Here is a 542,711-nt window from a genome sequence, read left to right as displayed (position 1 = left end):
GCCCATCTTGATGATCACTTTAGATAAGCTATTACCAGCAGGAGAGTGGGGTGGGAGGAGGTATTGTTTCATGGTGTCTCTGTATATAATAATGTCTTCTGCAATTTCCACAGTATGCATCCGATGAAGTGAGCTGTAGCTCACGAAAGCTCATGCTCAAATAAATTGGTTAGTCTCTAAGGTGCCACAAGTACTCCTTTTCTTTTTGCGAATACAGACTAACACGGCTGTTACTCTGAAACCTGTCATTGAGTTCAAAGATATGCATGTGTGTATTTGCAGAAACTGGGTCAGAGTTCCCTCTATCACAATTTAGATAACATCAGGGCAAGCTACAAGGCAATGATTTGCTACCAATACTTCAAAAACAGGGGCTCCCAAAAAACATCTCCTTAGCTTGTGAAAAAACTAGGCGCGTGGGTGGTTGCTGGAATGACATTTATTTGCTTCCTTCCTTATGGAAAGGTCTCAGAATTTAATAGGGATTAAACCAATACAGGGAAGACATTAAATAGGTTTCTATAGAAATTGCTATAAAAACTTATAGCCAAGAATAAAAAACTAGAATGTTTTCTGTAGACGGTTTTAACCATTGTAGCCCATAGAGCTAGCTTTTCTCATTTATTTTATTTAGCGATAATGCAAGTAACCTACAAGACTGTATCCTGTAAGACATTCGCTTAAGCAGTTAGAATGAGGCTTGAGGCCTATGAACTTTGGCCACCACACCTAAGCTTTGGGGAACTGTGAATAGAGTGTTTAAGGGGGAAGTTTATACATAACAACACCAGGCAACCACAGGAATATGAACTAACACAAGCTTTTGGATATTTTAGGATAGGAACATCTGCAGATGTCTCACCACAAAAGTGCCATGGCAACAAAGTGACATAAGTTGAGATCATTAATATACGAACCTATAGGAGAAGGGCACACCAACATTAGTAGGTGAAGAAATACAAAGAAGGAAGAGGGGAGAAACCGCTACTGAATATGCATTAGGCAGAGAGGTGTCAGAGTTTGGGTAACCAAAAGTCTCATCTCTGCTGGTGCCAGGAATTAATGACAATGTTGAACAGGACTTGTCCTCTTCTCCACTGAGCTCAAAATAGCGGTCATCATTGCGTCATCTAGCTCAAGTGCTCCCCATAGAGTTCAGATATAGTATGAATTTCTAACGTAGACAAGCCCTAGAGAAAGATTGTTTGCAAACCACCTTCAGAAGCAAACCCAGTAACACGGCCAGCAGATTCACTGGTCCCTCTTTTTCTACTATAACCCACCTCCTGGTCTACCTATCTGCGTAATACCCATATTATTGCTTTGTAAAGCAAAGCACGCTCTCTATCCAGAAAATAAGATTTCTGTCTATCTGAGTGTGCATCTAAAAGCCTTTTTCCTACTGAACTGATCTTGATGTACCATCCCCCTGTCAAAAGCTCATGATTTATATTAGGGGCTTTGGATTTTTAAGGTGTTCAGCAAGGGGATTTGTGTTGACTCCTTCATTTCAGGCCCAATCCAACATTTTCCATGCACTCAGAACTCCCATTCATTTCAACAAGAGTCTTGGTTCCACAAAAAATACAGGATCAGGCCCCTGATTTTCTTCTTAAGATGGAAGCGAAGAGAATTTGATTTTCTCATATTATTACAAGCTGAGAAAAACTCTTAAAACCAGCAGAGGCGGCTAAAAGGTACAACAATAAAAATATCCTGAGACTCTGTATAGTCTGGACACTGAAATGCAGAAATATGACTTGACATGCAAAACAACCACAAGTGGCAAATGAATTTTGGATTATACCCCATCATATGACTGGACCATGGTTAGCTATCCTTTAAATATAGGTTGAGTCAATTTTTCCATTATAAACACCTACAATGCATTCCCTGGTTTAGAAAATAACCATAAAAGTTTGCTTTAAGCTTTGGTTGTACTGTTTTTTGGACATCTAATGCCATAAGCAAAATAATGTCTAACTAGCGAGCGCTATGCTGAAATTTCACACACACTGAGTGCAATAATAAGTTGCTTTCTGAAGACTTTCATTTTTAAAGTGAAAGTTGTGTCCAAAAAAGCAAGAAACAAAACCAATATAAAAACGTGAGAGTTTCTGGTGCTTTTTAGATCCGTCTATATCAACAAACAAAACACACGAAAAAGCATTGGTTGTTAAAGTTTAAAGCTCATAGGTAATAATATGGCCAGGTGCTATTTGGTGCACACGTTTTCATGTATGTTTTTATTTGTTTTAATGAGAAATGCACGTTTCTGACAAAGCGCCCCTAACCCCCCTTTTACACATACATGCTTCTCACTGTGAACATTTCATATTGATTTTTATCACATGGACTTTGTGAGCACGTGCAGCAGTTGAGTTAATATGACAGCTCATTACAGCCCCATTTATAGGGTCTAAATTTTACTTCGTAAAAAGAGTGCCTATATATAGATCTTACCAACTATTACAGTTGGTCAGGTAAACACCATGCCTTTTAATTAGTATGTATAAGAAGTTCTTATTTAGGGCTAGCAAAGCTCTCAAACATTTTGATCAAAAAGAATCCTTCAAGAAGTCCCAGAAACATTTTTTAAGGTTTATTCTCACCTCTCTGCTCAATAATTGCTTAGATCTGATTAGTATTAATAGGAATTAGGGGCACAAACCCCCATACCCAAGGATATAATATGCTCCATATAGCTAATTTTCTCTTTATTATCCTGTTATCACACTTTCTATTTCTCTCACTGATTCTGGTTCTCTTCCATCTGTCCAATTTTGTTCCCTTTCCCTCACTCTCTCCTCCACCCCTTCCCCCACCCCACTTTTCATCCCTCCTTTTCTTCTCATTTCTCTATTCCCCTGCTCCCTTTCCCAAGTTTGCATCTAGGTTGCTTGGATTTCGTTCAGCACATTTACAAGATTAAAATCAACCAAACTGTACAGGAATCATTAATTTTGTCAGCAATACAATGTAAGTAACATGATGAAATGTCAGTATACAATGCTACTTCCGCACAAACCATCTCCATGGAGTAAAAAGTGCCCAAAGACAGTATGCACCAGGACACCTATCTGCCTAAAATTTACATTTGGACCTGGTACATACAGTAACTCATTAGACCTCCCAGGATTTTTCCAATTACGTAGACTACAGTCCACCTAAAACAGACTATGGGGGAGTCTTTGTGGCAGATAAATGGAATCTCACAGTTTGTGGCAAATATAGAGTTAAAACTCTTTCCCGTACTCACTTGTATAGGCTGCAGGGAGATGCAACTATCTGAGGCTGTGCCTGCAAGCAAGCCAGTACCAAGACCTAATTGGTCAGCAGGAGCAACATGAGACACAAGGTTAATGAGCAATAAGCTTCTAGTTCCCTGTGGGAGAATCAACAGGAGCAAGGAAGAAATTCAGCAAATCTGAAGGCTTGAGAAGAGGGATTGTGTTCAGCTGTTAACATTCCCACTTTGAGCTGTCAGAGGCCTTTTCTTTCAATAACTGGTTATTGAAATAAACTGCTGCTGCTGCAATTCAGCTAAAACTCATCTGCACAAGATGCTATTTTATAGCTGCCACTGCTCTAGCTGATTCATTTCAGACTAAAGCTACCTGTCTCTTACTCATGCTGGTTTTGCTAGCCTGTTGGGTCACACTTGTGTCATTGCACTGAATCAGCCCATTGGGTCAGCAAAAGCACTATCACATGGGGGGGGGGGCAACACTGGAAGCAGAGAAAGTACTAGTGAGCCAGCTTCACAGTAATTTTGCCTGGTAGGGGAACTCCTCGAACCTTAATGGTCTGAGAATTTCTCCCCAAATACCCACTGGAGGCAGATTTTTTCTGAAGAGTTTCTCTCGGTTGTAAATCTCAACAGGATGTTCTGTTTAAACAGGCACAATCTGGTCCTATGACTAGATCAGTAGCACTTTCTCCAGGCAGTGCTAGCAGCCTCCACTTGAAATGGAATAGTCTCACATGAGCATCCTTATTAGAATCTGGCACCTATACGCCATAGTGATGGGTGCCTTTTAAATATATTTATCCAGGTTCTCATACGGGTGCCCGTCACCACAGTATTTAAGAGACATCTTCAGGCTACAATGAGAAGAATTAATTCCTTCCAATGTGACCTTCTAAATCACGGGAGGGCAAACTACAGCCCATGGGCTGGATACAGCCCATCAGGGTTCTCAATCCGGCCTGCGGGATTGCCAGCCCCGTGGCGCAGCAGGGCTAAGGCAGGATCCCTGCCTACCCTGGCCCCACGCTGCTCCAGGAAGTGGCCAGCACCACATCCCTGCGCTAACCTTGCCTGCAGGCACCACCCCCCGCAGCTCCCATTGGCCGGGAATGGGGAACTGCGGCCAATGGGAGCTTCAGGGGTGGTACCCGCAGGTGAGGGCAGCGTGCAGTGGAGCTGCCTGTCCTACCCCACCCCCAGGAGCCACTGCCGGACATGCTGGCCACTTCTGGGAGTGGCACGGGGCCAGGGCATGCAGGGAGCCTGCCTTAGCCCCTCTGCATGCCACTGCCACCCCGGAGCTGCTTGAGGTAAGCGGCGCTGGGCTGGAGCCCACACCCCAACCCCCTGCCCTGAGCCCCCTAATCCCCTGCCTTGAGCCGCACCTCTCCTGCATCCCAACCCCCTGCCCTGAGCCCCCTAATCCCCTGCCTTGAGCCGCACCTCTCCTGCATCCCAACCCCCTGCCCTGAGCCCCCTCCTGCACACCGCACCCCATTCCACAACCCGCACTCCCTCCCGCACCCTAACCCCCTGTCCCAGCCCTACATTCATGGCCCTGCATACAATTTCCCCACCCAGATGTAGCCCTTGGGCCAAAATGTTTGCCCACCCCTGTTCTAAATAGAAAGTACCTAAATTCCCAAGAAAATCCTTTTTTCTTCCCAAGAAAATCATTTTTCCTGCCACAAAAGCTCATATAAGGACCCAGAAGCTGATTCTTCAGGGTTCCCACAACTCCTTTGGCTTTAGCCCGGAAGCCTTTTCACTGAATCAGAACCAATTCCCAGATAAATAATATACAAGTTTTGTTTTTAAAGGGACACTGTCAAGTTAGAGAACATATTTTTAGAAGTAAATAGCTCCTGAAGCAGCACTGTTTTCAAGGTATGAGCACTTCAGTGACTTTGGAAATGGTAAATCCCTTTAACATGAATGGGGAATGTTCAGCTTCAAAACTTGTGTTGGTGCTAAAAAGGAAAAATCACAGAAGAGATGACCAAGACCTAGTAAGCCATCTAGACTGCTCCTTACTAATGCAAGAATGTTCCCTATGCTGTATTTTTTAGTGCTTCTTATTCAGTTTCTGGCTGCAAGCCAGACACAGTAATAGTGCTGTGATTTACATATGCAGGCCTACAAATTACCTAAGAAATTTTATTTAAAAAAAAACCCCACAGCAACATTAGTGGAAAGATCTACTAATTTTGTCATCCCAGAGGATTACAAATCGGTTTCGGTAAGAATTCCTTTTTCATGTTGTTTTCCAGCAGTATACATAACATAGTGCATAAACTAAAAGAGCATTGAAAGGAGATGAAGGCTCAGCCCAAGCCAGCCATGTGTGGGGACAAGCCAAATAATGTTTTCTTCAGTAAAAATGTGCAATTACTTCCAGGTTCACCAGTCAAGTTGTGAACTGGGAAGAATTCAGAGGATTAAAAATTTCAATGTTATGGCCTTGTGCGTGTGATAAATCAGGGTTTATGAAAATCTCAGAAGTTAGTAGTTTGGCACAGTGCATGTGTCAGGCATCAGGCAGCACATTAGGTGGTAAAGATCCTTTCCTCCAGAAGGAACCACGTGAAGCTGCCCCAAAACATCAGTGTGTTTTACTGTAATATGGGGCTGAGATGAAAGCATATTAGTTCCAAAAATGAGCCACAGGAGCTCTATTTAGAAGAGTCTGCATTGATCTCAAAGGGTCTGTGTCTGTGCAATTAGGGTCAAAGTCCACTGCTACAGAGGACAGGTGCAAAGCCCCTCATGCTACTTTGTCCCTTGTTGGTGGGTTTGTACAATCCCTGTGTGCTGCAGGTAAATGGCTTCCAAATCTGCCCTGTGTGGGATCAGAACAGAAGATCAACTTGGGGGCTCGCTTGTGTTTATACAGATCTAGTAAGCCCTCACACAATGGGTTCAGAAGGTCTGAAGACACTGGGATGCCTGCACAGTAATCCTGCACTCTGGGCCTTCATTGAGGAGGGGAATCTCCCCAAACTCCCTGCACTCAGTGTACACAGAGCCTGCATAAGCTCAATGCAAATGAAACAAATTTTCCAGAGTGTTTTCAATCTCTATAAGAAAACATGCATTCTTCTTCTCTCCTCCTGTTTCCTATAATATTTCTATTTAGCCCCAGCCCAGAATGACAGATACAATATTAATGCATTTTGGATTACACAGAAGTATACCTATACCCATGCAGAAAGATACTAAATTTTGTAATCAGTTAGCAAATTATTCTGCAGAATGGACAGCTATTGATATTTGCAGTTTAAATCTGGTGATTGTAGTTTAACGTAGCAACAGTTGAATTCCACAATAACTTTGTATTTATGGTGCAACATCAAGCATGGATTTACTAAAATTACTTTTTCCATCCTCAGCCTGATATTCTGAAGCCTCAAGAACAGTTTTGGATTTTGATTCTCTCCTAAAAAGTGTGGGACAATGACTAGATCATCAGGAAAAGGAGGGCTTATGATTGTGTAATTCCCCATTAGGAAGAACTTTTGAAGGTGCCACAAGTATTCCTTTTCTTTTTGCCTTGAAACAGGGTTTTGCATACAAGATATATCATTTTCATTAATAGCAAAATTAGTCACAATCAAAATTATAATTTACCACCTTCATTTATAGCAACTCTTCCACCTCTAAATATTTATTAGAGGACCAGTTCCTAGAGATGGTCCCAGAACAAAAGGGTCTGAACTCCCCAGGATCAAAACACTCCTCTCATCAGATGCTCAGCTCATGTAAATCAGTGTAGCTCCATTTAAGTCCTGATTGTGTCTATTCACCATAATGGGATTGTCAATCTAGCAGAGAAAGATAGCACATTCCAATGGCTGGAAGTTGAAGCTAGACAAATTCAGAGTAGAAATAAGGCGTAAATTTTTAATGGTGAGAGTAATTGGAACAGTTTACCAACAGTCATTGTAGATTCTCCATCACTCACAATTTTAAAATCGAGACTGGATATTTGTTTAAAAGAAGTCTTATATCATTTTTTGGGGGGAGGTTCTCTGACCTGTGTTATACAGGAGGTCAGACTGGATTATCACAATGGTGCTTTCTGATTTAGAATATATGAAAAAATTCATGCAAATTAATAGAACTTTATTCACCAAATAGTGAATATCTGATTAGCCAACCTGTGAAACGGAGGAATAAAGATAAAGTTAGAAAAAGATTTCTGGAAGCAGACAGGGAAAAGTCAAGGCTATGGAAACAGAAAACAAGGGCAGAGAGAATCACGAATGGATCCTGCTCTGGGACAGCCAAATGAGTGTTTAGCCCTGTGATCTTTCTTTCCCAGGTCACAAGATATAAAACTAACATCAGCCAGGAGAGACAGCCAGGAGAGCACCCTAAAAGGGTGGGGGGCCATAGGTCCCCAAACCTTGGCCCCATGCCCATGCCAATGCCACACTGCCCCTGAGACCCTGCCCCTTCTCCCCAAGCCCCCACCCCCACACCACACCTTCCCCCAGGGCTGGCCCACAACATTTTGGCACCTGAAGCGGGGAGCTCAAATGATGCCCCCATGCCCCCTCGCTTGGGCCAAAACTTTGAAAGGTCTCAATTCTGCCTTCTTCCTGTTCTACTCCTCTCATGGTAGTGTTCTGCTACCTACCCCAATAAAGGAGAACTAACAACTTAAAATGCCTTGTTCAAAACTTTTAAGTAACACTTACACTTGCTGTTCAGGCATTTGAAAGTTAACTTTTCTTCTTTGTGTAGTAAACACTGACATTTTTATCTGTCTGAATAATCAGAGTGGTGCTTTCCATGCTTTCTTGGTTGAAGAGATTTGAACTGCTTCCTGCTGAAGGTCCACAGTCTGGGCCAGCTCATGCTCTGTTGAGATAGTTGCAAGGCTGAGCAGCCTCTCCTTTGTCATCGTGGAGTGTAGATGTGTTTTTATTAACTTCGGTTTGGAGAAGCTGCATTCTCCCCTGGCAACTGTTACAGGAAGTGTTAGAAGTATGCTGCAGAGCAACAAAAGCATTTGGAAAGAGGGTGGTCATCTTATTTGTGCACATATATTCCAGAACAGCCTTTGGAGTTGATCCTGTTGAAATGCATCTTGAAAGGGCTTTCAGTTCATCACCTAAATCACTTGCATCGATATCGCGCATGTCATCATGTGTCACTGTCTCTAGTGCCCTGCATTGCTGGTATAGGTTTTCTTCAGGTATAGTAAGGTGTTTTGGAATATCATACAACATCCCAAATATACGGCTGTGTTTCTTGAGCTGCATGAAACGTTCAGCTGACTGGATTGCACAATCTAGCACCTGGTTAAAGAGTTCAGCTTTGAATTGTTGTTTTGGGTCTCTTATGGGATTATCCCGTGCCTTGTAATCAAAATATCGTCTTCTTCGGTGACTCTTGTATTCTTGAATGGGTGTGAAGTTCCTCTGCCAACTTCTGTGCATTCTTCAGAACGTTTTGAAATCCCTCATCTGACTGGTAAGACTGTAGGTATGACTTTGCTTTGTCTAGTTGTTCCATTGCTCCAGATATATCAAGGTCAACACCCTGGAGTCTCTTGCTTACAACAAACATTTATTTCAAACAGTATGTCATGCCAGAAGACTAAGCCACACAGAAATTTGAAGTTATGTATGTTTCTGGTGATTCCATTTCCCTCTGCCACTGTTCTCCCACGAACAGTTCCTGTCATAGCGTTATCCTCCATAATGGCAACTATGGCATCATCTGTCTTCCCAGTTTGGTGTTTGATAGGCTTTATCACCTCCACTCAACTTTCCCATTGTGTGGCACTCAGTGGTCTCAGTATCAGAGAAGATGTTCCCAGATGTTGCTTCAAAATTTGCCATCGATGAGTTGATGCAGAGAAAAATACATAGATGCTTTGAATTACATTAAAAATTCAGCAGTCTCACTAGAAGCTGATGCTGCCTCACTGACCACCAAGTTCAATGAATGAGAACTGCATGGGACAAAAAAAGCTCGAGGGTTTAACTCTCGGATCCGTGTCTGCACTCCTGTTCTTTCCTCTCATGTTGGCACCATTATTATAGCCCTGACCTCTCATGTCAGCTATTGCAATTCCCCTATCTTCCAGCTTTTTAAGAAACATTTGTCATACCAGCTCCTGTAGTATCATCAATGTCAATAAATTCTAGAAAATGCTCTGACAGTCACCACTGCAGGGACATTTTCACTCGGTTCTGTTAAAAAAAATGCACCATTAAAGTAATTTGTTCTGTATGACTGATGTCAGGTGTGCAGTCCAGAGTAACATCTTGCTGACTTCAGATCTGCCACAATCTTTTGTTTGACTTTTGTTGCCAGTAACTGTATGATCTCATTTTGAATGGTTTTTCCAAGGCAGTGGTGTGTGTACATTTCTTGGGTGGTGACTCTTCTTAGACGCTCCTGGAGTACAGCATCAAACTCAGCCATCAGCTCCACAATTTTAAGGAAGTTTCCATTGTTCGGCACATACAGCTGGTCTGAAGTGCCATGCAGTGCTAGGTTTTGGGAAGCAAGCATTCTCACAATGGCAATGAGCCTTTTCCGAACATTTTGCCAGTAAAGAGACTCTGATGCAATCTATGGTGGCCTTTAACCTTAGTCTCATCTCAAGCTCTTTCCACCTATGAAATGCTCACTGGTGATTTGCTGCCTTCTCATGGCATGCCAGATTTCTAGACAGATTTTTCCAGTCCTTTGTTCCTGAAGAACCCAATATGGCTGGAACATTAGACTGGAAGAGTTTGCAATAAAAACAGTATGCAGCATTCTGGGTTTCTGAGTGCATAAGCCATGGCCTCTCCACTTTGTCACCATTGGGGATTTCATGCCAGTAATGTGTTGGATGGAAACATCTGTTTTCATTGTGTGATGGGGCAAGGCCAGATGGCTATAGAAAAGTAGTGGGAGATAGATATATTAGCTCCAGGCTAAACAAATCTTTGGTACCAAGTTAAGTGAAATGGAAGCTGCTCCAGGTCAATTAAGACACCTGGGGCCAATTAAGAACTTTCCAGAAGGCAGGGAGAATGCTAGGTTGATTGCGACACCTGAAGCCAATCAGGGGCTGGCTAAAACTAGTTAGAAGCCTCCCAGTCAGTCAGGTGGGGGTGCATGTCAGGAGCTGTGGAAGGAAGTTGTGCTGTTGGAGAGGCTGAGTAGCACACACCGTATCAGGCACAAGGAAGGAGGCCCTGAGGTAAGGGTGAAGTGGAGCTTGAGGAAGCGAGGGCTGCTGTGGGGGGAAGTAGCCCAGGGAATTGTACGTCATGTTTCTAAAAGGTCAGCTCCCATAGCTGATACTATTAGGGTCCCTGGGCTGGAGCCTGGAGTACAGGGTGGGCCTGGGCTCCTCCCTCCCACCTTTGCCCCCTGATTAATCACTGAGACTGGGAGACAGAGACTGTGCAAGGAAGGATAACTTCTCCTCACCTCCCTTGCTGGCTTATGATGAAAATGGCTCAGTAGACTGACTCTAGAGAAAGAAGGGTTACGTGGAGGGTCACAGTGAGCCTCTGAGGCTAGCAAAATCTGCCAGGAAACGTGGGACCCATGGAGGCAAGGACAGAGCTTTGTCACAATTGTCTTTGGGGAACATTAGGTTTTTCACTTTCTGTGGCCCATGCAGTACAAAGAAGTCCCTCAGGCTACTGCTCAAGTGGGTTCACAGGCCTGGATCATCTAGACTTAAGGAACTCAGCAGCAGCTGTTTCTTGTCCCTCCACCACACTCCTCTCTGATCTACACTTTTCTTCAGGAATGTGCATGCTTACATCCATTTGAGATGGAGATATGGATGTTGCAATAGCTGCCAGGTCACCTGCACTCTAACTGGAAGATCAAGCATCTCCTCACCACTCACATCCTCACTGGGGCCAGAACGCTCACCATGAACATTTGTGTCTATGTATCTCAGGAGAGCTCCTTCCTGCTTAGATAGAAAAGCTTCCTTTCCTTTCTTTTTCTGAATGCTGCCCCAGAGGCATGTTTTCTTCTTTCACTCATGACTGCTGTTCTGTGCCAGCTATAGTGACTCTCACACTCAATTGAAGGGGACATATAAGCAGGCTGGTAGCAGGGCCTGAGTGAGGGAAGATACCAGCACCTTAAGGGCCTAATTGGCTCCTACTACTTCAGTTGACTGCCTGTTCTCCTCAAGTGGGTTCAGGGAAGCAGCAGGAAACAGGAAGCTCCCTGAGAAGCTGGTGTTAATCAGTCCAGGCTCCTGGGGGTGCTAGAGAGATACATAAGAGGCTCCCCCTCCTCTCTCTCCCTGCAGCTCCTGCTGCTTTCTGTTATTCCCTCTCACTTTTCCTCCTGCCAGTTATGTCTCTTGTGCTCTCCTTCCTCCAGCACAGCACTCCACCATCTCTGTGCATCTAGAGCAGAGAGAATACATATGCACCAGACAATTTTCTACACGCTGGGTCCTAGTGGCGCCTGCCCACAGTCTGGCACCTGAGGCGGCTGCCTCAGTTTGCCTCATGGTAAGACCAGCCCTGCCTTCCCTGACCCCCGCCCTGCCTCTTTCCCTCAGGCCTTACCCCCCTCTCCACCTGCTTGCCCTGTTGCTCACCCTTATGGCCAGTAAAAAGTGGGAGGGCCATGGTAACACACTAGTTATGCATCTGACATATTTTCTCCTGAAAGGGAGCCACAAAATGTTAGTGGGAAACTATCAAGATAAAAATCATATATTTAAAAAAAATCCTTATCTGTGCAACTGATAACATCACAGGTGTGGAGTGCCTCCTACAAAATGCTGTGTGCCTTCCACTTCCAGTGAGGCATAGAAGCAGGATCTTTGATTATTAAACTTGTATGACTTTAAAATCAAATTGACTGTCTCCATTTATGCTGTTTATTTACTCCTTGTTCTGCAATCGGCTTAGGCAGTGAAATGAAGGGAAGCATCCAGCAGAAGCTTCCCTCTGTTTTGAGTAAGCAGGTGGTGAATAACTCAAGCAAAGTAGAGACCCAGTGGGGGTAAGAGGGGAGATGCTGATGGAATGTAAATCCCTGAAGGGAGGATGTGGGGTGGGAGGGATGAGCAGACCCAAAAGAGAAAGCTGAATAAGACTTATATGCCTGAAGAGAAAAGAAGCCAAAATCATCCATTTCCACTGAAGAAGAAAGTCACACACCACCTGAGATGAGGAGCAAGTGGTGTCACAGCTGGAGAGAAGACTGAGCAGGAGTCAGAGACCAGATCACCAGCTGCTGCTCCCAGACACTTGGTGGTGAGCTGCCAAAAAGCAGGGACAACAAGCTGTCTATTTCCTCTAATCAGAGAGCCTTGCCAATGAGAATGAAAGGAGGAAGAGAATCCTAACAAGATCCCTAATGTCTTCCTTGGAGAGCCCCACAGAAAAACTGTCCATCTGGTGTAGAGTGCAAGTAACCAGTGAAACAGGGGAGGCACAGTTGGGCCCCAGAGTAGGGAGATGGGGGAAGGGTGGGTCATTGCAACACACTGAAATCCTGCTGCAGCACAGAGGTCCTAGTAAGGAAGAGAGGTACTGTTGCATGATAAGGCCTGGAGTGACTGACCTCCAAGAGGGAACAAAAATGGGGGACTTTCAGGAGGAGAACCGGATCTGCTTCTTGAAGGGGACTAAATATGCAGTATCAGGGGATGGTTACCAACAACTTGTGCATTTTTCTCTGGGATTGTGGGGCTTGCCAGGCTCCCAACCACCAGCGGGCAGGATGTGGGCAACCTAGTGCTTATTGGATTAGTTTTAATATAAAACAATGCTCGGGGACATGTGATACCCCCATGTTGACACCTCCCTGCTAGAGTGAAAACAATACTACCAATGGGAGAACTGCCCGAGGCTTTGAGTTCAGAGAAGTATTTGACTCAATGCAGGCCCCCTCTTTCCCCACAGAGTCCCCTCCCCACACAGGTCCCCACTTGTAACAACTGAGTTCCTGAGGGTGGAAGAGGCCCAACAGGCCTCTTCCCAACCCTCCTGGCAGCTCTGTCATAGAATCATAGAATATCAGGGTTGGAAGGGACCTCAGGAGGTCATCTAGTCCAACCCCCTGCTCAAAGCAGGATCAATCCCCAATCAAATCATCCCAGCCAGGGCTTTGTCAAGCCTGACCTTAAAAACTTCCAAGGAAGGAGATTCTACCACCTCCCTAGGTAATGAATTCCAGTGTTTCACCACCCTCCTAGTGAAAAAGTTTTTCCTAATATCCAACCTAAACCTCCCCCACTGCAACTTGAGACCATTACTCCTTGTCCTGTCCTCTTCTACCACTGAGGATAGTCTAGAACCATCCTCTCTGGAACCACCTCTCAGGTAGTTGAAAGCAGCTATCAAATCCCCCCTCATTCTTCTCTTCTGCAGACTAAACAATCCCAGTTCCCTCAGCCTCTCCTCATAAGTCATGTGTTCCAGTCCCCAATCATTTTTGTTGCCCTCCACTGGACGTCTTCCAATTTTTCCACATCCTTCTTGTAGTGTGGGGCCCAAAACTGGACACAGTACTCCAGATGAGGCCTCACCAATGTCGAATAGAGGGGAACGATCACGTCCCTCGATCTGCTTGCTATGCCCCTACTTATACATCCCAAAATGCCATTGGCCTTCTTGGCAACAAGGCCACACTGCTGACTCATATCCAGCTTCTCGTCCACTGTCACCCCTAGGTCCTTTTCCGCAGAACTGCTGCCTAGCCATTCGGTCCCTAGTCTGTAGCTGTGCATTGGGTTCTTCCGTCCTCAGTGCAGGACCCTGCACTTATCCTTATTGAACCTCATCAGGTTTCTTTTGGCCCAATCCTCCAATTAGTCTAGGTCCCTCTGTATCCTATCCCTGCCCTCCAGCGTATCTACCACTCCTCCCAGTTTAGTATCATCCGCAAATTTGCTGAGAGTGCAATCCACACCATCCTCCAGATCATTTATGAAGATATTGAACAAAACCGGCCCCAGGACCGACCCCTGGGGCACTCCACTTGACACTGGCTGCCAACTAGACATGGAGCCATTGATCACTACCCCTTGAGCCCGACAATCTAGCCAACTTTCTACCCACCTTATAGTGCATTCATCCAGCCCATACTTCTTTAACTTGCTGACAAGAATACTGTGGGAGACCATGTCAAAAGCTTTGCTAAAGTCAAGAAACAATACATCCACTGCTTTCCCTTCATCCACAGAATCAGTAATCTCATCATAGAAGGCTATTAGATTAGTCAGGCATGACCTACCCTTGGTGAATCCATGCTGACTGTTCCTGATCACTTTCCTCTCGTGTAAGTGCTTCAGGATTGATTCCTTGAGGACCTGCTCCATGATTTTTCCGGGGACTGAGGTGAGGCTGACTGGCCTGTAGTTCCCAGGATCCTCCTTCTTCCCTTTTTTAAAGATTGGCACTACATTAGCCTTTTTCCAGTCATCCGGGACTTCCCCCGTTCGCCACGAGTTTTCAAAGATAATGGCCAATGGCTCTGCAATCACATCCGCCAATTCCTTTAGCACTCTCGGATGCAACTCGTCCAGCCCCATGGACTTGTGCACATCCAGCTTTTCTAAATAGACCCTAACCACCTCTTTCTCCACAGAGGGCTGGCCATCTACTCCCCATGTTACGATGCCCAGTGCAGCAGTCTGGGAGCTGTCCTTGTTAGTGAAGACAGAGGCAAAAAAAGCATTGAGCACATTAGCTTTTTCCACATCCTCTGTCACTAGGTTGCCTCCCTCATTCAGTAAGGGGCCCACACTTTCCTTGGCTTTCTTCTTGTTGCCAACATACTTGAAGAAACCCTTCTTGTTACTCTTGACATCTCTTGCTAGCTGCAGCTCCAGGTGCTATTTGGCCCTCCTGATTTCATTCCTACATGCCCAAGCAATATTTTTATACTCTTCCCTGGTCATATGTCCAACCTTCCACTTCTTGTAAGCTTCTTTTTTATGTTTAAGATCCGCTAGGATTTCACCGTTAAGCCAAGCTGGTCGCCTGCCATATTTACTATTCTTTCGACTCATTGGGATGGTTTGTCCCTGTAACCTCAACAGGGATTCCTTGAAATACAGCCAACTCTCCTGGACTCCTTTCCCCTTCATGTTAGTCCCCCAGGGGATCCTACCCATCCGCTCCCTGAGGGAGTCGAAGTCTGCTTTCCTGAAGTCCAGGGTCCGTATCCTGCTGCTTACCTTTCTTCCCTGCGTCAGGATCCTGAACTCAACCAACTCATGGTCACTGCCTCCCAGATTCCCGTCCACTTTTGCTTCCCCCACTAATTCTTCCCTGTTTGTGAGCAGCAGGTCAAGAAAAGCTCCCCCCCAGTTGGCTCGTCTAGCACTTGCACCAGGAAATTGTCCCCTACGCTTTCCAAAAATTTCCTGGATTGTCTATGCACCATGTCTATGCACCATGCACCACTATGTATTGCTCTCCCAGCAAATATCAGGAAAATTAAAGTCACCCATGAGAACCAGGGCGTGCGATCTAGTAGCTTCTGCGAGTTGCCGGAAGAAAGCCTCATCCACCTCATCCCCCTGGTCCGGTGGTCTATAGCAGACTCCCACCACTACATCACTCTTGTTGCACACACTTCTAAACTTAATCCAGAGACACTCAGGTTTTTCTGCAGTTTCGTACCGGAGCTCTGAGCAGTCATACTGCTCCCTTACATACAGTGCCACTCCACCACCTTTTCTGCCCTGCCTGTCCTTCCTGAACAGTTTATAACCATCCATGACAGTACTCCAGTCATGTGAGTTATTCCACCAAGTCTCTGTTAGTCCAATCACGTCATAATTCCTTGACATCACCAGGACCTCCAGTTCTCCCTGCTTGTTTCCAAGGCTTTGTGCATTCGTATATAAGCACTTGAGATAACCTGCTGATCGCCCCTCATTCTCAGTATGAGGCAGGAACCCGCCCCTCACAGACGTTCCTGCCTGTGTTTCCTCCCGGTATCCTGCTTTCCCACTTACCTCAGGGCTTTCAGGGATCTTCCCCCACTCCCTATAGCCCAGGCAGGGGTCCCCTGATTCTGCCCCTCTTTTTCATCCTCTGAGTCCCTCTCTTCCCTCAATGATTCCATATCCCACCCCCAGCCGTTCCCCTTTTCACCCCACTCACAGTGGCCACTGCTCCACCCGCTGTTGCCTGCCCCCAAACCCACAACCTCAGTCCATAGATACTGGCCAGCAGCCACCTGGATCGACCACCCCAGTGGTAGGAGCTTGCCACTGACGTACAAAATATTTTTGTCCAGCAATTTGAAGATGTGACACGCTAACCATTGTTACTACCTGGATTCGTATTCAGTATCCAATGGATTTTAATTGAAAGTATTTTGTGTCTGGAAACTCTAAGTAATAATCATAATTCTCTATTTTGAATAATGCAAACTGTAAAATTAAATAAATTTAATTAATTGAAGATTTAAGAAGGGATTTGTAAAAATCCCTATAACTATGTATTTCTAGTGCACCTGCCACTATGGGGTAACTTTTGCTACAGGTAGGTCATGAATTACCAACTTTGGGCTTGAGCCTGAAGTCCTGACATAATGGGAGTTTTGCCTATGTCAGGACTGCAGGATCAGCCTGCATATTTAACTAATTTTTATCTCACAGCTAAGATAAAATATATAGTATTTTGCACAGTTTGACTGTTTTTCTGGAATATACTAATAAGCTACTCTTTGGTATTTGGACAAACACTTACACTATTTTGAACATCCCTACAGCCTGATTCTGCTCTCATTTAATCAAGCAAGATCCTCATTGACTCCAATGGGAATAAGGTCAGACACCTAATTTTAAACTTTGTGGGGGAACCGGTGGAATACAGGGGCAACTTTCCATCATCTTATCATTAATTTTTTTGTCTCTTCAGAGCTCAGAAAGTAAAATCCTAATTCCCCATCAGAAAGCTTAGTCTTACCAGAAAACAGACAAACCATTAAAGTAGGACAGCTTCAATACAAAAATATTTAAAGTAATCTGTTCAGCAGTGGTAAGATGTATAGTACAAACACCGACATCCAAACAAATGCACATGATATTCATCCAAATATTCTCCACAGAATCAAAGGAGAGAAAAATACAGCTCCCATGGCAATACTGTGAGTAGGACACACTCAGTCCTCTTAGTAGTAAGCTATTTTTTAAACTACTTTGGTTCATTCTTATCACAGAGTTTAATTATTTACTCCTTGGGTAGGAAAATAGCAGATAAATGATCTCCAGTCAATGGGTGCTGTTTTTCCTCCTTAATTTTTACTACAGGAGAATGGAGAAAATATTTCAAGTTACAGCTATTTCATTAAAAATAGTAAAATGGTGGCAGGCAGAATTGCTCCAAACAGAGATACTTATCTATACAATGGCATCTCTATCACTGAGCAGTGTGGCACTGTATAGCTTTTTTTCCTGCAGTAAACTGGACAGCCACCGAGGGATCATCTAATGGATCACATCAGTATGGGCCTGATCCTGTGAATGCCCTCCACTCTGAGTGAAATCAGTGGAGGCTGCAAGGTATTCACCAGCTCTCAGGGTCAGACCCAGTGTATCAGACTACCAAAAGACAACTACAGCCAGATTCACTGTTGTCCCGAGGCCACTTACAATAGGTTTTCACTGTACAATTAACTCATGCTCCTACTCATCCCTAAGCTGACTCCCATCCACACACAAAAAACTGACCTGAGTTTGGTTGTGCTTTCATCCTGAGCTAGCTGGCTAATCTGGACCATAGGCTAAAGCCTGTGTGCTGCTTTCACTTGGGCTGGTAATGCACCCATATTGTTGTGTGGGCACAGACTAAACCACTTGAGTGCTGATAGTCCTCTACTGCCTTCCTACAATTCCTCCCATGTACCCATATGGACAGACAGGTTTTCCCACAATTCACTGGGAAAGAATCATAGAGCAGTTCAGCTTACTGAAGTGCTAAAAATCACAGGGTATGCCCTCAGAAATCCTAGCACCTCACATGGGTGAGTGCAGACCCAGTGGGAAGCACTTCAAGTATGGCTTTGCAGTGTGGCCACTTACACCCAGTGGGGCAGAGCTCTGACCTTGTCCCCATGGATCCCGTGCTTCCAGGCAGTCTGTGCTAGCCTCAGAGGCTCACTGCAACCCTCCACGTATACCTTCTCTCTCTAGGGCCAGGGTTACAGTCTCCTGAGCCCTTTTCATCATAAGCCAGCAAGGAGGTTGGTGAGAGAATTCCCACAGTCTCTGTTGTCCCTGTGGGCTCATTCCAGAAGACTTCTGTCCTGACAGGGACCTGTCTTCCTCTCCCAGGAGGTGTTTCTGTAGTGGCGGGTTGGGTGGAACCCAGGCCCACCCTCTACTCCGGGTTCCGGCCCAGGGACCCTAATGGCAGCAGCTGTTGGCAGCCGACCTTTCACTGCCAGAGTTGCTTCATTTCCGTGGGCCACTTCCCCACAGCTCTCCCACTTCTCTCTTCACCCTTACTTTAGGGCTCCCTTATCAGTGGCTTGAGGGTGTCTTCATTACCCAGCCCTTCAGCTGCACTTCCGCTCCTCTGGCTCTCTTCAGCCTGACTGGAGTGAGCCCTTTTATAGTATCAGAGGGGCCTTAGAGTCAGGTGTTCACATTAGCCTAACGGCTTCACCTGAGTCTTTGCAGGCTAATTGGACTCATGTGTGGACCCTAGCCTGGAGCAGCCCCTTCTCTGGTCAGTCAGGGAATAGAAAACTGCTAATCCAGTGATTATATTTGTCTCCTACTACTCTGCTGTACCCAACTGCCCTGGGTCTATCACATATCCCTCCCCCCTGCTTAACACCAAGGGGTTGGGCAGCTTGGGACACCAGACAGTGTACACGTGATAAACCATCAGCATTGCCATGGCTATTCCCTGCTCTGTGCTGTACGCGGAACTGGAAAGGTTGGAGGGATAAGAACCACTTGGTTACCCTTGTGTTCTTTTCCTTGTTCCATTGCATCCATTAAAGAGGGGCATGGTCGGTCACAAGGACAAATCTGCGCTCCAGCAGGTAGTAACGCAACATTTCCATGGCCCATTTTACGGCAAGGCACTCTACCACTGCGTATTTTTGTTCCCTTGGAAGGAGTTTCCTACTGAGGTAGAGAATTGGGTGTTCCTCTTCCCCAACCATCTGCGACAGGACGGCCCCTAACCCCACCTCAGATGCATCTGTCTGTAGGATGAATTCCTTGGTGAAATCTGGGGCTATAAATATGGGGTTACTGCAGAGGGCAGTCCGTAGGTCTGCGAATGCCCTCTGCTGTGTTGGACCATCTAACTGGATCAGGACCACAGGCCTCCACTAAGTCTGTTAGGGGACTTGCCCTTGTGGCAAAATGGGGGATGAAACACCGGTAATACCCCACGACCCGTAGGAATGCTCAGACCTGCTTCTTACAACTCGGCCGTGGCCAATTTTGGATGGCCTCTAACTTATTCAGTTGGGGTTTTACAAGACCTTTTCCTACCATGTAGCCAAGATATTTGGCCTCTGTGAACTCCACGGCACACTTAACAGGGTTTGTCATAAGGCCAGCTCGCCTGAAAGTATCAAGGACTGCCCCTACTTTCTTCAAGTGGGTTTCCCAGTCTGGGGTATAAATCACCACGTCATCCAAGTAGGCCGCAGCATAACTAGCATGGGGGCGTAATAACTTGTCCATGAGGCTCTGAAAGGTAGCTGTGGCCCCATGTAGTCCAAAAGGGAGGACTGTATATTGGAAGAGACCCTCTGGTGTAGAAAATGCCATCTTTTCCTTTGCATCTTCGGCTAGGGGATCTGCCATTACCCCTTTGTGAAGTCTAGGGTTGTCAAGTACCAGGCATTCCCCAGACGGTCCACTAGTTCGTCTACGCAGGGTATAGGATAGGCATCAAACTGGGATATCTCATTTAGTCGATGGAAGTCGTTGCAGAACCTCATGGTGCCATCAGGTTTGGGCACCAACATGATTGGGCTGGACCACTGACTGTGGGATTCTTTGAAGATCCCCATCTCCAGCATTTTCCTGACTTCCACTTTTATTTCCTCCCTTTTGGCTTTTGGCATGTGGTAGGGCCTCATAGTTACTCTGACCCCAGGGTTTGTGACGATGTGGTGATATGTCCCAGTTGTGCGACCCGGCTATGTCGAGAATACGTCTTGATATCGTGCGATCTCAGTTACCTCTTTCTTCTGGGCTGTTAGATCGGGAGACACTCACCTGTTCAGGGTTTTTTTCCCCTGGGTGCAGGTCTTCTCGAACCACTGTGCATGCCTCTTGGGCATGCCAGGGTTTCAGAAGGTTGATGTAGTATATCTGCTCTAGTTTTCAATGTCCCAGTTGTCGCACCTGGTAATTTACTTCCCCTACGGGTTCAGCTATTTCATAGGCCCTTGCCACTGGGCCAACAGCTTACTTTTGGCTGTGGGTACCAGTACCATTACTCGGTCACCGGGTTGAAACTGATGAACCTTGGCTTGATGGTTGTAGTAGGTTCTCTGGGCCTCTAGGTGCTCCCTCACTATGGGAGTGATCCAGGCTATCCGGTCCCTCATCCGTAGCACATGCTCTATTACGTTCTTCCCCTCACTGGGTTCCTCCTCCCAAATTTCCTTGGCTATGTCCAGAATGCCTCGGGGGGTTGTGTCCATATAGCAGCTCAAAGGGGGAGAATCCGGAGGAAGCTTGGAGAACCTCACAGATGGTGAACATGAGGTATGGTAGTAGGTTGTCCCAATCTTTCCCATCCTTGCTTACCATCTTTCTTATCATGGCCTTGAGGGTCCGGTTAAATCTTTCCAGACCATCAGTTTGTGGATGGTAAACCGAGGTCTGCAGGGTCTGGACATGGAGCAAGGAACACAGGTCCTTCATCAACCTGGACATGAATGGTGTTCCCTGGTCTGTGAGGATTCCTTTTGGCAGCCCTACCCGGGCGAAGATTGCCACTAATTCTTTGGCAATGCTCTTGGAGGCTGTGTTTTGTAAGGGGACAGCTTCTGGGTACCTGGTTGCATAGTCTAGGATGACAAGCACATTCTGGTGGCCTCAGGTCATTTTCTCTAGTGGCCCCACAAGATCCATGGCAATCCACTTGAACAGAACTTCAATTATCGGCAGGGATAACAAAGGAGCTCTTAGATGTGGATGAGGGCTGTGCAGTTGACATTTGGGGCAGGAGGCACAGTACCACCAGATGTCTTCATGTACCCCTGGCCAGAAGAACCTGCATAAGATTCACACCTGGGTTTTCTCCACTCCCAGGTGCCCTCCAAAAAGGTGACTGTGAATGAGGCTTAATATTGCTTTCTCATGTTTCTGGGGTACTAGGAACTGGTGTACCTCTTGCTCCTGCATTTGCACAACCCAGTATAGGAGATTCCTCTTGATCACAAAATAAGGCCCTGGCCCCCGGGCCTTTCCCTCTGTAGGTACCCCATCTATCTCTGCCACCTCCTTCCTGGCATTCTCGTAGCTTGGGTCTTCCACCTGGTCCCGTCCAAAAGTCTCTCTCCTGGGGCTTATCAGCCCGAACTCTGAGGGATCTGTCTCTGCCCTCTCGGCTGGCTCCATGAGGTTGGAGTTGGAACCGATCTCTGACCCCTCCTCTGCCTCGGGGCCCTCTCCTTCGGTTGCCGTGTACGTCCGCCCTTCTTTCTCTCTTGGTCTTCCTGCCTTTCCCCAGGACACGGAATAGTTCCTGGGACATTTCTGTGAAAAATGGGAGGTGACATTCTTCTGTGGAAGCCTCCCAAAGTTCAGGGAGCTCCCCTCCCTTCAATCCCTCCAGTGGGAGCAAGTTTCCAAACCTGGGGAAAGCTCTACCTAGGACCACGGGATATGGGAGGTTTGGGACTACCCCTGCTTTCACCCTGGTGACATTTCCTGAATTTCAATTTTCACTGGTATGATGGGGTAGTAACTAACAGTCCCATGGATACAGGTTACCCCCGTACACTTAGCCTGCATTAACTGGCTGCGCTTCACTAATTTACCCAAAATTAGGGTCATAGCATTCCCTGAGTCTAGGAGTGCCATGGTTTTTACCCCATTCAACTTTACCTGCCTTGTGTATTTATGTGGGGTGACTGCAACCCCTACAAGATTGAGTAGGCTGTATGGGTCTGCCCCATCCCCCAGGTTACACTGCATGGGCTGTAAGACATTACAGCACCCTCCCTGCACCCGTAACACTTAAAATTGCTTCTAGTCACTCCCCTATCACGTGGGTTAGGGGGTTTAGTCCCAGGGTCCCCTCCCACTCAGGCATTTCCCTTCCTTCTGGGTTCCCGGCTAGTTTTTGGCCCCCCTCTTCTTCCACCTAGGGCTCACTGGAGGTTTGGCTGCCTGATCCTCCAGGGTCAGGATCGAGTGTTTGCTTTGTGAGGGGCCTTCCTTGGGTAGCTGGGTCAATTCCCTGGCTGTCATCCGTCTTTCCACCAATGTGATCATTTAGTCGTAGGTGGATGGATCGTTCTGGCATACCCATTTGCGGAGATCTGGCGGCAGTCCCTGCATGTAATGGTCCATGATCAAAGTCTCCAAAATCTCCTCCGGGCTGCATGCCTCGGGCCGTAACCACTTCCGAGTTAGGTGTATGAGGTCGAATAGTTGGGACCTCAGAGGTTTGTTCTCCCTGTATTTCCACTCCTGGAACCTCTGGGCCCATACCGCTGCTGTCACCCCTGATCGTGCTAGGATCTCTGCCCTCAGCCGGGAATAGTCAGCAGCATCCTCGGTGGGCAGATCAGAGTAGGCCTTCTCCGCACAAAAAAGGAGCAAGAATGCTGGCCCACTGCTCCTGGGGACACACCTCATGCTGAGCAGTCCTTTCAAATGAGAGGAGATATGCTTCTAGGTCATCCTCTGCTGTCATCTTTGGCAGACAACCAGTGGCCCTCAGGGTTCGCGTCCCATTGGACCCCTGGGCCTGGGTGGTGAGGATCTTCAGCTGGTCCACTACCTCTCTCAGAAGGGCTCAATCTTGGGTCACCTGGCTCATTAATAATTGCTTGGTTTCTTGCTGTAACCTCATGGACTCCTGTTGCTCCATCGCCTGAGCCCGGGTTGCCTCCTGCTGGGCCGCCGTGGCTTGCACCAGCGCTCTCACCACCTCCTCCATTGTGGTACAAACAAAAACCCCAAACCAAAAACCCCAGTGCACTTTTTTTAAAAACTTCTTTGTTCTGCCACACTGTGAACAATCATGGTCCCACTCCTGACACCAGTTGTGGCAGAGCTCCGACCTTGTCCCCGTGGGTCCCGCGCTTCCAGGCAGTCTGTGCTAGCCTCAGAGGCTCACTGCAACCCTCCACGTATACCTTCTCTCTCTACGGCCAGGGTTACAGTCTCCTGAGCCCTTTTCATCATAAGCCAGCAAGGAGGTTGGTGAGAGAATTCCCACAGTCTCTGTTGTCCCTGTGGGCTCATTCCAGAAGACTCCTGTCCTGACAGGGACCTGTCTTCCTCTCCCAGGAGGTGTTTCTGTAGTGGTGGGGGTTGGGGGGAACCAGGGCCCGCCCTCTACTCTGGGTTCCGGCCCAGGGACCCTAATGGCAGCAGCTGTTGGCAGCCGACCTTTCACTGCCAGGGTTGCTACATTTCCCTGGGGCACTTCCCCACAGCTCTCCCACTTCTCTCTTCTTCACCCTTACCTTAGGGCTCCCTTATCAGTGGCTTGAGGGTGTCTTCATTACCCAGCCCTTCAGCTGCACTTCCTCTCCTCTGTCTCTCTTCAGCCTGACTGGAGTGAGCCCTTTTATAGTATCAGAGGGGCCTTAATTAGAGTCAGGTGTTCACATTAGCTTAATGGCCTCACCTGAGTCTTTGCAGGCTAATTGGACTCATGTGTCGACCCTAGCCTGGAGCAGCCCCTTCTCTGGTCAGTCAGGGAATAGAAAACTGCTAATCCAGTGGCCAGTATATCTGTCTTCTACTACTCTGCTGTACCCAACTGCCCTGGGTTTATCACGCCAGGTACCAATCCCCCGTGTTAAATCTGCAGTGAAAACATGCCCACTGTGATGGCACAAAGGAGCTCTAGGGAAGACACAATCTCTTCCCTCCAAAATCCATTCAGAGCACAGGGCAATCCAGGCTGAGAAAGAAGGGGGTGTATCAAAGGTGGGAAAAAGCATGGCTGAGGTATTCTTACACCCCAGCAATGCTGCACCTGCAATTGTTGATAGGAGCCATTGAAAAATGGGTGCAAAGTAGGGCAGGCTAGTGAGGGCTGCCCTAGACTGCATTGGAGGCCAAATCAGGTCCCCACTGCCCCTGCCTGAATAGGGTATTCACAAGCTGCATCCCCTCTGTCCCTAGTGTCAGCACAAATATATTTTCCTGGTCATCTTTTTTTTCCACTCAAAACAATATTTTTAATTCACTGCCAATTCCCCCCCCCTCCCCCCGAGTCAAATATCAAGCATTCAGCTTCAGTTTTATTTAGTGCTGTTTGCAGACACAGTCGCTCAAATGTTGATCACCTTCTGGAGCCCTCAGAAACTTCCTGAAATCAAACACCAAACATGTCTTTTTTATAATTAACAGAAAACCACAAGCCAGTCTTTTCATGCTCTTTTATCAGAGCAGATCTTCACCTTTCTTTCCGCATTCTTTCAGATGAGTCAAAATAAACCTAGCTCACAGTCATTACCATTAACCTTGATGACCTATATTTTTTCTGGTTTCAGAGTAGCAGCCGTGTTAGTCTGTATCCACAATAGAAAAGGAGTACTTGTGGCACCTTAGAGACTAAGAAATTTATTTGAGAATCACGAAAGCTTATGCTCAAATAAATTTGTTAGTCTCTAAGGTGCCACAAGTACTCCTTTTATTTTTATATTTTTTCTGTCTCCTTAGCCATAATTTTGGAGCCTCTAATGATAACACACTCTCTCTTCTAACATGCATCATACTCAATCAGCTTGGTTAATTTCTTAAACTTTGTGCCATTGATCATTGTTCAATTTTTTTTAAATGCACGTATTTAAAAAACTGTGTGTTGATGTTTAGTTTATAGATGACAGTCCTGAAAACACTGTTCCCTCTAAGCTGTGCGCATGTGCACGCACGCACACATCCTAAACCCCACGCACACAGCAAAACATCGCGCGCACAAAAAATTGCACAGAAGCACAACAATTTGCACAGAAAAAATTTTTGCACACATGGCCTGTCAAAAATTTGCATAGAAGAAATTTTTTGCTCACACGGCCTGTCAAAAATTAAAGGGAACATTGTCTGCAAGGTGTCTGTACGCCTTTGCACAAGAGAGAAATAGAACAAATATTATGGAACTATAACCTGGTCAAATATTAGCCTTCACATCGTCACAACATGGCCCTTCCTTACAGGGACACGTATTAATATATAATGAGTGCAAGAGCTGCAATACATTTCAGTTCCTTGTGATTTCATTCTTCAGAACAACTGTATTCAGGGAAGGTCTACTGGGAAGTAAGGAGGCTAAAGAAGGTCGACATTTCAGAGCAAGTTTCTAGCGTATAGTAGTCCACCAGCCATCCAAGGTGAAAAAGAGAATGGAGGCTGAATATGCCAGAATCAGGTTTACTTTGTGTCAGGCCCATTCTTGCTGTGAGGGCTTCCTCTGATCTGGATTGCACCAGATTATTGTCAGACTGGGTGAGCTCTAAAAATTATAGAGCTTTAAACATGACCTGAAACTCCTCAAATTAGCAAACTATAGGAAACAGTAAACATAATGGGCTAAAATCACACCTAGTGTAAACAGGGTCAGCTTCATTGACTTCACTGGAATTTTACCATGTAATAGATTGCACAGGTTCCTTGGTGCCCATGGGATCACCAGCCCCCAGGGACAAGGCACTTGTCTCAGTCATGTCTAGCCAGACAGTGGCATAAAAATTTTGTGGTTCAACCCCAGCAAGCAGTCTGGACCTGGTTTTCTGATTCCTATCTGGGAGTGCCTCCCTGAGATGAGGTAACTTGGGGAAACCCTAAGCTTCCTTCCTGCGCCTGAGCACTTGTCTCCATGAGAAAGTTGTGCTGGTATAATTTAAGGTGTGAATTGGTGCTAAAGGCAATGCAAACCTTTGGTATAAGAGTGGCTTATTTTGATTTAGGCCTTGGCTACACTTCCAGATGTACAGCGCTGTGAGTTAAACCCGCCTTCGTACAGCTTAGTAGGGAAAGTGCTGCAGTCTGTCCACATTGGCAGCTGCCAGCGCACTGTTGTGGCCACATTTGTGGCATTGGGAGCGGTGCATTATGGGGAGGTATCCCACAGAGCACCTCTTCCCATTCTGGCATCATGGGTTGTGGGAAGGGGACGTGGGGTGCGGGGCATTCTGGGTCCTGTCCCAACCCCCTGTGATGCATCGCTTCGCATCCCAGCAATCCCTGTGTTTCAGTCCACATTTGACACCATCTTTCAACGGTTTCTGTGCAGCGCGATCTGTGTTCCGTTTCGGTCTGCAGGAAATGGAGCCCAAACTGCTGAGGAGTCTGCTGACGAGTCTCGCCAGCACGTCACGTTTGGCAGTTGAGCTATTCCTTAAGATCCAAAGTGACAGTGAGCAGTCCGATGATCTCGAGTCGCGTCACGCGTATGACACGAGATTGCTTTTGGCATTCACGGACATGCTCAGCACCGTGGAACACCGCTTTTAGGCTCGGGAAACAAGCACTGAGCGGTGGAATCATGTTGTCATGCAAGTCTGGGATGACGAGCAGTGACTGCAGAACTTTCGGATGAGAAAAGCCACTTTCATGGGACTGTGTGAGGAGCTCGCCCCCACCCTGCAGTGCAAGGACATGAGATTGAGAGTTGCCCTGATGGTGGAGAAGCGGGTGGCTATTGCATTCTGGAAGCTGGCAACTCCAGACAGCTACCAATTGGTCACGAACCAGTTTGGAGTGGGAAAGTCGACCGCTGGAATCATGTTGATGCAAGTTTGCAGGGCCATTAATCGCATCCTGCTCAGAAGAACCATGACTCTGGGTAACGTGCAGGACATTGTGGATGGCTTTGCAGATGACACTAAACTGGGGGGAGAGGTAGATACGCTGGAGGGTAGGGATAGGATACAGAGGGCCCTAGACAAATTAGAGGATTGGGCCAAAAGAAATCTGATGAGGTTCAACAAGGACAAGTGCAGAGTCCTGCACTTAGGACGGAAGAATCCCATGCACCACTACAGACGAGGGACTGAATGGCTCGGCAGCTGTTCTGCAGAAGAGGACCTAAGGGTTACAGTGGACGAGAAGCGGGATATGAGTCAACAGTGTGCCCTTGTTGCCAAGAAGGCCAATGGCATTTTGGGCTGTATAAGAAGGGGCATTGCCAGCAGATGGAGGGACGTGATCGTTCCCCTCTATTCGACATTGGTGAGTACTGTGAGTACTGTGTCCAGTTTTAGGCCCCACGCTACAAGAAGGATGTGGACAAATTGGAAAACGTCCAGCGGAGGGCAACAAAAATGATTAGGGGACTGGAACACATGAGTTATGAGGAGAGGCTGAGGGAACTGGGATTGTTTAGTCTGCGGAAGAGAAGAATGAGGGGGGATTTGATAGCTGCTTTCAACTACCTGAAAGGGGGTTCCAAAGAGGATGGATCTAGACTGTTCTCAGTGGTAGCTGATGACAGAACAAGGAGTAATGGTCTCAAGTTGCAGTGGGGGAGGTTTAGGTTGGATATTAGGAAAAACTTTTTCACTAGGAGGGTGGTGAAACACTGGAATGCGTTACCTAGGGAGGTGGTAGAATCTCCTTCCTTAGATATTTTTAAGGCCAGGCTTGACAAAGCCCTGGCTGGGATGATTTAGTTGGGGATTGATCCTTCTTTGAGCAGGGGGTTGGACTAGATGACCTCCTGAGGTCCCTTCCAACCCTGATATTCTATGATTCTATGAAATGGGTTTCCCTAACTGTGGAGGGGCAATAGATGGGACGCATATTCCTATTCTGGCACCACCCCACCTAGCCTCCGAGTACGTTAATCAGAAGGGGTATTTCTCTATGGTTCTCCAGGCGCTTGTGGATCACCAGGGGCATTTCATTGACATTAACGCAGGCTGGCCCGGAAAGGTGGATGACGCACGCATCTTTCGGAACACTGCCCTGTTCAGGAAGCTGCAGGCCAGGACTTTTTTACTAGAGTGGGAGATCACAGTAGGAGAAGTCGAAATGCCTATTGTGATCTTTGGAGACCCCACTTACCCATTAATGCCGTGGCTCATGAAACCCTACACAGGGAGCCTTGAGAGCAGCAAGGAACGTTGAACTACAGGCTGAGCCGGTGCCGAATGACTGTGGAGTGTGCTTTTGGCCGTTTAAAGGGCCGCTGGCAATCTCTGTATCGGAAGCTGGACTTGGCCAAACACAGCATCCCTGTGGTTATATCCGCGTGCTGTACCCTCCATAATATTTGTGAAGGGAAGGGTGAAATCTTCACTCAGGCATGGACCTCCGAGGTTCAACACCTGGAGGCTAAATTTGCACAGTCAGAGAGCAGGGCTATTAAAGGGGCCCAGCGCGGGGCTGCAAAGATTAGGGATGCCTTGAGGGAGCAATTTGAGGCTGAAAACCACCAGTAATGTCTGGTGCCCTGCACGGGAGTGAAGTGCAGTGGTTCCAATGTTAGTAGGAATCTGTGTTTGCTAAGCTGACTTGCAGTGCCTGTTTCTTTCCTGGGCTAAGGTATCTTTTACTTTATGCAATAATAAAGAATGTTTTCAAAGCCAAAAAATCCATTTATTGAAAAGAAAATTCATTTATTGAAAAGAAACACAACTGCTTGGGAAACAGAAAGGGCAAGTGGGTGAGGTAGGGAACGGTTCAATCAGAGATTTGCATATGTCCTGTTCTCATACTCAACCTTCCTGTCTGAAGTGCTGTGCAATGAGTGCTGCACTTCAGGATGACTATAATTCAGGATGGGGGTTGAGTGCAGTGGGTAAGGGTCATAGTTTTCAGGGCTGGGTGGTGAAGCTACAAGTGTTCGAGACAGCTGGTGGCGATAAGAACCCGGATGTTGGGGAAAGTGGGTTGGAGGTGACATGGGGGCAAAGGGAAAGAGTTTTGGGACAATGGCTGCAGGGGGGGCAGGTGCAGGAGTGCTCCACCTGCATGGCTACGAGCGCCTGGATAGAGTCCACTTGGTGGTCCATGATGCTTATCAGCCGATCGTGCTTTGCTGCCGGAGCTCCATGCTTTGCCGCCGGTGCACTGTGTTTTCCTGGCAGATCCTGCTTTTGCTCTCCCTCCACTCCTGTGCTTTTTGATTCTCTTTAAGAGATTGCTGCATCACTTCTTGCAGCATGTCTTCTTTGCTTTTTCGTGGCCTCATCCTGAGACTTTGCAGTCTCTCAGCTGGTGATAACACGGACTGCTGAGATCTCAAGGTTACATCTGTAAAGGCAAAATGCAACACTTAACAGAGGCAGCATTGTTTATACCAGACAGATTAATGATTCCCCCACACTTAAGGAGAGCACACACAGTCTACACAATAGCATAATTTTCCTGTCCCAAAGAGAGCGCACATAACCCACGGGAGCCCCAAAATGGTCAGTAAGCACAGGGTCAAGGGGGACTGATTGTTTCACGGCTGTACCATCCTCTGGGTTTCTGTGCCTTGGGGAGACCCAACAGCTTCAGGGGGCACCTACACTGAACACTGTCCCAACATTTTCCACAGGAGTCCATCCTGGAAGATATCTCGCTGCTGAGGGTGACCTGGGAAGCAAGGGAGGGTCTTCTACTGCAATGCGGCTTCCGCCCTGGTCCATATGCAGCTTGCCTTTGTGCAGCAATGGTCCCCCCGCCCCTCACGGCACAGTGGTGTGGACATGTTAGCCTAACTGGGACAAGGACCACAGTGGCTCTCCCCATAAACCTGCGCAAGCACATTGCCCACGTTCTGGATGAGACTTTCGAAGAGATTACTGAGGCCGATTACCACGATGTGATAGACCACATCAATGCGCTGTTCCGCATCTAGGCATGCATGCAGCCCTAACCCTCCTTGCCCAAAGAGCCCACACCAAAAAAATTCCTTCCTGAAGAAAAAGCCACTTACCGGGAACCTGCTCTTCTGTTTGTCCTCCACCAAGTACCGGCTGCTGCGACTGGCTACCTTCCTCCTGGCTAGAGAAGAGCTCCTGGATGCATGCCTCCAGGAATTCCGGGGTGACTCCCCACGCCCCAGCACCCTCACTCCCGCTTTCCTCCTCCTCCTCCCCCTCTAAAGTGTCCATGGTGGTGCTCAGAGCGGAGGTGCCCCCAAAGTATCGCGTCCAGCTTTTTGTAGAATTGGCAGGTCGTGTGGGGAGCACCCGAGCTGCCGTTTGCCTCGCGGGCTTTGCGGTAGGCACTCCACAGCTCCTTCACTTTAATTCTGCACTGCAGTGCGTTCCGGTCATGGCCCTTTTCCTTCATGCCCCTTGCTATCTGCCCGAAGGTATCGTAATTCCTACGGCTGGAGCGCAGCTGGGACTGGACAGCTTCCTCCCCCCAATCACTGATGAGGTCCAACAACTCTCCATTGCTCCATACTGGGGCTCGCCTGGTGCGTGGAGGCATGGTCACTTGCAAAGGGCAAACAGGAAGGAGATTTTCAAAATTCCCAGGAATTTAAAGGGAGGGTCTGATGGTTGGTCACCTGAGGCTAGGGCAGTAGAGTTCGAACTGATGACCAGAGTGGCTAGAACAGGCATTGTGGGATACTTCCGAATACTTCTGGAGGCCAATCAGAGCGCATTGGGCGGCCACACTGGCGCCGCAGTGCACCAGCGGCGGTGCAACAAACTTTATTCCTCTGTGGGAGGTGGAACCAGCAGCGCTGTAGCCACAGAGACACAGCGCTGTACGTGCCTTGCCAGTGTGGACAGGAAGTGAGGTACAGCGCTCTGGCCAGCTTTATGGCGCTGTAACTCGCAATTGTAGCCAAGGCCTTAGCTTAAATCTACCTAAGCTAAAGTCTAAAGGCCAAGCTAAAGGAACAAGTTTAACTAACCAAAATAAGACACACTTATACCAAAATAAGCCAATTTTATGCAGATATGTGTTCACACTGCCTTCTGCACCAATTTGAATTCACACCTTAAGTAATACTGGTGGAACTTTCTCATGTAGGGAAGTTACTCAGGTACAGTTGAGTCTAATTAGGATCAGAACCTTCAAAGGAGGTGTGTAAACAGCTGGAGACTCCCTGTGTAGAAGTCAAGGCAGAGACCAATGGAGACACAAAGTGTTGCCTTGTTTACATCGTCTTCGGTTTAGAGGCCTGTTCAGCTGCAGTGAGGAATTGTGGTCAGATCTTTTGCTAGACTGTTTTTAGTTTGGTTGCATCAGAAAAATCTATAAATAATCTGAAAGCCCAGGGATAGTTTTATTTACTTAACTTGGGACACCTGAGTTTCCATCCAGCTGCTTGGATCCTAGCCCTGCCACACAACGCATGAATTTGTCCCAATATATGCGTCTAATATAGGGCTTGTTCCTATAAACCCTTTGTGCTTGGAGCTCCCATTACTGTTAAAGGGAGTTCTATAAGTAGAAAGCTTGCAGTTTTGTAAATTCCTAGAGGATTACATAGTCCCTACTCTATGTTATACAGAACTGAACATACTTTTGGTCAGTAAGTAATAAAGTGATGTTTGACAGCATCTTGTACAGAAGTTAGTAGACGGTGTTTTAGAAATACCTCCTCTCTCCCTTTGAGCCAGGCTGCTCTTTCAACAGTAATTTGTCACCCTCCAGCCACTTTGAAATCTCACTATCCAGAGGTAGGATTGAGCCAATGCATGATGGTAGAGCATACCAGCACCCTTCTCATGGTGCTATTTTGTTCTATGGAGCCTCAGATCTTTTAATTAAACCAAAATAAGTCTCTAGCTATTATTAGTTGTGAAGAAACCTCAAAAAAAGGTGACCATGTGTAGCCAATGCAGAGACAATTCTGCAGAGAGCCTAGAACAATAGCACTGGGATTTTCAGAAGTATGGAGCACCTAGTTTAATTCAGTGGGAGCTGTAGGTTCTCAGCAGCTCTAAATGTTACCCTTACCTCCATGTGGGCCGAATCTTGCAGCCCTTGTGCAACCACTCTCACTGACTCCAGTGGTGTAAGGCCTGAACAAGGAATACACAGGACTAGGCCCACTGGGAATTTTGCCTAAGACAAGACTGCAAGAGCAGGTTCTATGTCACAGATTTCCCAGCAGTAACATGGGCTAATAAGACTTACCTACTTCAGCAGCATGGGGTGGTCAGTTAATGGTTGTATACTGCTTCGAAGAGGTAATGTGCTATATAAGCACTAAATGTTATCCTGAGTCCAGGAACCTGAATTAGACAAAATACATGTTGCAAAAACACACAAAATGGTTTAAAAAATTTTCTATTTTTCAAATGTGAAGCAATGCAGGAGCTGACCCATAAGGACACTGAGCCATGTCAGGAGGACCTTAGTAGAGCCATTGAATATAGGGTTCAGGCTGAGACAAGCACCACTGACCTAGTAGTGCCTGTCCTGGTGAGGCGAAGTATTGGAGACACTAATGCCCCCATGCCAGCAATCAGATGGACATGGGCGAACCCCTGTGCCTATGCTGGACCCCACTGAATTAATTGAGCTCCTGGCAGGCACAAGAATGTTCCTGTGTGGACCCAGTTGCAGGATCAGGGTCTTGGGGCCTGATTTTCAGAATTGCTCCTCATTCAGAATTCCAGTTGAAGCTCATAGGTGCTATGGATGTTCAACTACTGTTAAAACCAGGCCGTTGGCACCTCCTAGGATTGGGCCCTTTAACTGTGCTTGATAAGGGAGCGAGTGTGTAACCCTAACCCATTATTCACAGCCCCTCCTCTCTCTGCTGCCCTAAAATATTTGCCTTTTTTTCTAATTAAGGTTGGTGTATAAAATCTTAGGGCATATAAAAATAAAATTGTGCTAGATGCACAGTACTAAAAACTGAATCCTGAGTACCCTCATAGTGAGTCAGCCTTGCTGCTTCCAAGGCCTCAATCAAGACATAACAGCAACAGCCGTTCATTTAATTTGTCTCCCTGAATAGAACTGACTCCAAAACATCCAGAAGCCTCTCGGATCACCGGAAAGTGCGGGAGGCGTCGTCCCAAAAACCTACAAAGGGCAACCCACCAAATGCCTCGGTGTGCTTGGGCCTATAGCTTTTAGAGAGATTCACAGTCTTCAGATCTGTAACATTTTATTCTTGGGTAATACTGAAATAATGTTTACAGGGACACTGTTAGCTAGTGAGAGCAACATTTAGAAATTGCCTTTTTATAAAAGAAGGTGGAGATTAAATAGAGGGAACTTTTTTATGTTAATGGTAACTTTGTTCTTTGTGTTGAAAGCCCAACACTTACAGCTCTGGGGCTAGTGCATTCAGATCAGAAAGTGAAAATGACCAAGGAAAGAGCTTCACTGCCTAAACTAAGTGAAGTGCTGAGTAAACGGCATATAATGGTGAAGAGTAAATGGTTTTGTTAAACTTCTTTGAACTGTCAGGGTGAAATTATCAGAGGGCCAGCACACACTCTATGCACCACTTAAGCACTGAGGGCTAATGTGGGGCTTAACTTGTGCACTGCCTTTGTGCTGGCATTCTGCACAGGGGTGAATTTCACCCTAATAGGGCAAGACATTAATAGATATACTGACAGCTTCCCAGTAAGAGTCTCTGCATTTCTCAGCTGTTAGCAGCAGCTACTTCTGCCATTTCAGCGCTCTAGCTTAATAATTATACAGCACCCGTTACAATAGTGTCTGAGCATATCGCAATCTTTAATGTGTTTAGCTTTATAACACCCCCATGGGGCAGGAATTTGGTGTCTTCATTTTACAGGGAGACCTGAAGCACAGCAAATTTAACTGACTTGCTCAAGGAAGCCAGTGGCAGAGCATGGAACTGGACCCACGTCTACAAAATTCCAGACAAGCCCCTTAGCCAGTGGGTCAGTCCTTCCTCCTAAAGCTAACCCTGTACATAAGGCATGCTCAGAGCTCAGTGTCTCAGGAGCCAAATTAGCAATCAACATTGCCCAAAAGAGCTCCAGAAGTGTGAATTCAGTGTTTCATTTACTATAGTACTATTCATATTTAAACAGTATGACGGGGAAATATTTAGTGTGTATATATATTAAAAATATTTATATCAACTATAATTGGTTAATAACATAGTAAAAGCATCCTGATTGGGTAATAACTTAGACTGGTTAATAATTAAATCATGTGCTGCAAAGAGCCACATTAAAAGGCACATTAAAGAGCCATTTGCAGCTTGTGAGCCTCAGTCTGAGTATCGCTGACCTAAGGTTTCTCTGCCGTACGCATCACCATGCTCTGTAAGCTCTGAGGCCTAAGAAGGCTTTGTTCTCTGTCCCAAACCTTCATACCAAATTATTAAAACTTTTGGTCCAACACAGATAACATCCAGAATCTGTCCCACAGTGACAGAGAGCAGCTGTCAGCAGCAGTAACCTGCAGAGATTGGGAAGAAAGACAAGTCTGATGATAGCATCAAGTCTTTGGCTTGCGCAGGTTTAAAGATCAAAAAGGTTTCATTGTTTGAAATGTGATGGCTGCTCCTTCCACATCATATGTAAGACCTTGAATCGTTCAGCCTCTGTTTTTATTTATTAATCTTGAGCTTGTAAGGGAACCCTCAACATTATATGGGAGAAGCAATGATCCAGCTCCTGGATCACACCCTGGAAAAGGCTAAATAGCAAACGTAAGAACAACAGAATATAAAGAGACTGCTGCTGCCTGCTATTTGCACCCAATTACAGCCCATGTGAACTCGGTTGGTTGCTTTTCAGGAAAGCAGCTACGGAATAGGCAGGGATGGCTCAAACTAGCAGAACAGGCTGCAGAATATTTAGTGGCTGTTTATTGTGCTAGTGATTGCAGGCCTGGGAAGGGAAGGCATTTTAGAGTTTGATTACATCGGGAAAAGCCCTAGAGGCAGCCCTGATAGTCATGCTCCTTACAATCACATGGTTAACAAGATTATTACCGCTTTCTTTCCTCCCACTGTGGACACCTGATTCTGAAATTGCTGTCAAGCTCTGCTTTGGAGTGCTACAGAACATTATATACACAGGCATTCTTTAAACCCTGCTACAGCCCAGAAAATCCATCCTTCTTACATAGGTGCTGGAACTATGGGTGCTGAGGGTGCGGCAGCACCCCCTGGCTTGAAATGGTTTCCATCATATACAGGGTTTACGGTTTGGTTCAATGGCTCTCAGCACCCCCACTACACAAATTGTTCCATCATCACTGCCCTCCCGAGTCCCACTTTCATCTCCCTCATCCCATCCATTCTCAAAGTTTCTACTTTGCAGCCAAAGCCCTGTTGCTGCCTCTCAAACAACTGAGGAGGTTCTTGGTTGTACGACGTGAGACGCATAATCCCATCCCTGTATGTTCATTACAACAATACTTTGCCTTTACATAGCACTTCCTATCAAAGTCTGACAACTCTATCTATATATGACACCACTAGCTACTCCAAACACATACACAGTCCTGAAAAGAAAACTGGGGACCTGACTGAAATCAGTGGTTCTATGCCAGCTTAACCTAGCCCAGGACCGTCAACTAAAAAAACCCAGAGATCTCTATTTATTTTCATTAATTCAGATTCTTCATTATCTGCCACTAGTAGGGGGGATTATACTTGTGAACCCATCCACCAGCAGGCAGTGATACTGATAGTGTTATGAGCTGGGTGAAACCTTGTTATGGGATAGAAGTTACCCCTCTCACTTAACACAGAGGTAAGCATAAACCCCACCTAATACAAAAGGCGTGTGTGAACTGCACTGATTATTGTTTTGGGTAGGCAGTGGGATATGTGTGTGTGTGTGTAGGCAGGACGCAAAGAAAGCTGGAAGAGACTGAGGGCTTGTCTTCACATACAGCACTGCAGTGGCATAGCTGCACGGCTGTAATGCTTTAATGAAGATGCTACTTCGCTGACAGGAGAGCTTCTCCCATCAGCATAGTTAATCCACCTCCCAGAGATGTGGTAGCTATGTCAACTGGAGAAACTCTCCCATGGACATGGCGCTGTCTACACCACAGGTTAGATTGGTATAACTACATTGCTCAGAGTGTGGATTATTCACACCTCTGAGCAATGTAGTTATACCGATATAAGTTTGTAGTGTAGACTTGACCTGAGAGGAGACAGTCTGAAGGAGCATCTGAAAGCACAGTGGCTGACTGGAGGGAAGAGATTTTTGGGTCAGGGTGCAGGCTGAAGAGAGTGTTCTTGTTTGCGGTGAGCAAAAGCAGCTATTTCCTGCTATTTGATTCCTTCTATGTTTAGATACCTGGGACCATGTATATTCTTTGTAACAAAACTGCTTCAAAGAAATACTTGATGATCACCGATTTCTACTCCCAACTGGAATACCCACCGGGCCCCAAACTTTGACTAGCCACTCCTGTCGAAAAGGGGCAATAAGAGACACTCACCAATGCACAAGACTCTCCAAATGCTATATAAACTTTGAGTCTCTCAACATCCCAATAAAGTAAGTAGGTATTATTAGCCCCATTGTACAGATGGAGAAACTGAGGCACAGAGGTTATGCAGTTAAGTCCCTTGCTTTAAGCATTAGACTACATTGCCCTACCCAGCTTGGCTTGGATGTCCAATGAGAACCACCACAAATGATTTAGGATATTGTTAGGATATGACAGCATCAAAACTGGGTTAATTTTACAAGCTTATTCCGAGGGATACTATCAACAAAACATACCTTGGGGGTGTTCAAACTATGCCAGTGAACTGTGCCAAGTTACGTGTTCTCCAGGGGAGATAACACCTACATACAAACGGGCAAGTTGCTATTTGCTCTTGACTTTTTCTCCACTGGAAACAACCGTGTATAGCAAGTGTAAGCAAAATGACTCCATATGGCATGTCTTACTCTGTGGAAGCAGAAATGATGAGAACTCCCATTTCTCCATATGTATTCGCCCAAAGCAGTAGAGTGGTGATAAAAATTGGAAGTAAAGATCATCCCAAGTCAAGCCTAGAACCAGACACATAAGAACTTTCCAAATCTGAACCCAGATTTAGGTCTGAATTCACTCAAATCAAGTAACTGCCTTTACTCTTCATAACTTTAATCTATTTATTGACTGCATGTCCTACAATGCCTATTTCCCCCCAAATCAGTTGGCTGGATTGGGATGCAGGAGATCTTGGTTCTATTCCTGACTTTGCCATTGGCCTGCTGTGTGACCACTTTCATCTCTCTGTTCTTCAGTTTTCCCTCCCATTCTTTGCTTTGTCTACTTAAACTGTAAGGTCTTTGGGGCAGGGAATGTTTCTTATTATGCTTGTATAGTGTCCAGCACAATGTACAGGCATAACTGTACTACAAATAAATAATAATGTAACCCTTCTGCCAGGTGTCAAAGTCTAGGGATTCCTTTTTCTAAAATACATTTAAAAAGGCTTGAGCCCCCACCCAGAGCCATGGTTCTATTTCTAGCTCTGAGAGATTAAAAGAACTCCCCAGTCACCTTAGTAGGTGGTTCTTCCCCATTTCCAAGCACTCCAGGGTCTTTGGGGAACATGGACCACAAATATCTTTTTATCTGGGAAAAGCAATCAGAAGAAACATGAAAACTCTATCTATATTTACATACAAGAAAATGAGCAACCCAGATCAGTACAGCAGGTGTATGCTTAACCTACAGTTCCAAATAATAGTTGGTCAGCTTAATAAACTCCAGAACTTTCATCCCAACACAAATCTCACCCATAGCTCCGATTAGACTCAGTGGTAGTCAAGGGGCATCTTTTCTCTGAAGGTCTGCTCCAATCTAGAGAGAACCGTTCCATCAGGTTCTGCATTGACATCAAGCTACCTGGTCCATATTTGTGATTCAGCTCTGTTCCATTGGCCTGGGGTGCTATGTGGTCAGGTCTGCACTTCCATCATCTGCCAGGTCACCACGAAGTCAGTTCTTCTATGCTTCCCACTACAGGTGCTGTTGTGGGTCTGTAGGTTGATGTAAAATTTGCTCTGGTGTACCTGAGCTGCTATGGCCAGAAGTAGGATGCACAGACTCTCTAGGTAGGAAACCCAAAGCCAAACACCACTCTTAGACAGAGACCCTGTCTCTTGGGCCAGAACTCCTGCTCTCTAAGACAGAGCCTTTTCCCTCCTCACTTAATTATGGTACCAACCCAAAGGCCACTCCCATAATCTCAGGGCAACCCACTTGCTCTAGGACATATCCTGCATGATTCCTATGCCCTTTCATGGGTACCATTATAAATAAATAAATAATCATAGATACACAATCAAAACAAATTCCAAATAAAGCAACACACTCAGAAGGTAGAATTATGGGTAAGCAATATTATACTTCATGTAAATGAACCTGGTCAGAGCTAGCTTTTTGTTCTTCGCCCTTGTAGAGGGAACAGAGAGTTCTGTCCCTCTATGTCTTCTCGCCCTGGGACTTACAATAATAATAACAAATGCTACAGAAAATCTAGATCACATTAAATTAAACTTGATTTCTTGTAATACTCCTCAGTCTCAAACTTGTCTATGTAGCCCTTCTGCAGGGCTTCAGGTAACTTGTCTTTCTATGTCCCATTATAAGACAGGAAAGTAGCCTCAACTGAGAAGCCTAGATAAGAGGGGAAACAGAAGAAAGCCAATAAAAACACATTCATAATAACTGAAATAAACAAAGTAGGTTGCCCCTATATTCTTTTTAAATATGCCAAGGTATAAGAAGAGACCATAAGAAAAAGAATTCACAAACCCCAGATAGGCAAAGATTATCCAAAGTATCAGTAGGAGATAGCGCAATAATTTATTCTCCTCACTAATAGCAACCTGACACTGTTAATATCAAAGTTCTACCAAAAATTTAAACAGTAAATATTAGCTCATGGACTACATTTCCCCCTTGCTGCTTCCTGTCAGGGCAATGTCATGGATGGGTGCTGAATCAAGCACAGCTTCTGTTCAGGTTCAGCAGCACTGCTCTCAGATTCAGGCAGGGGAACATCACGAAAAGGCTCACGTGATTCCACCTTCAGTTCGACTCTGTACAGGTTCTTAAACCACCCTCATCACCACAATATCTGAGTGCCTTTCAGTGGTGCGATAAATGATGTGACTAACATCTGTCATCTCTCCCCCATCATCCCCCCCCGCCCCATGGTGGGAGAATTGTGTCTGCAGTGTAGTATTTCATTTTGGTCTGGTTTTGTTGTGGTAGATTTTTTTTTTAAATGAATGTACACGCTGCTCTCTTTATATTGGAGAAGACAGTTTGAGTGCCCCTTGTCCTTGGAGTGGCAGGTTGGCAGGTAGGCAGGTTTGTGATGGTTCTAGTTAAACACCACCCTCCACTAGATTTTGTTTTGCTGGTCCCTAGGGTGCTCAGTTTAGCAATATTTCATTCTAAACCAGACAAGTGAATTCCTTGGATCCTTAACTCATGTGGAAAATTACAATGTATTAATGATATCTTGATTAGCTTATTATATTTGTGCTACTTTGACTGCTAAAGTAAAACATGACTGCATTTTAACTTTAGATAATCACGTCACATGAATGACTCCTTGCTGAGCATATTTGTTTGAAATAGCAATATAAAATAATCATACAAGTTAGATATGGACTAGTCCTAGGAAGCCATCAAATCCAAACCCTTTACAGCAATTTCCATCTTTCAACCAATTTTAAAACTAAATTGTCTGCACATCAAACCATGCAGCGCTATGGAGCTCTGCTAAGTGAAGGGATGATAACAGCTATTGGGAGATATATGCAGTTTTGTTGTAGGTGTGTCGGTCCTAGGATATTAGAGAGAGACAGAGTGGGTGAGGTAATATCTTTTATTGGAACAAATTCTGCTGATGAGAGAGACAAACTTTGGAGCTTACACAGAGCTCATTCTGACATGAGCAGAATGACATAAGCTCATTCTGAGCTCTGTGTAAGCTTGAAAGCTTGTTTCTCTCTCCAACAGAAGTTGCTCTAATAAAAGATATTACCTTACTCACCTAGTCTCTCTAGATATTAGGAGACATATTTCCCTAGGATGTCAAAGCTGTTCATCACCTTGGTTATCTATTGTCTTGTTTTGGAGATCCATCTAGTGAGAGCATTAAGAATTACATCAGCCCAAAGAATGGAAGAAGTGAATATTCAGCATTAATTAGACGAATAACAGGATGTATGATTTAGACACTAAATGGTGAAGTGCATGGAGTAATGGGGGAGTACCACAAATGCCTACCAATCTCTTTGATGACCAGTTTGGTATTAGATTTCAACTCTTAGGCAATGTTGTACCATAATGTGGTGTAAGCAAGTATAAGGGGCCTATCCTCAATCAAATGTTGGCCCAGCTCCCTGACCTGTCAGGCCCCGCCCACCAGTCACCCTAAAACCCACTCCTCTGGAGTATTAATTATGGGGTCACGAGGGACACATGACTGGAAGACAGGGGGTGGCATGTCACCCCTCTATGAATTCCTCCCATAACCCTCTATCAATCGGGGAGGGTTTTGCCCCCGTAGGACCACCCTGAGAGGAGATTTGACCAACTGGGAGGAGTTCTGGGGCGGGGTGAGCCGTCCGGAAGTGGATCATGTGACCCCTCTAAGAGCTCCCCCTACCGCTCTCTATTGATCAGGATGCGTATCAGCTGCAGACCCGAGAGCGGATTTGACCAAATAGGGTTCTGGGGTGGGATGACCTGCCCAGAAGAGGGTCGTGTGACCCCTCTAAGAGCTCCCCCTACTGCCCTCTACCAATCAGAGTGCAGCAACACCCCTAGTAATTCCAGCTCCGCACAGAAGAGGCCATCTCGTTCCAAGAATGCGTGTTTTAGAAATCGTGGAAATACTGAGAGGAAACATGGACTCCTTCACCATCCCCGGGAGAACTTCGGAATTTGTTTTAGCTCTGAGGGCCTTCAACTGCTTGCAGAGAAAGCGCTACATCAGCAATAGTGCCGAGGAGGAGGAAAAAAAGGAGGGTGTGGCCAAGGGCAGCCCTTTGGCCCAGCCTTTGATGGATACGCTGGAACCTGACCCTGAAACCCAACCTCTTGTGAGGAAGACCGATGAGCGTGACTGCCTCTTGTTGTCCACCCCACTGGAGGAGGAAGGTGACCGCAGCTCGTGGGAGTCACCGGCAGACAAGATGAACGGAAAAGATGTTGCTCAGGTAAAAGAATGATTAAGAAGTAACAGTCGAGGATGGGGTGTAATGGGGTAGGAACCGAGCCGGGGTTGCGTAAATCTAAAAAAACAGGGTGGGGGCTTGTACTTGTTTCTTTCCTGAAAATCTCTCAACAGCTCAACAATGCCTTTCTAGAGCAGTGGTTTTCAAACTTTTTTTCTGGGGAACCAGTGGAAGCAAATTGTTGACGCCCGCGACCAAATGGAGCTGGGGATGAGGGGCTTGGGGTGTGGGAGGGGCTCAGGGCTGGGGAAGAGGATTGGGGTGCGGGAGTGAGGGATGTGGGTTGGGGCCGGGAATGAGGGGTTCAGGGTGTGGGAGGGGGCTCTGGCCTGGGGCAGGGGGTTGGAGTGTGGGAGGGGGTCAGGGCTCTGGTCTAGTCGTGCAGGCTCTGGGGTGGGACCAGGGATGAGGGGTTTGGGGTGCAGGAACGGGTTCTGGGTTTGGGGGTAGCTCAGGGCTGGGGCAGTGGGTAGGGGTGCAGGAGGGGGTCAGAGCTCTGGGCTGGGGCTGAGGGTTTTGGGGTAGAGGAGGGGCCCTGGGTTGGGGGGGGCTCAGGGCTGGGGCAAGGGGTTGGGATGCGGGAGGGGGTCAGGGCTCTGGGATGGGTGTGCAGGCTCTGGGGTGGGGCTGGGGATGAGAGGTTTGGGGTGCAGGAAGGGGTTCCATGTTTGGGGGGGGCTCATGGCTGGGGCAGAGGATTGGGGCACAGGGTTGGGGCACAGCTTATCTCCAGCGGCTCCCGGTCAGCGGCACAGCCGGGATGCACCGCGGACCACGCTGCGCGCTAGAAGTGGCCAGCAGCAGGTCTGGCTCCTAGGCAGATGCGTGCAAGCGGCTCCGTGTGACTCTTGCCCGCAGGCACCACCCCCAACCCTGAGTTCCCAATGGCTGGCAACTGGCCAATGGGAGTGCGGAGCCAGTACTTGAGACAGGGGCAGAGCCCCATGGCCCCACCTGCCTAGAAGCTGGACCCGCTGCTGGCCGCTTCCGGGGCACAGTGCGGTGTCAGAAAAGGTAGGCACTAGCCTGCTTTAGTTGGGCAGCACCGTCGATGGGACTTTTAATGTCCCAGGTGGCAGTGCTGACCAGAGCAAGATGACCCAGCGCCTTACATGCTGTGACTCAGTAGTGGGTCATGACCCACGGTTTGAAAAACACTGTTCTAGAGGACCCAGAGGCCCTAGACAGTATTGCATCAGACAGCAAAGATGAATCGGTCCCATCTGTTTTTGCTCCACACCTGTACAGATCATTGACAAGGACGCCGAGGATGATGGCTATATGGATTTAATGAGGACCCTTGGCATAGGACGAACAGAGCCAGTGCCACGTCGTGAGCGTCATAAAGTCATGCGGTCTATGGGACAGGTTGCTGTTTATGGTGTCCTTAATTACTGCCTTAGGGAGAAGCTTTTCGAAGATTGTGAGGGCCGTGTCATAGACGCACCAGGCCAATGGCACCATGACTGTTTGACTTGGACTTTGGAGGATATAAGCTGCAAACTCCGGGACCTGTGGGTTGACCTGTGTTTGAAAAACTTATTAAATGCTGTTAATGCCATAGGTTATGCTTTGCAATGTCTGTGCCTAACCCAAGAAAATTTAGCACAAGGGGTGACCCTGGTAAATGGTGTGCACAGCGCTCGAGACCCTACCAGTGTTTTAAAGAAAATAACCAAACCGGAGGATACCGGTTTAGACTTTTATATTGACCGTCTGGTCAGCACAAAAAGGTACAGAACTGTGTTGAAGAAAAAGACTATTTGTAAGAAATCTAAAAGGATTATGTTAGAGAATGGTGAGGGGACAATCATGCGATATAAAGCTTGTAGCTTTAAATAAAAATATCTGTTGAAAAAGGCTTTGTGACTATCTGTATTTCTGTTAGAAGGTCTGTGTGGCCCTTAAATAAGATAAAAGTTTTGATGGAGCAGCTTCGTTTGTTTTCAAGGGGCTGTATGTCTTTTAAATAAATAAATAAAAAGTTTGTGAGAACCCAACTCTTGTGTCTTTGTCTAAAGAGAACTATTTACAGCAAAAACCTGAAATGTGTGTAGTAGAATCCTGTGGAAAAACAAAAACAAAAAATACGTGTTTAAAATAAAGCAAAAAGCCACTCTATTGTTTATAAAACAGGGATGTTTGAGACATGTGTTTGACTACAATTGAGCTGACTCACCCTGTTGAAATGATGGTTTACCACATCCCCCTCTGACTCTATTGCCTTCAAAGAGTCTGTTGGTCCAGGTCTAGATGTGATTATCCACCCTTGTTTCCATCAGGGTTAAAAGTGCATGTGATCAGTAATTAAGTTTGATGGGTGTACACCAGGGGTGGGCAAACTACGGCCCGCGGGCCGGATCCAGTCCACCAGCCATTTTAATCCAGTCCTTGCCTTGAGCTCCCACTGGGGAGCAGGGTCTGGGGCTAGCCCTGCTCTGGTGCTCCAGCTGGGAAGCGGGGTCGAGGGCCGCTCCACACGGCTCTTGGAAGCAGTGGCATGAGCCCCCTCCAGCTCCTTCGCATAGGGGGGCAGCCAGGGGCCTCCACTCTGGACACTACCCCAGCTCTGATCTCCCTCCCGCCCTCTGAACCCCTCAATCCCAGCCCGGAGCACCCTCCTGCACCCCAAACTCCTCATCCATAGCCCAACCCCAGAGCCTGCAACCCCAGCCAGAGCCTGCACCCCTTCCTACACCCCAACCCCCTGCCCTGATCCCTCTCCTGCCCTCCAAACCCCTCTGGCCCCACCCGGGAGCCCGCACCCCCAACCAGAGCCCTCCTCCCCTCCCCCACCCCAACCCCAATTTTGTGAGCATTCATGGCCTGCCATACAATTTCTATTCCCAGGTGTGGCCCTCGCCAAAAAGTTTGCCCACCTCTGGTCTAACCCAAAACTGAAATGTTTCAAGGGTTCACAAACCTCCACCACACTTTTATAAAATAAGCATTTCCTGTAAGAACAGTCAAACATTTAAAAGCTATGGGTATTGGTAGGTTGTTTACTATGGATGCTTGAGCTATATCCATTTTATTTCAAAACAAACCAAAATTTTAAGCATGAAAGAAACATGTTTAAAATAAAAATAAAACAAAAATCAACCCTCAGACATTCATTGATATCTGCAAGGTGCCCCCAGTCAGGAGAGGGTACAGTAACATTAAGGATTGTTGTGTATGGTGATTTAATGTTTAATACTGTAAGAAGGCCCTACAGGGCTGGTTTTTTTCATTGAAACAGGCTCGGTTCCTACCCCATAACACCCGGTCCTCGACTGTCGCTTCTTAATCATTCATTTACCTGAGCAACATCTTTTCCGTTCACCTTGTCTGATGGTGACTCCCACGAGCTGCGGTCACCTTCCTCCTCCAGGCTGGTGGATGACAAAAGGCCATCATGCTCATCGGTCTTCCTCACAAGCAGTTGGGTTTCGGGGTCAGGTTCCAGCGTATCCATCAATGGCTCTGCCAACGGGCTCCCCTCGGCTGCTCACCCCTCCTCCTCGGAACTGTTGCTGATGTAGCGCTTTCTCTGCAGGTGGTTGAAGGCCCTCAGAGCTAAAACAAATTCCAAAGTTCTCCCGGGGGTGGTGAAGGAATCCATGTTTCCTCTCAGCGTTTCCACAATTTCTAAAACACGTGTTCTTTGAACGACATGGCCTCTTCCACGCAGCGCTGGGACTTACGAGGGGTGGTGCTGCGCTCTGATTGGTAGAGGGCAGTAGCAGGAGCTATTAGAGGGGTCACATGACCCTCTTCTGGGCAGGTCATCGTGCCCCAGAACCTGCCCTATTTGGTCAAATCCACTCTTGGGAAGGTCCTCTGCAGCTGATACCCATCCTGACTGGTAGAGGGCGGGTGGGGGGGAGTTCTTAGAGGGGTCACATGACCCACTTCCGGGTGGAGCACCCCACCTGGAACTCCCTCCAATAATTAAATCTCTTCTCAGGATGCTTCTATGGGGGGGAACCCACCCCGATTGGTAGAGGGTAATAGAAGGAGTTCTTAGAGGGGTCATATGCCACATTTTCTTTAGTCACGTACTATGATATGTGTTTTCTCCTTCACAGATTTCCAGAAGGGATGATGGTTTAAGATTATGAAACCAGCCAAACTAGTCTGGTAAATGGTTTGTAATACATTTCTGCCTGGTCCAAGGAACCAGTGAGTATTGAGTCATACTATCTCAAGAACTAGCAAAGGACAGTAGTGTATCCTGAAGTTCCAGTGTCAAAGAGCACTTTGTTCTAGCGTTGGTGGTTTGTGGGATCTTGCATCTTAAAAAACAACAACAACAACAACACACTCCTTTGATTCCCATCTTGGCTCCCCACTAGAAACTTTCAGTTACAACCTGTTTTAAGTAGCTGCTGTCTCCAGAACAGTCCTGGTGTTCCTACAGTACCATTTGCCACCATCCTGAACTGTCACTTAAAGTTGGGGAATATCTCCACTGGTGAGGAGGGAAGTCCATAGTGGTCAGTGCTTGTATAGCATCCTAGCCTGTGACTCAGTCATTGATCGCATCCTAGTTTGTGTCTTTTCTTCCTCCCTCTCTCTTTCCAAGATCTCGAAAGGACTTTGACTCTCTTGCTTAATATTCTTGAAACCAGCACATTGTTTCCACTTTTTTCTTTCAACAACTTAATTTTCCAGATGCTAATAACTGATATTGGTATCTAATAAGAATTATGATTTTAAACATTAGCCCCATAAATGTTTGCACAGAGCTGTGAACAAATAAAATTTTTACATGAATACTCGCGGCTTAAGTCTTATTTACACTAAGGCCCTTTTACACCGCTAGGGCTTAGTGTAAATTAGACTCAGGACCTAAGTGTTATTGTTACTAAGCACCCTCATCTCTCTGGCTCTTCTGTACATTTTAATGAATATTTATACCTTCAGATCCATTATCTGTATTTTTGGTGTCATTTTCTTGGTGTATCCACATACGATCAGTTCATTATGTCTGTTCCCATATTGCATTCCTATTGTCTTGATTGAAGTAAACAATTGAGCTTTACCGCCTTATGACCACCAGGGGGCATATCACACCTTGCATGGCATATTATGTAGTGTTCTAATGTCAATTGTAATGTCAGCATAGCACTGGTTTTAGCTTTATCTTTTATTTTCATTGTTTTCCTTGGGATTTTTAATTTCATTCAGAATTTGACCTTTTAAAATAATTTAATGCCAACTTCCTATAGCCATTGATTTAATTGTCTGATAATTCTGCTCTGAAACAATCAACACAAAGGTCATGTTATTCGTATTAGTTGCTGTTTTTAATATCCCCAGAAATTCGGATCCCAAGTTTTAAAAATCCTAATAAACAGTAAATAAGTGAAAAAGAAGGAATAGTACCCAAACAGGTCACAGCTCCAGATAATATTCTGTTCAATTTAGAACATTTATTTTCTAATTAATTTTTATTGTTAAATTTAATCGAATAACCATTAAAAACTTACTTTTTGATACCATTGTGAATAGCCTTTCCTCACATAAATCTCACTGATAAATCACAGGTTAGGAATATAGTTAAAGCTCTATAGGCTTTGATTGTTTTTTATTGTATTATAGTAGTGCCCAGATGCCCCAGCTGAGCTTGCGGCACCAATGTGCTAAGAGTTATACAAACACATAGTCCTTGCCCAGAGGTACTTATAATCTAAATAGATAAGACAGACAAAGGGTGGGAGAAATGAAATATTATTATTCCCATTTTACAGATGAGGAACTGAGGCACAGAATAACTTGCCCATGATCACAGAGGACGTCTGTGGCAGAACCAGGAACCCAGTTCTCCTACTTCCACTGCATTGCCTTAACCACTAGATCATACTTCTTTCCCAGTTTCTGACATATACACAATGAAATGGGAAGCCACTTATCTACAGGTGAAATTAATATGTCCTTCTCTGAATAAATAATGCAAAGACCTGATATATTGCAAAGGCTTGTAATAGCAAATCTTTAAAGAACACTGTAGAATTATTTAGTGTAGCTGACAAATAACAGTATATCCCAGGGAAGGATATTATGCCTTCTGATTCCAGAAAACAATGATTTCTGCATTTCCTATTATCTTAAAATGTATTACATTACCAAGGAGCACTCCCATTACAGGGATGTTGTGAGGCTACATTCAATAGTGTATGTACAGAAAACAGTCTCCACACAATGAAGTTGCTGTAGAAATGCAGGGCTAGATCCTCAGCTGATGTAAATCAGCTTAGTTACATTAAATTAACGGTCTGTAGGATTGGGACCTAAATGAAACAAGCAGGTCAAATCCAGAGTTCATTGGATTACTGGATAATGATCTAATCTCAAGGAGGTCTATTTGTTTTGCTGTTTTTTATATACCCTTTTATGTGGATTCACTTCATTTTTGGTGCCATGAAAACACAAAACATCCCCAAAATTAAACTTTCCTTTTGAGAAAATAGGAACATTATAATGGGAGAACAGCAATGAGTCTTGGCCTATGGTGCTTTCCAGTGAAAAGTGTGGATATAATACAAGAGTTTTGAATAAGGCTTACCAAAGTACAAATATAAAATCACACATCTTGTTAATTACAGGTTTCCCCTGACTTTGAATTTTGTACCTAATTCATCACATTTCTAAAGCTTCCATCAGTGAGTTTCTAGGCTTTAGGACCTCAGAGCCTGCCCTCTCCCTTCCACACACCTTATGGTCAGAGTGTCCCATCCCAATGAAAGACTGTATGACCTAGGCTAGGATACCAACTTAGTCCTTGGGAGAGCTGGGTTCTATTTCTGCCTTAGCCACTGCGGACCTTGAGCAAGCCACTTAATGTCTCAATTTTCTCATATGTAAAAGGGGGATAATGATATTTACCTCCTTTGTAAAGCACTTTGAGCACTACTGATGAAAATGCCATGTAAGAGCTAGCTATTATTATAATGCCTTAGCATCTGTGAGCAGAAATATAGGTGGGAAGAAGCTACTGATAGAGTAGTGGAGATAAATACCTAAGAGGAAAGAGGCAATTTTACTTCTGATCTTTCTGACTTTTAAAAAATCTTTGACTGTGTTTTAACAATCAAATGGTGCAAAAAAAGTCCAAATCAGAACAGAAAACAACCCAGGTTGGCCCAGGTTCACAGGCCTGTCAAGCAAACCAGGATTGAGCACAGTCTCAAGCAAAAGTAGGCAGAGTATCTGACCAACTGCCTCCTTCCCCATGGGGTCAAGGAGAGATTGGATGAAATTACAAGATACTCAGCAACTCCAACCCAAAACTTGAGTTACATCTCAGGGATGGGAACTCCTAGGAACACAAAGCAAAATAAGTTTGTTGACATTCTTTTGAAGCGAAGCCAGTGAGCCTTCCTCTGCTCCGTTTCAGAGTAGCAGCCGTGTTAGTCTGTATTCGCAAAAAGAAAAGGAGTACTTGTGGCACCTTAGAGACTAACACATTTATTTGAGCATAAGCTTTTGTGAAGTGAACTGTAGCTCACAAAAGCTTATGCTCAAATAAATTTGTTAGTCTCTAAGGTGCCACAAGTACTCCTTTTCTTTCCTCTGCTCTGCTAACATTACAGAGAAATCTGTCAGAAGGAGAAGAAAAGATTAAAGATGAAAAAAGCACCAAAAGGAACGGGGGATAGTGAAGATATTGTTCTTTTGGGCACATTATCATAAACTGCTGTCCAGGCTGGGGAAAGATCCTGTGGTAGGTAGCCATGTTGCTGGAGTGTGTGTGTGTTGATCAAGGGAGACATACTGGCAATAAAGGACGTAGCTCTCAGCATAAAAAGTGAACACTTCTGCGGCTGCATTTATAGATGAGCTGTGTAATTTTAGGAATGATGATTGTTCTCCATAGCTTGTTGCAAAACGGAGATCAGCATCAGAGGTTATCTATTACTTACAAGCTGATCTAGATGTTGCCTTATAACACCAAGCGGAAATGTAACAGCTTTAGTACTGAACTGTTCCTCTTTCCAACTAGAAAATGTGCACAAGGTCAAAAGCAAGAAATACTGGGGGTGGGAGGAGACTCTGCATTCCCAGATGCAAGTAATCATCACTCACTTTCTCTGCTTACATTTATCCCTAAGCTATTTGAGTGTGGTCATTTTGTCCTTAATCAAATACTACCATTCAAGATCAGGACATATCTGATCCTTCCTTATTAGTCTGGGTACAAAGTTGGTCATTCAATCAAAAAAGCCTTGATTAAGGTCTGTGAAGAGAAACCTCATCATTACTGAGTATAATGGCTTATGACGTGTTAATTTTGTTGGATTTATCAACAGCATTTGACACTGTTAATCCCAGGGTACCTGTCCATCAACTGTCTTCTGTGCTTGTCATTCAGGGAGTTGCACTCAAAGGAAAGGCTTTGCTTCCTATCTCCCTCCTCCTTTCCCCCCGCCCCCAAAAATTATGGCAAAGAGTTAGCTTGACTTTTACAGTAAATAAACATTACAAAGATGTTGCATACAGCAGAACAGTAAAGCACAAATTCTGTTTAATTTTTCAGGAGCATATTCCTAAAAGTCAATGTGCTGTTTAAATATGTCACTACACAACTATACAATGTATCGTAAATCTAATCTTTCATATTATGCTTTTATTTCCACAATATCTGAGTGTCCTGGAAAGGCTATCTTCTCAGCCATAGCTCCTTGTGCTCTAACTTCATAGAATATCACGGTTGAAAGAGACCTCAAGAGATCATCTAGTCCAACCCCCCGCTCAAAGCAGGACTAATCCCCAATTTTTGCTCCAGATCCCTAACTGGCCCCCTCAAGGATTGAACTCCTAACCCTTCATTTAGCAGGCCAATGCTTAAACCACTGAGCTATCCCTCCCTTCCTATTTCCTCCAAGTCAGTTCCTGTGACTTTGCGATGGATGCATCTCAGGTGTCAACCATGAGTTCATAGAAAGAAAAGGAGTACTTGTGGCACCTTAGAGACTAACCAATTTATTTGAGCATCAAATTTATGGCTCAAATAAATTGGTTAGTATCTAAGGTGCCACAAGTACTCCTTTTCTTTTTGCGGATACAGACTAACACGGCTGCTACTCTGAAACCTGTCATGAGTTCATAGATATTTGGATCCATCTGATCTAATCAAAACATCAATCAGTTGCAGGTATCAAGAAAAACAACAACAGCATTGATATGAGCCAAGATACAGCAGCAGAGATGTGGCCTCACCAAATTTAGTTTCTTCTAGTTGCTGAAGGAGCAAGTTGGAGCTTCCTCTAGTCCTCTCCCTTTTAGAGGGTCAGCTTTCCTGCCCTTTAGCTAGAGATAATTGTTAATAATTTAGGCATTTTGTAGATTAAACAATGGTTTTGAATTCTCTTAGGGGATGTTTCCCCTGCTTTTTTAGGAGGACTTGAGTCCCTGTTAACTGTTAGGGAGAGTGGAGCCCACAAGACAGACAGATTTAAAGAAAGCCCTTTTTGTAGTTCAAAATCCCCTGTCTCTTATCTTCACTCCTGAAGTCTTAGAGGCTCGGGTGAGGGGCATATGCCAGATCGATGCTCCATCTTCCTGAATGTCATTAGTTGGCCATGTAAGGCTCTCAAGTTCCACTGTGAGCCATACTGAAAAGGGCTGCTTTGAGAAGTTACCCGCTATTTGCTTTAGGGCTTTCTTTTGAGTGCTGTGAAAACATGCATCCCTGGTGATGGGCAAGTGTGTGGATGGCAGCCAGCTGGGGAGCCTCTTGCAGAACATCTCATTTGGAAGTCTTGCTGCCAGTTCCACTGGGGTAAAATCCATTCCCCCCTTCCTCCAGCAGAAGAACGAGGCTTTGTGAAAACTCACATAGTAGAATTCAATCTCTAAAATTAATGTAATTACAATGAGTGTAATCATTCTTCATATGGGGATTAGAGCTCTGCTATCAGGTTAAATATGGACCTAAGTGATGCAGAGAAATTACTCAATCCACATGGATTTTTAATATTTTTGACAGTCTTTACCTAATGCATTTTATACGGGGTTCTGTTTAGATTAGATCTTTTCTAATTTTGATTTCTAATTCCCTGACACAGGGAACAGCACATGATCCACTAATGAGCTACTTTGGAGTATATTAAAACAGTTGGTCTGGGCAGATTATAATTATCAGGGATCTTGGGAACTGAATAGTAAGTCTCTTAAAGACCCTGTAGTGCATGACACTAATAAAAACAACAATTTATCTATACTATTAATAAAGTGATAATCCAGGAACCATGGAAGTATTTTATGTGATGTGAGCTAAAAGAGCTATTAACAGTTGATTAAACAGCTGAAATTAAGAAGTAGGGAAGAACTGGTCAGATTAGAAAAAACTGTAGAAATAATGATTCAAAAGTAAACTGTCAGAATATGAGCTGAGTATGCTTTTACCTAACAGAATTTAACATACACCTGGAGTCCGCAGGCAAAATTAGTATGAATGGGAGAGCAAAACTGACTGTTTAACCATTATGAAATGGGGATTATGAAAGAAGGCACCAGTCTGACTGATGAAGATGCTGACTTTGTGAATAATTTGTGTAACAGCACATGTCTGGGATGCTTTAATCTTGGATCCTACCAAGAATTTGTGTTCTCCACCCCTAATCCTTCCGGGGACTGACATTCCAGTTCCTGCTACTGCTGCTTCTGATTATGCAAGAAAGCCAGTCTCTCTTGCCACTCTGCTTCTTCCTTTCCAGGTGCGGCTCTTGTGACTATGTCTCATAATGTGTCCATCACCACAGCATCTGAGCACCATGCCATAATCTGTTCTGCTGCTCAATCAGCGGTAACAGCTGCGTTGGCTCATCTACCTTCAGCTCTGGTTCCTCTGGTACATCTGCCTTGTTGACATGACTTTGGCTTGTTTGTGTTGCTTCCAATCATGGAGCATGGTGGAGCGTGGTCTGCTTCTTGCCAAGGACTTTGACCATCTCCTGAGCTCAAAATGCCCCACTGTTTCTGGGTATAGATTTTAACCCATTAGCCGTCCACTTTACCTAAGGACTTTTAAACAAGTCCTACTGAGCTGGTCCTTAGTAAGTCCTGTGACATTAATTCCTCCAATGAGCCATTTCTGCTAGTTGAGCCTTTCTGAATTCTCTGGAATTCATATCTGTAGACTTGACCCTCTCTAGCTTGAAACTGCAAAGAAAGATTTTCTATTTTTTTTTTTTATTTCATGAGCCTACTGGTAAAAGAGAAGATGGTAGAAAATGGGGAAGGTTATGCTCCATCCCATCTGGAGAAGTACACCTTCAGTCTATCTACTACTCAGATATTTGGCTTCACCATTAATCCATGTTCTGGATCCCTATCTCCAGCATAGCCAAGGGGAGCAAATACAGAAGCAGTTTATGCAAGGTCTGCTGCACTGGGTGGGGGGGTTTGTATGTGGGTAAATGGGGACCCAGCAAGACCACCCATCCCTCTCACTGATCCCTTGATTCAGACCTGGGCAGGGACACCCTTACCTTCTTGGGGGCACACTGGGATGGGCTTGGGGAAAGAAAATGCACGAAGAAGCCAGCCAGAAACTGGAATTGGCAATTTTGACGGGACATTCTCTCCCTGTGCTGACTGGCTGTTAGTTCCAATCCTCACTCACAGTCTCTTCACCTCAGTTTAACTCCTCCTCTGCCCCCTTCCCTTTGGCATCCTCTCCCTTCCCAAGTAGCTGATCCCCTCCCAGGTAACCCTGCCTCTCCCCCCCATCCCTTCCAAAAAAGTGATGGAATGAGCAGTTGTTTGCTACCATTACATTGATCGTTCTCTGGCTGTATGTTATACCCCTTCCCCCACCTCAGGGGTGTTTTGAATGTTTGGACTGTAAGACCTTGGAGGGCTGTTTGCTACTCTATGTTTGTATAGTGCCTAGCACAATGGGACCCTGTTCTTGATTGTTTCCTAGGCACTTCTATAACAAATATTAATAATATTAAATAATAAAATAAATAATAATAATTAATAAAGGAAGTGCATGCCCCCCCATCCCAACTGAACCAGGAAGGGGTCAGACCCCTTTATAGGGCTGAAAACTGTTGATATGTACACTGCAGAGTTAGAGCACAGAATCTGGAGACAGGAGATCCAACTTCAGTTCTCAGTTCTGAAAAACTAAGCCTGTAGGCCCATCTCTAGAAGGGTAATAATCATCACCTACCTTACAAGGGTAGTGGGAGGCTTAATTCAATAATATTTGTAAAGCAGTTTGAAATTCTTGAATGGAAGGATTAAAGTGAAAAGTATTATTACTATTTCCATACAGCCTGCAGTATTTGGAGTCTCACTGTCTGTCTGTCTGCTGAAGAGGCCCAATGCTTGTCTTCACTGGCAGCTAGCTTTACTTCGTCAGCTATACTCTAGCTCCTCTAACAGGATCTGTGTGAATTGGGGGTCATTGCTCCTTTAAGCCAAGTCTCCAGAAGAAAATATTCCATTTCCAACTTCCTCCAGCTAAGGACAGGGGAGACAAGTATGCAGTCTTTAATCTGAAGTCTCTAAGAACAAGTATCTTCCTTGTGAATAAACAAGGCAGTTAATCCTCCAGTTTCTCTTTACTTCCTCATCTGAGCTTCCCAAACTAAAAGGGAATAAAGAATATTGTTTTTTTTCTCTTGTCTCAGTTTACGCAATTTCTTTTTATGCTCAGGAGGTACCCCTGAAAGCTCCACCTCCCAGCAACCCAATGGGCCACAGACAGCTTCTTCCTCCCTGCCTATTTTCTCTTGACTTGTTTACACTGCATTGTTAACTCGATTTATAACTCAAGTGTTGCCCCTAAAGCCAGTCCTGTCAACACATAAAAACCGTTATCTCAAGTGTGAGGTGTTTTTAACTTGAGTTAAAGCTTGAGTTAGCACAACTCTTCAGCTGCTAATACAATCACTCATTCTGTGTAATTTGAGTGTTATTTTGCAGTGTGGCAGCTCTCATTTGAGCCAAGCTAATTTGGGAGGAATTAACACTATTTATTGACAACAATTATGGGGGAAAGGGGAATCTAGTAGAAAGAAATCCTTGTGGTACCTCTCTAAATCAGTATGAATGTAAATGGCATGCACTTCACTACCAATCACTGTCCACAGTTATTCTGGAAATTCACTTACTACTTAGTTGTATCTGTGCCTCTGTTTTGTCTTTCATTGATTGGTGTACACCTCCTTTAAGGTAATCTATATTTGTGGACTCTCTCACTGTGCAGATTTTAGTAAACACTCTGGGTAGCTTTGAAGAGCTCCATCTAACGTAATGCAGTGGTTGACAGGAAGAGAAGAGTACACTGATAATGTATCTTAAACAGTTGCTGCCTTGCAAATTATGATGATAGGAGCCATGCCTATTCCATAAAATCATTAGAAAACCTTCATTTTGATCTGGAACCTCTGGAAACAGGACAGTTCTACTAAGGAGGTGGAAACTTTATAATCTGAATTAATTTAACAAATAAAAATGGAGTAACATCACAGAAAGGTAGGGAACTGGCACTGGGAGTATCTGATGGGAGGACAGTTGGTGAAAAGAAGCAAAATCTAAAGCAAGTAAGGTTGCTAGATGCACTGTATGAGACTTGTTCTAGGTATAAGGGATTTGTGAGAGAAGTGAAAAGTAGATAGCAGAATGAAGTGTGTATGGAAAGGAATAGGAGAGGAGATGTGAAAATAGGGACAACACAATGAAGAACTTTGAAGGCAAGGAGGAGTTGGAGTGAAATTAGAAAGGATTCAGCAGAATGAATCAATGAAGGGAGGATAAATTATAGATAAATAAGCCTTGGGATACATATCTAGAAAGTTCAGTAATGGGGAAAGATGTCATTGGGGACAAGGAAAGTTCTTGAGGGGACGGGGAGGGGTAACTACTGGTTTTTCTTCCTTAATAGCATAATTTTTTTGCTAGGGCACCAAGACCAGAGCTGCCTCTTCCTTTCTACCCATCCCTTCTAGTATTACTTTCCTTTCTTCACCACTCAGGTCCTTTAAATTGTCTGGTTCACTGTTCCCTCTAAGCTGTGTGCATCTGCATGCACACTCAGATCCTAAAGCCTATGCACATGGCAAAACACCGTGCGCACAAAAATTTGCACAGAAGCACAATAATTTGCTCAGAAGAATTTTTTTGCGCACACGGCCTGTCAAAAATTTGCACAGAAGAAATTTTTTGTGCACACGGCCTGTCAAAAATTAGAGGGAACATTGGTCTGGTTACTGTAGGCTGCTCTTATTTTTCTTTGGCTGGTCTGTAAAAAAGCAAAGTTCTCTTCTGAGCTCAGGCTCCCCAAATCATTTTAGGAATGAATTATGTGCTGGCACACGTCTGTTTCCCAGCATGCATGGTGGAAGGAGATTAATTTTCCATGCTGAATAAATAGCCAATTGCTCCCCGGAAAAGTTGTGTTCCAAAGGGTTGGCAATCTTACCCCATTAAAACAAAGCTCTTATGATCCACGGGTGGGCATATCCCTTAAAAAAAAAAAAAGTTCTACTCTGTTGTTCTGACAGCTCTGGACCTTGTCAAGAAACTTTGAAACTTATCAACAGCAGTTTTTAGTTCAAAGAAAGGCTGGTTGCATTATTTCCCTGACTCACTCTGTGCTGGCCTTCTGCAAGCCCAACTAACAGATGTACAAGTTAAAATGGTTTTCTTGTCTCCTCGCGCTTCAAACGAGGGGGAGGGATAACTCAGTGGTTTGAGCATCAGCCTGCTAAACCCAGGGTTGTGAGTTCAATCCTTGAGGGGGCCATTTAGGGATCAGGGGCAAAAAAAATTGGGGATTGTGCCTGCTTTAAGCAGGAGGTTGGATTAGATGATCTCCAGAGGTCCCTTCCAACTCTGATATTCTGTTATTCTAAGTTGACTCATCACAATAGAGCCGCAGGAGCTCAGGCTCCTTCTCTCCCTGCAGCAGAGGGCAGGTCATAACCCGGAGAGAGAGGGAACACCCCCTGCTTCCTCTTCTCCTGGGGGAGGCAGATAGTTTTGAGGCTAAGGCCCTGGACTGGGATTTGGAGACTGAGTTCAGTTCCCAGCTCTGTCACACCTTCCTAAATCACGTGGTCTCTCTCTGTGCCTCAGTTCCCCCACCTGTAACGTGGGGCTCATGCTCGAGATTCTGCCTAGTCCTGTGAGTCTGTGCAGCCCCGAGCACCATGGGGCCCCGCTCTGGGCTGGGTGCGGAGCCCCCAGAGGGTGGCTGTGCCTTGTCACACCCTGCTGTCCCCTAGGGGATTCTCTCCTCCCCCGCTGCCTCCCAAAGCCCAGGGAGAATGGGCAGTGGGGAAGCGCCCCAGGGCGCACAACAGGGACAAGCCCCGCCCCCTCTGCCCCCAGCGGCTTTGCCTCTAGTGTCATGGCCGGCGGGTGGCACGCGCGCGTCACGTGATGGGGAGGGGCGGTCACATGGCGCAAGCGCCGCCGCGCGTCGGGAGCCTGGGCTAGACTGTCGGTGCCGCTCACAGGCAGCTTCAGGCGCCGGGGCCGGGCGCGCGAGAGATGCCGCCGTCCGAGTGCCGCAAGCTGGCGGGCCCGGGCTGCCGGAGCGGGGGTGAGTGCGGGCGGGCGAGCGCGGGGCTGGAGCCCCCTGGCCAGAAGCGGGGCGGGGGCGGCGCCGTCGTCCGGAGCTGCCAGCCTGGCGGGGAGGCGCAGGCAGCGGGGTTCGCCCCTGTGCAGCCCGCGGGCCAGCCCCTCGGTCCCCCCTTCCCCCGAGCACGGGCGGTGGCCGCGCACCCGCTCTGCTCCTGCTGGATGGTCGGGGAACCCCCCCCGGGCTCAGAAACGCCTCCCTGGGCAGCCCGCCGGGGCCAGGAGTCCGGCTGCCTGCAGATTCGGGAAGACAAGGCTGGGGGATGGGCCGCGGGCTTTTCACACGCAGGGGCGGGTGGGTTTGGAGCCATCAGAGCTTGACACTTGTTGCAATGGAAACAGGTTCTGCTGGAACCGACGGGGTGTTTCTCTTCCCCTCCCTTCGGAAGGGCTGCTACCAGTCATTGGCTAGAGGATTTCTCAAGGTCAGCTGCCCCTTAGACCTGAACATTGGTGTCAGAGGAGACTTGGGGTCTGAAATGAGGCAGTTCTGTCATTATGAGGGACAGATGAGAAGCATGGAATAGAGAAGTGCAATGTGCAGCCTCAGTGCATGTACCTGCCCAATGAACAAATGCGTCTGTGGCTCTACTCTGCCTCCCCTTCTAAATTGGAAGTCCACAGTGCTGAACTGGGTGAGCTTTAGGATGTAAATTTAAATAATACTGCTATATCTGGTAAAAACTTTCCTAAGAAGACAATCCTTAAGCTAGCTTGAGTTTTACCGGGTGGGATGGATGACAGCATGACCCTTTTCTTATCTCTGCATACACCTCCGTGAGCAGCAGGTATCAACCAGACTCTGTGTGGGTAGGCTAGGGTGGAAATTGTATAACTACAAGTCCTTAAAGCTAGTTCTCTGTATGTTTATAGTCTTGCTCTGCTGCCGCCAGTGCCTGCGTGGATTCCCTTGCAAGGAGGAGCTAGGCATTCTCTTCCTTCCTACTTCTCAAAAAAACCCACTGTATCTAAACCTGCCATAACTTCCCAGCCAGGGAGTTTATTCTTAATCTCTTCTCTTTTGCATTTTCTGTGGCTTCCATTGTATAGCGCTCAGCACTGAAATGTCTCTCCCTGCTTCACAAATAAGTGGTTATTTTACATGGCTGGGGTCCAGCCCTTCAACTGGGCATCTTGCAAATTGTTTTTAGCTCATAAAGAGGAAGATCGCTCAAATACCAGAAGCGACTTGAGACTAACAATCCCTATGTGGTCTAGTGCAGATCCTTAGTCTGCATTTGCAAGGTGGAAAGACTTCCCTCTACAAACTTGTGGTTGACAGAACAACCAAAAGCTCTCTGCTGCCAGCTGTTACTTTCTGGGCAGCACAGTGGGGCTGGCCTGCTGTGCATCTGGCACTGGAAGCACAGACTGCATTTAGAGGCTACTGTTCCAAATAGCCGCCGCCTTTCAGCTCCTGCTTAGGTGGCTAAAACTGTGGTTGAGACTATTAAAAAAACAGTGCCATTGCCTTCAATAGCATCTCTATAAATGGCACCCTGATCTTTAGGTGATCAGCTGTAGTACTGTACGGAGAACAGCTCCCATTGTTTCAAAAATAATTTTACATGACTTGGCTCTGTTAGCTCTCTGTAAACAATCTGTGCTTTGTCCACTTTCCCTTATGGTCAGGGTGTTGATTTCTGGGTCACAGTTGTGGTATCATATTAAGAGATTTCATGAATGCTGTAATTATGCAGGTCACAGGCTCAATAGCCCTCTTCTAGGCTAGTATTTGCTATTACACTTCTGGAAAGTTCATTTTAGTTTAGCATCAAATCACTGCAATCTTTCGCTTATTCAGAAATATTAAATATGTCACTTGCAGGGACTGCTTCTGAATATGCTCTACTCTAGAGGTTCTCTAACTTTTTCTTAATGTGGACCACATCTTAATAGAGATGCACCCACCTCCCTTTTAGTCCTGACTGTGCAGCCAATTTCCCTCTGATTTGTGATCACATAACCTTCCTCTGGCTCCTACAGCAACTATTGATATAGAAAACTAATATTAGGAAAGTAACTTGTTTGTTTGTCTGCTGAAATTCAGGTGTTGGAAAGTAGAGTCAGCTCATTGCAGACTGCGGTTTGGAATTCTCTGCTCCCATCAGCCTGCATAAGTGAAATAGTCAACAAGTGTTAAACTTCCTAGACCTTATAGTAGAACAGTATCAAGGTCCTGAGGGGTTTTAATAATCAACCAGTTGGCCTCTCCAAGTGTAACTGGTTTAGAAGACCTGCATTCCTTCTTCCTAGCCTTCCTTTCAGCTACAGATTTAAGCTCATGAGCTCTTCAGCAGCAGGGGAGGGAAAGAAACCAAGACTACATCTTTAATAAGCTCTTCATCTGTCTCTCAACTGAGGAAGCTGAGTAGCAGGCTATGAGGTGTGTACACAGTATCCGGGAATCCCGACTGAAAACTCCAGAGCCTGTTGCCTGGCTCCATTATCTAAAAGTTTTGATTGGTTGTCTCTGCAAAGACAGTTCTCTTGTACTTAGGAATAACAGTCCAAAGAATTCTTGATCAGGTGTGTTGTGCCAGTGCTTATAAAGTACATGTAAAATAGAGACCTTGGTAACAAATTTCATGATGATGTAAAATTAGAGTAGGTGAAATATCAAGCTACTCCAGAGGAGACAACATGGTGGGGTGGAAATGGAAAGGTAGGTTACTAGTACAGTACTTAAGAAATTTGCCTGAACATACTGTGCAGTAGAGCAGCAAAGATTGTATTAGAGTGCATACCTACTGGTGTTTAAAGATAAAGGAACATTCTATCTGGAGCATATGCAAACAAATTGATTAACGTATAGGGAATAAGAAATTTAGAAGTTATTAAACAATATGTTGTGGTGGAAAATGCAGAGCACTCTGTGGAAGAGGGATAGGTACAAAATGGTTGAAAAGGACATAAAGGGAACCATTTTTTATTAGTCTGAATGCTAAGGTAATGCAACTAAAGATGGCAAAGTCTAAGCAACTGGCAGGGCTGAGTCTAGCAATGTGATCACTGTACTGATTAATGAAGAAGGAAATGTGAAGGGGAAGTCAGGAGCTGAAGAAGCAAAATCAAGTGCGGAAAGGTATTGCTAAAGGATGGACTGGTTACTGAGTTTACCATCTTTCCAGAACACGCTAGAGAATAAACATCTCCTGCTTGTTTGAATAACAAGAGATTAAGTATCATTAAACTAATCAACTTGAGTAAGAATAAATATCACGCCATGGTCCTTGAGAAACGCTGTGTTGATACCATTTTTTGCATGCTGTATGGGGACAAGTATGTAGGTATATTTTTGCAAGTACAAGTATAAACACCTGTGTTTTACTTTCTCAATCAGTTTTTATTGATGTGGTGAGCCGATTTAAGAGCTGTATGTAGCTGTATTCACTTGAAGCTTCATCTTCTGTTAAAGGACTTCGGAAATGGATAAAGACAAACTGCATTTAAACAAGAATCATTAAAACTGCCCTTTTAACACGTGGTGAGCACTCGGAGAAAAAGTGCAGCTGGTGCTGCAACTTTTTATCTGTACAAAGCCCCGTTAGCAGAGAGAACTTGGTTCAATAGCTGATTTTTAGTGACATATGTAAAAAATGTGGCTGGCTCTCCTGGTGCAATAGTTCAAGGACTCGGTAGATGCTGCTTGCTATAATGCCTTGGTATGCTCTTTCTCTTGACGATCAGTGTAAATTGAGTAACTATTTTTCTTAATACTTCGCTTGTAAATTATGTACAAACTATTCCACTACAACAAAATAAAGATCACTTTTAGAAAATCAGTGTACTTGCAATATAAGCCTGACTTCAGGTACATTTGACAAAGATACAAGCTTTATTCCCCTATAACCTGACTCATAAAGACTTGGAGGTGTAATAAACATGCAGCTTAATACACTGCCTAATGTGCATGAACTGCATTATTGATTTAAATGTTTGCATAAGAATATTCTGTTGCACTGTACCTCAATTCCTTCTCATGTGACAGATTGTTTGCCTGGGTTAAGGATTTTTGCAGTGGTGCAGCTTCTCCAATATAAGCCTTCAGTCTGGATGTACTGCTCTGGTGTGATTGACCCTGGTTTGAAACTGGAATAAGGTGCACTGTTATGAGTCCTGCTTTCCACCACTGGAGAGTATCTACATTCAGGGTTTGTGGTGATTTAGGTATGCTGGCTTAAAAAAAATCCCAAATGTAGGCAAGCTACAGTTTGCTCTGCTTGTCCTCTTCGTTACATACAATAGGATGAGATATCCATAACACCTGGGCGAACATACCAAGCATTGTATATCTTGCACAACACATCTACATCACCGTAAATACGTTAAAATCAAGGCTTGAAAAACAATTAAACACCCTGAGACTGATAGGGATTGAGGGTGGAGCCCCTACTTCCAAGATCTAGGTGCTCAACCTTGGGGAATGGGTGGAAAACTCTTCCTATTTTGTATTGGTAGAGATGTTTGAGATCAAAACTTCACCTGTTTGGGTGCTGTGCTGGATTGTCTTCTACTTTGAGACTAAGACCATGTCTATTTGAGAAGCTGAACTGCTGTAATAAAGTTGATTTAGTTAAATCAGTGCAAAACCCTTGTCATAACCATACAGCTAAGGGTAGCCTAGAATTCCTCTTTACTTGTAAGGGGATAAGAAACTCAAATAACCTGGTTGGCACCTGCCCAGAAGGACCAATGGGGAAAGAAGATACTTTCAAATCTTGGGTGGGGTGGAGTGGTGGAAAGGCTTTGTTTTGTGTGTTCTCTTGGGAAGCAGAGAAGCATCAGGTCAGAAAACTCCTCCTATAAACCATCCTAAAAGTCTCTCATATTACAAAAATTGTAAGTAAAAGCCAGGCAAGGCATGTTAGATTATCTTTTGTTCTGCTTGTGAATTTTTCCTTTGCTGGAGGGAGGTTTATTCCTGTTTTTTGTAACTTTGAAACTAAGCCTAGAGGAAGTTCTGCTGTGTTTTTGAGTCTTTTGTTACCCTGTAAAGTTATTTTCCATCCTGATTTTACAGAGGTGATTTTTACCTTTTTTTTTTTTTTTTTTTTTTTTTAAATAAAATCCTTCTTTTAAGAACCTGACTGATTCCTCTGTTGTCCTAAAACCTAGGGGTTTGGGTCTGTGATCACTTTGTAACCAATTGGTTAGGATATTATTCTCAAGCCTCTCCAGGAAAGGGGGTGTAAGGGCTTAGGGGGATATTTTGGGGGAATAGGAACTCTAAGTGGTCCTTTCCCTGATTCTTTGTTAAATCACTTGGTGGTGGCAGCGTACCCTCCAAGGGCAAAGAATTTGTGCCTTGGGGAAGTTTTAACCTAAGCTGGTAGAAATAAGCTTAGGGGGTCTTTCATGTGGGTCCCCACATCTGTACTCAAGAGTTCAGAGTGGGGAGGGAGCCCTGACATTAAATGTTCTTGAGTCAACTTAGCTTGCATCAGTTAATTGATGAAAGTGAAACTGGTTTACGTGAGGGTTAAAATGGTTTAAGTGCATTTACGTGGAGGTTTTCCATGGTTGAACTAGAACAATCTCTAAACTTGACTTTGTTAAATCAGTGTAGATTTTCTTGTACAGACAAGGCCTAAATCAGATATTGCTTAAGCCTAAAAGGTGACTAATTACTAGAAAAAATACCTCCTTCTCAAAAGTATAAAATGCAGTCTATGGCAAAAGCTAATGACATTTACATTTGAAGTTAAAGAACAGAGGAAAAAGTCTCTCCATCTCAGTATTTGCTTATGGCTAGCTTGCCAACTGCTAAAGCCTAATTGTGTCCAATTCTTATGGACTCTTCCTGTCCTCCTGGGTAACCAAACCTGCTCGCTTATTTGTCAATGAACTTGCTTTCTGTGGTGTTGCCTACAGTAGAAGGGGTTTGCTGGAATAGCTGTGAGCAAAGCCTCATAGTAGGGATGCAGTTTGTACTAACGAGTTCTTTTGTTCTTTGAACAAAATAAAGCCATACTGGTAAAAGCACTTGTTTGCTGTTAAACTGCATCTACACTAGGTATTTTGTCCGCATAGCTGTGTTAGTTAAGGATGTGATTCCCCTCCCCTCCTCCCCCCCCCCAACATAACTATGCTGGGAAAACCTTTAAGCATAGATCAGGTGTGTGTTACTAAAGATTGCATTTGATGCAGTCCTGGAACGGATTTTCATTAACATTACATGAACAGACCCATCCTTTTTGAGAGTGTTTTGTAGGCACAGTTCTGGGACAGCGTGTCACTAATTTCAGATACAGTTTGTAGTTTTTTGTATAGAGATAGGGAGTTCAATTGTCTCCATCATTGTCTACCCCGAGCCTTTGGACCTGATTTCCTACTCTTTACTTTGGCAATACTCTAACTCTTTATTTCAAAAGAACTTTTGCCTGATTAAGGATTTCACAATCATACCCCTTCCATCCCCCATTACTCCTCTTCCCTGGACTAATGATTGTATTTGTCCACAGTGGAACAGTCATTGGGCCAGAGAGAGAGAATAACTCTCTCTGGTCCAGTCATTGGGGAACTGACCTAGGAGGTAGGAGACCCCGAACCCAGCCCCCCTGTTTCAACCACTGTTTCATTATTTATTCAGAGCACAAAGCTTCAACAGGAGAGTTTGTGGAAGCCCCACATCAAAATATCCCATAGCCCAGTGGTTAGAGCAACCTCCTGAAAGGTGGGAGACACCCCCCTCTTTGTCAGAGGAGGAGAGAGGAACAGGGAACTGAATCTTGGTCTCCCACATCCCAGGTGAGTGTTCTAACCACTGGGCTAGTAGTTATAAGATGGGTGATGGCACTGCTACCATCACCACATGCTCCTTCTCTGGCTGGATTTTGAATAGAACTCCATCTGGTAGGTGTCCTCCGAGCATGCCTCCTGGATCAGGCCCCGCATACAGCTTAGGTGGCCGAATGCCTGGTTTGTGAATCCCTCCGAGACTTAGGCAGGAGATAAGAGTGAAGCAACAATGTGCAATGCCCAGAGGCAGAAACATAGATACCTAAGGAATTTTTACTCTGAAAATGTAGATGCTAAGTGAGTTTAGACACTTGCAGGGTTCAGTGGATACAGTGGAGACAAAACTGGGACTTAGGTACCTAAACCTGAGGGTTAAGGCACTTATGTCTGGGGTTTAGATGCTTGCATACCTTTGTGGATTCCCACCTTGCTGATCTACCCCTAAATGACTTGCCCAAGGTCACGCAGGAAGTCTGGGGCTGAGAAGGAAATTGAACCTGGTTCTCCCACATTTCAAGCTAGCGCTCGAATCATCGTTCTGCTCTATCAGTGTGAAGGGGAAAGAACATGAAGCTGAAGTAAGTCAGTCTATATTCCAGTATTCTTCTACAGATGATGGTGGTTTCTGTAGGCATTATTGAGAAAGTGGGTGTGGTTCAAGAGATTTCTGTAAATAGAAATCATTTCAAAATTTCCATTGGAGGAAATTGACTGAAAGGAAAGAGGGGTTTAGGCATAATTCTACCAGCATTTTTAGTTTCAGCACAGAGAATGAAAGTTTCTTATGTTAAAAAGTGAAAGCCACATGTATCAACTGTTCCCTGTGGCCCTAATACCAAGAGTATCCTCTTCAGCTCTGTGCTGAAACTTTGAAATCAGTGGGATCACAGAGATTCAGATCGGCTCCAGGTCCATGAAGTAAAACATTTGTTTTAACTGTTTCTTAAGCTTGTTTTTTGAATGGTTTATGGCTCTTGTTCTAGGTATTTTAGTAACAAACATTACACCCAAAACAAATAAATTGTAACTGGAATATATTCAGGAGAGTTGTCAGACTGTGCCATCTGATCAGGAGGCACTATGATAATACAAAACATAAAAAGCAGGAAAAACAGAACTGTATTTGGGAACAACAGTTTCGGGGGGAGAGAGATACAGCAAGGAGGTATAAAATGGCTACTCTAGGTCTGTAGCTCCTTGACGTTGCCAAATTAAAGAGCCAGTCCCGGGAGAGAAGTTCCTATAAAAGGACAATGCCAAAGTGGAGCAAGGCTAATAGAAATTAGGTACAGTAACTCCTCGCTTAATGTTGTAGTTATGTACCTGAAAAATGCGACTTTAAGTGAAGCTATGTTAAGCGAATCCAACTTCCCCATAAGAATGAATGTAAATTTGGGGGGGGGGGGGGGGGGGGTTAGGTTCCAGGGAAATTTTTTTTTGCCGTACTGTACTATTGTTGGGAGGTGCCCCCGCCTTACCCCACACAGGCACAGCCCACTGGCACTGGAGACAATGAGGCAGGCAAGGAGGCTGAAGGTGCCATAGGCTAGGAGAAGCACATCGCGCAGCAGCAGTGGCAGCTTCCCCTACTCTGCAAGCAACAGGGATGGGGGGCTCAACCCTTGGCCTGCCCACTCCATCCCCTTCCCCCAAATCCCCACCCTTAACCCCTCTCTTCCCCCGCCCCCTTTACTCCACACGCCACATCCTCGCTCCTCTACCCCCTCCCTCCCCGCCTCCTGCCCGCAGCAATCAGCTGGCTTGTGGCGTTCAGGAGGGAGGGGGGAGGAGCAAGGACACGGCGTACAGGCTCCCCCTGCCTCCTGAATGCTGCAAGCCAGCTGATTGCCATGGGCAGGAGGTGGGGGGAGGAGGGGGAAGGCGCTGATCCGTGGGGTCTGTGGGCGGAAGGCACGGGGGGGTGCATAGGGGAGCTGATAGGGGGGCTGTCAGCTGTGGACAAAGCGGGCAGCCAAATGCAGGTATAGCGAAGCATTGCACAACTTTAAATGGAGCATGTTCTGTAATTGAGCAGGGACATAAGATCGAAACGATGTTAAGCGAGAGGACGTTGAGTGGGGAGTTACTGTAGTTACCAATGAAGGTGCTGTTGTGGGAGGGGGATGCTCCTATATACCACTGTATCAGAATATTGTGTTCAGATCATGGTTTAACCTGTGTATTGGGCCAGATTCATACCTGGTATAAGCAGGTCCTTTTCCAGTGGAGTTGCACTTACTCATGAAAAGTCTGAATTTGAACCACTGCCTTTACTGTCCAAGCACAGGGGGTGGTCTGTCAGCTTTTTCAGAGGCCTTTCAAAACAAATCAATAAAACATACATGTACTTCCAGGTTGACCAAATTCAGTCATTGAGGCAGACTGCACAGCCGTTTTGCACTGAAATCAGTGGGTGGAGTCTGGGCAGAGGTCGTGTATGCAGCCTTAATTCTGGCATTCCTGACATATGACCACTTCACTTTGCCAACTTAACTGTTCTAATGTATGTAGTTGTATGGGATCTCCCAGATATTAAAATGAAAAAAGAAAACACCTACAAAAACTTAACTCTTCATGACTGGCTGAGCTTCTGCTGGCTTGCAAAAAAAAAAAAAAAAGAGGCCAACAGCATGTCCTTTCCATGATCAAAAGTATTAGGAAAGATTGTCATGTCTCTTTAGGAGGTCTGCATGAGGGAGGCTGCTGTTACCCTCCGTAACTACAGAGCTCATAAGGTACATCAGAAAAGCCCTCCTTTACCTTTGGCCCTTATACAAGGTGCTCCTGCCAAGTCTTTGTCTCAGTCCATACCACACTTTAAATGTGGGTTCCCCTACACAACAAGGCTCTACTCCTGCAAACAGTTCCACACAAGTGGACTCCTCTGCCCTCATTAAGCTCATTGCAGGATTGGAACTTTAATTGGTCACGTTTGCATGGTACCTGAGCAAAATGTATTGTGTGCGCTCAGTATTTAATGGCTTAGAACTCATTGGCCACTCAAAAGCATTTCTGCTCAGTGAACTCTGTTTTGCTGCCAAATTTCAGTGCTTATCTTCCAACTATTTTGGCAGGAGGGCTGTTCAAAAGAAGTTTCAATATTTTTATTGTTTATAATGGGAAAATGTCTTTTCTACTTCCCTTACGGTAGAGGGGGAAAAAAGAGTGAAACCATATTTGCTCAATTAAAAAAGACCAACTTCAAGCAGAAGACAAACCCCAAAAGTAAAAGATGAATAAAATTACAATTTGAACACGGAAGAGCAAAGAGGTGATTAGAATGGAAACTCTTATACCATCTTAACTATTGTGGTACTACCACTCCGACCATAATATATAGTGGAGAGAGACTGTGGAGGTGGATGCCTTAGTAATGCTATGCATAGCTAGTATTTACACTTCTGTAGTAATCAGCACTGCAAGGTCTTGTGATTGCTTACTGCCAAGCATACAGCTCATACATCAGTTAAAAAAGAAAAATCTAGTAGTGCTCTCTGGGGCAGGATATGCAGCCAAGTAAGAAATGGTTTTGCTGCATTCGTTTCCTAAGATTTCATCCAATTTAGCCTATTACAGAGAGATTTGTATTTGTTGCCGCAGTTCTCAGTTATCAGAGTAGCAGCCATGTTAGTCTGTATTCGCAAAAAGAAAAGTACTTGTGGCACCTTAGAGACTAACCAATTTATTTGAGCATAAGCTTTCATGAGCTACAGCTCACTTCATCGGATGCATTCTCAGTTAGAACTTGTGAGCGGCACTCAGTAGGAAAGTGTTAAGTTTTAGGCTCAGTGTTTTATTGTTCACTGAGAATGAAGACACCAACTGGATTTGACCGTAACTGCAGCAAACGTATTTTCACCATGTAACCTTGCATTGCTTCTCTAGTGCAGGCTCTGCTGGGGAAAAGGTGAGACTCATTTGTTCAGTTCATTATTCAGAATGTGTCTTGCATATAAAACAGTAGGATAATTTTATGTAGTTTTCTTTTGTGGCTGTATCCACAGGCTTTGTAGGTGTAATTTGCAACGGAACAGCTAGGTAGATTTTAAATATAAGTGTATTGGACAGCTTGTTTCCATGTGGTTGACCTTGCAGTCTCTTCTGTGTGTTGAATCAAAGGATAGTATTGAGAGTGTTTTTGTACATAAAATCTCCTCACTGTACTTTCCACTTTATGCATCCGATGAAGTGAGCTATAGCTCACGAAAGCTTATGCTCAAATAAATTGGTTAGTCTCTAAGGTGCCACAAGTACTCCTTTTCTTTTTACTGTAAGGAGAGTGATCACTTAAGATGAGCTATTACGAGCCGGGGGCGGGGGGGGGGGGGGGGGGGAGAAAACCTTTTGTAGTGATAATCAAGGTGGGCCATTTCCAGCAGTTAACAAGAATGTCTGAGGAACAGTGGGGGGGGGGAGACGGACGGACATGGGGAAATAGTTTTACTTTGTGTAATGACCCCTCCACTCCCAGTCTCTATTCAAGCCTAAGTTAATTGTATCCAGTTTGCAAATTAATTCCAATTCAGCAGTCTCTCACTGGAGTCTGTTTTTGAAGTCTTTTTGTTGTAATATTGCGACTTTTAGGTCTGTAATCGAGTGACCAGAGAGATTGAAGTGTTCTCCGATTGGTTTATGAATGTTATAATTCTTGACATCTGATTTGTGTCCATTTATTCTTTTACGTAGAGACTGTCCAGTTTGACCAATGTACATGGCAGAGGGGCATTGCTGGCACATGATGGCATATATCGCATTGGTAGATGCGCAGGTGAACGAGCCTCTGATAGTGTGGCTGATGTGATTAGCCCCCCCCCCCCCCCACTGTTCCTCAGACATTCTTGTTAACTGCTGGAAATGGCCCACCTTGATTATCACTACAAAAGATTTTCCCCTCTCCCTCTGAGAGTGGGTTTGTGTCGGGGAGGGGGGGAAGTGGTGAGAAAACCTGGATTTGTGCTGGAAATGGCCCAACTTGATTATCATACACATTATAAGGAGAGCATTCACTTTAGATAAGCTATTGCCAGCAGGAGAGTGGGGTGGGGGGAGGTATTTTTTCATGCTTTGTGTGTTTAAAAGATCTTCTACACTTTCCACAGTATGCATCCGATGAAGTGAGCTGTAGCTCACGAAAGCTTATGCTCAAATAAATTGGTTAGTCTCTAAGGTGCCACAAGTACTCCTTTTCTTTTTGCGAATACAGACTAACACGGCTGTTACTCTGAAACTTCTCCTTAGAGTGTGTATGATAACACCCATTTTTTCATGTTGTGTGTATATAAATCTCCTCACTGTATTTTCCACTGAATGCATCCGATGAAGTGAGTTGTAGCTCATGAAAGCTTATGGTCAAATAAATTTGGTAGTCTCTAAGGTGCCACAAGTACTCCTTTTCTTTTTGCGAATACAGACTAACACGGCTGCTACTCTGAAACCTTTAATCTTACAGTACTTATAGCTGTGTATGAAGGAGGAGGAGAGAGGCAGAGTCACAGAACACCAATCATGACCTGTATTACTAAATCCCTACGCCTTTCTTGGGAGCTAGCACATGAACTTTATGGATTGTCCCAGAGCTGGCTCTGCTGTTGAAGAAAAGAGAATGCCCTTATTGATAGAAAGAGAAATATCTATTAGCATCAGAAAGGAAGAGGAAATCATCAGTGAAAGGCATGCAGTGTTTATGCTCTGGATGGCTAGAAGTACCTGCCTGTGAAGTAATTCTATGGCAGGAGTGGCCATCCTGAGCCTGAGAAGGAGCCAGAATTTACCAATGTACATTGCCAAAGAGCCACAGTAGCAGGTCAGTAGCCCCACATCAGCTCCCCCCCCCCCCCCACTCCCAGCACCTCCTGTTCCCCCTCCCTCCCCGCACCTCCCAATCAACTGTTTCGTGGCATGCAGGAGGCTCTGGGGGAGAGGGGAGGAGGGAAAAAAAAGCATGGCAGGCTCAGGGGAGGGAGTGGGAAGGGGTGGAGTGGGGGCAGGGCTTGTGGCAGAGCCGGGGGTTGAGCAGTGAGCACCCCCCGGCACACTGTGAAGTTGGTGCCTGTAGCTCCAGCCCCGGAGTCGGTGCTTATACAAGGAGCCGCATATTAACTTCTGAAGAGCCGCATGTGGCTCCGGAGCCACAGGTTGGCCACCCCGTTCTGTGGCATGGCACATTTGTTAGAGGGCTAGGTAAGAGCAACCCATGGATATAGGGTACTGGGTATGTTGGTATGATGGGAGGAGGACTGTGCAGCACAACTGTATACATCCAACGAGTGAGCACCACTTTATTTGCTCAGCGTGACCATTTTAGGATTTTTATAAGCTGACGTTTCCAGTACGTAAGTGTTTGTGTTCTCTAATCGTGAACTGGGCTACGATAATCTGCTTGACATAAGGTTGCAGCACCGATTATACCTAAAATGGGACTAGGCTGTTCTGTTACATAGCTTATTAACATGAGACCCTGGGTCTTAGGAGGTTTATTTTCCTTCCAAACTCTTATAGCTGCTTTTTGCATCTAAATTCTAGTTGCTTGGACCTGTGCTAACACGATAGGACCATGGAGTATGTAGTTTCTCATCGGAGAGAAGGGATATTTGTGGGTGTGCTTTCCTAGTAAGAAAACTGCAGTATTTTGTTGGCAAAGATGCAGGATGCTTTGAGGAGAGAGAGATGAAAATTTGAGTTCATTATAGAAGTACTTTGAAATTGGAAACTGGAAGTAGATGGAGAAAAACATTTCAGAAAAATGTAGTTTGCCAGTAATTTGTTTACCCTGTTGTGAAAGTCCATCTAATTGAAGCTTTATTATTTCCACAATTACCTAATGAAGCTTTAGGATTTCCTCAAATTCAACATGACATTCCTGGGATGACACTGCAGTATATAGTGTATAAAATCAAAGATCGCTATAGTGCATAGAAAGGTATCTTGAGGTTTGTTTCAAGTCCAAAGTGTAAAACACTGTAGGTTCTTTCTAAGTGAACCATTTACATTGGTAGAACATTTACAATGGTAGAACAGCTTGGGAAAATCCCAAATAGTTTAAGCAGGTGAATGTTTATGGTATTATTCATGCAACACGTTTCATTTAGAGTTTCTAAGTTAAGTTTTGTGTACATTGTCTATTAGTGGGATATAGCCAGTTATTTTTAGTGGAAGGATAGTTTTGTGGTAACAGTGTTAGATTGAGAGATGGGGAGTCTGGGTTCTGTTCCTGGCTCTCCCGGAGATTTGTGTGACCTTAGGCAAGACAACATGGGCTTTTAGAGGATCTGACAGGTTTCAGAGTAACAGCCGTGTTAGTCTGTATTCGCAAAAAGAAAAGGAGTCTCTAAGGTGCCACAAGTACTAACCAACTTATTTGAGCATAAGCTTTCGTGAGCTACAGCTGAAGATGAAGTGAGCTGTAGCTCACGAAAGCTTATGCTCAAATAAGTTGGTTAGTCTCTAAGGTGCCACAAGTACTCCTTTTCTTTTTAGAGGATCTGAGTATCTGCAGCTCTCATTGACTTCAAGAAGGATAGCTCTTCACAGGGCGTTACAGGTGCTCAGCGTGTCTAAAAATCAGGCAGCAAATCTCAATGCCCATTTCCCTATCTGTAAAGGAGGGTTAATATCTGTTGTGATGCTAAGTTGACTGATATCTGTAAAGTGCTTTGAGAGCATCTGACTGAAAAAAGATGGAGTATTATTAACAATGATACATATAATCTACTTCAGGTGTTGGAAGATGGGTATCTGCAGCTGTCATTGGCTACAGTGGGAGCTCCAGGTGCTCAGCATCTCTGCAAATAAGGTCATAAGTTATTTTCCAGGCCTTTCAAATCTGCTTTTTCTAGACATACATCATCTAAATTAGGGATGGGCAAACTTTTTGGTCTGAGGGCCATATTCGGCTATGGAAATGTTATGGTCGGCCATGAATGCTCACAAAACTGGGGGTCGGGGTGTGGGAGGGGGTGAGGGCTCCGGTTGGGGGTGCGGGTTCTGGGGTGGGGCCAGAAATGAAGAGTTCAGGATGCGGGAGGGGGCACTGGGCTGGGGCAGGGGATTGGGGTGCAGATGGGGGGGTGAGGGCTATAGGGTGTAGGAGGGCGAGACCGAGGGGTTTGGAGGGTGGGAGTGGGATCAGGGCTGGGACGAGGAGGTTGGGGTGCAGGCTCCGGGTGGCGCTTACCTCAAGCAGCTCCTGGAAGTAGCGGCATGTCCCCCCTCTGGCTTCTATGCGGAAGTGTGGTCAGGTGATTCTGTGCACTGCCCTGTCTGCAGCTGCGGCCCTCTCAGTTCCCAATGGCCTGGTTTGCTGGCCAATGGGAGCTGCGGGGGCGGTGCTTGGGGCGGGGACAGTGTGTAGAGCCCCCTGGCTGCCCCTACGCGTAGGAGCCAGAGAGGGGACATGCTGCTGCTTCCAGGAGTCATGCGGATCAGGCCTCCGACCCTGCTCCCTGGCAGGAGCTTGAGGGCCAGATTAAAACATTTGAAGGGCCTGTTGTGGACCCGGGCCGTAGTTTGCCCACCCCGATCTAAATGAAGAAGAGTTGTGTTCACATACTGAATGGCAGGCTTTGGGGCACTCTTGTTGTGTGGAAGTGGGTGTCTTTATCCTTTTAGAGTTATTTTAGAGCCCTCTTCTAAACTATTCACAGCTGATTATTAGCTCCTGCACGTGTTGGACATTGAATGATTTCCAGCTCAGTTCCCCTACCTGTAAATTGGGGACAATGATACTTGCTGTGTTAAGAACTTCGAAACGCCCTGATGAAAAGCATTATGTAAGAGTTGTTACTGCATACCTACTGCATGTCACAAAATAGCCATCTGATTCACAATGTACAGTAGTCTGCCTTCTCTTCTATAATGGCAGTAATTAAACTGCAGTAGGCCCCACATTTGACAAATGTAAGAAAAGCCTCCTCAGTAAGTCATACTGATGAGTGGATGTCATTTTGTACTGTAAATGAGCCAGTGGAAATTGATTATTAAGGAGTCAGATTGGGTTGATTCTTGATTACCAGTTTCTTGTGCTCTAGAATCTTAAGCTTTCATTTAAAAATGTGTGTCTAGCCTTTGTGCTGCAAAGAAAACCTTCACAATGTGAATTCAATATAAACTGGAGCCTGCTGGAGTCTGCAGGCAACCTGAACCAATAGGTCTCAGAGGTATGAACGATTTTTTCATCTTACTGTATTAAGTGTGAAGCCTAATGAAGATAATTTATATTGTCAACATTGCTAACAACATCCTATTAAAGCGTGGAGAAGAGAGCCCTCATCATAAAATACACAATTTGCTGTGAGTGACATCTGATGAAGTGAGCTGTAGCTCATGAAAGCTTATGCTCTGATAAATTTGTTAGTCTCTAAGGTACCACAAGCACTCCTTTTTATCTTCATTTTTGTGTCATGAGTGGATTGGGGGAGTAGCAATATTTCTCCACCCCCCCTCCCCCCGCCATGTGACTCCTGTTCAATATGCTGTTAACTCTGTTTGGTTGAAAAATTCATGGAGATGATAAAATTGGGGAGATTGGAAATAGGGGAAAAACTACTTTTTTTGAAAGTATTTGCTACCACCAAAGGACAAACATTAGGAGCTAGAAAATTACTAACAAATTTAGAATATAAAAATCCAAGAAGATAAAGTGACATGTCTTTTAAAAGTTTTAGCCAGGACCCTATAGAACAGTAGTTCTCAAACTTTTGTACTGGTGACCCCTTTCACGTAGCAAGCCTCTGAGTGTGACCACCCTTATAAATTAAAAACACTTCTAAAAATATATTTAACTCCATTATAAATGCTGGATGCAAAGGGGGGTTTGGGGTGGAGGCTGACAGCTTGCGACCCCCCCCATGTAATAACCTTGCGACCCACTGGGGGGTCCTGATCCCCAGTTTGAGAATCCCTGCTATATAAGAACTTGCAGAGATATCACATTCCTCCCACAGAAAACTACAGTAATACTGTCTTGGCAACTTTTTAGTAATTTACTGATTAAGTGCTAAGGATACACAAAGATCTGTCTTCAGAGTAGCAGCCGTGTTAGTCTGTATCCGCAAAAAGAAAAGGAGTACTTGTGGCACCTTAGAGACTAACAAATTTATTTATTTTTGTGAACTACAGCTTATGATCAAATAAATTTGTTAGTCTCTAAGCTGCCACAAGTAGTCCTTTTCTTTTTAAAGATCTGTCTTGTTTCTTCACTTAAAACAGATACAGTACAAAGGCAACTTTACAGGAGAATTGGTGGCGATGGTGGTTTTCTAAGGAAAGCTCTACTTGGAGAACCTGAAAGCTGTGTTAAGATTTTTCTCAAATAATTCTGACTTGTATTTCAACAATGTGAGGTCAAGCTGACCTCTGACAGAACCTCAGGGCACAGTGATTAAACATTAAGTGATGAAGAATGTTTACTAAATGTTTGAGGCTAATCCAAATGCATGTTGGCATTTAAGCAATGACTAGTTAAAGATCAGCTAACCATCCCTTACTGTAAGCCAAAATACAGTATTGTGAAATGCAGTCTCTTTATTTATAGTGTTTTGCTAAAAAGATTAAAGGCTAATGCGTCAATTCAGCATTTAACCTTTAAGCTGCATCAGTTACTTGCTGTGGGGAATGGCCAATGCTCAGCTGTTTGGTTACATGTGAATTATCATTGTCTGATTAATGTTTCGACGATTGATTCAGATCTCATGCCAAGTAGTGGGCACTTAGTGGGGTCTCTGTACACAGCAGTGAGAGGGGGGAAATTTTTTTAAAAGCAATATTTGATTTTAAATGCTCAAAATAGTGCTCTAAACTACACCCCCCCCCCCCACCGTGGCTAGATTTCAAGGAGCTAGTCAATCTTAAATCTGTGGTGTGGTTTCCCTATTTGCAAAATTGATAGTAAGCTTGTCACAGAGACAGCCTTTTCTTATGTGTTTGTACAGTGCTTAGCAAAGTGGGGTCCTGGTCTGTGACTGTGGTCCCTAGACCAGGGGTTCTCACAACAAACTTTTTGGTGGCCTCAGAGTATGGCCACCATATCTTCCTACTGTATTTTGCACTGCATGCATCTGATGAAGTGGGTTTTAGCCCACAAAAGCTTATGCCCAAATAAATTTGTAAATCTCTAAGGTGCCACAAGTCCTCCTTTTCTTTTTTAACTCTTACTGGTGGCCGCACTGACAATTTTTCCTAAAATACTTAATTAACTTTAGAAAAAACAAATAAATATGCACACATACCTATCCAAATCATTGTAATTTATTTATGTAGGGTATTTTCAGACTCCGTAATAAAAATAATTTACAGTTGTCTCTATTCTTTACTGGACCTAAACAGAATAGAAACACAAATAAGGCATTTTGCATGTTCTTGTCTTTTGTTGTTGTTTCTTTTGCTTTTTTGGTTATACTTTTTTTATTTCTCCTAAGACTTTTATTTCTCCTAAGACTCCTAAGACTATCTGGTAAGTCTTCTGCTGTGAAAAGTGATATTTGTATGTTTGCTAATATCACTTTTCACAGCAGACCTGTTCAGCCCCAGCAAGCCCTGGGACAGATTAAGCCCTGGATGGGGAGGTGGGCAGGGAGGCAGCGGGGCTCAGTGCTGACGGCAGGGATGGTGAGCCTGGGGCTGGAGCCTGGAACCAGAGCCTGCCACTGTGTGGACGGAGCCCAAAGCCCTGTGGCCAAAGCCTGTCTCCCCTACCCCCCCGAAAGTGGGGAATTCACCAGTTGCCTGCACCTCCAGCATTTGTGTCTCGGAGAGGGGGTAGGGCCCAACTGCTGCTGGCAGCCCTGCGAGAGGGGCCACTGCTTTGCGTCCCCTGAAAGGTGTTATAGGTACAAATTAATATTTATTATGAATTTTATGTTGTATATGAGGGAAAAAATGCTAGGGTTTTTTTTTGTCTTGTGTTCATCCTGAATGTTCTTCCAGCATATACATCTTCTGGAAGAAAATAGGGTTAATTGTGTATTTAAGGTCCTTTTGAGCATTCATGTGTTGGCACCTATATCCTTTAGTAATGATAGGGAAAAATATTATGGCAGCATCATGCACAGGCTATGCTACACTGTTACAACCCTTTGGGCACCTTATTATGGAACAGTTTTCCCTGACATGTTTCAAGCATGGATTTATGTATTCCAGATGGCATCTTTACTGCATCTCTGAACTTGCACTTGGTTAAGATACTGTTTACACCAGTGATACTCAGACTGCGGCTTGTGAGCTGCAAGTGGCTCTTTAATGTGTTTCCTGTGGCTCTTTGATTTAATTATTAACCAATCAGGATGCTTTTACTATGTTATTAACCAATTTAAGTATCAACTTGCATTAAGTTATTAACTTATTTGCTATGAGAATAATATACATATATAAAAACTAAATATTGCCTTGTCATACTGTTTAAATATGAATGGTACTATAGTAAATGAAACAATGAATTCACACCACTGTGGCCCGTTTGGGTAATGTTGATTGCTCATTTGGCTTCTGAACCACTGAGGAAATGGAACTATGCTTGAACCATGTCGTCTTACTGGCCAACGTGGGGGCAGTTGGGTTCTGCCTCATTGTTTATATTTGTAGCATAGATCAGTGCTACTCAAAATGGTGGTCCGTGGACTGGTGCCGGTCTGCGAGCCCTCGGCTGCCGGTCTGCGCACACATTGGGAAAAAAAAAATTGCCGGTCCCCCGCATATCAGATAGCTTGAGAAGCACTGGCATAGATGATCCCTGGTTCTCCTCAGTAAGATTGTGTCTACACTGGCACTTGAACGACAAAACTTTTGTCTTTCAGCGGTGTTACCCTCCCCCCGCTCTGTCCCCCTCCCCCCCCCCCCCCCCCCCCCCGAAAGACAAGTTTTGCCATGACAAGTGCCAGTGTGAACAGTGCGTTGTTGGCAGGAGCGCTCTCCTGCCGACAACGCAAACACCACTCGTTGCGGGTCGAAGTTTTTTGTCAGCAGGAGAGCCGACAAACAGCGGCTACACTGTGTGACTTTTAGCGGCATGGCTGTAACAAGACAGCCATGTTGCTAAAAGCTGTGTAGTGAGGACATAGTGTCAGTTAAATGTATTGCCTAGTTAATGGCCTTGTGCTTCTTTACATTAAGTGGTTAGGCTTTAACTATGTGAGCGTACTAGCTGTGCTAGCATTAATATCTAGCTATCTAAACTTCTGGGCCATTAACCGCTCAAGTTGTGTTAAATTTTGTGATCTGGAATTTTACTATCACTTGTTTACCAGTGTCCTGCACTGACCTTAAATGTTCAACAGCCAGGTTCTCAATGCAGCCTGCCCTGTATGCTGACAAGGCTGGTAATGCCTTGGGGCAGGAACAGTAAGTAGTCTGAGAGACAAATCCTTCTTTATGTCTTCTGGACTCACAAGCAGCTTGTTGGCTCAGAACAACGTAATGCCTGAGCTTCAGAATCCTGTTTCGGGAGGTCAGCTGGAAGAGGAACGGTATTTCCTTGGACACCTAAGATGTCATGCACCACAAAGGAGTGACATTGCATGTATTACATTCCATACACGCATAGCTGAAGGGATGTATCTATCAATCTGATCAGTGAACTCTTAAAATCAATTTCCACCCTAACGCTGTAACGTGTCAGACCTAGAGAAGTGAAGAGAGATGGAAGGGAAAAGCTCCTGCAGAAAGTAACTATATTGTGCATAGAGAGGGAAGAAGCCCGTGCTATGCTAGATGAGCAGGGAGTGGGGTAGATAAAGACTGTGGACCAAATGACATCAGGCATAAGCTGAGGATTCCCCCCCCCCCGCCCCCCCCGGTCTATGAAATCAACTGAAACAAACCCATGGAGGATTTTAAAAAAAAACTTTGAGCTGGAGCCTGAAATGAATGAGGAGCCACTGGAATACCGTTGTGTATGGGTTGATGTGGTTGCACTTGGGTGTGTGTATGTGAGAGAGAGAGAAAGGTGGGGCAAAGCAGAATTCTTTCTGTGCTTGCATCTGGAGAGCTAGGACTTGGAGGAAGGTATCTGCCAACTCCTTAATATATTGTCCTGGTGGTTGATCTTTTAGTGTTCTTGGGTCTCAGAGGGGAGTTGAAAATTCTAAGGAGAGAGACTTTCCAGGTGAGTCTCCTCAGCTCCCTGCCTCTCTCACTTCCCTGCTGGCTTGGTCGTCAGGCAAAAGCTGCTTCTAGATTTCATGCCATGTTCCTGTTATGAGCTGGGACTGGGACCGTACAGAAGAGTTGACTCCCTGCTGGCACACCCCCCTGTGGCTGGCCTTGGGTATAGCATCTGCTTCCTTGTGGTGGGGTGTGGTGTAGCAGCTCTTTTTTCACTAGTGTGGTCTGTTGACAGTTCATAGACTCCAAGGCCAGAAGGGACCATTGTGATCATGTAGTTTGACCTCCTGTATGACACAGGCCATTGAACTCCCCCAAATTTTTAGAGCAATTTTTTATTTTGATGTAAAAATTTTCAGTGATGGAGAATCCACTATGGCTAAGGCTGCGAGTCTGTCACAGAAGTTGTGGATTCCGTGACTTTCCCTGACCTCCATGAATTTGCAGTGGCCAGCAGTAGCAGTTTGGGTGTGTAGGAGGGGGCTCAGCCCCTGCCTAGGAGCTGCAGGGATGCAGAGTTGGGTAGGGAGCCCTGCCAACCTCCCAGCACCAGTGGGGGTCCTGGCCCCCTCTCCACCAGCACCAGCAGGGGTCCTGCGCTGCAGCCCAGGCCCCGCCCCCAGCACCACCGCAGCATGGCCCCTCCTCCCTCTCCCCCAGCACCAGCGGGGGGCCTGCGGCCCGGCCCCTCATCACGAGCAGGGGGGTCCCGTGCCGCAGGCTGGCCCCTCCCCCCAGCACTTGCAGTGCCCCCGGACCACCCCCCCAGAGCACTCCCGCCCAAGTTTTAGTCATGGTAGGTATTTTTAGTAAAAGTCATGGGCAGGTCACGGGCCCGTGAATTTTTGTTTATGGCCCATGACCTGTCCATGACTTTTATTAAAAATACCGGTGACTAAAACGTAACCTTAACTATGACCCTTGGTAAAATGTTCCAGTGGTTAATTACTCTGGTTCTGTGCTGGTCTGCCTCTTCTTGCTTCTCTAGTCAGGTCATGCTATATTTCCACTCCTCATGTCTTGGACTTTGTTTCTCCAAAAGAAGTCCAACAATCTATCATCAGTTTTTGGCCCCTCACTCTGGGCCCCATGGTCCTTACTCTCTCTGCCTAAAGCCTTTCAAAAATCCATATCAACTTACATCAGAGATGTTTTCATACCACTTTTTCTAGTGGCTGGTAGGGGAACCCAGACCCTCCTTCCCCTCTGGATTCCAGTCCTGTAATGAACAGGCAAGGTGTGCTCCATTAGACTCCTTGCTGCTGCTGCCTCCCTGGACTTCTTCCTGTCATTACTCTTTTTGTCAGGCCTTCTCCTTAGCTTCTTTCTGGGCTCTTGTAATAAGCAATGCCTCCCAAGGCTTCTCCCTGGAGGTCTGGTTCCTGCCCTTGGCTGTGTTCCTAATCCACTGCAAGTCTTTGTCAGGGCTCTTACAAGCAGACTCCTTCCACTGTTCGACTCCTCGGGTCCTTCTGCCTGCAACTCCTACCCTGCTACTCCAGGAACGCTTTCCTACTCTGTGTTCAGCCTCTCCCTGGGTGAGCTGGTTCTTCCCCTTTACCTCAGGGCCCCGTACAAGCCATCTGCCCAGCAAGGTATCCCAGCTCTGGCCAGTTCCATCACAACCCTCTGTGTGTCCACTCCTGCTCCTTCCTGTTTCTCTGTTAAGAGAGCAGTTATAAAGTTCTTCTTTCTCTCCTTATAACCATCTTCTGCTTCAGGCTTCCTGCCTTTATGGCAACATCCAGTTCCGTCCCAGCTGAGTTTCATCTTTAATTAGGAATGGTCCACCCTCCAGGTACAATCAGTGGGTTAATGAAGCTCTCAGTATACACTCCATCACAGACTACAATTAAAGAGGATGCAGTGGGAGGAGAGGAAATTGAGAGGGACAGGTTTTGGCCAGGAGTCCAAACCTAGTGCCTCCTTTCAGTAGTCACAGACCTCACTTCTCTCTGTTAGTGTGCACCCGAGTAGCCTTCTCTTGCTTGAAACCCAGGTAAGCTGCACTGTAGCTTTTATAGCTGTTTATTTTATTTGCACAGGTGCAGGTATCCCAGTGGCTGACTACTGGTTGAAATCCCAAGTATAGACAAGGCCTGAGTGTTCCAGCTCAAGATGCTCTGCTTGCAATTAAGATTCATTAATAAGCCTGATGAGCTTTTATAGTTGTGTGTTATTTGTAAAGACATGGTAACCCCCTCCCCAAATCCCAAACAAAATATTGCCACAGAAATGGGAACTTAAGGAAAATAAATAGTCCTTCTACGCTTTCTGCCAAGGTGTCACTGAATGTTTTGGTTAAATAGCAAGTTATTGAAAGGATCTGCTCTTCTGGATCTTAGTGAATCCATGATTTATATTTCATACTTCATATGTCGTGTACAACATGGCATAAACCAGTGGGATTGAGGGGGAGAGGGACAACTACATCTCAACAAGGAACAGGTGGAATGTTGCATATTAAATTTGTATTCATGTGATATAGTACCTGGCAGGTCTGCTTTCTCTCACCATGCTAGCCTCTGGACAAATGCTTTCCTGCTGGGGAGCCATGAGGTTCTCTTCACTGTGGCAATAACTTATTTCCTTCCCTCCTAATTGAAGCCCTGATTCCTTTTAGATGTCTGTGAAATAAAATGCCCATTCTCTGTTAGAACAGAGTGATTACTGGTCTTCTCTGCAATGGTCAGAAAGGGCATATCTATGCTGCAAAAAAGAACTAGATCAGCCAGTGTTTTGTGTGCGTGTGGTGGGGTTATGTTAGGATGGTGCCTTTTCGTTGCCAGTGAGGAAACAGCTCTAACGTTCGCTAGAGAGCAGTTTTTTAGGCTAGATAAAGTCTTAAAACAGACCTCATTCCACTGCCCACATGCAGAAAAACTGGCTAGTGCACAGATCTTCCTGTAGTGCGGATGAGCTTGAACAGTCTACAGATCAGTCAGCAAGAAATACTGTTGTCGTGAGAGGCTGTAGCTGTTCATCTAATCTTTTTGCTCCTTGGCAACCTCCCATGCTTCTCTGAGTTTAGATTCACCTTGGCAACATCCTTGACCTTCATTAGCACAGGGAGTGGGAGATTTGAGGCAGATGCTTTGGAGCCATGGTGTAGTTAAAGTACTAAGCCAGCTAGAATGGGTGAAGAAATGATTCAGAAATCCCAAACTTTTGTTTAGTGTCTGGCTACTTTCATTGGCTCTAAAGGAACAGCTCAGCAGCAGCATTCCTTTTTAGAGCATTGGAGAAGGTTCCTCATTGACAATTGTCAACTGCTGGAAATGGCCCACCTTGATTATCACTACAAAAGGTGTTTTGTTTTTTTTTTTCCTTTCCTGCTGGTAATAGCTCACCTTACGTGATCACTCTCGTTACAGTGTGTATGGTAACGCCATTGTTTCATGTTCTCTGTGTATATAAAATTTCCCCATTGTATTTTCCACTGTATGCATATGATGAAGTGAGCTGTAGCTCACGAAAGCTTATGCTCTAATAAATTTGTTAGTCTCTAAGGTGCCACAAGTCCTCCTTTTCTTTTTGCTGATTGACAATGTGTGCATTACACCTGTGTGCAGAGGGCCAGCACAAGACTTAGGCTCCATTTAAATCCCAATTAAGTCATTGGGCTTAAGTGCTTCATAGGCTGGCACTTCGCACAGGGATGAATTTCACCTAGTAAGAATAGCAGGCAAATATTTTTTGTTCGAAGAATTTTAACAAATGAAGGAGTGGCATGGTCTGACCTGAGGAACTCCTGAGTTTGATTAACTGTGATGCTTTGTGGTGTTAGCCAAGTCACTTGGGGCCCAATATTACACTTTTGAAGGCAGTGGGATTTTTGCTGTAAACTTCAGTGGGAGCATGACCATAGGCTTAATCTCTATTAGTTTCCAATTTGTAACAAGGGAATAATTTCTGTCTACCTCACAGAGATGTTGTAAGTGTAAGGGATAATCAGTATTCATAAAGTGTTTGGAAGAGGTTGTAGCTGCTATCTCTTGTTCTGATTTGTTCTTTGCCAGATTCAGCTGAAGAGGTTTTTTTGGTGATTTCTGATCCTTTGACAAATCTTACTTCTTTAAAACCCATGGACACTTGAAAATAGACCCAACCCCAACCTCACCCGTAACCCCACCCAAAAAAGCAAGTGGATGATATCTACATTTATAGCTGTAGAAAGAATTGGGTATCTTGGTTTATTGGTTTAGATCAAGTTTAACTCTGAAAGACTATTCCAGATTTTTCTGGTTAACTCTACGTTAGAAGGAGTTCTTAATTACCTTTCTCCTCCCATCCCTCAAAACAAACCAGTAAATCTACCTGATAGCTGCCAGAAACACCTAATCAATAAATTTCTCAGGGCCAGTTTTCCATTTGGGGTATTATGTGATTTCTTGGACCTTAGTTTTGACAAGATACACTTTTTGAGTTTAACTAATTCTCATGTCAACTGTAAATAAAACGCAGTCACCAGTACCGTCTATTTCAGTTCCATCCACCATCCTCAGTGCTGTGGTGTTCAGTTCTGATAACAGTTGTCGATACGTCTCCGGGAAATCACATTTGTGGGTGATTGATTAGAATAAAACTCTGGGCTGCTCTGCTCCCTTCCAGTTCCATTGCGGAGCTTTTTACCAGATGTGGACTTGACTGGGGAATCCATCCCAAAACCTGGAAGGATATTCAAGGGTCTGCAGAAAGCCAGTGCCAATTTAGTCTCACTGCTAGGGACTCTTCTGGAGACCTGGGGCACTCCTGTCACAGAGAGGGCTCTGCAGAGAAGGTAATAGAGCCCAGCCTTTTACCTTTCCCTGGTAAACTACTCAGGGCCAGCTAGGGTACGGTGAACGTCTCCCTCCACTGCCCCACATAACATAGGTCAATTCCCAGCCTCTAGCTAGCCCTGTCCTTTCTCGCCTCCTGCACGGATCCTGACATTGCAGAGTGTCTTTTGGGATTCTCGCAAATGGGAAGGCGGTCTCAGCAAGGTGCCTTTTAACTCCCTTCCCTTCCACAGAGGAGGAGTGAGTTTGATGCGTGGATCTTGGAGGCGTTTCTGAGATCCTTCCTTAAAAGTTACTCCCCCATCCCCTCTGGAACTGTCACCTCCCTCCTTGCTTGAGTTTTCATGTGTTTTTTCTCTTTTCTTATCCTTTCCCTAGCCTACATGTCTCCTTTCCTGTCTCTTTGGAAAACAGAATATTATGTGTTGTTATAAGTAATAAGAGTAATACAAACACTTTGTGACTGCTGTATTGTGGACACCAGTAAACTGTCCCACAACTTGAAAGAACATGCTGTTAATATTTCACCCAGTACTATCTGGTGAAAGTGAAATAAAGACTATCTGGGTCTTTAGCCTTGTATCTGAAGATATACAGTACTAAGCAGTCTGGGGCCCTAAGTATTTTGATATGTGGGTGGGAGGGGAGAAAGATATAATGCTTAAACATAAAATTAAAATATAGAGCATAGGTTTAAAATAGCATTTATGAAAAGTTAGCATTTAGAATTTAGTTACTCATGTACAAGTCTGCAGAAGAGTCTTAACAGATGGAGGCCTCAATTCTGTGTGTGTTTGATTCTCTTTCAGGGAATTGAGAATGGGCCATCAACAATGCTAGGTCTACAATGGGAAGTGTCACGCTTCGCTATTTCTGCTATGGGTGCCTTTTCACATCTGTGACTTGGACACTTCTGCTGTTTGTTTATTTCAACTTCAGCGAAGAGACCCAATCTTTCAAGAATGTGCCCGTCAAGGGGCTGGAACCTCAAAAGCCACTTCCTAAAAAATTCTATCCCCGTTTCACTCGGGATCAAGTTCGCGTACCTGAACCACAACGGAAAGACAGCAGTATAGGGAATCCATTTGGAAATCATGCACAGGACCCAGGGAAGGGAGACATGGAGCTCTCCCCTGAAATGGGTAAGTGGGCTTGGTCATCTTCATTATCAATGACATACACGCACACATAAACACACCTTTAGTTAAATCAGTAGAAGTGAGATCATAAGACTTTAAATGTGTCCAAGGAAAATTTTTATACTCAGAGAATATTTATTTATTAAAATATTGATCCTGGTGTTTCTCTTGGTTTCAAAGTAGACTTAGTTTATTCTTTTACAATATGTATTTTTTTAATCCAAAATGTTGCAGTCTAGCCTTTATTCTAAAATATTTTCAACTTTGATACATAAAATGCTAAAACAGAACTTCTGAACTTTAACATCAAGGGTACAAACTTTGATATACCACCTTGCCACTGGTAGCATTTGTGTGCGTCATGTTGATGATTTACTCTGAGAGGGATTGGACTAAATATGTGTGAAATTTTAGAGGCTGCAGAGAAACTCAGTTCATCTTTTTTCAGTATAAAAGATTTAAAATGTAGTTTGCATGGTGATAGTATGAGGCCTATGTTTGCTATCCATGTATCATAGAAGTATAAAATGATCTACAAACTAGACTGGAAAAAGTTAAGATGATGGGTTTATTCATTTGACAGGGTCAAATTTTGCTTGCTTTATTCAGGCAAATATGTCTGTTGACTTCATTGGCACTACTTAGAAGAGTGTGGCATTTTGAACTGAAAACTGGCCATTGAACTGGAAGAAGCTAGCGCAAGTCACTCTATTGGTGTCTTAGCTATTTCCGTTGGAAGTATAATACAGAATATATTTTATCTAGTCCTGAATTTAATACTGGCAGTGCTGGCTAAAACTCCCTACACTCTTCTTCAGTAAAATGTCAGTACGGCGTCAGCTGTCGGAGAGTTTTATGGAGCTTAAGAAAAAGCTTACCAAAATGTAAGCGTAAACTTGCTCAGAGGCTTATTTGATCGATAGAAGGTGAAACACCTTCCAGAATTTAACTGCCAACTTGTGATGCCACAGGGCACGCAAATTCTTATCAGTTTGCTGTATTACCAACAGCTGCTAATTGCTGCATAGTCCAGAGGTGACCATCTCTTTCCAAGTATTCACTGCTTGCCAGGAAATGAACTGGAAAGTTGCAACAGAAAATCTCTTTGATCTTGAAACTCAAAGACTAGCTGGACGGGTGAAAGCCAAATGTGTTCTATTGCAGGACAAGTCCTATATGAAAATTTGGGAGACAGCTGGGCCTCTGTTAGAATTAAATCTAGTGTTATAGGGAAGGGTTTCCTGTCTGTCCAGTCTGGAGAAGTGATAAATATGCTAGGCTGTAAAGTTAAAAAAACCATTTGGCATATTATAGCTGAGAACAAAATGTCATCTGGTAGGGTAATCTATATTTTTTTCTTATAAATGTATGAAACACACACAACACTGCTATAGTAAAGGGTTTGTTGATGTTTCCATTGCAAACCTCATTTTCCAAGGACTTAGAGCTGTTGTTTGGACTGGAATTTGTCAGGCACTTCGCACGCACGTTGTTAGCCTGCATGCAGCTCTTCCAGTCCATCTTAAATAATATTTACGAGTTTGACTCTGTTTAGAGAGGGGGAAAAAAAAGTATAGACACTTGTGTGAGGGCAGTCTGTAGAACAAAAAACAGTGCAATTTGGCATGAAGTTTTCAAGCATGTGGTCCTTAAAGCGGATCAGTTGAGCAGACTCAATGGCAGTAGTGCTTGCTGTAATCCAGAGGATGCAAGTATGACTGAGCTTAGAGCCTCTGGACCAGAGTTGGGAAGCTGCGGGCAGCTGTGCCTGCGGACGGTCAATGTAAACAAACTGTCTCCCGGCCCACCAGCGGATTACCCTGACGGGCTGCGTGTGGCCCACAGGCCGCAGGTTGCCCACCACTGCTCTGGACAGACAAAATCATTGCTAAGGTCAGATGTGTAACTCCAAGGAAGGGTTTGTGCCACTGCTTTTGTGGCTACTGCTGAACAAGGAAGGGAAAGTAACACCTATTAATAGTCACATTTCTAACCTCTGTGACTAATGGCTTGTCACATTGCAGTTAACCTGGTGGATAAAACCCACAGTCAGTGCAAACCCCATGGAGACAGATTGCGTTGGTGTAAACTGTGGCTTCCACTGATGTAGCTTCCCATGGTTTCAAACCTCTACCATAGGGGTGTGAGCCACTGCTGCGACATTGGTATTGCTGCTCTTGAGGCTAAAAACCCCAGTGCAGACAACATGCATGGCAGTCACGTTGGTGCATTGCTTGTTAGAGGGAGGGCCAAGTATGCGCCCTCGGGAGAATCACTGTTACATGTCCCTTGGTGTAAATCCCATTACCATGTCACAGTCAGTCATGTGACATCTGTGCTATGAAGGGAAATAGGGAGATCTTGTTGTCTTTCCCCTTCCAAAAACATTTCCACAGCTTGCATTTCTCCTTCTATTTTGCCCCTTTTATTTCTGATCATACCACCTCCATGGACATGCTGAGGCTGTCATTGCTCTAGGTCACCTGGATTTTGCACAGCTCTCCAAAGCAAAGTAATCTGTTGGGTATATTGCAGAAGATGAATTTAGGGTTTCCTTGCTTATTGGTTCGTCAGACCCTTGACATGTTGAATAAGGGGGGAAAAATAAATGAAGCCATTTATTCCAGTACTTCAGGGCTTGTACCAAGGGTTGAGTGAAATGTCTCAATGAGTACAACAGAACTCAGTGACTTTGGGACCCTAGAACAGTAGAGTTTAAATTGTTTTTGGCCCGAGGCACAGAGTCAGGGACAGAAAGAATGACATTGCAGAATTTGGCTGCTTACACTAGCATGCTTTTCGAAACTGGATGGCTGCCTCTACCTTCCCACTGCACTCAGTGAAAATTGATGTTTCCGCTAAGATAATCAGCGAAGAAATAGTCAACTCTGTTGCTACTGAAGTTGTCGTTCTGAGGCTTGAGTCTCAACATCTCAGGTGAGATGAATGATGGTAGATCAGGCTTCTTTGATAGCTATTGTTTTTCTCTCTCTGGAGTCTCATGAAACTGCACTGCGCTAGGGCCATGCTTGGTTGGATTTTCTAGCACCACAAGGGCTAGAAACTTACTGTGTTTAAATAGAAACATACACTTTGAAGAAGCTTAATCTGCCATGGGTACCAGGTTATGCATCAAGTGGGCTAGATCTGGCTGGCTGGTTGGGTGTTAACACCTGTGTTTTATACTGAGGTTAAGAATGAGGTTTTTAGGGGGAAGGAATGTGTGGGGAATACGAAATAAGCACAATGGGGCCATCACTCTTTGGGGGATATTATGCTCCATTCACATACAGTCTATTTTTATTACACCTATAATGGCTGTTCATAGACTTAACCTATTACTGGGGTAGAAATTGAAATATTCATACAGAAATGTGCTTTGAAAACTGGTTAAAATATGATTTGTAAAGGCAGATTGTGAAAACTATGCATGAGTTAAACACTCCATTTCAGTACTTGATCACTGCCAGAGGACATTTTTGACCCAATGAACTGATTTTGATATGTTTCTATTATAGGCATGATTTTTAATGAACACGATCAGGAGGTGAGAGACTTGGGCTATCAGAAGCATGCCTTCAATATGCTTATCAGCAACCGTTTGGGATACCACAGGGAGGTGCCAGATACAAGGGATGCAAAGTATGTCCTTTATACCATTTGCTCTATAAATATAATGTTACGTTTTGAAGGGTCCAGTATACTAAATAATGAGACTGAAATTAAACATTTGGCCGTTACACATCTATTACATTTTGCTTTCAACATATCAGTTACCACTGAAGGCAGATTTCCAGTCCTTTAATACTTGCACCCAGATGGCTTCAGGTTATTCTTTTAATTCGGAGGGTTTGCTTTATTGAATACCGTTCAGAAGTGGATCTCAAGAGGCAAACGGAAATGGGATAATAATGGTACATAATTGGAAAATCTCTATTGAACAGGTCACATGAGAAAGTCAGACTAACGCTATGTTAAGACAGTGCGTGTATGTAATTTTAAGATCACCTACACAAACCATATATCTACCTACTCTACCACACAGAAGTCTTTTTGAATTTGGATTTTAAAATACAATATGTCTGCAAATAAATACATATACAGTAGAATCTTTACAAGCTAATGACACTCAGCTGAATGGATCAAAGGGTTAAAGTAGAAATTATTTTCTCAGTCAGATGTTAGATGGAGAAGCTGATTGGTTAGAAAGTATCATGCTCAATTTAAATATGAGAAGCCATCCGGTGGTCACCCCAGAGACCTAACTTCAAATGTAGGGTACATAAGAATGTCCATACTGGGGCGGGATGGACCTTTGGTCTGACCAGTATCCTGTCTGCCAACAGTGGCCAATGCCAGGTGCCCCAGAGGGAGTGAACCCAACAGGTAACGATCAAGTGATCTGTCTTCACTCTCTGACAAACAGAGGCTAGGGACACCATTCCTTACCCATCCTGGCTAATAGCCATTAATGGACTTAACTTCCATGAATTTATCCAGTTCTTTTTTAAACCCTGTTATAGTCCTAGTCTTCACAACCTCCTCAGGCAAGGAGTTTGACAGGTTGACTGTGCGCTGAGTGAAGAAGAACTTCCTTTTATTTGTTTTAAACTTGCTACCCATTAATTTCATTTGGTGGCCCCTAGTTCTTATATTATGGGAACAAGTAAATAACTTTTCCTTATTCACTTTCTCCACACCACTCATGATTTTATATATCTCTATCATATCCCCCCCTTAATCTCCTCTTTTCCAAGCTGAAAAGTCCTAATCTCTTTAATCTCTCCTCACATGGGACCTGTTCCAAACCCCTAATCATTTTAGTTGCCCTTAGAATATCAGAGTTGGAAGGGACCTCAGGAGATCATCTAGTCCAACTTCCTGATCAAAGCAGGACCAATCCCCAATTTTTGCCCCAGATCCCTAAATGGCCCCCTCAAGGATTGAACTCACAACCCTGGGTTTAGCAGGCTAATGCTCAAACCACTGAGCTCTCCCTCTCCCCCCTCCCCCACCCCCATGCCAGTTGATCTTTTTTGAGATGAGACCACATCTGTACGCAGTATTCAAGATGTTGGTGTACCATGGATTTATATAAGGGCAATAAGATATTCTCCGTCTTATTCTCTATCCCTTTTTTAATGATTCCTAACATCGTGTTTGCTTTTTTGACTGCCGCTGCACACTGCGTGGACGTCTTCAGAGAACTATCCACGATGACTCCAAGATCTCTTTCCTGATTAGTTGTAGCTAAATTAGCCCCCATCATATTGTATGTATAGTTGGTGTTATTTTTCCAATGTGCATTACTTTACATTTATCCACATTAAATTCAATTTGCCATTTTGTTGCCCGATCACTTAGGGGTAGTGGAGTGGGTTAGATGATCCCTAATTGATATAACACAGAGCCTCTCTGTGTTTGTTTTATGTAATGGACAAATAACCAACTAATGGTGAGATTGATTCTATGTGGTGATCAGTGTGCGCTCGAGATCTCCATTAATGGACTATCGGGGATATTTCAAGTGAGGACAGAGAGATATTGAGCATAGAGAAGTTTGTATAGTGCATACATATATTCTGTGCAGGTGTACTCTGAACTGTTAATTTTAAAGGGATGATATTATGGGGAAAACCCCCAAAATTCTGTACCTGTAGTATTAATTACATACTGGGTTCTTTAAAAATGCTTTCATTTTTAAAATCTAATATATGTTTTTCCATTTATTCTGTTGGAGTGAATAGCAAAAAGGTAAGCAGTGTGGTGAATGTAAATGACTGACTGCTAATTTCACTTTTTTTTAATTCACATTTTGTGTCTCATGCACCAGTACAATGTTAAGGTTTTTAATTGGACTTAAACGTGTTTAATTAAAAACCTAAATTGGGTGTAAATTTACTGATACAAACTTAATGAGCACTAGGATTCACAGAAAGCTATTTTATTAGATCCAAGAGGTATCAAATAGTAACTGAAATATAGGTGGGGGGTTGAGGGGGAGAAAGCTTTCAGAAATACACTGTAGGAGAGCAATCTTCCTGATTCCAGGCAGGGCTAGATGACCTACATGCCTCTTCCATCTTCCTAATTATAGACCTTATGAGTCTAAGTATTCTAGAACAACGTTTGTAGCTTGATTTTTCTTTTTTCAGACACACAGAGCACTCCAACTCCCATTGAAGGTGTTACAAATTGTTGTGTTCAGTACCTTGAAAATCAGACCCTTAAAGTTTAAACATTCAAGTTAATGAGTGTTTGAAGGTTTGATGGAGCCTAAGAATGGCAGAGTACTCTGTCTTTATATACTAAGCCACATTGCTGCATGCTGATAAAGGTTGGGAAGGTGAGAAAAGCTGTCTTTAAATAGGGTCACTTCTTGATGTCCGGAAAATAGTGCTGTCTATCTAGTGACTTTCTCTTCAAAAGCACAAATTTTCTCTACTCTGTTACACTTAGATAGAGTAAAGCAACCATCTGAATGCCCCAGGCGTGCCCCCCGCTCCAAATCATGGTGTAACTTTCGTTTTTGTTGTGGTTGCTCAATTGTGTGTAAATGTAATGGGCCATAGTTGTTGCACAAAAGCGCATATCCCTCCCAGAGCTGAATCCACTTGAATTCAAGTGAATAGGCTTCTTGACGTAACCACAGTTGCATTTTAGGTCCAGAGATTTTTGCTACCACTTGATCCCCTCTCAAATGCCAGTATTGACAATTTACCTTGTATCGTATCAGATTTGTAGACATCAGGGAGAGAATTTGAAATAGACAGATAAAAGTCCTCATATTTTTGCTGCAAGACTTTCAGTGCCTGCTCTAACTACTATGTGTTAGGAATCTGACCCTTTAGCATTGTATGTGTGAACTGTAGGTATGAGGCTACTCTATACTTTGTTGAGCCCTAACTTAAGTATTATGTTAATGAACATGCCTTAGGCCTGGTCTATACTACAGAGTTAGGCTGATGTAAGGCAGTTTACGTTATCCACTAACTGTACACTCTACAGCCTTGCTCCCGCCGATGTAAACACCCTACTGCACTGACGACATAACCACATCGTCCATGAGAGGCGCAGGGCTTATGTCAGTGTAGTTAGGGTGACACAATGTCTGTGTAGATGCTAGGTTACATACCTCTATTGGCTGTCATTCTTGTCAAGTTCACGGCTCCAGTGGAGCCATGAAATTGACAAGAAAGCTGGCTCCCAGCTCCCCAGCCTGTCTCTGCCCTAAAGCAGGGCTGCCACCCAGACTTCCAGCTCAGGCTGCCACCCAGGCTCCCAGCTCCCCACAGGGAGCCCTGCTGCCTTCCTGACTCCCTGCTCCTAGCCTGGCTGCTGCCACTCTGATCTGGGCTGCTGCCCAGGCTCTTGGCTCCCCACTGGGAGCACAGCAGCCAACCAGACTCCGGTCACGGATCTCCCTGCCAGGAGCCTGGCTACCCTCCCCCAGGCTCTCGGCTCCCTGCTCCACACTGGGAGCATGGCTGTGTCTGGTGGGGAGCTCTGCACCTGGAGCCCGGTGCAGAGTCAAGATGTCGGGGGGGAGGGGGGGGCAGGGGAAGCTGGGCTCCTGGTGGGGAGCTGCACATGGAGCTGAGAGCTCTGGCTCTCAGCCCCCCAAGCTGCCCCTCTTAAGTTGGTGGAAGTGCTCCTGGTGAGGATGTGCACCACTGACAGAAGGAGGGCAGTGTGGACATGAGCCACTGCAGTAATTACCGTGGTGGCTGTAAGTTGACCTAACCTAGGTTGGCTTAAGTTTATAGTGTAGACATGCCCTGAGCGTAACACTGAAATGTAAGAGAACAATTTCTAATACAATATTAGTGTTGCTGTTTATGGAGCTTTGTCAGGAGGTGCAGTCCTGTACAGATGTACATTGAACATAAGTGTGTCTTTTGTTTGTAGGTGCAGAGAAAAGTCCTACCCTTCTGATTTACCGTTTGCCAGCATAGTTATCTGTTTCTATAACGAAGCATTTTCTGCTTTGCTTCGGACAGTACATAGCGTACTGGATCGCACTCCAGCATATCTCCTTCATGAAATTATCTTGGTGGATGACAACAGTGAATTGGGTGAGTGACAATCTCAGTAATGCATTTGTGCTGGCGTTGCACATCTGTGCTTGCACCTACTGGAGACGTTCGGCTTTCCTGTCTCTTCCTGTGCTTTTATCAATAAACCATGTATCGTGTAGACATGACCATTCAAAATAGTTAGGTTTTTAAACTTCACTTGGGCCAACTAGTTATGTGTTAATGTCAATAATAGTGAAGATTTAAGCAGCTGGGATCAGCTGAGCTATGCATAACCAATGACAATATATAGGAAAGTTTGCTGGGCCGGTGTTTAGAATGGCTTATGCAGATGCTCTAAGAATAGATTCTTCAGGCCCAAACTCTCCACAAGCCTATATTTACTACTGAAAAAGAGTTGCTTATACACAGTCCTGTGCCTCACAGTTGTTTGTGTGGCCATATAAGTTGCTGTAGCACTACAGATATAGTATGTGATTTCTGCCAGCTCATCAATTCAGTGGTGGTGTGGTGTACTTGGGAGCAGAGTCCAGCTTTTGGGCTGGGAATGCTGTGCATTACTCTTGGGCAACCTTGTGGTTGCCCCGGGGAGTGGTTTTCACTAGCTTTTGACGGAGCAGCTGTCCAGCCCTAGGAAACTGGAAGGGGGTCAGTGCAGTGGTGGGGCCCCTAAAGCGGGTAGGTCTGTCAGAATGAGTTGTCAAATATTTGTCTGTGGTTTAAAGATCATGCGCCAGCCCTTTTCTTTAGCACGCTCTGCAAATCAAAATAAGCCACTAACTTGGAAGCATTCTGGCATTTGAAAAGCTAAGCAGCAGCTGAGAAATATGTCTGTATAAACAGCAATTACAGCAGCATTGTGTGTGCTTCCTATTTTCTTGCTGTATAAACATCTGCAGCCTTATGTATCTCTTTCATCTGATCCTTTTTTAATATACGTAATTAACTCCTCCTGTTTATCACCATCTGATTTCAGGCTTAAACTCTCTTGTCTTTGTGAGGCTGATTACATCTGTATGGTTTAGAATGGAATTCCCTTCTTGTTACAAAGCTAATTTGTTTCTATTGGGTCAGAGCAAATGTTAAAGTTGGAGAGAGAACTAGGATTAAATACTCTGTCCTTTGCCAATAAGCATGCTTAATGTTTAAATGCCGGTTTCGTGGTTGTCCTCTTGAGATTTGGAAGGAATGTGCATCCCACACCACAGAGTTTCTGGCACAACTTACTGCTTTCAAGTTTCAGAGCCTTTAAGTTCAGCAGTAAACTTACCTCAAAATTAAATCTTCAAATATGGCACTGACTAAATATAAACATCCTTCCTTGCTAACCAAGCCCTCTGACCCTGCTACTATTTTGGTATGTAGTTATTTTGAAAGCCTAGTTAGTCTCAAAGCCTTGGTGTGGTCATGCTAATATTTCTAATTTTAAACCAGCCTCAAGTGGCTGGAGAATGGGGTGAGATTTCTTCAAACAAAAGGATTGGTGCACTCTCTCATTGATAGTGTAACAAACTAACGATGACATTGATACCTTCTTCTAATGGAAGAAATTTCACAAGTAAAAGAGAGCAGGGGTGGTTTTCTCATTAAGACCCTGGACCAGAACTTCAGTCCCTGGCTCTGTACAGATTTCTTGTGTGGTCTTGGGTAAATCACCAAATTCCTCTGTGCCTTCATTAACTGGTATAAAATGGAGATGATAGTACCTTCTTTCTCCTACCTTTTGTCTTGTTTGTTTAGCTCTTCAGGACAAGGATAGTCTCTGACCTGGAGTACCTGACATGGTCTGCTGCTTAGCCTTATATTCTGTCATGTAAAGCTCATGTCTTTGAATTTGGGTTTCCCTCAATAAGTTCCTTACACACATGAACAATTTAAAATGCCCTATACACTAAAGAAGCTTTTCTATGTCTCCGCTGGAAACCATTCAGGGGCTGGGTTCCCCCTCTTCACTCACTCTGGCTATCATCCTATCTGTTGATCTTCATCCAGGATTTTCCCTCTCTCTAGGCTACCTTCCCTCCTTCTGTGGTTTAATCCCTACCTTACTAAATGCAGCACAGAAGAAGGTGACCTCCATGACTTTGGCTGGTGCCATTCTTCCCTTGAGAAGAAGAGACCAAAGAGATGAAAATGAGGTGGGGAAGTATCTTCCTCAGCTGGGTCTCTTGCCATGCAGCTGTCCCACACTGTCCTAAAGCCACTTTTCTGCTTTCTCACGAAGAGAAGCCTCAACTACCTCAGCAGAGCACGATAATGGCTGGAGTTGATTTCCAGAGCTCCCTTGCTTGCCTGAATGAGGGGAGAAGCTCTTCTTCAGGGGCAGAGGTGGCTTTTGGGTGCTGTGACAGACAAAATCAGCCTGCCCTGCTTACAAGAAGGCAAAAGAACCTCTCTAGTGGGGAAAGAGACACCAAGGCAGTCTTAAACCTCTGTTCCGGAAGTTACCTTAAAAAGCACTCCAGGGGTTCCCTGGGGCCTAACCTTTTGTATTCCACTGTTTTCAGAGACTGTCCAGGGGGGCACACAAAATCTTCCGCTAATCACTTCCGCCATGTAGTGTAGCGGTAGTGATTTGCTATTCTGTTTTCTCCGTGGCAGGACCAGTACTTCTGGGGATTGGGAAAGGTGGGAGCATTTTTTGCTACTCTCCCCTGCCCCCAGAGCCTCACATGAAGCCTTTGTCCTCACTCTGTTAATTTTGATGTTTAGCCTTTCCTACTGTAATTTCATCATGTGAGTTCTCCATTTCCTGTAACCTCATAGCTGTCTCTGCCTTGGGATACTAGATCAAATGAAGAATAGTTTAGGCAATAGTTTTCGTTCCTGTTCATAAGTCCTTCTGTTTTTGTGCAGCCCTGTCTCACTCATTTATATAGTATTATTGGGATGACGCATGTTGAGTATCCCTAACTCTCTATACGATTTTCCTTCAAAACCATCTCTCTTACTCCTTCCTTAGCACATTGTACCATATTTAAGACCGGGGACAGATAGCATCCTTGAGGCAGACAGCATAGGGACCTTTGATTTACTCAGCAGGTGTCTCTCCTAGAAGTTTTAAGAAGTCTTTAGTCACAAGATATTGCTCTTTCAATATATTCACTGTCCGGGATGATGTCATGGTATTCCACAGCTTTTCCTCCCTATCCACTATCCACAAGACTTTACTGAAGTCTCATAATATGTAAAGATAATAGCTGGAATGCCTTTTGTTTTTTCATTATCTCCCTTATAAAGAAATGCCTGGTTCTTCATGTGAATGTACAGTTTTGTCCTCCACATACATCCAGGGGTGCTGGAACTAGAGGTGCAGGTACATGGTTTCCACTTTCAGCACCCCCACCATGAAAATTGTTCCAATGCCCCTGCATCCATCTATTAGACAAGATGGTCAGGGACGCAACCCCATGCTTGGGGCGACCCTAAACCTCTAACTGCCAGAGGCCACCAGCTCTCTCCTTGTGTCTAATGATGAGCTTGCTCCCCACAGACTGGGGGACACCAATTCAAAGCAGCACCAAATTCTGCCAGAACAACAGATGCAAAACCTGTAGACATATTTCCATTGCTATGACAATCAGCACACCTTTCAAGATCCATAGGTTGTACACATGTCTATGACAAATGTGGTGTACCTCAATAAATGCCCCAATAATAACTCTGTGGGTGAAATCAGACAATCACTATGCTTTTGAATGAACTCATACAAGAAAATAAGACAAAAACAGCCTATCACCTGTAGATGAACACTTCACAAAGTGACTGTTCTCTATATCTCACCTCTCAGTCCTCATTCTTAGAGGAAATCTGCACACCTTTGAAAGACGAGTCTGGGAGCTTAAATTCATAACGTTGCTAGACACTAAAAAGCATGGACTGAATAGAGATACTGGGTATATGGTTTATTACAGCCATCTATAACCCACTAACAACTCCTCTTCCCTTCCAGCTGCCTTTTTCCCCCCCCTCTCCCTCCCTTCCTTGCTCCCCTATGATGGGAAAATTGTTAACTGGCCACTTCATCTTGAATGATCCTTTTGAAATGTGTTAACTACTTACGTTAAATAATCTGTTCCACCTTGTATTTAGCTGTGACAATGAGTATGTTTTCCAGACTGAGAGAGAGCTCTGTGTATGCTCGTCTCTCTCGCCAAAAGAAGTTGGTCCAATAAAAGATATTACCTCACCCACCGTGTCTCCCTAAGGGTATGTCTACACGGCGATGTAAGTTCAGGGTTAGTGGGACTTGAGTCCACTGATCCATGTTGGGGGGAACCCTGGGCTTTGAGCATCTACATTGTAATTAAACCCTATTTTAAGGGTTTTCTTACCTTAGAGCTCTGGGGCTCTGGCAATCACACCACAGTGCGCAGACTCCAGTCAAAGTAACCATATCCCAGAGTCCCTAGCACCCCCTCACCCCCAGTCTAGCCCTAGGACCGTGGTGCACTGTGGGAAAACTTTACTGCCTGCCCTGCATGTTGCAGGAAGTTTGAACAGCCTCCAACACAGCCTGCCAACCCGTCATTTTGGTCTGTGCTCTCCAAGCTACAAGAGCCAACAACATGGAGGAGGTGCCTTTTCATGAACTTCTCTTGCTTGCACGTTTACTCCAGTGTCAGGAAACTGGCAGAGCATCCATGAAGCGCTGGTGGACACATTGGTGGTGTTTTCTGTTTCACGAAAGCTACCTGATGGATTTCCTGATGGAGCAGCAGGAGGAAGAGGAGGATCTGTTGCCAGCCAGTTGGGGTTGGAAAGTTGATGGAGAGTAGAGTGGGGGGCTGAGGCTTCTGAGGCAATGAGGCATGTGGTTTACCCTGAGGAGGTAGGCATTAAAGCTATTCCAGAGGTAATTGCTGGCTTTCAGTGAATGGGGTTTCCTAATTGCGCCAGGCCATTGATGGGACTCCTTTGCCCTCCTCAAGGAGTACCTGAGTACGTAAACTTGCAAAGGCTCCTACTCCATTGTTATGCAGCCACTGGTGGACTACAGAGGCAGATTTATGGATGTCAGTGTGATCTTCACAGGAAAAGTCCATCATGCCAGGGTTTTTTTTACCGTTTGAGAGTATACTTTCATGAATAGGCTGGGAAACTGTTCCCACCAAATGACATTGACATAAACAGTGATACTGTCCCCACTATTATTCAGGGGGACCCCACGTACCCCTTTTTGCCTGGGCTTATGCAAACTTATCCAGATTGCAGAGGACCTGGCAAAAGAGGGTTTAATTACACTCTCAGCACTTGTAGAATGGTTGGTGAATGTACTTTTGTCAGATGAAAATCCTGTTGGAGATGTCTACAGACCCATTTGGATGCCAGTGTCACCAGCGCTGTCCACATCACTGTGGCTTGCTGTGCTTGTCACAACTGTGTGAAGCCAGAGGTGTGCCATTTCCCCTTGAATGGACCTATGACAGGGAGGGTACTGTAGATTGGTACCCTCAGCCAGAAGGTGCAGCTACCACTGCAGGAGCTGCCTGCACCCGGGCAGCAAGTCAGGGATGCTTTATGTTCGCATGTTATGAACTGACATGGCCCAAAGGAGGCAGGGGAATAGTACCTGTACAAATGTGCTTGTGGGGGAAACCTGGCTCATTAATTTTTTGGAACCGGGGGCAGTGCTTGGGAGGAGCATGGGCTTGATTGCTATGCAATGCAAGTCTGAATGACGCGATGAATAACGAATTTGGTTAGACGGGGGGCGGGGGGGGGGGGTACAAAGGCTGTACAAATGAATTCTATTGAAATGTGAATTGCTCCACCTAGTTAAATAGAGGAACACTGTTTGTTTACTAATGCTTAATTGCTCCCGAACATGTTTTTAGCTTTATCATCTCAAATCATGGTTGTATGATGTGGTGCAGTGACAGCAGTAAACTTCCTTGAAAACATAACGTTTTATTTGTAAACACATCTTAAAGCAGAAAACCACTCAGTCATTTGGGCAGGGCAGCTGCCACATCAACAGCACTCCCCTCCCCCCTCCCCCCCCCCCCCGGCAGGAAATAGTTAAGACCTGACACAATCCCCCTACGTGTCCCCTGCCCCCAGTTCTTTTCCCTTCTTTACATGTTTTCCCCCTCATTTGGAAGCAGGGGAGGGGATCTGGAAGAAGGAAGGCTGCGTGGGGTTTAGTTGCACTGCCCAGCCTCTCTCATGAGTCCTGAACGCATGGGCCGCCCCAACATGGAGTAGTCCAAGCTACTGCTGGGCTGAGGGGACGTTTGGGCATCATGGCATGATGTGAGAGAGGCTGCAGGTGTCGGAGCTCTTGCTGCCATTATGGAAATAAGTTGCTGAAACAGTTCTCTGTGAGCTCTGTCCTCCTCCCTTAGCCACTGTTCATGTTCCGGGAACTGCTTTGCAAGCGCCAGCTCCCTTGCTGAAAACCTGTCCTTTACCTGGGTGGTAAGCCTCACTTTCCTCCTGCCTGTCAGTGGACCGTTGTTCCCATCCTTTGTCCCTCTTCTTCTGGTACTAGACCTGCTGGTCTGTCCTCTCAAGAGCATCAACCATAATTTCATCATGGAAACGCTTCCTTTTGGAACGGTCTGGGAAAGGTACATTGAGCCAGGGATGGAGTTCCTGAAGAATGGAAGGCAATAGATGTTGAAGGGCCTGAAATAGGACAAGACACAGAGGGTTATTATCTAAAGTAGCTCTGTGGAGGAGCACAGAGTTAATTATTGTGGAATTTCAATGGCATAAAATGTAACATTCCTAAACTGAACCAACACATATTGTGAAGGGGATGCATCAGTCCTCATACTGTCTCTGGACACAGCCCGGTTAATTGCAGTTACAGAAGTGCAGAGACAATGGTAAGGTTAAAACTATAACCTTTATTCTGTTTCATAAAAATTTTATAACTAATTACCATATGAAGGGGTGTTTAGTGCCCTCTCTGCAAAGGTTTTTTCTGTCACTTCAGGCCTTTCGTATTTTGGAAGACATAACCGTTTTTGTGGTGCTCTATTGGCAAAGGGAGATGTTGTTCCAAGCTGCTGGAGGAAAACCTGCAGTGTATGCAGCAGAAGTATTCCAACTAATAGTCACTGAACAGCACATCTGTGAGTGGAGTGAGCTAGTCAGCTATATTGAGGGGCTTGGAAAATATGCTCTTCCCGGCAGTGTGACTAATTACCAGGAGTTCTTGTTTCAGGAAGAGTTTGCAGCTATCAGCAGCCAGGGTTGGGTCAGCAGCCATGAGGGAATTAACATGATACTGTGTTAGCTCACACGTGGCTTACCCTGTTATGGCTGCACACAAACATGCCTCTTTACTCCACCCGGCACAGTTCTGGGAAATAACTGACACTACACTCGAACTGAAATGGACCAGATTTGGAAATAGCACGCGCGCACACACGCTCACTCACTCTCTCCCTCTCCCTCGCCCAGGAGGAGTGATTACAGAGTGGCAAATATCTTCTTATTGACAGGAAAACACGAATGACCCTAGCAAACCTCTGAGACAGTTAAAATAACCTTTACAGCTGTTCGAGTGTTTGAAATTCCAAATCACCATTTTGAGCTCCATGTGTTGGGTTGGGAGGAGGAAGAGTGGGATTGGGGAGGCCCGGCTGCTGTGATACAGTCAGCCATTAGTGGCTAAACATTGGAAGCTGGGTCTTATCATTTTTGTATTGCTTCTTACAGCAGAAGCCCCTCCATTACTGTAGCAGTGCACTTCAAATCAGACACTTCTCAGGCTCTGGGGCAGCTTCTGTCTCCACCAGGTTCTCTGCAGGCTCAGCAGCAGGCTGTTCCATGGGAGAGGATCAAAGAGTTCTTCCAAGTAGGGACTGAGAATTTGCAGTTGAGCCTCATCCATGGCCTGCTCTGGGACTGTTTTCATTTAAAGTCACTTCATGTTGTTCATTGGGAGCCTGCTGCTGGCTCCTGTCAGCCTTCATGCTGGATTCAAGGACCAGCAGGGCATGATCCTGGCTGACCAGGTCATTGTGATCCATGGTTGGCTCCGTGCTGGGTGCACTGCCCAGAACCCAGTCAAAGTCCTCATAAAATGGGCAAGTTGCCCGATGTGCGGTTCTTGTCCCTGGTCTTCCAATACTCGCTCTTCAGCCTCTTAATGCGCTCTCTGCACTGATCACCTGTCCAGAAAATCTGCAGAGCTGACAGCTTTTTAACTATCTGCTGCTATGCCTAGTCATTCCTGGTGATTTTTCTGAAGTCCACAGTTTTACGGGCTTTGCACCAGAGGTTTGCCAAAGTCTGGCAGTGCTCCCATGATGAGGAAGCAGCTTGCTTTGCAAAGGCTCAATTGGTTTGCTCTCCGTTGCAAACCCAGGAGGCTCTCTGATGGTGTGCTTGCAGATCGGTGATCAGAAGAGAAGGGGTGAATGCTGACCTGGACTGCTGCCATTTGCCAATGGGTGTGTGTGCGTGTGTGTGGAAGTTCTTTTTTCAGTAGAGTGGATTGCAGGTTGTTGGGATAGAAAGCACTAAAGAAGTTGTCCCATGGAATTGTGGGATACTTCTAGATGATTCCCAGAACCCGAGTCAAGCAGGGCTGCATCTATACTGCAAAGTAATAGGGCTCAGCCCCTGGCTCCCAGCTTGACTCAAACTGGGTCTGAGCCCTGGGTTAGTGCAATGCAGTGTAGACGGAAGAGGGTGTGTTTAGGCTGGAGTCCGAGCTCAAGCACGGACTTACGTTGCAGTGTAGACATCCCCTAGGAAGCCAGGAGTGAAGATGGGTGGGTTACTCTGTAATAGCTCTATTCTGTGTGCTCCCCCGAAGCTCTGGTATAGGCCACTGTTCAAGACCGGATGCTGGGCAAGATGGACCATAGTGTGACCCAGTATGGTCACTGTTCTGTTTTTATAATATATAAAGACGGTATCAGGAATTCCTTTTTGCTTCTTCACCATCTCCCTGATAAAAAATTGCCTTGTCCTTTGTAAGAACGCACAGCTTTGCCCTCCTCATCCATTCCACTGATGTATTAATCCTGTTGACAATGACTTTGCTCTTATAACTGATGTCTAGCAGGCCGATGTGATTTCTCTCTACTATGCTACTTCTACTCCAATGTTTCTTCCACTTCTGTAAAATCTTCCATAACCCTGGTCCTTGTAATATCCCAGCTGGCTGGCTGTTTCACTGTGACTTCATTTGTTCTTTTCCATGTCTCTGTGTGCTCAGTTACTCTTCTCCAGTATTCTGGCTTTCATCAGTCCCTCCCTCCAATGACAGTAGCCTGCTGCCCACCTTTCCTTTACTTGGGAAATGTTGGCATTGAAAAGACTGAGGAAGTACAATGCCTCTTACCATCATTATATACTTGTATTACGGTGGTACTTACAGGCCGTAATAATGATCTCTGCTCTCCTTCAAAAGCATGTGCTTCGTCTGGAGTGTGTTTTGATCCTCCTTGGGTTCTGGAAAGGTGCAATCGGAGTCATAAACTACTTTGCATATCTTTTAGACACTATTTTGCAAAAGCAGAGAAAAAGATGGACCTATACTTTCATTATCCATACCTGTTGATAGATGTTTTCCCCCTCAAAGGCATTAAGGTTTATTTTAGAGTGGTGATCTTTGTAGGACACTGCTAACTTAAATCACACAACTGTCTGAAAGTGTTATTTGTAGCAATAGCGGATATAACATCTAAGATAGCTACATTGGAAAGAGATGAGAGAGAAATATTCCTTTTTGTGTTAATTAATTTTTTATTATTAGCACCTAGAAACCCCAGTCATAGACAAGGACCCCATTGTGCTTGGTACTGTACAAACACAGAGCAAAACAAGATGGTCTCTGCTCCAAAGAGCTTACAATCTAAGTATAAAACAAGAGACAGCTGGTGGATACAGATGGATCTATACAGGAACAAGGAAACATTGAGACAATATTGGTCAGCATGATAGGCTACGCTGTCGACACACAGCACTTGGCCAGTTCCATCCTTTTCCCCATACAGCCAGTTGCCATTTTGTCTCCATGGATGTCTCACACAGCAGCAGGGGAAAAGAGAAACACTTAATAGGATAACATGATTGCAAAGCTACAAAAAGTGGCAAGGGGACTTGGGATTGGGTGTACTACCTGGAATGACTTCACTGAAATGGAACAGAATTCATGCTGAAGGTTGTCAACTAACATCTAAAGGAGGTTTTTGATCACTCTGCATGCTACACAGTTTTGCTGTTTTTACTCTACATGCAACTGCAATGAAGCTATGACTAAATTGGCTCCTGTATTTGTTCTCTTGTTTGCAGTTGATTTGAAAAAAGACCTAGATGAATATATCAAAAAAAATCTTCCAAGAAACACAAAGCTGGTAAGAAATGAAAAGCGAGAGGGGCTGATTCGAGGAAGAATGATTGGAGCATCTCATGCTACAGGTATACCCTGTCTTTTCTTTCCTTTAATACGTTCTCCATACACCTAAGCAGCAGCTGTGTTGTAGCCACAATCTGTCCAGCCAAGGAGTATCTGACATATTCCAGATGGTGATCATCAGTAGGGCTGTTTGTTAGGTAAAAGGGGATGATGATGAGTGATGTGATGCACTTAGAATCATAGAATATCGGGGTTGGAAGGGACCTCAGGAGGTCATCTAGTCCAACCCCCTGCTCAAAGCAGGACCAATCCCCAATCAAATCATCCCAGCCAAGGCTTTGTCAAGCCTGACCTTAAAAACTTCCAAGGAAGGAGATTCTACCACCTCCCTAGGTAACGCATTCCAGTGTTTCACCACCCTCTTAGTGAAAAAGTTTTTCCTAATATCCAACCTAAACCTCCCCCACTGCAACTTGAGACCATTACTCCTTGTCCTGTCCTCTTCTACCACTGAGAATAGTCTAGAACCATCCTCTCTGGAACCACCTCTCAGGTAGTTGAAAGCAGCTATCAAATCCCCCCTCATTCTTCTCTTCTGCAGACTAAATAATCCCAGTTCCCTCAGCCTCTCCTCATAAGTCATGTGTTCCAGACCCCTAATCATTTTTGTTGCCCTTCGCTGGACTCTCTCCAATTTATCCACGTCCTTCTTGTAGTGTGGGGCCCAAAACTGGACACAGTACTCCAGATGAGGCCTCACCAATGTCGAATAGAGGGGAACGATCACGTCTCTCGATCTGCTCGCTATGCCCCTACTTATACATCCCAAAATGCCATTGGCCTTCTTGGCAACAAGGGCACACTGCTGACTCATATCCAGCTTCTCGTCCACTGTAACCCCTAGGTCCTTTTCCGCAGAACTGCTGCCTAGCTATTCGGTCCCTAGTCTGTAGCTGTGCATTGGGTTCTTCCGTCCTAAGTGCAGGACCCTGCACTTATCCTTGTTGAACCGCATCAGGTTTCTTTTGGCCCAATCCTCCAATTTGTCTAGGTCCCTCTGTATCCTATCCCTGCCCTCCAGCGTATCTACCACTCCTCCCAGTTTAGTATCATCCGCAAATTTGCTGAGAGTGCAATCCACACCATCCTCCACTTGCTTTCCTTTAGTGGACTGAACTTACAGCTTATGCAGCAATCTCTTGATGGCTAAGGGGCAGAGAATCAGTCAGATTTCCTATAAGTCAGTCCTTGGCATCACTTATTATTCACTGTTTGGTGTTTTTTACATGTGTTTGAGCTCATGTTAGTTCAGATAAAAATCACTGAGCCATCTTGGTACTCTTTCCTACAACATTTATCAGTGTTTATTTTGTATTTAGTTACTCCAGCTTTATTCTGTGGCAGTTGATACATTAAGAACTTTTGCATTAAAGTGCATTTACAGGTTTAACTGTTTAAGTAAAGCTGTCACCATGTAAGATATGGCAGCTTGCTAGAAATGAAGTGCCTTCAAAAGAGTCATACTCAGTACATAATGAATGAAAGGGAAGCTTTGAGAAGAGTAAGTGGCCACCAGACATGATCATTCTTTCACTTTGCTGAGTTTGGAGACCTGGGCAGGATTAGGGAACAGTTTTCCTATAAAACAAAAGTAGATCAGGACTCTGGCTTTACCTGACTGCTCAAGCAGCTGGTCATAAGAAGTGGTGTTGACAGACTGTATTTCACACAAGTTCTGTATGATTAGCTTTCTTACAAGTAGCAGGGATTTCATTTATGGGAAAATAAAGAATTTTTTTGCTAATGAAGAAAATAAATTGAAACTTTCAGCTTGATTTGTGGGAAGGAAGTCTACCACCTGAATACCTTTTAAGCACCCTTCATATGTGTTAGCTCCCCCTACAAGAAACAAGAGGCAAAAAGATCAGTCGGTACTTAGCAGTGTTGGCCAGAGCCTGCCCTCACTTGCGTGTAAATCCAGAATAAATCAATTAATTTCAGCAGATTTACACACTGTGTAAGTGAAGGAAGAATTTTGCCTGTGCATGTGTTTTAGAAAAACAACCCCCTTCCCCCTGCCCAACCAGCCTTTTTCTATAACCTAAATTTTGGGTCCCCATTGGCCCAGGTGTCCCTTTTAAATCTTACCAAAATTAAACCAGTGAGGCAATTTACTTTTGCAGTAAATGCATCTCAGTTCATTTAGATTAATTTGCTCTAATTGGGAAAGCAACAGTGGTTCACGAACTTTGGTAAAACAGTGCAGGATTTTCTCTCTCCCACCCAAGAGCCCAGCTTATTATATATTGGATAACATACATGCAGAATACTCTGCCTCAAGTGACAGCTGTTGAACTGAGGTATTTTGCTTTCTCATTAAGGCACTTTAGAAAGACTCCTGAGTAAGCTACTAATTCACATGCATGGCTGAGCTACTTCTCACCTGTAGTATTTCAGTTGTCATTACAGTAGTTAATTGGGATAGAATATATCTGTGCTTTATGTAGCCAGGGTACATTTTATGTTAATGTACATCATGGATAAATTCTTTGGTATGTGAGAGACTGTGTGCTACAAGATAATTTCTAAATTAGTCTGTTACTTGTTAGCATTGTAATAGCATGATCCAGAAAGAAAACCACTATTGAAGTTCCTAGGTTATTGACTTGAACATTACTTGTTACCTCTCTCTGTATCTAGTTCATATACCACTCTCTTCACCATGATATGTATCAAGTCCTCTCCCATCTCTCCTCAATTATCCCAATATCACATCACTTTTCTCTTCTAAAATAAAATTTCAGAATAATTTTTACACTGACTAAGCCTGGAGACTTCTCCTTTATTCCCAGTGGTCCAAGTTTTAGCATTTCTAATTGTGGTGAATAGTCCCACACAAACTAATGGCTCTTACAAGGAGTAGGGTGCTACTTAATGTGAGTAAGACTAGCAGAATCTGTCCCTAATAATATTGGCCCTGACTTTGCTCTTACATCACGAATTACTGGGTGCAGGGCTGATGAGAGAGGACAAAGAGGGGACAATTGTGCTTGAACCCTGAGCTCAAGGGGGTCCCCAAAATGTCTGTAACATAAGTGTAAATCAAATCAAATAGGAGGGGGTGGGGCCTTAGCAAATATGGTGCACTGGGATCCCAAATTTCTCTTGACAGGCCTGAGATTCTGTGGCTATATTATGCAGGAGATAGGGCTAGATCATTATAATGGTCCCTTGTGGCCTTAAACGCTACGGATCTGCGATACACCAGTATAAAACTGGTGGTCAGACTCTGAGTTTAAGTGGTCTCTGTGTGTATTTGTTTCATATACATATCTATATATCTATCTATCTAATCTATATCTCTATATCTCTCTCTATATATAAAGTTTGTGTGTGTATATGGCAACACAGCACTGAATCTGGTTAAAATGCTTACCAAAATATGAAACTATGCCAAAGGAAATATTATGAATAACTGCACATTTGAGCAAGAAATTACTTTAAATGTGAATAGTCAAGATTGATGATGTGAAACTTAGTTTGTCTGTGAACTACCTGAATGAATGGTGTTTTCTTCATGTGAGGTTCCTTGTATGCTTATCAGACCACGAGTGTCTTCCAGTTACCTCCCCCTGCATTACACCTTCGGTCTCCACGGATCTTCTGTTGCATGAGTAAGACTGCACAACACTCATTGTGGAGCTTTTTTGATAGTCTTTTTTTGGTACTTAATTGGCTTGTGATATCAGCTTTTCAGAGTCTTCCACCCCTCTGGCTACTCATGTCTAGCTCTCAGACAAGGGGATGCTTCCTTTGTTTGGCTTTTTGAGGATCGGTGTGGAGGTTTATAGTGATAGGAGAGAATCCTCTGGGCCTTGTCAGGGTGGTGGAGAATCTGTTTGAGCTGCGAAAAAATACCTGCAATAATGGCCTAATCCAGGTCTCATTGAACTCAGCGGAAGGACTTCTTTGGACTTTAATGGGAGCTAGAACAGAATAAATGCAGTAATTAAAAATTGTTGGAGTGACGGCGGAACAAGAGTTGTTTCATTCTCACAGCAGGGGAGCTTCCCATTATTGTTAGTGAACTGTGCTGCTCTCGCAGTCTGTGCAGTGTATGTAGAATCATATGCATTACTTTGTAATCGGTATTATTGCCGATAGTTAAGTTCTGTACTCTGCTCCTTCAGGCTAGACGGTAAGATTTCTCTGCAGGAAACCCTTTAGCAGCAGCGGACTCAGAGATGATTGCTACCATCAAGGTTTTATTTGGAAATTGTATTCCGCACCCCCTTCCCCAGTTATATTTGATATACTTAGTACTGATACCTGTAAAAGTGCTGCTGTCTTTACAATACAATATATCCTAGTGGATTTCTTTAGATAATAATCCCGATCCAGAGGAGATGACATCTCCCTCTGTTGTGTATGCTTTCAGTCCTCTGATAGAAATAATCTGTGTATATATATTTAGTGTTTTCACAGACCTGCATATTTTTTATGCTTTTTGTTCTTCTCAGGAAAAGTGCTGGTGTTCCTGGACAGCCACTGTGAAGTGAATGAGATGTGGTTACAACCTTTGCTGGCGCCAATCAGAGAAGACAGCAAGACGGTGGTGTGCCCCGTGATTGACATAATCAGTGCTGACACGCTCATCTACAGCTCTTCCCCTGTTGTGCGGGGAGGGTTTAACTGGGGTCTGCACTTTAAATGGGATCTTGTTCCTTTGTCAGAATTAGAAGGACCTGAGGGAGCCACTGCGCCAATCAAGTAAGATTTCGCCTGCCTGTTGGGAAGCAAGTTGACAATTATAAGTAACGTGCGGTAAATAGAGACCAGCTCATAAATGAGATGTGTAGCTTTAAAAGCAGAGACTTGCATTGCCAAGGGTCGGTCTGTCTCCATTTTTATTGAGTTAGTTTAAGAGAAAATTAAACTTTAACAACAGGAAAAGGCTAGCCTCGCCAAATTTGCCTGCTTTTAAAGGGCAAGAAAAACACCTTTTTAGAGATTTATATAGCACCATGTTTGCCATGGTGCTCTACAGACAGATAAGACATGGTCTGTGCCCTGAAGAGTTTACAGGCTATTATGTATGTATGTAAACATGTATTATCCAGTACCTTAATAGTAGAGCTATGTATTGCTATATGTTTGCCTTAATGATGCTTATTTTGATTATCAACTGTGCCATAGTGATATGCTGTGTATCCATCTGGCATAAGCTCTGGAACGTTTGTGGCCAAATGTTAACGAAAGCTTTGGAAAATTCTTCTCTTTCGTAACAAGAAGGCAAATGTCATGGTCAACGATAGAACTGTTGTACCAGTTTTTCGCAAAAGCTTTCATGTCAAGAGTCTCTTCTTTCCGTTCAGATAGTCTTTTAAATTTTTTTCTTTTAGATTTTAGCATTTATCTTGGTATAAAGCTTTCTACTTGAACGTGCACAGATGCAAAAGCTGCCTCAAACCGTTAGCCACGCCATCAAGCTTTGTGGTGAATGCTTTGAAATCATCCATCCTTTCTATGGTCAATCCTTGAAGTCTGGCCTGAAGTGCTTCCCAGGGTCATTCTTCAAGGCAAAAGATGAGCACTGGGACTTGGCAGCACCTTCTTTGATGTTTCTACTATTCAATAGGTGTCTGGTGGCCTATCAGAAATAAACAGTATCAGTCCAATTCCTACTGGACGTGTCCATGTTATAAAATTGCCACCACCTTTGGAAACTATGTCTTAGCAGAGAGGGCAGATATTGGTTAGGCACTGCAGTAGAAATGGCTTGTGCAGGGGAATCCCTCCAAAAGCAAGGCTGAAGCTGGCAGAGCAATGTGGAGAAGCTGATATGTTGCATATGTTCTCTAGTTTAGAGGTCTTCAGTCTCTCGGGCTGTTAATCCAGCACCATTCATTGACACTAGGTTGATTTCATAAAAAGGGAGCTTTAATCAAAACAATTAAACTAATTTCTGGCAGAATGTTAGTGCTTTATTACATTTTATCACTGGGATGGGCTCTGAAACTTGGCTGTGTGTTTTTGTCCTCCTCTGCCCTTGGAATGTGAATTAACAATGCTTCGAGATGACATAAGCTGCTCCAACACTGGTTTGAAGACCGTGCATCAGGTTTTCCACATCGGGTTTTCCCACCAAAAGGCTTGACCTAAGGAAGCCAAGAAACTTCTCATGGTATTTCTTAATAAACTGGCTCAGCAAGAATCTATTTGGGAAAAGATCACTGCAGGTATTTCTGAAGTTAGAAGACACATGGGAGAAAAGTGGAGGAGATCCATCAAAGAAAATTTTAAATTAGGAATCTTGGTTAGAAATAATCCACCATGTGCCTGAAGATGCAGTCCTCTGTGTAGGCAAAGCTTCCCGTCTTCCAAGGATTCTGGGATTGAGCCCAAAGACAATGTTGGTACTTAAATGGAGTCCCATCATCTACCATGACTAAATTTCCTGAGTTTGAGAGTGACTTCCCCATTTAGAGAAGCTCTTGCATTGCTTAAACAATATTCTAAAAGTTTTTGTTTTTTAAAATCTCTGAATATCACTTTCCACCTAATGGAAAGTCTTTTGTTTTGTCATCTATTTAGAAACCTTCATAATCCAAATGTGCTGGATTCTTCTCTACCCAGATGTTAGAGGGACAAATCCTACAGCAGAAGACCATGTCAGAACAAACAAGGGAATCCAGACTTAGGGCTGCTTACCCTGGACGCTTTTATTGCATTTTTACTGACTAGGATTGTGGAATGCCTGTCTTTAGCCACTGCCACATGGCATGTTTGCATGGACTGCTCTTTCCTCCCCCCGTCTCCTTGCCTTACACTTTGCCAGGGCAACAGCAGACAGGGACTTCCTGCTTATAAAAAGAGGTATTGATCATACAGGAACAATTTAGGATGTAGGTTGTAGAACAGTAACTTACGTACAGATGTTTACAAAATATATTGGTTTCAGAGTAGCAGCTGTGTTAGTCTGTATTCGCAAAAAGAAATCTGTTAGTCTCTAAGGTGCCACAAGTACTCCTTTTCTTTTTACAAAATATATTGACACAGTAAAAATGCTACATAAGAGGCAGTTCATAGAAGGGACAAAGAGCTGGAAAACCTCCGGCGAGAACAAATACTCAACTGTAGAAGAGTTATAACAATTGGGGGATAACCTGATGATTTTATTAATGATGAAACATCAGTACTCCTGATTTTAAATTCAGTTTGTGAGACAAGATAAATAATTTAATTACACCTCATTAGGTTTACTGGACTGTATACTTTAAGCTTGATCCTTGTTTCACATAGAAAGGGAATTATTACTTACTTCAGGTGATACCAGAAAGTACAGTGTACACTGGAATATATTTTTTCCCCAGTCAGGTCAGGACCAGCCTATATTAGCCCTTTGTTCATGAGAGGGAAATATACAATCATTTTGATTTGTATGCACATCACTGTACATTTGTACATATAATGAACAAGTACATCCATACATTTTTAGATCCAGAGCAATGTAATCAGTTAACCAGAAAATGTAGGTACTGTGTCAGAGCTAAAGAGACAAAAATATAACCTGACTGGATACTAGGCAGGGTGGCAGTGCACTTATGCTGGTGATGTCATTGCAAAAGAGTAATTTGGTTTCTATGCAGCCAGGTATTTGCATTTGAAGGAAGACTGAGGGCTTGTCTTCATAGCCCTGCATTTTGGACTATGGGTGCATGGCTGTGTGCACTAGCATGCTGTGCTGTCACTTCCCCATGTGGGTGCTGTGGAAACTAAAAGGTACCTCGCTCACATTAGCTTAGTGTTGTTTAAAGGTACACATCAGATAAATGTATGTTGCACAGTTATACGTGATGGAACAGCGAGAGATCATAGATCATATTTATACACTTTCCTTTAAAAATAAATAAATTATAGGATCTTTTGAGACCTGGTCTGATTACTTCAATCCTGCAGTCATAGTCAATGGGGTCCAACCATCTGGATCCAGTAGTAAGACTGGGGACTTGATGATTAAGCTAGAGTAACTTTTTTTTTTTTTTTTTTTTTAGACAAAGGGAACTCATTTTTAACTTTTTCTCTTCTAGGTCACCTACTATGGCAGGAGGTTTGTTTGCTATGGATAGAGAATACTTCAATGAACTTGGACAGTATGATAGTGGCATGGACATCTGGGGAGGAGAAAATCTGGAAATATCATTTCGGGTAATTGGTTTGTATTACAGTAGGTGCTCTACTTGTTCCCTTAGCTAAGCAGAGATTCATTAGCATTGGAATTTCTATTTGCCTATTGAAGGTATATGGGGCCTTCATTTTCCTTTCAAAGGATGCTTTCAACTTACAAAATAACACTCTGAAATTTCTGATCCACTACTGTAAGAACTAATTTGATTGTAACTGGAAGTTTAAAGGGGGGAAAAATGTTCTCCCTTTTGACTTTTATTCTATAGTGTTTGACAGCACTTATCTTTAGTCACTTTTACAGTTTCCCCTTTTGTTTGTCTGGGTCTTTCACACAGCATAGGGAGAGGGAGAGAGACTTGAAAAAAGAGAATATGGTTTGTAAAATGACAGCAGGAGGAGACACCGGCAGCGTGAAACTACTTTTTACTCAGTTGGTGAAACTGACTCAACTTCAAGCTGCCAGTTGCCCTTTTAATATAAACAGGTTTATTTACATAACAATTCTGTAGGCTTATAGGCTCTTTACAAACCTGCTAGAATCCTTCTCAGAGGAGCTTGAATCCCAGTTTAGACAGGTACTGTACAAATTAGGGATCATGCAGCAGATTAGTCTGAGCTGTTGAAGAAAGATGGGCAGAAAGTTACTATCGGCAGGTTCCACTGTAATTGGTTCATTAGGCTTGTGTTACATTTTATCTCCTCTTTGTTCACAGGGTAGAGATTTAAAAATAAACTGCTTTGAACTTTTTTCAAACAAGTAGTAGGCACCTTTGAGTGTATAAGGAATGTTGCTTCGGTCACTAGGTATGGGCAATGTGAGGCAGGGACTCATTAAGGAAACCAGCACTGGCAAATGTTTCTTAGCCCCTGCTGCACAAAATGTACAAAATAAAAATACTTTAAGCAAATCTGTTTGCAAATTGAGTCATGATAGGGACAAAGAACGTAGGTCACATTTACAGGATGTTGGGCTGAATGCTGGAAATCAGTGACTTTGAAAACAAATTTGGGGTTATGGTGGAAAGCCAGCTGAACTGGGGCTCGTATGGTGATGCTGTGGCTACAGGCGTAACTCAATCCTTGGATGTATAAGAAGGAGCATATTGAGTAGAAGGAGAGAGATGGTTACCTCTATACAGCATTGATGAGATCGTTACTGAAATATTGTGTCCAAGTACGGCATGCCTGCTTTTAAAAGGATGTTGAAATATTGGAAAGGATTCAGAATAGACTTGTTAGAAGAATTCAGGGCCTGGAAAATCTGCTTTCCAGTGAGAGACTTAGGAAGCTCAGTCTATTTATCTTATCCAAGAGGAGGTGAAGAGGTGACTTGATGAGTCTGTAAGTACCTACTTGGGGAGAAGATTTCTGAGAGTCAAGGGCTCTTTAGTCTAGCAGACAAACACACAACAAAATCCAGTGGCTGGAAGCTGAAGTTAGGAAAAACTCAGAATGGAAGCAAGGTACAAACTAAAGATTGGATATCTTTCTAAAACAGGTGTTCTAGCTCAACCAGAAGTTATGGGCTTAATGCAGGAATTATTGGTTGACATGCTCTGGCCTGTGTTATGTAGGCCAGACTAGATCATCAATATGGTCTTTTCTGGCCTTAAAATCCCTGAATTTTAGTTACCAGAAAGAAGATAAAGTAGGGCAAACATTTTAACTCATACATGCAAAAGGGATTACAAGTCACACACATGTATATGTATCTGCATACAGCACATGTGGGAAACCTGTCTTAAACAACCACTTACAGGACTTAACAGTGTTTGCTTAATGGAGGTTGTTATATTAAGGTGGAGAAAAAATGTACTTGTTAAGTTTGGGGATACTCTGAAATGGACAGGAGATTGATTAATCGAGATGATGACCTGTTACACAGGTTATTGTGTTGCAATGTACTGTAGCAGGAACAGTAGGGATGCTGAAGTTAAGGTTAATCATTTAACCTTATACTAGTAGTAATAAATAAATAGTCCATTCTAATCCCTGGTCAACACTTCAAAGTTATACCAGTATGACTGACAGAGGTAAATATATGTCATAAATATAAAGGGAAGGGTAAACCCCTTTAAAATCCCTCCTGGCCAGAGGAAAAATCCTCTCACCTGTAAAGGGTTAAGAAGCTAGGATAACCTCTCTGGCACCTGACCAAAATGAGACGACAAGATACTTTCAAAAGCTGGGGGGAGGGAAAAACAAAGAGTCTGTCTGTCTGTGTGATGCTTTTGCCGGGGACGGAACAGGAATGGAGTCTTAGAATTTAGTAAGTAATCTAAATAGATATGCGTTAGATTATGATTTCTTTAAATGGCTGAGAAATTAAGCTGTGCTGAATGGAATGGATATTCCTGTTTTTGTGTCTTTTTGTAACTTAAGGTTTTGCCTAGAGGGATTCTCTGTGTTTTGAATCTGATTACCCTGTAGGGTATTTACCATCCTGATTTTACAGAGGTGATTCTTTTTTACTTTTTACTTCTATTAAAATCCTTCTTTTCAGAAACTGAATGCTTTTTCATTGTTCTTAAGTTCCAAGGGTTTGGGTCTGTGGTCACCTATGCAAATTAGTGAGGATTTTTACCAAACCTTCCCCAGGAAGTGGTGTGCAAGGGTTGGGAGGATTTGGGGGGGAAAGACGTTTCCAAACAATGCTTTCCTAATAAATAAACCCAGATAAACGTTTGGTGGTGGCAGTGGAAGTCCAAGGGCAAAGGGTAAAATAGTTTGTACCTTGGGGAGGTTTTAACCTAAGCTGGTAAAAGTAAGCTTAGGAGGTTTTCATGCAGGTCCCCACATCTGTACCCGAGAGTTCAGAGTGGGGAAGGAACCTTGACAGGTGTGATTTTTTTTTTTAAACCAATTTATAGTTTTACTGTTACAAGTCCTAGTGTGGACACACTGGTATAAAGGTGCCCTGCCTGTATGGGAATACCTATACTGTTATAAAGCACTTTTATACCAGTATCACTGTGTCCACGCTAGCTGGGTTGGACCTGTGTACTTAAGCCTTGTCTGCAGTACTGGGTTAACCTGTATTGTCACCTATAACTTTCTAAACTTTCACTGTTGTCCTGAAACGTTCTATGTTTGGTCTTTTGTCTGAAAACTAAATATTGAAAGCTTGAAAAACATTGTGGCTCTTTCCAATGGGAAGGAGAGTGGGAGAAAATACGTGCTGTTGTTGTTTTTAAAAACCGCTTGCAACATTTTGTTTTGAACAAGTGACAGGGAGGGTGATCTAGGCAAATTGATATGGACATTGCCTTTTTCAGAGAGTAAAGCCTTGCCTTTTTCCACCCATAGGAAATTGGTTTTGATTTAATGGTGAGATGAGCCTTTAAAAACTGAATACTGAGCACACACAATTCTACCCTAACTATCCTCTTAAAAAAAATAAATAGCATTGAACCTTTTCTGTACTCTACAGTGAGGTGTCTTCTGCTTTCTTGCGGACAGATCTGGATGTGTGGAGGTAGACTTCTAATCATCCCGTGCTCCAGGGTAGGACACATATTCCGTAAAAGGCGCCCCTATGGCTCACCGGGGGGGAAGGATACCATGGCACACAACTCTCTGCGCCTGGCACACGTGTGGATGGATGAATATAAGGTAAGACAAAAATTACTGAGTTTGAAATGGGAGTGTTCATTGAATTGTTCCAGTTTATGATAACACATCCATTCCTTTGTCTAACAAGATACTATCTGTGCACGGTTCTCGCTCATGTGACGTACTTAGTGTGAGATACTCAGAAATTCCCAAGCACTATGTCTTTTTGGCCTGTGAGGTCAGCATTAGGGACCAGAGGCACCCGCCAATCCCACTTCCTGTCCAAAAAGGACTTCACCTACTGATTGTATGAGTACCCTACCTCCGTTCTGTGCCGTTTTTCTTGTATCAGCTCTGGAGTTCTCCAGCTTTTTCTATCCTTGTTCTCTGAAAGCTGCCAGGGTCTTTTGTTACAGCAGATTTAGGGATGGAAGGCAGGTCTGAAGATATTTCCATGCTTATACATATAATGAAAGTGCCAAGATAATGGTATTGACTGAAGCTGTGGTGGGATGAATGATATAGAAGAGAGACATAAAAAGATTAGTATAAATGGTCTGTTTTCCTCTGTTTTGTTCAGCAGAGAGTACAACAGCAGCATTTAGTAAATAATTAAAAATTCTATATGATAGAAAGGGAAATAGTAAAAATTGCATTTTAACTTTTACATTCATGAGGAGTTGTAAATTATGTATTTATGCAATATGAGATACAAATATGCAATACAAAAAAGCAAGATATCATAGTTACACTTTTAAGGATACGATGATGACTGCACTGAATATCCCACTTCATTAATACTTTTATTGAAAAAAGGAACAGATACAATAATACACAGAATTATATATTTGATACAGAAAAGTCTTACCTAACTCATTCCTATGACAATGTACAGTTGCCCTGGATCCATTTCACTGTATACGTGATATACCTTGTGCTAGATTGTATTAGCCTTGCTCTTATAGCTTCTTTGTACCTGCTACAGAAATTTCAGTGATATTAACTTTGCAATCATCTTCAGAATCAACAAGTATCTCCGTAATGATGGATGTAAGCACTAGCATGTCATTATCGCCAGCAAGTTCCAGACATCAGTTAAAGTGCAGGTTTACCCAGCGAAGTGTCAGGGTTCCATGCTTATTGTATCCTAAAGAATGCATATGAAATTAGCCTAGTCTACAGACAGTGTCTTTTCTGTTTTACTTGCAAACTCAGTCTAGGATGTGAGAATCAACATGGGAATTTCCCTTTTCATACATCACCAGTAATAATGATTCTGCAGGCCATATTATGCCTAATGATATTGTGTAATCTCATTAGCTCTCATTGCACCGCAGTTGGAGTTGCACAGGTGTGACTGAGGGCATAATTTAGAATCTTTATTACTAGGGATGAGGTAGGATAAGGACAGAACCCAGCTTAACTCCAAGAGCCCAGATTAAAGGCCTGGTCCTATAAATGCACGTGGATGTGAATATCTCCAATCACAGGCGTAGTCCTGTTGAAGTCAGTGAGACTAACCACAAGAATAACATCATTCATATGCAAGAACAAGCCCTAAACTTGCATGTCTGGCAGTTAGAAAATAAATCATTTTTTCACTTGTAAACCAAATAAATTTGTTATGGAAATCATAGAGGCACAGTAAACATTGTCTCTAAAATGACATTATGGAATTTTGAAGCACTTGGAGGAGAGGAAGGTGGTCAGGAACAGTCAACATGGAATCACCAAGGGCAAGTCATGCTTGGCCAACCTGATTGCCTTCTATGATGAGATAACTGGCTCTGAGGCTATGGGGAAAGCGGTGGACGTGATATTCCTTGACTTTAGCAAAACTTTTGATATGGTCTCCCATAGTATTCTTGCCAGCAAGTTAAAAAAGTATGAATTGGATGAATGGACTATAAGGTGGATAGAAAGCTGGGTAGATCGTCAGGCTCAACGGGTAGTGGTCAATGTCTCGATGTCTAATTGCAAGCTGGTATCAAGGGGAGTGCCCCAGGAGTCTGTCCTGGGGCCAGTTTTGTTCAACATCTTCATTAATGATCTGGATGATGGGATGGATTGCACCCTCAGCAAGTTCGTGGATGACACTAAGCTGGGGGAGAGGTAGATACGCTGGAGGGTAGAGATATGGTCCAAAGTGACCGAGACAAATTGGAGGATTGGGCTAAAATAAATCTGGTGAGGTTCAACAAGGACAAGTATAGAATCCTGCACTTAGGATGGAAAAAATCCCATGCACTGCTACGGGCTGGGGACTGACTGGCTAAGAGGCAGTTCTGCAGAAAAGGACCTGGAGATTACAGTGGTTGAGAAGCTGGATAAGAGTCAACAGTGTGCCCTTGTTGCAAGAAGGCTAACGGCATATTGGGCTGCATTAGTAGGAGCGTTGCCAGCAGATAGAGGGAAGTGATTACTCCCGTCTATTGGGCACTGGTGAGGCCACATCTGGAGTATTGTGTCCAGTTTTGGGCTCCCCACTACAGAAAGGATGTGGACAAAGGATGTGAGAGAGTCCAGCAGAAGGCAACAAAAATGATTAAGGGGCTCGGGCACATGACTTACGAGGAGAGGCTGAGGGAACTGGGGTTATTTAGATTGTAGAAGAGAAGAGTGAGGGGGGATTTGATAGCAGTTGTCAGCTACCTGAAGCGGGGTTCCAAAGAGGATGGAGCTTGGCTGTTCAGTGGTGGCAGATGACAGAACAAGAAGCAATGGTCTCAAGTTGCAATGGGGGAGGTCTAGTTGGGGATTGCCCCTGTTTTGAGTAGGGGGTTGGACTAGATGACCTTCTGAGGTCCCTTCCAACCCTGATATTCTATGATATTAGGAAAAACTATTTCACTAAGAGAGTGGTGAAGCACTGGAATGGGTTACCTAGAGAAATGGTGGAATCTCCATCCTTCAAGGTTTTTAAGGCCTGGCTTGACAAAGCCCTGGCTGGGATGATTTAGTTGGGGTTGGTCCTGCTTTGAGCAGGGGGTTGGACTAGATGACCTCCTAAGGTCTCTTCCAACCCTAAACTTCTATGATTCTAATTCCAATTTTCAGAGAAGATTTAATACTTTGTCAGTGGTTAAATGGAACAGGTATGTAGTTTAATGCATTGGATTAATCATGGTTTAAAATTGGTACTAGAAGTAATGTACATAGTTCTGATACGATATTTTCTCCTATCTTTTCTATGTAGGAACAATATTTTGCGCTAAGACCTGAACTAAGGACCAGGAATTATGGAAACATTACTGACCGTGTGGAGTTGAGAAAAAAAATGAACTGCAAGTCATTTAAATGGTATTTAGATAATATCTACCCAGAGATGCAAATATCCGGGCCCAATGCCAAAGCTCAGCAACCAGTTTTTATTAACAGAGGGCAAAAACGACCAAAAATACTGCGGCGTGGAAGGGTAAGACACTGTTCAACTTCTTTAGAAAATCCTTAGATTCCCCCCTTTTTAGGTAGTTTTGAAACTTACTGTGATGGTGCACATAGAATTAAGTACAATAAATTGTTTTCACAGTAGGTGATTTGGTGTATTACTGTAATAAAAGTTAGTTTTGTCTTGAAAATGACAAATTTTGTATATTTATCCAGAGGTAAATTGGAAAAGGCCCCTTTATGTAAGCCAGGTTCTTTTCAGATGGTACAGTAGTGAAGCGGTGTCTTTCCCTGCGTTGAGGGCTTTGCAGATTTAAAGTCCACGTAGGACACTTTCATGACTGACCATTGGTTCTGAGAGTAGATTTGGATTGAGAAGAACCTACCACGAGACTTTCACACTCTTTGTTTATAACGGATGTACAATGTAATTAGATATCCTCGGTCAGTACTTTTATTCAACAGTTTTCTGCAAAGATGAAAATTCACATCTGACTGAAAATGCCTCTCTTGCCCTTTACCCATAAGGTGAGGCCAAGTAAGAAATCTTACTCTTAGGTGTTCAACGAAAGCATTTGGCGTATTAGTGGAAACCTAGCAAAAAAACACCACAAAGAAGGATATGGTGATAAACTTTTAAAATGGTGCATATCCATCTACTACTAAGTAGACCTTGGTTTATGGGTTTGTATGCAAGAATTACCTGAGTTGCACCTGCTTTTGCCAGTGCTGAATCTGGCCCAGTACGGTTTTTTTTTTTTTTTAAACTTTCCAAAAAAGCAGGAATGGATCCAGATTCCATAGAACATCTGTCAATCTTTCTATGTGCAAGAGAGCTGTAGGAGACTCAGGTAATTCTTATTTTAGGTATGGACAGGTGGGAGCCTCCCACTGATGATCATAAACCAATTTAATAAGTAACCTGGTTAATACGTAAACATGCCATCTCCCCCCCCCCCCCCCCGGACAACATAGCGTAGCCTGCGATATTTATCAGTAAACTTTAAATAATGGATGCAACTGTTAAGTGTACGGCCCCAATTCTGCAGGCTGCTGCATGCGGAACACAAGATCGGACATACTGGGTAAGACCAAGGATCCATCTAGCCCAGTATCTTGTCTTCTGACAGTGGCCAATGCCGGGTACTTCAGAGGGAATGAACAGAGCAGGCGATCATCAAGTGAACACCTGTGCTCATGTAGAGTCCCTTTGAAATCACTAGGATTTCACTGCAGAAGGAGCTGCAGCAGTGAAGCAGTTATAGAATATTTTCTTCAGTTCAGTACCTAGTTGGGACGCCGTATGTTTTAAAATGAAATGTCTGGTTTGTTCTAAATACAGCAGGTGCACCAAGCACTTAGGCATTTCCCTTGTCGCTCTTTTTACCTTTGGAGAATAATAATGGCTTTCTGGTTACTCCCAGATGAACGCTTAGCTGAAGGAATACTGTTGATTTTGGATGAGGTTATTAAAGGCTTTTGAACATCTCAGAATGAAGTGAGGGGGCCTTATCCGTAGCCAAGGATCTCCTTCCCTTCAATTTAGAGCAGGAGTGGCCAACCTGAGCCTGAGAAGGAGCCAGCATTTACCATTGTACATTGCCAAAGATTCACAGTAATACGTCAGCAGCCCCCAACAGCTTCCCCCGCCCAGTTCCCAGTGCTTCACATCCACTGGCAGCCCCGCCAATTAGCGCCTCCCTCTCCCTCCCCACACCTCCCAATCAGCTGTTTCGTGGCATGTGTAAGGGGGCTTATTCCTTCACCCACTTACTTCCCTAGTCCTTCTCGCATGAACAGAGAGCAACAATACCCGAAGTCCAAAGGTGCAAACAATTCGATGTTTATTGGAGTGAACTTCCAGCGAGCATGATTCCAGTTTCCTTCTTTAGTGTCCCCCTTCCCAGCTCTGACACCACAGAGCCTTACCTGTGTCCCTGTTCCCATTCCCCCCCTTAGCAAAACATGATTCCAATTTCCCCACCCCCATTCCCTGTTCCCATTCCCCCCCTTAATTCCTGATTGACTGCAGACTATATAGTAAAAGTTGAGTTCTGCTTAGCTATACCTTAACCTATCATTTTACTGAAATTTAACTAACCAATCCTAACAGATTGTAACATGATTATTTAACCAATTATTTCTCATCACCTTAATTAGTTTACACACAGCAAAATTAATTATACAGCAGACAGAAACAATCTCAGAACCAGATAGAGATTATGCAGACAAACAGTAGGAAAATGGAGACTACAATGATAGAACAACACAAAAATGAGGGTTTCACATCCCAGCTATTGATAAGTGAGTTCTTGCCAGACAGGATGCTATCAAACTAAGTTTCCTTTTACATTTTCTAGGCACTTCCCTTTCTCTGGAGGCGATAAGCATTATCTGGACAGGATTGTATTCCTAACAGCCCAATAGCACCTTATTTCAGTGTGACTAGTTTGCAATGTGAGGATGTGACCATATGCTTCCCAGCTTATGGCTGCCTCTGCTGCTTAGCCAGAGGCTTTAGCCTAAGAACAGGGCCTCAGACTGTCACAGTAAGAAAAGGCCCTTACACCGGCAGATAGTGATTTTGATTTTCTTTTATACCTCTATAACTAGCTAAGTGATAAGAATACACCTAAATTCTTAGAGTATAGGCCTTTACAGATAGGCCTGAATATCTATATCCTAACAGCGTGCAGGAGGCTCTGGGGATGGAGGGGGAGAAGTGAAGGCATGGCAGGCTCAGGGGAGGGAGTGGGAAGAGGTGGAGTGGGGGCAGGGCTTGTGGCAGAGCCAGGGGTTGAGCAGTGAGCACCCCCCACCCCCCCGGCACACGGGAAAGTTGGCGCCTGTAGCTCCAGCCCCGGAGTCGGTGCCTATCCAAGGAGCCGCATATTAACTTCTGAAGAGCCGCGTGTGGCTCCGGAGCCACAGGTTGGCCACCCCAATTTAGAGGATAGCCTTGTATGTCCTTTGAATAAACAGGACAGTGTACTGCCAAATCTAATTAATGTCCTGCAGATTGAGTCTTTGGGGTTTGATAAGTGTGCTCAATATTGTGTGGGGTGGTTAGTCAGCTTTGGCTCTAATTCATTACATAAACTGATTCAAGACGCCCGGGAACAGAATGATCAGCCAATATCACCACAGTGTGCCAGACTCCAAAGGGTTCAGAATAAATTATTCCAAATCCCACCTTTTATAATATAAAAACTAATTTGGAAGGGAGCAGTGCTTGTTAGCCAGCTGGGGAAGTATCATAAAAATTGTCAAACGCTAGTGGTTCATGACTGATGAGACACACTCATCATTTTAAAACCACGTAAGTTACATAATTTAAGGACAGGTTTCAGAGTAACAGCCGTGTTATTCTGTATTCGCAAAAAGAAAAGGAGTAGTTGTGGCACCTTAGAGATTAACCAATTTTATTTGAGCATGAGCTTTCGTGAGCTACAGCTCACTTCATCGGATGCATACTGTGGAAGCTGCAGAAGACATTATATACACACAGAGACCATGAAACAATACCTCCTCCCACCCCACTCTCCTGCTGGTAATAGCTTATCTAAAGTGATCATCAAGTTGGGCCATTTCCAGCACAAATCTAGGTTTTCTCACCCTCCGCCCGCCCCCCCCCCCCCCCAAACTCACTCTCCTGCTGGTAATATCCCATCCAAAGTGATCACTCTCTTCACAATGTGTATGATAATCAAGGTGGGCCATTTCCTGCACAAATCCAGGTTCTCTCACCTCCTCACCCCCCTCCAAAAACCACACACACAAACTCACTCTCCTGCTGGTAATAGCCTATCCAAAGTGACCACTCTCCCTATAATGTGCATGATAATCAAGGTGGGCCATTTCCAGCACAAATCCAGGTTTTCTCACCCCCCCCCCCACACACACAAACTCACTCTCCTGCTGGCAATAGCTCATCCAAACTGACCACTCTCCCCACAATGTGCATGACAATCAAGGTGGGCCATTTCCAGCATAAATCCAAGTTTAACCAGAACGTCGGGGAGGGGGTAGGAAAAAACAAGGGGAAATAGGCTACCTTGCATAATGACTTAGCCACTCCCAGTCTCTATTTAAGCCTAAATTAATAGTATCCAATTTGCAAATGAATTCCAATTCAGCAGTTTCTCGCTGGAGTCTGGATTTGAAGTTTTTTTGTTGTAAGATAGTAACCTTCATGTCTGTGATTGCGTGACCAGAGAGATTGAAGTGTTCTCCGACTGGTTTATGAGTGTTATAATTCTTGACATCTGATTTGTGTCCATTTATTCTTTTACGTAGAGACTGTCCAGTTTGGCCAATGTACATGGCAGAGGGGCATTGCTGGCACATGATGGCATATATCACATTGGTGGATGTGCAGGTGAACGAGCCTCTGATAGTGTGGCTGATGTTATTAGGCCCTGTGATGGTGTCCCCTGAATAGATATATGGGCACAGTTGGCAACGGGCTTTGTTGCAAGGATAGGTTCCTGGGTTAGTGGTTCTGTTGTGTGGTATGTGGTTGTTGGTGAGTATTTGCTTCAGGTTGGGGGTCTGTCTGTAGGCAAGGACTGGCCTGTCTCCCAAGATTTGTGAGAGTGTTGGGTCATCCTTCAGGATAGGTTGTAGATCCTTAATAATGCGTTGGAGGGGTTTTAGTTGGGGGCTGAAGGTGACGGCTAGTGGCGTTCTGTTATTTTCTTTGTTAGGCCTGTCCTGTAGTAGGTGACTTCTGAGAACTCTTCTGGCTCTATCAATCTGTTTCTTCACTTCCACAGGTGGGTATTGTAGTTGTAAGAATGCTTGATAGAGATCTTGTAGGTGTTTGTCTCTGTCTGAGGGGTTGGAGCAAATGCGGTTGTATCGCAGAGCTTGGCTTTAGACGATGGATCGTGTGGTGTGGTCAGGGTGAAAGCTGGAGGCACGTAGGTAGGAATAGTGGTCAGTAGGTTTCCGGTATAGGGTGGTGTTTATGTGACCATCGTTTATTAGCACTGTAGTGTCCAGGAAGTGGATCTCTTGTGTGGACTGGACCAGGTTGAGGTTGATGGTGGGATGGAAATTGTTGAAATCATGGTGGAATTCCTCAAGGGCTTCTTTTCCATGAGTCCAGATGATGAAGATGTCATCACCTACTGGTGAGTGATTAACATTCAAAATTTTCCCTAAAGTCTTTGATAGAGAATGTTCCTTAGAATCCTCTCAATTTAAAATATGTAATTTATGTGATTTAGATGTGTAGTGCAAATCAGCAAAGGGATAGCAGTTATTTATGCTGCAGGACATAGCATCTTAGGGCATCTGAAGAAGCAAAATTGCTGGGGGTGATGCTCAGAGAAAAATGGAATTTAGTTTGTTGTTGTGCTGCCCGATTATTTAGTGTCATGCTACAGAGTAGCTATTTCTTTCTGGATTTATGTATCCATTAGAAGTGTCTCGAGTGTTTATAGCAATGCCTTTTGGTTTTATAAATCTAAAGAATAAGAAAATACTGATTTTTCAGGAATAGCCTAGTAATAAGACAAAAGCCAAAGTAACTGCATGCATTTATCTAAGGCAAAATTAGCTCATTTTTCAGGATGGCTCACTGTTCCAAGGCTGTGAAAGCTCGTCTACATTCAGCTCCAAAATGGGGATCAGCTTTTTTCCTATTGTTGATCATACTGAAGCCAAATAATTCTAGACCAGAATAAAAGCCTTTGAGCATGCTGATCTACTTCATGGGACCACTGACCAAATGACCATCAGCAGAATTCAGGGTTGGGTGGGAGAGACTCTTGTCACACCAGGAGAGCAGCTGAGCAGCCACTAGGAGCTTTATAATTCATCTCAGTAGTAGGCTTTCTTCAATATGAAGCCACATATTGAGTGTCTGATCCCAGTCTGTCCAAAAAAACCCAAACTCCAGGTAATTCTACTTCAGGTGACAGTCAATGCATCAAAACTGGGCTGGGATCTCATCCGAAAGACATGGGAAGTTTTACACTCTAAATTGAATCCCCACCGGAGGCCTAATAAAATTAAGGTAGTTGAGACCAGGTAGAGTCAGTTCCTGAGGTTTTTGGAAGTCAGGTGGCACAAAGTCACTTGCATTAAGTGAATCCAAAAGGGAACGTGGTGGGGGCAAAGCATTCTTATGTTTGTAATTGCTGTGAATCCTAGAAAGAAAACCCATAAATATCCAGGAGTGAAAGTATATGTGTGACCTCTGCTGTTCAGAGAAAGGATGAAGTTGTTAGGGAATAACTGAATTACACAAACACAACAGGCAAAATTCTGTCATGTGTGCACACTACTTCCAAATTGCAGGGAGGAGGAAACTTGTCAGGTCTTGAAGATAAAATTAAATTGTTTTAAAGTGTGTTTATACTAAAATATTAATTTAAAAAGCAGAATGTCCTGTATGTGAAAAGGGAAGAAGGTGTTTCTTTGTGAGCATATGATGAGTTTTAGGAAATACGGATTATTAGAAGATTTGCCAAATGTTTCTTCTGCTACTTGCCTTTAATGATGGTATAAATTAAGCTGTCATCGTTTCCTTTCACAGCTTTATCACCTTCAAACCAACAAATGTCTGGTTGCCCAGGGTCACCCAAGTCAGAAAGGAGGACTAGTTGTGGTTAGGGAGTGTGACTACAGTGATCAAAACCAGGTAGGTGATCGATGTTGGCTTGCTGCCATTAATTCAAGTAAGGATTTTCCAGACTTTCCAAATTGCTGGCATGTTGTGCTGTTGAGAAGGAGCCTAATGCAACACCTAATTTTGATTAAAAGGAGCCAGCTGCAAAGTACCTTTATCTTCAGTGTGCAAGTGCTGACCATGTAGATTGCAAATCCTACCGTGCCACACTTGTGTGTGTCTACACTTAAAACGTTACAGTGGCACAGCGGCTGTAGCCCTTCCATAGCTCATCTTAAGTGATCACTCTCCTTACAGTGTGTATGATAACACCCATTTTTTCATGTTCTGTGTGTATATAAATCTCCTCACTGTATTTTCCACTGAATGCAACTGATGAAGTGAGCTGTAGCTCACGAAAGCTTATGCTCAAATAAATTGGTTAGTTTCTAAGGTGCCACTAGTCCTCCTTTTCTTTTTGCGAATACAGACTAACACGGCTGCTACTCTGAAACCCTTCCATGTAGACACCCGAGAGGCGGTAAGCTAGATTGACGGAAGATATCTCCACTGATCTAGTGCTGTCTACGCAGGGACTCAGGTTGGCTTAACGTCACTCAGGGGTATGGATTTTTCACACTCCTGACCAACGTAATTAAAGTGACCTGATTTTCTAATGTAGACCAGGCCCTAGTCTTATGCGGAGCAGCCTGCTCTGGTCAACATGGAGCATCGGATGCTGGGAGCTGTTATCTTTGTGGGTTGCATCTTTGTATTAATTTGAACTGCATATGGCTCACGGGCTCCACTTTGGTCACCCCTTGTAGAAAGGCTGTCATTCCTTTGACTCTAAGGGCTGGTCTTCACGATCCACACTGCTGCAATCGATGTAGCAGGGATCAATTTAGCAGATCTGCAATCGATGTAGCAGGGATCAATTTAGCAGATTTAGTGAAGACCTGCTAAATTGATGGCAGAGCGCTCTCTGGTTGACTCCGGTGGAAGAGTAAGGGAAGTCGACCGGAGAGCATCTCCTGTCGACGCAGTGCAGTGAAGACACCAGGGTAAGTTGACCTAAACTACATCGACTCCAGCTACATTAGTCACGTAGCTGGAGTAGCGTAACTTAGGTCGATTTACCCCTGTAGTGAAGACAAGCCCTTAGAGCTGCTACAGTCAGTCAGTTGTTAACTAGTTCTGGGGACTCACGATACGTACATGCTGCTGCTTTGTCCACTGTCCCGCTTGCACTCTGCCTCTGTTCAGTTTGTTTTTAATTAAGACAAGTATTGCATTTTCTGGGTTTCTCATTGTGTGGCACTATCAGGGTTCCTTCCCCACTCTGAACTTTAGGGTACAGATGTGGGGACCTGCATGAAAGACCCCCTAAGCTTATTTTTTACCAGCTGAGGGTAAAAACTCCCCAAGGCACAAATTCTCCCTTGTACTTTGGATTACGTAAACGCTGCCACCACCAAGTGATTCAAACAAACATTTAGGGAGGGCCACTTGGAACCGTATCTTCCCCTTAATATCCCCCCAAGCCGTACACCCCCTTTCCTGGGGAGGCTTGAGAATAAACAAGATGAGCACAGACCAACCTTGGGTTTTTAGGGACACTAAAAACCCCAATTAGATTCTTAAAGAAAACAGAACTTTATTAAAAAAAAAAGTAAAAGAAACACTTCTGTAAAATTAGGATGGAAAATAATCTCACAGGGCAATCAGATTCAAAACACAGAGGGTTTCCCCTCTAGGAAAAATTTAAGGTTACAAAAACAGGGATAAACCTCCCTCTTAGCACAGGGAAAATTCACAAACTGAAACAAAAGATAATCTAAGGCATTTCCTTGCTATTACTTACTATTTCTGTAAGATTAGATGCTTAGTTCAGCTATGGCTTATGGAGATGTATTTTCCCTGTCCTGGTTCCTCACTGACCCCGGAGCGAACAACAAAGAGAACAAAAGCAAACCCCTGTCCCCACAGATTTTGAAAATATCTTCTTCTCTCATTGGTCCCTTTGGTCAGGTGCCAACCAGGTTACCCGAGTTTCTTAACCCTTTACAGGTAAAGGAGGGATTTTATGCTACCCTTAGCTGTATGTTTGACAGACACCATTAGCATATTGTGACTTGGGGGCGGGGGCTTGTAACTCTAGTTCTCTGAAAAGCAGGCTCCGCTAAGGGGTTTCAAGATGGTCACCCCAAAATTAAGGCACCTGCAATCACTAGTCAGTTTGGAAAACTTGGCGCCGTTATTTCTACGTTAGTTTAGGAAAGTACTGATACCTTAAGGCACTAAGGGGCCTGGTGCATGATGCCACCTACTGGAACCAGTGGCTTTAGAGCAGGGGTGGGCAAACTTTTTGGCTCGAGAGCCACATCTGGGTGGGGAAATTGCATGCAGGGCCGTGAATGTAGGGCTGGGGCAGGGGGTTGGGGTGTAGGAGGAGGTGTGGTGTGCAGGAAGGGGCTCAGGGCGGAGGTTGAGGCACAGGAGGGATGCAGGGTGTACAAGGGGGCTCGAGGTGCGGGAGGGGTGTCGGAGGGGGCTCAGGGCAGGAGGTTGGGGCTCAGGAACAGTGTGGGGTGTACAAGGGGGCTCAGGGCAGGGGGTTGGGGTGTGGGCTCTGGCCCGGTGCCGCTTATGTGGAGCGGCTCTGGGGTGGCAGCGGCACACAGTGGGGCTAAGGTGGGCTCCCTACCTGTCCTGGCCCTGCACTGCTCCCAGAAGCGGCTGGCACCAGGTCCCTGCGGCCCTGGGGGAGGGGGAGCTGAGGGCTCAGTGTGCTTCCCTCGCCTGCAGGTACCTCCCCTGAAGCTCCCATTCGCCGTGGTTCCCTGTTCCCGGCCAATGGGAGCTGCGGGGGGCGGTGCCTGCAGGCGAGGGCAGCGCATGTAGCCCTCTGCCCACCGCTCCTCCAGGGGATGCAGGGACATGGTGCTGGCTGCTTCCGGAAATGGCGCGGGGCCTGTGGCGCCACGGGCAATGGTGAGCTGGAACCAGTTTGCACCAGTTCGCGTGAACCGGTTGTTAAAGGGGTGGGCAAACTCCGGCCTGCCTGAGCTCTCAGCTGGGGAGGTTGCCCTGAGAATCCCTTTTTAATTTTTACTCACCCGACAGCGCTCCGGGACTTCGGCAGCACTTTGGCGGCACGTCCTTCACTCGCTCCGGGTCTTCGGCGGCACCAAACAACCCGCCGCCAAAGTGCTGCTGAAGACCCGGAGCGAGTGAAGGAATCGGTTCTTCAGCTTTTGGCAGCTCATCACTGGCCACGGGCCGTAGTTTGCCCACCCCTGCTTTAGAGCTTGGGTCCCTGCTAGTCCTGTGAGACTTGTGGGGAGATGCCAGAGCTCTGAGGAGTGATCTACTGCAGCTTGTATCTTCAGAGAACAAGAGTGACAGATAAGTAATTTTTTCTCAGTAGCTCCTCTATTTCATCAAGTAGTTTTAACAAAGCAAGTGTGAGTTCCTTAGGGAAGATGCTGTTACCGTCAGTAGCAAAAATATGCTTTTGTTTGAAAATGGTTTTGGAGTCAAGATTTTGCTCTGTGATTTATTTTATATCTTATAAAAAGCTAGCAGTCTTACTAATTGACTGTGCAAATGCAGTGCTGAATCAGTTTACACAAAACTATACACTTATCTGTGATGTTAAACTGTGAAGCTGCATTTTTAAATTACATAATCTGTGAAGTGAACGATTTGAAAAACATGTGACCTTTTATGTGGATGTTGATCAGGAATAATAAATATCCGTACCCTTTGGGCACTGTCTCCCTCCTTCTTCCTCCTATGATCTTAACATTGGGCTGCTAGAATTCCACATGTGGGAGGAGGGGAGACAGTTGCCTCCCCCTGTAATATAAGGCCTATTTACACCCCTTCTCCTTGAATAATCTTATGGTATTCAGAAAGAAAGAGGAGGTGGTTAAGAGATTCAGTCACTAGTAATTGTAACTTTCCCATTTTACCCTTCTCAGGAGGTATAAACTTTCTTCAGCTTTTGAACACTACTGTCTGGCTTCCTCTACAATGCACCTAATTTACCTGAAGCAAACTCAGCCGTCAGTTCTAACAGAAAACTGACCAACACCATGCTATCTCTTTACGAGATGTTTTTGTTCTCTGCTAGCCAAACATATTGTAGAACAATATAATTTCCTCCCTTTAGGCCTGAAACGTTGTTTTGTTCTAATAAATCCTGTAAAAAGAATAAGCACATCTTTAAAACACTTCTTAAGTGTGATTGCAGAGCCATTGGCCATTATCTTTGAAAACTCGTGGCGATCAGGGGAAATCCCGGACGACTGGAGAAAGGCTAATGTAGTGCCCATCTTTAAAAAAGGGAAGGAGAAGGATCCTGGGAACTACAGGCCGGTCAGCCTGACCTCAGTCCCTGGAAAAATCATGGAGCAGGTCCTCAAGGAATCAATTCTGAAGCACTTAGAGGAGAGGAAAGTGATCAGGAACAGTCAGCATGGATTCAACAAGGGCAAGTCATGCCTGACTAATCTAATTGCCTTCTATGATGAGATAACTGGCTCTGTGGATGAGGGGAAAGCAGTGGACGTGTTGTTCCTTGACTTTAGCAAAGCTTTTGACACGGTCTCCCACAGTGTTCTTGCCAGCAAGTTAAAGAAGTATGGGCTGGATGAATGGACTATAAGGTGGATAGAAAGTTGGCTAGATTGTCAGGCTCAACGGGTAGTGATCAATGGCTCCATGTCTAGTTGGCAGCTGGTATCAAGTGGAGTGCCCCAGGGGTCGGTCCTGGGGCCGGTTTTGTTCAATATCTTCATAAATGATCTGGAGGATGTTGTGGATTGCACCCTCAGCAAGTTTGCAGATGACACTAAACTGGGAGGAGAGGTAGATACGCTGGGGGGTAGGGATAGGATACAGAGGGCCCTAGACAAATTAGAGGATTGGGCCAAAAGAAATCTGATGAGGTTCAACAAGGACAAGTGCAGAGTCCTGCACTTAGGATGGAAGAATCCCATGCACCGCTACAGACTAGGGACCAAATGGCTCGGCAGCAGTTCTGCAGAAGAGGACCTAGGGTTTACTGTGGATGAGAAGCTGGATATGAGTCAACAGTGTGCCCTTGTTGCCAAGAAGGCCAATGGCATTTTGGGCTGTATACGTAGGGGCATTGCCAGCAGATCGAGGGACGTGATCGTTCCCCTCTATTCAACATTGGTGAGGCCTCATCTGGAGTAGTGTGTTCAGTTTTGGGCCCCACGCTACAAGAAGGATGTGGAAAAATTGGAAGACGTCCAGCGGAGGGCAACAAAAATGATTGGGGACTGGAACACATGAGTTATGAGGAGAGGCTGAGGGAACTGGGATTGTTTAGTCTGCGGAAGAGAAGAATGAGGGGGGATTTGATAGCTGCTTTCAACTACCTGAAAGGGGGTTCCAAAGAGGATGGATCTAGACTGTTTTCAGTGGTAGCTGGTGACAGAACAAGAAGTAATGGTCTCAAGTTGCAGTGGGGGAGGTTTAGGTTGGATATTAGGAAAAACTTTTTCACTAAGAGGGTGGTGAAACACTGGAATGCGTTACCTAGGGAGGTGGTGGAATCTCCTTCCTTAGATATTTTTAAGGTCAGGCTTGACAGAGCCCTGGCTGGGATGATTTAGTTGGGGATTGGTCCTGCTTTGAGCAGGGGGTTGGACTAGATGACCTCCTGAGGTCCCTTCCAGCCCTGATATTCTATGATTCTATGTTTAAGCCTATTTTCTATCAGAGATCCTCTTGCTGGTGCATTTCAGATAAATTATAGAAGATTATTCAAGTGTGTGCAAGGAACATTTAATTTTAGTTTTTGTTAATTTCCAGTCTGCCTGAAATTTTTCAGGTAACTTTTTCTACCATTAGCACTGTATACACAGAAAAAATCATTAGCTCTTGGAACACATACCAAATACAAATCTGTTTATAGCAATACAATAGGCACTTTGTTCAGCAGGTTCCAAAAATTAAGAAGCAGCTTAGATTAGCTGTGAAATGTGGTGGGAAAACGAAGTTTTAAATTACAGTTGGCTCTTATGAGACTCTTGCTAATGGCAGCCATTTTGCTGGACGAATGATACCACTGGTAATACTGGCAGTATTTGAACCTGTGAGCTAGTTTTCAATATGCTATAGTTTAACTCAGTATTGCCAACCCTAAAATCAACTTAAAAATTGAGTCAGCCATTAAAATCAGGAGATTGGCTTAAAGTAATGAATTTTTAAAAAGTATGGTTCTTTGTCTGAGCCCTTAGAGAGTATGTATTGTGGCAGAGCACCGGCTTTGTCTCGGCGGGTCCTGCGCTTCTAGGCGGTTAGGGTTTGCCTCAGAGGTTTGCTGTGACCCCAGGGGTGAAAGTAAAATGTGTCTTACTGGTATGGGGGGGCTTTGCCCCCCCAGAAGGGGCGGAGCCTCGGGAGGAAGGGGTGGGGCTTGGGGGGGTCAGCATCCCCCAGCCAGCCTGCCTGCGCTGCCTGGGGCTCCGGCAGCAATTTAAAGGGCCCGGGGCTCCAGCAGCCGGAGCTTCGGGCCCTTTAAAATAGCCAGCCTTGGGGTAGCTGCTCCTTTTGTGCCCCCCACCCCTGGCGGCGCAAAAGGGCGGGGATGTTAAAGCACTGCCGTGGCAGCGCTTTAAAGTCAGTGGTATGGGCTGGTACAGGCCACTTTTTACTGGTATGCTGTGCTGCCCCGTACCACCTTACTTTCACCCCTGTGTGACCCACAATGTAGCCTCTCCCCCCTCCTAGAGGCAAGGGTTACAGCTTACTGAGTCACTTTCATCGTCGGTCAGTTAATGGGTTTGGTGTAGAACCCTGTCTTCCTTCTCAGGGAGCATTTGTGTAGAGGTAGGGGGTGTGTGTGTGGGGAATTAGGGGGAACCCGGGCCCTCCCTCTTCTCCGGGTTCCAGCCCAGGGACCCTAATTGGCAGCAGCAACAGGTAGTTTTCCTATACTACTGGAGCTATAGCCCTTTCCTGGGCTATTTCCCCAAACGGCCCCTCCTAGCACCCTCCTTGGTACCTGACCATGCTGGTTCTCCTGGCTCTTTTTTACTGCGCACCTTCCCACAGCACACCTTCTTACTCCCAGCTCCTACCAGCTGGCCTCTCTGAAGGGGCTTCCTTTTAAACTGGTCCCAGCTGGTTCTGAATTCGCTTCAGGTGATCTGATTAGCCTATTTCCCTTGATTGCTTCTAATCAGTTCTTAATTGGTCCCAGGTGTCTTATAGAGTCTGCCTGACTTAATTGCTTCTAGCACTTTCCTGACTGCTCTGGGGTAGCCCCTGCCCTGGTCACTCAGGAAACAGAAAACTATTCGTCCAGTGTGTTTTCCTTCTACCAGACTACTGCAGCCAACCGGTCTGGGTCTGTCATGTATTTTGTTTTCAACTTTTTCTCTGCAACCATGAGGGCTACTAATGTACTTAAAAGGGGGGGCGGGGGAGAATGAAATTCTCACTTTATTCCCTGATTCTAGGAACTGGGGCTTTAAGAAAAACACCAAATATCGTGAGGCTACTGATAAAGTCAACAGAGTTGGCAACACTGTTAACCATTAAGTTTTCTCTCTGATAATCAGCATCAAAGAATGTTAGAAAATAGTTTGAGCAATTCGAAATAGGAGAGGGAAGCTCCCCAATTTCACAGGGCTTGACGTGACATGCTGATGTAGTGTTGCATCATCCTGTAGTGACGGATGCAGTAAGGGAAAGAAAATAGTGCACTGGAAAGGAGTACCTGCTCTCAGGCAACCTGTAGCCAGTCAAGGAAGTGCATTTGTGCAGAACTGTGCAATGGCATATCCCTGCTGCTCCCCATTCCTATTAATTTCATCACTTAGATTGGATTAGTATGGAGAATCTCATGGATATGAAGGGGGGGAAAAGGAGGCTCTGGGGTTCAGTCTGAAATTTGAAAAAAGCAGCTTTTCAAAAGGGCGAATTTACATGAAACCTTACTGCCATTCAATGCCTTTTTCCCAGAGGGGAGAAAGAGCTGCTAGTGGGGTCTGCCTTTACCCCCAAAAGGGGAAATATGGTGAAAGAACAGGCCATGCTGTAGGTGAGGCTGACAGAGGATGCTTAGCTCTTCTTCCGCCATCAGCTGCTGGTGCTCTTTTACTTACTGGTGGGAAGGCAGGGAGCCCTGAAAGCTCCCCATGCATGCATCTGCTGTTGTCACTTCAGATTAAAACACTTCGTGAGTCCCCGCTTAGTTAGCCACAGATGATGGGAAGCCTTGGGTATCAGTGTTTCCTCCAGCCAGACCAGGGAATCTGAGCTCCTTGTACTCTCCCCCTTATTGTTATGCTCTCATACTACATGTATCAGAAGTGGTGGCACTCTTCCGAGCTGAGTGCATCATATCTGAGAAGCCAAGTGAGTACGTTACCAAAGCGGTTCCTGTTTTATCCAGGGACAGATTTGAAATAAAGAGAAATTGATAACTTAAAGGTAAAAAACCACCAAACAAAAATCCCCTAATTATGTAAGATCACAGGTCTCTAACAGAATATATTTGCGGTTTCCAACTGTTGAATTAGTTTTCACAAGATAAAGTGTATTTAGATAGCTGATACTGACCCACAAATAAACTCCATTGGGGGCAATCAGTCAGAAAGAATTAATGTTCTCAGAAGTCTCTGCCTCATTAAAGAAAATACTTAACCTGGTGCTATCAAGGCATATTCCGTATTTCAAAGGAGAAAATGGGGCAAGAGAAAGTGGGTGTTTTGCATAGCGCCTAATGGTTAAAGTGGGGGTGTATGGAGGATATTAGGGAGGGGTAGTGCCTCTGTTGGAGGAATCCGTCATGCTCCATAGCGAGTAGTTCATCTACTTTGGTCCCTGCCGACACCCAGCTCTCACCCATGGCTCTAAGTAGCTGTTCGTATGCGACGGCGGCCACGCCCTGGTAAACAGCGTCGATGAGTGGGCTAAACCAGGTGAGAGTAGCTGATGGGTCTTTTACCCCCAGCAAGATAGGGAAACTGCCTTTCTCTAGCAGGCAAAGACTGTTCTGGTGGACTGGGAGGAGGAAATCAATTTATGATTCAGCGGCCATGAAGGCGGTTCAGCAATGCGCCCCACAGCACAGAGAGCGTGACAAGGCACTGAGATGTCCTGGTCACCCACCGCAGCTAAGGAAGTCCCCAGCCGTAACGATTCTTCGTGCAGCTGCTGAGAGAGTGGGGCTCCCCCAGCACAACAGTTTTCTCGCTCAAAAATTTCCTACAAAGGTTTTCTTGCAACTCTGATCCCATTAACGTCATTTTATCAAATCTCATCATCCTTAACATTCTATCATTAATCCAAGTCCTGCGGTGATGGGGGCGTGGTGAAGCGATAGTTGGAGATGACCACTGGCAGACAATCCTGCATGTAGGCGGCCCTAAATATTGCCTGCCCCATAACATCTGGCCAGAGTACTGTGGCTGGCAGATCATCCTACAGCAGTTGAAAAACAATAAGAAGAAAAGACTCATTCTAGGAGCATGAAATGTCCGCACCCTGATGGATGGAGGTGATGCATAAAGGCCTGAAAGAAGAACAGCTCTTGTCTCCAGCGAACTTACCCGCTACGATATTGATATTGCAGCCCTGAGTGAGATTAGACTGGCTGGAGAAGGTTCCATCAGTGAGCTAGGAAGTGATTACACTTTCTTTTGGAAAGGAAAAGCAGAGGTTGAAGACAGGATCCATGGAGTCAGATTTGCAATAAGAACGCCTCTCCTGAAACAACTCCCTGACCTCCCTGTTGGCCTGAATGAATGGCTCATGAAACTTCGATTTCCCCTGAATCCTTTATGGCACGTCACTCTCATCAGTGCCTATTCACCTACACTGACCAGCCCAGAGGAAAACAAGGAGCAGTTCTACTCTGACCTGGACTCCATCATCAGATCAACCCCTGCATATGACAAACTCATCCTGCTGGGAGACTTTAACACTAGAGTTGGTAGAGACCACGATGACTGAAGAGGTATGATAGGGCGACATTGAGTGGGAAAGATGAATAGCAACAGACTCCTCCTCTTGGGAAATGTGCAGAACCCAGTCTGCTCATTACTAACACCATCTCTAGGCAAAATGATAAATATAAAATGACATGGTTGCACTCATGGTCCAAACAATGGCACCTGATTGACTGTTATCACCCACCAACGAGACGCCCGATGTCAGAATTACCAGAGCCAGGCGTGGTGCAGAATGCTGGACAGACCACAGACTGGTAAGAGCAATGCTGAACCTGCATATAGTCCCTTCACAGCGCAAGCACCCCAAACTCATAGAACAGCCTTCAACGTAGTAAAGCTCAAACACGCCAACTATCGGGTGCAATTTCAGGAGTCACTTGATAACATGCTTTTTTCATGGTCCCCCAATCAATGGCAACCCAAAGGAAAAATGGAACCAGTTCAAGCGTGATTATTGACACAGCTAAATCAGTGCTGGGGCCAAAGAAAAGGGTACACCAGGATTGGTTCGATGAGAACAACGAGGACGTTTTCAAACTCCTAAGTGACAAGCATAAAGTATTTGTTGAATGGCAGAATGAGCTCACTTCCACCTCAAAGAATGGTAGGTTTAAGTACCTACAGAGGAAGGCCCAATCTGAACTGAGGAGAATGTAGGATGAGTGGTGGGAGAGGAAAGCTGCAGAAGTTCAGCATTATGCAGATATAAACACCGCAAAGATATTCTTTGACTCTCTCAAAGCAGTCTGCGGACTGTCTAAATCTGGCACAGCCCCCTTGAAGTTGGCAAATGGTACAACCCTCATCAAAGACAAGGAGGGAATCGTACAGAGATGGGCTGAACACTTAGAATCATAGAATATCAGGGTTGGAAGGGACCTCAGGAGGTCATCTAGTCCAACCCCCTGCTCAAAGCAGGACCAATCCTGGACCAAACAAATACTCAATAGACCATTCACAGTCAATTGGCATGTCCTTGATCATTTACCCGAGAAACCCATCAAAGAGGATCTTGATGTCTATCCATCAGTTGAGGAAGTTATGAAAGCCATAAAACAACTGAACTCTGGCAAAGCCTCCGGAAAGGATGGTATTCCAGCAGAACTGTATAAAGTAGCAGGCCCCAAGGCCATCGAGGTGCACCATGACATCTTGAATAGCGTTTGGGAGGAAGAAGAAATGCCATAAGACTTCAAAGATGCTATTATTGTATTACTGTTTTAAAAAAAAAAAAAAAAAAAAAAAAAAACCAAAGGCAGCAAAGCTGACTGCAGAAACTAGAGAGGCATTGCTCTCCTCTGTACAGGAGGGAAAATACTAGCTTGTTCCAACGAGCACCTTATTCCAGTGCCTCAGTGCCAGCCATCTTCATCCAAGGCACACAGCTGAAAAATATGGATCAGTTCAAGTATTTGGGCAGCACCATCTCAAGTGACTGTTCCCTTGATAAGGAAACTTCTTTCAGAATTAGTAAAGCCAGGCAGGCCGTGCTCTGTGAGAGATGTACGGGAGTGTGTGTCACCCGTCCCTGTGTGAACCCTAAAGTCTTAAAGATAAGACGGTAAATAAAATCCAACTATGCAGTATTTCTTTTTAACAGGAGCTCAGTCAACTTGGTGTGAATTTGAATGTTTGTATGCCATAGTTCTGATTGATTGCCGTTGAACTCACTTGAATAAGAGTAATTTTACCAGATGTCCCGTATTCAGCATAGGGAAATATGGTCACCTTAACTAAAGGTGCTAGCAACCACATGGAACCTCAGCCCTTTTCTACAATCTCTTCCTGAGCAGGACCTGATTTACCAGACGCAAACAGTCATCATCAAGGGAGACACTAAGAATTTCCCTGAAGAAAGAAAGAAAAAGTCCTACAGCATTCAGGAAATCAGACAAGCCATTAAAAACAAATTCAGGGGGGTGGGAGGAATTCTGCCTAACCACAGCCAAGAACTAGATTACCTTTGACAATATGAGCAATTAATTAAACTTTAATTGCAGTTCAACTATTTTCTTTGATTTCATCCTAAACAGTCAGCTGATTTGCCTGAGTTTATTATAGGTACATAGAATACCCTCAGGATGGTGCAGAATGGAGCATGTGAGTGATTATTTATCACAACATATAGCTTGGGCTACTGGTGTGCTGAGTCAACTCCTTGTACTCGCCTGTCTGCCTGTGTTTAGCTGTTGCCTTTTATCCTATGCTAAGATTGAGAGTCCTCTGGGGCAAGGACTGCCTTTTTGTGTTTGTACAGTACCTAGCAGAATGGGTTCATGATCCATGAGGGGGTTTCCTAGGTGGTGGGGAAATGTAAATAATATCTCTAGAGAGCAGCAGTTATAGATATTGTAAACAGCGTGCCCTTCTCCAACAATCACTGGGATGGAGCTCCACTCTTAGAAACTGAAATGTTCCAGTGCTATCCCTCTAAAGCAAAGGGACGGTGCAATCATAGAAGTGAAGAGAAGACCAGGTAAAGGTGCCCTGAAAGTTGGAACGGAGGGGTAGACCTAGCATGGACACCCTGCTTGAGCATGAATCCAAACAACAGTTGTTAAAGAATGTGAACAGAAAATTCCCCACTCTCTGCCTTGTCAATCTCCTACCAGAAACTAGCTGCCTTAGAAGATTTGGTTCCTGTGCAGTGGTCCTCAGTGTGACCTTTTAATTAGTAGCCCTGCGAGGCTGTAACAATGAGCTACAATCACAGCCAGTTTAATGATATTAAACGAGTAGGCACTAATGTTCAGAGTTATTAGTTATGTGCAAAACCTTAATAAAATAAGAGCAATGTTAGGAGATTTTCAGTTGCATCATTTGAACCCCAGTTGGTTGCCAAGCTGCAGATCATTATTGCTCTTCTAGTCTGAAAATGAAGAATATACTGTGTTTCTAATTTTTTTCCAGACTATTAATTGAAATGAATTTCAGCTGATTTGCATAGGATCGTTCTAGAAAAGTAATGCCTTGTACATTAGCTAATGAAGGTGGATGAATCATTTTTAGCTTACTTTTTATCTCCCAGTACCCTGTCTTCTTTTTTTTTTTTTTTTTTTGCTTAAACCACTGCTGCTTCTACTCCCAACTTTTATCCCTTTTCTCTGTTGTTTGACTACTTTTCATCTTTGTCGCCCTGTTTAATAATACATTCCCTGTTACTATATTTCCATTCTCTTCTCATCTTTAACCTTTCATTCTTATGACAGGGTCTATGCTAGAAATGTTAGTGAGAGCAGGTCCTATAAGGTTAGGACATTTTTTTTTAATGTGATACCTGCAGCTCCCACTGGGAGCCTCTGCCATATTAAAATAGTCCATGATAATCAGTGAATTGCATATCTCTTAATTGTGCTATCCAAGTGAGACAATATCCTGAGTCGCATGACATTCAGGGAGGCTGTTTTAGAGTTTTGCCAGAAAAATAAAGGCAGAATTCATTTAATTTGGCTGGCTTTAGTGCACTGAATTTGATGTTTTATACTGGGAGAGTGAAACTCATGCAGATTCACAGGAGACTTACATAGAAGGCAGTGTGTGATTGTGGTGCTATGAGCTGTGTAAAATCAAACCAATTTGAGAAGAAATAACCCACCTAAGAGTTTAGAACACACATGGGCCTGTTTGTTTGATATGATTACTCATTCTCACTGGTGTCAATTAGGCATAATGGAGTTAATGTAAGTGACAGAGGAGAATTAATAAAGTGACTCCTTATATATACCCAGTGTTAATTGAGACCAGAAACAGGACCATGAACTTTGCCACCTGTATGTTTTGCTATTCAAACTCTGAAAGGTTCAACCACTAGTAGAAACTAAGGCTGTCAAGCGATTAATTGCGATTTATCACACAATTAAAAAAATTAATCTCGATTAATCTCACGATTAATCACACTGTAAAATAATAGAATACCATTTAAATATTTTTGGATGTTTTCTACATTTTCAAATATATTGATTTCAAAACAATATAAAGTGTACAATGCTCACTTTATATTTTTGACTACAAATATTTGCACTGTAAAAAACAAAGTGTTTTTCAATTCACCTAATACAAGTACTGTAGTGCAATCTCTTTATTATGAAAGTTGAACTTACTAATGTAGAATTATGTACAAAAAAAACTGCATTAAAAAACAAAGCAATGTAAAACTTTAGAGCCTAAAAGTCCACTCAGTTCTACTTCTTGTTCAGCCAATCACTCAGACAAACAAGTTTGTTTACATGTGCAGGAGGTAATGCTCTCCCCTTCTTGTGTACAATGTCGCCTGAAAGTGAGAACAGGCAATTTGCATGGCACTGTTGTAGCCAGCATTGCAAGATATTTACGTGCCAGATGTGGTAAAGATTCATATGTCCCTTCATGCTTCAACCACCAATTGAGAGGACATACATCCATGCTGATGACAGGTTCTACTTGATAACGATCCAAAGCAGTGCAGATTGACACACGTTCATTTTCATCATCTGAGTCAGATGCCACCAGCAGAAGGTTGATTTTCTTTGGTGGTTTGGGTTCTGTAGTTTCTGCATCAGAGTGTTGCTTTTTTAAGACTTCTGAAAGCATGCTCCACACCTCATCCCTCTCAGATTTTGGAAGGCACTTCACATTCTTAAACCTTGGTTTGAGTACTATGGCTATCTTTAGAAATCTCACATTGGTACCTTCTTTGTGTTTTGTGAAATCTGCAGTGATAGTGTTTGTAAATCAAACAACATGTGCTGGGTCGTCATCCGAGACTGCTATAACATGAAATCTATGGCAGAATGCGGGTAAAACAGAGCAGGAGACATACAGTTCTCTCACAAGGTGTTCAGTCACTAATTTAATTAACGCATTATATTTTTAACAAGCATCATCAGCATGGAAGCATGTCCTCTGGATTGGTGGCTGAAGCATGAAGGGGCGTACGAATGTTTAGTATATCTGGCATGTAAATATCTTGCAATGCTGGCTGCAACAGTGCCATGCGAACACCTGTTCTCACTTTCAGGTAACATAGTAAACAAGAAGAGGGCAGCATTATCTCCTGTAAACGTAAACAAACTTGTTCAGCCAGGCCCTAAGAGAAACAAGAGGTAGGACTGAGTGGACTTTTAGGCTCTAAAGTTTTACATTGTTTTGTGTTTGAGTTCAGTTATGTAACAAAAAAAAATCTACATTTGTAAGTAGCACTTGTATGAGGTGAATTGAAAAACACTTCTTGTTTACAAAATTTGCACTGTAAAAGTGATCAAGAATAATACAAAGTGAGCATGCTCACTTTGTATTCTGTGTTGTAATTGAGATCAATATGTTTAAAGTGTAGAAAAACATCCAAAAATATTTAATAAATTTCAGTTGGTATTCTGTTTAACAGTGCAGTTAAAACCGATTAATTGCAATTAATCAACAGCCCTAGTAGAAACATTTTCATTTCTATTATTTTCTCTTCCCTGATCTTGGTTTATTTTTCTTCCCTTCTTTAAAAATTGTATCTGAGGGGTAGCTCAAAGTTTTTATCTTGGGTGACCTTCTATCAGCTAGATGGGTGGTTGGATTGTTTTTGTGGGGATAGCACCGTTAAAGCTAGCATCTTCCTCAGATACAATACATCGTATCCAATCTAAAACATCTCTCAGCATGAAGCATATCAGGGGCAGAGATCAAAACCCAAGGAGAATCTTGTGCCTAACTGCTGGACTGAGATCCAGCAGATCTGGGTTCATTTCCTGTCTTTCCACAGACTCCCTGTAAGGCATTAGGCAAGCCTTGAGGAGGCAATCCAGGAAGAGACTTCCGTGTTGCAATGCTGAGTATCCTCGTGCCTAATTTTTAGGTGCCTAGTAAAATCAGAGGAACAATGCTGCTCTGTAAAGCCTGAGTTAGGCACCTAGAAGGGGGGAGAGGGAAAGATAGGTGCCTGAGATTGCAACCCCCAAAGCCCAGTTGCTAGGAGGGGAGCTGCCTAAACTCAGGTGGGATGCAGACGGGGGAGAGGGGCTGAGGGGGGAGCGAGGTCTGGGGCCAAGCCCCAGCTGGGTCATGGTGGTGGCTAGTAGCCAGGCCCAGAGCTGAGGCTGGGGACAGGTGCAGGGGCTGGGTGATGCTCCTGCCCTGCCTCCTGTGGGGGCTGACCCCAGCACCCCCGCACTAAATGTTCCTCTGAGGGGGGGCAGTTTGGGGATTTCTGTCCTGGTGCACAGGTTGGAGAGAGGGAGGCAGCAGTGTGTATGCTCAGGGTCACCAAGGGAACCTGCAAAAATGTAGGTGCAGAGTAAATGTAGGCACCTAAAGAAACAGGACGTAGCTGCGTAAATACCGTAACCTTTCTGTGCTCCAGCTCTCCATTACTGACAGGTCGCTTAAAGGGCCTTCCCTTTCTTTGTGTGTGCATAGGTGCACAGTGCCTAGCACACTGGGTAAAGGAACGTAGTTTCCTCCAGGTGCTGCTGTAATACCACTAATTCAAAAAAAATTCTATAATGGAGTATTGATGGGAAATCTTGGTCCTGTGCTGGTGGAGGGAACATGATGACATATGTCACACTCTATAGAGAGGCTCATGACTGTAAGCATCTACCTCAGGGCAGACTGTCAGAAACAACACAGACACTGCAAACTGGTGGTGTGTTCTATAATTAGATTTCACCAAGCTGGTAACAAATGTGAACTCCTGGATCACTATACCAGTCCCTTGTGGCATCCAGACAAACTCAACGTAGTGACAAATAGTCATTTACACCAAAATCACACCACCTTCAGGTTGCTTCCAGTCCCCAAGACACCAGTGACTTGCCCCAGATCAATTGGTACCCTAGCTCTTACATCAAAGACTATGTCTGTAGCCAATCCTGTATCAAACTCGTTAAAGGTTTATTAATCAGAAAAAAGTAATAAGAGTTACTTGCAGGTTAAAGCAAGCAAACATATACACACAAATGAGTTAGTTACCATCTAAATCCTAACAATGACAGAGCTGTAGTTATCTGTCAAAGTGTTTTTCAGGGCAGCCCCTTGGGATCTCTGGCTTTAGTTTGGAGTCTCTGGTCTTGTCAGAGTTCAAATGGCCAAAAAAGATGGAAAATTTTACTGTGGCTTTGTTTTCTTTCCTTCATTCAGCTTCCAAGTCTACAGGATGAGTTTTCTTGTACAAAGCATGTCCCAGATGCAATAGGGCCATTAACCAATACTTTATATTGCAATATTGCTTGATGGCCCAGATGATTTTTATAGGCCTTCTGGATTGGGGTGGGGGGAATGATTCCCATGCCTGAATTCACAGCAAACATTTTCAAAGTTATAAAGCAAACCTTTCATATTTTCTTGTAGCATGACATAAAGCCAGTGCAAGTGAGAGTAATGCATGCAGCAACTCACATGCATGTCATAGAGTCTAAATACTTTCTTAGGCGACTAATGCTATTTTGTGCACAACTAACAGATGGGTCTGGTCTCCAGCTCTGAGTTTGTTAGGGCTTAGCTTACGCTTGCAGCTGGGGCGAGTGCTAGCATCTGGCCTGCCAGCATCACACCCATCACTTAGAAATTTTGAATCCCGCTTGGCTATTTTCTAAAGCTTTGCACCAGATCAAACAGGAATTAATTCAGCAAAGTCCTGTACGCTATGTTATACAGCAGCTCAGACTAGGTGGGCACAGTGGATCCTTCTGGCTTTGAAGCCTATAGGGCTGTCACACATACTAAGTCAGCTTCCCAGGAATGGGGTATTCTGAATAATGGTTCAATCACTGGGCAGAACTAACAGCCAAACAAATGAAAAGTTCAGTAGTTGTGCTTCATAATCACTAGCCAACAATTCCCAGCGAGGAAGCAGGAAAGCCCCATCTCACGTGAATGGGCTCTGTTAGCACTGAGTTTAGAGCTGTAATATAAAAGATGAAGTAGCTGTGGCTAGTGCTGGCCGGCTTGTGCAGTGGAATGAAATGCACAACCATTCTGAAACACAGGGGCATGAAGCTGCATGCTTTATTAAAAGACATGCAAGCCAGAGGAGCATGAGAATCCTATTGAAGTATCACCACGCTGCGTGGGCCAGGGGTGAAGAGCTACTCCTCATACTGTGGCTGCAAAAGAGTGCGCGCGGGGGGGGGGGGGGGGGGGGGGGGAGGAGAAATCCCTACACGCTCTACCTGGTGAAACAGGAAAAGTAGCTGAAGCTCTGTAACAACTGATTGTATGTAGTGGTTAGTGACGCTAAAACTCATGGGACAAAGAGTGGTCCTGTGGTTAATGCCATGGCCTGGGATTAAGGTTCAATTCCCTGTGCTGCTGCAGAGTGTGTGTGGCCTCATGTACATCATTTAATGTCTCTCTGCCACATGTCCCCAGCTGTAAAATGGATGTGATAATACACCCTTTCTCCCACCCTCTCGGTTAACATTGAGGGCTGGGATTGACCCTTATACAGCACCTAGCACCACAGTGCCCCAGCTCTAGGGTACAGGCTCCAGTAATAATTACAAACTGCAATATCCTGTAGGAGTTGAAACAAACTAAGTCGAATGGTTGTGACCTCCCCCAGGATACAATCGAGCCTGTGGAATTGCTGTGCCCCTTTAACTCTCTCACTCAGCATACCTCTCCCGGTGCTCTGCTAGTGAAAAACAGCCCCTCCAGGCTCTTAGCACACCCAGCAAAGTTACCTGAGTGCTCGCCCAGCATGACCTGTATACAGGGAGACACCTGCAAATCCCCCACCAGCTGCTGCCTTGCACTCCCCAAAACGTGTCTTTTAGTGCTCAAGCCTGCCTTTGACAGTGCAAGCTCATAAGGCCGTCATTTTATGAAAGAAAATGAATACGAAGCTGCCCTTGTTATCCTGAGCAGAGATTTCCCCAAACACATCAGTCAACGCTCACTGGTTTAGATAAAAACATATTTAAACTGTAGAAAGATAGATTTTAAGTGATAAAAGGTCAGAATTGGTTACAAAAAGAAATAAGATGATAAAAATCGCAATCTAATTCCTAAACTTTACCAAGCTAAGTAAAATTTGAAGCAAGCAACTTTCTCACCCCTCTGGATGTTGCAGGCAGGTCACAATTCTTAGTACACAGACTCAATTCCCTTCCCACCCTGGGACCGATCTCCCCCATTCAAAGTCTTTCAAGCAGACTTGTTTCAGTAGTGATGCGATGATGAAGAAGCCATTGTCTCGTATTTTATACCCTCCTCTTCTCCTTGAGGAACACCCCTCCCCCCACCTGCAAGGGCATAGATAAAGCCGTCTCCTATGTATGTGAGATTCAAAGCCTCTCTCAGGTGAATTGTACATTTCTTGCTCCCACGTGCTGTGTATGTGCCATTTGGGATGCCATGCAAGGCCTTTGTTATTTCTGAGGAGCTAGGCTGGGGGCATTTCCCAGACTCACAACATGTAGCAAAAATCTCAGAACTCCATATACAAAGTTGATACACACATTTTAGCAGGACAGTAATACTTAGCAGATTATGACTTTCCAAACGATCACTCACAAGGTATACTTTGTATAAAACAAATCAATCATATAACAGTGGTGAATATGTGGGTATGGGGGAGTTACATGGGCTACGGTGTGTTACAGTGGTTATCCCCTATGTCTCAAGCAGGACAAGCAAAAGCATTTGCTCTCGCTGGAAGGGAAAGCTTAGCAGGGCCCCAAATTGCACCTGAAGATGTCATCCCTAAATCTGTTTGCATGCAGGAGTCTCAGCCCCTCTGGGCCACAGAAACCCAGAAAGAATAACATCTCTTTGCCAGCAGAGACAATTTCCTGCCTGTGCTGAAAGCACCTCAGGAGACGTACCAGAACCCAAAGATGAGTGACCTAGTGTGGCTCTCCAGGGTCACTCTGGGGACTAGTGACGCCACTCAGATTTTATGCTGCTTTATTTGATTCCCCATCTCAGGACTTCCATGGCACTGCTCCTGGTCAGAGTTAAGTATACGCTTTAAGTGCTTGGCTGGACCAGGGCTCTAGTCAGTCTCGGCAAATTAAATGGTCCTCAAGTACTGAGGCAGTATTAATGGGGGACCTGCCGCTGCTTTCCCAGCCTTCCACACTGTATTCTAGAGTCATGTAGCTTCAGAATCCCCCAACTAGCCCTTTACGCCTGATGTATCTTCCTCCGCTAAGAAAATTTAGGTTTTTGCTTCCTGGATCCATGACCTGATGGGTCAGAGAGTCTGCAGTGGCTATAATCTTACCACATTGTCTTGAAGTTAAATGCATGGAGATCTCAGAGGGCAAAGGGCAGATTCTCAGAGCCCAGCTGCCTCTCTGATTTGTCCTCAGTGGACAAATCTACACAGAGCCCTAGATCATGTGACTTCCCCAGGGGACGCTTCTAGGAAGGGGTTAGACAGAGAAAGGTGTGACCTGAGGAAACGACAGGGAGCTGGAGTTAGGAGAGGAGATCAAGCAGCAGGGGGACACAAAGAGAGGACGGGAGGAAAGATGAAAATACAAGGTAGGGTCAGGAAATGTCTCTGAAAATTCCAATCTCCCCTGGTTTATGGATAATCAGAGGATTTAAACAATTCAAGGACACTGAATTCCTCACTGATCCCATGCAAACACTTTTTCTGTTTCCTTTTCCAGATATGGATTTATAATGAAGACCATGAGCTGATTTTAAATAATCTCCTCTGCTTGGACGTGTCAGAAACTCGCTCATCAGATCCACCTCGTCTCATGAAATGCCACGGATCTGGAGGGTCACAGCAGTGGACGTTTGGGGTGAGTGGTTTGCGTGGGGAGTACTCATACCCATCCCTGTGTTTAAGGTGCAGGGCTACCCTAAAAAGTGACTGTGAAAATGGCATTATAGGAGGCCAGGAATGTGGTTTCTGTATCAAATGTGCTCAGTTGTGCAGGAGGTCAGACTAGATGATCATAATGGTCCCTTCTGACCTAAATATCTATGAATCTATAATAGGGTAAATTGCATGGCTGCAAGTCACAATTTAACTTGTGTGCAGCGTATCCTAGAGGCTGTCGCTCAAATGTAGATAAGGCTTCACAATCTGGACTCTGAATCAAGCTGAGTTCTTTTCCTTTCCATACATCATCAGCTGTAATAAATGTTTGTCAGGCCAGATTACATTCATTCCTATCAATGAGGCTGCACAGGTGTAACTGTAATTTAGTCATCAATTCTGTGGTGCCCAGGGAGGACTAGAACCCAGGTCACACTGTCTCAGCTGTGTTGACTCTACAGGACTAACAGGAGTAAGAAACAGTGAAAACATTTGTGTCAATGGCATAGGCAGGTCTGACCCTGGACATGCACAGGGAGAAGATCCGAGGAGTAAGAAGGTGCTATTTTTACAGTCACTTCACGGAGTAGAAGCACACATTCAATCAGGCAAACTAAAATTGTCACCTGCACTTGTTTCTCATGTTGCTTTTAAATGGCCGACTTCACAAAGCAGCTGCTGAGTCGATTTTCACATCTGTGTCAAGGCTGCTCCTCCTCAGTGTTAACCCAAAGCCTTCCCCACTGACTAGCCTGGATGCAGTGGCAGCAGTAAATTGTCACTTTAATGTAAGCATTAAAACAATGGGAGTAGAGCACCAGCAGAACTCCCCATCACCCATGGGAGCACGTAGACTCCCGTGCTGATGGATTGATAGCGGGGTGCATGGGGCCTTTTCTGAGAAGGAAAAAGGGCCTCCAGGTGACCAACTCCAGCCGGAGCTGCCCCCAGGTCTCCCCAGACAAGGGTCAGCGTGGGCCTTGGAAGGTGAAGTAAAAAGGGGTTGGCACAGTCTATTTCACACAACAGTGGGCAGCTAACTAGCTTGGAGACTCTCTCCCTTGTGATGGGATCTACTAGCTGTGCGTAGCTCATCCCCTCTCACTCCTGAACATTAGTGCCAATGCTGGTGTGTCTGGTGCATGCACACAGAACCCCCACTGAGAGTTGTGCCTGGGTATGTGAGTGCCAGATTTGGGTATTCTTTAATGCTGTGTCACTGTGCAAGGTTATGTGTCCACTGAGTGGTGAGACCCCGTTCCATGCGTTGTCCAACATTTTTACAAACCATAGTATAGATATAACCTGACTAGGTCCCTGTAACTGGGCTAAAATCTTCTCTCCAGGGTTTACACCTAGTTATTGGGATATACTCTACAACTTTTAACTCATTGGGTCGGGGACAGGTGTATTGCCTTGGTTATAGGTGTAGCGTAGACTGGGTCGAAGTGAAGACCATCTGAAACGTGCATTGCTTTAGTGCATTTAGTGAATGGCCCACTGCCTTTGGCATCACTCATTTTCAGTTTAAGGATGAAGCAAAGCCAATTTTTTTTTGTATTTCCTCTTTTATTTTATCTCCAGAAGAACAATCGACTCTACCAGGTCTCAGTGGGGCAGTGCATGAAGGTTGTTGATCCACTTAGCCACAAAGGATATGTAACCATGGCTATTTGTGATGGCTCCCTTCCTCAGCAATGGCATCTGGAAAGCTGAATCTGAGAGAAGGCAGCACAGAGAGGCAATTAGCAGAGATCTGACTCCTCCTTGGCCATTGGTTTCTAAGTCATTCTGGAGGGCATGGAAGGAGCCCTTAGCTGCTGTCCCTGACATGGACTATTTTAAGGATTCTGTTATTTAAATATTCTGCCGTGACCACCTGTGTGTTTGGAAGGAGATGATGGGATCATTCAAATGCAGCAGCAGTGACAGCAGCCTAACTGCACAATATTGACACCTGTAGAAGTGCAATTTATCAGCATTTCCTTGGATTATCCTGGATTAATGAATCGTTATTGTTTAAATAAGAGGAAATAATTAGAACAGTATAATTTGAATTTTGTGGTAATATTTTAACTCAGTGGACCTTTTTAAATGACAAAAGACAGAAAGGAAGGAAGTTCTCTTTCCTGACTGTTTCATGCGCAGCATCATGCTAATTTACATTTTTAGTCTATTTTAATGGCTGAATTATTTTAGCTCATCTGGAAAATATTTTAATTTCCTCTTCTCTCTCTGAAAATTGTCATTTGTAATATTTAATTTTAGTTTGGTTAATTTACAATTTTAACCCATTTCACATAGTCAAATTTTCAGCGGCCATTTGTCATACAGTATTTAAAACAAAGTTACTATTACAAATTTTATTGTGATGACTCATGATGGTATCTGCATTTAAAATAAAGTATTAATGTTTTTTTATTAATCATTATGGTTGTTTGGTCTGTTGCCTTTAGATTCAGAAGTACAGCATGCAAGAGACCAGTGCAAGCCAATGTGGGTCTGATAATTTGGATACATTTGTTTGAAGTGTGTTTAAACAGACCTTTTTCTTGTAAAGATGCTTATGAAGACATTTTAGTGTCCTACAGTTTGGTCTTTAGCTGCAGTGATTGGTGTGGAATTCTGGGAGTTATGCACCTCACATTTTAGATGAAGAAGATGGGAAAAAAAGTTGCATTCTTCTAAGAATAGCATCCCTATGGCATATCAGGAGATGGGTGCCCCATGCGCTCTTGAGATTTTGGTCAGTAGTGCCTGTGGGTCCTCAGACATGCCCTGTGAAGCCTAGGCAGGGGTGATGTTTGGTAGCAGACTAGCACTTCACCTGCACATGAGAGAAAGGTGCCTGCGTAAACGCTTGGTGGTAGCTTGGTATTCCCTGAAATCATTTGGGAAAGTTTCTCCCTCCTGATCCATTTTCCCAACTCTTGGTCCATCAGAAGTAACCAAAATACATATGCATCCGATGAAGTGAGCTGTAGCTCACGAAAGCTTATGCTCAAATAAATTGGTTAGTCTCTAAGGTGCCACAAGTACTCCTTTTTTTTTTTGCGAATACAGACTAACACAGCTGTTACTCTGAAACCTGTCAAAATACATATGGAAAAAATCAGGTTCTTTCCAGTCTCCTCTCCTCCTGCTAGTCTCATTCACTCACTGCCATAATTCTTGGGCCTTTTAAAGCTGTTGACATTAACCTCTTAGTTTGGATGACCTACAGGGACTCATTGAAAAGGGTAGGGGTTTTCTTCCTCCTCTGCAGTTCCTCCTTCTGCCCACTTCTCCTCTCCATGTTCCCACCACCTCTTCTCACACCAGTTGGGAGTTGGCACTGTTGCTGAAACTATGCCAGCTGGCCAGTAGCCTTCTCCATCCTTCCACAAGCTCTCGACCCTTTGCTCAAGCACTTCTGTACAGGTTTCATATCACGCCATCCAAGTGCCTCTTCCCCCCCACCACAACAGTCTCTTCCCACCCTTTCGTGTGTGGAAGAAAATGCAGAAACGAAGGGGTTAAATTAAACTAATGTTAGCACTACAAGAACCTACTGATACTAGGACATAGATGAAGTAGAGTTAATTGGCACTTGCAGCGCTGAGGAGGAAGAAATGCCACACAGAGCCAATGGGGTGAAAGTCAATGCTTGGGAGATGCACAGCACCAGCAGCTCCCACTGAAGTTACAGGCATTGCAAGTGCTCAGCATCTCTCAGGAACTGGCCCTAATTTTGTAATTCACAAAATCCCAGAGAGGTGAGGAGCAGCATGTGACTACTAGGGCTTTCAATTAATTGCAGTGAACTCAAGTGATTAACTCAAAAAAAAATTAATTGCGATTAATTGCAGTTTTAATTGCAGTTTTAAATAATGAAATACCTATTAAAATTTATTGTACATATTTTTGGATGTTTTTCTACATTTTTAAATATATTGATTTCAATTACAACACAGAATACAAAGTCTAAAGTGCTCACTTTATCTTATTTTTTATTACAAATATTCGCACTATAAAAAAGAAACAAAAGAGATAGTATTTTTCAGTTCACCTCATACAAGTACTGTAGTGCAATTTCTTTATCGTGAAAGTGCAATTTACAAATGCAGAATTTTTTTTTTTTTAACATAACTGCACTCAAAAACTTTAGATCCTACAAGTCCACTCAGTCCTACTTCTTGTTCAGCCAGTCGCTCAGACAAACAAGTTTGTTTACATTTGCAGGAGATAATGCTGCCCACTTCTTAGTTACCTAAAAGTGAGAACAGGCATTTGCATGGCACTGTTGTAGCCGGCATTGCAAGGTATTTACATGCCAAATATGCTGTACGTTCATGTGTCCCTTCATGCTTCGATGTGTAAATTGCACTTTTATCTTTTTTTACGGTGCAAATATTTGCAATAAAAATGATATAAAATGAGCACTGTGAACTTTGTATTCTGCGTTATAATTGAAATCAATATATTTTGAAAATGTAGAAAAACATCTAAAAATATTTATAATAAATGTAAATAGGTATTCTTATAATTGTTTAACAGTGCAATTAAAACGGTGATTAATTGTGACGGATTTTTTTAATCGTTTGACACCCCCACACCCTAGGTGTTCTTTTTCTGGCTGAGCTCATCGGATTTTCCAATTAAACCTGGAGGGTCTCAAACATACCTGATGGCCGCATGCAGGAAGCTCAGCTGGAAAATCAGTGCCCCATACTGCAACGTTTAAAAGGAAAAGTCAGTCTTTTCCTCTTTGTCTCCCCAGGGGTTCATCCTCTTTAAACGTGGTTGTTGCCTGTTCTGAGCTCAGTCAGCGCTACAGCGGTTAGTGCCTGTTACAATGTCGGTTTTAGCCATGTAGAGAGGATTCCATTTTTCTCCTTCCGAGACACTCATTTCCCCTCTTCTTTGTCTAGAGTCTCCAACTGAAATCGGCCTAGATGTGCAAACACGCAATGAGAGAGTCCCTATCCCAAAGAGCTTACAATCTGAACAGACCAGACAGATGAAGAGGTGGGGAAAGGAAGCATTAACCCCATTTTACAGATGAGGAACTGAGGCAGAGAGAGGTTAGTGTGCAATGACATGCAGGGAATCTGTGGCAAAGCTGGGAATTAAATCCAGCTCTCCTAACTCCAAGTCCATTTTGTGATTCCACACGACCATCTTTTCTGTCTCTCTTCCCAGCTAACTTCCCTCAATTGCATCATCCTTCAGCTGCTTCCCCTTCCTCTCACTTGAACTGCACAACACAACGCTAGTCTCCCCAGTTAAGCTGATTGTGGCACAACTGGCTTCTTGTGTGCTAACTGCCATACAATGGATGGATAGCAGGCAGAGAACCACAGCTCTCATCGCTTTCCCAAATGGAGACTCTCCTCTGCATCTGCTCTGCTAAAGCAGAAGACTCTAGGAGAGAATCCGGGCTTTAGGGCTATATCACCATTATTGAGGGACTTTTAAACAATGCTAAGTCTTGATCCCATAGGCACTGAAAGTACCTATTTATCCATACCTCAGAGGTGCTTAAAGAGGTGCTTGCTGGCTGTCCCTAGTTATGCCTAGCTTCCAGGTGTGCCACAAAACATTTTCCAACTAATGTCAGCCTTGCTCAGCCGGTAACTCCCTTGCCTCAGGATCAGAAGATTGTGGGTCCCTCTTGCATGTTTTGCTCTGCTCCCTCTCATTCCTTTGGAGTATGTCATGCCATTCTCGTGTAGGCCTAGTTCTCTCTCCCTGTTGCTTTTCCCTTCAAGTTTTACATCATGTCTTCCTCTTCCATTTGGATGGCAAGCATCTCAGTGGAGGGACATCATCTTCCTTCCTGTCCTTGTGCTTGGCATGGGGACTGTTGCTCACACAGGGAGAAAAAGGAACAGGGGATCCTCAGTCTTCTCTTCAGCCTGCTCACTCTCTCTCTTTGATCTCATGCTGCCTTGAAGGGTTAAGAAAGGTGGCTCGGTGGGGGCAGCTTCTTCCCTTCCTTGAAATATGCTTCTCCCCCTTTCTCCTCCAGCTCCATCCCACACTTCCTTTATTTCATTGCCTCCCAAGTTCCAGCCTCCTTGTGTGGCCTTCACAGACCCAACTCTTTCCTCAAAGCATGGCCGCTGTTGCATAAGGAATGAGAAATTTCTTACCTGATAATTTTCTGTTAACAACTTTTCTCGTCACTCATCACTATTGGCCCCCATCTGTGGAATTTGGAAGCAGTCCAGTGTTGGTGCTGTAGAGTCCAGGGCTAAGTCCCACCCTTCAGCTCAGGCAACCAGAAGAGTTCTTCCAAAGCTGTGGAAATACTCCAGCAACCGATTATTGTCAGTAAGACAACAACTTGATATCATATGTACATAACCTTATAGTAATTATTTGTCCAACTCTCCCTTTAAGGAAACATTTCAATTGGTTACAAATTGTGTTCCAGTTACCAGGCTGGGTTAAATGAGGAGAGAAGCTGCTCACAAAAAGAAAATTGTCAGGTAAGAACCATCTCATTCTGCTGCACAACGTCTCTCCTCATTCGTCACTGATGGGAAGTAGCAAGCAGTGAATCACAGAAGTAGGGAGGGAAAGGATAAGCAGAGATTTAATTATTATCAGAGTAGACAGGAAAAAAATAGACCCCATCTCACCATCCCCCACCACCTAACCTGTATAGACCAAGAGCTTTGTGATCTAAGGAATTGTTTGGGAACCAACCCAGTAGCACCTTCCTACCCACGAATGTCTCTGTGGAGGAACAGAAACCTACTTTGCACATGTTCCTCAGATCATGATTTGCGGACTTCAGTAACTCAGCCAGATGTTATGGGTCTGTGACAGGAGTTGGTGGGTGAGGTTCTGTGGCTGCAATGTTGCAGGAGGTCAGACTAGATAATTATGATGGTCCCGTCTGGCCTGAAAGTCTATGAGGCTCATACACTTTTCCCTTACAATGCCACTAGGAACCTTGTAGGGAGCATTGACTTCTTCGCAAATAGTTTTCCAGATGCCTAGCATGCCAATTGGTGCAGGATTTTTTTAACATTTTGCCTGCAGCTTCTTTGAGGCCCTATGGCCCTGGCATTATGGATAGAATGAGATTAGCGGGGTACAACTGGCATATGTACTCTGTAGTGCATGAAATATATCAGTAGAGTTCTAGGAATGCCCTTTTATGCCATAGCTTCCAAAGGGGTACTGCAGATTAGAACAAAATACTTGTTTTGAACTGAGAGGAACTACAAGAATAACCTTTTCTTACAACAAAATTAGTCTCATTTTTGTATAGATAGAGAAACTAATGCTGAACCCTGACTTTGGAGGCGATGACACCTAAAAAGGCCAGCCAGAGGTTTCTTTGTCTTTCTGATTAATCTTGACACCTGATGATACTCAAATGGGGAATCTGATGTGCCTGCTAAAAGAACGCTATGAAGACTGTTATCTGCTGCTCTATGGTGCTTGTTTGTAGGGCTCCAATCAACCATACTCCAGAAACTCTAGTGTAGCCAAGATCACCAGAATGTTATGGTCATTATTATTTGTATCACAGTAGCATTAGGAGGCCAGGGCCCCACTGTGCTGGCCACTGTACAGAGACAGTTCCTGTCCCAAAGAGCTTTCTGTTTCCCCTCTCATCAAAATATAGCTTGACCAGATCAATAAATGAAATTTCCTGGTTGAGTTTTTTCTGGATATCAAAAAGCATTGGTGAGGCTAATGAAGAATCCCTGCTGAACTACACTTCTCTTCAAACATCCGGGTGTTAACTGTAGGTTGCCTGCCTCTGGAGGAAAGAGTCCCTGATTCAAACAGATCTGGTGTTTTCTGCAGTTGCTCTGGAGGTTCTGTGGCTGTCTATCAAGTCTGAAGTGCTTTCTGGGCCAGTGGGGGACTAGGCGGAGAACTTCAGCTCTCCCTTTTCCTCTTTTCTTCATAGAATCATATAATATCAGGGTTGGAAGGGACCTCAGGAGTTCATCTAGTCCAACCCCCTGCTGGACCAATCCCCAACTAAATCATCCCAGCCAGGGCGTTGTCAAGCCTGACCTTAAAAACCTCTAAGGAAGGAGATTCCACCACCTCCCTAGGTAATGCATTTCAGTGTTTCACCACCCTCCTAGTGAAAAAGTTTTTCCTGATATCCAACCTAAACCTCCCGCACTGCAACTTGAGACCATTACTCCTTGTTCTGATCTGCTACCACTGAGAACAGTCAAGATCCATCCTCTTTGGAACCCCCTTTCAGCTAGTTGAAAGCAGCTATCAAATCCCCCCTCATTCTTCTCTTCCGCAGACTAAACAATCCCAGTTCCCTCAGCCTCTCCTCATAAGTCATGTGTTCCAGTCCCCTAATCATTTTTGTTGCCCTCTGCTGGACGTTTTCCAATTTTTCCACATCCTTCTTGTAGTGTGGGGCCCAAAACTGGACACAGTACTCCAGATGAGGCCTCACCAATGTTGAATAGAGGGGAACGATCACGTCCCTCGATCTGCTGGCAATGCCCCTATGTATACATCCCAAAATGCTGTTGGCCTTCTTGGCAACAAGGGCACACTGTTGACTCATATCCAGCTTCTCGTCCACTGTAAACCCTAGGTCCTTTTCTGCAGAACTGCTGCCTAGCCATTCGGTCCCTAGTCTGTAGCGGTGCATGGGGTTCTTCCGTCCTAAGTGCAGGACTCTGCACTTGTCCTTGTTGAACCTCATCAGATTTCTTTTGGCCCAATCCTCTAATTTGTCTAGGTCCTTCTGTATCCTATCCCTACCCTCCAGCGTATCTACCTCTCCTCCCAGTTTAGTGTCATCTGCAAACTTACTGAGGGTGCAATCCACACCATCCTCCAGATCATTAAGGAAGATATTGAACAAAACCGGCCCCAGAACCGACCCTTGGGGCACTCCACTTGATACCGGCGCCAACTAGACATGGAGCCATTGATCACTACCCGTTGAGCCTGACAATCTAGCCAACTTTCTATCCACCTTGTAGTCCATTCATCCAGCCCATACTTCTTTAACTTGCTGGCAAGAATACTGTGGGAGACCGTGTCAAAAGCTTTGCTAAAGTCAAGGAATAACACGTCCACCGCTTTCCCCTCATCCACAGAGCCAGTTATCTTATCATAGAAGGCAATTAGATTAGTCAGGCATGACTTGCCCTTGGTGAATCCATGCTGACTGTTCCTGATCACTTTCCTCTCCTCTAAGTGCTTCAGAATTGATTCCTTGAGGACCTGCTCCATGATTTTTCCAGGGACTGAGGTCAGGCTGGCTGGCCTGTAGTTCCCAGGATCCTCCTCCTTCCCTTTTTTAAAGATGGGCACTACATTAGCCTTTTTCCAGTCGTCCGGGACTTCCCCCGATCGCCATGAGTTTTCAAAGATAATGGCCAATGGCTCTGCAATCACATCCGCCAACTCCTTTAGCACTCTCAGATGCAGCGCATCCGGCCCCATGGACTTGTGCTTGTCCAGTTTTTCTAAATAGTCCCGAACCATTTCTTCCTCCACAGAGGGCTGGTCACCTCCTCCCCATGCTGTGCTGCCCAGTGCAGTAGTCTGGGAGCTGACCTTGTTCGTGAAGACAGCGGCAAAAAAAGCATTGAGTACATTAGCTTTTTCCACATCCTCTGTCACTAGGTTGCCTCCATCATTCAGTAAGGGGCCCACACTTTCCTTGACTTTCTTCTTGTTGCTAACATACCTGAAGAAACCCTTCTTGTTACTCTTAACATCTCTTGCTAGCTGCAACTCCAGGCGTGATTTGGCCTTCCTGATTTCACTCCTGCATGCCCGAGCAATATTTTTATACTCTTCCCTGGTCATTTGGCCAATCTTCCACTTCTGGTAAAGCTATTACCAACAGGAGAGTGGGTTTTGGGGTGGGGGGGACGGACTTGGATTTGTGCTGGAAATGGCCCAACTTGATTATCATACACATTATAAGGAGAGTGATCACTTTAGATAAGCTATTACCAGCAGGAGAGTGGGGTGGGGGGAGGTATTTTTTCATGCTTTGTGTGTATAAAAAGATCTTCTACACTTTCCACAGTATGCATCCGATGAAGTGAGCTGTAGCTCACGAAAGCTTATGCTCAAATAAATTGGTTAGTCTCTAAGGTGCCACAAGTACTCCTTTTCTTTTTGCGAATACAGACTAACACGGCTGTTACTCTGAAAGGGTGATTGAAGTCTCCCATGAGAACCAGGGCCTGCGATCTAGTAACTTCTGCAAGTTGCTGGAAGAAAGCCTCGTCCACTTCGTCCCCCGGTCCGGTGGTCTATAGCAGACTCCCACCACGACATCACTCTTGTTGCTCACAATTCTAAACTTAATCCAGAGACACTCAGGTTTTTCTGCAGTTTCATACTTGAGCTCTGAGCAGTCATACTGCTCCCTTACATACAGTGCAACTCCCCCACCTTTTCTGCCCTGCCTGTCCTTCCTGAACAGTTTATATCCATCCATGACAGTACTCCAGTCATGTGAGTTATCCCACCAAGTCTCTGTTATTCATCCTTATGTGAACTGTCTTGAAAGGTCACAGATTTTTCTCTGCCCAGAACATTATTTCCATTGTCTCAGAGAAGCTTTGAACTCGTTACTCCCTGGTTTTGGAAGGGATGTAAACGCTCATGTTTCAATCATAATCAAACCTCTAACAGGGAATAGAGGGAAACTTTCCCTGTGAGTACCATAACTGCCCAGTACATGGTTTCTTGCACCATGTTCTGAAGCAGCTGTTACTGATTACTGTCATAGACATGATACTGGACTTGATAGACCACTGTTCTGAACCTGAGTGGCCATGTCTATATCTGTGTTCTGACAGAACAGTCAAAGTGAACCAAAATGATGTGTACTCTGTGAGCTTTTGGAAATTTGCCTTCCAGATATGCTCCCCGCCCTGCAATGAGCCATTTGCTTGCTATTTAGATGGTTTTCCTGATTAGGTGTAGGAACATTTTTTGGTCTAAGTGGCTACAGTTGAAACTTTAAAATTTGTGTGTAGCGTGTCCTCACTATTATATGGACTATGGGATCTTCTGAAAGGAAGGCCCTTTGTATGTCTCCCACTAGGGAGCCACTGTTGCACCAGCCTGAGGTTCCCAAAACTTAATAAATTCCTTTATGTTTTTATAAAACGTTTTATCAGTGGTGGTGTGTTTGCAGTACCAGCATGTGTCTGTGGACCCCTCAGTCGAGGAGAGGCACCGGTACAAATACCTTGATTGTGGGACTAGCCTGCTAGATGTCCCTGGAAATCTGAAAGAATGCCTGCCTCCCCACCCCCCCACCCCAAGCCCTGGATGACTAGCACCCATGTAGGGTGAACAGATCACAAGAATAAAATATTGGGACACATGGGGGAGGGGCAGCCACAGGCTCACAGCCGCCGCTGGAGTCATGGGGGAGGAAGGTGCACAGTCCTAGGAAGCCACAGGTCAGGGAATGCACGGCCCCGGCTCCGGCCTCCGCCACAAGCCGCGGGTTGGTCGGGGAGTGCACAGCCCCGGCTCCCGCCACAAGCCGGGGGCGCATGGCCCTGGCTCCTGCCGCAAAGGGGGTCTCGGGGCGTGGGAGGAGGTTCGGGGTACTGACTCTGGGAGAGAGTTTGGGTGCTGGAGGGGGCTCAGGGCTGGGGTTCAGGAGGGGGTACGGGCTCCAGGCAGGGCTTACTTCAGGCGTCTTCCCGAAAGTGGCGACATCTCCCTCTGGGTCCTAGGCGGAGGCATAGCCAGGCTGCTGTGCACTCTGCCTTGCCCACAGGCACTGCCCCCGCAGCTCCCACTGGCCGTGGTTCCCGGCCAATGGGAACTGCAGAGCAGGCGCTCGTGGTGGGGCTCGCCCCCTGGCGGTCTCTGCACCTAGGACCCAGAGGGAACTGGCGCCACTTCCGGGAAGCTGCGTGGAGCCGGACAGGGAGTCTGCCAGCCCTGCACCAACCGGGCGCCTGGCAAGCAACCCTACAATATCTGGACAAATAGTGTCCCGATCGTACGTCGGTCAGGATGTGGGACAAAGTTAAATATTGGGACAGCTGGTCACCCTACACCCATGTCAGTACTTTGGGAGGGCCCTTGTACCACTTGGGGCTTTACTCAGAAAATCAGGAATCATTCTGAACATGGGAAGGGATTTCACTTACCTCCCTATAATCCCACGATGTGCACCTGTGTGAGAAATGGAGTCTTCGTCTGCCTCTGTTCTGGTCCCAGACTGCCCGAAGTGCTCCTTGCGCTTTGAAGTGGAGCCAGCCTACTTGGAGGTGGGGGGAGGGGAGAGAAAACCCCTTTCCCACTCATCAGTCTCCGAGCCCCTTTCCCTGGCACAGTTAAGATTAATAGGCAGAAAACCAGATAAAAACAATTCCCATTCCCCTGCAGCCTGAAATTGGAGCTCCCTTTCCTGAGGTCCTTGGGCTGAAAGCCAGACAGGCACAATGCCCATTACTCTGCGGCCTGAGAGCGACCCTCGCAGTCGTGGCAAGCTTCTCTGCACACCCAGCTAAGCTGAAGGCTGGGGAAAGAGCAGGGAGCTGGAACACTGTGAGAGACTCTGTGAGGAGAAAAGTCCCAGCTACCGCTCCACCAAGGTGGGAAGGACAAAGGGACTTAAACTCTGATTTTTACACTGCTTGCTCATTAACAGTACAAAATGCTGCTTTGTGAAGGGGACACTTGATTTTACCTTTCTGGGACCTGGAGTCTCTGGAGTTTGCAAGACCTGCTCCTGAACAGGCTGTGAGGGGTTCTCATCTGCACGGGAATCCTCATGCTCCTGGGCAAGGCTCTCAGGGTTGAGGTTTTGGGTGGGATTTGAGGCCCTACACACCTGCCTCGACACCATGCCCTAGGAGAGAGAGGGTTGGTGTTTGTAGCAGCAGGGCATACCTCGCCTCCTGAGGCTCTTGTAAAGCTGCCTACAGCACCTCTTGGATGCCTCCGAATTCCAGAGGTGTGGGGCATTAAACCATTAGTGCTGAGAGAAAATGCAACAGAAAGGGGCTCTTCTGCTGCTTTTCAGCAGTTACCAGACATCACTTTGGAGCTCTGCTGAACAGAAGAGAGGCAGCTGCCACATGTCAAGACAGCAGGCAGAAGGGGCTGGCACTACAGCTCAAGTCCCCGGGCTCTACAACACTGACATTTCACCAGAACCAGGTGGAAAGCCTAGGCTGATTGGTTGCCATGCGCCCACCAGGCCTCGGGCTCACCCCAAATGCTGATGACACAACGTGGGTGGAACAATAGTTCTCTGACGTCCAGTAAGTCTGGGTCCATGGGGGAAGCCCCATTGTATCACTGAGAAAGACGAGGTGCATTGGAAGGCTTTTCCCCATTCTTTTTGCTTCCGCTTCTTAATAAATCAATCTTGGGTCCTGGAGACCCGTTCTTTGTGTAAAATGAAGGTGAAGAGATGCTGGAGGCCTTGATGTGAAGCAGCTGGGCAGTAGGGGACTAGGTGGAGGATGGCGGGCTCTTCTCTTGGCACCTCCTGCAGACTCTGCTTCTGGTGGAGGCAATACTTTGCCCCATGAGCTGAAGCTTAGGACCCCCTAACTTCAAGGGCCCAGACCTGGAGGGTGTTGTGGATGCCGTGCATGACTTTGTAGTAGATAATTCAGGATGCAGCTGGGCTTAGAGGGATGCTGGATCTGTGCCCGCTAAGAGTGGTGGTGCTCAGTGGTAGCAACACACGAGGTTACGCTGGAACAAACAGAAAACAGACACTCCAAAATGAAAATGCGGAGGCATCATTTATAGATGTAAAATATTTTTATTTGTAAATGCTGATCTTCTAAATCTGTTTTCACAAATTCCAAAACCCATAACACTCTGTATACTTCAAAATTTTTTTTCTTTTTTTTTTTCTTTTTTTTTTGCCAACATTAGATACTATTATACAGAACAGAAAAAACTGTAGGACAAATACTGGTAGGATGTTGGAATATTGTACAAGAGAAGAAAAATATTCAAGAAACAATTTCATACAGCTATTTATCAAGAGAAAAATATATACAATTGATTTATTCTGTAAGATAAAAATACATCATGCCATATACATTACAAGTTCAGAACTGTATTACTGAATATACCAACAGTTTACAGTCCACTTTAATTGTGCACACAAAAAAACTTCATTTTTTTTTTATATTTAAACCTGTGAAGTGTCAGTACCAGAATTTTAAGTACAAAATAAAAAGCTAACCTGGTTCAAAATGCTGATTAAGTTTCTACAAGCAAACACAAAACAGTGTTTATTTTTTTAAAGAAATGTAAACAAAAACAATCCATACAAACACATTTTTAAATTACATTTTCCAAAACCTTATTGCCAGAGTCCTGCAGCTGCAAGCACAATTACATCTAATTTTTTTCCTTGTTTTTTCTTTTAAAGAAGGCTATCTATCATATTGGACTTAAGCTCCCACTACATGATCCTATTCTGTTTACATGATTTAGTGTAAGCTGAACAGTCACCTAATCGTGACTACTTTTTCTGAAGGAAAAACCACGTTCAGCCTCTATTTTGGGTGGTTTTAGCAGTTATTCACAGTTATCACAAATTGTAAGCACAAAAAAACCTGACTTAAGAAATAGGGATGCAACAATATAATACAAATAAAATAAATCAGTCTAACTTACCCAAGCGTCTATAAAAGTCATAGTTGTAATATACATGCCTTCTACCAGGCTTAAAGATTACTTTAAAAAAAAAAAAAAAAAAAAGGACTAATAGACCACAGTTGAGCCAGCTTTAAACATTTAAAAAAAAAATCCTCTCTTTAAATTGAGATTTTGGTTATTCCATAATAATTGTAATGGCATGGTTAGTAACACATGAGATCATATTGTAACATCCCTATTGACATTTTATAATAAGCACCCGAACTGCTGCAGAGTCTGGTAGCATTTGGTCAATAACTATTTTTTTATACTGTATTTTTTTCTCAAAATATTTACACTTTTGTACAAAGTAACAGGGTTTGTTAGTTCTGCGGGTAACAGCAGCAGCTTGGCTTTCTTCTAACTTTTTTTTTTTAAAAATAGCTTCATTCACTTATTCAATAATAAATACAAAAAGTTTCTCTTATTTTACAGAAATCAAAAACTACAATAAACTGACTCATGGAATCAAGTATTTTAAATGTATTTTAGTGCAAGTTATTTTTCCCTTAGCTCTATCCCTAAGGAAGTCGTTTCAGTACATTCCTTGTTCAGTGGTGTCTACTTTTATTTAAAAATTTTCTTTAATTAGAGGGCCTGCCCCTTTATCAAATAAGGCTGTGGCCAGCACTTTGGACTTCTCCCTTTCGCTGGTGATTTCAGTCTTACATTCATATATGCCCACCTGCCCTCCAGCAGGTCAGCCATCGGTTCTTTGCCCAAATTAAACAGTTTCTCCGTAGTGAGCTCAAAAAACAAAAGTGCTGGACCATTCTGTAATTCAGTTTAACCTCCAGGCATCTGGGAAGTTAGACAGCTTCAGATTTTGCCGACTTGCTTCTGGTGCTTGTTTTACACTTGAATAGAAATTGAAACTCCCAGAAGTGATTTTATTCCCCCCCCTCCCCAGGAAGGTAAGAATTTTCTGTCGACAAAATCAAAATGTAAGTCACTTCTTCTTAGGGACAAGCAACCCTCAAAGACAGCAAGGAATGCATTCTAGTTCATCCATTTTCGGCAGTTTACAGCTCCACAGTGACATGGGATCTTGTGCTGGTCATCTTCAAAATCAAACTTATAGTCATAGCAAAGCTGGAAGAAAACAAATGTTAAAAGCGTGGTATGAAATGTCTGGTCTGTATTCTTCACTATATCTTTGCTTGTATCTATCATTCTATACCAGCGGTTCTCAAAGTGTGGGTCGGGACCCCATTTTAATGGGGTTGCCAGGGCTGGCTTAGACATGCTGGGGTCCAGGGCTGAAGCCCAAGCCCCACTGTCCAGGGCAGAAGCTCGAGGGCAGCAGGGCTTGGGCAGGCTCAGGCTTCTGTCCCCTCTCCTGCGGCTGTATAGTAATTTTTGTTGTCAGAAGGGGGTCGTGGTGCAATGAGGTTTGAGAACCCCTGTTCTATACTATACATTACACTAGTCAGTACATTATATACTTTTGGGAAGTTTAATTGTTTATACTGAGGAAGGGGATGGGAAATGTTGGACACCAGGATCTGTCCCAAGTCTGAGTAAGCAAGTTGCCTGTGCTAATGATAGTACAACATACATGGTCATTTAGGGAAAAAAATAAAACCAAAGGGAACAACAAAATAAAAGCAAATGAGTAAGGTCTACCTCCTCCCCTTTCTGGATTCTCCGGTTGGAGCTGATGATAATCTTGTGTCCTCTCTCAAAAGTCACCACCTCAGCCACGCAGTTCGGTGCACATGAATGGTTAATATACCTACAAAAATAAAAGATTTGCAAAATGTATTTTTTTAAGCTATGTAATTGGACACGAATCTAAACTAAACTACAGAGTGACTTTAGCTTCAGCGTGAGCGGATTTTTCCAGCTAAAATTACATTACCCTGTACTTGTTTCTTTACCTAGAAAAATGTAAAAAAAAAAAAAAAAAAATCAAAAGTTAAAAAGATTACATTTCTTTTTCTACAGCTGTATGTCTGCCATGACACAGTTAATCAGGGCTATGAAGAGTTAATGAGAAAGATGGCATTGCTTCAGCGGCTTAGTGTGAAGACTGAATGCACCAGCTTAGAGAATAAGGCCATTGAAAAAAAGCACAAAATGGAATCCCTCCCCAACAGCTAGCCAAGGGAACGTGGCTAATTTCCAAACATGAGATCACAGCTCTCTGGAGAGCCACCCACCTTGCAGGACCTCCTGTCAACGTAGCATCAATGACATGATCATTGTCAATGCGGAACATGTACACTCCACGATTCTGAAAGAGAGTGGGGAGAAAAGGCACTATAGATTTTACAAAAAAAAAATCGGTGATTAACACAAAGCAGCAACATGAACCATCTCCAAGTACTTTTCTGGATTCACAATTAGACGTGGCCCATTGGCTCACTAAGGAAGTATTGATTCATATATTGCACTTACTGTGTGAAAGTGGGACACTATCATTTACTCCACTACCTATGAGGAATGGATGGGCCATAAACACGAGAGGCAACCTCCTGTGATCTGAATATCCCCCTCAAATAATATGCTAATACGATTTGTATAGCACCTTTCATGTAAGGTCTCAAAGTGCTTTACCAATGAATGGTCCCTCACAACATCCCGGCATTGCACAAAGAGGTGAAGCCTTACTTAAAAAGTGGTCCCTAAAAATGCAGGCTCTGACCTCTCTGCACTTGTACAACTGTAAGATCGGTACATTACCTGACTCACTGGCGTTTGTGAGGTTTAATATATTTGGTAAGCACTCTGAGATCCTGGAATGAAAGGCACTGTAAAGGTCTAAGGTAATATTAACATCTCAAGGTCATGCAGTAAGTCTGTGGCAGAGTGATGAACAGAATCAAAAGCAGAGTGGCACAGCAAAAGTGTGCCGAGTCTATAACTGAGAGGTCAATGGATTGAAACGGTCTTCTGCTAGTTCTTATGGTCTGTGTTATACAGGAAGTCAGGCTGGAAGATCACAATTGTCCCTCTGGCCTTGGAATCTATGAATTCAGGAGACCCAATTCCCAGTCCCGCTACAATCACTAGACACAACACTGCCTCCCAGAATTCAAACATTCATTCACAAGAGTACTTTGACTCAGCTTCCTCAGACTGGAAGTCTTAAAATGCTGGCAACTCATCTCATTCTGTTGCATGAATACTTAAAGGAAAGGAAAGAAAAGGAACGGAACGGAACAGTAAGTAAATAATAATAATAATATACAATACCTGAGATTCATAAAGCTTCTCCTTCCTGTTTGCCACCTCATTACGGATGATAGTTCCAATATATTCAATGATCATGGTGTGCTTTTCAATGTCTCTAGCAGCGTATAAGCCCAGGCCCTACAAAGGGAATACTGTGTGATTTAGAACTGGAGAATCAATGCACATTTACATTTGATTCCTTTGGTGTGCCCCCAAGCCATGCTTGGAGAAAATCTATATCTACACATGCAGAAATGATACATAATGAAAGATAAAAAGTGACACGGTTGAAAAAACACAAAAGGTCAGCAAATGCAAACAGTGACCTTAGCTCCAGCATATATACACATTCAATATGTTTAACATATACAATTGGAAATATAAACAGTGATATATTAAGAGACATATTTACCCAGAAAACAGGAAAAGCAGAGTATATGAGCAACATGGCTGAATTAATATACACTTTTAAAGTTTAAAACAGAGAACTATCTGAGCAATTACATTCTGTGATTTCTTCACTTCATCTCCTGATTTGTTGTGATTTTAACTATACAGCTTTAATGATGCAAAATCAGTTTTCTGCATTTAATTTCCTAGTTTTTTTAAAATAAGAGAAAATGCTTTGCAATTATTTATCTTGCAGCCAATTGAGCTAGTAGGCTTCTTACTCTAGAGTTATTTGACCTATGCAGAGATTGTGAATTCCTTGAACAATAAAGAGTACTTTCTAGCACCAAATAATTCAAATGTGTGCTATGGTGTTTTATCCATTTAAATAATCTTCCACAGTCCAACCTAAAATATACAGCAAATATATACAAGGCATGTTATACAGATTTGGCAACACTTTCAGTGGAGCTGAACATCTGGGAGGTTTGCAGAAGTCAATAAATTGACTATTTAATTGTATTAACATGACAAAGTATTTTACTCAACATCCTGGACTCGCATTATTTCTGTTCTCCATTTTTTAATGAGCTAGCTTGGTCTAAAATTAGTCACTAGATATGCAGATGATCCTCCCACTGCTGCTGGTAAAAAAGATTCTGTATATTTTAGTTTCTTCACTAAACTGCATTTTGTTTTTGAGAAAAAAGTTAAAAGGACCTAACCAGTAAAACAACACAACTCAATTTTGCAAGCTAGGGCTTCAGTCAATTAAAAAAAAAAAAAAAGATTTAAATTAAACGACCACCTTTGTTACATACAATAGATGGAAACTGATCACCACACATATGCCGTAAATTCCCTTCAGACTTTACTAGACTCTACAGACTGTAGGGAATTGTATTTAGGAATAAAAATCTCAAAAATACAGCTATATTGTAACTGACCTGAATCCGAGAGCGAGCCAGATACACATTGGATTTCCATTCAGTCTTCATTTTACGGTACTGGGAGGACTTGGAATGGACAAACTGTTTACTGTAAGGCGCATTTAGCTCTCCTGTCACTGTGCTCTGAAATGACTTTGAGGTGCTGGTGCTATTCAAGGTGTGAGGCCTGCAGGAATTGGGCATATAACAGAAAAAAATACAAGGAAAACTGAAGATTTCTCCGAATAAAACCACAAGCTGAATTTTATTAAAACTTCTTTCAGACAAACATACACTTAAAGCCAGCTAGCATAGACAACAAAGCGGTTCCTTTGATTCGGGCATGCACATACACAGCCAAAGACAACAGGGTTTGTAAGCAGCAGACAAAAGCACAAATAACCCTAAGCAGCCTATAAACCCTGGGCTGTACTATGTGAAGTTAAAACAAAATACCTTAACACAAACCTCTTGACATGGGTACTCATTTTAGGCTCAGCACGGGCACAGCCTGTGGGGTTGATGGCAAGAGGAAGTTCCATTAAAGGGTTTCGGCCATATCGAAAAGTGTAGTTCTCACAACCCTCAACCCCAGGAAGCTGTAAGAAACAAAGTAATCACATGTTAACACATCAGAAAAACATCCACACAGTAGTCTGTCTTTTTAAACCTGGCACAGGCAAAGCGCTCACAGTTGCTCAGACTTAAGACTTGACACTGCCTTCTGATAAACCTTCAGTAGCATTTCCTTGACAAAAAGCTGTTTTGACTCTTATCTATATTCCATCAGACTAACTAATTTGCAAATATAGAAATATGGAGAGAGACACTGAGTCTTAGCAAAACTCCCTTTTCCTCCTGGCTAATTTTCTCTAAAGACTATGTGGTGAGAGCAGGGTGTGGCATGCTTCCATATCACAGCAGACGCTTCCCCTGTAATGCACTATTTTTCGGGTGTGCGTTATGAGTAAAGATGGTAGAAAGTTTTTGTTCAGAAAATTATCTCACCACACAATGAGGAAATTTCAATTTTAATGACAAATTTTGATTTTTCCATGGGAAATTTCAAAACATTTTTTGTTTTAGGTCAGCTTAATGCTTTGGTTTGGTTTTGGAAATCACAAAATTTTGGCTTTCAAATGTTCAGTTTTTGGATTTTCAGGTTCTTCTTTCCTGAAAATGTATGTAAAGTGTAAGAAGGTGGAGGAAAAAAGAAATCTTACTTTCTCACACCTCCTTACTGTTTTCCTTCTGCTGTGTGTGTGTGTGATTGATCCAGTAACTCTTGTGTGTTACATGCAGCACATTTATTTGCTACAACCTTTCATGTTCTCAACGGAACAAAACAGAACTCCAAATGAAGAATCAAATGGAACCTCTTCGTATTAGGGTTAATCACCTGGGGGAAGTGCATGCTGGATTTCCCCAACTGCCCACCCTCCGCCAGCGGTTAGGTTGGGAGAGGGTAACTTTGGTTTCCCCTGGGGACTACAGGCCTGCTGGCTGACGTTGCACCAAATCATTCGGTCTCTGGCCACTCTGCTAATCCTTTCTTGGAGTAGTTCCACCCACTCTTTGGATGGCACTGGCACCCAACAGGCTCCCAGGTGGAGGGGAGGTTGACACTGCCATGTGGAATTTCCCTCCCCGCAGACACTCCAAGGGCCCCTGTGGCCTGTTTCACAATTGCAGAAGCTTCACAAATATGTATGTGATAAATATATCATTTTCATCTGAGATGTTCTAAACTGTTGTAAACCTTTAATTAGAGTAAGAGTCCCGAACTGTTGCAGCAATGACTCACTGATTCAGCAATTCTTGCCACGGCAGAGACTGTCAAACCAAAGAGGTCTTCACCCTTCAAATATCCAGGAAAGAGCTGTAGCATTTCAGATTCTTTTCTAACAGATGCAACAGGCTCCAAGATTTTATCCCACACACCTACATGACCACATGGAAAAAGATTATAATGAGCAAATAAAGAAAGCCCACAGACATTGTAGTTATACCTAACAAGTAAGGAAATTGGAGTAGGACACCTATAATGAAAAAGGCCACAGAGTACCAGATAGTTGATTTTATATCTAAAGGGAACAACTTAATGAAATAAAATATCCCACTTCACCATGGTGTTAAAGTCTGAAATGGAGACTCATTTGGGTAGTTATGTTCTGCTGAGTACTCTCAGACAGTGTTGTGTCTCTATTATACTTCTCTTGATTTTGAGGAATGTGACAAACACGAGCACTAGATAAAAACTTTTAGATCACTAATTCCATATTACAAATTCCTACTCATGTAATCAGGCAGCTAAGTTTCTCCTGCTAAACATTTTAAAAATGACCACAAAGTAAATAAAGTTTCCTTAAATAAATGGAATTTTCCACTTCCTTAAGTTGATGATTTTTTCTCTCTTCCTGTCCCAGATGTCTCATGGTGCTATAATATGTTGTTATGGAGGGAATCAAAGATCTGAATTTGAGACTCCAGCTCAGTTCCTTTCTCACCACCCAAGAACTGCTTGGGATGCTGTAGAGACGGCATGCTTAGCTGAAGAGAGCAACTTTAGTCAGTTTGCTAGGACCCTCTCGCTAGTTTTCAGGAGAGGTGTTAATAGACTAGAGAGTGCATCTTCAACCCATAAGATGGATGCACATTTGGCTAATGGTGAAGGTACGACATAGCGGTGGTGGCAATGTAGCAAGGATTCCTTCAGCTCCAAGGATCCCATAACCTTCAAGATCCCTGATGTCACCAATCACACAGCTGACAAACATGCCCCCATTCTTCTATCCAGCCAATTCTCATCACTATCATCTGAGCTCAAAGGGGTCCTTGGAGGTCAGTCAGAGCTTTAAAAATCCATCAGTTTTCTCTGACATTCACCACCCCACTTGGGATTCTGCACAGCAATTCAAGAGCAGTGAATCATGCTCCCTTCATAGCTTGACAATGCCACTGAACAATTAGTTAAATGGGTCTCTGTTGAACACCACAAGATATTTTTATTTTCATCAGGGTCTGAGTGCACTGCTTACTTCTAGTGCCTCCATGCCCAGAAAGTGACTAAAACCAGGAGATGGATCCATGACTAGTAGAATACTGCTGAGCTGGCTAAACATACTTTCAAGTATCGGTCTACTCCGAAAAGAGACTATGTAAAAAACATCTTTGTAATTTGACAGATGTGTGCGCGTATTCAGACTCAATTCTACTTCAGTGACAAAAATATTCATGTTAGCCCTGCAAAGCTAACACAGCTAAGACTGAGTGAGCTGGATTCTATTACGATTTGTAAATCATGTACAGAACAGTTTAGTAAGTTGGAGCTGGGTATGTCTGTGCAAGCCACTGCAGGCATAACTGATAATAATGGGGTTGCACAGGTGTAAATAGCAGGTGTTATGTGTGAGAAACAAATCAGCTTGGCTCTCAGAGCCTAGGCTGTGTTTGCACAGCTGGCAGCTGGAAAAAAAGATCTTTTTACTTGTAGCTTGAACAGGTCTGATCTGGAGATCATTGAGCCAGAATGAAAATAGAACCGCAAAAGGTCATATTTAGAAAGCCACTTTTCAGAGCAGAAATACACACAAAATATTTTTTTTTATTTTGTCCAATGTCATGTTTTTCGTTTTGGCTTCTTTATGAGCTTGTTGCAAGTATCCTTTCTTCCTCATTTTATTTGTAGTGCACATTACTGTTTTATCTGTCTAGGACGATTATTCTACAGCCCCCATCCCCTATTGCATCTCAGAAGTTTCATCTTTGAAATGCACAATTCTGGGTAAGTATAGTACAGCTCACAGTGCTGGAAGTACAGCCTTGGAACATTGGTATAGAGATTACATCACGCAGTAGAAGTAGCAAATGATTAGGCACCAGATAAATAATTTTTCGATTCTACAATGGAAGTTGAAATTGTGAAACCCAAGTCTCACATTACTGAGCATGAAATAGAAACAAAACAAGAAAGGTACGCAGGAAAACAAGTGCATGCAATATTTATCTGAAACATTTACTGTACATATGATGTAAAAGGAAACTGTATAGTCATGAAAGCCTTCTGTTGAGTTTACATAATTCTGGTTTACCTTTCGGTGTTGAATCAGTAAGAACCAGATCATCATGACCTTGCTCAACAATCCTGATCACGAACACTGGAAAGCCATCCTTCTCCTCAATAGAACACAGATACCGACAGCGCCTGTTTGCATATCGCATGCTCCAATACAACCGGCTGGCCTCATATCCAACAGGGAAGAGAGCTTTCGAAGAGTGGAATGCCTGCATCTGTTGCGGCAGCAGCTGACCAATAGTGTGGAAGATCAGGCTTCCTACACGGAAAGTGTGCTCACGTTCTCCCCGCTGTACTATACTAGCAATTTGCCGCACCTCATCACGCTGAACGTAGACCCTCCTGAAAACTGCAAAGTAACTAAGTTCTTGCTCATGAGCTCCCTTTGGTTTGTGCATGGGGCAAAGCATGGTTTTGTCTTTAAAAAACATGCATTGTGCTTTAATGGCACAGGTAAAGTGATAAATATTGGTGCATCTTAACCTGTGACAACTGCTGGTGGCGCCCATTTTGTGACAGAACATGCATTTCATTTGCAAGCCTCTTCGCAGTGCTAGTTCCACGTTAATTAAGGCACCAGCCTGTGTCTCATAGACCTCTGTAGACCAAAGAGCACAGTTCAAATGGACCCAAAGGTCTAAGTCAAGGTTAAGAAGCCTTGCTGGCCCATCTGTTAGTCCATCACCCTCTTCATGACAGAAGCAACATTTTCTGTAGTCTTTAGGCACAGGGTCAGGTTTAAGGGTTGTGCCCAGTTTCTTGAGAAACTCATCTATCTCCTCTTCACCGGGGGGTCTGAATGATCCTTTAGGAATCACAACCTGAATGTTCCATTTTTTCCATTTCATTCCTCTCCATTTCTTACTTAGAGGTCGACAATCATCAAGGCTACTGTGTATTGTTTTTAATCTAGGTTTTAGCTTCACTGTTACTTTAAGCTCATCTGACTTTGCCTCTACCTTGGCTGCTTCAAATGCAGGAGGGAACGTGATAGGGGGTGATGAAGGTGGAGAAACTTTTTCCTGCAGCTGGGGGAGACAATGTACATCTAAAGTGGAGATGTTGTTGCTGTACTGATGGAATGCTTTAGGTGGCATTTCTTTCATCAGTGACTGTGGGAAAGATGGAATTGAGTCCTGAGAAATAAATAGAAAAAAGCCTCTTAAAAATGTATTCCAAATTGAACAACAAATATCCCCCAATAATGTTTTCAGGTCAGACTGAAGAGAAGGAAGGGGTGAGTTTAGAACATATAAGGTAATTTGTCAGGTTGTTGTGTCATAGGACAAAATAAGTTATCTTGATTCATTGGTACCATGGCTTGTGTTGCTCACAGAGCAGTATTTTAATAATTTTGCAGCTTTACTTTTGCTCCAGTAAGTCCAGAGTATGGGTCCTCTCCTCTTTCTCGACATTTTTAAAAACGAAATAGCAAGTGGTTTAGATTGCGGCACCCAATAGATTTACATCATCTTTATTTTTAGGAAGCTTCAGACAAAGTTATATAAAAATCTCTAAATATGGGTCAGGAGACAAATTATTAACAGATAAGGAACTAGTAAGATGGCAGAGAAAGATAAATGCTGGGAATTAAAGGACTGTATTTTTCATGGAAGTTGGTGAGGAGTGGAATCCTTCAAGGACAAATACACTATTAAAAAAGAAAGGTCAAATTATATAACGAGATCTACATTTGCAGATGGATTTCAAAATAGGGGCAGGATTAGGACTCAGAGAGACTGATGTGTTTTTTAGGGTCATCTTGAAAAACTAAATGAAAAGATGCAGAGGCAGAATATGAAATTTAATTGTTTAAGAATAAAGTGATGCACTTGGGTAGAAATAATGTCCAAGATAAGTACAATTCAACTAGTATTGAACTAATTACTAGGGTAGAGAAAAAGGATCTGGACATACTGATAAACTCAATATTTATATTCTCCATCCAGTTTGTAGCAACAATAAAAAGGCAAATAGGGTGCTGGCTTATACCGAGGAGAGCATGTTATAGAGTAAGTCTATAGATACTATGCAAACACACTATAGAGCACTGATTAAATGACATTTGAAGTACAGTATCCAGTTTCATCCACCTTTTTTGAAAAAAGAACTGGAAAAAGAATAAGCATTAGGCCAACTAACCCGATAAGTGATCTGAAGGAGCTTAACCTTGAAGCAAATGCTTAAGTCTTGAGAGAAGACAATTTTACCATGACGTGACTGAAGCTCTATAAATGTTTTAATTAAAGTTATTGTCAAATTAATCTAAATAATCTATTTTAGGGTGTTGAATAAAAAAGAATTTGGGGATATATTGAAAATGTACATTAAAAAGGGAACACATGCCCAAAGAATTTAAGAAGATATTCTTTTAGGGAGTGTGCTAAAGACTTGAATAAACTTCTATTTGAAGAGGTGGAGTCAGCAAAACCTAGATAACTATGGAATTTAATAAATTAAAGGATTATTTAGTCAGTTCTATGCTTGAGACGGTGTCTTCGTGGGTCAGGAGGGAATTTTTTTTCTGATTATACTTTCTCCCCACAAGACTGACTACAGGGATTTTTTTTTTTTTTTTTTTAAATGAGTGGTTTTGCCTTCCTTGGGTGTTGGGGGGAGTGAGTAAAGATCTCCAACTACCTGGTTTATTCAAGGAAAAGTACACTGAAATTAAAGTTAAACTGTACTTTTCTACTCTTCACATCCAAGAGTTAGGGGTCTGATCCAACTCTGATTGAAGTCAATGGAAAAACTCATTTATTTCAATGGAGTTAGATCATATCCTTCTTGTTGTAAGATTTTTCTTGCAAAGCGTATTATCATTACTTTAAATTAAGATTTTTAAGCCCTAACAGTGTGCTCGGTGATGTACTGATATATATCTGCAGCAAGGGACCTCACCCACAAGCATCTTGTTTTCTTCCCTCCAAACTAAATAGAATAGGACAAGACAAGGAAGTCTGTCTCCTGAGAGGTGCTGCGCTGCTACTATAAGCTGCTGCGTACCCTTACTAGGGTCCACGAACAGAAAACGGATTCTTTTCGCTGTTTACAACAGGGGAGACTGAATGGATGAAATTCAGTTCCAACTACATATTCTTGTCATCCTGGAATACACATATGAAAAACTCCGGGCATGATCACATTTTCAACCAAGCATGTTTCTTAAAACACTGTGTACAATGGCTAGTTCAGTAATTATAAACTACTTTTTTCTTTCATTGTCATTCACCAGTCTTCATCAATTAATATTTTGGTAATTATTTCTTTAAAATAGCCATTGCGGCCAACTGAAAAGACAGTGGAGATTATTATACTTCCTACCTTTTGTGTCAAGAAAGTAAAGTGTTCCTGCAATCTCCCTGTTCAGTTATTTTTTGTACAGTTGCTAATGATTTCTTACTGCGCATAAAGCAAATGAAAATGCAGAAAATAAAGGAATACACTTAAGGCTTGATGCAATGTTCATCAACTCAACAGAAAGCCTCCCACTGATTTCAATGAGAGTCAGAGATTCGGCCATAAAGCTCTGTCAGGAAAAGACTGCTAATGCTCTGCCATGCATTTCTCCTAGGTTTAAACTTCTGTAAATATGGATTTTGATTTTTATTTCTGATCCTTTGCTGCTTCAGAATTTCAATATCCTACTGTAGCACGGACTCACACTTAAACGCCATTAAAACATAACAGTTTATGGTATTATAAATACTAAGTATGCCAAGAACCCTTGGCCCAAGATCTTTACTTAGGAAATTTTTCTATTTTATTAGAGAAGTAGCAGCAATAATTGCTAATTGGTACTTACCTTGCTCTCTGAGTTTTTTGCTTGCACAGCTGCTGAATAAAGAACAAAGCAGTTGTTGCTACAGAAGACAACATCCTTTTCCACTCTATCAGAGATCTCTCGGGAACCCTGGGAATCAAAGCCAAAGATTGTTATGAGCCCATTCAAGGGACTAGAATTGACACTATTGTAATACAAATATAAACTATGGAAATTTAAAGTTAAAACCACCAGTGGCCTTACTCTTCAGCATCTTATGCCACCAACAGACGTGCATTAGAATCAATGCAAAGAATTCTCTATTGTATGCTCATCTGAATTTTACTTAAGACAGTATTTCTATAGGGCATTTTTCTTTTATCTTTGAACCACAGAAGCTCTTCCTGTTTCAGGCTGGTCAAAGATAGATCACACAACTTTATCATCAAGTGGTGATCTGTAAAATGTTGCTGTGGATTCAGGCCCAGATTTTTTAATGTATTTAGATGCCTAACTCCCACTGAAGTCAATGGGAGTTAGGTACCTAAATTCTGTGAAAAATCTGATCCGTGGTGTTTTGCATGGGTGTTCATACACTTTATGTATAGCTTTAACTATAAAGCTCTATTACATAGCAATCATATGATTTCATTATTTAGATAAATGGTGATGGTATTTTTGTTGCAGGTCAGATGCATCCTTTTCCAGAATTCATACTGGTGCAAATATTTTAATATTTGCATACTGGAATGGAGATCCAGCAGGGACATTTGGTTGCATACAGGAATGGAGATCCAGGAGGGACATTTGTTTTTTTCCCCCTTACCACAAGAAAGAAACAGCAGAAAATATACAAAAACAAGATTTAAATGTGATTAACTCCCTTCTGCTTGAAAATATAAAGTATTATTACTCTGCAATGGTTTCAGAGTCACTCTCCCAATAGTGGCAGATAACAGCCCAAAGTTAGTACCGTGGAAAGAGGGCCCTGCTGAATTTTTTAAGTCCCTTAAAACTGATATATCATGGTAGCAACATTTAAATAGCTGTCCCACATTATACACTGGAACCTATTTAAGTAAACTGACTGAAATATTCATATAAGCAGTATTTCTGAAATTGTTTGCTGGTTTCATTTGCTGACTGAAAATTATGATAAAAAAACTAAATATCACTTTCCATGACAGTACCTGTTTAAGGAAAGACAGATCTTTGAAAGATTTCCGCACTCCACTACCAAGAACTACCACTTTACAATGAGAACACCACTGAGGTCTCAGTGCTGAGCCTTCTGCAATATTTTGATTGTGATCTTTATAACCGGCTAGACCTAAAAAATCCAGACAAATCTGTTAGAAAATACCATCAAGCCACTCCTGAATGAGGTGTGTGTTGAAGTGGCAGTAATCTTCGGCAGGTTAATAGTGGGACTCCATCCTCCTAGACAGAGTGTTAGGCAAGCTTTAAGATAAATACAGATGGGGAGTTTTTTCTTAAATCAGACACAAATCTTTTGTAGTTCTGGTTTGAATAATAAGGCAAAGAGAGATTATATAATATGAGATGAATAAATAAATCAGAATAAAATAGGAGTATTAATATACTTAAATTTCTATGTACAAATTTTCCAGTGGAGGAAAATCTCCCAAAGTGGTGAAAGACACACCATTAGAGTAATTTAAAATTAGACAGGACAGAAAACCTGAGAATACCATGTACTGTTGGAAACAATCCCACACTGGCAGCGAGATGGACAAGATAATATCACAGGTGTTTTCTATCTTTGATTTCCATTAGTCTCTGAGAACATCAGGAACCTAGTGCACAGGTACATGTGCGCTGCTTGTATAAGAGACAGTATTATTAAAAACAAGACTCATTTAGTTAAGTCTAGAGTTTGAGTTTATAGGGCTGAAAATTCTCCAACGCCAACATGATTAAAAATGCAAAACTAATGATTACAAGAACTAGATATAAACTAACTCACCGTTGCTGTTTGGAGGAAATGGCATATTAGGTTGCTTCAGTCCATAAGACCCTATTAGTCTGGTAGGGCCCATGGATCCTGCCGGAGGACCATGAAGTAATAAGTGCTGTCTGTATTCCATAGCCGGATTCATTCTGTGACTGTTTAACATTCCCATAGAGGATGGAACATCTGGGGCATTACTAACTTCATAACTGTTGGGAATTCTGACGTGCAGAAGATTGGAAAATGCAGCCACAATGCTACTAATATTCTAAAACAACAAAAATAAATCTCTGTTTTTATCAACTACAGGAAGTAAACTAAGGATATCAATTACCAGATTACAAGAGCTGCCATACTATAGTAGCCCACATTCAAATTAAACTGAATAGTCATTATTTATATAATATGCTACATAAACACCACGCTAGAGTTCACATATAAATCATTGAAGTTTATTTCCCTTACCTCTGCAGCTGTGGGATGTAAAGTAATTGCTACAGATATAAGGCCAGATTTCAGACCATTTTGGGATGGCCCAAGCTGAGAGCCAAAGAAGCCAGAACTAGGTAAAGTTCCTGAACTATGTTCTGATTTTACATAGTTCCTTTTTGCTTCTGAACCTTAAAATGAAATAAAATATATATGAGGTTAAGCTGTATGATTTTGAATGGATAGAAACTAGCAATAAGTACATAACCCATATTACTCTTACCTTTTCCAGTACTGCTGGGTAGGATTGGAATGATGGGGGATGGTACAGGCTCTGGGTTCTCTTCCTTTACCAGAGACAAATCTGGATACCTACTTACTTCCATTCCCACAACGCTTTCAGGAGAGGAAGAGGGAACAAAGCTGTCAGGAGTGTCCCGGTCATCACAGTGATCTTGAACCCTGGAAGAAAAAACAAACTACATCTTTTGAAAATGCCTTGTACAAAAATTAAGTGAAGGTAGTGGGTGAATTTTTGGTTGCTGGCAACAATTTTTGTGGCATCCCACCTTGCTTCAAGATAAAATTAGCCCTTTGGGAAAAACAGACAACAAAATTGTGATGTTAATCAAGCTATGCCCCATAGAACTGTCCTACCCAACAGTTCACCAACCAATACACTTCATCTGTGTTTGCTGGATATTGGATATTCTCATTCTTACCTGACACAGTTGTACTTCCTCTGCAGTCACTTACTCATCTCATGAACATGAAAATCAGTGACAAACAGAACTAAACCTGTCTATTAACACCAGACTTGTTTTTGATTATCTTCTTCCCTCCCAAACTAAAGGCAACAACGATCTAGAGTCTGAGATACTTTTAACTCGGCAGATTTGCTGTAGATGGCAGATGTAGACGATAAAGCCACTATTCTGCTCTTGAACATCTAGTAGACGCTAGACAGCCCATTCTTCACAGCTGCAACATGAGGAAGGTTTCACAAGGTCCGATGGCCACACACTTGGGTGCACAATGCTTGAGCTTCTCATAAATTTAAACTTCTAGAACGTGTTCAAAATACATGTCATATTGAATGGCCCACAGCCTTCCCCTACTGGATTTATAAAATCCATCCACCCATGCATCCACCATGGCTTGCATAACCATAGTGCCATAAATCTTTAATCTGCACTCATCCTCAAGCACTCCTGTAAGGCAGGTAAGTACTATTATCCCCATTACAAAGATGGGGATGTGACGCAAAGACAGATTAAGTGATTTCTCCAAGGTCACACAAAGTCTGTGGTGGAGCGGGGAACTGAATCCAGGTGTCCCAAGTCACAGGCTAGTGAACTAATCACTGGACCATCCTCTCTCATACATCCAACAGCTGTAGTGCCTCAAACTTGTTGTGCTTCCAATAAGCTTGAGAAAGAGAGGGAGCGAAGTCTTTGTAGAGAGTCCTGCTGTGCACCATGGAGCACCTCTCCACAGCGATTTAGTCTGTGCCTACAAGGCAGGGGAGTTTTTGGGGGTAGCGTGCGGACATGAACAGTGGGATTTATGACTTTGTGGATCCATTGCCCAAAACAACCCTGTGTAGCCATTGATATTAATACAACTGTTGTGCCGCTCGAGAACCTGACTAGTTTCTGTAACTTGTTTCCATTTTTGGTAGAGCAAAATAATGAATATTTGACAGCTGAATAAGACATACAGTCTAGCAACAGCAAAAGTCTTCCTTTTCGCGGCACAAAAATCTCAGACAGGGAATATTGAGAGATACCTAGTACAAATAATGCCATTTTCTTCTTATTCTGGTGTGGTTGGGGGAGGGTGCATTCCCTTCTCTAACACCCCTATGGATCTCCAATTTACTTGTGCTTGCACAGGGTGGAAGGATCTGGGCCAAAACAAGTAAACTTAATATTTAGGGGGACAAAAACCTACCTTAATTCTTCCTGATTGTTATGAGGTGGTGTTGGAAGTGAAGCAGGAACATCCACAGTTTTAGGGCCCTGAGCCATAGCTCTTGCTAACAAATCATCCTGTGGTCTGAAAGGTAACTGGAACTGTTTTGGCCCAAGCGCTTTGGTAACTGAAACAAAAACACACCGCAATCAAGCATGCATATGTCTCTCTCTACCTACTGATACACGTTTTAAGAGGGTGCTGGCTGCACTCTAATACAATTAAGGCTGTACACCAGTTTTTAACTCTATTTTCAGTCACTCATAACTCAAAATGTTTCATTTTTCATGTTTCAATTGTTTATGGATGGTTTCTGTGTGTAGGTAAAACTTTTGAAAAATTGGAGCCTTAATGGTTCTGCGATTTTTGACTTCAAGGAAAGAAAAATATATTTTTCTCCATTACAAAAAACCTTTAAGCCTTCCCCCCGCCTTCCTCTTTTGCAGCACCCAGTGGCTGAAATTTGAAAGATAGATTTTGTTATGAAAAATCCTCAGGAGGGCAATGCAAAGTCTTATTGATAGAAAACTGATTTTGATTCGACCAAGTTACGGGCATTTGAAAACGTTTACTAAGCATGTTCAAAGTTTGCTGAGTTGCACAACTATGGAAGGCTGCTCTGTGAAAGCACATGCAGCTAAGAAAGCTTTAAAACGGTCTTGTAATCTACATTATGCATGCAACTTTCCCTTTGTTTTTTCCTGACTTTTGAGTGTTTAACTGTGCACTGACAGTGCTCTCAGCATAGTTTTTGTATGGAATATGCATAATTACACATGTTGGATAGAATCAATTACAACCTTCCAGACAGAGGAGTCTCATGTTCATTTGTATACAATAAAGTCAAACTGCATCGAATAAGGCGCAGTGCACATTTCATACTTCAGTACCAGCACGATACCTCTTTTAAAGAGGCAACACACTAAAAGCTTACCATCATGTCCGCCCAGCATTCCAGCCTTTCCAGAAAGTTCCTCAGTAGTTGCAAATCCATTCACCATCTTTTGACAAGCCACTGGAGGTGGTGTCGGAGGGAGAGAGGCTGGGGGTGTCGGAGGATTACTCAGATTATTCTGCTGCATGAGACCAAAGGATTTTAAAATTAGCTTTTAACAGGTAAATAGAACACAGAGGCACACTTCCAGTAAGAGTAAATACTTGTAGGTTTTAAACATACAGAGGCAGCGCTGAATACATAAAAATTAATATTTACTTCCCAAATACACAGGAAAATAGATGAACACACCTGCTACAAAACTACCTAGTATACAAAGACACAACACACATTATAGTGTCTGGCACGAATTTAATGATATTATTGTAGGGGAGGGGTAGATTCCTAAACCACTTAGACATAACTCTTAAACATTCTGAGAGTTATGTCTAAGGAAAAACTGAGTGAAGACTCAAGGATTTGGCCTTTCTGGAGCAGTGTCTACAGACATTAAACTTCATTATTGGTTTCCAAGTTCACCAGCTGCCCTTGCTGGGCCAGATTCTTAGCTCAGTAACTCTGGTGTAAAACTGGAATAGTTCAGATGGTCTTCAGAGTGTCATTCCAGTTTTATGCTAGAGTAACTGTGTGCCAAAGCTGGTCCTCTGTCTGTTGACATTCTTCCTATTCTCTCAATATTGTCTTTCAGCCCTCCAAGAGCCTGAGTTTTAAATTCTGTGGGCTATTAGACCTGCAATAAACAGATTATTTTGTTCACAGTTTTTAAGTCCTTAATCAGGGACTAGTGGACAAATGATGAAGGTCTATTTCCCAACTAATTCTCATTAAGAAATGCTTTGCTGCTCTCAATGACTTTGTGAAGTACTGGATATTCAGCCTTTTCTGCTCCAGAAAGCCTTAATTACAATTTTCACCAATTAGCATCAGTTTGCAAATGCAGTGCTCGTATTTTTTAAATTTGTTTACAACATGGTTTCTATTATTTGATTCCATGTTTCGTAGAGCAAAACAACAAATACTTCACAGTTGAACGCAATATACAGTCTAGCAATAGCAAATGTCTCTTTTTAGCTGCGCAGGAGAGACTCCTAAGAGATAGTTAATGCAAATAATCCCCTTTACCTTGTTTTTTATGGAGAACAGACATGGGAAATCTAGATGGAAAAACATACCTTGTAGATCAGTTGGGAATAGTAATCAGAAACCCCATCAAGAGTAGCACTACCAAAACTTCCCATAAGTCGATTTCCACCATTTAGCTGGCCACTGCCATAAGGGAGAAAATGTGCAAAGCTCACTCCAATTATTGGTTCCATTAGAGGTAGCAGAGAGAGTTGCTATAGAGAAAAATGGATAGAGATGAATACACCAAATAAAATAAAAGATGCTAACTGGACAGAAAAGTTTCCAGAGTAATATCAGTAGAGTGGTTACCACTAAAAAGTCATATAGCCTCTGAAATACATCAGTATTTCCTTATACTTATTAGAACAGGAAATAAGGTTGCAATTTGGCAAAGGATTTCTGCTCATGCTTAATTTTAAATACATCCTTAAGTCCCATTGACTTCAATCAGAATTAAGTACATATAATAGGTTAGCTTTAACTTTAAGCATGTACCCAAGTGCTTTGGTGAATTGGAGCAAAATCTCAGATAACACTGTATGTTAAATATTGACTTTTAAATGCCAACCACTATACACAAGCAGAGGAAAATTGGTTTGCATGTTTTGTTAAGCATAGCCTTCCCCGTGCTGCAGTTTCCCCATCTGTGAGATGGGGATGATACCAACCTTCTTTGTAAAGCGCTTTGAGATCTATGGATGAAAATTGCTACAGAAGAGTTAGGTCTTATTATTACAATAAGAAAGTTCACATATTTAAAGTCAAGGTGGGGGGAGGGTTTTAATATCGGGGTAATGTGACATTCACATCATAAAATGCTCAAAACTAGAACTGTTAAGAAAATTTCCAAGGGAATGTTGTTCCAGTGGGAAAGCACTGATTCATCAAAATCAAAACAATTCTCAGGGCTTGTGGGCTCCTGGCCTGGCAGAATTTCATTTTGAAATTATTGAAAAGAAACATTTTGATTTTTTGAAACAATTTTTTTCAGATTTTATGGATAATTTTGAAATTTGTGGGTTTTGTTCTAAATTGGAATGAAAAAAAATGTAAAAATCCTCCATGAATTGGAATTGCTATTCTCTACCCAGATCAACTCAAAACTCAGCATAATTGTAAATTACTTTTCTACCCACTCTGAATCCATTCTCTTAAAGCAACTCCTGATGGACTGGACATTCTCTAAACACTCACCTGTTTTAGTTGGAGAAATGTATCTGTGTTCGGATAAAGAGCCTGTTTTTCCTCTTCTTCTTTTTTTCTTTTCTTAGACCGAGGAGCTGCCTTCTCTCCAGTCCTCTGAGTTCGTTTATTTCTTTGTTTCTTTATTTCATGTCCTACATCTGTTCTCTGAAGCTGGCTGTTCCCACATCCAAATGCACCTTGCATTTGATTCCCCACAGTTGGCTGATGGAAAAAGGAAAGTTAAGCAACATGGGATGCATTTGTTCAGGTCCATGTTAATTTCACATTATTTTTATAACAAGTTTTGTTGTATATTTCTAATAATGATGATTAAAGAAAATATGACACTTGAAAGTTTAATCCCCAAATTTCCTGTGCACTATACTAAGTGATACAGTACATCTGACAGAAGACAACATCCTGTAGTTTATACTTTGTTCACTTTTCCACCACACTGACAATTGTAACTGCTGTTTTTGAGTCCACAATACAATATATGAACTATCATTAACTCCATTGATGCCTGCAAATGTCCTTAAAAATTATAGACCAGAAGCGTCTTCTGAATGTTTGCTAAAACTTATACCCTTATTTAGGGGTATTCACTAGGGCATAATAAAAGAAGAACTGGCTTCAGGAACAATTCACAAAGGTTCACATAATGTAAATATATTCTGAGACAAATGTTGATTTATGGCTAAAACTAACAATTTTGCTTTGTACTGAGAGTACAAAAAAATAGTTTCACGACAATACTTTTAATGCAATTCTTCATATAAAGAGATAACTGTGTAAAACAATTAGCATAGGATTTAATGGTGCAAGTGACAGGGTGAAGTAAAAAGAAAGACTAAAATATTCAGTATTTCAATTATTGATCTAACCTGCTGTAATCATACTTTACATCACGGAAACCCCAAATCACTCCCTCAGTATACCTTTTAATGATGGATTCCTAACATCTGTTTATACTACCAACCCCTCACCACCCACTTCCAGTTATTTTTATCAGATTTCATTCACTCCGAGGTGACTTTATTTTGCTTCCAGGCTGTGTTAAGATTTCATGGAGTCACAACACAATTTGAGGGGAAAACTAGGCCGACAACAAAAAAATAGACATGCTAACAATAAAGTCATTGGGGTGAGCAGATCCTGCTTTCCCTCCCAACAGTTTTCCTACCTCTACCCTTTTTTAATAATTAAATTATCCAACAGCCATTAACATGATGATACAGTTTCCGCCCCATACTAGTAAAACTATTAGCTATAGAAATGTTACTGAGAAATAGAATTGCCTCAGCTAGGCTGCAGGCATACCATATGTTCTCTGATGCATAATTGTAGATTTTCCCAAGTTATACATTTCCCTGCATTCTGCTCGAGTCTTGCATGTCTGATTTCCATAACTATGTGAGTATCTGTACTCTGATTGGCTGACAGCCAATTTTAGCCAGAGTACAGGGATTTCCATATTAATTGAATAATTATTTCTCAATCATACTATGAATATGCAAATATCTCTTCTCTGATTGGCTATAATAATCCTTCTGCTCTGATTGGTTCTTGTATTCAAATTTTTTAACTTCTTTGCCAACTGCAAAGACAGTTGCCTCAGCTTCTGACTACTCTTCAACTAAACCAGAAAAACTACAAAATTTACTTAAAAGTAGAAAAAAATTACCAAAAAGGCAAAGAAAATAGAGCTGGAAAACTGATGAAGGGGAACACCTTCTGATTCTTGTCTCTTCCTGTCAGACGTGTGTTTACATATATAATTTAAAAAATTTATCAGAAGTACCCAGCCTCTGTCAATTCACTTTGTAACACAATGTAAACCAATAAATATCGAAGTTACTGTAGAGAGATGAGCTTTGCTCACTAATAATCAGGGCGAGGAAATGGGACTGTATCAAATTAACATAGCAGTTACTATTAAAAAGTCAGCAGTTATCAAAGCCCTTTCTCCAAGATACAGCAGTTAATTCCTATGCCAAATATAAGGAAATACTGCCATATTGCAGAGAGAGTGGCAACTGTCGGTAAAGACAACATTTTTTAAAAGATTTTTTTTTAATAGCCGGCACTGTAAGACAGAGAAAAGTGAGGAGGGAGAGAAGGTGGATGACTAGAGTGGAAAAGGAAGGCCCAAAAGGATTTATATATATTCAGACAACTAACCTTTCATGGGAAATAGGAAAATTATTTTTTACCTTTACTGAAATTAAAATTTGAATGTTACATTTAAAATGTACAATACTAAAAGTCTGAGATTGCATTCTAGTAATTAGGCAATATCACTATCCTGGGCTAATAAACCCTAATGCCAGTATTGTCTTCTGAGTTTACTTGCTATAAACACCTTAGCTGTCAGCCTTGTCATTCATTCAGCAGATGTGCTTACTTATCTGACAAAAAGGGAACACTCTAAATAATAAACATTATTATTTGCAGAGCTGCCCAGAGGTCTCAAACTGGATTAGGGTACCATTGGGCTAGGTGCTGTACAAATGTAGGGAAAAGATAGTCCCTGACTTGAAGGGTTTGCAACTTAAGGTCCAAATCTGCAGGCTCATACACATGAGCAGGCTCCTTGTCTGTGCAGAGCCACACTGAAGCCGCACCTGGGCCTAATTTAAGATAGGAAACAAGTGGATGTTACAGACAAATGAAAAGACCATGGGGATACACGCACAATTAGGAGGTTTGGAATACGTTTTTCCCTCTCCTATACTGCCAGATCTTTTGAGTAGGAATCTTTAGAAAATGGTCAAAAAGTGAAGGTAGTTGATGCTTGGAACATTGAGTACAGGAGCCACGGTACAAAAGAAATGTACTGATATATAGTTCTGCTGACATGAAAAAAACAGAATTTAAACCCAAGCATTACTCTTGGTAAACATTAGAAATGTGCCAGTTTTAAAATAATGATTGTCTATAGAAAAAAATTAACCTTTGTATTATTTTTAGGGATATTCATTTGTGAACAGGCTGAACTATTGTGTTATATTAAAAATGAGTCCTTCTGAAGTGGCCGATTTACTTAGGGGCAGATTGTGGCCTGTTCTGTGTGCAAGTGAGTTGGGAGAGTGTGCGGATAAGGTGCCCTTACTCCCTTGCACCTGTGCTACCTCTGCAGAGTTAAGGACAATAAGGAGGAGTCTCTTAAGAATACTAGAAATAAAAGGAATCCTAACAATGGTACTCGTCCATTACTAGATGGAAATGGTAGAATTATCAGTAATAATACAGAAGAGGCAGAGTGTTCAATAAATATTGCTGTGCTATATTTGGGGACTCAGGGGCCCTGAAAAGGACTTGGGGGCCGTGGTGGATAACCAGCTGAACATGGGCTCCCAGTGCAATGCTGTGGCCAAAAGGGTAATGCCATCCTTGGATGCATAAATAGGGGAATCTCAAGTAGGATTAGAGAGATTATTTTCCTCTGTATTTGGCACTGGTGGAACTGCTGCTGGAATACTGTGTCCAGTTCCGTTCTTCACAATTCAAGAAGGATACTGATAAGTTGGAGAGGGTTCAGAGAAGAGACATGAGAATGATTAAAGGATTAGAAAACCTGTCTTACAGTGACAGACTCAAGGAGCTCAATCAATTTAGTTTAACAAAGAGAAGATCAAGAAGTAACTTGATTACAATTTGTAACTACCTACATGGGAACAAATAATTAATAATGGGCGCTTCAGTCTAGCAGAGAAAGGTATAACATGATCCAATGGCTGGAAGTTGAAGATAGACAAATTCAGATTGGAAATAAGCGTATATTTTTAACTGGGAAAGTAATTAACCATCAGAACAACTTACCAAGAGTCATGGTGGATTCTCCATCACTGACAATTTTTAAATCAAGGCTGGATATTTTTCCAAAAGCTCTGCTCTAGGAATTATTTTGGGGCAGTTCTAGGCCTGTGTTATACAGGAGGTCAGACTAGGTGATCACAATGGACCATTCTGGCCTTGGAATCTGTGAGCTGCTAACGTCCCACCCTTGCTCAGCTGGGCAGAGCCTTGATTCCACCTCTTCCCCCATTGGCACAGCTAACTGCATGCCATACTGCAGAGCATACATTGCAACAGGTTTACCCCTGCGTCAGAGCAGCAGGGAGACTGGGATGGAAATTAGTGTTTTGGGGATTCTCCCCTTCTCTGCAATGGGGCTGCTCCAGAGGCATCACAACTTGCTGCCCCTTGCTTGGCACTAAATTGTCACCATCTAGCCCTTTACATGTTGATATGCATTTCAAAAACAACCACCTTACCATTCCTTCAGCTGGGTTCTGTTTCTCCACTAGTTTGTTGTCCCCAGCACTTTCTTCTTCTGATCGGCAGCTGTTCTCTGATTTCTGATTTAAAAGAGAGGATGATTTTTTATTTTTAAGCAAGTGTTTCAGCAGTTCATTCCCTGACTCCCCTTTTGCTGCTGGGGTGCTGGTTGATTGTGCTGGACTCTGTGCTGAAGAGGCAGGGTGCGGTGAGGCCTTATCTTCTTCTATCGTAATACCACTTTGATTCTCTGTTTTAGGCTCAGCTTGAACAGAACATTGATCAGATTCTGCTTTTTCCAGTTTAATTTCTTGAATGCTGGCAGGCGCATCTGTCTTGCCCTTTTCAGTCTCAGGATCTACACTTGATTTCTGAGGCAATTTCTTTTGGAGCAAACCACTATTGGAATGCTTACATTCCAGCTCTAAGGAAGGTGAGTTCTCCACAGCATTTGTTGTTGATGAGCCTGTTAGCTCCGCTGACTCATCCTGATGATGAGTAAGTTCACTGGGTGTGCTAACTGTTGGGGTAGAGGTAGAATCTGAAACAGCTGGAGTTGGGGGTGCAGTTATATCTGAATGTGGAGTTGATGGAGCTTTTATTGACTCAGCATCATCATCCTTTTTCTTTTTTCGTGTCCTTTTCTTTTTTCCTTTCTCTTCTGGAATTATATCAGAGTACAGCTGAATGAGAGACTGACTTGATCCAGGGAAATTTGGTGCATGGGACATGCTGGTATCTTGGCCACATGAAGGACCACTACCAGCTGCTGGAAGTCCTGCAGGTATACCAGGCACAAATGGAGGCCTTACTTGGTTCTGCGTGAAGCTGGTCCCAGAGATACTCCCATGGGATTGTTTTACAGAATGGTAGTTAGGGGATCCACCAGGAATTGACGGTGGTTCAGATCCAAAAGGGGCAGGCCCCAGTGGTCTTCGCTCATTGCTTTGCATAAAATTTACTGCAGGTGGTGAGTTCACAGGGCCTTGTTGCAAAACTTGCCCCATTTGCTGCTGTTGATGCTGTGGAGATTGCTGAAGCGGTCGTGGAGGCGGCATGAAATCACAGGATAGGTCAGAGTTAAAGAAAGGTATCTGAGACAAGGAAGCTCTATTATTTAATTCTGACCCTATCATGCCATGTTGTTCCATTTCCATCCTCTGCTGCAAAGCCCTCTGTCGGTCCACCTCCTGCATAAGCTGTATTCGCTGCCGTTCCTGCTGCTCTCGTAAACGCTCCTTTCGTTCCCGCTCTTGAAAACTTTCACTAAATGGGTTATTATCATCAAATTCAACCCTTGGTGGTGGTCCTGACTGTGCATTTGCATTGGAACTTGGCACTGGAGTTGGTGTGCCAGGATTCATTGGCAACTGTGTCATTGGAGGCTGCATCCTTGGAGCATTGAGGGGGAGGTGATTTGGAGGAGCAGTTGCAGGTTGCCATCCAGGTAAATTTGGCATTCTGGCTGGGTTGGATTGCCCAGGAATTACAACTGCGTGCTGCTGATGCTGGAGTTGTTGTGCTACCATGGGGAAGTTTTGCTGATTCATTACTGGTGGTGTTCCTCCTGGAACCATAGGTGGCTGAGACTGGACTCCTGGCATTATAGCATGTGGTGTTATCCCACACTGCTGCTGCTGCTTGATTCGATATTCCTCAATGAGCTCTGCATGTTCCTTTTGCTGTTTTCGAATCTGAAATTTAGACAAGTCATTACTCATCTCTACAAGTTTCTACTTAATATATAATAGACCTCAAATATACAGGATATACTACACTGAAATTATTTCATTGGAAAATGAGGCTTGTCCAAGATCGGCACTGGAACACATTAAGCTTATTTACTTAGTCATTTCATGTCCAATATCCATCATCTAACCAAAAAGAGTGCAATCCTTCCCAATGCCAATTTCCATACTATTAACTGATTACACAACACACAACCACAAAAGAACCAGAATAAGGGACAATATTTCAGAAGCAGGGCTGATCTTTAAACTATAGTTTCATTATGCAGCACTATTCAAAACTGCAGAGAACTTGCAATATATAGGTAAAAAAGAAATAAATTTTGCATAAAAATATATGTTACTGACATTTGCTAAGTAGTGACTTTTGTTTTATTTGTTACTATTGTTTGTATTTATGTGAGAAAAACATTTAAAGTAAAGACTATTTTAAAAAAGCTCTAGAGCACCTGAAGTGCAGGCTCTATAGAGATATAGAGGAGGGAGGAGTGGTAGATACGCTGGAGGGGAGGGATAGGATACAGAAGGACCTAGACAAATTGGAGGTTTGGGCCAAAAGAAATCTGATGAGGTTCAATAAGGATAAGTGCAGGGTCCTGCACTTAGGATGGAAGAATCCAATGCACCGCTACAGACTAGGGACCGAATGGCTAGGCAGCAGTTCTGCGGAAAAGGACCTAGGGGTGACAGTGGACGAGAAGCTGGATATGAGTCAGCAGTGTGCCCTTGTTGCCAAGAAGGCCAATGGCATTTTGGGATGTATAAGTAGGGGCATAGCGAGCAGATCGAGGGACGTGATCGTTCCCCTCTATTCGACACTGGTGAGGCCTCATCTGGAGTACTGTGTCCAGTTTTGGGCCCCACACTACAAGAAGGATGTGGATAAATTGGAGAGAGTCCAGCGAAGGGCAACAAAAATGATTAGGGGTCTAGAGCACATGACTTATGAGGAGAGGCTGAGGGAGCTGGGATTGTTTAGTCTGCAGAAGAGAAGAATGAGGGGGGATTTGATAGCTGCTTTCAACTACCTGAAAGGGGGTTCCAAAGAGGATGGCTCTAGACTGTTCTCAATGGTAGCAGATGACAGAACGAGGAGTAATGGTCTCAAGTTGCAATGGGGGAGGTTTAGATTGGATATTAGGAAAAACTTTTTCACTAAGAGGGTGGTGAAACACTGGAATGCGTTACCTAGGGAGGTGGTAGAATCTCCTTCCTTAGAGGTTTTTAAGGTCAGGCTTGACAAAGCCCTGGCTGGGATGATTTAACTGGGACTTGGTCCTGCTTCGAGCAGGGGGTTGGACTAGATGACCTTCTGGGGTCCCTTCCAACCCTGATATTCTATGATTCTATGATATACCTTTGGTATTAAATGTACAGTGGAAGCTTGATTGCAATCATAGAATATCAGGGTTGGAAGGGACCTCAGGAAGTCATCTAATCCAACCCCCTGCTCAAAGCAGGACCATTCCCCACTTAAATCATCGCAGCCAGGGCTTTGTCAAGCCTGACCTTAAAATCTTCTAAGGAAGGAGATTCCACCACCTCCCTAGGTAACGCATTCCAGTGTTTCACCATGCTCCTAGTGAAAAAGTTTTTCCTAATATCCAACCTAAACCTCCCTCACTGCAACTTGAGACCATTACTCCTTGTTCTGTCATCTGCTACCACTGAGAACAGTCTAGAGCCATCCTCTTTGGAACCCCCTTTCAGGTAGTTGAAAGCAGCTATCAAATCCCCCCCCTTATTCTTCTCTTCCGCAGACTAAACAATCCCAGTTCCCTCAGCCTCTACTCGTAAGTCATGTGTTCCAGTCCCCTAATCATTTTTGTTGCCCTCCGCTGGACGTTTTCCAATTTGTCCACATCCTTCCTGTAGTGTGGGGCCCAAAACTGGACACAGTACTCCAGATGAGGCCTCACCAATGTCATATAGAGGGGAACGATCACATCCCTCGTTCTGCTGGCAATGCCCCTACTTCTACATCCCAAAATGCCATTGGCCTTCTTGGCAACAAGGGCACACTGTTGACTCATATCCAGCTTCTCGTCCACTGTAACCCCTACGTCCTTTTCTGTAGAACTGCTGCCTAGCCATTCGGTCCCTAGTCTGTAGAGGTGCACGGGATTCTTCCATCCTAAGTGCAGGACTCTGCACTTGTCCTTGTTGAACCTCATCAGACTTCTTTTGGCCCAATGGCAATAGGCACTGGGGCTTGAGCCTGGAGCCAGCTAAGCACCCTTCAGCTTTCAGGCCTTTGTTCAGAAAAACATTTAAGCACATATTTAAATTCAAGCATGTTTAAGTTCCACTTAAGCATATGTTTAAGTGTTGTTCTTAATCAGGGCATCACTGACTTCAAAGGAAGTTGAGGGAGCTCGGCACCTTCTGGCATCAAATGCAATTTAGGTTTATAAAATAATAGAAAATAAAACAACCTTAACTAACAGGCCATAATTATCTATCATTAATATCATGGCTAGCAACTGTAACAGAAGCATAAGACTAGAATGAAGTAGAGTATGTGCAAGGCATTATTACCAATATTGTATTAAAAAAGTTTCCTTTATCTATGATCTATTGTTGTTAAAAAAATTTTAAATTAAATTATATTTGGTTGCTTCATCTTCCCATCACATCTGTCTCTACAGAATTGCACCAAGCCCCTTCTAGGAAAATGCTCTTTCTACAAATTGGAAAGAAAAGCCAAGAAACATTCTATACTTCACGAACGGATATCCATTGCAAGAAGATACGACCGACAATTGCTCAGTTATGCCTTGCAGAATACTGTGCCCAACACTGCTGGCCAAAGACATAAGGCATCAGTTTACTGGAGCAATTAAAAATACATGCTTAACTTTAACCCCATTGACTTCAATGGGACTTAAAAATTTGATGAAAGTTAAGCACAAGCTTAAGTGCTTTGATGAATCAGGACCTAGGCCAGGTGTGTCAAATATACAGTTTGTGGGCTGGATCCAGTGACATGATGTAGTTATGTGACTTGCATGATGGCCTCACACACTGCAGAATTCTTCACTTTTTTAAAAAAAGTCAGTTTCTAACCCTCATGGCGGCAGAGATTACTTTTCAAAGATGAGCTGAGGTAAACTGATGTCATGATGTTTGCCCTAGTCTGCAGCCAGACTGAAACAATGACTAAAAACTGTGACCTCCTCTCTCCGTATTAATCTGATGGGAGTGTCCATGCTAAAGCCCAAGGATGACACTTTTGTGACAAAATTAACTATTTCACTGCTAATCATTTCAGCACATAAAAGGGGTGAGATCTGGGAATTATTGCAGGGAAGGAGATACTGAGGGTAGAACAGAAATGAAAGACAGAGGAAAGATGAGGAAGGGAGAGAAACAAAAGGTAGAAGTAGCAGAGGTCTAAAGTGGACCATACTTTCTTAGCGAATGAGAGTGACTGCTATACAAATAATAAATAAAGCTTCGTTACTTCAAAAAAAATTCACTGTTCCCTTAATCTCTGTGCAAACTTCCCACTGACATCAGTGGAATATCTGCTGTGGACTGCGGGTACCATAAAGTCTTTACATTATATCCTGGCCCACAAGTGCACCCCTCTCCTCCAAATGAGTTTCATACCCTGGGCTTAAATTCTAAAGAATAAGAAAGAGGCTCCTAAACTGCACTCAGCACAGCTCTAGTAACAGATTTCTTCTGAACTGTGACTATTTTATATAGTGACCATGTAACATGATAAGCTCTCTCCTAGTATTCTCTATGAATTTCTTGTTTTTCACAAAAAAAAGGAAGATCATACAAAAATATGAAATTAAACTGTAATAAAAGAAGGCATTTGAACAGGAAAATATAAAATAAATGACACATAACTGGCAATTACAAAGGTAGAATGCTACCAAGTGAATCTGGTGATATGATAAAATCGGAGAGAAAACCCTTAGTTGATGGATTCCTTCAGTTGAAATATAGCCGTGTATTTCAAGATGTTCCTATTCTTATATAATTGACAGTGCATCTGAATAGACTCTGGCTTTCCTTCACACTGCTGCCACCCAGTCTCTCTCTTCCCAAACTCTTAAAACAGGTTTTTTTCCTTTGCTACTGTAGTGTTTTTTCTTGTAATTCCAGTAATGCTGAGAAACTGAATCTCATAACTGACATTACTCGTGAAACATGAGGGGTTTTGTTGTTTGTTTGTTTTTTACATGAATTGCACTGAGCTTAATAGTTACAATTAGGGCTGTCAATTAATCACAGTTAACTCAAGCAATGAACTCAAAACAAATTAACTCGATTAAAAAAATTAATCATGATTAAGAGCAGTTTTAATCGCACTGTTAAACAATAATAGAATACCAATTTAAATTTATTATAAACATTTGGATGTTTTTCTACATTTTCAAATATACTGATTTCAATTACAATGCAGAATACAAAGTGTACAGTGCTCACTTTATATTATTTTTATTGCAAATATTTGCACTGTAAAAGGGTAAACAAAAGAAACAGTATTTTTCAATTCACCTTATACAAGTACTGTCATGTAATTTCTTTATCATGAAAGTGTAACTTACAAATGAATAATTTTTTTTGGTTACATAACTGCACTCAAAAACAAAACAATGTAAAACTGTAGAGCTTACAAGTCCACTGAGTCCTACTTCTTGTTCAGTCAATCACTAAGACAAACAAGTTTGTTTACATTTACAGGAGATAATGCTGCCCGCTACCTGTTTACAATGTCACCTGAAAGTGAGCATAGGCATTCGCATGGCACTCTTGTAGCCGGCATTGCAAGGTATTTACATGCCAGAGAAGCTAAATGTTCATAAGACCCTTCATGATTTGACTTGTAGATTTCACTATCTTTTGTTTATTTTTTTTGCAGTGCAAATATTTCCAATACAAATAATAATATAAAGTGAGCACTGCACACTTAGCATTCTGCACTGTCATTGAAATGAATATATTTGAAAATGTAGAAAAAAATCCAAAAATATTTATAATAAATTTAAATTGGTATTCTATTATTAACAGTGTGATTAAAACTATGATTAATTGCAATTAATATTTTTAATCTTGCAATTAATCACGATTAATTTTTTAAATCATTTGACAGCCCTAGTTACAATACATATCTAGTGGATTTAAAGGAACAAGTAATCTTACAGTGTTTACACTTTAATATTAAACAGAAAAGATTCTGTCCTGTTTCCCCCCCCAATTGTTACCTGTTCTAGCTGTTTTTGGACCATACTCTGCTGCTCAGTAACATGCTTAAGCTGTTCTGCATCTTCTTCTGGGAATTCACGGCCAGCTTTTTTGGCAGTGCGCTGTTTTGCTGACAGCGCTTTTTTTGATTTTCTGTGTGCTCCAATTTGCTCTTCAAGGTATTTCTGTTGCATTTGAAGAAGTTGTTGTGTTTCTTGTAGCCATTCTTCATATTGCTTTCTTTGTGAATCATCTGGGGTGGGGGAGGGAATACAAGGAAAGTAACCATTAATATTATACTAAGGACTCTTGTTTTAAATGGAGGAGTTATTTATTGTGGCTTTCAGATTTTCTACGTGCAGCACAAAATTTAAAACAACAGTATCCATCAAAAATGCACAAAAAGAAATAGAACTTCTAAAAAGGCTTTCAAATCCCAAACAATATCTAAGCCCCACCAAGTCCCCCAAAAACAAACTCTATGCCATCATTCCATTTATCTCCCAATCAGCCCCCAACACAGGGGAAGCATAGGAGCCCAGGTGAATCTTGTACCATGATTTGGTCATGACCAAATTTGGGCTCTAGTGGATCCAGAAGGGAAATGAAAACCCTTACTTTGCTACCAGCCCCCTCCTGTTTAAACTAAACTTAAGAATTTCAAATGATCGTAACACATGGGGAGAGGCAGTCTCTCAAACAGATAGGATACAAAGCATGTATGGCATACTAGGGTAAAAACACCACCTTACCACAACTGAAATAGCCAGTTGAAATCACAGACCACAGGAGTAATAAGAGCAAAGGGATCGAAAAAAATTGTTACTTACCTTTCGTAACTGTTGGTTTTTGAGATGTGTTGCTCATGCCCATTCCATTCTAGATGTGCACAGTTATCTGAGATTTTTGCCTTAGCGGTATCCGTAGGGCCAGCTGTGGCGCCCCCTTGAGTGCCATGCTCATGCGTTGGTACATCAGGTGCTGCCGGCCCTACGCCCTCTCAGCTCCTTCTTGCTGGCAACTCTGACAGAAGGGTAGGAGGGCGGGTAATGGAATGGACATGAGCTACACATCTTGAAGAACAACAGTTATGAAAGGTGGGTAACCAATTTTTCTTCTTCAAGTGCTTGCTCATGTTGATTCCATTCTAGGTGACTCACAAGCAGTATCAATGGAAGTGGGCTCAGAGTTCACGGTTTTGCAGCTTGCAGCACTGCTCTGCCAAAGGCAACGTCGTCTCGAGCTTGCTGGGTAAGCACATAATGAGATGCGAACATGTGGACAGACAACCAGGTAGTGGCCCTACAGATCTCTTGGATTGGTACCTGTGCCAGGAAGGCTGCTGACGACACTTGTGCCCTAGTCAAGTGTGCAGTCATGATCGCCAGCAGAGGCACTTTCACCAGCTCATAGCAGTAGCAGATACAGGCCGTGATCCAGGACAAAATCCTCTTAGCAGACACTGGGCGACCTTTCATTCTGTCTGCCACGGCAACGAACAACTGCACTGACTTACGGAATGGCTTTGTTCTATCTACGTAGAAGGCCGGTGCCCTCCTGACGTCCTGGATGGAAGGATGTGTAGCCTGAGCTCCTCATCTGACGCACAAGGCTTTGGAAAGAAGATGGGTAAGTATATATCCAGGCTAGTATGAAACTGGGAAATGACCTTGCGCAGAAACGCTGGGTGAGGTCGCAGCTGGACTTTATCCTTGTAGAAGACTGTATAGGGCGGCTCCGAAGTGAGTGCCCTAATCTTGGACACCTTGCGGGCTGACGTTATTGTGATCAGGAACGAAACCTTCCAGGAGAGAAGCAGGAGACAGCAGGAAGCCAGAGGCTCAAAGGGAGGCTCCGTGAGCCTCAACAGCACGAGATTCAGGTTCCGAGGGGGACAGGATCCCAGACGTGCAGGTAGAGATGCTCCAGACCTTTCAAAAGCCCTGCTGTTGGGTCGTGAGTGAAGATCAACCTGTGTTGGAACGGAGGATGGAAAGCCGAGATAGTGATCAGGTCGACCTTGATTGATGACAGGGACAAATCTTGGAGTTTGAGGTGCAGCAGATAATCCAGTACCTTCTGCAGTGGGGCCTGCACGGCCCGAATACCTCATTCCGGGGCCCAGCACGTGAACCTTTTCCATTTGGCCACATAAGTCACTCTGGTGGAGGGTTTCCTGCTCCCCAGAAAAATCTACTGAACATGGGCCGAGCATGCCCATTCGTCCACGCTTAGACATGCAGTAGCCAAGCCATCAAGTGCAGCGCCGCCAGGTTCGGGTGTAAAAGGCTTCCATGGTTCTGGGACAGCAGATCCGGCCAGAGGGGTAGCTGCAATGCTGCTTAGCTCCTAGGCGGAGGTGTGGCCAGGCAGCTCTGCACACAGCCTCAGCCTGCAGGCACCACTCCCGCAGTTCCCACTGGCTGTGGTTCCCAGCCAATGGGAGCTGTGAAGCCAGCACTCTGGGCGGAGGCTGTGCGCAGAGTTGCCTGGCCACACCTCTGCCTAGAAGTTGAGGGAGGGGGATGTTGCTGCTTCCGGGGAGCCCCCCAGAGCCCACCTCACCCCATCCCGTGCTCCTGCTCCCTCCCCCACACAAACTTTGCTGCAGGGCGGGAGGTGGCAGTGGCCCGAGACGGCCCCAGCAGCAGCTGGTGCATCTGGCGCAGGGGCTGCCTGAGCTGCCCCTGAGCCAGGCACACCAGCCGCTGCAGAAGTCATGGAGGTCAGGTAAAGTCATGGAATCCACGACCTCCGTGACAAACTCACAGCCTTAACTATAAACAACTATTTCCAAGGTCCTAAGGCTTGAAGTCAGAAGATATGAAACCGCTAGCCCTTGCTATGCAAGGAAAGGCATTCCAACTAACCACCATGGGCGGTAAGAAGGAACTGAGAGGGCGCAGGGCCAGCAGTGCCTGATATACTGACACCTAAGCGCGGCACTCAAGGGGTCAGCTACAGCTGGCCCTATGGATCCCGCTAAGGCAAAAATCTCTGATGACCGTGCACATGGGCGCGCTCCCACCTAGAATGGAATCGACCTGAGCAATCACTTGAAGAAGAATATAAAGTTATGCCCATTAATGTAACAAATCACCTCATCTCTGACCACAGATAGTGTTTAAAATTGTATTCAGTGAGAAGGGAATCTCTTTATATTTTTTTTTTACATAAGACCACTAGGAAATGGAAGAAATATAAGAAATCACTGAGAAAAATTAGACTGCATGAGATATTTGTAATCTCAAGCATCTACAGAATTATTAATTAAAATAAAAACTGTTTTGAAGAACTACTGAAGTCACTGCAATAAGATCAACTTAAAATGGGTCTCAGTGTTATTTATTTATTTTAGGAGAGTTTTTTGTTGTCTTTTATGTACAATGCATATTTCTCCAGTTCTCAGTCAAGGGCCTTCAGTCCCAAAGAGCTTTTTACTACAGAAATTGCCCTTTTTGGCAGATAACTGGGTATTACTCTTCTCAGAGCTCGTAAATGTAGTTTGGCTATCAGGATCACTACAGAGTAACCCCAAGGCTCCTTCACCCGTCTCCTGGGGGCAAAGCACGCTACAGTAGATTCTGCTTACTAGCAACCCAGATATTAACATCGGGCTAATAGCAACATTTTGCCAGGAGCTAATCCCATCCCGTTTACTTTAATGTTAATGGCCTCTGGATATTGACAATGGCATGCCTCTTATTACAAACATTTTTTTGGAACAAAGGCTCCAAACACAGGCGGTTTGTAAAGCTGCAGCCAGGGAAGGAAGGGCTGGGACAGGCCTTCCTTGGCTGCAGCCACACGAACTTACCTGTGCCCAGTGCTCAGCACAACCCAGAGCTTCCTTCTGGGGCTGCAGCCTTGAAAACCTGCCAGTGCACAGGGTCTACATAGGAAGTGAGGGGCTGCAGACTGGGAGGGGAGGCTATGGGCGGGCACTAGCAGGGAGTGGGGCTGCAGCCTTGATGCTAGAATTATGTGGTACCTTTCCCTGTGCTCTCTGGGCTGCACCCTAGTGGGGGCTGCACCTAGAGAAGGAAGAGCTGGGATGTGAGGAGCTTCGACCCCCTGGAAGCACAGGGAGAGGTACCATGCAGCTCTGTGGGCCCCCAAGGCCTCTGCTCAGAGTAAGAGGCCCTGGCATCTGGGCTGGAACCTCCCTCCCTGCTGCTGCCCTGCCTGCAGGCAGGTTTGTGGGGCTGCAGCCAGGGAAGGAAGCACTGGGATGTGTCCACCCTGGCTGCAGCCCTGCAAACTTGCCTTCTGCTTATTGACAAATGCTGTATAATGGCAACTTTTTTTTGCTGGCAAATGAGGGATTGCTAATAAGCAGAATCTACTGTACTTCCAATAATATTCTCAGCTGCTTTCAATCTAGGATTGGGGAGAAGGAGGCCAGGTCTGGGAACAGTACCAGTTTTCTCATATGATAGAACATAAGAAATGCCATACTGGGTCAGACCAAGGGTCCATCTAGCCCAGTATCCTGTCTTCCGACAGTGGTCAATGGCAAGTGCCCCAGAGGGAATGAACAGAGCAGGTAATCATCAAGTGATCCATCCCCTGTCACCCATTCCCAGCTTCTGGCAAACAGTGGCTAGGGACACCCTCCCTGCCCATCCTGCCTAATAGCCATTGATGGACCTATCCCTCCATGAATTTAGTTCTTTTTTGAACCCTGTTATAGTGCTGGCCTTCACATCATCATCTGACAAGGAGTTCCACAGGTTGACTGTGCGTTGTGTGAAAAAATACTTCCTTTTGTTTGTTTTAGTCCTGCTTCCTATTAATTTCATTTGGTGGCACCTAGTTTTTGTGTTATGAGAAGGAGTAAATAACACTTCCTTATTTACTTTCTCCACACCAGTCAGGATTTTATAGAGCTCTATCATATCCCCCCTTAGTCATCTCTTTTCCAAGCTAAAAAGTCCCAGTCTTATTAATCTCTCCTCATATGGAAGTCACTCCATACCCCTAATAATTTTTGTTGCCCTTTTCTGAACCTTTTCCAAGTCCAATCTGTCTTTTTGAGATGGGGCAACCACATCTGCATGCAGTATTCAAGATGTGGGCATACCATGGATTTATATAGAGGCAATATGATATTTTCCTGTTTTATTATTTATCCCTTACTTAATGATTCCCAACATTCTGTTCACTTGGATGTGTTCAGATCTCTTTCTTGAGTGGTAACAGCAATTCAGACGCCATCATTTTATATGTATAGTTGGGATTACATTTTCCAATGTGCATTACTTTGAATTTCATCTGCCATTTGTTGCCCAGTCACCCAGTTTTTTTGCCTGGTCACCCAGAAGTGAGTCAATAGATACAGTAAACAGAAAAACAGGGACAGAACTCCATTATAAACATGTTTTGCAGATATCCTTATGATGTACAATGGTTTCGGCACAAACAGGTCTTCCCTTGTGCTCCAATACCCACCTTATTCTACCTTAGTTGTCACTGCACTACACGCACTTGCAGAATCTAGTGTATCTATTGATTCAATTCTTACAGCTATTCATATTCTCAACGGATACCTTGATTCCTTCAATGCTAGATTAGATTCTCTGTCTAATAATATTGCCCAAAGTGACAACTGAGTGGAAATGTTAGAGAATATCTTTGTGGATGCGGAGAAAAGATGTTTGGCTCAGGAAAGTGAGATTGAACATACTGAAATATTAACATGTCCTCGTTAAGGGTAACTGCTTGTTGCATCAAAAAAAAAAAACAGGAGGGTGGGATTTTCAAAAGGGCTCAATATTGGCCCAGATCTGGTCTCATTAACATTCAGCATTGATTTAACTATATTGAAAATCCCTCCCAGAAAGTCTAGAAAACTCGAGTAAAGTTTCTAACTGCATTTTGTGCATTGGGCCTCCAATATCTGGAGGGGGGAATCTAGCTACTTCTGTTTTGTTGTTATTAAATACTTGGGGAGATTTTTTACAGACACAAAAACTTCTTAGGATATGTAAAAAAATGTTCAGTATTTAAATCTACAGTTAAATCTCTCTCATGATAGAATGTAAGGGCTACAGTTGTTGGGGGCGGGGCAGGAGGAAATGAAATATTAGGTGTATCAACTAAAATAGATACACGTTTCCAAGTATTTCTAAAAACACCAATTCTGGATGACTAAAATTGCTCTCTCTTTAGGTAGAAGTTCCTGCAGTTAGTTTTTCTGGTTTTCTGACAAGCTTTGCTTAACTAAATTCCAAAAATCTTTTTTCTTTTTGACTGATGATGCAAAAACCTTTTTCATTTTTAAATTAAAAATAACTTGTTATTTTGGATAACTATTCCAATAGAGATCCAGCAGTCATTATTAGATTTTTGAGATAGCTGACTATAGTTTAATATATAATTAATTACTATTCTTTTGCCATTGGAAAATACTAATTACTCTATATGATTAATACTATCAGATTCCTATTTGTATAAATTTCCATCTTTTCTCACGATGTTTTGAGGATTTTTTTAGATAAAATGTTAATATGAAATGTTGATATTGTTTTAATGTTTTAAGAGTTTGTATTTTGTTATGAATTAATATCATAATTATGAAATGATAAATTTTAAGTAAGCCAGAGAATTAGTGGAGCTAGGAAAATATTTTTTGGCAATCAAGTATTCATGTGTGACATTTCCCTTTAAAAAAGAAACTGCAATATGAAACCCCAGGTTCATATACAAGAAATTATAAGGTTTATACTTACTGACAAAACCAGGACCAAAATTCGGAGGATTAGGCCTAGAAATCTGAGGTGTCAAACTTCCATCCTAAAAATCAGTAAAATGTATAGGCAAAGTGACTAAATCACAATTCCTTTTAAGAAGAAAATAAAATATTCATCATTTATAAACACTTCTGCTGTAACTGTCATATTAAGTTATGTTACCTGTGTAATTGGTTGCTGCATAAGATTCTGGCCTTCACTAGTCTGCGTTCCTGACATTGGCTGACCCATAAAGGGAAACCTATTGATACATAAAGATCAGCTATAACAGACTTTTAAAACCAGTGAGCACTTTAGTACAGATGCATTGTTTCAAATTATTTTGATCTAAAATAAAACGTCCAAACCTTTTAGAGACATTTGTTAGAACTACTACATCCTAATTACTTGCCAGATTTTGAAAATGATATTTCTTATTCCACCCTTGTAACACTTTGTCTTAAGTTCAACCTCTTGTGCCTTATAATTCACAAAGGCATTAACTAAAAATGGCTTATGTTGCCTAATACCAGGAGCTACCTGGAGTTTCCTAATAGTGATGATTCATAAGGACAGCTGAATACATACAGATCACTGGAGAAGTCTCTGTGCTTGAATTTTAAATGCTATGTGATGGAAAAAGTAGGATTCAATGTGCTTAGAGACCACAGTATAAATACCTGCACAAATTAGGGTAAACAGCATTTTGGGCATTATAGTTTTTTAAAAGGCCCTGCTGCTAAACTGGGACACTGTAACTCCAGGGAGCAACAACAAATGGAACCCCAAAGAGCTTAACCACAATGACAAGACAGAAGGAGATGGAATTTGTCATGGGGCTGTGTCCTAGATCATGGCGTCTGAATATCACAATCAATTCCTTTTATTGCATTTAGAAACAAAGAGGAAGCCAGTGCTCACAGTTATCCTGCCACTGAGGATGGGTGTCACTATAATCTGCACTAGCACAAGTTTCTAAGTGCTCTTCTAGGGCAGTGGTTTTCGAATTTTTTTTCTGGGGACCCAGTTGAAGAAAATTATTGATGCCCGTGACCCAACAGAGCTGGGGATGAGGGGTTTGGGGTGTGGGAGGAGCTCAGGGCTGGGGCAGAGGGTTGGGGGTGAGGGCTATGGGGTGGGGCCGGGAATGAGGGGTTCAGGGTGTGGGAGCAAGCTCTGGGCTGGGGTAGGGGGTTGGGGTGTGGAAGGGGGTTACGGCTCTGGGCTGGGGGTGCAGGCTATGGGGTGGAGCCAGGGATGAGGGGTTTGGGGTGCAGGAAAGGCTTCTGGGTTTAGGGCGGCTCAGGGCTAGGGCAAGCGGTTGGGGTGCGGGAGGGAGTCAGGGTTCTGGGCTGGGGATGAGGGGTGTGCGGTGCAGGAGGCGCTCTGGTTTTGGGGAGGCTCAGGGCTGGGGCAGGGGGTTGTGGTGTGGGAGGGAGTCAGGGCTCTGGGCTGGGGATGAGGGGTTTGGGGTGCAGGAGGGGCTCTGGTTTTGGGGAGGCTCAGGGCTGGGGCAGGGGGTTGGGGATGCAGGCTCTGTGGGGGGGGCTGGGGATGAGGAGTTTGGGGTTCAAGAAGTGGTTTCAGGTTTGGGGGGGGGGCTCAGGGTTGTGGCAGGAGATTGGGGCGCGGGGTTGGGGTATGGACTTACCTCTGGCAGTTCCTGGTCAGCGACGCAGCCGGGATGCACCACGGACCGTACTGTGGCCTGGAAGTGGCCAGCTGCATGTCTGGCTCCTAGGAAGAGGTGCTCAAGCGGCTCCGCACAACTCTTGCCTGCAGGCCCACCCCCCCCAGTTCCCATTGGCCAGCAACTGGCCAATGGGAGTGCGGAGCCAGTGCTCAGGGCGGCGGCAGTGTGCGGAGCCTTGTGGCCCCCCTGCCTAGAAGCCGGACCTGCTGCTGGCCGCTTCCGGGGCACAGTGCAGTGTCGGAAAAGGTAGGCACTAGCCTGCCTTAGCTGGGCAGCACCGTCAACGGGACTTTTAACGGCAGTGCTGACCAGAGCAAGGCGACCCAGCGCCTTACATGCTGCGATCCAGTAGTGGGTTGTGACCCACGCTTTAAAAAACACTGTTCTAGGGTAGCTGCAAATAGTCACAGTTGCAGTAATGTAGCTTAGAAGTGGCAAGGGCATGGACCACCATGGTGAAGTCTTCATTACTAACAGTCCAGCTTTATTACACTATAGAGTACAGACTTATGAGGGAAGTGCTGGAAGCTCTATTGCTTGGACCATTTAAAATTAGTCTAGATAAAAGCACTAGGAATTTTATGACAGTAATAACAATAAAATAATTAAATCTTGAATAGCAATTTTGATTCATAGATCTTTACTATGCAGAAGAAAAATGCTGCTTTCCCTTTACTGTTTTAGTAGCTTATGGTTAAAACACTACTGTACTGTATTTGCTTTTTTTTTTTTTGGTCTGAGCTGCTACATGATTGCACACTTCTGGTTCCAAATGCAGTGTGTGGTTGACCGGAGAGTTCGTAATTCTGATGTTCATAACTCTGAGGTTCTACTGTATATATCATCACACATTTTAGAGATGAGGAAACTCAGGTAGAAAGACATGAAGTGGCTTGCCCAAAGTCTTACAATAGGTCAGTGGTAGAGCTGAAAATGGAACCCAGGTCTTCTGATTCCAGTCCAGTAGGGAGCAATGCTATATTGCCATAGAGTATGAGCTAAATGATAACACGGGCTTTTTCCCACATCTTACTACTATGATTCGCTGTGATGGTCTATAATTTGCTGATGCTGAAAATGAGTTTTCAGACTCCAGAGGGACAACGTGGGTGAGCTCATATCTTTTATTGGACCAACTTCTGTTGGTGAGAGACACAAGCTTTCAAGACACACAGAGCTCTTCTTCAGGTCTATTGATGCTGGTGGCTAAAAATTATAATACTTTGGGTCACTTTTACTTTTTTACTTTAAACAATAGTGTCATCTTTTGCCTACCTGTTCATAACCATTGGTGGCATCCCCATATTGCTCTGTGCCATTACTTTATTGATACCTTTAAGAGCTACCATTTTTGCTTTCATTATGGGATCAGTGATTGCATCAAAATCTATGAAACAAAAATAGTAAAGAATTACATAGCTGAACATTTTGATTTTACTGAACTACCAACATAATGAATATTTCCAGTATTGGCACATGTACTAATCCCTTTGAATTTAAAGCAACTGTATTACAATCATTTAACCATGCGTACTGCAAATTAATTTTTTTCTTCACTTTATAACTAGGGATTAACATGCAGGTTTCTATATTCTGTAAGAAACTTGCACTTCTGCAAGCATCTCAGGAATAGGATTGACAGTGCTATTATAGCAAATGGAATAACTTTCATTGCTACAGTGAGCCAAGAAACGCAAAAGAAGGGATATTAGTTCGAGAGAGGCTGGAACAGGAGACATGGCTAGAAGGCGAATCTGTTAAATTACAATCACCACCAAGTTAATGGAGGTATTTGAGAGGGCTGCCTTAGTCACCATGAACAGTGACATGGAGAAGGAATTTACTGCTATTATGAAATAGAATTTATATATATAAAAAAATCAGGAAAAGGAGTCCGACTTGTGCACTTAGTAGACATTATTGATATTGATACATCAGTGACCGCTAGTCAGAAAGCTCCAGTTGTGTTTAGACTCCTGTACCACACATTGACGCAGTATGTTTTTTAGCATTTTCGTATTACATTACTAGCCGTGGATTAAAAATACCTGTTTTATACATCTAAATAATATAAATTGATATGGTATTTGTCTAGTGAACTAACCAGCATGAAAAAAGATATCACATACATACCAATATTGGGGAAAAATGGCTCTGAACGCTGACGAATCATGGCTTGCATCTGTCGCTGCTGCTGCTGCTCCTGCCTTTCCTGATCCAAAAGATCCTGCAGAAGAAGGGGCTGCTCCTCTAGCAAAAGAGGTCTCTCACGATTTTGCTGCTGGGCTAGAGTCTGAGGGAGCATTATCTGCTGCGGACCAGATATGCCACTGGGACCAGGGCGGTTTGCCAAAGCCACGGCTTGATTACCAGGTTGTCCTGTCCCAAAGCTGTGATTAGTTGACTGACCTTGGATAAATCCTGCATTTACTGTTGCCCCTTGAGAGAAGCTATGGTTTATTCGTGGAACCACGGTCAGACTCGAATTTAAAGTGTTTTCCAAGATTTGTCCAGCAGGTGTCATTAGTGTTTGTGAAACACCCGATACGTGATTTGTTTGTGTTGCTGGCAAAGACTGAGGTGAAGAGCCTAATGTCCTTATGTCCGAGTTATCTGAACTCTCATTGGCCAGCAGACTTGAAAGGACTGGTGTGGATCCAGAAATACTGCAAGAACTTATAACACCCTGAGCAGGCAGCTGAGCAGCATTTGAACTAGACACAGTTGCTTCCTGATGCGCAGTAATAGTTTTGTCAGGTAATTCTGGATTATTAGGCTGCACAGGAGCTTTTTCTCCATCATTTAACTTTGTTTCAGCAGCAAGCTGAGGGCCTGCAGATTCCACATGTCCATCATTTTTTTCATTTTCAGACTTCGTTTCCTCTAATGAGTTTGGAGAAAGCACTTCTGTTTTAATCTCACTATCCATAGAAGATTTCTTCTGCGGAGAAAGAGCATCAGCAGGGACTGAAGTTTTATCACTTTGTTCTTTCTGTTTTGGTTCTTCTGTCTTGCTCTGGATATCTAATTTGTCATCTATAGGAACACTAAGATCCAATTCCTCATTAAACATACTTTTTTTATCCTCCAGATCAAGTTCTGGGTCTGTGTATGCAATTATGTCAAATTCCCCTGATCTCAGAAGGTCATCAAGGTGAGGATCATTGGTTTCTAGATTATCTAAAGTGTCCAATTCATCTCCTTTCCCATCCTCTGGATCTAGATTTAGATTTTCAAGATCCTCATCATCTAAGTCCTTGACTTCAACCCCATCCAGGTCTTTGACATCTAAGTCTTTTACAGAGGGATCATCAGGATCAAGCTTCTCTTCTAATCCAGTTGGCTGGTTGGGAATCTGTAGATTCCCAGGTGTCTCAGTGGGTGCAGATGTAGGCAAAGGAGTCCCTGAAAAAGCATCATTAACCGGGGGATGACTTAAAGAACGCATGACAAGCACGGGCGGATGGTCACGATTATCCTGCTGAGATTGAGGCAAATGCTCCAAATTTGTAGACATCTGTAACTGGTTAGTTAGACCTTGAGGATTACGTCTCACTGGATCTATGTGTCTTGGACCCTGAAAGTCCTGCCTAGGTATAAATCCTGTATGCCGCTGATGCTGGGGTGCTGTCTCTATAACATTAGCAGCAGATGAATTAAAGGGGAGTCTTGGTCTGCCATCAGGGGCTCTGTGCCGTAATTCAATGAATGCTTGCCCCAGTATATTGTGTTGCTGAACCTGAATACCCTGTGGTGGAAAATGCTGAGACAGTCCAGCTGGACTATTCATATGTGTGTTGTTCAACGGCCTCGGCATATCTATAGACAAAGATCTTCTCAGCTGTGGTGGAACTCCAGCGCGTTGCATTTGTTGTTGAGGCCCAAGAAAACGTTCTTGACCTGTTGGTGGACCATGTCCACCTCCTGGAAACCCAAATCTGAAATCAAAGATTTATTAAAGAATTAGTTCTCTTGATTCATTTGGCCCACCTGATCTGGCATATTTCAGAAAACAACTAATTGCTTAAATATTTTACATATTATGTTCTTTAGTACATTTAAATAAATATTTTATTTTGACCAATCTCAAACTTAAGTGAGCTTTCTGAACAGAATGAAAAAATATAACTAAAATAACTGCATTCATTATGTTTAAACAAACAACTTGTGCTGTACCAACCCCTCAACCCAAATAATCTTGGATAAAAATGCTTCTTACAGCAAAAACTATCTTGCTAGACATTCCATATTTTAATTGAACTCAGTAAGCGTAAAAGAAAACTGGGGGACCAACCCCCCCCCCCCAATATTTCAGTATTGATATTTATTTCACATCTTGGCACTACTTAAAAAAATAATGACACAGAATACAAGTCGTTTCTTGATTGTGTATACTTTACACAAGGACAATAATATTTTCATTGACACCATATTCATAAATCAAAACTAAAGTTGGATTAAATAATTTTCTCTATAAATGTCTAAAAATGCAGTTTTGTGGGCCTTGTATACACAGGTGGCATAATGCAAGGAAAAAAATTCCCATCCTTCATCTCCCCCGAACTGCCAAAAAACCAACAATGTATTACTAAGTTTTAATTGCTGAACAATTTCCAGTAACACACACAATCAACTAGCGTAAAAATATAGGCTGCAATAACCTCAGATGCTTACATGCATACTTAACTTTATATATTTACTTCAAAGTGATTACACATGTGCTTAAAGCTAAACATGTGTATAAGTGGTTACAGGATTGGGGCTGCGGTAGGCAAATTACGTCAGTGTTGCACAGGCCATTTTACAGGAAATCCTTATAACAGTTTAGAACTCTCTTAAATACTTATATTTTAAGAAATCAAAAATCATACCTAAGACCATGAGGCCTCATTCCCATGGCAGTCATATCTCCTGGAAATTGGGGTCTATTAAACTGCCCATCAGCAGGAAATGGTCCACGTTGATCTTTTGGGAACACTGCAAACCTTGGACCACCTGGAGGGATGATGGATGCTCTAATATTCCCAGGGTAGGGAGGAGGAGGTCGGTTAAAAATCTGATTTAGATTTTCTTGCTGCCAGTGTTGATGCGGAGCTGCATGGGGAGGCGTGGCTGGATCCTGTAGTGCTTTTTCCTGACGGATAGCATTCTTCTTCTGCTGCTGTTGCTGCAGAATAATTTCACGCAATTTCTGGCGCTGGATTAAAAAATATATTATGTTCACTACTGAAATAAATCTACTTTCAAAATGTTATAATCTATTGGGTAAAGTCCCCCAGAGCCAAGAATCTTGTATAAACAGAACAATCTTTCCTCCCACTCACTAAAAATGCCCCCCCTATAATTCCCTTGCAAACTAATCAAAAACCAGATGACATGATTCAGGGAATTGGTAAGAGGCTAGTGAGATCTTTCACCTCAAGGCCCCCTATTCACCAAGGGTCTGTTGATAAATTGTTTAGTAAATTGCTTGATCACACTTTAGTTCATTATGAAATATATTCAAGAGACCAAACAACCAATACCAGTCAGTTTTATTGCTCAAAGTCAATAACAGTATAGTACAGAAAGAAAGGCTCAATATGAGACCAGTTTCTAGAAAGCTTTCTCATGCAGTGTTGTTAAATTCACCTTACAAAGAAGATGCTTCCAAAGTTACAATGCTAAAGTTATTCTTTTTATACTCATCCTGTTTGCATGTAAAAAGGTACTCTGTGAATCATCTGAAACTAGATTTAGCCAATCAGCTTTCTATTTTGTTTTTCTGATCCCATGGTATACCCCCAATCTCTTTGTTCTGAATACAGGCATTCCAGGTACCAAAGGGCATGAAGGCACCTCTTAGGTGTATACCAGGGTAGAACAATCATTTATCTTGTCCTTTTCCTTTGGGACATTACAGGACTGGTGTGAGAGAATAACTCCTTATCTGTTGTTATGGTAAAACACCCATATGTCTAGATCCTGACAGTTTTCCTATCTACTTAAGCCAAAGTTTACTTCAACTAATGCAAGGTGTTATGGGATACTTGACAGAGGTGAACAGAATAGTGGGGAGTGGATAATACATTCAGTTAACATAAGAACCCACACTTACATTAATACTATGCCTAACGTATATGTCTTGGTTAACAGGACAGATCACTAATGTTAGCACAAGGAGCTGTCATTTATACTTTTGTGCCCCAATGGTGCCCTTGCGCAATAAGGAAAGGTGAATTCTGAAGGAGGTCAGGTGATCAGAAATTTAGCTAGGGAAAACAACTTTTGGTCTAACAGCAGTGGCAGACGCTACCCTGGCCAGGCCCCCTTCCTGGCCAGCACTGTCAATTTTTAGGCTGCATTAGGCTCCTAGAGTTCCTTCACACAAAAGGAGATTAAAGCTCCACAACTCTAACCTCAGCCTCAGCCCCATCCCCATCCCAAGGTGGACTTTCTGCCTTCTGATTTTTCCCAGAATCTACACTAGCATAATCCCAGAAGGAATGTGGTCCAGGACAGCAGTGATCAAGAGACCTTACTGTCTAATACTTATTTGCTATTTGGTGGTTTATGTGACATGTTTTGGTGTTCTTGGTCCAGTTCCTAATAGTCAGGTGGACATATTGCAGAAATCACCAACATAATTGACGTCAGCATTCTCAAACAGAGAAAGGACGAATTTGCATGGAAACCAATCTACCCCATAACCTCTAGCAAAAGTCCCTCCAAGTAATCATGGAGGCACACTTGTAGAGGACTGTGTGTGAACTCAAACAGCCAAAAACCCTAATGTACCTAGCCTGTGGATAAACAATTTAGACTGTTACAATATTAGTGACTTTTTCTTTACTCTTCCTTCAAAACCAGGATACATTAATTCTATTAAACGCCTCACAGGTCTGTCCAACTGTTCAAGTTCTTGAAGGTAAAGAAAACTTTTAATCTGTAACATTTAGAAATCTCAAAAAATGACACAAAATAGTTTTTATCTTCATTCGAATGTCACAATTTTAAGGTCCAATAGTCTGAGATGTGTCAAGGCCAGAAATAATCACATTATGTCAGAGGTGGCAAATACTCTATGCAGAATGCTAAATTACATTTTCAGTCATGGTCAGAGGGCCAGGGCTACATAGTTAGGTTCATTCAACGGATCCTCAATCCACACTGTATCTCCTTCTGATGATGCTGAGAAGTTTGCTAACAAAACTGTGGGTAGAAGGCCCTGTGGTAGCAACTGTGATTTAGTTACAGTAGAACCTCAGAGCTATGGATGCCTCGGGAATGGAGATTTTTCATAACTCTGAAATGTTCCGTAACTCTGAACAAGATGTTACGGACTTCAGCCAGAGGGTGGTTGGGGCTGCAGCCGCGCGGGTATGTGTGTGTGTGTGTGGTCGGGTCATGGCCCCAGGTCGGGACTCAGGGTTTCTGCCCCGCGGGAGCACTATGGCTCAGGGCTTTAGACCTGGGGGGAGCACTGGGGTTCAGGGTGTCAGCCCTGCAGCTCTGTTTCCGACTTTGCCCTGTAGGGGGCGCTGAGGCTCAGGGCTTCTGCAGTTTCCACGATATGCTATGCATCCGATGAAGTGAGCTGTAGCTCACGAAAGCTCATGCTCAAATAAACTGGTTAGTCTCTAAGGTGCCACAAGTACTCCTTTTCTTTTTACGAACACAGACTAACACGGCTGTTACTCTGAAACCTGTCTTATTCAGCATCCATCTGTGGGGGGGAAAAACTAAACAGAGCACTTTTGAGATCACATCTATTTCTGACACTTATTTGGTCATTTGCATGAGTAACTGCTCAGTTTCAACTTATACTAGCACGCCTACATTTTCTGAAAACCTGGTACGTAAAGTGTAATAATTAAGCTTCAGATTTAACACACTTCTAAATGGCAGCAGTTTGCATCTCACTTGGGGTCTGATCCGACACCACTCAAATCAATGGGAGTTGTGCCATTGACATCAATGAGTGTAGGATCAAACTCTTAGGCTATGTCCACACTGCAAATTAAGGTGTAACAGTTGCATGGGTAGGTATGTGCTAGCTTTAATCTATCTTATGTAGGTAACAATAGCAGTAAAGATGTGTGGCATGGCCTAGCCACCCCAGAACAACCCTTTTAGGGGCCCTAGGTACATACTTGGGTTGCTAGCCAACGCTGAAGTCTGTGTTGCCACACCTTCATTACTACTGTTACCACCACTAGCTAGATCAAATTTAGCATCAGTATGCCTATTCATGCTACAATATTACCTTTATTTATGGTGTAGAAATACCTTTAGAGCGGCTGCTTCAGACTAGATGGCACTATCTTAGTCAAAATTGAGAAAATTTTCTTCATAAACATAAGAATTAGAAGCTTACGCCTTAAAAATATTGAAAACTTGCATTCTGCATATTCTGATTTTGTCAAAAGGGGCAGGGAAACATGTCAAGTGGCCAAGGGCTGGCCAATGGGCTTTGTGTTTCACACCCCCACTTTATAACAATGTAAAAGGGGAGATTCCTCTAATTGTGACATTTTAATAGCAGAAACATTAAATTGTATACTGAGCTCACCTGTCTTAGTTTCTCTGTGTCTGCCTGAGACATGTTCATGGTATTCTGTGTATCTGTTACTCCTGTAGTTGGTGTTGGGCCAGAAGCTTGTGAGACTGTGGAAAACTGCTGCCCTTGAGAGCTCATTGGAGAATTTGCAGATGCATTAAAGTTGCCCTCAGATCCAGACCTTTGTTGGTCAGCTTCATGGGCATGCTGACTAGTTCCAAAAGTTTCTGGTTGAGGTCTTGGAGTCATTGGAGGCTGATCGTAAGGATCATGTGCTGGGGCTGCTGGAGCATGGCTAAATGATTCTGTTACAGTAGGTCCTACTGGTCTTGGAGTTTGAGAACATGGATCTGATGGTCTTACAAAAGTGCCCTGCAGAGTAGTTCCTCTGTTTTGGGATGTCTGCAGGAAAGGATCTCGATTTGGCATTAGTCCTGGTCTTCCCGTGGGTCTGTTAAAATTCTCTGGAATCCCTGGCCTTGGAGTTGCTGGTGGCTGAGAATAAGGGTCATTAATAACTGGCCTTGGTGTTCCAGGAGGTTGGGCGTATGGATCAGAATGTCTCTGATTTGCTGGAGACTGAACAAATAAATCTGCTGGCTGTGTAGGTCTTGGCGTGGGTGGTTGCTGCATATATGGATCAACAGTGGTGGGTCGAGGTGTTCCTGGAGGTTGGGAATAAGGGTCAGCAGATGGCCGAGGAGTACCTGGAGATTGGGAATAAGGGTCCTGAGAGGTTGGCCTTGAAATGGGTCCAGACTGAGAGAAAGAGTCACTCTGCTGTCGCATTACCCGGGGTGGATGGGCAAAAGGCTCCTTTATTGCAGGGTGAGGAGTCAGAGGAGGCTGGCTATATGGATCATTAGACTGATTGTGGGAAAAGCTATCCACTGGCCTTGGTGTCAAAACAGGCCTTTCATAGGGATCAACAGCAATGCGTCTTGGTGTTGGTGGCATTGATCCATAAGGATCTTGTGGGGACTGTGGTGGGCGCATTGGAGTTTTAAAGGGTCCAGGGCTGCCATCAACAACGGGAGTAGGAGTCAGTGGTGGTCGTGCATATGGATCAGCAGGAGTTATTCTTTGTCTTTGAAATATATCTGTTCTAGGCGCTGGTTTAGTGAATGTGTCATTGCTTCCAGTTGTTAAAGGAACTTTCCCCGACTGTTCCATAATTATGGGAGATCTTGGTACCCCCAAAGGTTTGGGGAACTGATCTGCTGCCATTACAGGTCTGGGTGTATCTGGTGGTTTTGCATAGGGGTCATTGCTAACTGGAGATGAAGAACATGAATCTCTGACTGGTGAAGGCCTGTTTCCTGCTGGTTCACCTACTTGAATGGGCCTGGATACAGATGATGGTGGAGGACAGGTATCCACTGGTGTAATGGTATTTCTTCTAACAAAGTTTTGGTTAACAGGTGGTGGCCTAGGTGTTCCCACCATTTTAGCATATGGATCCATTGGAGAGGGCGGTCTAGAGTTTGTAGTACTTGGAGGAAACATCTGTTGTGATTGAGGTTGAGGCGTCTGTGACTGAGCAAGAGGATCCTGTACTGGCATTCTAGCTGAGGTTGGGGGTGGAGGTGGAGCTTGTGGTTTGAGGAACACATCATCTGAGGATACTGAAGTAGGGGTACCAGGTAGTTGTTGTTTTGTAAATAGGTCTTTGTGGAATGTCTGTTGAGCAGGGGACATATTTCCATTGCCAGTCTGAGGCGTTAAGGGGCTCTGTATCCCACTGCTAGGTGTGTCTGAGCCAGACTGGTTCAGAAGCTGTTGTGAACTGAACTGTTGTTGTTGTTGCTGCTGTTGCTGCTCATTTTTCACTTGCTCAAGTTTTTGTGTGGCTTCAATTTTGGCTTGCTGCTTACTTTTCTGACGCATTTGCTGATTTAAGATGGGAAGAGAAAAGGTTACATTTATTAGTCCAGGGAACATAAGCAAGGGCATTTTGATGACTGAGCATCAATGAATTAGCATCTTTAGAGACATATGAGATCAGTTAAGAATAATTTAAAAGCTTAAGTACAGTGGGGGCAGAATGCCTGGTCATTTATGAAACTAAATTACATTGGCATGCTCCCCACTGACCAACTGGGGAAAAGTATTTCCCAGACTCCCAGAGGAATAAAGCCGCCTGCCAACCTTTCATACTGAAGAAGTGATGCAGCCTCATTGACAAGAGGTAAAGGGCTTTGGAGAAACAGAAAACTGCCAGTCTCATTTAAAATGAGAGTCCCCAGGGTGAGGGCCTTTTCTGTGACATATGACAGAAAAGGGCATATGCCATTGCTATTGGCTGGCCCCACAGAAATAAAGATAATTAATTATGTTAAGAATCAACTAAAATGGAAAAAATAAGTCACAAATATTTTTATATACCTTTTCTACTTATGACAAAAATCTTCACTCTATGCAGAGTGCATGTTATGAATTTATATTTCCTTCCTTGGGTAGATTAAAATTGATTTTAATCCATTAAGCACAGCAACTGCCAATAAAAAAAAATCTCACAATAATAAACGACCAAATATAACACACCTGTCTGAATTTCCACTCCTGCTCATGTTCCGATTCCCTCTGCTTTAAAGGATCTTTAAAGAGGTCTGAGTCGATTCGAGAGCTATGATCAATGCTATCCTGTTGCTGCTGCCTTTTCATGGAGTCATTTGACATCTGCACTTTATTGATGCGCAGAGCAGCTCTATTATCTCTGGCTTTTTGCTGAGGAAAAAATAAAAATACAAGTAATTTTTCTTGTTTTCTTTTGATAAGTGTAACTACTGCATCTACCCATTCTTCCTACAAAATCTACAACCAAATTATTTATGTGGTCTGATTTAATCGCACACGATCAAGAACAAACTAGGTTACTCTCTTGTAACCAGAGCTACTAACTGCAAGTTTATAGTCTTGACAAAGCTGCAGTGTGGGATTTGTATATGTCAAACCATGTGGGGGCAAAAGAATCATTAAAAATAGAGGCTTTAAATGTAGGTTAGGAGATTCTGTTTACATGCAGCACAGGGATAAAGAAATTCAAATATATCAATACACACATCAAATCTCATATTTGTGTGGTCCAAGATCTGAAGAAAACAGGTGGCTCACAGGTAAGATGAATCAACAGAGGTTCATTTGGACTCATTTGGAGAACTTCAGTTACAGGAGAATCATATGCACTAGTGGGACTACATTAAACAGCCTCTATGCATCTCACTCTGAGCCAGGCTAACAGTACAAGCATAGGATTAAGGACAAAGAAAAATTGGATTGCACAACAACAACTCTTAAGATAAGCATTTTCAAGCAATACTGGAGCTTTTAAACTTTTAATGGCTGCTTCAGGGAGTCGCTTCTGGCTGACATTTTGAATCTGGCTTCTTCTGAGCATCAAATCCTGACAGTTGCTTTTTCAGATTTATGTTACAGTTCTCAAATGGATATTGCACCTTGCAGAAATGAACCTTTTAAAGATTTTAAAAAGCAGTCAAGGATGACAGCCTCAAAGCCATAATGGCAGCTGAACTAATGCCTGCAGCTTCTTACAAAATCCTCAAATTGGTATGACATTTTTGCTCCCTTTTTAAAGTGATGGGATGGTACATATTAAAAAGTGATAAGGTAAAGAAAGCTACAGTAAGAGCAGGAAAGCTGGCTTTTGAGCTTCAGTCACTTGGTAGTTTTAATTATCTTATTCAGAATGAAAGCTGTTAGAGGTGGGGACTGTGGTTTCTTCTATGTTGGTACAGTGTTAATCACATCCGTAGTCCATGAATAATAACCATCAGCAGACATTTGGACTGTAAGCTCTTTGGGGAAGAGTATCTCTCTTACTACGCGTATGTACAACACCTAGCATACTGATCTCGGCTGGGGCCTCTAGGTAATATAAATAAATAAATGGACGTAGTTTATATTAAGACTGAATGGCTGAGAAAATAGCTTTAGAAACAAGTTCTAAAATTACAGAGGTTTACAACTGCATTTTCTGGAACCAGTGAACTTTTAGTAGTTTTAAAACCAAACACCCTGCAGATTAAATGTCTCCCAAAGTGTACAAATGCTAGTTTTAGTTATTTTTACCACATATGGTGCTCTTTCTTGTGAGCTTGCTTTTCTCCACAGTTTAGCAATCTGCTTCACTCTTGTAGTCCAGTCTGCAACAAAAACCAATATATTGTTCTAGTTTGCAGGATTTTGATGATTTTATAGTTCAGACAATTTTTAGAAGTAGAAACAGTTAATCCTTTGGTGAAGAAAGGTGCATAATAGAACTGTTATAAAATTTGTGCCCCTATACAATAAATCATTCACTTACCTGGGAATTCTTCCTTTAGGTTGGGGAAGTTGATATTTGTGTACAGAACAGGTGCTACTGTTGCCATTTCACCTAGTGCTTCTTCTTTTTCCCACTTCAGAGTGCTTCTTTGAGCATTGGACATTGTATCCCCTTCTCCTTCCATAGCGGGAGCAGATGGTGTCCATGAACTGTTAGGATCATTTACTATTGGATTAAATGCTGGGTTCTTATCCCTGACAAATCAAGACAGATGTTTAATTTTCCTCTCAATATAATATGAAAATTTATTTTGTAAACACTCTGTTAACTACTCCAGCAGTTAGTATCATGTCTTTTGTAAAGATTTAAAAGAGCAAAAATGTTTTAAAATGTATTTAATGTCTCTGTCAAATAATAAACATTTAAAGTGTGCAGTGGCAAGTAATGCTTCACAGATACCACTCAAGCTAGGCTCACTGTTGAGTAATTCCACATTCTTCAGCTTGACTTACCTGGTATCACTGTACGGTGGTTGTGTAATAGGAGAGAAAGTGCCTAGTCCACCTCCAGGAGCCAAAGGTGTATGAGGGAGATGGGGGGTAAGTCCAATCAGGCCATTCATAAGTGGCACTCTTGAAAACACACTTTCCCCTGGAAGGCAAAAGTTGAAATGATCAATGTAAAGAATGAGTGTTTGAAGGCTTTCAAGGTGTTCAAGACAAACTTCGGTGAGGAACAGGCCTTTAGTCTAATGAGAAACTACTTATTTGTACATTCTATGTTGCTCGCCATGAATACATTTATGCTGTAAATTAGAAGGTTTCTAACCCTCAGAGGAGTGAGACTCTAGTACAACTTCCAATAGCAGTAGTAGAAGGAAACAGCCTAACTAGTTTTAAACTGGAGCTTGATAAAATGATTTGACAGGATTAAATGATGGGACTGTCTGTGATAGGAGGGGACTCGACTCGATGACCCAGGAGGTCCCTTCCAGTCATACGTTCCTATGTGCCAACCTTAACCTTTTGGAGAGGATTTACGAACATATATCATTCTCCACCACTATAAACTTTACTGAGTCCTTTGTACATGTAAATGTTTCTTATGATTTTGGCAAATCAAAGGATTCTCTGAGAATTTCCCAACTTAACTAATTTTATATCTCAGGCTAGACTGTGTTATATTATTCCATCTTACATATATGTATCTTTTGGGGTGGGGAAATAGAAGAGCAACTTTGAGCATTTATTTTTACTTAGTTAGTGATCTGAATATCTGTTAATACTGCTTGGTTATATATTATTAAATACTTGGAAATGAATTAATGGAAAATAACCTAAAATTCACCAAAAGATGCACACAACTCTTCTATATATGGGTGCACAGCAGGCCCCAAATCCTTTGTTATTTGGGCATATTTTTCTTTTACTACTGGCAACTGTGTATCCATGGGGCCTACAACCAGCAGCTAGGATCTCCTGCTTCTACAACAGAGGTAACTGGTGGTTGTTCAGATATGAGGGTAAGGAACACAGTGGGGACCCAGTCCTTATTGGGACCTAGGGGTGCTGCTGTAATAGATAACAATAATAAAAGCTAAACCCCTTCAGCTGTAATGTAGCAACTGAGATTGTCTGGTTGGCAACCGGCAAAGACTAGAACATGACACACAGACAGCTCTACAGAACCCCAGGCTGCCAACCATTGTGATATTTCTAGCCTTCAAAGTTCTCCCCTAAAGGAGACATAGCAAATATTATGAATTGGTGTTTCAACAACAGCTATTGTTATTTTCTGATCTCTCAGATTACAGCCAGACAAAGAAGTTACTCATCTTGTGTCCCCCTATGGGTGCTCCACTATAGGTGTGTCTGCATCCCTGCGCTGCTGATCGGAGAACTTCAGTAGCAATGTCCATTGGGCCCTCAAATGCACAGTCTCCTTGTGCTGCACCATGAGGATAGAAAGCCGCGTGGGCTAACTGTCCTCAATTCCTTCTCTACCGCAGAATCATAGCGCGAACTCCAAAGTAGGGGAGGAGGGAGATATAGTGGAGCAGCCACAGCGACACACATCTCGAAGAACCATCGTTACTGCACAAGGTGAGTAATTTCTTCTTCTTTGAATAGTGTCCCTATGGGTGCTCCACTGTGGGCGAATCCAAGCAGTACCCCCCTTGGAGGGCTGGGACTTTGTGGTCGGTTTAATCACAGATTATAGTACTGTGAAGCCAAAAATGACATCAGAGGCAGAGTCCCTAGTGATTGCATAATGTTCTGTGAAAGTGTGGACTGCCGCTCTGCAGATCTCTGAGATGGGGACATTCTTAAAGACGACGACAGATGATGAGATAGATCTTTTGGACTGTGTATGGATCGTTCATGTTATAAATCTGGTAGCACTGTCTGATGGAGGTAGATGAAGCATAGAGGATGTCGATAAGCTGGTGGTGCGTATCTTTAACCTTTTCCAATGGTATGAGGAGCGTTTCCACGACCCTCTTCGCCAGCTCTTGGAACAAGTGGAAGTCATCCACCATGGAAGGTGGTGACAGCACGACTGCTTCATCCAGCAAAAGAGGATATGGCCTTGGGTGTGACCTCCTCCTCTGTGTCCACCTCTTGCTCCTCCACTTCTTGGGGTTCTGAGGCCTGTGATGCTGTAGCCGAGGGAGCATGACTGGGAGACTCTTGGACAATGCTCAGTGCCCTCGAAGTAGGCTGCACTGCACAGGGGCCCCAGAATGACCACTGCGGTGGCACAGGGCCTGATGGAGGTGCTCCTGGGTGACAGTACCCAAGATGGTGGCAGTGCCATCTGGTGGTATATTCCTGGACCCTGTCGATAGTGGGTCCCATATGGAGCTCAGGAGGAGTATGGAGAAACCCTTTCCAGCTCGCTGTACGATCCATCACTGGACATCAGAGGGGCATAGCATGATTGTGGGGAAACACCCCTTGGTCAGCCATGACTTGGTGCTGTGATCTCAGCACCGAGGGGCAGAGAGTCAGGAGTTTCCAACATAGCGGGGTCACTGACCTGATGGAATTCTGCTGGTACTGGGCATCCTGGTGTCAGTGGTAATGCTGGGGGAGATGGGGACCTTGTCCATACTGATCTCTCCGGTGCTGGATGGGCGATACCGATGACAGCTCATGTACCAGGAGCATCTTAGGGTGTTTGCCCTTGACTCTAGGTACCAAAGATTCGGTGCCCATGTCCAAAGGGTCCGTGGGCCTAACAATGGTACCGGACACCGAGGATCACCATGAGGTGTGGGTGCTAGATGATCTTGGTGTCAGCGGTGCCCAAGATACTGAATGAGATGGTGACTGCTTTCGGCTATTCCTGGGCTCGCTGAGGGGACTCCTTGCTCTCTTTTCCGACTTGTGAGAGGAGTCCCCGGACCGTTTCTTCAACCCACTATCCTCTGAAGTCGAAGGTTATGGGGAAGAGTCATGCCCGCCGGAGGGTGGGGGTCAGAGAGCAGCCTCCATAAAGCTGATTTTCTGGCAGAGCTCCCTGTCCTTGTGGGATCTCGGTCAGAGCTGCTGCAGAGGGAACATTTTTGTTGGATGCGGCTCTCGCCGAGGCAGCGAATGCACTGGGAGTGCTTGTCCGTGACTGGGATCGCCTCGCTGCAAGTGCAACACTTCTTGAAGCCTGGAGAGCCTTGTCCAAGGGGTCCCCCACCACTGAGGGTCTACACAAGAACAAAGCCTTTTCTTTCTTCTTCTTTTTTTTAAAGGCACAGCCAAATAAAAGTCAAAAGGAGGCTAAAGGGTTTCTAAAAGCTAAAGATTAACAAATGAAAAGGAGAGTTAACGATCTACTAACGGACAGCTAAAGGCTCCAGCTCTAGCCAGGGACAGTTGAGAAGGAACCGAGGACAGTGAGCAAGGACAGTGAACCGAGGACGGGGGCGTGCTGGTGCATGCTGGCTAGCCTTGTGGCGCAGCAGGAGGAGAGACAGCACATGTGTGGGCCCAAAGGACACTGCTACTGAAGTTCTACGATCAGCAGCACAGGGAGGCAGATACACGTATAGTGGAGCACCCATACGGACACTACTTGAAGAAGAACCAATGCTACATCAAGAAAAAGAAAAGGAAAACATATCTATGATGCCAGATAACAGACATAGAGGCACTGCACGCAATCTCCTTTTACAATTCTTAAATAAATATTAACTAGGAACCTACTCTTCAGAGACAGTTGGTATACCAGAGTAAAGTTTTCCAACATATGACTTCAATACTCTTATCAATGAAATAAATAAATCTAGTCAAATGTACCTCAATATTTCAATAAAATATTCAGTCTAGCAATTTTACACAACTATTAAGGCAGAGCATTTTATTTGTATCATTAAAATATTAGTGCAGACATGACGTAGGAACAAACTGGCCATGTAATCTATTACCTCTCGTTTGCTTTAAATTATCTCATTTTTAGAACTTTTTGAAGTCTTATATTTTTCTAGAAATTCATCTACATTAACAAACAAATCATTTTTTCCTTTCTTAGATATCTGGTCGTTCTAGAATTACTCACTACTGAAATCAATTTAGACACTGGAATAGATTTCTGAAGCACAAATACATCATAATGGGCTCTCTGCTTGCACCTAAGCTAGTGCCAACTCTCCTAGAGATGATGGCTGATGAGAAAAGAGTGCTTTTAACTATGCACCTGGATATTATGTAAAACATGGGTTCCCAAACTGTGTGCCCCGACCTAAAAGTGGGCCACAACACAGTGCTGGGTGGTCTGCCAGCAGGGGGGGGACATTGGGGTTAGGGTTGGGTAAGGGGCTGTTGCTCTCCCCAAAACTATACACATTGGCATAGTCGCGGCTGGCGATGACCCTCACTCAGGGTCAGAGGAGCCCAGCATCCCCAGCAGGCGACAGAGAGTGAAGCAGAGATGCCGGGCGAGGCAATGGGGCCGGCCAAGAGGTGGTGGCACTCAGGGCGGCTGGAAGGTTTGCTGCTGTTCCCACTCTGAGCCTGCACACCCCATGGTCTGTGGGTATCAGGACCCCTGGAGTATCGGCCCCGTGGCCCTCCCAGGGACCTGGGCTCAGCAGTGCCGCTCTATTTCCTCCTGGACAATGCTGTGATCAGGACTGTCACAGTTAATGGCCAGGCCCAGCCTGAGCGGCTACCTCTGTCCAGCACTTTGAACCCCTGAGCGCCTCCCTTGTTCCTGGGCAGAGGGTGCCTGTGAGGCATGCTAAGGTGCTGGGTGAGTGCCTGGGGCATGGCTTCCAGGTAATGAGCTCAAGGCACTCAGCGGGCTGCTGAGGTGGAGGGTGTCGGCAGGAGCAGGCTGTGGCACTTGCCTGGCCCCTTCACCCTCTTGCTTGCCCTGGTCCCTGCTGAGGTGAGGGGCCATGCACGCCCCATGGTGCCACTCTCCCTGACAGAACTGTGTTAATAGTGGGCCGCAGTGCATAATGCAGCTGCACAGGTGCGCCTCATGGAACAAAGCCTGGGAACCCCTCATGTAAACAGCCCATGAAATACCATTGATGGGGCACTCCGAGTGAAAACCTAGAATTCTAGGATACTTATTCCAGCATTTTCTCAGAAAAATCCATCCAAGATGGTAGAACTAAATAAAGTAAGTCTGATAACCAGCCTTCTTCTGGAATCATGGCTTGAGAAACAACAAATTTGATTTGGTTTTGCATTTTTTGTTATTGTAAATATTGCAAAATAATGCTAGTTCTCTCTTCCTTGTTTGAATAGTGCTAGTCAATTTTCTTAAATTAACCTTTTTACAGAAATTAGACTGAATGGCACTGTCACATTTAGACAAAAATGTTACAATTAAGGGGCAGATTAGCTCCTTCTTCACCGTGAGAGTGTGCTTAGATGTACTGACAAAGCAATGAGACAAAATGTCATAAGAGCCCTGCTTTATTGCAGACCACTTACAGTACTATACCACAGTCACCCGGTGTAACAGCTCCAGTATTTCACAAAAAGTCCGTCTAACAAAAGATAGCTTTTCCTCTCAGATATCAAAATCCATTCACATATGTATCAGACACTCAATTTCAAGATGATTTGTGAAATGAAGCATATCGAGTATTTACCTGTAGCTCACGAAAGCTTATGCTCAAATAAATTGGTTAGTCTCTAAGGTGCCACAAGTACTCCTTTTCTTTTTACCCTAGCATTGTTTATCATCATATTTATACTACGAAAGATACATAATTGGTTTTGTACAGTCTGTTTTTAAAAGAAACAGAAGACCATACCCTGATTGTGTAAAGGCATTAACTGAGGTGGAGGCTGTGGCAAAGGAGTTGGCTGAGTGGTTGCAGGACTCAATACAGCAGTGAACAAGTCTTCCACATCCTTTCCTCCCAGCTCTGTAAAAATAATATGCATAACTTGGCAGGTTCTGTTATATAAACTAAATTTAATAAAAAAGACAGCAACGCTCAAGAACACATACCTGGAATTTTGTACAGTTTACCAAGGATTGCCCCTGGGCAAAGTAAAAATAACACAAAATTAGCAATAATTCATTTCATGCTCCTAGATAAAACATAATAAAATTAATTCTGTAATTGCAATTGCAAAGGCTAATTTTAAAATTACATAGTTATAATAGAAAATAGGAAGCATTTGCTTAAGTATTCTACAAAGTCAAGATGTAAGACAAACATTTTACCATCTGTGACCATTTTGTCTAGTTCTGGACTGAGAATTCCATCTAATTGTTCTTCACTGAGGGGCCGGGAACTCTGATTGACACTTGGCTGAGGCAGAGAGGAAGGATCATCAGAGATGGGACCAATATCTAGTCCAGCTGAAGAGGTAAGAATATTAAGTCAGCCGTAAACAAGGAAATCTACTGACACAGGACAAAGGGCATAAAACACTTCCAAAATGATTTTTGGTTACAGTTTAGTTGTAAACTAAAGCCATCTGCTAAAATCTAAAAGTTGATGTTCAAGGGAAAATAAGACATCAATAACAAACAGAAAATATCCAATTTAGACTGCTGCATAGTTTGAGGAAGGCATCTAATTTAATTAAATGCTTAGAATTAGAAGACTTTGAACCAAATTTTGTTGTAATGGGACTTCTAAATTTAGTCACAGAATGTTTTCAAACATTTAATTCTCTTAGAACTTTTTATTTTGTTTATTTTAAAAACAGGAATTTCCTGCAGCAGGTACATTTAAACTTGACTGGAAGTTACCTTTGACCTTAAGTATCCCTCAAAACTCACTGAGTCCTCCTGTGTTAGATTAAATATCTACTAAAATACAGTTCACACTAGTAAATATCTGGCCTATATTAAAATGGCAGCAGCTTCTACTTTCAAAACAGGGCTAAAATATTCTGCATTAAATTAGAAAATACAGTTGTGGGTGTTGAGAAAATATAATTGTTACTTATTCTGTGACATTTATTATATCCTTTTAAAAGTTAAGAAAAATATCTCAGAAGCAACAGACTCTTGGTACTACTGTACACAAGTGACTTTAGTACTTGAAAGGTATTGCAGCACCAAATTCCAACTAAGAAGCACCTTTAAAATAATGTAGCCTGTTTCTTCTAGTTATCATAAACCTGTGTTTTTATATAGAAGTTTTATGTAAAAGTGATCAATCATCACCAGTGATAAAAAAAAGACTACGTTGATCTTTTTATTCATGCTTTATACATAGGCATAATTAAGATGTGTTTTTAAATTAAAAACAAATATATCACTAATACAACTATGTGTAATACTGTCAAATATGAAAGAAAGCAAGGAAATGCATAGTTTTGCATTGTGAAACACACAAAAATAGCAAATGTATTCAAAAAATTCAAAAGAAAACTATCTAGAATTCTATCAAGTGCACAGTGCAGGTTTTGTAAATTGTGCTTGGCTCAAACAACACAGAAAGATAGCAAAAAATGAAAGCATGGATTAGTTACACAGAGTAATGATGCACTAACATCTATGCATGCACAAACAGTTCTTTCAGCTGAAACCACTAGGAAAGATGACTACTTCTAACCATGGGTCATCCATTGTTTAGTTTCTTACCAAATGGGGAGGGTGAGTTCTCAACCTGGAAAGTGCATAAATCAAGACCTACAGGACCCAAACCAGATAAAATGGATGATTATAACAAGAGAAAAAAAAAAAAGAAAAATAAACTAAGAGCATACACTGCTGCATGCTGAAAAAGCTACGCAGGTATGATAGACATCAGCAGCTGTTTTTATTCCTTTACAAGCAGCAAAGCAAAGGGCTGAATAAAACAAAATACTGAAGAGTTTTTGGTTTTTTGTAAAAGAAGAGATAAAAGTCCTTCTGAAATTGATATAACAGTTACATAAATATCAAAGCCACACATCACATAACCTGTGAACATAATACATGAAATGTGTCTATAATCAAGAGAACAAAGAAAACAGTCACCAAGGAGCCGTTAAAAGCTCATACCTGAGTGATCTCCAGACTTTACTAAATCATCAGAAAGTATTCCAAGAATATCATCATCTGTGTTCAAGACCTCTGAAAGGTCAGCCAAAGGGTCATCAGAACTACCTATGTAAGATACAATAAACTAAAAATCAGTACAACCATGACACTCTCATATTTATTCAATTATTTGTCCAGTGATTTACATGGATTTAGCAATTTCCTAAATTTAGTAAATGTAATGAATGAGCATGTTGTAAGGAAGACTGACTGGATGATTTTAGGAAAAAACATATAGGGAGAATTTCTAAAAAAAAGAGAGAGAAAACAATAATCCCACAAATTTAAACAAGTAAACCAACTCTAATTCAGTATATCATAATATGGAAGAATGTCTTAGGTAACCACAATGCACGTAAGTATAAGGAGAAAATAAATCAAAGTCAGGCTGGGGAAAAAATTTCTGTTTTATGAGAGTGATTTTCTTATTAATTATATTTTTGAGGGAACATCGCATTTGAAGTTTTTCTTTAGCTATATTTATTATACCAGGCAAATATCAACTGTATTGATAACTCAAAGTGTCAAAAAATCACGAGTGGTTTAAAATTCATGACATTTAACAAAACAAAAACAATGTTTTTTTTATTTGCCTTCTATTTTTTAAACCTTTAGGGTACACTTGGGTTTTCTCTGCAAACTATGAAGGTAAGAAACACACCTTTTTCCCCTCTTTTTTTAAATTTAAGCTTTCTTTCAAAATAATATGACTCCAGGATCTAAGGCTTTAAAAAGAAACAGCCAATATCGCAAGATTCACAATAAAATTGCAAGAGCTGGCAGCACAGTAAACATTAAAGATGAAATTTAAATTTTTACTACTGATGGGGAAGTTATGTTCACAAGTATCTTCAGGCCCTGCAATTTATAATCATTTGGCTACCATGGCATTTAGTTCACTGTAATAATTATTTCTTCTTGTAATCCTGGAAATATGCATTTGTGAATAAAGTTACGAACATACGTACATGGTTTGCAGGATCAGATTCTACCTCTAGCCTGGATTGAACGTTTGGGAAGTGTCCACCCTAGCCTTAACTTGAGGCAGTTTACACATTTGTAAACAAATTGATAGTTAACTCTAGGTAAAAATATCTGCAGATAAACACTTCAACACAAATCACTGAATATCATGAAGCATTCCAATAGGATGAGTTTGACAAATAAACCGGAATAACTTAGAAAGTCTATCAGGGAAAGTAAAGACTACTGAAACCACCCGGAGAAGTACCTCAGGAGTAAAAAATGAAGAGTAGACAGTAACATGGAATAAGAAAAGGAGTACTTGTGGCACCTTAGAGACTAACCAATTTATTTGAGCATAAGCTTTCATGAGCTACAGCTCACTTCATCGGATGCATACTGTGGAAAGTACACAAGATCTTTTTATATACACAAACCATGAAAAAGTGGGTGTTTACCACTACAAAAGGTTTTCTCTCCCCCCACCCCACTCTCCTGCTGGTAATAGCTTATCTAAAGTGATCACTCTCCTTACAATGTGTATGATAATCAAGTTGGGCCATTTCCAGCACAAATCCAGGTTTTCTCCCCCCCTTCCCCCCCCCCCCCCCACAAACCCACTCTCTGGGGGGGGGGTAAAGGGCGTGATCATCATACACATTGTAAGGAGAGTGATCACTTTAGATAAGCTATTACCAACAGGAGAGTGGGTTTGTGGGGGGCGGGGGTGGGGAGAAAACCTGGATTTGTGCTGGAAATGGCCCAACTTGATTATCATACACATTGTAAGGAGAGTGATCACTTTAGATAAGCTATTACCAGCAGGAGAGTGGGGTGGGGGGAGAGAAAACCTTTTGTAGTGGTAAACACCCATTTTTTCATGGTTTGTGTGTATAAAAAGATCTTCTGTACTTTCCACAGTATGCATCCGATGAAGTGAGCTGTAGCTCACGAAAGCTTATGCTCAAATAAATTGGTTAGTCTCTAAGGTGCCACAAGTACTCCTTTTCTTTTTGCGAATACAGACTAACACGGCTGTTACTCTGAAACCTAACATGGAATAGAGATGGAGGCAAGTGAAGGTGGGTAGGAGAAAGAGGGACATCAGTAAGACACACCACTAGAATGATAGAAACTAGAAATAGGAAAGACATCTACTGTCCAACCCCTGCCATTGCAGCATTTTTTAGTTTTATTCAATCTAGTGTAACCTGGCTCAAGGAGTGTGCTTCCTGAGGCTACGCCAGAGTCTTCTAGACTTCACATGACCTAAAGGTTTTTTCAGATATTTAGATTAAAGTTTTCCTTTCTCTAAGTTGATCCCACTACTCCTACAGGTTCTTCCCTGAACCATGCTAAAAATCAGAGTAGACCAGACAATAGACCTGACCCTCTTTGTATAATCATTTACACCCATCATTTGCATAGTACTGCCTTCCTTTGGGTAATGTTTTATGCTTCATGCTCACTTTGCAATTTATAGGACAATATATCAGTGGAGAATGGCTACAAATTGAGCTACATTATTGTGCATAGAGAACAGGGACTAATTTTAATGAGGGAAGCACTTTAAGTGCCTCAGAAATATATCAGCTGTGGATAGTTTTTTATTTAATCGGTGTACCTGGTGCTACAAAAGACTATGGAACGTAAGTACAGTACTGTGAACGAAAGTTGGTTCTGCTTTTGTGATAAAATTTTGCCTTTTGCATATTAACTTTTGTATTTTGGTGCCAGTACACAAATCATGCAAATGGTTGGGCAATTCATGTAGCACCACAAAGTGATGCTGATGACATAAGATAGCTGGATGGTTTACTAGCTGGCTAGCTAAAAGAATCTGATGCAGTCAGCGCTTGGCTTTTATGAAATTCCAACCAAGAATGCATACCTGGCCTATGGCAGAGTTACTGAAGGAGGAAAAAAAAGTCCCCTAATGTAGCAAACACCCAGGCAGAATTGGCAATTCTGTTTCAGTTTTTCTGCAATATTTTTTTCCATGCTGTGGCAGTTTTCCCTTTAGGCTTCAATAAAGCTATCTTGGCACGGTCCTTAATACTTTAAGCACCTTTTAATTAAAACAAAAATCTTAATCTAAGTAGTTAGAAATGGCTCATGGTGAAAAGATGTAACTGAACAGAGTTTACAACTTAGACTGCCTCTCTGTTGGCCAGCTCTGTTCCTGTTGTATTCACTGTCACTTTTTTTTTTTAAAAGAGCTTTTTTCCAATTTGTTCTAAAATTTGTCACTTTTTTTTTTCTTTTAGTTAAATTGAATGTGTGTTCAGTCTTAGCTTGGAAACTGCCAAGTTGTTTTGGTCAGCTGCTTCAGATGAAAGCCAAAGGCTTGACACCAGTTGTCACTTCACTTCGCTGTTTTGGATTGGAGATGAAAACTAATGCCAAGCAAAAAGGAAAAATGACTTACCTGCATTTCTGGGTTCCTGAATGAACACAGTTATATTGCTACCTTGTGAACGTCATTCCTCTGGTGCATTTATTTGTTTTTGTTTATTTAAATTCAAATAATAAAGATGCCTATCTAAGGCTCTAGGCTGTCTCACACAATTAATTACACAATACATACAATTGAATTAAATCTCAGCAACATTAAAATCCGTTCCAGTGGAACTCTGCCAACCACCTGCCTTAATCATCATCTGGGAAGCATACCCTCAGCCATCTCCAGAGACCATATCAAACAGATGTCTTTTGTAGCATGCCCAAATAGTCACCAAACGGGATATTTCAGACCAAAGGAGGATAAGAGAGGTTTGGGGAGGATGGAGGGAGAACGAGTTCCAGAGTCCCATTCTCACAGAGAATGTCCTTCCAGCTGTCCCTCTTTTTTATAACAAGGGGGATCCAGCTCAGGTAACCCTGTTAACTGCAGCAGTGGTAGTATGGCCTGGCGAGAGAGACAACCCCTCAGGGAGGTCGATCCCAGGCCATTTAGGGCTTTATAGGTCATAATCAACACTTTGAACTCCACCAATGGGCAGCAAGTGCATATCCTGGAGCTCTGAGGTCATGTGATCCCAGTATGATGCCCTGCTCAGTAACTGAGCTGCTGCATTCTGCACCAGCTTCAGTCTCTGAATGGTTTTAAGGTGGGGCTTTGACAGTCTGTACCCCTATATTCACCCCTTTTACAGGACTATGATAAATCTTGTATAACGTATGCCTTGTAAGGTATCATTTGAAAACTTGTAATTTGCTGATCATATGTCCTGGTAAAATATGCGTGGCAACACTGCATGTAAAGTTATAAGATTCCACTGTATGGTATTACTAAGACTTGTTCCAGTCTGGGGGAAGCAGCCACAAACCATTCCCCAGAGACAAAAGGCTAGCCAACGCCTCACCCAGGTGTCAACAAAATCAACTGGACCATCGCCTGTTAAATGGCCATTTTTTGGCAGGAAAGAGGACATGGGTGAAAATCTGTAATTTCACAAAAAAAGAGGAGGGGGTTCCCATCCATACAGACTTTATGTCTTCTGAACCTGAGCTGGAGATGATTCTTGAAGAAGAGAAAGAACTATGAGGATAGAGTAGGCGCCCCAAATAATTCCTCCCTTTCTCTCTACCCACAGTACCCACAACACCTGAAGAACAGAGGAAACAACTTTGGATTGGGGGAGAATCCTGACTGAAAGGAATTCAGTAACTGCTGTAACATGCGGTGAGAGAGACCTTTGCTTTGAGTTCACTTAGCTTGTTAAATTTGGCATTAGTTGTGTTTTACTTTTATTTTCTTGTAACCAATTTTGACTTTGATGCCTCATTACTGGTAATCACTTAAAATCTATCTTTTGTAATTAATAAACTTATTTTATTTTATCTAAACCTATGTGTTTGGATTGAAGTGTTTGGGAAGTTCCCTTTGGGATAACAGGATTTGTGCATATCATTTTCTATTAATAAAATGACGGATTTTATATGAACTTGTATTGTCTAGGAGAGAGCTGGGCAGTACAAAATGTACATTTCTGGGGGGAAGTCTGGGGCTGGAAATTTGATGGTGTTACTCTGCAGTTTTCAGAGTAGCAGCCGTGTTAGTCTGTATTCGCAAAAAGAAAAGGAGTACTAGTGGCACCTTAGAGACTAACCAATTTATTTGAGCACGAGCTTTCGAAAGCTCATGCTCAGATAAATTGGTTAGTCTCTAAGGTGCCACTAGTACTCCTTTTCTTTTTACTCTGCAGTGTAATTCATGGGTGGCTGGCTATAGCACTCATACACTATAACTGGGAACAACTTACTTGCTTGAGGCTATGTGAGAGGAGACCAGGAGTGATAACTCTCACAGCAAAGCAGTGTAAAAGGCGCCCCAGGTTGGAGAACTGAGGGGATACAGCTGTTCATCGATCTAGATTGTATCCTGGGACAGTGGCCCCAGGTAGAGAGCACTGCAATAACCGGGTCTTGCAAAAGCAGGGATAACAGTGGCGAGGTTTGCATCCAAAATGAAAGGTTGCAACCACTTACTCAGATGCAGATGAGGAAAAGCTGACTGAGTCACTGCTGTAATACGATCCTCAAACAGCAGCTGGGAGTCTAAAATAACCCTAAATTGTGAACACTAACAACTAATGGCAGTGATAATCCCTGATATCACCTCCACCACCGCTTCTGGCTGTTTCCCCCAACCCATCATCACCATCTCAGTCTTGTCTGAATTGAGCTTCAGCCACGTCGCTCTCATCTATGCCTCAATTTCAACCAGACATGGGCTGAGGCACTGAACCCATCATCCAAGTCAGATGAGACAGAGACCTATAGACTGATGTCATCAGCACACTGAAAACACTAAACACCCATGGCTCCTTATTAACCCTTCTAAGGGTCCCATATAGATGTTGAACAGAAGGGATGACACAGTGGCAACCTGCAGCACCCCATCCTTGAGAACTCTTCCAAGAAGACAAGCAATTGCACACAAATACCCATTAAGATCTGTTGTAATAGGGGTTTCTGAGAGTAAAGAACAAGGCCACTGATCAAAGGCAGCTGATGCAGATCTAATGCCACTGACATTGTCTTCATCCCTAACAAGAAGGAGATCAGCCACCAGTGTGATCAATTCAGTCTCTGTGCCATACCCAGGTCTATAGCCAGACTGACAAAGGTTCAAGGAGGTCAAAGTCTTCCAGATACTGTGAGAGCTGTCTCACCATAACCTTCTGCACAATCTTAGTCAAAAAGGGAAAGATGTGATACTGGTTGATAATTAGCAAGATTGCAGTGGCCAGTGATGTCTTCTTAAGCAAAAGTGGCGCTAATGCTTCCTTCAAGAAAGACGCTGACAATCTCCATAAGTAAGTATTTCCTCTCTGGCCTTCATCAGCCAGGAAGAACATGGATCCAAAGCAAAGGCTGAGGAACAAAATTCTCCTAACATCTCTAGTACCTCAGGGAGCATTACTGGCTGAAATTCCAGGAGTGAAGACAAGGCCCTTGTTCCCTGAAGAGCTTGTTTTGTCACCCTGGAAACAGATAAGCCATCTCTAATCTGATCAATATTGTCCACAAAAGAGCAAAACAATTTCCTTACAATGGGAGGGACTCAGACCAGCTACTGAGCTGAGACAGTCCAGATTTACCAGATGATCTACCATCTGAAATAAATCTGCAGATGCTATCATGGAGGGAAAGAACTGTTTCTTGGCCGCACACACAGCCATCGCACAAGAGTTTTAAAAAAAAAATCTTTACGCTGAAACCAGTCAGGCTAGGCATGGGACTTCCATCACTGGCACTCCAGCCATCTCATGGTGTATTACAAGATGGAATATGCACAAGTCATAGTTCTGACTCACTGAAATCTCAACAGCAGGATGGATACATCGGCTGACTTGGCATTCCTATAGACCTATAGTGGCTGCTGGTAATTACTGTTATACTTATAAAAAGAAAAGGAGTACTTGTGGCACCTTAGAGACTAACCAATTTATTTGAGCATAAGCTTTCGTGAGCTACAGCTTACTTCATCGGATGCATACTACGGAAAGTGTAGAAGATCTTTTATACACACAAAGCATGAAAAAATACCTCCCCCCACCCCACTCTCCTGCTGGCAATAGCTTATCTAAAGTGACCACTCTCCTTACAATATGTGTGATAATCAAGTTGGGCCATTTCCAGCACAAATCCAGGTTTTCTCAACCCCCCCCCCCCCCCCAACACACACAAACCCACTCTCCTGCTGGTAATAGCTTATCTAAAGTGACCACTCTCCTTAAAATGTGTATGATAATCAAGGTGGGCCATTTCCAGCACAAATCCAGGGTTTAACAAGAACGTCGGGGGGGGGGCGGGGGAGGAGGGAAGGAGGAAAAAACAAGGGGAAATAGGTTACCTTGCATAATGACTTAGCCACTCCCAGTCTCTATTCAAGCCTAAGTTAATTGTATCCAATTTGCAAATGAATTCCAATTCAGTAGTCTCTCACTGGAGTCTGGATTTGAAGTTTTTTTGTTGTAATATCGCAACTTTCATGTCTGTAATCGCGTGACCAGAGAGATTGAAGTGTTCTCCGACTGGTTTATGAATGTTAAAATTCTTGACATCTGATTTGTGTCCATTTAGTCTTTTACGTAGAGACTGTCCAGTTTGACCAATGTACATGGCAGAGGGGCACTGCTGGCACATGATGGCATATATCACATTGGTGGATGTGCAGGTGAACGAGCCTCTGATAGTGTGGCTGATGTTATTACGCCCTGTGATGGTGTCCCCTGAATAAATATGTGGGCACAGTTGGCAACGGGCTTTGTTGCAAGGATAGGTTCCTGGGTTAGTGGTTCTGTTGTGTGGTATGTGGTTGCTGGTGAGTATTCACTTCAGGTTGGGGGGCTGTCTGTAGGCAAGGACTGGCCTGTCTCCCAAGATTTGTGAGAGTGTTGGGTCATCCTTCAGGATAGGTTGTAGATCCTTAATAATGTGTTGGAGGGGTTTTAGTTGGGGGCTGAAGGTGACGGCTAGTGGTGTTCTGTTATTTTCTTTGTTAGGCCTGTCCTGTAGTAGGTGACTTCTGGGAACTCTTCTGGCTCTATCAATCTGTTTCTTCACTTCCGCAGGTGGGTACTGTAGTTGTAAGAATGCTTGATAGAGATCTTGTAGGTGTTTGTCTCTGTCTGAGGGGTTGGAGCAAATGCGGTTGTATCGCAGAGCTTGCCTGTAGACGATGGATCGTGTGGTGTGGTCAGGGTGAAAGCTGGAGGCATGTAGGTAGGAATAGCGGTCAGTAGGTTTCCGGTATAGGGTGGTGTTTATGTGACCATCGTTTGTTAGCACTGTAGTGTCCAGGAAGTGGATCTCTTATGTGGACTGGACCAGGCTGAGGTTGATGGTGGGATGGAAATTGCTGAAATCATGGTGGAATTCCTCAAGGGCCTCTTTTCCATGGGTCCAGATGATGAAGATGTCATCAATATAGCACAAGTAGAGTAGGGGCGTTACAGGCCTAACAAAGAAAATAACAGAACGCCACTAGCCATCACCTTCAGCCCCCAACTAAAACCCCTCCAACGCATTATTAGGGATCTACAACCTATCCTGAAGGATGACCCAACACTCTCACAAATCTTGGGAGACACGCCAGTCCTTGCCTACAGACAGACCCCCAACCTGAAGCAAATACTCACCAGCAACCACATACCACACAACAGAACCACTAACCCAGGAACCTATCCTTGCAACAAAGCTCGTTGCCAACTGTGCCCACATATCTATTCGGGGGACACCATCACAGGGCCTAATAACATCAGCCACACTATCAGAGGCTCGTTCACCTGCACATCCACCAATGTGATATATGCCATCATGTGCCAGCAATGCCCCTCTGCCATGTACATTGGTCAAACTGGACAGTCTCTACGTAAAAGACTAAATGGACACAAATCAGATGTCAAGAATTATAACATTCATAAACCAGTCAGAAAACACTTCAATCTCTCTGGTCACACGATTACAGACATGAAAGTTGCGATATTACAACAAAAAAACTTCAAATCCAGACTCCAGCGAGAGACTGTTGAATTGGAATTCATTTGCAAATTGGATACAATTAACTTAGGCTTGAATAGAGACTGGGAGTGGCTAAGTCATTATGCAAGGTAGCCTATCTCCCCTTGTTTTTTCCTAACACCCCCCCCCCCCCCACGTTCTTGTTAAACCCTGGATTTGTGCTGGAAATGGCCCACCATGATTATCATACACATTGTAGGGAGAGTGATCACTTTAGATAAGCTATTACCAGCAGGAGAGTGGGGTGGGGGGAGGTATTTTTTCATGCTTTCTGTGTATAAAAAGATCTTCTACACTTTCCACAGTATGCATCCGATGAAGTGAGCTGTAGCTCACGAAAGCTTATGCTCAAATAAATTGGTTAGTCTCTAAGGTGCCACAAGTACTCCTTTTCTTTTTGCGAATACAGACTAACACGGCTGTTACTCTGAAACCTGACATACCTATGAGACATTTAGAAAAAGAATTCTTGAAGTAGCAGGACAGTTGGGAAAAAGAGAGATTGCTCCCTTGAGTGAAGCTGGCCTTTCAGCAGCACTTTGTGGCGCTCCAGCCATGTTCAAGACTCACTATCCATCAAGTTAAAATAACATTCCCAGTTTAGCTTTTGCAGTAGAAAGCTGCCTTTTGGCTACAAACTGCACCCTGAAAGAGCATTCAGGCTCATGGGGGACAATATAAAGGCAAAAAGAATCCCCAAAAGTCTGAGTAGTCTGGGAACCTAAAATAATCAATACTAAAAATTAGACAATAATAACTTTAAAATAAATATTCACCAGTACAAAGAACAGGTTTTTAATGTTGTTTTCCAATTAGTCTACTGTAGCCTTCCATCATGAAGGATTTGTCTTCCTAAAACAAGATACACCTACCCTGTTTCTAAGTGTTTTGAAAACATGCAAATTAAAATCAAGGAGTCTTATTAGAACATGTATAAGGCAAGTCAGTGGAAGGCCTGCAGCTGTGTATTAGTGACTCCAGAATGAACACCCAATTGTGGCTTATCACCCAATATAATGTTAACTTGTCTTATAATATTAAGTTAAAGAATGTTAGAAAGTGTATACGTTAAAAACGAACACACAAAAGCATGCGAAAGCTCCTATAACAACAAAACCAAACATGACTGAATTATCACTAACTTTAGCTTGGTATACCTTGAGCTCCCAGTTTTGCTTGAGCTGGAGTAGAGGCTGAACTAAGCAGTGGGTCGGAAGATGGATCTAGAAAATTGGTGGTCTGATTAGTTTTACACGACATCAGAAGTGATTCTTCGGATAAATTATTTAGGCTCATCTTACTTTGTCTACTGATATCTAGGAGATCTTTTCCAAAGAAAGCTTCCTGTAATGAAGACAAACATACATTAAAGTCAGTCTATTTAGGGAAATTTTTATATCTATCTGTCTACATAAGAAAGCTTTACTAGTTATAGCAATATAGTTATATAGCATCCATATGGACACTATTATATTGGTATAAGAGTGTCCACTCTGGAAGGGGGAGGGGAGGCATGTGTGTGTGTGTCACTGGTGGAGGGTAGTAGTGGTTACACTGGTACAACCACATCAGTTTAAATTCACATCTTAGGTTATATAAGAAAAAAAACATACCAAAAAACTTTCCTTAGGTACCAACATATCCCCTTGGTATCTGAGCACAACACAATCTTTCATGTATTTATCCTCACACAAACATCACTGTGAGGCAAGGAGATCCTAGTGACTGACTTGACCAAAGCCACACAAGAAGTCTGTGGCAGAGTAGGAAACTGACCATGGGTTTCCTGAGTCCCAGGCCAGTGTTCTAACCACCGACCATCCATCTTTTCTGAATGGTTAACAATTAGCAGAAATCATCGCACTGTGGAGCTGCAACACAAAACCTCTTTCTTCATGGAGCATAAAGTTGTTCATTTTCATTAGCAGACTTACATACACTGTATAATAGCTGCCATTCACTTGCAGCTGACTCAGGAAAAGTACATCAGGAACCCACTGACTGGTCAACAGACTAGACAATCTTAAAACCAATTTATCAGTTGCAGTATTTTTAATTTATTTATTGTCACCTCCTCATTTGGCCCTAGAAACCCCTATCATTTTAAGCTCTAATTGTTAGAAATGTAATTAAAATTATTTTTAAATTTCAGTTATTCTCTGCTTTAATGAAGTCAGAACCTACACACAAGAGCTAAAGAGGTAGTCTATGTTTCCCAAGAATCAGATTAAGTAAAAAAACCAATCCATCCCTTCTAATAAGAGGAAGTTCTAATTCAAGGATTTTCTCCCTGCCATGAATACAGAGTATTTTTTCCTCATCAAATAATATTCTGTGATGTTTCTGTAAAGAAAATGTAATAATACCAAGATCTGACTAAGCCTTTTGACAGTATTCAGTATATGCAAGTATGCAAATTGAAGGTGCAGTGTTTCAGTGTACTCGGAGGGAAAAAATACAGAATGTAATTTGAGTGTTATTGCTCAAGCAAGCAAGGGACTGGAAGACAGAGAGATAGTTGCCCAAGCTTGTGAAAGCCTTGTATTCAATGTGGCAGCATTTTTCTGTCTGTCTGCATGTAACTCAACAACTTTTGAATTAAATACTGCATCCAATCAATTCCAAAGTTTCATAGGGCACATTCTAGGCATCAATGGCCAGAATCTTTTGATGGGAAAATCAGGAGAAAATTTGTGTGGGACAGTTAGAGCTTCCAAGCACCTCTGCAATTGTCTATAGATCCACCTCTGGTTGATGGCACCCATTAACACCGTCCAGCACAACAATACCCCTATCTCATCTCTGTCTACCATTGTTCACATTCTGAATGACTTATCTCCCAGACTATGCTCTTGAATGAACTCACACAGAAAAATGATAAAAGACAAAAACACCATATCCCCTGTGGGTGAACACTTTTCACAAAATGATCACTCTAAAATCTGATCTCTCAGACCTCATCCTCAAAGGAAACCTGCATAACACCTTCAACAGACAAGCCTGGGAATGTAAGTTCATAACTGTTCTAGTTATGAAAATAATTAATAGAGACACTGGATTTATGGTTTATTACAACAATCTATAACCCAGTAGCCCCCATCCGCCCATCTCTTTCCCCCCATGACTGGAGAGGTGTTAATGGGCCACTTCACTTTGAATGGTCCGTTGAAATATGGTGCCACAAGTCCTCCTTTTCTTTTTGCGAATACAGACTAACATGGCTGCTACTCTGAAACTTTGAAATATGGGTTAACTACTTAGGGTTAGTCTACACTGGCAATGTTAAAGCGCTACATTAAAAACTACCTCCATGAGGGGCGTAGCTACCAGGGCTGAGGGAGCTGCTGGTGCACTGTCTACACTTGCACTTTACAGTGCTGGAACCTGCTGCGCTCAGGGGAGTGTTTTTTCACACCCCGGAGCGAGAAAGTTGCAGTGCAGACAACCCCTTATGCTAAACAATCCATTCCACCTTGTGTTTAGCTGTGACACTCCCAGACCTGAAGAAGAGCTCTATGTAAGCTTGAAATCTTGTCTCTCTTTCTTCAATAGAAGTTGGTCCATTAAAAGATATTACTTCTTTCTTATCACTCAGACAGAAAGAAGAATAATAGGGGGGGTAAGGGGGGGGGAGAGAAGAGGAAGGAAGGGTATGGGGCAAAGGGGGCTTGAACATAGCCCACAGCATGGGGGTGGGGGAAGATTGGGGGACCCTGGCATAGGGGGATGGGTGCAACACACAGAACCCCTACCAGGAGGGAAAGGCGGGAAGTGGGGGCACATAGGGTGTGTGGAAGAAGGCACCCTCACATGTGGCAGAGTGGGCAATGGGGGACACACAAATGTCCAGGCATGAGGGAGGGGTGGGGAGAGTTGCACAGAGTCCTTAAAATAGAGGGAGATGGGAGGGTTGGAGAGCTTGTGGGAGGGGAATGAAGGAATGCAGGGAGTCCCTGGTGTGTGCAATAAACTCATTACAGAAGCTACAAAGAGTAGCTTTTATTATATATTCCTTATTCAAAAGCCACTTCAACTGAGTGATAAATTAGATATCAGAAAGCGAACATTTATACTTTAAATATATTAGCAGTTTATTCAACACATGCAAACGTTAGTTTTAAATAGCACATAATGGATAGCAATGACTGTACCTGCAAGTATGCAGGGAAGGTTTCTTCAAGTTTATTTTTCTTTTTCCTGTAACGCTTTTTTATTTTCTCAGTATTTTCAGAAATAGGAGTAGACTCATCAACCGGTGTATCTGGCAGCTGTTCAGTCCAACCTAAAAACAACATTCATGCACAAATACATCACAATTCTCTTTATATCTCTGGCCCACTATACACATCTGATGTTTATTATTTAAGAGGAACGATATGTACTATGCAGTCTAACTCTCTGAAGTACAGTTCTGCTCTGAAAAGGGTCTCTGTAAAAATGGTATTGTGGGATTGCATCTTTGTTGTTTCTCAATTCCCATACTGAATTTGCTGATTCAAAATGAAACGTAATTAAATAAAGCTGAGAAGTGACAATTCTGTTAATCATCTTGCCTACACTTGTGGTGGAGGGTAGGGTTCATGTAGCTACCTGTTGCATCCACACTCATACTGTGGTGTGTAGCTACATGGGGCAATGAAAGGCTCTGGCAGGGAGGAGGCTGTGGGCTTTGGCTCCAGGGATCCTTTCCTCACTGCTTCCCCTTGCCAGAGCCTTTCCTACTTGCCAGAGTTTTTCACTGTGGCGCAGAAAGGCTCCAGCAGCTGGGAGGCAGCAGGAGTCTATACTGCTAAAAACAGCAGCGTAGATGGGGAGAGTTATTGCTTGGGCATGTAGACAGCCATGCAGGCTACGCATTCTGGGGTTCAAGCATGTAGGGCACTCTAGTCTACTTGCCTAAGCAGTGCCTCACCTTCTACACTGCTATTATACGCAGGCTGGCTGGGCATGCAGAGTCTGCACTCTATACGTCGCCGTAAGTGTAGACCTACCAAATGATTCATAAGCCAGAAAAGTATCCAGCCCAGCTCTCCTACTTATGCTAATTTGGCAATGGTAACAGTAAGAAATCAAGCAGCGCTGACCTGGAATGTATGCAGGGAACAGGTCCATTGCAAAAGGAGGTGCCACTTTTACACAGTCACTTTTCTGACCATAACCATACATTACAGTTCATGGATCTTAGAAAAAGCAGAGACTTCCTAAAACCAAGATGCAGGATTTGCTGCATCTAAATCATACAAGACAGGTGCCTATCCAGCCTCCCTTTGAAAACCGCCAATGAAGGAGTTTCCACAACCTCCTTTTTTCACACTCCTGAGCGAGAAAGTTGCAGCGCTGTAAAGTGCCAATGTAGACAAGCCGTGAGGATCAGGTTCTAATAATCAGTTTGTAGGAGTTTAGCACCTGTGCTCCACAAGCAGTCACGCTGACTTCAGTTCAAGGGCTATATTATATATGATTTAATATTTAAGGGTCCGTGGTTCATAACCTTTCCAGACTACTGTACGCCTTCCAGGAGTCTGATTTGTCAAGTTTCACCTCACTTTAAAACTACTTGCTTTAGAAAATCAGACATAAAAATACAAAAGTGTCACAGCACACTATTAATGAAAAATTACTTACCTCCTCGTTTTTACTGTATAATTATAAAATAAATTAACTGGAATATAAATATTGTACTTACATTTCAATGTCTAGTATATAGAGCAGTATAAACAAGTCATTATCTCTGTTAAATTTTAGTTTGTACTGACTTCACTAGTGCTTTTTATGTAGCCTGTTGTAAAACTAAGCAAATATCTAGATGAGCTGATTAAGCCCCTGGAACACCTCTGTGTACCCCTAGGTGAGAATTATTGGGCTAGATTATACAGCCCTTTCTCACATTAGTGAACAGTTACTCAAGTTCTACAGTCCATAAAATCCACCCTCAGAAAAGAAGGTATCTCAACCACAGAAGGGGTCTGGAAAAGTGTTTATGATATTCAAACAGATGCAAATACCATACTTTCTTATAAACATATCAACGACAGATGCAACTGTTAAATGAATAAAACTAGGATAATTAACCCCCTTCCACACACACTTATTGTTTTAGGGCCTCATTTATTCTCATGATATAATCAGTTTTTTTGATTAGCCACGTTGTTGAGTGCCCTTTGTCAGGCCCTGCTGCTAAGGTGTGAAAAAATGACCTATCAAACTACGGAAGTGCCACCTGAATGCAGTTAACACCTTATCAGGTGTTAAAGCAATGTATGAAGGTTATAAAAGAGGGGCCCATATGCTACAGTATGTAAGGAACAGGCAAAGGAAGTTTTTCACAGCAGGCTGAGCAGACATCCTATTCCAAACTAAAAGAATATTTACAAAGCAGACACTCATGGTATAGCTACAGTGCTTAGGGGTGTGAAAAATCCACACCCCATAGAGACGTAGCTATTCCGACCTAACCCCTGGGCAGACCAGTGCTAGGTTGATGGAAGAGGTGGATTACCAATGCCAATGGGAGAAGCCCTCCTGTGGTGGTAGGTAGCATCTACACAGAAGTACTACAGCAGCACAGCTGCACCACCGCAGCGTTTTAAAGGTAGACATACCCTTACATGTAGTACAAATGTTATACAAACAAATGGAACCATTTGTCAGTAGGGGGTCCAAGCTATAACAGTAGGTCAGTAGCTGAGCTGGGAATGGAACCTAGATCTCCTGAGTCCCAGTACAGTGCCCACTCTACTAGAGCACACTGTTTCTCTTAGCTGTGTCTCAGTAACCTGAAACATTTTATTAGTGTTTCAGGACATTTCTAGTTCTGTCTCTTTGTGAATTTTAGACACTGCTGTAAATACAAATGAATTAGTATAGCAGCCAAATTCATAAAATGAGGTGACAACATTAATCATGTAACCATTTCTCCACTGCAATAATCTCCTGACAGCAACAGATAAAAAACTAGTTCCATCATTTTTCTAAATTAAGCATTGGCAATAATTTACAAACAAATAAATGTTAGTACATACCATCTTCTCTGCTAGGCAACTGCTCAGAAACAGAGCCGGAAGAATCTTTCCTGGAGAGAGATCTCTTAGTTTTACCCTGCCCTGTACGACTTCTCTGGCGTACCATGAATCCTCCAATACCTATCAAAGAAAAAAAATGCAAGCAGATGCAGATTACATTCCCAGATAAAAATGGAAACAAAGAAAAAGCCATGAGGACATTTTTTTGGTTGCCCACATACAAGGACTTCTTCAAAACACAGAAATATTTTCCTTAAGGCCTGGTCTACACACACAGTTTGTATGGGTATAACTACATTGGTTATGGATGTCAATTTTTTATTGATCTACTAGTACAACTCCTTAGTGTGGACACTGTTAAATTGGTATAAAATGTGTCTTTTACTGGTATGGATTATTCTCTTTCCCATACGGCTATACGTAAGTTACACCAATATAAACACATTTATATTGGTACTGGTGATGACGTGTAGCTATGTGTTTCGGGTAAGTATAAGTGAGGGTTGGCGAATGTGTGTGTTATGCTGGGAGAGTTATGAGGAGAGGAGGGAACTGGGGTGTTTAGTCTTCAGAAGAGAAGAATGAGGGGGGATTTGATAGCTGCTTTCAAGTACCTGAAAGGGGGTTCCAAAGAGAATGGCTCTAGACTGTTCTCAGTGGTAGCAGATGACAGAACAAGGAGTAGTGGTCTCAAGTTGCAGTGGGGGAGATTTAGGTTGGATATTAGGAAAAACTTTTTCATTAGGAGGGTGGTGAAACACTGGAATGCGTTACCTAGGGAGGTGGTGGAATCTCCTTTCCTAGAAGTTTTTAAGGTCAGGCTTGACAAAGCCCTGGCTGGGATGATTTAGTGGGGATCGGTCCTGCTTTGAGCAGGGGGTTGGACTAGATGACCTCCTGAGGTCCCTTCCAACCCTGATATTCTATGAGAGTTGTGTTGATTTATGTGAGGGTTGTTTTGTGCTGGGAGGTCTGTGCTGATTTGTGTGAGACTTGTGTTGTGTTAGAAGATTTGTGTGGGTGGCAAAATGAGGGATGTGTGCTGCAATGAGGGGTAAAGTGTATTTGGGGTTCTTGTTTAGGTGGTTTTGAAGAACTGTGTCATTTGGACAAGGTAATCCACCCTCTGTGCAGTGTCCCTCAGACAACCATAAAACTGCTGTGTGCAAATTAGCTCTAGAGTAAGGGGGGCCACTGGCTGAGTTATCTCTGATAGCACAATTGTCTAGGACTCTCAGCATGGAACCCTTACTGCAGCCAAAAGTCTGTGTTATCACAAGGATGCAATTTGTAAAGTCAATCACAGGCGCCGACTTCCCCTCTTTACCGTGGGTGCTCGAACCCCACTCTGCCCCCAGCCCCACTCCTGCTCCGCCTCTTCCCCAAAGGCCCTGCCCCAATTCCGCCCCCTTCCTATTCCAACCCCTTCCCCAAATCCCTGCCCCAGCCCTGCCTCTTCCCCGTCTCCTCCCCTGAGTGCACCACGTTCCCGCTCCCCCCGGCTCCCAGAGCGTGCTAATGCTGCCAATTCGTCGGCGCCTGGGCGGGAAATGCTGGGAGGTAGGCGGAGAAACGGGGATGCGGCACGCTCAGAGGGAGGTGCGATGTGGGGGAGGGGAGCTTGGCTGCCGGTGGGTGCAGAGCACCCACTAATTTTTCCCTGTGGGTGCTCCAGCCCCAGAGCACCCACAGAGTCAGTGCCTATGAAGTCAATATGGTCGAGAACTTAAAAATTAGATGTTAAGAGCCTGAAAATCCCAGTGATGTTTGAACCTGCTGATATTCTAAACAAAAAGAGCTCTCAACATGCTGTTTCCATCCCGTTCCGTACCCCACCCTTATTTAAAACTTCAGGGAAATATTTTTGCTCCAATTGTCCAATAAGTATTTGTAACTACAAAGACTATCAATAAATGCAAGGTGATTGATTCACCCAACAACTGACAACTGAATTGCATACGAGTCTGAACCATCTTCAGACAGTATGAAAAACTTACCCTTATCACTAGGGTGAAATTTTGGAATAGCCTTCCAAGGGAAGCAGTGGGGGCAAAAGACCTATCTGGCTTTAAGATTAAACTTGATAAGTTTATGGAGGAGATGGTATGATGGGATAATAGGATTTTGGCAATTCATTGATCTTTAAATATTCATGGTAAATAGGCCCACTGGCCTGTGATGGGATGTTAGATGGGGTGGGATCTGAGTTACTACAGAGAATTCTTTCCTGGGTATCTGGCTGGTGAATCTTGCCCATATGCTCAGGTTTCAGCTGATCGCCATATTTGGGGTCAGGAAGGACTTTTCCTCCAGGGCAGATTGGAAGAGGCCCTGGAGGTTTTTTGCCTTCCTCTGCAGCATGGGGCACGGGTCACTTGCTGGAGGATTCTATGCTCCTTGAAGTCTTTAAACCATGATTTGAGGACTTCAGTAGCTCAGACATAGGTGAGAGGTTTATCGCAGGAGTGAGTGGGTGAGATTCTGTGGCCTGCATTGTGCAGGAGGTCGGACTAGATGATCACAATGGCTCTTAAGTCAGCATTTCTCAAACTGGGGGTCCCAACCCAAGAGGGGGTCACAAGGCTATTGTAGGGAGATTGCAGCATTGCCACCCTTACTTCTGCGCTGCCTTCAGAGCTGGGCAGCTGGACAGCAGCTGTCCAGGCACCCAGCTCTGAAGGCAGCGCCGCCACCAGCAGCAGTGCAGAAGTAAGGGTGGCAGTATGGTGCAGAAGTAAGGGTGGCCAGTTCTGAATGCAGTGCAGTGGTAAGAGTGGCAAGATCGCGACCCCCCACTACAATAGCCTTGCAGTCTCCTTTGGGTCAGGACCCCCAGTTTGAGAAACACTATTGATTTTTGTATACTTTTACTCTATACTATACTAGAGGGTGAAAGTACACAAAAAGCCACATTTCATGGGGGAGACCAGATTTCACGGTCCGTGATGCGTTTTTTGCGGCCGAGAATTTGGTAGGGCCCTACTTATCACACACTTCAGAAAACAGGTAGTAGATACCTACAAAAGTATTCTCTTTAAAGAAGCAAAAAGCCTCACACACATACTTCACTGAGCCATAGATACACATTTTTATACAATACAGCATATATGTACGTTTACCTGCAACATATATATCCAATTAGAAAAGCACAGTGCTTTCTTTTCTCAAGTTAAATAATCCATAACTGGCTGTAAATCTGAATTGTGAACCAGTACTTACAGCAGAAGGGCAGGACTGTTGCTGTGCAGCAACCTGAGAAAACATACCTGGATAATCAGACAGTAAATTACTTTTAACCATAATAGAAGAAACTACTACATTGCACAATGAGGAATGAACCAACCAAAGAAGCCTTTCCTAAACATGCTGTTTAGCCTTCCTATTTCTAAATTAATAGAATATTTACATAGTAGAAAAATTAAACTTGACAAACAAATTGATACAAAATGCTCTACATTATGTACCCTACCAGGTCTGTATGGCTTTCTCTTTCTCTTTTTGACCCCATCAGCTCCTTCTGTCACCTTAGAATCATCATCCACAGTTTCTCGTTCTGGGCTGGAATCTGATTTTCCATCACAGTCCATAAGATCACCTTCTGGAGAAAAGACAGAATTATAAACTAAACCAAAAAGGAGGAGGAAAATGCTTGCATATAGCCTATATAGAGTGGGATTTTCAAAAACATCTAAGGGAGTTAGATTTTCCTTGTGATAAACTGAGAATGCAGGGGTGTGTATAGTGGTAAAATGTTCCATCTACATGAATCTGTGATTCTGCATAGCTCTATTCTATTGAGTTTCTTATACTTCCCTCATCACTGTAGGATCTGAGGGCTCTGAAGTAGCGCTTTAAGTGATGTGACTAACATCTGTCATATTCAGTTTGTTTTTTCTCATCTTCTTCCCAAAGGGGTAATTATGTGTGCAATGTAGTATTTTGTTTAGGTAGGGTTCTATTTTGAGTTGTTTTTCTTGTTTGTTTGTTAAATGTACACATTGCTCTCTGTTTCTGTAGAGAAGGCAGGTCAAAAGAGTGAGCCTTGCACTTGGAGCAGAAGGTGGTGAGGTTTGGGGTGGTCCTCAGTTTTTTGAGAGTTCATTCCACGGTCTTGGGTCTCCCCTGAGAAAGCTCTGTCTCCCACACAGACAAGCTTTACTCTAATGTTAGAAAGTTCCACTGTGCCAGAAAAGCAGAGTTGTCATCCAGAAATACACATTTCTTCCAGCCAACAACAGATCACGATTAAAAATATGCCAATCAAACAACTGCCTTGCTACTTATATCAACAACTTAACATGACACCATACTACAGTTAAATCACTCTATCTCAAGAACTCTCTATATCTACAAAAAGCCTCTTACGACATTTAATCTGATTAACAGCAAGACAATGTTGCATAAACAGAAAGCATTTCAGAGTGTGGTGAGGTGGGGTGTCTGCATTCCACTTTCAATAGACACTTGTGTAATTTATTTCCTGACTTTCACACCTGTATTTAGTAACCCTTTCCTCAGGTTTAGGATTAACTTGACAGTCCACAATACAGTTATCAGGATGTACAGTGAACTCCACTTAAACCAGATACAAATTAACTATGCAATCCATTTTCCAATCCAATTTCTGTCCTGTCTGGGATTATGGAGTCAAACAAAAGCTCACTTGGCCAGGGAAGTAAAAGAATGTGTTGCTTCCGACTGGGGTCAACAACTTCTTCTCTGTCAGAAATGGCAATTCCATGCCCTCCCCAGATCCTCTTTGTATCTAGAGAAGGATGAGTTGAGACCCCCCCCCCCATCAAGAAATTCAACTATCCCTGAGTACCCTTTTATGCCATCTCACCCTTACTTTTGAGCATCACATTTGAAAGAAGCCAGGAAGTCTGGATGTCTCTTTGTTAAGCCCTGGGGCTAAAACTTTCTAACAGCATTTGCTCTGGATCTGAGAGTCTCAGAGTGCGCTGTGTACTCCCCATAGTGTGCAAAATTTTCAGTTGTAGCGCTGGTGTCCTATGGAAGGGCAGTCAGACCTTCTGTGCTGCCCCTGCTGTTAGTCTTAAAGACATGGTTTCTGTATGGGATAGTTCATAGGGGCCGACTTCCACTGTTCCCGGTGGGTGCTCAACTGCCCCCCAGGCCCTGCACCCCCTTGCCCCGCCCGCATTCCATCCCTTCCCCCAAGTCCCCGCCCGCTTCCAGCCCCCATTCTGTCCCCTTCCCCCAAGTCCCCGTCCCTGCCCTGCCTCTTCTCCGCCTCCTCCCGAGTGCGCCGCGTCCACACTCCTCCCCCCTCCCTCCTGGAATGACCTAAGCGCTGCTGAACAGCTATTTGACAGTGGGAAGCGCTGTGAGGTAGGTGGAGGAGCAGGGACACAGTGCACTCAGGGGAGGAGGTGGAGGAGGAGGTGGGGCGGGGGGTGAGGGGAGCTTGGCTGCCAGTGGGTGCAGAGAACCCACTAATTTTTCCCCATGGGTGCTCCGGGGCTGGAGCACCCACAGAGTCAGTGCCTATGGAATAGATGAAACATGAACAAAAGTAATAGGAAGGTCCAACTCCTTGAAATGGACAGCTACAAACACTGACAATCATGTTTTGCACAGTTAGTCCATCTTAACCATTTAGCACGAGAGTGAAACAGAAGCACCTATATGAGCAGTAAACCATACATTTAAAATACAGCCACAGGTACAAATATATGCATGTATTGCAACAAATATCAAACTGAAAATATGCCACATACTGACCATTACCTCTACTGTCATCCATCTCTCCATCTCTGGAATGCTCTGACTGGATATCTGGTGGTGTCTGTAGCACAGCTACACTGTTCTGGTTTATTATCTTCAATTTAAGCTTTGGTTTTGTCCGTTTTCTTCTTGGTACTGTAACAGTGAGGCTCTGTAACTGAGACATCCCCAATTCTGTCAAACAGACTCCATCTTGGGTATATGTCTTCGGTGGGTCTATACAAATTACATGAATCATAACAGGAATATAAAAAACTCTTTATACTTTGACTCAAGTCTTGGATGAATTATTTGAACACTTCTTTTAAAGAGTTAACCATTCACATGAATGTCAAAACATGATAGATTCTAAGCACTAGAACTTGAAGGATATCAGTATAAATAATACAGAGGTACCTGACACTATCTTATAAATTACAGACAAAGCTTTATAATTTACAGTGTAATGTCAAATACAGTAACACAACATGACACACTGCAAGAACTCATTAAAAAGAATGTTTGCATTACAGCAGCTGATGTCTTCGAAAGGTATCCAGAGCTGGACTCCTACCTGACATACTCATATAACTAGACCAGTCTTATATTTTTGGTCTCTGCTACCTGTCTATCTAGATACTTATGTGGTCTTCAAGCATGGTAGTATTGGAATGTCTCATGACAGTTAATAGATTTTATCCTCACAAAACCCTTGTGAGGTAGGGAAGAATTATCCCCCATTTTGCAGAAGGGGAGCTGAAGATCAGGGTAGATTAAGTTACTTTCCCAAAGTCAGGTAAGAAGTCTGTGGGTGAGGCCTGGTCTACACTAAAAAGTTAGGTCGACCCAGCTATGTTGCTTGTGGGGGGTGAAAAAAGTGCCGTAATTAAACTGACCTAATCCCTGGTGCAGACAGCACTAGGTCGATAGAAGAATTCTGTTGACCTAGGTACCACTTATCAGGGAGGCGGATTAATTATGCCAATGGAAGAACCCCTCCTGTCGGTGTAGGTAGTGTCTACACTGAGGCGCTACAGTGGTTGTCTACAGTTGCGCCACTGCAACATTTCAACTGTAGACAAACTCTCAGCCAGGAATTGAACCCAGGTTTCTTGAGACCTGTGAGACTGCCTCTCTCCAGTGACGTGACAAGGCTATTAAGGTGTGGTGATAAGCATGTGCTGACAATCCCTAGTTCTCAATGTAGGCAGGGATCCTTGACTCAAATTCATTTCCTCTGGCGATCAGCAGAGTCCAAGTTTGGTAACCTTCATTCAGGGGCGATACAAAGGCAAACAGCACAATAATGGTAATCACCATTGAGGCTAATTAAATACCTTCTGGATAACATAGCTCTTACAGATATTTCAATATGACAAACAGTAACATTCACTCCTTTTAAACAAATGAACAAAAATGTCTTCTTACACAACATCCCAAAAGGGCCCATCTACAGGTGGTTTGTGCATATAATCATTTATTAAAAATATATTTCTCTAGTGAAGAAATAACCCAAATATTTACAAGAACATTTTTATTCATTGTATTGTACAACAGTTTTGTTGTATCTTTTTTTTTTTTTTTTATAGATTGCAAACTCTTTTTAAGACAGGAAATTCCTTGTAATAGGTACCGACTTTTACTATATGCAAGTACAGCATCAAACATAATGGGGCTTGATTGAGACCTCCAGGTGCTAGTATGCACAAACAACAGTAATTGATGTGGCACCCACAGGCCCCAGTCAAGATTGGGCCCATCTTGTACTAGGCACTTTACAAACACAGGAAGCCCTAAGCAGTTTACAGGCTAAGGTCCTGATTCTTCAATCACTTATGGACATGCTTAATTTTAAAGCACATGAATAGCCCCAATGATTAAAATGAGATTACTTGTTATCAATGGGATTATTTATTGTTTATTCATGAGCTTCAAGTTAAGCACGTGCTTAAATTTTTGCAGGCTCAGTGCCTAATTTAAGACAATTGTAACAAACTGGGTGTGACAAATAATAGAAGATCTAGAGAAGGGAGGACAAGGGAAACAATAAACCTTATACCTTTTATAATGATAAAAGATTCTTAGTGGGGCATCTATGATAAAATCATAGAGAAAACAATCTCTATGTTCCAAATAAAAATATCACCTAAAATTATTCTAGATAATCAAAATATTACGCATTTTTTAAAAAATTACCTAGTTCTTTTACTTTTGAAACAATCTGAGATGCAATTGATGGGTCACAGCAGTCTGAGGAAGGTACTGAAAAATAAAATTAAGTGAATTGTAATAAAATCAAATAACTCATTTATTGGGATAGTGCAGAATTGATTTAAGGTGACAATGTCAACTAATTTTCATTTAAACGTTTTTTTAGACTCTTTTATATTATTGGCAACACGTGCCTGGAACCTTAAAAATAAAATGATTACTCTGGTTGCATTCCCAACATCACTGAAAAGATGGCTAACAAGCAACTCTGGGGTCATCGGGAACACTCAGATTTCCCAGACCCAAGTATGGTAGGGAGACTACATTGGCTGTGATCTCCTATTAATGGACAATGAGCAGGTGAGTATACTGAATCTTTTACAGTGTCAAGCAGTTGGCTGGTGACAGCAAGGTTTTGCCAACCTGATTGTACCTTATGGCTGGGCTGGGTGGTACCACAGAACAGTGATTTCTTTCCTTCCAAAGAATTCCCAGAGGACTGCACTGGTCAATCATTCATTGTCCCCAAGAGCTCCCTCATGTGGGATTTCAGAGGGCTCTATCCTGTCAGTCTTATTGTACAATGTGTATGTGAGGCTATTGTGAGAGAAAGTGAGGCTCTAATACAGAGAACATGCTACTCTAGGTCTCTTGTAAAACTCAGATGGAGCAGTTAGACCATTTTTCAAGATAGGAACATGAATAAAAGTGAATTGGCAGAAACTCAATCTGGAAATGATGCTAGTGGGTTGAGGGAAACATCTATCTACCAAGTATGGCAGAGATAGTGTCTGCTCTTGTGACTGATTTAGACTGTCACCAACTCAGACCAAGGATTGTAAAGCACCATGCACACCTATGGTGTTGTATAAACAACAAACAAGGAGATCCACAGTTATGGGATACTATTTTGGGGCTTGGAAGTACTTTTTCCCCATATTATTTTAATATAATATTTATGACCACTCCTTTCCTGTTATCTAGGTTTCTGTGACCTCCAGAATGAAATGTTACATGGGGCAACCCTAGAAGGCCATGCAGAAGGAATAGATGGAGGAGAATGTAGTTGTCTCTATTTGATTTGGGACCTAGCTACACAAGAAACCACCTATCTCTGCATACACACAATTATGGATCTTGAAGTCAGCTTATGTGTTTACATATAAGTTGCTGAAATAGCAGCTTTTTATTTTCTTATCAAAATAGAGAATAGATTAATAAAAAGGAAAATATTTAGAATCTAGAGAATAATCCTCATAGAAAATATTCAAAAAATTAAGACCAGTGAAAGTTTGGCCTGAACAAATCAACAAGACTCCCTTAAAAATATCATGGAATAATACACTTATGCAACACAACTTTATTTTCTGTCAGTGTCATTTATACAAGCTTTAATTATATTATGCCAGAATTACAGACCATCTGAGAATGCTATATGGTAAAAATCACAAAATAATTAGCTAAGCACTTTGATTAATAACTTAAAGTAATCAATCAACAATCCCCCAACAGTGGAAGAAATTAAGTGACATACACAAGAGTCAAAAGTGAACAGGAAAAAGTAAGGAAGAAAAGATACATTTGAAGATGAAATTTGGAAATAGGTTTTGAAGTGATGAGATAGAGGGAAAACAGGAAAGCCGCAGGAGGAAAGGCACAAGTAGCTCCAGTGAGACTACAGGAAAGGACAGAAGCAGGCAGATACTAATGAGTGGAGTGGGAAGGTCAGTAGAGTCAGACTTCACATATGAGCTCAACTGATCTAGTCCACAGAGTGTTTTAAAACAAAAAGGGCAACTTTGAACTGGAACAGAAGTAAACAGGAAACCAACAGAGGTGATTTAGGATGGGGTGATTTGATATATTTCACTGATAAGCAAGAAAGTGGGCAGTGGTATTCGTGTACATGCTGCAGTGTGGAGACTTGGGGCTTGTGGAGGTCAATTAGGAAAGAGGTGCAATAGTCAAACAGTTGATGGCAAAGGTGAAGTCTCTAGAGACGAAGTCAAGGAAGTTGCACAAACAAATTATGTTTTGACAGTGGCAATAGACAGATTTACAGATAACTGAGATAAGAAGATTAATACAGATAATAGAGAGAAATGGCAGATCTGAATTGAGGATGGAGACAGAAATGGAATGGTCTTCAAGGATATTCTTCTTGCCGAAGGGGAGAACTAAAGAAGGTGTTTAGGGAGGAGTCTTTAGGGATGGTGAAAGATATGTAGAGTTGAGTATCAGTGGAAAAAAGGTAATTAAGCTCAGAGTACAGATGGATGACCGAGAGAGCAGTTAGGCTATGTCTACACTGCAGAGTTTTGTCGCCAAAAGCAACGCCGCTTTAATTAAACTGCTATTGCACGTACACATTATGCTCCTTGTGTTGGCAGAGCGCATCCACACTAGCACCTCTTGCATCGACACAGTGAACAGTGCACTGTGGGTAGCTATCCCACTGTGCAACTGGCTGCAGGATGCTTTGGGAAGGGTTTGTAATGCCTTATGGGGAAGGTACAGCATCACATGATGCAGGTTTCTCAGTCCCATCATTCCACAGGCACCCTACTAGATTGTCAGCCGCTTTTCAACTCAAGTGTGGGGGGTGGGAGGGAGGAGGGGAGAGAGGGTGAGACAGGGAGCATGAGCGTGTATGGGAGAAACAGAAACAGAGTGTGTGTTGGGGAAGAGTGAGTGTGTCGGCATGCTGTCTTTAAGTTCAGACAGCTGCGGGAAGCAAGTCCCAAGGCAGGGGGAAGAGGAGACCCGCGACATCAGCCCCGGCCTCCCTCCCTGGCTCTGCCAGTATAGCAGTCTCTCACATACACACACATCCGCCCCGCCTGCCTGCCTCTTTGTTCACAGAGCGGGAGCATTCCATGTTAATGATTTGCTCTTTGTTGCTGGAGCTGAGCTGCATACTCAGCTGTCAGAACTTCCGGGAGCTTTGAAAGGAGAGGGGTGCATGCCGGCAGGGCAGCTGAGTTCAAAACAGTAAACCGAGCGGTCATGGCGAGCATTGTGGGATACTGGGGGAGGCCAGTTATGGCAATAAAACAAACAGCAGCATCTGACACTTTGCCGCTTTAAGTTTGCCACAAAAAGCTTTATGCCTCTTGTCAAGGTGGTTTTATTTTGTTGCCAAAACTGAAGAATTTTGTTGCCAAAAGTGGCATTGCAGTGTGTGCACCTCCACTGTTTTGTGTCCAAAAGCTGCCTTTTGCTGACAAAACTCTGCAGTATAGACATAGCCTTAGACTGAACAAAGCAGAAGGTTGCAAATTTAACCTTCCAGAAGAGCAGTCTTAGGGCTTATCTTTACTGCTAAAAGAACCCGGTACTTTTTACCTCGGGGTAACTAACACATTTGACATACCCCAAGATAAAAACATAGTGAAGATAAGGCACTTTAGTTTTACTGCGAGGTATGCTTTCTGCGGTCAACTCCAGGTGGAAATATAGGACTAACCTTGGCAAGTTTATCTCATGGTAAAATTGATGTGCCTTGTCTTCACTGTGTTTCTACCTTGGGATAGCTCACATGTGACGGTTATCCCGAAATAAAATCACAGGTATTTTAGCAGCGAAGACAAGCTCTAGGGCAGAGGTTTCACTGCCACCAGGGACAAATGAAAAATGGTTCAATATATAGGAGAACCATGGCAGGAGAGAAGCAGACACACTTGCACAATTATGGGGTGGTTCTAGAAGACAGAATGGTTTCCCACAATGCCAAAGGCTGCAGTGTGGTCAAGGAGAACGACAAAGGAAGAGAAGAACCATCAGCAGCAGAAATCAGTCAGTCAGTCCTATAAAAGAATGGGTAATAAGACAATAGTGTTGCCAACCTGTGCAATTTTTTCACATGATATAATTCTGGCTGGGACTGGAGCCAGTCTTGTGATAAGATGTGAAGCTATAGTCCTCTAGCTAATATGAGCCCCCTGATTGGCTCTCTGACTCACTTACCAGCCTCCTGGGGCAGAATAACCAATCAGTGTTGCTCCAGGCAGAGCTCTCCTCCATCCTCTCAGCAGCCCAAAGCCATTCTCACAGAAGGGCAGGGGGAAGGAAGGATGTAAAGAGCCCAGGGCAGCTCCACTCCCTCCTCCCCCATCACCTGTGAGCGACAGGAGGGCACCTCTGCTCCTCCCCCACACCTGGAACACCCAGCCTAGGAAGGAATTGCTCCTTCTCTGCCTAGAAGGGGAAGTAGGGGACCCGCTGCAGCCCTCCAAGGCCTGGGAAAAGAGGCTGAAGAACCCCAGTAAAAGCACAGGTGAAGCTGGGGGGCAGAACTAAGGGGGGGGAGGTAGCTGATGGGAGGCAGAACTGAGGGACAGGGGACATGGGGAATTGACTGCGGGAGAGCTGAACTGATGGGGTGCAGTCTGGACTGAGGGGAGCAGAATGAATTGCTGGGGTGGGGATGGGCAGACGTGGAGGTGAGCGCTCCTTCAGCAGAGACCAAAATCACTTTCCCAATAAACTCGAGAGATTGAAGTTTGACAATATTGTCTCACTTGCTCACGCACACAGGGGATGGGTGTGGGGAGGGGTTCAAAAATCAAATGACAGACAACCCCCCGTACTCCAATTCATTTTTTTTTCAATCATTATTTTTGGAACAGTCTCATGATTTTGGGGGATTGGACTCATGACTTTTGATCTCTTAAGGAAGTCCAACTCATGATTTTTTATCTCTTCAGGTTGGCAATACTGTAATAGGGAGAGAGCATGGCTGCAGCTGTTAAGTGATTTGGATGCTACTCCAGCAGAGAGTTCTTTCACTGATGGTAGTCAAGAAAGAACTGGCTACAAAGTTCTGGGGGCGGAAGTGGTGGCATTAGCAGTGTGTAATTGTCTAAGATAGAGAAAAGGTCACGTACACTCTGGATACTACTACTGCTACCTCAGAAGGCCTGGAAGCGTTAAGTTCAGAGAGGTTTGCCCTGTCTGGAACTAGAAGCCGAGATTCTTGTGCAAATATCTTTAAGGAATAGGAATTCTTTTTTCCCAGCTGACAGCTGGGAAGTTGAGCTGTGTTTCATCTTCCCAACACCATGATTTGAAACAGATCTCCGGCTCACATAGGGTTTATGGATATTAACCCAACCCATCTTCAACAAACTGGTCATATTCCCCCTCTATATCACATAACTCAACCGTTGACAATCTGCTAAATCTTTCCTGATGCTGCAATGGCGCTCCTACAGTCAGTCACTATGGGGTGCTAAAGAACTAGCCTCTAATAATTGGAAAGCCTCCGTTCTGCAATGATCGAGGACTTTACCAACCATAGCACAGAACCATAAAAACATTCCCAAACCTACTGTATAGCATTGTGCACAGCTGCCAAGTCATCGGTTTCAAAAGTCCTCTTACCATTTGTTGGTGGTATGTACGGCCTACACATGGTACAGTCAAAACCAATATCAGCTATGCTTTCCACTTCCTCTTCTGTGTTTAAATTCTGACAGACTGCATGCATCCATCTAGAAATTAAATGGGGGAGGGGGAATACAATTTAAAGGAAATGGCTAACATTTAAGAGACCCAAATATCAGTATATGGTTTTTGAGGTAATAATAAATAAAGGAAATATTTATATAGTTTGATTATTTTAGGAAGAAACAATGATGATCCATGTTCTCTATGTATGCTTTTTCCTGTACATGTGTTTAAATACTGTAAACACCCCCTTACATTATCTATCACCCTTAATAAGAAGGAAAACTATATTTGTGTTCAGACACTTTTTAGCATTCCTTTGCCTGTATATGTGATGGTCTATTTTGTTCTTATCTATTTATATGATACTCTGTCAAGTACTTATAGATTTATACTCATAACAACCCTGTGAGGTAAGCAAATATCACTTTTAAAGATAGCGAACCAAGATACAGAGAAATTTAGTAATTTACCCAGACTCGCACAGGAAATCTGTGGCAAAACTGGAAAATGAATTAATAAATTCTGAGTCCCACTTCAGCTGGCTTCACCACAGGACAACCCTTCCTCCCATCTGTACCATGTTACATCATTAGCGTAAAATGTGACTCATAGAAAATAATTTCACAAAATGTTAGAAACTCTTACCTATCACATTGCCTACACTGAAGAATGAGCTCTTCTTCCCTATAGTTGCGAAAGCAGACTGGGCAGTTAGATAAACTTGCACAAGGAGCACACTGTGTGTAATTGTTTTGCCATTCACTTCTTAGACCAGGAGAAGTTGCTCCGCAGTGTCTGCACCAAACACACCTGCAAAACACAAACAAGAATGTCTTTATTGTCTTGGGTTCAAAGTAAGATTGTTTGCACTTGCAGCACCCTTGGCACAATACACAGTATTAATGGAAGACAATGATTTCCACGTTAAATTGTGGCTGATCAAATAAGAAATCTGGTAGGTGTTTTTGTTCAATATATGCCTGCCCTCAAACATTACTTGAATTAAAAGAGAAATTATGGTTAAACTGACATTGAAATACTTAGCTGAAATATTTCAATACTAGTTTTAAATACAGTGAAATGTAAAAGGAACAACAGTAAACATTTCTGACACCAGAACCAAACACACCATTTGCACTTCCAGCCTCCTTTGGGAACTGTCTGCAGTGGGGGATCTAGGCAGTAAGTGTGGTAGCTGATGTCACAGTCATCACAGAGAAGCAGTCTTCCTGGATCTGTAGCTTTCCCGCAGGCTTCACACACTGTGCACTCCAGGCACCTCCATCCTTTACTGAGCACCACCTTAGTAATCTGCAGATAGGAAGGCAGTGTGCAACTTATTCCCAAACAACTGTAGAGGCTTTAAATGTTGTATACATTTATTTCAAAATAGTAAACATTGGGTTCACTGCTGATCTGGCTAGGTAGAGGTGTAAAGAGATGCTGCACCTGTGCTGATTATCTGCATCACTGGTAGCAACACAGGAAGGGAAGCAAGCTTTGCAAAGCTGCTATATATCCCCTACTTGCGCAGGTGGGTGGGGAAAGTAGCAGAATGGGAAGGGACTGGCTGGAGTGTAGGTTCTGACACCACAGTGTGACAGCCTGTGTAGCTCGGCAGCATGTCAAGGAACCTATGCTGTACTGGGGTCTCTACCCAGGGCAGTTTACTCCCTCGGAGCAACAGGAGAGTCACAAGCTCTTTCCCAGGCTGCTCATGGGGAAGTGCAACAATACGTTTGCCTGTAGCAAAGCCAAGATGGAACTCATTAAAAAATCCTGTTTCATTCCAAATTCTTTGTGAGGCCTAACACTGGGGTTTTAGTGAGTAGAACCAAATCATCCATTTGAAGTTATTTAAAATATAATTTAAGAGTATCATCTGAATGCAGAACCAAATTATATTCTCATGAAAAATGCACACAGCATTTCATAAAGCACATGTAAAAGCAAAGTAAAACCCAGTGGTATCTTAAAAAATACCCACATTTTACATAACTGCACTTATATAATGAGCAACAGACAGTTTATATGCTGCAGTAAATAGCTTATTATGTGCTTGCTAAGTCATCTCATACCATTCAAATTTAATTTTCTCACATTCTCTCCTAGACTAATGAATCTGAAATGTATTAACTACTCCAGTTGCTGTCAATTCTGACAGCCAACAGACAAATTGAATCAACTAAACCTGACACCCTAGCAAATGAAGTTGCACTATAATTTCTTCTTTAAAAAAATTCTGCTCGTGTTAAGATTTTAAGCTTATATTTTAACATGTTATTTTAACCAACTGCTAGATTAATAAGTGCTATTTATGATTGTGAAATTAGAAAAAAGGTTAATTTCTCTTGAGGCAGTGCATACTATAAAATGACATTTAATTGAAGTTTTTCACAAGTTGCATACAAATAATGGTCACATTAGCTGAAGAATATTTAACAAGATAATCACTCTCCTAATTATGACAAAACTGGAAGCAATGAGGTGCTATTCAAGTACAATATGCAAACAATATTGTCAAATAATTTTAATGTAACAATGTACTTACCTTAATACTGACACAGTAGGGATGGTAACACTGACCACACTGAGAGCATGCAAGCAATCTGCCCTCTGCACCCTGGCCAAAACTCCCGCAAACTACACACATATCCTAGAACAACAGAAAGAACAGTTTTCAAAGATGGGCAAATACACTAACATCCAACACTATGCAGCTGCTCTAAAGTAAAACCCCACCCATATATTGGATAATTCAACTCATAACAAAGATATTTATTCCTTTTTCATTACAACCATCAGAGTAACTGGTATCCCAACCTGATGTAAAGTGAACTTGTCACTGCTAGAAAATAGTACAACTGTATTATGCATCGAGTTTTCTTCCTCATCTTTGTTAGATGAAACATCCATGGTTGTGACCTACAAAAAACAACATCATATGAATATATTTTCATAGCTGAAGATACAAACTTTTCACTCTTGTTTACTACTGTCCTTCTGGAACTGAACAAGTAGTACAGTATTTCAGAATATAAATATATACAGACTATTATAAACTGTAAAAAAACATTTGCTGGTTTCAAGATCTATATTTCTGGGTATTCATCAGGAAACCGTGCAAATGTTTATTAATACAAAGTAATCACCAGTAAAATCCACATTTGCCAGAAGTTACACACTGGTGGCCACATTGTACCATTTTTTTCATCATGTGGAGGGTCCCTTCTGCTTAACTTTCGCTCACCACAAAGAAAGATGTCAAATGTTTCTGCAGCAGTCTCTCTTCCCCGTTCCTCCAGATAGTACTCTTATGCATCTTGGGATCCACATGGGGGAAATGGGAAGGCAGTGAACAGGTTGAGAGAAATGCACTTTGTGCTAAACAGAGGTTTATCTGAATATGCTAAATTTGCTGTTATTCTTGCTCATTAATAAACAAAGCCCATTTAATAGCACATTTTAATATTAAAGGTATAGTATATACCCATAATTGAAGAACAATGAAGCTCAAGCAAATTATATATTACTTTTTTTTTATACTTGATTTAGATAAGTACTCCGGTTGTATTAAAGAAATGATGGATAGCAGTTAAGGTTGGCAGCTGTTCCCATTCATGGGTTTCTATAGGGTTTTATACTGTGACTGTGAAAATTAACTCTGGTTTGAAAACTTTGCACAGACATTTAGACAACAGCCAATAAGCAAATTTCCTCCCACAAAACAGAGACCAAAAAAACCAAAACAAAAATCAATTTAAGCATCTAGATTATATGAAGGCAACACACATAAAGCCCCCAGACAGATATTAGGATTTTTAAAATGTGTTTTTGTGCTTCCGTAACTCAATGTTTTCACTTTATTTTAAACAATTTTTCCATACTTTTAGACCTGAAGACATAGTTATTTCATTACAATATTTTCAAATAACTGAGCCAGACTTTAAAAAGCTATGTGTTATGTATAAAATGGTCTTCACAAAATGCAGCAAGAATTTTAAAAATGCAATATTACATTGTAATTGCACATAATTACATCATTACATATATTTATACTGATTCAATAATGAGATACAATTAGTTACATAAATAAACAATCATAAACCAGGCTTCCAAAATAAGCCAAAGATACTAACAAACCTTTATTAGAAGATTATGTCTGGGAAATAAACCCAGAAAAGCAAGACAATTCACTGTTTTCTGATTTAAAATCCAACACAGACTTGTCACCCTCCTGTGCCATATCAGAGTGACCAAGGATCTATGAAAGACAACTAACATCTGACAAATTCATAATACTATGACTGGATTTCTCAAAAGCATAAGCTTGAACAATAATTTCTAACTACATTTTTTCTATGTTCAGTCACACCTGGTATAGCACTAAATAGAATGCTTGAATTACCAACTTCTGATATTAGAGCTTTTTAAAAAAAATATAGGGAAGGAGAGGGCTAAAAATGGTGATATTCCAATCCTTTGTTTTTTATTTGAATGAAGGGGGTCTACTACACTAGGTTCCTTTGATTAAGAGTAGCACTATTTTGCCTGGATTCATGAATTAGGTGTGTAGTTCCCTGCCTCTTGGTTGAACAAAATAATTATCATAATTTTTCAAGACTGTGGAGGAAACATTAATGAACAGCTAAACTGTTTTGACTATAGGCAAATCTCCCTATGTAGGATGTTCTGCTAGTTTAGATGATCCAACCAGGACTCTTGCGCTATGAGCCAATAGGGACTGTGAGAGTTTGGAAGATGAAGTACATAGTCCTAGGGATGAAAACATTTTGCGTGGCTAAGTGTCATCTCCTTCAGTACTTATGGTGTCTTCTCCAAAAGGATTCTGTAAAACCCTTTGAGAAAAAGAATCCTTTTCTTTTCCTGCCCATCTTCCCCACTGCCACTTGAGTTGACAAATGTGGATTTTTTTAAAGTGCATTCCTCATAAACCTCATGTTGACAATGCCATTTCTGCTTAAACACTATTTTTAACCCATGTAGCAGCTCACCAGTCCAAACATCGTTCTGAGGCAACGCTGACTGATGTCAGCACAGCTACAAGAATAATTATTTTTCGTTAAGTGTTGCTGGCAAGTCCTACTAACTTAATGGGAACTACTTCTGTGCACCAGAGGGCAGAATTTGAGCTTTAGAATTTGGAGGATCAAACTATCACAATTTTGAGGTGATCCAAAATTTTAGGACCTAAAATCCTTGGCTAATTGTACCCTTCTGCAGAAAAAGTAGCCGAAGTAGTACAGTGGGAACCAAGAAACTCTGCAAGTTTGACTATATGGAGCTGCCAACTATTCATCCCTCCTCAGTGGCTGGGGCATCAGGTGATTGAAGGGGTATGATCTCCTAATGCTATAAAGTCCCATCCGTGGAAAAAAGACCCCAGGTGCAGGAGATGGCTGGTGCCTTTGCACTGCTACCTTCCCCCTTGCTACCACTGTATAGCCACCACATCTCAGTGCAAAATCTGTCTTCTTTAAGAGTCTGATCTGGTGCTCATTGAAGTAAACTGAAAGGCTGCCATTAACTTCAATGGGCACAGAATAAAGCTTTAGGCCTTCATGGAAAAATTCTATACAATTTAGTAGCAAATGTTCACCTTTCTGTGTGTAGACCAGGGGTCTCAAACATGCGGCCTGCAGGGTTATTTTCTGTGGCCCGCCAGCTCCCCGCGGCCCCCCAGCATTTATCTAGAGCGGCTCTGGCCCGGCGCGCATCAGAGACAGGGCAGGCTCCCTGCCTCCCTTGTCCCCGCACCGCTCCGGGAAGCGGACGGGACCTGGGGGAGTGGGGCATAGGGGGTCTGTGTGTTGCCCTGGCCGCTCCTCCAGGTACCTCCCCCGAAGCTCCCATTCGCCGCGGTTCCTTGTTCCCAGCCAATGGGAGCTTCGGGGGAGGTACCTGGAGGTGCGGCCAGGGCAACATACAGACCCCTGTGCCCCCCACCCCCAGGTCCCGGCCGCTTCCCGGAGCGGCGCGGGGGCAGGGCAGGCAGGGAGCCTGCCCTGCCCCTGGTGCTGTCGGGCCAGACCCGCCCCCCGAACCCCTCCTGCAGCCGAACCCCCTGCCCTGAGCCCCCTGCTGCACCCGTCCTGCACCCCAACCCCCTGCCCTGAGCCCCCTGCCACACCCTGCACCCCTCTTGCACCCCCTAGGGGCAGGGAGGGGACAGGGTTGGGGTGGGGATTTCAGGGAAGGGGTTGGAATGGGGGCATGGAAGGGGTGGGAAGAGGCGGGGAAGCGGGGGGGGATCAGTGGTGCGGCTCTCAGGCCAATGTACTAGTCCTCATGTGGCCCTCATGGTCATTTGAGTTTGAGATCCCTGGTGTAGACCAACCTACAGAATTAGACAAAAAGGAAACCATATTTTCTACTGAATTTTATAAATGTTTAGTAATTATTTCTGTAAAATCTATTGGCTGCACTCCTATTAAAATATTAGGCTTTTCCATAGTGTAAATTAGTGCTTTGTAGCATTAAGATAGTTGTGGATATTCAAGTTGATATCAACAGCTACGCCCCTATTCAGCAAGGTATGTAAGCACATGCCTAACTTTAAGCACATGAGTAGTTCCAGGAAGCCAATGGGACAACTCACATAACTAAAGTGAGACGTGCTTATCTTCTTTGCTGAATTGGGGCCCTAAGAAGAAGAGCTTTCCATGGACAGCTCTTCATCACAGACCCCCAATACCCTTGGAGTACCCTCAGGAGAATTATAACAGGGTTGAGAGAAGGTGATATAATCCAGTATAGGTCTTGTTTTCCCCACGTCTACTGGGCCAAGTGGAAAGCTCCCTTAATTAGTGTCACCTCCATGTGTGGAAGTGGAAAGAATGATGCTCAACCATGTCCTTTTAAAAGGGAATGTAGATGATGTAAAATTGTTCTGGATCCATTAGCTACAGGTTAGTCCCCATTTTTAACTAAAATATATAATTACATTTAATGAAAACTAGAATGTTATCAAAACTATTTCTCATTGCTTATTTTGTTTAGATACAAAATTTCTCTAAAAAAAATGAGAGCTGTAATAATGAAGTTACACACCAAACTACACATATGATTAAAAAGATATGTTCTTACCCCTGGAGTGACAACAGCCCCAATCCCATTCTTCAGTTTTGATCTACCTCTGCCACCTCTTCCTGAAAGACCCGCACCACGTGGTCTCCGCTTCCCTGCGAATCCTGATCCACGGCCCTATTTAATATACAAGAGCAATTTAAATACAACCCAGATCTCTTTTAGTGTAGGGACACTTCCTTGTAATTATCAATAAGAAGAACTGTGGTTTCAAGTGGATATAGGCAAGCCAGACCACCATTATTAAATCACTGCATAAATTGTAGTAGAATACCTTTAACTTCAGACTAAAACCTTTTCCTCTGTCTGTGGTCTTCAACCATTATAAAAAGGATTGCCTTCAACAAAAGTACTTAAAACCTGTCACACACTAATTTTTACTACAGGCACAGCTGGTAATATTGAAATACATTTTCTCCCTCTTGCCTAGTACTCCAGCTAAACCCTACCTCTTGTTCGATTCTTTAAGAACATGCAGCTCAGACACAGCCAGGTGTGTTCGGACTGTTGCGTGGGCACTTTACTGGTTATACAGTAGCTACACTTCTTTGCTGTAAATAGTCACACAGACATTAAAAGTTGTTAGGGCTTGATCCTGCTCCCACAGAGGTCAGTGACTAAACTCCCACTGATTCAGTCGGAACAAGATCAAGATTTCAGTGTTTAATTTGTTTAATACCCTAAAGAAAGTATTATTTATAATACTAAAATATTTTTATTTGTAATATTTACACTTATTGCTAGTGGTTTGTTCTTTTTCCCACCCTTGCTTAATCTGTAGACGCTTGGTGACAGTGCTGAGTTGGGATCCCTTAACTGATGAGGTGAATTTAAATACAGTGAATTGGGGGTGGGGTGGGGGAAGGGCGAGGAGTAAATTTCATACTTTTTCAATGTTAATTACCTGACATTATTATTGTTAATTAATTTGGCGTTCATTAATAAGATTTTTTATTTCACACTGAACTAGAAAAACAAAATAAAACAAAGCAAAAGAAAACACAGAAAACTCACTGATCACTTCCAAAAGAGGAAAACATTATTATTTGCTATGTCTCTATAGAATTGTAGCTGATATTTTTCAGATCAGATCTGAACAGATTACACATACCTTAGACCTTTTCTTCTGTTCTTATACAATGAAAGTTAAGGTACATATTCAACACAGCAGATTTCCTACTATGCTTTTCTACTACTAGATACATACCATTTGTCCTTGTTTTAAATGCATTTTAAGAAATCTATGTTAACAGCTACTCTACTCTAACTTAATTTTGCTGTCCACAAAATATCTACAAGTCTACAATCTCTATCTGAATGCTTGCTCCAAACTATTTTAAGATGCCAAAAATACCAAGACAAAACAATTCACTCAATAAAAGGCACGTACTGCCTTTGAACTATGGTACTCTCCTTAATGTCAATGGAAGATGCTCTAGATCAGGAGTTCTCAAACTTCATTGCACCGCGACCCCCTTCGGACAACAAAATTACTACATGACCCCGGGTGCGGGGTGGGGTAAAGCCCAACCCTGCCACCCTGGGTGGCAGGAGAGGGGGCCAGAGCCTGAGCCCTACCACCCCTAATGGGGGTGGAACTTGTGTTTCAGTGTCAGCCCTGGATCCCAGCAAGTCTAATGCTAGCCCTGACAACCCCATAAAAATGGAGTTGCGACCCATTTTGGGGTCCCGACCCACAGTTTGAGAACCACTGCTCTAGACTAGTGGTCTCCAACCTTTTTACACCCAAGATCACCTTTTGAATTTAAGGGCAACCCGGGATCTATCCCACCCCTTCCCCAAAGCCCTGCCCCACTCACTCCATCCCCCTCTCTTTCTCCCACCCTCACTCACTTTCACCAGGCAAGGGTAGGGGTTTGGAGTTCGGGAGGGGGTATGGCTCTGGGCTGGGGGGTTCGCAGTGTGGGAAGAGGCTCTGGCCTGAGCCTGGGGCAGGGGATTGGGGTGCAGGAGGGGGCGAGTGTGCAAGCTCTGGGAGGGAGTTTGGGTGCAGGGGGGGCTCTGGGCTGTGGCAGAGTGTTAGGGTAGAGGAAGGGGTACAGGGTGCTGGCTCTGGGAGGGGGAGGTCAGGGCTGGGGCAGGGGCTTGGGGTGTAGGAGAGGGTATGGGGTCTGGCTCTGGGAGGAGGGTCAGGGCTGGGGCAGGGTGAAGGAGGGGGTACAGAGTGCTGGCTCTGGAAGGGGGTCAGGGCTGGGACTTGGGGTGTAGGAGGGGGCATGGGGTGCTGGCTCTGGGAGGGGGCTCAGGGTTGGGATGTGGCCTCCCGCCAGGCAGCACTTACCTCCGGCAGCTCCCGGTCTGTGGTGCAGAGTGGCTGCTGCCAGCTAAGGCAGGCTCCCTGCCTACCCTGGCCTCACGTCACTCCTGGAAGGGGCCAACAGGCCCGCAGTGAGGAGAGGGGGGAAATGGACATGGCTCCGCGCGCTGCCCTTCTCTGCGAGCACTGCCCCCGCAGCTCCCATTGGCCACAGCTCCCCGGTCCCGGCCAATGGGAGCTGCAGGGGTGGTGCTTGCAGGCAGGAGCAGTGCATATAGGAAGACCCCTGCCCTTCACCCGGGGCTGTGCTGGCCACTTCCGGGAGTGATGTGGGGCCAGGGCAGGCAGGGAGCCTGCCTTAGCAGCAGCACTGCTACACCACTGGAGATCACGATTGACCAGTCAATCATGATTAACTGGTTGGTGATCACTGCTCTAGACCCATGTGAACAGCTTCCGTTAATATTAATAAGAGTTCCATGGATTTAAGGTAACGTTATCGCCTCAATAGGGCCAATAGTATTTTCAGATATACCATCCCCTATTTTTATAGAAGATATAGAATAGTGGTTCTCAACCAGGTGTTCAGGGCCCCCTGGGGGGACGCAAGCAGGTTTCAGAGGGTCCTCCAAGCAGAGCCGACATTAGACTTGCTGGGGTCCACGGCAGAAAGTCGAAGCCCCAACCCTTGGGGTTGAAGCCCAGTGCTCTGAGCCCCGCCACCCAGGGCTGAAGCTGAAGCCTAAGCTACTTAGCTTCATGGGGTCCGCTGTGGTGTGGGGCCGAAGGCAGTTGCCCTGCTTGCTACCTCCTAACGCTGACCTTGACTTTTATACGCAGAGAGACTGTTGTTGCGGCACAAGTGGGCTGTGGAGTTTTATAGCATGTTGTGAGGGCCTCAGAAAGAAAAAGACTGAGAACCCCTGGTATAGAAATTTGTGGTGATAGTTATTGCAAGGTAGAATCCAAATATTCCACTAGTAACAATATTATTGGAACTATAAATTAAAGTAACTGTGCACTGTCAGGCAATGCAATCACACAGCAGTTTAGAAATAAGAATAAGGAAGGAGGTGTTGATGGCCAAAGTTTCTTTGAGTAGCCAAGTGAAATGTTTAATTTCTCCCCCTCTCTGTATAGAGTCTAAAATATATACAAACTGCATAGAAGATTCACTTTCTTTAGAAGTAAAATGCTCGGACAAATTCCTAACATTGCGTGTTTTAGATTGCACATCAGTATTTTTATTTTCACAAGACTAACAATGTGACAGAAATAGCACAAACCTGTATCACTGTTAATGCTGGACATTATGCTGAAAATTAATGTTTCAAGCAGAAATAGCTAAGATAATATCAAATTAAAATAAAGCAAATTAGCATGATAATTAAAGTGAGATGAAAATCAATTGAAATCAACAGCAACCTACTTATAGTTTTATATTTTTTCATTAAGTTTTTTCTCTCTCTCTTTTTAGTGTTGTAATAATCCGAGTAAGGGCATGTCTACACAGAGCAGCAACATACACTTTTATTTATTTTTTGGGGGGTAGGAGTGGGGGTGTTGTAATCTCCAAAGCACGCCAATGTGTTGTGTGTTAACTGGTCCATGTAAACTCTGCTGGTGTGCACTAGAAGTTCTCTAGTGTGCTTTAATGTGGTGCTGTCTGAAACAGCATTATGCTAAAGCACACTAGGGAACTTTCAGTGCACAGCAGCAGGATCTACACTGGCCAATTATTAGGGTTGCCAACTTTCTAATCGCACAAAACTGAACACCCTTAACCCACTACCTGCCCCGCCCCTTCTTAAGGCCCTGCCCCAAGGCCCCGCCCCCTCCCTCTGTTGCTTGCTCTTCCTCCACCCTCACTCACTTGCTCATTTTCACCACACTGGGGCAGACGGTTGAGATGTGGGAGGGGGTGAGAGCTGTGGCTGGGGGTGTAGGGGCTCTGGGCTGGGGCTGAGGGGTTTGGAGTGTGGAAGGGGCTCAGGTCTGGGGCAGGGGTTCACGGTGCAGGAGGTCTCTGGCTGGGAGGTGTTGGCTCTAGGGTGAGGCCATGGATGAGGGGTTTGGGGATCAGGAGGGGGCTCTGGCCCGGGGCTGAGGGGTTTGGAGTGTGGGAGGGGGCTCAGGGCTGGGGCTCAGGGCTGGGGCAAGGGGTTGGGGTGCGGACTCTGGCTGGGGGTGCGGGTTCTGGGGGAGGCAGCGTGCAGAGCCACCTGACCCTTCCACCTAGGAGCCAAGGGATGTGTCACTGCTTCCAGGAGCTGCGGTTCCTGGCCAATGGCGCTGTGGAGCCAGAGCTTGGGGTGGGGGCAGTGCGCAGAGCCCCCGTGACCGCCCCTGCACCTAGGAGCTGAGGCACATGTTGCCTCTTCCAGGAGTCATGAGGATCTGGGTAGGGAGCCTGCCAGCCCCACGCCAACTGGAGTTTTAATAGCCCGGTCAGCAGTGATGACCAGAGCCGCCAGGGTCCCTTTTCGAACTGGTGTTCCGGTCAAAAACCGGACACCTAGCAACTCTACAATTAATGCACATTAGTGTGCTTTAGAAATCACCCCCTTGAAGTGTGCATTGCTGCTCTGTATAGACAAGCCCTCAATTTCTTTATGTTTTTTTTGATGGTAGCTATCAGTGGGACAGTAGCCTGGCTCCTTCTAAGGCAGTCAAATAGTTTTTTTCTAAGTTTAAACATATGTCACTGTGAATGCCTTTTGAAAAATGTCTCCACAGCAACACACTTTGCAACAGCCCAGAGCTCAGTCCTTTTCAGTCTGGCTCTCCTTACTGCCAGCAGTCTTCAGGACACACAGACACACTCTCTCTCTCTCTCACTCAAGTAACTCCTTGACAGCTATTTAACAGCAATAGCCAAAAAATAGTGAAGTACTACAACATAGTTCATTAAAAATTGGTAATGCAAATTATCTTGCCATATAAAATTCAAAAGTTATGCAATGCCACCACATTCCGTGTATGCTTTAATAAATTTATATTTTTGTAATTTAAAAGCTTCAGACTTTAACAGTTTTCTTAAAAAGCCAAAGTTAACAGTGATAAAATGGAAGATTAATTCAGTTGATCTATACATAGTTTTCATTAGTAGGCTCTATAGTAGAAAGATAGCAATGGATACATGAATATAAATACAAATTATTTACCACTTTGATGCTCCAAATGGCACTGCCAGCAAGCTGTCTGGATTTAAAAATGTCCCGACCTTCTGAAATGTCTGGGGACCAGGAAGGTGGGCTCACTGTATTATTGGTACTCCAAGCCCCCTAGGATACGGCAGGTGAGAAAATAGATGTATAAAACTCAGCAACATAAAAATAAAGAAATAAAAAAAAAATAAAGCAAGCAACTAAAAGTTTCTGAAAAGCAAAGCACATGCAGGCATAGGCAATTTCTCCTAAATTTACTTAACAGCTAAACTAGTTTATATGGGGAAAATTTCAACCCGCCACTGAAATTTATGTAGAGAAAATTTCAACCCTCAGTGAGGTTAAAAGGTCTGCAAAGTGACTTTAAAAAAACTACAAAGTGAAAATGTGAGAAAAGAGGGTTGACTGATAATCATCATGTCATAGACAGGAATCATAGCAACACAGTAAGTCTCTAAATTTTGGATCACCATGCCAAGAAGATACTATTTTGAGATCATAGATGGGTTTTGAGAGTACATTCCCTTCTATATCTCAATCCACATCTTTGAAGGAAGAGATGGCCTTGTATCACTTTTTAAATATAAAATTATTGATAATCAAAACAACATGTAGGCTGAGAAGCATGTAAGACACAGAGATAAAAATAAAACTAAAACATGAAAAAAAATGAAAAATAAATGTGAGCAGTTAACAAAATACCTCTGACCTGCAAGTACACCACAAATGTACAATTATAAAAGCTCACACCTATAAATCATAACTCCAATTTTTTTTATATTATAACAAACTATAATATCAAACAATGTCTAACATAATATAGGATATATAAAGCTGAATTTTAAAAACAATCATAGTTTTATTTTAATTTGTATTTATACAATGTCCAGCACCATGGGGTTCCAATCTGATTGTGGTATTTGTGTACTACCATAATATAAACAGGAAAACAACAAGAATAGGATTAGCAATACTGTGCTAATTTAAGGGTGGATGGAGAAACCTGCTGATGTTCCTGCAGTTCTTACTCAGACAACAGAATGCATCTGATGAAGTGAGCTGTAGCTCACGAAAGCTTATGCTCAAATAAATTTGTTAGTCTCTAAGGTGCCACAAGTACTCCTGTTCTTCAGACAACACTGTTATTGAAGGCAGTAGAAGTTTTGCTTGAACTCTGTGTAAGGACTTCAGGATTAAGGCACAAATGATTTACTAAGGTAATTTCATTTTAAATTTACAATTTAGCATGCCTACAGAGTAATAAATTATACTAATTTTAACACTCCTTTGGAATTAAGCAAAAACATAGCTAAGATTAAGATTTAAATGGTATAAGGAAAAATTGGTTAATTTCCAAAAAGACTACATTCAGCAATAATTTAGGCCCCTAATCCAGCATGTGAATAGTTCCAACTATTCACATATGTAAAATACCTACACACACAGGTGTTTGCAGGATTGAGGCCTTAGAACATTGGCCTTTGTGACAATAAGTATAAAGAAATATACACTAGCTTCACACATCACAAGTTTTTAAAATGAAATATAAAACAATATCAAGCAAAATAAAGTGATTTGGGAAACAGTTTCTTTTGAATCCAATAGTTGATTAAAACTTTTACTTCTGTCAGCATTAGTCTACATACAGAAATTGTAGCACTTTAACTTTACCAATATAGTTAAAAGCTATACAAGTCCCCTAGTGTGGACACAGCCATAATAGTATAAAAGTGCTTTATATGAGTACTGTATAGCTATTTCTGCATAGGACGGGGAATAACTTATACTGATATAACTGCTTCCATCGCAGGGGTTATAGTGGTATAATGATACTGGTTTTAAAAGGAAAAAAGCACACTCTACCTGAAATAATTATACTAGTACAAAAACTGTATGTGGACCAGGCCTCAGTAAAAAATAAATCCCCGTCACCTTGTGTGTGTAACAACTCCCACTGAACTCCATGGAAATGGAAAGACTACCAATGAAGTTAAATTTCTCTGTGTTGAAAGTATTGTAGTTTTACCAATCATTAATTTTGTTGAATGGTAATTATTTTTATCAATAACATTAATTGTCAGAATAACATTGTCAGAGATGTTAGCAGATCAGGAGCTACAGGAAATTTAAGATGTCAAGTCCTGGAGACTATTCAGCCTTCTCTTTAACATCAAGGTAGATAGAACACTAGCTTCCAGTTTGGGCAAGAACAAGATAATTTTCCAGAAAATTAAATTAAAAATCTTTCTGGGATTTCAGATTTGTTTTTCCCCTAAGAAACTAATGTTCATTATTTGTCAGGTATTTGTTCTTTACCCATAACAAAATAATGGACATATTCTGCATATCAAAGTCCTCCCCTCATCCTGTGTTTATAAGGGAGAGAATATACCACCTGAAGGCCACAATCCAAAGATCTCAAAACATATTACTCAAACTACTTAAGACCTAAAACCATTTAGAGTTCTATTTGAAATATATTAAATAATTTTGCTGCAGAGAGAACACACTTCTCCAGAAATTAAATATTTCAAGTCAATTTAAAATGTAATAGAAATTTAAATTTGAATATGAAATATCCATCTTTCAAAACAAAATGCATTATATATGATTATGAACCACATTGTTATAGTTTAAATTTCCAATTGAATCAAAGTTTTATTGTAGCTCAGAAACACATTTGAATTCTGTGTCAGATAAATTTAATTAAAAACACACCACTTCCACAATAGTATGAACAAATTAATTACATCAAAGAGATGCATTAATTATATTTTGGCTTTTAATTAATGCCCATTACAGCACAACACTGGAGAAAAAGTTCTATTCAGTTCACTTATATCAAAACCATGGTAATAATTATGTACTTTGACATAAACAGGAAGTTCTCATTCTCCATCATATTCTTGAGTCCTCAGAACTGAACAGCACAGCTGCAACTAAATTACAACAAAAGGAAACAGAACATCAACAAAGGTCAGGACAGCTTACTAAATCACCAGTGGCTGTGTTTAGCAACCGAATGCCTCCTTTATGAAATATACTTTAATCAGAAATAAAGATGAACAAAACATAAGCTTTCATCTCGTTTCAATGTTTAATAAAATACCACATATGATCTTTTCAGATTGCAATTGTGTCATTTCTAGTGAGAGGAAAAAAAAAATATACTGGGACTCTGAAATAACTTGATAGTTATAAATCTAACTCTTCTTGTATTAAAAACAACCCTCCTAATAACAATAAAAACATAACAGCCTCTTCCCAGGCCCACATACCAACAAAAGTCCCCTCTATCTAGGTTCTCACATCAACAACCATGATCATAGTATCTGAGCACTTCCGCTGTGATTAAAAATGATTAAAAAACCACTACAACAGAATACACAATAGAAAACATATACAATGAATGCAACACAGTGTTTTGCGCTCTCAGTAGTATGGACAAAACAGAATCTGTATAGGTCAAAATCATTTTGGGGAAAGACTGTAGAAGAGGTTCCACTGGGATAGTGTTAGGAGGGATCTGCTAAAAACCCTTGGGTTGGACTCAGATATATAGAGAGATCTCTTTAATACTATTAGAGAGATAAACACTACTAGGAATAAAGAAAAGGAGTACTTGTGACACCTTAGAGACTAACAAATTTATTTGAGCATAAGCTTTCGTGAGCTACAGCTCAGAATAGTGTCATAATGGGAGACTAACAGAGACTGGAGAATAAATGCTATTAATACTGGTAGGGTCCACTTATTGCTGGATGTGACAAATGACAGTTTTCATTGTCAAAACATTACTGAACAAATAATGGGTGATTCAATTTCAGACTTGGTTTTGGTAAGGAGTGAGGACATCATAGAAGAGCTGATAGTAAAAATAACCTTGCATCAAGTAATCATGAGTTGATTCAGTTTAATTAAATAGAAGCCTAATCAAAACCAGGTTATCGGCTATGTTTTTTTTTGCTTCAAAAGGGCATTGCTTGGGAAATTAAAGGAATTAGTTAAAGAAATCATTGGACAGCGCACGTCTTAAATGTGGAAGAGGCTTGGAATTTCTTGAAATCAACTATATGAAAACTATTGCAATTTGCATCCCAAGCAAGGGGAAAAAAATGAAGGGAAAGGCTCCAGATGAATAGCCACCTCAAAGGCTGTTCACAGTAAGCAGAGAACCTAAAGGGAATGGAAAAACAGACTGATCAGCAAAGAAAGCTACATCTTGAAGATAAGAAAATGTAGGAATAAAGTGAGACTTGCTAAAAGTCAAACAGAATTAGCTTATGTGAAAGAAATTAAGAAATATTTTTACTTATATAAATAAAATGAGAGTAAGGAAGAATGAGGATGGGCCACTATGCAGGGTGAATGAGGAAGAGTTTATAGATAATGTAGGTATGCCCCAAAAACTAAATGAATACTTTGCCTCCGTTTTCAATATGGAACATTGGCAAGAAATCAGGATGGTTGATGGACATGGAGTGCATAGAAATGGAAATTACCACATCTGAAGTGGTAGAAAACTCAAAGATCTTAATGTGCTCAGATTAGGGGACCAGATAATTTCCATGCCAGAATACAGAAAGAACTGGAACATGAGATTTATAGTCTGGTAGCAAGGACTTTAACAAATCTTTCTATTCAGCAGTACTACTGTAAGACTGAAAAATAGCTAACGTTGTACCTATATTTAAGAAAGGGAAAATAAAGTAATTGGGGGCAATTACAGACCCGTTAGTCTAACTTCAGTGGGATATAAGATTTTGGAATAAATTGTGAAGGAAAGAATAATTAAATTAATGGAGATAAATGGAAAAGGGGATATAATGCTACATGTGTTTACCAAAGGCAGATCGTATTAGACCAGGGGTGGGCAAACTACGGCTCGTGGGCCGGATCTGGCCCATCAGGGCTTTGGATCCGGCCTGCGGGATTGCCTCCAACAGTGCCACAGGCCCTGCGCCGCTCTCAGAAGCGGCTGGCACCATGTTCCCGGGACCCGGGGGTGTAGGGGGGGCAGAGGGCTCTGTGCATTGCCCTTGCCACCAGCCACCGCAGCTCCCATTGGCCAGGAATGGGGAACCGCGGCCAATGGGAGCTTCGGGGGAGGTACCTGGAGGCGTGACAAGGGCAGTGCGTGGAGCCCTATGCACCCCTCCCCCCCATGGGCTGCTCAGGGATGTGGTTCCGGCCGCTTCCCAGAGTGGCGCAGCATGGGGCCAGGGCAGGCAGGTAGGGAGCCTGCCCTGGCCCCGGTGTGCGTTGCTGCCACACCAGAGCTGCTTTAGGTAAGCGGCGCCGGGCTGGAGCCCGAACCCCTCCTGCACCCCGCCCCCAACTCCCTGCCCTAAGCCCTCTGCCTGCACCTTGCACCCCTTCTGCACCCCAACCCCCTGCTCTGAGCTCCCTCCCGCAGTGCGCACCCTTCCTGCACCCCTACCCTGAGCTCCCTCCTCCACTCCACACCCCTCCTGCACCCCAACCCCCTTCCCTGAGCCCCCTCATACACCCCACCCCCCTCCTCTGCCCCAATCCCTTGCCCTGAGCCTGTTCCTGCACACTGCACCCCCTCCCACACCCCGCACTCCCTCCCGCACCCCAACCCCCTGCCCTGGCCCTGCATACAATTTCCCCACCCAGATGTGGCCCTCAGCCAAAAAAGTTTGCCCACCCCTATATTAGACTAACCTGATTTCCTTCTTTGAGAAAATAACTGACTTTTTTAGATAAGGAAGTGCAGAAGACTGATATACTTGAACTTCAGTAAAGCATTTGACATGGTACCACACAGAAAATTATTAGTTAAATTGGGGATTAGTACAAGACTTGAAAATAGATAAGGATTTATCTTATTCAGTATTTTTATTAATGTCCTTGGTACAAAAAATAGGTGTGTGCTAATGAAATCTGCTGATGATAAAAAGTTGGGAGACTTGGTCAATACAGAAGAGGACTGAAATATTATATAGGAAGATCTGAATGACCTTGAAGACTGGAATAACATAAATGGAATTAAATTCAATAGTACAAAGTGTAAGGTCATGCATGTAGGGTCTAATAAGAAGAATTTCTGCTACAAGTTGGGGGCTCATCAGTTGGAAGCAACAGAGGAGGAGAGACACCTGGGTGTGTGGGTCGATCACAGGATAACGATGAGCCACCCGTGTGATGCGGTTGCGAAAAAAGCAAATGCGATCCTAGGATGTATCAGGCGAGGCATGTCCAGTAGAGATCAAGTAGTATTAATGCCATTGTACAAAGCACTGATAAGACCCCATTTGAAATGCTGTGTACAATTCTGGTCACCCATGTTCAAGAAAGATTAATTCAAACTGGAGCAGGTACAGAAAAGAACTACGAGGACGATCATGGGAAATGGAGATCCTCTCTTATGAGAGAAGACTGAAAGAGTTGGCTTGTTTAGCTTAGCAAAATGAAGGCTGAGAAGAGATATAACTGCTCTTTATAAATACATGTGGGGGTGGGGGAGTGAGGAACACCAGGGAGGATGAAGAGCTATTTAAGCTAAAGTACAATGTTGGCACAAGAACAAATGGATATAAACTGACCATGAACAAATTACGGCTGGAAACTAGAGGAAGGTTTCTATCCATCAGAGGAGTGAGATTCTGGACAGTCTCCCAACAGGAGTTGTGGAAACAAACAACTTAATTAGTTTTGAGAGAGATCTGGACAAATTTATGAGTGGGACTGTATGACAGGGTTGCCTCTGATGGTGGTAGCAGGACTCAGCAACCCGGGGCAGAGTCCCTTCCGGTTTAAATCTTGTGTTCCTAATGCTGATGCATTAGGGCTTCAGATGGTCACCTGCAGGGATCAGGAAGGGATCCCCCAAACATATTCTGGGTTTTTTTTTTAGTCTCCTTCCTAAAAAACCTCAGAGATGGCCACAGTTGGAGACGGGAAATTGACAGGGTGGTGCAGTGCTCTGAGGTGGCACCAAGCATTCTCAGTATCTCATGTGCTTAGCTGTCTGGTTGCTGTTCACATGCTCAGAACCTAACTAAGCACCATATATGGGGTCAGGAAGGAATTTTCCCCCAGGTGAGATTGGCAGTGACCTTGCGGGGAGGTTTCCGTTTCCTCTGCAGCATGGAGTATGGGTCACTTGCCAAGATTAATTGGGTACATCTCACTTAATCAATTCCCTGCCATTGCACGGGTCCTGGGCATTTGGACCATCTTAGTCCCTCCTGTTCTCTGCCTTTGGCACATAATAGTTTAGTCTCATGTTGGCTGTAATACTTTGGTCTAATTTGGGTTGTTGAGTTTAGCGTAGGGTGTTGGTGGTGGCCTGTGGTTTTCAGGAGGTCAGACTAGATGACTTGGTGGTCTTTTTTGGCCTTAAACTCTATGACTCTTGCAGAGCTTAGTTATCACATTATAAAATCACTGACAAATCACTAAAAATACCTTACAAAGTACAATAGCTATTAGAAATGTGAGGTAGACCATAGATTGATTCTACTCAATGTTTGCCTGATGAAAATAATGCAAAATCGGTTGAGAGATTACTTTGTAGTTAAAAATTTAACTAAAACAAAAAACAAACCAGCAAAAACACACCAACCTGAAAACACCCATAAATTACTGTGCTTAGCTACTTAAATAACCAGAGCAGTTATTTCAATATCTTAATTTTAACTACACAGAGTATTTTGCAGTAAAAATTTATAATTCTAGTATTAACATTAAAAAAAACCCACACAAATATTCATTTTTCTATGCTACATTCTTTTTACAAGCTTCTCTAACAGGCTCATATATTAATGTTAAAATACAGGATACCCTGTAATGGTATGTATACACTGATTTCATAGGAGGATTATGTTTCATAGATAACGACTAATGATCCATATCATATTGTCAGGAGAATTTTTTTTTTTTTTGGTAAAGAATATCCCCAATATCATCCAAGCCACATATTTGCAGAGAAAATCTAGCCCTGAATTGTTTATGTGGATGGAAGTGTTTCGCCGAGTGTGTGTTTTCATTCCTACTGGGTTCCGGAAAACAGGACATTATGTACATACTTTATAAACAAACAGGATTGCACCCAAGAAATATTCGATTCTATCATCATTTTCTCCTACTAACGGAAACAACCCAGAAAGGCCCCAGTTGGCTAGCCCCTCTTTGGCCCAAGCAGCAACAGTATTATTGCCATAAATGTACATTTAAATGGCACCCATCAATTAATTATTTGAATGTTTATTATACTAACTAATCTCAGATGTTGGTTTTTAGTACTTTTAGAATAAGGGTGCAGATATATCATACTTCTCTTACAATGTGGTGTTTGTGACACATTACTAAGACTCCACTCCAGAAACAAAGCACTTAGGCCCCAATTCAATAAAGTATTTAAGCATGTGCTTAACTTTAAGCATGAGTAGTCCCACTGACCTCAACATTAACAAGTTAAATCATATGTTTAAGTGCTTTGCTGGATTAGAGCCTAGGCAAATAAGGAAAATACTGTAGGGTATTACAAACACTATCTACTATGGAGGGAGGATGAGGTAGAATGGGCAGCTCAGTGAATGATGTGTCTGAGATACTGAAGGATTTTTTTCTGGAATGTATATGCCATATAATAGAGTACATGTGAACATTTCTCTCTGTCCAGAAGTGGGCATTGTACTTGGAAGAGTGTTTGGGTAGCCCATATATAATAAGTGGGGGGCAGATTTGTCAATCTGTATTCAGCATGCAATGATGGGTTTATCTAGGAAAAACAGAAATCTTATGGTTAATTTGCTATATGGTGGTTTCGTGTTAAAAGGATTAATTGTTCACAGTTGTGGACCAGGTAGGCAGAATTATGGTTATTTCTGGAACCTTAATTATGCATTCTTAGGCTTTCATTTAGTATAAATGTTCTAGTGGATTTTCTTTCTGAAGAAATTGATAAGGTAAGGTTACACTTACAAAGCTTAGCTTGAGAATTTCCTTTTAAAAATTGCGAAGTGCTGTTTCTGTGTCTTCCCAATACTATTTTAAGTTTCTCTTGCAAAAGTTAGAAAAGAATATAGAAATATCTTATTACCTGGCACATTCACATGTAAACTGAAGACCTCATTTGTAGGCAGAAATCTCTTTTAGAAAAATTGTTCTCCTTTGTAACAGAGAACAATTGAGGCAGTTTATCTATTTGTGTATATGCCAAACAAGTATCTGGAACTTTGAAACAGTGCTCTGTTTTAGTGTGGTTATAAATTGACATAAATACATTAAATAAATGAACAAATAAAATACAGTGAGAAGCCACATACATGAGTACAGATGGAAGTAGGAAGGAGATATGCTGAGAGCCTAATCCACCATATCTTATGAACAGTAGGTATCTTAGGGTGAAATCCTGGCCCTGATGGGAGTCACTAGCAAAAAACCCACGGACTTCAACAGGGTCAGAATGTCACTCAGTTACCAGTTCTGCTAATACAGAGCTTAAAAGCTCCATGAAGCAGATGTTCCACTGGCATTTTTGCTCTTGCAGAACTTAAAATTTCCTCAACCACTCTAGTGGGTGTCTCAACTACTGTGAAACTTCTAAATTCCCTCGAACAGATGGGTCTCTCTGAAGAGCTATGGGGAGCTCTCTTTGTTCCTCAAAGAGTCTACAGACTGCCAGCTTCCCGGTAAAGAAAGAAATGGTGGACCACAGGCCCCTTACTGCCTGCCTGTTCTCCCACATTGCGGCCTGTGAACCTCTCATCACTCCATAGCCATCTGCGGGTGGAGGAGATGGAGGTAGTTGCAAGTCAGGACAACCTGCAACAAAAGCTAAGAACAATAACCTTGACATTAGGGCATGATGACCCACACAGGCAGCTGGTGATGACAGCCTGATATTTTTGCAGTCTTTCAGGAAATTCCAGGATACATGAGAAGGAAAACATAGCTATAGCAGGTCAAGGGCAGCTGTAGACCTCCTAAGCATAGTTTCCAATACTCAGAACACTCTTTCCTGACGGAGTCTATCCTCTAATGTTTTATTTGTTGTTTGTTTTGGGGGATATTTTAAAATATTTGATTGTCTAACTATGATTTGGACTGCTGGCCTCCCTGCACTAAAGAATTCCCATTGTGTGTGCGCGGCAGGGTGGGGGAAGAGGTGTGGTGTACATATGCATGCCTAGAAAAATAAGCATGTCTATTGCTTTGTCTTTTTTGTATAGATCTGCCAGGCTCCACTCATGAAGGTGAGCCAGGGAACACAGCACTGGAGATTATCCACCCTACTGCACTCCATGCAGGTGAGAAGGGAAACCTGGCGCTGGGGATTATCCAACCCTACTGCATTCCATGAAGGTGATCTGGGGAAACAGCACTGATTTGATTATTAATTTATTTCATCTTTAGGAATTTGAGCCCAGTTTCACTTCCCATCTGAAGCAGAATAATGGCGGACAGAAATTGTGAAAAAAATATTTCGAGTGGCTACCAATCCCCTTGTCCTCACTGAGGCTCGCCTCCCCTACACGAGTCCTTCTGGGTCTCAAGAATGGATTTGCAATTACCCCTCTTTATTGCATGAGATCCACATGGACAGATCTGTGTTAGAAGCAGGGGAAGGGGGCTAGGCCCGAAGGCCCTTTGCTGGATTCTCTGGGGTTGACAGAGACTGCGATGTGTCCCATGCCCTCCATCTGCGGGATGTGGCTGAGCTCTGCACGCAGAAGCATGGCTGCTGGTGTGGGCTATAGAGACTCAGGGTTGATCTTCCTTCTGGCTTCACTACTGTTATGGAGCTGGGGCTGCTTGCCCCAGAGCCAGTTTTTTTGCAATCCTTTCTGCCCCCTTTCCTGCTGTGGGAAGGACGCAAGGCAATTTCCACCAGCCTGGGCTGCATCTTGCCCAGCAGAGCCAATATCTCCAATCCTGCCTGGTTCCTTTCTTGCTCAGAGGAGAGGGGAAGAGCCTCCAATCAGACTGCGTTATGAGGGAAACTGCACTCACCCTACAGAGCTAGTCGAATTCCCCAAAGAAACACTCACTAAGGGATGAAGCAGGAGGTACAGACCCTTCCACTTGCCTCTGCCTTTCTCAGTCCAGCTCTCTCCCAGAAGCCTGCAGGGACACTAGACACTGCAAATGCCTCAGAGGGGATGTAGAGCTGAGGGGACAGCTCCTCACAAGGCAAATGCAGCCCCATGGACACGACTGGGGATTAGATGGACACATTATTAAGCCAAATTGTTAGTGAGCCATTTGATATAAGGTCTTGAATTTCCCTCAGAAAAGTTCTGCAGCAGGGAGACCTGGCTGAGCCACCAGGGAGGCAGAAAAAACTGGCAGGAGCTTCAAAGAGCAGGGCATTCTCCTGCTGCCAGTGACTGACAGGTCTGGTTCTGCTCCCACACTGCAAACAGGTTTACGTGTTCATTGTAACATGTCTGTGGACATTAGCACGCAGAAGTGAAATATCTATAATTTTTCAAATTAATTTCCAATGAACACCTTGTACAATTACCCTCAAACTTCGCCACAATAATTCTCCTTTGGCAGAACATAATTTGTGAAATTATATACAGAATACTTTTGTTTCTCTGAAGTTAGGAAAGGAATTGTATCCAAATGAGGATTATGAAACAGAAAAACTAGTGACAATTTTAACTATGGAGTTGCTCCTGTAATTCTGTAATACGTGAATCAACTTCCAAAACCAAACTGAGTACTTGACGGCAGAAAAAGAAGATAGTGTGAATGTCTCATCTACTAAAAATTAGAAAAGTAGATATTTATATTCATAGAATCATAGAATATTGGGGTTGGAAGAGACCTCAGGAGGTCATCTAGTCCAATCCCTTGCTCAAAGCAGGACCAACACCCACTAAATCATCCCAGTCAGGGCTTTGTCAAGCCGGGCCTTAAAAACCTCTAAGGATGGAGATTCCACCACCTCCCTAGGTAAGGTGGAATCTCAGTTCAGAATATCTCAGATATTCACCCCAGTTTGAAAGAAAAAACTAGATCTCTTTTTTTTAAAAGTGAGTATAATAAAACACCAGAGGATAAAAATACTGTGTGTGTTCTCAGGTACTAATGAAATATCTTCACAGGAGGTTAATTATTCTCATCCACAATTGCTGATTTGCCACAAGTACAAGATTTTTATAACAACATTGACTCAAGGCAAATTGTATCAATGCAATTCTGGATGCTACCAATCAGTACAAAGTTTAACACACGACTTACCTAGCCGGGATTTTTCTGTTTGCTTATACATTACTCAAAAGAGAAATTGTTTACCAGTAACTGGACTTTTCTAAAGCTAGTATCCTCTACAGACCCACATTCAAAAGATCTCAGTCCCTTAGCAAAGGAACAGATTAGGAAGTTAATACTGTAAAATTGAGAACCCTCACTGGAAAGAATTACTGCATTGTCTCCGGGATTTGCATACATATATGTACATATAGTACATGCCTCAGTATACAATGACCTACAATAATCGAAGAGTAAAAAAGAATAAACGCAGAACCTCTAATCTCTGAGAAGTAGAAGTGCGATTCCAATGGTGAAACAATCTTTAGAAAACATCAATTACAGAAAAGCAAATTCCTTTTCTCGAAAGATAAGTATCCTCTATAGATATCTAGGTCTCTTAATTAACACACTCAAGTCAAATCTGTAACAAGATAATAGGAACAAAATTAAGAAACGATCAGCTAAGAGCACAAAAACATAAGATGATCCAGTTGTAACAAAGACTAGTATAATAAATGAGAGAAAAGCCAGGTTTACTTTTAATTAACACTTTAATCAAATATCCTTAGATTCTTTCTTACTTTTTGTTCAGTCCTTCCTCAGGCAAATTTCCACCAACTTCAATGGAAGTTTGACAGAGTTAGGACTGAAAAACAAATGAGTAACAACTGAGGAGTTTAGGATTTGGACCAAAACCTTTGCAGATGCTTTTCTTACAATGAAATTGCTACTGGAATGATCCAAGTTCCAACTTAGCATATTAATGGCATGATTCAAAGTCCACTGAAGTCAATGGGAGTCTTTTCACTGACTTCAATAAACCTTAGATCAGCCTTTAGTCCTCACGTGGAAAATTATTTTTTCCCCAACTTGGGCAAAGTAAAAAATTGAGAAATAAACAAACTCTGAATGAGTTGTGTGCTATGTGACCAATGTATTGTATTTTTCTTAACAATGTAAATGGAAGCCATTTAACCACTGGAAATGGTTGTCCAGATAAATCCATGTTTCTGCACACTCAAATAACCATATATGTACTATTTCAACTGTTAGACATTAAAACATTAACTAAATGTGTTTATTTGAATATTTGATCCATTATGACCACTCCTCAGAGTATTAATACATCCCGAAATCATGAAGTGCCTCAAGATGCATATTTCAAAGAAATGAACTGGTGACTCTTTTTTCTTTTTAAAATTAACATGGAAATTAAATGCTAAAATTATGTTATGACAACATTATGACTGGTATTTTGTTTGCTCTAGCCATAAAATTCAATGTTATGGTTCCCACAGCAATTGTAACTTGGCTATATTACACGCACTGTATATATCAAGATGTTCATGTCAATAGTAGAGGAAGTGTGCAGTATGTACAACATAACTCAGTGCTTTTTGTTGACTTTTTTTTTAAATGTTCAATTATTTTCCTTCACCACTGATGTATATTATGACTGAATTAAAGCTGGAAAGAAATAAGAAACTTTTAATGTGATTTTAGTAGAATTCACAGAAAGCCATTTCACACATTAAAATATGGCCATTTATCCAAATCTGTCCTTTGTGCTCCCCTCTTACAGGCTCTCCAGCAGCTGCTAACTAACAAACATTACCACCAGAACTGTGGCTGAGTTCTCACAAATCATGGGGGCAGTAGCATAAGTAACATTTAATTTGCTGATGTCCAAAATAAAGACGTTACCACCCTTTGACATGCTCTCTCCCCATCACACACACAAAAAAGCATTTTAAGGTCATTTTAAACTACACTAGAAAAAAATCTGTATTACAAACTAAGTAAACTTTAATAGGAAAATGCATTTTATTTTCAAGCCATTTAAGTATAGAAACAATGTCATATCATTCTAAAATATGTGAATGTTCATTTAAATACTATGAGGAGATATTAGAGCAGGGGCAAGTACAGTTTCTTCTAGTAGATTAGCTGCAAATTTCTGATTTACTGCATATTTCCAGCCAATTTCATTATGTTTACATACAGTGAAAGCCACTGAGAAATGCACCAAACCCCAGGTGATTGAATGATCTTGTATGCAATTTGCTGCATTTACTGTAGAGGATTAAATTAGTCTTGGATTCTTAATCCTTGGAGAACACTGTTTATCACCTCTTAAAAAAATATCAGGCTTTGCTTTGAGCTTGCGAATAGTCTTAAATAAGGACACTTCTACACTACAAACTTGCATGGGCGCTGCTGCGCCGATACAGCTGCACCACCGTCGCACTCCTGGTGAAGACGCTCTAAGACGAAAGGAGAAGCTCTCCTGCTGAGATAGCACTGTCTACATGGAGGGTTACGGTCAGTATAACTACATCATTTAGGGGTGTATGGATTTTTCAAACTCCTGAGCAATGTAGTTATACCAAAGTAAGTATGTAGTGTAGACCTTGCCTAAATCAGTAATATGGAAAGCATCATATAGATTTTACAATTCTTTCCTTTACAAAAAACAAAATTATGAGCCTATGATGATCGGAAGCATAAAATGAAATTTTGTGATCTTGACTAATGAAGTACTAATTTTACTAGTCACAGTACAATATTTCTTGTGAAGAATTTGCAATGGCAAAATAAATGAGAAAGATGTGTAAACAATTTGTTTTCAAACTATATCTTTAGTGTGTATTATAGATGATGCAGTAAGCTACTTACTCTTGAGGACTATGATCAAATCTAACCCAAATCACAACTGCAACGACTTGTACCAGATAGTTCCTAATAGATATCTGCCAACGTAACAAAATCAGATCATTTGCCATAATCACAAATTTCTGCCCAGGGAAAATCTCCCAGCACAAGGACAGCGATGTTGCTGCAGGTTCATCTATAAAGGTAGGTGAAAAAGTTTTACCACATCCTGCCTACAAATACAATATACGAATCAAGATGGAAATATACGCAGATTGATATGAAACAGTGAGAAATAAGCTTACACAACAAAAACTATGACATTATGGATAATATCACTTCTGGGATGTACCTTGAATATTGCATTTGAGGATCATATAAGATTTCTAGTTTGCTCTAGTGCTCAAAGGATAATCCAAAAGTAAGAAATTTCCCATTAGAGAACTTCACCACGTCTTATCTTCAATTATTCAACCTGTAGTTACCCAGAGTTTTTCAAAGCAAATGTGTTTAAAATAATGGATTGTTAACAATAAACTGTATGCCCAATTTATACTGCTGGATAAACACAATGTATATTTTCCAGGATAGATCAAACTGTTTTTCATAAACTCAAATTTGATACTTCTTTCAAAAACACAGTATATTGAAAGTTAACAATGATTTGTCTACCAGCTTCAATACTAAAACAATATGCTCACCTGTCTTGATCTGGGTCTCCCAGGAGAAAACTTTCGTTTGGTGATAGCTGGCTTTCCCATGCCAATTTTTGGAGTGACAGATATATAAGTTGTTGGGAGAACATTTCCAGCAGAGGAACTCCATGGTGGAGTCTGACTGTGCAGCATGTCATGTGCAGAATGCAAGTCTAATGAAACTACTGGCGAGGAACACACACTTCTCTTGTTTATATCAACTGATGATGAAAATGAAGAATATGTCTCAGTCGGTGACTTTATAGGTTTGTCTCCTAATAGTGAACTGTTCTTTGCACAACTTTCATTTGAAGGAGTGGTTTCCACTTTCAACAGAAAAGTTGGTGTTTCAGAGCTTTCATGGGTTTCTTTCTTTTCTACATCTTCTTGCACTCTTGCTGTCTCCAATTGTTCTTCTATCTTAAAAGAAGTCTCCTCTTTATTCACAGACCCTAAAGTTTCTGGTGGTGTAGTTGTGGCCTCAGGTGCTGAAAGGGGAGGCTGAGATTCCTCTGTGGATACTTCTGATACCTCAGCATCTTGTGACAGTTGTTGGTCTTCTGCTTGTTTGTTTGACTCCGGCTGTATTACAGCTTGAATGCTTTCTGTCACTTCTATCATGTGCTTCATTTGACTGTCATCAGATGCTGGTGTCCTTTTAGGAGACGTTTCCATTTTAGTTGTATCAAATTGATCAGAAACTCCTGCTTCCAGTTCAACAGTCTTTTCATCCTGTGATATGTCTGTAACTAAGCGAGAGCATATAGTTAGAGATTCATACGAAAGCATCAATAGTAAAAAAGGTTTATATTTTAAAAATGAAAAGTGGGCGATATTTCATCATTAAAACATACATTTATCTTCTAGAGGAACAATACTGCAGATGGAATCTAGGTGTAAATATGACGGTGCAAGCAAACAGGTTGTTCTTAGGCCTGGATGACATAGTTTTAACCACATGGCTACGTCTGTTACGGGTGTGAAAAAAAAATCACACATCAACAGACATAAGTATGCCAAGCAAAAGCCTTGGGTAGATACAGTTATACTGGCAAACAGAGTCCTTTTGCTGGTGCAGCTTATTTCATTTCATGACCTGGCATAAACTATACTGACAAAAAAACCTCATTTGCTGTTATGAGCTATGCTCCCAAATCCTTTCTAGTGTAGACTAGCCGTTGTGGAAGATTTTTCACTGTGAAACTTGCTCCCACCCAGAGATCAGGTTTGACCAAGTCTTGAGATTCTGGAGGAACAGGTGCAGCAGCAATGTGCTCCTGGATCAAACTACCTAATCCCACAGACAAGATACTTTAAAATAATAAATATTAGTATGTGAGATGATGGGAAGTGGACTATTTCTCCTGAAAGGCTGCAGATGTATATTTAAATCTATGTATTATAACTAAATGCTATAGTGATGGACACATTACAAATATGAATAAATACATTAAATTGCTATTACTACCAATCAACTATGTTAAGGGAAAAAGAGAAGTGATATAAAAAAGTTAACACCATACAATAGCCAAATATTATCCTTTCTAAGCCCCCAATAAACTGGGAAAACAGGGCTATGTAGCTTCTTTAGGGGTCTACCTCCATCTTCCCCTACCCCTCCTCATGGGAGCTCATCTTCCCTCCTGGATTTGGGAGGAAGTAGCTGGGAAGGGGGAGTATTCTAGGTGATTGGCTGGTCTAAGTGGTGCAGCAGAAACCCACTGGCTCCTGCACACCGAAGGGGAGGCCATTCTAAATCCTTTCCCCTTAGCTGGGATGCCATTATTCGCCCAGAACATGTCACCATGCTGCCAGATAGTGTTTCTGACATCATAAATGCTGTAAGGATTACAGTAAAATGTTTAATATATTTCATGACATCAAACCATACCAAATGTTTTATGTATCTAATCCACAAAACTCAAAATACAACCTAGAAAAATAAAAAGCGTTTGCTTATACACATACAAATGATCCAGTAATGGGCAGTGATGGAAAAGTTAAAGCCAGAAAAAGTAAATGACTGTTTAATGGGTATTTACTCTCTCTATAAAATCTTTTACGTATATAAAATCTTTTTTTGCTTCAGTGTGGCTGTGGTGCTTAAATCTAAACATGTACAGAAGTAGTACAGAAGGTCCATCTTCCTAACGAATACGAGGGAAGGGGAGAAACAGTTTATAATGTAGTTAAAGTAATGTGTTAGCTTTGAGCTATGTAAAGTGAAAAGTATGTTCAAAATATCACAATATTCACTGCCATAAGCTTTTTAGATTTCAATATTCAGTAAGTGGATTAACAACATGGATTTAATACGAAGCTTCAGAATTTAAACAAAGACCCAGTGCAGCACAAATCACTCAGATAATAAATCAGAATAGTATATATTTTCAAAAAACTGACCACAACTAAATTTTTCCAGTGGGTAATTCCTTAGAAAGTACAGTTTTCCCTCTGAAAAACACTTTTGACAGATTCATAACCACACAATGTTCTCCATAAAAATCTTAAAAAACAAAGTATCCACAAATTAAACAATCTCAGATAGTGTAAACTGTCCAGCTGTACAAAAACACTCCCAACCGTATACAACCAACAAAGCTCGTCATGTAGGATCAGGATGAAAGTGTGATTTCAAGTTATGGAATGTAAAGGTGGCAAGAAGAAAACTTTTCTTGTCAAGCGTATGTGTGAGCCTGAGCCATAAATTTCTGAAGAATTAAAACCTTTTTCTTTTATAAAGTCAGCCAAAACAACATAATTTTCTTGTTTTTGCAATAGCATCACATTAAATGCTCATGTTTGTAATGTATTGCCACCAGTGGGATTCCTTGCCTCAAACCAGCTTTCTCCCATGTGGCATCATTGGTATTATCTCCATATAAGTTGAATATCATCCCAATGGAATTTGCCCAATTTTCTAAATTCTCAAGGTCCTATTGCAGTTTCACTTGATCTTCTATTATGTTTGCAATCCTTCTTAAATTGGTATCACCATCAAATTTGATTATTTAATCTTCCAGGTAATCTGTGAAGCTATTAAATAGCACTAAGACCAAAAGCAGCTCACTTGACACATCAACTGGTTTTGATTATGCTCTGACTGTTTCTCTCCACTTCTGGTTAATTAAACAGTTTTGTGTTCATATTACCAAAAATCTTCCAAACTTTTACATTAGGTCATTTAGACCAATAACAAAAATGGTTCAGTCAATTCACTTTATCCACAACAATTACAATTTTATTTAATGATAGAACAAAAATATTTTTGGTCTGGCTTTTCTTTAAAAACAAACCACCACAAATATCTTCCTTCCTCACAAATCTATGAGTCTTCCTACAATTGTCATCTAAATATTTCCTGTATTGTTTATTTTAATAGGTTACCTAACTGTTATTTATCCAAACAGTTCAATATATTTACGCTTTGAAAACACTTTGTGCATTCCTCTTGTGCTTCCTGTGACCTTACCAGTGAATTCAAATCATCAGCTATATATTTTGCTATTTGTTTCAGGATCTTGGATACAACTCTTCAGGTCCCACTGGTTTAAAAGCCAACCAATAGTCTCTTAGCTCCTTTGAATCTATCATTTAGCTGAGACTAAAATATGGAAAGAACAAGTTAAATATTACAAGTTAGGTGTCTTCAAGTCAGCGGGGCCTGGTGAAATACATCCTAAAATACTCAAGGAGCTGACTGAGAAGATACCTGAGCCTTTAGCGATTATCTTCAAAAACTCATGGAAGACAGGAGAGATTCCAGAAGACTGGAAGAGACTATATATAGTTCCAATCTATAAAAAGGGGAATAAGGACCACCCAGGGAATTAGAGACCAGTCAGTTTAACTTCAGTTCCTGGAAAGACAATGGCGCAAATATTCAAGCAATTAATTTTCAAACACCTAGAAGATAATAAGGTAGTAAGTAACAGTTAACATAGATTTGTGAAGAACAAATCATGTCAAACCAAACTAATAGCTTTCTTTGACAGGGTAACAAGCCTTGTGGATGGGGGAAGTGATGGATGTGGTATATCTTGACTTTAATAAAGCTTTTGATACTGTCCCTTATGACCTCTTCATAAACAAATAGGAGATAAAACCTAGATGGAGCTACTCTAAGACGCATGCATAGCTGTTTGGAAAACTGTTCCCAGAGAGTAATCATCAGTGGTTCAGAGTCCAGCTAGAAGGGCATATCGAGTGGGGTCCCACAGGGATCGGTCCTGAGTCCAATTCTGTTCAATGTCTTCATAAATTATTTATGGCATGGAGAGTACAAGTACAAAGTTGCAGAAGATACAAAGCTGGGCGGGTTTGCAAGTGCTTTGGAGGATAGGATTAAAATTCAAAATGATCTGGACAAACCAGAGAAATGGTCTGAAGTAAATAGAAGGAAACTCAATAAGGACAAATGAAAAGTACTCCACTGAGGAAGGAACAATCAATTTCACACATACAAAATGGGAAATGTCTGCCTACGAAGGAGTACTGTGGAAAGGATCTGGGGGTCACAAGCTAAATGTGAGTCAACAGTATAACATGTTGCAAAAAAAGCAAACATCATTCTGCGATGTATTAGCAGGAGTACTGTAAGCAAGACACAAGTAGTAATTCTTCCACTCTATTCCATGCTGATCAGGCCTCAACTTGAGTATTGTGTCCAGTTCTGGATGCCACATTTCAGGAAAGATGTGGATAAACTGAAGAAAGTCCAGAGGAGAGCAACAAATATGACTAAAGGCCTAGAAAACATGACCTATGAGAAAGGCTGCGAGTCTTTCACGGAGGTCAGGGAAGTCACAGATTCCATGACCTCCATGAATTCTGCAGCTGATCCCAGGACCGCCTAAGCAGCTGGGGCAGCCCTGGGGCCAGCCGCACTGGCTGCTGCTCCGACGGCCCCAGGCAACTGGCCCCAGGCACTACCTCGGAGCAGCGGTCCGGGAGCAGCAGTGGCACCCCAGGTCGCCGTCACCTGGAGGAGCAGTGGCAGGACCCCAGGCCGCCTCTGCCTGGAGGTGCGGTGGTGGCATCAGCAGGGCCCCGGGCTGCCTCCCCTCCCCACCCCGGAGCAGCAGTGGGGCCCTGGGCTGCCCACCCCCAGAAGCAGCAGTGACAGCAGGGCCCCCAGCTGCACCCCACCCCCAGCAGCATCCGCTGGAGCACACCCCCTCCGTCAGCACCTAAGGTTTAGTTAGGGGTATTTTTAGTAAAAGTCATGGACAGGTCACTGGATGTGACTTTTTGGTTATTGCCTGTGACCTGTCCATGACTTTTACTAAAAATACCTGTGGCTAAATTGTAGCCTTACCTATGAGGTAAGATTGAAAAATTGGTTGTTTAGTCTGGAGAAGAGAAGACTGAGGGGGTACATGATAATAGTTTTCAAGTACATAAAAGGTTATTGCAAGGAGAAGGGTGAAAAAAATTTCTCATTAACTTCTGAGTTTAGGACAAGTAGCAGTGGTCTTAAATTGCAGCAAGGAAGGTTAAGAGGGGACATTAGGAAAAGCTTCCTAACTGTCAGGGTGGTTAAGCACTGGAACAAATTGTCTAGGGAGGTTGTGGAATCTCCTTCACGGAAGGTTTTTAAGAACAGGTTAGACCAACACCTTTCAGGAGAGGTCTAGTTATTACTTAGTCCTGCCTTGAGTGCAGAGGACTGGACTAGATGACATACTGAGGTCCCTTCCAGCCCTACACTTCTCTGATTCGATGATTTTTCAAATAAATAATTTGACAAATTCATTGATTACATTATTCAATGAAGAAAATTCAGCTAGTCTACCCAAGAGTGCTGGAACAAAATGTCACATACAGAGAGCCTGATGGTTTAGGCTTTGAATACTTCTGAGTTAATGGATGATCAAACACCTAATATTGAAGACAACAGTCTTTCTGATTAGAAGCCATCCTATTCTTTGGCTAATGCTTTGTAATGCCTTAAATGACTTTTTCTTTCCTATGTCTTAGGAAACAAACAAATAACTCCATCCACTAACCAACAGTTACAGCCTTATTATAAGACACTAAAGGTGTCAGATGCTCTAAAGTGCTACAAAAAAATACATAAAAATGGAACCACCAACAGGTGCATAGCTATTGAACAAACTTAAGGGTATGAACTTGATACTTAATCCTTGACCTGGTTTACAGTTAAAAGTTAAGCTGACGTAGCTATGTCACTCTGCAGTGTGAAAAATCCAAACCCATGAGGGATGTAGCTATGCTACCTGACCCCCAGTGAAGATGAAGCAAAGTTGACAGTGAATGCTTGCCACTCTAGCTACTATCACTCAGGTAGGTGGTGTTCCTACACCAATGGAAAAACCCCTTTTGTTGGTGTATGCTGCACTATGGGGTTACGCTGGCATAGCTACGGCACTGTGGCAATGCCAGCGTAGTCCCCTTAGTGTAGACATGTCCTTTTGTGTTAGGGCACACACTGTAATTTCTCAAAACCCAAATTTCTGTCAGTTCTCAAGTTGTGTGCAGCAACATATGCCATTATTCAAAGAGCAGCAAATATGTGGAAAACATCTTATTCTGGAGAAACTACATATTGTATTCAGAATACAAAATGTTTTCGTAAGAATTTCTCCTGCTGCCCTGTTTTGAAAACAAACACGATAAGGTCTTTTGTGATTCACTCTTCCAGGCAGTAAACAGATGTCAGATAAAATATGAGTTGCCTCTTGAACTTAGGAAAAAGTATACAAAGCTATAGGACTTTGGACTTGGTGGCTCATTTGCTAGTGTTCTACATTTCCATATGAGATACTCAAGTTCTCAGTCTTCTAGCTGACAAGGGCAGGAAGTTCTGAAGGAGTTGCACATTCAGCCAACAGGAAGAAGGGTCTCATGTTAATCAACAGCACCCTTCGTTCCGCTGACCCCAAAGCCAAATAAATAAATACGTATGTTACTTCTCAAAGTGCTTTAAACAGAGTGGGTAGATTCCAGTAAGCAGTGTCAATGGCAATTTTTGAAGGGTGGTCCATCCAGAGTCAGACAAAATGGAAAGGTGATTACAATAAGGAAAATCAAGGGAACTGAATTTAAAGCAGGGCAAAAAAATGGCTTGTATTTTTGCCATGAGCTTCTTTTTATAAGGGTAGAACATCTATTTTAAAAATCCACTTGCATTTGGAAAAAAGATAAAATTATTACAGTAGGTCATATATGGTTGTATGATTAAATCCACGTTGCAAGCATGCTGGAAGCACTCACCTGTTGGGTATGTGGCCCAAAACACACAAGGGAAAATTCAGCCACTCATCCTGTTGTGTGCTATTGCTAACACATGAGACTCTGTGAAAGCATAAGGGATACCATTCCTCTGGGGTCAGAGGCCAGCAGCTGGCTAATTAGGCCCACCTGATGCACCTGGGAGAAGACCTGTGTAGCTTAGCAGGCTGTTATCCATAAAAGGAGGACCAGGAAATAGAAAGGGAGAACTATGATACCTGCCAGAGGCTGAAGCTACATCTGTGAAGAACTGCTCTCAGAAACAAAACGGACAGAAGGGAGATGGTGGGAAGTCCTTATTATCACAAAGGCTCTGAGGCAAGAGCCAAGAACTTTTGGGTTGAAGAACTTATAGGGATGAGGGACAGACCTGGGGAGGTTTTGATCTTGTTTTGTTGAGGAGACTTGAAAGAAAAGAAACAACAGCAGCTGTCCCTGCTGGAAATTACGTTCCTCAGACTCTGTGAGAAGGTTCCAGGCAGAATTCCCTGGAGAAGGGCACTGGCTCAACAAGAACAAGCCTGGGTCCAACTGGAAGAGGGGGCTATATGACAGGCCCCAATCCTTTGCAGACTCATACAGAAAGTTTTGCAATTGAAATTATATGGCAACAAATAATATAATATTTTTCTCTATACTCCACAAATATATAAACATGCCCAGTTTGGTTAGCTTCTATGTCAGGGAATATCCACTCCCAGTAAACATTTAACATTTTTTTCCCCATATAAACGTTCTGCAGACACAGTTTATAATTTTATCCTTGTCTTAATGAAAATAATCTTTCAAATAACAAAACATAGTTAGTACAGCCACTGAAGAGTTCTGGTGATGGAATCTATACAATTCATCTGACTCTTCAAAAGGCAGGGAATCTTCCTGTTAGTGTTTATGTAACTCCATGAGTACTTCGTGATATATTTTGTCTGGCTGTGAACCTCTCATTCTTACCATTTGCAACACATCCAACTGTTGATTCTTGACCAGGACCATCATCAGTAACTCTTTTTTCCTGAAATGCCACGTCTTCTGCATCACCTCCAATTTCCATTTCATTTGTACAAGCTTAAGGAAAAGCAAAGCATTTATCAATTTTGACATAGCGTTTATTGTATTACTTTGGCATCTGTGGTTGCTGTCATTGCTTGACCTTTTTGTTTAACAACATGGTATTTAATTATGTGATCTGAGATAAGGCAAATCAGGACAACTGGAAGGTTAGGTAGAATATACAGCATTTCCTAAAGAGCTTGTCTAAACATGGAGTTATTCAGGAATAGCTGTATCTCCATGTATGGAATAACTCAATGTATTGAATAACTCCATGTATGGATACTTATTCTGGAATAAGAGTGTCTTGGCCCTGTTTAACTTAATCTACCCTAATGCTACATCTACACTCAGAGCCCATGCCAGCATAGCTATGCCAGCATAGTCCCTGAATGCAGACACAGCATTCACCAACAGAAGGAGTTTTTCTGCAGACGTAGGAACACCACCTCTCTGAATGATGTTAGCTACATTGACAGAAGCCCTCTCCGTTGGCATAGTTGGGTCAATACTATGGTTTTTGTCAGCATAGCTATGTTGATGGGGGTGTGGTTTTTCACAACCATGACCGACATAGCTGTAACAGTTTAAATTTTAAGTGCAGACCAGGCCTAAACGGATTAATTTTAACAGGTATAAGGCACTCTTATTCCAGAACAAGAGTGTCCACATGTGGAAGTATTCAGGAATCTATATTGCACTTTAAATTCACAGCCTACTTTAATCCCAATTAACTTTCAAATATAGACAAACCCTAAGGGCCTAATTCTCATTAGTGCTACACCATTCTGACAGTGAAAAGGGGCTGTAAAATGAGTGTAAGTGTAATTTTGTAAACATAATTTACACTCACTTTAAAATCCCTTTACACTGCCACAGCCATATAAAAGAGCTATGGTGTAAATGAGAATCAAGCCATAAGGTCCCAAATCCTATAAATAACTTGAAGAATTATGGCTGAAAATATTTATACAAATAAATAATACATGAACACTGTAGACTTATGACATAGTGAAGAGGCTCTAGAGTCTATCAATGTTCAGAACATTGCCCTTTCAACCTACTTTCCTGACACAGCAAATTTAGCCAGTGGAGGCTGAATTTTCCACTTGAGGCATAGGCCTTCTTTCATATACAAGGATCCCATTTCAGCTGGAGGAAGTTGCGTGGAGAAAGCATATTAACTCAATGAGCCGTGTTGGGCTGAAGTCCTCATTATGGTGCACGCCTACCAGAAGCCTACTTTCTTTTCCCCTAAAAGCCTTTATACTTAATAAAATTCATTAAAATGCAGTAGGCGAAGTAGGGGACAGGGAAAATGTAAAGTATATACTAATAACTCTAGCTCCTAAATAACTGATCCTCAGACAGCATTAGTGCAAAAAAGCACGATTATTGCTTTTTGTTCAGGAAAGCCTCCTGAAAGTTCAAAAAGCCAGAAACTATTAGGTGATGCTACTTTTAGCACCTAAATAGCCCTCTCAGAGACTATACCAACATTAAAGCGATATTTTAATTTCAATTTGAGGAAACGATCATTTAGATTGGTTCCAAATCTGGGTTTAATGTACAGAAGTAATCTCTTGGGTGTAAAATGCTACATGACTACCCTCCTATAATAGCTTCAGATTTTCACTAGTAGTTGGGATGACAACCTAACTTTTCCTTTGAGGAAAAGGATACATTACTCAGTGTTTCATGTGGCTAAAAAACATAACCAAAGTAGTATTTTCAATTTTAAGCATTCAAATAAAAGCTTCAATTTATTCAGCAGTGTCTTCATTTTAAGGTTGGAAGGTTTTTAGGATTAGTTTTGTGTGTTAGCTCAAACTTCTCCCTAAATACCCTAAACACACTATTTGAAAGTTCAATAACCATGAGTAGCCTTTTCAAGATTGAAGTGACCTTTTGCTAACCTGTTGTACATGTTCATTCCTAACCTCTGCCATTCATTTATTTATATTTACCTACTGTCACTGTCCCTCTCCGAGAACAATTTTTCATTATCCCCTGCTACTCATCAAGGGTGTATACACATGGACAGAGCCAGCATCAAAGATGCTTGTTTACGCAAAGGATTAGCCTGCACACATAGGTGAATTATACTTGACTTTTCTGGTAGTTCAACATTTTCCTCATCACCAATGAAGGAATAATTGGCTCCCTGGGATATAGATACCTTGCAGTTGGTTTCCCTATTTCTTCTAAAAGAAGCTCACAATACATGGATGGCAAGAACTCACAAAGGGCCAGATTGGCTGATGCTGTCAAAGCAGTGCAAGACTTCACTAGTGCCTGCTCCTAATGAAGGTGGTGTTTTTTGTAAAATTTCTAGCCTCTGCCTCCAAGCTTAAACACCAATCTTATTTCTCCCATTAGACAAAGCACGCATGAGAAGAAGTGCAATCCACAAGACAATGTGGTGTGAAATACCCACGTGTATTCAACTTTTTTTTCCCCCATTACAATTTCACAAGGTAGCAGGTCTAGTGGACAGAGCACCAGACCATGACTTGGGTTCTACTCCCAGCTCTGTTGATGACCTACTGTATAAGCTTGGACAAAACACTTCACATCTTTCTGTTTCCCCTCTCATCTTTGGTCTGTCTTGTCTAATTAGACTGTAAGATCTTTGAGGCAGGGACTGTCTCCTGTCTAAATATTTTGTTTTGAATTAGACCCTTACAATGGCAAAATACATTTCACTGAATGCTGTTTAATGATTTGATTAAATACAGCTTTACCATAACTAACTGTTTGATACTCTCACACTTTGAGAGAGAAAATTTTACCTGTCACACTGACAGATTCAGGAATCAGTCCAGAAGTCTGCATTAGATCACATGGCTGTGTCTGATCCACTTCTTCTAGTTGTTTACAGAGAGTACAGATGTAATCTTTTAACTGTGAATCCAATTCATTACCTGGAGGTTTGTCACATTCTATATGAATCCACCTGGATAGATTATTAAAGTTACATTAATTATAATTAATTCTCATTAAATTATAAAATGTCTTACTAAGAATCAATCTCTGTCTCTCTCTCTCTTCATTCCAATTCTCAGAGCACGCACAAGCACACGAATGCACACACACTACAAAAGTGTAAACCAATGCCTAAAGGGTGCAATTATAAATTATGACTAAATGTACTTTGACTTATTTAGACAGTAAGGCCTAGAGAATGTGATTCTTTTTCCAACTTAGAACCACTACTGCTTTGGGGGAGGGAAGAAATAAAAAAGCTTTCAATACATCAAGGAGAGAACAAATTTAAATATCAGTCTAAACTTTGCTTAAAGCCAACTATGTAACCATAATATTGTTCTAAATGCATATCGATTTAAAGATTTCCTGCCTCTTTCATCCCCCCCATTACTGAGCGAACAGCATGGGTATAACTGGATACAGAGGCTTTGCAAAAGAAGACAAGTACAAATAATTCTGTTTCTGGTATCTTCATGAAATGAAAATTTATAATAGAAAGAATTTAAAGCTAGTGCTCACAAATGTTATCACTTTGACAGCCCTGGTCAGCTCTAGTCTTCAGTTTATCCACAGAATAAATGCAACATGACTAACTGCAGGGCAAGTTTCTTTGTTATGCCCCAGTCTCTAGGAGGAGAGAGGACAGTTTACTGACCATGCCCATTTACTCATTTGCTGAAATTACAAACAAAGGGACCTATTTATTGACAACTACGGCAATGTTTTATGATGACCCTTGCCAATTAAATGAAGGGAGATGGATGCACTAATTTCAGACAGGCTGCCAAATACATTAAAATCATTTAAGGAGTTGTAGTAAATTCAGCTTCTTACCTTTTGCACATATGACAATGCAACAAGTCTTTCTGTAAGTCTGGGTGGCACGATTTTTCACAAAAAGGACAGGGTAGGTTGTCTTGCTGTTGGTAACAACTATCACACACTAGACAGTTGTGGTGCCACTGACAACTGGTTCGTGTGCCACACTCGGCACAAACTCTGCAGTTCTGGGGACCATAAAAAACAGGGATTTAGTTTGTTAATTATGATGCTACACCATCATTAAAGGGGCATTTTTAAAATCCTTTTTTTGGCAAATGCTAGTAAATGATACAAGATTAACCACTCTGACTCTGGAAATTTTCTATCCACAGAACATGTAAAGCCTGGCAAAAGCAGGAAAAATTTCCTTGCACTGCACTCTCACTTGAAAGGGACACAACCTTTCTGGTGAGTGGATACTTCAGTCTCTAATCCCATTCAAAATGTCTTCAGGCTACTAACAAGAGGATCAATTAGTACAACCTGTGGTGGTGCTTTTGTGATTCTGACACCTGTATAATGAGAACTGAATTAGGCCTCAATTCATTTCACAAAGGTCACCAAATAAAATCGTATACTAACTATCTTCAGTTCATATTACAATTTTTACATTTATAACTTCAGAACGAATGGTTATCACCTTTTAACAGCACTCATAACTATTCAATTACTGCTCATTTTCTGTGTAGTATACAATGCCAGAAAATGTATTAACAAATTATTGCCATTTATGATGACAACAATGGGATAAATTCAGTCTCTTCCTCCACGGTGAAAGAGGGCCTTGTGCAATTGAATTGGTGTTATTTTACTGAACAAGGAGTGTCAGGACAAAGGGAGGCATACGGGGCAGGAAGCAACTACTTCATGGCACAGACTGGAGTGTTGCACAAGCCCCTTCAAGAGCAATGTATGGAGACAGACATGACCAGATGCAGGGAATCCATATGGCGCTCTCTGTATGGATCATCCCCCTTCCCATCTCCTACACAGGGAGCTGCTTAAGTGCCTATATGGGCTGATTCAGCGACTGAACTGAAGCATGCAGATCTCCCCCTTCCCACATGAAGTGTCTGGGGGTATGCATTAGGATCAGTTGCCTCCATGCTAGCCTTCCTTTCTCTTCTAGAGGTACTCTGAAGGAACTGAACTGAAGTAGTCTCCACCGAGCAGCTACGGTGCCACACCACAACCTGATGGCAGAATGCCTCCAGAGATCACTAGGTTGGGATTTCTGGCCTGTGTTCTATGCAGGTGATCACACTAGATGATCATTATGGTCCCTTCTCACCTTAAAAAAACTATGCATATTATCTTGATACAAAGGGAATGTTATAAAGACAGGGACACAATCTCTGGGGGTTGGTGCCCAGGGGCATCCCTCAGCATGCAGATCTCCCCCTTCCCATATGAAGTTATGGGGGAGAGGGGGAAGGAAGGGATGCATTAGGATTAGGTGCCTCCATGCTAGCCTTCCTTTCTCTTCTAGAGGCACTCTGAAGGACTTTTTGTTAGGTCCATGATTTGTGTTTGGGGAGGCAGACTGCCGTGAAGAAGCATGCCATTACCTTACTAAACTTAGAGAACTTTGAAGAGAATCTCCACACAGATGTTAATATAGCTTGAACCTTTATTATTAACTGTTTCTGAGAAGGGCACCCTTGATGTTCTGGAACACCACATGCACCAATGTGTACACACCTTTTGTCTTGGGTGGCTGGCCCCTGTAAATGAAGCAGCTGTGCCAGAACAGGTGCTCCCAGTTTGGCAGGGCAATACCAAAGGCTATAAAGGATCAGGGAGAATCAGAGAGAGACTCTGAGTCAGAGCAGCCTCAGTCAGTCACAAAAAGGGGCAGATGAGACCTTCCAGAGACCAGAAGAGGTCCCTGAAGGAAGCTGTAGGAGGTTCCTGGAGAATGCTGAAGGCAGGAAAGCAACAAGAGGGTTTGCTGGACAACAACCCAAAGCCAGAATGCCAGGGCCGGAGAGCACTGAAGGCCAGAGAGCAGCTGAGTGAGTTGCCTAAACTGGAAAGTGAAAGCCAAGGTCTGGAGAGGGCTGAAAGCACAGGAGTAGTGGAGGGGCATATTTGCTACTGTGCCCAAGCTGGAGAGTTGGACCCAGGTGAATAGTTAGAGGGGCAGAGGACTGACGGGTGCTCTCCTGGTGAGAATGATCTCCCAGCAAAGTGGCTGTGGGGGCTCCTGCTGGGAAGAGCAGGGTTGCATGCCAGCTGGGAGAAGGAAAGAAGAGGACTAACAAGCTGCCTAGGTTTTGCAGAAAACACTGAAGGTGTAGTACGTGGGGTGTCCAGGGACTGGATGTCCTGGCATTTTAAGGACTATAGGCACTGTATATGATAAATGGACTATGTGTTGGGATTTTTGTTGGCAATTATTTGCACAATGTTTATGTACTAAACCAGTCCTAAGGAGTGATATTACTGAGGCTGGAGAGCCTGGCATAGAGATACTTGGGACTCAGAAGGAAGAAAACTGAGGCAGGCACAATGGCTGTGCCATGGCCTGCTGCAAGAGGATGCTCAAGATGGAGCCACTCCTGGCACGGTTTAAGGTTATTCCAGGGGCAGGAGTCAAATAGGGAAGCTTGTCAGAATGGCACCACTAATAGGAAGATGGGAAGAGCACCAAGAGGCTTGAAGGCCATGAGGTAACACAAGGCCCCCCTCACAGAAGACTCTGACCCCAGCAGATGCCCCAAGATTGGTAAGGTTTGGGGCCCAAACTCACTTCCTGTTCCACTTGAAGGGCAGTCCCACACTCTTCCCAAGAAGAAATGATCTGAGGAAAGCTCCAAAAGGGAAATAATGGGCTGTTCTTCCCCCCACATTCCTCCCCTGAGATTTTATTTTGTTTTGTATCAAAGAGACCAACCTGGCCTAGAGTAATGAACCTTTAGTTTGTTTTGCAGCAGTAACATTATATACATTTTAAAAAATATATGCTTAACACCTTATTGACATTTTACACAATTCTAATAGTGTAACTGCAAGCCTACATTTCACAACTGGATACCCAAGCTACTTTAGGTCACAAGGAAATGCGATAAGTACATATCACAGATCAGGTTCCAAAAATTGTCCATAACATATCAAATCTTTTTTTATATCAGGCAAGAGATTATGATCAAAGCATCAGTATAGTAGAAAGCCAATTTTACAAAATGAGGCCATGAAAAAAAAAATCAAGAGCATGAGACACTAAAATACTCAGAACGTTTTTAACCAAAACAGTTTATTTGTGACAGGCTGTCATCAAATGGTCTTTTCCTTACAGTCTCTTCCTCCTAAGAATGTGGCTACACTGGGGAGGGGCAGACTGCTATAGATAAAGCTGAAGCCACTGAGCCTGTGACACTGTTCTATCCCCCCCAAAATTACATCTACACCATGCAGTTGGTGGAATACCAAAGATCGAACATGATTGATATTGGTGCAGTAAAGTGACTGTTGCTCACTGTACCACTAATGAACAGCCGCATTCTGTTTGGCAGCATAATCTAGAGGAACGAACACAAGACTGGAAATCAGAAACTCTAGTTCTAATCTCAGGTCTGCACTGATTGGTGTGTGGACTTGGGCAACTTATTTCAGCTTTATACCTTAATTTTCCAAGCTGTAAAATGTAGGTCAATATACAGTAAAAGCTTTGTTAACCGACAGGCTGGGGAAATGGGGGGAGTGCTGGAAAGTCAAAAATTCTGGTCAACTAAGAGGGAGGGAGTTTGGGTGCAAGAGGGGGCTCAGGGTTAGAGTGCAGGAGGGGGGTGGGGTGCTGGATCCGGGCAGTGCTCACCTTGGGCAGCAACCTGCAAGCGGCAACATGTCCCTGCTGCTCCTAGATGGAAGCACAGCTAGGTGGTTCTGCGCACTGCCTACGCCTTGCCCCACTCCGAGTGCTGGCTCTGCAGCTCCCATTGACTGGGAACCGTAGCCAGTGGGAGCTGTGGAGGCAGCACCTCTGCCTGGGAGCAGCAGGGACATGTCGCCACTTGCAGGGAGCCGCCTGAGGTGAGCACTGCCCAGATCTGACACCCCGAAATGCCTCCTGCACTCCAATCCCCTGTCCTGAGTCCCCTCCCGCATCCAAACTCCCTCCTAGAGCCTGCACCCAGCACCTCCTCCCACACTCCAACCCTCTTGTGGCCGTTCCTCCACCAAAGAGCAGCAGGGACATATCTCCACTTCCGGGGAGCCATGCGGAGACAGGTAGGGAGCCTACTGGCCACACGCCAACCAGTCTATAAACTGGATTTTCAATGAAGATCAGAAGTGCTGGTTTCTAGAACTTTCCGGTTGGTAAAATGCTGGATAACACAGCTTTTACTGTACATACAATGCCTACAGTATTTGCCCTACATGTATATTATCACCATTAAACTTGTGTTCAAAATGCGGCACAAACAAAAAGCACTATATAAAAAACTAAATATGATTAGAATAAAGATTTCTCATGCAGGTTTTACATAAATTGGGAACATCTTATCCACAGAAGTTTATTTTTAAAGATACAATATAATTTTATGAATATGCTGGTTCCTGTCTGGCTGCCATTTTATTAATTTAAAATCAACAAGTACATAAGCTTTAGGCATCCAGCAAGCTGACTAGCTGGCAGAGATCCTTTCCAGTAGTAGAGGCATCTGGCTCAGAGGCAACAAATTCTCAACTCAAAAGATGAATAAAATAATAAATCATGCAATACTAGGGTAAAGAATTGAATAAAAAAGATTATGTGAGAAGTCTTTGTGAAAAGAGCTTCAAGCAAAACAAACAGCATCTTTTTAGCTAGCCTCCATATTTATCTTCACTAGAAAACATCTCCAAAATAATTTACACCATTCAGTATCACATGTATGAAATTCTCTGGGATTAAAAAAGCTAGACTGTTGTCTTTATGTTACACCCATATGCACATCTATATTGATTTAAAAAAAAAAACACAACACCAAAATACTATTTTCACTAGCCAGGGGATGAATTCAGATACTTTTACTCACTTCAAACAACCTTACTCCACAAATAATCACTCTGGTTTCAATAGCAATAAATATGGAGTAAGGTAATATTCAGCATGAGTAACGATATCAAGGTTTGGCCCCACACAGGTAATGAATAGTTTTAAAAACATATTCAACTTACTTTGCATTTCCAGCCATTTGTTGGTACAGAGTCCATAACTGGTTGCAGACAAAAAGTATGGTACCCTTTGTCACATGTATCACACACCAGCATCTTGTTGTCTTCCCCAGAATGCCTAAGAAATATGTCAATGGAGACACTCGAAGTTTTTTAAAACAGGCCATACTGAAAAAACTCTCTTTAGAAAGTATTCTAAGAACAAACCTGGGATAATTGGGCACAGAACTCTCTTTACATCACAATAGCAACATACGGACACAATTTTCAAACATAGGTGCCTAAAGACAGGCTCTTAAATCCATATTAAAGAAACTATAAGTGGTCTTGTTTTCAAAATGGTTGCACACTTTCAACTCCCATGACTTCTGGAAACAAGCCGTTTTTATTTAGATGTCTATACATGGATTTAAGACCTAGCTTTTGACACCTATGTTTGAAAGTTCAAGGAACATCTGACTAGAATTAACATATTTAGATAGAATTCCATCCAGGTGAATCAGCTCAAAATTTGAAACATTCCGCCTTGTGTGTGTCTGGAAAGCCTATGTAATTTTACCTTCTTCTCAAAACAAATGATTCAATGATATTTTTTCAAAAAAGGAATAGTTACCCACAACTCAGCCTGCCAATAAGCCTATGATGACAAACGTATATGCATGCAAATGAGTAAAAATAACTGTTAAGGGAGAAGATTCCAAATCCAATTATCTTACAGATTACATAGTCGGGCAGATCTTCAGTTGGTGTAATCATCATAGCTCTACAGCCTTCAGTGACAATTGACAGGTATTTTGTGTGTGTGTGTGTGTGTGTGTGTGTGTGTGTGTGCGTGTGCGCGCATGCGTGTGCGTAAAAATAGGCATTTAAAAAAAATTCCCCATTGAGAAAAGAACAAGCTGAGGATCTGTCCAGTATTTTTAAATATCAAATATATTTTGTGTATTTTTAAGTTCTAATAAATAAACGTAGCAATTGAGTGTACTACTGAGGTTTGGTTTTGATGAAGAAGCATAGTTAAACTGCAGGCTCACACTCAGAAGTCATCAGCAAAATGTCATACTGCGTATTAGATGCTACTTCGTTATCTGAGAGACATGGTATTTTGAGAGAAAGACACAAATGCTGCTCTGAATAGCAAAATGGATAAGACCCTGTCCTATGACACCTGCTTAATTCTGTCACCCTGTCCACAACAAAACAATACACCGTGTATATAATCACATTTTACTACTTATTCCATTTGCCATTGTGGAGAGGATTTTTTAACATGTCTTCCCATAAGACAATGAAAGTCTTCTCATGGGTGTACTTTTTAGAATGTGCTCCAATACTAATCCTTGACGGCTGATATCTACTGTAGTCTGTGTGTGGTGAGAGAACATAACTTTCTTTGAACTTCTTGTTCTTGGTAAATGGTGCAGCACTAGAGGTGGTGCATTTTGCCCTATGTATCAGGCATATCAGGCAGCAATTAAGTGGTTATTCACTCTCAGATTGTCCTTGTTGATGTCCATAAAATAGAACAATATTCTTTTTCTTTCTCAATGGGCACTTAAAAATACAACGTGTATTAGATAGATCTTATGCAGAGCTGACCAGGGGGGGCGCGGGGGGGGGGGGGGGGCAAGTGGGGCAATTTGCCCCAGGCCCCGGGGCAATATACTATACTATAGTATTGCAACTTTTTTTTTAATGGAAGGGGCCCCCGAAATTGCTTTCCCCCAGGCAATGGTCTTATGAGAATAATTGTACAGGTATATTCCAGTCCCCAGTGAACCCTTGCAAAATAAATTTCATTGTTTCAAATGCCTGTCTGTCTTATCAGTGACTGCTCTTGATTGGTCATCACCTTCAAGTTATTTAGGTAAGCCACAAATCTATTTTAGTAATGGCTCATCAGTTCTACTTCAGAATACTTTGTAGAGGGAGCGAAGGATCAGTCTTGCACAAAGAACGCTTCCAGCCAGTGGTAAAGTACCTAATATCTAGGAGTTCCATTTCAGCTCTTTTTTGAGGAAGATTCAGAAGCTTTGGGATTTGATCAGTTATTTAAGTTAGCACTATGTGCTAAGCCAGGGGTGGCCAACCTGAGCCTGAGAAGGAGCCAGAATTTACCAATGTACATTGCCAAAGAGCCACAGTAATACATCAGCAGCCCCCCCATCATCTCCCTCTCTCCACCCCCGCCGGCTCCCAGCACCTCCTCCCCATGGGCAGCTCTGCCAGTCAGCACCTCCTCTTCCCTCCCTCCCGATCAGCTGTTTCATGGTGTGCAGGAGGTTCTGGGGGGAAGAGCGAAGGCATGGCAGGTTTGGGACGGGGCGTGAAGGGGTGGAGTGGGGGCAGGGCCTGTGGCAGAGCCTTGGGTTGATCAGTGAGCACTCCCCGGCACATAGTCAGTGCCTACACAAGGAGCCACATATTAACTTGTGAAGAGCTGCATGTGGCTCCAGAGCCACACGTTGGCCACCCCTGTGCTAAGCAGATGTACTCTGGTCTGCAATCTTTACTTTTTTAGAACAAACGAACAGTTTTATTAGTAACATTTTCTTCTTAAAATCTGAGCGTATGTAAAACCATGCCCCATTCTCACTTACTTGCAGTTCTGGCACACTTTGCAGTCAGGACACTGCCAACCTGCTCGTTTTAAAGGTGTAACTTGTATATCCAGGCACATCCCATGGTAATGCTGCCCACAGGTAGTACAAAAAAGTTGATCTAAGAGGTCTCCAGGGCTGTCACACACTGCACAATTTGCTTCTTCCTTTGCTATAATTTAAAAGTTTTCCAATTATTCAGTGAAAAATTAAAGTTTCCTTGATTTTCTTTCTAAAGCCAAACTTTTCCATACATTTAGAAATCAAGAGGTAAATGTTTTCAAAATATTAATCAAGTTTTTTTAAAGACTGATATACAATTCAATAAAATAGAGAATACGATGTAATATTTTAAATTTTTTAATCCATTCAAATTTAATTAGTTTTCCTGATGAATATATGCTCTGGTGGTGGGGGTTTTTTTTGTTTTTTGTTTTGTGTTTTTTTTTGTTGAGATCTGCAGCTACTCTTTTCACACCAAAATTACATACGTTTCAAATCTTTAAAAATGAAATCTTACTAAAATATACAGACATACTCTCCTCTCCCCCTGAGACTTAAGGCCTATTCCTGTCAGTACAGATTGCGGGAATGAGATTCTCAGTGGTTTTAGTGTTATATTTTGTCCTACCTTTTGTTATTTTATGAAAACTGCACAGTATTTTTAGCTGGCACAGGTACATTTCTTTTACATGCTTTTTTAGTCATTTAGTCTTAGACAGTAGCTTACATTTGGTTAGTACAGCTTCAAGATTTTGTCCTGATATAGCTCCTGTTAGTTTTTTACAATTACTAATTTAAAATACTACTGAATAAAATGTACTGCTACATGCTTACTTTCTAAGGCTCTGATTCAGGAGCTTCCATGCTCAGGAATGGCCCTTACACATTTGCACATGTGTAAGTCCCACTGAAGTCAGGACCTCAAATGCTTTTCTGAATCAAGCCCTAACTCTTTTAAAATGGCAAAAGACTAACAATGAACTTTTATCACCTTCACTGAGAAAACAAGAAATACTAACTCCATTTGTTGCGAGTCACACTATCTTTATGTATATTGTGCATATGTACACACACAAAGACATATGCCAATTGCTGGGTGTAATTACAGACATAATAAATCTATATTAATGTATTCCTTAAGTAAATTGGCCCTACCAAATATTAGTTATATCAAAAACTGTAGCTATGTAATGATGTTTTTGTTTCCATTTTACTAATTTTACAAAGAATAATTTTGAAGTAATTTCCTTGCCTATGTCATTAAAAAGGACATGTTTTAAGTATAGATATATAATTATAAATGGCACAGATAATGATGCGTATAATTAAGTTTGCCTGACATTTTTCATTGTAAGACCTGTTTTTTCAGTTGCTTATAACTTAAACATTTGAGCTGAAATTTTCTATGCCAGATGTTTACCTCAGGTTTAATTTTTATGGAAAGTTTCAGCTGTAGCAGATTCAGATGCTTCTGAGAATGAGGTTGGGGAAAATGTTTTGACCCATGTTAAAAAAAAATCCATACAACCTTTTCATTGAGAATCACTAGCACCTCCATATTTTGAAGCAGAGACTTGAAATTTAGCAGGGAATGGTTGCTGTGGTATCAGGAATGTACCATTTGCCAGCGCTGTAATAATTCACCCAAATTTGTATATGCTCAGTAGAAGTGCATTGGAGTTTGGCAGCTAAATTCTCTGAAGATTCTATCTGCACTGGGCATGCACCATCCCCTCGCAGCTCCTACACGCTGACCAGACTGCACATGCAACATCTCACAGAGTGCATTAACATATCATCCCAGGGATGCAGGGGGTGAGCAATTGCCCCTCCCAAGGGCTGGGGACACTGTGGTGCTAAGTGCCAAAACTGAGCGCAGGGAGACTGTCTCTCTTGTGCCCCCAGTGCTTCCCCTGTTGGGCACAAGCAGCAAAGAGGAGTAAACTACCTGATTTGAATTCAGGGTATGAGGAAACATCAAGGGGGAAGAGATGGAGGGTGAGAGGAACCTTGCATGGGCAACCTTAATTCAGGCACTTCCTAACCTGAGTCCTTGACTTTAAAATAATAATAATGTTCTAAAACATATTTTATCTATTTATTCATATAGCAGCTGTTCCCCATCCCATTTTGTTTAGATTACAAATTAAAACACGTACACAGGTTCCATTGCTTCAAGTCCCTACATTATTAGGTCTGTTTGATTCCACATTATGGAACAGCTGATTTCCATGTGTAATAGTTGACTCTGTTCAAGATTTGAATACTCATTCAATGCACGTGATAATATTTAATTCGATCATATTGAATGTGAGGAAACAAAAAACCCTATTCTTTACTTTCCATAAATCAATCTAAATACAACAGATAAATATTCAATTTACCAACTCAATTTATTTTTGTATAGCAGCTATTATACCATCTTCACAAAATGTTTCAGTCAGTTAAAAATGCAGAATTTTTCAAAAAATATAATATAAAGAAGATACTACATGACTAGAAAAACAAATTAGACACGAGAGAAGTGAAGACTGAAAGTGGGCAACACACGCAACAGAGAAGAGATACTTTCTTTCTCTTTTTTTTGGTACTATTTGAAACCACTGAGACTGTAATTCGGGGCTGGCAAAGGGATTGCATCAGATAGGGCGTAAGCAATATAGCTAAGAGAGAGGAAGACAAAGGAGGATTCTAGCTGACCAATATAGGAAGTGACTATGTGAGAGAGAATGGATGGAGTGAGGCTGAGAGAGAAGCCAAAAACTAGTGGGTAAATTTTTAATTTTGGTCTTTGAGAAAATGCACCAATAATGTGAATAGATACTAAGGTAGTGTAGACAAGCTTGAACACTGATTGAAAGCAGGGTTACTGTTTGTACACAGTGCAAAGAAATTGCAGTTATCTAGACAGGAGACAAGAGAGAACATGGGTGTGGGAAAATGGATGAAAATGCAGATAAAGTTAGAGATCGTTAAGACTGATGAGATTGGAATAATTGATCTTTTGGAGACAGTGTTGACATTATGCAGTAAAGGTAGCTTCTGGTGAAGATACAAAAGAAATTTAGCCTGGATTACAAACATAGTGGTGGTATAGAATGGTAAGACTGAGCTGTGCATTGAGATGGTTGTAATCAGTGCATGGATTTCCCACAACTTCAGCAGTGGCTGCTAAAATCACATTTTACTTTCAAGTAAAAGGCATATATGTACAGTCACTTGAAATTTTCAAATGGTGCAGTGGACTTGGAGGCCAGATCACGGTTTTTCGAGGCACCAGCTGAACGGTCTTAGAGTCTGCAAATTATCAGCATGGTGGCAACACTTTATGACTGTAAAGAGAAATTCTAATTAAGATTAGCAATATGTGAACCTCAAAAGGGTTGGATAAGCACTCACATTGGCTAGAGATTCTGCTTCAATGTGAGGGAGAAATACGAGAACACCTTTTTTCTTTCTGTATTTCAGCACTTCAACTTGACCTCGTGACCAGAACAAAGTGAAGAAGAGTACAAAAATGAGAGACTCTGTGTGCTTTTGTGACTGTGTGTGAGAGAGCTGAATTTAGACAGATCTTTAAAATCTGACAAAGTTTCAGGTTAGGTCTTATTTTGGCCAGAACACTTAGCTTCAAAATCAAGATGTTTTCAGATAATGGAAAATTTTAGTGTAGGTATCAACAGGTAGAAATTTAAGGGAAAAAAAAAAAAGATTCTAGGGAGGAAAGGGAGGAAGTCTAATTAGATAGGCAAGACATTTGACAATGCAATTTAAAACAATGTATTAAACAGGGATAAGCTTTCCAAGAGTGATCTTAAGTTTAATGGAAATATGTTTCTGATAGTAAGATCACAAAGAGAATGTTGGGTTTGAGGAAGCAGCTATGAAAGAGGATTAGGAGCTGTGGAAGGAAAGTTAGAGATTACGAGGTCAAGAGTGCCATGGTGTTGAGCTGGGCTAGCAGGAGTCTTTTGGAGGAAACAAGACATAAAAGTCGGATGGACTGTGTGACAAAGTGCAGTGTGTCCGAGTCAAATTATGAATTTTATTTTGTTCTATGTGTGGAAAAGTTGGATGTGGTGACTGCACAGGTCTGGACATGCCCAAAGCCAAACTATTGTACTGCATTCCAGACAGCTGCCCTTCCTGGGAAAGGTATTTGACCACTAGTTAAAGAACTAGTACTAAGAGCAGGGGTGGGCAAACTTTTTGGCCCGAGGGCCACATAGGCATTGCGAAACTGTATGTAGGTCCAGGTAGGGAAGGCTGTGCCGCACCAAACAGCCTTGCCCCTGCCCCCTATCCGCCCCCTCCCACTTCCCGCCCCCCTCAGAATCCCTGATCCATCCATCACCCCTGCTCCTTGTCCCCTGACTGCCCCCTCCTGAGACCCCCGCCCCTAACCGCCTCCCAGGACTCCACCCCCTATCCAACCCCCCCTGCTCCCTGTCCCATGACTGCCCCGAACCCTGTCCACACCCTCGCCCCCAGACAGGCCCCCCCGGGACTCCCATGCCTCTCCAACCCCTCCGTTCCCTGTCCCCTGACCACCCCCCCCCAAACCTCCGCCCCCTCCAACCTTCCCTGCTCCCTATTCCCTGATTGCCCTGACCCCTATTCACACCCCCACCCCTAACTGCCCCCTCAGGACTCCACCCCCTATCTAACCCCCCCTGCTCCCTGTCCCCTGACTGCCCCGACTTCTATCCACACCACAGCCCCTAACTGCCCCCTAGGACCTCACCCAGTATCCAACTCCCCCTGCTTCCTGTCCCCTGAATGCCCCAACCCCTATCCACACCCCCGCCCCCTGACAGCCCCCTGGGACTCCCATGCCCCATCCAACTGCCCCCTGCTCCCTGACTGCCCCCGGGGACCCCCTACCCCTTATCCAACCCCCCCTCTCCCCGCTCCCTTACCATGCTGCTCAGAGCAGCAGGAGCTCACAGCTGCGCCACCTGGCCAGAGACAGCCACGCTGCCTGCGCTGCCCAACAGGAGTGGCGGGCCAGAGTGCTGGCAGCGTGGTGCACTGAGGCTGTGGTGGAGGGGGACAGCAGGGGCGGGGCTGGGGGCTAGGATCCCTGTCCGGGAGCTCAGAGGCCAGGCAGGACGGTCCTGTGGGCCGGATGTGGCCCACAGGCCGTAGTTTGCCCACCTCGAAGAGCCTTCAAGACTGCAGTCTGGAGACACCAGATTTTATTGTCTTTCAACTAGTGGCCAACCCTTCCACTGGAATGATATATATCGGGGGGGGGGGGGGGGAATCTGTTTATTTAAATTAGATTTGCTTGTGTGTAATATTTTGCCTACTTCCCACTTTCAATTGTTATTTAATAGCTGAATAGGAAGGGGGTGTATATACATGAGACTCCGCTCTCTCCAACCTTCCTTCCCTCAAATTCAGCTCTGCCCTTAAGCAGAAAAATAAGCAGGATCAGGATGCAAGGGATGCGCTGTCACTTGTCGACATGAAAGCAGCTCGGTGGAAAGAAAAGGCTGTTTGAAAATATCTCCTGGACACATCTGAGCAGCAGCACTTTTCATATGTACTTGTACTATTGACAAGCTTGTACTACTGACTGAGAAGCCAAGTGGGCTAGAGGGCAGAGGAGGAATTCCTGCACACTCCCTTTCCCCTCTGCCCATTCCAGCTATAACACATGACTGAATCCTAGTGGAGGAAGAAGAATGTTTTACAAATGTATGAATAATTTAGTAAACAAATTACACTTTGGAGGTTGGGCTAAACCTCCCTTAAAAGCAGGAGGAGCAGTGGAAGGGAAACAGGAATTCAGGATTTGCCATACTGGATCAGACAAGTGATCCATGCACTCCAGGAGCCCGTCTCCAATGGAAAACATGAGACCCTTAAGTAGCTATGTCTGAAATGGGCTATGGACAGGGAGTTCTTGGGGCTGTAGCATATCAGAGTGCAGGGAGTTGCAGAGTCTACTATTATTGAGAAAAACCCACACTGGTGTTGGTCAGTTCAGTATACGAATAGCAACTCTAAACCCAGGCTGGCTGCAACAATTCTGTCTGCACTTCCATTGAACATTTATTTTAGTTTCAGAGTAACAGCCGTGTTAGTCTGTATTCGCAAAAAGAAAAGGAGTACTTGTGGCACCTTAGAGACTAACCAATTTATTTGAGCATAAGCTTTCGTGAGCTACAGCTCACTTCATCGGATGCATACTGTGGAAAGTATAGAAGACCTTTTTATACACACAAAGCATGAAAAAATGGGTGTTTACCACTACAAAAGGTTTTCTCTCCCCCCACCCCACTCTCCTGCTGGTAATAGCTTATCTAAAGTGATTACTCTCCTTACAATGTGTATGATAATCAAGGTGGGCCATTTCCAGCACAAATCCAGGGTTTAACAAGAACGTCGGGGGGGGGGGGGGGGGGGGTGTTAGGAAAAAACAAGGGGAAATAGGTTACCTTGCATAATGACTTAGCCACTCCCAGTCTCTATTCAAGCCTAAGTTAATTGTATCCAATTTGCAAACGAATTCCAATTCAACAGTCTTGGTATGCTTGATAGAGATCTTGTAGGTGTTTGCATTTGCTCCAATCCCTCAGACAAACACCTACAAGATCTCTATCAAGCATTCTTACATCTACAATACCCACCTGCGGAAGTGAAGAAACAGATTGATAGAGCCAGAAGAGTTCCCAGAAGTCACCTACTATAGGACAGGCCTAACAAAGAAAATAACAGAATGCCACTAGCCGTCACCTTCAGCCCCCAGCTAAAACCCATCCAATGCATTATTAAGGATCTACAACCTATCCTGAGGGATGACCCAACACTCTCACAAATCTTGGGAGACAGACCAGTCCTTGCCTACAGACAGACCCCCAACCTGAAGCAAATACTAACCAGCAACCACATACCACACAACAGAACCACTAACCCAGGAACCTATCCTTGCAACAAAGCCCGTTGCCAACTGTGCCCACATATCTATTCAGGGGACACCATCACAGGGCCTAATAACATCAGCCACACTATCAGAGGCTCGTTCACCTGCACAGCCACCAATATGATATATGCCATCATGTGCCAGCAATGCCCCTCTGCTATGTACATTGGTCAAACTGGACAGTCTCTACGTAAAAGAATAAATGGACACAAATCAGATGTCAAGAATTATAACATTCATAAACCAGTCGGAGAACACTTCAATCTCTCTGGTCACGCGATTACAGACATGAAAGTTGCGATATTACAACAAAAAAACTTCAAATCCAGACTCCAGCGAGAGACTGTTGAATTGGAATTCATTTGCAAATTGGATACAATTAACTTAGGCTTGAATAGAGACTGGGAGTGGCTAAGTCATTATGCAAGGTAACCTATTTCCCCTTGTTTTTTCCTAACACTCCCTCCCCCCCAGATGTTCTTGTTAAACCCTGGATTTGTGCTGGAAATGGCCCAACTTGATTATCATATACATTGTAAGGAGAGTGATCACTTTAGATAAGCTATTACCAGCAGGAGAGTGGGGTGGGGGGAGAGAAAACCTTTTGTAGTGGTAAACACCCATTTTTTCATGCTTTGTGTGTATAAAAAGATCTTCTATACTTTCCACAGTATGCATCTGATGAAGTGAGCTGTAGGTCACGAAAGCTTATGCTCAAATAAATTGGTTAGTCTCTAAGGTGCCACAAGTACTCCTTTTCTTTTATTTATTTTAGTGAAACCTTCCTTTTTATTTTTTCAAGCAAATTTGTGGTTAATGGCTTTTTAAAATATACCTATCTTTATATTTTTTCTAATTTACAGAAGTACTTTAAGAAATGGTTAATCCTGATGCAGGATTGAGCCCATACTTAGTACGCAGGGTGCTGACCACCATGGCCCAATAGTCTTATTGGCTTCAAGGGAGTTATTCACACGCTTAAATACAAACACATACTTATATGCTTTGCTGGATTGGGCCAGGATGCTCAGCATTTTACACAGTGGAGTCCTATATGACCAGAGTGTGAACCTGTGATATAATAACCATATACAGTTCACTTTCTTATTTGAATGTAGCTTACTTACATCTTTCAGGAGCCTGGTCAATATGATCTGGACAAAGGAGAGAGAAGTTACTGAAATCCTGAAAGGTGCCTGCTCCAGCAGCACAGGGGTAATGGTACATCTGGGTACATTTCTCTTCACAGCATTTGATAGTGGCTCCAAGGTGCTTACAATATGCACATCGCTGAAAAACAGACATGCAGTTCTTTTTATGATGAAACTGAATACAAAAACTACAGTTCACAGAAGAAATCCCTTCATTGCACAAATCAAAAAATCCATTCTCATGTCAGCCACTGAGGCCCAGCCAGTGCCAAAGGTCTTAATCACAGAAGCAATGTTACAACCACGTATCTACTCTACAGATTTTCACTTTGCAAAGACGGCTGACAGCTTGGAATCTGGTGCTCCCTCATGGTCATTCTAGCTGAAGATTTTTGAGCTGGATTTTCAAGAGTACACAGAGCTGCTTAACTCTGCAAGTGAACAGTAGAACTCCCATTGACTTCACTGGAAGCAGAGCTAGGGCAATGCTGAGAACTGTGGAAAGTCCCAACCCTTAGCTACAATCTGCTTAACCTTCTGAGGTGCATTATGTGGCAATCCCCTAAAATGGCAAACACCAACATACAATCAAAATTTATCCTCATTATTTACTGCTGTCCATATAAACAGACTGTCATCAGCTGCAAGAACCGTTTGCTTCACATGAATAAATCTGCTCTGGTAACTTCAGACTTTTTGATGGTGGAATATATTTCCTTTACTTTTTATCTATTGTCTAATTTTAGCTATTTCTTTTGTAAAGAGGACTGTAAAGTAATTCAGAATAGTGCACGCAGAGGCTATGCATGTTGGTAAGGGCTGTTACTAGAAATGGTATAATTCTGATATTGTGAAATAACAGTGTACATTAGAATATGAAAATACGTGAAAGTAAACAGGAAGTATCATGTTCTACTTAAAAGATCAACACATTATACCTAGTATGGAGCACCTTGTCTCGCAAAGTGATGGACTAGATTACCTAGTATCTCTTTCCCATCTCTAATTACTGTCATTCTATGATATACGAGTTCAGGCAACAGAATACTTTACACGGAATCAGTACTGTTCAATAATGATCACATCTGTATACGTGAAAACAGAATTCCTCAAGAACTAACAATCTGTCATAGGGCCATCCTACCTGGAGTTCGTTCTGTATGACAGGTGCACCTGCCTTAGGGTATGTCTACACTATGAAATTAGGTCGATATTATAGAAGTCAATTTTTAGAAATCCATTTTATACAGTCAATAGCGTATGTCCACACTAAGCGCATTAAGTCAGCAGAGTGCGTCCTCACTACCGTGGCTAGCATCGACTTACGGACCGGTGCACTGTGGGTAGCTATCCCACAGTTCCCGCAGTCTCTGCCACCCATTGGAATTTTGGGTTAAGCTCCCAATGCCTGATGGGGCAAAAACACTTTCACGGGTGGTTTTGGGTACATGTCGTCAGTCGCCCCTCCCTCTGTAAAAGCAACGGCAGACAATCGTTTTGCGCCTTTTTTCCGCACAGACGCCATACCACGGCAAGTGTGCAACCCGCTCAGCTCAGCTCGCCGACACCGCCGCTGTTGTGTCCTGGGTGCTACTGTCAGCAGACGGTGCAGTAGGACTGCTAACCGTCGTCATACACTGCTTCCGCTGCAACTCTGCTCTACTGCTATTGTCTCAATAGCGAATTTCTCCATGTTGTCTGCCATGGGCTCCCGGGTACGTGTGTTCTTCCTCGGGAAACGTGCGCAGTGCTGACTGTCGTCCTCCATCGCTTCCGCTGCAATTCTGCTCTCATGAATCCACCTCGCAAGTCCTCTTGTTGTTCTCTATAAATATCTATTCTCATGGCATCCGTCAGCCACCGCTTCCGCTGCAACTCCGCTCTCCTGCAGATGCCATACCACGGCAAGCTCGGAGCCCACTCAGATCACCACGGCAGTTATGAGCATTGTAAACACCTCACGCATTATCCTGCAGTATGTGCAGAACCAGAACCTGCAAGAGCAGGCGAGGAGGCGACGGCAGTGCAGTGACGAGAGTGATGAGGACATGGCCCCAGCAATTTGGACATCCTGGTGGCAATGGGGCAGGCTCATACAGTGGAACGCCGATTCTGGGCCCGGAAAACGAGCACAGACTGATGGGATAACATAGTGTTGCAGGTCTGCGATGATTTCTGTTGGCTGTGTAAGGGCACTTTCATGGAACTTTGACTTGCTTTTCCCTGCCCTGAAGCACAAGAATACCAAGATGAGAGCAGCCCTCACAGTTCACAAGCGAGTGGCGATAGCCCTCTGGAAGCTTGCAACACCAGACAGCTACCGGTTTGTCGGGAATCAATTTGGAGTGGACAAATCTACTGTGGGGGCTGCTGTGATCCAAGTAGCCAACGCAATCACTGAGCTGCTGCTGTCAAGGGTAGTGACTCTGGGAAATGTGCAGGTCGTAGTGGATGGCTTTGCTGCAATGGGATTCCCTAACTGTGGTGGGGAGACAGACGGAACACATATCCCTATCTTGGCACCAGAGCACCTTGGCAGCCAGCACATGAACCGCAAGGGGTACTTTTCAATGGTGCTGCAAGCACTGGTGGATTACAAGGGACGTTTCACCGACATCAACGTGGGATGGCCGGGAAAGGTACATGATGCTCTCGTCTTCAGGAACTCTGGTCTGTTTGAACAGCTACAGGAAGGGACTTACTTTCCAGACCAGAAAATAACCGTTGGGGATGTTGAAATGCCTATAGATATCCTGAAACCATACACAGGCACCCTGGACAGTAGTAAGGAGCTGTTCAACTATAGGCTGAGCAAGTGCAGAATGGTGGTAGAATGTGCATTTGGATGTTTAACAGCGTGCTGACGCAGTTTACTGACTCGGTTAGACCTCAGTGAAACCAATATTCCCATTGTTATTGCTGCTTGCTGTGTGCTCCACAATATCTGTGAGAGTAAGGGGGAGATGTTTATGAGAGGGTGGGAGGTTGAGGCAAATCGCCTGTCCGCTGATTATGTGCAGCCAGACACCAGGGCAATTAGAAGAGCACAGCAGGGCGCGCTGCACATCAGAGAAGCTTTGAAAACCAGTTTCATGACTGGCCAGGCTATGGTGTGACAGTTCTGTTTGTTTCTCCTTAATGAAAACCCGCCCCCTTGGTTCACTCTACTTCCCTGTAAGCCCACCGCCCTCCCCACTTTGATCATCGCTTGCAGAGGCAATAAAGTCATGTTGTTTCAAAATCATGCATTCTTTATTAATTCATCACACAAATAGGGGGATAACTGCCAAGGTAGCCCGGGAGGGGTGGGGAAGGAGGGAAGCACTGGGTGGGGTGGTGGATGAGGGGAGGAGGGAAGGACAAAGCCACACTGCACTTCAAAACTTATTGAATGCCAGCCTTCTGTTGCTTGGACAGTCCTCTGGGGTGGAGTAGTTGGGTGCCCGGAGCGCCCCCCACGCGTGTTCTTGGGCTTCTGGGTGAGGAGGCTATGGAACTTGGGGAGGAGGTGGGCGGTTACACGGGGGCTGCAGCGGCAGTCTGTGATCCTGCTGCCTTTCCTGCAGCTCCACCAGACACCGGAGCATATCATGTTGATCCCCCAGTAACCTCAGCATTGCATCCTGCCTCCTCTCATTGCGCTGCCGCCACCTCTCATCTCGCTCCCGCCACCTCTCGTCTCACTCATCCCTCCTGTTCTCGCATTCATTTTCTGCTTTCTTGGACTCTGACATTGTTTGCCTACATGCATTCTGCTGAGCTCTTTCAGTGCGGGAAGACTGCATGAGCTCAGAGAACATTTCATCGCGAGTGTGGTTTTTTCGCCTTCTTATTTGCGCTAGCCTCTGGGACGGAGAAGATAGGGGGAGCGCTGAAACATTTTCAGCTGCGGGAGGGAAAAAAAGAGAGAGTAGTATTTAAAAAGACATTTTAGAGAACGGGTAGACTCTTTCACGGTGAACCAAGCTGTTAACATTACATAGCACATGTGCTTTCGGTACAAGGTCGGATTTTGCCTCTTATATTGAGGGCCTGCTGGTTTGGTGTGAGAGATCACACATGCAGGGCCGGGCAATAGAATTAGGCTTGCAGGCAGCCATGGTAAGCCAGTCTTTCGGCTTCTTCAACCTTCATAACATGTGGGAATGGTTTCAAACAGCAGCGCCCTCCTTTCCCATACCAAGCACCCGTTGGGTTGGCCATTTAAAAGGAGGGGCTGTGGTTTTTGGGTTAATGTGCAGCACAAACCCAACTAAACCCTCGCCCACTCAGTTCTCTGGGATGATCACTCTCCTGAGGATTCATAGATTCATAGATATTTAGGTCAGAAGGGACCATTATGATCATCTAGTCTGACCTCCTGCACAGAGAGATAAAGAACTGATGTTGCTTGAATGCCAGCAAACACCAGGACCATATGCTGCTATGCTTTGGTATGCAATGATTCCAGACTACATGCTACTGGCCTGGTGCGGTAAAGTGTCCTACCATGGAGGATGGAATAAGGCTGCCCTCCCCAGAAACCTTTTGCAAAGGCTTTGGGAGTACCTCCAGGAGAGCTTCATGGAGATGTCCCTGGAGGATTTCCACTCCATCCCCAGACACGTTAACAGACTTTTCCAGTAGCTCTACTGGCCGCAAATGCATCCCAAGTCTTCAGGGCAAATTAATCATTAAACACACTTGCTTTTAAACCGTGTATTATATTTACAAAGGTACACTCACCAGAGGTGCCTTCTCCGGCTTCATGGTCTGGGAGCCCGCCTTGGGAGGGATGGGAGGGTATTGGCTCCAGGGTGATAAACAGTTCCTGGCTGTCAGGAAGAACAGTTTCTCCGCTTGCCTGTTGTGTGCTATCCTCCTCCTCCTCATCCCCAAAATCCTCATCCCTGTTGCATGAGACTTCCCCCTTGCAGGTGTCCATGAACGGGGTGGGGTAGTGGTAGGGCCCCCCCCCCCCCCAGAATTGCATGCAGCTCATCATAGAAGTGGCATGTCTAGGGCTCGGACCCGGAGCAGCCATTTACCTCTTTGGTTTTTTGGTAGGCTTGCCTGAGCTCCTTAATTTTCACGTAGTATTGCTGCGGGTCCCTGTTGTACCCTCTGTCCATCATGCCGTTGGAGATTTTTGCAAATATTTTGGCATTTTGTCTTTTGGAACGGAGTTCTGATAGCACGGATTCTCCCCATACAGCGATCAGATCCAGTACTTCCCATTCGGTCCATGCTCTTTTGTGATTCTGGAACCGCATGGTCACCTGTGCTGATGAGCTTGTTACGCTGGCCAAACAGGAAATGAAATTCAGAAGTTCCCAGGGCTTTTCCTGTGTACCTGCCTAGTGCATCTGAGTTGAAAGTGCTGTCCAGAGCGGTCACAATGGAGCACTCTGGGATAGCTCCCAGAGGCCAATACCGTCGAATTGCGTCCACACTACCCCAAATTCGACCTGGCGATGTCGATTTCAGCGCTAATCCCCTCATCGGGGAGGAGTACAGAAATCGATTTTAAGAGCCCTTTAAGTCAACAAAAATGGCTTCATCGTGTGGACGGTTAAATCGATCTAATGCTGCTAAATTTGACCTAAACTCATAGTGTAGACCAGGGCTTAGTTTCCCTTTCAGATTCCCCTGTAACAGTCCAAACAGCCTTTCTCAGTGCCAATAGTCTTGTGGGTCTAAGTTGTTATAAAAGAAAGCCCCGCATCCACACAAGTCCCAATACCATAGTGCAGACAACACATCAAATGCAGCCCTGGTGCCCTCACCACACCCCAGCTCCACCCTGGCTCCCCAGCATAGTCCTCTCACGTCTCTCCGCTAGGACAGCCACCCCAGCCCTTCCAACTGGAGTGCACCCCCATTCTTCCCAGCAGAAACTCCCACAGCCTCTCTGCTGGGATCATCCTTGCCATGGGAGAAGGCCTCACTCCCCCAGGATCTCTCAAAGTTCTGGGTCCAGCTCTCTAGCCCTGGAGATATCAGCGGGTAAGCTCATCCTGCCTTCAGCCCTGGCTCTCTAGCTGGGGGACATCAGCCAGCAAACCCCTCTTGCTGCTCTCTTCCCTTCAGTCTTCTCCCAGGAACCACATTCCGCTTCCTTCTGGGAAGTCCCTTGGTTTTTGGCAGCTCTCACCTGCTTTTCCTGACTAACCAGTCTGCTCTGACTCATTGGGATCCCACCCTCTCTGGGTCTCTCCCTGATCTTCTATAGTCCCCTGGTGCTGACCCACCCTCTTAACTGGCCAAATGGGAGCACCTGTTCTGGTACAGGGGAGATGAACCTACTTCATTCACGGAGGCCAGCTACCCTGCGACAGAACCTCTTTATTCAAGGGGGAAAAAATTCTATCATCTATCTCACCACACCTTTCTGATTCAGTTAATCAGTCCTTTAACTTCTTGGATCTCATAGTCCCCAAAGCACTGTAACATGCTTTTGCACTTTTTCTCCAAGGCAATAATATTTTTTCGGGTATACGGGATTATAGAAAATTTGGAATAAACTGATGAAAAATAGGTCTTTGGTTTATAACAAAGCATATAAAGTATAAAAGCATATAAAGTACCAGGTGAGCTAATTTTTCATTATAAAAATATACACTTTAGGAATACTGGCATATTAGAGTACAAGAGCATCAACTGACACAAAGGAACATGTACTCCAATATGATATCTGCTTAATTCTTTAGAACATAGAAAATGTACATTACCTTAATTCTCCAACATTTCAAGGCTTGGACACAAGACATAAATAATGCTCTTACAATCTCCTGGCAACTGACAACTGATTTTAAGGCAAAGAGTTTGCAAGGATACATGTCTAAGTTAACTGCTACACAGACATTCTTAAAGTCAGACCAATCCACATCCTCAGAGAAACGACCATCTGCACTGCCAACTGAAGGTATATTGGCAGGGAAAAATGGCTATTTCATTTGCAGTATAAAAGAGAAACTGTCAGGCCTACAAAAGAAGCCAATTGATTGGGGGTGGCTACTGCCGAGTATTTTGTGCAACAAGGCTATAAAAAAAAAAAAGAGAGAGAGAGAGAGAATGCCAACATAACGTACAGAGAAGAAAGATTTTACAACCCTTACTGAAGACAGAGGTTCAATGACCTCTTGTTCAGCACTCAAAATTGATATGAATAAGAGGGGTTCACTGCAAAAAGTTTACAGAGCTGAGCTCCGGGTGCCACAAGGCTGGCTATCAAAGATATATTTTTACTGTCATTACAGCTCTGCTGTAAAAATGTCCTTGCCATTGAAATATATAGCTCCAGATATGTGAAGACATGACACACAAGAGGTTAAGAGTCCCGTAGGGTAGAATGCATAGTGGATACCTACATTCAGTACATTAAGATAAGTACTTATCAAAGTACTTGACAAAGCCCTGGCTGGGATGATTTAGTTGGGGACTGGTCCTGCTTTGTGCAGGGGGTTGGACTAGATGACTTCCTGAGGTCCCTTCCAACCCTGATATTCTATGATTCTAAGTGATATTGTAAGCATACGCAGATGACAGTTTTAATATCTACTAGACTTCCAATCTCTACCTATGTATGTTACTAATATCTCTAACTAGTAAGACTATAACTATTACAAGGTTGAAAACACTGTGACAAAGTCACTTTTAGAGACCATACATTCACTGAATCTATGATCTAGGATGCTGTATACAGTAAATGATGGGACTGAATGTGAGGTGCTGAAACCATGCAGCCTACAATCGGAAGCTTCGCAAACTGAAGCTGCATGCTTGTGTTATAGCTGCTACACAACCAGTGGCATAATTTCATATCCAACACTCAAATTGTACAGATTAAGAATGCATGCAAGAGAGGTCTGGTAGGATTAACCCTTAGAATATTATAATTTTCCAGTCAGATTAAGCCTTTAGAAGATATTGGTGTGGTGGTGGGGTGATGGAGGAGGGAGAGAGAGAGAAATGAATGAGATTAATGAAAACATTCAAAGATTCAAAATGTTACTCAAAACTTTGAATTATCAAGTTGTAATAAATACCAGTGTTAATGACACTTAAGGCCTCAAGTTTCTGTTTTAAAATAGTGACCCAAAATGGCACATAATGAACGACAAACGTAGATTTAGAGCGCACCCTTCTCCAAATTTTATGCTGATTCCTGAGGTGTCAGTTAGTGGATACCTCATCACTTTTCTCAAAAGAATGGAAAATAGGATGATAAGAGAAGAGCAAGATCTGAATAACTCTGAGAAGTACTGAAAAATGCCAAAAACATGCTGATTTACAGCATCACATACAGAAAATGTGGGGGGGGGGGGGGGAGGGGATGGAAGCCCCAATTACATTTAATTGAACTCTTCACACCCATCTGCTAAAGCTACATTGGCAATGAAAAGCATTTGGCATTTATACAAAACACACACTTTATAAACAAGGTGGTATATATCATCTGAACCAAATAAAAAATGAAGAATATCAACATCTATTGAATTTATAAGAAGAAGAGAGAAAGCAGTCAGAAGTAATAAATCCTCACAGGGAGTTTTTGCCATAGCTGCTGACTAGAAAACTTACTTTTCCAGCAACACTTCTCTAAAACTGGACTACAAGTTATGGCCAAGAACAAGTATGTAATTGTTGTAACTGACTGACTTTTGTGAGGGAAGTGTTAAAAACAATGAATTAGATGTTTTTAATGCTGTGATACATAAAAGTTCCCAGAACCAATGTTACTTTGGTTGTCTACTGCAAAAATATTTCATCAAGACATTAGAAAAAAAATCAAATTATCAAGAAACTACAAGTGTCTTTTTCCATCACCACACTGTATATTCAAAGATAATAAAAGACTAAAGGAAGGTATAGAGTTTTCAAGATGACCAACAACGGGTAGATGAAATTACATCAGATTCTCAGGGACTGTGTGTCTTGAACGCTGGTCCACAGGACTATTTGGAGCTAGCTGGTTCCAACCTGCCACCTAGGAACCTGCTAACTATTGTCAAATTAGGAGCTGATCTCAGACAGAGGACCTCAGTCCTGGGAGCTGATTGGCAGAATGCTGAAAGTCCTGATTGGTCCACAGCCCCTATTTAAACCTAGCACAGGAACAGGAAGTCATCCATGCAACTGGATCCACTGTGCTCTGGACTGTATGCCTTTTGCTTCCTGCTCCCGCTACCTGGGCTTGACTTCCGGGTATCCCAACTTGGTCTCACTCTGGTTATCGAGCCGTGGTTCTGCTGTCAAGTTCATCTCCTGCTTCTAATCTCCTGATAACCTGACCCCTGGCTGTGTCCTGACACTTGGACTTTCGGTTTGCCCTCTGGTCTGTCTTGGACTCTGAGCTCCTAGTATCTGACCTGGCCTGAATCCCAACTCCTGCTTTGATCACTAGGTCAGATCGCCCATGTTCCAGTCAGGACACAGCTAAAGGTGACGGCATATGGGGCTCCTCTCAGAACATTCAACGCTTGATGCAGGGATAAAAAATGGCAAGCTGTCAAAGCAAGCATGAAATTGTTGTGGTTGTGGATACAGAGGAACCAGAAGTTTTACAGACTCCTGGACTGAAGGAAAGTCTTTGCACAGTGCTATAAAACTAGTGACAAAGTTCAGGTTTTGGTCAGAGCTCATTCCTGCTAATTTTCTTGAACAACAAGACAAGCCACTTTCCTATTCAAAAGCCCTTCATTGGCTACCCACTGCTCTTTGTATCAAGACCAAGCTTCTAGTGATTGCCTTCAAGACCCAGCAGAACTCCAATCCTGCCTACATTTCTGATTTTATTTCTAATTACTGTTCTCTCAGTCATTTAACTCTGCACAACCCTTACATCTAATTGCTCCCCTTCAAATTTTTCTCTCACACTCATCTTTGTGCCTTCATCTATGCTACCCCATATGTTGGGAACAGCCTCCCTGATTTTCTGAATCAAATAGTCATCTTCTCCTTCAAATTTCAATTTGAAACTTACTTAATTCATTAGGTTCATTGGCTCCAATCTGCCGTTGTAACATAACCCATTTCTTTATACTTTTTTAAAAAGTAACTAGAAACCCATGCCAGAGGCAGCTTCTCTCTTCCACTCACTGTGGGGAAACCACCTCCCCAACCCAATGAGCAGAATCAGCATTTTTTTATTCTACCTATGTCCTTCCCATACTCTCCTTGGTTGTCGGGGTTTTTTTTTCTGGTTTTTTTGTTTGTTATGCCATAGACCTGCTAGCCCTTGAATACTACCATTAACCAAAGGGAAGAGTACTGCGCTCATGATTTAAATGTCTTTCTGGAAACAGGAAATGCAACTGGTTTAATGTCCAGAAATAAGTATCAAGAGAAATTGATTAAACAGAAATTATAGAACTGCCAACACCAGAGTTTATTGGGTACCTCCTCCACATTATAAAAAGGTGTATTGATTGACCAGGATTGGAATAGATGCAAAGCAGAAGTTAGCACATGTATCTATCTCAGTTGAGGGTGCTGCAGGCTAACTTAACAATTTTCAGTGTATGCCATAAAAAAAAGAAACTTGTTGGCAGATATGTTGGTCCTGGTGTTAACCAGATAAAAGTAAATCTGACAAAAGTAGCGTAAGCTAAAATTATAGAACAAAAACTTGGTTTTGTCCATACATTATCAAAACATCAAAGTACCTGATCCTTAGAGGGGCTGAGACCCACCAATGTTCATTGGCTTCATGGGAAGTTGAGGATCAGGCCCTAAAAGCTAGGGCAATAGAAGGATTGTTGGCTCTGTCCTCACAGTTAAAAAATATTCTTGGTTTCAAAAAGGGCCTTTATGAAAAAATTGTATCCACTATGTTAACAGATTTCCACTACTGAGGTGCTTTGGAAAAATATTCATCCAAAACCACAGAAATTGTTTTTACTGAAGAGAAGATTATGACAATATGGGTTCTGATCCAGCTGCTACCAATAGTAAATCAAAGGATATATATAATGCCACATTTTATAATTATTTCATAGCCTTTAGTACTCTTAATTAAAGTGAATATGTATTCAATTGTATTATGAAGAAACACTGTGGATTTTAGAAAAGAGGTCAAAATTATGACTTAGAATGGAAACATATGCAATCTTACCAACGCAGAATTCAGTAAAATATGAATTTTACCATTCCAAAACTTATTTTGGATAAAATTACAGACTTTATACTTTGCACAGATCGGTGTATTTCATTTAGCTTTTAAAATGTTAGCTGAGAAATAACAGAATGCAATGAATGATTTTCATTTATAATAGTGTATTGTACCAGGTAGAAGACCCACCTGTTATTATTTTATTGACCTTACACAATTTAATCTATACAAAACAGTACGGCTGTATAAACTGTTATCTTTCAAATGGTTCAGCTATTGAAAATTGTTGTGATGGACTCATATTAGGGGGATAAAGTGAATAATACCTTATGGTCCTGGCAAAAATGAGACCTCAAAGAAATTTGTAAACGTGTAAATGGTGGTTAATGAGATGTGCTACTGTTGTTCTGACAATCATCACTGGTTGCTCTATGATCTGGTAAAAGCCTAGTAATGCTTATGAGCACACATCACTATCAGGATATCTAATATCAAATCCAATGTATTCTAAGTATTGTAGATAACTAAGAAAAATTAAACACACCAACATGTCGACAAAGGAGAGTAAACAATTTTCCATGACATGACTGCTTTAAAAAGGTGCTACGTTATTTGCATGTATAGCAGTACCCATTATTTTCTAATCTTTTAAATTTTATATTAACAATGCCAGATATAGGGAGATGCTTCAAAAAGCTGATAATGAGCAGGACATCCATTGATTGGTTATTTTAAACTTGAAGATTTAATAAAAAATTAAACAACAAAGAACAGGAAATTAAAATTCAGATTGCTCTAGCTTAGATTTTAATTGCACTGTAATTGTAATTTTCTTTTACCACCATAACTCACTAAATGAAACATTTTGAAGCACCAGCAAACTCTAAAGTAATTTAAAAGGCAAACTTTAAACCTGAGAAAACATTTCCTTCCCTTAGTTTGTTTAAAACAAACAAACAAATAAAACCAACGCGTGCCTATGTCAGGCTCTTGGTGCTTTGATATCTTTAAAAACTCACAATATTAAACAAACTATGAAGTACAGTATATATTACATACAAAAAAAATGTGAAAAGAATGCCATTGTTGCAAAGTTAAGCACTGAAAAGTTAGGAAATACCAAAATTAAGGTTACGGGTCCAATCTTAATTCCGTACCTTTGACAGAATGCATTATGATCACACGTAATTAAATGCAGCATGTATTTAACCACAAGATCATATACTATTTTTTCCACAGGATTCCAGCCTCATTCAGTGCACAGGATGGAAAGAGCTCAATGAATAGGTATTATTCATTACTTCTTTTTATCCTCCTACTCAATGTGTGGATCCTGTGCTGTACTGAATGTACACCATCCAAACTCTGCACTGAATATTAAATTATTAATTTCCTAATGGGCATGTCTATCCTGCATTCACTGTACTATCAGTTATGAAATTATTAATAGATTTATCTTCACAACCTCTCTGTAAGGTGAAGGGGCATTATCTCTATTTTATAGATGGGGTAGTGAGGCAGACAGAAATTAAGGCTAAAATTGACAACAGTATACACCAATTTTGGGTGCCCATTTTGATACATCTAAAGGCATGATTTTTTTCAGAGTACTTAGCATTTTTATAGCCCTTTATACCTGAAGCTGTGCAGTTGCAACTTAGGCAAATCAGGTCACAGGTGTTTGAAGCTGGTCATCCAGAAAATGTGGCACAATCAATTAGTGACCAACTGTGAACATTTTGTCCTCAGTGACCTGCCAACATCACATGTAACCATAATTCTGGCATATACTAACTCTTCAATACTTAAGTTTCCAATCTTAACATTATTTCAACAGTTTTTGTATGATATTTCCATTTTTTTTAAACACAGCAAAATTAAAATTATATTCTGTGGAACCATATTGACCACCACATGGGTCATCAGCAAAGTCAGGTTCTTTAAATCCACACCACACATTTCAAATCACTTGGGCTAATGGACTAACTGGTTGGCTACTTGCAGCAGCAGTAGACTGCTATTTTCCAGAGAGACCAGCCCACGGGGTTGGGGAGTGAAACACACACTTACCAATGGGTTACACAACTATTTGCAGACAGCAGAAGCCTGAAGAATCCTGGATTCTAGCCCAGATTCTGGAGGGGAATGTGCTCTAGTAGTTATAGACCCTTCTGCTCCTGTCTACCTTACCTGACTCCTGCTACGTAGAGACATGTTTGTAGAAGATTATAATTTAGAGATAGTCCCTCACAAGGGACAGTATTATGAATATGGAAATTTGGAGATGTGTGCCCTGGAGTTGGGGGTTGGGAGCACCACATGGCTATGTGCAGCAGTTCACCTGAGAGGCTCTCCAGTTTGTTTTATTAAAGTTTTATTCCTTTCTCATCCACTGGTTTGTTATTTGATGAATCCCAAGATCATTACATGGTATCCGAAGTGCTGAATGAGAAGGAAACTGCAGTGATTTTGAAGCTAACCTGGGTTTGCAACTTAAAGCAGAGACAAAGGGAGGCACCAAAGAAGCACGGGGAGCACGAGGCACACAGGCTTTTGCATGTATTTGGTGAGCACAACAGTAGCTTGACTAGCTTAAGTGGAGGGAAAAAGCCAAAAATGGATGTGTTGCAACCTCCATCCAGTCTGCAATTGTCAGGCAATGCTGCCAAGAACTGGAAAACATTCAGACAGAGATCTGAATTGTATTTAGCAGCCATAGGGGCAGAGGAGAAAAATGAAAGTGAAATCATCCATGTATTAAATTCAAAGAATATAGCCAGAATAGGTCAACTCAAAGAGTGGAACCTGCAGCTATGAAAACCACTGCTGGGGGAAGACTGGTTTTCAGATGGTCATGTGGAAGTTGTGGATCACAGCATGCCCCCAAACAGTGTGTTGCTTTGCGAAACTCTGTCATAAATGTGGGAAAAATAAACATTTTGCAAAATGCTGCAGAGCCCAAATGCAGAAAAGTCAAGTGCATTCAGTTAAAGACACTCTGGTTGAGGAGTTTTTCTGTAGACGAACTGGGATCTAGCAAGCCTGATGAGACGGACTGGATACTGTCTGTGACCGTGAATGGAATAATTATTCCACTGAAACTGGACACAGGAGCTCAGGTTAATATTCTGTCTGAACAAGATTATGAAGGACTGAAAATAAGACCAAAACTGGCACCAACAAAAATAAAAGTAACTGGTTATTCTGGAACAAATATACCACTAAAGGAAAGGTGCATTGCTAGCATCAACCATTTACAAAAATACTATATAGGCTCCCTTTCATTGTAGTGCCAAATGAGGTGACATCAATTTTAGGCCTGGCTGCATGTGAGAAATTCAGTCTGGTAACATGGGCACTGCTTTCACTGCAAGATCATATTGAACCTGGCTATGAGATACTCTTTTGGGAATATCATGACCTGTTTCAAAGGTTGGGTTGCTTGCAGGGTGAACATACAATCTGGATAAACCAGCAGGTGCGTCCAGTTCTCCATCCATGTAGAAAGATGCCATTTTCACTCGGTGATAAACTCAAGTCGGAGCTTGAAAGGATGGAAGCAATACAAGTAATACAAAAAAATTGAGGAGACAACATAATGGGCGAGCTTCCTCGTCATTGTGGAGAAAAGTAACGGCCAGCTACGCATATGCTTAGATCCCAGAGACCTCAACAAGGCTATAAAAAACATTTCAAACTATCAACCAGAGAAGAGATTATGGCTCAATTTGCAAATGCTAAATATTTCAATAAATGGGATGAATCCACAGGTTTTTTGCAGCTACAATTAAATGAAGAAAGCTCAAAGTTATGCACATTTAATACCCCATTTGGAAGATACTAAATCTCATGCTTACCTTTTGGCATAGCTTCAGCACCAGGAGTGTACCACAAAACCAGACCTAAGATCTATGAACATATTAATGGTGTTGACACCTCAATGGATGACATCATCATCTGGGGCTCAATGAAAGAGGAGTATGATCATAGACTTTGGGATGTCCCGGGTGCAACTACCAATGCAAACCTCAAACTAAATATGGAGAAATGTGTTTTAGGGATTATAGAACTGGCTTTTGCTGGGGCCATTATTTCCAGGGAAGGTATAAAACCTAATAAGAGGAAGATTTCAGCCATTGAAATGATGCCACATTCCCCAGTCAAAGAAAGATGTCCAACAGTTCCTGGGAATGGTTAATTATCTTGGGAAAATTCATACCTAATCCACCAAAGCAGCAGCTTTGAGAAAATTCCTAGAGAATAAAAATGAAATGGTATTAGGGTGCAGAACAGGAGGCATCATGAGAAGGTTTAAAACAACTAATTCAAGAGCCAATGTTGAAGTTCTATGTACCAGGAAAGCCTATTAAAATTTCAGCAGAGGCTTCACAGTCTGGGTTAGGTGCAGTGATTTTAAAGAAGCATTAAGATTGTTGGCAACCAGTGGCATATGCATCCAAATCACTGACTGAGGCAGAAACGAGATACACACAGGTCAAGAAGGAACTTTTAGGAATGTTGTTTGCCTGTGAGAGACTCAATCAGTATATTTATGGATAGACAGTGGAAGTTGAAATGGACCACAAACCCCTTATAGTGCTATTTAGAAAACCAGTAAATGACTACCTTAAGGACTCAAAGAATGATGATAAAGCTGCAAAACTATGATTTGGTTGCGACCTACGTGCCCGGTAAATTTATGTTCACTGCAGATGCACTTTTCAGAGCAGTGGCAGAGAAGACTTTAGAGACAGAGATGCAAGCCTACGTAGATCTCATTGTAAAGTAAATTCCCATAGCTAACAGGAAACTGCAACAAATAAGAGAGGAAATGGAGAAAGATGAACTGTTGGGAATCCTTAAAGACGTGATAATTAAAGGGTGGCCTGAAGAAATAAACAGTTGCTGTCCAAGTATAAAGGATTGGAACTGCAGGCATGAACTTCCTGTGATAGATAAGGTGATTTTCATGGCAGTAAGGTTGTAATTCCAAAGAGCTTCCAAAAAGAAATGCAATGGAAGATACACAAGGGGCATTTAGGAATTGAGAAGTGCAAACAATGAGCATGAGACGTGTTGTACTGGCTGCGGATCAATCACAACATCGCTACTGTGGTAGGATACTGTTTTTCCTACTGGAAATACAAGCCATGCCAACAATCAGAGCCACTGAGACTTCATCCACATAGGCCTTATGAGAAGGTCAACACTGATTTATTACTTGGCAATAAAAGGACTATTTAACAGTCCCAAATTATTATTCTCTGTATCTAGTACTGATAGTAAATCAGTGATAGCCAGCTTGAAGGGAAACTCCAGATGACGTCTTTAGTGATAATGGGCCACAATTTTCCAGTGCAGATTTTAGGCAATTTGCCATAGATTGGGATTTTCATCACAAAACATCAAATCCAAATTACCCCCAATCAAATGGACTTGCGGAAACGTCTATACAGACAGTAAAGAACTTTATGAAAAAGACTTTGGACAGCGGGGGTGATTTGTATAAAGCGTTACTGGTTTACTGAAGTTCTCCCCTGGAGAATGGCTTTTTCTCCAGCTCAGCTGTTAATGGGAAGAAGGATCATATCTAATTTACCAATTATTGAGAACTTGCTGAAATCTCATCACAATGAAACCGTACAGAAGATGAAAGAAAATCAGAAGTGGAAGCAGAAATATTATTTTGACAAAAGAGCCTGTGAGCTCCCATCTCTGAACCCAGGTGACAGAGTGGGCCTGAGGAATCACACCTCTAATACTTGGGGCCAAAGGGGTACTGTTAAAGAACAGCTGCATTCAAGGTCTAATGTAGACTAGACAGGCCACGGGGGGGGGGGGGGGGGTGTGGGGGGGGTGCATTTTGACATAATTGAAGGGATCTACGAGTAATCCCAGAAAGTTCCAACACATGGACATTAGATGTAGACTCTGGTATTTCTCATCTATCTGATCCTTTATCATCAACGCACAAAGGAGAAACTGTCAAGGAGCAATAGAACAACTCAGACTCTAATCAAAGGCTGATACTGAGAAGATCAGAGCAGGACATTAAAACGTCCTGAAATACTCAGAGACTTGCTAACGTGCCTGGAGAAGAAGTTTTGAGGAAAGTGAGTGGTAAAGACTCGCTCAAGAATGATATGCTGGTAACATCTCCTCTCTAGGTAGCTGATACATTGGGTTTATGGAAATGTACTAGATGGGTTGAGAATTTAATGCACATGTTATTAGATAGTTGTTAGCTGTGTTTATAAAATAATTTGGGGGGTTTTTTTAAGAGGGAAAATGTAGAGATATGTTTGTAGATTATAATTTAGACGCTCCCTCATAAGGGGCAATGTTATATTATGAACATAGAAATTTGGAGATGTGCCCTGGAGGTGGGGATTGGGAACTCTGCATGGCTGTGTGCAGCAGTTTACCAGAGAGGCTCTCCAGTTTGTTCTAATAAAGTTTTATTCCTTTCTCATTCACTGGTTTGTTATTTAATGAACCCCAAGGTTGCTACCTGCTCCCATCCCCCTCTGATTTTTATTCTACCCCACCCTTTCTGCTCCTCATACTTTTGCATTCCAGTCAGGCTGCTTCCTCCGTCTCTGTGCTACCTGGGAGCCACTGAGAGAACAGAAGAGAAAGTCTCCCTGGTGTCCATTCTGATGCTTGGCAACACAGCAGACCCCAGTAGCCTGGAAGACCAATGGTAGGAAATGTCCTGCTCGACCTTGCAGCCCTGGGCTGGCGCACAGAAAGTCTGATCGGCACATATGAGCTGTGTGGAGATGGACCATGCCCAGTTCATATGGAATGTTCAGCAAATTTAGCTTCCAAACTCGAATAAGTCTCTATGGAGCATGTGCAAACCAAGAATTTCAAAGGCTTATAACTTGGCCAATTTAGACAAAATGTTCATAGGGATGGAAAAGGCATATCCCTCAAACTAAGACGTCTCCACTGCCAAATTTAAAGCCCCTGTTCCAAAGCATGGAGACACTAGAGCTTCTCATCAAAACAGATAAAAAAAATTTAACATGAGCTAAATTAATTTTTTCCATAATCTTGTTCAGAAACTAAACTGTTTTAGCTAAAACTTTCCCAAAAACTTCAGCCTGAAGCTGACACCTAGCATGGAATATTGCAGCTTGAATGGTTAAAGTTTGGCAAAGTTATAAGCAATTGAACACAGGATCTTCTAACAGAAAGTGTTGGGAAACCTTAACTTAGGTAATAGTTACAAGCTACACCTATAGCTAAACCACTCAGGATATGCATACACTGAAAAAAAACCCTGCAACAATGAGTCTTAGAGCCCAAGGTCTACAGACTCAAGCTCATGCAATGGCGCTAAAAATAGCCATGTAGACATTCCCACTTGACCTCTAAAAACCAAGGGGAGAGGGCCGGTGTTTCTGATTAATTTTGAAGTGGATTAAACTAATTTGGAATAAGGCACTCTTATTCTAGAATAAGAGCATCCACACCTGGAGTTAATCAGGAATAGTTAATCCACTTTAAAATCACATTCTACTTTACTCCAGATTAACTTTCATGTGTAGACAAGCCCTAATACTGATAGCAGTACTACTAAGCACAACACGTTTAGCAAAAGTGGATACACCTGGATAAATCACTTTCAGCATTGTCACTCCTGAATGTCCGGAAGGTTGCCCTGTTTTCTCTGCTTCCCCATTTAACTACTTCATTTACCTTGTAAATTTTTTAAAACTTAAAGGTAAATTCTAGCGAGGTATAAAGCATTTGGATAAACAGCTATAGGATATTCTCTTGCTTTACCATTTCTGTGGCTTTTGTCATTGGGGAGTGAAAGAGCCTCCTATTTCCCTCTCCCCTGTATGCAGGGATATAGAGAAATTAAATTTCTTGGGCATATTTGAACTTCCCCCTTCCCAGCAGCCAGCCGCCCCATTAATCTTAGTTTCAAAATCCACACTGATGAATGAGCATGTTAGCACGATGTTTCTGACAAAATGATCCGCAGTGAGATAGTTAACAACGTTTGACATTTAAATTGTTATAATTAGGCTTCGGGGTTAGCTCCCCCCAAGAGATGAGTGAGGAAGATCAGACCCTGTCACTTATTGTTTCAGGCTGCTTGTTTGCAGGCTCAGGAACACAACAATGCATCAGTTCTACTTGGTTCGTATTTGGAAGGTTTTCTTCACATCAGAAGGGGTAGAAACTTCATTTAGGGAGTACAAAAGAAAGAAAAAGAAAAGAAACAAAGCTTAGATCCTGAAACACAATTTTATAGTAGTGAGCAGATTGTGTAGGAAATTCTGCAGCCATAGAACTGTGGAAAATACCAGCCCTGCTGATTATAGGCAGGGCTGATAATGCTGTCTATTATTAAGGTTGCCTGGCACTTCCCACTTTAAGACCCTCTTTTTATTGGTGTATAACTTTGCCAAACGAACCAGTTGAACTGAAATTTTACATGGCAGATGCGTGCTTCAGACTGATACTTTATTTCATTCTTTAAAAAATTTGAGCCAAAACAGTTTAGCTGTTTCTGAGAATGAGGCTACAGAAAAATAAGTGTTGGGCACATTACAATTTACTGGTAACCTCTTCATTGAACAGCTCTAACGCCGGCCCCGTGCTTTGTAGCAAGGATTTGAAATTTTGCATGGGGTGGCCTTTGTGTAAGGAGTGTGCTTTTTGCCTTCCCCATGAAAATCCACCCCAATTTGGCCATATTATAAGTCTTTGAAAACAATCGCAATTTGCACATGCCTAATAGAACCTCCTTCGATTTTAGCTGCTAAAATCCCTGAAGTTTCTGTTTTCACTGAGCATGCCTGATCCTCTCTCTCACAGCTCCCAGTGATTACCAGACTGCACATGAACCATCCCCACAGAATGACTGATCATGCTCCAGCATAGGGCAATAGGAGTGAAGCTGCACTTTCCCCGTAATGGGTGCTCCAAGCTGCTCCAGCCCAAGGGTGAGGGACTGGCACTAGAAATGAGAACAGGAAGCCAGTATCTCCTGTGTTCTCATTGACTGCACCTACTGGCACCTAGACACGTTGGAGAAGAAAGTAGAGGGGACAAAAATAGAACCAAAGGAGGGAAAGGAATAGATTGGGGAGTCGGGGGGTTAGAAACTGGGACTGGCGGAGAAAGGAAACTGGGAGCCAAGGGGAAGCTGGGACTGGGAGCTAGGGAGGGAAATGGGAGGGACAGAGACTAGGAATCAATTGGCTGGAGGGGATAGGGAGAACACTGAGATCAGCTGAGGGGGAGGAGACTGGGACCAGTTTAACAAGGAGACTGGAACAAGGAACCAGAGTGGCCAGGGCAACAGATCTGACAAGAAAGTGGGTAAGTGAGGGGGAAGGGAGATAATGCTGATATGAAGCCAGAGATTTGAGGAGAAGAGGGACTGGAAACTGAGACTAGATGAGGAGCCCAAGGAGGGAGATAAGTACTGGGAGCTGGTGGCGGGGAGGAGGGGAAGAGACAGATCAGATGAAGAGCCAGGAGAAGGAAACTGGACTGGCTAGGCAAGAAGAATGGGAAGGGAGGGAGGAAAGAGAACTGGGACTCAGATGGCAAGTGGACTGGGACTAAGAACACGGCGTGGGGAAAAGACAGGACTGTGACATGGACAGGTTGGAAGGGAGGGGGTAGAAGGATCAAAAGTTGGAAATGGGCAGAAGTGTCTGTGTCCACTAAAGTATACAGTATACACCCCTCCAGAATCTAAAATGGAACCTCAGGGAATGTCTACACTGAAGGAAAAACAAAACAAAACAAAAACAGCAGTGAGTTTCAGAACCCACATCAACTGACTTCAGCATGCAGAGCTCACGCTACAGGGCTAAAAAGACCAGTGTTGACATTCCTATTTGGAATGGAGCCCAGGCTCTAAATCTGGCAAGTGGGGAGAGTCTCGGAGTTCAGGCCCCAGACTGAATGGGAACGTCTACACTGATATTTCTAGCCATGTAGCATGAGCCAGTTGACCCTGGCTCTGAGACTTCCTGCTGTTGGGTGGGGGCAGGGCGGGGGGGAGGGGTTTGCAGTATAGACATACCCCTAGATTCCAGAGTCATACCATTCCTCTGCTGTCAGCAAATATCCATGAAACCCACTAACAAATAGCGTCTTATTTCTGGTCCACATCAAGGATAATATGTTGCTAACATGATGGAATGTATGCCTTTGCTTTTATAAAAACCTAGGAAATTACACACATACAAACTACTGTTGAAAGAACACTATTAAGTTTGCATAATTAAGCACTGAAAAGATAGGGAATACAAGAATTAAAGTTGCCTGTCAAACCTTAATTTTTCCCCTTGTGCGTATGCATTATGATACAGTCTTCAATTACATGATCAGATACTATTTTTTCCACAGGACCCTCCCTCATTCAGTGCACAGACAACTTTAATTCTGGCTTTAATTTTGAGTGCTTGACTGTGCAACCTTAATATTCTTTTAACAGAGGGTTGGCGGTTTTTTTGGTAGTATAATATTAATTTACTCTAATGGAAAGGCAATTGTCAATAAAAGCCACTGCACATATTCAATTACAAGTATGTTTTACAGGATCTTAGTGGGGGTAGGGTCGAAGAGCAATTTTGGATTATATATGCATATAAAATAAAAACTTCTCTGCTTTGCTACCTTCCCCAGTATTGAACACCTCCTTAGTATTCCTTCCCCATTGACTGCAATCAGTACCTCATTGTTCATAATTCTTATTTTCTTGGCAGTTCCTAAATTGTGCTCTCCAAATGGCACAGAATCATTGTAAACAAAATCCTACATCTTCAGTTCACTAATTTTTGTAAAATGAGCCCAAATAAAGCAATTAGATGGTATACTTTAAAACTACCAGCTTGACACACAAATATGATTTCCAACTTAATAAAAGTTTCACATGTTTTATCTGGCTATTGCTTTCAGTATTTGCAATTTGATTACTTTAGTCAATTAAACAATTTATTCACTCATCCCAAAACTACACTGCCCCAAACTAGGGCTGTCAGGCGATTAAAAAAATAGAATCGCGATTTAAAAAATGAATCACGATTAATTGCGTTGTTAAACAATAGAATACCATTTATTTAAATATTTTTGGATGTTTTCTACATTTTCAAATATATTATTTCAATTACAACACAGAATACAAAGTGTACAGTGCTCACTTTATATTTATTTTTGATTACAAGTATTTGCACTGTAAAAAAACAAAAGATAGTATTTTTCAATTCACCTAATACAAATACTGTAGTGCAATCTCTTTATCATGAAAGTTGAACTTACAAATTTAGAATTATGTACAAAAAAACTTGAACCCAAAAATAAAACAATGTAAAATTTTAGACCCTGCAAGTCCACTCAGTCCTACTTCTTGTTCAGCCAATCACTGAGACAAACAAGTTTGGTTACAATTTGCAGGAGATAATGCTGCCTGCCTCTTGTTTATAGTGTTACCTGAAAGTGAAAACAGGTGTTCTGATAGCACTGTTGTAGCCAGCGTTGCAAGATATTTATGCGCCAGATGCACTAAAGATTCATATGTCCCTTCATGCTTCAACCATCATTCCAGTGGACATGCATCCATGCTGATGACGGGTTCTGCTCGATAACTATCCAAAGCAGTGTGGACCAACGCATGCTCATTTCATTATCTGAGTCAGATGCCACCAGTAGAAGGTTGATTTTCTTTTTTGGTGGTTCAGGTTCTGTAGTTTCCGCATCAGAGTGTTGCTCTTTTAAGACTTCTGAAAGCATGCTCCACATCTCGTGTCCCTCAGATTTTGGAAGGCACTTCAGATTCTTAAACCTTGGGTCGAGTGCTGTAGCTATCTTTACAAATCTCACATTGGCACCTTCTTTGCATTTTGTCAAATCTGCAGTGAAAGCATTCTTATAATGAACAACATGTGCTGGGTCATCATCGGAGACTACTATAACATGAAATATATGACAGAATGCGAGTAAAACAGCAGGGGACATACCATTCTCCCCCAAGGAGTTCAGTCACAAATTTAATTAACACATTTTTTTAACGAGTGTCATCAGCATGGAAGCATGTCCTCTAGAATGGTGGCTGAAGTGTGAAGGGGCATACAAATGTTTAGTGTACCTGGCATGTAAATACCTTGCACTGCCAGCTACAAAAGTGCCATTCAAATGCCTGTTCTCATTTTCTGGTGACATTGTAAAGACGACGACAACAGTATTATCTCCTGTAAATGCAAACAAACTGGTTTGTCTTAGCGACTGGCTGAACAGGAAGTAGGACTGTGTGGACTTGTAGGTGCTGAAGTTTTACATTGTTTTGCTTTTGATGCAGTTCTGTAACAAAAAAAAAATCTACAATTGTAAATTGCACTTTCACAACAAAGAGATTGCACTACAGTACTTGTATGAGGTGAACTGAAAAATACTCTTTTGTTTATCATTTTACAGTGTAAGTATCTGTATTAAAAATAATATACAATTTGATTTCAATTATAACACAGAATACAATACATGTGAAAATGTAGAAAAACATCCTAAATATTTAATAAAATTTCAATTGGTATTCTGTTGTTTAACAGTGTGATTAAAACAGCTATTCATTTTTTGGAGTTAATTGCGTAAGGTAACTGCGATTAATTGACAGCGCTACCCCAAAAATCACATATCCTTATTTTTTAAAGCTTACAGTCTTCTAAAGAAACTAACATACAATCTAGTCTCCTTTTATCTCTTTCTGCCTCACTCATAATTACTCATATTCATTACTTACATTTTTTGGGTAAGTGGTTCAGAACTGATAATCTTGACCTAGAATTTAAACTCTTGAATTACTGGTCAAGCATTTAGCATGTATTTCAGCTGGTCTTCTACAGTATGCCTCAGTAGCAAGAGAAAGAAAAAGCTGCCAACTTTTTTACTGAATTCCATAGAACATTAAGTCTGATACTTAGCAGAAGCGATAACTGTTAAGTAAATGATATTCTTCTGATTAATATCCTGATTTGAAAACAACATTGATTCTTCTAACCCTTTAGCAATGTCCCAAAACAGATGTGCACAACTGCAAATTCTGTCTGCTTTCAGATTTACGAAGTGTGATGACATTTTTACAATCATGCATGAGCCCTTTTACCCAAGAGTACAATAAACCATAATAATTCTTCACCATCTGTTTCTTAATTTTGCATTCATTTAACTTTGCATTTTAAACTAATAATCATTTTCTTATAATATAGTTTGTTCCAGTGATAAAAATTATAGCTCAATGATTTATAATAGTACACAGTATATCTACAAATGATTCCATTGTTCTTAATTATTGAGAGATAGTAATGTCATTGAATGGAAAAGAACTGCCAAAATATAGTGTTATGTTTCATGTGTCATAGTGCTCCTTAGTAAATTTACATATTTACTGTGTCCCAATACCTCCCCTCTGCCCCGTATTTCTCAATAGCTTTACATTGAGTTACATATAGTAGTATAGTTGTATACTGAATTTTTGAAAGAATAAGGTGTGTGCAGTTAAACTCTCTTCTCCTATTACATTTGCAATGTACAGTCAAATACAATTCCATCTCTTTGCATTGCTCCAACTTGTTCATATCATGTACTCTATAGTGCAAGACCAAATACATCTTTGTAACATTTTTATTATGTGGCCACAGCTAAACTAGGACTCTTGTCAGCAAAGTACTTTAGATGAAAGCTTTCTATTACTACATTTACAATAAAATGGGGGTAACCCAGACACTTTGCAAGCCATGTTTGAATATCAGTAATAAACTAAGACTCAATTGCTGGAGCCTGAGCAGAGTGGGGAGAGCAGCTACCAGCAGGCAGCTACTTCTTCTCCCAAATGGGCTGGTAGGGACTGGGAGTAGGTTGGCAGGGGCAGGGACTGAGTTAGTCCCTTGGCTCTGCCCCCTCAATTGCACCGGCTCACACAAAGGAGCCAGCAAAGAGGAGGAAGTAATCTGTGCCAACAAAAAAAGACTGGAGCAAAAGGGAATCAGGAACCAGTCTGAGACCTTCAGAGTCATACCCTAGGTCCTGCCCTGCTCCTGGGGCAGTGAATCTAGACACTGCCCCTTACCTGGGATGGATCATAACTCGACTATAGGGTTACAATCCAGCCCCTAGAATGTGAACTCATTGGGGCAGAGATGGTTTTCTTTGTTACTTGTCTGTACAGGGCTCTCTCAATGGAGTCCTATTCCTTCATTGGGGTCCCTAGGCCTTACCATAATACAAATGATAGTAAAAATAAACACTACTCACCACTAATAACCTCTTAAAGAACCAAGAGCCAAATCCTGCTTACCTTACTGAGGCAAGTAGTCCTAGTGACTTCAAGGAGACTACTCACATTAGTTACCCCCTATTTTCTAAAAACTATACCATCACTTTACAGTGTGGAAATCTTAATACCAAATTAGCACTCATTTAACATTAACTCAATTAACATTTCAGCAGTGGTCAATAATTCATTAATAAAAGAACCCACAAAGCAAGAAGTGGTATTCCACAAACTGGATTTATTCCAATTAAAGAAGTTAAATGAAGTGGATAGAAAACAAAATTACTGCACATTGTTTTAATAAGGTTGATATTTGTGCAGCAGACTAAATAAATGACCTGCCAACATTACTGAACATAAAATTAAAAAGATGCGAGTATGACCCTTTATGATGTTTTGGGGTCCTAGCTTCAAGTTCTACCTGCCTGGTGAGTACTCCGACCTTTTTATTTCTCAGATGAGTGAGCACTCCTGCCAGGTCCAACCTTTACTAGGGGACTTATCCATCACAATATTCTAGGTCTGACAAAGCACCAACATAATCAAGGCACAATCTGATGTAATGAATGAATAACCGTAACTGTCTGCCCAATAACTCACCATCTACTTCAAGTCAGAGCCTTTTAAAACAAAATTACTTGTTTAACATTTGGAAGATCTTAACAAATTCTGTTACCACAGAGAGTACACTAAATTTGCTTGCATTTTGGATAATCCTTTGTTTCCCACAAAGTTCCCACACCACAAAAGTGGAGGGTTATCATCAACTTAAAAGTCACATCTCCTTGGAAATATTTTACCTGCTATCGTTACAAGTGACACCTAACATCACTGTAACTGGAAAGAAATTAGAGAACAAACATTTTTTTTTTTTAGTGTTTGTGTGTATATTTGACAGCCCTTTGTCTATAGTCAGTTTCACCGTTTACTCTGCATAGTCAGTCAGTTTTCACAGTTGTTTGTGTAAGTCTTTCATACAACAGAGGCAAGGAAAACATTTTTAAAATAATAGGAAAATGTGTTTGTAAAACCATAAAAATTGGCTGGGGAGACTCATGGGCAGGTGTAGCACCTGAAAGTTACTTTTAACATTTTTTTTTTAAAAAGTAGCTGGATTTCAAGTTGATAATGTCCCTTTAATCTCAAGTAATACAGTGCCACAAACAATCAATTTCAACTGTATGTTTTTACATTACCAATTTCATGTGCAAATTTTTCACTGAAGTCTTGAGCAAAACGTTGCCATCTTTAAATGCAACACACAACAGCCTGAGAAAACGTGTGGGCAGAAAACCTGCTCTACAATACGATGGAAGTGCTAACTTAAGAAACATGCCACTTCATCAGTTTTTGATGGTGTTTCACAGGCCACTTAGAAGTTGTCTGCCAAGGGCTGACCTATCACATGGTGCTGGCTCTACTTCTTGTTTCCAGCTTAGATTCACAAAACAGATGGAAAGGTGACATGAAACGACATTGGCAGTAATTACTTTTTTCATAAAAGGATCAAAATACTAAAAACAGTTAAATACACTAAAATACTTTCCCAAGTGATTGCTGTAGTTGCCACAGAAATATTATGCTATTGTGAATGGGAGGCAAGCTGGTCTACGTGACAGAAAATAGGAGGGTGGTGGTCCATGACACCTCTCTAGTATGATGTAGTCCACATCTGAGATCTCCTGGATTAACAGTATTACTTCATACTGGTGCGCAAAGCCTTAACTCTCAACCTATAATTTTGGGCCTGATGCTGCCCCAAAGAAGTCAAAGGAAATCTTTCGACTGGATTCAATGGAAGGAAGATCAGGGCCTTTATGTGTCTATACAATATTTTTCTTTAAGGGCTTGATTCTGCAAGGTGCTGAACACTCTGGCCCCAATCCCACAAAACATTTAAGTATGTGCTTAAAAGCAAACTGAAGTCAATTGACTTCAATTGGACAATTCGTAAGCTTCATGTTAAACACATGCTTATGTGCGTTCCTGGTACAGTGCCAGAGCATTCAGCACCTTGCAAGATCCTGTAATGGGTGCACACCCTTAATGCAATTTAACAAAACCCATAATCTTATCAGGAAAAATAATTACTGAGACAAATAATCCTATACTCTCTACTAGTTTTGCTTGAGTAAGGGCTACAGGATTTGCAGCAATTATATTTACATAAAAATCTAAACATTTTTTGATTTCTTAGTTTAAGAAAGCATGTAAACTACATCCTTAAAATGTGAAAACAAAATTCATGATCAGATAAAAACAACTTAAAAAGAAAAACTGCAATAAAACAGTTTGTATTCAGTTAATCTAAGAATACTACATGACTTATGGCACAGTTCTGCAAACAGACACCTAAGTAATTTTTTTCATGTGAGTAGTCCCATTTACTCATGTGTGTCTATTATATTGTAAGCTCTTCAAAGCAGGGACCGTGTCTTTAATATTCTTACACAGCACCTAGTATAATGAGACCCCATTCCTGAGTAGGACTTCTGAGAACTAACTATAATATACAATAATTTATCGAGGTTCTTGTAACAGCACCCATCACACAAGTGTTTATAAAAACAGGACCTAAACCACTAATACTAAAAATAACCCAGCAACTTTATCTATGGAAAGAGTTGAATATAAACTAATTAAACAGGAAGCAGCCATGCTATCAACATAGTGGTGTGTATTAGGAAAGGAAGATGAGGGTTCATTTAGATACATGGGAGCCAACAGGAGCTTTCCATACTTTCCTTTTAAAGCCACGTGTTTAGTGGTGATTTCTGTTTTACAAGTATCCAAACAGCAACTCAAAACAATCCTAGAAAAAAATATACAGAATTTTTCTAAAAGGTGTATAAATTTCCCACTGTTTCCTGTGTCTCTTGACAGATCTCTGCTCATCCTGTACTGCTAGAATTATAAAATAGCATCGCCAGAGATTACACCACAGCTTCACTTGATTCAATAGATATTTTGAAATGTCTGAAGTATTTTTTAAATTAGTACTTTGACATTTCCTTGTTTAACTTATACATTCCCCGTAGCCATCCAACTGCTGTCGGGCCACCCCTAGCAGAAACATGAGAAGGGGAGAAAAGTGTAAGAATCTGCCTTCCTATGTTGTGCTAAGCAGAATCACACCAGGGTAGACCCTGGTTCCTGGCTAGGAGGGTACGTTCCCCGGGAGCCATCAAGAGGATTTGTTTGACTCTTCCAGAATTCCTCCTCTCTTTAAAGCACACCTGTGAGAGCCAAGAGCAGTATCATGACCTGGGCCACCACTAAAGACTACTGCAATTTTCCTTTAAATGGTATTTTTTCATAAGGGGGGCGGGGGGGGGGGGGGGGGGGGAGGCTGATCTCTAGTCTGAAGCCAGGCATGAGATATTTTAGCCCTCAAAAGAGAATTTGAGGTGGGGAAGTTATAAGCCCTTGAAATCAGCTGCCTAGTATGAAAGTACAACCACATCTTTAACGATAATGTGACTGCCTCATTGCTATAGCAACTTTACAGAAAAACTCCAAGGAAAAACCAAGTGTAGAAGGTTTTATCTGAGCACATTATGAAAAAATGTTTCTTAATCAATGCAGAAGAATGAAATGCTCATTGCTAAACACATTTACTGGTTCAGAACACACACTAACTGTTACTTCAGAGCTTTCAGTAAATCATTTCAGGGAGTGTTACGGGATAAAGGAAACCTGCACTGGAAATTCCTTCACGAACATAGGCCCTTGCTCAGGATGTTTCTCTGATAGGCCTTTCAGCTTTTAGTTTTGTGCTCTTGCTGCTTCTCTCTCGATCTCTCGGTGCCTCTTGTCTACTCTGTCTGCTTCCAATGCTTTTCCCTAGCATCTGTTCTTTACCCAGTCTATTCATCATCAAATCCTTTTTGAAATTTCTTTGTAGCAATAACCTCTCCTCCCTCATTCTAGTCCCCCGATATTCAAAATCTAGAGCTCAAGAAGTGAACTTTTTCAAAGCACTTTGACTGAAGAAAATAAGGGAAAACTTCTAGGGCTGCCTCCGCTTTCCTGCTTCAATGCCAAGAGTGCACTCACACAAAATCTACTTCCCACAGAACATTCTCTTGGCACTGTAGCAGGAAACCAGGAGCAACTCTTTGGTGGGAGAAGTAGGTGAGACTGAAAAACAATGTTTCCCTTTAAAAGGAAGCCTCAAATACTGTTTTAAGAGTGGGAGGTCTACACTGCACTAGCATGTCCATACTTTAGCCCCCTGACCGCATTACCACTTTCTACAAATAAATAATAATAATCATGAATAAGTGTCTGTGATGTAGTTTAATAGGTTTTCTCCTATCCCTCAAAAGGGAAGAAAAAAGGTTATGTTTTTCTCCATATCTGCAGTACCTGGGTTCAAGTAGAGTCAGTAGGACAGTAAGCATTAACGTCACAGAAATCACATTAATATGCATTGAAAGAAAGTTTTTCTGCTTTTGAAAGAACACTAATGTTATCATCATAAATAGAGAAGATCGCTTATATAAAGTGAAAGTACAAATATTACACTATATTAGCTAACCTTTGGCCTTTTCAGCGATGGACAAATCCTTAAAAGCGTCACAACTCAGTCCACACACTCTATGGGCAGGAAGTAGTAGTAAAACAGGCCTCCACCATCACCTGTAGCTTACCAGGCTACTGATGACCGACTTGGCACACAGGCAAAAAATTCAATAAACTGTCGTATGTGCTTGGACGCACCATTTAACTGATCAAAGAGCTCCACTGTTCCATAGACAACGTGTGGCAGAGTCAAATCAAAAGTTCAAAAATGGAAAAATTAAACGGAAAAGATCTGCATACCCTTTTCCTCCTCCCCTTATCAGCATCTAAATACTGCTCCAGACTTTGCACTATAGGCTAATACATCACTGCTCTTTCTATGCAACAAACACATACTGGATTATAAATATTATTACTTCTTGCTAAATTCACCACATTAAAATATACCCTTTCTCCCACCCAAAAGAGCAGAACTATTGAGACAATTATTATGGAGCAAGCAGATTATGAGGAAGGACTGAAAAAATCAGCCTGAATATTTATAGATGTCACTGAGCCCTGGTCTACACTAGGACTTTAGGTCGAATTTAGCATCATTAAATCGATGTAAACCTGCATCTGTCCACACGATGAAGCCGTTTATTTTGACTTAAAGGGCTCTTAAAATCGATTTCCTTACTCCACCCCTGACAAGTGGATTAGCGCTTAAATCGGCCTTGCCGGGTCGAATTTGGGGTACTGTGGACACAATTCGACGGTATTGGCCTCCGGGAGCTATCCCAGAGTGCTCCATTTTGACCGCTCTGGACAGCACTCTCAACTCAGATGCACTGGCCAGGTAGACAGGAAAAGAACCGCGAACTTTTGAATCTCATTTCCTGTTTGGCCAGCGTGGCAAGCTGCAGGTGACCATGCAGAGCTCATCAGCAGAGGTGACCACGATGGAGTCTCAGAATCGCAAAAGAGCTCCAGCATGGACCGAATGGGAGGTACGGGATCTGATCGCTGTATGGGGAGGGGAATCCGTGCTATCAGAACTCCGTTCCAGTTTTCGAAATGCCAAAACCTTTGTCAAAATCTCCCAGGGCATGAAGGACAGAGGCCATAACAGGGACCCGAAGCAGTGCCGCGTGAAACTGAAGGAGCTGAGGCAAGCCTACCAGAAAACCAGAGGGGCGAACGGCCGCTCCGGGTCAGAGCCCCAAACATGCCGCTTCTATGATGAGCTGCATGCCATTTTAGGGGGTTCAGCCACCACTACCCCAGCCGTGTTGTTTGACTCCTTCAATGGAGATGGAGGCAATACGGAAGCAGGTTTTGGGGACGAAGAAGATGATGATGAGGAGGAGGTTGTAGATAGCTCACAGCAAGCAAGCGGAGAAACCGGTTTTCCCGACAGCCAGGAACTGTTTCTCACCCTGGACCTGGAGCCAGTACCCCCCGAACCCACCCAAGGCTGCCTCCTGGACCCAGCAGGCGGAGAAGGGACCTCCGGTGAGTGTACCTTTTAAAATACTATACATGGTTTAAAAACAAGCATGTGAAAGGATTACTTTGCCCTGGCATTCGCGGCTCTCCTGGATATACTCCCAAAGCCTTTGCAAAAGGTTTCTGGGGAGGGCAGACTTATTGCGTCCTTCATGGTAGGACACTTTACCACTCCAGGCCAGTAACACGTACTAGGGAATCATTGTACAACAAAGCATTGCAGTGTATGTTTGCTGGCGTTCAAGCAACATCCGTTCTTTATCTCTCTGTGTTATCCTCAGGAGAGTGAGGTATAATCCATGGTCACCTGGTTGAAATAGGGTGCTTTTCTTCAGGGGACACTCAGAGGAGCCCATTCCTGCTGGGCTGTTTGCCTGCGGCTGAACAGAAATGTTCCCCGCTGTTAGCCACAGGGAGAGGGGAGGGTTGAGGGGGTAGCCACGCGGTGAGGGGAGGCAAAATGCGACCTTGTAATGAAAGCACATGTGCTATGTATGTAATGTTAACAGCAAGGTTTACCCTGAAAGAGTGTAGCCAGTGTTTTATAAAATGTGTCTTTTTAAATACCGCTGTCCCTTTTTTTTTCTCCACCAGCTGCATGTGTTTCAATGATCACAGGATCTTCTCCTTCCCAGAGGGTAGTGAAGATTAGAAAGAAAAAAAAATGCACTCGAGATGAAATGTTCTCCGAGCTGATGCTGTCCTCCCACACTGACAGAGCACAGACGAATGGGTGGAGGCAAATAATGTCAGACTGCAGGAAAGCACAAAATGACCGGGAGGAGAGGTGGCGGGCTGAAGAGAGTAAGTGGCGGGCTGAAGAGAGGGCTGAAGCTCGAATGTGGCGGCAGCGTGATGAGAGGAGGCAGGATTCAATGCTGAGGCTGCTGGAGGACCAAACCAGTATGCTCCAGTGTATGGTTGAGCTGCAGCAAAGGCAGCTGGAGAACAGACTGCCACTACAGCCCCTGTGTAACCAACCGCCCTCCTCCCCAAGTTCCATAGCCTCCACACCCAGACGCCCAAGAACGCGGTGGGGGGGCCTCCGGCCAACCAGCCACTCCACCACAGAGGATTGCCCAAAAAAAAGAAGGCTGTCGTTCAATAAATTTTAAAGTTGTAAACTTTTAAAGTGCTGTGTGGCATTTTCCTTCCCTCCTCCACCACCCCTCCTGGGCTACGTTGGTAGTCATCCCCCTGTTTGTGTGATGAATGAATGAAGAATGCATGAATGTGAAGCAACAATGACTTTATTGCCTCTGCAAGCGGTGATCGAAGGGAGGAGGAGAGGGTGGTTAGCTTACAGGGAAGTAGAGTGAACCAAGGGGCGGGGGTTTCATCAAGGAGAAACAAACAGAACTTTCACACCGTAGCCTGGCCAGTCATGAAACTGGTTTTCAAAGCCTCTCTGATGCGTACCGCGCCCTCCTGTGCTCTTCTAACCGCCCTGGTGTCTGGCTGCGCGTAACCAGCAGCCAGGCGATTTGCCTCAACCTCCCACCCCGCCATAAACGTCTCCCCCTTACTCTCACAGATATTGTGGGGCACACAGCAAGCAGTAATAACAGTGGGAATATTGGTTTCGCTGAGGTCTAAGCGAGTCAGTAAACTGCGCCAGCGCGCCTTTAAACGTCCAAATGCACATTCTACCACCATTCTGCACTTGCTCAGCCTGTAGTTGAACAGCTCCTGACTACTGTCCAGGCTGCCTGTGTATGGCTTCATGAGCCATGGCATTAAGGGGTAGGCTGGGTCCCCAAGGATACATATAGGCATTTCAACATCCCCAACAGTTATTTTCTGGTCTGGGAATAAAGTCCCTTCTTGCAGCTTTTGAAACAGACCAGAGTTCCTGAAGATGCGAGCGTCATGTACCTTTCCCGGCCATCCCACGTTGATGTTGGTGAAACGTCCCTTGTGATCCACCAGAGCTTGCAGCACTATTGAAAAGTACCCCTTGCGGTTTATGTACTCGCCGGCTTGGTGCTCCGGTGCCAAGATAGGGATATGGGTTCCGTCTATGGCCCCACCACAGTTAGGGAATCCCATTGCAGCAAAGCCATCCACTATGACCTGCACATTTCCCAGGGTCACTACCCTTGATATCAGCAGATCTTTGATTGCGTGGGCTACTTGCATCACAGCAGCCCCAACAGTAGATTTGCCCACTCCAAATTGATTCCCAACTGACCGGTAGCTGTCTGGCGTTGCAAGCTTCCACAGGGCTATCGCCACTCACTTCTCAACTGTGAGGGCTGCTCTCATCTTGGTATTCATGCGCTTCAGGGCAGGGGAAAGCAAGTCACAGAGTTCCATGAAAGTGCCCTTACGCATGCGAAAGTTTCGCAGTCACTGGGAATCGTCCCAGACCTGCAACACTATGCGGTCCCACCAGTCTGTGCTTGTTTCCCGAGCCCAGAATCGGCGTTCCACAGCATGAACCTGCCCCATTAGCACCATGATGCATGCATTGGCAGGGCCCATGCTTTCAGAGAAATCTGTGTCCATGTCCTGATCACTCACGTGACCGCGCTGACGTCGCCTCCTCGCCCGGTAGCGCTTTGCCAGGTTCTGGTGCTGCATATACTGCTGGATAATGCGTGTGGTGTTTAATGTGCTCCTAATTGCCAAAGTGAGCTGAGCGGACTCCATGCTTGCCTTGGTATGGCGTCCGCACAGAAAAAAGGCGCGGAATGATTGTCTGCCGTTGCTCTGACGGAGGGAGGGGCGACTGACGACACGGCTTACAGGGTTGGCTTCAGGGAGCTAAAATCCACAAAGGGGGTGGCTTTAAATCAAGGAGTAGTTCAGGCAGGAGTTCATGGAAGGTTCCAATAAGAAATGGTGCACCTAAGTTACTGTTCTTATTGGAACAAGGAGGTTAGCCTGGCCTCTGATTGATACATGGCTAGATTTACCTCGCTGCACCTTCTCTGTGAGTGACTGCAGTGTGACCTAGAGGAATGAGTCCCCTAGACAGTGGAAGAGGCAAATGAGTACAAAACAAATCTGGTCTATTTCTTGTTTTGATCCACTCCATCTATCTTTTACATCTTTGGCTGGCAGCAGACGGTGCAGAAGGACTGCATGCCATCCACATCTCATGGCTGCTCGGCAGAAGATGGTACAGTACGACTGCTAGCCATCCTCATCTCTTGCCTGCCCGGCAGAAGACGGTACAATACGACTGCTAGCAATCCATATTGCCTGCCTGATCACCATAAGACGGTTCAATAGGACTGACTGCAGGACTAAAGAGAATGACCTGGTCAAGTCACCAAAAATTTAGTCCCTGCGCCCATGTCTGCCCAGGCGCTCCCAGCCGACATGGCCAGGAGCACCTCGGACATGACGAGGATGGCTACCAGTCATACTGCACCGTCTGCTGCCAGAAGGCAATGGGTTGCTGCTACTGTGTAGCAATGCAGTACGGCGTCTGCCAGCACCCAGGAGACATATGGTGACGGTTACCCGAGCGGGCTCCATGCTTGCGGTGGTATGGCGTCCGCACAGGTAACTCAGGAAAAAAGGCGCGAAACGATTGTCTGCCCTTGCCTTCACGGAGGGAGGGAGGGAGGGAACGGGGGCCGGACAATATGTACCCAGAACCACCCGCGACAATGTTTTAGCCCAATCAGAGTGCTCCATTGTGACTGCTCTGGACAGCACTCTCAACTCAGATGCACGATTGTTTGCCGTTGCTCTGACGCAGGGAGGGGCGACTGACAACACGGCTTACAGGGTTGGCTTCAGGGAGCTAAAATCAAGAAAGGGGGTGGCTTTACATCAAGGAGTATTTCAGGCAGGACTTCACGGAGGGTTCCAATAAAGAAATGGTGCACCTAAGTTATTGTTCTTATTGGAACAAGGAGGTTAGCCTGGCCTCTGATTGATACATGGCTAGATTTACCTCGCTGCACCTTCTCTGTGAGTGACTGCAGTGTGACCTAGAGGAATGAGTCCCCTAGACAGTGGAAGAGGCAAATGAGTACAAAACAAATCTGGTCTATTTCTTGTTTTGATCCACTCCATCTATCTTTTACATCTTTGGCTGGCAGCAGACAGTGCAGAAGGACTGCATGCCATCGACATCTCATGGCTGCTCGGCAGAAGACGGTACAATAGGACTGCTAGCAATCCGTATTGCCTGCCTGCTCACCATAAGACGGTTCAATAGGACTGACTGCCGGACTTAAGAGAATGACCTGGTCAAGTCACCAAAAATTTAGTCCCTGCGCCCATGTCTGCCCAGGCGCTCCCAGCCGACGTGGCCAGGAGCACCTCGGACATGACGAGGACGGCTACCAGTCGTATTGTACCGTCTGCTGCCACAAGGCAAGGGGTTGCTGCTACTGTGTAGCAATGCAGAACCGCGTCTGCCAGCACCCAGGAGACATACGGTGACGGTTACCTGAGCGGGCTCCATGCTTGCGCTGGTATGGCGTCCGCACAGGTAACTCAGGAAAAAAGGCACGAAACGATTGTCTGCCCTTGCTTTCACGGAGGGAGGGAGGGAGGGAAGGGGGGACTGACGATATGTACCCAGAACCACCCGCGACAATGTTTCAGCCCCATCAGGCATTGGGATCTCAACCCAGAATTCCAATGGGCAGCGGAGACTGTGGGAACTGTGGGATAGCTACCCACAGTGCAACGCTCCAGAAGTCGACTCTAGCCTCGGTACTGTGGAAGCACTCCGCCGAGTTAATGCACTTAATGCACTTCTGTGGGGACACACACACTCGAATATATAAAACCGATTTCTAAAAAACTGACTTCTATAAATTCGACCTTATTCCGTAGTGTAGACATACCCTGAGTGAATAAAGCGTCTGTATCGGGGTGGGCAAACTATGGCCCGTGGGCCAGATCCAGCCCCTCAGGGCTTTGGATCTGGCCTGTGGGATTGCCCCCCGTAGTGCCGCAGGTCCCGTGCCGCCGTCAGAAGCGGCTGGCACCACATCCCTGGGGCTGCGGGGGGCAGAGGGCTCCGTGCATTAAACTTGACTCCAGGCACCGTCCCCCGCAGCTCCCATTGGCCAGGAACAGGGAACCGTGGCCAATGGGAGCTTCAGGGGAGGTACCTGGAGATGTGGCAAGGGCAGCGCAGAGGTGTGGCAAGGGCAGCACGCAGAGCCTTGTGCCTCCCCCTCCCCCAGGGGCTGCGCAGGAAGTGGCTGCTTCCCGGCCCGGCGCGGTGCAGTGCAGTGCAGGGCGGGCGGGCAGCCTGCTCTGGCCCTGGTGCACGCCGCTGCCACCCCAGAGCCGCTTTAGGTAAGCAGTGCTGGGCCGGAGCCTGAACCCCTCCTGCACCCAACCCCCCAACTCCTTGCCCCAAGCCTCCTGCCTGAACCTCACACCCCTTCTGAGCCCCCCACTGCACCCTGCACCCCAACTCCCTGCCCTGAGCCCGTCGCACCCCAACCTCCTGCCTGAGCTCCCTCCCGCAGTCCGCACCTCCATGCACCCCTGCCCTGAGACCCCTCATACACTCCGCACCCCTCCTCTGCCCCAATGCCTTGCCCTGAGCCCATTCCTGCACACTGCAGCCCCTCCCACACCCCGTACTCCCTCCCACACCCCAACCCCCTGCCCTGGCCCTGCATACAATTTCCCCAATCAGATGTGGCCCTCGGCCCAAAAAGTTTTCCCACCCCTGTTCTATATGTAAACATAACAATAAAAATCCTCTATAATTCATCCACTCCACCATTTGGTTCTCTGTTCTGACACTTTATGATATAATGTTACTGTATTACATTTTGGCACCTGATCATGACAAATTTCTTTGTAATTTCTCTTATAACAGCATTTTATGATTCTCAAGACACTGATCAGACAGGGAAGGCACTGAAATGAAAATGGAGAAGGCTGGCATGACTCACATTTACATAGCACTTTCCACCCAGAAACATCCCAAAGCACTCTACAAATGGAATGCAACCATCTCTGCATTGAAACATGGCTGTCACCATGTGTATGTCTACACTGCAATGTCAGTCCAGGATTTGAGTCAGCTGACCCATGTTAGGGAATCCTGGACTTCAGGACTATATTTTTACCCTATGTTAAGACTTTTCTAACCCGTAGTTGAACCTAGGGCTCTAGCATCCACACTACAGTGCACACAGCCAAGTCAAAGTAACCATATCGCAGAATCCCTTGCACTCCCCCACCCCAAAATGTGGCTGCTCTAGCCCTAGGACTGTGGTCCACTATGAGATACTTTACTGCTTGCCCTGCATGTTACCAGGAAGCAGCTCGCTTTGCAAAAGCCTTAATTGGCAAGCTCTCCATTGCAAACGCAGGAGGTTCCCTGATAGTGTGCTTGCAGATTGGTGATCATAAGAGAATGGGTTCATGCTGACCTGAACAGCTGCCATTCACAAAGGGGGGGGGGGGCGGGGGGCTTCTGTTTACAATAGAGTGGATTGCAGATTGTTGGGACAGAGAGGACTAAGGAAGTGGTCCCATGGAATTGTGGGATACTTCTGGCTGACCCCTGGGACTTGAGTCAAGTGGTTCTGTGTCTTCACTGCAAAGCAATAGGGCCAAGACCCAGGGACCTGGCTTCATTTGAGATCAGACCCTCCAGCCCTGCAACTCTGGGTCTGAGCCTTGGGTTAGCGCAATTGCAATGTAAATAGAAGGGGGGTTAGGCTTTAGCCCAGGCTAAAGCACAGGCTTATGTCACAGTGCCAACAAACCCAATAGGTCAGTAACACTTCACAACAGACTGTAGCAAGTGAAGAACAACGTATCTTGCTGAAACAGTAAAAAATTTGGGCAGGCAGAAGGTAAATTACTCCATCATCCTGGAAGCAGGCTTTTCATTTAATAATTTCTGCTTCTTGGCTTGTCTTTCTTTTACATTTTTCTTACTGACTGAAATTTGATAATTTATAAAAGGAAGAGTTAGCAAGTTATTTCTAATTTCATGTTATGAAGTGAAATAGGTAAAATTCCTTGCCAGTGAGCAAAAATTAATCCATTTAATCAATTGTGAAGGTGATGGAAAGCGATAACAGTACTAATCTATAAAAAAGGAGAGAAGAGAGTGCACAAACTACAGAAGAATCAGTTTACTGAGTGTTCCAGGAAAAGCATTCACTAAGAGGTTGGAGAGGAGAAAGAAGATGCACATGAAAGCAGCATTTGCAGAGTAACAGGCAGGATTTAGACCAGGATGAAGTACAACAGATCAGCTATTTGTGATATGACAGAAATTGGAGAAGCATACAGCACACAACTAAAACTGTTACAACTTTATAGACTTCAAAGAGGCTTTTGATAGCATTTGGCAGAAAGGGTTATGGGAAGTCTTGAGAATGTATGCATCCCTAAGAAATTGATCAAGGTGATAGAAAACATCTACAGCAAGTCAATGAGTTAAGTGAGAGTAGAAAAAAGCTGACAGAATTGTTCAGGACAATTGTTTAAAAGAGAGACAAAGATGCACGCTATCGCTGGATTTGTTTAACTTGATACAGGAAACAGTAATGGCTGTAGTACAGAGGTGAAACGAGAAGAGTCATGTTATGTGGGAGGCCAATGAATAACCTTAGATTCACAAAAAGAAAAGGAGTACTTGTGGCACCTTAGAGACTAACACATATATTTGAGCATAAACTTTCGTGAGCTACAGCTCACTTCATCAGAGCTGTAGCTCACGAAAGCTTATGCTCAAATGTATGTGTTAGTCTCTAAGGTGCCAAAAGTATTCCTTTTCTTTTTGTGAATACAGACTAACACGGCTGCTACTCTGAAACCTTAGATTCACAGATGATGATGATGACTTCACAGCACTGAACAAGGAAGACTTGAGAATAACTAGCAAGGTACATGGTGAAAGCAGAAAATTCAGACTGAAGATCAATATGGGAAAGACAAAAACTATGGCGAGGCGAAGACAAAGGAAGAAATAAAGTTCAAAATCAGTGATACAGAACTAGAACAAGTGGAAAAATCTGTATTCTGGAGAACTAATATCGAAGAATGTGAATTGTGAAGATTCCCCATACAAAGAAGAATCAGACTAGCCGCTAGTGCCTTTGAAAAAACTCTGCAAGATCTGGAAAGACATTTAGATGAAAATGAAAATCAGCATATATGAGAGCATTGTCAGGCTAAGGCTGCTGAATGGGTCTGAATGTTGCAGTCTGAGGAAAGTCGACAAACGAAAGATATTGACTGAAGAAATCAACTGGCTGAGGGGAATACAAAGAACGTCAAGATTTCAGAAAATAAAAATTAAACTATATGAAAATGGGCTGTCCATATAAAATTTATGAATGATGATTGTGACGGCTTGGACACGTGTCAAGAATGAACCTGGAAAGGATACTATACATGATGATACATACCAAAGTGCAAGGAACTAGAAACAGAGGAAGACTGAGGATGTGTTGGATAGACACAAAGAAGAATGACATAATAGAACAAAAAGCTTTAAAGACGAATGAAGCCATGAAGTTCGTACAAAACAGAAATTGTTGGAAAAACTTCATTTGGACCCATTGTTGCTGCTGACGGGAATCAAAGAAGAATCAGTCATGATAATCAAAGAAAGCAAAAATTCACTCATCACCATCATCACTCAACCCAACTCAATGATAATATCTCTCTGCATTCCTACGATATCACCTTGCTGTTTCTTGCAACAACATATAGTTTATAGGGTACTTTATCATCCGAACATTTCTAACTGAGCAGCAATTAAATCAATAAACTCAAAAATAAGTTAAATTACATTGTCTTCTTAAACAAAAAAAGAACAAAAAAACCCATTAAAATCTATTTCAGACCCCTTCTTATTAATTGTATATATCTGAAGATCCAAAGGTCTAATTTGTTTTTTGCTAACCAGACAGCCCCTTTCTGCCCCTGTCCTCCAAAAAAAATATTTTTTGTCTTCTGCGTTTGAAGGCAGATTTCAATGTGGACCCTTAGTTTTCCTACATAGTGAAGGTGCAAGTCCAAGTATGGAATCTATGTAAGTCCCATAGAATATACCCAAGAATAGTAACAGGAATATATGGAGACTGAAAATCTTGCTTAGGATAGGTGACTTTTTTGTTTTGGCTTGGTTTAATTTTAATATTAGTGGATTTTCATAAATATTTACATTTGAGTATTTTCTTTGGGTATAAAGACAAATGTGAAAATATTCCACTGTACTTGAAAAATCTCCGAATTATAAGGTAATCATGGACAGTTAAAAACTGGTTTCAAGTAATTAAGCCCCAAAATCTGACATTTCAAGATAGTTAGATCCTAATGGGAAAAAAACTTCATGCTTCTATATAGCTTTGGAGCCTTTAGTTGTTTGAAATCCATTGCTTCATTACTGAGAAACTATATTAAAAAACAAATATTGAGTTGGGGAATTGTCAAGAGTACAAAAAATAGCGTCTTGGGTGGCGGGGGAAATCACAACACACTAAAGGATCTAGTTTTCTCATATTTTATTGCTGTCGTTCCTGGAGCCAGTATGTATTTGGGTGCACTGAGGACTGGAATGGGGGTGTCTCTTTTTTAATCCCAATACTTAGGACAGATTTACACTACCACTTTATGTTGATATCATTTACATTACTCTGGGGTGTGAAAAGACCGCCCCCCTGAGCAACACAACTTACACCAACCTAAGCACCGGTGTGGACAGTTCTCCTACAGACATAGCTACAGCCTCTCGTGGAGGTGGAATAATTATGCCAACTGGAGAGCTCTCTCTTGTTACCTAGCAGCTCTGTGTTCTTGGGGAACCAGGGCGCAATAACCAGCCTGGCTGACTCATGAAAGACACCCCCTGCCCCCAGCCTCTGCTTGAGCCAAATCTGCATCAGAAGAAAGACTTACAAAAAACAATGAAAAGGCAGTGGGAGACTCACCTAAGCCCTTGAGATAAGGATGACAGAATTAAGGAAACTCCCCTAGCCTCATTTTCATCAAAGATGGGACAATCTAACGGCATCCCCATTAGCATACAGAATAGAGAACAGAGATTCCAAGGCAAGAACCGCACAGAACTCTGGGACCAGAAAAGCAGGGAAGCACTGCATGATGGGGGGTCTCTGCTCCAGATGTTAATGAACCCATGCCTGCACACACCCAGCTCAGTAGTTATCAGACCAATTCTAGTAATAAATCCTTTACTGGTATCCAAAATAGTGAAGCTCCCTAATTGCATTGTGAGCTCCCTCCAAGGAACATGGCCCAAAGCCAGGAATGATCAGCTTTCAAGTCTAGCCTGAAGAAAACAACTTTGGTATTCTCCCTTGTTTACACATAAAACAAATCTAGTGCTCTCCCTTGAACGACTGTTGTTTCTCTACAAAACCCCCTACCCATGCTCATGTGTTCTGATGCCTGGATCCACTGGGACTTCATCTTCTCCTGACTGATCATGCTAGGGGCTCTGCCTGTCTCCAGCACTCCAGACCCTCAGCTACCACCACCACCTGGGACCCCCGATCGATTCAAGCTTCATGGAGTAGCGAAAACCCAGCTCGCTCGCTCTCTGAGTATAGCCTTCTGACCCTGACTTGTGTGATCAGTTATAGTTTTCTAAACCTGACTTTTATAATCAAGTTTAGGTTAGATTTAATATTATAACTGTTTTGTTTGTTTGGCTCCCCTATGGTGATAAATAACTTTATTATTATTATAACTTTAAATAACCTGGAAATAAATAACTTTCATGATTAAGTTGGTTGCTTCTCTCTTTCTCTCCCCACACTCCCCTCGTGGGTGTTTTTTCGTTTCCGCATTTGCTTTGCAGCAACGCTCCTCGTACCTAAGCTAAAGGATCCCTGCAGCACCCAAAAACCCTTTGGGGTTTTCTCATCAAGTGGGTTACTATCACAACAATTGTAACGTGAAAGTGGGGATAAAGACGTGCTGAACCAGGGACATAGGAGGGTGGCAGCTTGGAGGTGTTGTTTGACCCAGCTTGCCGAGTCCAAGGGCATATGAGGGAGACAGCTTGGAAGTGCTGCTAGACCCAGCCTACTTAGGCCAGGGACATATAAGGGGTCAGCTTGGGAGTGCTGATATTATGATAGCTCCCAGAAGTCACAATGAGGGTCATGGCCCTACTGTGATAGGCACAGATACATAGATAGACGCAGATAGATACACAGGTAATCACAGTCACTGTCCCGAGGAGTACGTAATCTAAGGCCTCATCTACATACAGTTTTTGGACTGATTTAACTAAAATCAGTAGAAAAAATGATTTAGCTAACTTGGTGCAAGCCTCTAGTGTGGACACAGTTATACCAGTATAATAAGCAACAGTCACATAAACACCTTTATGCCAGTATAAGTGTCCACCCTAGAGAGTTGCACCAATTTAACTAAACCATTTTTCTACCGATTTAGTTAAATCAGCACACACACAAAAAACTAACTGTAGACAAGTCTCAAGAAGACAAGAAACAAAGGATGAGAAAGATACATTCAAATATTGACATTTATAGACTATTTAAAAAAAAATTATGAAAAACATTTGAGCTATATCAAACTTCCCCATAACCTGCCCCTTCTGGTAAGAATCACAGAAGAAGTGAGCCTTGAGCGGGGATATGAAGGAGGAAAAGGTAGTGGCTTTATGGATCAGTTCAGATTGGGCGTTTCATGCACGTTGGTAGCATGGAAGAAGATGTGAAGACAATTGTAAGAGCAATACACAAGTGGGCGGATAAGGCTGTCATCACTGGTGGAATGGAGGGATAGAGGATAACACAGTAAAAGACAAAACTGGATAAACAGGGAGTGGAAGAGCTGTACATGTCTTCTGTGACCAACAAGATACACTGAATTTGAACTGGAGACAGTGGAAAAGGTGAGACAGTGGATTGGGAGGACTGTTTCACACACCCCATTTAAATGACTTCCTACCGACTAGCATTTCAGAAGATAAAAACACATGCCCTCTTCATTTCCTTCAGTATCACTTTTCTTCAGCCTCTGTGCTCCAGATGAGTGAGGTCTCCTAGCTTTGTAGGCTGCTGTTTAAGTGCTATCAGGAGAGAAGGGTGGTTGGGAAAGTTACCGCTACAGCAACTTCTTTATTGTGTGGTGTGTGTAAAGGCAGCAATTCAAATGCCATTAAGTCCTTCTAAGATCAACAAGAACAAAAAAAAGTGATGTTAAAAATACATACCCCTTATTTCAACATAACTAACATACAACTTGCTAAACCGCCACCAAATGCTATTTGTCCTTTCTGGGCGTGTCTCATTAACAGTGTGTCCACCCAATCCTTCCCTAGACCTTTCCCACACAGTCCATTACACTTTTTGACATATATTGCTTTAATCTAGAATGCAAGCTCCTTGCATATGGATTGTGTCCTTTTATTTACACAACTTTTCCATACACAACTACAGTATTAAATAAAAACAACAAGAAGAGGGGGAGCGCCATGCGCAGGAGTGAAGTCTTTCCCTTTTCCGGAAGAAAGCAGAGAAGGAGAATTGGCCATTTTTAATGGAACTAACTGACAGCAATTCCTGACCGTGGTGACATTAGCCCATATCCTTCTACACTGGTAACACATCCTGAATTGAGCCATTTAATGCAAACAAGCAGCAATTTTTACTACTGCCTTAGCAGAACACAGGAAAACACTCACCTCATAAAAATATGTACATTAAACATGGATATCACAAAGCGGTATTTAAAATACCTGAAAATGTTTCAAAATAATTTTTGTTAAAAACTCAACAGCTGTAATCCCTGGAGGCCCCCAATTTAATTAGAATTAAAATTGGAAATGCACCCTGTACTTGGTACCAAGTATCAAGACAGCATGATGAAGGATACAGTTAGAGATGCAAAAGACTGGAGCCAGAGGTACAGGCAAAAGCAGGATACTTCTCTCTCTCTCCTTTTAAAACTCTATCTTTTCTTAATAGTTTTGTTTGGTTTAGTTTAGTAGGTACAGCCACGTAATACTGTACTTTCATTTCTCACCTAGAAAGACTTTTGAAAAATCTCTTGCTCTACCCTGTGTCTCTGGCTAAAGTCTGATCCTCCAGTCTCATATCAAATTAACAATGTGGCTACCAATCTGCTTCATTATTTCAGACTTATTTTCATATACTGTCTAGAGCATTTTAAGGAACTGATATTAGTGGGTTAGTTATATTTTGCATTAAATCAAATAACTGGACACTATATATAAAAAGTGTTAAGAAAAATGTGGGGATCCAAATATACAAGCAAAATTGGATTTTATGCTAAAAGCCTTTACAAAAGACATCCGAAATATAAGAGCTGGAATGTAGCTCTCTGGAGTTTACACCATATTGAACTTAAAAGAATGATCTTGGAGCCCCATGGACATGTAACTGTTTAACCTGAAGAGTGGTCTTGAGAAACTCTTTCTTTGGGTCAGGTGGGTAAGATGAACAAAGGAGTAAAAGGACTCAGCTACACTCCACATTGAGTGCCAACGCACATACATTACCACACATATAATGGTCTATTTGGTCATTTACTTGTCAGCTATGAAATAAAATAACTTGATGCATTCAGTCTCTTAAGCCATGAAAAAATAAGACTTCACAGACACTATGGACATATCAACAATAATCAGAGACAGAATGGAAACTGGGTAACAAAGTCAAAGTAACTAACACAGAACTAGGCCAAAAAAATACAAGAAATAAATTTGTCATATGTCTGAACAGATAAATTTTAATGCCTTCAAAACCAGTGAATCAAAGGGGTGTATCAAAGAAGAGAAAATCTAAGCAGAATATTTTGTGAAACATGCACAGACATAGAAACCCTTGGACAGGAGGTGTGGACTACACTTAAAAGTTTTAATCCAGCAGAAAGTAAGGGCCAAGTGGAAAGAGAAAATGATTTACACACACATTTTGAAACACGTCAGTGAAAATATGCTCATACAAGCTTTATTAGTGCAATCACAAGTTCAATGAAGCCAAATGGACATCTCAACTGATAAACAGAGTAATAAGAAACACTGTCAAAAACAGTTAAAAGACAATCAGAAACTGATACCCAAGTACTGAGAAAGAATAATCATAGAATCATAGAATATTAGGGTTGGAAGGGACCTCAGGAGGTCATCTAGTCCAACCCCCTGCTCAGAGCAGGACCAACCCCCAACTAAATCATCCCAGCCAGGGCTTTGTCAAGCCTGAGCTTAAAAATATCTAAAGGAAGGAGATTCCACCACCTCCCTAGGTAACGCATTCCAGTGTTTCACCACCCTCCTAGTGAAAAAGTTTTTCCTAATATCCAACCTAAACCTCCCGCACTGCAACTTGAGACCATTGCTCCTTGTTCTGTCATCTGCTACCACTGAGAACAGTCTACAGCCATCCTCTTTGGAACCCCCTTTCAGGTAGTTGAAAGCAGCTATCAAATCCCCCCTCATTCTTCTCTTCCGCAGACTAAACAATCCCAGTTCCCTCAGCCTCTCCTCATAACTCATGTGTTCCAGTCCCCTAATCATTTTTGTTGCCCTCCGCTGGACGCTTTCCAATTTTTCCTCATCCTTCTTGTAGTGTGGGGCCCAAAACTGGACACAGTACTCCAGATGAAGCCTCACCAATGTCGAATAGAGGGGAACGATCATGTCCCCCGATCTGCTGGCAATGCCCCTACTTATACAGCCCAAAATGCCATTGGCCTTCTTGGCAACAAGGGCACACTGACGACTCATATCCAGCTTCTCATCCACCGTAACCCCTAGGTCCTTTTCTGCAGAACTGCTGCCTAGCCATTCGGTTCCTAGTCTGTAGCGGTGCATGGGGTTCTTCCGTCCTAAGTGCAGGACTCTGCACTTGTCCTTGTTGAACCTCATCAGATTTCTTTTGGCCCAATCCTCCAATTTGTGTAGGTCCCTCTGTATCCTATCCCTACCCTCCAGCGTATCTACCTCTCCTCCCAGTTTAGTGTCATCTGCAAACTTGCTGAGGGTGCAATCCACACCATCCTCTAGATCATTTATGAACATATTGAACAAAACCGGCCCGAGGACCGACCCTTGGGGCACTCCACTTGATACCGGCTGCCAGCTAGACATGGAGCCATTGATCACTACCCGTTGAGCCCGACAATCTAGCCAACTTTCTATCCCCCTTATAGTCCATTCATCCAGCCCATACTTCTTTAACTTGCTGGCAAGAATACTGTGGGAATAATACAAATTCCAAATTAAGAAGACCCTCAAAGTAAGAAAATCTATAAAATGTTCCCAGCAAAGTAGAGAATAAAAAAACCAAACTTGCTAACAAAAAAAAAATTCTTTGCATGTCAGAACTAATCTGCACAAGTAACATAAGGAATGGAGAAAACACCTTCCCAGCTGGGCAAAGATGTTACTGCAGTAGACCACATCAAACTCATGTAATGCCAGGGGGACTGCCAGGGAAAAAATAAAAGCAAGTCTGATGGCCCGTTAAAGAAACAACCTACAAATTGTTTTATGGAAAATCATCTAAATAAACCTAACCACATACTCACACCTGTATCGCCAGCAGCATCCAACACATTTACAGCATTAGAATATAAAAAACTAAAGACAGGTTTCAGAGTAACAGCTGTGTTAGTCTGTATTCGCGAAAAGAAAAGGAGTACTTGTGGCACCTAAACTAAAGGAAAGCAAAATTTAAAGAACGCACAATGCAACAGCTGTAAATACAAAAATATATCAAATGAACAGCAACCAAAATATATTACATAATACTATGCATTTATATAGAAGTATTTTGGAGAATTAATATATTGTCGTCTATTGTTATATAATAATATATTATTGCAGGTAATGTAAACCTTTTCAGTTTGAGGGCCAAACATATTACTGTCAATACTCCAGCACAGAGTCTCTGCCTTGTTCTTCCCTTTGCATTGCTCAAGTGGCGCACAATGACAGTGGAAACCACCCACAGGTCCCCTGCTGGATTCCCTAGTGTGAGTACAGAGCTGGCATACCCAACTCCTACGTTTCCCTTGCTTCAGTCACTGGTGCAGAGGGATGTGCTGAGGGTGGGCAGAGGAAGTGACTGTAACACACTGTACTCCAGCTATAACCAGCTGACATATGACACCCTGTCAATCATGATTCAGCTAGTACAACTTAGAGCAGCCCCCAAGGTACTCTAACCTATGGCTGGTGCAAAGAATCTGGGAACAAAAACTAATTGGTTGTTGTGTCTGCTTCTCCTTTTTTCCCCCACTTCTCCAGGGCTAAGCTAAGTGGCCAGGTGAGGGCATCTGATGAAGTGGGTTATAGCCCACAAAAGCTTATGCCCAAATAAATTTGTTAGTCTCTAAGGTGCCACAAAGACTCCTCGTTGATTCAGGTGAGGGCGGGGACCCATCTTTGCTAGACAGTCTCCTAGACTCAGGCAGAACCAGTTGAGCTCTCATCCTGCTTTCTCCAAGAATCTCACAACCTGGCAGGGAAGCAGGCAATGGAGCAGCCAAAACTACTATCTCCTCTCCTTCCTGCACAGCAGCAGGCAGCCCTGAGGGAGCTGCTCAGTACCTGTAGCAGAGCTGCTCCTGGAGCTGCATGGGAAGTAGTGCTCTCTACTTCCACCCCCCCCCACAGTGGCAGGTGCAAACCAAATGTTTCAGGTTAAAAACCACAGCATGCAGTTCATGGAAACATTTCCAGTTCTTAACCAAACACTAATCTTAACACAGGGCCTCTAAGGCCTCAGTTTAGAGCCTCAAGAAGCCCTGGGCCACTACATTTATTGGGACTGCTTTTCGTATCCTTTCCTCTAGGAAGGCAGACTGCCTAAGTAACCTGACTGCAACAGTACAGGCCTCTGAAGGAGAAAAAAAATTATTATGAATATATGTCAGAAACTTCTAAAATATTTTTTTCTCCACATGAAGTCACACAAATTTAAGGTCCAACATATTGCAGTCTACTAGAGCTGGATCTGGGTCAACAAACAGAAATGATTCCTGGTTTTCAGATGGTATAATGCACTATGATGTAGCCCTAGTGGTTCATCAAAAATAAGTATTTAAATCAATCATGGGGTCTAAAGTTGAATATTTCCCCATCCTTAGCCTTTCACCATTTTAAATTTTGTGGTGAAATTTTTATATTTGTTGGATGAAACATTTCTGTGGCTGAGTTTAGTTTTGGTTTATTTTTGTCTGTTTTTTGTCCCTAATGGCAGTTGTCTGCATGCTGGTCAGGAGTTTAGTGTTAGAAATAGCCCTAGTGCAGATGACTTGGTGGACAGAATGCAGCTGACTTCCTAAAAGGTGCATGATAAATGCAATTTATCATCTGGATATCAAAGTCACACAACACACTCTAATTGCTAAGCAACCTGCAAGCACTTGGGAGACACTTCTGCACCTGTTCCCCCCTACAGCTAGATTGTCTCAGGGTATGTCTACACTGCAACTGGACGTCAGTGGCTGGCCCAGGCCGCTGACTTGGGCTCGGACTGCAGGGCTGTTCTATTGTGGTAGAGGCTCAGCCTTGGGCTGCAGCCTGAGCTCTGGGACCCTCCCACCCTGCAGGGTCCTAGAGCATGGACACCTAAATTGCAATTAAACAGCCCCCCACAGATCGAGTCAGACGGCACAGGCCAGCTGTGGATTTTTAACTGCAGCGTAGACATACCCTCCATGCTTGAGTCTGACCACCTCCGTTCCCCTTCCTCACATGGTGAGGCAGTGCACTGTAGCTGCTTAGCAGGACCACTTGAAAGAATACCTTCACAGCATTTTTCAATCTCTGAGCCTTGTTTGTTGGTTGGTTTTTTTGGTAATCTTGTTCATCTACCACGCACGCTCCCATGGCTCTCACAAGAACCCTCTTCTACATCATAGCATTTGTCCACCTCCCCTCTCCCTTCCCCACAATGGCTCTATTTCCCCATCCTTGTTCCCCTCACCTGCTGCAGTTCCCCACCAGCTCTACCTGCTCCTCTTCCCTTTTCCCCTTTCCTGATTTTCCCCATCTCTCCCACCAGCACAAATCCAGAGCCAACATCTACATCCTCCTCCTCCCCTTTGGTAACATTTGCCACAATATTCTCCCTCCATTCCCATACCTGCCTCCGGAACCATCTCCAGCCCTTTAACTGGTGCCACCATTCCTAACCTCATGTCCATCCTCCCCCTCCCCTTTTCTTGCTGTCTCTGGAACACCCACTCTATCTCTAAAAAGATCACAGGCTCCATGACCTCTTTATATCTCGCTCCCTCCAGCTCCTGGCTCTTACAGAGACCTGCCCTTCTCTCACACTCTGTGACCTGGATCCGACCATAGTGAGGGTGTTGGGCTTCACCTCTCCTACTCTGGCACTTCCAAACCCTTCTACCTCATCTTTTCCACTCTTTCTCCTCTTTTGAACAGTACTGCATCTGATTCTTCTCATCTCCCTCTCCATGCTTCTGTCATCTATCATCCACCCAACTCTTCCCCATCAGCCTTCCTTGCTGGTTTCCACTCCTCTCCTCACAATCTCCTATACTACTCCTCGATTATTTCAACTTCAATGTTGATAATCCATCCGAACTTTAGCTGCAGGTTTCCTCACCTTCACCTCTTCATTCAACATGCAGCTCTGGTTCAATGCTACCAGTCACCAAAAGGCCCGGTCATTTGACTTGGTCTTCACCAAGCACTGTTCTCTCCGATCTCTCTGTTACTGAGTTCTCCCTCTCTATCACCCGATTTTCTTCAGCAGCAACAGCCGCCTCCTCCCTCATGCCGTCACTTGGCTTTTCTGTGACTTCCAATCCATCAGCACTGCTGACTTCTTGCGTGCTTTTAGCCCTCTCCTCCCTGCCTTCCATTGATATCGTCGTTCATTCTCTCCATGCTTCATTCCCCTCCACCCTTATCTCTTTTGCTTCTCTCCACCATTGCAAGGTCTGCTCTGCCAATCCCCAAAACTGGCTCACCCTAATATCAACTTCCTCTGCTTCTCTTTTTGGACCACGGAGTGTCTGTTGGAAATCCCATGACCAGGCTGACCTTCTCCACAGATACATTCTCTCCTTCTTCAGTTCTGACATTTTCCTAGCCAAACAACTCTAAACTACCACCATGCTGACAATCTGAGATCTACTTATGTACTCCTCCCTCCTTTTGTCCAAATTAAAACCTCAACCTGGCTCTCTAACATCTCCTCAGGAATGTCTAGCCATCAGCTTAAGCTAAAACAGAGCTCTTAATCTTCCTCCCGGGCCTCCCCGCTACCTCCTTACTTTATCACTGTGGACACCACCATCATCCTGCCTGTCACTTGGGCCCATAACCTGCGGTCATCTTCGACTTGGACCTCACTCTAGGCCCAGGCTATGTCTGACTCTTTCTGTATAACATCTCTAAGATATCTTCTTTCTTATCCATCTATCCAGCTAAAATGGTCATCCAGACTCTCATCTCGCTGCTTGATTACTACAACATCCTTTTCTCTAGCTTGACAAATATTGTCTTGCCCCACTCATATCCATTCAGAATGCTGCAGGAAAGATCATCTTCCTAGCTGTTGCTTTGACTATGTCACCCTCCACCTTTGCCTTCCTCCACTGGCTCCCCCTTTTCTATTGCAACAAACATAAGCTATTTGTCTTCTCTTTCAAGGCTCTTCCCCACCTATCCCCATCCTATTTATTATTTTTTATTCACTACTGAAATGTCAATTCCTGCAGCAATCGGCCCATGATGCCAGTCTCCATCGTCTAATAGTTAAATTTTCCAACAAGCACCTCACACTTGGAGGAGCTTCCTGTAAACATCTGCAAAGCTACCTCATCCTCCTTCAAAACCCTCCTTTTCTGTTATCCACACAACTTGATAAATGGCTAGACTACTGTTATGCCAAGACCACTGCCTATCATGCTGACCAATAGTCTTAGTGTTCTTTTGTACTCCCCTGTCTATCTAGATCCTTTGGTTGTCTCTTGTCCTATACTTACATTCTAAGCTCTTTGTGGCAAGGACTGTATTTTTGTTCTGTGCTTGTGCAGCGCCTAGCACAACAGGCCCTAGTTGCTACTGAAATTGAAATAATAATGAAAAAAACATGAAAGTTTTATATCCATACATATACAAAAATCATATCTTTTTTTATGTGATGTGTGCATGCCTGTGTATGTGGTCATGTATACTATGGTAATATTCCAGTTTGTCTCCCAACACACAATTTCTCTTTCCTTTAATTTATAGGAATCTCCATTCAAAATACAGTGCAGAAGTTTTCAAACAATATTTAAAAGTTTTCTTTTGCACATGTCATTCATGGCCCACTCTCCTATGACAAACTTATACATAACACATCATTGAGTATTACAAAAGTCAAGCTGATATTTCCATTCTAAATGGAAATCCCTTCTTTAAAACACAGTTAGTTTACTGAAAGTCTTCAAGGCCAACGTTAATTTGAAGACAGATTTACAGCAATTTTGTGTCTTATTTTTTTAAAAAGGAAATGTTGAAGAAGAAAAATTTAACAGTTCTTCAATAGTCTGACTACAAAAAAAAGGCAACTTGGCAATATTATTGGCAAAACATTTCTGTTATCAATATATTTAAGTGTTTTAATGTCTCTAGTTAATTTAGGGCCCAGTTCTGCCACTTATACTCAGTTTGAGCAGTCTCACTCAGAGTAGTCCATTGAAATCAATGAAATTATTCATGGAGTAAGGTAAATATTAGGCGATAAGAAAGTTGATTTGCACATTCATGTGTGAGAAAAACTGTTGAACTGAGAGACTTTGTCACTCACACCCAATAGGGAGCACTTACATTAAAATAAATAAATCTTCCATAAACTATCAAGTTAAGAAATTAAAACTTTTCAACAAACAATTCTTTAAAGAAAATAAAGGTAAATAAATTCCAGATATCAGTGTTACTCTTTGAAATAGCAGTAATGATGCCAATTAGTTTGCACTGTTAAGCTGCTTGACGTAATGGCAAACTAGATTTTGTTTATTTACTGTAATAAATAAATGATTAAAATAATTTACTGGAAATTAATCAATAATACAAAAAGATGACTGTATGTGGCAAAGACCATGTGGATCTTTTTGACATTTTGAAATACAGACTGAAATGTCTATTTTCAGTCAGGTAGGCAGCACCTTCTTTCTGTCACCAAGCCAAGAAAGTGTCATTACAAGGAGTCTGCCTTCTTTCAAGGCACCTGCTGTTGTTTTCATATAGTTTCTTCTTTAAATGAGAAGAACAACCAACCAAACACATTTTTCCCCAATACATAAAATGGCAGTACTTCTTTGCACTCACATTACTTTTGTTATTACTACACACTTTTTTGGTGGCTGTTTTTTGTTTTGTTTTTTAAGAGTATTTGGGTATATCGACACCATATTAACTGTACTCTGATGATATAAAATTGTAAGGCTAGGATGAATATTAGTGTTAATGAAAAAGGCATTTGCTAATTTGAACAAATCTATTTTTTTTCTGCGAACCCCTTGTCAGCTTCTAATAACCACAGGACTGATTCTGCCACACAAACTCAAGCTGAGTAGTACTTGATACTCCACAAGTTTTCCCACTGAAATCAACTGTAGATTACAATCTGATTACTTGTACAGTAAACCATTACTGTGAATGTAGAAGGCAGAACAAAGCTGTAGGAGTTGATATTTTCAGTGAGTGACATTTTGTAGTCTTATTTGAATTTATTTTTATTTTTACTTTACAGGCTTGGGGGAAAAGTTCTTTTTTTCTACTCACTTCTGTGCTCCCTGAGACAACAGCTTTGTCCACGTTCACCGATAGCTGCTCTTCAGTCTGGCATACTCCCAATGACCACTCTGCACAGCGGTGATGAGCCCAGCAGTGACCTAATGCATTATCATTGAGAAAGAATTGCACGATTTTACAACTTTGCCAAGCAGCAGTTGAGTTTCAAAATAAGCATTAAAGGAAAAACCTCAACAAAAAAAAACAAAAAAACAGACCTGATCTTGCAATCCTTACTAGAGAATACAGAGCTTAATTTTAGTGGTAAGCGCTTGCAGAATTAGGACAATAGTCTTTTACTGAAACAGGAAAAGTGGGAGAAGGAAGGAATCAACAATTTATCTACATACTGCAGTTTTTATTATATAGAAAAAAACCCAGATGTTTTCACACATTTATATACCTTTCAGCTTCTAGTTTTTGTACCCCAAAATATATAAATACACCTGTGACATGTCTGTGTGTACATATACGCTCAAAGTTAACTTCAGTTTGCCGCTCACTTATTTAACTGTTTGTCTGTATATCTGTCCTTAGCTTGTGAACTCCTTGGGACAGGGATCAGTTCCTTTTGTCTGTTGGGAAAGCACCAAGCACATTGTGACTGCTACCGTAAACAAATAATAATTTTTAAAAGATCACAAGGTGCCATGCACAGGGCTGGTACATAAATTGTTTTGTAAAAACACTGTGATGACAATAGTGAGCTGTCATTATACAGAGACACTCACAAATAAGAGCCTGTTGTACTAATATTGGGAAACTTAGACTACAAGAATAGACCTTCCAGCACTCAAAGTACCTATTAAAATGGCTTTCAGTTCAGCTGCTGGCAAAAGAATGAAAACCATAAGGATATGGTATAATGACGAACTGCGAATATTTCTCGCCTCAGCTGAAGGTATTCTATGCTGACATACCATAGAAGACTCATGGTATGTACCTCTTGAAATTTGCTATTAAGCATATAAACTGTATATTGCAACTCTGCATTTAGTAACTCAAATAAGGGACTTAAAGTCAAAAGAATTGTAAGCATCTTCCAATACTGATGACACGGAATAATTAAAATTTATCCAACATCAGGAGACCAGACCCCATGCTAATTTTTTTTAAAATTCATTTAAAAGAGATTTCTTTACAATCAAATTTTGAAACCAATTTTCAGAGAATTTTGAAAAAGTGACACCACTACTAAGCTCAGTACAGAGATAATATTTACAGAACAAGTTCTGAGTTCTTACAATTTCTTCTTTTGTGGGACATAAGTAGGGCCCAACCAAATTCATAGTCCATTTTGGTCAATTTCACAGTCATAGGATTTTTAAAATTGTAAATTTCATGATTTGAGCATTTAAATCTGAAATTTCATGGCGCTGTAATTGTAGGGATCCTGACCCAAAAAGGAGTTGGGGATGGGGGGTTACAAGGTTATTATAGGGTGGGTTGTGGTACTGCAACCCTTACTTTGGTGCGGCTGCTGACGGCGGCATGGCCTTCAGAGCTTGGCTGCTGGAGAGTAGTGGCTGCTGGCCAGGCATCCAACTCTGAAGGCAGTGCCGCCACCCGCAGCAGCACAGAAGTAAGGACGGCATGGTATAGTATTGCCACCCTTCCTTCTACGTTGCTGCTTGCAGAGCTGGTTCTTCATTCAGCAACCACCACTCTCCAGCCGCCCAGCTCTGAAGGCAGCGTAGAAGTAAGGGTGGCAATACTGTGACCCCCACCTAAAATAACCTTGCGATCCCCCTGCAACCCTCCCTTTAGGGTCAAGACCCCCAATTTGAGAAACACTGGTCTCCCCCATGAAATCTGTATAGTATAAAGTAAAAGCACACAAAAGACCAGATTTCACAGGGGGAGACCAGATTTCACTGTCCGTGATGCCTTGTCCATGGCTGTGAATTTGGTAGAGCCCTATACATAAGCATATGGTGTAGATTGATGGTAGGGCAACATTTGAACTAAAATGCTCTGAGAAAATAGCCCAAAGCTTCTTGATTTTTCTGTCAGACACCTAAATGAAACATTAAAGTTAAAAATGTATATTACAATCTTAGGACCTGATCCTGAAAGCCCTTCCTCTCATGACTAATTGTTATTTGTTCAGGTAGCCCCAGTGAAGCCACATGAGAAGGAGGCTTTGTAAGACTGGGCCTTTAGGAGTTATAATAAAATGACAGTTTAAACTATGAAGTATTATCTCTGTTTCTTTCTCCTTTGCTCCTCACTTCCCCCAAAGAGGCAATCACTATACCAAACTAAAGAATTATTTAAACAAAAGTTTAGTTTGAATTCCAGTTAAACCATTATAAATATGTACCACATATGAACGTATACCTACCTGTTGGCTCAAATAAGGCTTGGACATCAATGTCATCTGGTAAGCCAACTAAACTGAGTTCATCCCAGAATTTGACAACCTGATCGTCAGAAGCAGTTTGAGTGCTTACACTTGTACATGATGCTACACTCTGTCGAGGTCTCTCTCTGTAGAGAAGGAGAGAAAAAATGTGGGTAGGTAACTCTGCAATTAAAACAGTCTATGTTTATTACTCAATTAGCTATGTGTTTTCCAAATGATCTAAAAAAACCAGAATGCCTCAAATGAATTTTCCCTGTGTGATAAAATATACATCAAAGAAAGGGGGGAGGGGAGAACTAGCCCAGTTTCTTGAATTTTGACACCGTGTTTATATCAGTAGGAGAAAATAAAGAACAATGCTTTCAGTTAAAAGTCATATGCACCAGAAAAAATGACGCTGTTAAATGGCCCTTTGTCCAGCCTGACCATCTCATTGTTCAGGCCATACATACTCAAATTTTTCAAACTGCATTTTTTGTTTGACTTGCTTCATCTCCAGAAGAAGATTGTTAGGTAAGTACAAGCAGATACAGATCCAGGCAAAGAAGGGATATTTCTCTGGGGAAATGGGAAAACCTGGAACAAAGAGAGGGAGGTGGTATAAACAGAGGGTGTCAGCTGCAGCTTTCTTATGGTTTCCTCTTTGCAACCTCGACAGCTGGTCTGTGGGTATAGCTTTGACAATATTCTCAAAGGAGACTCTGCCTTACCAGACAGAGGTAAGCTGCTAGGATAGCACACAGCTAGTGTGTATGGGGGAAGGGTGAAAAAGGCCAAGAATGGAGAAGGTTCAATGGCAGCAGATGTCTTTGCAGGGCTGGCCCTAGGTTTTTTGCCGCCCCAAGCTCCGAGAGCGCAACTGCCCAAGCAAAAAGGATGGCCGGAATACCGTCCCTGGAATCGTGCGGCCCCAAGCTTGTGCTTGCTTTGCCAGTGCCCAGAGCTGGTCCTGTGTCTTTATCCCACACAACCAAAATTCACAAAATAGCAAAGTGTAAGAGAAAGAGGCTAGAAAAGGAGAATTTAATGATACAAAAAGCACTAGAATATGATAAAATGGAAGAATCTATCAAACCTATTAAAAAAAGCACAAACAACAGAGTATACTATTTGAGCACAGGGAATCCTTCCTTCTGGCTTTTTAACCTAACCTATCAAAAAATTATCCACTAAACATCAGACCCACTAACCCATTAACCAGAGAAACCTGACTCCCTCAACCCTACCTAAAAAAAGGGTTTCTTCCTTGGATTTCTAAAGCACTGAATTTAGCCTTACTGAGATGTCTACTCTCCTCAGACATCAGAGTGGTTGCCATGGAGGGGGGTGCTAAAATTTGAGTAGTCTTAATCTTTTATTGGTTCTTTCTTCATTAGGGCCCTACCAAATTCCCAGTCCATTTTGATCAATTTCACAGCCAGAGGGTTTTAAAATTGGTCAATTTCACAGTTTCAGATGTTTACATCTGAAATTTCAGGGTGTTGTAACAGTGGGGGTCCTGACCTAAAAGTGGGTTGTGGAGGGGTCACAAAGCTGATGTAGGGGGGTTGCAGGATTTCCACCCTCACTTCTGCATGGCCTTCAGAGCTGCGGAGCTTTCCAGAGGTGGCTCTGATCTCACCCGTGCTGCTGGGAACCTTCAGAGCTGGCAGCAGCCACAGAACTTCCTGCAGCTGGGGGAGATTCCCCGGGGTAGGTGGGTCTGATCTCCCCCCGAGAGTGGCTGTGCAAGGGAAGAGGAAGTCTTGTCCCACCCCAGTCCTGAGGGGACGAGCAGCTCCCAGCTGGGGCTCTCCCAGCAGCATGGGGGAGATCAGACCCACCTCCATCTCTGGGAATCTAATCAAGCTGCAGGAAGCTCCGCGGCTGCTACCTTCAGTCTGCTCTCCCAGCAAGAGCAGCCACGCAGGAGAAGTCCCATCCCTCCTCAGCCTGGCGGACTAACAGCTGGATCCCAGTGAATGGTAGGAGCTCCCAGCTGTGGCGCCCCAAGGCCTGCCCCGCCCCTCCAATAGCTAGATTTCACTGGGGAAGTATGATTTCACAGTCTGTGACCTGTTTTTCATGGCTGTGAATTTGGCAGTCCCCTATTCATTAATAAATCAAGCATATGCCTCCGTGGCTGTTCATAGATGTCCACAGTAGCAGCAGCATGAAACTGCCATAGTTCTTGACAGTTTCATGATGCTCATACCCTTCTGAAAAAGAACAGTGAACCTGACCAAATTTATGTTAATTTTACCTTACTGACTGGTAAATCTATGAGCTACAGCAGGCAACAGAGCTGTGTGTTGACTCAGGAATAGAAAATTCTCTCGTTTTACATTTGGCTTATTTTGAAGGTTACCTTCAGAAACATAAGGGCAAGGAGATGGGGAAAAGTAAGTGAAAGCTTAAGTTGTGCAAAAATTGATGGCTAAGACCCCCTCCACATCTGTCAAGAAAAGCTTCTCTCTCATTATTGGTGAGTGGATGAAGTTTTCGATCCTTGGCACTAAGTTATATCCTAATGACTTATGTCATAACAAACAAACAAAAAAAAAAGCGTCCAACATCAGAAATCAAAACCTTCAAGACTAGCACCTACTACTAGGAACAAAATAGTCCCCTTATGAACTGATATATTAAATTAACCCATTCTACCCAAAAAGGGCAAGTACCCCTAGATGCAGTCAAACCAGATATTATTCATATAGGCTCCTGTTACTGAATTACTATCAGTTTTGAATCAATCTAAAAAAGAATTACACATTCATATCAGATTTTATAATAAGGAAATCTGAGTACCTGTTTTTTTAAATTTGTGTTTATAATTCCCTAATATCAAATGGATAAAATCACTGCCAGCTTTATATGGAGATTCAGCATTCATACTTAATTAAGGGCTATTAAACTAAAAAATTTTAAATTGAATAAACCTAATCTGAATGTGAACTTAAATTTAAATGTCTACAGTACTTTTAATGTTACATATGCCTTGATAATTCAGGATTCCTTAAAATGTGCCACCTTAAATCCTTTTAAAAGGCTGCCTCTTTGTTATTGTTTCATTTCCTACTTCACTTCTTCACTGTACTGGCAGCAGTCCAAAGCTAGCAACCAATCAGAAAACTCCAACACAACAATGCTTTAGTACTTAAACTTGGATGTTAGCCAGCATGGCACTTGGGGATGATTACATCATCACCCTCAAGGGACAGAGCTGCTTAGTTGTTCCAAGCTAAATTAATTTTGCACTTTCCCATAGGCTACAAAAACCTCTACTAATCAGCCAGCACAACTGAATCCACATATTAGCAAGACAGCTCTGAAACAAAAACACATTTTACCATGGTAACGCCAAAAACCCAGAATTACAAAATCCAAATATATATTAAGAAAAAAATCTATTCCATTATGCAAATACTGAAAAAAAATCTGCATTTGTAGTTATGGATGCATTTTAAACTTCATTTCCATAAATATATTCAATAACCTTTCAACATGGACTATACAGGGATGTGTACGTGAATGTAATTTCTCAGAAATAGCTATTAAAAAGTGCTGTATTGCAAAAGGCAGTTGGGATACTAATATACCTATACTATACCTACTATACCTGGATTAAAAACAGAACATTGACATACACAAAAACAACAAAGAGTTCTAATCACAGTAGAATACACTGTATTCACATAGCACGTTGCTTTTTACAGTCGCAAGGATTATTTTTGGAGGGGGCCAGGGAAGAAAGATTACAAGGTCTCACACACACGCTTCTTGCCTCCCCAAAGTACACAAACACAACAGTTTAGAAATCAACTGGCTAATCTGTTACTCCTCTTCTGTTCTTTTGCATACTCTCTCTAAAATCTATTTAAAACGTACTAATACATTTGTACTTTTAAAGTAAGTCTGTCTCTTTTACTTTTGTACTCTCCAAAAAAAGAGCACATTCTCGCTTCTAGGGGAAAAAACCTTAACAAGAAGCAGCAGAAGAAAGATTGCTATTTTTCTGACGTGGTTTGCAATTTCTCAAACACAGATTAATAATACTAAGCATCAAGTTTCAAATTTTCAAATTATTCATTTATCACTGCACAATGTTTGCATATATGCTTCCTGGCCTCTCTACAATAATCAACATTACAACAAAATCATGACTGAAGTTTTTATGATGAAACAGACTTACTTCTTCTGTCCTCTTTGTTTGCGCGGCACTGAGTTTTGCCTTGGAGTTCTCTCATAAGCTCCATCGCTGCTGTCGTTGGTTTCACTCTTACTTAAAGGCTGGTTCTTCCAGGGGATGATAAACGCTAGCGTGGGACTGAATTGTTTTAAATCTCCTTGTCCTAATGAGCTTCGTTCACCACAGTAACAAAAGGCGCAGAGTTGTTCGCTGCAAAGCAGAGGAAACTTTTAAAAACCAGGATACTCTTGGGGGATCTCCTATTAATTGTCATGTTTTGTGTCAATTTGACTTTCCTCAAACAGAATACAAAGTACGATAAATAAAATATAAACAATAATTTAAAGTGTATCTTTAAATAAATGTGTAATGTAACTACTAAATATATTATTTAAAGTTATGTAACAGTAGCTTTCTTTTTCTTCCACGGAAGTCTGCTAAAAAAGTGGAAAACACCCAAGTTAATAAAGATTTTTCTTTTTCCTATGCCCTTAGTCTATCAAGGAAAAAACCCCACACACACTCTACTGTAATCCAAAAGATGTGTGCAAACCTAAATGGTGGTGACTGAAAAAAGGAGTGGCGGGGGAGAATGGGAAAGAGATGAACTATCCTATTACAATCCCATATCCACCAAAAAGCTAATATAGTGGAAAACACACGCACGTATACCTATAACACACAGTATACCTATAACACACAGTATGTATAACATATAACCATGCGTATACAATACAAATGCATGCATTATCTATTGTATACAAAACATCACACACACACACTAATGGGAAGATCAGCATAATGGAACACTCACAGTAATGACTACATAAAGGCCAGTTATAGCTACATATCATATACAAATACATATATCCATTTAACACAAACATTGTAAAAATACAGCAGCCTAAACTTATACTTGAGGAAACTTACACGTATTTAGTACTGTGACCTGTTAAGTAAGTTATCCCTGTACCATTTGCAATCTTATATTAACACTCAAAGCATAATGACAGTTCTGGCAGAACTCCTTGTGTCACATCATATGGAGGTTACTACACAATATTTCTAAAACAACCACATTCACAAACCTAAAATGTGAACTTTTAAAATTTGCATAAAAACTGTTTAAAGAGAAAAATCATTTAACACGTTTTTACGCCTAAGTGAGCAACTTTGTTTTATGTGTATTTATGTGATCCCCAAAATGTGCCTAAGGGAATCTGGCACTTGGGTGGAAGCCTGGTTTGGAAAGAGCTCCATTTAAATAGAATTTAAGCACATCTCTGAGGTGGCATATTTGGACTTTGGGAGCAGTAAGTTAAAAATAAAAAAAGTCTCCTGGAGATCCAATTACAGTATAGTGTTCACTAGGATTTGGAAAGAATAACAGATCATCTGCACTGCTAGTCAAGGGGCTGGTCTACACTACAAATTTAGGATGGCTTAATTACATTGCTCAGAGTTGCAAAAAATGTAATTAAATCAACTCAAGCCCGGGTTATAGACACTGCTGGGTTGATGGAAGAATTCTGTCAACCTCGCTACCGCCTCCTGGATAGGTGGATTTACTATACCAATGTACAAACCGCTTCCATTGCTTTGGTAAGCAGCTACGCTACAGTGCTGCAGCATTTCGAGTGTAGAGATACCTAAAGTCAGGTACAAGCAGCAGCAACAGCAGAATGAAGAAAGAAGAACTAAAAAGGGAAAAGTTGCAGCCTGGAACAGAGGACTATGACAATCCAATATAGCCATTTAACCTTGACTTAATGTACTCCGAGACTGGACAAAATCTTGCCCTTACAATACAATGCCACTGGGGAAGGGAAGATGGGGAAGACGACTGGGTGCAGAGAAGGTCCCGGAGACATTCTGCTACCACACAGCTGGCTGTCTCACATGGAAAGGCTGAACAGGAAGATATGGTTTTCTGGAGCACTTCTCAAGAGTGGCCCAAGAAGGAGCAACATGCTGCTAATTAGATCATGTATGTGGGGTTGGCCATGCCAAACTGGCAGACCACACCCTTTTGGGGCCATGTTGCTTCAACAGGAGCCTTAGTTGGGTCCCTCTCATAGCATTCAAGAGAGTGCTAGAGAAGACCCCACCTTGCTGCTTTGGGAAAGAACCTTAGTGCATATTCACGTCCCATGTTGACCCCTCTCCAGCCCCCAATGACCCTGCTTGACACAGGATAGGTGTTGGCCTATACTTACAACGTACAACCCACAGGAGAGATTTTGCTCATAACGGAGTACTGAGCGATGGATTAATTTCAGAAATGTTTACAAAAATATGCCTGAAGACAAAAATGTTTTGAAGAAAGAAAAATCTAAGTTTCATGAAGAGGGCATAAAGATAAGAGAGATCTCTCTTCCAGGCTGTAAATGTAAATGTAATTTCAAATGTTATATGGCAGAGCAACAAATTAGTAGCTATTCATATTTCAGAGAATATGGCCCAACCAGAGTATTAGGTGAAAACATGTTAGTTGCCCTCATACACATAGCTTGCAGATCAGGGGGCAAAATTACTTAGGGTAGTCAAACCTAAAGAGGACTGTGAGAGACTTCAAAGGAACTTAATGGTAGATGAAAGTGCAGCACACTGGCTGATGAAACTCAGTGTTTACAAATGCAAAGTTTTCCACATTGGAAGGAATAATCTGAACTACTCATACACATGTGGCTGGTCTATAAATTAATTGGAACAACTTACAAAAGTTGTTGGGATCATTATGAATAGTTAAACAAAAAACCTGCTCAATGTAAAACAGTCAAAATAGCAAACAAAACATTACGATGCATAAAGAATGAAACAGAAGATATTTCAAATATGATGCTATTATATAACCCAGTACTGGAGCGCTACTGGACTTTCTAGGTTTGGAGACAGCTGCAGGGTCTCTGCTGCAGGTTGCAGCTTTCCCAAGCAGCAATAGGTTGAAATTAACAAAATTAGTCAGTTTCACGGCTGCTATTCAGAATGGTTTGGGCACCTGTGAAAATGTAAAGAATCATGTCAGTTTCATGCTACTGCTTGGGAAAAGCTATGAACCACAGCAGCCGATGTAAACAGTGGTGTGTTCAGAGAGGAAGAAAAAAAGCAAAAAAGCAGCAGCCTTGGTTTAAGGGCCCAGTAGCAGACACACTCTCCCCCATTCAGGAGCCAAGAATCTGGGGAGGAATCGAACAATGGAGATCCTACATTCCCTCAGCAGCCAGAAGACTCTAGGATTGAGGTAGAAGGAGAAAAAGAAAGCTTCTCATTTCTAAGAGAAATATGGGGCAATTGGGCTTCAAATCTAATAGCCAGACATTTATATGAAAAGAAACCCCCAACCACACCAGAACCCACGAACAGAATCCTAGTAGAAATCTCCAAAGCCTCCACTTCTCAGCAGTTTGGGAGGGGTGTGGGTGCGTGTCATGCACACACACACATTCTTCATGGAAGTCTGCCTTCTCATTGTCTGTGCTAACCTAACAACAGACTCAGGGCTTGTCTACACAGGGAGTTATTATTCCAGAATAGCTATTCCTGACAAGATTGCCTCATTCTGAATTATCTTAACCTACAGTGATTAAACTAATATAGAATAAGAGCATCCACACATTGAGTTAATCAGGAATAGCTATTCTGGAATGTAATTGCCTTTGTAGATGCTCCCTTAGCCTTTTAGCTAATAATTGTTTCGTAAATATTTTAAACCCTGTTTGTATGGACAAAGGCTAATTTCTTTTACTAACACATGAGAGAAACAGACAATTTAAAAATCCAGGTCCTTTCCCATATATCAATATTCAGTTTATTTTAAGGGGAGTGGAGAAGAGATCTCAATTCAGACTCAGCAACTCACAAAATCAAGTCCTATGATCAGATTTCAGATGTTTACAGAACAGAGTAATATTTTAAAATGGAGATAATGAGCAAGTTAACATGCCACCTACTGATCTCTTCATAATTGATTGAAATAGAAAAGCAAGCAGACCACTATTATACCTATGTCTTTATGCTGTTCCAGACATTGTTAAAATGGATAGAAATTCATCATTTAATTCTTTATCTGTATGGGCCAAATTCTGTTCTCTTCTATACTGCTTAAAATCCAGAGCATGGCCCACTGCCATTCAGGATGGAATAATACTGCTGCTTTAGGCCTAGTCTATTCCTAAAACTTAGAGAGGTTCTACACTTAAACGTTAGAGCATGATGAAAAGTCTTCAGTGAAGATGCTACCTAAGCCAACAGGAGGGCTTCTCCCAGGAGTAGGTACTCCGCCTCTCTGAGAGGCGGTAGCTATGTTGACAGGAGAAAGCCTCCCATCAACGTAGTGCTGTGTACACAGGGGGTTAAATCATTAACACTACATCGCTCCCAGGGGTGTGGATTTTTCACACCTGTGAGCAACATAGTTATACCGATGTAAATTCATAGTGCAGACATGGCTTTAAATTGACCTAGCTTTGTCACTCTGGGCTGTGAAAAAGTTATACCCTTAAGAGTCATAGTGAAGATGACTTACAAAGCCCTGCTGTAGACACCGCTAGAGGAATTCTTCCATCAACCTAAATACTGCCCTCAAAGGGGTGTAAGAAAAACCCCTTCTACTGCTGTAGGAAGTGTCTATAGATTTGCCATTGTAGAGCTTGTAGTGTAGACCTTTGAGAAGACAGAAGCTATCAAGAGTGTTTCATATAATTCTCCCACACAGAGCAAAAATTGGCATCAAGGTGGACAACGAGAATACAATACATTGCATAATGGTAGTTAGCTTGGGAAGGATATTTTGATTGAGGGCAGTGAGTATGTCTACACTGCGTTTTAAAAACGCACAGCAGCGAGTCTCAGAGCTCAGGTCTACAGACTTGGGCTCGCGCTACTGCACTAACAACAGCTGTGTAGACATTTGGACTTGGGCTGGAGCTCAGGTTCTGAAACCCACTCAGGCTCCCCAGGCTTCAGAGCCTGAGCTCCAGCCCAGGTTGGAACATCTACACCATTGTTTTTAGCGCCACAGCACAAGCCTGAGCCTGTACACCCGGACTCTGTGACTCACTGCCATGGGTTTTAAAATGCAGCATACACATACCTAGGAAGGCTAATGTCTGCTCCTAGTCAAGGGCTATGTTGAGAAACCATAAATGGTGACCCAAACTTCCAGCTGCTAAACCTGTACCCTCTACCACAAAACCCAGTGAGCTCAAAAACATGCTCAGTAGAGTAGCTTGACCTGTTATGTTCCTGCCCCACAGAGCAATCTGAATCAATATCCATCCCAACAGCAGAACCGACCCAAATCCCTGACAACAAACCAAGATGCCAGTCACATTTATTGAGTCCTCCCACTCATCCATGTTCCAACCAGAAATAGAATACCACCAAAAAGCACTAGAATGAACCAATGGAAAAAATTCAAATCATAGAGGAAAGGAGAAAAACAATCATGGTTTCCTCCACTCAAGTAGTGACATACATTCATTAGAAGCCCTCCTGAAACACAGACTTTACTGTTCAGACGATTTCATTTCAGCACATGCAGTATTGTGTAAGTGGTTGCACACTCCTCAGTTAAAAGAGAAGAACAAGCTCTTCTTGCTTGCTCACTGTCAACTAGAAAATTAAGGTACAATTCACTACCCAAACACTTTAACACAAAGTTAAGGTTGACCAATAGTACCTTTTACTGTTCCCCAAAGTCAAGTGCACCTCTGCTTAAACGTCTGAAAAGCTGGACATACCACATTATAGCGCATACCAGCCCCACCATAAAAAGCCACTGGCAAGATACTGTTTCAGCCAGGGCTGCCCTGTGGCTACAACAGGGAATGACAATGTAAACGAGCCTCCTCATGTAGTATGTTGTGCCCCACATAACTGTATTCATTCCTTTGTCTGCATGCACTCCAACTGCCCTATACTGTGTTAGGAACAGCCATACTGACCGGTACAGGGATTACTTGCGAGATGTGGTAATGTTCTGCGTTCAGATATGAAGAGAGAGATATCTGCATCCAAATGGATCACTAAGTCCAGGTGCACACAACATTCTGCAATAGCATGTGGCACTGAAGTTAACCTTACCTCGGTGTTAATTAAGTTTTTAGGCAGTTAATTTCTTTTGGCTTTTTGAAGAAGGAGGTAGTGGGGGTCAGGGGCAATGGGAGTCTTCCTGGGAACTCTTCATTGCCATTCTGCTACCAGCTGTACTCCTCCTGGCCAACTTTATGCTCCCCCTGCCCAGTAGTAGAGGAGCAGCAGGGAGGAAGGGAGGTGGTAACCAGTGGGCTGTGAGGAACACATCTCTTAGCGGAAGGCAGACAGGGGATATGGAGGGGAGTCCCAGGCTCTGTACTCCACTTTGGGGTCTAGAGTTAGCAAGGAGGATTCTGCAGAACCCTCTAAAACACAGGAAGATTGCAGAGACGTGAAGTGTCCCATTCATATCAATGGGATGTGCTCAGATAAATCAGAACATCTTATGGAGATGAAAAGCCTGACACAATACCTCTGAGACGTATAAACTGACCCATTCAACTCAATGGATGTCCTTCTTTCCCAAAGTCTCCTCCAGCCCCCATTGTGCAAGCAACTTGCAAGACAATTTTGCTATCAATGAGAATTTTAGAACAATTTGCTTATTAAAAGCAGTTTATTTCTGGGAAGAGGAGGAGTTAGAGTATACCCGAGGAACCCACTGATCAAATGACACCAGCTTCCGCCATTATCTCGAATCCTGGCCCTAATGTATCGTAGAAATATTATGGTGGGATATAGCACCACGACAGTTAAGGCTGCACCAGGATTTCCATTTTAACAGGGGGTGGAAAAGGTCTGCAAACTGTATTTTGGGTTGTATTATCATTTTAAAATGCTCATTGGAGTTTGCGCAATGCTTTATTTTTCTATAGCAGTTTGTTGGGTGGGGCAGATATTATTTGATGTTTACAATGGCTGTTCTAAAAAGGCTCATGTGACACTTTTTTGGTGTCTGACTTGCCTTCAGATCCCTTTTTCACACAGACACCATAGCACTTTGAACGATGAACTAGATAAGTGTGAATCTTTGGTTTGTGTAGATTGGGTGAATTATTGTAGAAATTTGAAATAGAATCAGAGGACTGGAGGGGACCTCCTCGAGAGGTCTTCTAGTCTAGTCCCCTGCACTCAAGGCAGGACTAAATAGTACCTAAACCATCCCAGAGAGGTGTTTGTCTAACCTGCTCTTAAAAATCTCCAATGATTCCAAACTACCCTAGGCAATTTATTCCAGTGCTTAACTACCCTAACAGGGAGTTTTTCCTATTGTCCAACCTAAACCGCCCTTGCTACAATTTAAGACCACTGCTTCTTGTCCTATGCTCAGAGGTTAAGGAGAAAAATGTTTTTCCCTCCTCCTAATAACAACCTTTTATGTACTTGAAAACTACTATCATGTACCTTCTCAGTCTTCTCTTCTCCACACTAAACAAACCCAGTTATTTTAATTTTCCCTCATAGGTCATGTTTTCTAGACCTTTAATCATTTTTGTTGCTCTTCTCTGGACTTTCTCCAATTTGTTCACATCTTTCCTGAAATGTGGCGCTGGATACAATACCCCAGTTGAGGCCTAATCAGCACGAAGTAGAGAGGAAGAATTACTTCTTGTGTACAGCTTATTCCTGCTAATACATCCCAGAATTATGGTTGCTTTTTTTGCCACACTGATACAGTGTTGACTCATATTTAGCTTGTTATCCACTACGACCCCCAGATTCCTTTCTGCAGTACTCCTTGCTAGACAGTCATTTCCCATTTTGTATGTGTGCAACTGATTGTTTCTTCCTAAGTGGAGTACTTTGCACTTGTCCCTATTGAATTTCATCCTATTTACTTCAGATCATTTCTCCAGTTTGTCCAGATCTTTTAATCCTATCCTCCAAAGCACTTGCAACCTCTCCCAGCTTGGTATCGTCCGCAAATTTTATAAGTGTACTCTCTGTGCCATTATCTAAATCACTGATGAAGATATTGAACAGAACTGGATGAAGAAGCAATGCCTGTGAGACCCCACTCAATATGCCCTTCCAACTTGACTGTGAACTACTGGTAACTACTCTCTGGGAACAATTTACCAACCAGTTACGCACCCACCTTATCGTAGCTCCATCTAGGCTTTATCTCCTAGTTTGTTTATCAGAAGGTCATGTGAGAGAGTCTCAAGAGCCTTACTAAGTCAAGATATATCACATCTACCCCACCCCCACATCCACAAGGCTTGCTGCCCTGCCAAAGAAAGCTATTAGGTAGGTTTGACATGATTTGTTCTTGATAAATCTATGCCGACTGTTACTTACCATCTTATCTTTTAGGTGTCTGCAAATTGATTGCTTAATTAATTGCTCCATTATCTTTCCAGGTACTGAAGTTAAACTGACTGGTCTGTAATTGCCCAGGTTGTCCTTATTCCCCTTTTTATAAATCAGCACTATATTTGCCCTTTTCCAGTCCTCTGGAATCCCACCCATCTTTCGTGACTTTTTGAAGACAATCACTGATGGCTCAGTTATCTCCGCAGTCAGCTCCTTGAGTATTCCATGATGTATTTTATCAGGCCCTGGTCTATATATCTTCTGCATTTGTTTTTCCTGATAGAACTCTAAGTTTGATTTAATACTATGAAATGGAATATTTTGGAAAAATAGGATTTCACAGCATCATCAGTATTAGGCCTGGTCTACATTATACGGCTTGGTCGAGGGAAGGCAGCTTACATCAAGTTAGCTGTGGATGTGTCTTCATTTAAGTTTGTCTCCCAACGACGTACGTGACCCACTACTCCAACTTAACGCCACTGTAGCATATCCGGTGAACACACTAAGCCGATGGAGAGAGCTCTCCCATCATCTTAATAATTCCACCTCTACGAGAGGTGATAACTATGTCGGTGTGAGAAGCTCTCCTGCTGACATAGAGCAGTCTACACAGGAGATTACGGTCAGTATTACTACGTCACTCATGGATGTGGATTTTTCACAACCCTGAGCCATAGTTATACTGAAGTAAGCATGCAGTGTAGACCAAGTCTAAGGGTATGTCTAAACTGGCAAGTTTCTGTGCAACTTTTATTAAAGCATTGGAATTAAACCGCTGTTGCATGTCCATACTGTGCTCCTGTGCAGAGTCATTATGTGGCAGGTTTCAGCTCAAGGTAAATTTTCAAAGCTCAATTACAAATGTTCAAAAAATAGAAGATGTATATAATGAAACCAATGAGGCGCCCTAAATAGACGGGGTGCTATCAGACCACTGGTTTTAAATAAAGCAAATTGCAAGCTCGGAAATAGAAAAGTTATCCTGAGGCCATCTACAGTTATTCTTCAAGCTCTGCCGGAATAGATTTTTTTTAACCCTTAAGCAAGAGTGGAACAACAGTGAGAAATCTAGGCTGATTTAAGAGATGAGTGGCAAAATGGAAAAGGTCTGAGGACTATTTCTAAAGATGTTTTGCAGCTCAAAGCACATGGTTCATGTGTGTAAACAAAACTCCATCTCTAAACAGACGAAAATACAGTGAAAAAAGAAGTGCACTGTCTACATATGACAAGTGGGGTTGGTAATCTTGCCTATTATTAAGGTCCCCTGACACTTCCCATTATGAGACCCTATTTTCTGTTGCTTACAAAACTTGTCAAATTTTAACCATTGCAGCTGAAATTTTCCATGTCTAGTATCTGCCTCAGTCTGGTTTTTGTTTTTTGTGGGGTTCTTTTTTTTTGGGGGGGGGGGGAGGGAGGGGGAGGAGAGGAAGCACAGTAGAGGTGGTGGAAATTCAGCCATTTCCAAGAATTAAGTTAGGGAAAATATGCTGTTGGGCACTGGTTAAAAATACTGATGACCTTTTCCTTGAAATGCACGAGTGCCCCCATGCTTTGGAAAACAGATTTGAAATTTAACCCGGGGGGTGGGGGGGGTGTCTTTGCCATCCCTGTGAAAATCTACTGAACCATGGCCAGATTGCAAAGAGCAGTTTTCAAAGGCCTATTTGTACATGCTCCATAGAGACTTGCTAGGGCTTATCAGCTAAAATCTCTGAAGAGTCTGTCCCCACTAAGCAAGTTTGAGCTTCTCACAACTCCTAGTGCTGACCAAACTGTGCATGAGACACCCCCATGTAGTGACTGAGTATGCGCCATCCCCACAGAGTGACTGAGCATGCTCCCTCCAGCCCAAGGCCATCAGGGCTCAGAAGGACTTTCTCTGCAATTGCAGCTCACGGCTGCCCTGGACCGAGGTGGTGCCAGGCACTGGAACTGAGAGCATGGAGCCTGTCTCTTTCTGTACTTTCAATGAGCCATGTGCTTGGAAAACATGCAATGTGGAGGAGGAAACCATCTGATTCAAACGCAGAGGGCACAAAAGTCAGGCTGGGGGGGCAAGGGGAAGGAGTAGATTGGGACTGGTGAGACCAGGAGCTGAGGGATGGAGATGCGGGGTGCGATACTAGACTAGCTGGGCAGGGAGATCGGGGGACAGGAGGGGGTGTGGGGGAAGGAGAGGACAAGTTGGGACTTGTTGCACAAGGGGACTGAGACTGGGAATGAGGGGCAGGGATGGGAAGGGAGGAGAGGCTGGGACTGTTTGGGTGATGGTAGCCAGCGAGAGAAATGAGGGGGGTGACTGTAGACCAGTTGGCTGGGGAAGGGGAATACTGAGATCCAACAAGGAGCTGGCAGAAGTGGAAAAACACTGGGACTGGATGGACAAGGACAGCGGGGCAGCGTCTAAGGAAAGGTGTGTGTGTTTGTGGGGGGAAGGACTAGTCTGGGGCTAGGAGCCAATGAGTGGGGGGGGGGAGGGAAAGGGGAAGAGACAGATAAGATGAGAAACAGGGTCAGAGGAATTGGGACTGGCTGGGCAAGGAGACTGGGACTGGGATGAGAAGCCTGAAGAGTGGAGACTGGGAAAGGAAGGAAAATTTGACTGGGACAAGGCGCCACAAATGATGGAGACAGGACTGGGACAGGGTAGAATGGGCCAAACTTGGGGGCATGAGGAACAGGCAGAGGAGTAACTATTAATAGAATGATGTCGGACTGGAGGCAGGTCTCCAGTCACGTTCCACAGGGATCTGTCCTGGGTCTGGTGTTGTTTAACATCTTTATTAATGACCTGGATGGAGGTATAAAGAGTATACAGTAACTCCTCACTTAACGTTGTAGTTAATGCAACTGTAAGTGAAACAATATTAAACAAATCCAATTTTCCATAAGATTTAATGTGAATGCGGGGAATTGGGTTCCAAGGAAATTTTGGGGGGGCAGACAAATGGCATTATATACTGTACTGTACTGTGGTTGGGAAGTGCCCCTGGCTTACCCCACACAGGCACAGCCCGCTGCAGGCAAGGACGCTAGGAAGCACCTTTGCAGCAGTAGTGCCAGCCTACCCGGAGAAGAACAGGTGCTGACTTTGCTGGGGGATGCTCCAGGCCCGCCTCTTCCCATCCCTGCTCCATTCCAGGCCCACCTCTTCCCACCCCCACTCCACCTCCTCTCTGGAGCACACCGCATCCCCGCTCCTTCCCTGCCCCCAGAAGGTCCTAAGCTCTGCCAAACAGCTGTTTGGCGGGCTTAGGACTTTCTGGGAGGGAGGGGGGAGGAGTGGAGACGCGGTGCTTCCCCGCTCCTCCCCCTCCCTCCCAGAAAGTCTTAAGCGCAGCCAAACACCTGTTTGGTGGTGGGGGAAGCGCTGGGAGGGTGGGGGAGGAGGCAGAGAAGAGGAACTTGTGCAATGCTCCCTTGTAAAGTTGCTGCTCTTCCACGAAAATCTTACATGCAGCGTATAGAGCAGGCAACCAAATGACATTAAAAGGGAGCATTGCACAACTTTAAACGAGCATGTTCCCCAATTGAGCAGTGACGTAACATTGAAACCATGTTAAGCGGGAGGACGTTAAGTGAGGAGTTACTGTACTGATCAAGTTTGCAGGTGACACAAAGCTAGAAGGGAGTAGCCAATACTTTGGAAGATAGAGCTGAAATTCAGAGGGATCTTGAAAAATTGGAGAACTGGGCTCTAGACAACAAAATGAAATTCACCAAAGACAAACGTAAGGTGCTACACATAGGGAAGAAAAACCAAATGCACAAATACAGAATGGAGAAAAAATGGCTTGGCAGCAGCATTGCTGAGAAGGATCTGGGAGTTGTAGTGGATCACAACCTCGACGTGAGTCAGCAATGTGATGTTGTTGAAAAAAAAAACAAATGCAATTTTAGGTTTCATTAAAAGAGGCATAGCATGCACGTCACAGGAGGTGATAGTACCGCTCTACTCAGCAATGATTAGGCCTCAGCTGGAGTACTGTGTCCAATTTTGGTCACAAAGGAATAGAAAGGATGTAGAGAAACTGGAAAGGATCCAGAAATGAATGACAAGATGATCAAAAGGATGGAATGCGAGCCATATAAGCAAAGGCTGAAGGAACTGGATATGTTTAGTTTGGAAAAGAGAAGATTAAGGAGGGACATGATAGCAGTCTTCCCATACCTGAAAGGCTGCCATAAAAAAGATGGAGAAAAGTTGTTCTCTCTTGCCACAGAGGGCAGGACAAGAGGCAATGGGTTCAAACTACAGCACAGCAGATTTAAATTAAATATTAGGAAAAACTTCCTAACTGAGAACAGTAGGACAATGGAGTAGACTGCCGAGGGAGGTTACTGAAGCTTCTTCACAGAAGGTTTTCAAAGGGAGGCTGGCTAGCTATTTGTCCTGGATGGTTTGGACGCAGCAACTCCTGCATCTTGGCAGGGGGTTAGACTAGATGACCCTTGCGGTCCCTTCCAACCCTTTGAGTCTGTGTCTCCACTAAAGCACACTTCCCTCCAGAACCTGGAATGGATTCCTGAGTTTCACCATTCCTCTTCTGCCAGCAAATATCCATGAAACTCCCTGACAAACTGTGTCTCACCCCCTCCGATGGTTCACACAGAGAATGACAACCTATTATTACTGTCAGTTACACTGATAGCTCAAGTGGCAGAGGTTTATGCAGTAGATCTAAAGGTTCCGACCCTCCTGATGAACCATGTGGGTGTCAATACGCTGCCATATGATGGAATTTATGTCCTTTCAGTTTGCTTTAAAAAAAAAATAATCTAGGAAATTACACACACAAAAACCAAGTTAAAAGAAGGTTTCTAAGGTTGCAAAGCCAAGCACTCAAAAGTTAGGAAATGCCAGAATTAAAATTGCCTGAGCAACGATTACTTAGCACCTTATAGGTATGCTATCATGGTACAGTCTTTAGTTACATGATCATATACTAATTTTTCCACAGGCCTCAGGCCTCATTCAGTGCCCAATATGGACCTGTTCAGGGGAGGAATCATGGTTGTGTACTAAAGGCAGATGTTACCTGTAGGATACCTGCTTCATTTATTACAGAAGTTGGAAGGTATGCAGTGAATGAGACAGGGCTGCAGGGAGAGAAAGGAAGGTCTAATGGTTATGGCAGCTGCACACTGCCCCATGTAACTGGAGTCTATCGCTGCCTCTACCACAGAGTTCCTATGTGAGGTTAGTCAAGTCACTTAAGCCAAAATGTTCACAGGTGGCCACAAATTCGGTGTTTCTCATTTTCTTGGGTGCCCAATTTCAGAACCTGAGATCTAGTTTGCAGAAGTGCTGAGCACTCACAGCTACATCTAAGTCAATGGGAGCTGTTCTTTACACATAAAAAGTGCTATATAATGTTAGGTTTCAGAGTAGCAGCTGTGTTAGTCTGTATTCGCAAAAAGAAAAGGAGTACTTGTGGCACCTTAGAGACTAACAAATTTATTTGAGCATAAGCTTTCGTGAGCTACAGCTCACTTCATCGGAAGGTGCTCTAAAAAATCAGGTCCTAGTCATCTCAGATTGGGCACCTAATATTAGTGGATACTTTTGACCTTAATCCCTTTGGGCCTAGTCTGCCGTCTGTAAAATGGAGTTAACAACAATAACCCCTCATTTCCTGCTGCTCACAAACCGGGAAGAATTACTAGGGGAAGCAAAAGTGGATGGGAACCTGGGAGGCAGTGACCATGAAATTGTTGAGTTCAGGATCCTGACACAAGGAAGAAAGGAGAGCAGCAGAATACGGACCCTGGACTTCAGAAAAGCAGACTTTGACAACCTCAGGGAACTGATGGGCAGGATCCCCTGGGAGAAGAACATGAGGGGGAAAAGGAGTCCAGAAGAGCTGGCTGTATTTTAAAGAATCCTTATTGAGGTCACAAGAACAAATCATCCCGATGTGTAGAAAGAATAGTAAATATGGCAGGCGACAAGCTTGGCTTAACAGTGAAATCCTTGCTGATCTTAAACACAAAAAAGCAGCTTACAAGAAGTGGAAGACTGGACAAATGACCAGGGAGGAGTATAAAAATATTGCTCAGGCATGCAGGAGTGAAATCAGGAAGGCCAAATCACACCTGGAGTTGCAGCTAGCAAGAGATGTTAAGAGTAACAAGAAGGGTTTCTTCAGGTATGTTAGCAACAAGAAGAAAGTCAAGGAAAGTGTGGGCCCCTTACTGAATGAGGGAGGCAACCTAGTGACAGAGGATGTGGAAAAAGCTAATGTACTCAATGCTTTTTTTGCCTCTGTCTTCACGAACAAGGTCAGCTCCCAGACTACTGCACTGGGCAGCACAGCATGGGGAGGAGGTGATCAGCCCTCTCTGGAGAGAGAAGTGGTTTGGGACTATTTAGAAAAGCTGGACAAGCACAAGTCTATGGGGCCAGATGCACTGCATCCAGGAGTGCTAAAGGAATTGGCGGATGTGATTGCAGAGCCATTGGCCATTATCTTTGAAAACTCATGGCGATCGTGGGAGGTCCCGGATGACTGGAAAAAGGCTAATGTAGTGCCCATCTTTAAAAAAAGGGAAGGAGGAGGATCTGGGGAACTACAGGCCAGTCAGCCTCACCTCAGTCCCTAGAAAAAATCATGGAGCAGGTCCTCAAGGAATCAATTCTGAAGCAATTAGAGGAGAAGAAAGTGATTAGGAACAGTCACCATGGATTCAACAAGGGCAAGTCGTGCCTGACTAATCTAATTGCCTTCTATGACAAGATAGCTGGCTCTGTGGATGAGGGAAAAGCAGTGGACGTGTTATTCCTTGACTTTAGCAAAGCTTTTGATATGGTCTCCCGCAGTATTCTTGTCAGCAAGTTAAAGAAGTATGGGCTGGATGAATGGACTATAAGGTGGATAGAAAGTTGGCTAGATTGTCGGGCTCAACGGGTAGCGATTAATGGCTCCATGTCTAGTTGGCAGCCGGTATCAAGCGGAGTGCCCCAAGGGTCAGTCCTGGGGCCGGTTTTGTTCAATATCTTCATTAATGTTCTGGAGGATGGTGTGGACTGCACCCTCAGCAAGTTTACAGATGACACTAAACTCGGAGGAGTGGTAGATATGCTGGAGGGTAGGGATAGGACACAGAGGGACCCAAAGTAGAGGATTGGGCCAAAAGAAATCTGATGAGGTTCAACAAGGACAAGTGCAGAGTCCTGCACTTAGGACAGAAGAATCCCATGCATTGCTACAGACTAGGGACCGAATGGCTCGGCAGCAGTTCTGCAGAAAAGGACCTAGGGGTTACAGTGGACGAGAAGCTGGATATGAGTCAACAGTGTGCCCTTGTTGCCAAGAAGACTAACAGCATTTTGGGCTGTAGAAGTAGGGGCACTGCCAGCAGATTGAGGGATGTGATGGTTCCCCTCTATTCGACATTGGTGAGGCTTCATCTGGAGTACTGTGTCCAGGTTTGGGCCCCACACTACAAGAAGGATGTGGACAAATTGGAAAGCATCCAGCAGAGGACAACAAAAATTATTAGGGGGCTGGAGCACATGACTTATGAGGAAAGGCTGAGGGAACTGGGATTATTTAGTCTGCGGAAGAGAAGAATGAGAAGGGGATTTGATAGCCGCTTTCAACTACCTGAAAGGAGGTTCCAAAGAGGATGGATCTAGACTTCTTCTCAGTGGTAGCAGATGACAGAACAAGGAGTCATGGTCTCAAGTTGCAGTTGGGGAGGTTTAGGCTGGATATTAGGAAAAACTTTTTCACTGGGAAGGTGGTGAAGCACTGGAATGGGTTACCTAGGGAGGTGGGGGAATCTCCTTCCTTTGAGGTTTTTAAGGTCAGGCTTGACAAAGCCCTGGCTGGGATGATTTAGTTGAGGATTGGTCCTGCTTTGAGCAGGGATTGGACTAGATGACCTCCTGAGGTCCCTTCCAACCTTGATATTCTATGATTCTATGTAGTGAATACGATGTTATTATTCAATATTTGTGAAGAACTCAGACTACAGTGGTGTGCACCATAGAAAAGCCCACGAAGAAATTAATAATTCTGTCTTCAGAACAGGGTTTGAATAGTGTACAGTAAATAAGGCTTAGGCCCACACATTGATCATCTAATTAAAGTCTGTATCATAACTAAGTATAAGATCAGGTCACGGAGGTCATAGATTCTGTGACTTCCAGAGACCTCCATGACAATTTCCACTTCAGCCCCGGAGCAGTGGCGCTGGAGCTGTCAGCGGGTTCCGGAGCTCCCAGCCACCATCACAACAGGTGCTGGACTCTGCGTCCTACGCCACATCATCCTCCCCCACTCAGGCTTTCGTTGTCCCCCTCCGCCTCTCCCCACCCTCCCCCCACCTTTATTTTTAGGAAAAGTCACAGACAGGTCACGGGCTTCCGTGAATTTTTGTTTCTTGCCCGTGACCTGTCTGTTATTTTTAGTAAAAGTTATGGTGACAAAATCTTTGCCTAAATCATACTACATCTGCACAAGGAAGCCCAATTAAGGTTGTGCAGGCAACCTTAATTCTAGTATTTCGTAATTTCTGAGTGCTTGACTTAGCAAACATAACAATATTCTTTTTAAACACATTTTTTGTGTATGTAACATTAAATACAGCTTATCCACAACTGTTTGAAGATTTAATTTCTCCTGACAATCCCTGTGGAGGGCTATTCTGTCTAGGTAACCTAATCTCTGTGCCTTGTAGAGAACTCCTTGTAGCACTCAGTGGAGAAAGGAATGAAGAAAGAAATTTTAACGTTCTACCTGTGAAGACCAAAAAGTTAAGGAACTCTGCTGCTGTTTTAATCAGGCACCTTATTTTCTCTGTACACACATACTACATATACAGCTGATGTTCAGTAACCAACCACATCTCCTTTGTGAAATAAAGCAGTGCCTAAATGTGCCCTTTCCAATTTCTGTTTCTTTATGCCTTTTGTAATATTGCCACTACCTGGTTTACAATGGCGTGCCCACACTCGGAAGGGGCCCTGGCACCTAGACCTTGGCCCTAACCCCCTTCCCTTCCCCCACTCCGCCTGTGCTCTGCCTTGAGGCCCCAACCCTGCTCAGCCTCTTCCCCCAAAAGTTCCTGCTTGCTGCTTGCTCCTCTCAGACCCCTCCCCTCCTTGCTCCTCTCCGTCCCCTGCCCTCCCATGAGAGGGTGCGGAGTGCAGGTGGAGTGGGGTACAGGGCCACGGTCCAGGTGCAGGAGCCCACAAAAGATTAATCTGGCCCCGAGTATTGCTAATACTGCAAGTTCAATCATCATGAGACAAACAAATATTGAGAAAGTTGGCAGCACCGCTTTTGTCAGTGCCATGACTCCATCTCTGCTTGATCTTACTGCCCTATAAGAGATCAATAATCCACGCATTTCTGAGCACAGATGCCTCTCACTCTCTTCAGCCTACTTCAGCTCAGCATGACTTCTGATGCTACTTTTTTATTTTGGTGTCTCCAGGACTCTACTTTCTGAGTTTTAATCTTAACACTGTTACCACTCCTTTCTCCATTTCTTATTCACAACTAGTAGTTCACTCTCTCCTGGACTCACATGTGTGTGAGCATACACACAAACACACTTTCTGCTGGGTAGTTCCATTAAGGTTACAACCTTGGCTCTATTCTCCAGCATCACCCTCAGAGATGTCCGAGTTAGCCTCAAACTTAGGAGAGATCAGAGAGAAGTACAAGAAAAAAAAAGCTTTGGATATCAGCTGCATAAAAGTAATACTGATACTCCCTGACTACACTGTAACTTCTTTTCTCCTAAATGCTTCAAAGATTAAAGTCAGAAATCCTGAAGGCATCCATTACCCCAGACTTTGTCTACTTTCACTTTACCCTTGTCACTAAGCGTATCTCCCACCTGCAGAACAATGCCAATGTTTTGGCACTACTTCGACATTGCCCTTGCTGCTACTTTTTCACGCTCTGATCAATTTCTGCCTTCTCTGTTACAATACTTTCTTCCATGGTTTCCCTGACACCTCAAATTTCTAAGCTTTAGGAGGGGTATAAATGTTTCCTACAGGAAAAAAAAATAATCTGGATGAAACTTCAAAACTGCCCTCCTAGTTTTCAAGTTTCCATGGATTCACAATCCACCCTAACCCCTCTGACCTTATATTCTCCTTCTCCCTAAATCTTGGCATGTTTTCTCTCTGCATGCTGGGACACTACAGAATTGAGGGTCAATATTTACTGTATTCAGCTTCATCTATCCGGAATTCTTTCTAACAGAAAGGAGTGGAGCCACTCAAAAGCTATTCCCTCCAACCCTGCCAGGAAGAGGTGTCACCACCACTCATGGACAATGATATAGAAGACAGATAAAAAACAGCAGTTTTTCTTTAGTTGTGCATTGATTTTAGATGGGTGCAGGATTAGATTAAGCAATAAAAATAAACTGACATTTGATTTTTGTCCACTGCCAGGAGGAGACCACACAATTTTGCCGTCAATGCAATATCCATACTACATCCAGGCCTAAAACCAAACTATCTGGGATCAAGGAAACCTGCAGACTCCAGATACTTGCCTTGCCAGCACCTTCTCAATACATTTTTCCCCCCTAAAAAAAGATCTGAGAAAAACTCTCCAGCTACTGCCCTATCAGTATCATGAGATGGTTTCTTGAGCAAGGTTATAAGATTCTCCTCTCTCTCTCTCTCATACCCACACACACACTTTTCATTTTTATTGATATATCAGTGTAGCTCCCAAGATATTTCCCTTCTAACAGAAGTTTGTGACCATGTAAAATCTGTGAAGGTGGGCAAGGTAGGCAATTAAGACATTAGCCTTCTGTATCTGGGGCACAGGTGTAAACTCTGACAAGGTGGAAGTGAAATGAGTTTGGTTATTTTTAATCCAAGTCTGTCAAAAACATATAACCATATCATAAAGGCTCCTTAAACTAATATGACACCTTCTGCAACAAACAGAGGCCGACTATTGGGCTAACTAGCTGTGTTGAAGGCTTGGCTAGAGGAGTATTGCCAGAGTTCCATGACATTGTTCCAGTGATGCCTGCCCATGATAGGCCTTGTTCTTGCTACTGTCATATGACTGTTACTGTTATTGGCACTAGTAATTTACAGGTACCCAAAATGTAGGAAAAAAGTAAAATACAGTTAACATTTATTTGCATGTTAGAGACTCCGAAAAGTAAAAGTAGGATTATGGCATACAAGATAAAATTAAAAAAAAAAAAAAAAAAAAGATCCCTAAAAATGTAGAAAAATATCCTCTGAAACCTTTGTAGTACTGTTAGACTATTGTTATATATAACACACGTTTTATTTCTCACCAGAAAGGCTTTACTAGTGGATGTAGTGTATCTGCTTGTATACAACCCCCCAAACTTTTACATTTAAATAGTTAATATTTTGCAATTCTGAATTTTTCCTGTGTTGTGTGATAACGGAGGATGACACTTAAGAAACATGCTTTTCCACCCCCAGTTCCCTGCAGACTAATTAAATCATCAGTCTCAAATATAGCAGCTGCCAACAAGGTTTCTGCTAATGCTTTAAAGCACCAGCACTGTCCCAAGCCTGTTCCCCCAGCATTCTCTGAACCATTACTCAACTCTTAGCCCTTCCCCCACCACTGACTCAGCACCCATCTGTCACTTACTAACCTGGTTTTGGCTTCAACACCAATGGAGGCAGTGGAGCTTGCAGACTCCTCAGATACGGAGCGCTGAAGAATTGGTGTTAGCTGCTTGTTGCTGTCCACTTCGGCTTGGGCATCCTCCTCTGCAGATTGTTCTTTGACTTCTGTTTCACAAGAAAGAAAACGGCTAAGATTCCATTTGTGTGGCTATAAAAATCACTGTTTACATTTTCCCCTTTAATGTAAATGTTTTCAAATAGGTTAGTCAGAGTAATAACTCTATTAGAAAAGAAATATTTAAGTAGGGAAGTATCGTTCCTCTTCACATCTACCTAAAGTGAGAACTTTAATATCTGCCTAAAGTCTGTATAATGGCTCAAAAATGAAATAATGGGAGTCCATAATTGTCGTCCTTGGACATAAAAATATGTTCTCTCTAATTGACACCTTTTTCATATTTGAGTGTTGGTACTTAAGCAGTTTGTGCAAGAAAAAAAGATGTGTTTCCCCTAAGCAGGGAGAGGAATTGTCAAGTGTGGATGGGTAAATATTTTATGACACAAAAATCTATGTTAAAAAAATGTTACTTAAAGTTCAAAATCAAGTGCTTGAAAGTTAGGAAATGCCAGATTCACAGTTGCCCATGTACCTTTAATTCTTCCCCCTTGTGTTTCCATCCCATGCTCTGAATGAGGCAGGGGTCCTATGGAAAAATAGCATCTTAAAAATGAGAGGCTGGAAGAGACCTCAAGAGGTCATCATGCCAAGCCCCCAACACTGAGGCCAGGACCAAGTAAACCTAGACCATCCCTGACAGGTGTTTGTCCAGCCTGTTTTTAAAACCCTTCAGTGATGGGAATTCCACAACCTCCTTTGAAAGCGGTAAAGCGTAGAGCTTAAGTACCCGTATAGTTAAAAAGCTTTTCCTAATAGCTAACCTAAATCTCCCTTGCTGCAATTTAACCCCATTACTTCTTGTCCTACCTGCAGTGGACATGGAGAACAATTCACCATCCTCCTCTTTATAACAGCCCGGGGAGGCAGTGAAGGCAAGCAGGGGCACAGGCCCCCCCCAGTAATCATCCAGGACACAGAACTTCTCTACCCCAGTGCTGCGGAGGCAGGGAAGATAAAGCTCCTGCTGGGACTGAGGCGAGGGCCATGTGAAGGGAGGGAAGATCGGGCCAGGGCCAGGTGGAGAGAGAGAGGGAAGATCGAGCTTGTCCTGGGGCGGGTCAGGAGAGGAGAAAGTGAGCTCCCCACATGGCTGGCAGCAAGGGGGGGCAGTGAGTTTCTGTCCCCCCCAAAAAAGGGGTCAAATGTAAATTCCTGTGCATGCCCCTGTAACAGCCCTTAACACAGGGGTAGCCAACCTGTGGCTCCGGAGCCACATGCGGCTCTTCAGAAGTTAACATGCAGCTCCTCACAGAGGCACTGACTCGGACGGTGGAGCTACAGGGGCCAACTTTCCAATGTGCCGGGGGTGCTCACTGCTCAACCCCTGGGTCTGCCCCCACTCCACCCCTTCCCGCCCCTCCCCTGAACCTGCTATGCCCTCACTCCTCCGTCTCCAAGTCTCCTGCACCCACAAAACAGCTGATCAGGAGGTACGGGGAAGGATGGGGAGGCGCTCATTGGCAGGCCTGCCCATGGAAGGGAGGCGGGGAGCAGATTGGGGGCTGCTGACATATTACTGTGGCTCTTTGGCAATGTACATTGGTAAATTCTGGCCCCTTCTCAGGCTCAGGTTGGCCACCCCTGCCTTAACACATATGAAGACCTGTTATCAGGTCCTCACTCAGTCTTCTTTTCTCAAGACTACACATGCTCAGGTTTTTTTTTTTTAAACTTTTCCTCATAGGTCAAGTTTTCTAAACCTTTTATCATTTCTGCTCTCTCCTCTGGACTGTCTCCAATTTGTCCTCACCTCTCCTAAAAGCGTGGTGCCCAGAACTGGACACCGTACTCCAGTTGAAGCCTCACCAATGCCAAGTAGAAGCAGGACAATTACCTCCCGTGTTTCCCATACAACCATCCTGTTAATACATCACAGGATGGTATTAACCTTTTTTTGCAACTGCATCATACCATTGACTCACATATAACTATAACGCCCAGGTCCTTTTCAGCAGTATTCCTGCCTACTGACTTATTCCCAATTTTGTGGTTGTGCATTTGATTTCTCCTTCCCAAGTGAAGTACTTTGTACTTGTCTTTATTGAATTTCATCTTGTTACTCTCAGAACAATTCTCTAATAGTCTTTAATTACATCATCACAGTCTGTCATTATGCATACACATAAGGAGGCCAAACTGAGGTTGTGTGGCAATCAAATCTGGCATTTCCTAACTTTCAAGTGCTTGACTTTGGAACCTGAATAACCGTTTTCAATAAGAAGTCTCTCTGTGTGTAATCTCAGAGTTTTTATTATAATAATTATTTTTAAAGAAAAGGTAAAAAAAAATCTATTATGTACAAGTGTAACATTCCTCTGCCCCTAGGAATCACCAGCAGAGTCTGAACTGGAACACTTTAGCACCATAGCACAGACTGTTACTATGTGAGCTAATGACTGACTCCTTTCGCTGTCAGCAGGACAAGGCTACAGCAGAACCACAAAGATATCAGCATCAGCATTATGGACTGACCCGCCAATCGGACACCATGTGAAACCAGAAGTAACCAATGAGGCAGCAGCAGAGACCAAACAAACAAAAAACAAAAATGCAAATACTGTTCTGTACAGTGCCTGTATCGCATCTTAACGGTAGGCACTTCTGGGCTGCCTGTCCTCACCCCATCCCTCCTGTGGGGCTGCCACTTGCAGCTAAGAGGTGAAGATGCTGGGGCTGCCAGCCCAAGGCAGCCAAAGCCGGAAGAGTAGGAGCAACGCTGGGTTCTGTGCTGCTTTCAGCCTCCCCCACCCCCTTCCCTCCCCGGCCAGGAGGGGGAGACGCTGTTTTCACACATACCCTTCCCCAGCCAGGAGAAGGATGCACTATTGGAAGCTACCTGTGCTGAGGAGCGAAATCGGCTGCTGCTGGGCTTTGTTCAGAGTTACAGACAACCTCCATTCTTGAGGTGTCTGTAACTTTGAGGTTCTTCTGTACTTTCCCAGAGTGGGAGGATGGGTCTGGGGGTCCCTCCCTCTGCACTGAAATCATTTTTAACACTAGCTCTGCCAAATCTGAATGGAATTTCATGGGAGGAAGAAAAGGTACTTCTGTTGCCCCAGGGAATTCCCCCTGCTGAAATCAAAGGCCAGATGCAAAAAATGGAGACGAGAGGATTCTTGGGTATAGGGACTTTTCTACTGTATGTTTATAGCGTGCCTAAGCACAATGGTCCCCTAATCTGGTTGGGGTTTCTGGGTGCTACTGTAATTCAAATAAATAAAAATAATAATGGCAGCAATGCACTTTGACCTCGCACAGACAAAAGCTACAGATTAAGTATGGAGGCAAGTCACTTATCAACAGGATCTACATAATGCTTAGATAAAATTTAACAATTTGCAAGTTGGGGAGGCAGAAGTCACCTGAACCATCTGATTTCAGTTAACTGCTCATCATGGTAATTGTGCTCTCCTGACACACTTTTTATTAGACTTCAGGTTGAAAGGACAAATTATAGGTTTTACAAAATTATGAAGTTCACTGGAAAGTTTTCATGTGGGAAAAATCTTTAAGGTCCATTATAAAAGGGCTTTAATATACCACAGTGTTCAGAACCCTCCCCTCAGAGAGTTGCTTTTACTCCGCCTGCCATAACAGAACAGACTAGTCACTCCTTACACAAAAACAAAAAAAAAAGTTAAGTTTTGACAGAATTTATCATGCAAGATTTTTAGTTAGTGTATTATCAACGGCTCTGCTATGTATCTCTCATTGTAGCTCTCATTCGTGTTTTTCACATTTGTTGTTTTCAAATTATGCTGTTTCTTCCTCCTATGCGTGCTCCCTAGATACAGAGACAAGAGTCTTGAGGGCCATGGTTTGAGCCAAGCAGGCCTTCTGGGGAATTCCTGCACTCAAAGCCAGTTCTCCCTGTCCTCCATGCCACTTCTAGGGGAGCGGGTCCCTTGGGGCTGTACTGTGCAATATGGAGGAGGAGGAAGAAATGAACGATGGCTGGAAAGCTACTAACTGACAAAACATTTCTTTGTGGGAGTATAGTGATTAAAAGGTATCTTCTGATGTTATATTACTAACCTCCCTTCTTCTGGATGTCAGGGACCCAAGAGAGAAAACAGGAGGTGCTTCTCTGGAGGCTGCCTGAGTAAGCTCACAGCAAAGTAGATATATTTTACACATGCAGAACCCTTTAAAGGCAGACTTTTCAGCACCATCCCAACTACTACCTTTGCCTTTTAAAAAAACAAAAAACAAAAACAAACCCCCCGAGCTGGGGAACAAAACAAAGAAAAAGATCTGTATTCTGAAAGTTTACTTTTGACTAATATTTTTTAAAAATGTAATGTTAAAAATATTCCAATTGAAAGTATTGTAAAGCCTCTACAAAAAAAGAAACATTTAAAAACTTGTTAAATAATGTTTAATAATAATAATAGAGTGTTTAAATAATTTTTTTAACAGTTTAAGAATAAAAGTTTTATTACTGTTTAGATGAGCACTGAATTGTTAATAAATACAGGCGCAGGTGGCTGTTCTCAGGCCTACATGCAGCCAGTACAGAACAGGTAGAAACAGCCTGATGGGATAAAGCCAATGCAGTCTGAGCTGCCAGACCTGTCACTGAAGGGTAGACAGAAGCACTGGACAGATTACAGCAGGAGCGCTAACGGTACTCTTGAACTGCAGTGCTCTCACTTGCTGTCCACACTGGCTGTGACTTGCTGCAGGAAACAATGATGGCAAGACTTTTTCAAAACAAGTGTGACTGTGACAGCGATATGAATACCTATGCATGGTTGCAAGAAGTTGTGTTTAGGGCAAGGTGTTTTACAGGCATGCTAGAGGATTACAATACTGTTAGTAATACTCCAAATGCTCTAGGGTAAACAAGCTGTTTGACAGGTGAAGATGGTGTAGCAGCAGTAGTGACAAGGATTCCTGATGGTGAATTTAAAATGTGAGCACCTGGAAACAGGAAGTTAAGGTGGCACCCAGTGACCAAGCAACTCTCCATGGAACACCAGCAAGCATTCTGGGCACTGAGAAACCACTGCACTAAATCCCAGTATATTAGTGTGCATGGATGGGGACATGTTTGCTGATAGCTACTGCTATATTTGAGTTTGAAAAGTAGTTTCTAGCCAAGGAAATTTCAAACTTTTTTTTTTTTTTTTTTAAAGAGCACAGTTAATGGGGTGCGGTGCAGGGGTTAAAGATCAAAACTTGGCATGAATGGTCCTCTGTGAGGACCAATTTTTGTTTAACAAAGGAATGCCTTTTTATTTCAAGGAAATGCTTGAAATTTGTGAATATTTATTCACAGAATCCTAGAATATCAGGGTTGGAAGGGACCTCAGGAGGTCATCTAGTCCAACCCCCTGCTCAAAGCAGGACCAATTCCCAATTTTTGCCCCAAATGGCCCCCTCAAGGATTGAACTCACAACCCTGGGTTTAGCAGGCCAATGCTCAAACCACTGAGCTATCCCTCCCCCCACATTATTCAGACACAGCAACAAACAATTAAATCTACAAGCACATCTGCAACCATTTTTCTTGAAGGACTGCTAATACTAAGTTTTCATTTTTTTAAAATAGCCTAAATTTCTCCTCCCCCCCCCCATTGGAAAAACATAGCTTTCGCTCACAATGTATAATAATGTACTATTGCCCTGTTAATCCAGCATAGCAGTATGAATTAACTAACTTTATTTGGAAATGAAAAATTATTTCTCCATTTATGTGCATTTAAATTTGTAAGCTTTAATATATTGTATTAAAATATATGTTTGCATTTAACAAACACACACATTATTTAGCCAGCAATACAGCATACCTTAGTGTAAATTTCCCACCAGTCATGAAATAAAACTTTCTTCTCTGTTTCACACCACTCAAACTATAGTTTAGTTTTTGGTAGATCCTAAGCACAAATTTTCATCTTGTGCAAATCCGTTGATCCCAGCAAGGTGAAGTTTTTAGGATTCTTTTCCAAATACATATTTGGATACCTTGTAATTATATATTTTTATTATTCATATGCTTGCTTAAAACAGCACTGGAATAAAGAAAAAAGGTTCCAACTATCCACTTTCAGATTTTGTTTATACTTTGATGAATGACTAGAACATGTCAACTTCATTAAAAATAATCCATTAAAAACTCATCCATTTAACCCTCACCCATAACAAGTTAAATTTAACAACAAACATTTTGTCCAAACCATGGGAACAGCCACAGGCACTAGGATGGCTCCCCAGTTTGCCAAACCCTTCATGGGCCACCTTGAGGAAGAATTTCTGGACAAATGCACCACAAAGTTTATGACACATCTGAGATACATCAATGATATTTTCATCCTCTGAACAGAAAAACTCCCTCACAGATTTCCACCACAACTTCAACAACCACCACAAATCCATTAAACTCTCTGTAGAACGCTCCCACAGTAGCATCAACTTCCTGGATACCACCATCAGCTTCAAGAATGGAACCCTGTGACTACTATATAAAAGAAACCTACAGATCACCGCACCTATCTTCACAGATCCAGTAATCACACCAAAAATGTGTTATCGACGGCCAGGTGCTCAGATACCACAGAATATGCTCTGAAGAGGAAGTCCGGGATATACACTTAACACACTTAAAATTGCCTTCACCAAACAAGGACACTTCACCAGAGAAGTAAATCGCATCATGGAATAAGACACCCAAATACCTCAAGAGAATCTGCTTCAATATGGAAATAAATCCCCCTCCAACTGCACAACCCTAGCTGTCACTTTCCACCTCACACTGGAACCCAAATGGGGCATCAAACAATTACAACCCATATTCAATGGGGATCACATCCTGAAATAAATCTTTCCCTCTCTTCTGACCTTCAAACAACCCCAAAGCCCCTCTAAGCACATCAGAAGCAAGCTCCCCACAGATTAGGATACACCACCTCAAAGCGGTACCAGACCCTGCCAGAACAACAGATGCAAAACCTGTAGACAATCTCCCCTGCTATGATGATCAACACTTCCGACAACACACCTTTCAAGATCTATGGGTCCTACACATGCCTATCACAACATTTAGTATACCTCATCCAGTGCAATAAATTCCCCAACAACTATGTGGGTGAATCCAGACAATCCCTGCAATCTCAAATGAACTCTCACAGGAAAATGATGAGACAAAAACACCCTATTCACCTGTGGATGAACTTTTCACAAAATGATCACTCTATAACTGATCTCTCAATCGTCATCTTCAAAGAAAACTTGCACAAGACAAGTATGAGAATTTAAATTCATAACTTTGCTAGACACTGAAAATCATGAACTGAACAGAGGCACTGGATTTATGGTGTATTACACCAATTTATAACCCACTAACTCCTCCCGGCACCTTGTCTTTTCTCCCCCCATCCTTCCTTTCCCTCCTATGACTGGAGGGGTGTTTCCCTTGAATGGTCCTTTGAAATATGTGTTAACTACTTATGCTAAACAATCTGTTCACCTTGTATTTAGCTGTGACAGTTCCTTTTCCAGTCCAGAAGAAAAAAAGAGTGCTGTGGAAGCTTGAAAGCTTCCCTCTCTCCCAACAAAAGCTGTTCCAGTAACAGATATCACCTCACCCACCTTGTCTCTTTAGAAGCACTTTAAACACACAAGGGCAACATTAGAGCATTGTATAGAGAGTGGCAATATTTGTATCCATCAGTTTTTCCCCCTTTGTTGTAGCATTTTAGCCGATTAAATTCAAAGTCTCAGACAAAAATGAATTTGTAGAGACAAACCTAAAATGTTTAGAATAAAGAAATTTTCATTAAACCAAAATATAATAAACCATGTTGATCATCCTCAGCCAGTTTACCCTAAGAAGTCAATCTCTTTGTCAGAGGAAGCCAATGACACTGCATTCTGTTGACTGTGACCCCACAGTGGGAGGAGGGGCCTTTTAGATGTGGGTGGGCTTGTGCCCACCTGCCTCCCAGGATTTCCAATAAGACCCTAAAATGGCTAGGGAGTGTGGGGAGAGAAATTTTTGACACTGGCCAAATGTCAAATGGAGAAACAAGTCTGATCTGAGACAGATTATGGTATGTAACAGAAGAGACCAGACTTCATTTTTTCATGGAGGGGAGATAGCTCAGTGGTTTGAGCACTGGCCTGCTAAACCCAGGGTTGTGAGTTCAATCCTTCAGGGGGCCATTTAGGGATCGGGGGGAAAAATTGGGGATTGGTCCCGCTTTGAACAGGGGGTTAGAGTAGACAACCTCCTGAGGTCCCTTCCAACCCTGATATTCTATGATTCTTTTGTATGAAAATATTTCAATGCAATTATAATTCCATATTATTAAGATTATGCAGTGCTACCAGAATGCATGACTTTTACAAAAATCAAGACAGGTCTTTGGCTCAGAAAACTTATAATCTAAACAAAACATAAAACAGCAAGTCAAGACAGTCAGTGGTGAGAAGAAAAGTATTAATTCAAAAGGTGCAAAAATGTGGCTTGCAGTCAACCTTCTATTTCACCACATTCAGGATAAGGAGATGCATCTTACAAGTTCCAAAATTCAATGCACTACATACAGCCTGGAGTTGCTGAAGCACACTTCCCCATGACCCATTACCGATACGATGCACAATACACCAAAACCAGGCCTGGGTAACCTTGGTTTTGGCCAGAGAAGGAGTTTGAGTTTCTTTGTTCCTCAGAACCCATTCAAAAACCTCAAGATTTTTGGCCACACTGCGGCCAAGGGTGGTACACTTGCAGATACAACAACTGTGAAAGTGATGTTCAGTGGAAGAAAGGCAGAAAAATTAGATGGTTCTAGTTCAGAAAGAAAAGCCACAAAGCCAGCCCCACTACTTTCTGGATTTGCTTAGAAGTATGGGATTTTACCTAATGATAAAAATATTTTTGTTCACACAACAGAAGAACCTAGGTGAGTGGGCTAGAGCAGCCAAAAGGAAAATCTCAAGCTTTTAAATGTTCCATTTTCAGTCCCATTTTGAGTGTGCTTCACATCAGCAGCCAAAAAGGAGAAGCAGGCTGCTGAGAAATTCTTGTGCTAATCTAAATCCAAGTACCTCTTGTGGCCCGCTTTGAGTCCTTGTTCTGTTTCTCTTTTCTCCTATTATAAACAAATTACCAGAACACTTTCCTTAATAGCTAGCTCCCTTGGCTCTGCCAGTTTTTCCACTGGCTGGAAGAAACATAAAAATAGTTGTATAAAGAATGTATTTCAACACTTCAAAAAAAATACCAAAAACGTCATTGGATCTCTAATTTTACTCCTTATTACATAAAGATACAAGCAACAAAGAGTTCTGTGGCACCTTATAGACTAACAGACGTATTGGAGCATGAGCTTTCGTGGGTGAATACCCACTTCGTCGGATGCATGTAGTGGAAATTTCCAGAGGCAGATATAAATATGCAAACAAGAATCGGGCTAGGGATAACTAGGTTAGTTCAATCAGGGAGGATGAGGCCCTCTTCTAGTAGTGGAGGTGTGAACATACGAACGGACTTTACTAAAATAAGACAGGAGATCTACATTACATATTTCACCTCTCTACAATGGAAAAAGGGCTGTAAGCTGTCTAAAATCCTACCTGGACAACAATCCCTCACTTTCACAGGCCTTGGGAGGCAGGCCAGTCCTCCCCCACAGACAACCTGAAGCATATTTTCACCAGCAACTACACACCACACTGTAGTAACTCTAACTCAGGAACCAATCCATGCAATAAACCTTGATGCCAGCTCTGCCCACATATCTACACCAGCGACACCATCACAGGACCTAACCAGATCAGCCACACCACCACCGGTTCATTCACCTGCACGTCCACCAATGTAATATACGCCATCATGTGCCAGCAGTGCCCCTCTGCTATGTACATCGGCCAAACTGGACGGTCCCTTCGTAAAAGGATAAATGGACACAAATCAGATATTAGGAATGGCAATATACAAAAACCTGTATGAGAACACTTCAGTCTCTCTGGACACACAATAGCAGATTTAAAGGTAGCCATCCTGCAGCAAAAAAACTTCAGGACCACACTTCAAAGAGAAACTGCTGAGCTTCAGTTCATTTGCAAATTTGACACCATCAGCTCAGGGTTAAACAAAGACCGTGAATGGCTCGCCAACTACAAAAGCAGTTTCTCCTCCCTTGGTGTTCACACCTCCACTGCTAGAAGAGGGCCTCATCCTCCCTGATTGAACTAACCTCGTTATCCCTAGCCTGATTCTTGTTTGCATATTTATACCTGCCTCTGGAAATTTCCACTACATGCATCCGACGAAGTGGGTATTCACCCACGAAAGCTCATGCTCCAATACATCTGTTAGTCTATAAGGTGCCATAGGACTCTTTGCCACTTTTACAGATCCAGACTAACACGGCTACCTCTCTGAAGCATAAAGATACAAATACAATATGGGGCTGTACATATAATCTTGGTGCATTCTTTTATGCAATATATGTTTAAATCTATATGCAAATTATGCTCTGCCCTCAGTGATGAGAAAAGCTAGCTTTCATTTATTTTAGGGTTTTCGATAGTGTCCATCACTGTAGTTTATGAACACTTCCTAGGGGAGTTATGCTGCATGGCAAGGTCCTTAATGGACTTCATGGGTAAAATCCTGGATCCACTGAAGTAAATGAGAGTTTCTGCCACTGACTTCAAAAAGCTAGGCTTGCACCAGAGGAAATTTCTGCTGTTTTCCCTTCCCTGATCGGAAGCTCTGCTTGGGACATGTAGGTATTGAGAGAGAGTTATTTTGTTTTGACTTTTCTTCTGTCCAATGAGCGGACTATGGTGGGACATCTTTTCTTACGGCACATCTTCCCTAGCAACATTAAGGCGCTCGCCATGGCAGAGCTTTAAGGTGGCTCTGTAGTCGCAGCACCGCCACGAGGGGCTCCCAGAGCTGGTGTACTGTCTACACTGGCACTTTACAGAGCTGAAACTTGCAGCGCTCAGGGGGGTGTTTTTTCACACCCCCGAGCAAGAAAGTTGCAACGCTGTAAAGTGCCAGTGTAGACAAACCCTTAGAGAAGAGGGGTTTTGCAGCAAACTTTGATCCTGGTCAAATTCTAAATTCGTCTGATCTTCTCTGCAAGTCTGTTCCACAGGTGACACTCTCGATTTTTGATTGAGAACTATTTACCTCTGATGCTCATAGGCTTTGTCCAAGGATGAAAGTGCATTAGAGGAGCACACGTCATCAAGAAGTCATCAACATGAGTCTAGCAAAAAAACAACAGGCCAGACAAATGTCATTGGGCACTGTATCAGGGTTACCAAAGATATAAAATAATGAGGGGTAAATGATATCAGCTGACATAATTTTCTAGGTTTCAGTAAAGCATTTTCCCAAGTATCAAACCAGAAGCTTCCATACAACATAGAGGAATAGGGACTTAAGAATTTGTAGGTAAAGTGCCAAATGCTTTAGTGTAAATAGAATAAAATCCTCCTTGTTGGATTTATGAGGAGGAGTTTCCCACAAGAGTCACTGGTAGCACTAACTTTATTTCATTTATACAAAAGTGATGTGGAAGAAAGGACAATCTGCACGGTCTCAACATTTACAAGTGACACAAGGACAGGAAGGATTGTGAATTCTAAAGAAGAGGTGAGTAATTTATGAAAGTTTTGATAAGGAACGACAATGATCAAAGGATCAGCATGTAGAATTCAATTTCGGAAAACCTAAAGGGAGAACCAAGGCTAAGGCAAAATATACTTTGGATAGAAATTTGCTTAAACTAACACAGGAAGAAAATGATCTACCAACAGGAGAATAGAAGCATGAGCTCGGTATTAGACAGAAGCAAACAAAAAAAACCCTCAAAGAAAAATGAACCAACAGAGGCTACTAGGATGTATTTGTTTTGTTATTTCTTTCTTTAGATTTATACTGATACCCAAAAAGAGCACACATTCCAGGTTCTACGTACCCTTAATCTTTTAAAACATACTGTTAAATAGACTCCCCAAATTACTCCAAAAATACAATACTCTGGCAGACAACAGCAAAATATAGGAGCATTATAACCCATCATTTCTTGATTCTTCAGGAGAAGGTGGAATTTCACAAGTAGTGAAATAGTGATCAATGTAGTGATCAATGGCTCCATGTCTTGTTGGCAGCCGGTATCAAGTGGAGTGCCCCACGGGTCGGTCCTGGGGCCGGTTTTGTTCAATATCTTCATAAATGATCTGGAGGATGGTGTGGATTGCACCCTCAGCAAGTTTGCAGATGACACTAAACTGGGAGGAGAGGTAGATATGCTGGAGGGTAGGGATAGGATACAGAGGGACCTAGACAAATTAGAGGATTGGGCCAAAAGAAATCTGATGAGGTTCAACAAGGACAAGTGCAGAGTCTTGCACTTAGGATGGAAGAATCCCATGCACTGCTACAGACTAGGGACCAAATGGCTAGGCAGCAGTTCTGCAGAAAAGGACCTAGGGGTTACAGTGGACAAGAAGCTGGATATGAGTCAGCAGTGTGCCCTTGTTGCCAAGAAGGCCAATGGCATTTTGGGATGTATAAGTAGGGGCATTGCCAGCAGATCGAGGGACATGATCGTTCCCCTCTATTCGACATTGGTGAGGCTTCATCTGGAGTACTGTGTCCAGTTTTGGGCCCCACACTACAAGAAGGATGTGGAAAAATTGGAAAACGTCCAGCGGAGGGCAACAAAAATGATTAGGGGACTGGAACACATGACTTATGAGGAGAGGCTGAGGGAACTGGGGATGTTTAGTCTGCAGAAGAGAAGAATGAGGGGGGATTTGATAGCTGCTTTCAACTACCTGAAAGGGGGTTCCAAAGAGGATGGCTCTAGACTGTTCCCAGTGGTAGCAGATGACAGAACAAGGAGTAATGGTCTCAAGTTGCAGTGAGGGAGATTTAGGTTGGATATTAGGAAAAACTTTTTCACTAGGAGGGTGGTGAAACACTGGAATGCGTTACCAAGGGAGGTGGTGGAATCTCCTTCCTTAGAAGTTTTTAAGCTCAGGCTTGACAAAGCCCTGGCTGGGATGATTTAGTTGGGGATCGGTCCTGCTTTGAGCAGGGGGTTGGACTAGATGACCTCCTGAGGTCCGTTCCAACTCTGATATTCTGTGATTCTATGATAAGTGATTGCCATGTTATTGCTAGCTGGAAAAAGGAAAGGTTAGACAGATGCTAGAGTCAAGAGCAGGGGTGGGCAATAGCCACTACACGAACTTTGGTAAGTCGTCACGGGCCACACATTTCTACTATATTAATGGAGGGGGTGTGGGGTCTGGGAGGGCGTTTGGGTGCAGGAGGGAATTCTGGGCTGGTGCAGAGTGTTGTGCTGTGGGACGGGGTGTGAGGTGCAGGCTCTGGCCAGGAGGCGCTTACCACAGGCCGCTCCCAACCGGTGGCGCAGCAGGGCTCAGGCAGGCTGCCTGCATGCTGCGGCCCCAAGCCGCTCCCAGAAGTGGCTGTGGCCGGCTGCTGCTGGCATGTCTCTGTGCGCCCCTTGGGTGGAAGGGGGCAGCAGGTCTCCATGCACAGCCTGCACCCACAAGCACCGTCCCTGCAGCTCCCATTGGCTGGCTGGAGAACCCACCGGGAAAAATTAGTGGGTGTGGAGCATCCACTGGCTCCAAGCTCCCCCTCTGCCCCCTTCCCCAGCACCTCTCACACGCCGGCCCCATGCTTCCCAACTTCTCCTCCATCCCAGCACTTCCAGAACGCCGCGAACAGCTGATTCATGGCATTCAAGCTCCAGGACGGAGGGGGAGGACCTGAGGCTGGTGGCTGGGACTGGCATCGGAGTCCCCAGGTGGGGGGCCAGAGGTCAGAAATCTGAGTGGCAGCGGGGCCCACAGGCAGGTGGCCATGCTGGGCGCAAAGCCTGGGGGTGCTGCAGCACCCCCTGCTCCCCTACTCCCCGGACCTATGCGGACCCACTGGCACTCTCCATTGACCTCCCGTGATTCGGCAAATTCTCTGGTTCAGCGTCAGTCAGGTCCCAAGGGTGCCAGACTAGAGAGGTTCAACTTGTATTAATCTCAGCTGTAAAGTATCACTAGCATAGTTTTCTGCATTAAAAAATGTAAAATGTTTGCACATCAAAGAAAAGGCACATATGCCAAGAAATACCAGTGGGAGTTCAGAATTAAAGATATCCGAATGCGTAATAGAGGACCCTGGTATATGAGGAAAGGGGAAAATGGGAGAGCACACCAACCCCCTGGCATGTGAGGAGGGGTGAAAGTGGGTGCACAGAACCCCTGGAATGGGGGGAAGGGGAAGGATGAGGGACACAAAGGGAGAGAGTTTCAGGGAGGCCCTTAAACAGAGGGGAGTGGGAGGGTGGAAAGTTTGTGGGGTGCACGCAATAAGCTTGAATTACAGAAGCTGAAAACCATGGACCCCTAGTTTAAATATAAATAAAAAGAAGTTCTGGATGCAACATTCCTTCTTGCAATACCTATATTTAAAACTCAATGTTTCCAGCAACTTGGCTGCTATCACGAGTTAAACTCCTAATGTACCTTTCTTGGCCTCTAAGTGAGTACACATATATTCACATTTCTATTCCGATAGTTTGATTGTCAGATACTTGTAATAAATGCTACTGGTAAACTGATTCAGTAGTATTCACTTACTGGAATTCTAAACTGATGGATTTAGTACCTGTTTTTTCCTTGTTTATAACATGTTTACTTGCTTACTAAATATTAATGCAATGGTTTTGCTACATATAAACACTGGCACATGCATATTATTGTAACACACACACGCACACACAGGTTCCAACATTTTCCACTGCATGCATCTAATGAAGTGGGCTTTAGCCCATGAAAGCTTATGCTCAAATAAATTTGTTAGTCTCTAAGGTGCCACAAGTACTCCTCGTTCTTTCTGCTGATAAGATTAACACGGCTACCACTCTGAAACATTTAAACAAAGTTCTCATAGATTTGGTACATGTCTGCTGGTGAACATTACGTTAAATTTAATACGTGCAGTGGTAAGATAAGCGGGTTGTTAGCACGTCATCAGCATTGAGGCAACACTCTTCAGGGGAACCTTAGAGATTAACCAATTTATTTGAGCATAAGCTTTCGTGAGCTACAGCTCACTTCATCGATGAAGTGAGCTGTAGCTCACGAAAGCTTATGCTCAAATAAATTGGTTAATCTCTAAGGTGCCACAAGTACTCCTTTTCTTTTTGCGAATACAGACTAACACGGCTGTTACTCTGAAACTCTTCGGGGGTAACTCTCACCAGGAGATGGGAGTATGTGCAGAATCTCTCTCTGGGAGGTAGGGGAAAGTGGGGAATCTTCCCCCTCTGCTCCCTTCAGGAGATGGGAGACATGTTCCCTCTGCTTTCTCCACTGTGGGAATCTCCCTCCCGGTGGGTCTAAAGAATAGGGTAGTGGTTTTCAACCTTTCTACCTCAACCCTGTTTGCAGACCCCTAATAAATTTCAAATGGAGGTGTGGACCCCTTTGAAAATCTTAAGTCTGCAGACCTCCAGGGGTTCACAGACCACAGGTTGAAAATCACTGGAATAGGGGTTTGTGGGGTAACCTCCTGCCTTAAGGGGGGGAATACCCCTTCCTCCTGTCTCTCATGTCTGGGGCCTTACCAAATTCACAGCTGTGAAAAACGTGTCATGGACTGTGAAATAAGCCCTCCCCCTGGAAAGCTAGCTGTGGGAAGGGAGAGGGAGGGTCAGGGCTGGAGGCGCCTCAGCCAGGGGCTCCTACCATTCCCCAGGCTCTAGCTGCTAGTCCCCACGCTGGGGAGGGACAGGACTTGCTCTTCCCCTGCACAGCTGCTCTTGCAGGGAGATCAGACCCACCTCCACCTCCAGGAACCTCCTGCGGCTGCAGGAGCGAGGGTGGCAATCCTGCAACCCTCCGACAACAGCTTTGAGACACCCCCACCGCCACAACTCCCTTTTGGGTTGGAACCCCCATGGTTACAACACTGAAATTTAAGATGTAAACATCTGAAAACTTGAAATTGACTAATTTTCAAATCCTATGGCCATGAAATTGACCAGAATTGACCCTGAATTTGGTAGGGCCCTCCTCACCTCCCTGTCTGACAGCAATGTAGGTTACTCTGAATTCAATTGACGCTAACAACATATGACTATCATTACTTATTATTTGTATTACAGTAGTGTCTAGAGGCCCCAACCAAGATTAGGGCACCATTGTGCCATACTCTGTATGAACATGCAGCAAGGGAAAGTCCCTGCCTCAAAGTGATTACATTCTAAATAGACGAGAGAGAGAAGAAAGCAGACTAGAGGTACAGAGAGGTGAAGTGACTTGCCCAAGGCCACATTACACCTTTATATTTACATGAACTCATTCTAAACTCTCAAATTCAAGGGCCCATTTAAAAACCCTACTATAATACTATTACCAGTTTAAAATAGTTTGTTAGGAAATACTGGTGAAGTTTTTACAAAAGTCCATTTTTTCTCTCTCTCTCTCTTTTTTTTTTAAGCTAAACAACCACATAAAAAAAGGATACCCATCTCAATAACGAGCCTTTAAAAAAATGAAATGACACAGACCACACACACACACTGACAACTAAAATCTCCTTCTGTTTAATGAATAGAAAATAGTTTTATATATGACTATTAACAGCTAACTGGTATCACTTTTTTTCCCTGCTTATTAGCTCCAGACCAGTACATTAAAAAGTTCATTGGTCCTGAAAACATTTCTGCCAAAATTATTCAAATCCTAGCAAGTCATAGGATAGTAAATCTTAAAAACCAGTTGTCATAAATATAAAGGGAAGGGTAACCACCTTTCTGTATACAGTGCTATAAAATCCCTCCTGGCCAGAGGCAACATCCTGTTACCTGTAAAGAGTTAAGAAGCTCAGCTAACCTGGCTGGCACCTGACCCAAAGGACCAATAAAGGGACAAGATACTTTCAAATCTGGGGGGGGGCTTTTGTTTGTGCTCTTTGTTTATGTGGTTGTTCTCTCTTGGGACTGAGAGAGGCCAGACAGAAATCCATCTACTCCAACCCATCCTAATCCAAGTCTCCAATATTGCAACCAGTATAGGTAAGCCAGGCAAGGCAGATTAGTTTATCTTTTGTTTTATGTGAATTTTCCCTGTGTTAAGAGGGGAGGTTTATTCCCGTGTTCTGTAACTTTAAGGTTTTGACCAGAGGGGGATCCTCTCTGTTTTGAATCTGAATACCCTGTAAAGTATTTTCCATCCTGATTTTACACAGATGATTTTTATCTATCTTTTTTTTTTTTTTTTTTTTTCCTTTTTTATAAAATCCTTCTTTTAAGAACCTGACTGATTTTTCAATTGTTCCAAGATCCAGTGGTTTGGGTCTTTGATGATTTTGTAACCAATTGGTTAGGATATTATTCTCAAGCCTCCCCAGGAAAGGGGATGTGTAGGGCTAGGGGAGAAGCCATCTCCAAGTGGTCTCTTTCCCTGTTCTTTGTTTAAAACGCTTGGTGGTGGCAGCATACTGTTCAAGGACAAGGCAAAGTCTGTACCTTGGGGAATTTTTTAACCCAAGCTGATAAGAATAAGCTTAGGGGGTCTTTCATGTGGGTCCCCACATCTGTACCCTAGAGTTCAGAGTGGGGAAGGAACCCTGACACCAGTTAATTAGGACTACCTGCTTGCTCTCTCCCTCCCCAACCAAGTCTAACATTCGTTTAGCAGTCAATATTCCCCAAACTGCTTAAACTGACAATGTTCCTTTAAGTCCCGTTTGGTCCCTCATGTCCAGAGATATTGGACGTGCGCATTTACAATAAGGCTTTTTTTTTTTTTAAATACACTGCCAGAATGGTGTAAAGGGGCTTTAGCATAAAGAAGAGTCAGGCGGATAGCAACCAAGAGGATGGAAGATATGGGGTAAACAGGAGGATCTTTGAGACTCCAAAAGGGATGCAAGTGAAGTATTCCTTCTTGTCTGCCTCTCCTCCAAACAAATGGGGAGGGATAGCTCAGTGGTTTGAGCATTGGCCCACTAAACCCAGGGTTGTGAGTTCAATCCTTGAGGGGGCCATTTAGGGATCTGGGGCAAAAATTGGGGATTGGTCCTGCTTTGAGCAGGGGGTTGGACTAGATGACCTCCTGAGGTCCCTTCCAACTCGGATATTCTATGATTCTATGATGAAATTCATTATTCACAGATCTATGCTGATGACACAGGGAGTGTTGGTAAACTAGTTAACATGACTGCGTATAGCCAGAACAATGTAGTAATTAAAGCACCTTTTAAATAGTAATGTATCAGTACAGATTTTTTCTACCTCCTTTAAAAAAAAAACAAACAAAACATTTTCTATTCCCCTGATAAAGTTTACAAGGGTGTTTCCAGTGGGGAGGCAGGGTTGTGTGTAATGGGCAAGTCTGAGAACAAAGCAACAAGGAGGCTTAGGATTTGGCAAGTCTACACTAAGCTACGTTGACATACAGTCGCCACAGTAATTAAATCACTTTTGCATGTCCACACTACACTCCTTGTGTCAGCAGTGCGCATCTTCACCAGGAGTGTCAGTGTGGGGCATTGTGGGACGGCTTCTGAAAGGCAGTAACAGTCAATGTAAGTAATGCAGTGTCTAATTACATCAACCTAAGCACTACACTTCTCTTGGAGGTGAAGTGGGTGAGTTACATTGGTGGGAACTACATTTTAGTGTAGATGCTTACAGAGTTAGGTCGATGTAAGCTGCCTTACGTCGACCTAACTCTACAGTGTAGACCTGGCTGTTAGGATATAGATAGATATTCAGGCTTGTCTGTAAAGGCCTATACTCTAAGAATTTAGGTGTATTCTTATCACTTGGCTAGTTATAGAGGTATAAAAGAAAGAAAGAATCAAAATCACTGTCTGCTGGCGTAAGGGCCTTCTTTTACTGTGACAGTCTGAGGCCCTGTTCTTAGGCTAAGATCTCTGGTTAAGCAGCAGAGGCAGCCATAAGCTGAGAAGCATAGGGTCACATCCTCACATTCCAAACTAGTCACATTGAAATAAGGCAATCACCTCCAGAGAAAAGGAAGAGCCTAGAGGATGTAAAAGGAAGTTTAGTTTGATAGTTTTCTGTTAGGTAATAACTCACTTATCAATAGACACAGCTGGGAAACCCTTATGTCTTTATAGATGTAGTTGTGAAATCCTCACTTCTGTATTGTTTTGTCATTATAGTTCCCACTTTGCTATTGTTTATTTGCATGGTCTCTGGTTCTGTGATTGTTTCTGTCTGCTGTATAATTAATTTTGCTTGGTGTAAACTAATTAAGGTGGTGGGATATAATTGGTTAAATAATCATTTTATAATATGTTAGGGTTGGTTAGTTAAATTTCAGTAAAATGAGAGGTTAAGGTATAGCTAAGCAGAACTCAAGTTTTACTATATAGTCTGCAGTCAATCAGGAAATAAGGGCGGGGAATGGGAACAGGAAATGGGGGCGGGGAAATTGGAATCATGTTTTGCTAAGGGGGGGAAATGGGAACAGGGACACAGGTAAGGCTCTGTGATGTCAGAGCTGGGAAGGGGGACACTAAGGAAGGAAACTGGAATCATGCTTGCTGGCAGTTCACCCCAATAAACATCGAATTGTTTGCACCTTTGGACTTCGGGTATTGTTGCTCTCTGTTCATGCGAGAAGGACTAGGGAAGTAAGCAGGTGAAGGAATAAGCCCCCTAACACTGGCTTTTGCCTTCCTCTATACTCCCCTTCTTTCCTAAGGATACTGGTGCCTGCTGCTTCTTCAGTTTCTGCTTTGTCACCACTGTTACTGGTAAACATCCTTATGTAGGGCCTGGGGAAGAGCATACATGCCAGCTCCCATCAGAGCAGTGCATGAGAATATTTCACAACACCAGTGCATGAGATAGGTAATGCAACAGGCTAAACTAAGTGTTGGCAGACTAACAAAATCAATTGTTGACAGTGTCCCTTCGAACTAGACACCCTTCAGAATCCATTAATACCACTCATTTATCAGTAAGAATTGCTGAACACCTCAGAACACTCCCTGAAACCTTCAGCCTGAGCACAAAGTCTCCTCAATACTTTGTAACTCTTATCAAATGGGTAGCAAGAGACCAGACAACACCACTAAATCTCTCATCCACATCCTCATAATTTCAGGCCCTGACTATCACAACCTCCTGCTTTATGGCCTCAACTACTGTAACTTTGCTCCCCCAAAGTCTATTTAAAATAATGCTGCTAAAACGTCTCCTTATTCTAATCACATCACCTCCTTCATCTGGCTACCCAAGTCCACTGGCTCCCCCTTAACCTCTACATCAAATGTAAGTTTCTTGTCTTTACCTTTAAGACCCTTCACAATTTAGCCCCACCCTTCCTAGCTGATCTAGTAACTCATGCTGATGTGGACACCCGCCTTCACTCTGCCAGCATTCCCAGCCTTTACTGCCCACCAGGCAGCTTCTCCCTTAAACACCTCTCTGCTTTCTTTCGCTCTGTCCAACATGCATGGAAAGAGCTCCTCAATAAAATCCATACAGTCTCTTCCCTTATTCTCCTTCAGATCCCTTATTAAGGCTCACTTCTGTCAGGACTGCTACAAAGCCCTGCCTGATAGTTACAGCCTAGGCAGATTTCCAAGAGCTACATACATGTAGCTAACAAAGCTGTGGAAATTTTTCATCACATTCATTTGTATGTTTTAACCCATCTGTTTTGGTCTTCAGACTGTAAACCCTCCAGGGTAGGGATTACATCTTTTTTATGTTTGTACCGCACCCAGCACAATGGGGTCTAAATCCTGATTAAGGCCTTTGGGTGCTACCTCTATATAAATATTTACAACAAGACTAGCAAATTAACCGGTGTTTCTCAAACAGCTGCAGAGAGAGCGCTAACATTATGCCATCCCTGTGGTATAATTTCCTTAGTTAACTGCAACTATAGGGCAAAGAGCAACATTGTATTTTGGCAGATAATATACAAATGGCTGCTACTGTGTTTTATTTCTATTAGAGAGTGGTAGAGTTATCAAAACAAAAGAGCCACTAGACATTTGAAATACAGAGGAATTTCCTTTCAGATGATTTTTAAAAGGTAGAAAATGCAGTCTTATTTTTATAAACATGTAAATGTCTGTTTCATGGTGTCATATTAAAGCAAGAGATTATTTTCCTGCTTATAAACAGACAAATTTTCTGCATAACTACATGCACTCACTTCTAGAAGAGAAATGACAAGAGGACTCTACTGATACTGTATGTCTCTTTACCTGTTTCCACAGTGTTTTCTGTTTCTGCTGCCTCCAACCCATCCATGCTGTCTTCATCCTCCACTGCAGTTTTTCCTCTACTCCGAGGCCTACAAAGGTAAGAAGGGCACATTGTTCACAGCCAAATCGTTTCAATTTAAATATATCTAGGATCAAAATCATTTTATGTTGACTGAGTCATTATCATCACTAACTTATCTGGAATTTAAGTCCAGCAATTATTTATGAAATTAGTTGACAGTCCTACCTACACTTTTTTGTTCTGATGGACAGAGTATTATACCACTAAAGGTTAACATGGTACCCCTTTAATCAGCTGCCAGCCCATAAGATTTTGCAATTACTATTAACAGAATCATTCAGTAATTCACCTCTTTTGAATATGCCAGTGGCCTACAGTCTGACTACAAGAGAAAAATGTTGTGTTAGATCTCCACATTTTTCATTATGCAGAAGGCAATTATAACGATCTTACTTTAGAATGTGGTCCAAAACTTGTGCATTAACAAATCTTACACACTATACACAGACATATATCCATATAAAGCAGGCCAGAAAATAAATTCCAGTGAATATGACCATATCATTGGAAAGAACAAACTGAACAAAAAACAAAAAAAAGAAATTTTGCTGGTGGAACAACAGTGCTAAAAATGATGTTAGTTGACAAATTACTTTTAAAATTAAATACGGGAGCGGATCAGAAATTCTCAGATGCAACAATATTTTACTGATAGAAAATGCCAATTCAAAATTGAAATGTTCCATGGAGCGCTGACAGAAAGCAGGAAGTTTTTCACTGGGAACCCATCTAGTTTCCTGTCAGTTTACCTGCCCGGCTCCTCAGGAGCCAGCTTGGTGGGATGATAGGAAGCCAAGAGCCTGTAAGCCCTGGGAGCCCCAGATTCCAGGTTCTTCAGCAGCTCACCTGCTGAGTTTCTGCATTGTGAGGCTGCTAGGACTTCCTGGCAGGCAGACTATCCCCAAGTCAGGGACCTCACAGCTTCCAGGGCTCACAGCTCTAGGACAGCCCATTAGGCAGACTGTCCCAGAGGACCAGGACTTTCCATTTCACTGAGAATTTTGAAATTTTTAGTTTTCATTCCAAACTGGAACGAAACCAAATTTCTCAGTATCGAAAGCCTCTATGAAAAGGACTTACCCTTCTCCACACAGCTCTATTAAATATAAAAGAATCACATTAAAATAATTTCTCTGTACTAGATCAACTGAGCAGTCCAAAGGAAATGTTCCATCCTGCACCACCTCAGATGCTCAGGAACTAAGACAACAGGTGCAGAATTTGAACAGAATTATTTTGGTCCATGCTCTGTTGAGTGTACTGCTGAAGCAGAGCATTCCATACCAGAGTAGTAAATGTCTCATAGTAAGGAGATCTCTCTGGTCACATTAGAAAAGTGATGGCCACATGGAGGAGTAGAGGGATTAAAATGGAGATCAAAACAGTCTGAAATCCACAGCATCTTTCATTCTCACTCAGGGGATGCAATATTGCTGTGCCAGACACAATGAAAAGCAAAGGAGTTTTAAAAAGCAGTCTTTACTTTTGAGTTTCTTGGCTTTTGTTTGGGTCCCAATAGGAAGGGGGAAGTCCAAAATCCACACATGGCAGAACCACTACTTCAATAAAAATAAGTAAGTCACCCTTATTACCCAAAATGTTAGCTATTATGATAATAACGCCCAAAGGACTCTATAAATTAACCTCCCAGGAAGCAGCAAGTCTGTGAAACTGGATTGGGTCAGTAATTGCATTCCCTGAGAAGCTATTGACATAAATGTAGATATTTGATAAAGGCATAGGGGAAAAGAAGGTTGTTTTTATGGGCTCTCCATCTGTATGGTGCATCTTTGGATTTTTTCCTCCTCCTCAAATTATTAGTCCCAAATTTAGATTATCTTTGGAGAGCTGTCTATAGAATGGAGGTTTTGGTCACCACTTTCATGTTATTTAAATGATTTTCCAGATTTTTTTTTTTTTAAAGAAAAATAAACAAGATGTAGCCTTAATACATTATTGGGAGGGGAATACAACTGTTGACACATTTCTCACCTACACACCTGCTGCATAACATAGTTCAATTCTAAATCTGACAAAAACTACTCAACCAACTCCATCAACAACATTAACCGGAATTATGTTACTTTAAAAAGGGAACAGGGGGAGTAACTTTTCCAAATTAGGGTCCTTGTGATATCACATTTTTTCAGCCCTACCCTTAACTGAACAGATGGCAACCCTGGAATACAGCTGAATGCAGCTTCTCCTGCCGCAAGCCAGTTTTTCCACGTGGCCCAGAGACGACATGGATATGTAGCGGAGGAAGAAAGATAGCCTTGTGGGAGTAGAGAGAAGACTGCATCCTCTTTAGCCGTTTGCCCCTCAGCCCTCTGCAGGTCTCCATTACAGTTTTCTAAAGGTACATCTACACTGCAATTAAAATCCCGTGGCTGACCAGGGCCAGCTGACATGGGCTGTGGGTCTGTTTAATAGCAGCGTAGACATTCCAGCTCCGGCTGGAGCCCAGGCTCTAGGATCTTGCAAGTTGGAAGAGTCCCAGAGTTCAGCATGCAGCCTGAGCCCAAATATCTATACTGCAATTAAACATCCCCACAGCCTGAGCCCAAGTCAGCTGGTATGGGCCACCTGCGGGTTTTTAATTGCAATGTAGACATACCGACTGTCGAGGAGCTTAGCCTTGCCATAGATGGCCTCCGCATTGGAAAGGCCCCCAGAAAAGACTGCATACCTTCTGAGGTCATAAAATTCAGAAAACCTATTCTACTGCAACATCTTCATGAGTTGCTCTGCCTGTGCTGAAAAGAAGGCAAAAGAAGGCACAAGAAATGAGAGATGCAGACATCATCGCTCTCTATAAAAACAAGGGTGACAGGAACGACTGTAACAACTATCGCGATATTTCCCTTCTTAGTATTATGGGAACAGCCATTGCTCAAGTTGTCCTGAATAGACTTCAGACCCTTGCAGACAGAATCTATCCTGAATCACAGTGCGGCTTCAGAGCTGAAAGGTCTACCATCAACATGATCTCACTGAGACAACAAAAAAGTCCCCTATACATAGCCTTCATCGCTCTCACAAAGGCTTTTGACTTTGTCAGTAGAAGTGAACTATGCGTGCTTCTAGAAAAGTTAGATGTCTCCCCTCCCCCAAGCTCTTAAGCATGATTTGATCCTTCCATGAACACATGTACAGCACAGTCCAATACGACGGCTCAGTGTCTCAGGCTTTTCAGATTCATAGCGGAGTTAAGCAAGGTTGTGTATTTGCCCCAACTCTGTTTGGGATCTTCTTCTCCCCGCTACTGAAACAAGCTTTTGGGTCCTCAACTGAGGTGATCTACTTTCACACAAGATCTGTTAGAAAGCTGTTCAATCTTGCAAGACTCAGACCTAAAACCAAGACTCTGGAGTCCTTTATCCAACACCTCCTCTTTGTTGATGATGCAACAGTGACAACCCACACAGGTGGTCATCTTCAAAGACTAATGGACAGTTTTTCCAAAGCCTGCCAAGACTTCGGGCTTATCATACGCCTAAAAAAGACTAACAATGTGCCAAAGAGTTGAGGAAGCACCCTCCATCAAGATCAATGACTATGAACTTGAAGAGGTGAACGAGTTCACATACCTGGGGTCCACTATCACAGTCAACCTTTCACGTGAAACAGAACTCAACAACTGCACTGGAAAACCCACCTCAATGTCCAGACTGAACAAGAGGGTATGAAAAAAAAAAAAATTAAAGAACACACAAAGATCTGTGTGTATCATCATGTGTTATCAGCACACTTTTATATGGAGCGAGACATGAACCTTATATTCTCATCAGGAAAGGAGGCGCAACAGCTCTCATATGTGTTGTCTTCGTCGAACCTTTGGAATCTCCTGGACAGACAGAGTCAACAACACGGATGTGCTCAAACAAGTCAGCTTATCAACGTGCAAACACTCCTCAAACAGAGACACCTCCGCTGGCTTGAGCATATGTGCCAAATAAATGATGGGCACAACCCAAAGGACATCCTCTACAGTGTACTGGCATCTGGAAAAAGACCCAAAGGACGCCCAAAATTGCGTTTCAAGGATGCGTGCAAGTAAGACCTCAAAGAAATGGACATGGATGTGGACAAATGGGAAGATCACACTCAAGACTGCAGCCTTTGGAAATAAGAGCTCAACAAAGGTCTCCAGAGTTATGAGAGGAAGCCATCCAGCTTAGCGGAGGAGAAAAGAGCTTGCAGAAGGCAGAGCCCAAAGGGTTGAATCACCACCTTTAAATGTGACAAATGCAACTGAGATTGTCTCTCTCTCGAGCAGGTCTCTTCAACCACATTTGCAGCTGCCATAAAATCAACTGAATAAATTCTTTACCTCTCAGGGGCAAATACCCATGGTCTCTCGAGACTGAAGGATGCCTACTTCTAGACATACCCAAAGTGGATTTACTCCCCTCCATGCAGCAGAGCAGGGAGGAAGCATAGTTATTTGGATAGAACACATTTGCCAGCATTGTCCCCACCCTATTCCTCCCCCTCCCCAAGAAAAAAAAAGCTAAACAAGTAAACTGTTGATTGATGGACTCAATCATTAGAATATTAAAGAAGTGTGGAGAAGAACAAAAACATATGTTTTAATGTTATGTTCTTTGCAGTTCTTTACCATGTACATAACAGACACTTTAAACTCCCCATGCTCACATTCAACAAACAGGCTAGAGGCATTGCACATATACATAACATGTGATGTGTTTCTAGCTGAAATCACTGAATGTGATGTATAAAACAGCAATGCTTAAAGTACTCAAAAGCAACCACATACCAATGGTAATATCTCTAGCTACTACCCAAATTACTTTTCTACCGACCTCCTAGCAATAAAACACTTCAAGTCATAGCTCTGGGCAGCAAAAGAAAACAGTTGCTTCCAGCTTTTCAAAATAAATGATTAGTTCAAAAATTTTCTCCCCACATAACTATTCTCCACACCCCCACTCTGTATGGAATAGCTCAGCGACTAATTGAAAATATTCCCTGTGTTTATTTCAAAAGCTATATAAAATTTTACATCTTAGGTTATAGGTATTACATGAATATACAAAACACTAAAAACGCATCCTATACATTTGTAAAGGCTTTATTTCCACAGCAGTGTTCACTTTTTAAACGCTGCCACCACATCTTAGCAACTTATTAACATTAGGAAAATCACAGGTTTGGACTAATTAAACATAATTGCTTCTTTTCAGTGGAAAACGTACCCACATCTGGTGTTTTCATGCAGTTCTCCCCTCTGCACATATACTACAAAAGGCCTTCCAAACACGGTTCAGGTTTAAAATAAATTGATCAGAGTGAAGAAACAAAAAGTGAAATGAAGAGTCAGGGTATATTTGTAGCTTACTTTAGTTAGGTTTCAGCACCTAACAATATCAGAAGAGATTTTATAATACTGTATTGTAATCTAAAAAGATATAAAATGTCTATGCCAGGTTCTAAAGAAAGAACTAAAAAAACCCACACAAATAAAAACTTGCAACAATTTAGTGTTTCAAAGAAAATACAAGAGAAAATCGCAATAGTAACATCTACATAGACAACTCAATGGTTAAAAGTCTATATAAATACAAAGTGTAAAACTGATGTTTACTTTTCATTAAGTAATTTTCGTACAAGGTTTGATTATCTTGTTACACAAGTGTTTGATTGGTTTGCAGAACATTCACTCAAGTTCTGAACCTATTACTGTAAGTTTTCCTTTTGATTATTCAGTTATACTTTTAATAAAGTTAATATTTCAGGACTTCATGCACCACTTCAGAATATTAAGAAATGCATAATAGATAATAAGCGCTTTGAAGGTACATGGTATTTTACACTGCTCAAGGAATTTGTTTCTATTTCCTTAAATTACTGTCATAGCGAGAACTAGAACAGGTTTTGTAGAGAGTCTTTCATTCTGAATTTAGCAACAACTCATGCAGAGCTTTGCAGATAATTAAAAAAAGAAAAAGAACCCCAATATTTGGATTCAGTTTTATCAGCTACTCTTTCTGAAAATTAGCCATGTGATTTTTAGTTATGAGGATAACCATCTGAGTCAGAAAGAAAAACCTGGTTAACAGATTGTCTGAGTAACTGCATTTCTAATAATTCAGTGTCCTCAAATAACTCACTGCATTATCAGCACCAGGCCTGAGACCTTCATGCTGATGTGGAACTTTAACGCTCAACCCTCTAGCCCAAAAATGAACAGAAGTGTTGCTAAGTGAATTCCCAGCATACATATTCTCTTAAACAAGTGCTTGTACCTAGCTTTTCTTTTACTGAGTGTACATAAATATTTTAATATATTTTAATCCATCATCAACAAAAGGGCCTATCCTCAAAATGCTGTCACCCAGGAACTAGAGATGGAACAAAACTGCACAGGCTGGATCTCAACTTCCCCAGTTTAGGGGTTTTAAAACAATGTTCTAGTTCAGGCCTATCTGAACTGGAAACAATACCAGTTTAGGGGGAATTAAATAGAACCAAAACCATGAAAACATGACTAATTATACACAAAAGCACTATGCTGCATGTGAGTTAAGATTGCTCGTACATAATAAATAAAGCTAAGATTTTGTCACGGGTATTTTTAGTAAGTCACTGACAGGTCACAGGCAATAACCAAAAACTCACGGAGCCAGTGACCTGTCCTTGACTTTTACTAAAAATAACCTGTGGTGGAGGGAGGGGAAGGGAGGGGGGAGAAGAGAGATTAACAGCGCCCCGCTGATGACTGCTCCAGCATCCCCGGGCGCTGACCCAGCCCTGGGCCACTGCTCCTGAGGCAGGGGCTGACAGCTGTTCCAGTCCCACTGCTGCAGAGGGATGAAGCCAAAAATGTCACAGAGGTCTGCTGAAGTCACGGAATCCGTGACAGAATCGGATCCTTAAACAAAAAACTCAAAAAAGCAAGGAAATTAAAAAAGTTACCACACCTACAGCTATAATTACTCTAGTCATGCAGCCACAAGGAGAGAGAGAGAGAGAGAGACACACACACCATGAGAGCAATTCAGACCATGTCTACACTACAATCTTTGGTCAAAGCACATTATGTCAGCATAAAGCTGCCAGTTAGTATATCGCTTGTGTGTGCTCACACTTGGCTCCTTGCACCAGCACTGCGGGTACTCACCAGGAGTGTGTGTGTGAGTGCACACTGCGCTTAACCATGGGTAGGTATCCCAGTGTGCAAGCCACCAACGTCCAGCACAGTGTCTTTTGGGAAGTTTTGACAACATATGGTGGGGCAGAAATGAGTCATACGGGGTGACTGGGAGCAAGGGGTCAACTTCCCAGCATGTAACTGTCTCCATCCCATAATGTCATCTACAACCCATAATTTTCATGCCTTTTTCAGATAATCCCATGAACCACCATGGCCATCCTCACTGTCCAGCATCTGTGACAGAAGCCTGCACAGCCATGCACTAGTGTCATAAGTTTTACAAGCACAGGAGGCACAATCCTCCAGTATTTGCAGAGCTGTAAGAAGAACCGAATCGCGAAGAAAATGACTATTTCATGGAGGACAGATTGTTGTGGCACATAGGTTGTTGTTGGTGTTCACAGAGCAGCTGCAAATGGTGGAGCACTGCTTTTGGAGAAACAAGCACTGACTGGTGGGACTGCATCATAATAAAGGCTTGGGATGATGAGGGGCGACTGAAAAACCTTTGGATGCACAAGGCCACATTCCTGGATCCATGTGTCAAGCTCGCTTCAGCCCTTCAGTGCAGGCACACCAAAGAGAGCTGCACTGGCAGTGGAGAAGTGAGTGACAATTGCAGTGTGGAAGCTTGCAACACCAGATTGCTACCAATCAGTGGGAAGTTGGTTTGGAGTTGGAAAATACACTGCGGAGGCTGTTGTCACCAAAGTGTGTAGGCCCATAAATCATCTGCTGTTACACAGGACTGTGACTCTCAGCAGAGCGCAGGACATAGTGGATGTAAATTGCAGCAATAGGATTTCCGAACTGTGGCGGGGCGATCCTACTGGGATCCGGGAAGTGGGCAGGCGAAGCCCGTCCACTGCTAAAGGATCCCCCCCCAGCCTAAGAGGGAGATCCACAGGACCTGGGCACCAAATAAATCCGGGGGACAACTAATGAAACAACAGGGACAGGAGTGTGGTCAAAGGGTCAAAAGAAGGGAACCGGACAGGGACACAGAGCAGAGAACCCCGGACAGCGCCCACTGCTCCTCATAGGCGTCAAGGGAGTCAGCGGATGCCACCCAGAGGAACTCTGCCCGGATACGTGAACAGACCGAGGGTTGGAAATAGGCCCCACAGTCACAGGAAACTCCATCAGCCAACCTCCTCACTCTGGTTTTATAGATGGCCATTTTAGCTAGGGCCAGGAGGAGGCTGACCAGGAGATCCCATGACTTTGTGGGGCCACGGATAGGGTGGTGGGGCGATAGACGGCATGCATATCCATATTCAGACACCAGACCACTTTGCCTCAGAGCAAATCAACAGAAACTGCAGCTTTTCTATGGTTATGCAAGCATTGGTGGATCACTGGGGCCACTTCACTGACATCAACGCTGGCTGGTCAGGAAAGGTGCATGATGCTCACATCTTTAAGAACACAGGACTGTTCAGAAAGCTACGAGCAGTGACTTTCTTTCCCAACTAGCGGATTATCATTGGTGATGTTGAAATGCCAGTAGTGATCCTGGGGGACCCAGCCTACCCCTTGCTCCCCTGGCTTGTAAAGCTGTACACACACCAGCTACTTTGACAGCACCAAGGAAAGATTCAACTACCAGTTCAGCAGATGCAGAATGACAGTTGAATGCCTTTTTCGTAGACTTAAGGGATGCTGGCATTGTTTACTCACAAGATTGGATCTCAGTGGAAAACACATCCCTATGGTTATAGCTGCCTCCTGTATCCTGCATAATATCTGTGAAGCAAAGAGGGAAAAGTTGCTGCCAGGGTGGAGGGAAGAGGTGGAGCAGCTGCCTGATGAGTTTGAACAGCCAGACACAATGGCTATTAGAAGAGCTTGATGCAGAGTTATAGGGCTCAGGAAGGTTTTGAAAGAGCGCTTCAACGGTGAGCCACAGTAACGTGTTGTAGTGTATTATGCTCTACCTGCTGTTTTGTGGCCTGTTAAGAATTGTGTGGTGCTTAAAGTGTTATATTCATAGATTTGCATCATCAATGCACCTATTAATTTTGCAGGGCTTGCTGTACATTTATGGATTATTACACTGTATTTGTCACACTGTACAGTAACAAGTAAGTGGGTCCTTTCAGAAATGCTAGGCACTCTGCAGCATTTTTTGTGAGCGAATAAAGATAAATTATTTTCCAAATAATATAATTTTATTCAGTAACAAAACCAGTTCAAAGAGAAATCGGTGCAATTAAAAATCAAATGTATTAAAAACTTAATAAATTAATAGAGCTGATCTTAACAAGGGGAAAAAACATTAATGTCCATTTTACCTCCACATACAGCCACCAGGACCCCCACAGGTCAGTGTATGTGAAGCTGTGGTTGTCCTTAATGTACCCCTGGGGCAGAGTGGTAGAGATGTAGCTCCTGATGCCACATGTCATGTTGAGGGGGGATGCAAGGAGGTGCTGTAATAGAGTTCTCCATGGACTGCAAAGGGAGGCGAGCCCAGGATTGTTGAACCTATAGATCCACAAGAGTCTGCAGCATCTGTGTCTGCTCCCGGAGAAGCCCCATTATGTCCTGATGCATCTCCCTCTTCTTTCTCCTGCTGGGACTCCTGAGCCTTTCTCCTGTCCCTCTTTCCTTCTCCAAGCGGTCTGCAATGTTCATCCTCCAACCCCTCTGCTCACTGTCTGATGCAGCATTGGCTTGCAGTATCTCATAGAGCATGTCATCCCAAATCCTATTCTTTCCCCTCCTTATCTGGCTCAGGTGTTCCACAGGTGTGGAGGGGGAGCCCCACAAGTCCACAACAGCAGCAGCTGCAGATGAAACACAGAGGTCAATACAGTCACAACTGAAAGTGAAAATTAAGATTCAGAACTCCCTTCCCTTGCTCCCCTGAAGTTTTAAACAAGACATATTTATTGACATGTCTGCTTGAGAGTGCTTGTGCATGGCACCACTCACAGCTCCAGCCACAGTGAGTATGGCCTGGAGAGATGAGGGAAATGTGGAGGGAATTGCTCAGTTGCATGAAACTATGAGTATAGGGCAATGGCACTAAATTCTGGCACCGTTTTCCACAAGCAGTGGTAATTTTAGCTTCTCTCTCACTCATGAGGGTAACAAAGGCACAGAGAGCACAGCTGCTGCTGGTGTCCTGATGCGCCCAAGGCCGTATGCTGATAGCCTGTTTACTGCAATGGTGCCTGCCAAAGTTATCGCTGACTGGCATGGGAAAATGTTCTACCACAGAGGAAGAAATAAGGCTGCTATCCCTAGAAACCTTTGGGAGAGGATTGCAGAGTGCCTCTATGAAAGTTTTGAGATCTCTCAGGGGGATTCAAGGTACTTCCCTGTGTTCATAAACAAAGTGCTCCATATGTTCCCCCTTACCTAACTCCACAAGGGAATGAAAACAGATAACAATGCTACATCTCTTTGTTATACCGCTACTTCTTCTAGTACAAGTAAATTAATGAAAAGTTGATAGATGTGTCCTGTTAAGCTGGGGGCACCATTAGTACATTACACACTTACCTGGGGTTCCTTCCCCAGCATCGAGCTGGCCCACGCTCAGACTGGACTGAGTGGAGTCTTCAACAGGTCCTGGCTCAAGACATAGCTGGACACCCCCCGATCACCTGTTCCCCCATCCTGCTTCTCTTCTTCCTTCACTTCTCCTGGCTGTTCATGCCAAGGGCCTGTTATTCAATCTCCTCAGAGGGATCCATGGCGGTGAGAGGGGTGGTGGAGGAGTCTTCACCAAGTATGGCATGCAGCTCTTTGTAAAAGCAGCAGGTCTGTGGCTGGTCACCAGATCAACTGTTGACCTCCCTGGCCTTTTGATATGCCTGAAGCAGTTCCTTCATTTTCAAGCGGCACCGCTGTGGATCCCTGTTGTATCCCTTCGCCTGCATCTCCCGTGAAATCTGCTTGTAGATGTACATGTTCCTATACCTGGTCCATAGCTGTGCTTGCACAGCCTCGTCTCCCCACAGGACCAGGAGACCCAGTATCTCCTGTTTTCTCCAACGCAATGTGTCTGGAGCACGTAGCTGGCATGGTCAGCTGGGCAGCTGCACATAACAATGGAGAGCTGCTAGGTGTGCTTGCCAAGCTAGACAATCAGGAAAAGGCATTTCAAAATCTGCAGGACTTTAAAGGGGTGGGGGGGCCTTTTGGTTTCCGTGATCCCTGGGCAGAGGAGTTCACAACTGTGACAAGAGCAGTTCATGTCAGGCATTGTGGGACAGCTGCTGGAGGACTGTTAGGGTCAACATAAGTAACACAATGTCTACACTTGTGCTCCGTTGACATCAATACATCAACCATGGCTCAATGCCGTTTGGAGAAATGGTGTTACTACATCACTGTAACAAGGCACTTACATTGGTGGGAGACAAATTTAAGTGTAGATACATGCACAACTAGGTCAACGCAAGGCAGCTTACGTCAACCTAACTTTGTAGTGTAGACCAGACCTCAGACAACACATCACAGCCTGAACTCTGCTCCAGTAGGGATGCCAGCCTTCCAACGCTCCCTACCTCAACCTCTCCATCACCACCACAAAAAGACTTATTATTTGTATTACTCTAGCACCTAAGCATGGACGAGGCCCCCATGGTGCTAGGCACCATACAAACGAAAAAGAAAAAGATGGACCCTGCCCATGGAGCTTACAATCTGGGTCCTGGTCTACACCTAAAAACTAGACTGACCTCACTACACTACACAGGACTGTAAAAAAATATGCACCCTGTGTAATGTAGTTAGGGAGACGAATACCACACTGTAGACCCTATTGGGTGGATGGCAGAATTCTTCTGTTAACCTTGCTACCGCCTCTTGGAGAGGTGGATTATCTACATGGATGGAAAAACCTCTTCCGTCAACGTAGGAAGAGCCTACGCTACAGCAACATGATAGCTGTGCTGCTGTAGCCGCTGAAGTGTAAGATCACAACAACTGATGAATACACACAGTCAGTATTTGTTAGCATTACAAATGGCGGTCTCGGTACACCAGCAGTCTAGCTATTGTCAAGTGTTTTGTGATGAGATTCTCACCGATCTTTTTTCCCCACAAAGCTCTTGGGAGGGGGAGGGGGATTATATATCATACTATTCATGTTTATAACAGATATCATCACAGAAATAGAATTCATTAACCAAGAAGTGCTCCAAACACATTGAGGATTTAATGCAAAGAAACCAAAGAAAAATTTAATTTAATAAACAAACTGTATTCTGGCACATAAAATATCAATTGACAAAATAATAAAATAAAATGAACTGTAGTAATTCTACTCATATTTGCATAATGCTTAATCGGTTTCAAATCCTCCATGAACTATTACAATTTTAAATAATCAGATCTCTTGAACATCTTCTTAAATTTAAAAACTCCCAAGTTTCGTCGTAAAAAGCAGGAAAAATATCAAATAGTAGCAATATAACCCACTGATAGGATTTCAACATGTACACTTAATTTTTCCATTCGAACCTTTTTATTCCTAGATGTGTCTCGATTGGTTGTAATCATATTATTGCAATACTGAATATTTCCTCTATATTTGTGAAGAGAGTAAGTATTTTCATTGTTCCATAGGACTTTAAATTACAATAAATATTCTTAAACAGAATTAGATCTAAAGAACTACAGAAGGAGTTTTAGTAGTGACCATAAGAAGATTTAGATTGGGTGATATTTCTCAACAAAAATGGAATCTAAACGTAAAACTGTAGATTGACTCAAACGTACTTAATTAACTGATGCAAGAATCCCTTGCATTCTAATATTAGCCTTAGGTTCCCAAGGATCTCAAATTTTTTGTACAACGATATTTTCTTTGATGTAAACACTTGTCAAAGATTTAATAGTTTCTCTCCGACTCTGTAAATAACTGAAAATTTTCTCCTCAAATTACCTCGCCTTCTCTAAATTTGAAATTCAGTGTAACAATCAAAGTAGGAATCAAATTGATCAACTCTACTTTCAGTGCATGAACTACAGAAAAAAAAAAGTACTCTAACAACACTTTAATTTAAAGATGCTGAAAAGCTGAAGAAATCAGAAATCAGCAGAACTCACTGTTTCACTTACAGTAGTAGCCAAAGCCAGGAGCAGCAGGGAACGAAATGGATAACCAAGGATCCTCTGGGCTATGCCAAAACACTCCCCTCCCAGGCGTTACAGAAGACTTTATACTCTAAATGTACCCATTGCTGCCATTTCTCTAATATACCATTTCCTTTTCAGAGGTATCTCAGGTGAAATTCACCTGACAGCAGAGAATTGTACACAAGACGCTGATCACAACTTATATTTAGCCCCTAAGTAGCAACCTTGGCACTGGACCTTTATAAGGGGATGAGTTTTCACTTTAAGGCCATGCCTGCCCTACAGCGACGACATACATCAGCACAACCCCAGTGCCACAGCGATGCTGGAACAAGCCCTGCATGCAGCTATGCTTGCACTACACTGAAAGAAAGCGTTTTCCTATCAGCATAGGACCATCACCTCCCCAAGCGACAGTAGCTAGGTTGACAGAAGCATTCTTTTGTCACCATAGCGACGTCCACTTGGGGTTAGGTCGGTAAAGCTATGTTGCTCAGGGGTGTGTATTTCTCACACCTCTGAGTGACACAGCTATTTCAACCTACATTTTAAGTATAGGTCAGGCCTAACAGAATAAGAAGCACAAGCGTATATTATATTATTTTTTAAATACACACACACCCCCCATCTTCCCACTCCAACTCAACTCTTTCTAGTAAAGGGAATACAATTCAGTGTTGCCACCTCTCATTAATTTATTATAAGCCTCACAATATTTGGTGTTTTTTCTTAAAAGCCCAGCTTCTGAGTCCTGTGATTATGGGAGAATCTCTGCTTTTATTTAATAAAAGTAGACTTTCTAGCTTCATGGTTATGGAGACAAAATTTGAGGCTCTGAAACCAGAAGGCAAATAAAAAAATTCGAAAGTTATTTTTAAAAATCTTATATTTAATACAGTTATAATTTCTGGATGCTCGAAGCTGGCAATATCACATTAATGCAAAAAAGGAGGTTACTTACCTGTAACTGGACGTTCTTCAAGATGCGTGGTCCCTATTTGGATTCCAAAAGTGGGTGCACATGCACACCATGTGCCGGAAGGTTTTCCTAGCAGTGTCGTTGACCAGCATGTGTGCCTTGAGTCCCCCTCGTGTTCACAGCTGAGACTATAATAGGCCATGCGGGCTGACATTGCTCCAGTATCCCTCTTACCACTGAAGTCTAGTCTGCAGCAGAAGGGTAGAGGGCAGGTATTGGAATCCGAATAGGAATCACATCTTGAAGAACCTCTAGTCACAAATAAGTAACCTCCTCTTCTTCTTCAAGTGATGGTCCCTATATGGATTCCAAATGTGGGTGAATAGAGTGCAATGATCAAATGGAGGTGGGTGTGAGGATGTACAAGGAAGTATAGTCTGTAGTATGGTGCAGCCTACAGATGTGTCCGCGGCTGAGGCGATGGTGTAATGGGACATCAACTTGCATATGGAGTGCACGTTGCTGCACGACAGATATCCTGCCATGAGACACTCGCGAGGCAAGCCGATGTAGCTGCATGAACTTGCATAGAATGCACCGTGACTTCATCAGGTGGTGGTACATTGCTGCGTGTGTAACATTTGTGGATGCACCTGGAGACCCATTTGAAGATTCACTGAGGGGAGAGGGGATGTCCCTTCCATTGGCTAGAAAGAGTATCAGTAATGCCCAAAAGGCACAAGTTCGCTGAGGGTAGAATGCCAGTACATGGTGACATTAAGGGAGTGTAGTGCTCTGTCCAAGTGGGAGGCGTGGCGTTTGGGAAAGAAGACAGGGAGGCGGATGTAATGATTTAGGTGGAATTCTGACTACTTTAGTTCTGAATTTTGGGTGCAGCCAGAAGGAAACCTTATCCTTCTGGAAGACGGTGTGAGGGGGGTCCGCCATCATGGCCGCCAGTTCTCTGATCCATCTAGCTGAGGTGATGGCCACTAAGATCACTTTCATGGAGAGATGGGACAGAGACCATGTTACCATGGGCTCAAAGGGGTCTTTGTGAGTGTGGAGAGAATGAGATTAAGAGTATGTCTTCACTACCAATGTTAAAGCGCGGCCGGGGCAGCGCTTTAACATGGCTGTGTAGGCTCAGCACCAGCTCTCACCAGTTCTCCCAGCGCTGTAAAAAAACCACCCCCATGAGGGAGTAGCTACCAGCGCTGGGAGCATGGCTAACAGTGCTCATGCACTGTCTACACTACCACTTTACAGTGCTGAAACTTGCATCACTGAGGGGGGTGTTTTTTGACACCCCTGAGCAAGAAAGTTTCAGCTCTGTAAAGTGGCAGTGTAGACAAGGCCTAAGGTTCCACAAAGGTGTGGGCTTGAGAACTGGCAGGAAGGTACTGCACAGATCTTTCAAGAAACAGATGGTGGTAGGTTGTATGAATGCTGAGGTGCCATCCATCGGGGGGAGAAAGGCATTGAGCATTGCCAAGTGGACCCATATGCAGCTGAGGGCCAGGCCCAATGTTTTAAGTTTGAGAAGATAGTCGAAGATGATAGCTACGGATACCATCCTGGGGATGCTGATGTCGGTGGGCCCATGAGGTAAAGCACTTCCACTTCACCAGGTAGCAGGCCCTGGTGGATGCCCCCCTGCTTTGTGTAAGGATGTGTCTCGCCAGGGTGAAGCATGCCATGTCTATCCTCAAGCCCCATCCAAAAACCAAGCTGTGAGGTGAAGAGAGCCCAGACTGGGATGCTGGAGCCAGCCACGATCTTGTGTGAAAAGATCTGGGAGTATGTCGAGGTGGGATGGGGTGCAAGCAGAGATTCACAGGAGGTCTGTAACAAATATTGACAGGGCCAGAACAGAGCTACAGGTATTACTGTAGCTTGGTCCCAGCAAATTTTCAATAACAGAAAGAGAGGAAAGGCATCGTGTAGGTTCTGACTTTGTCCTCACCCACAACCATTTCAAATTTGGGGACAACTTATACTTTCAAGTCAACAGCACTGCTATGGATACCCACAGGCCCCACAGTATGCCAACATTTTTATGGCTGACTTATCTGAGGAAGCGTTGTTCTCTCATCCCCTAGCACTCCTCCTCTAATTGCGCTACACTGAGGACATCTTCATCATATGTCCAGGTGTCCCTAGCCTCTGTTTGCCAGAAGCTGGGAATGAGCGACAGGGGATGGATCACTTGATGATTACCTGTTTTGTTCATTCCCTCTGGGGCACCTGGCACTGGCCCCTGTTGGAAGACAGGATACTGGGACCTCTGGTCTGACCCAGTAGGGCCATTCTTATGTTCTTATATGGAACCCTGGGAAGGAGGTCCTTGAAGAATTTCACCTGGATTTCAACAATTTCAACCTCACCATCAACCTCAGCCTGGACCAGTCCACACAAGAGATTCACTTCTTGGACACTACAGTGCAAATAAGTGATGGTCACATAAACATCACCCTATACCGGAAACCTACTGACTGCTATACTTACCTATATGCCTCCAGCTTCCATCCAGGACACATCACACAATCCATTGTCTAAGATACAACTGCATTTGCTCCAATCCCTCAGACAGAGACAAAACACCTACAAGATCTTTACCAGCATTCTTAAAACTACAATACCCACTTGAGGAAGTGAGGAAACAGATTGACAGAGCAGGATGGGTACCCAGAAGTCACCTACTACAGGACAAGCCCAACAAGGAAAACAACAGAGCACCACTGGCCATCACGTGCAGCCCCCAGCTAAAACCTCTCCAGCACATCATCAACGATCTACAACCTATCCTGGAAAACAATCCCTCGCTCTCACAGACCTTGGGATGCAGGCCAGTCCTCGCTTACAGACAGCCCCCCAACCTGAAGCAAACACTCACCAGCAACTAAACACCACACCACAGAAACACTAACCCAGGAACCAATCCCTGTAACAAACCCTGTTGCCTACTCTGTCCCCATATCTACTCTAGCGACACCATCAGAGGACCCAACCACATCAGCCACACCATCAGGGACTCATTCACCTGCACATCTACTCATGCGATAGGTGCCAGTGATGCCCCTCTGCCATGTACACTGGCCAAACCGGACAGTCTCTACGTAAAAGAATAAATGGACACAAATCAGACATAAGGAATGGTAACATACAAAAGCCAGTAGGAGAACACTTCAATCTCCCTGGACATTCTATAACAGATTTCAAAGTAGCCATACTTCAACAAAAAAACCTTCAAAAACAGACTTCAAAAGAGAAACTGTAGAGCTACAATTCATTTGCAAATTTAACACCATTAATTTGGGCTTGAATAGGGACTAGGAGTGGCTGGCTCACTACAAAAGCAACTTTCCCTCTCTTGGTATTGGACACCTCCTCATCAATTATTGGGAGTGGACCACATCCACCCTGACTGAATTGGCCTTGTTCACCTTACAAGTGGAGAACCAGTGTAACTCCCTTCTCTTCACATGTCAGTATATTTATGCCTGCATCTATAATTTTCATCCCATGCATCTGAAGAAGTGAGGTTTTTTACCCTCGAAAGCTTATGCCCATATAAATCTATTAGTCTTTAAGGTGCCACCGGACTCCCCACTGTTTTTGTGGATACAGACTAACACAGCTACCCCTCTGGTACATAGTGTAGGTTGCCTGTCCAAGGGAAGAGAGGGGTGTCACCTTGTGAGTCCTCCCCCCTGGCTCCTCTGGAGCAATAAAGAGGCAGTTTGCGGTTCTTGCAGGTTGCAAAAAGGTCTCCGGACGCGGCACCCCACTTGTGGAACAGGTATTGCAGTGTGGCATCATGCAATTCCCACTCATGGTTCATGTAGAGAGTCCTGCTAAACACATCTGCCAGGGAGTTTTGGGTGCCTGGGAAGTACATGGCCTGGAGCATGATTTGATGTTTGATGCACCAGTTCCAAAGGTGGATGGACTCAGAACAGAATGATGGAGACTTGGAGCTGCCTTGCTTGTTGATGTAAACTACTGCTGTGATGTTGTCAGAGAGCAGTTGAATGTGACAGCACCAGATGAGGGGGAGGAATGCCTGGCATGCAAAACTGACTGCCCTCAATTCCAGGATGTTGATGTGTATTCTGGCCTCTCATGACATCCAGACGTCTGGGCTGTGTGACTGTCCAAGTGGGAGGCATCCATAGATATGGGGGATTGTGGGGTAGGAGGTGTAAAGATCATGACCTTGGAAGGGTCGGTCCACCATATGAAGGAGGCCAGAACTGGACAGGAGAGTCCTACTCCCCAGACCAATAGTCCTGTGTGGTCTGTAGATTGAAAGGAGCCACATCTGTAAGCAACTCATGTGGACGCATGCATGCGATGTCACTGAAGTACAGACTACCATATGTCCAAGGAAGGAGAGACAGCGGCGGCTGGTGGTACAGGTGTTGTGGCATAGGTCTGCAATAATGGAATTCAGTATGGCAAAGCGTTCATCACAGCACAAACCTTCCTCCCAGTCGGAGTCTACCCATGCCCCAATAAAGTTGATCATCTGGGTAGCCACAAGCACAGACTTCTTCCTCATTGATGCAAACATGGAGAGAGGTGAAGAGGACGCAAAGAGCTAGGACAAGTGAGAGGAGGCCTTGCTGGGACAGTACAGTGAAGAACCAGTTGCCCAAGTAGGGGAATACAGAGTAGCAGAGGCAGCGTATGTGTGCTGCTATGACAGCGAAAACTTTTGTGAAGACTCACAGCGCCGTCGCTATGCCGAAGGAGAGACTCAGAATTGGTAATGGTGAATCAGACCACGAAACCCTAAATAAGAGAAATTTCCAGTGGGCTGGGTGAATGTCGATGTGGAGGTAGGTGTCCTTCATGTTGAGAGCCGTGAATCAGGCTCCGTGTGGGAGGGAGGAGTTACCATATGGAGTTTGGCTTTCCTGATAAAGAAGTTGAGCACCCAAAGGTCCACAATGGGGCATCACCCTCAGCCATTCTTTGGAATGAGGAAGTATGGGGAGTAAAATCCCCACTCCCTGTAGTGAAGTGGGACAGGGTCTATGGCACCCTTGAGGAGAAGAGTATTGGCTTCTTGTTCGAGGATGCATTAGAGGGATGGGTCCCTAAAGGGAAAGCCGGGGCCGGCAATGAGGCAGAAATGACAGAAATTCTATGGAGTATTCATGATGGATGATCTTCAGTACCCACCAGTCCACAGTGATCTTGACCCAATTGTGGGGCAAGGATCACAAGCAGGGCGGTATGGTAGTCTGGGGCACGAGTCTGGACTCCGAGGTGGGGCAGGGAAAAACAAGGGCTCCAGCTCTGAGAGGCCCTCAGACTCTGAAGATGGTTTTGGGAAGGGAGGCACCGACAGTACCGGAAGGCCACAGTGGAGCAATGGGACATGGCAGCAGCAATGGTTTGTTTGCTGCAGAAGGGACGATGGCAGGGAGCGGCAGCGTGGAGAGGAGTGGAGATTGTGAGTATGGGAAGAACAGCTCCTCTGTTGATAGTAGCACTTCCACGTGCCCAGGAGTGCAAGGCATCATTTGGGTCAATCCTAAGGGTCCAGGTGTATTTGACAGAGTTAATAGGATGGGTGGTGCAAGAGCCAGTGAGGGCACCAGTGTGGGTACCAGGGTAGGTGGTGGTACCCTTGGATCTTGCTTCCACTTTGCTACTCTGGGAAACTTGGGTGGTGGTCCAGCCGGATCCACACACAACTTCTCACCCGACTTGGTGCAGCTTGGGGAGGAAACTGCATATCTCGACAGGAATCTTCTCTTATGCCCGTGTCAATGTTTCTCTCTCTCATGGCAGGGCTTGTCCGGAGGTCTTGGCACTGTCGGATCCAGTGCCCTGGAGCAGCTTGGAGAAATGCTCGCTGCTGGTGATGGGCAATGCATCACCAGTTCTGGCAGTCCCAGAGCTGAATGCGCCCGTGGGCACATAGCCTACTCCATTAAGAATTTCCGGAGGTGAAGTTCTCAAGCCTCCCATATTCAGGGCGGGAACAACTTACAAATGGTGCAGCAGGCCGAAGTGTGGGCCTCGCCAAGGCACTAGAGGCAACACTGATGCTTATCATTCACAACAAATGAGCATGGGCAAGTGGCACAGTCCTTGAAGCCTGGAATCCAGGGCATAGTTCCTGAGGGAGTGGGAGTGGGCTAGGGAGAGTTTCCCTCCAACGGGGGCAAAGCTATAGTAATTAAGCTACCTGCAAGTAACCAAGAACTACAGAACACAAAACTACAAGTATATACACAAGAAAAATTGACAGTAAATCACTCTCTTACCAAAGCTAAGGGCATGAAGTAACAGGATTCTGACTCCAGCCAAGCAGTGGTAAGATAACTAGAGCAGTGTCGACCCATATGGCCTATTATAGCCTCAACTGCAAACATAAGAGGAATGCACGACACATGTGTGGGTCAATGGACACTGCTAGGGAAACCTTCTGGCTCCGGCACATGGTACACGTGCACACCATTTGGAATCCACATAGGGACCATCACTTGAAGTAGTTTACACATGGATCCATGCTCTTGAAAATGTGTGCATCACTTGGTGCATGTGCTTAGAACCTTCTGGAAAAACAATGGTGATTAGGGATGATGCGTTACATCACAGATCAAATGTTTGGAAGGAAGGGCACATAAAGCACCATGCGGGGGGAAGAAATTGATGATTCATATAAAAAATTAAAACTTATTTAAATTGGATTGTGTTAAATTAAATATTTTTAAGAAATAAACCAATTTAAAAATTAAATTTGAAACTATGACAACCTATGTTCAGACCTAATCTTACTATACTCTATTAGCAATTTATAGTAAATAAAAAAATACATAATGTTAAGCTGTACTTATTTGCTGCCAAAGTTTTAAAGAAAGTTAAACTACTGAACTAGTGGAGGTCACTGGCTGAGCACCTGGAACCAATGTTTGCTGAAGTGCCAAACCAGCTTTTGATGGCAGTAGCATCTTCTACAAGCAAAGCAAGAATGTTTTCTTCATTTCAGCGTATTCAACTAGTTAAACTCAATGACACAAAGTTAAGAAACCGAGAGCTAATAAAGCAAGACAAATTGTTTTTGGTCATCATGTCCTTCAAACTTTTACAAATAGTAGATCTCATGCTCTCATACTTAGTTTTTATCCACAGATTAGAAGAGGAAAACAATCTGTTCAATTCGCTAACTACTGATAATACTTGCTTTGTTTAATTAATTAGTTTTAAATGCAAAAGGACTCAGGGGCTTGTAGGCTCTAAAGTTTTACACTGTTTTATTTTTGAATGCATTCTTTTGTACATAATTCTACATTTGTAAGTTCAACTTCCATGATAAAAAGATTGCACTACAGAACTAGCAAAGGAGGAATTGAAAAATACTATTTTGTTTTTTTACAGTGCAAATATCTGTAATAAAAAAATATAAAGCGAGCACTTTACACTTTGTATTCTGGGTTGTAACTGAAATCAACATATTTGAAAATGTAGAAAACACACAAAAATATTTAAATAAAGGGTATTCTGTTATTGTTTAATTGTTTGATTAATCGTGATTAATTTTTTAATCACTTGACAGCCCTACAAAACATGTTTTGATCAATTTTCCTTATGTATCCAGCACACTTAAGGTAGTTTTATTGAAACTAATTACAAAAAAATAATTTTTACATGCTGCTTTTGTGCATTTTTAATTGAATTCCAATTTCCATCCAAATCCAGCTGGACACAAATTATGAGTAACAAATTAGTCCTCTAGTAAGTAAGAAATGCATCGATCACAATTTTTAACATAAAAACAGACAAAAATCAAGTTACATAATTGCTTAAATAATGGTCACTAGATCTAGTGTATCCTCCTGGTTAGAAAACAGAAGTACCAAATTTTGTGAAAAGGATGTATTTAGGTGCAAATCAACATGTTTTAGTGACCAACCAATGAGAATCAACCTTTCTTTAGAAATATAACTAAAAAGTACAAATGCAAACCATGATTAACATTAATTATTTAAATCTAGGTTTCCTCCTTGCTTATTTAAATTGTGATTAAAATCAGTTATGGAAATCACTTTGATTTAACTCAATCTACCCTGCCACCATTGCTTTTAACTCTTCCTCAGAAAGAAAGGTGGGAGTATGAATTTGTGCAGGTAATCTAGAAAATCCTAATAACCAATTTCTTTGAGTACTGCTTGAACAGATTCCCTACTGGCAGATTAACCAGTAATAATACCTACTCCTGGCAGAATTCTGTACCACTGCGCACGGCCAGAATTCATGTGCCATGCAGAATTATTTTTTGTCGGCAAAAAATATATTCAGCCAGAAAGGTGCTGCAGTTACTTCTTTCACCCACCCAGGACTGCTGTGGTGCCAGAACAGAGAGCAGCCAATCCCAGGGCAGGAGCACTGCAGCTGCAGATAGGGAAGAGAAAGAAGCTGTGTTCCTCACAGCACCCTGCCCATGGGGCCAGTCAGCAGGCATGGGATATGGGGTGACATCAACATGCTCACACCTACAATTAAGGTGTTAAGAGATCATAATAAATAAATGTCCTATATAGCTCATAAGAATGACCATACTGCGTCAGACCAATGGTCCAGCCAGCCCAGTATCCGGTCTTCCAACAGTGGCCAATGCCAGGTGCTTAAGAGGGAATGAACAGAACAAGCAATCATGCAGTGAGCCATCCGCTGTCGTTCACTCCCAGCTTCTGGCAGTCAAAGGCTAGGGACACAGAGAGCATGAGTTTGCATCCCTGACCTTATTGGTTAATAGCCTCCCATTAGTCCTCCAATAAAACCAGGGAGGAGCAGATATTACATCCTTGATATATGAAAGTTAAAAACAAGCAGAAAAAAAAATGGTCACCCACCTTCCCTTTTATGGTTTCTTAATAGAATCATAGAGATGTAGGTCTGGAAGGGACCTCAAGAAGCCATCAATTCCAGCCTCCTGTGTGGCAGGTCCAAGTAAACCTAGACCTCCACAATAGGTATTTATCCAACTTGTCTTAAAATCCTCCAGTGAAGGGGAGTCCACAACTTCCCCAGGAAGCCCATTCCAGAGCCTAACTACTCTTATAGTTTGACAGTTTTTCCTAATAGCTAACCTAAATCTCCCTTGCTGAAGATTGGATAAAGAATAATGGGCTCAGTATTCAGTGGACATGGACGACAACAACTGATCACTGTCCTCTCTGTAACAGCCCTTAATACATTTGAGGACTGTTATCAGATCCCCTCTCAATCTTCTTTTGTCAAGACAAAACATGACCAGTTATTTTTAAAGCTTTCCTCACAGCTTTTCCTTTCTAAACCTTTTTATCATTTTTGTTGCTCTCCAATTTGGCCACTTATTTCCTAAAATATGGCACACAGAACTGGACACAGTACTCAAGCAGAGGTCTCACCAGTGTCAAGAAGAACAGGACAGTTACCTTCTATGTCTTACACCCCAGAATGATATTAGCCTTTTTCACAACTGCACCACATTGTTGACTCTAATTCAATTTGTGATCCCTATAATTCCAAGATCTTTTTCAGCAATACTATTACCAAGCCAGCTGTTCCCCATTTTGTAGCTAAGCATTTAATTTTTTCCCTTCCTAAGTGAAGTACTTTGCACTTGTCTATAATTTGCGAAAGTCATTTTGAATTCTAATCTTGTCCTCCAAAGTGCTTGCAACCCCTCCCAGTTTGGTGTTATTCTGCAAGTTCTATAAGCATATTCTCCACTCCATTAACCAAGTCATTGATGAAAATACTGACTAGTACTGGACCCAGATGGGACCTCACTAGATACATCCTCCCAGTTTGACAGCGAGCCATTGATAACTACTCTTTGAGTACAGTCTTTCAACCAGTTGTGCACCCACCTTATAGTCACTTCATCTAAACCGCATTTCCCTAGTTTGTTTAGGAGAATGTCACGTGGGCCTGTGTCAAAAGCCTAATATCAAGATTTGCCTATTCTACTGCTCCTCTCCACTCCCAATCCATGAGGCCAGTAATCCTGTCATAAAGACGCAAAAAAGGGCACAAGCTCATTTTAAAAAAACCCTGCACGCATACACACCTTTGCAGGTCACATTTAAACAAAAAATACTTTTAGAACACTGCATTATTCCCTCCTCCATAAGGGGCATAGACTGTAAGCCATTCAGGGCAGGAAATGTTTTCATGTTTGTTTTGTATGGTGCTGAGTGCACAAACATTAAATACACAGCATTATAAATATGACCCCTGGGATTAGTAGTATTCAAGAGAAAGCATTAAGGAACCTTGCCTCTATTCAAGGAGAATGTCACTGATCACAAAGACTTGACTCTTGTCCTAATACCTTCTGCACTCCTTTGTATCAATGAGGTCTACCAGAGATTTTCTTCACCTCTAAATCATCAAAGCTAGTAGTGAGTCTTTCGAATATTGCTTATACTGAATGCTGTATCTGCATCTTAGGTTATGTGCTAGAAAAAGGTCTTTCCCAGAAAGGTGAACTGTCACAAGGAACATTTGATGATGAATGCATCACTCCTGGAGAAGAATGGTCTCTTGACACAGAAGTTTTGAGTGAGCTCCCCCATGATATCACTATGGTGTTGTCTGTGAGAATCTGTATTTCCTTGTTCTAATTATGATTTAATGGCTGCACGAATTACTCATTTTTAGTTTTCTTACCTGAACGTTGGCTTCCCTGAGCCTCTGTGTTTCTTGCAATCAACTGTTCTAAATGTGCTCCCCAACCTTGCCAGAGGTGTCCAACACAATTACCTTCAGTGAGAGATTGGGAAAAGGCAAATAGGATGTACTGCCTGCAGGTATTCTCCAAAACTGTCTACCCAAATCAGGGAGTTATAATCACTATGGGAGCAATGTCATCTCGTTGTTGAAAAATGACTTGTCCCAGACATACTTCTAATAGTCCCAACTCAATTTTTGCAAATGGAATGACATAAGTGCAGGAAGCCATTAGGCCCAGAAGCCTGCAGCAAGCTATATTGTGTGATGAAGCTGGGGTCTGGCCAAGGTGACTGCCTCCTGTATTTTCTCAGCACTTCCTTAAGGAAGGTAAGCAATTGTTAACTTGGAGTCTAGAACTGTTCCTGTAAAAGATAAGAGTCATATGAACACTAGCTTGTCCTTACTGATGCTAAATCCCAAAGATTGGGTCAAGAGACATAAGGTTCACATTTGTCCATGAGAAAAGTAACAAGACTGGGCCCATACCAACCAGGTTCAAGACACAGATACCCATAAATCTTTGGATATTGGAGATTACCAGAATGGCCAAATATTTTTTTTCAAATCTTTGGTGCTGAAAAAAAAGACCAAAGGGAAGGATTTCATATCAATAATGATTGTTGCTCACACAAACACTACGTGTTTCATGTCGACTGATCCAATAGCTACATGGACGTATGCACCCTTTAGACTGAGAACCATGAATGAATCCTGTGTAGTTAAGAGATGGAAATACTGAGGCAAGGATCACCAAATTAAATTTGAACTTTCAAATACATTTGTTTGGACCCAGGAACCAGTATAGTGTCTTTTTTCCCTTGAAAATTATAAAGTAATGAATGCAAAATCCCTTTTTCCTGATCCTGATGAGGGATCTATTTTATTACTCCTAGCTCAAGAGAAATCTCTTAGAGTGCTTTTAAGAGATTGTGAGAAGATTACTTGAGAAGGCTGGAGAAGGATGTCTACCCTTCATTTTCATATCTGTGCTGGTGAAAGGTGATGAACAGATATAGAAAGAGCACAGTACTGGCAATATCAATCTATCTTTCCCGCTAATTCCCAGTAAAATGTCTTTAACGCTAAACTGAAGGGCCACCTCTAAACATGAGAGGCCAGGTTCAGTCTCCATGCCCATTCAATGGTTGGCTTATTTGTTGAGACTACCACCAAAAGATGTCACCTTGTGCCAAATCATATATGGTTTTCTGTTATGGGAAAACCTCTCCAAATAACTACTGGACCAAGACCAACTCACTGCATATAAGCCAAGTAGCTCTCAGATGCTAACTACTTTCTGTCATTACCAGTCTGAACTGGATTCAGATATACAACCTATAGAGGTGAAAGTTGTAATACTGTATCATGTTATCATTCTACTCAGTCACCCAGTCCCACCTACACCCCTTACAAAATGCGTTTCTGTATATTTCAAATCAATTATTTCCTTAATATGAATTTATGCAAGAATTATATATCTTTTAATTGAAACTGTTAGACCTGTTAAGGAACTGAAGGGACAAAAACACAAGGAACACAAACTGGTTAATTCATTAATACCTACTCAAAGTGTTGGGAAAAGCCCAAAAAACTAAAGTACACTTAAAAAGAAAGAGATGACATGACTAACAAACATCAACACAAGCATAAATTAACCAATAAAAATACAGTATCAGCAGTTTCTCTCAATTTATTTTTCAAAAACTAAAATTATAATCTGAAAAGTTGCATGACATCACCTGTTCCTATACCCTGGTAACTAAACTCTTAAAGCACTATTGGTGCAACAAAAAAATAATATTATGCTATCTCCGGAACATGATCAAATAGAACCAGAACTAATACATGTCCTTAAACGTGTTTCATAATTTTAGCAAGTATACATAAATGAGTCATCTTTATGGACTTGGCTGTTTCAAAGTTTTGCTTCCCATCACCCCATCCTGTCCCTGAAGAGGATGTTTCTGACCTTCTGAGACTTCACATTACTGAGCCTTCTGGAAATTGCTGATATTTTAATACTATGAATAGCTGTTAAATATTTTCTGCGCCAGTGTTCAGAGGATTGTTAAATTATTCCTCTCCTATTTTGAAAACTGATATATTGCTGTCAATGGGAAAATTATGAATTTTCTCCCTTTTATAAGCTGTGGTGTGCCAAAATATCTCACGGTGTTTTCTTTCTTCTCCCTATCATCCTACTTCCCCCCAAATATATGGATTTAATGTACTACATTAATCTCAAATAAAGTGTTAGTGCTTTCCTTCATTTCTTGGAAATAGCCCTAAAGAGACAACTAAAAACAAAGGAGCATAAGGGAATTGATAAATGTGTGGTATCAGCATTTGGTGCCCTTGTTTTATCATCCCTCCCCTTCCCATTCCCTGGCAGCTATAATAAGGGTATAACACACACTACCTCTGGCAAGAGAAAGATCTATTTCTTGATTCAAGCCATGTGATATGGGTGAAGATTATAAACTGTCACATGGCAGGGCTCAGCATTCAGCATATATTTTTACAGCAGCCACTACAATAGAGGCCATCCAGGATGACGATGACTTGGTATCCCTGTGTCAAGTTTCTTAAAAACTCTCTAAAGGCACACTTGAACACTGTCTTTACTGCTATACACACTTTGCAACTTCATTCTGATTCAACTGAATCCAACACAAATTCCCTAAAACAAAAATCCTCACTTTTAACTGATTATGGATTCTCCTTGTAAACTACATATATTTACTTCTGAGAGCATTCTGCTGCAAACAATTAAAAATTTTACTCCCCCAAAATAAAAATTCTGCACGCAATATTTTAAAATTCTGCAAATTTTATTTGTCAAATAAATGTGGAGGCTCCAGCATGGCATTGGGGAGCACAGGCCACTGGCTGCACAAAGGTGGGAGATCACTGTGCAGTTCCCCCACCCTAGGACACGGACTCAGCAGTGAGGCTGCACCCAACCCTGACACAGTGTACCGACCAGGCCTGCCCACACCCCAGGGCCTTGACCCTCCGTACCAGGTGCACCAGGGGTGGGCAGACGGGATGCAAGTGCGGAGGGGTTTAGTGTGGGGGAATCCAGGTGTGGGTTGAGAGGGTTCTGTGTGGGGCAATCTGGGTGTGGGCAGCTCAGTGGGGGATCCAGGTGCATGGGGGGATCTGGATTCACAGGGGGGGCTTGTTGTGGGACTCTGGGTGCAACAGTAATGGGACTCTGCAAGGGGGTCCAGGTGAAGATGGTTGGGGCTCAGCGGGTCTGGGTGTGAGGGGGATAGAGCTTGGCAGGGGGGGTCCAGATGCAGCTGGTTGGGGCTCGGTGGGGTGCGTATTCAGGTGGCTCGTCAGGGTAGTCCAGGTGCAGGGGGAGTGGGGCTCATCGGGGTGTTCTGATTGCGGGGGTGGGGGTTAGGCTCAGCAGGAGGATTTGGGTAGGAGGTCTGGATGCCCGGAGCTTGAGCAGATGGGTGAGCAGCTCCCTATATAGGGATCCCTCCCCCTGAAGCTGAGGAGCGATGGGTGCAGTTTGCAGAGCTTTTTGCAGCCCAGGGAGAAATCTGGGGGTGGGTCTGACCCAGCCCCGGATGCCATGCAGGTGAAGAGGAAGTCCCATTCTCCCCAGCCCAGCCAGGACTAGCAGCTGAGCCCAGCGCAGGGTAGGAGTCCTGCTTTCTGCCCCACAGTGATTTACCTCTCTGCCAGCTGCCCCAAGCACCCAAAATATACTGCTGGGGAGGGTTGCATGACCACTCTTGTAGCTTCCCTTTGCTTCCCCATCAGAAATTCATTTTTCTACAGTGAAGCAAGAAAATCCACAGGGGATATAAATTCTGCACATGCGCAGTGGCACAGAATCCCGCCAGGAGTATAAACTGTAATTTAGGGTATGTCTACACTTAAAAAGCTACAGCAGCACAGTAGCATTTTAAGTTTAGACACTATCTAGGCCGACAAGATACACCTGGGGGAATTCTGCTGGACTGCGCCCCTGCAGAAAATGCTCCCCCGCCCCTGCAGAATTTCTGTGCTTCCCTGCGAAAATGGTAGGGAAGCAAAGGGAAGCCTGGAGGGTGAGGTAGAGTGGCTCTGCTTACTCTGCAGCGGAATTCCTCCTCCTGTGTCCTCCTGCCAGTTGTGCTCCCCTTCTGTGTGCTGGAAGCCTTCCTGTTTTCTGTGCAACAGTGAGTGCCCATGGTGGGGGGAGGGAGTAGGGGGGGGGATGAGATGGGGAAGAAAAGAGGGATAGGGGAATCATGAGGGGTAGTGGGAGCCTGGCAGGCGACGTCCCGTCAGCAGCAGCTGGGGCTCCCCTGTTAAACAGGCCCATCTAGCCCTCACCCAGACAAGCTCTACCCCCCTACACCTGGACACCCCCCCAAGGAGCCACACACACCCTGACCCCCACCCCACTGAGCCCCAACCAGCTTCACCTGGACACCCCCCATCAAGCCTGACTCCCCCAGCACCCGGACCCCACCACTGAACTCTCCAGACCCCCCTGCCGAGCCCCAACCACCTTCACCTGGATCCCCTGCAGAGTTCCATTGCCCTGGTGGCCGGAATCCCCCACGAGCCCCTGTGCACCCAGATCTCCCAATGAGCTGCCTACACTCAGATTGCCCCCACACAGAAACCTCTCACCCCACACCTGGATCCCCCCACACTTGGATCCTGCTGGACTGAGTTTGCCCACCCACATCTGGTACAGAAGGTCAGGGCCCCGGGGTGTTTGTGGGGCAAGCCCGGCCCTTGCACTGGGTCAGGGTCGGGTGCAGGCTCGCTGCCTAGTCCCTGTACTGGGGAAGGTGGGGGCTTCAGGGTGATCTCTCACCTCAATGCAACCAGTGCTCTCCACTGCCATGCTGGAGCCACATTTAGTTACTGACAAATAAAATTTGCAGAATTTTAAAAAATTGTGCATATAATTTTTTTGGCGCAGAACTAATTTTTTGGCACAGAATTCTCTCAGGAGTAACAGGAAGGCTTCTCCTGTTGACAAAAGTAACCCATCTCCCCAAAAGCAGGTATCTAGTTTGACGGAAGAAGTGCTATCTACAACGGGGGTTAGGTCGGTACAGCTGTGTCTTTCAGGGGGGTAGATCTTTCACACCTCTAAGAGATGTAGCTATACCAATCTAAATGCCTAGTGTAGACCATGCCTCAATATTGCAGAACTCCAGTTGAGTCACTGGAAAAGAGTGCTAAAGCATTTAAGATTCATATGTGAGGGTTACCTGAAGATTTGGAATTGAATTCTTCTAACAAATTACATTTTTAGAATTAAATACTGCATGCTGAATTTATTCCTCCTCTCCAGATTCTACAATATTTCAGAATCCTATTAAAAAATATGCCACTCATTGCCATCCATAACTGTTCTATTTTAAAGAGCTATGTGACTTTTCTGTCACCAACAGAGATGGAATGGTGGAGCAATATGGAAGTGCAAAGTTTTTTTTAAATTAAAGAGAAAAATTAATTTCCTTCCAGACCAGGCCAGAGCCAAACTATCATGCTAGAAAAATGTTTTAATATTTGGTCAGAGCTTCTTTCAATACTCACTGATGTGGTAACTCATTTAATGGGCTGTCAGAAGAAGAGTGGTGATCATGAGGCTGATTTAAACTTTTAAGTTTCTAGATTGATAGTTGCTTGGGTATTTATACTTTTATTTCTTCTTGCCTTTTTTTTTTTGTTTTGTTAAGTTATACAAGTTCCTGTGTAACACTTACACTCTGGATCAGGGTAGGCAACCTATGGCCCGTGTGCCAAAGGCAGCATGGGAGCGGATTTTCAGCGGCACTCACACTGCCCGGGTCCTAGCCACCGGTCCGGGGGGCTCTACATTTTAATTTAAATTTTAAATGAAGCTTCTTAAACATTTTAAAAACCTTATTTACTTTACATACAACAATAGTTTAGTTATATATTATAGACTTATAGAAAGAGACCTTCTAAAAACGTTAACATGTATTACTGGCACGCAAAACCTTAAATTAGAGTGAATAAATGAAGACGCGGCACATCACTTCTGAAAGGTTGCCGACCCCTGCTCTGGATGCTTTGTGCCACTTAGGTGATTTGAAGTAACCAGAAAACCATCTTAACCAAGCCCCTCAAGTGAATACCAAGGTGGCAAAGATCTGACATAGCACTTCTACACCAGCCACGCTCCCAGCTCTTTGTGTAGGGGACAGGACCAGTGGGCCAGGGGAAGGGTGCATAGCTGGAACACCACATATTAAAATGTAGCACTAAATATTCACGTTATCCAGATAACTCTATAGAAGTCAGGACTTACAAAACATATCTACATGTAAAGCAATTTATTTGACTCAAATAATTGGGGGTAAGGTGGTTAACAGAAGTGTCAATGCCCACAGAGAATGTTACACATATTTCATGCACTTCTCAAAAACTGAAAACACCACAGTTCCACATCTCTCGTTGTCTCATATAATCAGTCTTCTCATCATCAAGGGCCTGATCTGTCAAAGTGTTGGGGGGCTTCTGTTATAAACATAAAACTAAGGGTAGCATAAAATCCCTCCTTTACCTGTGAAGGGTTAAGAAGCTCAGATAACCTGGTTGGCACCTGACCAAAAGGACCACTAAGGGGAGAAGATACTTTCAAATCTGTGGGGGAAGGTTTTTGTTTTGTGCTTCTTTGTGTTCTCTCTGGGACAGCAAGGAATCAGGACAGGGAAAATACATCTCCTAAAGCCAGACCTGAACTAAGCATCTAAGGTTACAAATTGTAATAGGAAGAAAATGCACTAGATTATCTTTTGTTTTAGCTTGTGAATTTTCCTAGGCTAAGAGGGAGGTTTATTCCTGGGTTGGGTTTTTTTGTAACTTTAAAGTTTTGCCTAGAGGGGAATCCTCTGTGTTTTGAAACAGATTACCCTGTAAAATTACCTTCCATCCTGATTTTATAGAGGTGCTTCTTTTACTTTTTCTTTAATAAAGTTCTGCTTTTAAGAACCTGATTGGTTTTTAGTGTCCTAAAAACCCAAGGGGCTGGTCTGTGCTCACCTTATTAACCTATTTGGTTGGTATATTATTCGCAAGCCTCCCCAGGAAAGGGGTTGAAGGGGCTTGGCGGGACATTTTGGGGAACAGGAACTCCAAGTGGTTCTTTTCCTTGAATCTTTGTCTAACTCACTTGGTGGTGGCAGCAATACTGTCCAAGGACCAGGAAGAATTTGTGCCTTGGGGAAGTTTTTAACCTAAACTGGTAGAAATAACTCCCATTGGCTTAAATGGGATTTGTGGACACTTTCCACCTTGCAATACTGGACACCAAGTAACACAGTATTCCAGGAATTAGGCAACAGAATATTCTGTTGAAACTATGAAGGCTAAAACAAAGTATCAATTCTTGCAACCTCTTCACTGTAAAATCCAACAGCAAGGTAGTAATTGGCAGGGACAAAATTATGTAGCAATTAGGGCATGACAGCAAAAGCAAACAAAAACTGAAAATGGGTTCGACACTTCTGGTAACAAGCAGGTAATTATCACAGCAGCTTGAAAGGGGCATAATCAACCAAACTGACATCATCCCTCCCACATAATAAAACGCAAAATCCCTTTATGTCCAATGTAGCTCTTACACACAGCTGGTAAATGCTGCTAGTCTAGTCTTCCTGTCTGTGTCTGTTTAGCAGCTGAGATTTCATTCAGGCCATTTCAACAGAGAATTTCTTTTTTAATTAAGGATAATAATCATTGTTAGATGCGTTCATCCACTGTGAAACAGAAAGACTCTTAATAGATGGCAGTATTTTATGAAAACCCTTTGCTTTAATATAGGATCTTTTAAAACAAAATTACACTGGAAAGAGAAGGCAAAGTTGTCTGGCTAGAAGTCACAGTACTTTTCACCCCTTCAGCTACCCTCCAAAAAAATAGAAAGTTAAATATTTTTACGTATGAAAGCTGAAAGCTGTTACTCCTGAACTGCTGAATTTTTACTACTGAATTTTGTCTGCAACATATTTTTAAAACTTCAATTGCAATATGAAAAAATGATATTTTATTTAATCTTTGAAAAAATAGCAATACTTGAACTGAATAGAGAATCATTTATTTCATCATGGGTTTTTCTATTGTGCTTATCACCACAGTATATGACTGCATCCCAAACATTAATGCATGTATCTTCACAACACCTTTATGAGGTAAGGTAGCATTGTTTTACAGATAGGGAACAGAGATGCAGCAAGAGTTTGTCAACGGCATCCGTGAATTTGCTGTCCACTATCACCCTTTGGTACCTTTCGGCTTTACTATATCCCAGGTTTCTCACTTTCATTATGGAGACATTTAGATTCCAGCTCCAGAGGTTTACATTTTTCTAAATTAAATCTCATCTAGTTATTTTCTGTACATGTTTCTAATCGGTCTAGATTCCTTTGGGTTTTTTTCTCTCCTGGTGTTTGCAAATCAGTTTAATTTAGTATTGTCCGTCAATATCATTAGTCTGCTGTTTTCTTCTTCCAGCTCATTAATGAGGATGTTAAATAAAAATGAACTTCACACTGATCCCTGCAGTCCTGCATTAGCCATCCCCCCCAACTAAATAGAGCCCTTTTCTTTTACGCAGTTTTCAATCCACATTGGCTGCGAAAAGAACCGTTCTAACCTCATCTGAATAATGCCTAAATCTGTAGTAATTTTTCAAGCAACATTTCATGAGACTTCATCAAATGCTTTAATGGGAATCTACTGTTTTCCCTTCATATCCTAGGGGTACATCTAGACTACAGAGACCGTACCAGCACAGCTACGTTGCCTTAACTATGTTGGTATAAACCCATAGTGCAGTCGCCGCCTACACTAACAAGAGGAGTCTTTCCATCCGTGCAGGAACACCACCACCCTGAATGACGGTAACTATGTTGACAGAAGCATCCTTCCATCAGCATAAATGCGCCTACATATGGGGGATGTAGGTTAGGTCAGCAGAGCTACATTGGTCAGGGGTATGAATTTTTCACCCCTCTGACCAACACAGCTATGTCATCTAACTTTTAAGTGTAGGCCTCACCTTGGTTGCAAGCCCTACAAACAATACACATACATCATCAGTAGCACTATTTTCCCTAAAAGAACAGTAGGTGCCACACAACACCGACAGAAGTACAAAGAAAATAGGGCTAAGATTTTTCACATGAACAATTTATTCATCTAGGAGGAGGACCTCTGGGTTCAAATCTCTGCTACAGAGCAAGGATTCAAACCTAGGTCTCCCACATGACAGGGAACGTCCTAATCACTGGAATACTGGGGGAGGGGCATGGCACCTCATTCCCCATCCTGTTTTGTGCCCTTTAAAGATGCACAGAAACAAAACATTTTGGGTTGAATTACATGTTTAATTCAACCCCAAAAGAACTTTTTCAATTTGACAATGCTTTTCAGAATTTTCAGATACAGTTTCCCCCCCCCCCCATTTTTTTGGGGGGGAGGCAAGGTGGGCGGGAGACTGAAAAAAAATCAGTTATTCACCCAATTCTAAATGAAAACGTTATTTGGACTTTCAACACATTAACAAGCTGTTCTGAATTTCGTTTTATACAGACAGGCAAATATTTTCAAAAATGGGAGCCAAAAGTTAGGCTCCTAAGGGGTGGTATTTTCAAAAGTGTATTAGGAGCACAAGTCCTTGAGAACCTGGAGTACCCTCTCCTTCTCTCTCATTCCCCTCTCCTCCCCAAACACCACCACCTTTTAAACAAATTTTTATTGAACAGACATCATTGAAAGAATGTCTCATTTAACTCAAACTTTTTAAGGATAGCTGAAAATGGTATACCCCAGACTCCCAATACTCCCAAAAATGGCCCCATACCCTAAGACTTAGCGGGGGGGGGGGGGGGGGGGGGGGGGGGGGGGGGGGACGACAACAACAACGAACAATATTGAGGTAGATCCAAAAGCTTCAGGTCCAGCATCTCTGGCCTATGAGCAGCAGAACAAATGGATGAAGCTTCCTCTAATACAGGACCAGGCATTGGCTTGCTTGCTTGCTTTCTTTTGGCTCACAGAATGAAGGTAATGTGGCTGAATGCCCTTGAAGGAAATGCTTTACATACAACAAAACGTTAATCACTGATGTTTGTAGGAGGTACAATATTTAAACCTAAAACCTCTTGAAGAGATCCAAGTAGAATACAATATACAGTATACTACAACTTTAAACTTGACTAAAAACAGAGACATGCACATGCACACATACTCTTATATGGTTAGTAAACTGAAAATCAGACCATACGATTTTTAGAAGTGCTGAGCATCCGCATCTCCCATTAACTTAACTGGAAGTTGAAGGTGCTTAGCTCACCGGGGGGAGAAAAAAAAACAACTCTCTGCTTTGGATCACTAGATTCACCTGTGAGTATTTGCATATCCCAACAGTTAAACAGTTCTCAGACTGGCAAGGCTCAGCATGAGAGTCCTTCAGGGGGGAAGGGGTTTAAAAAAAAAAAAAAAAAGGAGAGGAAAAAGGACAATATACAGCAGTCACCATTTGCCCAATGACACCACACAATTACATCTCTGAACATACGAGAAAACTGTTGGTAAACTCAACTTTTTAACAGCTGTAGGTCACAAAAGCTTATGCTCAAATAAATTGGTTAGTCTCTTAGGTGCCACAAGTACTCCTTTTCTTTTTGCGAATACAGACTAACACGGCTGCTACTTGGAAACCGGTAATAAACCTGTATGTTCATTTGTTTCCCAGTCAAAGGCATATTTCAAATGAGTATGCTAGGATATAGACAATCCAGTAAACACAATAGCAAAAACACACCACTTCCAGGGCCTGAGAGAGAGTTTCCATACAAGATGTACGCAGAGAGGAACACTTAATAGCTCTCTAGTGGCCTCCCTTTCTATTCCATCCCTTCTATTTCAAGTGTTGCTCTCTCTGAGAGGACAGACAAAAAAACCCTCAAACATGAAAAATTTCAAGGAGCTATGAAGGCATATTTTGTTAACTGAAGAAAAAAAGACACATTTTAAAATATAAAACAACTTTTTAAAAAATAATCCTTTGGGACTGAAATTTCTCATGCTTGGTCACAGCCAAAATGCATGATTGAGTAGAAGATTTTAGAATTAAACGTCCAACCACACCATATGTACAGCACCACTATCACAAATCTAGTTCAAAGCTGTGAAAAATGACATTCTGTGCCTACCCAACAACTTTGTTGTTTTAAAAAACAAAAAAAAACCACACTATAGCATACTTTAAAAAAAAATCAAACAAAGAACACTGAAGGAAAGAATAGAGGATACTTCATAAACTTCTGAAAATTCTAAATAAAAAACAGACCTCTCTCCATGTATTTCAGCAAGCACAAAATTCCACCTCCACTATCCAGCACCTTCTTCAGCATTACATGAACTCAATTCCTTTGCTCATTTCATTAGTGGAACCACCCTGCAACATGCATTAGTTGACTGACACACTACTTTGAGCATCTGCTATTGAAGTTTACAGATCAAATCTTCAACATTAGGTCAGTTTCTGGATCCTTTTATCAAGCAGTCTGCTTTCTGAGTGAGAAGAAGAGACTACCACATACCTCCTAATAGTCTACTGCAGACATAAAAGTTAAATCTTTTTTTTAAACAGTTACTTGCTGCTTAAGAAAAGCAACAGAAAATGTTGAGGCTGATCAGCTCTTCACCTAGTAACTGAAGCAAAAGAAAATGCACTTAATAGGAAATGTGACAACAGATCGAGAATACTGGTCCCTTGCAATCAAGCAAAGTTAGCTCCAGTATTACTGTTAACGCTGAAACCTGAGTTGTAAAACTTGAAACTTGAAACATAAGTTACTGTTTTTGCAGATATATAAAAGGAGTCTGACCAGTGAACTATGAAGTGAACTACTTTTATTATATATATTTCTAAAAACACCCGTACAATGTTTTAAAAAGTTAATGGCAAACTCTGAAATTACTGGGAATGTGATTTTAGGAATTTACATGCTAAGATATGGCACTTTTACTGAATTTTATATATAGTATTAGTTGGTCTACATGTGGGAAATAAATCTACATAAATCATAACATACTAAGTTCCCCTGAGCAAGATGTAATTATACCATTTAATGTATTAAATTACTACATCACAAATTAAAAGAACTTAAAATATCATATTTATGTTTAAAAAAGATCATGCAAGCCAGAATTTAGAACTAAATAGGATGCCATCTTTAGTAACAAGTGCATACTGGTAATCACATTTTACAAATTGAAAAACCAAACCCAAAAATATTGAATATATGGCTACCAACATGATCTTCAATGCAGAGATCACGCAGTCTCTTTTAGGAAGATTTCAAATACACCATTCAAATACTTCTGAGAACCACAATAAACTTAAAACATTCCCAAAAGCAATTTTATGAAGAGATTTAAACTACATTTAAAAAACTGCCTTTCAAAAAGGTTTCTGTTATTTTATTTCTTTTTAAAAATATTTAATAAAAACAATATTTCTTCTATGTGGCATAGCCATACCACATACAAAAAAGACTCTTCGGGCTGCCAAGCTTAGAGACTTTCAGGAATCCAATGACGACTCACCCTCTTTGGATATGGAGCTTGCATGAAAAAATAGTCAACTGGCATTCTTTACAGATCTTCAGCTACCAAGCTTCAACCTAGTGTTATTTCTTGCACAAAAGTTCTAACATATTGCAGTCAAGTATACCGATGTATTAATTTTTTAAGAAAAAAAATACACAAAATCTGAATGTCATGTCTTCTACACACAGTAAATTTATGCTCACTTCCAACAAATGCTCCAAGATGGCTGTTAATAAAATAATCTGAACTATACTATATACAAACCTAGCTAGACTAAAAATTCCTCATATTGTTCCACACAGCACGTTTCCTTGCCTCTTGCAATAATGTATTCACCATTAATTACTCTGCCAAACTGACTTCAATCAAATCATTCAGACAACTCTTGATGGATATAAAAAAGCATTAAGTTGCTACAGAGAACCCTAGAAAGCATTCTTCTGGATCAGCCCTTTAGAAGCATTATTCGAATACACTGAAAAATATTTTAATTTGCTTTTTAGGTGCTCTGTTATACTTCAACTAAATTCCAATAAAGTACGACTGCCACATAGACACAGCTAACTCTAAATGGACTGTCTGTTATACTGATGTATATCTATAAGAATTCAATGTTTCAAAAATCTCTTGCCGTTAGTGGAATTTGCTTCAACTGCCTGACACTTTCCAAATCACTAAAAAATGATGTGATTGATTCACTCTCAAGCAACAATTTACTTGTTTTTATTACAATTATCTATGTATTAAAAAGTTTGTGAAAGATGCCAGATAGAAAATTTAAATCCATCTCCTCTGGGTACAGAACAGGCTGCAGTAATTCAAGTTTCTCCACACTGCTCTGCCAAGTGCCTCAAACCTAACATGGAAAGACCAACTCCAGGCATGAAAGGATTCTCTAGCATTCATGCCCATTCAGCCCTTTATCTCTTATGCTAAACTACCAATATGGATACCAAATTAGTATCAAATGTGGTAGTGGTTTTAGAGATGAGGACACTTGTCCTCTAGAAACTGGACTGAGACTCATTTCACAGGGGGATACACAGCCACTTGATGCTAGAAACCCTCATTCATTACTGACCTGGGCCAAATTCAAAATAGTAATCTAGTTGAAGATGCTGTTTCTGTTTTCAATCCCCTCAGACATTCAATTCTCAAACAATTTAAATCCTAAAACTGATCTATTTCTAGATATGGCCATATAAGCAAGTGAAAACAGTTCCTGCTTTATACCAGCTATGTGATTTCTCTTTCTCACTGGGGATACACACTTTCCAGAATTTCAGATGTCTTCAGCACAGGAATTCCCCACCCTGCTGCATACCCAATTTTTTTTCCTTTTAAAGACACCTCTTACCTAATGTAATTACACGTACCAAATTATCTAACTTGATAATGTCCCAACATAAAAGTCAGATATTTGAACTTCTATAGTACTCTCCATATCCCCTTATCTACAAAATATTGATTCAGAAGCAGGACTCTCAATTTCTCCAAATTCCAAGTATCATCTGAACTCTATGTCCCCACCCTAACATAACAGGCTACCATCAGGCATGTACAACTACAACATGGTTCCAATAGGTCTATGCTTTTTAGTAGGTGGCTCTCAATCCTCCAGTTCAAAGGGATCAGTAAAAATCTGCGGATGTGAACCTTTGGGTCTCCAGATTTGGTGCATATTAAACTCCATATTTCAGAAGAAACAACTCTGGAGGCTGATCCATTTTACTACTTCCAGCCACGGCAACAATTTTAGGGCTTCTCTTAGAGAGCACAGATGAGTCTATTTGATTGTATAATGGGGTCCTGACTCTTCATTGTTCTATTGTTACTATTTATATAGTGGTGGTTAACATGACTAGGTCCCTGTCCCAAGATGCTTACTATCTAAATTAAATTAATACAACCACCTTTGGTAGGGAAGGAAGGTACAGGAAAATAAGATCACACTCAACAATGGGAACTAAATATTTGTCTTCAGAGGAGAGCATTGTTTTCAGTGAAAACATACTGTACGTTGAATTTCTGTTTGCTTATTTTTAATTGATCACTCTCCAGATGAGGTATTGATAGCTCCAGCAGAAGTCACCAATTTTAAAGGGTCAGAATCACTGATAAAATTTTCCTTATGAGTCATCAGAATAACTTTTTCAGCCACTTTATGACAGTTTTAGGTTGGAATTATCATCCAGATCCAAATCCTTCATCAAAAAGTAAAGCAAACAAAACACTGCAATTGCTCTTTCAACATGCAGATCCAATATAGTAAATAAGACTGTCATGTCTTCTGACTGTGAGGTGGTGCAAGAAAAAAAAAGTATGGTATTCTGGGTACTGCAAGAAAACTTAGGGACTCTTCCTGGTATTCCAGGTTCCCTACTGCTAGAACCCACTTGTTTGTTATCTGTTATGCTTCCTTGAAGAATCCCAACAGAAAAAATATCTTGCCCTTTAAGGAATAACTTATTTGCTTTGACTTCTATCAACACTGGCTGGAAGGATAATTGTGACCTGCACTTACTCCTTGTTCCCTGGATAGGTGGTAGTTATTTTCTAGATGAAAAATAACTACAACAGCAGAAAGTAGTCCCTCACAGATACAAGCCTTTGATTTCAGCAGCATCTAAGCTTTTATTTAAAACCTCTCTTTTCAAACATTTTTTTTAATTCTTCTGGTTGTTCAACTAATAATGGACTCTCATAGTCACCAGATTATTTGATATAATCTTAGAAGATAACATGAGCATGTCTTTTTCTAGGACATTTCAGAAAGTGAGGTGATATCTTGCTCCTATCTACTAACTTGCAATAGTATCCAGCTCCAGTAGACAGGACACTCAGTTTCCCTACACATTCTAACATTGCTCTAACCTTGCACAGAATCAATATTTAACTGAGATCCCAAACAGTTGAAAATTAACTGCTGTCTACTTATTTGTCCAATGCATCTCTTAGGGAAACATTTCCTCACAGAGATAAGAAGCATTTCTAAGATGCACAAGGTACTACAATGTCAACCTAAGGAGGACTCCAGGACTATGTTCATGTACTAAAATGTCTCCTGTACGTGAGACATACAGGAGGGGCAAAGTTTTATTTAAGTTCCTTGTAACTGCCTTTAGCTCAAAGGATTACACAAAAGTGTGAGAAGAACAGAAACTTCTCCAAAGGAGAAGGGGCTAAAGAGACTGATTTACAGCCTATTACCTGCTTTTCTACTACAAAAGTAAGTCTCCAAGCCAGATTTATTATTCAGAAAAGGCCTTCTCTTCCTTATCTGCAAGTCCCTGCACTTTATTAGGGGACTGTAGTGAGGCACAGCTAGGCCCCTCCTGCTTCTGCCCTCACAAAACCAATCAGGGACACCTCAGGTCAATGCAATCACCCATGTATTTTATTTATAGTTCTTTCCCATCACCAGTTTATTATCTATGTACAGGGTTTTACCAGGCTTCACCAGCAACAGACCAGAGCCACCAGTCCCTCTCAGCCTCTGACCTTTCTCTCCCCCTTCCCTGGCTTCCTCCCTCCCAGCCTTTATAGCCCCTGGCTAATTAGGCTGGCAGCTGTTCCTAGTTGCCAAGCAGGCAGGGCTATTCATCCAGCCCCAATCCATTCCCCTTGATTGCAGCTGGTGTGGCAGGGGGCTGATTAAGCACTTCCTGCCTAGCACCCTGTCACAGGGACCCAAAGGAGGAGCAGCCCCTCCAAACATATTCTTTGGCCTGAGCAGAAAACAATGGCAGAGAAGTTGGGAACAGCTGTGAGGTTGGGCTATGGATAGTCCTGTCTCCAAAACCATCCAGTCCTGCACCACTTTACAAAGATTTAACACAAAACAATGTCACTGTGATTTCTGTCAACACACCTGTAATATCAGGAGTAAAATTAAGTATCAGAAGAAGTCTGCAACAGAAACCGAGGACCAAATTCTGTAATTAACTGCAGCCCAGAAAACCCTAATGGAGTCAATGGGAACCCCAATACTGTTGCATGGAGTGTAAGTCAGTGGAAAGACAATGGAACTCCTAGATTACTCAAGGAGCTGACTGAGGAGATATCTGAGCCATTAGCAATTATCTTCGAAAATACATGGAAATCAGGAGAGATTCCAGAGGACTGGAAGAGAAGACTGAGGGGACAATATAACAGGTTTCAAATTCTCCTTAGCCTCTGAGGATAGGGTAAGAAACAATGGGCTTACATTGCAACAAGGGAGATTTAGGTTGGACATTAGGAAAAACTTCCTGTCAGGGTGGTTAAGCACTGGAACAAATTGTCTCGCGAGCTTGTGGAATCTGGGTCACTAGAAGTTTTTATGAACAGGTCAGACCAACACCCATCAGGAACGGTCTAGTTATTACACAATCCTGCCTTGAAAGCAGGGGACTGGACAACATGAGCTACTGAGGTCCCTCCTAGTCCTACACTTCTATGAAAGTTAGCCTGACTCTTCAAGTTTCAAGAAGATATGAGAGAACAAGCTTGCAATGCACATCGATACAACCAGTCATCCAATTCTCCATAGTTTTAGATTGTGTATAGTAATCACACACAAAAACTGGCTAATATCTTCAACACCATTATTGCATCATAATTGCATTACAACATCAATATGCATAATTATTAGGCCTGTCGATTAAATTGCAGATAACTCACGTGATTAACTCAAAAAAATTAACTGTGATTAAAAAATTAATCATGATTAATCGCACTGTTAAACAACAGAATACCAATTGAAATGTATTCAATATTTTGGATGTTTTTCTACATTTTCAAATATATTGATTTCTATTAAAACACAGAATACAAAGTGTACAGTAATCACTTTATATTAGTTTTTATTACAAATATTTGCACTGTAAAAAATGATAAATAAATAGTATTTTTCAATTCTTCTCATACAAGTACTGTAGTGCAATCTCTATTGTGAAAATGTAACTTACAAATGTAGATTTTTGTGTTACATAAGTACACTCAAACACAAAATAATGTAAAACTTTAGAGCCTACAAGTCCACTCAGTCCTACTTCTTGTTCAGCCAATCGCTAAGACAAACAAGTTTATTTACATTTACCGGAGATATGATTGCCTGCTTCTTATTTACAATGTCACCTTAAAACGGGAACAGGTATTTGCATGGAACTTTTGTAGCCAGCATTGCAAGGTATTTACGTGCCAGATATGCTAAACATTCGCATCTCCCTTCATACTTCAGCCACCATTCTGGAGGGCATGCTTTCACGCTGGTCATGTTCATTAAAAAAATAGCATGTTAATTATATTTTTGACTGAATTCCTTCAGGGAGAATTGTATGTCTCCTGTTCTGTTTTACCCACATTCTGCCATATATTTCATGTTATAGCAGTCTTCGATGATGACCCAGCACATGTTGTTTGATTTACGAACACTGTCACTGCAGATTTGACAAAATGCAAAGAAGGTACCAATGTGAGATTTCTAAAAATAGCTACAGCACTCGACCCAAAGTTTAAGAATCTGAAGAGCCTTTCAAAATCTGAGAGGGACAAGGTGTAGAGTATACTTTCAGAAGTCTTAAAAAAGTAAGATTTCGATGCAGAAACTACAGAACCCGAACCACCAAAAGAAAAAATCAACCTTCTTCTGGTGGCATCTGACTCAGATGATGAAAATGAACAAGCATTGGTCCACTCTGCTTTGGATCGTTATTGAGCAGAACCCGTCATCAGCATGGATGCATCTCCTCTGAAATTGTGGTTGAAGCATGAAGGGACATATGGATCTCGAGCGCATCTGGCATGTAAATATCTTGCAACACCCGTTACAACAGTGTCATGTGAACACCTGTTCTCAATTTCAGGTGACGTTGTAAACAAGAAGCAGACAGCATTATCTCCTGCAAATGTAACCAAACTTGTTTGAGCGATTGGCTGAAGTAGGACCAAGTGGACTTGTAGGCTCTAAAGTTTTACGTTTTATTTTTGAATGTAGCTAGATTTTTTTTTGTACATAATTCTACATTTGTAAGTTCAACTTTCATGATAAAGAGATTGCACTACAGTACCCATATTAGGTGAATTGAAATATACTATTTCTTTTGTTTTTTACAATGCAAATATTTGTAATAAAAAAATAAATACAAAGTGAGCACTTGTACACTTTGTATTCTGTGTTGTAATTGAAATCAATACATTTGAAAAATGTAGAAAACATCCAAAAATATTTAAATAAATGGTATTCTATTATTATTATTTAAACAGTGCGATTAATCGTGATTAATTTTTTTAATCGCTTGACAGCCCTAATAATTATTCAAAATACTACAAAAAGTAGAGGCTGGATTGCCCAACGGTTACTTCTGTTGGTGGCATTTACTCTCATGAATAATCCCTTTGATTTCAATAGGATTATTTGCATGAGTAGATGGTCATCAGCACAGGTAAGGATTGTACATTAACCTTTAGAACCTGATCCAAAGCCCATTAAAAATCAAAAGAAAAATCTCTCACTGGCTTCAAATTATCTTTGGATGAGGTCCTTAGTGATGTACAGAATACCTTGTTATCTTAATTAGAAATTCAATGAAGCTATACAATACATCTTATAAACACGTGTCTATTTGTTTAGGTGCATTACCACTGAAAATATTTAGGTAGTTCTGGAAAAGCTGTGTCCAGAAGATATTTTAACATGTTTAGATTGTTCTACAATGAGAAAATGAGCAAAAATATTAGTCTTTTATACTTGAATTGCAAGAGCAAGCTGTACCATCAATTCTTAGGAGCACCACTTCCCCATCATAATGCTATCCATAATCAGGAACTACACATCAATACATTAAAATAACGTTCTACACAAACAGTCAAACAAGACTTTAGAAAGTTTTGGATGCTCAAAGAAAGACAACAGAAATAGCTACAGTAGTAAATACTTATGATTAATTTAGGGTACTTCTGCACTAAAAAAGCTACAGTGGCTCAGCTGCACCGCTTCAATGTAGACACTGTCTATGCCGATAGAAGGGGTTCCCCCATTGGCACAAGTAATCCACCTCCCCAAGAGGTGGTAGCTAGGTCAATGGAAGAATTCTTCTGTTGACCTAGCACTGTCTGCACGGGGACTTATGTTTGCTTAACAACGCAGCTCAGGATCTTTCACACCTTTGATTGATATAGTTAAACCAACCTAATTTTCTAGTGTAGAACAGGTCTTAGATACACAGCACTTGGTTTCCAAAGATCTCCATGGAAGCTACATTAGTGACTGATGATCAACAACTAAAAAATAGTTGCTAGGAGCCAATTACAGAGTTAAGCGTTTATTTAAATTGTACTGATAAAAATTTTAGCTTGACAATAGCCATCAGTTAAACACCATCATACAGAGAAAATATATGCTGATATTGAGGGGAAGTAAGTAAGTTGTGAAAGAACAATATGTTACTCGTTACACGAAGAGCAGATTGGTAAAATGGTTTAAAAAAAATAAATAAAAAAAAATAAAAAGTCTTCTCCCAGCCCAGTTTTAGGAAGAGATTCCTAAAAAAGACTCTCTCTCAAAACCCTCGACCTTGACTCAAAAACCCTCCATCACTCTTCAATATGATATTCTCTCTCTCAGAGCTAGATTTTAAAAACTAATATTGTGCTTCTGAAATACCAACTGGAATTATCTTTACTACTGTTTCTTTAATTAAAATATCACCGTTCTAATGGAAAAGTACAAGAGCCAAATGGAAGGAGGAGGAGGTTAAATGCACCTGAAAAGAGCTTGCTCAGAGACAAACAATTGCACCGAGATGGATGGAGGTGAAAAAAGGGACTAAAATCTGTACTTCCCACCCTCAATCTCTTACCTATCTCATTTAATGGTATATTCCTCTGACTTCTGGACTCCCTCCTCATAACCAATGCAAGACAATTTCTCTCACAAGCATTCTGGGCTGATGTTCTACTCACTCCTATGAGCAATGAAGTCTGTTGAGATAGCTCCCTTGTTACAGTGTGTATGGTAACACCCATTGTTTCATGTTCTCTATGTATATAAATCTCCCCACTGTATTTTCCACTGAATTCATCCGATGAAGTGAGCTGTAGCTCACGAAAGCTTATGCTCAAATAAATTTGTTAGTCTCTAAGGTACCACAAGTACTCCTTTTCTTTTTGCGAATACAGACTAACATGGCTGCTACTCTGAAACCTGTCATTAAAAAGATTGGGACTCTTCAGCTTAGAAAAGATGACTAAGGAGAGATTAAGTTAGAGATCTATAAAATCGTGGAGAAAGTGACTAAGGAAGCGTTATTTAGCCCTTCATATAACACAAGAACCAGGGGTCTACCCAGTTAAATGAATTAGCAGCAGGTTTAAAACAGACATAAGGAAGTACTTCTTCAAACAATGCACACTCAATCTTTTGAGCTCATTGCCAAGGGATGTTGTGAAGGCAAAAAGTATAACTGGGTTCAAAAAAAAAGTTAGATATTTTCATGGAGGATAGGTCCATCAGTGGCTGTTAGCCAAGATGGTCAGGGATGCAACCCCATGCTCTGGGTGTCCCTAAGCCTCTGATGGCCAGAAGCTAGGATGGGACAACAGGGGATGGATCATTCGATAGTTCCCCTGTCCTGCTCATTCCATCTGAAGCATCTGGCAGCAAGCACGGTCAGAAGACAGGACAGTGAACACGATGGACCATTGGTCTGACCTAACATGGCCAATCTTATGTTCCTCTCAGGTCTTTTGGACCTTTACCTCATCCTTCTCCGTACAGCCATAATACTGCTGCCAACAGAGTCTCTCTCATCCTTCATTTAAACCATATCATGCCCCAATTTGAGTCACTATGTTGACTCCCTACTGTGCTGCACATCAAGTTCAAATTTCTAGCCCTTCCTTTCAATGCACTATATCTCCGAACTGGTTTCCTTTCACATTCTCTCCATTCTGTACTCTGCTCTGCCAACAGCACCAAGCTCTCTTCATCAGGCTTGTGTAGACCTTCAAAAATCTATTTGTCAACCTTCCATCCTTGTCTCATTCAAGCCACTCCTAAAGACACTTCTCATTGTGGTGCCAAACATATTACATTAGGTAGGATTTTAAAAGCTTGGAAAGAACATGACCACTTATGCTTCAGGGCATAATTTAATCTCTTAACAGATCCCCTGTGGAACTAATCATTCCATAACTGTCCATTTCAGAGTTTCTTGCACCTTTCTCCAAAGCACGTAACATTGGTCGCTGTCAGCAACAAGATATTGGATTAGATGGACCATTGTTCTGAGCTAGTATGGCAAGTCCTCTGTTCTCACTTGAACAAAAAAAACCAGACATATATACATCTTAATGGTACAAGTGGGTAATTTAAAAAACCAGTTATCCATATATCCATATGCAAGGTCTTTTCTTAATCCTCTCCTTCTTCCTTCCTTTTCACTTGTCTGTTAAGTCCATCATTTAGATTGTAAGCTGTTTGAGGCAGGGGCCTATCTATTTTGTGAAGAAAACCTGTGACAACTATAAAATGATAAGTAATAAAAATCCACACCCATCCTTCCTCCCAGAGAGAGTCCCACTGAAGTAATCTAAACTCTCTTACACGCTGGGCATGTAGATCCTTTTACAGAACTGGGGCCTCCTTTTAGGCATGACTGTGAACAAGGGTAACAAAATCAAAAAGTGGGAAGAAAGTACACAGTTTGCAATAAGACCACATAACTATTCAATTTAGGCATATGCACTTCTCAGTAGTATTTAAAACAAAACTCATTACTGAAATAATATTACATCTGCAAAAACTGAGGTCTGGTTTGAAAATGCACGGCTTCAGTTTCTATTAGTGTCCAATTTAATAATATCATCTGAGATACTTAATTTTACTTTTCAATATTGTGACAATTAGAATGCAAATACTGGTTGAACTAGCACACCACACTTTTTTCAGATATAGTATTGTAAAGACACCATTAGCGCAAACCACACTTGTTCAAAACAACATTTCAACAGTGATCCTACTCAACAAATGGGCTGGGTGCGGGAGCAAGGTAAGAAGAAAATGTGTAGAGCAACATCTTACTATTACTAACTTTTAAAGCATCACTAATGGAGGAGGTCAAATATCCTCAGTATATACAAAATGATCTCCCATTAAGGCTGGTGTTGCACGTGCACGGCAAGAGGAAAATAAATCCTACACAAGGCACTGTAGAGTATTATTATTTTGATGTGTTTTCAAAAGCAGACGAAGACATTTCTTCACGAAGTAGACACCTTTCCTAGATAAAAATAGATCGGTTTTGTTATGTAATTAAAGCTGTGCTGTTTTGCCACTTATTTTAGTGGTTGTTTGTAGCCAAAGAAGTCCAGCACTGAAAATACCTAAACAAGATTGAATTAAACATATATTTGTTTGCTGAATACTTTCCACAAACCCTGGATCCCACACAGAAATATGGTTTAAACTAACTTTATTTAGGTTTCAGAGTAACAGCCGCGTTAGTCTGTATTCGCAAGGTCTGTATTCTCTAAGGTGCCACAAGTACTCCTTTTCTTTTAACTTTATTTAAATTTCTATTGGATTATCAGATAAAAAAAAATTTAAGACTCCCATTAAACTGAAAACTCTCTACTGATCTTCACTATGATGTGGCTATCACTCCACTATAATAGTTTCCCTACTATCTCCTTCCAAACTCCTAACAGCATTTCCGGGTTCACTGAAGGTATCCCAGAATGTACCACTATGACATAGCAAATGCCATGGATTGCATTGAGACATTGGATATCTGTGATAACACACTGTGGGATATTGCCAGTGAACCAGGTTGTGCCAAAAAGATTTCATTGAGGAAAAACAGAATTATAAAAGGCTAGCTAAAGGCACACTGCCAACTTATTTTTTTTTTAAATCATACTTCTCTGAAAAAGCATTACCCACTATTGTTACCTTTAACTCCCAAGATTACTAGAACTGAAATACAGATTGGAGAAAGAAATATTTCTATATTTTTCAGCTTGTTTACACTGTGCATTTGACAACACTGTGGATAGTCATGCTCCCTGTTATCCTGTGTATAGGCAGTTCCCTCTTTGCTGGGCTGAATTCTTCAAACTCAAGCGTGGAGAAAAAACACATTTCAAAAACTAGGAAAACAGAACTGTAAAACTTCATAAATGGGCACAGCTGTGAGGGAGACGAGGGAGATTCTTCTTCACCACCCACACACACACATTTTTTTTTTAAGCTGACTAGATTTCAGGTTGGCAATGTCCCTTTAAAAAGACTGCCATGCTGAACATCCCCGACAGCCTGGTCAGAAGACGCATTCAAAGAAGAAATCCATACAGGACTTATTTTCATTTTGGCTATGCAGTTCACCTTTAGGAGAATGTTCTTCGGGGAAAAATGGTGAATAATCTATGCTAAGGAAGTTTACAAGCTGTGATCACATTCCACGCTCATGACAAAAATTGTCAAATGCCATAATGTAAAATAAACAATTAAAACAAAAAATCGTAATCAACAATTTCACTAAAACGCTACAGGGGTCTCTCTTTGTGAAAGAAGAGTGCAAAATAAGTAATATTTCATTATTCTAGGCCACCAGTCAACAGAGAACACAAGTGTGACAAAGATATTATTCTGGGTAGCCAATATACTCAAAGCATATTGTCAGAAGAAAAGGATATTTGTGATGGATGTATTAAAAGGGGCATGCATCAACTGCTTTCAAAACATTAACAAACAAAATGTACAGTGCTCTTTAATGAGACATTAATGAATGGTTAGCATGGATGCAGCTGCATCACATTAGCACTGTTGATAAAAGTATATCTTATCTTCTGTCTCCAATTGTCTTATAACCATAGTGGTTAAAAATATTTGCACGAGGCAGGCAGGGAACTACAGTTTTTTATACAGGATGTGTGCATTTTATTATGCATGAACATAGTACATTAAGTATTTACAGTATGCTGATATATGACTATAGCTATACTTGGCATTTCTGCTATGTTTAATTTTATTTTTTTGAGCACATTATTTTTATGTTCACTGAAAGCCTTCAAACGTTGGCATATTTGCTTTAGTTTTGCAACAGCAAAATTGACTATTTGTCTTTTCTATCTTCCACAGGCATAACAACATGTGACTACTATAATACTGGCATAAGGTTCTTTAAAGTACCCCTTTTGAACAATGCAAGAATCATACTATACTACAAAGACTGACAAGTCAAATAATAAAAATTACACATGTGCTCATGAATGTGTTTCAAAGATACAATGAATCTAGTACATTACTAACAAATGTTTCACTTGTCAAATGTTTGATATTTAGTATCTAGCATTAGTTACATGATAAAAGTCATAGGTTAAGAACAGTATGGATACTGAATTAACTGGGCCATAAGCACATTAAAACATCATACTTAACAGTTCTTCTCCCTTATAGTTTGTATCAAATTCACTGAACCAAAGCAGTTACATAATCCAATCTTTGACTTTTGATCTATTTGTTCATTGCTCATAGATCACAGATCAAAATATAAGATGGTTTAAACATCCAGTATGTGCTGTATTTTCAGTATATTTTACGAACAGGTAATTAATAGTATTTCTCTGATTTAAAATTAATATGAGCAGGAAAAGGATAGGGAAGAGAATCTAAAATGTTGTAGACGTACTATATTTTAAAATTATGTGAAAATGTTTAAGACTGCATTGTTTTACAAGAATAGCTACGTGCATGTGTAGAATAGTTAAGAAATATATAGAAGAAATAATCCTATTCCCTACTGTATTTTTAAGTTTTAGGATACCCCAGCACTCAAGTGAAGGAAAGAAAGGCTAATAAAATTAATTTATTATATTTAGGCCATGAAAAAAAAGTTTAAAAAAAAAAAAAAAAAAAAAAAAAACAAGAACATGTACATTATACAATCACACACTTAGAAACAAATGACCAGATTATTGGTCATATAATACCTCTCAGTCCTGAGCTGTGTCTTTTATTTGAGGTTGAAGACTATCTAGTGAACCTGTAACTTGGACCAATACATACATTTTGATTTCAGGAGATGGATTTTGACCAAAGGGTGTGAAAACTCTCTCTGGAGTGTCAGTGTCACCACAGTACTCTTGATAAGTTTCCAACCTGGTGCTTCAGGTCCCACTACCCCTCCTTATGTTGACACCCCCATCTGTCTCCACAGAATTATAATGAAGATTGCCATTTGCAGCCCCATGCCGCCTGTCACATTTTGCCCTTTAATACAAAGAAGTTAAACGCAAGACACACTCACCCCCAGCGAATTGTTTTTGCACAACATAATCCAGAGCCTGAGAACCTCTCACAAAACCTCTCTGGAAAATGGAGGGGCTGGCATCGGTGCCCTGGCTTATTGTCCAGAGGAAGGAGAAGTTATTTACATGTTACAATCCAAGCCCGGCGTCGTTCAGAGACACAAACTGCTCAGCACTCCCTTAGATCAGCCATGTTACTCCCCCAAATCCACCGCTGGCTGCGAGCACTTCCCCGGGAGCCTGGGCACAGGCAAGGGGCAGGCGCGCGCTTCTAGACGCGTCCTGCCAGAGCCCCCATGGCAGCGGCCGCTCCGCGAGCTCCCAATCGCCTCGGAACTTCGGCTCTCAGGATCCTCCCCGAGCCAGACTGGAGCCGCCGGAGGAGGAGGAGGAGAGGGGAAGGGGAAGGAAAAAAAGCAGGGCTAGAAAAAGTAGATCCGACGGCTGCGGGCGCCATCAATGTGCGGCCTGGATTCCCCCTGACAGGAGCCGGAGCCACCAGTCCCGGCTGCTCTAGCTAAGCAAAGCGGCCCCCAGCTTAACTCTTAACTACCCGGCTGGAGACGTTTTCATCGCACGGGGCCCCTCACCCAGCCAGCCCCGCTCCCCAGCGGCAGCCTGCCTGCGGTATTGTAACGTTGGTGGTGCAGCAGCAGCAGCGAAGAGAAATACACCAAGGGCTGGCATTGCACAATGCAGCTCGAGCTCCGCCAGAGCATGAGGAACAGCACGTCTCTCGGCTGCTCCCGGCAGGGCTGCGAACGCACAGCCTGGCAGATTAGCCCCGGGGCGAGTGCAATCTGTCCTCCCCATAGCCCCTTTCCGTCAAACACCTCCAAAGCGGGGTAGGGGCCAGACTTCAACACGCTTTATTTCCCCCTTTACCCCCCCCCCCGGCGAACCGTACTTTCCCATTTCACAAAGCACCACTAAAAGTTGCAACACGTACAAATGGATCCCTCCTCCTTCTCTAGCGGACACACGTCTTGGGTATTAAGCGGCTATTCAAGGCAGGATTTTAGCTTGAAATTAATTGGGCTTCTTTAACCCTTTTGTAGACACGCCTGCTACTTTTCCCCAACCCAGTTTGAAACTGACTCGCTGGAAAACCTGGTCCGATAAGTGTCCCTAAAAAAACTCGCCCTTCCCACTCCCCGAAATGGCCCCTGGCAAAGTTTCCTTCTATTGGCACTGCACAGAAAGAAAAAAAAACGCAATCACTATTCCATTTGTGTGGATCTATTCTTAAAGGCGAACCAGTTTAAATAGTATGGTAATTATGAGTTTCCTTAATAAAAGGAAACACCACAGGTTTGTTGGGAAACGTTTTGTTTTGTGTCTATCTTAGTTTTTTGGGGGAAGGGGGGGACAAGGGAAAGGGATTTAATACTTCTTTCAATAATCTGAGGTCTGTTTTCAGTCCACAGATTAAAATCCTGACAGCAACACTGAGCTATAGCTGGCAATCCTAAAGAGGACCAGAGAATTTTATTCTCTGGCTATACTGAAAACTGAAATTCTAGGTTCAAATTCTGTTCTCAATTACATAGTTGTAAATCCAGATTAATTCCAATAAAATCAATGGGGTTACTCCAGATTTATCCTGTATTTAAAAAGAAAAAGAAACTGACTCTTAAGGCTTGTCCATATACAAAAGCTTTAATTGCATCATTTTAGAAATTGTTGTTGTTAAATTGGTGCAGACTTCTGTTGTGGATTCTTTTAAATGGGTTTAAGATTTCATAATATCAATTTAGTTTAAATTGATAAGAACTCTTTCTAACCCAATTGAGTTAAACATTTTTAGGCCTAAAATCTTGTCTGAACACAGAAGCGGCAAATGTTCTGGGCTTGTCTACACTTGGAAATTTGCTGAAGTAGCTATTCCAGAATAATTATTTTGATATAACCAAAATATCCCCAGAATAAGAGTGCCCTTTTACAATTTAGCTTAATCCATCATCTGGACACTCTACTCCAGAGTAAAATTTACTTTATTACAGAATAAAAAGCAGGAAAAATTTCAAAATAAAATTTATTTTATTCTGGAATACTGTCCACACAGAGAGCTATTCCAGAATATTCCAGAACAATTTATTCCACAATATCTGTTCTGGTCAATTTCCCCATGCAGACAAGGCCTTAGATTTTTAAAAAAAAGAGGGGGTCTAGTGTAGACAACACATATCTACTTTGCATTATGCAACTATGCCAGGATGGTCTCCTAGTGTAGATGCAGCCTTACACCAATAAAAGGACTTTTTCTGTCAGAAAAACCATCATTCTGTCAACATAGCTGCATCTACACTGGGGGCTTTGTTGGCAAAAGTTTTTTCACACTTCTGACCAAAATAGCTATGCCAACACAACTTTTAAGCGTAGACCAAGTCAGTGAAGGGCTTTTCACTCCGGTTAAGCTAACTTGGTGTAGCTAGTGATTAAAAACATACTCAGGATTTGCACTGGTTTAACTAAATAAATTTAAAATTATACCTTAAATTAAACCGGAGCAACTTTCTCGTACAGACAAGCCCTTAGTTTGAAATCTAGACTTCATTTCTGCATATGTACACAGAAGCTCATGCTAAGTACTGCATTAATTTATGGAATTACAAAAATGGAAGACAAATTCTCTTAGAAACTGAAATGCTGTAATACTTAATTTTTAAAACTTTTTTTAGAAATAAAATCAAAGCAATTTGCCCTCCTTCAGAATTAATCACCTGCAATTTTTTTATTTTACAAAACAACACTATTAGAGCAATCAAGAAGTCGATCTGAGGGAGGAAGGTGAAATTCCTATCAAAACCCTAAAAACTGATTTTTATTTTATATTTTGTAAATCTGAAGAAAGGGAAAAGTTGGATGAGGGCTTGGAACTTGGGTAACAAGTTTTTACTCAGGAGACACTTTTCTAACAACAAATAATAATAAGCATTATAAACCCCCTGAAAAGCGATGTCAGCCCGTCTTGCAATGAGCTTACACAGACCCCCATGCCCGCACAGCATCCCACTGATTTAAAAGGGGCTCTGCACAGGTGTTGGGGGTAGAGGCAAATTTATTACAGGGCCTTAATGCCCAAGTTACATAGTGCTTCACTCAGCCACTCTTCCCGCTAACTACAACAGAGAGTGACCATGTAAGCAGTGACGGATTAAGCTGTACAGAGTGTGATGATGATGCAAATGTAAAGAAACAACACAACACATAAATGTCATATTTTCATTTGAAAACGTTTTGCCTTCTGTTACAACTTACGCCCCCAAAATTACTAAACTGAAAAATAAGAAAAAAGTATTTCCTCACTTTTTCCCCCCAGTTTATGTACTTTGTGCATTTGACAGCATTTTGGGTATAGTCACTTTCACCTATGGTTGCGATGGATCTTCCACAAGGCAGCAGGTAAGAGGAAAAAAATAGGAAAGTGTGACCGTAAATTTACAAAAAATGGCAGTGGGATTCAGGGGCAGATATACTAACCAAAACTGCTTTTTTTCCCCCACCCCAATTGACTAGATTTGAAGTTGACGGGTCTTTGAAGTTAAGTTATTGTCTCTAGTGGTCCAATCCTGAAAACCTTACTACCAACTATATTGCTGCGATTACATGTTGTCTTACTGAAATCAATGGGATAACTACATTGCAGTAAGGGATCACAGGATCAGGCCCTTATTTTGCATGCATTAATGGAAATCCTTCAAGGTATAGACCATGTGTCTTGTAAGGTTTTGTGTGCATTTATGAGGTAAGTAATTAACGTTGCATGTTAAATTAATATTTCTATTTATACCAACTTTTCTTTAAAAGAGTTCTTTCTGTAAAATTTTGAAAATAAAAATTGCTTTCCCTTCACCATTTGACAAATACTGACTCCACCGGCATTACTTTTCTATTGCAATATGGTAGAACCTCAGAGTTGCAAGCACCTCGGGAATGGAGGTTGCTCGTAACTCTGAAATGTTCGTAACTTTGAACAAAAAGTTATGGTTGTTCTTTCAAAAGTTTGCAACTGAGCATTGACTTAATACAGCTTTGAAACTTTACTGGGCAGAAGAAAAATACTGCTTTTAACCATTTTAATTTAAATGAAACAAGCACAGAAACAGTTTCTTTACCTTATCTAATCTTTTTTTTTTATCCTTCCTCCCCTCCCCCACCCTTTCTAAGTATTTTAGATTTAATAATACTGCAGAGTATTTGGGTTTTTTTGTTCTACGCTGCCTGATCGCATACTTCCAGTTCCAAATGAAGTGTGTGGTTGACTGGTCACTTTGTAACTCTGTGTTCATAACTCTGAGGTTCTACTGTATAACTCATCGTATTTCCCAGTGGTTTGACTTGAGTTTTTGTACCAGTGTCTGAGATCTACAATGATGTACACATTGGTAGGCCACCTTCAATTAATTCTGAGATTCCTATCTCTTCCCCTTGCCACCCAAACCAAAATGACATCTTAAAAAAAAAAAAAAAAAAGCACAGCACCAGCAGCTGGACAATACAAATAACTTCAGACTCCTGCACAGAATCATTTTAATCACAGCTGTTGATTAGCTGATTTAGATCCGCCAACACAAGGGCTTGATCCTATGGCCCTTACTCAATGAACCCAGTAGGACAACTTGTGATTAAGGGACGTAGGACTGGACTCCTAGTCAATTTTACCCAACAGTAGACTTTGTGAATAAAGTTCTTCTGGAAAGAAGTGATACTATTTTTCTTCAGCAGCTGCCAGCCTGAACCTTAAAGAAAAGACAAAATGAGACGTATAGAAAGACAATAGAAGTGAAAGAAAAAGAAAAATGAAAAGACTGACAAACAGTAAAAGATAAAGATAAAGAGAAGAGAAAAAGGAACCCAAAACCTTCATCTATTTTCAAATCTCATTAGGAAGTATCTCTTTTTTCCCTCGTGTATTTTAACTTCTTTTCTCCCTTTATTCTTATTTGAACTTTGACATCATAGGTTCACAGAGTCCAAGGCCAATAGGGACCATTGTGATCATCTCCAGTGGTTCTCAAACTTTTGTACTGGTGACCCCTTTCACATAGCAAGCCTCTAAGTGTGACTCTGCCCCCTTATAAATTAAAAACACTTTTTAAAATATTTAACACTATTATAAATGCTGGAGGCAAAGCGAGGCTTGGGGTGGAAGCTGACAGCTCACAAGCCCCCACATAACCACCTCACGGCCCCCTGAGGGGTCCCAACCCCCAGTTTGGGAATCCCTGGTCTAGTCTGACCTCCTGTTTAATACAGGCCATAGAACTTCCCCAAAATAATTCCTAGAGCATATCAAAGTTTTACCCGAATATGCACTCAACATTGAATACTACATTTGTATTGTACAAAAGGGAGAAAGGGAGGAAGCAGCAGCAGAGATCAAAAGAACATTCATCTTAAGGTTTCAGAGTAGCAGCCGTGTTAATCTGTATTCGCAAAAAGAAAAGGAGTACTCGTGGCACCTTAGAGAGACTAAGCAATTTATTTGAGCATAAGCTTTCATGAGCTACAGCTCACTTCATCGGATGCATCATGCATCCGATGAAGTGAGCTGTAGCTCATGAAAGCTTATGCTCAAATAAATTGCTTAGTCTCTCTAAGGTGCCACAAGTACTCCTTTTCATCTTAAGGTTTGATATTCTACTAAAATGTAGAGGTGGGTTACCATTTAGTAGCCTATTATGCTACTAATCCATTTGTTCCTCCTCTCTCAGTAAATGCAGCTTCTCTGTTAACTGACAAAAAAAGTGATAATTAACAGACCAGAGGGAATAATCATACTTTTGAAAATTAATTACAAAATAAAAAGATATTTAGCATCCAAATGAAATTCCCCACATGGTTACAATACTGACATAGATCACATTTGGGGCCAACAGAAGTTGGTACTATCCTTTAGAGTCAAGTAGTACATTTCATGTATTAACTATATACACACACATGATAACATAATAACATAAGTGTGATTTAAAGCCATTAAATATGGATACATCTCTAGTGACCACGTCATTAACCAGAATTTAAAACAGTAACAAGGTGCAGGCTCAGTAATAGCAATAGCTCTCTAAATACAAAAGGGCCAAATTCTGCCCTATCACACAGTGACATCAATGGAGTAGCACAGAACACGTCAGGTTAAAATAAGGTTCATTATTTCAATTAAATAAAGCAGTCCCAACAAGCAGGGAACTAGCTGTATCACATACAACCCATTGTGGTTTGGTAGCGAGTGTACTTTTCAGGGTTTTCCAAACACTGCAAAGCTTTAAATTTGGTGCTAGGTTGCACAAAGCTCGCAGTTTCCTTTACCCACTCCTAACACAAACATCCTATCTGGTACGAACTGTAAACTATCAGAGCTGGGTCATACATAGGAATGCTTTCCCCCAGAACCACTGGGGAAGTGACAAGGGTCTTGTGATCTGTGTCAGTTTTATACTGCTGCTAGTGCTGCTGTGGGGAAGCTCCTCTGTGCAAAAGCACAGCAGGCACAGTGCTAATGAAAGTTACTTGGTGCTCCAGAAGGGGGGGGGAAATAAAGCAAGGGGGAGGGGAATAAATGCAAGAGGGAGTCTGAATATCAAGTGAAAGGAAGGAGCAAAAGGAGAGAAAGAGATGGAATAAACAGGATATACCTAGGACCGCAACAGGGGAGTGACTCTTGCTTGCAATAATTGTTAACAGTGGGTTCCCCTCCACTGATGTTGAATGGTTTATCTGTTAGCATAGATAGGGTAAGACTATTTTGAACACTGCTACAGAAAGCATGACGGAGACCCCAGTGGAACATGGTGTCTGCCATCATTTCTTCAATGCTGTTGAAAACATCATTGTCCAGATTACACTAGCAGCTAACCTTTTTTCAATACCGCTTGAGATGGAGTGGTAAGGGGGAGCCATTTCTGACATAGAATATCAGGGTTGGAAGGGACCTCAGGACCATTATCAACAACAGATCATTTTCTAGTCTATGTGGAACCAGAGAGACCAATGACAACTGGATTAGCTACCGTAGGGTTAGTGGCAAGAAAAGGGTAGCAGGAAATAAGACTTTCCCAGAAAAATATTGTAAGCCTCTTCCCCATCAAAATCAATACAGAAGACGAATCCCTTCCAACAGAGTGAAGGTACAGTATAACATTTCATGTTGTAATATCTGAGAAAACCCAAACTTTTTTTTTGCAGCATTAGCTTCCTGTCCTTGGTTAGTTTAATTTAAAATCAACTTAATTTTAATATATTTTAAAAAAGAGAGGCAAAGAAAAATTGACAAGATAGAGTAATTAAGCCATTGGTAAATACAGACCACAAACTATAGTCAAAAAGCTTACATCTCCAAATGGTTTACAGTTAAATTTACATAGCTCTGTAAGTATACACCATGTTGAAACACTTAAGATCTAAAGAACCTTGTCCCAAATAACTTATTTCCTACCTCAGACAAGTACAAACAACGAAGATCAGGGCACCTATTGTTCATGTATGAAAACATCTTAAAAAGCTCTGAAAAAAATGTTTAACATTTTCAACTAGATTATAATACTGCATGAGAACCTGAAATTGAAACTAACTACTCATAAAACAGTCTAGTTTCACCCCAAGACACTGTGTCCTGACTGGCAAAAAGAGGTTATTTTTCAATGACTGAGAAGCCCTCTTAATACTAGTTTAAAAATGCACACTAACATTATGAAGCTGTATTAGTTGGCCACATTAAAGGCTAGAGGGACCGTAGGCTACAGCACACCCAGCTCACACAACGTCACATGTGTCAGCCTGAATTCATGGCTTAGTCTAGACTAACATTTAAAGGCATGTTGTTAAATTGTGTTAGCTGGCTTGATGAAACTGACAAACACCTTCTAAAATTCCAATCAAAATAAGGCAAGTTATACTTTAGCTTGTACTAGAGTGACCAAGTTAGGCTGTGTCTACAATGCCATATTCAGCACTAAAACTTCAGTCATTCAGGGGTGTGAAAAAACACCCTCCTGAGTGACAAAAGCTTTAGCGCTGAAAAGTACCAGTATAGACAGCACTTTATCACCAGGAGCTGCACTTCCGGCAATAAAGATACCACCCCTCATTCAGGATAAGGGGTTTTTTTTAAATCTATCACCGGGAGAGCTCTCCCCCGGCAATAAAGTGTGTCTACACTGCCCACGTCACATCACTGCCGTGGACATGCTGCAATGTGGGCAGTGTAGACATAGCCTTAGAGTTTTTAACTCTGCCAGTTTAGTACATGTTAAAGGCAGTGTTCCTTGCTAACACTAACACAAACACATACTATCACCACACCTTAAATCTTTGTCTAGACAAGACCTTAAACTAAACAGGATTGAGAACACACACACTTTTTTGACCATCAAGAAGATCAATAAAATCCAAAAACAGACCGCAAAATGTTGAAAAGTAAATGAGATTTCAAAAATATTTTCTGTTTTCTTCACATTTAATTCTAAATAAACTAAATCGTTATTAAAGAATACCTGATTCATAAGCCTGGAGATTGAAGTCCCTTGCTTGGAAACGCAATGGATACATAAACCAATATCAACAAAAGCTTCTCCGCACTACTCTACCTGTGTGTCCTAATCCTTATGTAGATACAAAGGACATAGAGTACTTAAGTCACTACACCAAATGTTAATAATGTAAAGGGCTATTAATACCACAGATAAGAGAACATTTCAGTAGATAAGATTGTGCAGTCAGCCTTTGTGAACTGCTGCCCTGATATCGGTCTCAAAATTTGTGTCCCAAGTGAACTAAGTCCCTTTACAATAGATGCTAATGATTTGGCCTGAATAATAGTTTAGGGCCAGGTTGCGAGACTATGGCACAGCCCCACACTGGGAGCAGTGCAAAGTCACACCACCAGAAATCAGGTCCCCAAGAGGTCCTGCCTCCTCCTCACTTTCACACAGGCTTACACCTCAAGCTGTACTAGCTGGCAAAAATCCCTGCACTCCCAGAGAGTGCAAGGAAGGAGTACCACTGTGGTTTCCTGCTGTTCAAGGGCACCTGGAAGGGAAGAAACAGCTCTGAACTCTCCTCCCAAGTTATGCACCAGAGCAAGAGCCAGCCACAATCTGACCCTTAATGTTACATAGAAGATTTTAGAAATATATTTTATTGACAAAAACTTTCCTTACAGAACGTTTATTTTATGAATGTGTTTTCCAGAGTTTCTGGACTCAATCATCTTCTTCTATAGTTTTCCCTATGAGATACAGGTAGAAAAGCCTGTTGGAAACCCCACAAGTTAAAATCCTTCTTAGTCGCCTTCCCATTCTCTTTCAGGAATAAATCTCTAACTTTGCAAGGGTTGTGGTCTGGAAATTCACTGGAGCATTAAACAGGAAAAACTAAAATCATACCCACACAGATTCTGGAGTTGTAGCTTGGAGAGCTGCAACCTCAGATGCTTTCTGGCTTGGTTACCCCACCCCCTCCCTGGCAGCACAGCTCCCTGAGGAGCTATGCTGCTATGAGCGCTCTCTCCCACACTTATGCCCTACAGGCCAGAGAAGCATTAACTCTTGCACAGTGTTTCCCCAGCAGGATGAAAGCAGAACTGAGGAGGATCATGTGAGTTTCATTCTGCTGCTGCTAGAAAACACTGGGCAAGCAGAGTGATACAGGTGCTGTGGCAGTATTGTCAACTCCAAGCATTCAAATATCATAAGTCAGGCCACAAAAAAAATATGGGATTGGCTTAAAAATAATTAAAATTTTAAAATAAATGCTGGGTACTTTTATTTGCATTCTGATTTTGGAGCCCCTAGGATTCATATTTTTAAATTCTCCTCCTCCACCATGAAAGCTAGATACATTTTTCTTTTTTAAATGAAAGCTAAGATTCTCAAACAAATCTCCAGGAGGAGGGATTTTAAGAAAAATACCAAATATTTTGAGTTGGCAACATGGCTATTTGGGTGTGGAGGGTCACACTGCAGAGAACAAAAAAAGGGGGGAATATGAAAAAAGTAAAGCATAAGAGAGAAGAAAAGATTGGGGAAATTAGGAGGGAGGGAATTAGTGAAAGGGGAAGCAGCTGAACTGATAGTGTAGTGGTACTAAATAATCTTTATTTTATCTATTTAAACGTGTTTCCATTTGCTCCTATCTAAACTCCATACATTTGAAAATAACTACAATCGTTCAATTTTGTTAAGTGTGTGAAAAAACTTCCTGAACAATAAAACTTTCCTAACAATTAATACAGCCATCAATGTAGTTTCCAACATAATTTCCATGCTGCCAGCCCCTTTCGCATTTTGACCAGAAGGCATGAAGTCTGAGCATCATGGATGATCACAGCTGTCATGGGTATCACATGGGGAGAGCAGCCATTGTTTCAGTAAAGCAGATCCCAAAGCAGTTAGTCACGTATAGGTCAAACACAACAACCTGCATCTCACCCAGAAGTATACTGGCAGCCAGTGCAGATTATAAAGCAGAGGTGTAATGTTCTCTCAGCATGAAACACTGCTTAATAAATGAACCATCTCATTCTGCATTAGCTGAACCTTCCAGATGGGAGTAGTCTGAAACTCTGGCTTTGCTGGGAAGAGGACCACTGCAACCGCAACTCACTTAGGCCATGACTTCACTGACAAAAAAAAGGCCCATTTTTTCCAACCGGTATCTACCATTTGTTAGCTATGCAGTTGTAAAATCCTAGTGGAGACATGGCACTATAGTTTTACCATGAGGTAGCTAGACAAGGTAAACCAGGAGCAGGATATAGTGTTTACTTCACTTAGCTACCTTGTGGTAAAAACTACAGTGCCTTGTCTCCACTAGGATTTTACAGCAGGATAATTAATGCAGGTTAGTTATCCTGCTGAGAAAAACACCACCACCTTTTTTGCAGTGGACATAGCCTTAGGCTCCAATATTGCAAACACTTAGGCAGATGTGTAACTTTACTCACGTGAGCAGCTTCATTGTCCTCATCAAGTCTACTCCTGCGAGTAAATTTTTGCACATGATTAAGGGTATGTCTGCACTAGAAATGCTATAGTGGCACAGCAGCAGTAGTGCAGCTGTATCACTGTAGACAATTACGACAGTGGCGGAAGGGATCTTCCATCACTGAAGTAAATCCACCTTTCTAAGAGTATGTCTACACTACCTGCCAGAGATCCAGTGGGGTTGATTTATCGTGTCTAGTTAGACACGATAAATTGACCCCCAAGCGCTCTCCTATCGACTCCTGTACTCCAGCATCACGAGAGGCGCAGGCAGAGTTCATGGGGGAGTGGCAGCCGTTGACTCACCGTAGTGCAGACACCACAGTGAGTAGGTCTAAGTACGGTCGACTTCAGCTACATTATTCACATAGCTGAAGTTATGTAACTTAGATCGATATTTCCCCCCCCCTTCCCCCCGCAGTGTAGACCAGGGCTAAGAGGCAGTAGTTAGGTCAATGGAAGTATTCTTCCAGCAACCTAGTGGTGTCTACACCAGGGCTTAGGTCAGCTTAATTACATCACACAGGGTGTGGAAATTTTCACAGACCTGAATGATGTAGTTAAGCCATCTTAACTTTGCAGTGTAGATCACCCCTAAAAGTTTGCACAATCAAAAGCTTGGGCAGGGAAGGGAATGCCACATATGGATTTTTAGTCACCCCTCAGGCCAACTGAAGGGATAGTGTAGACAGGTTATGGAGGAAGCTGCTTCCAAGCCCTTGTCAGCAGGAAGGTGTGTCACCGTGATACAGAGCCAGACAGAAAACAACAGGAAAATAAACAGAGTCCTAGAAGCCCTTGTGACGTTGCACCCCATAATGCTTTATGGAAATATGATTATGAATGAATATACGACATAACTGGAATATGTTTTATGCTACATATGCCATGTAACATATTTCTGTAAAGGTTATGATCTACTGAATATATTCATCCTATTTGTATACGTATCATTTTTGTATTCAAATTTATGAATATTGGCTGCGTACTTGTTTGATTTTAAGTAGCCTTAGTAAGGCATTTGATCAACTTCTTTAGAAAGGTTTCAGAGTAACAGCCGTGTTAGTCTGTATTCGTAAAAAGAAAAAGGAGTACTTGTGGCACCTTAGAGACTAACCAGTTTATTTGAGCATGAGCTTTTGTGAGCTACAGCTCACATCCGATGAAGTGAGCTGTAGCTCACGAAAGCTCATGCTCAAATAAACTGGTTAGTCTCTAAGGTGCCACAAGTACTCCTTTTCTTTACAAAGGAATTTGCAAGTTAAGTGCCCAATCAAGAAACACTTAACGGACAACGGATCTTGGAAGCCTCCAATCCACATATGAAGTCTCCCTGAGGACGTTCAAGGTAGCACGTGAACAATGGCTGCTACCTGTAAGTTCTGAGTCATGCATGTACATATGACTTGCCCATGTGACTCCATAACTCCATCTTGTAGCTGGGATTCTACACAGGGGGAGGGAGGGGTGTCCACCCACAAGAGAAAGCCTATTTAAACCCTTGGGAGACCCCTCCATTTTGTCTTCAGCTGGCTCAAGAGATGGCCTCCCCACTCCCAAAGGATACCTGAAAGAAACTGGAACAAAGCACAGTAACCATGGGGGGGGGGGGGGGAACGACTGGACCCAGACTAGAAGGAGACTAGTCTGTAAAAGAGGCTTATTGGAACATCTCTGAGGGTGAGGTTTCATCTGTAACCACTTTCTTACTATATTAGGCACACGCTTGTGTGTTTTGTTTTATTTTGCTTGGTAATTCACTTTGTTTTGTCTGTTATTACTTGGAACCACTTAAATCCTACTTTTTGTATTTAATAAAATCACTTTTTACTTATTACTTAACCCAGAGTATGTATTAATACCTGGGGGGCAAACAGCTATGCATCTCTATCAGTGTTATAGAGGGCGAACAGTTTATGAGTTTACCCTATAAAAGCTTTATACAGGGTAAAACGGATTTATTTGGACCCCATTGGGAGTTGGGCATCTGAGTGCTGGAGACAGGAACATGCCGTAAGCAGTTTTTAGATAAGCCTGTAGTTTCGGGGGGACGTTGTTCAGACCTGGGCCTGGGTTTACAGCAGGCTAGTATGTCTGGCTCAAACCAGGCAGGGCACTGAAGCCCCAAGCTGGCAGGGAAAGCAGGGACAGAGGTAGTCTCAACACATCAGTTGGCAGTTCCCAAGGGGTTTTCTGTGATCCAACCTGTCACAGCCCTCATTAAGCTCTCACACAAAAAAGGAGGGAGAGAGAAACCAAGGATGTGGCAACAGAGAAGATGCACACTAACAAGGGGAAAGACAGGCAGAAACAAGGGAAAGAACATAATCTTATGAAAAACACCTTTTCTTTTTGGGATGTCGTATGGTGGTTAGATATCACAGTCATGGGTAGGATATAAAAATAACTAAAAGGAAGAAGTAAATTGCTTCTACGTTCAATTTGTTCCTGATACCAGCTAATTAAGATACCTATCAAGTTAACTTTTATCATTAAAGAAACCTCAGAAAAACATCCTCACACTTTTGGAATAGACCCTTTTAACAGAGTATGCAGGAGAGTCCCAAACAAAAATTAGAATCTCGATAAGAACCATTACATTGCATAGTAGCACTTGTATACTGTGTTGGGATGGCATGCAATAAGGTGTGGACTGGGTTTTTTTAAATACATTTTGAATTAAAGAAGAGAGAGAGATACGTACGCAAAAAGCAAAAATATTTTGAACTGAGTTAAGTCTAACCTTTACTTGTTCTATTACACCTAGATACTGTAGGTGCACCATTTACCATTTACCATGCACCATTTACACTACAGCACTGCAATTTTTTTAATCAAACAACTCAACAAATACAACATCGCTCAGAATTATAGGAACTTCTCCAAAGTTCCTTAGAAGCTGCAATCTCAAAGTACCATGTGACTGAGTTAAAGAACAACTCACGTGTTTCAGTCTGAGTGCATTGCTCATCACTGCCTATGTTTTTAAACAGATGTCCTGAAATTTAAAATTATATTTCTACCCTATCCAGTTTTAATTTATTTCACAAGAAAGCACTAGTACTCTTAGAAACTCATTTCCAGAATGATCACTGCAGCAAATGACAAAACTGATTTTTATCACATCATCTGATGAACTAAGCAATGGCTGTACCACAATATGAATGGTGATGCCTCATGCCATCTCTCTAGTAACTGTGCAGTGAAAAATCCAAAGCATATGGTTAGATGTAAATAGTTCAAGAGAATTATTGAAAAAACAGTAGAAACCTGCTCATTTGTACGAATGACTCGGAGGCCTCCACTGAATGTTACTTACAAATTCAGTTCAGTAAGTGAGCAAACTATAAAAAGGCAAAGATACTGTATCATAAAATATTCTTTATTTTGACAAATGTAGTAATAATAATAAATACTAATACTTGCTTTTTCATAATGTATTAATAAATGTACTACAGTATATTTGTTAGTATAACTTGAAGAAGTCTGGCATTTTCCTAACAAATCTCCTATGTCATAGATCACATGGTGAAATGATGGTCTTGTGGCTGTATCAAAAACTGGAAGTCAGGAGACTGAGGCCTGGTCTATACCTAAAACTTAGGTCAACCTGGCTACATAACTCTGGGCTGTGAAAAATTTCACTCTATCCAATGTAGTTAGGTTGACCTAACCCCCACTACAGATGCCACTAGATCAACGTGCCAGCTCTCAATGAGGTAGATTTACTACAGCCCTGGAAAAACCCCTTCGGTTGCCGTAGTAAGTGTCTACACTGCAGCAGCATAGCCGCAGTGGGGCAGCTGTGCCACTGTAGCACTTGTAGTGCAATACCCTGGGGTTCTATTCCTACTTCTGCCACAGTCTTCCTTTGTGACCAAGGGGTTAGCACATCCTTTTTCACAGGGTGTTGGAATGCCTAATCTAGGGGTAGTCAATAGGTAGACCGCGGGCCAAATCCAGACTGCCAGATACATTTGAACAGACGGTGAAATCTTTTTATTTACTTATACTTGCGTCACCTGTGACTGCCTTTGACCGCCAGTGCTGACAGCTCAAGCAGTCAAAGGCAGCAACAGGTGATGTAAGTGTGGGGCTAGAGACCCGCTGTCAGTCCCAGGAAGCAGGACTCTGGGCTTTCAGTGCCCCACAAGGTCAGTTAAATCGGTGGAAGTGCTCCTGGTGAGGACACATGCCGCCAATCAGGTGAGTCATAGTGTGGACATGAAAAACCGCAGTAATTACTGCAGTTGCTGAACGTCGACCTAATTTAGGTTGACTTAATTTTGTAGTGTAGACTTGCCCTTATTATCATCTTTATTGTTACTGTGGTTTGAAAAATGTTCCTCTAGAGAGTCTGGACCTTGACTTTACCTTGATCAAGAAATTTGGACCTTGATAAAAAAAAATAATTGACTACCCCTGCCCTAATCCCTTAATGTCTGTCAAACTCCTTGAGATACTTGAGAAGAGGTGCTGTAGAAGCTCAACATATTAACTGTTTATTGCGTGTGTAGTAATGTTGTTAACTACAATTTCAAAGATTTAACAACACATCATTTAAAACAACCCAAACTTTCAAAACTATGGAAATCATAAACCACAATTACATAAATAACTCTGATCTCAACCTTAAGACCAAATTCATGCACACATACAAACAACAAAAACAATTCACAGTAATAAGCACCCGAACAACTCTGATCATGAAAAAAACAGTTACAAAACCACCAATGTACACAACAATCTTCTTATTCATCCACTACACAAGTTCCACTCATAACTGAGAATCAAAAGTTTAGTTCCTTAAGTCTTATCCATGCAATGGATGTACAAAGTCTGGCCTTCCAGCCATATAAGGATTCCACGCTTGCCAGGCAGCAGTCCTGGCTTCCCCCATGTTGCTCTCCAATTCCTATATTTTTATAATATATATTTATAAGTTACACATTTTCAAAAAATTAATGTTACAATTTACAAATGTAAAAAAGCCCAAATAGAGCAGGGGAAAAATCAGGGGTCTGAATGGTACATCAAGTGGAGAGCAGGGGATGAGCCAAAGAAACATAACTAAGCTACAAAGAGAAAATGTAGAATTGCATTACGGCTCTTCTGAAACTGATGTGGATATCATTAAATGCTGGCTTACCCTGACGCAGATTGCAGTCAAACTAATGAAAAAGATTCTTAAATAATTATTTTCTGGAAAACATTCTGTGCTTGTGTGTCTGAAAAACTATCTGCATATGTGCAATTTTGGACTTTTGAAAACCTACTGCTGCGAATGTGGGCCAAAATAATTCAAATAATTTTAAATTAAGTAGCATGCATAAACATTTTTAATCAAACACTTTTCAAAGTCTCTGGAAAAGATCTTTTCAGACCCTATTTTAAGCATACCCACTTGCAAAGTAAATAAATAAAAATCTATTAATCCAATCAAAAGTTAGATAAATGTTGAAAACAGGGTTTAGAAGGAAAGTCTGGACACAAACCTATCTATGGAGTCACAACTATCACCACCATAACCAATGAGAATTCAGTGCAGGATTTGGCTACTAAATCTTTACTATGAAGTGGCGATAGAAAGAATTTTGTACTAATTACAGTGTGAGCAGATTAACAAAGTTCTACTGTATAAAACTACTTTTCAAAAGTCTTACTTCACCTATACCATATTATTCTTACAACTTTTCATGGATATCTAGCCGTTAATACAAGCTCAACAAGAAAAAGATCAAGAACTCAGTTTTGATCACCAACCTTTTCCCCTTTTATGGACGACACCACCACCATCACATGGATGTCATCCTTAACTAAGCCCCTTTCCAGACCCATACATAAAGGTAATGTTTTGCCACTTTCTTCTGCACAACCTCACTAAGATCCAGCCTTTCCTCTCCTTCCACATAGCTAAAATTCTTTTCCAGGGCTTCATTATTTTGCTTCTCAGCTATCACAACCTCCTCCTCTCTGGCCTTGACAAATATAGTCTTGCCACCTCTTAAATCCATACCAAAGGCTACTGCAAAAATCATCTTCCTGACTCACTGCTTTGGACAGACCATCCCTCTCTTTCCATCCTTCCATGGCTCCTCCTTTTTCACCACATCAAGCACAAACTATTTGCCTTCACTTTAAGGCCCTTCATGGATATTCTGACTCTACTTATCAGCTACCTAAATCCTGCCATTACTCCTGCCTTAGTTGTACCATCATAGTCTCTCCAATGCACCCCATATGCATGGAAGAAGATCTCTGTAAAAATATTTAAGGTCACTACATTACTCCCTTTAAATCTCTCTTTAAAAATCCACTTTATACCTTGATGTCTGCAAAACACTTGACAATGGCTAGGCACCACTGCTTATTCCACTGTTCATAATTGCCTCATTGTTCTCTTATGCTCTCATCACCCCAATCTCCTTGTCCTATCCACCTGCTGTCTTGTCTTAAATTTAGATTGTAAAGTCATTTGGGTGGGTACCATCTTTGTGTTGTATGTCTAGACAGTGTCTAACACAATGGGGTTCTGGTCTCTAGGTGCAACCATAATTATAGCAGAGCAACAGCTTTCTGTTTAAATCTCAACTCTAAGTGCTCTAAAATCTGTACAGTGAATCAGATTGCCCTGAAATTTGGTGTACCTTATAAAGGAATTTGTTAGTGATCCAAATGGTGAGGTAATTGTGTTGCCAGCAAGCAGAGTGGAAAGCTGATTGCTGTTTGGATCAAAGACCAGTTGCAGACCTTCCACAGACATCCTGTCCGAAAGGTCTTCACCGTCAGCTTCATTTACTTCACAGCACCACATAGTGTGGTGCTGTTAAAGTCACCAATGTATAGGTCTGGGATTAGTTGCTCTTGGGAGCACTGAGTTCAGTCATTTTGCATTAGGGGCTTTACATGTTGGTAATGTGCAGCTCCCCTATCCTGATGGCAGTGGTGTAGGTGGCAAACATCAAAATCCATGATGGTGTTCTTCACGTATATGGCTAGGCCATATTTCGGATGGTAGTGGCTAGCTGTGAGGTTGTAACCATGGATACAGTAGCAGCTGGCCTGTTGATCATTGGAGACATGGGTTTCTTGGAGTGTCAGGACACCAATGTTATGCCAGACACACTCACACTTCGTCCGAGAAAGTTCCTCAGTGTTAAGTTGGAGGATCCTTGTTCCAGAACCTATCTGGTGTGTTACTTGGCCCTGAAGAGGACTATTATGGTGACTTAAGTTGTTGCTCTGAAGACCAGGAGGTCATTAATCGATGTTCGGTCACTGGGTCACAAATTCGGATGACCTTGCCCTGGCAACTCAAGCAGCCACCTTCAGAGACACTGAGTCCACCTTGAACAGGACCTAAACACCATGAAGGAATATTTATGGAAGTGGAGGCTCAAGCCAAATGCCCACAAAACAACAATCACTGCATTCCATCTTGATAACAGAAACACTAACTGCACCCTGCAAATGACCTTCTGCAACAACACTGTGTGACATAACCCCACTCCGACCTATCTCAGAGTGAAGCTGGATCATGACCCTCTGAAGAAGGCAACTGCCAAGATGAAGACAAGGGTCAACCTGGTCCAGAAACTGGCAAGCACAAGCTGGGAATCATCAGCGTTACAGACATCAGTGATGGCCCTTGTGTACTCTGTTGCTGAGTACTGTGCACCAGCATAGGCCAGAAGTAGCCAAACTCAACTTGGTGTCCAACTAAATACTGCAATGCAGTGCATCACTAGAACCCTCAAGTTGACCCCAACACTTTGGCTGCCAGTGCTGTTGCACGTTGCTCCCCCATCCATTCGCAGCAACGCTACAACCCTTTGTGAATTCCAGAGGTTTGTGGAAAATGAACATCTTCCCATCCACCAGGACTGTAACAACATCCCTCACCATCACTTGAAGTCATGTAAGCCATTTTGGATCCACACATTTAACCTTCAACAATGCAACTTCAACCCTGATGAAGCTTGGAAAGCCAAATGGAGTTCACAAGAAGTCACAAATAAACACTTTGTGAAAGAACCAATGCAGAAGATCACTGGCTTCGATCTCCCACAAAGCTCATGGGCAACCCTAAACCGTATCAACACAAATCATGCCAGATGCGGATACTTGCTTCACAAATAGAAAATTAAAAACTCTCCAGCGTGCAACTGTAGTCACCCAGAACAGACCATAGAACATATAACAACTCAATGCCCAATTCACAAATACAAAGGAGGCACCACAAGAATACACTCGGCTACTTCAGACCCAATTATGTGGCTTAACCATCTAAATGTAAAATGATAGTTGTTGCTCTTCATTTACATCAGCCATATGAAGTAGTAGTGATCCACATGTGAGGAATTTGACCAAAGAGTTCCCAAGATACAGCCCCCGGGGAAAAAAAACAGCTTTTCTTAAAGTTGATAGATTCTGTCCACCCTCCCCCCCTTTTTTTCCATCCCTCTCCTTTTTTTGCTCACAAACAGATCAGATCAGGGCTCAGAATCAGATCATTTCACCAGGATCTAAATCATTTGAGGGTTGGTTACCCCACCAGCCCTTTGGGTGAAATAAAATTAAAACATTATTTCAAATATTTTGCTTCTCTAGTTCAGGCAACCAATTGATTATACTGAGCATATACAGGCAGAGGAGTTAATAGGACTGTTTGCCTTCAGATTTTCACACTAATAGCTCAAGAGGATAAGCAGTAGTCCTTCAAACCTGACTGAGCCAGTGTCAGTCTGAGTCCCACCATGGGCAGGAACTTTGAGAAGGTTGGATGGCATATTTGCTAAAATCTGTCCCTGAGGGCTGCACTGGCGGGAGGGAGATAAATTGGGATAGATGGTGGGGCAGGTGAGAGGGGCCGGGGAGCTGAAGTGAGAGGAAGGGACCGGGGCACATGGGGATGAGTGGCAGGGGGCTGTGGGAGAACAGGGGCGGGGACACCTTTCGTGGCAGAATCTGGGGTGGTCTCACTCTACTGCCCCCATGTGATGTAAGTGGGAATCTGGGGAAGCCCCCTCTGTCCCATGGGACGCTTAGAACAGGCATGCTCAGACTATGCACTAGGAACACACTAAGTCTATGGCTCCACTGCAGAGCTTATAGCGGCACTGCTACTGCAGACGCTATAAGCCAAAAGGAGAGAACTCTCCTGCCAGCTTAAGTTACTCCAGCCCCCGCGAGCGCCAGTAGTTATGTTGGCGGGAAAAGCTCTCCTGCCATCATAGTGCTGTCCACACTGGCACTTGGGTCGGTGTAACTTACGTTGCTCGGGGGTGGTTTATTCACATCCCAGAGCGACAATTTATACCGACATAAGCTGCAGTGTGTACATGGCCTGAGACTGGTGTCAGGAGCCAAGAATGGGTATGCTTGCCACATAGTAGAGGCTGTCCAGCATTGGGGAGGGAGGAAAGGAACATTTGGCACAAAATCTCTGTCAAATTGTTGGGTTGGAGAGTTATTTTGTTGTTGTGTGTTTGTGGGGTTTGTTTGTTTTTTAAATGTAATCTGCACACAAATTATTTTTGAAAATTAAATAAATTACATCTCTGAATGTTCACTGGGAGGGGAGGGTGATAAATGGGAATAGGTGGTAGGAGAGGAATGAGGGATTGGGGATCTCAGGTAAAATGGAGAAGTAGGAATTAGGGGGGAAAAGGAGAAGACAAGAGGGGCTGGGAGAACATGAGGGGTAGCAGAGGAAGTGGTGGGGTGATGGGGTTCGGGGCATGTCAGCTCTAAATTCTCCCCTTCCATGTGTGCTGGGATCTCAGGGAGCCCTACCCCTCTGTGGGGGTCTGGGCCCCTCTCCCTGCCCACTGTATCTTCTGGGATCTGGGAGACTCTGCTCTTGGGGTGTGTCTCAGCCCCTCTCCCTGCCTCTCCATGTGTGCTGAGATCTGAGGTGGGGGAATGAAGGTAAAGTAAATTTATACATCTGAAATCCAGAAAACGAATAGCTGGGATCTGGGGTGGATGGCTGGCCAGAGTGTATGGGGGAGGGACGGACTGGGTGGACCTGGAGTATGGCTAGGGAAGCCTGGCTGAAGCAGGGGTTGGAGTCCCAGCTAAAGGTGGGTAGTAGGAGTGAGGACCTGCTCAACATGCAGGTTGGACTACATAACCAAAGTAACACCTGGCCCTTCAGTAAGGTGATGCCTGTGATATGCTTCTAAGTAGCATAGGGCAGGAGACAAGAGGAGCAACTTCTTACATGTCAATAGTTTCTACAATGCCAACTAATGGCTTAGTGGGATGGGGAGGGGAGAAGAGAGCTGGAAATGCTGGCAGGGGTGGATTACATGTTGCAAGGAATGGTGAGGAAAGCTGTGGGGAAGGAAAGAGACACACACCAGTCTTCTCTCACACACTTAAAGTTATGTAACAACCATGTCATAAATCTGTCACAGTTTTGGGACACAGAAATCTCATCCTTGGTCTCTCATCAGCCCTGTTACCAAATGCACATTGCAAACATTTCAAAGCATGGCCATTATCCCCATTCCACTATGACAAAATGTAGAGGAGGGGGGCGGAGTGCTGAGTAATCACACAGCAACTGTGTTGTCTAGTGGAAAGACCACTGGACTTGAATTCCTAGCTCTGCCACTGGCCTGCTAGGTAACCTTGGTCAAGTCACCTCATCTTTCTATGCTCTCATTTTCCATCTGTAAAATGGGGTTAATGATGTAAAGTTTTCTGAGACCTACTCATGACAAGCACTATATAAAAGCTAGGTCTTTATATTATTACCTAGCCACAGTAGTTTATCAATTGCAAATCCAGGTGATTTAAATGACCACTAACTCCTATTAACATTTCTCTTCCTGTTTAAAAAAAGTATGAAGTTAAATGGCAAAAAAAACTTCATTAACACAGAGAAGGCTGTCCAGTTATAGCTTGTGCCCTTCCAGAACATCAAGTTCAGCAAAACTCAAACATCTGAAAACCAGGAAATACAGAGGTAAGGTAAACAAACGCCCACACAACCTTAACTCACCCTCTTTGAACAATGCTCCAATATGCCCAGAATGCACATACTCACACTCTGCCTTTTCACTGTAATGAAGCATTACCTGCACCTGCCCTACACTCAAACACCGAGCCTACTCACCTGACAATACCACACTTCTGAAATTAAACACACAGGATACCACTTAAACCTATAATTTCTCATATCCCTCATTAAATCCGCAGACTGCTCTCATGTCCCACCTCACTTCTGACACTAGCCATGGCAAGAAGACCCAGTGCCCTGCTACTGATTATAACCTACACAATTCTGTATTGAAATGATGCAGATTGGCACCTCAGGGTGCACACACATCTCCTTCCTTCAATCACACACATGGGGGGGACTTAGACCCAGATCTCTCATATCATGAACACAACTCTTCCATGTTACTCCAATTTATTCCTCCATCATTCAATACAGCTACACCTAACAACGTGAACACAGCTGGAATGCATGCAGATAATTTCCAGTGGTGATTGCCAACACCAAGGAGGCGGAGTCAAGGTTGAATGAGTATTTATCTTAATTCTCAAAAAGAAAAGGAGTACTAGTGGCACCTTAGAGACTAACCAATTTATTTGAGCATAAGCTTTCGTGAGCTACAGCTCACTTCATCGGATGCAATGAAGTGAGCTGTAGCTCACAAAAGCTTATGCTCAAATAAATTGGTTAGTCTCTAAGGTGCCACTAGTACTCCTTTTCTTTTTGCGAATACAGACTAACACGGCTGCTACTCTGAAACCTATCTTAATTCTGTATTCCTTGATTTTCAGAAGTGAGTTTCACTGAACTTGATGTTCTGGAAGGGTACAAGCTGTCACCAGGCAAACTTAACAGTTCAATAATTAAGTTTTTTGCCACTTACACAGATAATAAATAACTATTCACCTAAGATATAGCCCCCAGGAAACATCATTCACATAACTACATATTCAATTCTGCCACATCCTCAGAAAAGCTGTTCTGACATACTTCTCTACAGGCAGAAACGCTCAAGGTATTGACAACTGATGAGTCCCTCCTTCATAGTGTATACCAATTCCTTCTTCACCTACAAGAAACTTCCCATGTTTCTTATGCAGAACATGGCACAAAGCCTAGGTGCACTATGAGGATTTTTAGCCTTTTTACGACACGTCAGGTAGTGCTGCTGCCAGAGGCAGGATGCCAGTTTAGATAGAACTATGTAAATCCCTACTAGTATGGAAATTTCTGTGCTCCCATAATAAATAAATAAAGGGCCTACATTTGTGAAGAGTTGTGGGGTCTGAGCATCTCACGGGAGCAAACCCTATACAGGAAAATGAAAAACAGTCTTAACTCAATCATCCATTTGAAACCATGGTCAACAAGGAGGTGAAATACTACTAATTGAGTATTTTTCAAATATTGTTCTTTAAAGGCAGCACCTTTAACTCATAAATCCTTTTACTCCGGGTATTTTGTTTTAATGTAGTGTTCTTATTTAGATCATTACTTAGACTGAATATCCAATGGAACATTTTCCGTAATGGGATAAAGTGGCTGAACAATCTGATTGGCTAACAGTGACTTAGACATGTGATTATGGTACAAAACGTGCTCAGACATATGCTCTATTATCTGATTTACAAGAGACATATTAATCCAACTAGAAAGCACAGGAGAGAGGAGAAAGACATAGCTAAGCAATCATACAAAAATGGAAACTTTATTTTCACGCAATGTTTGTTTTGCATCTGCATAGCTAATTTTAAGATTCAACGATATTAGACTGGTTTAAACATTGAAACAGTATACTTTAAAAGAAACCTCTCTTTCCAGAAGCACTGGTGATTAAAAACAATCCAGTCTTCATCTGATCAGTGATAAACTGGAGTAACACTACTATCAATGCCAAAATCCTATTTTTAGAAATGTTGATTCCTTGTGTTACTGTAACACCTTGGGCTACAATCACGAAAACTTTCCATACACACACTGAAGTCCTCATGCAAGGATCAGTTTGCAGCATCAAGTCACATACAGTAATATTAAAATTGTGGAGGAAAAAAAAAACAAACAACTTGAACTATCTGTTTTACTTTTTGTATTTCACTCACACAATTCATGTGCATTACATATAGCTAATGAAAAACAGTTTCACTTTTTTCTCTAGCTAGTTTCATTTTCTGACTCTCACACACTGGTACACATTTTATATATAAGCATTTATATTTTTCAAAGGTTTAGAAAATGTTTTTTAATAAAAAATAATCTAGATTTCTCCTTAAAACTGACTGGCAGTCTCCCTTTAATGCTAGAAATATAATTGAGAAAGAAATTACACTTACACTTCACTTTTCACAAAGTACACAGATGATCTTAAACTGGCATGGAAGAAATTAGTTTTTCCACAAATTGTGGTATTTTAAAAATGATTTAATTAAATTAGTTCACTTTTTAATATTCTGTAGCTACACAGACATATAGGCATAAGTAGGCAGCATTCAGAGTTTCTTTATAAAAACTATTTTTGTAAAAGTAACTCAAGTGCTTCATACGTAACTAGATGTTATATGTACAAATAAAACGGGAAGAAGTATTCAAATATAGGTTTCAGAGTAGCAGCCGTGTTAGTCTGTATTTGCAAAAAGAAAAGGAGTACTTGTGGCACCTTAGAGACCAACAAATTTATTTGAGCATAAGCTTTCGTGAACTACAGCTCACTTCATTGGATGCATTCAGTAGCTGTAGCTCACGAAAGCTTATGCTCAAATAAATTGGTTAGTCTCTAAGGTGCCACAAGTACTCCTTTTCTTTTTTCAAATATAAGGGTAAAGCAGATGAATCAGTACTGAATGCAAGGATTGAAATCTTTAAATCATGATTTGAGAATGTAAGAATGACCATACTTAATCAGATCAAAGGTCCATCTAGCCCAATATCCTGTCTTCCAACAATGGCCAATGCCAGCTGCCCCAGAGGGAATGAATAGAACAGGTAATCATCAAGTGATCCATTCCCTTGATGACTTCAGTAACTCTGCCAGAGGTTACGGGTCTATGACAGGAGTGAGTGGGTGGGTGAGGTTCTGTGGCCTGCAATGTGAAGGAGGTCAGACTAGATCATCATGATGGTCCCTTCTGGTCTACAACTGAGCTGCACACAAACAGTAGCAAGGACTGCTAACCACTTTAAACCTCCACTATGGGAAAAATCTGTATTATTTTAACAAAAACACAAAGATTTAAGAGGGATGGGGTCATGAATTAAATGCTACTAGAAGACATAGCCACACTAAAACCAGACAGTCAATGTTAGAAAGCCTCTAAAGTAAACTGTGAACAGGAAAAAAAACAAAAAAAAAACAAAAAAAAAACAAAAAACAAAAATGAATCCGATTTTTATCTAAAACAATATATTTACTCATTACAAACAACATAGAAGATCAATACAACTGAATGATCAAACAAAAATATTTTCCTCTATGTGTTCAGTTTATTTTATGCACTTAACAGCACTTTGTATATAGTCAGTTTCACAGTTTCCCCATATACTGTACAGTTTGTTTCCACTGTTGTTTGTGTAAGGTCTTTCATTATAAAGCTACAAAAACTGGGAGATTCAGGAGAAGATTTAGTAAACTAGCTTTAACAAAACATTTTTGTTTTAAATTGACTAGATGTCAAGTTGACGGTGACCCTTAAAAAACAAAACACTAAAACTTTAAGCCTGCAACATGGTCCATACCCTGTAGTTCATTACATTTAGAACATAAACATTAAAAATAGTAGCAAACAGGTTTATTCTACTTTTATCCTGGAAAGGCCTCTCATTAAAAACCAAAACTGAGTGCAGTTGGTACATAAGTAGCACTATGGGAATGAGGCCTTTTGGAGTCCTGCTTCACAACAGAGAGACAGAAATTGGTCCAAACAAAGATATTACCTCACCCACCTTGTCTCTCTAATACACCTCACACACATTAGTATTATGATAAATAATTGACTCATACACTGTCAGAGAGTATTTGTTAGTGCACACACCAGAACATGGACGTTAGATATAACACATTCCTGACACCCACACAAAAGCGCCACAAAAGGGACTTTCCATTTAAAGCCAAACACAGTCCACAGTCCACCTGCACCACATATGGACGCAGCAGATCACTCCAACGCGCTCCCTAGGTTTGGCTGAGATGCACTGTTGATAGTTGACGCAGTTGCAAGGGGCAGCCTGCCTTAGTTTGCTAAAAGTGAACGGTGCACATTCAGTTCCGCCTGAAGCGTGAGGAGAGCAGGGACGAGAGAAGGAAGCAAACCGGCGACAGCAAACAACAACGCAAACACCACAATGTTCCCAACCACCCTCTTGTTGTGCCTGCTACCTTACACCCTCCCCTAGCCTGGCCACCAGACCCCGTCTGAGGCTGTTTGACAGCTCCAGGGAGAAAGCAGCTTCCACTTTCAAACACACTCCGGGGCTGGTTTGGCTACAGGAAATTGCTGTCTAAACTTCTGCGTAAAGAGAGAGGTTTTTAGGGTCATCCAGTTAGGGCTAGATCAATCTTTTCTTTTTAAAAAAAAGCCCCAAAGAAACAGCCAGAAGACATCAAGGGACAAGCTGAAATAGAGGGCAAGCCAGAGCCCTGGAGGAGGAGAGAGACCCAAGAAGGGCAGAGGGAAGGTGCAAAAGAAAGGGAAAGAGGAGAGGGGTCCATGGGCAAGGCTGGGAAAAGGGGGAGAGAAAGAGGGGAGGAGAAAAGGAAGAGAGAAGTGAAAAGGAAGGAGAGAAGAAGGAGGCCAAAGGTGAAGAAAAAGAGGGCAGTGGGAGAGGAGGGGAGAGTGCAACGGGCAGAGGAGGAAAAGAAAGAAGAAAGGTGAGAAGGGAAGGGACCCTCCCAAAATGGCATTGGGCAGAGGGGAGGGGGCGCTGAGGAGCGAGCCTCTGCTGACAGCTCCCCCTGCGCTGCCTGCCCCCTGCCCCCTGCCTCTCCCACACGCTCCGAACTTACTTCTTTCTGGCTCTCTGGAAAGGGGAAGCGCCATCTTTGCGAGGCCGGCCCCTAGGTCTTTTGTCTGTGGCTGCTGCTGGGGGGGGAGCTCTGGGCTCGGGGGGCTGCTGGGGCGGCGGCGGCGGCTCCGCCACCCCCCCGACTAGACTCTTGTCCTCCGTTGACATCCTAGTCAGCAGGACGAGAGAGACACATGGATGAGGAGGAGGGTGGCGATGAGGATCCCGGTGCTCCTCCTGCTCCCGATGCGCCTCTCCGCCTCACCTCCGCCTCCTCCACCTCCGCCTCGCATCGCTGGCCTCAGCCGCCGCCGACCAGCGCAGGTAGCAGGGGGAGCGGCATCGGGAGGGCCGGGAGGGAGGAAGGAAGGGGGGGGAAGGGGCTCACGCACAATAACCGCCCCGCAGAGCGGGCTCGCCAGGGGGCGGGGAGGGAGAGACACTCCCGCGGCGGGGCGCCCCGCTCAGAGGCCCCGGGAACAAGCGGCTGCTCCGGCTCCTGCGCTGCCCGGCTGCGGCGGCCGCCGCTTCATTGTACGCGGCGCCCTCCCCCTGGCGGCGCCCCCGGGGCGGAGGAGGGGCGGGCGGCGGCAGGGGCCGAGGCAGAGAGGAAGTTTTGACAGCTCCAGCTGTTGTGTGTGTGCCGGGGGCAGAGTCCGGCCGGGCCCCGCTCCCTTCCCGGCCGGGCCGGGAGCAGGAAGTTTACTTGGGGGACGGAGGGGAAGCCTGGGGCCTGCGGCTGGCGAGGAATCCCGGTGCGGCGGCGGCGGCGGCGGCTGCCCTGGTGTGTAACCCCCGTCAGTGCGACACATAGACACAGAGCCACTCACCCGCCTCCCCCCGCGGGCCCCACACTGCGCCTGCCCGGCCCGCCCGCCCAGCCACCGTCCCACAGCACAGACACCCCTGCGACGCGCCGCCGACGCTGACCTCACGGGCTCGCTGCCTCTGCCGGGCTGGCGGCGGCTGCGGGGAAAGTGCGGAGCCCAGGAGCCGGGACTGGGCTCCGAGCACGGAGCGGCGGCGGCGCGGAGCGTGTGACACCCTGTGCGCTCATCGCCGCCGAGACTGCGGGCGGCTCCCAGGGAGCCGCACGAGGGGGAATCGGCGCTGGGTGTACATAGCCATGGCTCAGAAAACACGTACCTGGACGGAGCGTGTAGCCGGATCCAGGGGGGCACAGTCTGCTCTCGTTTGCACCCCTGTAAACCGGATTAAATCAACTGGAGTTAATCTACATTTACACCCGATGAGTAGAGAGCAGAATTTAGCCGAAGGTGCACGGAGCTGTCAGTTCTCCTGACTCTGTGTGTGTGATGTTTAATACACACATGTGTTCCTTACACAGCGGTAGGGGAAATCCAGACACATCAGATAGACGCACACAGAGTGTCTGTTTTAATAGAAAAACCCAATGGCGATTGTTCCTTGTGCACCGTGTGGCCCCGGGCATGTATGTGGCAGCTCTTCCCCTTGGAGTGAGGCTGTGTGCTCGCAGCGCACAGCCCTTCGTGTTCAGCGCACCGTGGGCCAAACCCTCTCTCTGGCATGGACTCGGGCAGCAGTGCCCGGGAGCCTGGCTCGTATCACAGGAGCGAGTAGGGTTTGGCCCTCTGAGACAGAGACATAATGTGGGCAGCGTGGAAGGTTTCCAGCAACTCTCGCTGCAACAGCTGCGGCTGCTTTAGGGAGGCGGAGGGGGGTTGTGTTTGCGCTAATCTTACTCCTTGCTTCCCCCCCGGGGCAGGGCCTAGCTGGCGGCCTGCCCGCCCGGATTCACTGGGGCTCAGCGCAGGGGTTAAGAATAAGACTCGTTATTACACGGGATTTAATACGTCCCGCAGCCCGCTAGAGTCTGGCTCCAAGGAGATACGCGGCTTGATGCCCTAACGTCCGGGCACAGGGCGAGGAAGTCGCCCTGGGAAGATGCCGTCATGCCGTAAGGGCTTGGTACCTGAGCAGGACGGGCCGGCTAGCTGCCTTATTTACCCCAGCGGCGGAGCGCACAGCTGGACTTTCATCCCGGATCCGCCCCAAACGCGCAGCCCGGCCCAGGGAAGGAGCTGAGCTAGAGAGACTGGGAGGAGGCCAGAGGCGCCTGCTTTGCTCTTGCCTCCCCACACCTCCCTCCCTGGAGTCAGTTTTGCAGAGTTTCAATCTGCTCCTCTTTGCCAGGAAAGACTCTGTTGAATGTGTTTCTGTTCTGGATGTATTGACTTGTGTCCCTCATTCAGTCTGACACAGCCCTCGCTCCTGTGCGCTGCTCCTCAGCAAGGCTTGTCAGAGTATTTCAGGACCCCAACCCCTCAGCTGTACACTTTGAGGGAACGTCAGTCCCTCTCCTTTCACAATCACATTTACCTTCCTCCCAAGCCAGTCCGGTGCTGTTTCACCTGTGTGAAAATAAGTGATTCACATCACAAATGCTGAATCATGAAACTGATGTTATGTATGGTAAAGAACATCCTACAGCATTTGAGTCATTCATATATACAGCGGTGACTCAGACATTGTGTGTACTCATTTAAAAACTTTGCTGAGGAGCCCAGAAATTTTGGTGCTCAATACCACAAAAGACCCCAAATAAATAAGGTCAAATAAAACTTGTAAAGTCCTTCTTTATGTTGTGTTTCTTTTTTAGGACTTTGCCTTACTTTTGGGCCCCAGTTGATTGAGAAGAATGGTCTTAATTATTACACTAGTGTATAGGCACAACAGGGGTATAGATAGCATTTTGAAAAGCGTACGTGCACTGGCTGATGTGTTGTCTTTACCCACCTACAGCGTACCCATGACTTCCTGAGTTAGTCTGCCATTACACACAACCTGACCACTAACGAAGTGGGAGCAGATAAAGCTAGAGCTGTCACCAGCATCTGGGTAAAAGACCAGATGAAGAACAAAACTAAAAGAAACTTTTTCCCCCTTCCCTAAAAAAATTCCTGCTAGCCACCTTCAGAAATATTGCAAAAATAAATTAAACTGTATTTTTTACATCAAGATAGGTATCTCAATGTAAAATGCCAGTGGAGACAAGGCACACCGGCTACCTCAGTGAAGCTAGTTGAGGTCATCGCTATAATCCCCATGTAGGGTTTACCTCAACTATCTACACTGAGGTAAAACTCCTGTTATAGCTTTTTATTTGTATTAGGATAGTACTTAAGGGCCCCAATCATAGACCAGGACTTCATTGTGCAAGGCACTATACAAACACTGAACAAAAAGATGGTCCCCCCCTCCAACAGGCTTACAATCCAAGTATCTTGTCTCCACTAGGATTTTACATCAAGGACAGGTCTACATTATAAACTTTTGTCAGGATAGCTGTGTCTGTCAGGGATATGTTGGGCAGGATTTATGACTGACCTAGTTTTGCCAACAAAAGCCCCTAGTGTAGACCTAGCTATACCAGCAAAACTGTGCTTTTGCCAGTAAAACTTATTTCATTTTGAGGGACTGGAACATATATACAGGTAAAAATGCAGTTTTGCTAGTACAAACTGCATAGCACTTTGCTGGCATAGTGTACTGGTATAGCTATACTGGTAAAACCGTCAAGTGTAGACATGTCCCAAGCTAGCTATCTTGAGTTAGAAGCACACTTTTTTGCAGTGAATACATAGCCTTAGCCAAGGCAGCACCCTGCATTTTAATGGGTGTTAAGAAGGTTTCTAATTCATATTACGCTAACTCAATTGAAATGATAAATGTATTTTCAATTGTTTTTGCCCATCAAGGCAGAACTCCTTTGAAAATGCCAGCTGAAGTTATAAACTCCTAACCCTCCTCAAAATAAGCGTTTTCAGTGCCTGCACAAATAGGTTTCAACCTATAACTGAGACCCCATGCAAGACTATTTAAACAAGGCACATTTTCAATTTTTAACTTTAAGCACATCAAGACAATTTTAGATGTGTTTATGACAAACTAGGAGTAAAATTCTAATGCACACAGACTTGCCAAAACAAGAGTGAGAGGAAGCACAGCTCTTGTTATGGAAGCCATTAAAGGAACATGAGGACTGGTATGTAAATACTGTTGTATCATTATAGCATTAAAAACAGCATTGTGCAACAAAAATAATGAGGAATAAGATGACTCAAGGAGCTTGTAATGGGCCACAGGCACTTTCTCCTTCATGTTATTAATTCAAATCCAGATCGATCTAATGATGTTCACTAACCTACATAAAATGAATTAGAGATTTAATTTTGGTTTCTTTGGGACATGTGCCTGCCTGATTCTCAGAAAAGAACACCAAGTAGTCACAATGGCCTTGCCTACACTAGGATTTAAGGCAGGATAACTAACATTTTAAAAGTCCCCTGTAGACAAGACACTGTGCCTTTAACAGATGCTAAACTGATCAAATGAAAGCCTAGCGGAGCATAGGTCAGCTAACACAGCACCAAACATCTTAGCATCCATCTTAATTAGTGCTAAATGTTTTTCATTCATGTTATGCTAACTCAGTTGAGCTAATGTGGTTGAGAAACACACCTTTTTACCCATCAAGGGCAGGTCTACACTGAAAACACTGCAGTAGCGCAGCTGCACCAGTGCAGTGCTTTAGTGAAGGTGCTATCTAAGCTTATGGGAGGGCTTCTCCTATCAGCATAGGTAGTACACCTCCACAAGAGGTAGTCGCTCTGTCGATGGGACAAGCCCAACAACATAGTGCTGTCTACACCTGAGGTTAGGTCAGTTTAACTGCATCACTCAGGGGTGTGGATTTTTCACACGCCTGAGCAACATAATTATACCAACCTAATTTCCTAGTTTAGACCTGGCCCATGACCCATAGGACCCTACTATACTCCCCCTAGGCTTTCATTTAATCAGTTTGGCCCATTTTAAAGGCGAAGTACTTTGTCTTCACTAGACTTTTAAAACGTGTTTAATGTGTGCTGACAACAGACCTTTACACCTTAGTCTAGACGAGGCCTTAGGAATTTTAGGTTTTGTCCATACAGGAAAGTTTTTGGTATAAACTAAAGTGTGAATTTAAACCAATAGTACTACTAGTATAACCCCCATGTAGAAGAGTGGCTTTTTTTTTTTTGGTTTAGCTTATGTTGCTTGAGAAGTAGTTGAAGAGAACTAAAAAAGCCACCAGAATAAATGTGTCTGCATGGCCAATGTATGGGGGAGGGGAGCCACTCGTGGGGGGTTGGGGGCAAGGGATGGAACTATATGTGTATCACTATACCTGTATAACTATATCAATAGGTAACGTTTTCCTGTGTAAACAAGGCCTTAGACAACATTGTCTTTCAGGTTTGAAAGTTTTGCATGTTACCTCCATTAAAAAACACTTAAAATATTAACAGCACAAATCGCTTACATGCAAGCCTTCCTATTTTTAGCTACTAATTGATTTTCTAGGTTAAAATGCAGTATGTGGCAAAATGACTAATGTTAATATGGTGGGTCCCACACTTTTCTTGTCCAGGGGCTAAGACACCACCCCCCTTGCCCCTGCTCTTGGGGCACCAAGGGCCCTGCTAGTAGCCCAGGAAGGTGGTAGAGGAGGGAAGTAGGGGGAGCAGTCTGAGTTTACTCCACACTCTGAGCCCGAGCCCGAGCCCCTGCCCCTCTCAACCCCTGCAGGTTTCTTACCCTCAGTCTTAGACACTGGGGCAGGGTCTCCCTTACTTTGGTTCTCTGGTCTTTTAAGTCTCCACAGCTCCAGTCCTCTTTCTTTTCTCCCCCACCCTGACTGCCTGAAGCAGGAGGTTTTACTAGGTTCCTGATAGGGTCTTAATTGACTACAGGTGCTCCAATTAACCTGTAGCAACCCTCCCTCATCTACAGGGAACCACACCTTATACCAGGGCTTATAGTTTTCCCCTCTCCTACTGCTCCCTGACCCTCCTACCCCGCCTCAACACTAGGGGGTTGGGCTACTTGGGATGAGAGACAGTGTTGTCATGACAGGTTGTCCGTGTTGCCGCATTGGCTTCTGGCTCTATGCTGTATCCAGAAGCGGAAAGGTTGTAGGGATAGGAACCATCTAGTCACTTGTGCATTCCTCTTCTTGTTTGTGTGCATCCATTGGAGTGGGGCGTGGCAGCGGTTCACCCTTGTGACAGACCAAGTAGGTAGTATCATAGAATCTCCATGGCCCATTTAAGTGCTAGGCATTCTTTTTCTGCTACAGCGTACCGTTGCTCTCTGGGCAGGAGCTTTCAGCTGAGGTAAAGGATCAGGTGCTCCTCATCCCCCACCATCTGTGAAAGGATGGCCCCAAGTCCTACCTCCAAGGCGTCCGTTTGTAGGATGAATTTCTTTTTGAAATCTGGGGCTATGAACACTGGATGACTGCAAAGGGCTGTCCTTAGGTCTGTGAAAGCTTCTTCCGCTGCCTTGGTCCACTTAACTATCTCCAGGCCCTGAGCTCTTATCAGGTCCATCAGAGGCGCAGCCCTCATGGCTAAGTGTTACCAGATGTGCCCGTTACTTTGGGGTATACTCTTATTAGGGTTACTCTTTTTTTGGGGAGGGGGGGAGGGGGAGATTCTGTAATTCTATTAATGTACTGCTTATATCACTTGTGTGTTCATATAGTGCTCTACTCCTTCCTTCTGCAAGTCCCCTCCCACCAGAGCTATCCTGCAGGACCTAGCTTCCCCAGGACTGGGTTCCTCCAGCCCTAGAACTAGATAAATGTGCATGTGTGCGTGCATGCGTACACACCCACACTAACAGAGCAAGTCTGAGCGGACAGGGTCAATCAGCACTCTCAAGCTGATCCCCTTATTGTCACTGTACTCAATGGGCTGGGCTGAGCAGCACTTTCAGCTCCCCCCCCACCCCTCATGTGCCACAGGTTTAACACATCCCTATCCCACTTTATTCAATAACAGTGATAACTACACAAGGAGAGCCTAAACCAACATAACATACATTATTAAAGGTTAATACCTGAGGTAGAAACGGAAAATAGAGAGAGAAAGAGGGGGATCTCACCCATTCCAGGAGGCTTGAACTGGTCACAGTTCCCAGGTGATGATGGTAGCTCAGAGTCTGGAGGGCAGGAGATAGGCAGAGCCCCCAGCAGGATCAGTCAGGAGAAAATCCCAGTGGAACTGTTGCATAGTTTGGATCTAAGCATCAGAACACTGACTGGAGGGTGAGTAGGGAATTTTGTAGAGAAAATACAATGGTTTAAGGGAGAACACTAGATTTGTTTATAGGTAAACTGATGACTCAAGGGTTTTCTTTAGGCTAGACAACAGGAGCTGATCACTCTTGGCTCTGGGTGGTGGTTTCTTCCAGGGAGCTCACAATGCAACCAGGCTGCTTCAGTATTTTGGATATCAATCAAGGATTGATTACTAGAATTGGTCTGATAATTGCTGAGCTGGGTGTGTGCAGGCGTAGGTTCATTAACATCTGGAGCAGAGATTCCCATGATGCAGTGTGTCCCTGCTTTTCTGGTCCCAGAGTTCAGTGCAGTTCTCCATTCTGTGTACAAATTGAGACGTCTCCCTTTCATGCAGATGTGACTAGGGGAGTTGTCTCTGTTCTTCATTCTGTATGCTAATGGAGATGTCTTAATCTTGTCACCCTTGTCAGGAGGGGTCTAGGTGTGTCTCCCAATGCCCTTCACTGCTCTCTAAGTTTTTTTCTCTGATGGGTTTTGGTTTAAACAGAGGCTGGTGGGGGAGTGTCTTTCATGAGTCAGACAGGCTGGATACTGCACCCTGGTTCCCCAAGAACACAGAGCTGACTGGTATCAGAAGTGAGGGGTGAACTGGTGATAGTACACCACCATCCCTAAGAATGCTTTGACTTGCTTCTTGCAGATCAGGCAGGGCCATTCCTGTATTGCCTCCAGTTGGTCCACTGGAGCTTCACCAGGCCCCTTCCAACTACATACCCAAAGTATCTGGCCTTGGCTAATCCTGTTGCACATTTGGATGGGTTAGCGGTGAGGCCAGCCTGTCTAAGAGCATCTAGTACAGCTTCCACTTTCCCCAGGTGCATCTCCCAGTCAGGGCTATGGATTACTACATCATCTAAATAGGTGGCAGCATAGTTGGCATTGGGTTGAAGTAATCTGTCCATCAATTGTTGGAAAGTTGCAGGAGCCCCATGGAGCCCAAAAGGGAAGACAGTATATTGGAAGAGGCATCGGGTGTAGAGAAAGCAGTTTTTTCCTTGGCATCCTCAGCCAGGGGGAATCTGCCAATAGCCTTTTGTCAAGTCCAAGGTGGTCAAGTATCAGGCCTTGCCTAACTGATCCACCAGCTCATCAATATGTGGTATCAGGTAGGCATAGAACTGGGATACCTCATTTAACTTCTGGAAGTCATTACAAAACCTCAGGGTGCCATCAGGCTTGGGGACCAAGACAATAGGGCTGGACCACTGGCTGTGGGATTCCTCAGTCACCCCAAGTTCCAGCATCTTCCTTACTTCTGCCCTAATTTCTTCTCTTTTTGCCTCTGGTATGCGATATAGTTTTATTGTCACCCTTGCTCCGGGACGCGGGATGATGTGGTGTTGGATCAGTGTCATATGGCCGGGTTGTGTGGAGAACACATCTTGGTTCCGCTGGATCATTTCAATTACCTCTGTACATTGTTCTGGCGCTAATTTGGGGGATATCCTTACCTGCCCTTGTGGGCCATCTGCCAGGGGTGGAGCCGACAGGACAGCCAGGCACGTCTCCCAATTGAGCCAGGGTTTCAGTAAGTTGATTGGTAGATCTGCTCTGGCCTTGATCAGTCTGGCTGCTTCACCTTATAATTCACCTCCCCAATGGCTTTCACGATCTCATAGGGTCCACACCAGCTGGCTAGGAGCTTGCTTTCTGTTGTTGGTACCAGCACCAGCACCCGTTCTCCTGGTTGAAATTTCTGTGTTTTTGCTTGACGGTTGTAGTAGGTTCGTTGGGCCTCTTGTGCTTTCTCCAAATGCTCTCATACTATGGGGGTCACTTGGGCTATTCGTTTTCTCATCTGGGCCACCTGTGTGATGACATTCTTCCCCGGGTTGGGTTATTCCTCCTATTCCTCCTTCGCGATGTCCAATATGTCACTTGGGTGGTATCCGTACAGTAGCTCAAAGGGGGAGAATCCAGTAGATGCCTGGAGAACTTCTTGTATTGCAAACATCGGGTATGGTAGGAGGGTATCCCAGTCTTTTCCGTCTTGGGCCACCACCTTTCAGATCATGCTCTTGAGAGTGCAGTTAAATCACTCAACCAGACCATCTGTTTGCGGATGATAGATCAAGGTCTGCAAGGCTTGGATGTGGAGCAGGGTACATAAGTCTTTCATTACTATCGACATGAAGGGAGTCCCTTGGTTTGTCAGGATCTCCTTAGGGATGCCTACCCTAGCAAAAACCTGCACCAGTTCTTTTGCAATCACCTTGGATGTGGGATTTCTTAAAGGAACGGTTTTGTGGTACCGTGTAGCATAGTCCAGGATGACAAGTATGCTTTGGTGGCCCCAGGCCGTTCTTTCTAGTGGGCCCACTAGATCCATAGCTATCCTTTCAAAGGGAACTTCAATTACAGGCAAGGGTACCAATGGGGCCCTTAACTGAGGTTGGGGGCTATGCAGCTGGCACTCTGGGCAGGAGGCACAATAGTGCTGGAATTCTGTCTGTACTCCCGGCCAGCAGAACCTCCTTAGGACTCTAAGAGCAGATAAGACCCTGCATAAATGTCCCCCAAACAGATGATTGTGAACTAACTCTAATACAGCCCTTGTGTGCTTCCGTGGCACCAAGACCTGTTCTACTACTTCCTCCTGTATTGGCACTACCCGGTACAACAGTTTGATTATATAGTATGGCCCTGGGCCTTTGGTTTTCCCTTCTACTGGCACGTCATTTACCTCTACTACCTCCTCCCTCACGTTCACGTACAGTGGGTCATAGACTTGGTCCTGCCCAAAATACTCACTTGTGTGATTGGGCCTGATTCTATCGGATTGGGCTTCCCTCCTTCTCTTTGGGTGCTTCCGCTTGTGCTGGGGGCCATCCGAGTCTCCACTGACCCGTGCTACCTTGCAGTTTCCTTAACGGGGCTTCCTTCCAACCAGACAGTTCTCTGGTTTGCTGCCAAAATCCTGGTTCCTAATCTTTTATCTGCCCTCCTTTCCAGTCTAGATTTCCATGACTTCCCAGGGGGTGAAAATAACTCTGGGGAAACCCAGCAAAAATTGTTGCAGGGCCATCCATCGCTGCCTCGATCTCTGCTTGGGGTTTACTGCCCTCCCCTAACTCGATGCAGGGGAGTAGACTCTCGAACCCGGGAAAGTCCCTGCCAATTAACACCAGGTAGGGGAGCTTGGGGACCACCTGTGCAGTCACCTTGGTAGTGTTCCCCCAGATCTCAATCCATATTGGGATTGTGGGGTAGAAATTTACTGTGCTGATGACACACGTCACTCCAGTGCTCTTGGCCCACCTCAGTTGGTCTTGCCCGACTTACTTCCTTGAGACCAATGTGACAGCACTCCCAGAGTCCCCCAGCCCTCTCCCCCCAGGTCCCTTCTTGGTGCCTGTTCTTCCAGCTATGACTTTCCTGGAGTTCTCAATGATCCGGGGCCTCAGGGTCAGGACTGGTTTCCTGGAACGCCATGTTTCACCTCCCGGGATTTTGAACAGTTCACAGGCTGCCAGTTCTCTCCACAAGGGTGACCAGTTCATCATAGGTGGAGGGGTCATTCTGGCCTACCCAGGCTTGGAGGCATGAGGGTAGTCCTCTTATATAGTGGTCCAGCACCAGGAGCACCATCATTTCCTCAGAGCTGAGAGCCTCTGGGTGTAACCACTTCCGGGCTAGGTGGATTAGGTCAAATAGTTGTGACCACGGTGTAGTCCTAGCCCCAGGTCTCTTTTTTTTTTTTAAAAAAATCGAGAGAAGAAAAAAGAAAATGCCCCACCTCTCAACCCCTGCAGGTTTCTTACTCAGGGCAGCTTGCACCCCAAACAGCCTGCACCCCAAACAGGTCATGCTGATGGCAGAGTGGCACTATATGTGAAAGAAATCATAGAATCAAATGAAGTAAAAAATCTTAAATGCACCAAACTGTACCATAGAATCTCTATGGATAGTAATTCCATGCTTGAATAATAAGAATATAGCAGTAGGGATATATTACTGACCAGGATGGCGATAGTGACTGAAATGCTCAGGGAGATTAGAAAGGCTACTCAAATTAAAAAAAAAAAACCGCAATAATAATGGGGGATTTCAACTATCCCCATATTGACTGGGTACATTTCACCTCAGGAGGGGATGCAGAGATAAAGTTTCTTGACACCTTAAATGACTGCCTCTTGGAGCAGCTAGTCCTGGAACCCACAAGAGGAGAGGCAATTCTTGATTTAATCCTAAATAGAGTACAGGATCAGGTCCAAGAAGGAATATAGCTGGACTGCTTGGTAATAGTGACCTTAATATAATTACATTTAACATCCCTGTGGCAGGGAAAACACCACAGCAGCCCAACACTGTAGTATTTAATTTCAGAAAGGGGAACTACTCAAAAATGAGGAGGTTACTTAAACAGAAATTAAAAGGTAAAGCACCAAAAGTAAAATCTCTGAAAGCTGCATGGAAACTTTTTACAGACACCATAATAGAGGCTCAACTTAAATGTATACCCCAAATTAAAAAACATAATAAGAGAACCAAAAAAGAGCCACCATGGCTAAACAACAAACTAAAAGAAGCAGAGTAACAGGCTGCAGACTCACCACCGCAGCCCTCCTGCTGGTTGCTCTGAGAATTAGCTCTGTCCCAGCTGCCGAGCACCATCAGTTGGTGGTGTCCCACCCATCATCTGATCTGCTGTGCTGTCTGGGACCCGCGTTGCTCCCTGGCTTGCGGCGTCCTCTTCTGGACACAGCCCTCCGGCTGCCCCCACTCAGTTCTCTCCTCTTCCAGGGGTATCTGCAGTCCTCAGTCTGCACTTGCCCTCATGGCCAACTGCAGCCCCAAAGTCTAGCCCCTTGCCTCAGGGGCAAGCCAGAGTCTGTATCGGGTCATGCTCCTCCACGGCCAGGTGCCATGTTAGGGAGGAGAGGAGGACCCAGGCCCGCCCACTACTCTGGGTCCCAGCCCAGGGACCCTCTGGTGACAGCCATGTCCTGCCCTCCTTCTCTCCCCTCTACTGCTCATGCTCCCTGGTCCACTTCCTTTTGGCCCTTGCACCTTCTCAGCCCTTTCTTTCAGAGGCCTCAGTCTGGCAGGTATCAGGCTGGAACTTTCCCTCTGCTCCCCTGAGCTGCTCCGTCCAAAGTGTTACTTCCTTACCTCAGGAGCCAGTCCTTCTCCCTTACTAGTCAGGGAGAGACTCCTATCTGCTCTGCTTTGCAGCCTTTATATAGGGCCCAGCCTGGCCCTGATTGGCTGCCTTTCTGCCCTTCTCTGATTGGCCAGGTTCTGCACAGCCACTCCAAGGGTTGCTATTAACCCCTTCTCTGCCAAAGTGGGGCAACTGCCCCACTACAAGCAATGAGAGACAAAAAGGCATCCTTTAAAAAGTGGAAGTTAAATCCTAATGAAGAAGATAGAAAGGAGCATAAACTCTGGCAAATGAAGTGTAAAAATATAATTAGGAAAGCCAAAAAAGAATTTGAAGAACAGCTAGCCAAAGACTCAAAAAGTAATAGCAATTTTTTTTTTTTTTAAGTACATCAGAAGCAGGAAGTCTGCTAAATAACCAGTGGGGCCACTGGACGATCAAGATGCTAAAGGAGCACTCAGGGACAATAAGGCCATTACAGAGAAACTAAATTAATTCTTTTAATCGGTCTTCATGGTTGAGGATGTGAGGGAGATTCGTAAACCTGAGCCATTCTTTTTAGGTCACAAATCTGAGGAATTGTCCCAGATTGAGGTGTCATTTGAGGAGGTTTTGGAACAAAATGTAATAAGTCCCAGATTGAGGTGTCATTTGAGGAGGTTTTGGAACAAACAGTAATAAGTCACCAAAACCAGATGGTATTCGCCCAAGAGTTCTGAAGGAACTAAAATATGAAACTGCAGGACTACTAACTGTTGTCTGTAACCTATCATATAAATCAGCTTCTGTACCAAATGTCTGGAGGATAGCTAATGTGACACCAATTTTTAAAAAGGGCTCCAGAGGAGACCATGGCAATTACAGGCCGGTAAGCCTGATTTCAGTACTGGGCAAACTGGTTGAAACTATAGTAAAGAACAAAATTGTCAGACACATAGATGAACATAATTTGTTGGGGAACAGTCCACATGGTTTTTGTAAAGGGAAATCATGCCTCACCAATCTACTAGAATTCTTTGAGGGAGTCAACAAGCATGTGGACAAGGGGGAATCCAGTGGATATAGTGTATTTAGATTTTCAGAAAGCCTTTGATAAGGTCCCTCACCAAAGGCTCTTAAGCAAAGTACCGGTAAGCAGTCATGGGATAAGAGGGAAGGTTCTCTCATGGATTGGTAACTGGCTAAAAGATAGGAAACAAAGGGCAGGAATAAATAATGGTCACTTTTCAGAACGGAGAGAGGTAAATAGTGGTGTCCCCCCAGGGTCTGTACTGGGCCCAGTCCTATTTAACATATTCATAAATTATCTGGAAAAAGGGTTTAACAGTGAGGTGGCAAAGTTTGCAGATGATACAAAACTACTCAAGATAGTTAAGTCCCAGGCAGACTGCGAAGAGCTACAAAAGGATCTCTCAAAACTGGGTGACTGGGCAACAAAATGGCCAATGAAATTCAATATTGATAAATGCAAAGTAATGCACATTGGAAAACATAATCCCAACTATACATATAAAATGATGGGGTCTAAATTAGCTGTTACCACTCAGGAAAGAGATCTTGGAGTCATTGTGAATAGTTCTCTGAAAACATCCATTCAATGTGCAGCGGCAGTCAAAAAAAAAAAACCAGAATGTTGGGAATCATTAAGAAAGGGATAGATAATAAGACAGAAAATATCATATTGCCTCTATATAAATCCATGGTACACCCACATCTTGAATACTGCATGCAGATGTGATCGCCCCATCTCAAAAAAAAATATTGGACTTCGAAAGGATTCAGAAAAGGGCAACAAAAATGATTAGGGGTATGGAATGGCTTCCATATGAGGAGAGATTAATAAAACTGGAACTTTTCAGCTTGGAAAAGAGGCGACTAAGGGGGATATGATAGAGGTCTATAAAATCATGACTGTTGTGGAGAAAGTGTTATTTACTTCTCATAACACAAGAACTAGGGGTCACCAAATGAAATTAATAGGCAGCAGGTTTAAAACAAACAAAAGGAAGTATTTTTTCACACAACGCACAGTCAACCTGTGCAACTCTTTGCCAGAGGATGTTGTGAAAGCCAAGACTATAACAAGGTTCAAAAAAGAACTAGATAAATTAATGGAGGATAGGTCCGTCAATGGCTATTAGCCAGGATGGGCAGGGATGGTGTCCCTAGCCTCTGTTTGCCAGAACCTGGGACTGGGCGACAGGGGCTGGATCACTTGATGATTACCTGTTCTGTTCATTCCCTCTGCGGTATCTGGCATTGGCCACTGTCAGAAGACAGGATACTGGGCTGGATGGACCTTTGGTCTGACCCAGTTGTATTGTAGTAGGAAGGACTGGGGTCCTGGCATAGGGATGGAAGACACTGAAGGAGCCTAGCTGTGATAGAAGATACTGGGGTATGGAGGATTACACTATGTTGATATGGGCTATGTTTTGGGACTGTTATAGACTATTTTGCAATAAACTGTCCCTCAGGAGGGATATTCTTTAAGAGCCTGAAGTGGAGTCCTTTGGTTTAGCCAAGAGGGAAACTGAGGCAAGGGGCCACTTGCAGGGTTGTCATAAAGGAGGAGGATGTCACACGTTTACAAGCAGGATTTTGTCCTCATTCAGCAAGTACACTTATGGGACCATGACCCCTGTTTTTAGGGTCCAGCCAGAATGAAGCTTTTTATTTGTTAACTTTAATGACTCAAATATGTTTCAGGACAATTTTCTCCATATACATTATAGAAGCACTGGTAGTGTCTCCTTTGTTGAGACTGTGTTGAGATATGCAATGTTACATATAATCTTTTGAGATCTATCTTATATTTCAGCCTCAAGTAAATATTTTCTCCAAGTCACAGACCCTTGAAGAAAACACGATTTTTCATGAAAGTCCTGACAGAACCTTAATTACAATGGCGCAAACATTACCATTACAATCTAATTTTCATCCTTAAGCTATGAAAAGCTTCCCAAAGGGGTGGCTTTTCTTTTGTTTACCAGTGATCAGTTTTATAGAAAACTGAAATTATGGTTCTTCAGATTTTGGTGGGTGGTTTTTAATCCTCTGTTGCCGTGGCGGAGATTGCAGAGGCGCTGTTAACGTTTACTGAATTTAGGAACAGTCAGGGAAAGAAGAGATGGAAACGAGGGAGGGAAGGGAACCAAGGAGGAAAGGGTGGAGAGAGAGCAAGATCTGTAAAGGGTACAGAGAGGAAATCTGGAGTAGTAGGGACTGCCAGCCTTGCAGCTCAGCGAGAGGTACCAGGAAGGGGGAGCTGAGCTAACTACCAACCTGTCAAATCCACTTTAGGCAAACTAGGTCAAGCTTCTTTCCCAGCCAGAGGTTCCCCTCCCCCGCGTGGCACTGGGCAGGCAAAGGCTTGGTCTAATATTTAGACAGGATTTGTCGTGTGTAAATGTCTCTCCTCTAGCTTGGGGATCTAAACACCGAAGGATTCCCAGAAAAGGAGCCTCCACGTAGGCTTTCCCATTCCTGTACATTTTTCTTCTGTAGTTTTCGCTCCCTAGCCCGTTCCCCCTGCCGTGTGGGAGGGAGGAGAAGGTTTGAACGGGTAGGGGGGAGAAGAACGGGGCCAGCCTGGATCTGTAGCTTTCCAACTCTTCTCACCCACCCACCGGGCTGATCGGATCAGTTTTTTACTTTCGAATCAATGGCAACTGGGTGGGGAGCTTTGGTCTGTTACAGGCAGGGGGAAGGGTGAATAGGGTTTCGGGGGAGACCGTGGCAGCGCAGATCCCTGTATTCTCCCCTTTCCGGTGGCTAAGCTACATCTTATCTAGTTGGATGCGTGTTTGTGAAAGTGTTTGGGGTGTGTCTGTGGGAGTTATTTACTAATATTGATTCTAGCAGGTTTGTGCGGCTCACCTATTTGCAATCTGCGATCTGAGCCCCCCTCCTCTCCCCAGCCAAATGCGATCGGTGTCTCCACTCCCTTGTACAGTTTTGTTCGCGCTGGTTTGGTTTTGTTTGTTCTAGTTTCCATGAGGTGTCCCTTTATTTGCAGAAGCTGAAATATGACAGAGGCACTATTTTGTGTGGAAGGATCAATACTGGGTGTCACGAAGGCTGCAGTACACTCTGTAGTAGGAGCTGAGATGGGTTTTTGCAGTGTTGCACTGGAAACCCTCATGAGCCTTCCTGTCTCTAATCTTTTTTCCCCGTCTTTTTGCGGGGCTCTTTTTAAAGGTAAAGTATTTTATGGGCTATCACATTACGTAAACGTTCACTATCAAGTGATGAACTGGAAGTATCACTTTAGGTTTGCTAAACCAAGGAAACAGCAAAAACAAAATGCAGATGTGACCGCTGACCAAGTTGACAGTGTTTGACAGCTGTAGTCAGTAAGTGCAATAAATACCTTCACTTTGTATCATCTAACTACTTTAATAGAGACCAATACATTTCCACGAGAGCCAGAAAAATGTGCATTATCTAAAACTTAAATCTCAATCTGCACAATACACTTGTTCAACTATCCCCACCATAAAATTTTCACCCCATCTGTTTTTAATAGCACAGACTTGCTATTTGTGCCAATATGTCCATAACAAACAATTTTTCAGTTCCTCAACAACTTTAGAAATCCTTCCTCTGGAAACAATACAATTAAAGTAACTACTTATTAGAATGATGTTATAGACGAGGATTGCTTTTTCAAAATAAATGGATATCACTGTCTATCAATACTAGTCCCCATCCAGCAATAAGTTAGTTATTAAATCATCCTTGCAATATTTTCAATTTTCAAATAATTTTGGATGTGAAAGTAAAATTTAATTAGCTTTTCATTACCATTAATCATCATGGAAAAGGGAGTGTCAGTAGATTTTTGTGTTTGTCCTGATAAATTTACATGTTAAATTTGCAAGGCAACTTTAAAACCATAATAATCTTCTACCAGAAACATGGTAGTATAATGTATGATAAGGAGATGCTTGTAGTTTATTGCATCTTACCTCCCCATCCCCAGGGCTGGATTTATACCTTTCGTGCACAGCATCTTCAGCACCCCCCATCCCTGCCATGCTTACAGCTGACCTTCACGTTTTCTGTAAAAAATGAAACTTTTAACCTACTTTTAACTTTTAGGCACCCCTAGAATAGGAATGTAAGAGGTTACCGGTTAACCAAAATTAACCGTTAACCCTGTTGAGCCACATTGAGCAGGACCCCAGCCCCAGCCGTGCCAGCAAGACCCCAGCCCTGGCTGGGCCGCGCTGGCTGAGCTGCACTGGCTGAGCTGGTGGGACCCCAAGCCCCAGCTGCACCGTGCCAGCCAGTGGGAGCCCAGCGCCGGCTACACCACACCGGCCAGAGCCCAGCCCCAGCTGCACCCAGCCAGCTGGACCCCAGCCCCGGCCATGCCGAGACAGACCCCAGCGCCGGCCGGATTGTGCCAGGCTCCCACAGCTACCTTGCTTAATGATTAACTGGTTAAACAAAATAATTGTAATAATTTAACTGATTAACTTTTTAAACTAATATTTACATCCCTACCCTAGAATGCCTGCGCCACTAGGTACATGCCTACTGTGCCTAATTGGAGATCTGGCCCTGCCCATCTCCTCTCAAATTGCTCAAAGGAGCAAACCTAGATGATCAAAAGAGTTAGGATAACCAATCTACCTCTACTTAATTGATCTGAGAGGCCTGATATAAATGAGGGAAATAAGACACAAGGATTTGTATTCTCCCTAGATTAGGCTACTGTAAAGATACCATCACCTGCTTCCATTATGGAACTTCTGTAGTTCTTACATACAGCCTAAAACCATGCACTTAAAGAACAAAATCTATAGCTATGTTATTGATATCTTAGGCTCTTATACTGTGTTAATCACCCTGGTATCTTACAGCTTTATAAAAATATAGATATATGATAAATCATTAGTATCTTTAAAAATAGTGTCAGATAAAAATTTATAAGTGTTCTCAACCTAAAAAATCTAAAACAGAGTTTATGCAGTTTGGCCCAGAAACAGCCTGGGTAAATGGGCAGTGTGTAGAAAAGTGTGTGTGGAAATATAGAAGGGGGAATCAGAATTCTTCCCCAACAGATGCTGCTACTCCCCCACGAACATGTGTGGGAGTTTGATATGGTCACTTTGGCTCTCCCCTATCCTGTTTCTCCCCATGCTCCTGCACAACGAGGCAGAAGGAGCACCTGCAAACCACATCCTGTCCCTCTCTGCTCCGCAAAATAGCACCTGTTTCATGTGTTAAAGGCCTTGCACATCTATGGATGTGTATAGGATTTGCCCTTAAGAGCATAAGCAAAGGATTAAAATAAAAACATAACAAAAGAAAGAGTTGTACGTCAGTTGGAAGGAAAGCACCGAAGTAGGCATCACTTAATATCACAAGATATTAGTCTTAATTTTGTTTTTCTTCGTGGTTTTTGTTTCCCTCCTAGTTTCAGCTGGCTCTATTCTCCATTTATACAGTGACTACACAAATGACTCTCTCTGTACACTTTAACGGTAAATTCTTTTTCATGCTGGAATGGCAAAAGTAATTATATTTATAAATGGAATGACTGTTTTGCCTAAGCACTGCATGTATAATTCCCTTCTGTAAGAAGGATTTTTATAATTCCTCCAAAAATGTCTTGGCAAAGACCAACCCCACCACTTGGTAGTGTGAACCTAACTTTTGGGACAGAACTCAGCACTCTTATTCCTTGGGTCAGTGGGCACTATAAGCATCACAGCAAATTATGCTTTCAGTTGAGAGAGCGGTGGAGACAGTCTGCGTATGGTTATTAAACACCCTCGGCAGCTGGTCTGAGAGAGTGTTGCTTGCCCTCTTGCTCTCTGCATTAACTATTTAATACAGGGCAGTTTGAAATCGGATATATTCTCTGGTGGGGATGGAGATAGTGGCGGGGTGGGGGAGGGAGACACTAAATCCTGCTCTTGCTGTGGGATGAACTCAGTGGTCTAATAGTCTAAAAGAAAACAGACTGTTCCACAGTGAAAGTCTGAATGGCCTAGAGTCCTACTTAATCCATTCTAATTTCTTTCACAACCAATTTGCAGGGGGAAGGCAAGAGCTCCCTCAACTCATCTTAGTAGAATAGGTAAAAGGAAGTTTATGCTGTCAGACCTGGGGCTTCACTAGAAATGTTGATCCAGCCTGACCTGCCTAACTCCCTCCCTTGGTCTATCCCTCTTCCTAAATTCTTTTTTTCTGCTTCTTCCTTCAAACATAGCACTGTCTCTTCATCTCAAAACTCTTTTGATTTCCCCCCTTCCCCCGCCACTTCTCCAACTACTGTCCATTTCTCTTCCCCTCTTTACCTTTAGACTTCTCCAGTTACTCGGTGGCATCAACTTCTGCTCCAAGGAGTGAGATGGTGGAGAGGGTCCTCAGCTGACACAAACTGTTATAACTTTAATGAAATGAATGTCACTATGACAAGTTACACTAGATGAGGCTCTGCCCACTTATTCCTTTTCAATCAGACTTCTGCTTTCTATGAGCCACTGAAGTGGCTTATAGATTTTTGGAACAAGTGGGTGAAGCAACTCTAAGGAGATGGAAGGGAAGGGATTCCTTATATAAGCGTTGGGAGATATTTGTATTTTAATGAGACTTTATTAAACAAGATCGCACAAGAGGAGGCTATGCTTTGGAAATCTAGTTGTTTCCCACAAAGCAAACTGACGTATGGCTTCCCCCAATTGCCAGAGAGGGAAACTATCCTCTCACAGCATACTTGACTCCTTTATAAACTGACTCTGGCTTCTGCTGTCAAGGACATCATGAAAGACCCAGGCTGAAATCCTGGCCCCACTGAAGTAAAAGAGAATTTTGCCATTTACTTCAATAGATCCATGATTACACACACACCAGCTTCTTTGTCATGCTGATAGCAACCAGTAGCAGTATGTAGTGTGTTAGAAATTGCAACCCTTATACAGTATCATTGTGCTGCTAGGCTGACACTGGCGGAAGATGAATACTGAACAATCTATATAATAAGATTCCAGGAATGTCATTCTGAAGCCTAAAATGTCAGAGTCAGTGTAAAGCAATAGAAGCCACTACAAGCATGGTTGAGAGCTCTTTTTGTTCAGAATATCAGCAGGCTCAATCATCACTGGGATTCATGATCTGTCACCAGCCAGTTTAAGTTTTCAGCCAGTTTTCGCTTTTTTTAAAACACACATGACTTTACAAATTACAGCCATGTGACAGTATAGGCTTTCAGCTATTAGTACTTCCTATCATAAGCAAGGAATAGATTTAAAGAGAATAGATTTTATGTTAATTCACTTTGAACCATATGAAGAGTTCTCAAAGTCCATTACTATTAATTAGTAGCAAATAAAAGTGGAGACCTCCTTAAAAGTTCCTGGGTGTCTGGTGTATTTACCCCTCTCTTTCTGTGTAATCTTGTCAAAGATAGCAAAATACACAGATCCTTGGCTTTCATTTCAGAGTCAATTTAAATGCTGTTTCTTTGTTTTAGTAAATTAGATGTTCAATCCTGAAATTGGTCTGTTCCCTTGGCTCTTATATTCATCTTATCTAACTTATATGATGGCCTTCCACATTTCTGCTGAGTTAGACTTGTCTGGAGAGACATTGATGTACATTTGTCACAGGTCAAGCATGGTGCTGCAGGCATTCCCAGCCTCAGTTTTCTCCTGAGGTGGGTCCCCTTTGACCCATGTGAGGAAGGCTGTTTTGGCGACATGACTTGGCCTTCCAGCCAAGTCACCAGCAATATATCTACACTACAGCTGGGAGCAAACCTCCCAGTCCCCTAAAAATAGCACCAGAGATATTATGGTTCAGATAGCAGCTTGGGCTCTCCAACCTACTTGACCCCCTGCATCTGAGCTGGGGTGGCCAGCCCAAATCTCCTCTGGAGCCACAATATCCACACTGCTAGTTTTAGCACGCTAGCCTGAGCCCAACTAGCAGTAGTGCCTCTGTCGACCCTGGGTAGCTTACCCCCAGCTGGAGCATAGATGTACTCTGAACAAGTTTAACCCTTTCCAGGGTATCCTGATCCATCTGTAACTGGATAGGCTCTCAGCTAGCTTCACCCAGCTGGCCTCTTCATTGTCCCCTCCCCCTGGGCCAACAGCAAAGTCTTTCCAAATCAAATGGAGCTGAACACAAATGTGTTCTTCTTTCCAGAGTAGCAGGTCCCAGGGTTTCTCTCCTAACACCCTCTCAGTAGAACTCAGAGAGCTACAAACAAAATCAAACACCACTGAAACTTCTTCTGCTCCTCTCTAGGCTTGAGACTCTCATCCCTCTTAAGCTCCCCTTCAGCTCTTATTCTTCAGGAACACCAGCCTCCCAGGACCACTTCCTTAGAGCCTCTACAATCACTACTCAGCATAATTGCTGTCCTCGAGCATCCCCACCATCCTTTTAAATCCAACAACCAGTCCAGGTGTAGCAGGGCTAATTGAACAGACCTGGATGGCCTCCTACTCCTTAAAGGGGCAGGCTGCTCTATTACAGGGCTGAAACAAAATTAAAAGATGCCTGTGGAGTTTCCTGTCCTGGAATTTTAGCTAGGTATTTATTGAGAAAACCAGACAAGATTCTGACTCCAGATTTTTCAGGGATACCAAACCTCCTGAGATTTCAAGTCTTGTTCTATTTTCAATGTTACCAACTTTTAAAGTCAAGTCACTGTGGTTAGCCAACCTTGTTTTCTATCTCTGCGGTAAGATTTTTAAGTCCAGAAGCCTAACCTCAAACTCTCCCCTCCCCCAGCAAGAAGACAAAGATGACAATAAATTTCCTTCTTTGGCCTCTGTAATAGGGGTATTAAAAGAAAGGGCACAGTTTAATCATGATGTGCACCAAAACACCAACACTGGAGTCATCGGATCAAATTCTGGCCTTGTAGAAATTATTGGGACTTTTGCCATAACCCCCCCCCCCCACTATATTAGAAACAAATTTATCTTTACAAATCAATTTATTCTAATCTGGAACTACTAACACTAAAATTCCTTGATTTTAACTGTATATGCTATTGCATGGTGTCACTACAGGGCAAAGTTAAGGTTGTTTGGATGCCTTGACTGTGCATTTTCATACAATTTCATATTTGGATTTATTGTAAATTTAATCTTAACCTTGAATTTTCTGGGTTTATAATCATAGGACTGGAAGGGACCTTGAGAGGTCATCTAGTCCAGTCCCCTGCACTCATGGCAGGACTAAGTATTATCTAGATCATCTCTGACAAGTGTTTGTCTAACCTGCTCTTAAAAATCTCCAATAATGGAGATTCCACAACCTCCCTAGGCAATATATTCCAGTGCTGAACCACCCTGACCATTAGGAAGTTTTTCCTAACGTCCAACCTAAACCTCCCTTGCTGCAATTTAAGCCTATTGCTTCTTGTCCTATTCTCAGAGGTTAAGAAGAACAATTTTTCTCCTCTTCTTCATAACAACCTTTTATATATTTGAAAACTGTTATAATGTCCCCTCTCAGTCTTCTCTTTTCCAGACTAAAGAAACCCAATTTTTATGTTTTCTAGACCTTTCATCATTTTTGTTGCTCTTCTCTGGACTTTCTCCAATTTGTCCATATCTTTCTTGAAATGTGGCATCCAGAACTCGACACAATACTCCCATTGAGGCCTAATCAGCACAGAATAGAGCACAAGAATTACTTCTCGTGTCTTGCTTACAACACTCCTTCTAATACAAGGGTGGGGAGCCTTTTTTCTATCAGGGGCCAATAGCCAATAGAAAAAATCAGTCATGGGCCACACACCACCCCTTGGGGGGGTGCGGAGGCTCGGGGCTTCCCGTAGGCTCCGGGCTGTGGCCAGAAATGTGGGGTTCAGGGTGCAGGAGGGGGCTTTGGGCTGGAGAAGAGGGTTGGGGTATGGAAGGAGGTGAGGGCTCTGGTTGTGGGGGTGCGGGGTCTAGTGTGGGGCTCGGGATGAGGGGGAGGGGGTGCAGGAGCGGGCTGCATGCTGGGGCCAAGGGGTTTGGAGTGCGGGAGCGGGCTCAGGGCTGGGGCAGAGGGTTGGGGTGCAAGAGGAGGTTTGGGGTGTGGGCTCTGGGAGGGAGTTTAGGTGCAGGAGGGGGTTCTGACCTGGGGCAGGGGGTTGGAGTGTGGGTGGGGGTGCAGTGTCTGGGAGAGAGTTAGGGTGTGGAAGGGGGTTCCAATCTGGGGCAGAGGGTTCGGGGTGCGGGCTCTGGACTGGTGGTGCTTACCTCAGGTGCCTCCCAGTCGGTGGCACAGTGGGGCTAAGGCAGGCTCCCTGCCTGCAGGGGCTCTGCTCTGCTCCCAGAAGCGGCCACCATGTCCAGGCCCTAGGCAGAGGGGTCGGGGGCTCTGCGCGGGGCGTGCTGCCTGCGCCCGCAGGTGCTGCCCCTGCAGTTTCCATTGGCTGTGGTTCCCGCCCAATGGGAGCTGCAGAGCTGGTGCTGGGGGCTGGGCAGCGTGTGGAGCTTCCCTGATCACCCCTGCTCCTAGTGCCTTCAGGGACATGCCGGTCTCTGCTGGAAGCTGCGCAGAGCTGACTGGACTTCTGGCAACCCAGCAAGCTGGTGCTCATGGCTCCAGCCCCGCAGGGGGGCACCGAGGCTCAGAGATTCTGGCCCACTGCATGGAGACTTGCCGCAGGCCAGATGAAATGAAGCAGCGAGCCGTAGATTCCCCAACCCTGTTCTAATACATCCCAGAATTATGTTCATTTTTTTGCAGCAGTGTTACACTATTGACTCTCATTTAACTTGTGGTCCACTATGACCACCAGATCCCTTTCCGCAGTACTCCTCCCTAGGCAGTCATTTCCCATTTTGTATGTGTGCAACTGATTGTTCCTTCCTAAGTGGAGTACCTTACATTTTTCCATATTGAATTTCATCCTATTTACTTCAGACCATTTCTCCAGTTTGTCCAGATCATTTTGAATTTTAATCCTATCCTCCTAAGCACTTGCAACCCCTCCCAGCTTGGTATCGTCCGCAAACTTTATAAGTGTTCTCTCTATGCCATTATCTAAATCATTGATGAAGATATTGAACAGAACTGGACGCAGAACTGATCCTTGTGGGACCCCACTCGTTATGCCCTTCCAGCATGACTGTGAACCACTGATAACTACTCTCTGGGAACGGTTTTCCAACCAGTTATGCACCCACTTTATAGTAGCTCCATCTAGGTTGCATTTCTCTAGTTTGTTTATGAGAAGGTCATGTGAAACAGTATCAAAAGCTTTACTAAAGTCAAGATATACCACATCTACCACTTTCCCCCATCCACAAAGCTTTTTTGACTGGATAACAAGCCATCAGGTTGGTTTGACACAATTTGTTCTTGGCAAATCCATGCTGACTGTTACTTATCACCTTATTATCTTCTAGATGTTTGCAAATTGATTGCTTAATTATTTGCTCCATTATCTTTCTGGGTACAGAAGTTAAGCTGACTGGTCTATAATTCCCCGGGTTCTCCTTATTTCCCTTTTTATAGGTTGGCACTATCTTTGCCCTATTCCAGTCTTCTGGGATGTCTCCCGTCTTCCATGACTTTTCAAAGATCATTGCTAATGTCTCAGATATCTCCTCTGTCAGCTCCTTGAGTATTCTAGGATGCATTTCATCAGGCCCTGGTGACTTGAACACCTCTAACTTGTCTAAGTAATTTTTAACTCGTTCTTTTCCTACTTTAGCCTCTGACTACCTCATTTTCCCTGGCATTCACTATGTTAGACATCCAATCACCACCAACCTTCTTGGTGAAAACCGAAACAAAGACGTCATTTAGCACATCTGCCATTTCCACATTTTCTGTTATTGTTTTTCCCCTCTCATTGAGAAACAGGCCTACCCTGTCCTTGGTTTTCCTCTTGCTTCTAATGTATTTGTAGAATGTTTTCTTGTTATCCTTTATGTCTCTAGCTAGTTTGATCTTGTTTTGTGCCTTGGCCTGTCTAATTTTGTCCCTACATACTTTTGTTATTTGTTTATATTCATCCTTTGTAATTTGACCTAGTTTCTACTTTTTGTAGGACTCTTTTTTGATTTTTAGATCATTGAAGATCTCCTGGTTAAGCCAGGATGGTCTCTTGCCATACTTCCTATCTTTCCTATGCAGTGGGATAGTTTGCTCTTGTGCCCTTAATAATGTCTCTTTGAAAAACTGCCAACTGTCTTCAATTGTTTTTCCCCTTAGACTTGTTTCCCATGGGATCTTACCTACCAACTCCCTGAGTTTGCTAAAGTCTGGCTTCTTGAAATCCATTGTCTTTATTTTGCTGTTCTCCTTCCTATCATTCCTTAGAATCACGAACTCTATCATTTCATGATCACTTTCACCCAAGCTGCCTTCCACTTTCAAATTCTCAACTAGTCCCTATTTGTCAAAATCAAATCTAGAACAGTCTCTCCCCAGTAGCTTTTTCCACCTTCGGAAATAAAAAATTGTCTCCAATACATTCCAAGAACTTGTTAGATAATCTGTGCCTGGCTGTGTTATTTTCCCAACAGATGTCTGGGCAGTTGAAGTCCCCCATCACCACCAAGTCCTGTGATTTGGATAATTTTGTTAGTTGCTTAAAAAAGCCTCATCCACCACTTCTTCTAGTTAGGTGGTCTGTAGTAGACCCCCTACCATGACATCACCCTTGTTTTTTACCCCTTTTATCCTTACCCAGAGACTTTCAACAAGTCTGTCTCCTATTTCCATCTCAACCTCAGTACAACTGTATACATTTTTAATACATAAGGCAACACCTCCTCCCTTTTTTTCCTGACTGTCCTTCCTGAGCAAATTGTACCCTTCTATACCAATATTACAGTCATGTGTATTATCCAATCAAGTCTCTGTGATGCCAACTATGTCATAGTTGTGTTTATTTACTCGCATTTCAAGTTCTTCCTGCTTATTACCCATACTTCTCGCATTAGTATACAGATATCTAAGATACTGATTTGATTTCTGCCCCCAGTCCTGTCTTGTCTCTCCCTTATCCCTACTATAACAGCCCATGTGCCCCCCAAATTCCAACCCTTCCCTCAGGTCTCCATGTTTTTGACTTACCTGTGGTCTTTGGTCACCTGCCCCCTTCGAACCTAGTTTAAAGCCCTCCTCACGAGGTTAACCAAATATGCTCTTCCCCTTCCTTGATAGATGGACCCCATCTCTGCTTAGCAGTCCTTTTTTCTGGAACAGCATCCTGTAGTTAAGGAAGTTGAAGCCCTCCTTGCAACACCATCCTTGCAGCCAGGCATTCACTTCCAGGATGCATCTGTCTCAGCCTGGACCCCTACCCTGGACTAGAAGAATCGAAGAGAACACCATCTGCACTCCCAACTCCTTCACCCTTACTCCCAGAGCCCTGTAGTCACTTGATCTGATAATGTTTCTGTTCTGATAATGTTTCTGTTGGAATTATTACACCATTCTTGTACTTCCCATCCCCTTTAACTCCATCTTAATTTTTTCATGGGGAAAATTCCTTTTTTTTTAAATAAAACTATTAAACTTTTTATAAATGAACATTAAACAAGAAACCCTATCAGATCCAGCTATCATGCTAACCTTCAATATGTAATGAGTTGAAGATATAAGAACATAAGAATGGCCATAATGGGTCAGACCAAAGGTCCATCCAGCCCAGTATCCTGTCTGCTGTCAGCGGTCAATGCCAGGTGCCCCAGAGGGAGCGAACCTAACAGGCAATGATCAAGTGTTCTCTCTCCTGCCATCCATCTCCACCCTCTGACAAACAGAGTCTAGGGACATGATTCCTTACCCATCCTGGCTAATAGCCATTAATGGACTTAACCTCCATGAATTTATCTAGTTCTCTTTTAAACCTTGTTATAGTCCTAGCCTTCTCAACCTCCTCAGGCAAGGAGTTCCACAGGTTGACTGTACGCTGTGTGAAGAAGAACTTCCTTTTATTTGTTTTAAACCTGCTGCCCATTAATTTCATTTGTTGGCCTCTAGTTCTTATATTATGGGAACAAGTAAATATTTTTTCCTTATTCACTTTCTCCACACCACTCATGATTTTATATACCTCTATCATATCCCCCCTTATTCTCCTCTTTTCCAAGCTGAAAAGTCCTAGTCTCTTTAATCTCTCATATGGGACCCATTCCAAACCCCTAATTTTATTTTATTTGCCCTTCTTTGAACCTTTTCTAATTCCGGTATATCTTTTTTGAGATGAGGGGACCACATCTGTATGCAATATTCAAGATGTGGGCGTACCATGGATTTATATAAGGGCAATAAGATATTCTCTTTCTTATTCTCTATCCCTTTTTTAATGATTCCTAACATCCTGTTCCCTTTTTTGACTGCCACTGCGCACTGCATGGACATCTTCAGAGAACTATCCACAATCACTCCAATTCGTTGTAGCTAAATTAGCCCCCCATCATATTGTATGTGTAGTTGGGGTTATTTTTTCCAATGTGCATTACTTTACATTTATCCACATTAAATTTCATTTGCCATTTTGTTGCCCAATCACTTGCTTTTGTGAGATCCTTTTGAAGTTCTTCACAGTCTGCTTTGGTGTTAACTAACTATCTTGAGCAGTTTAATATCATCTGCAAACTTTGTCACCTCACTGTTTACTCCTTTCTCCAGATCTTTTATGAATAAGTTGAATAGGATTGGTCCTAGGACTGACCCTTGGGGAACACCACTAGTTACCCCTCTCCATTCTGAAAATTTACCATTTATTCCTACCCTTTGTTCCCTGTCTTTTAACCAGTTCTCAGTCTATGAAAGGATCTTCCCTCTTATCCCATGACAACTTAATTTACCTAAAAGCCTTTGGTGAAGGACCTTGTCAAAGTCTTTCTGGAAATCTAAGTACACTATGTCCACTGGATCCCCCTTGTCCACATGTTTGTTGACCCCTTCAAAGAACTCTAATAGATTGGTAAGACATGATTTCCCTTTACAGAAACCATGTTGACTTTTGCCCAACAATTTATGTTCTTCTGTGTGTCTGACAATTTTATTCTTTACTATTGTTTCAATTAATTTGCCCAGTACTGACATTAGACTTACCGGCCTGTAATTGCTGGGATCACCTCTAGAGCCCTTTTTAAATATTGGCATTACATTAGCTATCTTTCCGTCGTTGGGCACAGAAGCTATTTAAAGGATTTAAAGATATGTAGTATCAGCCTTACTTAATTTTTAAAATTTATCTTATAATGCTATATTCACTAGTATGCTCTGGCTGCTTTGTATCACTGGTGTAGTGCAAAGCAGCTGAAGTATATCGGCCAGTGAAACCAGGTGTACATCTGTTTTGCATCACTGGAATAGCACAAAGCAGTTAGAGCATTCTGATGAATCTGGCTTTTAACTGACTAGTATACAACCATGGAACTTTTAAGAGCAGTGGCAGTTGAGGCCACTTCAATGATAGCTGGTCATCAAGAAATCTATCAATGAGAACTCTTCACATATAGATTCATGGTTTATATGTATACAGTCTCTTAATATAACTGACTTATTCCAGCCAATAAAACTGAAGCATGCAAATGAGCTGGAGAGGAAGGGCAGTAATTTGGTTGAGTTACCTCAACCAATACTATGATATTATTTAAGAATGACCTGAGTTATTGACCTGGCCCAGTCTGTTAGATACAATTATTAATTACTTAATTACAGCCTAATTGCATCAAGTGTAGTCTGCATACAAGCTTTCAATAACAATATGTGATTTGAAGCTTCTGTATTGTTTATTAAGATCACTTGTGACACTAGAGGTCTGATAGTAAGTGCTAAATTTCTTTAGGATCCCTTTTGAAATGAACTTTAACTCATACTAGTTATCAGATTTACTTGTAAGTTCTCAAAAATAACAGTTCTTCACTTAAACAATAAATGCTGTAAATTTGGGATGGATATGCTGTATTATTCACCTAAAAGAAAGCAGAATCCCTCTTCAGTGCAAAACTCGATGTATCCTTAACTCTGGAGTTGCAATCAATACTTCCATAATGCCACTCAGCTGTGACATTGGCACTGAGGCCCACATCCACAGAGAGTATGTCTATACTGCAATGAAAAACCCACAGCTGGCCTGTGCCAGCTGTCTTGGGCTTGGGCTAAGGGGCTGTTTAATTGCACTGTAGATGAGGTGGGAGGGTCCCAGAGTTCAGGCTGCTGTTTAAACCCAAATGTCTATACCCCAATTAAACAGCCCCTTTGCCTGAGCCCCACAAGCCTGAGTCAGCTGGCATGGGCTAGTCAATAACTCAGGTCAACTGCAGTGTAGACATACCCAAAGGGGCTCAGGTACTATAACATTTAGTATCATTGCATCTAACTTTTAGGGAGCTAGAAAATCACAGGATCATCGCTGTGATCTACAAAGCCTGAGCTAGGTACCTTGGCTCTCCATACAAAAAATGGGGAGAGACAGGTGCCTTAGAATGGGATGTACAAAAGCCAGTAATGCTAGGCAGAGAGGCACCTAAGTTAGGCCCTGGGAGATGGTGATGCAGGGGTCTTGCCCCTCTCAGAGTTATGTGCTAAGTCTGGGCTGTAGGGAGGCAGCTATATGTGCCTAGTGACCCACAACCAGGAACGTGTTGTCTAGAGTCAGGCAGATTAGGCAGCTAAGCTACTTCCTGCAGGAACGAGGTAAGTGTCTGTCTTGCTCTGCACAGAATGGCTGGAGAAGGCAGCAGCACCTACTTTATTACTATTAACCAAGTGGTTAGAGCCCTCAGCTAGGACATGGGAGTCCGAGTCCCAAGTTCAATTCACTCCATCTGCCAAAATAGGGAGAGGATTTGAACAGGGCTCTCCCACCTCTTGGGAGAGTGCTCTAACCATTGGACTAATAGTTATCTATAACTCTGTCATCTCCAAGATGGATTATGCTCTAATTAGGGCAAGCAATGAGAACCCTCTGGGAGCTTGAGATGTGAAATGCAGTGGCCTTTTGAATAGATTTGGTCAATGCTATCGTATATCACCTGAGCAACATCTACTATACTGGCTACCTCTTCATTGCTGGGTTTTACAGTAGAACTTCAAAGTTACAAATATCTCAGGAGTGGAGGCTGTTCATAACTCTGAAATGTTTGTAACTCTGAACAAAAAGTTATGGTTGTTCTTTCAAAAGTTTAGAACTGAACCCTGACTTAATACGGCTTTGAAACTTTACTATGCAGAAGAAAATGATGCTTTTAACCATTGTAATTTAAATGAAATGAACACAGAAACAGTCTCCTTATGTTGTCAAATCTTTTTTTAAACTTTCCCTTTTTTTAGTAGTTTACATTTAACACAGTACTGTACTGTATTTGCTTTTTTTTTTTCTTGTGGGTTCTCTTCTACTGCCTGATTATATACTTCCGATTCCAATGAGGTGTGTGGTTGACCGGTCAGTTCATAACTCTGGTGTTTGTAACTCTGAGATTCTATTGTAGTTACATTTAACTATAAATTTTACATGGTCTGGAAATCAGTTATTAAAGACTCTGCCTCCTAAGTGCTGTGGGGTATCTTGGTTGTTAGTGCCTGTAACTTTCTAAGACTGACAACAGAGCATTTTTACCTTATCCCTGACTGTCCTGCAGATCCTGAATATGGAAACCTTCAGATCATACTGTAAGTGTTTTTAGTTCGGTCAGGATTGTGAAGGAGTGTACTACCCCTTTAAGAGAGAGGCTGCCGGTTCCAGCGTGAGGATGATGAAGGAAACCTTTACCTGGGGCTGAGATATTTAAACAGGAACTTGGAAGCTGAGTTAAAAGGGGGGAGAAGAGGTTATGCAGGTTGCTGTGTGTGGTGGCTTGTCTTTTAGGCTTCAGGAAACCAGCCTAACCTGACTGAGTCTTGGTTTGCGAGCTCTACGTTTGGAAGCTCTGAACCAGGGTCCTGATTAAATGTTTATTGTAATTACTGCAGTCCTGAAACCTTATTAAAGGGGACATGCTATTGGTTAGTGAATGTTGGCTTTTTCTTGTCCTGGGATGTTAAGGTTTGCTATCCCAGTTGGGGGAAATTAAGATGAGTCACAGCTGTAGTGCTCCACCAGGCTGCAAAGGGGTGTGTAGAAATGGCCTATGCCTTTTTACAAGACCATGTTATTTCTGTTGCTATTTTTACTATTTCAGTAGTTATCCAGGGGGTGGGGGAAGAAACAGGGGAAAAATTGACTCTCTAGACCAGTGGCTCCAATACCTACCTGAGAAGTGGGAGACAGATGATTCAGTCCCCCTGCTCTAATCATTTTCATTATCTATCTACAGTGGAAGAGCTTCTTCAGGGGAGACTGAGGGAGCCCCAATCAGAACATTCCACACAGATTATAAAATTTGGCTTCTATTCTAGCCAAGAGATTTGGGGAAAATGGGAACATTATTACACTGTAATAATAATAAAGGTTGCATAGTGGCAGACACTTTGTGTAGTTTGCAGGAAGTATCTGAAATTGGCTGATGAGACTGGGAAGATTATGTTTGGGCCTTTGATCAGGCCAAAGCTTTAGCTAAATGAACCTGCTTTACTTATGGCTGGTTCTGTCTCAGTTTGGTGGTCTGGTGTCCACAATTCAAGAAGGAAGTTGATAAGTTAGAGAGGGCTCAGAGAAGAGTCATGCGACTAATTAAAGGATTGGAAAAATGTGCCTTATTGTGCTAGAAGATTTTGCTCCTTGTATTTAGCTTAACAAAGAGAAAGCTAAAAGATGATTTGATAAGTCTGTAAGTACTTACATGGGGAACAAATATTCAATAATGGGCTCTTTTCTCTAGCAGAGAAAGGTGTATAACATGATCTAATGGCTGGAAGTTCACACTGGAAATAAGCCATACATTTTTAACAGTCAGAGTAATTAACCACTGGAATGACTTACTAAGGGTTGTGGCAGACACTACATCACTAACAATTTTTTAAAATCAAAATTGGATGTTTTTCCAAAAGTTATGCTCCACGAATGATTTTGGGGAAGTTCTATGGCCTGTGTCATACAAGGTATCAGACTATATGATCTCACTGATTCCTCTGGCCTTGGCATTTATGAATCTGTTAATATGGTACTTCCCTATAGTTTAACTGTGGCTCTTGTATATTCATGCACTATAAATCTCTTTAGTAAAATTGGTGGAGGGGAGAAGCTCTACAGAACTATTCTGGGGTAAGGCAAGGTTGTCCTTTGAGTCCATTGTTGTATTGTTTTTCTTTCAACCCTTTACTGTGGCTAGTGGCAACAGGGGATTTTGAAGTTTAAATCATGGGAGAGAAATTTCACTGTCAGTGAAAATTTTTGCCCATGCAGATGATGTCAGTGCTGGTGGGCAGTACAGAAGATAGATGTGACACTGCACCCCATATGCTTCATAGTGATATTAGTATGATATGATTATATCATAATTATGATGTATTTTATACAAGATCAGGCATATGAAATGTTATTCGAAAGGTTAGGATTTGCTGAAAATGATTATAAGAATGGTCAGACCAAAAGTCCATCTAGCCCAGTATCCTGAAATAAAGGGTTCTCACCATATGCAAAAGCTATATAAGGCAGGGAAGTGACATCATCATCTTGGTTCTTCACTGACTCCACACCCAAGAAGACTCCTGGAAACACCTGAGGAACAAAGACTGAACTGGGGGAAGTGCTGGACCCAGGCTAAAGGGATTTTTAGCCTGTGAATGGAACACCCGGGGCTTCCAAGCTGTAAGCAAGTGCAGCTTGCCCCTTAAGAATCTGTAGCCTGCTTGCATCATCACTTAGATACGATATGAATAGCACATTCTCATCCTATTTAGTATATTAAGCTTAGATTAAGTTTTCTGTTTATTTGCTAGGTAATCTGCTTTGATTTGTTTGCTATCCCTTATAATCACAATCTATTTTTTGTATTTAATAAATTTTGTTTTTTGCTTTATCTAAACTAGTGTGTGGAAATCATAACTCGGGCAGAAAACTGTTGCATATTCCTCTCCACATTGAGAGAGGGGGCGAATCTTATGAGTTTATGCTGTACAGTTCCCTGTGCAGCACAAGATGATAAAATTTTGGGTTTACACTCCAGAGGAGGTAAGTGCCTGAGGAGCTGGGAGGTACTCTAGCTGGAGCCTTCCCATGCAGGGGCTGATCAGAGAGCCTGCTTGCATATAACTTCAGCTGGACACGTCCCTAACTGTAGGTATGTTGGTGAAAGTGCAGGCTAGAGAGGGCTTTTCAGCTTGTCACAGCAGTACAGTGTAAAAGGGAGCCCAGGTTGGTAGGTCGGGGAGCTCAGTGGTACCCTAGTTACAGGTGGCACCCCGGAGGGAACCCATCACAAAAGGTTCATCTTGTTTTGACACTTTATCTAATTTTTGACATAGTGTCATAATTTTGACACTTTATACTGTAGACAGAGCAGTGATTAACATGAAGAGCAAGGCTTTGTGGTTGGGGATTTTGGGTTGCTCTCCTACTCTTCCAGAGGAGTTGTAAATTGTGACAAGCTCTCTGGGCTATAGATATTCAGAGACTCACCTTTGTGGTGATTCAGTGGTCGAGTTGAACTGGGAGATGCAGTTTGCTGCTTGCCAAGCTCAGGTAATGAGGTAGAAGAGATGGACCTTGACATTGGCAGAAAAGGTGATGTTAATAAAAAAAAATTCCCGTTATCCCTTTGCTTTTATGTTGCGTCTGTGTCCTCTTCCCTCTTACATACAACATGCTTTAAGATGCCTTTCCCCTTGGCAAATTCAGGTAACAGCATTCCAGCATAGTGGCTCACAGTTTAGGAGAGCACTATACCAGAGGGAGCATAAGGAATATGTTTCAGAATGACATTTAGCAGTACTGAATTGCCCAGAAAATTTTCTCAGTGGTGCATTGTTGTAGCTTGGAAACAAGTGTTCCCTTCAAGTCCAGGGATATATGGTGGCAGGTATTTCATGGTAAATTGTATGTTAGAGGTAACCTACAAGGGATGCATGCAAATAAAGGTGGTCCTCCGGAAGCTTGCCCTGGATCAGAGGGAGACAAAGGAACACACTATTATTCTGCTCCTTTAATGTCTATATTTGGGGTTTGTTAACTTCAAAACTGAGAGTGTTGCTGTTTCATGGCCAAACTTATGGACAACTGGCTTTTGGATCTTTTCAGGCACCAGAGGACTCAAAGGCTGCCTCGATAAGAAAGGATGTGTGCGTTCCTTGAAACTCTGGCAGTTGTTAATGCAATGGTTTTATGTTACCTATGGCAGAACCGCTGTTTGACCTGTCTTCAGGAACAGAACAATACACCTGAAACTCTAGTTCACGCTACTTATGCAGTTATTCAGCTGCTGGCAATAGTGTGGGGGGGAACAAATGAGTTGGGCAGGATGGTGTACAGCATGGGGGCCTTGATACCAGATTGATCTTCTCTTTCAGGACAGAGTCTGGGGTCGGGAGGGTTTGGATGGTGTCTTTTTCTATCTGAGTTTTGTTCTGATTGTATCTGTAATAATTGGTTTTAGTTTGAAGTTTTATTTAAAAAAACAGAGAGAGAAGTCTACATCTGTTCAATGTTAGCTGCTTTTAAATTCTCTCCCTCCTTTCTAATCCTTCCCAACCTCATGTTAGCTCTGTTTTGAATCTTCCTTGCTTTAAATGTCCAACAAGCACATCCTTGTATTTTAAAATGAGCTGCCTGTCACTGCTACCTTTTTGAGGTCTCTGTTGCCTTGTTGCCAAATCCTGGGCTGTTGCCTGCCTCCAAGTGAGTGAGGATTACAAGATTTGAAGTACTGGGGGCTCATCTTGCTCCTACTGTAGCTAATGGCAAAACTCCCATTGATTTCAATGGGAGGAGAATTCCCCCTCTCCATTATTATTATTTTTTTTTTAAATGATGGGAGAAACAAAAACTGCTTAAAGTACAACTCAGGATGTCCACCCTGCTCAAAATTTTTGGTTTGATCTTGAATCCCCCTAGCCCCAAGTAACAACTGCCATGGTCTCTACACATTTGTTCGGCCCCTTCTCTCTCTGCTACTGCCTGCTCACAACTGTCATTCCCAACTGCCATGGAACTCTCACCTGAACATTCCATCAGCCAAAACATTCTGGACCAAATTCATCTCCGGTATAGCAGCACTGCCTTGAGCTAATGCAGTCCTTCAATTTGTGCACAGACTTGAGTGAAATTACACAGGCAATGAATTTAGCCCTCTGTCTGCAATGTGAAAAGCAACAAAAAGAGGAAGTGCCTCAACACTCTAGCTCAGATTTTCATAGTTGATTGCAGGATTGGGCCTTGTATATGTAGCCTATTACAGTAGCATTTGGCAGGAAACACCTGATTCTCAGATATTTTCTATGTAATCTCTGAGAAACAGAATAAAGTAACATTTTAAACTTCATCAATCAAGGGCGGGGGGAATGCTTCAGGTTGACACTTTGGTTGAAATTTGGCAGCGACAATCCTACTGTGTGTCTGGTTTTTTGTTTTTTTTTCTTAATGTAATGACACCTGTAGTATGTCTATTGAGATCTATATTTTTATTGTTAATACTTAGCACGTATACAGCATTTTACAGCTTCAATGCACTGTGCAAACTAACTGCAATAATCTGATGTAGTCTAGCACAATATGTACAGTTCATCTGGCACTATGTAATTTTTTTAAATAGACATGACATGTAGGTTTGTACTAGTACCTGTTACATTCAGCCAGATGCTGTATACCAGGTTCTGCTAATACAGCCAGAGGTGAAACCACACAAATAAAAAACACTTTACTAACCTTTAAATTGAGTCTTGATTCATTTTTCATTCCTTCTTTTTTGCTTCTGTCTATCCATCTTCCACATCATTCTCTCCTCTGATCTCCAGACACCTTCTGCACCATTTTTTGGTACTCTATATGCTGTTCTTTCTGCACCCTCCTCCCCATCTTTTTCCCACTTCCTCGGCCACCTACCTCCCTTCTTGTCACATCTATTTCTGCAGGTTTCCTCCATGTTTCTCACTCTCTTTCCCTCACCTTCCTCAGGTCTTCACATCTTGGGCAGCAAGAATTTAAGCAGTGGTTGGCTTGGGGAGTGTGCAGGGTTAGAGGCAGGATATGAGAGAGCTCCACCCATCAAGAGGAGGTAGTTAAATGCAGGTCACTGTCCCTCTGTCCTTAATGGAGAAACTGGAAACACTGTAGCTAATCTGTAACCATTAAATATTACAATTTTATTTTATTGGAAGAGATACTAGAATAGAATTAGGTTTACAGGGTATGTGCCGTTTGACAAAATGTCTTTTTTTTTTAAACTTTAATGTTCTGTGTTCCTTCTAATGTACAGCTGATGTTTGTATGTGCACATCAAAGTTAGTAATGTGAACAAATAAGCTAAATGAGCTTTTATTGTAACACACATAGGGAAGTGTTTTTGGTTCTCTTGAGCAGAAGTTCTAGTTTTCTGTATAGCGCTTTTTATGATGCAACTTGATTTGCATTGGAGCCTTTGCTGACTCTTCATGGGTCACATTAGGTCTGTTCTCACAATGAAAAGTATTTGAAGAAGAGTTTCTCATTTTGTGCGGTAACTGGTTCATCAAGATATGTGTCCGTATGAGTGCTCCATTTCAGGTGCGCATGCATCTTGAGCCCTTGGTCGGAGATTTTCAGTTTGCAGTGGCCATTTGGCTCATCCATGCATCCTATGCATCTTCATCCCAGATACCGAGGCTATACTGGGGTGCATGGGCAAACGGTCCTCAGTCCATTCTCCATCCAAACATCTCCTAAGGAACAGGCTGAAGCAAAGGGGAAGGAGGGTAGATAGTGGAGAACCCATAGGAACACACATCTCAAAGAACTGCCATTACCACACCTAGTGAGTAACCTCTTCTTCTTAAGGTCTCCCTGGTTTTCCTTTCTTGACAGAACAAGTAGCAATGGTCTCAATTTGCAGTGGGGGAGGTCTAGGTTGGATATTAGGAAAAATTATTTCACTAGAAGGGTGGTGAAGCACTGTAATGGGTTACCTAGGGAGGTGGTGGAATCTCCATCCTTAGGGGTTTTTAAGGCTCAGCTTGACAAAGCCCTGGCTGGGATGATTTAGTTGGGGTTAACCTTGCTTTGAGCAGGGGGTTCGACTAGATGACCTCCTGAGGTCTCTTCCAACCCTAACCTTCTATGATTCAATGATACCCTGCAGTTGAGGGCCAGGCAGAAGTTGCACTTCTGAGAGATATGGGACTCCCCCAGGCAAGCGGCACACTTAGAGTGGCTGTTGCTCACAGATATAGCCTCTCAGCAGGAGAGGCAACGTCTGAAACCTGGCAAGCCAGGAGTGCCCTGCTTTGAGGGAAAAACCTCCCCAAGGAGAAAGTAGTAAAACAATCCTCTCACTATTTATTTAACGATACTAACAACTAACTATAAAAATGTTAACCATTATGGAAATATTAGAAAAGCTGAGGCATCCTCAAGGTGGACATGCCATTTCAGTCTTAGGCCAAGGTGGCTGAGAAGGAGCTGAGGGCGGTCCACCCACACACCCCTATATAGCCTCAGTATCCAGCATGTGGAGGCATAGGGCGCTTGCCCAGGCCAAACAGACTGCTAACTGAATCTCTGATCAAGGGCTTAAGAGGTACATGCACACCTGAAATGGAGCACCCATAGGTGCCTGAAAAAGAACTGGCATTTTCATGTCCGATTCCAACTCCTCTCCAAATATAGAGAAAATAAGAACAGAATTGCACAGACCCCTTAAAGTCTTACCAGAAGACTATAGCTATACTCGCCAGTGGTCTCAATGCAGCTTTCACACTTCCTTGAAAGGAATTCATTAAGCTGAAAAAGCTGGCTTGAAACCAGTCTTCCTATAATGTCTTCCATAATTTGCTTCAAGGGACACATTTATAGTCACTCTGAGTCTTTTTTATAGGTCTAGTGCAAGATGAAGGGCTAGTTCACCATCGTAAGACTTTAATGAATAGATGCTGGTTGCCTGCCACAGCCCAAATAATTTTTCAAGCATTTTTTCACAGTATAGCCTTTTCTGTATGGACTTTTCCAGGAATATGCAATAGCATGACAGCTGTAATCTCTGGAATCACAATGATGTAATTACCAGTTTTGTTTCAGGAACTCCATCTTCAATGTTAATTCATTCAGACACAGCCAGAAAATATTCCAGTATTGTAATTTTCTAATTTTGATTTTTCCAAGGGCTTGAGAATTCCAGCTACTTCTTTTTATTCATCTTTACTTTTCTGCAAGCTTGGAAGCACATGGATTGTGATACTCAGAGAATTTTTCTTATCAAACAGCTTTGATATTCTATCAGATGGCCAGGACTCATGACACACTAATATTTTCAAAATGTGTCCTTAGCTTAGATCTTCTCTATGTAATTTTACGGTAGAGAACAGTGCCTAATTCATGTATTTCCCCTCTCCCCAGTACTACTAGCGCAATGTAAGTAGACGATAGAGAGGGAAAAGACTAAGAGAAAAGGTAAGAAGTTTGCGAGCGTGGCGTTCCTAGGACTGCTGAAATGTTGGAAAAAGAGCATGGGTGTTGACCTTTGGCAGATTGAATTTATATGCCTTACTTTTTCCCCAAAAGGGGAGTTCTTCAGAACCACAAATTGGAGTTGGGTGCCTAACTTCATTTTGTGCTTCAAAAATCTCCCCCTCATAACAAATACTAGAAGTGATATATTAGCTAGACAAAATGCGTATCTAGTTTTAGCAGGAGGCTCTGAACATATTTTATGTATTGTAACAGAAACTGAAACAGTCTTGCATCAGGAGAGTTGAGGTAGTGATATGCAGAGGATCAAAAAGGGAGCTTCTCAACCACCGGAATGATTTTCTTTTGTTTTTTTATTTTTTCTTTCACATTGATAAATACATCCTTGATGCATGGCCGACATCTGTCCTTTCTAACAGGATGGGGTATGATGTGTGAATATGTTCAAGTTCAATTACCTTTCTCCCTAGACTAATAACTTTCAATTCCAGGACCACCACTCCTACAACAACAAAACTTTCAAGTAATAGTTACTGGCTAAGACCACCTAAAGAAGGCCCATGCTATCTTGCATTTTCACCCAGTGGAAGGTCAGAGAACATAATAAATCTGGTGTAGGATGTCAGGGATAGAGGTGTGATGAATGTCCACACTGGAGCATGCTTGTTCTTTCTGTAGCCCCCACAGAAGATCCAATGGTTTTAGTCGTAGCAGTTTTGAAGATATCAGAAAGGATGGGGTTGGTGGTTTCTCTGGTTTAATTAGAAAGCAATATGAGAACTTCTATGGATCAGTGACCCTTGATTGTATGAGTTTCCATATGCTATGTTCTTCAGCAAGGATAATTGGTCTCTACCATCCCCGAGTTTAATAGTTGGGGTGTGGAAATAAAAGGGAGAAGACCCAAACTATAGTACTCTCTAATGGTCTCTGAAACCTCTTTATATTAATGTAATGAGGTATACTGGCTCTTTAAGCCTACAGGGCATCAGAAGACCCCATTCCAGGAACATTAGAACAAATGAATGCCTAGGAAGCGGCTGAAGCTGGAGCAGGAGGAGAGGAAGTGGCCCTGGTGAGTTAGCAGCTGGTGGGGGGGAAACCCAGGCGAGTGTCTGTTTAAGGGCTCAAGATCTGGAGCCCTGTAGTGCACTGTGAGGCAGGGATCCCTTCTCTTCTGGTCAACCAGGACAAGCCCTGGGAAGGAGCAGGGCAGTATATATGCTTCCTGCTCCTTCATAACAGGCAGGAGCAGGCTCGCATCTATGTGCTGACTGCTTCAAGGAAAGTGGGCCAAGTATGAAATAAGAAGAGAAGAGAAGCTGGCCAACGCCTGCAGCTGGCAGGAATTGTGACCCAGCCATAAGAGGAGGGCTGTAAACTCCTGACCCAAGGAGAGGCTGCTTATAGTTTGACTCAGCCTTGAAAAGAGGACTGGGGAACTCCTTATCCCAGGAGGTACTTCTTGTACTCTAACTCAGACCAGGAGGAGTTCTGTAAGCTCATGATTCAAGGACAGAGTGACAGAGACTGCTTATACTCTAATCCAGCTCAGGAGGGATGCTTTGGATTCCTGATCCAAGGCGGGAAAGTGCTTTTATCCCAATCTGGTACTATGAGGTGGCTATGGACTCCTAATGCAAGGGGAAAGAGGCTGATATGGTTATAACCCAGCAAGAAAGCCTGTCTGACCCCAGGGACCTGTGGACTAAAAAGATTGAAGAGAGAAACTGAGGCAGAACAAACTTGGGCCATGAGGGGGTGCCCTGGAAGAGGACATCCTACAACAATTAGCAACATACAGTATGATTACAACATCCTGGAAGCCAGACAAGTTACCTATGCAAGTGGATTGGATCTAGCACGTGGGAAATTAATTTCTGTCAGTGATAAAAGTTAAATGTACGGATAAATTCTTGGACCACTGTGAAATAACTTGAAAAGTTTGTACAACATACATTTAAATGGTTTATCTGCTTAGTCACAATGAGGCTAATGGGAACAGTCAACTTACCCTGGTGAGATTCAGGGCTTATCTTCACTAGCAGGGAGATAGTCGCTGCTGCAATCAATGCAGCAACTGTAGATTTAGCAGGTCTAGTAAAGACCTGCTAAATCGATGGCAGAGCGCTCTCCAGTCGACTCGGGTACTCCAGCTCCCCGAGAAGAGCAAGGTAAGTCGATGGGAGAGCATCTCCTGCAAACACAGCCCAGTGAAGACACCGGGGTAAGTAGACCTAAGCTACATTGACTCCAGCTACATTATTCGCATAGCTGGAGTAGCGTAACTTAGGTCGACTTACCCCGGTTGTGTAGACAAGGCCACAGTTAACAGACTCAACTTTGAGTCTGTTGCAGTGGGCCTTTAAGAGAGCAGTGCTAGTGCACCTGTGCTTTATCAGCTGACCCAGATTGGCTTTAAAATAGTATGCCTGGGACAGAGAGAGAGAGAGAGACATCTAGTGAATCAGAGGCCTTGTCTACAGGGTAAGTCAACATAAGTTACACTACTCCAGCTATCTAGCTTAGGTAGACTTACCCTGGTGTCTTCATTGGGCTGTGTTGATGGGAGACGCTCTCCCACCGACTTCCGTTACTCTTCTTGGGAAACTAGATTACCGGGAGTGACCAGAGAGTGCTCCGCTGTTGATTTAGCAAGTCTTCAGTAGACCCGCTAAATCGACACCCCCTGCATTGATTGCAGCAGCATTGATCGCCCTGGTAGTGAAGATAAGCTCAGAGCTAGAAAGTGGCAAAAGTGGGAGGACAGTCAGTGACCTGAGAGGGGAAGCAGTGAGAGGCTGAAAAGTAAAAAAAAGGGGGGGGGGAGAGGGATATCCCCTAGGGATTTTTGCCCGGGGTGAGCTGCAAAACCATTTGTTTAAGTTTGGCCAATAAAACTGCCTTAGAGAGACTGTGGATGTGGCTGTGTCTTTGGGAGCTGGAGGAGAAGCCCTCCCTTGTTGCATGTGGTGGAGAACGCAGGCGGGCCATTGGCCCTGGAATCCATCAAGGGGAAACTGAAGCCTCCAAACATTGACTCACCCCTCCTTATTTAGGTGACCAAGAAAGATGGAGAAGGTGATACATCTGGTGGTGGTGGTGGTGCAGCACAAGCCAACAGCTACTTTACAGTGACAGCAGGAACAGAACCAGACCCAGGATATGCTACTGCTATTGCAGAGTTTGCAGAAGCAACAGGAGGCACAATTTGCCATGCAACAATGGTGACTGGAGGCCCACCTCCAATAACAGGAGTGGTTGTAGAAGCGGTTGGGCCAAGGGTCTCTGGGGAGCTCAGCTGGTATTAGAGAGGATAGCTCTGGTGAAGCTGGTTCCTGAGGATCATAGAATATCAGGGTTGGAAGGGACCTCAGGAGGTCATCTAGTCCAACCCCTCTGATCAAAGTAGGACCAATCCCCACTAAATCATCCCAGCCAGGGCTTTGTCAAGCCTAACCTTAAAAACTTCTAAGGAAGGAGATTCCATCACCTCCCTAGGTAACGCATTCCAGTGCTTCACCACCCTCCTAGTGAAAAAGTTTTTCCTAATATCCAACCTAAACCTCCCCCACTGCAACTTGAGACCATTACTCCTCGTTCTGTCATCTGCTACCACTGAGAACAGTCTAGATCCATCCTCTTTGGAACCCCCTTTCAGGTAGCTGAAAGCAGCTATCAAATCCCCCCTCATTCTTCTTTTCTGCAGACTAAACAATCCCAGTTCCCTCAGCCTCTCCTCAGAAGTCATGTGTTCCAGTCCCCTAATCATTTATTTCCTCCATACCTCTGAGTGATTGGCCAGTGCAGCAGGCTGGGAAGAATCATCTTGGGAGGCCCACATAGCACTGTTTCTGACAGGTGAGGCACAGGCAGACCACGAGATGGTAAGCAGTGAGCAGGCAGGCTCCTATCCTGTGGTGAAAGCTGCTGTCTTAGGTAGATTTGGACTGACTCTTAATGTATACAGGCAGCAGTTTCAGGCTGAACTGTTCCTGCAGGGGTCACGACCATGCATCATGGTTCAAAGATTATGGGACCTTGCTGCCTGGTGGTTATGTGTAGAGATTAATTCAATAGAGGAAAACCATCAGCAAAGTGGTCCTGGAGTGGTTCCTGTGGGAGCCCAGAGTGGGGCAAGGCAATTTCAGCCTTGGTAGTTGAATGGGCAGAAGCTGCCTTTGAGGTCAAAGGAGACTAGCAGCCTGAATGGCATGGCAGACTAGGAAGGGCCTCCTGTAGGAGGCCAGACAAGGAAAAGTTGCAGGGAATGCCCATAGGAGAGGATCCTGAATAGCCCAAAACAGGGGGATGCCTAGGAGTTGTCAGGGCCCTGGAGGAGGCCACCCTAAAAAATTAGCAACATATAATATGGCTACAATATCCTGGAAGAAAAGTAAGCAACCTATACACATGGATTGGATCCGGAAGCTTAATCCAGCAGAAGCACTTCTGGGGGCATCTGGGGAAGTTCAGTGGTGCACTTTAGATGCAGCATGCTTAGGCATATTCGGCAAGAATGCTTGATAATGGAATGTGATTATTTGGGCTGCTGTTCTAGCCAGGTTTGTGGCTTGGGGTCTATAATGGGGCACATGCCATGCGTCTCCAGTTTGGCCTTTCTCCCCCTTTTCTTAAAAACTCAGGGACACTTCAGGCTGGTGCAATCCTCATGCTCTTTATTTGTGTTCAAGTCCCCACCACCAGTTTCCAACTATATACAGGCTTATTACAACAGCTTGGCCTACTACAGGCCTGGCCCGCAACAGACTAGGAGACTCCCAACTCCTGACTCCCACCTCCCTCTGAGCCTGACCTTCCTATCCTGGTCTCCACCTCCTCCCAGCCTTATAGCTCCTGCTAACCAGGCTGGCAGGTGTGGTCAGTTACCAAGCAAGCATCAGGCTATCTATCCAGCTCCAATCAGAGGGATTGGATTGGTCAGTAGGTCTCATGGAGTCCAGTTACAGGTGGACCCCTGTCTGGGAAAATAAGCTGTTGGCAATGAAGATGGACCAGCACCTCCCCATATGCAGGTCTCCTGCATCCATGGCAAGAGATGCATGTATCCCACAGCAGAGGTTGAACTGGGGGTCCAGGGCAGGAGAGATTGACTATGTGTCAGGGTAGTCAAGAACCTTCCAATTATCCTGGGGAGAGATTGGGTTTCCTGGCCCTGACGCAGGGAAAAGTAGAACAACAACCTAGGATGGGGAAGATGAATGGTTGATTGAAAAAGGAGTGGAGGGAGCTGGAAGCTTGAATTGAGGAAGCCCTCTACTGTCTTCAGAGCTCTTGGGATCAGCTAAAAATATATCGATGAGAGCTAGAAGATGTAACCACCTCTTGGCAGAAGATTATCGATTCAGTTGATAGGACTGGATAAGAAGGATCACAGTAGGGTAGAGGCAGAGAGTGGGAAACAGCAGCATTCCAATGCTGGAGCAGGAATTGGCCCAGCTCCAGATAGAAAAGGGGGCAAGGGAACAGAAGATGATGGCAAAGACTGATCAGTGTATAATGGGGACTCAGGCAGAACCTTGAGCTGATCAGTGTATAGTGGGGAGCCAGGCAGGGCCTCAGACTGGCCAGGAGACTGTGGAGACCCAGGCAGAAGCTCAAGCTGAGCAATATACAGTAGGGACCCAGACAATACCTCAACAGCAAGCTGGGGCCCAGGTAAGAAATCAGGGGCAAAAACAGTGCTCCAGGGGACACCTGTTCTATGGGTCCTGTCACTGGCAAACTGCCAGAACAACTGATGGCTGCAGAACACTAGCTATAGATGGTCTGACAAGAAAAAGATCAGCTGACTATGGAACATTGGGCCACTCAGAAAAGAGTGTGTGTCTGATCCTGAAGGTCAATGAGCTTGAGGGACAGCTACAGACTCTGCATGAAGCAATCTTGACACTCTAGTGAAGCAGATGAGGCTTTAAAGACAGTACCCTAGAGGAGGTGGTACAGATGGTAAGGCTTGCCCTGAGGGTGGACATGGCCTTACGTGAGGAGGAATGTCACAAGATGACACTGGCCCTTTGAGAGAGAGAGCAGGGCCAGTGCACCCGTGCTACATCAGCTGACCCAGATTAGGCTTTAAAAGAGGGGGTCTGGGAGCAAGAGAGGAGGAGGAGGAGGACGACTGCCAAAGTTCCCTGGGAGGGGAAGCTGTGAGACCCTGAAAGGTAAAAATCCTCAAGGGATTGTAGCCCAGGGTGAGCTGAGAAAATGTTTGTTTGTTTTTTGGTTTAAGTTTGGACAATAAAATAAGAGAGGCTGTGGCAGCATGTCTTTGGGAACTGGGGGAGAAACTCTGCCTTGTTACAGTCCATTTCTACCGATGTGGTCAAGGAATTAATCGATCCCCTGTCTATGGGCTTGAACTTGCATCATTCAAATCAAGGGGAGGTTTTTCTCTTGACTTGAAATGAAGTAGGATCAAGCTCTATAGGTATTTCTAGTACATTCAGCACCATGGTAATGAAATGCCTACCCATTGCCTTCATGTCTTTGATAGTATAAGTAAGTGATTACATTGCTGGTGAGTGGGGGAGGAAAATGAAACCTGCAAGAAAAGAATTCAATGTAAATACGCTCATGCATGCGGAACAGTTGGTCCATTAGAACTGGATTGGACAACTGAAATACTGCTATATAATGATTACATTGTTTGTGATAGATTTATCTGGAAAGCTAAAATAACCACACTTCTTACTTTCAAAACAACAAGAATGTTTCCCTTATTAAGGAGTTTATAATCTGGTCATATGGTTCTTGGGGCTACTTATAACTGAATTATAAGGTGGTTTATTTCACTTAGTGTCACTTTACATTTTGCTAGCTTGAAAATTCATGAAGCATTTGATAAGACAAGACTGAGTCTCTCTGGGAACCTTCAAATGACATATGAAAAAAGGTATTTTGTGTTCTTCATTGCTCTTCGCTCACTCCGGCTATCATCAATGTTCTAGCCAAGGGAGGTTGTACCAGAAGGGTTGCTTGTTTGCTTTTCGTGTTTGTGGTTACCAAAGTTAAGATGTTCGGTGCACAGTCAGCTCTATCATGATGGTAAAACAGGAAATCATCTATGTCTGGTGCAAAATATTCTGTAACTGCCTGTACAGGCGCTTATAGCATGGGAAGGGTGAATGTTGTCTGGTTTGCCTAGCACAGTAGAATGCCTGAGCTGGCCTACTAACAGTCTTGAGTTTATATTCTATCTAAGCAATTTGCCTTTAGGGTTTTTTCCAGGTAAAACACTTTAAATGTAAACTCTTTTCAAATGATCAGTTTAGCACACTGCCCAGGATGCACGGGACACTCTCCCTGCAATGATCTATAAGGCCACTACCCTCGCCTACTTCCAATCTTTCCTCAAAGCTCACCTGTGCCACCACACCTTTAAAAAATAAACAAATTAAGGGCTAGCTGGGCATCATTGGCATTTAATTTATCTATTTAAAATAATACAGAAAATAACTTGCAACGGTAGATAGGTTTATAACATTGTACATATTCAATTGTATCTGTCACCTCTCATTTTTCATAAGTCACTCATCTTCTTAGGCCTAGAATTTGCAAAGAGCTACATGTATGCTTAACTTTACTATACGAGTAGTCCCACTGAAGTCAATGAGATTAACACACATGCTTAACTTTGTGTGTGCACTGGCTACCGGACCTGGGCATTTGATTGTAAACACATAAACTATATTCAAGAATTAACAGAGTGGGTACCTGATCAGTGTCTCCAGGTGCTATGGTAACATGCATTTTATATAAGAAATAACAATTTCCTCCCATTACTTCTAACCTATCTTCATCACCTCTTCTTTTTCATAGCCTGGTGACCAATTCTGGATAGAAGCTTTTTTTTTTTTTTTTTTTTTTTTTTTGCTGGACCATGGCCATTCAATGGAGTGAGTAGCGGGAAGTATTGAAAGAGAGAGACTGTTAGCACTGTTTCCACATACCTCAAAGACTGATCTTTATGCAGCTGAAACTCCAAGGGATATCCCTTAAAATAAAGGCTAGCTTATTACCCATCTTCTCCAGCTCCCGGGGAATTAAATACTCTGAAGTAGAGAGAAATTGCTGCACAATGCTTCTTTATAGCTCTGTGTGCCTTCTTTGCTGGCTCCAGCTGCCCCTACACTCTGTTTTTCCTAGTCTTTTCTCCAATATTTTTTCCAGTTGACTTAGTTATTACAGTACATGGACCAGACTGAGGAAAATACACTGAAGGTTGGAGTTGGCAAAGCAGTAAGTGCTATGAGAGGGAAGTAATCTTGCCATGCAATGACATCATCTGGGAGTTCATTGGTCACATTCCTGCTGATGGGAGGTGCTGGCAGGAGTCCTTACACTTACTTCCGTGATACAGAACAGAGACAGTGCCTGTCTCTTGCCAGCCTGCTTCATTGGCAGTATTCTGGCAAAGCCTAAGACACTTACAAAAACAGTACAGTACTTTATTTAGCCTGTAGTGAGAAAAAGTCCTTTCACAACTCCAGTTTAGGCGCTAAGCACTAACAAGCAGATTAAATAAAACATTACAAATTAATGTTTTGTTTTACTTTTTTTTCATTCTAGATTAACTCACAAATCAGGGGGCTGAATTGTGCCTTTTATCTCTGGGGAAGTGGGAAATAATAACCATCAAGGATATTCCATTTAATGGTTTAGTTTTAATGGACTGAAAATCTGTTCCCTTTGTGGAACCACTATACGTCATGGCATTAATAGCAGTCTCTGCTTAAGCAAAATCAAGAACTTTCTAGTAATAATCTCCTGCCATCTAGTCTCGCCCTCTCGCATCAGAAAGAGCTTGGGAAGATCGACAGGATTTGCAAAGTAACCAGAAGGTTATCACATTCATGCTCATGCAGACCAGCGAGGGTGGGTGGGACTGAAGCCTGAGGTGGTGACAAGGAAGGGATTATGGGAATAAGAGAAGGGAGTTTGGTAAAGGGAGAATAAACTTTTCTTCCACCAATTTCAAAGGGAGAGAAAGGAAAGGTAAAAGGTAGGGAGGCTGAGGATGGACAGCTGAATGGATGCAGCTATAGGAGAGTGGTGGAATGCAAGCAGACCAAAAACTAATGGCAGTACAGCATATGTGAGTAGTTATGTCTAAATTTCAGAGCTAATTGCTGTTGTGATAATGGGGTCTACAAATTTACCCTAACTGTGAGTTTAACTGTGAAAAGTGAGTGTAAGTTCATAAGATGTCACCATAACCTATAGTAAGAAATGTTGAGGGAAATAGGCACAAGAAAACCAGAGAAACTGGATTGGTCTGAACCACAAAGACCAAGTTGATGGAGAATGTGGAGTTGGAAGCTAATGAATAAAAATTGATGTGTTGGATATTAAAAGCCTAATTAGTGAACCAAGTAATGAGGGGATGGGCCTTTAAAGAAAGACTTTGGTGGGTGGGGAGAAGAACAGATGGAGGCTACTGAAGCAAGCTTCACCGTCATGGCTGGGACCCCAGACCACCTTTGACCTAATCCTGAGAGATGTCCCGACTAGACTGAGCCAGCATGAGGGACCCAGATAAAATTGCCACCTTTACTGGCTCCAGCTGAATCCCACACACTGCCCGTAATGAAATGGGATCAGACTTTAACAGCAGCAGCAACAATGGCTCCAGCCCATCCTCACTAGCTTTCTTTTCCCCAAAAGGGCAGTTATTGCCATCTTTACTACCTTGTTTGACAGTCTGAGAGGGGAACCTTGTTTGACAGTCTGAGAGTGGATTTCTTCCCTTTAAAGCTCTCTCCATTGAAAGGGAACAAGAGATGTTGTTTAAAGGAAAGCCTTATGTAATAATTTACCTTTCAAATGCTTTATCTGTTTTTTCTTCTGTATCTTTAATATAAAGTTAAAAGGATTTTTAATGGGGTTTTTTCCATGGTTTGAAGCAGGTGGTGGTCTCGCTATCATAGAATCATAGAATCATAAAATATCAGGGTTGGAAGGGAGCTCAGGAGGTCATCTAGTCCAACCCCCTGCTCAAAGCAGGACCAATCCCCAACTAAATCATCCCAGCCAGGGCTTTGTCAAGCCTGACCTTAAAAATATCTAAGGAAGGAGATTCCACCACCTCCCTAGGTAACGCATTCCAGTGTTTCACCACCCTCCTAGTGAAAAAGTTTTTCCTAATATCCAACCTAAACCTCCCCCACTGCAACTTGAGACCATTACTCCTTGTTCTGTCACCTGCTACCACTGAGAACAGTCTAGATCCATCCTCTTTGGAACCCCCTTTCAGGTAGTTGAAAGCAGCTATCAAATCCCCCCTCATTCTTCTCTTCCGCAGACTAAACAATCCCAGTTCCCTCAGCCTCTCCTCATAAGTCACGTGTTCTAGTCCCCTAATCATTTTTGTTGCCCTCCGCTGGACTCCTTCCAATTTTTCTACATCCTTCTTGTAGTGTGGGGCCCAAAACTGGACACTGTACTCCAGATGAGGCCTTACCAATGTCGAATAGAGGGGAACGATCACGTCCCTCGATCTGCTGGCAATGCCCCTACTTATACAGCCCAAAATGCCATTGGCCTTCTTGGCAACAAGGGCACACTGTTGACTCATATCCAGCTTCTCATCCACTGTAACCCCTAGGTCCTTTTCTGCAGAACTGCTGCCGAGCCATTCGGTCCCTAGTCTGTAGCGGTGCATGGGATTCTTTCGTCCTAAGCTATGCCAAACCTGAACCTTGTTTAACATTGTTTAATGATTGACAGTGTTAAACAAGGGTTTATGTTAACACCTTTGGCCCGTATATTCCATCTAAATTAATACAATAGTGCATATGATGATAGGAGGCTGTGAAAGTGCCTCCTACTGGGTGCTATTTCCCATGTGGAATGCGAGTCTGCTGAGCTCAGTGCCTTAGTGGTTCTCTTGGTCTGGTGATATTGGTTGGTGTAAGAAGGCTTGGTTCACTTCCTGTGCTCTCAACTGGTGCTGGCTGCTTTGGGGAAGGAGTCCCGAGGTTCTGGGGCTTTCCAAAGTTTGCCCCCCACCTCCACAAGCTACTCCAAAAGGACTCCCAACTCCTCAGGGTGTGAAACACTCAATTCTGCTGCTGAGTGGAGACTACCAGGTTTTCGCAGGGTGTCCAGCCTACCACGCAGCTCCACTGCTCAAGCTTTGTAGATGCCATGGGGGATGGAAAGAAATCCCTATTCATCTCCTTCCCAACAACATAAGATTTCCAAATTCTTTGTGTTACTACCACCAATGCACCAGCCACTTTTCTTACCCCTTCATCTATCCCTCTGTGTCACAGGGTGGCCCATGGAAACGTAGCATGTGTTCAAGAATCAGTGTATAAATAGTCAAGTACAAAAAAGTAGTGTCCTACCAGGCCAATAGTTATGAACCTTTTCCATGTTGTAACCCCATGTTACAACAGAAGTTAGTTTTAAGACCCTACTGCCCATCTAGCCATCACGTTCCCCCTGAAACTTGGTTGCAACCCCCAACTTAACAGCCCATGTCAATCTGCCATTAGTAATGTTGAATGTTTGATTTATAATCTCTCCTTGTACTGAGACAATGCAAGGAAGGCTACATGCTTCTTAAAATCTGAACATGTTTGAAATGTTCAGATTTTAAGCATGCTACCATGGTAAGTTAAGTATCTTTGGAAGAGTTAGAAGATATTCAATATTTCACCAAAAAAGTTTCCTAAATTAGAATTCAGATTTTTACCATAAATTCAAGTTAAAGATGACAGTGATGTATCTATCCTGTATGGTATATTTTTTTCATCAGAAATTACCCAGTTCTTCTATTATGCATCACTATGCCTTCAACTTTTGCTATTTTTCTACCTTGTTAAAACTAATAAATGCCATTTAACCCCTCCCATTAACCACTCAATTAATATCAAATTAATTTATTATATAAAAACTAAACCCTGGAAACTGATCCTTGTGGGCAGACTCCTCCATTCATGTGGATCCGCTTACAGGATCTAGCCCTTGGATTGTAAGTTATTTGGGGGCTGAGACTGTTTTTTCTTTTACGTCCCTGTACAGCACCTAGCATAATGGTACTCCAGTCCCTTATTGGGGCGGGGGGGGTCCAGATGCTGCTATAGTACAAATAAATAACAATAATTTGTATCAAACACAATACTATCCATCATGGGGTAAGCACCCTCTTGTGACTTCATTCTTGGCTGCACTGTAATATTTTTTTCTTAAATTCATATCCTACATCTCTAATCCTCTCTTTGTGGATTCACCGTATGTGCACAGCCAGAGATACATTGACTGATAACTGTTAATCCTTTGAGTGTTTTTACAATATATAGCAATATGTAGCATATGTCCAGTGAAAGTTGTCATACAGCTTTAAGGATATTCACTGATCATGAAGAAATACTACTGGAACCAGAAAATTGTGCCATCATGCAATCCTGGTGTTTCTATTAAGTGAAGTAGACAGGGAGTGATCCATGATTTCCTTCCTCAACTGACAGGTTTCAGAGTAACAGCCGTGTTAGTCTGTATTCGCAAAAAGAAAAGGAGTACTTGTGGCACCTTAGAGACTAACCAATTTATTTGAGCATAAGCTTTCGTGAGCTACAGCTCACTTCATCGGATGCATTCAGTGGAAACTGCAGAAGACATTATATACAGAGAGACCATGAAACAATACCTCCTCCCACCCCACTCTCCTGCTGGTAATAGCTTATCTAAAGTGATCACTCTCCTTACAATGTGTATGATATTCAAGTTGGGCCATTTCCAGCACAAATCCAGGTTTTCTCACCCTCCGCCCCCCCCCCCCCCCTCCACAAACTCACTCTCCTGCAGGTAATAGCCCATCCAAAGTGACCACTCTCTTTACAATGTGTATGATAATCAAGTTGGGCCATTTCCAGCAATTTATTTGAGCATGAGCTTTCGTGAGCTACAGCTCACTTCATCGGATGCATACTGTGGAAACTGCAGAAGACATTATATACACAGAGACCATGAAACAATACCTCCTCCCACCCCACTCTCCTGCTGGTAAATGCTGGAAATGGCCCAACTTGATTATCATACACATTGTAAGGAGAGTGATCACTTTAGATAAGCTATTACCAGCAGGAGAGTGGGGTGGGAGGAGGTATTGTTCCATGGTCTCTGTGTATATAATGTCTTCTGCAGTTTCCACAGTATGCATCCGATGAAGTGAGCTGTAGCTCACGAAAGCTCATGCTCAAATAAATTGGTTAGTCTCTAAGGTGCCACAAGTACTCCTTTTCTTTTTCCTCAACTGAGCGAGTCAAAGGACAATGCCAAGGTTTTCAGCCCTTCAAGTTGACAACCTGACATTCCTGTAAAGTTACATGACAGAAGGAGGGCGGGTCTAGAGGTTAGGTCAGATAGCTCGGTGTCAGTACTTCTAGATTCAACTAGTGATTGCCTCTGAATTTGTGTATGACCTTGGGGAAAGTCACAGTCTATGCTAGGGCTGGTCAACAAATTTCTGAGATTTTTTTTTTTAAACAGAAGTTTGAGGTTTTGACAAAATGAAGATTATCACAGGAAGTGTCTGTTCATCTGTGCATTTCCTTAACATCTTCAGATTTCTTTTAATAGTAACCTAAATTCCAAATTTCTTGGGTTTCTAATACTTGGTTTTGGGATAATTACAGTATTTTTGTACCCTTAAGTTACTGATATGTACTTTCAATGGAAACTCCATCTTAACATAGTTTTGGTCTAGATTTTCCTTGCTTCTTAAAATTATCAGAAGTTTCATACATGAACTCTAAACAAGAAACCTAAAGAAAAAGCTCCCCTGTGATATTTTTAATGATTTGAAGAGATGTAGCATTAACCTTAAATAGTTTTTCTGAGGTAAACTTTTAATGGCATAGTTACTGGTGTACCAGAGCAGTGCAAATCAGCAAGTTTAAGTTGGTCTTACAGCTGTTCTGCATTTCCAGGGCAGCGCAAAGTGCATTGGTGAATATTTTGCAGTTGACTTATTGGTTTAAAGCTGGTCTGTATGCAGTTTTTGTAGCAAATTAACTATATTGGTTTAGAGATTGAAAAACTTAAATTGCTGCCTCGCCCTAATATGAAAGCAGCTCTATTGGTATGGCTTATTTCCAAAATAATTTACAGCAATAGCTGTATTGACATGATCCCCTTTTATACTGGTATAGCTGCGTCTACACTAGGGGGTTGCACCATTTTAACTCCATCAGTTTAATTGGTACAAAAACTCTGGGGAAATGGAAGATACCTTGGATCACAGACTAGGAACCAGATGAGAGGTGATGACCACAAATGTCCCTTACTGTTTTTTCATTGTAGTATAGCAGGGTGAAAGCCCTGCACCTCATAGCTGTGCTGCAGGGGGAGGAATAAAACACACATTCTGTCAAGAGAGCAAGAAAGGGTTTGGTATTGATGATTATGCAATGCTTTGACATGGGCCTGTGGAATCATTTAGTCACATGTATAATATATTCTAATCAAGTACCAGCACTCCAACTCTGTGCCATATAATACCATCAATGCTTATTGTAGACAGTTGTTCTTAAATGACATTTCCACCCTGCCAATAGCTCTGCCCTTTCATGTTTACTACAGTATCACGGGGCAACTCCCTAGAAAATGTGTTGGGAGGAGGGGCTTTTTATTGTTTCTGAGTGGCCTTCCTATTGTTAAAATTAGGAAGCAAATAAGTGGCTCTTGGGATAGCTATGAAATATTACAATAATTCATGGCATTTCTCTAGCACCTTCCATCCCGGGATCTCCAAGCACTTGGCAAACAGCATAAATTGCCTCTAATTATGGAAGATGGACATTTCATAAATATTAAAGCTTGATCTTTATACTTACAAAGTGTTTGCCATTTCGCTAGTGTGAAATGTCGTGGCTGTTATTAATACCCAGAATATTAAAATGCCTTGAGTGCTGTATACAAACTATGGGCCATAATCTCCCCTAAATGGGAAACACTCCCTGCTAATCCCCATCTCCCGCTGTCCCCGCCCCCCCACAAAAGGTAGGAAACAGTTTCTCTTGAATGGTTCCATAGAGGACTTAGGCTCTTCATAGAGCTGGCCAGAGATTTGGTCATCCAGAGCCATAGATGGCTTTTGGACTATAAGGTGGATAGAAAGCTGGCTAGATCGTCGGGCTCAATGGGTAGTGATCAATGGCTCCATGTCTAGCTGGCGGCTGGTATCAAGCGGAGTGCCCCAAGGGTCGGTCCTGGGGCCGGTTTTGTTCAATATCTTCATTAATGATCTGGAGGAGGGCGTGGACTGCACCCTCAGCGAGTTCCCAGATGACACTAAGCTGGGAGGAGTGGTAGATATGCTGGAGGATAGGGATAGGATACAGAGGGACCTACACAAATTGGAGGATTGGGCCAAAAGAAATCTGATGAGGTTCAACAAGGACAAGTGCAGAGTCCTGCACTTAGGACAGAAGAATCCAATGCATTGCTACAGACTAGGGACCGAATGGCTCGGCAGCAGTTCTGCAGAAAAGGACCTAGGGGTTACAGTGGACGAGAAGCTGGATATGAGTCAACAGTGTGCCCTTGTTGCCAAGAAGGCTAACGGCATTTTGGGCTGTATAAGTAGGGGCATTGCCAGCAGATCGAGGGACGTGATCGTTCCCCTCTATTCGACATTGGTAAGGCCTCATCTGGAGTACAGTGTCCAGTTTTGGGCCCCACACTACAAGAAGGATGTGGAAAAATTGGAAAGAGTCCAGCGGAGGGCAACAAAAATGATTAGGGGGCTAGAGCACATGACTTATGAGGAGAAACTGAGGGAACTGGGATTGTTTAGTCTCGGAAGAGATGAATGAGGGGGGATTTGATAGCTGCTTTCAACTACCTGAAAGGGGGTTCCAAAGAGGATGGATCTAGACTGTTCTCAGTGGTAGCAGGTGACAGAACACGGAGTAATGGTCTCAAGTTGCAGTGAGGGAGGTTTAGGTTGGATGTTAAGGGAAAAAAAATTTCACTAGGAGGGTGGTGAAACGCTGGAATGGGTTACCTAGGGGGGAGGTGGAATCTCCTTCCTCAGAGGTTTTTAAGGTCAGGCTTGACAAAGCCCTGGCTGGGATGATTTAGTTGGGGATTGGTCCTGCTTTGAGCAGGGGGTTGGACTAGATGATCTCCTCAGGTCCCTTCCAACCCTGATATTCTATGTCTCAAGAGTCAATATATCTCAGGACACCTAAGAAGATCCAATGCCTCTTGTGAGCTGTCCTCTTGCCATTGTCTGCCTCCTCTGCAGCGATGAGATAGCTGTTCAAAAAGGACACAGCAGAAGTTATTGCTGCTTCAAACTTCATTAACATCTGACTGGATAGCAGCAGGGAGCAGCTGCTCTTCAGCTCCAGCTCTGATCCATTCTTTCCAACTTCAGGAGTGTGGAGCAGAATGTAATTCGCTATCTGCTGGTGCTTAAGACCCCTTGACCTTGTTGCAGACCAGCACATAGTAAACTGCATGAAGACCTGATCTCTATTTAACGGCACTTGATTTTTAAGAAGTAGGAATCCTTGTAGTTTGGAAAAGCAAAATCCATGTTTCATCTGTAAACTGAGTTCAGTTTTACTAGCTCAAGGCCCCTTGATGGCTTTTCCACATTTCATAAGGCATTAGGCTGTCACATACTTTCATAGACTCCCTAAAGCTCTGGCATTCTTTGTTTTCGCACTGATATTCTGCCTATTCCCAAGGACCTCCCATCCTTTTTCAGCACAGAAATGGGCAATTGAGAGCGTGTCACGTGTGGTGTCTGGGAACTGCACTCTGGCGGCCAAACCCTTTCCAGGGGCTTGGCACATCAGGATGCAATGAGCGCATGCAGGTAGAATGTTATTTTGCTGCTCCTAGCGAGTGCTCTGCAGCTATATGTCTGTTGAATCCCAAACTCAGGCAAAAGCAGCAGGTTACGGTGGGATTTGAAAATCAGTCAAAAGATAACCAGGTTGCAGCTTAAAGCATGCTCCAAGGGGAAAGCAGAGTGCAGCATATGTTCTTACTTTGGAAGTTACATAAAAAAGCCTTAATGGAGCCTTTACTGGCTTGTACTAGTGGAGCTGTTAATTAATTAAATAACTATATGTGAATGGCATCCACTGGGGAAGTGCATTGTGGCTTCCAGATGCTAGTTATTGGCCCCATTATGGACCTAAAACTGTTACAGTAAATCATGACGTGCTCCAAGATGAACTGGCACATGGTCGCAGTAAGAAAGGATGGAGCTAATTTCGACTGTGTGCCAGTTTTCATCTAGTGAGATTAATTAGTACTTTTAGAAGTGCAAGTCAGAGCTATCAAATATTAACATATATTCCATCTGTAGAATGAAGACATGCTTAAACATGCTTTTAAAACTTTTGGGTGTTGATGGGAGCTAGAAGATTTTAATGAATGCCATCAGATTTTAATTTCTTCAAAAAATATCAGATTTATCATTCTTATGCATGCTGTGAATCTAATTCATCTGTTGGATGAACTGTCAGAGGAGAACATTAGTATTCATCTCCAAAACTCAGGTGCCAGGTAAGAAACGTTTTCTCAGGCCAAAAATCAATCATTTAAGGCAGCTATTCAAAAAACCCAAAATCAATGAAAGACCATTACACAGCCTTCTAACATGGGTTACCAGCACAGAGGAGAAGTTTTGAAGACTGGATGGCTGCCCACTATCTATCAACTACCTAAAGATAGGCCACAAAGTAGTCTTTTCTCTCTCTCTCTCTCCCTCTCTCTTTTTATTTAGTTGTTTGTTTATTTTTATTTTTAATTAACAAGCTAAAACGTTGCTCACAAAATAACAGCTGTGGGTCTTATTGTTGCTCCATAATTGGATTTTAGAGATGGAGGAGACCGATCAAGTCCTCTACTCCATTCCTTGCCAGTACAGGATTGTCCTTTGCAATATCTTTTTGACTGCTTTGTCTGGTCTAGTTCTAAAAATCTGAAACTAAGGGGCATTCACTACTTCCACAGTTTAATACACTTCCCCATGTGGCTAGTGGAAGTTAAGTACTTGTTCAGAAAGATTTTAGGTTAAATCACCCAACAAATAAGGAACAAGAACGTTTAATATATTTCAGAAGGTGTGGGGGAGGGGTACAGAGCAGACCCCTTGACTCTGGGTATGTCTGCTCTAGAAGGTTAACTCAGGCTCTTACTTGCATGTTGCCCCTACCCCACACCTGTCCACAAACAAACCCCTCTCTCCTGAGTTTAGTGGTGCTTTCAATACAGGCTACCTAGCATGGTCCAGGGTGTGGGTGAAAGCCAGGGCATTGCTTTTACTCAGGCTCAGCTTACTGCTGTGTAAAGAGCCATGGGATATGTCCCCAGAAGTCCTAGCAACACACATGGGTGAGCATAGCACCAGCAAGGACACAGTAACGTAGGTAGGTCTTTTCAGGGAAGCTTCTCATGCCCAGGCTAGACTAATTGGTTATCCAGACCTGGGTGCTGACATTAACAGTCAATACAACCCCTAACCCACTTTGGAAGTCTTTGGGTGGAAACAGTGGAGCCTTTAGTCAGGCTGAATTTCCTCTTGTTTGCACTACTTAGATCCTGAGAGATCAAGCATGGTTCTCAAATCCTAGAGAGTACATGGGGATTAATCAGTGGAATCATGAAAGTGCTTACGTCCATCAAAAGGAAGGTTCTCTGTGGTGTTCTGGATCTCTATTGGGCATCCCGAAGATTGCAGCCAAAAAGCATGATGCATGATGATTGCTTTAGACATAGTGAGCTGCTGTGTCGGCTGCCTCAAGGGAGGCCTGTAACAAGATCCTTGCTAGGCGGTGATCTTCCACAATGGCTGTCTGAAACTATTCTGAAACTATCTGAAATTGCAATGCTGTGGAGGAGTAGCTTTTGCGACCAAAGAGATCTAGGCATTTTTGGTCTTTGTTATATGGTGTTGCTTTAGAAAGAGGTTGTCTGCCACACTCACTGATGGCATCAACCACCAAAGAATTAGGTGAAGAGTGAGTAAACAAAAATTCAAAGCCCTTATCTGCAACATAATACTTTTGTTTCAGCTCTTTTACATGTTGAAGGTGTGGCGATGAAGTCTGCCAGATAGCTTTGGCAGGTTCAAATAGAGCCTCGTTTACAGGCGAGGGCACTTGATCAGAGGCTGCCATGTGCAAAATATCCAATATAATGTCTCATGAACC

At 42.8% G+C, this 542,711-nt stretch overlaps 2 protein-coding genes and 2 long non-coding RNA genes across 40 annotated transcripts; 3 read left to right on the top strand and 1 right to left on the bottom strand.

Annotated features, from left to right (window-relative positions):
• The first annotated feature begins 56,882 nt into the window (after window positions 1–56,882).
• Window positions 56,883–164,049, top strand: GALNT11 (polypeptide N-acetylgalactosaminyltransferase 11). 11 transcript variants are annotated; one of them, XR_005224092.2, is made up of 13 exons: window positions 56,898–57,038; window positions 83,502–83,834; window positions 87,350–87,473; window positions 91,740–91,906; window positions 102,128–102,253; window positions 106,712–106,961; window positions 110,282–110,399; window positions 113,838–113,990; window positions 117,127–117,345; window positions 123,862–123,966; window positions 144,518–144,655; window positions 149,586–149,738; window positions 161,272–164,049. XR_005224092.2 is itself a non-coding variant. In XM_037891123.2 (13 exons), exons 3-13 carry the CDS (start codon window positions 83,540–83,542, stop codon window positions 146,389–146,391), a joined length of 1,827 nt encoding a protein of 608 aa, XP_037747051.1. In that variant the 5' UTR covers window positions 56,913–57,038; window positions 64,277–64,395; window positions 83,502–83,539; the 3' UTR covers window positions 146,392–147,100. The 11 variants fall into 11 exon arrangements, 9 of the variants coding, with proteins under 9 accessions (XP_037747050.1, XP_043397528.1, XP_037747054.1 ...); XR_006289127.1 differs by lacking the exon at window positions 161,272–164,049 and adding an exon at window positions 151,060–151,123; XM_037891123.2 differs by lacking the exons at window positions 149,586–149,738; window positions 161,272–164,049 and adding exons at window positions 64,277–64,395; window positions 146,260–147,100 and having other exon boundaries at window positions 56,913–57,038.
• On the bottom strand, window positions 158,415–485,727 carry KMT2C (lysine methyltransferase 2C). 27 transcript variants are annotated; one of them, XM_043541569.1, is made up of 62 exons: window positions 485,024–485,543; window positions 484,760–484,927; window positions 406,855–406,943; window positions 385,444–385,582; window positions 365,458–365,664; window positions 361,266–361,411; window positions 358,913–359,022; window positions 305,753–305,915; window positions 297,692–297,863; window positions 295,095–295,209; window positions 289,944–290,116; window positions 288,914–289,077; window positions 286,023–286,136; window positions 277,824–278,566; window positions 262,234–262,353; window positions 256,792–256,908; window positions 252,935–253,006; window positions 252,508–252,609; window positions 252,236–252,340; window positions 250,814–250,995; window positions 250,330–250,494; window positions 249,616–249,725; window positions 244,219–244,284; window positions 242,041–242,259; window positions 239,765–239,893; window positions 236,296–236,415; window positions 233,425–233,555; window positions 230,431–230,617; window positions 220,241–220,345; window positions 219,839–219,886; window positions 218,465–218,602; window positions 218,246–218,278; window positions 218,046–218,159; window positions 212,290–212,428; window positions 211,817–212,031; window positions 211,582–211,655; window positions 210,037–210,219; window positions 207,505–209,382; window positions 203,825–204,150; window positions 201,087–202,891; window positions 200,229–200,340; window positions 197,444–197,522; window positions 197,261–197,324; window positions 190,550–190,782; window positions 183,576–185,273; window positions 179,308–179,520; window positions 178,161–178,325; window positions 176,968–177,109; window positions 176,013–176,160; window positions 174,343–174,521; window positions 174,096–174,250; window positions 173,646–173,898; window positions 172,849–172,988; window positions 171,701–171,808; window positions 167,912–169,031; window positions 165,625–165,761; window positions 164,277–164,419; window positions 163,839–164,007; window positions 162,523–162,639; window positions 161,487–161,560; window positions 160,951–161,059; window positions 158,415–160,416 (listed from the first exon to the last, which is right to left on the bottom strand). In XM_043541569.1, the coding sequence occupies exons 2-62, from the start codon at window positions 484,924–484,926 to the stop codon at window positions 160,324–160,326; spliced, it is 15,036 nt and encodes a 5,011-aa protein (XP_043397504.1). In that variant the 5' UTR covers window position 484,927; window positions 485,024–485,543; the 3' UTR covers window positions 158,415–160,323. The 27 variants fall into 27 exon arrangements, with proteins under 27 accessions (XP_043397504.1, XP_043397506.1, XP_043397505.1 ...); XM_043541571.1 differs by having other exon boundaries at window positions 242,047–242,259; XM_043541570.1 differs by having other exon boundaries at window positions 485,151–485,539.
• On the top strand, window positions 218,485–225,085 carry LOC119565427. Its single transcript, XR_005224093.1, has 3 exons — window positions 218,485–218,610; window positions 220,895–220,927; window positions 224,839–225,085. It is a non-coding gene; the product is annotated as an uncharacterized LOC119565427 (long non-coding RNA).
• Window positions 485,728–527,221: 41,494 nt separating the features above from the next.
• Window positions 527,222–531,560, top strand: LOC122464776. The gene is made up of 2 exons (XR_006289128.1): window positions 527,222–527,367; window positions 531,349–531,560. It is a non-coding gene; the product is annotated as an uncharacterized LOC122464776 (long non-coding RNA).
• Window positions 531,561–542,711: the final 11,151 nt, after the last annotated feature.

This window comes from Chelonia mydas, chromosome 2, assembly GCF_015237465.2.
Source record: "Chelonia mydas isolate rCheMyd1 chromosome 2, rCheMyd1.pri.v2, whole genome shotgun sequence".
NCBI lineage: Eukaryota > Metazoa > Chordata > Testudines > Cheloniidae > Chelonia > Chelonia mydas.
This window is presented reverse-complemented; position numbering and strand designations above follow the sequence as displayed.

What these genes read in the sequence shown, in the direction of transcription:
- GALNT11 (XM_037891122.2), top strand. Translation starts at nt 83,540, where the DNA reads ATGGGAAGTGTCACGCTTCGCTATTTCTGCTATGGGTGCCTTTTCACA. An exon ending in GGAGCTCTCCCCTGAAATGG is followed by an intron (nt 83,835 to 87,349) that starts GTAAGTGGGCTT and finishes TTTCTATTATAG; the next exon opens with GCATGATTTTTAATGAACAC. An exon ending in CACAGCAGTGGACGTTTGGG is followed by an intron (nt 144,656 to 146,259) that starts GTGAGTGGTTTG and finishes TTTTATCTCCAG; the next exon opens with AAGAACAATCGACTCTACCA.
- KMT2C (XM_043541569.1), bottom strand. Translation starts at nt 484,926, where the DNA reads ATGTCAACGGAGGACAAGAGTCTAGTCGGGGGGGTGGCGGAGCCGCCG. An exon ending in CAAATGGCTGGAAATGCAAA is followed by an intron (nt 290,117 to 295,094) that starts GTAAGTTGAATA and finishes TATGGTCCCCAG; the next exon opens with AACTGCAGAGTTTGTGCCGA. An exon ending in AATGCTGGGCGGACATGATG is followed by an intron (nt 176,161 to 176,967) that starts GTAAGCTTTTAG and finishes TTTTTGTTTCAG; the next exon opens with TTACCAAAGCGCTTGGGCCA.